This window comes from Camelus dromedarius, chromosome 24, assembly GCF_036321535.1.
Source record: "Camelus dromedarius isolate mCamDro1 chromosome 24, mCamDro1.pat, whole genome shotgun sequence".
Classification (NCBI taxonomy): Eukaryota; Metazoa; Chordata; class Mammalia; order Artiodactyla; family Camelidae; genus Camelus; species Camelus dromedarius.
Window position 1 is genome coordinate 23,241,523 of NC_087459.1, and position 576,716 is coordinate 23,818,238.

Consider the following 576,716-nt stretch of genomic DNA (forward strand, 5'->3'; position numbering starts at 1 on the left):
AAGGGCAGGACAAAGACATTAGCTGGGCAGAGAGGGACGTGCATTACAGACAAAAGGATCAGCATGTGCAAAGGCCCAGAGGCATGGCACGCCTGGCTAAAAGTTGGCTGTGAAGACTTTGTGTTAACCCAAAGGAGACACAATGGTGACCTAAACTTGGAAGCGGAAAGAGGAGAAAAGAGGGCAGGACCTGGAGAGATTGAGGAAAAAGAGTCAGTCAGACCCAGTGCTGGATTTGGCTTCACGGAAAAGAATGGTTCAAGGATAACATGGGTTCCTGGTTTGAGAAGGGGTGGGGGAGACATTGAATTTAATTTGCCACAATTAACTGGAGATATTCAAGCGACAGCATATAGAAGGAGCTGGGCTATAAAGCTTTTGTTGCAGAAAAGCACGTAGCAGGTTGGTCTGTCTGTCCCTCTATAAGCTAGAGAAAAAGGCATCCAACTAGGAAATTTTGTTTTCAAACTCCTTCCATCCATGTCTTCCTTCCTTCTCCACCTGGTGGCAAGAGAGAAAACTGCAGTCTGTCTGGGGCGGTTACCACAGTTCAAACTTTTGAGGTGTACCCATACCTAGTGTTCAAGTCAGTTGCTCACTTCCCTGCCAGTTCTTTGGCATCATGTAGACCCAGTATCGAGCTGCTCTTCAGGACCTGGGAAAATGGTAGAGTTTCATGTCAGTGGCAGGCTAGAAAGTGCGAACAAAATCAAAGCCATCTCTGAGCAGACAAACAGGCAGGTGCCATGGAGACGGAGCACGGCACCGCAGTTGTCCACAAGACAGGAAATCCTGCTGTCAACTTTGGCATTGTTTTCTGTGCTGCCACCGACTTCCCCCCAAATCTGGGCAGAAACTCTGTAAAGACTTCCTAGGGTCTGAATGGGCAGGGGTGGTGGCGGTGGGATCAGAGCATCGTCCTTACAGCTTTGCTCTGCGCAGCTCGAGTGGACCGCCGGCGCAGACTCCGGGAAGCCCTTTTCCAGTGTGTACGGCTAAGCCGCCGGTCCCTCAGGCTCTCAGCCACCACCCCGCTGTCCCGCCACACACACAGCCGATGTTGACCTTAGCGCTGTTACTGCACAGGTTCATTGCCAAACCTAGCTTTTCATAAATGATTTCCAGGAAATGTGAAGGTTGAAATCAAGTTGAACCCATGTGGTTTTGCCCTTCCACTTGAGCCTCCTCTGTGATTTCTGGAAGATCCTGCAACTCTGCCTTCGGCAACCGCTGCCGGTTGCTTGTTTTGACTCCAGGAAGCTCTGAGGTAATCCATCCTATTAAACCCAAGTAGAACGTTGGCAAGAAAAAGTCCCAACATGAGCCCACACAGAGGAGTGGTTCCTCTTGCCTGAGACGTATAAAGCCAAGTACCCATATCACTGGAGCAAGTGTTTCTTGCTTGGCTTTCAGAGTAAAATATGCTTTGAACTCCTTTCACAGAGGTAAAAATAAAAGAGCGAAAGTTCTCTGGTTGAGTCATTTTGGCAAGATCACGGTCCTCGCCCTCTTCTCTCGGCAGGTTTGGGGACTTCAGGATTTTTACGAGAGTGTCTGAGCCCTGAGCCATTTCCCTAGCATCCTGGCTCCAGCTGCCTGCTGAGGGCTCTGAGAATCCGTTTACTTTCACTTGTCAGGACAGAAACCTTCAGTAAGAGCTGGTGTACAAGGTTCGACCTCACAGCAAAACCTGCTGGTTGGAAGGTCTCCTGGCTTCATGTGCCTGGCTGCTCCTTAGTTTCCAAATATATTTTAGCTAAGCTATGAGATTTATATTCCTGGTCCTTTATACCTCTCCACACCCAGTTCAGATTAGTACCTAGTCCTTCCTGGCAAGCCTCCTGTCTGCCCTTCCACAGAGCCGAGAAACACAGCTAGTCACAAGGAGTCACCTTCTCGTTCCTTATCGTGGTGATAATTTTCCCCATGCTTTGCTTTACTTCATTGCTTATCACCCAGGAAGTTTTCTGAGCATTGTTCAAAGGTAATGCTTCATTTTCCATCTCCCATTTCCCATTAAAATCATCACGAAGAGGTAAAAGTGGAAAAATACAGTGGTAGCCAAAAATGAAAGTTTAGAGGGAGGTTTCTAATAACCACAGAATCAATGAGTCTGGATGAAGAAACGCAATGGATGGGATCAGCTCACGCTGACCTCCTGGGCCATAATATCTCTGACATAACAAAGGACCCCCTGTCACCATTCCTCCCTATGACTGTGGTTTTGGGGACCTGGAAACTCTCCCTCCTGGGGACATTTGCTGTTCCTTCCTTGAACTCGTCTGGAGAACACAGGCCAGGATCTCACAGCTGAATTTCTCATTGGAGGTGCTGAAAGCCAAAAATCAATACGATGACATATTCAAAGTACTGAAAGAAATAACTGTCCAGAATTTTATATCTCAAGAAACTGAAGACAGTGTAAGTGTAATTTTGTCTGGAACTCCTTTTTATCTGTCTGATTTAAAAGACGATGGCATAAAGCCGTAATTGCACGTCCGCGTTGATGGGCACACAGTGTAGGAAGGTACAATTTGTGAGAATTACAGCACAGGGAGGGCCGAGATACATAGGCGAGAGTTTGTGTAGTATTGAAATTAAGTGGGTGTGAATCTGAACTGGTCTGTTTTACATCAAGATGCTAATGGCAATCCCCAGGGAAGCTACTAAGAAAACCAGAACAATAATAACTGAAGATATCGGAAAACAATCCAGAAGAGCGTGGAGAAGTGTCTTTAAAATATCGAAAAGAAAGCGCTGTTGCCCACTTCATATTCTTTAGCCAGTGAGATCTCTTCCAGAGACAAAGACAACATAGAGAAAAGGTGACAGAATCGATCACCAGCAGACCTGCACGACAGGAAATGGTAAACTGGTCCTTAAAGCGGAACTTCAAGGATGCGAACAGAGGCCCCCGAACCCAACGCCACACTTCTTTCCACAGTCAGCTCTACAAGGAAAGGGAATTCACTGAGTTTACTGCTATATTCCCGCACCTCCAATAGTGCCTTGAGCATGGTTGGTGCTCAAATAATCGTGGAATCAATTCCAGCCATCTCAGCTCCTGTCTTTTGAGTCATAAAGATATTCTGCCTTCTCTGGACCCAGGATGTGTCGTAGAGAGTCATGGAAGTCCTAGAATGTCAACACAGAAAGGAACCCTCGAAAGCCTCACATTTTACAGTTAAAATCCCAAGGTCCAGAGAGAAGCACTGGGCCCAGGTCATGTACCAAGTTGTAACGGCAGAGCTGGGACAGGACCCAGGTCCCCTCACAAAGTCCCAAAGCTGCCTCTGCCCCCACAGTTACCAGCATTCTAACAACCGCAGAATCTCAGTTCTCAGAAAGGTCCAAGCCCAGGCAGTGAGGATGCTGGGGCGTTTACTCAGCATGTGGCTGTTAGATTGTTCCCTCCCCAGGACTCACCACTCAGAGCTCCTAACCCCCAGCAGAAGGATTCTGATTGCCAGCTCAGGCTGAGGACCTAGAGAGGAAGAAGAGGGTCATTGTCCTGGAGAAGGAAAGTTCTCAAAAACACAAACACAAAAACAAAACAAACAAACAAAACAACCACGGAAGCTGGGGAGAAAGGCAGAAACAGAAAAGCCATTCCAGATGGTGGGAGCTGCTAGCAAGCAGTCAACACAACACAGCTGCTATCAGATGGGGGGCGGGTAGTGAAGAGGGAGGGGACAGCCAGGCAGGAACAGGTCAGAGCAAGGGGTCGGAGGCAAGGGAGAGAGAGAGAAAGGAGCCCCTCTGCTTGTTGTGCCCAGGATCCACCCAAAGCCTCTGGAGGATCAACAGACTCGTAAGACTTCGAGGGGCGGCTGCCCCCAGGCACCACACTCCACGTCATGGCCAGGCCTATTACTCCGCCACTAGACATAAGTCGCGTGGGGACTTTTCAGTTTCCAGGAGTCTCCTATGAGAATGCAAATAGTTCTTAGCAGGAATTAGATGCCAGAGGTTCCCAGCCCTGGCTGCACGTTGGAAGCATCTGGGGAACCTGGAAAATATACCGACGCAGCGCTCCGTCACAGACCAACTACATCCGGGCGGGGCGGGGCGGGGCGGGGCGGGGCGGGGCGGGGCGGGGCGGGGCGGGGGCTGGGGGACGCCCCGGCAGTTTCTGTCTGAGCCAGGGAAGGGTGTCATCCTGGACTATTCTACTGTTTGAAATGTCGGCAGAAAAGGACTTTAGAGCCCAGCAGAGCCTTTTTGGCAGATGGGGCAACTGAGACCCAGAGAGGTGCTGGTACAGAGACTCTGTAGCAGAAACCAGGCTGGGAGGGTGCCTGGGGCTCGCTCTGCCCCCTCCTCCACAAAGGCTGTCTCCAGAAGTTCTGAGAAGGGAGGGGAGAGGCACTGGGTGGAGGGGGATTTGGGCTGGCACCAAGGCCAACTGCCAGACCAGAAATTTTGTACACAGGTCCTGGCATGAGGGTCTTGCCGAGGGCTGAATTTTTGGCACAAGGCTTCCTCCCCTTCCTCCTTGCTTTCTTCTTCCTTCCTTCCTTCCTCTTTTTTCCCTAGATGGATGGTCTTTATTCAAAGCTTGCCCTTATAAATTTTTTTTTTCAGTGACCTAGAAAATCAGATCCTAAAATTAGGACTTTATAGATGGGGTCTGAAGTGCAGAAAGACAAACGGGGTGACCAGCCAACGATTGCACGGTGGGCCCCTCTCAGCGCTGGTGGAGTTCCAGGTGGTCCAGCCCCAGGAAGGGCTCTCCGCCAGCATCCCCTTTTTGCCCCCTTAGCTGGGAGTTAAGGACTCTGGCCCCATGGGGCGGCTCCTTCTTGCGTGCTGTTGGGCAGCCAGAGGTTGGAAGGCAGAATGGGGATGGCAGAGGCCCTCCGTGCGTGTTGGCACAGACTTCTGCCCACAGCCTAGGTTTATCAGGGCCCTGGGGGAATGCAATTCTCTGAGCCATCCTGTGAGTCACGGTTCCCCAGTTCTCCCAGGTGTCAACCCTAAAGGTACTAACCCACGGGTGGGCAGAGAATCAGGCAGATGGTCTGATCATCCCAGCATGGAGCCCCTGGGGCTAACCGGAGCCTGCAGTAAGAAATGCCCGGAGGGCTGCGCGAAGGAGGCGCCAGAGCCGCAGCAGTCCCAGGACCACCGCCTGCCTGTTATGGCCACAGAAGGGGCCGTGCCGGGTTGACCAGGGTGTCCCAGAGAGCAAAGACTGACGCCAAGAGACCAAGGCAGGGCTGTAGGCGGTAAGGACCCCTCTTTAGGGTGCACAGCGCTCCTGGTAGCTCGCCTGGGATCCGGCTGAACCGGCCAACCGACTCCGAGCTGCCTCCCGCGGCGGCCTCCGGGCGCCCTCTAGCGGCAAGCAGTGCTCCCTGCCGACCTGAGAGGTGCCAACGGGGCTGGTGGCCCAGCTCAGCGTCTTCACCCCCACCCCTGAGTCCTGGCCTATCACTGTGCTGCCCTCGTCACCGCTCCTATTGGCTGCTGTTGTTGAGTTGCATGCCCTTGGACCCTGCGCTGTGAAACAGCTTGTCTTTAGTAAATAATACTTAACACCTTTCCTTTTCCAAAGAAATCAGAAATTTTAAAAAATGAACAAGGTGGGCTAAGGCAGCAGGTGTGACAATAGGGAACTACTCTAACGATTTGACATCCCAAAGCAAAGAAAGGCAGTGACCTTCGGCCAGCCCCTGCTGCCAGAAAACATCTCAGAGCACTACCCTTTGTCCTCATACCTGGGTGTGCCAAGGCCAGGGCCACACCGTCTGCCGTCCCACACAGAGCCTGGCACCAGGCTGGGTGCATGCTTGAGCCCTGGGTCGTGCTCTGTGGGGCTGCCAGTCAGCTGTGACCGCCCTGGACCTATTACCCCCACTATGTCTGCTTGGTGCCAACCTCTCCACCAGGATGAGCCCGGGACGCGCCTGCACCCAGACCCCAGCCTGGACCTGTCCCTCCCTGGCCGGGTCTCTCCTGGCCTCTGCCCTAGCTGCCTTTTTCCGTGATGTTGTTCATCTGTATCTTTTCATGGAAATAAACCCTAATTTTGAGGATAACAGTTTCTCTGGATCCTGAGAGCCATCTTGTGAATTATCAAGCCCAAGGGAGATCTGGGGGACCCCCGACACACGACTTTACAGGGTGAGGATGTTGACAATCATGCTTACTCCATACTGTCTGTGACTGATGCTTTACAAAGCACCTGAAGAGAGAAGAGTGGCCTTGTGGTCACCGAGTCCGTGTGGGGCAGGTTACGAGGAAAGAGCTGGACGCAGCCGACCTCCAGTAAGCTATCAGCGGAGGAATCCCCACCTGCTGGCAGGACTCCGTCTTTTACACTGATCGGCGATGAAGGCCACTAGTGTCCAGGACACGCCCTCTTATACCACCCAAGTGGTCAGACCGAGAAGAGGGTTCAGAGAGCAATTCTAAAGTCCTGGTATCAAGGCTGATTGCCAGAGGGGCCGAGTTGGAGCCTGGAGGAAACACCTGCTCCTGTCTGTTTCCTCACCCCTGCCCCGCCACACACACGCACATTCACGCCCTGCCAGCACCATGGTGACCTACAACGCTGTCTCCTATTGGCTCTCGCCAGCCGGTGGTAGGCTCGTTGGATAGGAATCACTGGAGAACTTGATAAAAGCAGAGCTTCTCACGCCTCTGTCCAGGGGCTTCTGACCAGCAGGGCTGGGGTGTGGGGCCCAGGACTGAATTTTTAGTAGCTCCCCAGGTGCAAAAACGTGATCTGCCAGTGGCCCTGTCACACCAAGCCCGAGGCACAAGGCTTCTCCAAACGGAGTCTTGAAATAACTCAGTTTTATGCCTGCACCAAATATTTTAAAATCTTTGTTTTTTTAAACCTCTGGATAGTTCGGTTTAGTCTCCATGAGCAAAAGCATTCAAGAGCAGGGTGGCTCGCCCCCTAGTGGAGCTTATTGGAAGGACTCGCGTCCGCGCCAAGAAGGCTGTGTTAGGCTGGCGGCTTGAGGTCTGCGATGACAAGACCAAGGTCGGGACAGGGACGACGTGAACCCACATACCGCAGTCATGTATGAAAGGCCACATACGTGTTCACAAAGTTGAGCAGTGGCCTGTAGGGAAAAATAAAAAGAAGGAAAAGGGGAGGAGAAAGGTATGAAAGGAGGGAGGGAGGGAAGGAGGAGCATGCGACTGACCAGATACTAACTTTCAGACCAGTAGAGGCTGTTACATATACTAAAAGAGAGAAAAAGAGAAAAGAAAAGAAAGAAGGAAGGAAAGAAAAAAGAGGAGAAAGAGGAGTTTGCTCTGTCTTATATAAAACTTGTAGGGAAATTTGTCTTAGCAGATCATGGTGTAGTTGGCATTTACTGAACAATTAAAGGTAATGATGCAGGAAAAGGATTATCTGCAAGACAAAGTCTTTAATGCCAAAGAATTTGGCTTGTTTTGATAAGAGATTCCTTGTAGAATTTTTATTAGCTGTGTTTTTAAAATTGTATTTAATGCTATTTTTACCCTTGCTCCCATTTTCAGTTTTCTGTCAAACACTGATCCTGTCATTTATGGTTGGCAGCACGTTGCCAGGTACAGAAACTGGCAAAAGAGTCTTCTCGTTCCAGGATGGAAGAGCTTCTGTTTCTCCGTGCCCCATCTCCAGGACTGATCGTGTTCCATTTATGAGGCTGCCATCTGGTCACTGACTGTGACAGGGTAGGGGGACACAAGTCCCTTTTTCTTATGGAGCTTCATTTTCTCCCCTCAAACCAACAGGACTGGCCAAGGTGTTCCCCAAGGTCCTTCTTGGTTTGACATTCTAGGTTCCAATGTCTTCTCTAAAGCTGGCCACCGGCTCTGGCTGCTGGACCAGAATGAGGAAATTAGTGCCTTGCCTTTCTCATCTGCAAAATCAGGGTGCTAACATTGCCTCGAATGCCATGAAGAGATGCTGGGGGACTCCAATGTGCAAGAAGCTAGTACGATTAATTTTTATGAATTGAAGCTGTAACATGCTTTACAAACGTGTGAGGCAAATTACACCTAGAAGACTAGGCTGATAGATGCCTTAAAACAGCAGTTCTTAACATTCTTTGACAATTTGATACTCTAAGAATTTAATGAAAACTTTGGACTCTTTCTCCCCCCCCCCCCCCCACATGGACACAGGTGCAAAATTTTGTTGAACAAAAGCTCACATTTTTTTAGATAATAAACCACTGTATTTTCATTCCTGAGAATCCCTAATTCTTGGTTGTGCTGGTCTCTCCTTCACCAATTAAATAAGAGGGGTCATTGCTTCAAAAAGAGGGCAGTGCAGCCTGGGACAGCCGCGTTCTCATTTGGTTCTATATTTCAAATTACACTTTTCTGGGTCAGTAGAAAGCTCACGGTTGTAGGCTTTGCTGGAGAGAAAAGGAGTTCTAGAATCCAGTCACTTCCCTTTACAGCAGGCTCAGAGCTGGGTGGTCTGAATACAGACTTTCATGTGGTTTCCAGTGCCGGGAGGTCCTGCCCCCCAGGAGGGATGGCAACCCCTGTCCTCTTTCAATTATGGAGCCCTGCTGGGGAGATTTGGAGACAGGGAAAATGGAAAGAAGTCAAAGAAGACAGGGCTTTGGAAATTAGTGGGAAAACAGACTACCCCCAGGATGCCCTGGACCAACATGGGGCCACACACTGTGGAAGCGGTGCCCAGCCCAGCGAGGGAGATGAGGCTTCTTCCCTGGCCTGAGCGGGGCCCACAGGAAGTCCAGAAGTTTCTGAAATCATCACCTACGGACCTGGCATCAGTGAAGGACCAGCGGCACAGAAGCAGCCTGGAGGCGGGAGAAGCTGGCCACACAGCACAGTTGGTACCTTTGTGCCCTCTGGTCATCAAAAGTCGATGCCAGTGTGACTCAGTGCCTCGCTGAGACCGTCCAGGAGGTCAACAGTGGCCCCGGGCCGGCACAAGAAAAGAAGGCCAGAGGCTTAGAGTCGTGAAGAAGCTTGTCTGAGGTTTAGTCGACTCGAGGGCAGCGGGAAGGTCTAGGTCAGCCTTTTCTAGCAAGGGTTTCAGCTCCCAGTCAGAGGATCCTCTCCGAGAATTGTGACACATCCTCTCTTGCCCACTAGATGGCACTGTCACAGGGTTTGCTCTGAAGCCTTTGGGAGGGAGGTTCTCACACCCAGGCTGGGACCCCAGAGGCAAAAAGGGTTTGCAAGCGTCTCCTCCAGTGGCTCCCTGAGGCTCACTCTCTGGTGTCCCTGGTGCCTCGAGCTCCAAATCTTAGAGCTTTTCTCGAGCTCATTCGCCTGTCCTGACTGCAGGTTTATGGGGATCAGGGTTTTCCTGCCCGTGCCCTCCTGTGAGATGTGGGCACAGTAACTGGCCTCTGGCCAGGCCCCCTGGTGGGCAGCATTAACCAGCCCTGGATTCCTCGTGACCTTGGTAGTCTGGTTGTAGCCACAAGAGTTGACCCTCTGGCCCAAATATTGGTCTGTCGTGTCTGAGTAATGTGATCACAGACGTGGGCTTTGTCAGCAGAGCTGGATGACCCGCCCCTCCCCCAAACTTTCTGCACTGTTAACCCTGGGGGAGGATGAATTCACTGAGGGGCTTGAAGCCAGCTGCTTTTATCATTTGTAAAATCCTGAACTCCTGGCGGGTCTTCCCTGGCTATCCCCACAGGGAGAACACAGCCGGAGGAGTATCTCTGAGGCCATGGAGGAGGAGGAGAGACTCTTTTTCCCAGACTTGGAGAAGGTTTAAGTACTGGGGACCCTCTTCTTGACCCATAGATACATAGATACATCCCCAGTATCCTCCGCTGATGAGCTCAGACATGGAAGCTTTAGGAAGACCCCACCATGGAGCACCTCAGTACATAAAATAATTACTAACAGAGATAAAGGGGGAAATTAATGGGAATACAATCACTGCCGGAGATTTTAACACCGCATTAACATCACTAGACAGATCTTCCAGACAGAAAATAAATAACACAACAGAGAAATTGAATGATTCAATAGAAAAATTAGATTTGGTGGATATTTTCAGAGCATTACACCTCCCCCCCCAATAGGATATACATTCTTTTCAAGTGCACATGGAACATTTTCTAGGATTGATCATGTACTTGGGTGCAAAAGAAGCCTCAATAATTTTAAGAAGATAGAAACTATCTCAAGCATCTTTACTGACCACAATGCCATGAAACTAGAAATCAACTACAGAGAAACAAAGGAGAAAAAAAAGGAAAGCATGGAGATTAAACAATATGCTATCAAAGAAACCAATGGGTCAATGAGGAAATCACAATTGAAACTAGATCCCACCAAAGAGCTCCCTGCCCCTCATGAAGCATCTAAAGAGGGTTTTAGGGTCTGGGGTCCAAGACAGGAGCTGGTTAGCTGTTATTGTCCTCAACATGCAAGGACTCTGGGCCAGGGATGCCCCCCACTCCCCAGACCACAGTTCCTTTCCCCAGAGGCAGGCCCTCCCGACGATGGTGGCGTCCTCTGTCTCAGCTTGCTTTCCCTCAGAAGCAGACGCTGAGACAGTGATTCAAGGGAAGCCAGCGGATTTGGGACATGCAGGAAACGTAGGAAATTGATAAAGGTGCAGGAGTGCAGCCGATAAAGCCAGCTGCCACTGTGAGTGACTGGAGTTTAATCCCATGGGGGAGATTCAGGGAAACGGAAAGGATGGCTCCCCCAAATTCTCAGAGTCTGCCCACCTGAGCAGTGAGGAGGCTGGACATTTGCACAGGACTCATGTCAGGCAGCATTCTGTCGCTGTCGGCAGAGACGCTGGTATGGGCATTTGGGAGTCAGCCGAGCACACTGATGGGGAAGACCTAAGGGATACGGAGGGCAGGGGCCGGGGCATGAAGCATCTCTCACCCTCATAACCTTCCTGCAGGAGGACCTGATGGGAAAGGCTATACCAGGTCCCAAGCGTCCAAGAGGAGGACCAAATGTTTCCTGTCTCTAGTTAAAGAGACAGACTATGGGACAAATCCTTGATCTGAGGCTGGACCAGAGAAACAGGCTGAAAATTGGTCATTAAAATAGTGACGTAAGCAAGCATCTTTGGCCCAGTGTGTGGCACAGTGGACTTTACAACTGAGGAGGCTGGGAGCAGAGAGTAACAGGAGAGAGTCAGTCACCAGAACAAATACAGACTGAGAGCCCCTTGCAGAGGCTGGGAGACCCCCTTCTGGCCTGCTCCCTCTGGGGACCTGGGGGTGGGAGCTGGCTCTGACGACCCAGGGAATCAGCGCTCTGCTGGGCTGTTGTCAGGTTATCTGGGCTGGTTACTCGGCTTGGGGTGGACAGACTGGAGGAGGTCAAGCCCATTGCGTGGGGTTGGCACATAAAACATTTTGACTGTCGTTCTCTTTCTAAAGTGTGCTGCTGTTGCTTTTATTGTTAGTGACCAGGGGTCCAACCACTGAATTGCTTCATGCCTTTAACTCACTGGGGAGTTTCAGCTCCAAGAAACCTGTCTGGCATTAGGTGGTGCCTTGATGAGGTGAGATGTGGACGAGAACTCTTTCTCTGCAGGTCCTTAAGGTCAGGCCCATGGACTCCTAAGGGTTCCATGTGTAGGACTGAGGAAGTCTGTGAACTTAGATGAGAAAATCATTATGCCCTTGGTTTCTTTCACCTTTGAATGACATTTAGCATCTCCTTCAATTATGAAAGGAGACAACAAACCACAATAGATGAAAAATGCCTACCTCTTTGTCCCCAATAGAAATCACAGATAATTTCATGTCAAATTAGTTGTTGCAGAAATCCTGTAATATCATCTATACTCGTATAACTTTGTAGGTATGTGAGTTACAGTGATATCACATCTTATTTAGTGTATTAATAAAAGGTATATGTATTTTCTATACCATAACTTTTGTGCGTTTCTATCTAACTGGGTTTCTTGGTAATCCTATGTGCATTATTTTACACATTTCTGAAACGTTATTCTAAGAAGGGGTTTGTAAGCCTCCACAGACTGCCAAATGCCAGGAGGCACAAGGTTAACTCAGGCTGGTACCACCTGTCAGGCCAGAGGCCAGAGCACACGGGGACGATCCCGGGACTGGTCTCCTCGGACCGGCTCCTCCTCCCAGTCCCCTGGGGAATCACTCAACTGTTGCAACCCCCTGCTTTTCTTTTAACTTATTTCAGAGAAAGGGCAGCAGGAATCCGCGTCCGGCGCCGGCAGGGGGCGCGGCTGCATCGCTCTGCGCCGCTTACGGGAGGCCCGGCATCCAAGGAGCCCAGACCGCATCTTGTCACCCGTTCAACCACCGACTCCCCGCTTACCACACTGCACGCCGCGCCACCGCTCTTGGCAACCATGGCAACCACTCCATACACCGGGGCCAGACGGAGCCATGAGCCACCCCGGCCGGCTTACAGTTCGCTGTCCTTTCAGACCCCACTATTCACTGTCCTTTCAACAGGTACTGGGGACGCGGGGTCCCCGCCACTGAGGAACGTAACTCAGATTTCCACCAGGGGGCGCTGGTATGCAGGGGTGAGGGAGCCCACCTGCGTTTCCCCTTCCCTAAAAAGACGTGCCGCGAAAGGTCCCAGGCGACCGGCCTGCCTGCTCTCTTCTCCCCGTTTTTTCCTTTTTCCCTCCTTGCCTGTCATCCCACTCTCTGCTTACCTCGCCCTTTCTCTCTCATCTCTTATTTCTTCCCCTCTTTGTCACATTTCTGTCTGGATGTCTCGTCGCTATTTCTAACACTACGTCTATTTCTCGTCGTCATTCCATGCTTGTTTCTCCTTTTTCTCTCTTTATATATGTCTCTTTCTTCCTCGCTCCTTCCTCCCCCTACACACACTCCCTCCCTCCTAAGGCTGCAAGCAGCTCTTTGGGGCTGGGGGCCAGCCCTGCAGCTCATGAAAGGAGGAACTCTGCAGAGGGATGGTGGTGGGTGGGCAGCCTCTCCTTTTCAGCCTCTTGGGTGAGTGATTGCTCCTCCCGGCAGCCTCGCTGCTGGATAGGATGCACCAGCAGCCTGGATGGAGGCGGGGCAGGCACTGGGAAGACAAACACCGGTGCTGGCCCCGCACAGATGGTTCTCTATCCACCACCAATGACCTGTGTCACCCTGTACAAGCTACACCGCCTCTCTGGGTCTCAGTGGCCTTGTTTAAACGAGCATCACCAAATAGAGTAAACAGTGGGTTTAAATAAGACTCTTGGAAGGTCTAAATATCTGTGGTGGGCAGCTTTTGAATGGTTCCCTATGACCGGTGATCACTGCCTCGTGACATCCAGACCCTTGTGCACCCCTCTCCCTCAGTGTGGGCCAGACCTCATGACTTGCTTCTAGCAAATTGGAATATGGCAAAAGTAGAGAGATTTCACTTCTGAGGTCAGGCTCCACAAGACCGCGACTTCCATCCTGCCGGCTCTGTGTCTCTGGTGCGCTCGCTTGCTTACTTGTTGGGATGAAGTAGCCACACCACAAACTTCCTATAAAGAGGGTCACGTGGCAAAGAACTGAGGCCTCTGGCCGACAGCCAACAAAGAACTGAAGCCGTCAGTCCAACAGAATCCTCCCAACTACTGTGGATCCTGGAAGGAGACCTTCCATCAGCTGAGCTTTGAAAGACTGTAGCCAAAGCCAGCATCTTCATCCCAGCCTGGGAGAGGACCCAGCTAAGCTGCCTTCAGAAGCTGACCTGCAGAAGCCGTGAGACCGTACGTGCATGGTCATATGTGACTGAGCTTTGGGGTCATTTATTATGCAGCAGCAGATAACGAACACAATATATAAAAGATCTTGTATTAGCTAGGGTAGGCTGAAGTCCAGGAACAAATAGACACAAACATGTAAGAGTGCAACAAAGCCATCCTGAGGGATATCAGGTCAAAGAGAGGCTCTCTTTCATGCGATTATTCAGGGCCTGAGATTCCTTCTGCCTGTGGTTCCACTGTCCCCCAGGACCCTGCTGTTGTCTGCATTCAGCCCACAAGGGGAAATGGAGCATGGTGGAGGCAATCCCACTTCCATAAAAGCTCAGCGCCTAAAGAGGCACTCGTTACAGCCGCTCCCAGTCTCCTGGGGGAAAACTCAGTCCTGCGGGCCCACCTCTGTTCAGAAGAGACTAGTAACTGTATCTGGTCATGGTGGCTATGATCTTGGAGAGAACAGATCTGGACGGTGTGGACCCAACCTAAACCCCCAGTCTATACTGACCAAACAAAGCCTGGCCCTGGGCTCCTCTGCTCCAGGTCATCTTTCCTGACACTAAAATTGCCAGGGTTGTATCTACTGAGAAGATCTTGCCTTTCTCATCTCGTCCTCTGTCCTCAAGCTGCCCAGCCAAGGCCTAGGAGTCTCCTCTCTCTTGTGGCCTGCTACTATTCATGGATTCTACAGAGTGTTTGGCCTGCTCCAGGGAGGGGACCTTGTATGCTGCAGTATTTGGTTTATTCCTAATTTGCCTACAAAGTTATGAGCTCTGGAAGATTTCTGTATCACACCACATCTTCACCATCAGGGTGGAACCATTGCCCCAGACATTTTAGATCATCCTCAATCAGGCTTCCTGAATCAGCAGAAATTTGTTTCTGATTCAGTGTTAAGATTAGGTTCAGTGGCATAGCTCAAGAAACCCAAATAAACAAACAAAAGATTTGTTTTTCACATGATTTTTCTCTCATGTAAAGAAACCTTAAAGTAGGCAACCCAAGGTTGGTGTGATAGCTTCATCAGGAGCCCAAGGTACCCTTGTTTTTTTGCTACACTGTTCTCAAAGTCACCTTATAATTATAATATGGTTGCTGCAGCTCCAGCCATCACGTCCATGTTCCAGGTATCAGGGAAACAAAGAGGCAAGGGCCAAAGGGTAGATCTCCAAGCTGAATGGGCCTCTTTGAAGAACATTCTGAGAAATTCCAGCCAGTGACTTCCACTTAGCACTCACTGGCCGTCCCTATCAGCAAGGGAGGCTGGGAGATGTGGTTTCCTAGCCGGGCACCTTGTTGCACACAGCAGTGCTGAGGTTCTCTTAGCAAGGAAGAAAGGGAGTTGGGTGGGCAGCTGGCAGTCTGATACATCCTCTTACTCCCTACAGGAGCTGAAAGATGGATTCTCACAGACCCAAACCCCAATTGGCTTTTCCATAATTGCCATTAATGGTATTGATTAAACTGTCTGTATCTTTGCACTTTTATGGCTCTGCTGAAGAGTGCCCCCAGGCCATGGTGTCTTTGTCACAGCTAACAGTGGCCGAGTGTAAGAGAGTGGCAGTGCTGTCTCCTGGGCAGAAGGACTGTCACTTCCCAGATCCTGGCACCCAGCGCCTGAGAAGATCAGATAAAGCAATGCTTATGGAGCACATTTTTTTTTTAAATAGTAGGAGTAGATTTATTTTATACCAGTTTTAGATTTGCAGAAAAATTAAGCAGGTAGTACAGAGAGTTGTCATAACACATAATTTCCCCTCTGATCATTCCTGACTTTAGTCCGTTTGTTATAACTAATGAAACTGTATAGATGCATCATTATTAACTGCAGTCCATAATTTATTCTGATTTCCTTAATTTTTTTTTTTTTTACCTGACTATTGTCCCAGGATCCCATCTAGGACACCATGTTACATTTAGTTTTCACGTCTCCTTAGCTCCTCTCACCTGTGACATATTCTCAGACAATCCTTGTTCTCGATGACCTGGACAATTTTAAAGAGGACTGGTCTGGAATTTGTGTAGCTGCTTCTCTAGTGGAATTCATTTGACTTTTTTCTAATAATTCAGCTGTGGCAGAGGGTTTTGGCGGGGAAAACCTCAGAGGACAAGTGCCATTGTCATCATACCATCACCGTGACTGATGGCTGTTCAGGTCGACCTTGCCCACCTGGCTAAGGTAGTGATTGTCAGTTTCCTCCGCTGTGAAGTTACTCTTTCCCCTCCTTTTCCAAACTCTATTCTTTGGAAGGACGTCATAAGCAAGGAGGGGGGAGTCATGCTCCCCCTCCTCACGGTCAAGGCTCTCCATAATTTATTTGGAATTCTGTGTATGAGCTCTGGCAGCCTCTTCCCATGGAGAAATTTTAAAACTACTGTTGGTTTCTTTTCCTCTCACTGTTAGACCTAAAATAAGCCTGTTGCATTTTTTTGGAAACAGTAACTTAGGAATGCATATTTTGACCTTGCCCATGATTAAATATTAAACAATATCTTTGTTTTAAATGATGTGTTTTATTTTCTCTTTGCGAGTCACCTAGTTAAATAAACTATGAACTGTCAAGGTGTCCTCGTCTTCAAAAGTGACATGTAACAAGTGTAACTTTCATCCCCCAGCTGTCAGGAGCATGTTCATGAAAAGAGGCTCTCCTCACACCCACTTCCGTCAGCCCAGCACACAGCTCACATCCTCACGGGCGCTGGAAGCTGGGACGGCGAGCCGTCAGAAAGCGTCCGAGTCATACAAGCACAGCAGGACTGGCGGGAACATTAAAGGCCACCTATTCTGCTTGAACCTCCCCAGGAACAGAACGCCCTCCCTCCTGAGACCTCCACCCCAGCTTTGGGAGGACAGCTCTATTAGAAAGCAGAGTCTTACTCTGAGCTCAAAGCCACAGCCTGGTTTCCATCCATTTGGGCCCATTCTGAATCTCTGGGTCATAAAAAACAAATCTAAGCCATCTCCCATGGATGGTGCCCCCTGCCCACCCCCATAGCCACCGAGTCGTCAAGGCAGTGACCGTCTCCTTCAAGTTCAACACGCTTGATTTCTTCCTTGACAAGGTGCGATGTTCAGGTTAATTCCCATCCCAGCTACTCTCCTGTGAGTGGACTTCAAGGTGGCAGGACTACCACTTCCTCCTGAATTTTCCACCCCAAGATCCCACTGGATGTTTTTGGAGCCTGCTGACCAATAACGAGGCAGCTAGTAACTAAAGCCCATATCATTTCATACTAGACGCTTGCTAAGCCATATCTCCCCTCAACATACAGCTGACTTTTTGGACCAAAATGAGGGGACATCAATTTATCCCATTAAATTTAATCGTGTCATGACCCCATTGTGTGTGATATTCAGGAAGTTATAGGTACCTGCATGCAAGGGCAAGGGCGGGAAGGATGCTCGTAAACCCGATGAACAGTAGTCTGGGGGTCTCTCTGGAAGCTGGGATTCCTGTGGTTATTTCCCTCCTGTTTTTACTTAGCTGTATTATCTAATTTTTCTCTAATGAACCATCAATTCATTTGTAACTTGAAAAAAAAGTTACTCCTGTTTGGGTCAGATGATTTTCCTAGCCTGCGGAAGACTCTTTGCACTGTTTTGGGCAGATCTGACCAGTCTGTTCTCACCTAAAAGGGCACCCTGACTGGCACTTCCAGCTCACCAGGGGGAAGGCAGCACCAGCTGCTGGAGTCACTGCCGTCCCCCTGGGACGAAGCTGCTCCCAGGGCCTGGGGACATGAGGAATGACGTCGGTGACTCTCTGCTCCTCTGTCATCCAAGAGTCCATGGCAGGGAACCGAGGCAAGTTCCTGCGACTGCTCAGTGGTCCTCCCAGCCTATCCGAGGCTTGCATATTAGAACAGAGCGTCAGAGGACAGCTGCGGGACAGGTTGTGTGGCCTCATGGTTATGAACCAGCGCTTTTGCGGGAGAGAGACTGGAGTCTGCACTGCAGTCCTGCCCCTTACCGACTCCGCGACATCAGGACACATTCTGATCTCTCTGAGCCCTAGTGTCCTCCCCTGGAAAGGCAAAACAGTGGCGCTGGCCCGGTGGTCGCTGGGAGAAATGAGAGAGAAGGGGCTTGTGAAAGCCTTTGCCCTCAGCCTGCACACAGCACGCACTCGAGGAATGCTGGCTGGTAGGGTTACAGTGATAGTTACACTTTTGTACCCTCCTCCCAGGCACAGGGCTGGCCCTGTGCTACCAGCAACCCCCGCCAGCACCAGCAGCTGGCACCAGCCTGACGAAGAAACCAGCCCACCAACAACCGACATCTAGGGAAAGCAGTAAAAGCAAAACAAACAAACAAACAAAAAAATAGCAAAACAAAAGCAAAATACAAACCCTCCCTTGTGTCTGAGAGAAACTCTCACCTGCACTCACCTTTGCCAACTTCCAGAGACCAGTGTGAAACTGCCTCGCCCTTCTGGATAATTCTTTGGGAGTCAGAAAGGTCTTTACACGGCAGATAACTTAAAAGCAAACCCCAAAATGTAAACCAAAGAACAACGACAATAACAAACTTCCCACCCTGACAACCCAAAGCCTGGACTGTTTCCTCCGAGGAGATGATGGCTTCCTTCCACCGAACGGTCACTGCGCGTGTCTATCTCACCGCAGTCAAGAGCTGGGCCCTGGCTAAGCTCTGGGAGACTGTCACGTGCGCTGGGAGAGCAGCGGCTCTCCATCGGGGGTCGGGGTCAGGGTCAAGGTCAGATCAGAGTCAGGCTGTGGACCGCCTGAGCACAAGGTCAATAGGAAGCAGGAGTTTCTGGCCCTCTCTCCCCCAGGTTCCTACAGAGAGTCAATTTCCTCTGCTCCCTGCCTGCTGCGAGCCTGGCACTGTGCTGGGGCTGACTAGAACCTCCCAGAAACTGTCCAGACACGCAGGTTTGCTCCAGAGACCAGAGCAGCAATCCCACCCTCTAAAACTACTGCTAACTACTGTGTATAAAATAGATGAACAACAAGGTCCTACTGTTTAGCAGAAGGAACTGTATTCAATACCTTGTAATAGCCTATAATTAAAAAGAATATGAAAAGGAATATATATACGTATGACTGAATCACTGTGCTGTACATCGGAAACTAACACTGTAAATCAACTACACTTCAGTTTAAAAAATAAATAAATAATAAAACAAGTAAAAAAAAAAAAAAAAAAAAAAATTCTAGAAACAGTCCCAAGACAGACTTGGAACCTCACACATTTGGGCAAAGTCATGGTAGGTTAGGGTAAGACTTCTAGGGGCAAAGTGATTCTGAATTCTGAAACAGCGGAAAGGACATGCATTCTCATTGTACACTGGAACCAGAATTTCCTCTGGTATCCACATTGGCATTGGGTGGGGGACACTCTTCAAAGAACATCTAAGAAGTAGGTATAAATAACACGGTAGTGGAATGCAGGCCGGGGGGAGGGGGCAGGTCTTGGAGGCACTCGGCAGCTATGCAGTTCAATAGCTTTTGCATTAAGTCTTCGTTTGCTCAATCTTGTTCGTAGGAGCAAATGTGCAGGCAAACATTAACTCAAGGATCCGGAATTCTGAATTAGAGAGGTCAGGATTTGGACTGATGCAGAGAAATTCGGAGACAGGAATGGGGGCAGCAGAGACTTGATTTGGTGATTTGGACCATGACGGGGAAGTTTCATGCTTCTTTGTGTGTTTTCAAGGGCAGTTAAGTCTCTGGGGAGAAATTTTTAAACAGAGCAGCCTGTACGTTCTTTGTCGTTGTTGTCGTTATCTGCGTGGCTGGATTCTAACCCTGCCTTATAACTAACCAGTGACGGTGCCCAGGACTCTGCAGAAGATCTCAGCATCTGAAGTTGCTGATGCCCAAACCTCGCCCAGTGCCTGCTGGATGTCACGCCTGGAAGTCCTGCTTTTCCTGCCTTTCAAAGCTAAATTCCACACTGGATGCGAGCCCAGCCAGGCTCCCGGGGCTGAGGGAGGGTTCACGTTAGCGACTGTCGAGTGACGTCTTTGGTGAGAAGATTAGTCCAGCTGAAATTGACAGAGTTCACCAAGAGTCCCTAAACCTCGCTCTGACCAGTTTGGATGTGCCAGGAAGTGCTTCCTTTAAGTGAAAAGGTGAAAATTCTCCACTTAATAAGGAAAGCAAAAAACAATCCTATGCTGAGGTTGCTAAGATCTACGTTAAGAACGAGTCTTCCATCTGTGAAATTGTGAAGAAGGAAAAAGAAACACGTGCTAGTTCTGCAGTCACACCTCAAACTGCAAAAGTCACAGCCACGGTGCGTGAGAAGCGCTCCATTAAGATGGAAAGGGCATCACGTTTGTACAATAAGAAATTCTGAGAGAGAGAGACCACATGCACATAACTCTGATTACAGCACACTGTTCTGTGTTATTGTTTCTTATCGCCTCATACGCTCCTACCACGCCTAGTTTATAGATCGAGCTTTACCATAGGTATGCACGCATGGGGAAAAACACATTCCATGGGCTTTGGTACTGTCCACTGCTTCAGGTATCCACTGGGGTTCTTGGAACACATCCCCGGGGATAAGGGGAGACCACTGTGCCCAATTCTGTGGCAAATGGAACGTGGCTTCCCAGCCAAGAAGGTTAACCATTTCACCAGGTGGGCAAAATGAATTCTGTCCATGATGAAGTTGCTGCCAAGGGAAGAGAGATGGTTCCTCTCAGTTACAACCAGCAGCATCAGAGCTCCAAGGAGGGGCACTGACTTAAGGTGGGAGGTAGATTTTAATGGACTGTTAATCCTGTTTTTGGACTCCAGAGGGCCGGACAGTGGGGAGAGGTCACTGTTGAACTGAACTAAAATGAACCTCTGGGGTCTGGGGCCCACCCCAGGTCCCCCGACTTAGGTCTCAGAAACTTGCTTAAGTGAGAAGCAGAGCGGCCGAGAGACTCCGGGATTTGTGCTTCCGGCCAGAAGAAGGGGCAGCAGACGTTCACCGGGAGCTCAGATCCAAACAGGATGCTGACATGCTGGCAACGAGCGGGAATCGGGACCCCACGTCTGGCCCCCTGGCCGTCCGTCCACAGACTGCCTGGACCACTGGGTTCCCTGTGCAGTCTCTGAGCCCCTCCCGATCCTACCCCTGGGCTGGCTGTCACTCAGCCTTCCTCAGAGCAGCCCTCAAAAGCAAAGTGGAAGGAGGCAAAATAGCATGTAAGTCAGGGCCAACCCTTTTTGTGGACAGCCTGGGGGCGTCGCCTGCTCTGCCCAGGCCTGGACCTCTGCCCTTTGTGAAATGGGGATGCTTTTCGAGAATAGTGGGGGAAAAAAAATCAGATGAAAAAAAAAATGGCTTCAGAAACTCAAGACAAGGGCTTGGAGTGACTGAAGATGGCGGCTTCTGGCCCAAATTGTGCTTTCTCAGCTCCTTCTGTTTCTTCTCCTCTAGCCACCAGAATCAGCGTAAAGAACACACCAGGGAAATAAAACATTCAAAGATGTCAGCGTTGACGGCTCGGGCATGTATCAGATACACCATCTGTGATTCTTTTTGGCTATACAAATTAAGGAGGTAAAAAATTAAAGAGAAAAAACAGCCACCAGACCGGGGCGTCGGGGGACTGCGTGGGTAGCGGGTGATGCACAGAGATTGTCAGAACTCAAGCCTGATGCCTGGGGCTTGCTGCCTGCAGTCATCGTGCAGAGACAGGTCTCTGGAACTTCCAAATTCTCCCAAAGCACTGAGACCCAAGGCGCCCCCAAGGCCCCACTTCCCCTTTTCTCTCCTCCCTCTCTGGCTACAGTTAACTCCTCTTCTCCGCCTTGGCCACTGGCCTGCCACCCCCATGCCTTCAGGTCCACTGGGATGCTGTGGGGCAAAGAAGATGCTGACCTGAATGCTGGCCTCCTGTTCCAGCCATTGGGAAGCAGCAGTGCCAATGTGAATGGACAGCCCAGGTCTCCCAGAAGCCGGGATTTGGAGCACAGGTACTGGTCCCTGGAGGCTAAGAGCGTCCCATGGCCCTACACCAGCAACCCTGTCCCTCCAGGTAAACAAGCGAACCCACCATCCCACCTGCTGCCTTGGGGCCCTGAGGAAGAGGAGTAATTCTCTCTCGAAAATTCCAGGATGCTTCCTGCTGTCTGTATTCTAGGGTGCAGCCTTGAGGGTACAAATGAGCCCAAAGTACAGTGAGCAAGTCAGAGGGTGGGGGCTCCAATTCCATCAGAGGGGACGTGAGCTTGGATGCTGGGGAAAACAGAGCAGGTCTTGTGGCTTCTCTGGTCTGGGGCTGTTTGGATGCAGGCTCCCACAGGGGCCCACCAGGGACCTCGCTGGGATTTGGGCTCAAAGCCTCAACCAATGGTAAAACAGAACAGTGTTTTCTGTGAGCATCTACTTTAAGCCCCACACAGGAGAATGGGTCAGTCGGGGCAGGACGCCTCTCCAAAGCATCGCCTTCGAACATCATCTCAACGCCTCCCTTGACCCCCAAGGGAGCCTGAGACCCTGGGCTCCTCTCACTTAAGAGTAACCCTGAGACCCTGCTATTGAAGTTGGTGAACTCCTCACTACCAAACAGTAGGAATTTCCATCATCATGTTCACGGACCCCAATTCCCAGAATCCCCCAAAATGGCAACTGATGCCCGTCTGGGGGTTGGTGACACCGACAAAGCCGGATTGCCTTGGCTTCGTGGGAGGGAACCGGTGTGAGGCTGTCCCTGCTGAGGGGACATCTGTCCATTTCCGGGGCAGAAAGCCTGCTGTCTTTTTGGATTTCATTTTTCCCGTGAACAGAAGGGGCAGGTGCTCCCACCACAGGCTCCCTGGTCTCCAGAGATGGAAGTGGCTGCCGGCAGCAGGAAGGGGCGGGTCAGGACACTCGTCGGGGTCACCTGTGCCCCTCCTCTTCCTCACGGCTTTGTGCACCTACCTGGCCCTCCTAGCCTGGGGCCCCCAAGGGGGTGAGCAAGCAGGTGCCACGTGTAAGGTTCTGTCCTGCTGTGTGGGGGAGGGGCCAGGGCAAGGGCAGGCTGGCTGTGTCTTGACCCTATGAAGTGAATGCTCTTTGTCTTTAAAAAGACCAGACTCCCAAACCAGAAGCCCCCCACCACATCCCAGGAACTGCCCCCCTGCCCGGCCTCTGGAAGAATCAAGAAGCAAACAAGGCTGAGCTGGGAGGTGTGTTTATTTCACAAGGAGGGGAGACGGGGCAGGAGTGATCACCAGTAAGATGCCACCGAATGAGACACTGTAAACCCCAAACTGGGCAGGTACAGGGTTTGGTTCCGGGCAGGGCTTGGCCGGCAGCATGAGGGAGAGAGACGGGGACTGGCAGAAGGGACAGGCTTCCAGCTGGGGCACAGCCAGGGGTAAGGCCCAGCCACATCCTCCTGGCCAACGACCATGGCCAACCCTCTCCCCCAAGCTTCTCAGCAGCCTCGTCCCGAGCCTGGCGAGCAATAAAGCCACAGCTCAAGGCCACTCCCCTACGTCTGCTCCATCATGCACTCTGACGCGCAACCCAGACACACGCCACGCACGCACGCACACACAGGCAGCCCCGCACTCGCACACCGCGCAGGCACCCACCCCCCTACGCACGCACACGCGTCCATATATTAACTCTGATTTATAAGCGCGCCCTAACCAGAGGGCAGTCGGAAAAAAATATCACTCTTCAGAGAGGACTCGACTGCCTTCTCCCCACTCAGCCAGCAGAGCACGGGGGACGTGGGACAAGCACCCTCCGGGGTCCTGGCCACCTGTGCCGTGCTGATGTCAGTCCTTAGGCGCCAGGTGGGGGCTGCTTGCTGCCCCCTCTGTGGCAGCTGTGAGTCTGGGCTCCCCGGTCCTGGGCAGGCAGAGCGGCACGGGCCCCTCACAGCTGAGACCATTCTGCATGCTCCCCCCTCCCACACAGGCGGAAGAGCTGGTCCAGGCACATGGGAGCCTGGTGCCCAGGTGACCGTGGAAGTGTCAGCTCCTTCCACGTCATCTGTGGGGGGTGGCTCCAGAAAAGCCCAAGGCCACCTGCTGGAAAGCTTTGGGGGCAGTGATCTTGGGCTGTGAACGGGTATCTGGGCAGAAGCAACCTCGGGGGAAACTGTCTCAGGGCCTCACTGTCTCCTCCTTGGAGGGGGAGCTCGGAGGTGGCAGACCCCCGCCCCCACCTTTGTCGAGGGCTGGGGTGGAATTCAGAAGCTGCTGCTGCTGCAAGAGATGAGAGAAAGGAGGGGCCCCTGCCAATCCCAGTCCCTATAGTGGGTGGGAAGATGACCAGGAGGAGATGTGATGTCACTCCTTGGTACCAGGTCCACATCCGGGCTGCAGAAAACATGGCGCCTAGGTTTCCAGAGAAGGGCTGGGGGGCTTTTGCCAGGTGCACGAGCCTCAGGCAGCTGGATGCCTGATGGGGACACGGAGCCTCCATCCGGGGCCCGGGGCTGTCCTGGAGAAGCCCTGCCGGCTCCGTGCTGGCTCTCTCCCAGCATGGCTGGTCCAGAGGACGGCAGACCCTGTCCCAGGGGCTGGGCAACGAGGGCCCCAGCTCCTCCCACTCCCACTACTTGATGGAGTTCTTAATCGTCCACCTCTGCCCCGTGCAGCTGCGGAGGATGAGGTCGATGCCAGCCAGGCCGCGGTTCTCCACCTCCAGGCAGCGCCCTGTGCCCTTGTTCATGATGGCGCCGTTCTGGGAGGAGAGGGGTGAGAGGGAGGAGAGAGACAGCCAGACAGACAGACAGCCAGACAGACAAAGGCAGAAACACAGACAGAGAGAGACAGAGATAAGGACAGAGAAACAGAGAGACAGAGACAGAGGGCGAGACAGAGAAAGACAGAGGATGAGAGAGGCAGGGAGAAAGAGAGAGAGACAGGCACAGAGAGACAGAGACAGGGAGAGGCGGAGAGACAGAGACAGGGAAAGGGGAGGGAGAGAGAGGCGTCACCACCGCAGTGCCAGCACACTGGGAACAGCCCACCGCAATTCTTCGCACAGAGGGAGGGGTCATCCCGCCTTCTCTGGAAACCCTGAGGTCAGAAAATAAGCTTCCCCAAGTCTGAGTGGCTGCACCAGGGGATGGGCACTGGTGGGGGATGCTGTCCGGGTGGGGAATGGCCAGGGGGTTCTCAACCTGACTTTCTCAATCCCACTGGCACTTAGAAGATTTCAGGAAAATCACTCTCCACTGCTCCCCTGCCCTCGAGATGTATCAGAGCCCAGCCCAGCCTAGCACTGTGGCTACAGGGACCCCGAAGGCGGTCTCACAGGGAAGTGCCCCAGCAAATCCCCCTGACAGTGACTGGGGTCCAGGTGCCTGGTCCCAGGCTGGGAGACCTTGGGTTGCACTTGGCCGGGTGCCCCTCCGTGGGGAGCCGGGCCCCTGTGGGGCCCGCAGCATCCTCACCTGCTCTGGGCGGCTGGCCCCGTCCGCGGAGCACTCACCTGGATGAAGTTCCAGCGCTTGTACAGGCTGCTCTTGACCTTGTCGCAGTCCAGTAGCTGGGGCAGCCGACTTTTGGAGTTGTCCACCAGGCAGCGGGTGTCAGGGAGGAGCGTGGTGGTCCCCAGGGCTCCCAGGTGCAGGAAGCCCTCCTTGGTGTAGCGGGCCAGCTGGGGAGAGACCAAGAACAGGGGGCGCGGCAGTAAGACCACGAGGGGAGACGTGGCTCAGACCTGCAGGGGTCACCCGTGCCCCTGTGCGGGCTGCAGTCCTGGCCACCTTCGCAGGCCCGTCACACACCCCAACACGCACCCAACTGACAGGGCGCCCTGCCCAGGAAGCCCTCCAGCTTCCTAAGCTTGGATACAGATTCCCTGGGGCCAGTCCCCAGTCCCCTTCTAAGCCTCTCCTTGGTCAATGTTTCGGGAGTCTGACCTTCCAGCGGGCGCGGCCACCTTGAACAAGTCACCAAACCTCTCTGAGCCTCCATTTCCTCCTCATTTGTAAACTGAGATTAATTAAATCTGCCCTCCTACACAGGGCCCAAAGAGGCAGTTCACTGAAGAAGAAACAAACGTATTAAAAAGTGTTCAGCCTCCTAGGTATTAAAATAAAGAACCAAAACAAGAAACTACGTTTGAAAAAAAAAAGAGATGATTTGTATTTTGTCAAGTTGAGCCTACGATGGGGCTGGAGGGAGCGTAAATTACTACAACCTTTCAAAAAGGAATTTCAAAATACAAACTTTGTGCTTTTAAAATGTTCTTCTTCTTTGACCCAATAAATCTACTTTAAAAAATCTATCCCAAGGAAATAATTAGAATAGTGGGCAAAAGTTTACATCGGGGGTGGGGGTGGGGGCACTGGATGAAGGCAGTCAAAAGGCAAAGACTTCCAGTTATTAGGGATGTAATGTACAACATGATAAATAGAATGAACACAGCTGTATGTTATACAGGAAACTTGTTAAGACAGTAAATCCTAAGAGTTCTTATCACAAGAGAAAAAAATGTCTTCTTCTGTTTCTTTAATTTTGTATCCATAGGAGATGATGGATGCTCACTAAACTCACAGGGACAGTCGTTTCATGATGCATGTAAGTCAGATCATCACGCTGAACACCTTAGACTTGTACAGTGCCGTGTGTCAATTATATCAATAAAACCGGAGGGAAAAAAGTTTATGTACAGGTTTTTTATTGCAATGTGATTTCTAATGATGAAAAGGCAGAAACATCCTAATTGTGCAACCCAGTCCTGGTACTTGTTCTCGGCTGTATGTCCTGCAATGAATGCTAGGAGATTGTGGTAGATCCCCCAAACGGCCACATCCTTCACCCTCCCTTCTGTACCTGGGGCAATATGTCTTTGCAGCAACTTCCATCGAAGTGGAGTCTGTTTCCTTGCCCTTGCGTATTGGTTGGCCTTGTGACTGGCTTTGGCCAACAGAACGTAGCAGAAAGGAGGATGCGTCTGTGCCTTGGAATACACCTTGCATATTTCTTACCTCTTGGAACCCTGCTGCCACTGTGGCAGTCAGCCCAGAATGGCCCGCTAGAGGGTGGTAGACATGTGGGCCAACCAACCAACCAGTCAAACACCAGACAAGTGGATGAGGTTATCATAGATCAGGTAGCCCTCAGCCCACCTGTTGGCCAACAGGAGATGCATGAATGAATCCAACCAAAATCATCTGAGCCTGGTCCAGATCACAGAACCATCCAACTGACCTGTAGACTTGTAAGCAATAATAAATGCATATTGTTTCATGCCACTAAATTTGGGGGTGGTTGTTATGCAGCAACAGCTATCTGATACAGGGATGGTGTTGCCTGCCAACCCTTCTCACAACTAGGTGTGAGTCCATGCTGGTTTGGTGGCTTGGCTTCTCCCTTCTGCCCATGTTGTTTAAAACCCTGTATTCCAACTTTTGAACAAATACATTCACCTGTCTTTCCCACTCCTTTAAGGGGTAGGGACTGGGTCTGATCTACTTCATTGCCTCCTAGGAGATAATCACAGACTGAGGGCTCCAAACGTGTTTGTGAAAGAGCACGTTATACATGTGCTGACTGCCATCATTTACGAAATGTAGCCACAGCTATTCCTTTAAACTCCACAAATGTATTTTGAAGGTGTCCAGCCCGGGGACAGACTTTTGGACTTCCTGTTCGTTCTCCCAATCCTATGAGGTGACTGGCGCAGAAGTGATGATCGTTAATATACAACGGATGCTTAACCAATCCCAAAATAGTATTACCAGTCAGTGTGTATGGGTGGTACCTCCTGCATCATTTTGAAGCATGGTACAAAGAATAAATAACATCATTTTTACAATAACCCTGTAAGAAAGGTACTGTTACTGTCCCCATTTTTAAAGAAGAGGAAACTGAGGCATGAAGACATCAGGTCACCTGGCCAGGTCCTGGCCTCTATCCCCAGGCCCCGAAGGTTGGCAGCCCTTGCCCAGCAGCTGAGTAGCAGAGCACCCTCCTTTCCGACGACCCTGGGCTCCTGAGAGCCTGGGCATTTCTGGCCAGGGATGGAGCAGAAAGGAGCTCTGCTCAGGGACACAGGTGCTTCTTTTCCGGGGCATAAGATCCTCCTTAGGGGCTCTCTCTCCTCTGCTCTGATCCCCAAAGCAAGCTTGCCTGGTACCCTTGGAAACAAGTGACAGGGAGTTTATTAAATGCCCTTGAGAGAAATGCTGTTAACATGTGCTTTAAATCCAAATTAGTTCCAAATCAGAGTAATTGTTAGAGGCAAAATGGTAAGAAAATCAGAAGCCCTTCCCCACCCCTCCCTCAACAACGTCTCTCTGAATATATTTAAATTCACCAAATGCAAAGTGATGAATGACAGCAAGCTGCCTTTATGTTCAGGGGAAAGATATACACAGCTGCTTATTGAAATTATGAATCAATCTATTATCCAGCAGGCAAATGAGTAGTGCTAAGAACATTAATTAACCGAGCATATCTGTGACCCAGATGTTTAAAGAGCGAAGCTAAATGCCACTGGGAGTTAGAAGCTCTCTCTTCTGAGGTCTTCTAGGGCATGAAAACAACAAGACCCAGACTTCCAGGACCTGCAGGGGCCACACATCAGCCCCCTGCCAGGCAGGGCAGGTGGGGAGGGCTCTGCAGGATTTCCCACCTAGGGGAGGGCAGTGTCTCACACCAGGAACACATAGAAGGAGGCCACGTGCATGGGCTCTGCTGGCCTGGCCAAGGGCCCTGGGTCAGGGGAAGGGTCCTGTGGTCTGAAAGGACAATGGGGCTAAAATTAGGCCAACAGATCTCACACCCACTCCTCCCCAACAAGACAGGAGAGTGGTGAGTGCTGGGACCGGATGTCCACCGGATGCCCCAGTCCTGGATAGGGGGCCATCGAGTCCACCTTCCACCGCTCACCATCCCCAGTGCTCCTTCTGTAAGCACCTCTGCTCCCCATCCTCTGCGCATCCAACCAGCTTTCCTACCTTCAGGGCTTTGCCCCAGCTCTTGCTCTGCCTGGAAATGCAAGTTACTGGCCTTCTTCTAGAACTTTCCAGCTTTAACTCTCCTAGACCTCAGTGCGATTCTCTCCATTTCACAAGGTCTTCTCGCATTCTTCCAGCCCCCAGCCACCTCCTCTCAAGTTGTTGGAACTACACGGATGCATATTCTCTGGTGTCTCCCTTCAAGGCACCGGTGAGCCTCATCTCCACCTGACCCTTCTGTGTATCCTTCCACCAGGTGATGGCTGTGTGCGCTGCTTCCACTTTGGGGCTAGTATGAACGATGCCACTATGAACATTCACGTTAAGTTTTCACAGGAACATCAATTCTCTTAGGTCTACAGTTCACCCTTGAACAGCACAGGTTTGAGATACACAGATCCACTTACATGTGGATTTTTTTCAATAAACAGGTACTACGTGGTCCTTGGTTGGCTGAATCTGCAGATCGGGAACTGCCGATCAGAAGGACCAGCTATCAAGCTATGCATGGATGTTCCACCGTGCAGAAGGTCGGAGACCCTAAGCGCTGCACTGTTTGAGGGTCAACTGTATATCTCTGTGTGCATACTCACAAAATTATGGCCAAGCCATACTGTGGGATTTGTCACCTCAGTACGACGCTCACTGTTGTCAAGGCAATCTTGCTAAAAGGAGGAGAAGCATGTGTTTACACACCGTGCGCTCCACTGACGAGCCAATGGGTGACGCCTCCTCCTCTGAGGTGGTAACTTCTTGACACTTGTTGACATTTATTTCTTTTGTGGCTCCCTGTTCTCTCCCCAGGGTCTAGGTTTGCAAACCTGAATCGGCTTTATCGCCTCTCTCCTCCCTAAAGTTTCAAGTCTCACAATGCCTGTCTCTACGTGTCTCTCTCATATATGCCCTCCTAGTACCCCGAGTCTCTTCTGAGCCCAGAATGGCTGCAGTAGCTTTGTAACTGGTCCTTTCCCCTTCAGCCCTCCCCAGTTTCCACCAAGGACCACATAGTACCTATTTACTGGGAAAAAAAATCCATATGTAAGTGGATCTGTGTACCTCCCCAGTCCTGCAGGCTCAAATGGTATCATTCCCCACCTCAGCACTCAATGGCTCCCACTGTCCACCGATTTAAGAATAAACTTTTTACCATGATCTTCTACTGTAGGTCCTCAACTTACCTTTTCAGTCTTAGTTAACTCTTGGCTTCTTGGCTTAGTCTGACAGATGACTTGAAGTTTCTCAAAAACAGTCAAGTGTATTCCCCGTATATAACCCCACCCCACCCCTACCCCATCTCCTCTAGCTCCGCAAGGCCACACCACCATGTAATCTCTTTCAACTTACATACTTATATATTCTGTTAATGTGTCTTTCCTTGTTACAGATTGTTACTGTTGCTGTTTTAGTACAGTAGCATTCCAGCCATCGTTACAGAGCATAAGGACCAAGGAAAGCATCTTACAAAAAGCAAACGCTCTATAAATGTCTTTTGAATTGAATGGGATTACTCTAGATTCGGCTGCTGGGCCCAAGAGGAGAAATAAATGTCATTTTCCACAACCCTAATGCATTAGGAAAAAAACCTCTGAGCTCAAATACAATTAATTCTCATTTAGGAGAAAAAGGAATTTTCTATTTGAAATGATCTAAGAGGCACATAAAACCATTAACCCACATTTAACAGCCTTGCAGGGAAACGAAAATATGCAGGTTATAGCCAAATAAAGAAAAACCAGCCAAATAATTGTGGAATGTCTCTGGAACACAGCAAAATCTATCAGATTGTCAATAAAAATGTGACTTTCAATTGCTTTCATATTCAGGGTCTTTCTCATCACTTTAAAATCAGGCCTAGTCAGGGTAGAAAGTCGTTACTAAATGAAAAACGCAGTTTACCCAGGAGACAGAGAGATGGGTTTCATTGATTCAAAACTGCTTGGGGGTGAATTTATTTGTTTGTTGCCTGGCTAAAGCCACAAGAGTGGTTTCTGGTGACTACATGCACCTGTGTATATTTTAAAAAGCAAATAGACTTTCTCCATCACTGTCCAGGGCATGCCAGAACCCAAAGTGAACATGGGAAAAAAAAAAAAGTTTCTAACTATCTCAAAGTGGTGGCAGCCTGGGGACTGGGATGGGGGAAAGGGGCTGGAGGACTATGTGCGGAGCAGGCATGGAAACTTTCTGTATGTTGACTCAGGGAGTTTCACAGGTGTGCACCCCTGCCAAAACTTAGCAAATGGTATCCTTTAAACAGAGGCAGCTTATTGGACTGATCTTATACGTCAATCAAGTTGATTGAAAAATCTCTCTGGAAGCTTAGAAGGCATGCTCTAGAATCAGATATGTTTCCTGCAGAGATGGCCAGCTCCTGGGCGGGGCGGGGTGGGGGGCGGCATGGTCCAAGGGCCTTCTTCCTCCATCTTCTCCCACCCACCATTGTGACTCCTCGTGCTGGAGTAAAACACCCTATTTCCAGACAATGCATTTGCTGCTTAGAATGAATGGGGAGACATATTTGCGCCACAAAACCTTGGGCTGATTTCTCTGCAGACAGGTCTAGGAGTGGATGGATCAGAGGCAGTGCCCCCTGGAGGTGGGGGAGTGGCAGAGTGTGGCCATGGAGCTTTGTGGAGAGAGCTTGGGGCCACTGGGAGAGGGGCCCTGAGTGTGGAGAGCACCGGGATGAGGGTCAAAAGAGCCAAGTGGGAGAGGGGTTGGTGGACAGTGCAGCCCTCTCCAGCTTCCCAAGGATCGGGAGCAAATCCCTAAGCATGCCTGCCACTCCCGCCCTGACTGCTAAATCGCTGAGAGGAGCAACAAAGACTATTTCTCAGTAAACAGATGCATTTCTTTCTTGCCTCTGTGTGTAAAACAGGAAGGTAGGATTACATCCTGGTGGAGCGTGGAAGTGCTGGTAAACGTTTTTCTCCCTTTTTAGCTGATCTTAGTTAAATCTGTCTCACCTTCTCATTCTGCCACTTGACACAGCAGCATTCCCGGCTTAGTGCTGAGTCATCAAAGGACACACTACACTGTACGGGTCCAACGTAACTCTGGAGCCTGCTTAAGAAATTCAAGCTCTGTCACTAAATGCTTTTATGACCCCAGGCCAGTTACTGCAGCCCTCTGGGACAGTTTCCTCCTCTTCAAAATGGGGATGACTTTAGGATTTTTCTCAGAGGGCACTGATGGAATTAAATGAGTGAGAGGAGGACGTGGCACATAGGCAGCCCTGTACCCTCAATGGTATGCTCATTTCCTCTGACCTCACGCACCGGTGGAGAACGGGGGCCTTGTTTCTGCTTCACTACAGAGTCCTCTGCCTCCCTCGAGGTTCCGTGTGGCCTCACGGGGCCAGCATTTCCTGGCGCTCAGCCACTCCAGGCGTCCTGCTCTCCCCGGATCCATTGGTCCAAGGGATGGTTGCCCCCATTGCTTCAGCAGTACTGCTGGGCAGCCGACCACCTCCAGGCAGCTACCCGGCCCATCAGGCTCTCCTGGGCTGGGTGCGTCTGGAGTGTGTTTCTTGGGATGGCCGCCTGACACAGGGAAGGCTGTCCCCTCGCCCGGGACGCCCCCACGGCTCTTCTCCTGTCTTTCCCCACCCCAGCACCACGCCACTGCCCTGCTTTGGTCCAGATCCTTCATGCCCTTGCCTGGAATGGGCCAGATTCAAGCACTGGGTCTTGAGTCGGACTCTTGGTACTCAGCGCCGCACCCCCAAAGCCACCCCGTGTTCCACGGATGTCCCCGGGTCCTTAGCTCACGCCCTCACGTCTCCTTCTCGGCCCCTCCTCACGCCCCGATGATGCTGGCCTGTCTTCTGCTCCTGGCACGTTCCATGACGAACCCAGGGAAACCGCGGACTGGAAGCCAGCCTTGACCGCCCAGGAATTCAGAGCCTTAACAGAGGAGTTAGACGGGCGCCTGGTTACGACGGGCAGGCGTGAGCGCGCATGCGCAGACGCTCTGCTATGGAAGCCGCCCCTGAGGTTGCGGGTTGCCCCGCCACTCAACACGCGCTCGACTCCAGGAGCCGATCCGGGGCTGTTCACTCCTTCACTGGCAGGAGTCATTTCATCCATGACGGTGCCCTACAAAAGTCAGGGCACTTCCCTCCCTTTTTCCTTCCACTGAAGATTCTGTATTTTCTCTTTTTCTTTTTAATAAGTGTCATATACTGTTTTTTAAAATTGAAGTATAGTCAGTTTACAATGCTGTGTCAGTTTCTGGTGTACAGCATAATAGCTCAGTCATATACATACATACATATATTCCTTTCCATATTCTTTTTCATTACAGGTTACTACAAGATACTGAATATAGTTCCCTAGGCTACACAGTATAAACTTGTTGCTTATCTATATTATATATAGTGGTCGGTATCTGCAGATCTCCAACCTCCAATTTATCCCTTCCCACCCCTTCCTCCCCATCCCCCGGCCCCAGAACTATGTGTTCTCTATGTCTGTGAGTCTGTTTCTGTTTTATATATAAATTCATTTGTCTTTTTCTTTTTTTTTAGATTCTACATATGAATGATATATGGCATTTTTCTTTCTCTTTCTGGCTTACTCATTTAGAATAACAAACTCCAGGTCCATCCATGTTGCTGCAAATGGTATTATTTTATTCTTTTTTATGGTTGAGTAATATTGCATTGTATAAATATACCACAACTTGAAGCGTCTATATATATTTTTTTCTCTCAATTCTAGAAGCCCAAACTCCCACTGGCACAGTGGTTCCTCCCACGCTATCAGTCTTCACCCTCCCAGCTGAGCCCATCAGTGTACCCTGCAGCCAACCTGGGCTCACCTCAGGGCCGCCACACAGGCTTGGCCAAAGCATCTGGTCCTCTCCCCACTACCCAGACACTGACATGCTGTTTGTGCACACTTCACCCATCGTTAAACATCTGTAGATTGCCCACCAAGACGCCTCTTCATCTGGAGAGAATATTGCCCTGGAATCCTCTGGAAGAATGCCTTTCCCTGGAATTTGGAGCCTTCAACATTGTGAGCTATGCTCAGTGAGCTAGAAACTGAAGGTCTTGGAGAGGTAACCCTGGCTGGCAGGTCAGTGGATTTCCATGTCTCTGTTGAGATGAATTCATAAATTCCTCTTGGGAAAAAAAAAAAAAAAAACCAAAACCAAAGTGCCTATGTTTCTGCTCCAATATCCCCTAATTTGACCCAGGTGAAATGAAGTTTTTGGTAGAGTTTTATTCGAATTCAGATGACAGAACATCTACTTTCTGAGCCCCCCTGGCCTCTGCAGCTCTGCCTTCAGCACCAAGCTGGGATGTTCAGCTGCCTGGGGAGAACGTCACTCCCGGGAGTCCCTGAGCCCACCTCCTCCAAACTCACACTGCCCCACGCAGAACTCATCATCCCGGGACCCCAGTCTCAGGAAAGTCACCACTCTACCCATCAAGCCAGGGACTTGAGTGTCACCTCCGCCTCCCTTATCCCTTCCCTCCACCTCTCAACCATCAACTCCAGCCAACTTGACCTCCTGAACAGTTTTTAAAAACTTTTTAGGTCAAAATAGCTTTAGTCTTACAAAAATTTCTATAAATAACACAGAGAGGTCCCTGTATGCCCGACACTCAGCTTATCCTAAAGTTAACATCTTCTATAATCATTAAACAATTAGCAAAGCCAGGGAACTGACATTGGTACCATCCCACTAACTAATCTACAGACCTCACGGGGATTTCCAGTTTTCCCATGATGCCCGTTTCCTCTTGGGATCCAATCCTGGATACATGTTGTATTTTGCTGTCATGACTCTGGGACTCCTTTGATATGGGACAGCTCCTCAGTCTCTCTCTCTCTCTTTTTTGTTTATTTTGTTGAAACTAGTTTTAATCTTACCCATTTCTCTTTTGGAGGCCTGGGGGGACCTCATATATATAAAATCTGGTTAATCATAACCCTTGATTCATAAACATTACCATCTTTGGTCTGGGCAAAACTATCTTTTCTCTTTATTAATTTTTTGGGGGAACAGTCTAGATGTCTGATAGGAGTCCCTTGGATGCAGGTCCTGTCACCTGTGACACTCAGCCACGGAAGCTGCAGAGGAAGCCATGAGGAGTCCACACAGTGGACTCCCAGCAGGGAGGCCAGCGATGGTGCCACCATGTCGTGAGCCACCTGAAGAAGGCCTTCATCACACCTTCCTAGAACCTATGTCAGGGTGCACGGCACCCTGTGTGGCCCTGTGTGGGTGAATTCCACTGAGGTGTCTCATATGTGGCACTTTGTACAACCCCTAGCTCCTGAGCCAGGCAGGAGGTACCACGAGGACAGTCTAGAACATTCTGCCACCCACATCTGGTCTTCTTTTGGCCTCATCTAGTAGAAACCCAGACTCCAGAGGCCCAAACTCCACTAGCCCCAAACCCTTCAGCATCCTCCCTTCATTCTGATCGGCCGTATTCTCAGACCGTCCCCATTTCAAACCAGCAACGTCTTTGAAAATAATCATTCAATAGACGCTGCTGCTCCAAAGAGAAAACTCTCTGAACTAAACGGTTAGGGGACGAGGCTATTCGAATATCTGGTACTTGCTTTGCTGCATCTCACGGTGCTAAGACCACAAATGGCTTTTTACTGGTGGTTTCACCTTCCCCCTTGTCGTCCTTCAGAAGCAGGGATGTTGCTTATGAACTCAGTGATGTGAAAACAACCTAAGCAATCACCATATTTCTTTAAAAAACAAAAAAGTCTGAAAGCAAGCCTCAGACATCATAATGATTGTTTGAGGGTGGTGGGATTATAGATGATTTAAATTTGCCTTTTTTAAATTCACCATAATGCTGTTGCATCTTCAGTAAAAGAGAAAAAGATTAGCAGCGACTTTCTTAGAAATTCAATAGCTCTGGGCAAGGTAGGAAGGTTTGGTTGATAATGTGCCCACCATCCTATTGTTCAGTCTGAGTTCCTTATTCCAAGCCTCACATTAACACAAAATCTTCCTGGATCACTTTTTGTGGCTAGAGAAAAAAAAAATCAACTAAACTTCCAATCAGAGGTAAAACTTCTAACTGAGAATCTCCACTAAAAAACAACTGAAGATTGTAAGTCTGATTTTCTGGAAAGAAAAGCTCATCAACCCATTCTGGCAAGAAGGAAGCAGTACAGGAATTCCTCCTTAACCCGGAGTCCTCCTTAAGCAAGATCAAATACATGCGCCTTTAGTTCTTTCCGCCGTTTAGGACATTAAATGTTCTCGTTCCCTGTACATGGACTGTGAGATCCACTTTTCAGGGATGGTTAGAAAGAGAGAAGCAGGGATTGGAAATAGAAAAGGGAAGCAAAGCAGATGGCAGAGAAGGAGGCTCAGGTCCCCCTCCAAGCCTCGGAAAAGTCTCAGGGAGCAGAAAGCAAGTAGCCCTGCACCCCTTTGAGGTCTGTGGAGAGGGTGGGTGTTGAGGGGTGCCCCGCAGGCTGGATGGGGGCGCGGCATGGGAGGCGGGAGCGAAAAGCTCCTGAAATAATAGCATCAGAAATGTCTTGAATATTTTGAGAGAAGATGAGTCAGAGAAACAACAACAACAAAAAATCTGCAACGAGGCAAAATGGATTTACGTGTTGCACTGGAATGAAGGGGAGGGTTTTAAAAAAATATATTGCATAAGAGATGGGAAATGGAAATACTGCGGCACAGAATCCGTGGTACCCACTTCAGATGTTAAGCAGCTCCAATGTTGTCTGTCCTGCTCTCCATCATCTCTCTTTTGTGTGTGTCCGTTTCCCAAACATAACCAGTACCTGCCTCCCTCCTCCAGCCCTGTTATCCCACAAGGTCTCAGGTTCCCCTGCTTCAGCCTCATGGTGGTTTCCAGGAATTGAGGGATCACAGGGCTTGCTTCTTATTAAATGCTGGAGAGGCTGGCTCCCAGAAAATGGGCCTGTTTTCTGGGGCAGAGACATCTTTCCTGGGGTGCTAACTCCAGTGTGCTCTCCATGGCTCTGTCCCCTGAGCCTCAACACTTAACACGACTTTATCTGGAAGCCAAGAGGCTGCTGGATGTCATTAACTTCTGCGTTTTCCAGTGCCTCCCACACGTTAATAGCCCGCTGGAGCCTTGTCACTCCGTGGGGCCCTAGTACCTTATTGGCAAAATGCATCATTGTGACAAGGTGTTTGGATGATGTATCGTTTAAATGATGAAGCCATCAAAGACTAAGTCCAAGATCAGATTAAATTTAATTATGGGATAAAAGAATTCTCATCTGTCATTCTGGTGATGAATTAACAGAGGGAAGGAATGTGATCAGAAAAAGATCAGAAAAGAGGGGAGAGGAAGACTAAAGGTATTACAGAAGGACAGACAGAGGGCAGGCATGTGATACCCTCCCTGGAGCCCACTGAACCAGAAAGGTCCCTGGAACAGAGCCTGACTCCTCTCAGTTCCTCTCCAGAGCGCGCATCTCATCTTAAGAACATCTCACTCCAGCCAGTAGCTCTTTCAGAGGGTGCTCTGTGAAGTCCCCAGGGCCACTGCACTCAGAACCCTTGCTGGTCGCGCCCCGTCCTCGGCGTGGCTGCCGGGCGGTGTGGTCCTCGGCTTGGGAGCAGCCGGTATCAGCATGGGTGGGGCCATGCAGGTGGCTCCCACGAACACTCCCAGTTAAGCTGGTCCTCAACTTGGATTTGTCTAAAAGCACCTGGGGGCAAAGGGAGGGACTGAAGAGAGGGACTGGCCCTGAAGGGGTCCAGGGGAATGTCGAGGGGTGGCAGAATCTTGATGGTGGTGGGGTTACTTGACCGTATGTGTGTGGCAAGACTTGCAAAACTACTTTAAAAAGAGTAAATTTACCTTAAAAGGGAAAAAAAATACCAATATCTAAAAACTGAAATAGTATTATAAATTTAAAAAATTTAGGCTGGAATACGAGGCATAACCTAGGCCTTTCCTGGGCAAAGGACATTTGATCACTACCTGTACATTTAACACATAACCTTGCCCATGATTCATGCTTAGTAAATTGTGCGGATTGGAAAGAGAAAGCATTTGGAGATGCCTGTTAACACTCAGCTCCCCAGGCCCCACCTTCAGGAGGTCTGGGCTTGGACTTGGGGATCAGTTGCTGATGGCTTGCAGTCACGTGGATCACACCTGAGATGCTGGGCGGGGAGCCCAGCCCTTCATCCTGGGTCTTGATACTCTGTCCCTATCAGCTACTCTGGACCCCGTGCCTTATCAACTGCCTTTATGTCCCCCAAACATGCCATGTGCCCCCGCCTCTGCAATGCACTTGCTTAGCATTGCCTCTGCGGGCACTTCAAGTCTTCCTTCCATGCTCTGCTGGGAGACTCAAGGATGTGAGCCGTACCCTGCCCCGAGGAGTGCACCAGATAGCACAGCCCAGCATCCAAGACCAGGGGTCACAGGATGGCTTGAAAAGCGGCATTACCTGAATCTCAGTTTTCTCAATAGTAAAAGGAGCTGTGGGCAGGGGGTGGTCACTGCCTACCTGACAGGCTGAACGTTACCAAAATCAGAAATGGGTTTATCATCAGCATTTTGTTCCCTGTCTCGACCCCAAGCCGTGGCTCTGGCCCAAGTGCTGTCCTACGAAGCTGCACCATTGGGACCTCAGGCTCCGCTGCAGTAACTTGAGAGCAGCCTCAGAGCCATCGGAGGGGAATTAAAGAATGATGCCCCGAGCCCAGCACTGGCCACCCTGTTCTCTCTCCTTGACCTTCGTCCTCAGGGAAATCGGAATGAGGGAGGTTGGCAGGATGCCCCATTGGGCTGGGACAGAGAGCAGGAAGGGGCTGTCAGGAGGACAATCTCACAGCTGATACCTCGAGGGGAGACCTTGGCTGCTCCAAGGAAGGGCCCCGTCTGGACCTGGGCCCAGGGCGGCAAAAGCCTGGAGGGGGTGGGGGATTCCTGGGCCTCCTTAGACAGGACCTCCTGCTCTAAATGGGTTCAAGCTGACACCAAAGGCTGCTGCTGCATCCTTGACATCTATTTTTAAACAAAACAGGCTCAGAAAAGAAACAGAGGTTTGTCTAATGCAAATTAGTAACGAGACGAGAGGAAGGCTGGTCGCTAGCTTGCGACTGAGCAGGCTCTCTGAGTGGCTGGGAACCCTTTCCATCTTGTTGACAAACACATGCTGCAAGACAGGAAATTACCCTCCTCAGTGCCTGTTTTATCTCTGCTTAATTGCTGTTTGGTAATAAATTACAACACAGAGTCCATTAATTAAGCCAACAAGGTCTGTGGAACACCAATTCCTTCTTCTGGGAGTTGCCTTGTTACAGGAGCTTTGATGCAGTCTGTTTGCCCACAGCACTTTACGAAGCGGTTTAAAAAGATGCCAAGGCATCTCCTAGCCTAGAGGGAGTGGGTTTGAGAAGGAGGGGGAGGGAAGCTTGATGGGCGAGGGAGGGACACCTGGCAGCTGGAGCGCGGTACCCAGGGTGCGCTCTAATTCAGAACACGTGGTGGGAAAGAAAACAACATTAAATTTGCTTTCAAAAAAATCAGCTGATGGAAATAACCATGACCCACACTTAGAGGCACTCATCCCAGAGGTAGGGGCAGCGAGGAACGGCCTAATCTGGTTCGCCATCTCATCATCAACCAAACGGCAGGGGCACTCATTATGAAAGGTTTTGTATGCGGTTGGAACGTGTGAAAGAGGAATTCTAGATTTTTCAACAAAGACCCCAGTACTGGGCTGTGGGAGGCCACCAAGCTCCCAGCAGGAGAGAACTTGGTGCCAGGCTCCTGTCTGGGCAGGGAGTAGGCAGGTGGCCACCTTCAGGGCAAAGACTGTCATTACACTTCGACCCTGTCATCTGGGAGGTGGCTCCCTGGGCGTTCGAGCTGGATCTGTTTAGCAGGTGACCTGGTGGGACCTTGAGGGAGGGGACGCAACAGGAGTTAAGGCTCTGGATAGAAGGATAAGGAAGGTCAAGTTCTCAGGGGGTCTGTCCCAGACTATTTGGAGCTCTGGACATCACAAGGGTGTTAGAGGGGGTTCTGAGCAGCCAGGGCCCACGGGGAGGGCAGGGGGCCTTGGCGGTAGGTGCCACAGATGCAGAGACAGAGGCAGCTGCCTCAGTGAGCTCCTTGAGTGGCTCAGAAAACCTTCCCCCGAAACACCCAAGTTAAGATGCACAGCTTGGAGCCCTGTGACGAAGCGCTCAGATCTCCAGGAGACATTAGAGCGTCTTTACTCCCTTTCCCATTCACGGAAGTTGGCTTCACAAGCCAGTTTTTGATTATGCAAAGATCCCCAGGTGATAGTGTCTATTATATGACAGTAAGAGCTCAGTTCAAGTGTGACCTATTCAGAAGACTGGACAAGGAAGCCCGCGAGTTCTGTGTTCTACAAGCGACTCCTGGCATTTCCCAAAATGATGGTCACGTACAGCCCAGTGACCCAGAGTGGACATCCCCAGGGCTCAGTCCAGGCTTCTGCTGCCCTCCTGGCCCAGTACCACCGTGTCCCATCTCCTCTCCCAGCCATCTCGCCTGAGACTAGTTGGGGTGGATCACTAGCTTGTCATCTGGCCTCTCCCAAGATGCAGCCTCTTAAAAGGCTGACCTGTCCATCCCCTGCAGGCCACAACTCCCCCCCCCTCCATTTCCCCTGCCACCAAGGCTTCCAGGTACTTCACTCCTCCAGACCCTGGGAGGGAAAACCTGCAGAGTCAGTAGGGGCTGAAGGCCAGGATGTCTCCACAGCGACCATCCCTCTTGCAACTCCTCTGGGACCAGCTGTGCCTTATTTAAATGTATCATTTCTCCCCACCCCTGCCCCTGAGGTGAACCTTCGATGGCTCCCCAGTGCCCTTAGAATCAAGTCCCCAAACCCCCAAGCCAGAATCATCACATTGCCTGGGGACTTGATAGAAACGCAAAATTTCAGCCACCCTCCACCCCTAACTCAGAAATTCTGGGGATGGGGCCCAGTAACCAGAGCTTTCACAAGCCTTCCAGGTGATTCTGCTGTATCCTGAAGTGTGAGAACCAGTGCCTTGGAGCAGGCCTTATCAGGCCATTGGAGATCTGCCTCCCCACCTCTCTTCTGCCTCATCTCTCAGCACTGCCTTCCCTCTTGCATCCTTGGCCCCCAGCCCTGGACCGCCTTCTGCCTCCTAGCGCCCGGCAGCCCCGGCTGTCTTGCTCTTTCCACATCTTCTGCACTGTAGGTTTCCTGGTCTTTCCCCCTGAAGGGTAAACCACTTGAGAGCAGGGACTGCATCTTACCAACACTTGTGACTAGCGCCTGCGGTAGGTGCCCAAGACCTATCAGTCGAGTGAGTGAGTAAATGACAGGATGAGGACACTCACTGGGTTCTTTTGCCTGTGTTGCCTTTGATGCTAAAGCTGTGTTTCTCCAGGGAAAAAAGCAAGTCTAGGCTTCCTGGTCATTCTTCTGTTCCCCATGGGCACTTTTAGCCAGTTGGTGGTGGTGGTAGGGATCAGGAAATAATCTTGAATTAAATGGAATGGATTTGAATTTAAAATGCTTGGGTTCTGGATATATGCCCAGGAGTCGGATTACTGGGTCATATGGTAAGACACCTGCACCCCAATGTTCATAGCAGCACTATTTACAATAGCTAAGACATGGAAACAGCCTAAATGTCCATTGACAGATGACTGGATAAAGAAGTTGTGGTATATTTATACAATGGAATACTATTCGGCCATAAAAACTGACAACATAATGCCATTTGCAGCAACATGGATGTCCCTGGAGGATGTCATTCTAAGTGAAGTAAGCCAGAAAGAGAAAGAAAAATACCATATGAGATCACTCATATGTGGAATCTAAAAAAAAAAAGAAAAAGACGACAAATGAACTTAAATATACAGACTCATAGACATAGAATACAAACTTGTTGCCATGGGGGTGGGAGGGACAAACTGGGAGTTTGAAATTTGTAGATACTGACAGGTATATATAGAATAGATAAACAAGTTTACACTGTATAGCACAGGGAAATACATATAAGATCTTGTAGTAGCTCATGGTGAAAAAGAATGTGACAATGAACATATGTATGTTCATGTATGACTGAAAAATTGTGCTCTACACTGGAATTTGACACAACATTGTAAACTGACTATAACTCAGTAAAATAAAATTAAAAAACAACAACAACAAATAAATAAAAAGAAATAAAAAAATAAAAAATAAATTAAATGCTTGGGCTTGTAACATTTATAGCGGCACTATCTACAACAGCCAAGACATGAAAGCAACCGAAATGTCAACAACAGATGACTGGATAAAGACGATGTGGTATATAGACACACAATGGAATACTACTCAGCCACAAAAAAGAATTAAATAATGTTATTTGCAGCAACAGGGATAGACATAGATTATCATACTAGGTGAAATAAGTCAGACAAAGACAAATATTAGATGATATCACTTATATGTGGAATGTAAAAAAATGATACAAATGAACTATTTACAAGAAACAGACTCACGGAAAGAAAACAAACTTAGGGTTACCAAATTAGGAGTTTGGGATTAGCAGATACAAACTACTATATATAAAACAGATAAACAAGGTCCTACTCTATAATGCAAGGAACTATATTCAATATTGGTAATAACTTATAGTGAAAAGAATATGAAAAAGAGCATATATGTTTGTATAACTGGATCACTATGCTGTACACCAGAAACTAACACAACATTGTAAATCAAATATGCTTCACCAAAAAAAAAAAAAAAAAGCTTGGGTTTGACTGGAGAGCCTGGGTTCCAGTCTACTTTGCTCACAGGCATGCACTCCTCTGTGCCTCAGTTTCCTCACGCTGCCTGCTTATCTCCCAGGGTGACCGCAAGGAGCGGAGGACTCAGGATTCACCTGCCTGGCCATGACTTGTTCACTTTCAGAGGACCCATCACACACCGAAGGGCACTGAGAACCTGGACTGTGAGCACTACCTGCTGTGATAGTAGAAGAAACACAGCTCTCCCCTTCCAGATACGGGCTTAACGGGAAAGCAAAAGTGCTACGAGCAGAGAAAACCCACGAACCATGAATGCATGTGCGAGCATGTGTGTATGACTGATGCACGTGAACATGTATGTGATTGTGTGTGTTCATGGAACACGAGAGAGACAAAGGGAGCTTACAGGGCATTTTGTCCACTGTCTTCCTTTTACAGATGAACAAATTGACACCCGGAGAGAGAAATCTGAGTCTGGCTTAGAACCAACCATCTCGTGTTCCTCTGAAATGGAATATAAATGTTTTCCCAGTTTGCAGCTTGCCTTTTATTACTTTTGGTTGACATAAAAATGTCTTCAATTTTTATGCATGTCAAGTCTAATGACATTTGTGGATCTGTTTTCTCCCAATTCTAGAGGATTTCTGCTAAGCTCTTGGTGCACGCACCCATATTTGCACACACGCTGTGAGCTGGCACAGAGCTGTCAAAGGGAATTCATTTACCAGGCTCTACTTTTACTTCGTTGCTTCATTGTTCTGCCCTTTTGGCTATATTTGGTACCTCCTGGGAGACCAGAGGACACACGTATTCTTTGAAGTGTGACTGCAAACACATTCCTCCTTCCCACCCAGTGCCTGGCACTTGTACCAGGGCTTACAGACTGTCACACGTACCGCCAAACTGATGATGCCCTTTCAAAATGGACACGCCAATCAGCTTCTCACGAGGGGATCTGCTAACTCGTCCTCTGAAGTTGTAAGAGGCACACTTGGTGATCATTCAACATCTGTACTCATGGCATGTATTTGCCTACTAGCAAATGACTCTGAGGGTTATGCACAGTTTCCTTTCAGTACGAAATGTGCCCCTTGATCCTCTTAATATTTGTGCTGATGTCACCACTTGTGACTCTTTTCCCCCAGCCCCTCCAGGGAAACAATCAGAAAGCTCCTCACCGCTCAGAACAGGTGACAACTACCAAAGCAGAGGACAGCAGAAGTCCCAGAAGTCCCACGTGTTCCCTGTGGGCCCGGTGAACTTACTCCCTTCCTGGCCAGAGACGGGGTCCTACCTGGGGTCCCCAGCCATGGCACGGGTACAGGATTGCTGTGTGGTTCTCCAGCGGCCCCTGGTCCAAGCAGACGTCTTTTGCCTTGTTGTTGCGAAGCTGCGGAAATAGGTGAAAAGTGATCCATCAGAGCTCATCTGGTGGAGCTGCTGGTCCCCAGCCACCTCTCCACCATGGCTGGGTTCTGGCTTCTTGACGCAAAAGGCCACAAGACCCCGCCGCCCCCCCCCCCCCCCCCCGCTCCAAGTAAGGACCAAGGCGTGAGTCTCTGAGGTGATCACGTTAGCAAGAAAGACTAAGTCCTCCACTGGATGATGTGGGCACCAGCCCTCTGCCTGTGACCCCCACCACCCCACGCACACAGCTCCCCCAGCCCCGACACAAAAGAGGCTCTCAGGGAACTTTTGGACGTAGAAACACTGATTACACATTGGTTATCCAAAGTGGATCTCAGCCCCAACACTGGTTTTCATAACCCTTGGAACCACAGGTCAGCTTCTCAGGTCATTACTGGCATAGAGGCATGAAAAACAACAATCAAAAAAGTAAAAGAAAAACAAAACAAAACAAAAAAAACTTGCCATCATGAAAAGCTCAAGCAACAGTTACTCTTATATTCAAAAAATATTTACTGAATGCCTATGCTGTGTCCAGCACCATTCGAGGTGTTTGGAATGCATCTGTGGAGCAACAGACCAAAGTTCCCAAGACAACATCCCTGAATCTAGGCATGTCTCTTTGGAAGCATGTTAAGAACTTACCTAAGTCGGATCTCCAGGTCCACTGTGATTCCATATTGGTGACCATCCCACCCACTACCCCGCAATCTTGACCAGTGGGAAAATGGCAACGTTGTCGGTCTACCCCATATATCTGGGTCCCCTCCAGACTATATTCTCCATGGAAACCAAACTAAACAGGGATAAACCAAGAAGAGAGGCAAGGGACAATCTGCTTTTGTACACCCAAGTTGTGTCTAGGTTCAGACAACTGAGCAGACTTATAATAACTTAAGAAAAAAAATTTTTTTTTAAATAGCACCATCTCATTGAGATGTTTTGGAAAACAGAGGTAACAATTATTCACAATCCTTTCACACAATCAGTTAATTTTTTTCCAGATTTTTGGGAAGTTTAGTTTTGTTCAGTTTTGACTGTAATGAGCAACTCTATGCATAAAGCTTTGTTCACATTCAGATTTTCTTAAGAACAGAATCCTAGAACTGGGATAATGGTATCAAAGGGTATGGGGACTTTATAACGTGCTTAAAAACTGCTGCCTAACTGCTTTCTGGAAGCTTTGGACTAGTTTATATTCCTATTCACAAAGTATGTAAATACTTGCCAGTCCTGAGTTTATACCATTTAAAAGTATTGTGTTGATCAAAGCATACAAACTTCCAGTTATATGATGAGTATGTTCTGGGGACCTATGTACAGTATGGTGATCGTAGCTAATGATATTGTATTATAAACTTGAAAGTTGCTAAGTATGTAGAAATCTTAAATGTCCTCACCACAAAAAAAGAAATCGCAATTAGGTGACATGTTAGCTAACACTATCGTGGTAATCATTTTGCAACAAGTAAGTGTATTAAATCAACAAAGTGTACACCTTAAACTTACATGATGTTATATGTCAATTTTATCTCAGTAGAGCCCAGGGCGGGGGGGCCGAGAAGAACACCAGCTTGCGGGGGTGGGGGTGGGGGTGGGGGTGGGCTGTGGTGGTGGTGGTGGTGGTGGTGGTGGTGCAAACCAAAACAATGGAGGAGCATTTTTTTAAACCCAAGGTACCAAAGTCGGCACAGAGGAGTATAGAGAGAAGCGATTGATCAGATCCATTGCACAACATTCCCAAAGATGGTCCAAAGCAAGCTGTCTTTAAAGAATTACAAAGCTAGTTCTTTTATGGATGCTTTAAGGAAAGGCTTATTGCCAGTGTTTTCAGTGTTGTAAAGAGTAATTATATGGAAAAACCCAGATAACTTCTGAATCAAAAAGTAATTCAGAAGAGTTAGATTTTTGAAAGTGATGAAATTTAAGAAATACCTTTACCAATGTATTTTGCCCATGTTTTTCTTTTCATGTATACATAAGAGCAATACAGTAAAAAAAAAAAAAAAGTCTTCTGAAGTCTAACAAAGCTTTTAAAATAAACATAAAATAAAAACTACAGGTGGTGAAAGTTAATAAAAATATTATTATTCTGAGAGCTGACAAAATGTATCTTGTTGTTACAAATTTATACTGAATAGTAAATTGAAGTGTTTCATGTTTAGCAATTATTTCCCTTTGTGAGAATTATCTGTTTATTTCCTCTGGGATTTCAAATGGTTTTATTATAGATTTGCAAGAGCTCTTTACATATTAAGGATATTAATGTTTTTATGGCATATGTGTTCCCTGTAATGATTTCAGAATGCTAGGCTTTTAAATTTTGTTTCTAATGTTTATGCAAGCAAATCTATCATTCAGGAATTTCATAAATATTTACTGAGGGCCTGATAAGTGCTAAGTTTAATGAACAAACAAAGATCAAACAAACAAACAAATAAACAAACAAACCACCAGTCCCTGCCCTAAGGTAGGGCATGGTCTGGAGCAAGAGACAGACACAGGAAGAGGTGGTACAATAACTGAATTATCCAGAGCAGCAAGGAGAATTCTCCCTGCCCCCCATCTGAAGGGTTCAGAGACTAAGGGGAGGTGACTCCTGAGCTAAATGTTAACAAGGATTAAGTGGAAGAGATGCTGGCAGTGTTCTATTTTTCACCCAGCGAGTGGCTCCAGGGATTTTTTCCCCTTTATATTATTACACTGCACATGTTTCCTTTATGCACATTCTCTGTGTTGTATTTCATATTAATAACACTTAAAGAAAAAAAAAGATAAGCAAAGTGAACTAGGGAACAGAGGACATACAGTATGAGCTGAGCACAGAATTTGGAGCAAGAGTTGGTGGCCAGCGTTTCTGCACACACTGAGATGCTTTTGCAGGTGGGAAGGGAGAATCTTAACCATGTAAGAGTCAGGACATAAAGCATTTGCATATCTTTCCTTAAACAGTAATTTAAGACATCCCAGCTAATAGAGAGGAATAAAAATGTACAAATCAAAGAAAACTGACTTATTAACCTAAGTGGGCCTGAGCCCCAACACTGTTGTCAGGTGAGGCAGAAACGCCGGGGGCACCTGCTCAGAGGTGTCCGTTACTGTGCTGGGATCTTGTGTGGGGAAAAGAGTGAGCCGCAGTGAGCTTTAAAACACCACCATCTGAATAATGGTAAATTCTGTCACCGAACCGAATGTGACTACAAAGTCATTCTCCAAGAAGGTGTAAAATGCAAATAATGTATAATAATGTCTGGGTCTCAAATCCCACATAATATTAACAAAGACTGAAAAGCTGGTGAAAAGGTCCTTGAAAGTGCTTACATTACCACTTGACCCTTCATTGCGGAGGCTCAGAGATTAATTTTTAAAAAATGAGAGGTGATCAAAACGGAATTAAGAATAGGACGTATATACAGTTTCACATGACTAGAAAGCTTTTTAAAAGGCCCCAAACAAGCTGACCGAAAAAAAAAAAAAAAAAAAGAGGAAAGAGCAAGGAGCATTAAAACCAGAAACATTCATCAGCCTTGGGAAAGACTCTCAAACAGAATTGTACATGAAAAGCAAAGGCTAGAAAGTACACATATAGTATTAGAGTCACCCTACCTTCTTCCTTTTCCCGCTGCTCTGGGGTCTGGGTGTGGTGAAAAAAACCAACAGGAGTGTTAAAAAATAGAGTTGTCTAAAGAATGCTAGATTTTGTTCCCAAACTGAATTTGATTTAGTTTGGCTTCTTTCATTTAAAGCTATAGTCCACCTGAAATATAGTTCAGTATATGGTGAGGTCAGCAAGCAGAGAAGAAGTAATAGAAGCCAATGATCTAAGATGTTAACACTGATCGTAGCTGGGAAATAGGATTTGAAGTAAGTTTCGTTTTCATCTTTATATTTTCTAGGTAAGTATGTATTGAAGTCATTAGTTGAAAAAGATAGGAAAATTTGTAAAAACAAAAGCCTTCCCCCTTCCAAAAATCAGATTATGATCTCTATCTTACCTCCAAGGCCAATCCACCCTTCACCTCCAGAGATATCATTTACACTCTGCCTCATGAGAATGGCAGGCCCCGGAGTTGTGCAGTGCACAGCCTGTGGAACTGTGCCCTGGCCTTCTTACAGTATTGTTCCATTTTTTTCTTTCTCTTTTCATAACTATTTTACTTCTAACTATAAAATTATCATGTAAACATTAGTGATAATTGGGAAAATAAAGCAAAATACCCACTAAAAACTGTCTGTCCCACTGTAGAAGTTTCCCCATGCTATTCTCTTACTTGCTTCCAATCTAAAATAGTAGCGAATCTAATTGTATAATTCTGACTTTTTCCTCTTAAGCATTATATTATCAATATTTTTCTCACACTACTGAAATTTTGTATACAACTTTTGAAATGGCTGAAAAATATTTCAAACCATTAATACAATATATTTAACTAAACTTCAAGTTAAATTCAAATTTTTGATCAAGAGAAAAAAAAAAATCCCTGAGATGAACAATTTTACTCTCAAGTCTTTGTCCTCATTTCAGATTATTTACTTGGGATAAGAGTGGAGAGGAAAGTGTGACTATCACTAAGCCTTTTAATACACGTGGTTCAAATTGCTTTTTAAAGCTTCAGTTGAATTTGTTTGAATTTGCACTCTCACCAGACGATATGTGGTTTTTCATATTACCAAGACATTGTTGGAAAAGTACTAACATATATTTCCAAAATAAATCTTTGTTCATTTGGTAGAAGGAAAAAAGCTAACTCAGTGTATTTTGTATTTTAATTTCTTAGATTATGAAAGAAATTTTAAAAATTCATCCACTTGTATTTTCTCTTGTACTTCGTCTATTTTTCTTCGAGGATGTTTTATTTTCTTATTTAAATGAAAAATTTTCCTTAAATCGATTTGTAGAGTTCATTACAGATGAATGGTATTATCCATTCATCTATAGTATTTATGGTTTGCATATTTCCAGCTTGGCATATTATTTCTCCATTCAGTTGATAGATGGATTATTTTAATATTTATGAACTCGTATCAAATATCCTTTTCCTTTTCTTCCATGGCTTTCATTCTTAGAAAGCCCTTCCCCTTTCAGAGTTCACATTTGTATCTATTTCTGTGTGCTTTGATTATGGTTTCTTTTCTTTCATTTAATGCTACAGGCCATCTGAAATATACTTTGGGATATACTATGCTGTAAAATTTAAAAATTTTTTTTTCCCAAAGAGCTAGGCAATTTATCCAATTGTCTTACGAATAATCCATTTCACTGCCCGCTGTCTTTCAATGTCTCCTTTATATTGGATCTTTGGACACAAAAAACCCCAAACAAAACAAAAAGAAACATGCTTTCATTTTGAAGAAGACAAGGTAGTCTCGACCTATTAATAGCTAGGAGGCTGTGCCAGGTATACTCCTAAGAACTCTACGAACGGCAGTTCATTTCATCTTCCCAACAACCCCAGGAAGTAGGTAATTTTACTCCCCCATTTTACAGATGAGGAACTGAAGCTGAAACTAGGATTTGAATCCAGCAGGTTTCATGTGTCCCTGATCGCTACAAACCATACCCTGCAAGAAACAAGCTCCCCATCCAGATTCCAGCTCAGAAGGGACAACTCTCCCCCACCCTAATGATCCAACCTGGGGCTGAGTTACTTCCTACAAAAGGCTTCACGCAGAAAATAGAAAACTTCACATTTGTACAAAAAGGAAATGCTCTAAGTCCAAGAGAGTTTTCGTAGCTTCAGCCTGATTGTCACAGGGAGTTCCAGGCAGCCCTGGGAAGAAATCCAAATGCCAGAGCTGGTGGGGCATCTCTGGTATGTTCTATGTTTTCAGGCAAAACTACAGCACACACAAAAGGTACCATCTTATATAGCCATTAATAATGTTGCAGACAAATGCTTAAATGACACAGAAAAATATTCTCCATCTATCATTAGCGTTTCAGATTATTAGGCATTGTGGACAGCCTGGTTTTAGTTTAAATTGATAGATAGGTGATTGTGTGTATAAAAAGTATATGAAAAAATTTTTTCATAAAAATAAATATAAACATATACATAGTAAAGCAGGCCATACATCAAAAACATACACGTTATCTATAGAATTTGAACGCCAAGATCTAATCCTGGCTTCATGAATTATAAGCTGTGAGACCTTAGATAATGTACTTAATGTTGCTAACTCTCAGTGTTCTTATCAGTAAACTGGAAATAACACTACTGCCTCCGAAAGTGAGGATGCAATGAACTCACACGTGAAAAGCACGCAGAACAGTGCAGGCACATCGAACGCGTTCGTTGCTATTATTGCTATTTTCAAAATTTTCTAAAATGCAAATTTATGGCATTTGTCCTAAGAGAAAAGCCGACCTGTGTTAATATTCATAAAGGTGATATTATCTCATCATAGAACATCTAGAAGAGCACCTGTACCCTCTTTCTTTGGCCCACGGCACTGGGCAGTGGACCGACAGCTCCAGTCCCTGCCTCTCTTTATGACCCAACTTCCTGCTCAACGTCCCACGGACAGGTCCCAGGGAACCTGAAAATCAAAATGTCCTAAACAGAACTCACAGTCCTCTCCATACCCCAGGCACAGCGATGGCCCGTGCCCCTGCTGTAACGTTTATTACCTGTATCACCGCCACCAGCTGGTGAGAGCCTTGCTGTCAAGGCCTCCACCTCCAAAAACTAATCACTGAATGAAAGAACGAATGAATGAATGAGTGAGTAAATGACTCTGTTCCCTGTTCTCCCCCAGCAAAGTGATCCAGAGCCCACTGCACAGCCGTCCAAGTCGAGCGCAGGCATGGTCTTAATTACCTCCCCATAGGCAACGGTGTTATTGTATCTTCTCATTTCCGGGTAGACGTGGTCCAGGTACCACTGGAAATTCTTACACTTTAAACTTTTCCTTAAGGCTTTTCTTTCGGAGACATCACCTATGTCAATTCCTGGATTCTGAAAGTAAGCAAAGGGCATTAGTGACTGGGAAGTTCTGGCCAGAGAGGAGGACGGGCTTTGGGGCAATCATCAGAGAAAAATCTGAAGCCCTGTCTGATCACCTTGCCCCAAACTAGACACTGCTGTCCCCTGAGGGCAGCATGCAGCGCCCACAGTCAGCCTTCCTTACCATCACGAGAGGGATCTCGGGACACACTGATGTTGACAACCTGCCTTCTCCTCTCCATCTCCCCGACATTTCCTCAGTGACTCTCAGACCCCATTATTAGAGGAATTATTTGATCAAGACAAGAAAATAAATGGCTATAACCACCTCCCGTCTTTCTTTCCTATACGTGTGTAATTTCCCCCTTTGCTGCCTCTTTGTGAAGTTCCTTCTATGCAGATGTGAAAATAATTTTCCATTGCAAAGCTTGTAATGATGTTCTAATGAATAATTCACTCTGCTTTTACAGAAATGAACCTGTAATGGGTTGCTGTGTGGTGACAGGGGGAAATAAAGCAGCTGAAATATGACTCCGCGGACTCAGCCACAAGATGGCTGTGACCCCGAGGAGGCAGGGGACTCCAATGCGGCGGGCAGCCAAGCAGCATCTCGAAGGAAGCGGAGAAGAGTGTAAATGATTTCATTACAATTTCTTCTTTGGCAGCCAAATGGCGATTTTCAAGGAAAGTCCCTTTAAATGTCAAACTTATTAAAATTCAAAGGCAAATGTGGGCAGCGATATTTAACTCTTTGTTTGAATATACTTAGCATGATTAACGAGGACTTTCATTTGTGAAAAGCGTGGTGGGGAACACTGGCATTAAGGACCAGAGGTTGTGTGTGATGATGGAGAATGCACTGGGAGAGAGTCGGAAGCCCTGGGTTCTTACGACCCTGAGTAAGTCACATCCCCTTTCTAGGTCACAACTCTCATCCGCAAATAAGAAAAAATATGAATTTCAACACTTATTCCACTGACTTCATAGGGCTGTGGGTAGAGCTGAGTGAAGATGCCAGTTCACATCCCTGCTCTGCTGCGTGCAGGATGTAAGACCTCAAGCAAGTCACTTTAACTTGCCAGCGCTTCGGTTTACCCATCTATAAAATGGGCATCATAGTTCATGTCAAGCTAGCATTTACTGAGCACTTAAGGTTTGTTATGCTGTTTTAAGCTTTATTTTTATCTTCCCAGGAGTCCTATGAGATCGAGGTTGACAATCTCTGTTTTACAGATGAGGAAACTGGGGCAGGTGGCTCCTACATCACGAGGTGGTTATGAGGGCTAAATGAGATATTGCAAATAAGAAACTTAGTGAGCGCTTGGGACAGTGTAAGGGGCTGTACAAAAGTGGTTGCCTAATTTTATATAATAATGTGGAAAATCACCTAGTTTAACAGCTTAAAGTGCTACATGGTCATAAGGGGTTTTTCAGGGCTTTAGAACATTATTTCAATAACTGTAACAACAATGATATAAAAGTCTTCCCTTTTGTCCTCTTAATCCACAAACCTGCACATATCAACAGCATTTCTGCTGTCCTGGGCTCCAGCCTCCTGGAAATTCTCAGTGGGAATATCCATGGCTCTGACACCTATAGGTGCTCTGGCTGAACGTATCAACCCAACTGTGGCTGAGGGTACAGGTCACCCCACTGTGCTGTGGAGGACAAACAACACTTGCCAATCTTTCCATACCCCGTGCTAGGCACTGCTCTAAGTACAGCACATGTACTTAGCTCTAATACCTTAGTACTTAGATTAAGTACTTCAGATTTAGTTCTCACAACTGACCTAGGAAGGAGAACCTGCTATGATCCCCGTTTTATAGCTGAGGAACCTAAAATACAGAGATGACAAGCAGATTTGTTTAAGACGTCATAACTGTAAGTGGCAGAGCTGGGATTCCAACCACGCCAGTGCACAGCCACCGTGCTGTAGTAACATGGGGATTTCCCTAGATTATATTCTGGGCAGAATATAGAGGAGACTTGAAGAGCTACGTAAACAAGGAGTTCAGCATATACTGGGTGCCTACGGCATGGGGCAGCTGGAGCCCCCCACGTGGGCACACTGAGAGCAGATGACAGGGTCTGGTGCCAAATTCTCTGAGCAAGGATCTTTTGGACACAGTGTACATTCAGGAGCAGGGTGTCACGATTAATATAAGGAGGCTGGAATTAACGCAGTAATACCCTTCTAATCTTTGTAAATGGATTTAGAGATTTCTGTCGTGCCAATCCCCGTGTAAAGCAGGGGTTCTAAAACCTGGAGGTCCATGAGCCGCCTCAAAGGGCATTCGTAATTTCGCAAAGGTGAGCAGTTTTCTGGGGAGGAGCCATCAGCTTAGTAAAGGGATCAGTGACCTGTCAAACATAGGGCCACTGTCTTAGGGGGACGGGGAAGGGCTGCTGGGCCCTACCTCCAGTGGCAGATTCCACGCTATGTACACATGTGACTTGTAATCATCCATCCAGACCTCGGCGACCCGGAGGGCATTCCTCTTGGTGTAGAAGCCGATGTTGCTGTTGTATGGCTTCTTCTTTCGCTCGATGTGGGCCACCCGTGAGCACGGCAGGACCTCCATGCTGCCCCCGCAGAGCCACACCTGCAGGTGCAAGGACTTCATCAGCCTGACAGAGAAATTCCCAGAGGCCACTGCCCCCTTTCCCAGGCTTGAAAACAATAGTTCAGGAGACAGTGTGAGTGAGAAATGTATGTCAACATACAAAGGCACTGAGATTTCAGGGTTCATTTGTTACTGCAGCATAGCCTAACCTAACCTGACTAAAACAGGTAGAAAAGAAGGTTTAGGGGAATTTTTATAGCTACAACAGCTCAGGATATTAAAATCCAAGTCTTCCAAAGAGAGGCCCATAGATCTGAGGTGCCCTTGGTGACACATGGGTTTTCTTAAGTTTGCAGTAGTGCACAATTGGCATCCGTGAAGGTTTTCTTTCTCATCTGGCTGAAAGTGAGCCCTACAGAGCTGTAATGGAAAACTCAAACTAAAAACCAGACTATTTTTATTCATATCAGCACGAAGTGCACAATAATCTAATTCTGCATGGTTCGCATGCTCTATTTTGGAGTCCTAAGATACCTGGCCTTCTGGAAACATCCACCCATTGCCATCATGTACAGGTGTCACTTGTTGCTGGAATATTTAAGTAGAGGGCTAAAATGTTAATTGCCTTTAAGGGATGCAAAAGCCCAAGGAAGTGACACTTGCCATCCTCTGCATGATTGTGGTAGGCTTCCAGGCGCAAAGGCCCTGCTCCCGGAGGAAAGCAGGACCACCCAACTTGTCTCAGTCCCAGGCAGGACAAACAAAGCATTTCTGACTGTCAAGAAGGACTAAATTGTGAAGATGAACTTCCTGGTATGGGTGAGGAGAGGAGGAAGAAGACACGGGGAGGTGTCAGGGACCCATGAGACTATCCTGTATACTCTATAAATGAGAGCATGCATCTAAATGACTCAGGTCACGACAGACAAAGTATGCTCCTCCCAACGGAGTCACTTCATGCCATTCTACTTTCAATTTCCCTAACTCCCTCCTTGAGGATGCTAGGACCCGCTTGAGTGTTTGCACACCTCCCCGGGCTTTTGTTGACTGAATTAGGTGGCAAATTCATGTGTGTGTGAGATCGTCTGTTTCTATTTCCCACCTCTGGCTACCCCACAGGGAAATGATACAAATGGAAAATTCTCCCCATAACCAAGAGTCTTCACCTTACTTGTTTCTTCAAGGAGGAGACTGTGAGCTAAGAGACTGGTAGACAGTGTGTGGTCCAGGCTAGTTTGATTTGTGAGCTGACAAGTAGCTGCCCCCGTGAGCTGGGGCAGCCCCAGCTGTGGGCAGTGAAAGGGAGCCAAGTCAGGGAAGCAAAATACGGCAAGAGGACTGTTGGGGGAATAGGGGCAAGAGACTCTACAGGGTAAAATAAGGTGGTTGAATTCCCAGGAGTGAGCAATGCACAAAGACACAGAGTTCCATGGGTATGTGGCCATGGGTAGGTTCAAGATCCTGGGAATGAACGGAAAAACATCTCATGCTCACAGATTGGAAGACTTAACATTGTTAAGTCAGTGATACTCCCCAAATTTATTTAACATTCAACACAATCCTTTTCAAAACCCCAGATGGCTTCTTTGCAGAAATTAACAAATGGATCCTAAAATTCATATGGAAACGTGAGGGACCCAAAATAACCTTGAAAAGAACAAATTTGGAGGACTTCCACTTCTGATTTCAAAATTTATCACAAAGCTACCACGGATCAAAGACCTAAATGTAAGAGTCAAAACTATAGAACCCTTAGAAGAAAACATAAGGACAAATTGTCATGACCTAGGTTTAGGCAAATGTTCACCAGCTGATGAATGGATAAACGAAATACGGTATATCCACACACTGGAATATTACTTAGCAATAAAAATAAAATACAGACACATGCTACAACATGGATGAATCCTCAAAACATTATGTAAGAGAAAAAGGCTCATCCCAAAGGACTGAATATTATTTGATTCCATTAATACGAAATGTCCAGTAAAAGAAAGTCCATAGAGACTAGAAAGTAAATTGATGGTTGTCTGGGGTTGAGGGAGGGGTTGGAAGAATAGAGTGACTGCTAGTGGGTATGGGGTTTCCTTTTAGGGTGATGAAAATCTTCTAACATTGATTGTGGTGAATATGGCACAACTCTTTGAATATGCTAAAACCCATTGAGTCATACACTTTAAATGACTAAATTATAATAGTATGTGAATATCTCAACCAAGCTGTGACAAAAGTAAATAGATAATAAATACACAGAGAGATGGGGAAAAGAAGATTCGAGGGATAGCTTCCAGTTCGGGGAGGCTCAGGAGGACTGGTGAAAGCAAAGCAGAGCTCAGTGAGGACCAGTGAGGACCCAGCAGGGATCTCAGATGCAGGTGTACAAGGGCCTCAGCAAAAGCCAGAAACCTGGTCACGAGAATGGAGATGCCAGGTGGGAACAGAACGGCAGTCAGGCTGACGGGGTGCCCAGTCCTCTGTAAGCAGTCCAGACCAAGGTCGGGATTGCTCCAAAGCCTGGGGTGCGACCAGGCTCCCAGAGGGCTCGGGTGGCCTTGGCTGCTAGGAGTCGGGTGAGAGGGCAGAGGAGCCAGGCTGGACCCTGTGTCAGATCCCGCACCTCTTAAACAAGGGTCGGAGGGTGATGATGGTGCACCAGGCTGGAGGCGGCAGCCCAGCACGCCCATCCTGTGCCGCAAGGACTCTGGCTTCCTGCCCTGGGCTCTGCCATATGGACATCAGTTGGTAGACTTGGTGGCACCAACTCAGAGCCACTCAGTTCTTCCCAGAAAGTGTGGCAAGGGGCAAGGGGCTCTCGGACTGCTAGGTGTCTTAAAGGTACACCCTTCTGCTGGGCCCAGCAAACCTACAGTCAGTGGCCAGGGTCGGTGCTGGCCTGGATGCCGGTAACACTGTCACAGACTCCCTTCTCCCAGGTCATATTCCTGTCATCCTCCTGTGCTTGCCTGGCTTTGGTCTATATCTCAGCCTGTCACTTCGGTGACTCAGACCGGATTTGGGGTCATACGTGTGAGTAACCAGCACATCTTGTGTGAGACAGAAAATGACATCACCAGGACACTCGAGCTGCAAACTGCTCTGGAAATATCAGGAAGGAGAGGCAATTCAAAGCATGAAAAAAAATATACATAAACCCCCAGTGGGTTTGGGAGGAACTGAGCACGGTCCCTTGGGCCCTGAGGGGACAGCCCCAGCCCTCGGGCAGGTCCTGGGAGCTCCTCTCTGCCCTGTCCTTCCCCATCCTCCACTTCCACAGACCCCACTCTGCCTGCTCCAGACCCTGGGACCAGCCGAAGAGTTACAGCCAAGCACCAAACACCAGCTACCTCATTCAGTCCTCACAGATGAGGACACTGAGGGTCTGAGAGGTTATGTTGTTAATAAGCCACAGTCAGCAAGTGGTGGGGGGGCCCAAAACCACATCCGTAGCCACATGCCGTGCCCACATGCCATGCCCACAGGCTAGCCCTTACCTGGTGGGCATGGTGGCTCTGACCCGTCTAGTCCAGGAAGAGCTGCCCTGCGGCCACGGGTCCCCCAGCCCTCCCTCAGGGTGCCTGCTGGCACCTCTGACTTGCACTGTTGCCGAGTTGAGCAAGGGGGAACAGCCTGTGTGTGCATGGCCCACGGCAGCTCCACAGGTATGAAGCATGTCTGGAGAGGGGACGTAGGAGTTAGGGAAAGGGGAACAAAACAAAGAAAAAAACGGAAGCAGTCCAGAAGCTACGACATGACAGGCAGAGAAAGCAAACCAGACGGACCAAGGGCCATTATCATCAGAATCAACGCCAGGAAGCTCTAAGTCTCTCCAACGTCTCCTCCCACAAACCCGGAACCACCCTGGTGCTTCTAGGAATGTTGGTCTCTGGGACCCTGACTGGTGATGTGTCTCCCCTTGCCGCGGTCACCGCCAACTGGCCGAGCCCACCCTGGACCCAGCTGGGGGGCGTTCTCCAGCAGGAGCTGAGAGGTGCCAAGGGGAAACCAACCATTTTATTCTCTAATGAGGAAGGGCCACGGGTTCCATTTTCCCCAGAACCTGGGCACACCCATTCTCCCCTCTGCATGAACCCCAGTTTTCTCATCTATAATTAAGGGGGAGGCTATCTCTGAGGGGCCTTTCAGCTCTGGCTTTCTATAGTTCTCTAGACCACAGTGCCCTGCTGCAGGCCCAGGGGGGTCCCTAGAGGACGACACCAGCCACCCAACCCGGTGTTGACTTCCTTGAGGAATAATCTTGAGGTCACCAGGGTTCCCCCAGCTAAAGAATTCAGGCTTGTTTGGCCCACTGGTTTACCTCTGTCAAATCTCTAGGGCGTCTTGGGATGGCCATGGGCACCGTGCATCACAGCATCCTCCAGGGATGCCCTGAAGCTGTGTTTTCACCTGATGAGCCAGTCCACAGCCCCTGGGCTACTTACTGAACCAATTTCTTGAAGGACATTTTCTCGTCTTGGCATAGGGCGTCAGATAGACACCATCAGATCTCAGATTAAACCACGGCTGAGTGTGCCAATCCTGCTTTTATTCTGTCCCAGATGTCCTTCTGGGCAGCAAACCTCCGGTTCTTAGATCACTTGCTTTTTCATTCCATTATCAGTTGTTATTATCAGCTGTATCCTTGGCTTTCTCCTGGAAGCCAGTTTTCATATTCCACAAAACAAATACTATCCCTTTCCAGGATGTCACGGTGAGCAGAAGGCAAGACGGCTGGGTTGGGCTGAGATGCTGGTCTTCCTTGCTGGCTGTGGGGCCCCCAGCACACCGGTCTCTCCTGCTGCGGGCCACGCGCGGGCCAGGATGACCCAAGACGGTGTGTCTTCAGCATCATTCACCCAGGGGACCAAACTGTGCATGTCAAACTGTCAAATATCAGTTTCTTTTGTCTGAGGGATGTGGACTTCCCCTGATTGGTGAACATTTCATTAAGAAAGAAATTAGTTAAGAGAAATTGATTTTGTCCTGAATCCTCACCCAACCCAGACCAAGGGCAGCATCTTAGTCTTAATGAATTAACATTAACCCTGCCCTGGATACCAAGTGAGACGTGGTGGACCTGCCTACCGCCCCTGGAGCAGGAAATGAGTAGGAGCATCTGGGCAAAGGCAAGCTGCCCGGGGCGTTATTGACTTGTTTGGAGATGCACTGCAGAGAACAGAAGGAAGTTAAAATCACTCCTAGATAATTTCCAGCAAGAGCCAGGTCTGAAAGAGACAAGAAGAGGCAACAGAATGTTTGGCGGCAAATAGCCAAGTAGAATACGGAGGAGACGCAAAATATGAGTGAGTCAACTCACAGGACCCTGGGCCGCGGGGTCGCATCCCATCTGGCTGAAGAGAGAGGTTTTCGTTTTTTGTTTTGTTTTATGTTTCTAAATATTGATCGGTTTCACTGAGATACAATCCGAATACTATAAAATTCACCTATTAAAAGTATAGAGGTCAACGGTTTTAGTAGATCCACAGAGTTGTGCAACCATCATCTCAATCAATTTTGGACCATCTTCATCACCCCAGCTGGAAACCCCATCCCACTCGCAGCCTGACCCCTGATCTCCTCCCTCCTCAACCCCTGGCTCTACACAATCGCTAGTGTACTTTCTGTCTCTATGGATTTACCTATTCTGGGCATTTCACATAAGTGGAATTATATAACATGTGGCCCTTTGTGGCCGAATTCTTTCACGTAGCATCATGTCTTTGAGTTTTAGCCGGGTTGTAACATATATGGGTACTATATTCCTCTTCCTGGTAGAAGACAATTCCAGTGTGTGCGCGTCCTCCATTGTGTTTATACGTTCAGCAGCTGATGGACTTTTGGGCCATTTCAGTTTTGGCCATTCTGAATAACGCTGCTATGAGCATTCAGGTACAGGTCTGTATATGGATATACGTTACCATTTCCTTTGGGTACATAACCCAGGAGAGGGATGGCTGGGTCCTATGGTAAGTCTACGTTTCACCTTTTGAGGCGCTGCTGGACTTTTCCAAAGTGGCTGCGCATTTTACACTCCCACTGTATGCATGTTATCATGAGGATTCTAAATTGTCCCATCTTCCCTAACCCATGTTACTGTCCATCTTTTTAACTACAGCCGTCCTAGTGGGTGTGCAGCAGCATCGTGCTGTGGTTTTGATTTGCATGTTCCTGATGGCTAATGATGTCGAGCATCTTTTCATGTGTATATTGGCCATGTGTCTTTCTTTGGAGAAGTGTCTATTCAGATCCTTTGCCCAATTTTTAATTGGGTTGTTTGTCTTCTCATCATTTGCTGAGGCTCAGTGGTGAAAAGGAAGTTGGTTTCCAGTGTCATTTCAGTCTCTCTTGCCTCAATCTTCATCATCTTCTTGGACTCCAGTGTTCAAGGCCTTTCAAATCATTTCTTATGGGCAGTCCCTTCCCCAGGCTCTGTGTAGAGCTGGTGTGGTGATGGCTGTGAGGTGCAGAGGAATGAACCAGAAGCTAAAATTCTCGTCCTATCTCCTCCAAAGTCCAGCTGTGCAATGTTAGGCAAGTCACTCTCCCCCTTGCTCCCCGGCCTCAATTCTTCTTCACCTTGAGTCGCACCATCCACCTGCCTACCCCAGAGAGGATGTCAGGACACCACAGAACCTTCCAAACCTTCAGAGGCAGCCCTGGCTCCACTGTTTATTGGTTAACCTTGGGCCACTTAGCCTTTCTGTGTCCCACTGTCCCCTTCTGTAATAACAGTCAGCCCTCTCAGAGCTGTTTAAATGAGATGTGTTACATAAACCACGTGCTCAGAGCCATTCTTGGCTCCGAGTAAGTAGTGGCTACATGTTATCTGGGTCATCATCATCATCATTACTCTAAGGCTAGATTTCCAACCCCAATTTCTCCCTCTTCTCCCAGCACCATCTGAGAAGAGGATGGGCTGGATTAAGTTTCTAGAAGTTTCCAGAAGGACTGAGAACTGAATATATTGGCAAGACTGGAGTGATGACAGACTGCACCAGCTTGTCCAGCCAAAGGGTCTCCCCTCAGGTGTCCATGCCTGTGTCTGAAGTGCACGTGTGGCCTGTGACCTTCGGAGTCCCGGCCAGCTCTCCCCTCAGATACCTCCTCTCAGCTCCCATGTCCCCCCTTTCCTTGCTCAGATCCCCAGGCTTGACCACAGTAGGAGAGCAAAGTACATACCCTCAAATATACCTCTTTGGCATAAGGATTATTTTGAGCTGATTATTTGAGAGATAGCAGACACAGGAGAAGCTCTAAAAACAGTAGAGTTCCCCTTTCATAGGGGAAATTGACATTTATAAACGGAAGCTCTATTTATAAGCATGTCTTCTCATCTGCACCAGGAAGGGACTCTCAGCCAAGGAGAAGACGTTGACCTCAGTCTGCACGACCAGCCTTACCCTTGTTTCTGAATACTTTTCCTGGTCCTCTTCCTATAACTGCCCCCTCCATATCTCTCTTCCTTTGTTTTCGCTGAAGATGGTATTTAAGCCCAAGTTCGAAGCCATCTTTTTGAGTTACTCATTCCTTCCCAGGTATATGTGAGATATACATGTTAATAAACATCTATTTGCTTTTCTCTTGTTTTCTTTTGTCTTGTCTTTTATTACAGGGGCCCCAGCTGAGAATCTAGAAGGGTAGAACAAAGATTTTTTTTTCTCCTCAACACCACCCTCACCCACAGGGTCCCTAACTGCTCTAAGGGCAACCACGAGTGCTGCAAGCTGTCCGTCCGTCTGGTCCCTCAGGCAGCCCTGCAGCCCCCAGGCCACCCAGAAACGATGATGCAATGCCCCACTCTGATCCCCTACAGAATGCTGCTACTCTTAAGGTATGTTTGGCTTTTCCCCATATGAGAATGAGGAAGACTGGGACTCCAATGGGAGCATTCCACAGGAGTTGGCAGGTCAGCTGGCCAGACTGGGGTGCAGGAAACAAAACTTCTCTATGAAGACCTCCAGTCTATTTTAGCAAGCTGGCTTCTCAACTCATGAGCTGAGTTGAGATGTCACTGACATCTCTCAGGAGAAAAGAAGACATCCTTTTTTTCCCCTAGATTTTGTCATGTAGATTTGGAATAAAGGAGAAAAAAGTTTACTCCTTAAAAAAAAGTAGCAAGAAGGGAGCGAAAGAGCCCAGAATTAAGTAAACACTCTGTTGGGTTCCTGTGGTTTGTGACCAGCACCTGCTGACACTCTGGATTACACGATGCCCCAGAGCTACACAGGACCATGCGGCCCCTACCAGCCACCCGCTGCGGGGCGGTGGGCTCACCCGACCTGCTCCTCCACGATCCTCACTGGCGTGTGCTTCTTTCAAGACCTGACTCGGTATCTGACCCCACAGAACCCAGGAGCCCAGTCCCAAGGGTCCTCTCCCATCCTCTCTAAGCCCTAACCCTCTGGAGCTGGTCTCTCAGGTATCTCCTCCCCACAGACAGGAACTCTGCCTGGTGTCAGATTGAAGTCACTCTGGAAGCCATTTAAGCCCATTTTCAATGTTAAGAGCAACACTGGAGGAATGTGCAATGCAGAAATTACGTAAATAACCTTCCATTTGGTAATTCAAGTGCAGGCACATTTTAGCCTTTTGTCTGCTGGTAAAATCTGTTCAAAACCACACAGATTTCTGGCTAAGAGAACATTTTTCGGGACTACCTGGTCACCCCTGCTCCTCCGTGCTCCTTTCTGCCATCCTGAAGACGGTGAGCTGGTTTTTCCCAGTTTAAATGCACATTCTGTCCCACTAAATTGGATGGACACATAACAGCTTTCCTCCTAAAGCCCTGTTACAAAAATTCAATTTCAATCCTCTCCTTTATTTATTACTGTTTCTCAGAAATAAGATTTACCAATATGGACCTCAAGACGTATCTCAATTTAAATACCACAGCGGTGAGAACCCCTAAATGTCTGGATTCCATTGCCAGTCGATGCAAGTCATTTCTCTTAATGCAAGATGAGGAATTAAAACGAGGCTTGGTAAAGGACATGTGATTCAGAGGAGGAAAGAAATGCCTATTGAAAGCAGCTTGATTTATCGAGCGTGGAAAGGGTGTTGGCAGGGCTTTTCTTTTCTTTTGATTTTTGTTGCTGTTGCTTATGCACTTATAAGAAAAATATTGGGGGGAAACCAAATAATGTTAGGTTTATGTTCACCAATTTAAAATTTACTGCAGCCTAATAGCATGTTATGGTCAGAGGGAGCTGGGCGTCTATGTCAGAAAAATAGCCCAAAGCAGCCTCGATCAGGCCCTTTGGGGTCAGCTTGGCCCTGCCTCCTCCAGTCCGTTGCCCCGCTGTCTTGCCCCGCACTCTGTTTCCTGATACCTAGGACTTGCCCACATTGGCTTTCTCTGCCTCCTGATTCTGACCTGCCGTCTCTGCCCTGTTTACAGACTCTTTCCTTTGGACTGTCCCTCCTTCTACAAGGGCAGCTCCAACCAAGTAGATATCAAGCATTTTATCCATCTTTGCAATTCCAGCACCCAGCCTGATGTCTTTAACTTCTAACAATTTACCTCCTTTAATCATTCAATTCAATGCCGCATACATGTTTCCTAAGACGGGAGCTCAGAGCTGAATGCTGTCAGGGATATAAAGCTAATTGAGACATGGATCTTAAAATTGGAATTCCAGGCAAGTGTTGAGGATGACTCTAGAACTTTGGTGTGGAAGCAGCCAGAAATGGGGGTGGGTGACAGCACTGCAGCCATGCCCCCATCTAGGCATCCACGTTCTCCGATCATTTAGTCTGCATTTTGCTTGACTAGAGAGGAGCTGTTGGGGCGCCATGGTGGATGAACCATGCTTAACCACAGGAGGAAAGTGAATCAGAGTCATGTCTGTGTCTTTAGTGTCAAAGGGCCAGAGCTTTGAGATCACGTACAGTGATCTGGAAAGAGACTGGAATGGCCACATGCTTCAAAGAGTATCCCCTCACTGTGGTTCAAAAGGCGCTTAACGGTTGACCATGTGATTCAGCAGTCCTGCTCCTGGGCATACATCCAGAGAAAACTCTAATTTGAAAGGATACATATTGTTCATAGCAACACTATTTACAATAGCTGAGACATGGAAGCAACCTAAATGTCAATTCACAGATGATTGGATAAAGAAGACGCTGTGTGTGTGTATACACACCGACACACGGAAACACACACACACACACACACACTGGAATACTACTGAGCCATAAAAAAGAATGGAATCTTGCCATTTGTAGCGACATGGATGGACCTAGAGATGATCATACCAAGTGAAGTAAGAAAGAGAAAGACAAACATCATAGGGTATCACTTATATGTGGAATCTAATAAAAAAGGATACAAATGAACTTACAAAACAGGAAGAGACTCATAGACATAGAAAACAAACTTACAGTTATCAAACGGGAAAGAGGGGAAGGGATAAATAGGGAGTTTGGAATTAGCAGATACAATTTGGAATTACCATATACAAAATAGATAAACAACAAGGTCCTAATGTATAGCTCAGGGAACTACATTCAGTATATTGTAATAAGCTATAATAAAAAAGAATATGAAAAAGAATATATGTATATATATAAAACTGAATCACTATGCTGTTCCCCAGAAACTAACACAACATTCGTCAATCAACTAAACTTCAATTAAAAAAAAAAAAAAGGCCCTCAAAGGTTGTGATTGCTCCCTCTAGTGCCCGAGCTCCCTAACTGAAACCAGCTTGGTCAGGGCTAATATCCCACCTCCCACGAATCTGCAGAAGGGAACAGAGCGTCCGGATGTGTCTGCAGTTCGGGACTAGGACTAAAGAGAGGCCAGGACCGATCAGCCCACCGTGGCTCCACCAGATGAAGCAGCCCATCTGCCCATTGGCCATGGTCTAAAAAGGACCTCCCATCCCGTTCACTAGAATGCCGCCAGTAGGGCTGCCTGAGACATGACTTGGGGAGAGCCTTGGCTGGCTTATCCACCCTTCTCTCTTCCCCATGCGAGGTCAGAGGGAAGCCCACTCTCCCTCCTCGCTGGGGGGATCACGACCCAACCGTTACTGATGGTCAACTGGCTGGCCTTAGGGGCGGGACGCTGCCACCATAGGAGAGCCCAGAAATTCGAGGCCATTGTGCCATTTAGTGCTTGTGGGAACGCTGGATGATTTAAAGCAAAGGAAAGACAAACGCAGATCCCAGATCACTTGGGCATGGACACAAAAGGAAACTCAGAACCATCAGATGACCCTGCTAAGTGAATGTGGGCCTGTGGCTGGGGCTGGGGGCTTGCTGACTTACAGCATCGGTAGATTTCACAAGATCTTCAACAACATTAGGACTTTGATCAGGAAAGGATCCTCATGACCATAGGGGACACTCATACACTGAGAAAAATAATGAATCTCACTCCCTTTTCTTGAATTCCAACTTCAGTTCTGGTGCTCAGAAGGACCAAAGAATGGTGTGCCGCTCTGCTTGGGCCCATGACCATCCACTGACAAACCGAACCCAAACATGGCATCGCCTGTGGGGAAGATGGGGCCAGTCTCGGCCACTGTCAGCACTGGTTCCTGCCGACTCCATTAAAGGTGGAGAAGCCACCTGGGGAAGGAAGGAGCCCAGGTCTCCAAAGGACCACAAGGAAGGCGACTTGCCAGCCATGAACATCCACAATGGTCTGTCCTAAAACCTCAGTTAAGCCATCGGGATGTGAAGCCATCGATTGCTCCAGTGACCAGAATAACCAGCCCCAGATACTCCCCATCTCCTGTTTCGACTTGGAAGCCGGTAGAATTTGTAAAGGTCTATAGGAACCCCAGGCTTTGAATGGATTAGATGACCTGAAGCAAGCGGCCTCCCAGAGGTCCCTTCCAATCCAGTCACTGTATTTCTGTTTCTCTCCCAGGAGACAAGCCATTCCCCAGCGTCCGCGGAGACTGGATATTGCCCCTGAATATTGATGGTGTCACTGACGTGCCCCATCCCGTTCTATCCTCTGCCCTGCGTGGGGCTGGTTTCTTGTTTTGGAAATTGCTAGAATGGTCGCCAGCAGCAGAGCCGATCAAGGGAAGCGGTCTTTTCAATTTTTAAACAGCTCTTTCTGGCCCTGCTTTGTCTGGCATATCTTCTAGGCCCAGGGTCTATTGAGCAATTCTAAAATGTCATCTCCTACCTGCTGACTTCTGTTGCTGGAAGCAGCTAGCAGCCTGGCTCCCACAGAGCCCGTGTGGCTGAACGCTGGGCTCACTGCTTATTCACAGAAAGCGCAGTCAAAAAAAAAAAAAAAAAAAGCCAACCTGAGTGAAACATATCTACACGCTCTCTGGCTCAGAGAAAACACAGGCGTGACCTTGTATTATCTTGAATGTACCTGGTTTTCCCTTTTGTAAAAATGCCAGGGTGTGTGGGGTTGGGTTTTGATGGTTCTTATAGTGCCATTGAATACCATTGATCTTGAAACCTTAAAGAACCAGCAGCTCGGGGTTGCTTCAAAGGCCACCTCAGGCCTTTGTCCTGGAGAATTGGAAACACAAGACATCCTGCGATTGAAGTTCATCGTGTCTGACATCCTTAACCGCTGCCATGTGATCCTGCATTTTCCTGCCACCTCTGGGTCCTAGGAGGAGGACTCAGAGTGAAGGAAGAAATCATGAGCGTCACGGGCTGAACTGCATCCCCCCAGCGAGTTCCTGGGTTGAAGTTCTAGCTCCCAGCACCTTGAAATGTGACTGTATTTGAAGATAGAGTCTCTCCTTTTTTTTAAAATTGAAGTATAGTCAATTTACAATGTTGTGTTAATTTCTGGTGTGCAGCATAGTGATTCAATTATATATATATGTGTGTGTGTGTGTATATATACATATATATATATACGTATATATATATATATATATACGTGTGTGTGTGTGTGTATATATATATATATATATATATATATAAATTCTTTTTCATATTCTTTTTCATTAAAGGCCATTACAAGGTATTGAATATAGTTCCCTGTGCTATATGGTAGGACCTTGCTGTTTTATCTATTTTATACATAGCTTTTTTATATCTGCAACTGCCTAACTCCCAACTTATCTCTCTTACCCTCCTTTCCCCGGTGACCATAAGTTTGTTTTCTATGTTTGTGAGTCTCTCTCTGTTTTGTAAATAAGTTCATTTGTGTCTTTTTATTTAAGAGTCCATATATAAGTGATATCGTATGGTATTTTTCTTTCTTTCTGGCTTACTTCACTTGGCGTGATGATCTCTAGGTCCATCCATGTTGCTGCAAGTGGCATTATTTTATTCTTTTGTATAGCTGAGTAGTATTCCACTGTATAAATATACCACAGCTTCTTTATTCAATTATCTGTCAATGGACATTAGGTTGTTTGCCTATCTTGGCTATTGTAAACAGTGCTGCTATGAACATTGGGGTGCATGTATCTTTTTGAATTAGAGTTTCCTCCAGATATATGCCTAGGAGTGGGATTGTTGGATCATAGAGTAAGTCTAGTTTCAGTTTTTAAATGAATCTCCATACTGTTTTCCATAGTGGCTGCACCAAACTCCATTCCCACCAACAGTGGAGGAGGGTTCCCTTTTCTGGAGATGGAGTCTTTAAAAAGGGAACTTAAGGTTAACTGAGGTCATTAGCATGGGCCCTAATCCAATAGGACAGGTGTCCTTATCAGAAGAGGAGATTAAGACACAGACACACACAAAGGGAAGGTCACATGAGGACAGAGAGGGAAGTCGGCTGTTCACAAGCCCAGGAGAGAGAGGTCAGAAGAAATCAACTCTGCTGACACCTTGATCTTGAACTTGCAGCCTCCAGATCTGTGAGAAAATAAATTTCTGTTGTTTAACACACACCCCCTCTCAGTCTTGGTGCTTTGCTATGGCATCCTAGCAAACCGGTACAGCATCCTTCCTACATTTCCCCTGGATTTAATCACAGGGCGCTGCCCCAGGGGAACCCAGATAGAACAGGGCCAACAGAAGCGAGACAGAAGGGCCAACTGCAGAGAATCCAGAAGAGCTTCTGAAAAGGAAGACCTTCCTTCAAAGACTTTAATCTTGAAGGAGTTAGTTGCCCATGAAACTGTAGCACCTTCTGTTACCAGCTTAAAAGCCCGCTTTGGGAAACCATTCAAAATCCCCCCTCAGAAACAGAGGAGATTTGGTTAAAGTGCTTCCATGTGGAGGAAAAGCAGTTTCTGGCCTGCAGACAGGAAGGGGCTTCTCTTGCAGACTGAGACATTATGTTCCATGTGGAGAGTCGGGGTAGCCAGGAGGGACCCTGCCCTCTGGGGATCGCAGAGCGGGCATCGGCAGTCAGCCCCGTACTCCTGGTGACGTGTCAGCCCGTGCGGGGCGGCTGGACACCGGGGGCAGAGCCTTTAACTCAGCCGCACTCTAGCCTCCGGGAGAAATGTCCTCCCAGGCGTTGGAAGCCAGGTCTGGCTGTCCTTCTATGACCATTGCTTCCTGTAACAGCCACGGAATAGCTCCTGGCTCACAAGCAACCACCGGCAACAATGGCACCGAGGATCTCGGTGTATCAGCCACTCTGCACAGTACTCTATGCTCAATTTTTTTTTTTTTTTGGTATTGGCTTTATTCATAATTGCCCAAAATTGGAAGCAACCAAGATGTACTTCAATAGACAAGCGGGTAAACCAGCTGTGTTACATCTATACAGTGGCGTATTTATTCAGCAACAGAAAGAAACAGTTATCAAGGCTCAAAGGGATACGGATATGGAGGAACCTTAAATGCATATCACTAACCGAAAGAAGCCGACCTGAGAAGGCTGTCTACTGTATGACTCCAACTACATGACGCTCTGGAAAAGGTGAAACTACAGAGACAGGGAATAGATCAGCGGTTGCCAGAGTTGGAGGAAGAGGGCAGTAGGGAAGAAGGGAGAGATAATGGGTAGAAATCAGAGGATATTTAAAGCAGAGAAACTGTTCTGTGTCACCCCATAATGGTGGATATACAACACCATGCATTTTTGTCAAAACCCACAGAAGTGTGTGAGACAAAGAGTGAACCCTAACGTAAACTATGAGCTTCATATACTTATTGTTTTATTTCATTCTCATGACAAGCCTGTGAGGCACGTGCTTCCCCAGGTTACAGATGAGGAAACTGAGGCCCGAGGCATTATGGAGCACGCCCCAGTCACCCACTTCTTAAGTGAAAGGCCCACAGGCAAACCGGAGTCTGTTTAACCCCCGCACTCCTTCCCACTGCACACACTTGCCGAAGTGTGAGACGACCTTGTTTCTCTGAGAGCCTCTCAGCAGCGCCACCCCCAAATCCTGAGGGCTGGGCTATGGGGATACAGATGATCTAAGTCAGAGGTTTCCAAATAACAGACCTCTGACGGGGGCTGGCTGCCTCCCCATCACCTGGGGAGCTGGTGGGAAACACACAGGTGCGGGTCCCCGTCCCTGCGGTGCTGACCCAGCCGGTCTTGGGAAGGGGCCTGGGCATCAGCATTTACGAGCGTAGGGACTCTACTTGCCTGGAAATAGAGAGGGATCCTGAAACGTCTGTGCTGGGGACACCTGCACAGTCTGCGGAAGCCTATGGACCCCTCCGCAGGATGAAAATGCATCAAGCAAAACAAAATGCACAGAATTACAATGGAAACCAATTACGTGGAAATGCAGTTATCGAGTTTTTAAAAATCATGATACACTGATACACGTGCTTCTCTGGGACATTAAACAACAAGACCAAGTGTGGGCTTAATTGCTATAAATGTAAAAGTAGATAGGAGGATGCTTGAGTATTTCAGGATACCTACAAGAACGAGGATGTGATGCACGCAGTCTGTGATTTCATCTGGAGACAAAAGCCCAGTAGGGCTAATGGTACAGAGGTCTAGGGCCTCCATTCATAATTGAAATGATGGCTCACGTCAGCGAGAGATGAGTGAACATAAAGCATGCACTTTACTTTCCTGACCAAGTTTACAGACCCCTCGATTCTATCAGACTCCTTGGAGACACGTGGACCGCAGGCTAAACATGCTTGTTTGTGGGTTATAGCCAGCTATCATCTAAAAAATTTAGAATATGGATTTCAAGAGATTTTTTTTTCGCCTTTCCACAAACAGGTTTTACCAGAGATATAATCAAGGTGAAGAGGTACATGATTTTCTTTGGCCATATGACATCCGCATGGAGACTTCGATCTGTTCTTCCAGGCAAAGAGGACTCTATTAAATGATTGATTTAAAAATTAATGATCGCTACTGGAATAGTAACCACAAGAAATCCCATTCAGGCAAATCTCACAAGGGAAAATGTTGCATGATTTATCTTTTTGTCAGCGTTCTGGCATTCTAAGATGATAGTTTTTTTTTTTTCCTTCCACCCTTGCTTTGTTTTGCACTTATCCTAAATTTCTAAATCACACAGTTCCCGGATTACGAGAAATGATTCTCCTCATTCAGAGCGAACGGTGCCAGAGAGACATTCGTGAAAAGGGCTGCGCTCTTCCCGTAATCAACCGCCCTCTCCTTCGCCTGGTTGGGGCACATCCCCCTCCGATGAAATTACCTGAAGATTTAACTGGGTAGAGCAGTAACAGAGAGCTCCACGTTGCAATCAGGGACAATGCTTTATGGGCACCAGAAAGTTCGCTGTGCTCAGCTTTGCAATAGACCCTGGGGTAATAGGAGTCTGTGCATGCTCACAAAGCACTTCACGGCTTAGGGCCTTTCTTGCTTGCCACCTGCACTTGTGTGCTGTGCTTTAGGTGGGTTTCCTTGTTTCCCCTGCTGCTCACAATTATTCATCTCTGCAGCAGAGGTAACCAGAAGTTCAGCTTCGCCGGCTGGAGCAAGCTGAGCTGTCCCCAGGGGTCTCCTTGTGCAACTACTCTGCATCAGAGCCTCTGCTGGTGGGACAGAGACACCAGCCTGAAAGAGGATGGTGGGCAACGGCCATGTCCGGGACACCGGGGGGAAGGTGGGGAGAAAGCAGAACCCTGGAGAGGAGAGTGTGGTTCACCTAGACAAAGCTTTGGACTCGAAAGGGTCTCATAAAATCGCCTGGTGCCATTCGAATCTCCTCAGAGCTTTTTATCTGTTGACTCCTTTTAAAGCAATGTTTTCCCCTACACATTATCATGAGTCTCAGTACCCAGAATCCAGACTTAGATGCCTCGCCGTACCCTGAGGGCAGGTACCAAAACCAGAATTGCAAAAGGTCCATTTCTTTATTTCCATCTGTTACTCTGGCCCAAGCCTACACTCCCAGACCCACCTCCTCCACCGTCCCTGTTACACTTGCCACATGCTCTCCTGTCCATCCTAAACTCAGCCTCTGCCCACGCTGTGTCCACAACAGGACCTCCCTCTCCTGTCCTCTCTGCCCAGCCAAATCCCACCCACTTTTCAATGCCAGGTGACCTCCCCCCACCGGAAGTCCTTTCATAACCCTCCAAGGGAGGAGCAGCCCTCTTTCCTCTTCCATTACAACAATCTGCATTTGTGCCATTATCTCACAGATGGAGCAGATGGTCTAAAATGCCGGCCGGGCACATTGTACGTGGTTCCAATTCGTGAGCTGCATGCAGGGCCAGTGCTGAGAAATGTCCCTGCCTCCCTGTGTCCCCTGACCCTCATCCTTCACAGCACTCCCCTGGTCTCACGGTTACACCTGGCCAGCTCACAATGCCCCACTCTGACCTCAGGCTCCTTTTCTTTTCTTCCGTTTCTCTCATTCACTTACTTCCACTAAACCTGTTCAGAAGGAGGGCTTCAGGCCGTGTGATGGCCTGTAAAAATACAATAATAGCAAGTAATGAGAGCTAACACTTAACTGTGTTTTAAACACTGTACATTTACTAATTCATTACCAACTCAGTCACATAATGACATTACGAGGTATGTGCCATTACATTCCCCATTTAGAAACAAAGACATTGAGGCTAAGAGAGTTTAAGCAAATTGCCCAAAGACACTTGGTGTCCTAACAGTGTTTTCTTAGGTTCTGTGTTTGTCTCTGTGGCATCCATTCATCGCGGGGCCAAACCAACAGCCACATTATTTATTTTCTCCCCTGCCATCCAGAGCCCATATTCCCATCTGCCTCTTTATGTGAGTCTCACCCACCGAGTTGAGATTCCCCTTCCCCTAGGTCACCTAGGACCAGGTACCAGACAACAAGAGGCAGCCCCTATGCCCCAGGTATGTGGAATTATTCAAATCAGCCAATCCTAAGCTCGTTAGCCTGCCCTGCCTTCCCCGCGGAAACCCCAATAAAACTCTGGCTAGGCTCTCCCCTGGCTGGTCCTGCCTCCTGACCTGTGCGGCATCCCTCTCATTTCTCGGGGAAGTGTGAGTAACAGTCAACTCTTCTTCAGTGGCACTGATCCCTCTGTGTCAATCACCTTTTACAAATGAAGACCCAGCACCAGTCGCCCAGCCAGGCAGCAGCTGTGCGGGGATGGGAGCCCCAGCTGTCCGCATACACTGCCCTCCCACTTGGGCCCCACCACGCGCTTCCCTACCACTGCCCAAGCTACTAAACACTATTGGAGAAAAATCTTATAACCACACAGGGTTGTCTCCATAAACGTAAATCCTCAAACCTCAAGGAGGCCCGCGAAGTCTCCCTGGAAAGATCCCTCGTTGGTCCTCCCTGCAGACACTTCCATTTCCCCCTGTTCTCCTCCAATCTCCCACCACCCCTCACTGTCAGCTGGCGCCCCTGCCCACGCTTACTGCATTTCAGCACAAGCCGCTGGGTGGGGAGCCGCGCAGCCCCGGACTCCCACCTTCCTCCTTCTACGGGGGAGATGCGTTCTCCCTGGCGCGACGGATGGCCCCGGCTGCTAAACCCAAGGGCACTGGGAACCCCTTATGGTATGTAGTTCTCAGCCCTGATAACCCACCCACTTCATTCATTCATCTGTTGAGTCTCTACTCTGTATCAGGCACCAAAACCCCCGAAGATCCCTGCCCTGAGGAGCTGATATTTGAGCAAGGGCAGAGAGGTATTAAATAGTACCCACAAGTACATTATGTAGTATGTTGGAAGGTGGGAAGTCTATGGAGAAAAGAAGTAAAGGTGTGGAGGACTCAGCAGGGCGGGGCGTGGGCAGGAGGGGAGAAAGGCGACAGCACGAAGGAGATTTCTGTGGGAAGAGCATCTCAGACGCGGAAGAGTTGGAGCAAAGGTCTGGGGGCAGGCGCCTGCCAGGTGAGCTTAGGGAACAGGGAGGACGTCAGGGGGGCCGAAGGAGTGAAGGTGGTAGGAAGAGCAGGAGGTGAAGTTAGTTCTTGGAGGGTCTGTCTAGGAGGCTGAAAGGACTTGAGCTTTTACTTCGAGTGAAACGGGGAGCCATTGAAGGTTCTGGAGCAGAAGCGTGCAGTGATCTAACTTGTGTGTGAAAAGCATCACCCTTGCTGTGTTGAGGTGGACTAGGGTGGGGCAGGGCACAGGCAGGGAGACCAGAGGAGGCTCCTGCAGGGATCCAGGTGGGAGGTGAAGGGGATGTAGCCAAGAAGGGAGCAGGAGGCAGCAAGAGGCGGTCGGATCTGTGGACCTCTCCCCTTCCTTGGCTGCTGCGGGGCCACTCTCCCTTGGTTCTTTCTGCCATGCTGGCTGCTCCTTTTCAGCCTCCCTGGGGCTCCTTTCACAAGCTCTCTCTGGTCAGTTGCCAGGTACACACTGGTAATGCTGAACATGAGACCTGTCCATCCAACAGGCTGCTCATCCCTCAGTCTGGACGGGCCACAGACCTCAGAAACTCAGTCCCAAGTTCAGTATAAAGTCCCTCATCCCATCTCAGGGAGTGGCGCCCAGGACCTCACCCAGTTGTCCAGAGAAGAAACCTGGGAACTTCCTTCTCCTTTAATATCAAAGCTAACTTTGTCACCGGGATCTGGTGCTCTTGCCTCCAAAACAGCTTCTGAAAGTATCTGCTTCTGTCCAGCCCCACTGCCACTTCCCCATCCAGCATCCTCCCGAGAGGGCCGCGCTGTCGTCCTGATGGGCCTCCCTATGCCTCTGTCGTGACCCACTTCAATGCACGCTCCACACCCCTGCCAGAGTGAGCTGTCTAAAGAGTCAGTCGCAACTTGGCCCTTCCCCCTCATCCTCCATCTTCAGTGGCTCCGTACACACTGCCCCCAGGAGGTCTGGAATCCACCCCCAGGGCCTGGAAGACCAGGTCTCTGCTGACCTGCTCCCCCGAGCTCTGGTGCTCCAGCCATAGTGAAAGGCTCTCAGTTCCCCCCAAAACAGTCCAGGGACCCTGCCGTCTGCAACTCCACCTGATGACATCTCATACATCCTCCATCTCTCCCTCTCATCCTCAGGTCTCATCTCAATGTTGCTTTCTCTAGAGGCTTCCCTAGTGCTCAGTCGGGGCTGCAAGTCCCACCGCTGCCTCCTTTCCTCCTCCAGCCAGAGCATCCCCATCCTGCCTGCTGTTGCCTTGTTTCTGTCCCCATCACGTTGCCAGGTTGTCAGGTCATCCAGGGCTGGCGCCCCACCTCCCTCATTCCTGGTCAGAATCCCAGCACAAAGTGATGCCTCTGACATTGCAGACATTTCCTGAATAACAAAATGTTAACTGGCGGAGTCCGGATTCTCAGGGAGTCTGGTCTCTGAATAGAAAAGTGGTTCCCAGGGTCGATCCCATGACCCATGAGCCCTGGCCAGCGGCGCTGGAACACCCTTTAGTACCGTGATCAACAGAAACGGAAAAATAACAATTGCATCTCCGACGTGCAAGGCCTTGGACTGGGCACTTTATAGGTTATTTCACTTAATTCTCAGAAGTAATCTATCAAGTTACTCTTATTCTTTCCATTTGGTAAATGAAAAACTGAAGCTATGAGAAGTTAAAAGAACTATTGCTGCTGTGTAGTGACTGAGAGGCAGAATGTGGGCTGCCACTTTGGATTTGTGTGTCATTGTGACCCTCTGTGACACAGTCCCCAAAATGCAGGGGAAATAATAATAATAATAATAAAAATAATAAATAAACATAACCTTCGTTTTTCTAATAATTATCTGTTGTCCTCCTAGCCCCCAGATTTCTCAAACCCCTTCCTGAATACATTTTACCTCTGGCTTGTACAGCTCCGAGTCCCATGGTACACAGACCGCAGTGTGAGGAAATATGCCCTCTGATGTGTCTTGCAGCTCCTCTGCCCTTAAAGGCGCGCATCTCATGCCAGGAGGGTGCACACGTGGTGCCTGGTCCCTGCAAGGCCTCCTCACAGGGCCTGAAGTCACCTGTCCCCACAGCCCTGGTGTCCTGACGGGGGTTCTGAGACCAGAGGTCTCCATCAGCGGCACCATCAGTGGCTTTCCTCAAGGCCAGCTCTGGTTTGACCTTTCTTACAGAAAGTGCCCCTAACTGGGCACCCAAAGAGCCAGGCTGGCCAGTGGGGGTCCAGACCCCAGGAGCACCCACCTCAGGGTGGAGAGCAGGCCTGCACCTCAGCCCTCTTCCCAGCCCCAGCCCCAAGGATAGCATCTGGGCTGCCACACAGGGCAGGAAATGGATCCTGTTAGAAACGTTTTTGAGGGGGAAAACAGAATTTAATGAAACAAGACTGCTTGTTCATAAACAAGGACTGAGCACAAGAGGGCAGAATCCCGGGTGACCAAGCCCAGGGCAGTCCTCCAGAAAAGCGTTAAGGGGGCGAGTGCTGCCCACAGGGGTCACAGACATCTGCAAACAGTCCCGTGGCCGGTCCAAGGTAATGAGGTGTCAGTGCTGAACGAGTAGCCAGTGGGTGCACCTGCCCAGGCCAGAGGCCTGAGAGGGGAGGCGCAGGAACCCAGGGGTCACTGTGCAGGTCTCAGGGGAGACCCACCTGGCCAAACAGCCACCCTCGCCAGTGCCTCCTCACCCAGCGCCCAGGGCATCACCCTCCCGGGGAGCTTGTCCTCCCTCCAGGCCCTGGGGGTGGGGTCCAGGGCCCGGTGAGAGTGCCAGGCCTCTTCAGACCCAGGTAGGGACGGGGAGGGGGTCTTCTAAGCTCCTCTGTGCCGCGGGTGCCCATCCTGAGCAGAGGCAAGACTCTCCCGCCTTTGTCTCTGCCTCCCCCAGGGCGCCACCCTCACCGATTCCTGAGGGAGCTGTACACTTGCTTCAAATGGAAGATGAAAGTGAGCTTTTTGTGCCTTCAGTCCTTACATGCAAACGCCAGTTACACCCTGGACTGGCCTCTCATCCGATTCCCTTCCTCTCTGGTACTTCCAGGCAAGAGCGTAATGAGAAACCAGAAACAGGACTTCAAGCACAAATTCGACCAAGCAAATGCTACAAGAAACCTCTCAGGGCCTTCAGAGGGCAATGAGGCATGTGATATGAAGATTAGTGCAGAGAACAGCTGATCCCCCTAGATAAATAAATAACGAGGTGGCACGGCGTTCCGACAGCCGCGTTCATTTCCTCGGCCACTTACCCCTATTACACTCCGTTCTGCGCAGAAGAGCTCTGCTCCTGACTCCGCTGCATCCCGGAGGCAGGGCTGTGCTGGCCCTCAGGACGCTCTTAGCTCAGCCTGCCCCTCTGTAAAGTGTCAGGGTAGACAGCTCAAGGTCCCTTCCTCTAATTTTAAGATGCAAGCAGCCCACATTGTCCCCAGACGCCCCACACTGGGAAACAGCCCCTATCCAGAGTAGGGCTGAGCCTGGGGTGAGGCAAGCGAGGCAGTGTCTGCACACCACATTGAAGGCGTGCCCTAAAAACCCAGGAATGGAGACAAAGAATATTTTGGTGCAATATTTAAAAAATCAAAAGTTATGCAAAAAATCCACGACAAGCAAAATGTCAAAATTTTAAATAAAGACTGGCTTGCACCCTACCCACGCATGGCTCACCTCACACGCCCCTGCGTCGTCCTGGCTCCAGAGAACAAGCCCATCTACGAGCCCGGGGCACCCTCCTCAGCCCCCCACTGCTCCTTCTCGCTCACCACACTGGTCGTATTTTCCACATCCAGGAAGGTGCCCGGTTCTCTCCTCGCCCCTGGTCCCTCATGCACACAGACCCACAGATACATTTTGTAGCTAAGGGTGCTCGTACTTCCAACTTGGCTGAGGCCATCACGCTCTTCGCCCAAAGTCTGGATGGAAGCCCCTCTAGAAAAACTGCCGCCCTCTTGGAGCACCCAACACTGTCTCCTTTCTCTGAGGGCTGGGGCTAGACCTTGTTCAATATTCAGAGCCCAGCAGCTGGTAAGAGAACCCCACACATATGGAGCGATAGGGCAATGCATGGGCGACTGTGATCCGGAGCGGCCCCCAGTGCCCACAGCACCCAGAAAGGGGGGTCCCTTGAGGCCTCACTTCCAGTGACAGGAAGCAGCCTGTCCCACGGTGGGAGACCTGGGCCGGACACAGGCCCTTCCTTATCTGGGGCCATAGTGGTCCTCCTTATAAGGGCATCTCTCTTTCTTTCTCTCCTAGGCTAAACATTTCCAGATCCTTGAAAGGATCCCCGCTTGACACGGCTCCTGAGACCCCACAGAGGGCGTTGGGGGTTACTTCAGGTCCTCCAAGTCTTAGACAGATTGCTGGCTAATTCTTCTCTTCCTCAAAGCTTGCCACTGGCTTCAAGCACCTCCAACTGCCCATCTGAGTTGAAGCCACAGGCTGATCTCACCTGGGTTATTTTCACCTTAACTCCTGAACAGGACCTTGTCTCTGCTCTTGTCCCAATAGAATCCCTGTATAGCAGTGAGGGATCTTTTTAGAACATCAATTAAACATGTCAATCTGCTGCTCAGAACCCTCCCGTGGCCCCACCTGACCCAGAGTACACACCAAAATCCAAATGATGGCTGATGGTCTGCCCTCTTCTGTCCAGTCATCTCCTCTCACTCTCGCCCTTGCTCGTGCCCCTCCAGCCACACTGACCTCCCACTGTTCTTCAACTGGGAGAAGCTCATTCTTGCCACAGGGCCTTTGCACTCGCTGTCCGTCCCTTCTGCAAGGAATAGTCTTCTCCCAGAAATCTACACCACTTGTTGCTCCCCTGTCTACACTATTCGGAACTGTCTTTCCCCTCAGCCTCTGTCCCCTTGCTCCGTATTATGTACTGTCTGCCCCATCAGGGCGGTGAGTACGTGTTTTGTTCACTGCTGCATGCCAGTGCCGGAACAGGGCCTGGCACACAGAAAGTGCTTAAGGAACACCTGTTGAATGAATAAATGAATTGAAGAACCTGCATCTGAGTTTACACTCTTATCATCAACACAGTATTCTTGGATGTGAAACCGACAGTGTAGCCTATGTCAGATTTGCTGTTTCTTTACATCCAGAACGACACCGCTCCCCAGTCCTCAGTCCCAAGCTCCATGATTTCTGGATTGCATCAGGAGATCCAAACATTTTGTCCTTGCCATTCTGAACTCTTGCTGAGCCGAGTCCCAGGCCTGCCTTCTCAGTGTTGCCCTGGCATTTTTGGAAGGGTGCTTCTTGTGAGTCTGGGAGGGCCAGTTGCCCAGCTGCCCCTCTGGCTACATTTCCACTTGCTAGTTCATTTTTATATTCTGTACAAACATTGATGAAATCGCCCACTAAGTATGTTTCAATCCTAAAAAGCCTGCACGGCGTTGCAGTCTAAGTGACCTCGCCACCCATAGCTCACCTGGTGGAAGTTCACAATAATAAGTCCATGGAAAGGATTGAAATGCAGTTGGTTTGACAGGAAGAAGTCGGGGAGGGGAGGACCAGACTGCACTGGATGGGCAGGGGTAGGGGGGTTAGTGCATTAGGAGGACGCCAAGCTCCTCATCTCCACAGATGTCTTGGGTTTTCCTCCATCATGGGACCTCTGCCAAGGGAAGGCTTTGGTTTTGCCCCCGGCTCTCTGGAGCCCAGGCTAAACTCTGGGAGGTGACTGTCCCATGAGTATCCAGCAGACCTGTTGGAACTGGAGCCAGCACACCCATAAAAATGGCTGCCTGAATGAATGAGCGCATGAGGAGGGTTCAGAGGGACCAGACCCACTGTCTACACTGACTCAGATTCTGGAGACTTCGGAATGGACCGTATGGGATTGCAAAACCAACACCCCGCCCCAGATTGTTCATACAATGTCTTGAGTTTGTTCAGTCCTCTGGGAGGGGGTCCATGGGTCCCATCAGAATCTCCAAGTGGCCACTGACCCCCAAATATTAAGGGGCACTTGGTTAGGACAGGATGTGAATGCAGCCTCCAAGGCTGTGGATCCAGTTCCTGGCTGAGGCTGTGTGCTCTGCCTTCTGCCCGGTCTTCCCTCCTCTCCGGGTCCCCATCCTCCGCCAGAGCCGTACCTTGTACCTTGCTCCTCGCCACCGCCATCCTCACAGGTGCCACGCTCTTCCCTCGGTGCTTCTGCCCAGACTGTGCCTTCTGCTGAAACGCTCTTCCCTCCTTCCCCCTCAGCCAACTCCTCTGGGGCTTCTAAGACCCCTCAGGGATGCCCCCCTCCTGGCATCCCCAGCACCCCTGCTTCTCTCTCTCACCCCAGCACCCCTAGACCAGGGCTTCTCAAAGTGTGGACACAGCCTGTCCATCAATCGTCTGCAAAGAAAAGACTCAGGTGGAAATTGTGAGTCAGCTTTAAAAGCATTTAACAGCAATTCTGAGCAATTTTATATTGGCTGAATCCAATAATAAAAAACTTGGGGCTTACGTTTGTTCCTTTTCCCCCCATTTTATTTTTCTAATAATTCATATTTATTGCATTTTATAAAAGTAACAGTTCATGATACATCAGAAATAAGAAGAGCTGGGCTTTTCCTATCCATCAGGGTTTCTCAGTCTTTTTCTCCACTACTACCTCCCCTGTGGAGCATTTTTAGCAACACCCCCTCAAACCCTCAGAGCTAAGTGCTCTGTTCCCACCATGAAATTTTAATACCACAGATATGCTGAATATCTGTTTATGTGCTTGTATGTATGTCTGCGCCTTATACGCAAAAACAGTAATGCTCATTTGCATCCCCCTCCGAGAACCAATTTTCACCCTGTTGGGAACCACATCACTCTTGATAAGAATGCACAGCACAGACAGGTTGAGAAGCACTGCTGGGTGCTGGGCGAGGCAGGCGCTTCCCCCAGGAGGGATCTGGAAATCTGCGCAGGTACTTCTGCCAGCTGGCAGTTGTGCCCGAGCGCTGAAATATACATATTCTTGTAAATTCCCTTTCTTCTATTTCCCTTGTGTATTAAAGGAAACTTAAGGTATCACACTGATTTCTAAACTATGGATGTTGGTAGGTGCCTGATCTATTATCTACCTGTTGGGTCCTGGGATTCTTTGACAGGTGAGGAGGAAGGGGAGGCCAGGGTCATGCTTCTGTGGGTCGCCCCCAGTGTTCTGCCCCACTGGTCATTTGCCCTGTGACCACTCACCGCTTATCATCCAGACATCTCAGGGCAGCCATGGGGAGAGTGTGGGTAACCAGTGCAGCAGCTGCTCCACAGAAAACCCCAGTCTGGGAAATGCTCTTTTATGATAGTGCACCCAGCATCATCGTAAAGAGCTGGGGGGCCCTGTCCACCGGGAGGTGAAGCCCGCTTACCACCGTTCAAGTGCGAGGCTTCCGACTCCATCGCTTTGACTTACACACACTCCTTTACTTTTTGCAGGAGACTTGTGACGACCCACAGAACTAGCATCCCAAGTTATATACTTCGGAAAAAAGTGAGCCTGAGGTTTTATTAATTCATGTTGCTTTGCCCCAAGGCCACAGGTCATTGGAAGTCAGTTGGTAAAAAGCTGAACCTCTTCCTCATCTGAGCTGATGCAGAAAGGCCAGAGGTTCCTGGGGTGCATTCAGACCCCATCATCCCCTCAGTCCTGCTCATTACTGCCCCCTGGTGGAAATCTGAGGACCAGCTTGGCTCCTGAAACTACCAGGCTCTTGGCTGTGGTCATTCCTCCCCAGGGCTCAGCACAAGGCTTGGCGGACACCAGAGACTCAAATTCATTTCTCAATTTCTCTTTAACCAAAGGTGGATTCATTCTACCTTGAAGATGCCTGTAGTTCCTTACTCTCTCTCCTTTCAGGAGACCAGCCACAGTGCAGGGGCGTCACGGCCACATTTAGTGCCCAGATCCCCTGAGCACTCTCTGGAGCTGCCCAGATGGTGTGTTTCTTCAGAAGAATCTTTAGCTTATGTCCTTAAATCGTGGCTTCCATCCTCTCCCAGGGGAGTTATTTAGAGGACAAATAAGTCAGTCCAAGTTCAAAAGCCTGAGTTCTGTTGAACGGTTGGATGCAGGCTTAGAGAACATAACGGGTGCTGCACTGGTCTGCTCAGGCTGCCGTAGCAAAGTCCTGCGGACTGGGGGCAGGGGCGGGTTGAGACAACAGAAATTCATTGTCTCACAGCACTGGAGGCTGGAATTCCAAGATCAAGGTGTTAGCAGGTCGGGTTTCTTCTGAGGCCTCTCTCCTTGGCTTGTAGAGGGCCAACTTCTCCCCATGTCCTCGCGTGGTCTGCCCTCTGAGTGTGTCTGGGCCCTAATCTCGTCTCCTTATACTGGTCCCACTGGATTCGGACACCCTAATGACGGCATTTTTTTTTAAATTTTTTATTGATTTATAATCATTTTACAATGTTGTGTCAAATTCCAGTGTTCAGCACAATTTTTCAGTCATTCATGGACATATACACACTCATTGTCACATTTTTTTCTCTGTGAGTTATCGTAACATTTTGTGTATATTTCCCTGTGCTATACAGTGTAGTCTATTCTACAATTTTGAAATCCCAGTCTATCCCTTCCCACCCTCCACCCCCCTGGTAACCACATGTCTGTATTCTCTGTCTGTGAGTCTATTTCTGTCCTGTATTTACGGTTTGTTTTTGTTTGTTTGTTTTGTTTTTGTTTTTTAGATTCCACATATGAGCGATCTCATATGGTATTTTTCTTTCTCTTTCTGGCTTACTTCACTTAGAATGACATTCTCCAGGAGCATCCATGTTGCTGCAAATGGCATTATGTTGTCGGTTTTTATGGCTGAGTAGTATTCCATTGTATAAATATACCACATCTTCTTTATCCAGTCACCTGCTGATGGACATTTAGGCTGTTTCCATGTTTTGGCTATTGTAAATAGTGCTGCTATGAACATTGGGGTGCAGGTGTCATCCTGAAGTATATTTCCTTCTGGATACAAGCCCAGGAGTGGGATTCCTGGGTCATGTGGTAAGTCTATTCCTAGCTAATGATGGCATTTTTAACTTAACCACTTCTATAAAGATACTATCTCCAAGTACAGTCAGCTTCTGTGGTTCTGAGGGGTCAGGGCTTCAACATGTGAATTTTGTGGGGAACACAGTTTAGCCCGTAACAGAAGGAAAAGCACTTGGCCTCTCAAGTTGAACTCTCAGAGAAACACAGACGGTCGGTCAGAGCTCTGGGGACTGCTGAACTCATTCATTCCACACACTGGAAAAATGAGGCCCAGAGAGAAGTAACTGCCCACAGTAACCCAGCTCACGGGCCCGGCGACCCTCCTGGGCGCCCGTCAGACTCCTGCCTCCCCGCCTGCCATGGGAGCTGCTTCTCCGCCTGGTAAGAGGGGCCTCCCGGGACGGAAGCTCCCTGACCTCTCCGTGCTCACTTCGCTAGTCTCTGATGGGCCCCACGCCCTGTGCGTGCTGACAGGCGTGGGAAATCCGCTCCTCACGGCTGACCTAGACAGTTTAAGCAAGGGTGACGCAGCGGCTGACACCACAGAGCCATAAAGAAAAGCCCTGGGTGGCCGTGCCCTCCCTCCGTGACAGGCCCTCTCCAGCCAGCGCCCCCTTGGCATCTCGGGGGACATTCCGAGCTCCTGTTCTGATGACGGTTTTAGGGACATATTGGTCACTATAGATTCATCTTTTGGGTCTTTAAGCAACTGAGTTTTCATCTTTCCTTCTGCCATCGCCTGGTGATGAGAGAAGGGAGGAGGGAGATGGTGGAAATGAGGTTGAAAGGCAAGGGGGAAGGCTGCACATTTCTGTGTGTGCAGATTTGCACACATCCAGGCTCACTGAATGCACGTTTTCCAAAAACTTCTGTGCCAGGAGGAGCTATAGCTGATAGTAGTGACCCGAGCTTACACCGACTAAGGGTTTCCCCTGTCCCAGCACTGCTGTAGCCATTTGCATGTATTTATTTACTTAATCCTCACCACCCTAGGAACTAGGTATTATTGTTATCCTCGTTCTGCTGATGGGGAATAGAAGGCACAGAGAGGTTAAGTAACTTGCCCAAGGCCACACAGCTAGTAAACTGCAGAGGAAGGGTTTGCATTCAGGGAGCCTGTTGCTAGTCTGTGCTATGCCATACAGACAGAAGACAGTGCGGTATCCATTCTTGGGGAGCTGAAGAGCTCAGGGTCTGAAAGGAAGGATGAGGTCCAGATCCAGGAAGATGGGACAGGGCGGATGAATTGTGCTGCAGGTCAAAAACTGCACTCATTCAGAGGCGAGAACTTGGCCTTGAAGAGGAATAAAATGCAGACAGGAAGAGATGGCAAAGGGGTGGGGGAAGGAAGGGCGTGTAATGAGCAGATGGGCCAATGAGGGAAGTCTGGGCGTGAAGACCCTGACTCATCGCCCTGTGAACCCCTCAAAGTCCAGGCCAGGGTTTATAAGAGGCATTCCAACATTACCAAAGAGCCCAAGGCCAACTCCCTACAGCTCCAGCATCTTAGGACTCGGCTGGGAGAATCCACATTTACAGAGGATGATCTGAAGTCTGCAGTCGCCCCAGTCCTTCTGCCTCCTGCTGGCTCAAACCAGACCCGAAGGGCAGTCTCTCAGCCTATGAACAGGAGTGATAAAGCCCAACCCAGACAGAGCTGGGTCAGCTCCTGAGAGATGCCACATCCAGAAAGTGTCAGATCCTGAAGCGACCTGGAGAGAAGCTACCAATTGTAGTGGGGCAGGCAGGAGTCAGGGCAAATGGACGCCTTCGAGAATAAAGCCAGCAGAAGCTAAGAGAGACAAAGATGTGAGTGAGAGCAGGCCCACCGAGGGCTGGCAGACAAAGGCTGCTCGTCCTAGGGGCGAAAGGACTTCTTCTGAAGACCCAGGGTTCCAGCCACTCTCAGTAAGTCTTAACAACCTCTGTGTCCAGTGTTTGAACTGATGTTCCCACCGCTTGGGAAAGTGTGCTCTCATCTTCTGGCCCAATATTTACAGTGAGACCATCACTTTGTGCTCAGAAAGCCCCAGAAAGAGAATGCCTAGAACAGTCTGATGGATACACTGGAGCGACCTCATAAAGTTCGCCTGCGTGACAGGCTTTCCACCTGCGCGACAGGCTTTCCATCTGCCTGAGCTCACCATGTTGCACACTCGGGGGACTCCCGTCAGGCAGATTCTGCGCTGAGTCCCCCGTGCTGGGTATGGTGTGCTCTGAAGTCATCACTCCAAAGTACCAGCTGTCAGAAATCCCTGCAGCAAGGGGGCTGGACAGACTATGGGGGCTTCCCAGGCATCTATGCAGGAAGGACACTTCTTTTGGTTGACAGATGGAAAAATTAAGCCACGGGGACCATGATCAAAGGAAAGACATTTTACGAAACCCAACCAAAGAAAGAAGACAAGAGCCCTTTCCTAGAGACACACTGTGTGGCCAGTCCTGAAGAGAGGCCAAGGGGACTCTCTAACACAAAATGAAGGTTATATTTTTACCTTACGATGCTATGATCTTATCATGGTTTCCAAAAACAGAAGGTAGGAAAATAAATATTTTTATTCATTGTCCATCTGTCCATCCATCGGTCTATCCAACCATTCATCCATCTGTTGATAAATCCATCCATCCATCCATCCATCCATCCATCCATCCATCCATCCATCCAACAAATGTTTCTGAAAGGCCAATGACATGCCAGGCACCATATGAAGTTGTTCAGAGGATACACTGATGAATAAAACAGACACAGGCTCTCTTCTTGGAGAGCTTGCAATCTAACAGATAAGGGAGCTGATGAAGCAATTACAAGTATTTCAAGCACATGGCGAAGAAAAAAGATGTTCAGGGTGCCATGAGAGCACAGATGTAAGGCAAGGGAGAAAAAAAGGAAGCCAGCCATTAAAAAGGAAGTGTGTCCCACCAAAGCTGTTCACACTGAATTAATATCTGGCTTGAACTCTCTTTACCTAAGGATCCAATTAAAATGTGTGATTGCTGTATTCCCTCATATCTGCATTTGAATGTATGACTTAAGCCTGTAATTAACTGAGTTTTAAAAAAACACAGCCCAGTAAAATCTCGGACCCAAATCCTGTCTCTCGAGCTAAATACTAAATCCCCGATTAGCAACAGACAAAGGCCATTGTCCCAAAGGCAGTAATTTGGTCTTCAGTGTGATCTGAATTTGCAAGCCTATGGGAACTGAGAATCAGAGTGAACCTGGTATTTATCCCAAGGGGGAGAAAATGCTTGCTGATGCCAGAAAAAAATGGCAACCAGCATAGCTGAAGAGGTCAGCAGAAACTTCATATTGAGAAGGCTTTATGCTTCAGACAATTATTCCTTTTCTGTCAGAAAGAGTTGGTGCCTTTTCCTACCAATTCTCTCGACCTTATTACTCTCTGGGTGAGAAGAATGAGCTCAAAACCCTTTCAGAAATGGCGAACAATGAGCAACGCATTGATAAACGAGGAAAGCAGGAAGGTTCACGTTTCTCTGCAAATAACACCAAAAGCAAAGTGAAGGGACTTATGTCACGTCCCGTCTCCAACTAATTTGAGGGATACAGAAGGGAGGGGACTTTACTTCCTTTGGAATGTCATTCATGAGATGAATGACAAAGTGCAGGATGAGGGCCTCGCCTCAGGCTCTGTGCGGGAGTCCCTGGGCAGAAATGGCTGGGGAGCTGGCGTTCCCTTGGTTGGCAGATGGAGGACCACGGAAGGGTATGTGGGGCTCACCTTTTATTTCCAGGAGCCTGGATGAGAAGGGGAGCAGAGAAAACCACAGCTAGGAGGGGAGGAGACCGGCCAGTTTATATGATGAAGAAAGGTACCTGGGGAAGAGGCAGGAATCTGGGATCTCGCTGACTTCAAGCTGACCTTGAGGGACCATTGTGAACTTCCCACCTCAGGCTCCAAGGGCAGGCTGACTCTGCCAACAGCCCCATTCTAGTCTGGTGGAGGCAGATGCTGGAGACCACCTGCCTGGCACGCGTGTGCAGACCTTAACAATTCACGTGGTGTCACCCTAGGTATTACCTCAAGGGCCCTCCCCCCCAACCACCTGTCAGGTCACCTAGACAGGTACTCACTCCACTTGACAGAGGCGTGGGCTTGCCCATCCCAGTACCACTTAGAACTGTGGAATCTGGGTTTCTGAGCCCACGCTCAGGACTCTCCCTGCTGCCTTATGCTGCACCTGCGTTTGTCATAGGTGGGACAGATGAGGGCTAAGCCTTCTCCACCTGGAATCATCAGTGGAAACCTTGTTGCCTCCTCCTGTCAAGCCTAGTGGAGCTCATGCCGCTTCTCATGGTCTCTTTCATTCAGCGTCCTTTGGAGAGAAAAGAATTTGATGCAGAGTAAGGGGATCAGAAAGCGAAAAGTACTCTGCTTCCAAAGGGGGAGCCAGGGAGCTTTAACCTGCTCCACAGGCTGGAAAAGAAACACTTGGGGCTGACCACCTCAGTGACTTGGTGGGGCTGGCCAGTGGATGCAGGGCTGGGAAAGTCGTAAAGCCTGGGACGAGGGGGCAGAACAGGCTAGCGGGTTGGAAGTCAGTCTGGATAAGGTCCCAATTGAACAATTACAGCTAAAATTAAATATGACAAACAGTCTGTTCAGCTACACGAAGCACTGGCAATGAGATTAGCCTCTGCGCGCTCTCTGCTAACACTCTCCATTCGTCGTCCCCGGCCCTCCCCCGCCGGGTACCTTCCCTCCCGGGGCGATGCTCTTCCGCATCAGAAGCTACCACACCAGTGCCGGAAGATTCTTGCCAGTCACACTGGTCTTGGATCAGGCTGTCTTCAAAGGAAACAGTCATCCACTTCTCCCTTAAGGAAAACTAGAAGTGTGAGGGTAGCGGTTACCCCAGGAGTGATCTCCAGAAGAAAAACTGGGGTTGGCTCAACTTACTATGTTCACACATAAAAACCTGGGAATTAAGGAACTGTTTTTTTTGGTTTTGAAATACTAACTTTGTGGGTGATGAGGTTCAAGGATTTAATCCTAAAATTTGGACCATGAAGACGAAAATAAAATTAGTTAGTTGCAACTCCCAACGAATGCCCAGAGAGGTTTCAAAGTCTTATTCGAGGTCTTATGCTAAGTGGGCTAGACCTGAAATAAACCACGGTTCTTGACTCTCAGCACCTCGAGTTTTTATACTTGATTTTTCTGAAATTCTGTGTCCTGGAACCAAATAAGATAAGAGGGGGTTACTAAAAATATCCAGACACAGCTCTTCAAGCAGTGGAGGAGACCAAACGCAGCGATCAGGAGTGCCTCGTCAAGCTCTGTGTCCTTACTGGTCCTCCCAGGAAGCAGCACCCGCCCATGGAAAGATGGATGGACGCTGACGCCTCCGACGCACCTGCAGAATGACACTGCTTCCCAGGGCTGGTTAATGCCCGCCCTTTGGCATTTTGCATTTGATTTCCTTAATGTGATGGCTATTTCTTTGCTGTCGAACAAAAGGTCAATTCCTATTTGTCCTCTAATAAACGGACTGTTTAATGCTGAGGGGAAAAAAAATCAACAACAGAAAACACTCACTGCCCTCTATGAATAACTCCAAAGTAAATCATCTACTTTTGGTTTCTCCTTTGAACTTTAAGATTTTTATCACATACACATGTACCCTCATTAGCCCTCCCTGGCAGCATCCAGCCCTTTACGGAGCAACTGCCTCTCAAAAAAGATCATGCTTTTTTGAACACGCTGTATTTTTGGCTGCAGCCTCGAACTGCTGGGAATGCAACTGCTTTTTAATTGGAACCAACAACCGGTGCTGGCCTGGATTCAGAGCTGAGCCTCCCCTCATCACCACTGCCTGCCGGAGCCTAGAGACGAAGGAGAGAGTGGCCAAACCTGCTTGCCTCGGGTTCTGACTCCCAGGGGAAGCTCTGTACCTGGGGACCCTGCCGGCTCAGGAAACAGAATCTCCATTCTCGGACCAGCAAGAGAGGCAGTTATTTGCCATTCACGGGAATCAGCAGACAGGAACGAAGTGGCTGACACAGAAGTCTTCGCTCTGCCCAGCTGATGTCTGACAAACCAGAAGCTCTGATGAAAGGAAACAAAAGAATCACCAAGGAAATCTCAAGTGCCTTCCAGCAATATGCCAGGCCAAGATGTCCTTTACTTCCCAAAGAGAAGCAGTGGTGGGAATGGGTTCTAGTGCCTTCTGCAACTGAGGGGATGATCAGCATTCTGCCAAGGAACCCGTCGCGTCACATGCTCATGCTATCAAGCAACTATTCAGAATTTACAGCTTATTAATACAACAGCGCATCTCATTGACACAGAATGCTGAAGAGCTTACGCTTAATCAGAATATCGGCACAATGGACTGCCCAACACAATCTCTTCTCCACACATCCCTTTGGTTCAGCTAATTTTAACCCAGCGCACGGAGGGCATGAGCTGACGGCCAGTGGCCCACGTTGAGATGCAGGCAGAGTGATTATGCGCCATGTAGAGCGGCTAATCCGCAGTGTCTAAAGGGCGATTCCACATGCACAGCACTTCCGATCGGGTGTGTGTGCAGTGTGGGATGGAAATCATTAGGGAAAAATCCAAACAATTCAGGGAAATCCCCACTTCTCCCACTCACACAAACCCAGGGTCTGACCTCAAATTCCTTTACTCCCTTAGTCTAACTTTGCAAACAGTAACGTCTTCTACGGGAAAGTTGAGGGAATGTGCCAGCTGAACTCACAGACATTGTTAATACCGGCCGAGCAAGCTTTCCAAGAAGAAAGAAACCTACTTGGGTCTGAATGAGACCAACTGCTTCAGTCACCGATGCTTCAGAGCTGTGTGAGATGGGGCCAGCTCACATCCAAACTGTGGATGGGTGGCGGGTGCGCGGACTGTCCAGACTCACCCGTACTCCTCACTGGAGATTATTCCTTCCAGCTAAGGCAACCCCTCCACTGTTCGCACACTCACACAATCTCTCTCTCTCTGCTTTAGGTCACATTTCTCCAGCCAGAAATTCCAGGCCATTGTTCCAAGGTTTTCCCTTTCACAAAGCCAGCAACCATACCAGGGCATCCTGGGTACCCTGGGTAATCCACCGCACGATCGTCCTCCTTCTCTGAATTCCTTTAGCACCTTCATGGCACCAGATAATATACACCTTCTCCCTTTCCCCAAGAGTTTAATGTATTAATGCCAACAAGCAAGTAAATGCTTTCTGAGTGTCTGTGACTGTTCTGGGCCCTGAGAAGGATTCTCTATCATCTAACAAACTCCTGTCTCGCATTTCTGTGCAGAAGGCTTTGTGCTGGGACATCGTGAGGAAGAGGAGGGGCAGAGAGTTTCATGAAAGCAGTAGACATGGGAAAGAAGCTTGACAGAGACAAGTCAACTTGTCTGGGATACAACAGTATCGCACCAGCTGTGAGCAAAGGGGGGTCGTGCTGGGCTGGAGTGAATGATTATTTGTACCTGGGGGTCACCTGGCACTTGAGCTGGATCTTGAAATCAGTGCATCGGCCTGGGGTCTTCTCTGGAAGGGACCTTGAGAGCCCACTCACCGAGGACAGATGTCAATCGGACAGCAGTAGGGATACAGGACATGTTTCTCATGGGGGGAACAGCAGGCCCCTATCTGTTTCAGAAGGAGGAGGCTGCTGAGAAATCCCAGGGGGTGGAAATTGCGGTCTAAATGAGGGAAGAGAGAGGGCACAGAGAGTCGGTGTTGCTAAGACACAATCTGAGAGTTCTCGGAGGGAAGCCCTGGGTGAATTGGATATGAAGCAAACTAAAGAGGTGGAGACACATGTTCACAGGCTGTGTGCCCAAAGGTCAAGGGAATTTTTGACTGAGACTGAACATTCCTGATCCCCACGTCCCCAGCACAGCACGGAATTGTCATGGCTGCGTTGAAAGCTGTCAGTTAACCTTTGAGCAACATCCCTTGGGTTTGACAAGCACGGTTGTCACCTGTATTACTTTGTAGTCACTTGTTAGGATTTTTTTCGTGTTCTCCTTTGCCCAAAGTGCTAAATTTAGAGGTATTTTTAAATGCCACACATTTCCTTCCCCAGGGGTCTTTTTATTTAATCCTATATTATCAATGCCTGGTTTTATTATATTGTGATCAGAGTATAAGATCTGTAAAACTGCTGCTTTTTAAGATCCATAAAAATCGTGCAGGCTAGGCTATAATCACTTTTCATGACTGATCCATGGACAGTTGAAAAGAAGTTGCATTCTTCTTCTGGGAGATATTCAAATTCTAAAAATACATGCCTTTGTTAATTACACGTGTTCTGCACTCTTTCATTCAGTCTATAATTGATGAATAAAGTCTGTTAAATACGATTAAGTTGTATTAATTATACCTTTCATAGCAACTGGATCATTGATCTATTTTTTTTTCTCAGTTTGCCATAGGTTAAGAACGGTGGACTAACACTTTCTACTTTCTTGTGGCAGCTCTGGTTCACCTTGTACTTTGTGCCTGGTTCCCTCTTCGTCTCAACAGTGGCTGGTCCTTGGCCCTCTTCTTCGAGCTCTCACACTCACAAAGGAACACGTGGGACCCCAATTCTCCCGTAATAGGACTACTGGTCCCTGACAAGCCCTCAAGGGGTCACTTACTCTGAATCCGTAATCTCCATAGGCAAGCCCAGGCGAAAAATAAATAAATAAACCAATGCCAGGGACAGAGAATAGGGCCAGCGCAGCACCCACGGTGTAATGAGCATCCTGGATGAGAACTGCTGAACAGGTGGAGCATCTCTCTTGGTTTTGATCAAGAAGAATAAAAGATGTCCAAGTGACTTACACAACTGGGTCAAAACATGAGACGGTGTTTGGTGTAGACCTGGGCAGGGGGTGGAGGGGACCAGGCAGAGCTCAGGTCCTCTTCTGTGCTTAGAACAGAAGAGCTAAAAAGTATCCAACTGCACTCAGGGACTCCCTTATTTTGTTACTGTTTGTACCTGTGCAGCTAATTTCCTTTAATTTTGGTTTTCATGAAGGTCACCATCACAGTGACGTTTACCGCTCATGGACTATCCAGGTGCTCATCTACACATCCTGTCCTCCCCAGAATTAGATGGAGCACTGGGATTCCAATAAGCGGTGAGTGAAAGGTGCACCGCACTTGGGCCAGAGCACTTATGGACAAACAGACACACGCGTCTCCAGTTTCCCTCTTCCCTGCTGCAGGGACCTGGAAGCCAGTCCAGACGGTGTAGCTACAAGACGACTGTATTCGTCATGCCCTCACATGCACATTTTGGGGAGTAAAAGAGGGACCTGTAATAATTATGCAGAGACAATAGGATTTTCCTGGAGAAAACGGAACTCTGGGTACCCGACGTTTTACAAGTTGGAAGCAGTTGGGTTTCTGAGTTGCCACTTGGAAGAGCACTGCCCTGGAGAGACACCCAACTCTCACTGGACTTTTCAGGAGTGAGACAGAACTTCTGCTTGTTAAGCAACTGAAAGTTCAGGGCATAGTTGTTACTGCAGCATAGTCGATCCTATCCTGGCTGATAACAGTTCTTTAGGAAATATCTCTGTGTCTCCCAGTGTGTTGACCGTTGACAGGAAGGAAGAAGGTTTGGGCCACATTTGGTCTGCTCTGTTGAGGAAGCACCAAAGAAAGAGTGAAAATCAAGAGAGAGGAGATTCTTTTCATTCTCTTTTCATCTGGGGATTTTTTTCCTTCTTTTTCTTTGGGAACTCCTGTCATTCATAGATTCTGTCTCTTTGTTTTATTGCCATGTCAGTCATCTTTTCTCGCACTCCTTTGGAAATATTTCTCAACTGTATCTCTTTGTCTTTGTCAGTGTTAATTTTGCTTTTTAGTGCAGCCAAATAAAAGAGGACATGCTTTCTAACAGTTTTAATTCCACTTTCTTGTTATGTGCCAGTCTGTTTATGATGGACAAAGTCCCCCTCTGTCTCGTGGAGAATTGATAATAAGTGTTTCCTAATTTTTCCATGGGTTTCAAGCAAGAAATAATTTAGAAGCACTGTTAAGCTCTTATGACTTTATTTTTTTGTGTTAAGAACATTTTCATAGGCTTTAGGTACTTCTTTCTGTTTGTTCACATGCTTTCCTGAGTCTAATTAATTGATGATAAAACTCCTTACTTCTCAGGCAGCACTGAGAGCATTTTTAATGGGGTTCTCACCATATCACCATCCTAGGCGATGACAGCTTGTATTTTAACAAGACATCCCGTTGAGGAGAAATGGGCCATTTATGTCTGATCACCAAAGAGTTTTCAGCTTTGTCTCCCCTCCACGGTCCCCCTTTTCAGACTCATCACACACTCGGTTAATATTGCCTGTGGCTTCTTGAATATATCAGCCTATCTCATCTGTGATCCAAGACTGTAAGCAAGGTAAATCAAAATGGGATCTGTGTGTGTGTGTGAGTGCGTCTATGTGAGCACATGGGTGGGCGTGAATAAGAGTTAACTACAATGGCTGAAGCTGATGGCAGTAAACTCAGCAAAACCAAGAATCTCCTAAGAAACATTCGCCAATCACATGACTATTTACAGCCTGGGAAAGCAGACAGTGATAGGAATGGGTATCAGGCCAACTGAGAGATGAGATAAGCAGGCCACAGGGATCCCACAAGTAAGTGCCTTTATATACTCTATGGAAACAGAGATGTTCCGTATCTGCTGTGAGATAAGATCAGATGCTACAAAAGATCAATAAAAACAGAACATCCCTAAGGTGGAAGGAGAGAGGAGAAAGGCCAATTTCACAAGAAAATAAGGCTGCCAAGAGCTATGAGTCTCCTTTACTGTCGTCATGTTACGTGCTGGCCATCTGAACGCACCGGCCACAAACAGTGACAGATTCGGAGTTGGGTGAGTAACATTTAAAAGAGCGTGCACCCTTGGCGGCAGTCCATAAATATTCAAATTGGTAAGACTCTTCCAATACGATTTACATTAACCTGCCTCCCTTGGTCGTGGGAAGTTTCCCTTAGGCTAAATGAATTTCTCTTTCCTCTGAGCACATCCTCCACTTCTCTGGGAACACCATTACCCCTTCGTGCCTTTTAAGGTAGTCAGATGTGACCCCCAGCCCTGGAATCCTCTCCTGTAATCCCACGTCATCCTGGCGCGTCCGTATGTCCGTGCTCATCACACTTCATTGTAAGTACTGATTTCTTCTTCTTCTTCTTTGGGAACAGGACCTGTGACATCCTCACAGTATATCCCCAAACCCAGGGCTCTGCTTAAAACCTACGAGGTACCTGACTGCTCAGTAAATATTGAATACAGAAACGCGTGAAAGGAGGAATGAGCAGATCGTTGGCACCAAAGCAAGTCTTCCTTAAGTTTAAATACTGAGTGTTGAAGGAAGGGTCAAGGCGAGGGTGGAGAATGGGGACGGCTTTCCAGGTACCCCTGACTCAGGCCTTCTCAGTGCAGCTGCAGTGATTAGTCCTGCAGGGAACGCCCCCAAGCATTCCCTGGTCTGTGGGAAAGGAGGTGGGTTTATTCACTCTGTATCCACAATATGACGTGGTCTCAGGCTTGAAGCATAACTTTGAGAACAAGGAATAGGACATGTCCCTGGCCCCTTACCCAGCTCTGGGCCATAGATGAAGAGGCAGGTTCTTTTCTGGGCAACGCAAGAGGAGAAGGCCCTGGATGGTGGGAGATGTGAAGCATGAGATCAGAGCCAGAGAGGGAGCAGGTATGTTTATCCTCCGGAAGAGGGGGCTCAGGGGGGCGGGGTGGGGAAGGGCACACCACTGGGGTCCTCTATCCGAAGGAATTTTATCAGAAGAGAAACTGAACTTGCGCTGCAGAGTGCCAATGGGGAGAACCGTGCCCTGCTAGGGAGACACTGCATTAAGGCTACTGTGAAATAAATTACAAGGTGACATTGCCCGGCAGTTCATCCTGCCTCGGAGTCAGACGTCTTGCCCCTCCATCTGCCAGCTCTGAGTCTCAGCTCCCCGTCCAGGCGATGGTGATGACAGTAGCTCACCGGGCAGCTCTATGCATTAAATGCAGCGTTGAGCGCTTGGCATAGCACCTGGCTTATGGTCAGCATCCCGGAACATGGGCCATCAGGAATACTATCTCCAGTGGTCCGAGGGGTCGGGTGGTAGGAGGGGTAGGAGGGGTGTCAGGTGATGAGCACCTTGTCACCAGAGGAGTTCAAGCCCAGGCTGGCTGACAACTGCCATATGAACTTTTAGGTCCCTACCCACAGACCCCTGCAGTGAATCTGAGCCTGAAAATGACCTGGTGGGGCATCTCCCTGCAACATAGCTGCCGGCGCTCTGGACCCATCAACAGCCACAGAGAGAGAGGAAGAGAGGCAGGAAGGAGCCACATCTAATCTGTGTGCAAGGACTGTCCTGGAAAGAGCAGCACGCAGAGGCAATTAGCATAATTCCATGCCTAGTTGGAAATGCTCCAATGACTCTACATTAAAGCAACTTGTTCAAAGTTGAAACATCAAAGATGCAGCTTTTGCCATCTTCCCGGGTCACCATGGGCGAGCAGAGGAGGGTCCATCCGTTTTGGGGTGCATGCTGGGGGCTGGGAGCTGCCTCCCCTGCAACGGGCCCTTCGGACAAGATAAAAATAGCTAAAATTTGGAGTTGGAAAAGGGAATAATATTTGCCCTTCCAAAATGGCATGAAATAGTGTTATTTCGCTTTGTAGATATATAGCTTGGGTGGAAAATACTGTTCTTTTTTTTTTTTTTTTAACCAGGGATGCTCACAAAATTCCTTCCCTAGAAGAAGATCTTGAGCTTACGAGAAGAAAGGACTCAGCTGAGACAGTCCTAGAGGGAAGTCAGGGGGCATCCCGATATACTGAGCGAGTGTGAAAGGACTCGCACGGGCTGGCCTTCCCTGGGAAAGAATCCGTTTGCAGCTGCCCAGCCAAGCCTGCTTCAACCCAGCTCTGCAGGCATCAGGGAGGAAGAGGCACCCAGGCAAAGTCAAGTGAAGGATCTCACTACCGACCCACGATCCCAAATTACCCGCCAAGGTGCAGACCCCTTGACTCTAATGAACTCTTTAAATCCCACTCCTCCACGCGCACGTTGGTTCTGACCCACCCAGGTCAGGGGCGCAGTTTCCGGACACTGACGGTTTATGGTTAATCTGCACGTGCCTCCGTTTCCCAGCTGAGGTGGGAAATAAATAAAAGCATTTATTGTGCATGGCGTTGCTTGTGTGCATTAAACTGCTTGGCACGGTGCCTGGCACGTGGTCAGCGACACTTGTTGGCTATTAGGACAATGAGTGGTGCCTGGCGCCCGAGCCTTCCCGCTGTGCCCTCTGGTTCCCCATTCCAATTTCCAAGTTCCTGTCCTCTAGCCTCCTGGAAAAACTGGGCCCCCCTTGGTCTAAATCAGTGTTTCTCAACCCTGCTTTTTATTATCACACCCCCCCCCCCCGCACAAAGAAGCCTTTTTAGACATTTTTTGCTAATTGCTTTCCTCTACTATATATCTACTGTTTATGTACACGCTGTGGCCCTTGGAAGGGCTACAAACAATTGTAATGGCTAAGATTCCACCCCCTTCAAGAACTAGTGTTACTACCCCTGTGGGGGCCACGATGCCCTGCTGAGAAGGCGTGGTTCTCCACCGAGGGTGGCTCTATCCCCTTCCCCTCTCCCAGGGACATCTGGCGACATCTGAAGATATTTTTGGTTGCTGAGGAGTGGGCACTACTGCCATCCAGGGGTAAAGGCCATCCTCTAACTTACAGGACCCCCCACCCCCAGCCAAACGAGGGGTTACCCAGCCCCAAGCGTCCACAGTGTCCAGTGAGAGAGTCTGCTCTAATGGCTGACCCCCGGAGCCCTCTAGGGGCCTCCCCTCCAGTGGAAGAAATATTCCAGGCTTAAAATCCAGCTGAGCTCTGGCTGGCTTTCAGAGCTGCTCCCAGGTGGAAGGGCCTTTCTGCAGGTGCAGTGAGCGGTGCAGTGACAGCACGAGACTCGAACTGAGGGCTCCCCAGGCCACTAGCTAAGACCATGCTTCCACAGCCAATGAGGCTCACAGCCCCTGGGGAGCCCCAAGTTCCGGTCACCCCCGCCAAGCCCTCGTCGCCCAGAGACTCCAAGAGTCTATCAGATAGTGGCCTTGACCTTTTAAATAAAAGAGAGCAAAGCCCTTACAAGCATTACAGTCAGGGCTTTCCCGGTGCAACTGGGCTAGTCGGTCCCCTTCAGCCCCGTTTCTCACCCAAATGTGTCACGTGGTTCCCACTCCAATGACTCCTCATCCACATTGGGATCAAGTCCCCAAAGCACATGGTGGCTTCCGGGGCCCCACGGGATCTGGGCCCTTCCTGCCTTTCTAACCTCTTCACTCTCAGCCTGCACCTTGACCATTCATTCCGCCAGGCCACCCAGGCCTGCAGCCCCACTAGCCCGCCTGTCTCTGGACCTTGAGACCAGACTCTGAGTCTTGTTCTCTGCTGTTTTCTTCCCTCTTCAGGTCACGCTTCAATATCATTCCTGAGAGAGGTCCTCCCTGACCGCAAACGTCCCCAGCCCATCCCCTGACCTCCTGTTCTTTCTCAGAGCATGTAGCCCCCTTCCTCCGTGTCATCTGCCCCAATGCACTGCAGTCTATTTGTGTGTCCTTAGTTACTTACCATCTGACCCCCCAACCAGACAGTGTCAGAGTCCTCTGACCCCCCTCAGAGCGCCAGTACACTGCAGACCTTGATACAGATTTGTTGAATGAACTCTAGACATTTGCATAGGATTCTTTGCCCCATTAACTCCTAAATATGCTAAAATCTTTCTGGAAAGTGGTTGAGGCATCTCATACCTATAGTTGTATCTTCAAGAACTTTCTATTTTAAATCTACTAAATTAAAAAAAAAGAATATAAAAGCTCCAAACGAACCCAAAAGTCACCCAGGAAACAACAAACTACCACCAAATGCAGGTGAGAGTAAGGGTAAGCCCCACTGCTGTGTCTCCACACGCACATCACCTGCGTGTCACCTGCATCCCTGTGGACCCCGAAAGCCCGTTATCAGCGGCTGAGGACACGCTTTGCTGCTCCTGTAAGTCCAAACTCAAGATGTTGGCAGGACCATTGTCCCTTGGAATCCTTCCTCGCCTCCTCCTAGCTCCTGGTGGTGGCCATCAGTTCTGTGTGCTCCCTGGCACTCCTCGGCTCGCGGCAACGCCCCTCCAGCCTCTGCCTCTGATGTCCCAAGGTGTTCTCACTGTGCGTCTTTGTCTTCCCCATCAGAGCACTCATCATCCTGGATTAGGGCCAGCCCTAAATGACCTCATTTAACTTGATTACACCTGTGGAGACCTTATTTCCAAATGAGGTCGCATTCACAGGCACCGGGAGTCAGGACTTCAACATACCTTTTTTTTTGAGGGGGTGGGGTGCTGGGACACAATTCATCTTGTAAGACATTGTGCCCTGTCTGAATTCCTGACTCATAGGAGAGATGATAATATGATTATTGTTACTTTAAGCCACACATTTTGGGGTGATTTTCTAAGTAGCTAAAACTGGAACATCAACCAACTCCCTCAAGCCCACCATCCAACTATTCCATCATCTGGTTCTCAAGAAATTGTGCCTCCTACCTTCCTGCCTGGGTACAGACCTCTTTCCATCTTGACAGCTTTGCTAAGGTTCGCCATAGCTGCCAGTCCTTTAAGTAGCCTGAGCATCTTCAGAACACAGCCCACCCCACAGAGAAAGCCCCAAACCTGCCCCCAAGCTCCCGGACTCAGGCATGCCACCCCAACTTTTCCCAGGTCCCCAAAGATGCCTCTGGGCTAATTTTTCCTTGATAATGTTCCAAAAAAGAACCCCAGATTTGCTGTAGCCATTCTAAGACCAAAGAACTGGCTGATTTTTCTGGGTGAGCCATAAAGGAGAAGTTGGTGTGAGCATCCTGGGGGCTGGGGACGGAGGGGGAAACATTAAAAAAGAAAATGACAGCCTTTCACTGACATCTGCACATTCTTTTGGCCTCTTTTGCATGAACAGAATGGACCATTGTAATTTCCTACATGATTGTTCTTGTAGGAGGAACGGAATTTGAATGTTTCCAAAAAGGTTAAAAAGGCTCTAAATGCAAGTTCTGAAAAATATGTGAGGTTTTAATTCTTTCCGTTTCTGTCACATAGAGGAAACACATAGCTGGGTTTCTAAGCTAGAGCACTTAAAAATTTATGGAGTTGTCAAGTGCACAATAAATTCCCCTTTTCAGATTTTCAAAAGAGGAGGGAATTAATTACAATTCATGCTCTGTGAAGCAGGCAGTGGCTACACGTGGCTGTCAACTGGAAGACGTGTCCATACATGGCCTTTTGCACGTGGACGGACAGTGGCTTCAAAGCTGAGGGTCACAGTCAGCAAATTCATCCACCCTATTTCCACTTAGACTTCTGTTCCCCAAACTAATTGATTTAAATAAGAGCTTCCACAAGAATAAAGCCATTAGTATAAACAAAGAGTTTTCTTCCTGAGCTAGGCTGGTATGTAATCCTTAGGAAATGACCTTCAAGGAGGAATGGTTCCAGTTAGGGCGAGCCCCCAGCACAAAACTTCCAGATTCAGAGCCTGATAAAGAGATGTCAGAGGTCCTTTCATGCTCGAATTCGGATTCCTCAGTGGGGCCTGCAGCCACATGAAGGGTTGCCCTGTTTGCGGGTCTTTGAGTGCAGCCAGCCCACCTATGCACGGGAGAATGCACGGGAGAGCCACCCAGGGCACCAGAACCACCTGTCCCAGGTTCTCTTCCAGGCTTTCTCTCCACAGTGCTTGCCTGGGCCCTCATTTCTCCTGGTCTTCCTGGCTCTCAAACTCTCTGGCTATGCACTCCAGCCCCGATTCCTCCTCATACCTCCTACTTCCTCGTTTTAGTGATTATTCAAGGTCTCTTCCCACTGCCCATTTCTCTGGTCCTGGAGGTATCCAGATTTCCAGGCCTAGCCAGCCTTGGTCCCTTAGGACCCCAAGCAGCTGACTAAAGGACATCTCCCTCCTTGGCATCTTAGCAAGGGAAGAGGGGATAAAACACGACATTTCTCAGGCAAGCTCTCCTTCAACGGACCAAAGATGGATAACCTGGGCTTGCCCAACGTGCTATCTGCTGGGCAGCAAAAATCCGAGGTGCCACCAGATGTTCAACTACTTTCCTGTTGAAGCCCTGAACATTTTCCCTAAAGGTTGAGCACATCACAGTGCCCATGGCGTATGTGCAGACATTTACCCAACTACTGGATTCAGGGCTGAATGGAGAGGCTCAGAACCCTTGTGGCTGTTCTTCGTGGCCTGGCATTTAACAAGCCTACATGGTACAGGGAACAAAACAATTGTGCCCTAAATAGAACAGGGACAGGTTGATCCCCACCCCCTTTTCTGTAGAAATAGCGGGAAAGGGCAATAAACACACCAGGCTAGGATGCCACCTTCCAGTCCCCTGCCCCAGAAACACAGAGCCATAAATCATCCACAACACTACAGTCCCAACTGGAGAGGATGGTGTAAATTCAGGTTCATATTTATAGAGAATCAAATTATTGCTTTATTCCCAGGGAGATGAATGAGAGTGACAGACTTTTCAGAGTTGTAAAAAATAGATGGATGCTTCCTATAAAATAACTCACAGACGCCTACAATAATTTACAATAGATCTGGCAGTCTGGGAGCGGGCAAGTGAAATTCCAGACAGCATCCCACGCTGTTTTCCAGTGGTAGAGTAAATGGTTTGGCTATTATGATAATACATTTCACCATAGTGAATATATCTCCCCTTAATAGAAATACATTAGATACCATTTATAAAAATATCAACATCGCGGTTCTGTTTCTTCAACTGTAACTTAGACATAAATATAACACAAGTTATGGATGAGGAAATCCAATTTCATGCTGTTTCAAACACATTTTTGTTTATTGCATAACTACAGTTCTCTCTATATGAGACAACGTATTACATGAACTAGATGGATGGGCATCGTATCCATCCATTTGTCTCCACAGAAATTATGGACGTTGTATCTATCAAGAAATTACGGACATTGTATCTATCACACATGGAATTACTTTATGGTACATATTGCATACAAGCAACAGTCTCTACTATGTCATGATGTCGTATCATGTTTTGGGAGGTGATTATTGAGATATATGTCACTGTGAAACCTATCAGACTGAAGACTGAAAAATCTGTGCATTTTATTGTATTAAGTAAGACCTTAATAAAAATACACACAGAATTGGCAAAAAAATGAATAATGACTGTGATGGATTTAGAAATACACTATATATATATATTTTAAATTTTGAGTACATAATACTGGGGGAAAAAAAGCTCACTGGTCATCTTTAGAGGTTGCTATGGCACCAACTCATTATTCTAAAACCGTATAAATAAAAGGAAAGAATCAAGCATTTATCCTGCCTTTTCTATTTGAACTGTATCTCAGAGTACCCAAACAGTTGATGAGGGTAAGTTCTTTCTTAGTAGAAGAATTAGAGCTTATAAAAAGGACAAATGTGAAATTTAAAAATCACCATTTCGTAAGCCCTAATGAAACAACGGATCTGGGCGATGATCATTGGTCTCCTGCAAAAACTATTAGGAGAAAGGTTGATGGGGAATTTTATAATAGACGAATCAGGTTAAAAAAACATGGACCCACAGCTGAATCTTGACATGACTAAAACCGAGACAACCAGATGACACGTATCTCCCGACATGATGTGAGAGGAAGTTCATAGCATCACTTAAAGTGTTCTTGTGGGAAAGAAGGAAGGGGTAGAGAAAACTAAGTGTCATCAACCGTCGAGATCTAATTACATCTTACAGAAAATAGAGATTAGAGGAACATGTTAAAGACCTTAAGAGGAATCAATCTGCCAAATCTAGATTGTGCAAAATTTTACAGGACAAATGATTTAGCGTCTTCAGTAAATGAGTGACGTGAGAATAATAAAGGTGAGGGTACACATTATAGATTAAAAGACACTGAAGGGGCATATGGTGAAATAAATCAGGAGTATGGGATGAACAGCTACACACCACTATATATAAAATAGATAAACAACAAGGATGCACTGTAGAGCCCAGGGAACTATATTCAGTATCTTGTAACAACCTGTACTGCAAAGGAATCTGAAAAACAAATAAAACTGAATCACTTTGTTGTACACCTGAAACTAACACAAGAGTATAAATCAACTCTACTCCAATTAAAAATGAAAAAATAAAAAGAGGCCTATCAACCAAATGCAATGTGTAGCCCTTGTTTGTAACCCTATTTAAACAAGTCAATTGTACATTTACATAGAGTTGTTGTTTTGTTGTTGAGAAAATCTCACAGAATTTTCAGAAATATTTTTGAGAAACATGAACTGGGTAATGGATTTTACAAGTGTAAATGTATCTTGAGCCTCTGCTTTTAAAAAAAGTCTTTGTATTTTAGCAATGCACTCTAAAGTTTTTATAGGTAGAATGATATGATGTCTGGGGATTTGCTTTGAAAGCTGAGAGGCAGGAGCTGAAAAACACACAGCAAGACGTTGATATTTGTTGAAGCTGAGTGATTCGTACATTTGGATTAATTAGACTGTTCTATTTTTGTCTGCATTTCAAATTTCCCATAATAAAATGCCGAATTAAAAGAAAAGAAATGAACATAAAATATAATGACTGAATTCTTCATTTTCCAAGTTGTTTTGAGGGGAAAAAATAGCAAGAGACCAAATCATCTTAACCCTTCATCTACTTGGGGTGGAATTCCCAGCCTGTACAAAATGATCATTAAAGAATTTTAGAAACTCTATGGAAGCCATTTTATTCTACGACTGACATCACATTGCTGGCCATCCTTTGGAAGTTCTCTTGAGGAAGATTTCTAGAAGAGCCAGATGTCACCGCAGATTTTAAATCTTTACAGGTAGGTGGCTCACGAGCTGTGGCCCCAGGGATGGCCTCACCATCTCCTTTTGGGAGGTGCCACAGAAGCAAACAGGCAAACACAGTGGGACTGGATGAGTAGACGGAAATTCATGCACTTGCACGAGGTTGGAGTATGGAGCAGAGATGTGAAAATTCTAAACATCTTAAAAAACTAGGATCTTTTCCCCAAAAGTATTTCAGAAGAAAGGATGAAGAGTCCTCAATTTAAAAAACCCACTATTTTCCTAATTCTTTAGGGGCAGTACATATGGCAACTACTTGCTGTAAGCCATGGGCTCAAATCATGAAAAGGAATCAACATGTCCTAGCTCCTTTAATTCAGCCCAAACCCTAAGCACCTCTGTCCAGTGGGACCCCAGAGTGGGAGTGAACACCCCATACTTGTCCTGGAACCTGGTCTCAATTCTCACTCTTGACTGGGACCCCATCCTACTCCTCTGTTTCCTTGACATTTCACTGCCAGGTCACAGAGGACGGCCACTCCTCAAGTCCAATGTTCCTAAAGTAGAGCTTCTCCAGTTCCCACCTACAGACCTTCTTCTCTGCCAGTGTTCTCTAAGTGAGTTCAGCCAGTTGCTCAGAAACCTAGGAGAGATCCTCCACTCTCCCTTCTCATTCATTTCTCGTGTTCAGTCATCCACCAGGTCCTGCTGATCACGCCTCCTGAATGGTGCCTGGATCCATCCTGTCCTTTCCACATCTGCTGTTTCTAAAGCCAACTTTTGGGTACTTACACTCACTCTTCTCTCAGCTGCCACAAACTCACTGTCTCTTGGTTTTTTTTTTCTCTTACTCTGGGTTACTTCTTCGCAGTCTCCTTTCCAGCTGATCCATCCATGTCTTAAATATTGCTTTTTTTCCTGGACTTCTGTCATATCCCCTCTTCTTCTTTCTCTACACAACCTGTTCCCTCTTGCAACTTCAAATATAATCTATGCATCAAAGATGCCCAAGTCTAGCTCAGGCCCTGTCCTCTCTCCTTAGCTCAGTCTCCACACAACCAACTGCCTGGACAGCGTCAGCGACTTTAGAGTCACCACATCTCAAACAAAAAGCATCATCTTCTGTCTTCTTTGCCCAGATCTCCTCCAGTGGTGCTCCTCATCTCAGAAAGCAGCACCAGCATCTCCCAGTTACTTGAATTAGTGACTTGAGAGTCAGCCATGACCTTGACCTTGACCTTGACCTGCTTCAACCCCTCTATACACTCAACCCTCAGATTCTGTCTCTTCTGCTTTCTGATTTTGTCCATGTCTCTCCCACTGGCCCAGCCAATAGTCCAATCTCTCTCACTACCCTTCCTCTGAGTCCATTCAGCATTATCATCCATTCCTCACATGGCAGTCATAATGATCCGTTTATTAAACAAAACCGCAAAAGATAACCTCACTCCCCTTTAATGCCTTCAAAGCATCTGGGTTATGGGACTATACAAGGCACACACACGCGCGCACACACACGCATGCACACACACACACACACGTGTCTTTTATATCACATCTTTTTTTCCCCTGAAACATTTACAGTGGTCTTTAAGAAAAAGTCAAATTCCTGTCTACAAGTCTTCCATAATCCAGACCCCACCCAGATTGCTGCCACTACATCTAATACGTCTTCCTCCTCCCTTATCTGTTCCAGCCGTCTGGACCACACCCCCTCCCCCGCCACACACACGCAGTTCTCAGAATATATTTCCCTCTCAGAATTTCAGACCTTTGCACATGCTTTTCTCTCTGCCTGAAATATCCTTTCTAAAAAAACCCAGTTTATTGAGGCATGATTGACACTAAAAATCTGTACATATTTAATGGGTACAACTTGATGAGTTTGGAGATAAATTTACCCCTGTGAAACCATCACCGCGGTCTATGCCATAAACATATATATCACCTCCAAATGTTTCCTCCTGCATTCTTTATTTATTACTATTTCACGATAAGAACACTTAAATAATATGATTACCTCAATAGTATACAGTGATGTATGCTGATTACATCTCAACATATAAATAAGTAAATATTTTTTGAAAAGAACACTCAACATAAGATCTACCTTCAGAGCAAAATTTTAAGTGTACACGCCTTGTTAACTACAGGCACTGTGCTGTACAATAGATCCCCGCAAGTTACTCACCTCCCGTAACTAAAACTGCCTGGAATACTCTTACTCCTATGCTCCACGCCCACACCTTTTTGGCCTATCTAAATTCAACTCCTTTTTAAAGACTTCACCATCATTTCCTTAGGGAGGCTCTTCCCTACTCCCTAGACGAGGTCACATACTCCCTTGCTATATTCTCCTATAATATATCCCTTCACCTGGTTTTTTCATGCTCATCACACTGGTATTTGTTGAATGACTGGTTTTTCTGCTGGACCATACATTTCATGGGGACGGAGACCATGTCTGTCTACCGTGCTATCCCCAGTGAAAGCATCTGCTGGAGTGGAGAAGGCTCTTAGCACGTCTCCAGTATGTCCAAACGCACTCAGTTGAACTGCTGGCCACCTGAGGTGCATTTATCCAGATTAAAGATGGGTCTGTGAAATCCCAAAGCCTGTTCTATCTCCAGACAAGACCAGGAACTTTTGCTCTGAATTTTATCACAGGCAAACTCTAACCCTGCACCATGAGGACTTTCACAGAGCCAGAGACGACTGATGCCAGCAGGGAAGGGGGAACCAAAGACTCAAGAAACCTAAGGATTAGGGAAACAAAATGGAATGGACAGTCTGGTCCCCACCAGGAGTGACCACTATCCAAATCACAACATTCGACAGACGTAGTGGACTTGAGCCCAAGAATTCCAAACGGAAGACAAAGGTCACAAGAGGCTTCTGGACTTCGGGGATCTTGATGTCAGGGGTCTCAGGGAGGGCAGGGGGGTCCACCCTGCTTAAGACGGATGCTGGGTGGTAAGTCCCAAAACCCACGGGCAGAGGAGTGGCTGGGGTGGGGCACAGAGCATTAGTCAACAGCGCTTGTCAGAGGCGTCTCATGTTTCTTGGGAGTGGACATTCCATGTTCATTTGGGGGCCTGGGGCTTTGACCACCCCAGACAGCCCGTAATTTCTAAGCTCTTTAAAGGAGGCAACCCTTCGAATCTACTGCTGAAGTTATCTCCATGGGCTCAGGGATGCTCAAGTGGACTGGGCTGGACAAGACGGCAGAGATGCCAACCTTGGGCCCCCCTGGGTCATAAGAATCGCATCCCAACCCCTCAGGAAAGTGGCGGGGCCCAGAGCCACCATGAACTACACCTCCAGCCATCGTGGACCTGGTTCAAACCCTGCTCTTTAGAAATATTATTCTTGTCTCGTGTAAACTAAAATCCACACATCCTTGGCACATCATTCACCATGACGTGAGTCTGAATCCTTTCCCTGGGACTGCTGCAGAGCCTCCTGGCAAAGCTGCCCCAAGAGGAAGGTCCTGGGGGCTGGGCCGGGCCAGGTGAGAAGGTTATCACACCTGTGCCCCACGCCCAACCCTCTTGTTGAGTTCCCTCCATCAAGGAATGTCGGTCTCAAAATATTTTCAACAGCAATGTACATACATAGGAATTCTGCTTTTTATTCAGTCCTTGAGATTCCTTATGAGCTAAGACCTTTTCTGATAACTTGAGGATCTGACAGCATCTTTCTATTGCCTCCTTTTCAGAATGGCTGGCAGGCAGGACTCAGCAGCCGTGCGTCACTCTTACACAAGAGTTCAGAATAAGACAGTGCCTTTTCTTCCCAAAGAAGACTGATTCACTGGAGAAATACAAAGCCATCTGATTTTATACCACTTAAAAATAATCAATCTGGTCTCTTCTCCTTGGAGAATTTCTTTTTTCCTCTTAGACAAGTTACTGTAATATGCCTCGTTAATAGTTTCCGATTCATATTACTCAGAACAAGATGAAACCTTTCAATTTCTAACCTCATTTATTTTCTCAGCCCTGGAAAGCTTTTTTTTTTCTTTCTCCAGTGTATTGATTGTTTTGGTCACAGACAAGCTTGCCTTTCATCCAAGCAACAGCCCTGAAGTCAACCTTGCTTATTTCTTTTTTCCTGAACCACAGAAAGACTTTCTTTTCTTCCTCTTCTGTGACACATCTTTACTTATTGAGGATGGAATTAAAAAGTAACGAAAAATGTCAGAAAATAGATAACAGATGGATCTATTTCTTGGTGAAAGAAATCACAAAGAAAAGTGTTACATTAAAATGTCCCTGCTTAATAAAGCATAGGGTTTTGTGTCATTTCCTAGAGGCTAATTTGTACAAATGTATGTGTGTACATGATATGAAAATTACATATGTATGTATATATGTGTTTATTTATTACGCAAAGCTCTGAGTTTTTCAAGTGGTGGGGATGGTTTTCTTAATAATGTGTTTACTATTCATTTAATCTGTACTCTGAGCAGTATATGTTGCACAAAAAGGAGGAGGAATACAATTTGTAAAACAAAGCATCTTACGCAGATCACTTCACGTAGGAGGGAGCCCCGTCACCAGAAAAACTACAATTGCCTAATTTAGACACCTGCACGTGTGTAGGTGCTGGTGCCTAGAGAGCCCAGTGTGGGTGGGGCTGGGAGTGAGGGCAAGGGCTCACTGGGTGCCCACAGTGGCTGTCAGGGGCACCCAGAGGAGGGCTCTGAAAGACGTGGACTCCCGTCTGGGCTCCTTTCTGAGAAAACGTATGTATTTGCCAGGAAGCCGGCTAAGGTCAGATGTAGACCAGGGGCTCTCAAACTGGTCTACACCCAGCTGCGCACAAGGCTGGCATCCTGCCAGGGTGTCCAGCCCAGTCCACTTGCACTGAAGGCACTGAAAACATGGAGGGTTGCCCACAAGCTCAGGCCCTCACAGTCCCTGGAATGGAATCACCTGGAAGGTTTGCTAAAACACAGGTTGCTGGACACCACCCCAGAGGGTCTGAGTCAGCAGACGTGGGTTGGAGCCCAAGACTCTGCCTTTGTAACGGGTGCCAGGTGAGGTGGGTGCTGTTGGCCAGGGACCACACCTCGAGAACCACAGACTGCTGTGTAGATGAGGGTTATGTGGACCCTGAACCCAAGCCTTGGCCTTTTGGCACCAAGGGCACTCAGCTCCCACTTTAAGAATCGGCAGAAGACAAAGGCTTCTGGGGAGATCGAGCTCACAGTCGCAGAACGGCGTGACTGATGGGAGGGGCATAAACACTCCCAAGTCTCCAGTGTGGATGCTGCGTGTGCCTGGGGTAAGAGGCAGGTGACGGCACACGAGGGTAGGACCCACAACCCCTCCGTCCGATGCGCTCATAAAGATGCTTGGAGATTAGCCGGGCACCGAGCTGCCCCGAGAACCTGGGAAGACAAGCCAGGGAGCAGGCTCTGGGCCGCGTCACTGCAGCCGGTCCACATGGAGGTGAGGAGTGGAACCCACCGGCCCCCAGCTGGTAGCGCCCAGAGGCTGTGCTGCCGAAACTGACAAGCGTCTCCCCTCCTGCAGGGATGGGGCCGCCACCAGGACCGTCACTGCCATCACCTGGGGTCTGACAGAGCCCGGCACCCAGACCTTCACCAGGTCCAGGTCGCTGCCAAGCAAACGCCTTCGCGAGTGTGGGGAGCCCATCTTAGCAAGCCTCAGCAGTGGGTTCTGCCGCTGCTGCCTGTTCTGCCCAGAACACAGCCTGCCATGGCAGTCAAACCTGGAGGTCCCTCTTGTCCCCACACCCCTCTACCAGTGCCCTGCCTCCAAAGGGACAGCGTTCCATCCATCCTCCTGTTCCCCCCTGTTGGTGATGTCTTACCCTCCACTGGCTTCTCTCTCACAGTATATAGAGACATTCAAATCTCCCTTAATGAAAGTATTAAATCATTCAGATTAACACTTTATAAAACTACTATAAATCCAATAATTTTATAAATATTATCTATAAATATAAATGTCACAATTTTACAAATTATTATAAAGCTATTAAGGCAGTCATAAAAATTTTAAAAAAACTTTTAAAGCTCAACCATCTCAATGCAGGGCTCCCTTCAGCTCCTTCCTTTCACAGATGAGCACCTGGACAAGTCATCACCTCCCAGGTGGCCGTCCACTCATGCCAGTCGGGCTTGTCCCCACTACTTGACTGCTTCTACTCATGTTAGGGTCCCAACAGGCATCCAATCAGTCATTAATTTAACAGGTACCTACTGAGCTGTGCGTCAAGCACGCTTCTATAATGCTCGGGAGGTAAAGGTGAGCCCGGTGAAGATCTGTGCCCCATAAAGCTTGCAGTCTAGCCAGGGTGAGGAGCAGAAATGCAATACACGTAATCAGTAAGTCAAGTCCAGGGCATGCTAGAATTGGATGGGAGCTAAACAGAAAAAGAGAGGGATGAGGAGTTGGAAGCAGGGCAGAAATTTATGTTACAGGCCAAGTTCAACGTGCTGGGTCCAGATCTCTTCCCTCAATTAAATTCGAAATGGATGAATGTCAAGTCTATCAGCTTTGATAACATATTCATGGCTTTTTTAATTGCAGGGCTTTCAAAGAAATCCTATGCAAATTCCATTTAGGAAAGAACCCAGCCTGGCACTGAAATCCCAGGAAGAGTCTGTAGCCTCCAAAAGGGAGTGATTTTAAGATCCAAGGAAGGTCCCCACCACCCCCTTTACTCCTACAGCCTGGACGTTCATTACATCACCAGCACACAAAGCCTTTCATTCCACACAGGGTGTAGGTGGGGGGCTGGTGGGGTGTCTTAAAGGTGCTGCCCAGTTAGGGATAAACAAGTGAAATCAGACGCAGAGAGCGGGCTTTGATGAGGTAACTGCCCGGTAGAACACGAAGGAGAATGCAGCAGAGGAAGGAGGAAGAAATGCAATAAACTTAAACCTTACAATTGTGTCCTGAATTGTTTCCAACAAGCTGGCTTTCCAGGGGCTCAGAGACGCAAAGGTTCAAGACAGGGGGGCCACAGGGACACAGAGACCCCCAGCTGGGCACCCCCAGCGCCCCTCTTTGTGGTGTGGAAGAAGATACACCAGGTAAGTGGTTACCAGGTCCTAAAGGAATCACCCCCTCTCTGGGGTTCATTTATTTTAACTCTAAAATGAAGACGTTGGAATGCATCAATATGTCTAACTTTAATATTTCTTTTTACAGTGGAGTTCACTTTCAAACAAAATCTGAAGCAAAACCCACTATATAAGATACCTAACAGTGGAGCTGATCTGGACTGGGGCTAGCAAGAGACCCTTTCTTCCTCATGCCCCTTCTCCCCTGGTCCTCTGTAGGAGCGCTTTGGAGCAAATGGAGAGTCCCACAGAACCTGGTCCTTCTCTCCTCTGGCATCTTATGATTCTATGATGTACGTGAACTGTCAAAACACGTAGGATGGGAGTTCTAATTTAAGGAGATGATTTAATTTTAAGAAAAAGTTAAGGAGAGAATGAAACTAGATGAGAGCGGAAATCAAATTCTCAAATGTCCATATTGGGCCACCCAGGCGTGGACAAACTGTCCAACCTTTCAAGGGGGGAAAGCTCAGGTTTTCCCCTGTCTCGGGAGGGGTGACAACCCTGCTGGAACATTTTCAGAAACAGGAGTCGGGCACATGATTCTGTCATTCACCAGCTAAAGAAGCTTTAAATACGCATAAAGGTTGACCAGGTGGTTCTGCTGAGAAACATGAATAGACCGAGAGGAAAGGGCGCCAAGTCACAAACCTTGATTCCAAGTTCGATATTTTCTCCTCCATACACATCCATCCCAGGGTCCAGAAGACCAATTTCACCAAAGAACTTCCTGTTGACCACAAACGAGCAGCCAATCATGGCTGGTGTCCTGCAGGAGAGAGAGAGAAGCTACAGTCATGTGATACACACCCAACGGAATATTACTCAGACGTGAGAAAGGGAAATTCTGCCCTTTGCAACAACAGGGGTGGCCCTTGAGGGCATTGTGCTAAGCGGGATAAGTCAGAGAAAGACAAATACTGTATGATCTCACTTATACATGGAATCGGAAAGAGACAAACTCATAGAAACAGAGAGTAGTCTGGTGGTCACCAGGGGCTGCGGGTGGAGAAACTGGGGAGAAGCTGGTCCAAGGGTCTAAACGTGCAGTTAGAAAATAAACAAGTTCTGAGGATTTAACGCATTGCGATCATCATTAAGAATACTGTATCGTATACTTCAAAGCTGCTAAGAGGGTAGATCGTAAACACTCTCACCAAAAAGAAATGATAATTATGTGAATTGTTAGAGTGTTAGCTGGTGCTATGGGTGGTAATCTTACTGCAATATACAAGTGTATCAAATCAACACGCTGTACAACTTAAACTTACGCAATGTTATATGTCAATTACATCTCACGTGAAGAAGATGGGGAGGGAGGGAGAGGGGAAAAAGGAGCAGCGGATGCTAAAAGCTTAAAGCATCAGTTCCAGAAGCCCTTCCTCCCACACCATCCTAACAGGTACTCGGTCCCACTCTGGCAAACCGAGTAACTTCCTTGAAGGCCTCAATTCCCACATCCTTCTCTCTGTATCGCTTTCATGTTTCAGCTTCAGACAAACTCGTGGACTTGAAACATTCAGGGATAACCCCGCTCCTTGGTATTTGCACAGGGATGGGTCTCAGACGCCCCGTGGTGTCTGCAAACACATGAACTGGTCCTCGGGGCACTTCGGGGACAGCTGTGTGACAGGATGAGCCTCCTAGGCAGTCTCAGAGCAGCTGGAAGGTGACGAGCAAGATGCATCCGCCCCCTGTCCTGGGTGGGGGTGGGGGGAGAAGAGCTTCACAAGCCGGAAGTGGGAAGGGAAACGGGGGAGGGGAAGGTCGACAGCAAGGGGTCAACCGCCACATTCTGGTGGGAGGAAGTGGATCAGGGCGCTGGTTCTTCCAGAAGAGAAGAGACTCAGAGGAGATGCCTGGTGCCCAAGGGGGTCAGTCATAAATTGCAGGGAGAAGGGCTGCGGGGCGGGAGAGGCGAAAAGCATACGCAGGGTGGGGGGTGCAGCTCCACTGGCGCACCCGTAGCAGCTATACCGGGACAGCTACCGCTCGCCACCATCAAGTGCTTCCTGCAGCCCCTGGCCCCTCTGAGAGAAGCAGCTGACTGCTAGCCTGGAAGAGCACCGAGCCCAACCCCGGTCTCAGTTAACCGAGCCAGGAATGAGCACTGATCCCGAACCGGGTCAGTCAGATTATGTTTTTTCTGAAACTTGGAATCGAGACACCGCCAGGAGCTAGAACTAGATTAGAGTCCCGTCTATCTGCAGGGCTCAGGCTGCCGTTTGGGGACAGCTCCGGTGGTCCCTGTGCACTTGGATGGCTGAGCAGAGGGAGGCAGGTCCCCCGTGGAGGTGTAGGAGCACGGGGTGGGAGGCTGCCTGGTGTCTTTGGGGGCCTGGCTCCGCCCTCTGCCCCTGAGTCATGTAAGAGTTCCTTCTGTTTTTTCGATCTGTCGTACTTGACCTAAATCATATTAGATTGGTCTCTGTTCTTTGCAAACAAATGGTGATGATGACACAAGCTGCCCTCCCCCCACCCCCATCCCACCTGACTTATGACCTGGAGGAGGGCGGATGTTTTATCACACAGCCAGAAGACACAAACTGCAGAGACGAGACTCGTTCTGGGAGACCTAAAAGCCAGGGTCATCTGCGAAGGAGAAAAGCCAGTCACATGTGTGCTTAGAGATGGGAGGTGCAGTCCTGGGAGGGTGGGAGTCTGCAGAGAAGCAGGGATGGGAGGGAGCGCTGGTGTCACTCCAGTCTTCTAGAGCAACTGCTGAACACATTGAGAAATTCTGAGACGTTAGAACAATCTCTCCAACTCCTAAGTTTAAATATTGAAAATTCTCAACATTAACACGCATGGGTAATTAAGATCCTGCTCCGGTAACTTCTAACCCCTTGAGGGCAAGCCCAAGGGGTGGCTCTGGGCACAGCCCCATGGGTGAAAAAAATGTTTCTCTGAAACTGGCTCCGAATCCTCCTGTATCAGCATCACCCAATGGCTCCTTAGAAAATGTAGATTCCTGGGTGTGGCCCAGAACTATGGAACCAGACTTACAGAGACGGGACTCAGGAATTTGTGTTTGTACCAGCAGAACTGTCCTGTGGAGCCATCTCCCTCGTGAACCATCAGGTCTCCAAGAGCAGAGAAGTTATCCCCCTAATTTCTCGTTGCAATCCCAGGATGGAGTGCCTTGCATACACAGAGCTAGGTGCTGCTGAATGAATGAGTGAGTGTAACAGATCTGTGTGACTGCCCCTGGTGGGGAAGGGCTTCATGATGTCCCAGGGACAAACTGGCTGACCTGAACCAGAGCCCAAGGACAGCAGGGGAGGGTGCTGTAGCTAGGGGAGGGAGGGAAGAGGGAAGGGAGAGAGGGAAGGAGAGAGCAGGGAAGGGAGGAAAGAACAGGGAAGGAGGGGGAGAGATGGAGGCGGGAGGGAAGGATTCAAAGCACATCACTTTCACTGTCAAGGACACAGGCTGCTTCTTCCTTCCAGATACTTCTCAGTTTGCCTTTTAAGAAACATCTTTCCCCATCATGCAGTCTGATATTTTAATATAACTGGCTTTATCTGGATGATATTTTCCAGCTATGGTGGCAAGGAGAGAAAGGTTCACAGTATGAGTCACCCTGGGTCCCTACCTGCTGCTCACCACTCTGTCCAGCATTAGAAGCCCGAGGACTCCCTATGACAGAACGGAGAGGTCCCCTCCTGCCTCCTCATTAAAACTGGGCCACAGCAGCTGCTCAGGCTGGCACGAGGCCCCACAAGAGGCCACCGCCAAGCAGGCCTCTGTCTGCATCCTGGCAGGATGTCAGAGCCCAGAGACGAAGGGCAGGAGGCTGGTCTTCATGCAGCAAAGATGTGGAGTGAGCGTCTGACCATTATTACTGTTGGTGGCATGTGGTAAGGTCCCCTGAAGGCCATGGTCAAAAACGTGCCACAGTGCCAAGGGGGTGTGTGGGCATCATTCCATGTCTCAGGGCTCTAGTGAAGCCAAGCCTGACAGGGACAGCGGAGCAGAGAGGCTGCAAGCAGCCTGGTAGACCAGCTCCCAGGAGATGGCCTCCCTGCCAAGTCAAGACCCCAGTCCTGCAAACAGCAGGGCCCCGAGGCTGCCCCACCCTGCAGGGCCAGGCTCAAGCAGGTCGATGTGGAGATGAAATAATTAAAAGGCACATCGTCATCCACAGCCGGGCCAGCCAGTACTGCTGATGAGTTTAGTGGGATGACTGCTCTGAGTTCTGGAACTACAGGACAGGATTGATGGTGGACAGCTGTCCTCTCTGCTCCGGAGAAGCAGGTCTTCAATAGAAAGCCACAGCCCGGCCCTTTCTGGGACCTGCCGCACTGGTGGCAGGGTTAGCCAGACCCATCCTTGCAACCAGAACCGAGAGCCCAGCAGGGACCCAGGTCCCCACCGAGGCGTCCTCGCCACCTGCCCAGTAGCATGAGCCACAGTGGATGGCACCTGGGGGCTGATGAGATTCTGGAACATAAGCCTCCAGCCTCATTCTTCAAACTCCACTGCCACTACCACCATGAGCACAAACACTTCAATTCGAAATCACTCAAAAATGATAATCATATTAAGGGATCTGCCAAAGTCTAATAGCTCCATTACAGAGGAGAAGAGGGGAAATTAAAAATAATCACTTTTATTGTTGCCGTTACACAGAATATACGCACCACACACCCCAGTTGCAGCTGAGAGAGAGAGGAGACGGGGAGAGAGACAGGCGAGGACAGGGTGGCAGTAGTTGACCTGTCCACGCTCTTAGCTGAGGTCAGACCCTCCACTCATCCTCTCCTGCTACTCGAGGACCTCAGTCCAGCGGTCCCCCCTCCCCTCAATACACCTGTGTTACATTTTCTCATTTTCTGTATTCTTGATGCTTTGGCACCTGGGGCCTTGTTGACTGAGAAGAGACCGCCCCTCCCAGGGCCGAGCCAACTCTTAGAGACAGCACATGACCCGCTGGGGAGCATGCCTTTTGTGTGCAAACTAATCAGCCCAGAGCCCACACTCCCAGCCACCAGCTCTAGATGGCCTTTATGCTCCAGGAGGCAAGAGCCCTCTGCTCTGATCATCCTGGGGCCAGGAGCCAGACAATTGGGGACAGCCCGGACCCCAGAGCCCACCCAAAGTACTGCACCTGGCCAGTCCTAAGTCTGATCAGCTGCTTACATTGCCTCACTCACTTCTTCTTGCAAAACTATAATGAAGTCTCCGGCCCATGCTTTCCCCTCACTCCCTCTGCCTCCTAACTGACCCTAACTGCGGTGACGGGGCCAGGGACCCCTGCCCCACAGATGGCCCGTCCCAGACTGAAGTCACCTCCTCACAGCCCTGAGAGCAGTGTCTGTGCCTCTCCCTGTGTGGCGTCGAAGAGAATGTGTGTGACATCCCACCTCCCCACTGCTCCTGGCACCTGTTCCACTCGGAACACCTTATCATCACTGCACGGAACGGGTCTGAGTAGCGGTCAAGTGCGCCTGCTCACCTGTGCACTCGTTCATCTGTCAACAGCATTACCAGGCGATGGAGGACGCCTTTGTTAGACTAAGTACCAAGCACTCGAGGAGCTAAAAACACACTAGGATGCCGTCCTAGTGGGCAAGCAAAGCAAACACCATTTTTTGTTGTTCCTTAGTAAAAATAGCTTCTGGTTGAAGCTATGGATTATGTATCTCTGTGTCTATCTCTATCCACGAGCGAGGCTGTTGGAGTGGGAAGAGCACGCACGTGTCACTGCGTGGCTGGCTGTCTCGGTCACCGCAGAGGGGACGGGGCTGCGGTGTCCGCCCCTTGCTTTGCCCTGCCCACCTCTTCCTTCCTGCTGCTCTCGGAGATCCCGGTTACCCCCGGTGACCGTGTCTCCAGATGCATGTCCGGCGGATGGTTCAGGAGCCAGGGTTCTGGAGCTTACCCTGCTCTCTTTGTGTGACTCCGGCTGGCCTGCCCTGCTGGGACTCACTGCCTTTCCCAGACCTCAGACGCGAACACCTGCCATTTTCACTGGTCCCCGCTCTGCCTCAGCCAATATCCAGGTCTGATAGCTGAGCACCTTCTAATGCCAAGGCCCCATTTGCAGGAAAAACACAGACAACGCAGCACCATCCCTGGAGCTTTCTTTGCGTGAATCTCTGCAAGTCTCGTTCTCAGGGCACAATGAACACTGGGTATTTTGTGGGTGTCATCACCTTCTTCGGCAATAAGTAGCTTGGTTAATCAAAACGCTCTTATTTCAGTGCCTTCTGTTACAGTATCACACACCGTGAGTTCTCTGACACCCTTTCCTAATAAACATAAATTCCTGATGTGGACCTCGCCCTCCCCCATCACACTCAGGCACAGACACTGGTCAGACCACAAGACAGGGCAGGGACAGGAGAGGAGGACCCGGTGGTCATTGTATCACCCAGGCCAAAGCTCCCTGAACTGAACAAACACACACATCTGATGCTGCAGGCAGACAATTCATAACTATTTCTAACCCGCAAAGCAACTCTACTTGGCAGTAATTATTAGCCTCATTTTCCAGCAGAGGAAACTGAGGCTAGAGGTTAAGTGAACTGGCCAAGGGTAGACACATGCGGTTAAGTGCGGAACTAGGAGCCACTTGGTGGTGTCCGATCCACACCGTCCTCGGCAGCAGCCGAGATCACTGAAAACCCGCAGCAGCGAAGAGCTCTCGCACTGGGTGAAATAAGTGGTCCCACTTTGAAGATTTCTGGGAACTTGCAGCTGCTGAACACTAAAAATACAATTTGGGGGAAGAAGTTGGCTGGCGTGCATGGAATTCTCAACTGGCGCAGCACAGTAATTTAATACTCAGAGTTCCATTTGCCTCTGCTACACGTATAAATACCGAAAGGATAAGTACCACCGCCTTTTTAAAAAAAATCAAATGCCATATCCAGCACACAAATATCTCACCAGAAAATAGGACCCAGAGGCCACTGCGTCGCCTGCTAAATGGAGGTGGTACTTTCCCTTTTTTTGGTGAAAAGATAATTCACACTGAAACAACAACTTCCTCCAGTTCAGGAAGTGAACTGTCTGGGTATTAAGAGCCTTTCCTTGTGGAGGATAAAGGTGATGCTCGTCTCTCTGCAGTGTGATTTTTCACAGATGCAGAAGATGCCAGGGGGGATTGAAGTTGCCGGTCCCAGGTGCCTTTCCTCGGCTCTCTGATTCGCCTGGGCTGGTTTTATTAAAACAAAGACCATATCAACACTCTGCAGTGCGATGTTTCCTATACGTAATCGTCTCAGCATAACACTGTGGCTCTTTGCTAATCATACTTTCTTTAGCTTTTGAGAAACTGATTTGCAAAGAATCCTTTGAAGGTGATTTTTGTAAAAGTGCCAAGTTTCTGAAGATGCGGTAACACATCAAGCTGTTATCAGCCATTTTTATACACACACACACACACACACACACACACACGCCATCTTGTGAGATGAAATATAGATTGAGTGAATGTCTGGGGAATTAAAAAAAGAAGAAAGGTCCAGAAAGAGTTTCAGCAAACTGCATTGCCTGTTTTGGCCCAGCCAAAGAGCTAAGGCCTTTTTTTTTTTTTTACAGACAAACAACTACAATCCATCTGAAGATGGGAACACTAGCTTTGAAACTCAATGAAACAACATGTTACCTCTCCCCCAGCAAAAATTCAGTTTTCCTTATTAGCAGATCTGGACCCCTCCAAAAAAACCTGAACTCATCATTATTGCATTTTGAATTTCATCAGGAAAATATTTGTGGGAATTGGTTTTTGCCCTTATTTGTTAAGTCCCTCCATGAGAGCTTTGATTTAGCTTCTCTTGGATCATAAAGCCCCCCAAAATATTTACTATTTGGCCCTTTACAGAAAAATACTGCTGAACTCTGTTCTAGAAGATGAACCCTGGAGGGGAGTGCAGACGCTATGTGGAGCAACTTGGTACCGACTTGATGACTGGCAGGAAGGTAACTTTGAAAAGGACAGATGAGGGACTCGGGGAGGGGGTAGAGAAAGACTTGGAAGATGAAGGAACCTCCTTATCACCTGTTAAAGGGGTAATAGTCCTGCTCCAGCTACGAGGGCTGATGTAAGAACAGATCTGATGAACTTTGGGCCGTACCCTTGAACACGGCAGCAGGCTAGTGACACACCTGTTGCTCTTTAAAGAAAGTGAAAGGGAGCAGAATATGCCACCCTAAAATATGGCTCTTTGGCATGAGATTATCCTTGTTATTTTTAAGAAACAGCAGACAGAGGAGAAGCTCTGCAAACCTAGATGTTAGCCTTTTGAAAGAGAAATTTACATTTATAACGGAAATCTGCATTTGTAAGGGTGTCTCCCTCTCTGCACCAGAAAGAGAAGGATGACCCTAAATTTCTAGAAACTCTCAACAATGGAGAAGACACCAGCCTAAATCTCAGTAACGAATCTCACCCTTGTTTACTGTGCTTTTCTTGGTCACCTCCCTCTCCACTCCCCAACATCTTTTGTTTTTAGCTGGAGCTCATATTTAAGGTGGTGGCTTGGGCCATTTCTAGGAGTTACTTGGTACCTCCCATGTATACAGGAGGCATACATGTTATTAAATGTCTATTTGTGTTTCTCCTATTAATCTGCCTTTAATTACAGGGGTGTCTCAGTCAAGAACCTAGAAGGGTGGAGGGAAAATTATTTTTCCTCCTGCACAGAAGGAAGAGTATGGAGATTTGTACATGGTGAATTTTTCCGAGACAGTTTCAGAACATCCAATATAAGTGCAAGCACAATGGGATAAAGTAAAAGTAAGCAAATGGGAACAAGAGGACAATGGGGAAATGAGCAGGATAAGATGATGCCAATGGCGAGCTCAGTGCACAAAATGTTCACTTAATAAACATGGGCCATGAACTCAGCTCTGCACTCTCTCATAGTCACTGCATATGGACTCACTGGCATGATCCGTAGTGTCTAAGAGATTTTTTTGAAAGAGAAGTACAGCCTCTTGGCCACGAAGACCCAAGAGAAATTCTTCTACTGAGTAACTTGATGAACAATTTCCTGGCAACACCACATCAGTAACTCAACAAGCTCTGCAAATTTTTTTCTTAAAACACTCCTCAGCAGTGGTTCACAGCATTTACCCAAGTGTAATAAGATGAGAACAATTATTTCCAAGGCCCAAAAGAGGTCAAAGTAAGAACACAGCTTTCTGATGGCCTTGCTTATTTAACAGCTAAATTAGTAGTAGAATAGTTATTTATAAAAGAGTCAAATAAAACAATAATATATTTTGAGCTCTGTGAGGGGGCTTGTCTATTCTGGATCTGCTGTTTCATCCAGAGGCAGCCGTAGCTTTGAGATGGGACTGGGATGCTTTAAGACGTGGATAAAAAGAAGCAAAAAGATGTTCATTTTCAATTGTGGCTGTAAAACTGACTGTTGAAGCTAAATTCTGAAAGTGTCAAAGCCAGGATTTCAAAAGCATGAGCCGTGCACCAGAGAAACTGTTTTCCAAACTTGGAACGTCCCTTGAAAAGATCAAGGACAGCAATCAGGCAAAGCCAGAGAATGGAGGTTGTGACAGGACCATGGGTCTTGATGCAGACTCACCTTAAGGTCACTGGGGAGCTTTGAAACATTATCTGTGCTCTGTCTCCCTTCCTGACACTTGGATCCAACCATTCTATATCCACATTTGAGTCAAAAGTGCAACAAGGGTTGAGAACCATGACACATGGGATGTTTCCAATCCCCAAAGGGGGCTGATTATTCCTGGTTGGGGGCGATGTCTGAAGAGAGAGTGATGGAGCAGAGGGGGCAGGCTGGAGGGAAGGTCTCTTCTAGTCCTACTGCTCAGATTGGAGGTCAGGGTCAGGAGAGAAATCCTGCAAACAGACTTGAGGCTAGGAGGGCAGCAGAGATGATGCTCTGCTTGCTGCTGAACACACTGGGGGAGGGAGGAAGTCTGGCAGGGTGCCCAGAGTTGGGCAGAAATGAGGGAGAGATATTTAGGCAGAGAGAAGACTAACAGTAGCCTTCCCAGTGCTCACATCCAGCTCCTGGCATGGCAGGAAATCCCAATGGATCTGCAGTCCCCAGGGAAGAGGTGGCAAAATAGTGAGCTGGATGGATCACCAGAGGAATCAGGAGACCAGAGGGTACAAAATCGGTGGATACTGTGTCTGAAGTGCAGGACCAGAACCAAGGACATCAGCAGTGAATACAGAGGGGGAAAGCTCTGAAGATGAGGGTGTGTGAGATAAGTCAGCTGTGGCCAGGAAGGTTCCAGAGGGCAGCCTGCAGCCCCATGCCTCTCCCTCCATTCATGGTCCAGTGCCAGCTCTCCTTGCTCCTAGATGCTATTCAAGAGAGGAGGCAAGAGGAGGAAACCCCTTGAGGAGGAAGAATGGCCCTTACAAAGAACAGCCTGTTTAATCCCGATTTCACTGAGCAATTGACTTCAAAGAGATGGAGATTTAAATTGGAAGAAATGTTACCTTGAAATAACAAGATTAGTTTTCTCTTCCATCATCAGTAGAAATGGGGACTAGAGACCAAGCTGAATTCAAATATGAAAATGTCAGTTAACTTTTTTTACATCTGACAGGACACTACAATTTAAAATGTGCTACAGAGTACTTAGAAGAAGTACTTAGAGTACTTAGATGAATAAATGGACTCTAAGACACCAAAAGAGAACTAAGAGGGAAAAAGAACAAAGAAGTCACACAAGCAAAACAGCTTTTCTGGAAAGCAATTTGGCAATATGTTACATGAGCCTCAGAAATGTACACATGTTGGACCTAGAAATTCCATTCCTAGGATTATATCCTAGAGAATAATCATGATTTCTACCTCTGAGAATATCAGATTATGTGATTTGGACAACTCTCTAAATGAAAACAATGGAAGAAACCAGACAGAACTTTCAATCTTAATAAAATCATTAACGATGAACAAATGGAAATTACTGAGTTGAGATCTGGCTGAGAATGGAACAAAGAGAGAAAAGACAAGCATGAGGTTTGCTTCTGATCAGAGGTATGTATCAGTCTAGAAAGAGGGCTGAGAGGCTGAGTCCCTTTTTGAGGCAGTATTTCTGGCCCAAAGAATAGGACCAGGGACACAGACATCAGGAATGAATAGAGAAGAGCAACCTCAAAAGAACAGGAAATTAAAAGGTGGACCCCTAGTGATGGACAACCTGATAAGTCACCCTCCATTTTTGTCTAGGACACTGAAAGGTTGTCCCCGAGAGTAACCACCTACTGAAAATCAACCTGCCCTCCCAAAGGCTGCCAGGCTGCTTCACATCTGGGTTGCCCAGAGAACCTCAAATCTTGAAATTCAATTAAGGAGACCAGGGTTGTTAACACTCCTGTGATCTTGACAGAAATAAACAAATATTGTCCATATGGGCAGATCACATAATCCTAGGTTTCAAATTAATTCAATAGTCAAATATAATCAGAAGCATCAGGAATCAAGATGTCAAAACTCAGACCTACAGAAATAACAGACAAGGGAAAGGCTGGCACAGAACCTACAGATATTGGTACTATTAGACACTAACTGCAAAATATCTATGTTTACTATGTTTACTGTGTCTGAGGAAACAAAAAACAAACTTGAAAATTTCAGCAGAGAACTAAAAACCATAAAAAGTGATATGGCAGTTTTGAAAAAAGAGAAAAATCTAGAATGGAAAACTTGAGTAAAATTAAGAACCCATTGGGTAGTTTAATAGCAGATCAGACACAGCTGAAGAGAGGATTATTACAGTGGATGATAGATCAGAAGAAAATTTCCAGAATGAAGCACAGAGATAAAAAAGATGGAAAATATATAAAAGAGGATAAATGACACAGGGAATTAAAATTATAAGGTCAGACACACAGGCTTGTGAAACCCCAGAAGAGAAGAAACAGAGTAAGACAATATCTGAAGAGGTATTGGCTGAGAATGTCCTAGAACTAAGGAAAGACATCAACCCAAAGAGTCAAGAAGCCCAGCAACTATTAAGCAGAAAAAAAAAAAAAAGAAAAAAAAAAAAAAAAAAAGAAATCCACACCTAGACACATCATAATTTAAACATTTAAAAAAAGAGAGACAAAATCTTATAAGCCATCAGAGGGGAAAAATAAGACATAATCAAGGATTCTAAAAAGTTTTTGTATAAGAATTTTAATCAGAACATTATTTATCAGGGAGCAAGACTAAAAACCTTCTGAATTTACATCAATAGGGATATACTTAGTTATATTTTGGCATAGTCCCAGGATAAAATGTATGCAGCTATTAAACATCATTTTAAAAAATACTGAATGATATATGAAATGTTTATGTTATAATGCTAATAAAAAAGAGTCAAAACACTATAATATCTGTGTATGAGCCCTTCAGTTAAATGCATATGGTGTAACGCTGCCAATCGTTATTTCCAGTGTTGTGGTTTGTGGGTTATTTTTATTTTCTTCTTTGAACTTTTGTTTTCATGTTTATACCATGAACCTGTTGGCTTTTATAATCAGAAAAAAAAAATGTTGCTTTTGCTTAGTCTCACTTAAAAAGACAACACTAAGAGTCATTGTTGTTCTCAATTCCAAATTTGGGCAGGACCCATTAGAGTTGGACTTCCTTGGTACGTGTCACATTCTAAGTGTTCTATTTGGAAGCATGTTGGGGTTAATGCACTGAAAGGCAGGGAGGAGATGACTCATGTTCAAACATGGTATCACTCGAATGAGGTTAGCATATAGCTATTCTTTTTTGGCTGCTTCTCCGGACAGCCAGCTAAGCTTTTCCTCTAAACCTTTTCCTTTGTTCTCCTAGGAGACCCATGTAACAGGATGGGATTCTTTTCCCCAAAAAATTTTTCCAGGGGGCTGGCACATACCGAGCTGGGATAACAAGAAAGGAATTTCTAACACAACTCAAGGGAGAAAAAGAAACACTCTTTTAGTGTAATAAGGCATATTAAATCTTATAACATATTATAATAAGATTTACATTCTGATCTTTTCTCACGGTCTTACAGATGCTTGACTTAGATGTGCATGAAAGAAAAGTTCCTTCTGTCACCTCCTCAACCCAAATGGATCTAAAAGCCTCAGGAATCACATTGACCAAGAAGTAGGTGCCCAGAAGGACTGACAGCCCTGGCCAAGCAGGCTTGGAGTGTGGGAGACTTATCAGAATAGCAGCAAGAGCACGTGGAACATGGACAGGATCGTCCCTGCCCTTCCAGAGACGTTGGCACAAGGAAGGGTTTCTACACAGAGGACACATGGTTCTGGGGGTCCACAGGCTGGCAAGGGGCTTCCCTGGATCCAGAACCTCCCAGAAGCTCAGAAGAAAGGGCTTTTGCACACAGCCTCCTCCACTTCCTGTTTAGGGGAGCCCAGTGCACTGTGTTACTCCGACCTCAGTTCTAATGACACCTGCATTGGAGGGTCCCAGAGACCGCTCCCAGGTTTGAACAGCCACTAGGAAGAGTCACAGGATGCAACATACCACCATACTCATGGCTATGATTTATGACATTGAAAAGATACAAAGAAAAATCAGGGGCAAGGAAAGGGGCATGGAACAAAGTCTGGGAGAAACCAGACACAAGCTTTCAAGATCCTCTCCCAGCGGAATCACACACCTACACACTTAATTCCCCCAGCAATGAGCTGTGACAGCATGTGTTAAACAGTGTCTACCAGGAAGGCTCATCAGAGACTCAGTACCCAGGGGTTTACTGGGAGGGTGATCACGGAGGTACCCTCTGCCTAGCATGTACCCAAATTCCAGTCTCCCAGAGAGAAAGCAGGCACTTAGCAGAAACCATACGATCTGTTCAGACAGTTTAGGTGCAGTGAGCTACTCTTATTGGGTATCCAAGATGCCGGCCAAGGGCCAACCTGCCATGTTAACTCGTTTTTGCACACAATCCAACACAGACAATCTAACACCCCAATGGGACCTTCTTTTCCTTTCTATTTGTGCCAGATTCTACACTTCCAAAGCTTGCCTGTTTTATTAGAGCCTCATGACAATCTTGTACAAGGGTGGGCAGGAATTAGTCCCCTTACAGAAGAGCAGGTCAAAGGCTTGGAAGATGTTTGCTTCTAAGTCACTGAGGAGATAACTGGAAAGGCTGGACCCTAAGGCCAGCAAGTCAACTCCCTCCTGACAAAGAACAGGAGGAGGGCGTGGACTACGGCACAGAATCAAACCTAGATAACCCTGTGCAAAAGGTGTAGGAAAAGGTGGTGTCCTTGCTGTCGTTTGGCGTTAGAGTGAGACAGGCACGTGCCTCTACTGCTCCAGAAAACAAAAAGATGAACAGAATCCCCAGTCCCCATGAACTTTTACCTCTTCCGTGCTGCTCTCCACTAAATCAATTCACAGAGTAGTAGCGCTAGACGTGTTCTTAAGAAATCGTTATGTACAACTCGTTTCTTTATTTGAGAAATAGGGAAAACAATTAGCTTCAGCCCCTGCTGCATATGGCCAATAACCTATTGTGTAGAAAAGACGAGAAAATGGGTAATGAAAGCCATTATGTGAGATGGCTTTTATTTCCCTTTCTTTATGATCGAAAATTGCCTCCATTATCAAGGAAAACAGTGATGGTCCCTCCTCTCTGAGCTTCTCTCCTGCCGCAGGCTGACACCAGGGACCAAGCTCTAACTTTGGGACAGAATTTAAGAAAATTACAAAGAAATTAAATGCTTAGCTCTTCTATTGTTTAAAGGCAAATTTAGCCAAATATGAACAAGTGGGCCTCCTCATGAAAGGGTTTTAAGAAGAGCATAATGGCCTGTGTGTGCCCTGTCTGGTGGTGTCACCACCGAGTCTTCCTGGCTCTGAGTTTTCTCACCTCTGCTCTGGGGAGACTCAGAACAGCTATCATCGAGGGATGGCTTTTTCTACGGCAGGTCCAAAGCCAAGAGCTTCACCACGTATTTGTGACCCCATCTGATTCTCACAGCAATGCTTTTAGATGAGTAACACTACCTGCTTTGGATGGTTAAGAACACTGATGTCCAGAGAACGTGGGTACCCCGCTCTAACACAGCAAGGAAAACGCCAGTCCTGATTTCCCTGATTCCCAGTATGATGATTACACAGGCTGTCTGCATTCAGAAAATCTGCTCTAAACAAAGTCCCAAGTTAACCTGTCTCCTCTCGAACTCTGGGCATGAAAAAAAAAAGTGTCGTGTGAAAATTCACAACAACCAGCCCCTAAGAAGGGTTTGAGATTTGAATTTACATGAGCTGCATAGTCAGGAAACAGCAGTCTAGAAATTTACATGAAACACAGCAGTCCCTGGCTGGTGACAACTAGGAAGGACTGGCAAAAACAAATGCCAAACCTCACTGGAGAGACCCACATTCAGCCCAGAGCCAGAGGTCACAGAGCTCCAAACCAGAAGCTCCAGTGAAGGTGAACTCATCACCTAAAATTACAAACATGTAAGGAAACAAACCACCATGAGTGAGAGTCAGCAAACACAATAGGATTAGGACCCTCAAGAACTTGAGATAATAGAACCATCAGGGGTCTCAGGGCAGACCACCCCAGAATATACCACGACGGCATATCGATTATTTTGAATTAAAGTTACTTAACACATGAGCAATGCAAAGGACACTCTGACCTTCCTTTCTGTCACCTCAAATGCAGGAAATAAATCTCTCAAGTGAAAGGTGCATCCCCTACATCTGAAGGTAGAAGGACACCCTTGTCTCCTGAGACAGGGGATGCAGGCTGAGAGGTCTGTATAAACAAACTTTGACTTCTTTAATTGACTACCCTAAGCCCAAACTCTGTTTAGATTCTTCACTAACTGGGCATCCAAAACCTAAGTTTCTCTGTCTTGTCAATTCCTCACAAAAGTATTGTTTCTTTGTCTAAAAAGTATAAAAGCTGCCTGCTCTGGCTACTTCTTAGGTCCCATTTCGCTCAGACCTCTATGCACAGAAATTAAAATTTGTTTCTTTTTCTCTTGTTAATCTACCTTTTGTCAATTTTATTATTAGTCCAGCCACAGCATTCAAGAGGGGCCAAGGGGGAAATACCAACCTCCCCCCCAACAACTATCAGATAAAGACCATAAAATAAAAATGCTTGAAATGATTAAAAATGTAAAAATTAGGGTAAAAAAAAAAAAGACCGAAAAATAAGATGCTATGAAGAATAAACAAGCAGAAGTGATAAATAACCAAACAAAGCTATAAATGAAAAACGTAAGTCTTTGAAATTCAAAACACAGCAGGCAAATAGTAAATCTGTAATAGTAAACTCAAGTAGTAAATTATGCACAGCTAAAGAGAGAAACAGAGTGAACAAAGAGACAGACTGATGAAATTACCCTTAGCGCCTATAAAGAGATGGAAAATATGCAAAAGAGATTAAGAGATACGGAAGTTGGATCCTGCCATGCAAACATTAGCCAGCAAGCCACTGGAGCCTGGGCAATTTCTCCCTGTTGCCAACAGCAGTGGAAATGACTACATGGTCTACATTTGAATAAAGCTTTATAATTTATAAACAAAGCTTTAGAGGATAATTCATATAATTTATTTGGCCTTTTAAAAAAAAATCCATGTGACAAAGATACAAGTATTAAAGGTGAAGAAATGGAAGCCCAGAAGGATCTGAGGGACCTGCACAAAATCACACAGCTCATCCGTGATGAAGCTCAAATCACAGAACCCAAGAGTCTTCCTTCTCTGCTCCATCCCCTCTTGACGAGTATTTCTTAATGAAAGCAAGCTGCTGTCTCTGTCTGTTTGGGTCGCTATAACAAAATACCACAAGCTGGCTAGCCTATACACACAACAGAAATTTACTTCTCACAGTTCTAGAGGCCGGGGGTCTGAGATCAGGCGCCCGGAATGGTAGGGTGAGGATCCTGTCCTGGTCCGCAAACTTCTCAGCGTCTTCACATACGTGGGAGGAACCAGAGCGCTCTCAGGCCTTTCCTTTAAGGACTTGAATCTCTCATTCATGAGGGCCCTGCTTTCATTATTTAATCACTTCCCAAAGGCCCCACCTCCTGATACCATCACACGGGGCATTAGGGTTACAACATGTGAATTTGGGGGCAGGAGGGACATACATTCAGATCAGAGCAGATGCCAACTGGGATGATAATGGAGGAAACTTTGCCAAGTTAACAGTCTCCACCGTGTGACGTTAACAAGAGCTTCAGGCTGGAGCCACAGAGCAACTTGTCCTTCCTCGGGTTTGACAGCGCCCTCTCTCTGCTCAGGCAGAACTAGCCTGCAGCTGCAGAGGATGAAAGACGGACTGGCTGGTGTGCAAAAAGGTGAATTGCTGGCTGCAGCCAGTTCTCAGAATGAACGCCTGCCACTCTGGACTTCATCATTTTGGGAGGGAGGGAAACAATACCTCTTTCGTTTCCTCTCTATTTTAGGGGACAATAAACTGGATGGGAACTATGTTGGGGTCAACTGCACAGGCAGGGCACAAGATGAGAAACATATTCTCAACCGTGGGTTGAAACCATAAGTCAACCACGGGTTACTGAAGCTCTCTGACCAAAGAACAACGGAAAATGAAATTCTTTGGGAGCGTGGGCTCTTTTTAAAAGGTCAAATATTTTCCCCCTAGAGACACAAAATGTTCTGGTGCTGTCATGTTCCTAAGAAGCCCTCACACACCCAACAGGCTTGAGTTCTATGCTCTGACATCCCAAATCTGTAAATTATTGGGATTCAACACACCTACCAGGTGGGATCTTAAATCTGATGAGGCTCTGGATTCATTAACCTTGGCAGAAGGAGCCTGGGCAAATCTGCTTGCAAAATAGCTGCTGTCTATTTTAATTCTCAAAAGGGCAAGGTAAGTAGAATGCAGATCTATGGGTCCTGCTCCAGTGCATTCTTGGCAGGTTCAATCACCTTCTCAAGATGACCACGATCTTTTATCAAAGACAAGCGGCTGCTCCCAGAGTCGCAGGACAATCAGCAGCGAAGGGAAGTGATGTCCTCCAGACACTAAGCAAGCTTTGTTCCTCCCCTCTCTTGGGCATTTCTTGCTTCCCACCTCATATGGCCATTATTCACCTACATGATCTACTTCTCCTGCTCTAAAAATGGGCCCCTGTTTTCGCCCCCTTGTGGGTCATCCGCGGCCCTTAACGATGCCTTTCCTTCAGTTAAGTGCTCTCTAAAGATTTGTTGGGTAGCGAATGAATAGATGGGTCCAATCAGGACACTCTTTCTTTGGTAACACTTCTGCTCCAAGAAGTCTTCTCTGAAAAGGGCCTCCGTGTGTATTCACAAGGGAGCGGCAGGGATTCGGGAAGCAGTGGCATGCAAGCCGCTAAGCAGTCATATTGATAAATAAGTTGTCCTTTTCGTTCTTGTTTCAGATTTGCAGCTTGAGCACGCTGGGTTCTCAGGAAGAATTCACGGGATGGTGCTTCAGCTGCTCTCTCCTTTTATCGTCTCGGATTGGAACAGAAGAGAACAGAAGGCACATTGTACACGTAGAAGGGGGGCTGTGAGTCAGAACAGGGGACGGAAGAATTCCTTCTCCACTCCACATGGTAGCAAGAGGACACTGCCCCTTTAGCTCAGCTCTGGATGGTGACTTAAAGAATCAATGGCCAGCAAATGCAGAGTATGGATTCAAAGCAGGAGAGGTGGGTCTAATGCAGCTACTGACAGTCACGAGCCTTGTGTTAAGAAAGAAAATGTTGGGGGGGAGGGGATAGCTCAGTGGTAGAGCATGTGCTTAGCATGCACAAGGTCCTGGGTTCAATCCTTAGTTCCTTCATCAAAATAAATAAAAAACAAATAAATAAATAAGTCTAATTAACTGCTCCCCCCTACAAAAGAAAGGAAGGAAGAAAGAAAGAAAATGACCCATGGGTGAATGCTGTCTCATGAGCAGTTCAAACCTCCAGTTCTGGCTTGTGAATTATAACAAAGACGTGCTCATCTGATTGAACAGGACACTTCTACTTCTAGGAAACTGGCCCGGAAATATCCCTGTGTAATGAAATATACATTTAAGGCTAATCACTATTGCACTTGTTGGAATAAAAAGAAAGAGAAAAAACGCAGTGTCCTTCAACAGGTCCCGATCAAAAGGTGCCAAGGACAGACAGACCTCCACCTGCTGTGCACTGCAGGAAACCCAGCACCCAGAACCACTGCCGGCACACAGTAGGTGCTCAGGAAGTATTTGTCTACAAGGTGAATGGAGGGCATTCAACTGCTCAAAGGACTGAGGCAGAACTAAAGTCCAGCTATGGGTACGTGTCCTTGATGGATAGTAATACAAAAAAACAAGTTACAGAATAACGTGAATGACGTACCAAGAGTTTGGTACCTTGGAGGTGCCATCAAAATAATTGTTGGAAAACGTTTGCTGAATTTACGAAGAAGGTGTCACATGTGTTAGGGGTGCAGGTACACACTACACGCACGGGCACACATATCGGTAAATGCATAAAGGAAAGGTCTGGAAGGTTATATATAAATAGCTCAAAGGAAGGGAGTGAGATAAGGGACCTGCAGCTTTTATATCATTCTCCAATTTTTTTACAACAAATGTTTTTCTATTTTTGTACTTTCAACATTAAAAAAAAAAACTCAGCCTCTGAGAAAAATCTCCCTGTGCCAAGGCCCCCGCCCAGTAACTTGCATGAAGGGCAGTCGGCACACGCCGCTGGCCGGGTGCCGCTCCTTTCACGCCGCCCAGTAGGATGTGAGGCGAGGGATGAAGGAAAAATAGTTCCGAGGGCTCAGGTCCTGAACTCATGGCGAGTGAAGAGACTGGAGAAACCCTCAATACAGCCAGGGTTAGCTCGACAATGGGGAAGCTACTCCTGCCACCACATTACCCAAAACACGGTGGCTGATAAGGGCAATTGATCATTTTATTTCATCACTTTAAGGGACTGGGAAGATCATTCATAGGCACTGAACTCGCTCTCACGTTTAAAGGCCTTTAAATCAATTTTATTAGGTTAATTGATGATCTGTTCCATGCACTTTTGCTCTGCAATCTGCCATGTCCTATCAGGTTGACTGCAAGGCTCAACGTGGAGCTCTCGGCCCCTTATCCCTGCTGAAAGCCGGAAGCAGAGGGGGTGCAGCTGCCCTCCACGGGCCGCCGGCTTACAGGCTAAAGAAATGAGAGGCCATTTCATCCTTCACGGAGGAGCACAGTGCTTGAAATAGCATTGATAAGCCCTGACTTCAGGCTTTCAAACGGACTCATAAAAGTGTGACTTGGGCAGAAGACACGTGTAGTTTTCTCTCTCCTATTAAATGTCGTTAACCACTTGAGGTGCTCTAAAGCACAGAATTAGCAACGTTTATTCATTTAATGGCCAAGCCCCGATTTCGTCCTAGGCGTTATATATGGTAGCTTCCCAGGGCAGCCGGAACAATCACAAACGGAGGCGCTTACGTTAGAAATTTATCCGCTCAGAATTCTGCAGGCCAGAAGGTCAAAATCAAAACACAGGCAGGCCGCACCCCTTCCAAAGGCCCTGGGGAAGAATCTGTCCTTGCCTCTTCTGGTCTCCAGTGGCCCCAGAAGTTCCTTGGCCAGTGACTGCGTAACTCCTATCCCGGCCCTTTCTTCTGTGTCTGTGCCTCCTCCTCTTCTGTCTCTTATAAGGACACTTGCCATGGACTTCGGGCCCACCTGGATAACGCAGGCTGGGCTCATGGAGAAGTCTCAACCCATCACATATGCAAAGACCTGCCTCCTGTTCTACACAAGGTCATAATCACAGGTTCTGGGGAGCAGGATGTGGACACATCTTTTAGAGGGGGCACCATTCAATCCACTACCCTATGGCAGGCACCGCAGATACAGATACATAAGCCACAGTTCTCCCCATGGAAGAGTTCATGGTCAAATAACTATGATACAGCGTGCTATGAGATATAAAGGGTAGATGGAAATGACAGTCCTGAAGCTGGGAGGCTGATGTAGGAGAAAGCTGTAAAGAGGAGGAAGCAGGCACTGGGGTTGAGCCTTGAAGAATGAATAGGCCATCGCCTGGCAGACAGAGATGCTGAGAGATGAGAACGGGCACCCCAGGCAGCGGAAGGAGCACGGGTTTGTGGAGGGAGGAATGGAGGTTTGAATGTGCATGGTGTGTTCGGAGCATGTAGAGTACCCCAAGGGGACAGGAGCAGTGGGTCCTTGTCTGTGTGTCTTGGAGGAGGAGCCTGGAGATGGGGATGACTACATGGGGTCACCAGGTGATGATATGGTTCTTCCGAGTCTGCGTCTTGCCACGCTCTTGCCATCACTCAGCCTTTCAACCGCAAACTCTTGCGTCAACCTGACCTGTATCTGTGTGCACCCTACTCTAATAAGGAACTCTTCAGGGCTGAAGGTCTGTCTTCCTTGCTTCCCCCTGAGCAATGAATGTATTGTACAAGGCCTGAGCTTCTGTGCCCAGCTGCTCCAGCTGTGCCTGGAGAAAGGGTGAGGCCCAGATGTGGGTGGGAGCCCCCCAAACGCAGAGTATGGGGTATAATCAGAAACCCCGGGGAACACGTCTGCTAATGACCGCCAGCTCGCTTAGCTGTCTCCGGGGAAAAGAGTTTAGTGGAAAGAGCAGTGAGTAAGGAACGCTGATAAACAGTCTCTCCTGCTATGAACAGTCACTGACGTCTGGTCTTTAATCTTTGATAGCTAAATACCCAAGCAGACCGATTGTTAAGACAGTCAGCTGGGTCATAAAATGAGTTGTTAGACTGAATTCATTGATTTTTATGACTAAACACGCTCCGATAATGGCCTGGCTGGGGTGTGACACAGACACTGCTTCAACGTGACTGCACAGAGTCAGAAATTCCAACGGTTGGAAATTAAACGCATTTATTTCTACAAATTAAATTGCCTTGGGGAACTCAGCCTCAGGTGCAGAAACACTTAATGTTTACCAACTAATATTCCAATTGCTAAGTAACCCCTGGCCGGGTCTTGACACTTGGCCCAGAAATGACATCTGTCTTCTTAATAAGCTGACAACATGCAGTCATGGCCACAGGGCCACAGATTTCATGCCCACCACTTTTCCTCCCACAGATGCTTGGTGCAGACTCTGGAGACAAAGACAGTGCGGTCATCAGCAGGCCACATGGCAGACGGAGCGTCACAGAGTGGGCTGCTCACTGTTGGTACAATCGTCTGTTGACAGAAGAACTCAGTGGTTCCCCCAACAGAATTGCTATATGCTTTCACTTCACAGGTGAAAACGCCGAGACACGAAAGGGAATGTACTACAGTTTACTCAACTGCCCTTGTCTCCCTGCAGGTCTAATCCCATGTCCTCATCTGCCAGGGAGCATGAACTGGATCACATTTCAGAACAAAGAGACAGCAGACTAAGATCAGCGTGAGCTGGAGTCAGAGGTCAGTTAGCACCTGGCCAGCACCGCTCAGGCCGCCTTCTCATCACGTGCAAAGACGGAGAAAATAAAAGTCCGGTCATTCTAAAGCTTGGATTCTCAAGCTATTGCCAGGGTCTGGCCGACTAGCTACCAACCACAGATCAAGGGGGCTGGATGGAGAAACACAACTCTGGCTTCTCTCTTGAAAACAAAGCATCCTTGCCCTCTTGAAGGATGATAAGAAAGCTATATGATGTTTCTCACCATCTTCCCATCGGCCCAAAGGCTCAAGGCTAGAGAAAGAGGGAAAAAAAAAAAAGCTGAGAAGCTTGGCTCCTACTGTTAGAGGACAAGACACTGGGTTGCACCATCCTCCCTCAGGAGGCTAAAACGCCCAGAAAATAACAGGCTGGAAATATGGCTGGAGGGAGCGCACTGTGTGCTGTATCACGGAAGTGCAGCGCTCCCAAGTGAGCAGGGATGGGAGAAGGTAGCACTGAGGTGACGAGATTCAACATGCAAAATGCATGCAGAGAAACCCCAAACCAACATGAGAAAGCAAATGTACAGAACCTGAGAGACACCCCCCACGCCGCCCAGGAACGGGGTAAAGATACGGTGCCACCCCAGCCCAGCAGAGGTTTAAACATGAAGCTTCCAGACCTACACCTGTGATCCGTGTGCTTCCTTCTGCCTCTGGCTGCTAAGGATGGAAAACGGGCTTCGACTGCCAACTCAAGCCTAAGAGCATCAACTATTTTGCTCAGCATGTCTCCTGAGGATGCAAGTCTGTGGGCAGACATTGCCATGCGAGGCAAAGGGACTATCTTCCTGAAGTCTCCAAGAAACAGTACAGCTCTGAAATTATTGGCTACAGGAACCAGAAACTGAAGAAAAAAAAGAAGTTTGTCATCATCCACTGCCTTAGTCTCATGATCTTCCCTAATCTATCGCCTAAGACTTTATACTTCCTATTTATTTTATGGATTCTGGCAGGGAAGATGGACATATTTGTTCCCTGACAGTTGAATAAATTCATGAGCTAGTCACTCATATTACCAACTCCCGTTGGTTCCTGCCTCAATTCTTTTGGGAAGACTTCTAACTCATATGATGAAGATAAGTTCCTTTGGGTAATTCAAAATTTTATTAAGAAATACATTTCTAAATGTTTGGCCTGAGTGTTGGGTAAAAGAGAAACTCAAGCATCAACTACTCTGGTCCCTCACATGGGGGTGTGGGTGGAGGTGGGGGCACACACTCTGCCCAGTCGATTTCCAAAGATGAAGAACTTGGTACAACCTGGGCCAAAGGAAGAGACACAGAGGCGCTAGTAAGGCCATGGGGCTTTACTGGGAGAAACACAGAACCTGTAAAGAGGTGTAGCAAGAGGCAACTTCTCTTCCATGTGTATTTTGTTCATTTCTTCCTCCCCACCTGGGAGCAGCAAGCTCTGGAGGGTTGTGGACAGGAGCAGACCCAGGGAAAAGGAAACGCAGGTTCCACAGGGTTGACCCCAGAGCTTCAAGCTTTGCACGAGAGAGTCCCCAAGGCTTATCAGAGAGGAGACCAATTAGCAAAATAGGGCTGAGATCTCCGTGAAAGGGGCTGGCAGCCCCCTTGTGCATTTATTCCTTTGCACAGACCCCAGCTGAGGTGACTGTGGAAATTCACAGTCAAGACTTGGTTCTTTAGATCCAAATCAGCCAAGGAGACATCATCTGACCCGTGTGATTGAGCTCGGAAGGTGACGACGTCATTCATACACTGAGACAAATGCAAGTTTAAGAGAAGTGCTAACCCAAAGGCTCTCTTCAGGTGATTTCTCCAGCCTCCCTCAGCGCCAGGCCCAGCCTTCTCAACCCTGCACTGTGACACTGGGGCAGGAAGTCCCCAAATGGCATTTTCCAGACCCCTTTGTCTGATTATATTCTGATTAGACTTCTGATTAGATTCTGATTAAATTAGGTTATACAGATTATATGCACCATAAAATTAGACGCCTGCCAATGGGAGGCACTGGCAGGAGGCTGGAAGTCAGGAGGAAATAGCCCAGAATTTGTGAGGCTTAGATGTGTTGATACGTGGAAGGTACTTAGACCAGCGTCTGGCATCTAGTAAACTTGACAAGCCCGAGAGTCACGTCCCAAACCACAGGCTGTTGTTACTACTCTCACTTCATCTGCTACTGTTATTGAATTATCCATAATTCAATTGTGTCTATCTCCACGCTGTCTAATACAGTGGCCACTAGCCACCTGTAGCAATTTAAATTTTAATATAAATCAGTGAAAATAAAGGATTCAGTTGCTCAGTTGCACTGGTGACATTTCTAGGGCTCATGTGGCTACGCTGTTGGACAGTGCAGATACGGTGCATTTCCATCATCACAGAAAGCTCGCTTTGGACACTCACCTAGATCACTGTGTGCCCTGGAATCAACTAGAGAGCTTGTTAAAAAGAAACTCCTTTGCTCCTTCAAAAGATGCTGATTTAGGGGGCTTGCACAATCAGTGTTGATGACCGTGCCCCCTCAAGTGAGCTATGCGGATCTTCCCTGACCATGCTTTAAGAGCAACTGAGATGGGGAATGGGGTCTTTATCTCCTAACATGCCTCCAAAAAGGCTTTAAGAGATGTGTGTGTGTTACTTAGACAAACGCAAATACTGTTCTCTCACAACCGACCAGAATAGTAGAAGTCAAAATTTTAGAGATGACTCCAACTTAAAACAAAACCTCTATCGACCCACACGATCAGGAGCATATGAGCTGGGCTGAAGGGACAGCAGCCCTTGTCTTGTGACCTTCTTGTCACCTTCTCAGCAGGAGCCTGTCGTTACGTGACAGTTGACCAGGTAGGTAGGAGGAAGGATGAGTGGCCAAACGTGGCCTGGGCCACAAACTCATTACTTACTTGTTCCTGTTCAGCTGCCTCATCACAGAGCCCATTGTTGAGCAAACGCATCTACTCTGATGATCGCAATCAATCTCTATTTTTAAACAAAAGGACGTGTGCATCTTCTTGGTATTTATACTTCAGAAGCTTTCCATAGAAAAAGCCCAGGAGTCAAACTTACACGGCACTTTGGTAACAATGAATTCTTGATTGCATAATTAGCTTTGCAAACACTAAAGTAAACACCACTAAAATGCACAGATTATTAATTACGGGGCTGTGCTGTAACACACGCCCTCCACCTTCCCGCTTACAGAGGAGACACGCGCCGCGTGCACAATCTGGTACTGAGTCAACAGACCACTCCATCCCTTTATGCAAAGAATCAAATAATAAGTGTCCTGGAGGCTCAGAGCTGGGAAGAGCTGTCTCGTGGAATGTGTCTGTACACAACTCACTAGCACCAAACAAGAGCCAGGGATGCCACCCCCCTCTCCCGGCCCCAACTGCTGGTGGGCCGTTTCATCCGCTGAAGCTTTATAACGCCATTTTATACGTAACCTTACATTTTATTTCACACTCAATCTTTTTTTTTTTTAATACATTTCACCTTACATCACATGGTTTAAGTCTTATATGTCTGTGCTTTTCCTCTTAGACTCTTCACAACTTTTCTGCAAATAGGTGATTATAAATTTATCCATCCATCCACCCTTCCAGCCAAACTGTTCTTCCGTGCTGTGGGTGAGAGCTACCATTCGGTCACTAATTTCACTCTGATTTCCAATTCCCGCCTGAACACACTAGGGTTACAAAGGGAGACAGACTGTATTAATTGGACACAGCAGTTCATCTTCCCCCGACTCTGACCATGCTTTCCTGGGTAGCTCCCCACCTCGCTGACCATTCACTTGGTCGTATGATTGGCTTGGGCCCATGACATGTGAATGGAGGTGGCGTGGTTATGTTCAGACCAGATCCTCACGTGCCCTTGTGTGGTCTGGCTCTGACCGCCCCTGCCTCCTCTGTAAGAACAGCCTGTTCTACACAGGTACCACTCTTTGGCTTGGGTCCCTGAATGAGAAGATGGCAGAACAGATTCCCAGGCAACCCACAGCCCAGAAAAGAGTTACAGGGTTGCCTCCAACCTTTAGATGACATGTGACATGAGCAACAGTGACCTTTCGTTAGTGAGGCCACCAAGATTTAGGGTCACTGGTTATGCCACATAATGGAGCATAAGCGCTCTTCCTAATCGGCTTGTTGCCGACACAAAAGGACGAGACCGGAACGCGGGCCACAGCTGACGGGGCATCCCCGGCTGGGATCAGCTCCCGGGACACCAGGCCTGATATAAGGTCAGAGATACACGTGTGTTACACTTGCTTGAAACCTTCCAGCCAAGGAAACAGAAGTCTGTGACACAGAAGGAATTCCCAGACAATGAGGTGATACTCAAAGCTGCAACAATGAAGTCCAAGGACGCTCAGTAATCCTGTACCCCAGATGGCAAGGAGAGGTGTGAGCCCCCTGCCCTGTTCTGAGTCATTTTCAGCTCTCTGCCTAGATTACAGCTCCCCTGCAGAGGACTCTCAGGTCTGGCACGCCAGCCTTGAGTCCTTGGCCCCCCAAATGGAAGAGAATTCTGGTAAAGAACTTGGTTCAACAGTTATATTTCAAAAGTAAAGAAAAGATAAATACAGAAGGGGGATGGTGACAGGATGTGTGCGTGTGTGCGCGTGCGTGTGCATGCGTGGGTGCACACACGTGTGAGTATTAAAGGAGAAAATAAGGTCTCTTCTGATGAAATGCTAAGTTCCTTGTCTTGCTTTTCACTGCTGACATTTTGAGATCTTGCCACATTTTCAGATTTGCTACAGATGGCAAATATTTATTAACAAACCAACTATAAAATGAGCAGAGCGAGAAAAGACAGTGAAAAGTTTACACAAGCCTTGAAGTCAAGAGTAAAGAGAGCCTTCAGTGTCAGCCTGTGGAGGACAGGATAATAATCAGAGCAGAACTGAGGGAAATGGATTTCCACGTAGCCATGGCTTTGAAATCCCCAGCTGAAGAGCTCCCTTCAATTACATACCGGGAAACCTAATGACATTCTCGAAGGACTGATCCCACATAATCAGGGGTAAAACAGTAGTTCTTCACACTTAAGTGGTGGCGTTGGCGACGACTTTGGTCTAATTCTTCTCTTCTCTGGATTTGTATTGCTTAATGTCCTGTAGAATGGCTTTTCCACGGGATTTTTATATATCATACTGAACTTCCTTTAGCCCTTCCTTCCCCTTTCATATTTTACTAAAGGGGATTTTCACAGATGCTGAAAACTTCATTCATTCAGAGTTTAGTGACTACTTCCATCAACAATCATAATTATTACAACAACAATGCGTGGAACGTCTTTTATGAACGATACACTGTGTTAGGTAGAGAGCCTTTTATAAGCAATACATTGTCCTCGATACAGGCTGGACGCAGAAATAAACAGGGCTAGATTCTACGTGAACATTCTAATGCAAGACTCTCACAGAACTCCGAGGTTGATGGAAGTGATAGGGATATAAAATTAAATAACTTGTTAAGCAAAGAAAATGATCGTTGCCATAGCAAGGTGCAGATGAAGGGGCCATGGAGAGACACTGAGTTTGGAGATGAAGGTGGACTTCATGGAGGAGGTGAACCTGAGAGGGCTGAGTCTGCTTCTGGCTGTTGGTAGTTGTGAGAAGAGCATTTGAAGCAGATGTAACCTTGTTATAAAGACACAGAAGCAGGGCAGCGTCTGGAAATGTTGACAGCGTGGTGTGACTCCAGTTTGCAACAGAACCCAAGACCTTGTGCGTGCTCAAGGCACACCACCACTGCGCTACACTTACCCCCTGCAGCAGAATATATTCTGCACTTCAAAATGAGAAGTTTTGCCTGGTCCCCTGGTTAGGTTCAACCAGTTTGTGAAGAACTGGCTGAAGATTCAGGAAAAGAAGTCAGCGTTAGAGAGACAGAGAGAGACAGAGAAAAGGAAATCAAAATGACCTAGGTCCTGTTTCTATTCCTGGCATCACATGGAAGCAGCTGTCAAATCAAACTCTTTTCTGGGAAAAAAGCCTAACATCCTACTAAAAGAAAAATCCAAATGAAGATGGAAAAGTGGGAACATTTTAGACTAAAAGAACTCGTGGCTGGCACTAAAAACATTTAAACAGGCAAGTCTGGCAATTATAATAGAAGCAAAGGCAACTGTCAGTCTTATTCTTCAAAGCAATGATAGCTAATGTAAAAGTTAATAAACTGATAATAACTTAGGCATAAAACCTCAGATTTTATTAATAGAGAGAAAGAATGAAGCAGAGAAGACAGGGGACAGGAAAAATTTAAATGAGTTAAACCACCTTGTCTTATTTAGGAAGAAGTCAACCCCTAGGGGATTTCTTTTTGACTTTGGTCATTTAAAAATATAGGCTTCACCAGAAAGGGAAAGAAAAATATCGTATGATATCGTTTATATGTGGAATCTTTAAAAAAGGACACAAATGAACTACATCTACAAAACAGAAACAGACTTGCAAACATAGAGAACAAACTTACAGTTACCAGTGAGCAAAGGGGGTGGGAGGGGATAAATCGGGAGTTCGAAAATTGCATCTCTTGGGGAGAGATGGACATGTTAGCTATCTTGATTGTGATGGTAGGTTTATCTATCAAAATTCGTCAGACTGTACATCTGAAATATGTGCAGTTTCCTGTACAGGAATTATACCACAATAAAGATGTTAAAAAAAGACACAGGCATCAAGTGCTTTTGCAAGTATAAATGAAAGTAATAGAACCAGAAGTAAAACTGTGTGTTTTCCAAATCACGGGAGAAGATAAAAACAAAGAAAGCACCCATCTGAGAAAAAGACAGGAAAAGAAAGCAAAGAGAATATGCACACAGAAGGCATACACCAGAACACAAAGGAAGGGCAATCATCACAGAGAGTTCAGGATCCTGTCCTAAAATGTAAATACTCTAACACTGAGATTAAAAACAAAATCCATCCATGTACCACTCCTAAGCAACGTGCTTAAAACAGAATGACCCAGAAAGGTTAAAAAGATGGGCAAAATTTATTGGGCAAAAAAATAAATAAATAAACAGAAAGAAGGCAAGGCTGGCATCATTCATCTCAGAATGATGGACGTCAGTAACCCCCTGTAAATCAGAGACCTGCACTGAGGAGGCTCTCTCACCATTTTTCACAAGATGAAGACAGAGGAGTTTAATCTCAGGAACACAGTGACTTCCCTTTCTTGAACATCCTTCTCCAAAGGCAAGTACCAAATGTTTTAGGAAATCCATCTGGTCTACCATGGCTGCCTGCTCAGCCAGATGGAGACGGAGGTCATGTGTGGACTTTGGGTCGAGTTCTGCCAGAGCTCCGTGTACTGGGGACAGCCTAGACCAGTGGTCCTCAGACATGGGTGGCATCAGAGTCACCTGGAGGATTTGCTGGGACCACCTCCAGAGTTTCTTAGTCACTAAGACTGGGGTAGGGGGAGCTGAGAACCTGCATTTCTAAGTTCCCAGGGGTGCTGATGGTACTGGTCCTGGCAGCAAACTTTGAGAACCACTGACTTAGATGATTTATTCCCCTACTGATCCAGATATCCCCAAGGAATCAGACAGATCCAAAAAAAAAAAAAAATACTGCCATGATTTACATCATAGAGTGTTTTGTCTATGTTTTCCTCTAGGAGTTTTAGAGTACCTGGACTTACACTTAGGTCTTTAATCCATTTTGAGTTTACTTTTGTATATGGCATAAGAGAATGTTCTCATTTCATTCTCCTACGTGGAGCTGTCCAGTTTTCCCAGCACCCCTTATTGAAGAGACTGTCTTTTCTCCATTGTATGCTCTTGTCTCCTTTATCATAGATTAACTGACCGTAAGTGCATGGGTTTATTTTTAGGCTCTCTAGACTGCTTCGTTGAGCTGTGTGTCTATTCCTACATCAGTACCATACTGTTTGATTACTATAGCTTTGTAGTATTGTCTGATTCCACCAACTCTGTTCTTCTCTCTCAAGATTATTTCGGCTATTTGGGGTCTTTTGTGTTTCCATACAAATTACAACCCCAGGTGAAACCAGATTCCGCCAGGTAGGAGGCCCAGGCTCTGTGACCGCCTCACTGGCCCGAGGAGAGGGCGAGTGTCAGAGAGGGGCAGTCAGTCCACACCAGCAGAGGCCCCCAGAGTCACCCGCATCACTGCAGAAAGGACGTGCGGAGTGTCTGCAGCTCAGAGCCGATGCTGCGCCAGGAACACACCAACCCCGTGGGCTTCTGGCATGCCCTGCTTTTTTCTCAGGGAGAAGACAAAGCCTGGTCCTGAGGCCCCAGGGTACTGTACACATTGCATTGTTCTGGAGCCAGCATGGAGGGAGACGATGGAGCGTGGGATCCAGGAGCACTGGACTGAATGTCAGGAACACAGGTTTTACTCTCAACTTCCTCACTAGCTCAATGACCTTGGGCAAATCATTTACCATAGCTGTACTTTGGGTTCTTTGTTTGCAAAATGAGACATTTGGATGAGAAACTTCCCCGGGGCCCTTATGGTCTAATGTTCCATGACTCCTTCTAGAATCAAAACTTTAGGGGAAAAAAATTTCCCAGATTGTGGGAGTATTCACTCAACAGTTAACACTTCTAATACGGACCATCTGTTACATTTCAGCTATGTCATAAACACAACAATGCCATCAGCTGGTAATCTGCATCCTTCCCTTGCAACATGATTGATGAGATTCAACCTGCCATCACGCACACTGGGAAGAAACCATTTCCCAGCTGGCCAGTGCAGTGACGCATGTTGGGCTCGGAGCCTGACATGAGAAGTCCAAGAGGAAGAGGGTGGAGGAGCCTAAGTAAGCAGCAGGCCCAGAGCTGAGTTCAGCCACTGTGGTCTGAATGAACTGCCGTCCTCATCCACTGGGGGCAGAAAAGCCGCCATGATGGCACCAGGGTTCCAAGGACTTCCATGGAGAGGGCGTGGGCAGCAGCAGTTAATACAAAGATGGGGTCCCAGGCAGACCCTGGAAATCTGTGGCCCAGACCCCCGGGGAAAGATGACCAGGGGCTGAAGGAGGTTCCCTGGGCAGGTGAGCAAGAATGGGGCAGGAGGCAGCCTTTGTTTTGGGCAGACCTGACTGCTCTGGCCACGTGGGGACAGGTGTGCTAAGCCTGGCCTTTGGCTCACTAGCACACAGACGCAGAAGTAAATGCATGTCAGCCCTAGAACTGCCTTCAGAAAGACAGCAGGCATCTGTCGGGCACCGACAGCCACAGCTCTGTTGTGCCACAAAAAGGTATGTGTAACTTTCTGGACTCTCGGCCCCTACTAAACACACACACACACACACACACACACACACACACACACACACACACATCCAGAATCATCAAGCTGTCCATGGCCCTCAGGAATCTCCCACCCCCAGCTTTTGCTCCCCCCCACCTACCTGGAGATCAGCCTTGCACTTCAGAAAATGCCCCAAGATGCCACTGACCCCTTAGCAGAGTTGACTGTAGGTTCCATGGGGAAAAACACAGGGGACTGACATCATTCACCACTCAGCACAACTTAATCCAAACCATCCACTGGCTGTTCCTGTTCATTCTTTCCCAGTCTCACTTCCTGACTCTCTTTTTCCTGGTTTCCTGGATCCCACACCCCATCTTCTCCCTCCATGCTGGCTCCAGACTCTTAACCCCACCCCTTGTCCAGTAATCTTTCCAGGGATCACACTGACCAAGAATAAAATAGTCAACCTACTGGCATCGGGATCGAGGGCAAGGCCGGGTGGCCCCCTCCCCGGACCTACCTTTCCCATCAGGCACTTCACATCACCATCCTGCTCCCTACCTCCTTGCCTCTGCTGGTCCCTCTGCCCGATGTCCCATCCTACTTCCTTCTAGCACCACTTTCTTAGGAAGAGGTCTGGAGAGCTCACATGGGATGGGAGGTTCCCCAACTCTAGGTCCTCATGGGACCCTGGGCATAAATCCGCCGTAGTCTAACCTCACTATATTGTAATTACCTGTCTCCCCCATGGACTGTGAACTCTTTGGAGGGCTGGGGCTGCATCTTACTGACGGCTCAGAGCCTCGTATGAAGCCCAGCACATCGTAAGTGCTTGATAAATGTTCACTGAATGAATGTGCACTGCTCCTTCCTGGTTAGGTAACAGCCCCAGTTCATTTCCGCCCCTCCCTCCTCTCCACCCCACCCCTTCTGCACCCACGCTTGCACGGCAGCTACACACCTCTCCTCAGAAAACTAACTGCCCAACCCCCTTTTGATGACACTTCTCCATTTGTCATAGCCCCTGAGCTGACTTAACTGCTTCCTCCCGGCTTTTTCTGCTCTGAAGGCACCCCTCCCTGATGCGAACACTTTAACTTGGAAAACAGAAATGTTTCCTGAACATTCTCCACCATGACTTTGAAGGACCCCTGTGACTTCTTGCAGGGGAGGAACGATGTCTTTCTCCTCTCAGTGTCTTCCAGGACATCTGGCAGAGCGTGCGGTTATGAAATGAATGAATGGGAGAATAAATGGGTGAACTGGCCAACACAGATTACACCATGGACCTAATCCAAGTGAGGGACCGGGAAAAAACAGGCACGTACTGGAACCCAGAGAATCTTCCAGTTTCCTTCCAGGCAGAAGGTTTTCATCTTGCCTGGCAGTGGACTTCTAGAAATACGTGTTGTTCAGAACATCCATCTTTTCTCCTTCCGCCCAAGGGGCAGTGTGACAGCCCATGCAAATCATGTTTGGAGGAAAGCTGCCATTTTGGGGAGATTTATAGCTCTTCTGAAGCTTCCTGGTGCCTCAGTGACCGAGAAGACTTCCTGGAAATAACAATTTCAAGCCATATTGATTCGAGTAGCACATGCTGGATGTGGTGCTTGGGTGACTAAATCTCACGGCTTATGTAGGACTTTGGGAAACGCCACAATCAAGCAGAGCACGTTGGGACGACTTGAAGTGATGGCAAGTCACCCAACCAGGGCTCCTCGGGGAGGACAATTTCAGGGTTAGAACTTGGATCCCAAAGGAAAGGCCAGTGAAAGTGACGATGTGAAGATCAAGTAATCACCTTCTTCAGAAACCGAGGGAAACAAACGGGCAGGAAATAAGAAAGAAGACACGTGGTTGGGAGTTACGAGCGAACATCCTTGCATATTATTTCTATTTTTATAAACTAGATCAGATCATTCACGCCCCTGCAGAAAACCCTCTAAAGGCTTCTCCTTGAGCTAAGAATAAATCGCTCCCTGCTTGCCCTGGCAGAGAAGGCCAGCCTGGTCCCCCTCAATGACTCCTCTGCTCCCCCAACTGGCTCCAGGCTCTGCCCATCCTTGAGTTCCCACAAGGGGCCAAGCGCTCTCTCTCCACTGGGGGCCCTTCATACACTGCGCCCCGGGGGATGAGAACGCCTGGTCCCAACGCTCTCCCTGTGGCTAGTCCTCCTGCCCATCCCTGCAGCAGTCCCCGTGTCACATTCACGTCACCCATTCAGTCTCCCACAGAACATGCATCCCAGGCCCAGGCTTTCTGTTTTCATTTGCTCGGGGCTGGCTGCCTGCAGGACTCTCCTCGCTGTCCTCTGTCAGCGCCGTGAAAAGAGCAGGGGTCTCTGAATCATTCACCACGGAGATCCCTAAACCAAGAACAGCCCCCTTTATCCACGGTTCCGCTGTCTGAGCTTTAAATTACCCGCGGTCAGTCACAATCACGTCTGAAAATATTATGTGGAAAGTTCCAGAAGTAAACAGTCTGTCAGTTTTAAATGGCACGCTGTCCCCTTCCATCCAGCCTGGGAGGTGACTCATCCCTTTCTCCGGCGTATCCTTCCCGTCCCGGCTGTCAGAGGCACTGTCGGGGAATCACAGTGCTTGAATTCCAGCGACCCTTATTTTACTTAATAACAGCCCCGAAGCACGGGAGGAGTGACGCTGGCAGTACGGATGTGCCCAAGAGAAGCCGCAAAGTGCTTCCTTTAAGGGAAAAGGTGACATTTCTCAGCTTAGTAACAAAAGGAAGGAAAAAAATCCTATGCTGAGGTTGCTAAGATCTGTGGTAACAGGGAATCTTCTACCCATGAAATTGTGAAGAAGGAAAAGAAATTCGTGCCAGTTCTGCTGTCACATTTCAAACTGCAAAAGTTATGGCCACAGTGCGTGAGAAGTGGTCAAGGTTGAAAAGGCACTGAATGTCTACAATAAGGTATTTTGAGAGAGAGAACCCACGTTCACACAACTTTTATTACATTGCATTATTATAATTGTCCTGTTTTATTATTGGTTATTGTTGTTAATCTCTTGCTGTAATTACTTTATAAATTAAGCTTTATCACAGGTATGCATGTATAGGAAAAAAAAGAGTCTGTGAGGTTTGGTACCGGCCACTGTCTCAAGCATCCACTGAAGTTCTTGGCATGTATGCCCCACGGAGAAGGGGAGACCATTGTAGTTGCAGCCAATAAATATTTTTTATCAAATGACTGACCTTCATTATCCTACATGACTCTTAAGTCTTACATAGAGTAATATCTAATCTAATAGGAAAGCCAACAATCACAAGCTGAAATGAGAATGTAACAAAATGGATGGGAAAAAGGACACTGTGAAGTTGCATCATTCCTGAAACAGCTGCACAGGAACGTCAGTAAGATGGGCAGACAAGCAGGGGAAGCAGTGGTCCCTTCCTGAGGTCTTTGACATCCCTACATAATAGTCAGTAGCTCCCGGGGTGAATTCAGGCTCGGGAACAGTGACACCAGGAGAACATAGATGTTGGCCAAGAGGACTCTCATCCCAGGTGGCCGAGGAAACCCCACTGGGGCACCGTGAACTCCGAGCTTGAAGAAACCAAGCGTGAGGCTGGGCGGCGGGTGTAGCTTCCAGCTAGAACAACGGCCATGCTGGAACTTTAGGGAATGTTCCTAGGAAGATCAGCCTCAAAAGACCCTATCGCCAGCCCTGATGAGGTCCTTCCTAAACCACGGAGCACAATGGTGAAGATGAAAGGCACAGAGAAACGGGGTCATGTAGCTTGTTGTACAAGGTTCGGCAGGAGGTGGATGGTGACATCTACCCAGGACTCCCTTCACCAACCTGGGGGTCTCCTGGCCTGGGAAGGGTCAGTGGGAGAAGAGATGTGCACTCCTGGGGGATGTCAACTCCAGCGGCTCACCGGCTAATAAGACATTTCTCTCTTTACATTCTTTGCAAACGAACCACAGTGTGCATGGTCAAGATCCAGGGGGAGGAGTCCCACTGTCCAACTGAAGCTGACCAAAGCAAGCAATTTAAATCTGGCGACTACAAACCAAGGTGTCTGGATTTCGATCTGTGGAGAAGGGGACAGAGGCAGAGCAAGGCTGAGCAAGGTAACAACAGGATGAGAGCGTGTTTCAGAAAGGTTAGCATCGGGGAGGGAGGGTGGACAGGTGTAAGACGGAAGGTGATGGGTCAGTTTGCCAAAAGACAGGGACAGGGTGAGCATCTGATGAGGGCGCAGGTGGAGGAGAGGGGACGGATGGTGGAGATTTACTACAGCAGAGCCAAAGGACCCAGTGCCTCACCTCTGATAGCAAGACCTCCAGTCCCCAGAAGGACGGAACAGTGTTTATCAGCTCAAAAAGCTCCTACCTTTCACCTGGCTAATGCCTCCCCATTGAGGTTAGATCAGGATGCCTTCCCCTGATCACTCCCTGCCGGGTTAGGGACCATTCATTCCCACATGACCCCTAATGCCTTTTAGGGGCAATAACACCAATCACATCATCACTTCTTATATTTGACTCATCAGTTTTTTCCCAACCAGACCTTAAGCTCTTTAGGGTAAGGGCACCCCATCTGTCTTAGAAATAACTGCACCCACAGGCCTAGAGTCCAGAAAGTTTTCAGTCCATGTCAATGTCTCTTACCAGAATTTTCCTACGTGGTTTTTTCTCTTTAGGAAAAATGATAACTAATACCAGAGGAAAAAGAAGGCTAGCCGGAGGGAGACTGCCCAGGAGGGGGTCACTGTCGAAGCTGGGTGACGAGTGCCCAGAGGTGCTGTACTGTTCTCTCTACTTTTGTAAATGCTTGAAATTTTCCACAATAAAAAGCTAAAAATAATAATAATAAAAAAACCAACTGAAATCGCCAGGGGAAGAATAAAAGATTCAGAACTCCATCCCTGAAAAGACGACTCAGACTTTAGTTACAACAGACCATCCTTGAAGAGCTAGGCAAACAGCCGACTCAATCCGGGAACACAGAGACGGCTGTTTGCGAAACTTAATTGCCATTCTAATGTGTTTTAATTGCCTAGAAATGTCATTTCATGTAGCGCTTCAGTTTCCATTTGCCATTTCGGCAAATTGCAGAGCTCAAAAAGAGGCCAGGTTGCAGCTAAGGAGTCTTGGTGCATTTGACAAGTGAAATAATTCCCTTGACAGGCGGCCGGGGCCTCGGGCCTGTTTGTCCCCACGTGTCCCCTCTGCCACTCCGCACCCTCACCACACCCACCTACACACACACACACACACACACACACACACACACACACACACACAGAGCCAATTCCGTATCTGGCTGTCGGAAGAGAGAGAGACGCCCAGGGCAGCACCCAGCACAGCGCACGACCAGGCTAACAGGGGCACAGCGGGTGGACCACTTCCCAGGTGGTGCAGCTGACAGCCTGGAAGGCATCCCCGGCCGCAAGCATCTCTCACCCCTGTCTACGAAGCGGCCTGGCACAGGGAAACGGAGCAGGCGGAAGAGCGAAGCTGCCCTCTGCACATCTGGGCAGTGACCCAAGCAGGCATCTTCTCCAAGGGTAGCCCCCTGAAAGGCTGGTGTCGAGCCTGCAGGCCTTTGGTGAGGCCCAGGCAGCCAGGCTGACCTAGGTGCTGTCCGCACAGGACTAGAAGAGAACTAGAAAAACCACCCCCGCCCCCACGCTACTTCTCACTGTCACGTCCCATTACAGTTGGGCAAGGAGGGGTGACCTCAGTGATGCCGGGAGACGGAGCCCATTAGTTGTATACTGACATAGAGCCAGTGTACGGAAACCAACTCTACTGCAGGTAAAATAAAAATTTAAATTAAAAAATACACCAATTATATCTCAATAAAAATACATTTAAAAAGAAAAAAGAATTCCTTTCCATCCAGGCAGGTGGGACATGCGTCCTAGGAGTACAGGGGTATGTGGCAGTGACTACCAGAAAAATCTAACAGAAGCAGGATGCTGGGATGTCTGACAAGAGAAGGGAACCCTGGCTACTCCAAGCAACAGCGTCAGATAAGTCTACTGAGGGTGGCAGGTGGGACTGCCACACATGGTGGTGCAGGTTGTGCACTGCCCAAATTCAGGGGGCACCATCATAGATTTGTATATTCATTATGATGGTTTTCCAGCAGATGGCAGTAAAGTGTCTTATGCCTTTTCCTAATTTGCACAAAGTGTTGTTTGGGCTGGCAAGGATGTCAGTGACATGTCATGGGACTGGAGTTCAATGGCTGGATGAAGGCCAGGTAGGGCTGGAGAAGGCTAACAGGAATCCAATGCTAAAGGGATGGATTCCTAGGCAAATGGACCAGGTCTCAAGAGGAGGTCAGATCTGGTGGCATCTCTGCTTAACGCTCTTCAAGGCTTCTATCACTTTTGGAATAAAATCCAAACACTTCAAGTTCACCAAGAGTCTGGATCATGCTCCCACCCTCTCACCCCACTTCATCAAGGCCCCCACCCATCACGAGTCCCCTCCAGGCCCTCAGGCTTCCTATCTGATCCTTGCAAACTCCAAGCCTATTCCTGCGTCCCTCCTCCTGTTTGCCTGTGGATGCTCCTTCCCAGAACTCTATTCAGCTTTCAGTCTCCTCCCTCAGGTCCCAGAGCAGAGACACATGCAATCCTTTCTAAAGCCATGTTCCCACCCACCTTGGAAGAGGCTGCAGTAAATGGGATGAACATGATAAGGAGAATCTTTTCACAACAGTGTTCCTAGATCTTGGAAGAAGTACCATTTAATGGAAGGAAGCCAGCAAGATGCTTGGATGGGAAGAGGACCACAGGCAGCATGGAGAATCAGCATGGTGAGCAGATGCTGTCAGACCTCAGCCCACAGCCCGGAGCATCCCTGCCCCACCTCCTGAGGTCTTCAGCTTCCAGGCCTCTCTGCCTGGGGGTGTCCTGTGTCCTCTGGGGGGACATGAGCTAGCCTGTGAGCCTGCACTCTGGGCAGGCAGGATGTGCCAGAGAATCAGCACTGAAGAGTGACCCAAGTGATGGAGGACAGAATTTTGGTGAACAAAACCCCCAGTGTTAAGCAAATCTATAGAGACAGAAAGTAGGCTAGTGGTGGTCTACAGTTGATGGTGATGATCAGTGCACAGCTCTGTGAATACACCAAAAGCCAGTGACTTGTACACTTTAAATGGGAGAACTGTATGGCATATGAATTACATCTCAATAAAGCTCTTTTGAAAAAAAGGACTCCAGGTCCTCTTTTCCTGGAAAAACGCGGACTGTGTTCCATGCAGGCTCTCCAGGGTCCCGCAGGGCTGCACCCCGCCACTCCCAGCAGTGGCTCCCTCCTTAAAGCCCCCTGCATTGCTTTGCTTCCCTTCCACCGTGCTTTCTGGAATCTCCCCCCGAATAAATCACTTCCTCAGATCCTAGCCTCAGGGTCTCTGGGGGGGCACCCTCCACTAAGACACAGGCTCTGGTTTGAATCCTAGCTCTGCCGCGAACTTACTAGCTTTGAGCAAGTTTAAGGCTCAGGGAAGACAAGAATTTCCTTAGCTACAAAACGGAGGTAATTACACCCACTTCATAAACATTCTTGTGAAGATTGAATAAGACAGCAAATATAAACACCCAGAATAGTGCCAAGCACGAGAACTAACAGAGGTAGGAGTCAGTGGAGCGGATGGGCGAGGGGCTGGAAGATAACCCAGGTGAGAGGCTGTCTGCACACACACGTACGCACTCAATACACACACGATGGCGTCCATGGTCTTTTCCAGGGAACTTCTGATGCTCTGGAGGCAGCGCCTGGGTCTGAAGCTTGTCATGGGGGAAGGACCATGGTCCTCCGGAGGGCAGTGAGGCAGGAAGACTCTGACATGTCCTGCTACAGGTTCCTAATCTGCAAAACCAGGACTGTATCCCCGAGCCAGGCAAGGCTGGGGACCAGCTCATCAGATGGTCCAGCACAGGCAGGGGCCAGGAACAGTCACCTAAACCAAGGACAGAAGCTCCACCGAAATACCAGGGCTCAGCTGACCTGCCAGAAAAGGGCTGTGTGTGCTCTCCTCTCTGGTTTTTCATGGCTGCTCCGACTTTGAAGAAGCCAAAAAAGCGGGCAAACACTCTCACTATTTCATGTCCCTGTCTTAAACAGCCAATGGGAAACCGCGCAGTGCCACAGATGCAAATCCAGGACCAGCAGTTTCTGCTTGATGAATTGCTGTAATGTTCCCAAGTCGCCAAAGCCCAGACCCAGAATTAGCTGGCTTACCATGATTGCAACAAGGACAGAAGATGCCTTTTTCAAATATGCTGACGAATGTCACACCCCTGTGGTCTTCATTTAGATTTCATTTCTTTTTCCTGTGCTTGGAAACAAGGTCCCCAGCTCTACCAATCACCCAAGGCAAAGAAGCAAAGCGGAGGAAAGGTGAAGTCTGGGACCCTTGCAAATCCAACACCTCAGTGCCTGACAGCTCAGCCCTATCTCATTAGGACAAGGAAACCTGGGCACGATTAGAATGAGGCGGCTTAATTTCTTTGGGGTGGACTAGTACGGCTTAAAATAGTTAATATTTTGTTTTATTTTCATTGACTTGTCTAATAATGCAGAAAATATCCTTCTCAGGCATTGAACAAAGGAGATTATCCTGTCACACAAGCTTAGCAAAGCCTGTGAGCTGAATGCTGATCCCAGGTGTGTGGGACCTGAAATCCCTCTGCTTAAAACAATTAGGCTGATCCTGGAGGGGACGCTTCCTTTCCCTCCCTCGCCCTCCACCCTTCTTCAAACACTTCCCAGCCGCATTGACCTGCATCGTGGCTCCTTTCCTCCTGTGGGGAGATGTGCAGTGTTCTGGATTACCCTTTTGTCTCACAGGTAATACACAGGTAATCAGAAGATGCAAATTACTACTGCATTAAGGGGACACGGCTGGACAGGCAAGCATCACACTGGCTCAGGGACCCAGCTGTGTCCACAGACACAAGCCGGTTTATTTTCTCTGTGTTTCAAGGCAGATCACAAAAAAATTCAGACTTGAGGGTCAGAAGGGACTGTGGGTGAGTGTTTACCTCCAGGCAGCAATTCTAGCAGAAGCATCTTAAAATTATTCCTCGCCTATGACAAGGTTTTCTCCCAAAACACCTAGGTTGCGTACATAAACACTAGGTGTTTTTCATCACTTTGACTGAATTTCATTTTCACTGTATAAAAACATAAGTTATCAAAATAAGTTCAGGATCAAAACTGTGTGTCCAGGAAGGGGAGGGGGTGGGGCTAAACTCAAATCTTCTGGTGCATCAAATGTGCCTTTTGAAGCCTTCCTTCTATAACCCAGCTGGTGTGTCCTCCTGTTTGGTTTCGATTCTTGGTTTTGCTTTACCCAAGAGGCAGAAAGAAAAAAACTGGAGCAACAGAGCCTGAGGCTTCCACATTTTAGATATATATCATGCTTATTAAGCTGCTAAGAGAAATGCTGGCAAAAGTAATCCCTTCTTTCTGTCTTCACATTTTTTGCTAAGTTCTCTGAGAATAGGCACCTATAGAGGGCCTTCAAGGGGCTTGTACTCAGGAGGAAAATATAATCAAATAATCACACAATTAACTGAGAACTACTGTGTTGGACACAGAAGGAGAGGCACATGCTAAGAGTGTATAATGGAAGAATCTGATCTCATCCGGAGAGTCTGGCAGGTTCTCCAGAGGAGTTGACTTATGAGAGATGAGAAGGAATTAACTGATGGAGGAGGGCAGAGAAGACATCCTAGCAGCAGGACTAACGTGTGCAAAGGTCCTGTGGCAGGGGGCCATGTGGCAGGAGGAAGAGGAGGAGGACTGGTGGAGGTGAGAACAAAGCGAGGGAAAAAATTGTTCCAGCCTGTGCTGGAGAGAGAGTGCCAACCAGAGCACCCAGGCTTGGGGATCCAACTAAAGGATTAGACCTCTAATCCTAAATGCCAAAGGAAGCCACTGCATTATCTAGTGTGTGAGCACTCAAGCCTGTGGGGCGTGAATCAATTTGTATTTTGACCAAAACCCTGGGATTGCGATAGAAAGAAGGGAATGTCAGGAGGGGATGGAGGGAAACCAGTCCAAAGGTTACCGCAGAGATGCAAGTAAAAGATGCAACAGCTGGGTCTACAGTGGCACCGTGGCCGAGAAAAGGAGAGGCCAGAGAGGGATTCAGGACACAGCACTAAGAGCTGAACGGGATACGGAAGGTGAGGGACAGGAGGTGTCGTGGATGACGGTCCTGGCCGAGTAACTAACGGCACAGGACAAGTCACTTTCCCTTTTGGCCAAAAGCACCTTGCGCTCTCTTGGGTTTCCTCCTCGCTCGTGGGTGAATCCTCCTCTACATGCGGGTGTCCCCAGCACTCTGTGTGCGGTTTCTTTCCTACTTTTCTCTCTGTGCAACTACCCATCTTCTCTAGGTGACCTTCTCAGCCTCACAGGTTTAAATAATGACGCTGAGCCCCCAAATGTCTCACACCAGCCCTGATTTCTGCAGACTCATCTATCTAGCCGCCTACTCAGCATGTCCCCGTGAACGTCCAATAGGTCTCTCAGATTTAACGTAGCCAAAATAAAACTCGTAAGTCACCTCCCCAACCAAGTTCCTGCTGCCTCAGGAAACAGCACCACCATCCTCCATCCTACGGCTCAGGCTGAGGCTCCAGAAATCCTCCTCAATTCTTCTCCTGTCCTCATCCCCCACACTTAATGCATCCACAAATTCTACTGACTGGAATTCAGGATGCAGGAAAAAGGAAGATCTAAGAAAGAAATGCCATTTCATTAAATGGTAATGAACTCGGACATGAGGCTTGGAGATGAAAAAATAACGCCACACTGTCTCCCTGCCTTCAGATCCTCCTAAGAATATACTTCTGCCGGAAGAGTTGCTATGGAGATGTGCAAAGTATTCCGAAGTCCTGCAGGTCATCCTTACAGGTAGAGTTGGCACTGTGCGGATTTCAAAGAAAATATCAACAGATGCTCTTAGCATCAAATGTCACCGTGTCCTCAAAGATAGCCTAACGCAGAGGTTTTTGCATTTTCACTGAACCACAGAATCTCAGGGTTAGGAGGGACCTTAAATGTCATCTGTTTCAACCCTACGCATCTCTTTGATGCAGTTATCTGGTTCCTGCCGGAACATCCATCTCCAGGGTTTTCTGAGGCAGCTGAATAGTTCATTCGTCGCTGCTTCACAACTGCATCTATGGGTCCTCTGCCCCCAGCCTCCGCCAGATCCCGGGTTCTGCTTCCAGTCATCTTGACTGTGGGCAAATGTACACCCCCCACCCTGTACACCCCATTCTCTCTTGCACTCCCAAGTCCCCTAACTCCGACATTTCAATTCCTGGCTCACAAATCGAAATGCCACTCACTGACACCACCTCCGTGGCTACACATTCACCTTCTCTGTATTTTCCTTCATCTTGATCATATAACTCCTTCCCGCTTGCATATTACAAAAGTAAATGTAGATTCGTTGTAAAAAATTTGGCAAACACAAGTAAGGATATTTTGAAATGGCAGTCACCCATCCCCCACCTGCAGGGATAACCTCTGTCCCCACTGTGGGCCGTCGCATCAGAGTTCTTTGCTGGCACAGATCCAAGGCGTGATCACACGTGCAGGCGTGCACACGCACGCTCTTGAAGTAGCATCGGGCTGTACGGTCTGCTTTGCAAACTGCCTTTTACACAGGCTAACAGGATACTGTGGGTGTTCTTTCCCGTGGCCCCAGCCATCTGTAGGACAGATCACTGCAAAGAGCACCCGGGTTCCCAAGGCAAGCTGTTCCTGCCGGAGTCCCACAGATGGTGTCCCTGTCACTCCTGGCCTTGCCACTCTTGCATCTGCAGCAGTGAAGGCAGGCGTGGGAAGCAGCCATGGATGCCACTGACCTTGGCCAGCTGTGTGCAGCATTTGGAGGCTGTGCTCCAGGAAAACGGCACACTTTCCAAAGGGCATGGAGGGTCCACACGTAACACAGGCCGAACTGCCCACCTCGCCCAGATGCATATGAGTCCTTATCCTCATACTTCAGAATGTGACTGTGCTTGGAGACAGGTCTATAAAGGCGTAATTAAGTTAAAGTGAGGCCATTAGGCTGGGCCCTGATCCAGTCTGACTGGTGTCCTTGTAAGAAGAGGAAATGTGGACACAGAGACACACAGAGGAAAGATCATGTGAAGACAGGGGGAGAAGACGGCTGTCTGCAGACAAAGGAGAGAGGCCGCAAAAGGAACCGATTCTGCAGACACCTTCACCGCAAACCTCTAGTCTCCACAGCCGGGGGAACATAACTCTCCATTGTCTGAGCCGCCCAGTCTGTGGTAGCTTGTGATGCAAACCTGAGCCAACTAGCCCGGGGGTGAAGTCAACTCTCCGGGGAGAGAAGCACAACATGACTTGTTTATCGAGTCCCTGCTCCCAGTTCGAAGACACGGGTCCAAATTCCCCTCCTGGGACAAATGTCGTCACCTTCAGTGATTGAGACTCAGATGCGTCCAGCTGAGAACCTGATCTTCCTTGCTCTTGCTGGACCCCAGGGCGGCTAGAAGGGCCTGGAACAGGAAGGAGGGCATTGTCTGAAATGCCTTCTTCCTCGATCCTCTGAGGTTGGGCCTCGGGAGCAGGAGGGACAGGGAGGAGGGGTGGGGCAGTGTTGGGGGGGTGGAGATGGTCTTATTTCACGGGGGATGTCGGTGCTGGGAGGGGGCTCTGTGGTGGCTGTGGCTGCCTTTGGTTCCAGCTATGGCTCGTGGCTTTACCAACGCGGTTACCACTAAACAGCTGTGTGGCATGCAGGTTTTCTGGGAGATGCTCTGCTCTAGTGCTAATGCTCCCTGCCCCCTCCAGAGGGAGGCCGCCTCGTCTCCCGCTGGCTTCATCAGGGCTCCTTCGTGCCACCTGCAGCCACCTGGACACTCCTGAGCGCCCGCCCACCTCTGGGCCGCCCCCTCCAGCCCAGGGAGCTGCTGTCATCACCTTGCGTGTGCTTCCAAGAATATGTGGGGACCGGGAAGGAGTTTTCTCTCTTCTTTGATTTCCAAGAACACCACACGTGGTCCCTTCAGCCCCGGTGGCACTTGCAGGTCACTGGGCCTGCCTTTTTTTTTTTTTTTAAACCATTCTGTAGACCAAAAATGGACATTCCTGGAACCCTCTCCTCGCTACCCTGCTGCCTCCTACACATTTGCAGAGAGGAGGGGAAGGGGGTCACAATCTGCAGCAGAAGCATTATTTCCAGTTCAAGCAGAGAATGCACCAGCCTCCGCACACGTGCGTCGCACATCCTCTGGTTACAGGGGCTGCGCCAAGACACAGCACTCCCTGCCCAGGCCCGGTCAGGATTCAGCGGTTAGGGCCCAAGTCCCCTGGCCCCCGAAGCCTCTCTCTTCTGCTCCACCAGGAAAGGGCCGCCATCGGCCACCTATTACCTGATGCCTTAGTGAAAACACCGTGGACTGGGATGCTGGCTCCTAGCAAGGCCCCGAAAGTAAGAGCCAAAGTACCAACGGTTTCACAGCTGCCAAGGTTGGAAGGTTCTAGCACAGGACGCACTGCAGGAGACTGGGTGTAAGCGAGGTGGCTGTGTGCTGGGGAAGAGGACCTACAACAGGCCCAGGTACCCCTGGAGCACAGACACGCACCCAGCTCCCACTTATAGAAGAAAGATCTCGGTGCAGCTTCCTCTAGGGCAGTGCTTCTCAAAGCCTGGCTCCCGGACCAGTGGTATCAGTATCATCCAGAAACTTGTTGGAAATCCTTAGGGCTTCCATAAACCTAATGAGTTGGAAAATCTGAGTGGGACTCAGTAATCTGTGCTTGAACTAGTCCTCTGCACAGCTGGTCTGGGCCGTCTTCTCCGATGGCATCAAGATGGTGCCGGGGACCTGCCACCAAGTCCGCTCCACCTAAGGCCACTTCCACCCAGCGGACCTGCCTGGGCTGGTAACAGAACCCCGCCTCTCCCCTGGCACAGATAGGAGATTAATTTACTAGGGTGTGTGGCTGCCTTAAATCTTTTCCAGAACAAGGCAGGGAACAAACATATAAATAATGCTGCCAGCTTTGTGGGCCATCATGGCCCTCACTACAAATCATAAGCTGTAAAACGCAACTGGTGGAGAGAAGCCGTCTTGACAGCCTCTGACATTCCCCGCCTAAGGAAAAATAAAACCGCCTGCACCGCCACCCTCACCCCAACTCCCATCACCTTCAGCACCGCCCCCACTCCAGCTGCTCAATATCACCAGTATCTCCTGAAGGCCCAGGAGAATGGGCATGAGACGGAGCCCAGGGCACCAGGAGGCCACAATTTTGAAGGGACCGGCTCCCCTTGCTGGTGAACAGCAACCTGGTCCCTCAAGATGCTGCTCCGCTCTGCCTGCATCCCCACAAGTCTGTGAACACGTATCGGGCTTTGCTGTCATCACTCCATCACCCTGTCATTCTCCCTGGTTGTCTTTCATTCCGTCAAGTTATTCTGTTGCCATCAAGCTGTCCAGCGAGGGCTTATTCTGGTTAGCACCCTCCATACATGACCTCAGTCTGTTCCTGTCAATTCTTACAGCAAACCCTCCATGATAGCGGAAATTACCTTTGTTCAGACGAAGAACCGGGCAGAGCATTTGAGTCACTTCTCACAGGGAGTATCTCGCTCTGAAGTCTATGGATGAGGCCAGTTTTTCGATTTTGTCTTGACCTCCTGATCTTATTTCAGGTTTCTATCCTTGCCGAGAGTTGCTGGGCATGAATAAGGCATTCAGGTACTGTTGTCAAGCTGACCTGTCTTCTGGTCTTGTTCTATGTCACGGTTCTCAGATCCCGGCCCCAGACTGGCAGCATCAGAGTCACCTGGGAATTTGCTTAAAAATGCCACTCCTTGGCGCCCCACCCCCACCCCCACCCCGGCCTGCTGAATGAGGAAGTCTGGGGGTGAGGCTGGGAAGAGTGTTTCAAGCTCTCCAGGAGGTCCTGATGCCACTCAGGTTTGAGAACCATGGCCCAGGTTGTGTTCTGATGAGTCACAGGGTCCAGTTCTGCTCCCTGTGTGGAACCTGCCTTTGTTCTAGAAGTTTCTTGACATCCTCCAGAGCACAGACGGAATGCCTCCCCTGCATTCCATCGGGTGGGATGCTGAGGCTTGCCTTCTGCTGCAGGACTTCGTGAGCTTGTCTGCCCAGGCGCCCCATGGTCTCCACCCTAGCAGGTCCCTCTCCTCTTCCCTCCCCCCACTGCCCGTGTGCTGACTGCCTAAGGCTTGATTCTTGCCTTAAGTCCATTGTTGCTTAGCCTCCAATGATTTCCTGGATGCTGGATGGGCTTTTGGTACCATCACCAAACTTCCAACCCACCTGCTCTAGTTTCCAGTTGCTCATCTCCTCTTGGTCTGCCCTCTTCTGTATCAGTGAAGCACAGCCAGAGATACATAAGAACAAACCCATGTTCCGTCTCCAGCAAACTGGGAAATGCTGAAGAAGGAGAGATTTCACATCCTGATGGGAGACACGAGTTGTATGTCCAGTGCCAAATGGAGATTTGGGTGCAGGTTGTGAGGGGACAAACTGGGTAGAGGAAGAGCTGAACTGTGATGACCAAAGACCTCAACTTATCCCCTGGGGAGTTCCAAAGCAGAGCTGCCCTACGGAGATGTCCCAGATCAGGCAAGCGGTTGGACCTCCATGACCCACACTGAACAGTCAGTGGGTGACGGCCCTACTTGGGGAAGGGCATAACCTTGGGTAAGGCAGCACCCTCTCATCATCATGACGCCGGAAGAGGGGCTCAGCTATGAGCAGTCAGCTGGCAACACTCCCACCAGCTGAAGGAACGGGTACCTTGGTCCTGCAGGGAGGGATGCAGGTGACAGATCACAGCATCCACACAGCACTGGCATGCAACGAGAGGCTTCTCCTGTTGTGAGAAGCAATGGGCAATGGTCCACAATGGAAGGTCTCAACAGTCTAGGAAATCATGAAGACTTGCCACCACAAGTACAATCAAGACCAGGAAGAAAATACATTAAATGTACCCCAAGTCCACCGGATCGACTGAATACTGGGAGCTGGAGCTTTATTTGTTCTAATATTATAAAATTTGAGTCAGGAAAACATGTTTCCAACCAAGGAAAGATGATGATGAGGTTATGAATTTCTTAAAAGGAGGTGCTGTGTCCTATTGCATCTGACTCCAGAGTCCACATAAATTTTAGGGAACAAAGAAAATACCCAGTCTCCTCAGTCCAGAAGATGGATTATGACTGAATCTAAAAAAAAAAAAGTCAGAGTATGAAGTGAACCCACAGGGGATGCCAAGCGAGCTACAATGACAGCAAACGACAAGACCACAAACCACGTATTAGCTCCAGAAACGCTAGCACATCAGCTGCCCGTTCCCCTCCTGTGGAACGGGAGGTACTGGTGGGACACAAAATTAGAACAGACATGGCGGATGGTCTCAAAGACTAACTCCACTAAGCCATGAGCACATCTAGGTGAAACGGTGGCAAGATTATCTCTCAGGGATGGCACCAAGAGTCAAACAATGAAGCAGCCACTATAAAGGACACTCTCAAGCACAAAGTCTGAGCCAGGATATGCAATCAGAAGCTAGGACTGATTCGACTGAAAGCAGAGGCCAGAGTAAGAGCTAAGATTAGTGAGCTGGAGGGACAGAAAGGTCTGAAGCAGAGCACCCAGTATACCAATCAGGGTTCAGCCTGAGAAGCAGAACCACCGGAAGAGATAGCTGGAGATGGAGATGCATGGATAGACAGATATCCGGCTTGTTACAGACATTCTACTCCACACAACTGTGGGAGCTGGATAAGTAGTCTCTGGAAGGCTGCTGTCTTCACCTCTGATCCTGGAGCTCGGATTCCACTGGGCAGATGGTCAGGAAGCTGAGATGCTGGTTATAAGGTGGACAGACAAGAACAAGCAAGCGGGAGCCTGGGAGGACGAAGGAAACTTGTCAAAGTGTCTCCTTGCCTCTGGCCTTGGTGGTCTGGGGAGTCCTGCCATAGTCAAGGCCCTGAATCATGGAGCTCAACATACACACCAGGCCCAGGAGTTGGAGCAGCTCAAGAAGCTCTCGGGAAAGCTGGAGCAGATGGAGAGCAGCCAAGAAGCAGAGGCGGCCGAGGAGTGAAAATGTGCATGAGCTACAAAATGGCTGCCACGCCACCTCCATCGCCCATATCTCCCCTAGGAATCTCTCTCATGGTCCACTCTACTGGAAAACACACAGGGAAGGGAATTCGAAGATGAGCAGCTCAGCCAGGCCAAGCTGACGCACTCCCCAGCGACCACACCCCACTTCATCTCAGCCGGGTCTGCTGGAAGGCCCCATCGGGCAGGCTCTCGTCAGGGACTCCGAGCTGCCTCCTGCCCAAGTGCGCTGGCTTGGTACAGAGCTGGGGGACCACACTCAAAGGAGAGAGGTGACTGCCAGCCCGCGATTGGAAGTCTGTTTGCTTTATGATCTTCACAGGCAGGCTGCAAAGGCTCCTCGCTCTTGAACTCTATGCTGACCAGGCTGCAGTGAAAGGGCTTGTTCAGGAAAATCTCCGTTGGGTTTTGCAAGCACAGACCTCAGCGGGGTAGGTGCCGGCCACTTCTGCGATGATGAGAGACAAAGGCCTTGACATCAGATACCGCTGGCTTCACTGATGGGCCACCTTGGGTGAGCGGGGACAGCTGTGCCAGCTGCAGGCACCATGCCACCCATGGTGCTGGCATTTGGGGCATCAAAGTAACATGAGAGACATCATATGGGAGCAGGAGAGGAAAGCAGAAGGCATCGTGCTGGTAGCCAAGAGAACTGACAGCACGATCCTGCCAGGACCGTGTGGGAATCCTCTGAGGGGTTCACAAGAGCCACAGACCTGGCACTACCCCTGGGACCGAGTTTAACCATCAGCCCAGGTGTTAGCATGGCCTAGAAAACATGAGTTCAAGTCATCAAAGGATCAAAGCACCCTGGTAGCAGAAGCACCCTCTCCAAGGGCAGGCCTGCTATGGTTGAGAAGGGGTTTACTTCAAAGGAGCAAGAACATGGCTCTGTCAGCGTCGCAGAAGACATGACATATCTCACAAAAGCACATCTGGTGTAATGTTTCCACGTTCTAGAAAAATGGCTGGAGTGGCCATAAAGCGGACCCTGCATCTTGAGAACAGCAGAGCGGTCCTTGACCCCGACACCGCGAGCAGGTCTTCAAGCCCTGGACGTTCAAATGCAATCGTGTTATTCATCTGAGCACGATGCCGTGTTTGCAAGCATAATCTTCGATTATATAACCTCTGGACATTTCTACAGACATTTAAGCAGCTTTCCATTTGCAAATGAATGAGTTCCAGCAAGAGGGAAAAAAAAACTTCTCCTGTAAGAGGGAATTAGGGAGACTTCTTTCTCAATGACCAGCTGAAAAGAAAAGGTCCGTGCTGTTTATCACTCACGAGTTCTCTTGCCTGCATCAATTAACAACCTGAGTGTCACTGGAAGCCACGCTGAGCTGTAATCAAGGCAGCTCTGTCAGCCTGTTACAGCCACCTTTCTGTGGCTTCCACCAAGAAGCTGTTAAGACAGAGCCCACCTGCAGCCAGCTGTGTTGAGAAACACAGTGAAAAACTGGGTGGGGAAAAAAAAATCAACTCTGTTTTTAACTTGACTTGGAATACTTTTTGAAATTCAAGTATAGAGATTGAGTCAGTGGTACATAAGGTCACCTTGGGCTGTGCAAAGCCCTGTTCTAAAGCCACTGGTCTTGAACTTAACTGTGAGAGATGATTTCTGGTCTACGGACAAGAGCCTATCATTATGCTGTTCTTCCAAAACCTGCCTAATCAGAGTGGGCAACACAGAGGAGCTGGGAGCCAGGAAGACTTGTCTGATGGTCACAGTGGGTACTTCACACACACACACACAAACGCAGAAATGCAAGGGGATTTGACCTCTAAGATAGCTCTGGTTTTTCCATTTCTCCTTTTGAGCAGGCGGGGTTCTGAGTTACAATCTATAGAACTGATCCTAGCAAGTTTAGCAGAACAGGGATTTAGTAAAGGGTGCATGAACCCAGCTGCCACTTTGTCCACATGGGAACAAGATACCGCAACAAAGAAAAGCACCACTTCTGCCTTTCTGAGGCTTCTCCTCTCTTCACCAAAATGGATTTGCCGTGACACTCCCTCTTATCACTGTAGGTGAGTCTGACTGAAGAAACTGGTTTGCAGACTGGCCGTAGCTGCAAGGGAGATGGGAAAGCAAGTTTCCACTTTGAGCTTAGAAAGGAGAGATTCTTGGTGAACACTCCCCCAGACATAAGGAGGGTGGTCCCAGGTGTGAGGCAGCTACCAAGCAGGGTGACAGATGACAGCAGGACCCCCAGTGGGTCCTTTTTTTTCCTGGCACTTACCACACTGTGTTTAGAAGAGGCAAAAACATCAGCTGTAGATTTATTTAAAACTCCAACTTCCAGGGTATGTACTGAAATTGAATGACTTCAGCTGCAAATCCTATAGCCTCTAAATGTTCAGAGCCAAGTGCAAGCAGGCACAGCAAACACCTCCGTGAATGGTGTCAATAGATTCTCGGGAAGTGAAGAACTCTGCTATTGTATCTGGTTTGATGTGTTCATTATGGTCAGAAACTACACCAGTTCAGGTCTGAAAGATTTTTAGACATGAATTTGAAATGCTACAGGTTTTTCTAACAGGGTCAGAGTGGATACTTGAGAGGGTTGACAATGGTACAAGGGAGGCCAGGACCCCAGTTCCCTACCTGGCACTGTCAGTGACCTGTGCTCCAACCATCAAAGTTCTGTGGTTCTAGTACAAAATGGAAGGATTAAAACACATCAGTTATTTTCAAACTTTGTTGAGCAGCAAGAGAAATAGCTGAAATACTGAGTCCCACATCAACACAAGAGTAGAGGAAAGGGGGGCGATGTGATGGGTGGCACCTGGAGCACCCCTGGGGATGGGTCCCACTATAGCCCATTGGGGTTTCTTTATTCCACCCTGTGGGATTTGAAGGACATCATCTGAAAACCAGTCCCTTTCCTGATTTTCTGTGGTTCCTTCTGGGGCTCTGATTCAATGGATCTCAGACTCTCACCCTAGACACAAGCTTCTCAGCTCAGTACTCTTGACATCTCAGGCTGCATGATTCTGTGTCATGGGTCCCTCCTTAGCAGCATCCCTGCCCTCTACCAACGAGATGCTAGCAGCACCCCTAGCTATGAGGATCCAAAATGTCACCATGTATTGATTGACAAAGGTCCCCCAAAGGACAAAGTCCTCCCCTACCCCCTTAAGAGCCACAGTCCTAGATTAATTCAAAATTCTATTAAATGCCACACTCCATTTCTTCAGCATTCTCATCAACCTATGTTTTTTCCTCATTCATTAAAAAAATATACAATCTCCTTTTAGGCCAGCGATAAGGCACTTACTTGTGCTATCCAGGGGATTTGTGAGCAAGCATTTATATCCTATTGGCACGCTCCATGAGTTTTGTTCATTGAAACCCACACATCTTTTCATTTAATTGTCCTTTTTGCTGTTTGTCTCTCTCCAGCAGCTAAGAGGCTTGGACAATACAAAGCCCATCACAGCTAACACCTTATACCTTTGTGTTCCTGCACCTAAGAGCTGAAACACTAACCTCCAACGAGAGCAACCATCTTTTCACTCAGAATACCATTCAGTATTTTCTTCCATCGAACAGAGATCCCATCAGTCAACCGAATCACTGGTTCCCAACCCGCACAGCCCACCAAGTGAAATTTCGGACCAACCAGGAACACAAAGGAAACTGAAGACGTTGGATAAATGTGATGGTGATGATGATGATGATGATAATTAATTATTATTATTAATAGTAATAGTATCACAGCTAAGACTTACATAGCAAACTATACTATGAATCAGACGCTTTATATATATTCTGAGCACTTCAGACTAAATAACATATCCCAATACTGTCAGGAAGACTTGTCTGACCGTGGGAGCAGGTAGGAGATTCATGGAGTCCCCTTCAGTGGCGTGCTGGGTGTGGTCCAGCCGAGCCTCTGGGCAGTGTGTGCCTTTGGCTGACTTTCTGTCGAGGAAGCTATTTTACAACTCTGTAGCCACCTCTTGCGGCTGCTGTGACAGATTTCCACACACTGGGTGGCCTAAAAACAAATGAAATTTGTTCTCTCTCAGTTCACTTTCCAGGCGAGACTCTGTTCTTGCTTCTTCCAGTATCTGGTGGCTGCCAGCAGCCCTTGGCTGGTGGTCGTTACCACTCCACTCTCTGCCTCTGCGGTCACATTGCTCCCTTGTGTGTATGTGTACACGTGTGTGTGTGTGTGTGTGCGCGCGTGTGTGTGTGCACGCACTCACGCACTCACGCCAAGTCTCTCTTCGTTTCCTTCTGGGATACCTGTGGTTCCATTTAGGGCCCACCAGGATGATCAGGGAAATCTTTTCTTCTCGAAACCTTTAAAGTAGTCATACCTGCAAAAGTCATTTTTGCCACGTAACAGCCACAGGGTCAAGGGATGAGGACGTGGATGTCTTTGGGGAAGGGGGCACTGGCCAGTCATCCCCTGCAGAGGTGGCTGCCACATTCTAGAAAACTGAGAACAGTACAGAGGCCACCTGTAATGAATTTTTTTTTCTAGCAGAGAATATAAATCTCTGTAAATCAAACTTTCATTTGAACTGGACTTGACATCTCATTGATTCTTCCATGAATTAGTAACTTGAATAAAATGTTATGTTTTCAATTTATGTTCACTTGTAAGACATGATTTCACCTGTTTGAAAATTGCACTTTTGTGATATTAACTCATAAATCTGCACAGTGAGCCCACGACATAGGTGGTGTTATTTCCCCCATTTTAAAGACTCTGAAATCCCAGAGAGGTTAGGAGACTTGTCCAAGGTCACACAGCTAGGAAAGATGGTCCGGCTCGAGCGCCCACTGTACTGTCCTGTCGTAACATTGATGACTGGACTAAGAGACCTGTAAGGTCCTATTAAGCTGGCTTTGCCAGGAATCCGTAATAGCTGGGAGTTCGCTTTGGGAGTTCAGTAAGTATCTTTCACGACAACCCACATGAAAAATGAAGTACAGATCAGGCTCCCTGAGGGTAGACACACTGATCCACCCGGTGGAGGAGTGTTGGGTTAGTTTTCTCCTAGCTCAGAAAGCAATCATAAAATTCAAATATTAGGATGGAGCTAACACGTATTTGCCAACTGAAAAATAAACACCTGTGATGGGAAAGCATTGTGGGTTATTTATAATCCCCAACTGCAAAGGATGCAGCTCTAGAGGGGTCCTTTGTTTGCTCAAAGAGATGACGGGCTTGAGAAGACCAGACTGGAAAAGCTGCACAGTAATGTGCTTAGCTGCCTGAACATAAGAGAAGCGCAGAAAGATACCGAGGCAGGAGGGGGAGGTAACTGGGAGCCAATGAGGAAACCGAAGGGTAGAATCAGGTGTTTAACAGCAATTATGTCAAGTTTTAATGTGGCATGTGACATGACCTTCTCTGCTACCTCTCGTGTTAATTGCCTGTGAAATCTATTTTACACAAAACACGCTGTGCGGAGCCAAATTTGGTTTTGGAGGATCTAGCGCGGAGCTCTGCTTGTAGAAGGATGCAGGGGTAAGGGGGGCCCAGTCACGTTGGGGTTACACGTTATTGTATTTTGAAACTACACGTCTGCTTTTCAAAATGTCTAATGGATTAACGGTGGTGTAGGGAATCTGAATGGCAGGATTTCAGGACAGGACTGCAACTCAAATTTCATGCATTTACATGAAAACAAGTTTTAAAAAAAGGAAACAGGGAGAACAAATGACCTTTTGGTATAAGAAAAAGATACCAACCCACGTATTATTCAATATGCAAAACACACACCCTCACTCTCTGAAATACAAGAATCAGACAGATGACTCCGTTTGTGATTCTCCGTCACTTGTTTTCAGAAGGTCAGGGTCCCCTGGGCATCTTTCAATTGAACAAGCTCTCCAGTCTGTTCGTTCTCTGGTCCCTTTTAAATCCCTGCCCAGGTTGTGCTGTTTACATCAGCTCCCTGCTTCTGCTTGGATCAGTCTTTCCATTTCTAAATACCAGCAGCTTAAAAAGAGTTTTTCCTCCTGGAATCTGGATCTGAACAACCAGAGAGAGACCTACAGATACTGCAGATGGCAACACTGGGAAGCGGACGTACCAGAGCCAAGGGACTTTCCATCCCAAGCGCTCCCTTCAACTTGACTTCCACTGGCTTCTGGGACGCCAGAACCTTCGTTTCTGTGGTTTCTCTATCCCTCCTCCCTCCAGCAACACTGACCTCCAAGGACTCCCGGAAACTGTGATTTTCTTTTTCCTCCCCTGCCCAGAACCTTCACTGACCATTCCATGAGGTAGGACAGCCTCCCTTCTCTCCCGCTCTTTTGCCTATTGAACGCCTACATATTTCATATCTCCGTGGTATCTCTACTCCCACTGTGGGGGCACCTTCCCCATCACCTTGTCACCTCACTGTGCTCTTTACAGGCGAGGCACTTATCTCAGTTTGCAGTCATGAGTTCATTCCTGCGACGATGTGCTAAATGCCTGTCTACCCCACCTGTCTCTTCTGAGCTCCTGAAGAGGCAGGAACTTCTATGCTGGCTTCTGACTATGACCCTGAAGCCAGCAGATAAGAGGAGCTCAATGCATTTTTACTGAACAAATGAGTGAGACATTACAGGATGGATGAATGAAAGGAGGAGAGCAGCGGCAGGTGGAGAACCCAAAGCTCACCCTGCAAGGACAGATACTACAAAAGCCTAGGTCAAGAGCACAGGCCAGTGCGAGTTCACAGGAGTCCATCGATTATATCAAGATTGCCCCCAGAACTCACCCGCACTCTCCCCAACATGTCATAAAATCCAGACCCGAGGTCTGGCCGGTGCAGAAGCTCTCAGCCAGGACCCCGGTGCAGCTCTGCCAGTCTGTGTAGACATTAGCCTGTGTGCCTTGGCGCTGAGACCCCTCGGTCCCCATCACAGCTGTCATCCATGTCTGTATTTCGACTTCAGGCTCCCCCACAGACTTAGCGCTTTCTTAGGCTTCTTGTGTTCCCCGTTGCCTAGGAAGGGAACCCTTTGTGCGAGCCTCAGGCCCCCGAAGCCCCAAACCTTCCTCCCATCACTACGCTGGTAGCTCACCGGGCTGAGTCCTGCCGTGAGGAGGGGGTCAGATAAATGGGATTCAAGTGCATAAGTTACATTAAAGGCCATTTCTTTATTCGAGCACACATCTCTTACGTAAAACGAGGTGTTTCTGTACTTTGGATAAAAAACAGGGGTCCTTGCTTTTGTGTTTCTCTACTGAGGTCCACTATCTTCCAGGCATGTCTGTGTCCCTCATGGCCCCCAATTACCCCAACTGTTGTAAAAGAGTAATGCTTTTGTTACAATTGGCATTTACTCAATCTCACGTGGGTCTTCTGTGAATAAGAGCCTATTTAGAGGACAGAGCTGGGCCTCCTGCTCTGTAACATAGCCCAGCTGACGTGTAAACGGCTCTAAGACATGCTGCCAGGCCCACCCCAGGCCCTTTCCAACCAGACAGCTGTCCCTGGGATGGAAAAGGACAGCGTTCCGACTTCTTTATAGATAGATCCTGGAGCCATCACTGCTGTCCGCCCAAGAACTATGTAGAGACGTAACTGAAAGAGGGGTTAGGCTTAAGGAAGAGAGAAAGCAGGTGCTCATGCTCTTACTGAGCCGCTGGGTGAGAGGAGGAAGCTGTTCGGGAACCTCATTCGCACCAACGCTGGGCGCTGGTAGCTTAGACGCAGTAGGAGGAGAGGGAGCTGGGAGGGAACACTCCATCCCATTCGTCTGTGTCTACCGTGCAGTCACCTGGGGAGATGAAAGCTAGCAAACCTCACGTATGAAGAAGGAGATTTGGCAGACTCTCAAGAGAGCGAGCTGAGAAGGTTAAATTAAGTTTTCTTAAAGCTTTTCTTCTTGACCTTGTGTTGTAAGCAAAGTGTGTTCAGGAGGCTGGAGATGAGAGCAGGGAAGGGAAACGATCAGGAGAGAAAGCCGTCTCCTCTGTCTCTCCCATCAGTCCCCCAGCCCAGGGCCCTAGGGGCCCTGCTGCCATCCGTGGACCTGACGGGAGTCAGAGGTGAGAAACATGGAAGGACTGCCAAGGAGCGTTCTAACCCCTGCCCTCGTCTTTGCACAGGAGGCAGGAAAGAAAGATCATTTTCCCAGCAAATCCTTGTGGTCTGAAGGTTATGCTAGGGGAGGAGGAATGGAGGGTCAATAAGATAGCTTCTTTCTGTTTCAGGGGTATCTCCCAAGACAGCCTCCACCCCACCAATGCTTAGAGATTAGGTCCATCTTGGGCCTGGAGGGCAAGGGCGGTAGGCAGGTCCCTTGACCAAGACTCTCTCCTTGAGCAGACTCTAGTCGTGCTCCTCCAAGCCTTCTTCTCCACCAGGCCTTGGCTGTGGCCTTCTGTGTCCATCCTTGCTGAGGCCAGTTTTGGCAAGGATGCTGGGAAGTCCATGTAGAAAGAATGACCCACCCTTCATGTCTCATCAAGTTCCTCATCCCCCACCCTCAATGTCCTTGGCCTGCCTTCAGCTAGAATCCTGTTAGCTGGGTTTAGAATCCTCCCACCCTTGAGGTTCCTCTCAGTAATCTTCCATCTGCTGACCCTGTCACCCTGCTCCCTGGCTATAAATCCCCACTGTCCTTACTGTATTTGGAGTCAAGCTCTATCTCTCTCCCCTATTATGACCCCTATTGCAGTAGTCTTAAATAAAGCCTTCCTTACCATTAAATAGAGGTTATAAAAATGTTGAGCACCCGTTGAGTGGAGGGGGTGAACGGCTGGGGTAGGGACCGATCTGCTCCCCTACAGGATTACCATGGGGGAGAACTCTGCCCTGGTCCCCATGCTTCCCCGACAGGGAAAGGCTGCATGGAAGCTGGGCAGCAGGGAGAATCCTCTGAGATCTACTGGGGATCTGCCACCCTGAGCAGCTCCTAGCCCCCCCATCACTGAGCACAAGGGTCTGCCATGCTTTCCCAGGACTTCTGTGTCCTTGACGATGGAGGTGGGAACAGGGGAGCTGAATACCGGCATTCCTGGACTAATTAGGTCTAGCTAATTAGGCCCGTTTTCAGTTGATTCCCAAACTAAAGACACGTGTCATTTCTTATCCCAGAGGGTCAGGCAGTAAGGTGATAGCAGTTGCATAGTAGAGAACTGTGTCCCACTGGGGCATCTGTGGGACAGAGAGCTCAGACAAAGGGCTCGCTGGGAATGACGCTCCAGGACAGGATGGCAAAAGGCAGAGAACCAGGCAGGGTGGGCAGGAGGCCTGGCCAGGCAGCCGAGCTCCAGGGAGGCAGCAGCGGCATCAGGTGGTCCTTCGGGAAGCGCTCACTCCCTCCTGCGGGTATGTTAATGGAGGTCCCGTTTCTGACTTTGTATGTTAATATACATGATGTACGTCCATGCCCCACTGAGCAAAAAGGACAATGAATTAATCCACACATGAAAGAAGTCCACAGCCCTCAGCAATCACTGTCCAAATACTTCTTCTAAAGCTTTTTGGATGAAGGACTGCTTTATTCTACTTCTAAGAAATCCTATTGTCACCTCCCTGTTTTGAATACTTACCACAGGAGTCATTAAATATTTGGTTTCTTAATGAGAAGAGAGAGCAGCAGGTCAACAATTTATTTCAACACCTCCTGCTTAAGAAAAATGAAAGGCCCATTCCTGCATTCTGTCTCCATTTTTCACTCAAGTTGTTTTTTTAAGTGTTTGTCTGATGTCCAGCAGACAGTATTTCCTAGGCTCCCCGTGAAGTCTGGATTTGGTCTTCCCTTAACAAGTCTATGGTGCCATCTATAAGACCTAGGGATACAAGACGGTGATATTCTAGCCAATATATTTCCATCACGAGCATGAGAAAGTGAAACCGAGCAGGACCTTGCAGGGCCCTCCTGGGTACAAAAGCTTTTCTGTGTCCTCAGTTTGTAGGAAGACGGTTTCAGCCTCCTAGACCTGCCCCGAGTTCCAAAGGGCAGATTCAAACAGACACTCATCAGGGAAGGGAGGGGATGCAGAAACAAGGGAGGAAGAGTCAAGAAACAATAGCGCCACCTTGAGGCAGGGTCCTGGTTCCTCCTCGAGGGATAAAAATAACAATATATGTTTGAGCTCTTCTGCAGGAACCAAGGCCCCCACCCAGGTGGAGGATGGTAACTTCAGGTTGAGCATGAGATTCCTGGAGCACCACCCAGTTCCTCACCACCAGCCACCCGTCAGGTAACAGACAAACAGCTGACAAGTCCTGGGGCCAAGGTTTGATCCAGGTCTACTTGGATTTAAAAGTCTGACGTGTCCTCTTAGGCAAACAGGACTATCTCGTAAAGAGCAGTCATGGCTGGCCCGGTGGTGTCTGCCCAGCGGGCCCTGAGGTTCCAGGTGGGACGCCCTTCCCCAACCCGGGCTGGGGCACAGGGACCGTAAGCATGAGAGACAGCTGTCTTCTCTGGGAGTGAGAACTCTCATTTGTCCCCTGGGGTCCCGTACGGTGCCCGATTCATAGTGATGTTCAAGAAATGTTTGCTGAATGAGCAAACGAGAAGGTGAACAAAGACTGATTAAAATGCAAAAAACCCCTGCAAAACCTGAAAAGTATTAACACTCATGGGACGTAGTAAGTTATTATATAATCTTTTTGAACTGCAGTATGAAGGGGTTGGTAAGATATTAGCAAGTCATCCACCCAACACGGCCCAGATAGAAGATGCTCTTTCAAGACAGTTGTGAGCCAATCAGTGTGTCTGCTGACGTGGACAAAAGGAGCCTGATGGAGGCACTCAGTGCCCAGCGAGGGCCTGAGGAAGGGGAGAAGGTGCTGCTGAAAGGCGTGAAATGGTCCAAAGGAGAAGAACGGGAGAGCACCCTCCCACGTCACCCACCCCCCAGCCCTCCCACATCCGCCCTTCCATGCTGTCCCACATGGAAAGCATAAATATTAAAGACTGTCCACAGTGAGTATTTTGGAATCAAGTCTGATGATTATCCAAGCTAGACAAAAAATATGCGCATATAATTATGAATAATGTTCAAAATGAAGTCTGGTTCGCAACTTCCCCCGACCCAGGCAGCCACTCTTGACTTGAATTCATGCAAGAAGTTGTATTTACTATGTTTCAGGCTGGGGACTATAGCCTAGAAAGATAACACTAAACAAGGTTAGCATGACTCTAATCCTCCCAGAGTTCACAGTCCAGGACTCACCGAACCACCAGTGAGAACAGAAAAAATGATGTCTGGGCAGGTAAGGATGCTAAGAGTGACAGAGAATCTAGGGCCAGGATGTAGGCACAATTAACCATGCTTTAAGGGCATATGGAGCAAAGCTGAGAAAAAGCTACCCAGGATTCAGCAGAGCAAAAACTCTGACTATACTTCATGAAACAGAACTTGTCAGAAAAAAAAAAGCAACGTGATTTATGCTCGCTCCAGAGCCCCTGGGCCTGTACCCGCTGGAGATTCCCATCCCCATGACAGACTGAGCCTGGAAGTGGACAGAGGGCCACCCCTGCTCAGCTGACCTTGCCCTGCTCCTCAGGGACAAACCAGAAGCAAATACCACCGAGTAAAAACTGTTTGTTTTTTTTTTTCCCAATGAACAACACAATGATAACACGACTTCTTTTCCAATAACCATTGGAAAAATTGATCATAAAACCTTAATAATTAAAGTCACCACAACGCAGTTCAAGCAAGAAATTAAGAATATAGGCTTATAAACAACAAGGTCCTACTTGCTGTACAGCACAGGGAACTATATTCAGTACCTTGTAACAGCCTACAATGAAAAAGAGTATGAAAAGGAATACATATCGTGTGTAACTGAATCACTATGCTGTATGCTAGAAACTAACACAACATTGTAAACCGACTACATGTCAATTAAAAAAAAAATAAAGGCTTAACATTTTAAAAAACTAATGATTGGGTTGTAAAATATATTTCTAAATAATTCTTAGATTAAAGAGGAATTAAGAACTGAAATTTTGCACTATTTACAAAATCAGGACAACTCTAACACTACATCTAAAAACTTATGAGCTGTAGGAAGATCTGACTCAAGAGGAAAACATATCACATTAAATGCTTTTGCTATTAAGCAGGGAACTGATTTTTTTCAACTCAAAAGTGTAGAAAGCAAGAAACCAAGGGCAAAAGGGGAAGAGACAAAACAAACTGTAGAATTCACATACAGGGGAGGAGAACTGATAAATAAGGAGTTGGTTCTTTGAAAAGACCAACTAAACAGATTTAAAATTAAATCTAATTTTAAAAGGAGAGGGAGGAAAAAAAAACATAGAAATGCCATTAGGACTGAGAAAAGGGCTTTGACCACAAACAAAAAGAAGCTTTTAAGTGTTTTAAGGACAAGTGAACGGCAGAAATGTCACTGCAGAAAGCTTTCGGAGACAGAGCAGAAAACTGATATAGATTATGCATTGAAAATCCTGGAAAAGCCATCAAGAATGACTATCCAACAAGGCACTGAACCCAGACTGTCCTGCAAGTGCCTTCTGTCAGTTTTTTGAGGACTAGAAAATGCCATGAAATCTGAAGTAGCCCCGAATATAAAAGAAAATGGAAAAGCTTGTAATTTTCTCCAGGCATGTATAATGTTCATGATAAAAGCAGTAAAACCATCACACACACCTTGGAAACATTACGCTAAGTGAAAGAAGCCAGTCACCAAAATAACACCTTCTTCCATTTACATGTAATGTCCAGAAGAGGTAAATCTACAGAGACAGAAAGATTAGTAGATTAAGGACTGTGGGGGTCGGGGAAACGAGTAACAGATTTCTTTTTAGGGGATGAGTTTATACTAAAGTCATGGTGATGGGAGTGATGGTTGTGCAACTTAGTCAATACACCAAAAAGCATTTAAATGTACACTTGCAGTGGATAAAATAAATGTGAATTATAGCTCGATAAGGCTGTTATTAAAAAAAAGACAACGCACACTCACAAAAGAGAAGACTACACACAAGTTTCACTAATCAATCGAGGGCTGAAATTTTAACTAAAATACTAGCAACTAGCACACTAGGACCAAGTAGAGTTTATTTCAGGAATACAAATATGGACCTATTTCAGATCATTGATTAGTATAATTCAAAATATTAATAAACCAAGAGAAAAAACATACACTTGCCTTAATAAATGCCAAAAAGCCATGTGAAAACATTCACTATGTATTCCCAAGAAAAACTCCTACTAAATTAGAAAGAAAATTTACCTCCCTGGATGCCTCTTTAAAACAAATATCTAATATTAGGCATAATGGTGAAACACTCTAAGGATTTCATTAAGTCAGGAAAGAAAGATCTGTTGTCACCATTTATATTCAATATTGCTCTGTGAATCTCAGTTGAGGCAATAAAAAAGTTAAATACAATGAAAAGAAAGAAAGAGGCAACATTATGTTTATTATTCATAATGTGATGCTCCTTGAAAAATAAAATGATGCACTTTGAAAAATAAAAACAAGAAAATCAGCAAAAATTATCTGAATTTGCAAAGACTTCAGAAATGTTGTCAGTTGTTATTTCTAATGAAGCAGGGCAGAGACACTGAAAAGTGTGCAACTCTCAAGTGTTCAGCTTGTCAATTTTCACAAGTGGAACACACTGATTTAACCCTTATCCAAGTCAAGAAACAGAAGATGACTGATCTCCCAGGATGCCTCTGCGTGCTCTCCCAGGCATGACCCTCTTGCTCAAAGGTAATCACTATCCTGAGTTCCAACACTGTAGACTAGTTGTGCCTGACTGTGAAGTTTATATAAAAAGAATGAAATTGTATATACACTCTTTGGGATCTTGACCCTCTGATTTAATGTGATATCTGAGAGATGTACATGCCTTTTGTTTTGAAAAAGAAAACAGTATTAATATCCTCAGATAATCAGAGAATATATTGCGTTCATAAAACAAGAACTGAGTGCTGTAACAAAACATCAGGTAGAGAACCAAGAAGAACTCTTGAAAATTGAAATTCAAAAGCAGAAAAAGAAACTTTAGAAAACAAAGTTAAGGCAATTTCCCACAAAGTACAGTCAAAACACACACACACACACACACACACACACACAAGAAAAATAAGAAGTTAAAGATAAGAAAATCAGAGACCCAGCCCAGGAGGTTCAACACCCAAATAAAAGGAGTTCCAAACCATGGAGAACACACACGCACACACACAAACACACACACACACACACACAAACACACACACACACACACACACACCAAGAAAGAATATTAACAATGAACATGAGTTTCCATTGTAAAGTTCTACCGAGGATTCAGCACCATGGATAAAAAGTAAATCTCTCCCAAAGCACATGGCCATGAAATTTCAGAACACCTGGGATAAAAAGGATTTCTAAAGAGATAAAGATAAGCTACTTTCAAAGAATTAGGAGTCAGTATGGCTCTGGACTTCCAAATAGCCACGTTGGAAGTGTGGAGACAATGGAACATATGAGGGAAAATCATTCCAAGTGGGAAGTGGAAATCCAGATATTTTTAGATATGCAAGGACTAAAAAATTTACTTGAGGATATGCATCACTAAAATGAGGGAGTAAGCCAAGAAAAGAAAGACACGGGATCCAGACACAGGGGATACAACACAGTAGAGAGGTCAAGGGAACCCCTGAATCTGTTCCATTGGGCAGCCAGTCTTGATGGAAAGGGCTGGAGCACTCTGGAAAGTTTTCTTCAAAAAGATGTCCTGGACAGAACACCTAATGTAGCTGAGAGGACTGAGAGAGAATTCAGAGACGACACAGAGGGTCTGGAGTTGAATTAGTGAAAAGCATATAGAGAGCAAAGTAAGCAAATAGACAAAAAGACAATGAATAAGTAAAGGAAAAACAAAAAGCTGTGCAGGAAAGGGGAAATAACCACAGTATACCACAAGGACCAGCTTTGAGTAGAGATAATAATGTAAATATTTTAAAAATGATCTAAACAAAATTACAATAAAATGGTAATGGAGGATGGGGGAAAGAATGAGAAGGTTGTGGCAATGTGGGTGTGGCAGTGGGTGAGTGAAGAGTTATTATGTCCTCTCTCATAGTAGGAAGTTAAGAAATCATGCCTAAATCTCAGAAAACAAGAAGTAAAATTGTAAGTATGCTGGCAGTAGAGTGGTAGACAAAAGGATCATTTATAAGAGTAGAAAGTGGTACCTCTAGAGAGTAAAGCCTTGTAGAATATATATTTGTGCTTTTAAACACATACATATATAATTTTTGTAAAACTACAAAATAATTTAAAACCTGTAAGAAACCAATGAAATATTAATAGTGGTTATCACTGGGTGGTGTGATTATGAGTGATTATCTAATACTCTTTTTCACTTTTAAATTTTTACAATGAATATTAAATTTACAATGCATACATAATACATTTTACAATGAATACCTAATAAAAAAGTATGTTGACAATGTGATTTTAAAATTCTCCAGTCTCCTCGTCGCTGCCTTCTTGTTCTCTGCTGGGCTGGAAGACAACATCTGGGTTCGAAGCAGGGCAGAAAATATTTCTTATTTCTTCCGCTCCTGAAAGCCCATAGACAAATTATAGAGCTCTAATTTCATGGCTGTCAGCCTCAGCTCCTCCTTACTCATATTTTTTAGGATTTGAAGTCTCTGCAATTTCAAGTTTCTTCAAGCCAATATCTCAGTTTTCCAGATGACGACAAGATTTAATTCCCCCTGCCCCCTCAACAGAGACACTGGGGATTGAACCCAGGACCTCATGCAACCCAAGCATGTGCTCTACCACTGAGCTATGCTTTCCAAGGGATTTTTTTTCTTCTGTGCATAGTTACCTTTTTTTAAAATTTCTAGAACAGATTTTGTGTTTTAACAGGTAATTGAAATAACACATCCAAACCCAACTTTTCTGTTTGAAAGTCTGCAAAATTCAGGAAGCACACAAAGAAATTGTAAAGCTACAACCTGATATGTTCTATGAGATATAATTTGACTCTTACGATACGTTCACTTTTTAAAAATTTATTTAATTTATTTTTTTAGCAACATATAGTCAATTTACAATGTTGTGTTAATTTCTGGTGTACAGCATAGTGATTTAGCTATATATATATATGTATATACACATATACATATATAGTCCTTTTCATGTTCTTTTTCATTATAGGCTATTATATTACAAGGTACTGAATATAGTTCCCTGTACTGTACAGTAGGACCTTGCTGTTTATCTATTTTATATATAGTAGTTAGCATCTTTAGCACCTGCAAATCCCAAACTCCCAATTTATCCCCCTACCAGCTGCGCATAGATACTTTTAAGAAGCTACTATAAAGTTTGGAAGAAGAGGGCATGGACGTCCCAGTCACATAAAAATGTACAATCAATGAGACCACCCTCCTTCAACACTGAGAGGCATGAGTATATCCACGTGGATACACAGAGACAAAGACTGGGGACACGGTGGTATACACAGAAGTAATAGTAACGTTTGGATTAAGAGCTATTGTCAGTTTGTTTTTCAGTATAGATGAAAGCAAACTTGCTACAAACCTTCACTGAGTGATGGCAAAATAAATGAATAGGCGAATGATGAATTGAACAAACATATAAATAAATAGACACCAAGCTACTGAATTAGGATACACTGAATTGGGATTGGAGATGAGGTCGACTTCTAACGTGAAAAGCTGTGACTTGCCAGGAGTCATTCTCAGAGCCCTTCCCACCACCTGAAACTTCAGAAATGGCTGTAACAAGAAAATGGCTCGCTCGCCAGCTGGTTCTGTCTATGAAACTGCCCACAGCTCCTAAGCACACCGCAGTCAGAAATTCAGTGTTAATAAGATACTCAAGGAACATTTCTCTCCTTTTCCCTTTAAGTTAAACTTCTTAGGAGCCTGGGGTCCATTTGAACTTCATGCTCAGAAGTCAGACTCCAAAATACTGACTTGGGTATCCTACCAAGTCTATAAAGGGCCTCCCGGGATGGTGAGTTTTACTGGGCCTCTTACACTGCCCTTTCGCAAAAGGCTTTGAAAGGGGCCACTGCTCCATTATGCACAGCTGATAGTTAATATTGTTCCTAATAGCAAAGCAAGCTAGGCACAGCCTCTCTACTGCTAGGAGGATGTGCTACCAGGGCAGTTTAACCACACAGGAGCCTGGACTTCTCGGAGAAAATGATGCTCATTGCCCCTGACTTCCTGTATGCTTGGTTGCAGAAGCTATTTTTAGAGCCTCGTTGGCAACAAAAAAAGCGAAGACTGACCTAAACCTCCAGAGAGATATTGCAAAAGTGTCAGCCCGAATTTTCCTACTTTGGAAAAGTTTGTGTAAAAACTCCTGCAGCCTTAAAAAGGATGCTGGGTTGACGAGATGAAGAACGCCTCAGTGTCCAGGGAGGTAACAGCAAACGGCCATTTGTGTACACTGCGCTGCCGACAGGTCATTATTTGGCAGAGAAGGGCACAACAGGCTCGGTTATCGGTGCTTATAACTAACTTTCTGAGCTCAGAAAGAAAATTCTATTTGCTTTCTCTCCAATCTAAAAGAAATGAAATAGTCATGTGTTCCTGAATTTCCATAAAAGAGAGGAGAAAATGAATAAGGGCTGGGCTCCAGATGGAGGCTTGAACACAACAAACGCTGTGCAGCTGGTAAGGTCTGATAAGAACTAACCCGTCTTGGAGGAAGGAAACTCTCCCAAGTGCTACTGGACCAGTGGGGAAATGGAAAAGGCTGTCTGGTTGGAGAACAAGTTACAATCTGCATCTTAGTCATCTCATCCAAAGGACCCCCTAAAAAATGACTGAGGGATAACTAATTATGCACCGAGGACCAAATCGAACAGGAGACAAAGAAAGAGTTCTAAACTGCGATATAGAGAAAACTATGGGGCAACAAAGAGGAAAGGGAGAAAAGGGTATTTTCTGCTCGGAACTCAACCCGAGGGTTATCTATAGTTACCTTTTTGGCTTTTAGAGTGGAGGAGAAAAAACGAATGGGAATAAAGAGCAAGAGAAAGAAGGAATATAAAAGAACCTGGAAGATGGCACATTCCGGAATCATCTAGAAAGAAAGGAGGGATTAAAGCTATCCAAACTAATGGCTGGAGCCCACCCCTCCCCACCCACCCGCAATCATACCCATCCAGCTCCAACCAAAGAGGAATCTGAACCTTATTGTTCTTCCCCGACCAGATCCATTTGCTAAAATTAATGATACTATTGCTCCCTTACTTATGTCCAGGAATAACTCAAGAACTGGACATTTAACTCAGAGGTAAAGTGTCTTCCATTTTTAAAAGTCCTTACATTTAAAGTGAATCTTTCCTGCCCTTTGGCAGCCTGCCACATTGAACCTCTCTGTGGGTGAGGAGAAAAGCCTTTCCAAGATTATTCAGATTCCCCTACTTGGCTGCTGTGAGCTGTCATGATACATTTTGGTTGACGGAGAACGATGCTTGTCATCGCCCAGAACGGTTACCCTGCAAGCATTGCTCTAGCTCCAGGGCACTGCCTGGGAATTTTGCTTCCAAAGGGAAGGTGTCTAGGAGCGATATCAGTGTATCATGCAAAAAAGAAAACTAATCTATCCAGGCTGACGTTGAAGGTACATAGGTGATGTCAAGAAAAAACATGAATTTCACCCAAAAGCAGTGTGTTCACCATTGTATAAGCACACTTTGTTTCATAATGAACAGCCTCCCTCAAAAGAGACTGACCTGGAAATGCAGGCCCCTTGTTTTTCTGTGCAAATCCCCTGGCACGAGAAGTGCCTTTCCTTCACGAGCACCCAGGTTCTGCTCCATAGGTAGGACACTAAGTCAGGGATAATACAATGATTAGGTTATCTGCCATAATCGTCCAGTTGTATGGATGGGCCAGATGAGAAGAAAAGGGTTATAGGATTCCCCCAGGGAGGAGCAAGGCTTACCACTAGAGACTTACCATTATCTCGTGTAGTCATCATAACCACCCTGTAAAATTATCCCTGCTTACAGATGAAAAATCTGAGGCCCAGGGAAATTAAGTAGCTTGTCCAAGATCTCATAGAATAGATCTGCAGCACATCTAGCTTTTTTTTTTTTTTTTTGATTTTGATTTTTTTATAGAAGTAAACTGAGTCACAAAGCCAGGGGTCAAAGCTAGCTAGAACCCAAGCCCACGGACCTGGGCATGTTCTTCCTACCCCATCATGCTGCTGGCACTTGGAGTCCCTTGAGAACCACCTGCTCCCCAGCTGTGGGGTCAGGTATTCTCTGAGCACCACGAGAAGGCGGCAGTCAGCGAGGGACGGCTGTGCAGCGAAGACACCTGGGCAGTGACGTCCTGTGTTTCCATGTGGGCTGTACCTGCTGCTTTCCCAGGAAGTGACGAAGTGGAGGTTGATGCCCCTTCAAGGTCCTGATCAACTGTGATCTCTACGAGGCATTATTTCCAGCTAATTGTCTGCCCACTTAGCCAATGTTGTAAAGAAATGGGTATGTCTTCCCTTAGAAACGGATACGATGGGCACCCCCCACCCCCACCCCATTCGTTGCTTTTCTAGCAGTCCCTGTCATCCACTGAGTTCTCATCTGGGGTCCCAAAAACGTATCAACGTGGATAAACTGGAAGAGGACTGAAGCACAAGGAGCGTATCCTCCATTCTGCTTAGAACGGAGGTTTGCATGCAAGAGAAATGGATCAATGCTCATCAAGCCAAGAGGGATAAAGTGCAGCATCGCAAAGCCACGCCCTGTTTCCGATCCCATTTTGTAACAACGCTTCTTCCCGAAGAGCATGAAACCCTGCAGCTGACCAGTACCGCCTGAACCAACACCTTCTATCAACCGGGCTCCTCCAGGATTTCCCCACGAAGAAAGCAAACAGAGTTTCGCAGAAGTCTTTTTATTTTTAACTGTAAGTTGCCCCGTGTTTTGCTTCTGTAGTAGAACTCTATTAACCGGAACGTTTAATTGTTTACAACACCTCACGCCATAAACTCAGAGTTTACAATTAGTGCTTTTCATCCCAGGGGCCAAAAGCTTTGTTATGGAAATTTGCCACTACTGGAACAATATACCTTTAAATGCTGGGTAGGTTTTATGGATAAGAAAATTAAAAGCTCATTTACACAGATGGCCAGTGACTTGCCTAATGACAGAGACCTTGTTGGTGGCAAAACTGAATAGGTCACTCCTGTTACTGGAAGACTGTGAGGGCAAGAAAAGAAGGTGGAGGTTGGCTAGCTTTTAATGCGACTGTTCTCTTCCTGAATGGTGACAGGCTTCACTTGGCCCCTGAGCTAGATTCCATTTCTGAGTCTCCTTTTCCTAGATCCCAAGGGAAGTACTAACCCCTGTGGTTGTCAACCTGTCCTTTATCCACAATACCCTGCAGTTGGCCAGCATCATAGCCACAGCCCATGTCGGCCAACCGTACTGGTCGGTCTGTCTCTGTGAGACGTTCAACTTCTTTCTAGGGTGCTCCTGGGTTTCTGAATTGCTGCTTGTGATTCCAACATGACAAATTCTGCTGCACTGGGATTTGACCTCAGTTTGATCTCCTGGTGTTCTCTGTGCTGTCCCTGTCACTCCCCCCAAAAGGGGGGCCCCACAAGACTCTGAGCCAAGAATTAATACCCAGCCATCTTCATTTTGTTGCAAGATTGGCTACCTGTCACCTGCTAATGGCCACCAGCTCCTCAGATAGAATCCACATTCCACACAGTTCATCTATTTAAAGCCTACAATTCAGTAGGTCTTAGTATGCTGACAGAGTTGCGTGATCATCACCAAAATCAATTTTAGAACATTTCCATCATGCCCCGCCCCAAACCCTGTACTCAGTAATAGTCACTCCTCTCCCACCACTGCTCCCCCAGCCCTAGGCAACCACTATTCTACTTTTTGTTTCTCTCAAATAGTTTCTTAAAATTCATTTTCATTCCAGCTCATTGGACTAGTGGATGGAGTCTGGGCTCCTCCTTTTGGCTTTTTTAGGTCCATAAAGTGGAACTCTTGTCTCCATCTACTCAGTCTTCCATCTTTCCTCTGCTTTTTCACCTGCACTTTTTAATGCACACTCCCTACCTTCGTCTCCTCACCAGACCCTAAACACCCTGTCCTCACTGTGCAGTGGGGAGTTAACTCAGTGGACTTGGGTTGCCCAAACCCCGCACATTTCTGAAGAAAGAAATGAGTCTTGCCAGGCTCCTGAATGATAACCAACAAACCCTTGGAATAGCCTGCCTGTTGAGCGTCTTTGAGGCTCTGGTCCACGCTGTATTAACTTCACCTCTGCCGGGGGAAGTGGGGAGGAGCTGGAGACTGAGTAGCCAAGGTCAGCCACATGGGTGCTCCATGCCGACAGGAGTGACCCCCAGTTAAAACTGGGAACACCACGGCTCAGGCAAACTTCCTTGGCTGGCAACACTTTATACATGTTGTTACAATCATTGTGGGAGCCTGAAGTACTGTCCATGCACCTCCTCGGGGAGAGGACAACCAGAAGCCCACGCTCGGTTTATCCTGGACTCAGTGGTCCTATGCAGCTTGTTCCTTTGCTAATTCTAATCTGTGTCCTTTAACTGTAATAAATGATGACCTTGAGCAAAGCAGCTTTTCTGAGCTTTATGACTCCTTCTAGTGGACCAGCAAGCCCGAGGGTGGTCTTAGGGACCCCAGACACACTCATTGTCACTATTATGCCTCTGTGTTGTCTCTCATACACTCTGCTGGTGCAAATCCCCTGCAGTTTGCAAGGCCCAGCGAGTCACAACTTTTCCAGGAGAGACAGTGCAGTGGGAAAGGGCACAGACTCTGAATCCCAGGTTCATCTCTTACTGGGCACGTGACGTTGTACAGTGTCTCAGTAGCCGTGCCTGTAAGATGGAGGCGATGATAATCCTTATCTTACAGGGCTAGGATGAGGTATACTGGATTTGTATTGTGTAAAGCAAAAGAAAAATGCTTGGCACATCGAAAATTCCAGTGTTAGTTACGGTTGTTTATAAGCTTTCCCATCCACTCCACTCATAAAGCAATTACACACTCTTGGGCCCCAAGCCTCCAAACAGTCCACGAACTCCTCCAAGAGGATCATGTGACTTACCAACACTGCCAGCCCCCCCGTGAAGCTCCCGCCACAAGGCTGAGCACACAGTTGGTCCCTAAAATACATTTGTTAATGTGTAGAGATGATATCTCTATCTCAAAGTCTAAGAAAATCTGACTCTTCACCTGATGATTTCCTCTGTGTAAGCCAGTCATCTTCCTCTGGGGAAGAAAAAAAAAATAACCTTCTCCCTTTATATATATTTGCGCACAGAATTTGAGATGCCAGCAGCCATACATATCCAGGACAGCCCTTTCAACAACCGGAGTCTAATGGGCTCTAATGGCTCCTGTACCTTATAATTTATTATCAAATTATATGTTGGATTAAGGATGGCTAATTGTTAATCATCAGCTTGAATTAGTTATTAATGAGTGATGTCGCTAATTACAGGGTCACCTAACACAGAGCAGGCGGGCACTGCTGACACTTCACAGAAGATGCCTGACTCAGCGTCAGCCAGTGCCCTGAAAGCACCGTGCTGTAAAACGTCCCATCTCTTGGATGACTTCATGGTTCCTTCCCTCCCGTGGTAAAAGTCACAGGATTTTACAGCTGGAAAGAACTGGAAAGATCAGCAGTTCTCAAGTTGTGAGCTACAGACCTCTGAAGGCTGCTGAGCTAAGGCGGGTTTCCAGGAATCCACGGTGCCTTCAGGCTAAATCTATTACATCCCTCTTTCTTATCTTTGCTACAATTTTTCACATACCTGGACATGATGCTATGAATAATACCATTTAAGTTTGTATCAAAGCACAACTGAATTCATTGTGGTTTTTTGTCAAGAAATCTTCATGGAAAATCTAGTGAATTTGTATTTCTGGGCCCCCAAAACAGCCATCAATTAGTTTCTGTGTCCTTGGTCATCTTGGCAATTCCTCCAGACCTTTATCACTTTTCCGTAGCCCCCAATCCAAGGCCTAACTCTCACTCTTAGCAGTGATGTTTGCCTCTTAATTTGGAAGGAAAATGGGGGTCATACAGCATAAGCTCTCTCCTCCTGCTCTTCAAGACCAAACTAGGGGTGGGCGTAGCTCAGCAGTAGAGCACATGCTTAGCTTGCAGGAGGTGCTGGGTTCAATTCCCAGTATCTCCTCTAAAAATAAATAATAAAACCGAATTACCAGCCCCCTGCCAAAAAATAATAATATAATACAAAAATAAATAAATAAAAAAGAATTACTGAACAGGGGCAGAGTATAGCTCTAGTGGTAGAGTGCATGCCTAGCATGCATGAGGTCCTGGGTTCAATCCCCAGTTCCTCCATAATAAACAAACAAACAAATAAACCTAATTTCTGACCCCCTTGCCCTAAAAATACCAAAGTACTATCCACATTCTTGACCCCACCCCCTACTCCTTCTGAAGGGTCGTTCTTTGCCAGTCAGCATCCTTCCTCCTTTAGAGGTCTTCACATCCTCCCTCTCTCCTTGTGCTGTGCCCTCAGCGCTATGTACTGTGTTAAAACAGGAACTTTCATGTCCATATTTGAGCTGAGGATGTTCAGATAACAGATGCTATATTCAAAGAGATCGTGCAGAAAGCTCAAAGCAGGTAACAACAACAATTAGCTGAGTAATGAAGGTGAGTAAGTGGAGTCTGGGAGAGGACTGTGTCAGGAGAGGTTCCCTGGAGTGAGCTGTACCCTGAATCCCCCTCCGGGCATCCTACCATCTAAATCTAACCCAAGCCTGGTGGTCAGTGCTCCTGGCAACGGAAGCATCCTCACTGGTGCCTGACTCATGATAAACAAGGGGAAAGTGGCTGATGGAGCAGATGGGGGCCCCGCATGTGGGGAGCTGCCTCTCCCCTCCCGTGGGGGAGGAAGGTGTCTAATCTTGGAAACCGGATATGAAAGCCAGAAGGGACATTGATCTGTGGCCACATTAAACGAGGTCACAATAAAAACTCACTATACAAAGGAATGAAGTATTAGAGGGGAAAATAAGCAGGGTGAGAGATATGGGAAGTGCCCTCATATGCATTTTCCCATAGGTTGAGAGTTTCATAAAATCATAACTCTGACCTTCTGTAGAATGGGTATTATAAACTGGAATTAACTGATAGCTTTTCCCTTGATATGATTCAACCAATGGAAACTACAGTTTGGGTACACAGGGTAGCTCAAATTTGGAAAGAAATCTAAAGGAATTCATCTTTTTGTTGAGAGAATTTTAAGAAATTACATAAATATATAGTTATTTTTACAAGATGAAAATGATGATCACTATTAAGTCTTCTTTCAGTTCTCAACTTTCCTCAGAGCACTCCCCCCAGACTACAGGTTCTCAAAGGTAGGGACGATGTCTGGCTTTACTGATGTATTTCAGAAGCTAGTAAATAGATATCAATCGTACTTCTTTGAATGAAGGAATAATTATTTTTAAAAAATACAATAAAAAGGAAAGAAGCACTGACCTGTGATGCAACGTGGATGACCCTCGTAAAATCCATGCTAAGTAAAAAAGAAGCCAGATGCAGAAAGCCACATATTGTATGATTCCACTTACATGAACTGTCCAGAAACAGGCAAATCCATGGAGATAGAAGGTAACCTGGGAGCAGTCAGGGGCTGCGGGGTTGGAGGAGCAGGGAACGCTTAACACACGAGGTAATTTCATCCTCTTCCTAACCGTTCATAGCCCTGACTGCTCTTCTTTTTCTTTCTTTTTTTTAATAATTTCTTTGGGGGTAATCAGGTTTATTTATTTTTTTTTTAATGGAAGTACTGGGGATTGAACCCAGGACCTCGTGCATGCTAAGCACACGCTCTACCACTGAGCTGTACCCTCCCCCCGACCTCTCTTCTGAGCCGCGGCTGTCACTTATCCATTCATCTGTTCACCAGATATTGTCAGCAAACCTACGAAGTGCTAAGTGCTCACTAGGCACCGGGGTTACAACTGAATGAGCCACTGGCTCGGCCTCAGAAAGCATATAGATCAGTGAGGGATTAAAAAAATGGTAAAGAAAGGCTCTCCCATTGGGAGACCCATGTAGAACACCCAGCACTGGTTCTCAATACAAGCCCTGGGGATCTTTGGGAGGCCGGCTTCCAGGCATTTGTGAACTTCCTGAAATTATCTGCAAAGTTCTGTCCACTTACACACGCTCAGGAGTGACAGAATCTACGGCTTTCTTCAGATTATCGAGGAGGTCCTTGACTCAGAGAAGCTGAAGCTCCACTGGTCTAATGATCTAGGTTGTTGATGTGACATTGGAGATGATGTCACTTTGGAGAAAAATCAGGGCTTAAGACCTAGATTTGAGAGCCTTCTCTGCACAGAGGTGACAGCTGGGTCTGAGCTTCTCAAAGTCTTTCACTGAAGAATCTCAGGGGGCGGAGGGCTGTGAAACCCAGCAGAGATAGGAGGGAGATCTCTTTTGGCTTAACTCAAGCTCCAGGAAGTCCAGCCGTGTTTCTGCTACGGCTTTGAGTGACCCTTTCCCCAAACCTCTCAGCCCCACAATAATGTCACAGACCGCAGGTGCCTGCAGCTCCCAGGGTGAGAACTGTGGACTAGGACTGTCCTTGGGAATGACCGAGGTCTTTAAGGGAGCAGGCGTAGAGCAAAGACCAAACTCTGGGGGCCCGAGCGGTCAAATCCAGTCTAGACTCATGTTGCTTGGCCCTCGTAGTTTTAAAGAAAAAGGATTTATTGTCAACATTTAGAAGTCAACAGATTTCACCAAATTATGTGAATTTGTGTCTTTCCTTAAAAGTCTGAGGACCTGACAATGCTGGCCCTGTGTCCCCCCAGCATCACCACATAGGGCTGGCAGCAGCTGCCTCCTGGGTGGGACGTGTGTTCTTCAGTCCCCACCCCCATCCCTTACACTCGGCTCTGCTCTCTTCAGTGACACCTGTCCCCTATCTACACCTGAAACTCTGATGCAGACAAAGAAGAGCAGAGGAAAAACAGAAAACCTTTGGAAACAGCTGTTTGCCAAGCAGGGGGAAAAAAAGATACATAGAAAGAAAGATAAAAAGAGGTCAAACAGGAAGGATATAAAATCCCCTTAATGCAAAATCTATATTGTATTGACTACTGGGAAGTATCTAAAGACTCATCCAATCTAACGCCATTTGGACTGTGAAAAACTCCTTGCCCCATCCTTTATCAGAATAAAATTATTACTATTAAAATACTGGGATCACAGAGAGGAGGGGAAAACCACCATATCCTGACATTTAAGAAATGGTACTGTAACTGCTTAATAATATCAGAAGGGCCATAAAAATCCTTTCGTACAATTAAGTATCTCCATCAACTATTAACAGATTAAGCATTTCGTAAGCTATGATACATGAAAAAAAGATCACTGGTATTTGATTCTATTGTGTACATCAGAGAGGCATGTCATATGAATGACTCACGATCACGACTCCATTTTCTTGAGTTTTTTTAAGATGCATATTAATCTTCTGTCGAGGTTACCGTAACTCATGAAATACATGCTCTGTTTTAGATTAGTGCCTCACATACGCAGGGAGAGCTATGTGTTCTGGGCATCCCAAAGCAGCGTATCTATTTCTTTTCCTCTGCCGCTAACACCATCGTCACACTTTCACTCCCTTATCTGTCACGGCTGGAGGTCAGCCTCCCCGTGCGTCAGGGAGGAAACCGTGTTTGGCCAAAAATATGAAACTGTCTATCCGTCGCTTGAACCCTAAGCTTTCAAGATCTAAAGGCCATCTGAAGCACTTTCTGTTAATTTTCTTAAATCGTAGTAAAATGCATAAAACATAAAATTTGCTGTCTCAACCATTTTTACGTGCACAGTGCAGTAGTGTTAAGTACATTCACGGGATTGTGCAACCAATTTCAGAACTCTTTTCATCTTGCAAAACTGAAACTCTGTACCCACTAAATAACAATTTCCCATTCCGCCCTCCTCCCCAGCCCCTGGCGACCACAGTTCTACTCCCTCTCTCTCTGATTCCAGCTATTTTAGGCACGCCATAGGAGTGGAATCATGTAGTATCTTGTCTTTGGTGACTGGTTTATTTCACTTAGCACAGTGTCCCCATGGCTCATCCATGTTGTAGCATGTGTCAGAATTTCTTTATCTTAAGGCTGAATAATATTCCACTGTGTGTGTGTGTGTGTGTGTGTGTGTGTGTGTGTGTGTGTGTGTGTGTATAAAACACATCATAGTTTGTTTATTTGTTCATCTTTTGATGGACATTTGGGTTACTTCTGTCTTTCGGCTATTGTGAATAATGCTGCTATGAACACAGGTGTACAAATACTTCTTTGAGACCCTGCTTGCAACTCTTTAGGGTACATACCCATAAGTGGAATTTCTGGACCATATGGCCACTCTATTTTTAATTTTTTGAGGAACCTCCACACTGTTTTCCACGGCAGCCGCATCATTTTATACTCCCACCAGCAGTGCTCAAGGAGTCCAACTTCTCCACATTCTTGTCAACACTTGTTACTTTCTGTTTCCTTTTTGTTAATATAATAATCATCCTAATGGGTGTGAGGTGGTATCTCAACCATCAGATTTTAAATATCCCTGAAGGTTATGCTGTGGGTCTCAGACAACCCTTCAGTGATGAGTCTACATTATTATTTGCAGAAATCCAAGGGTGTAGGCCTGCAGCCTTCCAAGCAGACATGGAACGTCTAGGCTGCCAAGGGAACTGAGCCACGAGACATTTCCAGCGGAGCAAGTTATTGGTCCAAAAGATCACCTTCTTTGTTGCATAAATTCGCCCATGGGTGGCTCTGCTCTAATGGAATATGTCAGCTTTCAATTTGAGCCAGAAAATAAAAGAATATGGAGAGGGGAGGGTCCTGCCCATTTCAAAATCCCACACTTGTTTATCAAAAATTTATACACTGAGGAAGAACTTCACGGATCCTTGCGGAAAGTCCTCACTGCCGTTCCACAATTGCCCCTTTATACCAACACACATTGCCCTAAAATGGGGCAAACTGAAGACAGAACCATGACGATTTTAAGTCAGTTTTGACCCTGACGTAGAAGTCACAGAAAGTACTGAACTGTAACTCGGGCATCACCCTGGTTGAAAATCAGAGCATTTGTGGTGGGCTGCACAACATGCTCCTCGCCTCCCCCACTCCTCCCCACAAGAAGTCCACATCCTAATCTCCGGAACCTGCGAATGTCACCTTACACGGGAGAAAGGACTTCACAGACAGATTCAGTGAAGGACCTTGACAAGAGGGAGATTACCGTGGATTAGTCACGTGGACCCCAGGCGTCACCCCAAAGGCCCTTATATGAGAGAGCGAGAACGTCCAGGGAAGAAGAAGGCCACGTGATGGAGAAAGGGAGGTGTGACGAGAAGAGCCTCTGGAAGCTGGGAAAGGGCAAGGAAATGGATCCTCCCCTCGAGCCTCCTGATGGACCCAGGCCTGCAGACACCTTGTGTTAAGCTCTGAAAGGCTCATTTCTAATGACTGCCCTTTAGAACGTAAGAGAATAAATGTGTGTGCTTTAAGCCACTAAGCTTGTGGTAATTGGTCCCAGCAGCCACAGGAAGCAATTACGACATCAAAACCCACCTACTTCATTCAACATCCTTTATATTTGAGCTTCCCAACTGGCCGATCATGAAGGGACTGACCCTCTTGCCTCCAGGGGAAGCTGGGGCACCTGGGGTGAAAATCATGACGGAGCTGCCCAAAGGCCCTGGGTTCCCCGTCACATGTCCCTTTTCCACTTGTCCCTGCACCCACCATTGTGATCGTCAGGCGTCCAAGTATGAAAAAGTTCCAGGAACTAGTACCTTTCAAACGTCATCCTTAAAAGCTCCTGCACACAGTTCATCAGACACGAGGAAGAATAAAAAAACATGCGCCTTCCCACCGCTGCCCACCTTTCAGGACTGCCGTTGGATAGGCTGCACTGGAAAATTTTTAGCGAAAAGAAGCGAAACTTTGATGGGAAGACACCCCAAGCTCCTAAAGCAGCTGCCTCCACACCGCAGCTCCATCCCCAGGTGGTCTCTCCCATGCCCCCTCCCTCCCGGGATGGGGCTCCCCTCTTCCCTGGGACCTGGGGACTCAGAGGCCACCGGGGCGGTGCTTGGCACAGACCTGATGGGGAGGGAAGGGTCCCCGGCGTCCCACCAGTCCTTCGGGGGGCTGATGTACATGCACCACAGCTCCCAGCTGTACCCGTGGGCCGAGTTCTCGTACCGCTGCACCTCGAACGTGTCCTGCTTGATGTTGTCAATGGAGGGGAGGATCACGCGCTTCCGGTTCTCCTGGATCCGGGACAGAACCGGCTCGGCCCTGAAACACAGAGACGTAGAGATTTCATCTCTCCCCTGAGGCTCACCCACTCTTCAACTGGCACACACCCCAAGACGGCAGACAACGAACAGAAGCCTGGAGTTACAGCCGGGGCTGTGGGCAGGCGGGGACTCAGATGGATGGAAACTGAAGGCCCCCAGGGGCAGCTCCAGGCGGATCAGGCAGCTTGAAGGGAGGACGGGGAGGTGCTGTGACGCGCAGCTCAGTCCCTGTCCCTGGGGGGGTCACCACATTGCTGCCCACGTGGGCGTGACAGGCATGAAGAACTCAGAACATGAGGGCTTCTGCCCTAGAATGGATGGCTGGTCTGTGATACCAACAGTGTGAGCCAAAGCAAGGCCCTCCTGACTCTAGGATTTGTACAGCGTTTTCGGTTTCCCCCCAGGCACTGGCCGATCCCTCTGTTTTTTTTCTGCTGGAACTGAATTACCTTCTAAATAGGTCACTTCTGCCCTTCATGGCCTGATTTCAATGAGCATTTCGCTAGCTTCTTTGTGCATGTGACTGTTTCCATTGTTTTAATTGATTATTTAATTGATTTCTTAAAAGGGATTTAATTGGCTGGGTTAGTGTCGGCGGGCAGGGATGAACTGAATGCAAAGGCAGGCAGAATCCTGCCTCCCAGCTAGCCCGCACCCCCCGGGGCTGCAGCAGGCGATAGGCAGGGACCTGGCTCGGGGTTCAACGCGAGGCCCTGCCAGCTTAGGAGAAAGCAGATGGTCAGACACCCTTGCCAGGGTGCGTCTCCGAGGAAGACGTGGGAAGGGACCATTTCCCACATTCGAGAAGGAAAAGATGGCTCTCAGAAGCCAGGGCATTAATCTCCCTGCTTAGAACAGAGCGCAGGCTTTGGAAAAGAGTCAAGTGAAAATCCCATTCCTCTGCATTATTTGGAAGAGTAATGAGGACGCTCGGCCTCCATCCCATCTCTTTTCATTTGCAGCTATTGAATTACCTGTTGGCACATTTCATCTTTCTATTTAACATGAGCAATAAAATAGACCCTGGGCCATTTACTGCCTCCAATACTTCTGCATACACCACAGAGGCGGACGCCAATCGGGACTGACGTCCCATGATGTCTAGGTGCACTTCAGAGCTCTGTCCTCCCCCAAAGCCCTCACTCTTGCTATTGTCCTCCAGGAATGCCCTTGTGCCCGGGAAAGAAGTCTAGGATGAACCTACACAGGTTTATCCATCAAGTGCCACCTCTCCCAGGAAGCCTGCCTTAATTTCTCCCAGTCGAAGACTCTCTCCAGCCTCTCAACTCTTAGACCATCTGCCCCCTATTCAAGTCACTCTGACCACATGCTGTCTTGGCTGATCTTTGAGCACAGGTTTATTTTTTCTTTATAAGCTCATGATAGCTGATGTTTATCAAGCACTGGGCATCATTCTGAACATTCTACGTGTGCTACACTGGACTAAGATAAATCTCAGAATAATTATATGAAGTAAATACTATGATCATCATTTTACAAATGAGGAAACTGAGGCCCAGGGAGATTAAGGCACTTGTCCCAGGCCACACAGTTTCTAACCTGGATAGTCTGGCTTTAGGTCCGGTCTCTAAGCTCCATGGCCTCCTTGAACAGCGCACCCTTCCCCTAGGCTGGTCTGGTGCCATGCACGTAGAAGCAGTCAGCTCAGCCCATCACTGAGCGGGGAAAGTTGCTGAGCATGGGGCAGAAGACTGTGGTTCAAATCATGCCTCTGACGCTCAGGAGCTGGGTCTTCCAGTCTGTCGCAGAGCGTACAGCTGTTCCCAGGGATTTGCTCCCCTTCTTGGGGACGTCCCGCCTATTACCACGAGGCCTGAGGTGCTTCTCTGCAGAGGGATGACCTCCCTCAACATCAGTTACTGTTTAGCTTGGATGTGTGACCTGCTTTGGATAATAGAAAGTGTGACGATGTCATTTCTGAGCAGAAGCTTCCATGGCCATTGCAAGGTTCAGCTGTGACTCTTCTCCCTGAGCCACAGAAATGGCACTTCCTAGGCAAGGGTGCTCCTTGAGTCTCAGGTCACAGAGGACATATGGAGCAGAGCCATGGACAGACAACCCACAGCAGACCTGCCACGTGGACAAGACGGAGATCATTACTGCAGTAAAACCTACTAGAAGTTGTGACACATGGTCTAGCTGCCATGAAGTCATATACCACTCTGGTCCAAGTGTGGAAAATGAGTCTGAAGGGCTAAGATAGGATCACAGAGATCAGTAAGAATTAGCCTATAGGGTTCTGGAGGGTGGATACCAAATCTTGCCATATTTTCAACCAGTTGAGTGACCACCTGTTCCAGTTTGCCCAAGACTGTTCTGATTTTACTACTGAAGCTCCTGCATTTTGGGAAATTGCTCCGTACCGGGCAAACCCAATCAGCTGGTCATCCAAATCACAGCCTAGACCAGTCTTTGGGGCACAGCTGTCATCCAGTAAGTACTGGTCAGTTGGTTTAAGGGAAAGATAAAAAGGTCTGAGCTGGGAAAGTGGAGGTCAAGACAGAGAAGAGGGAGACATGAGAAATAGAAGGAAAAACCAGCCAACACTGGACGTGGACTGGATGAGGAACATGATGGGGGCCAAGACTCAAGTGAAAGGGACTGGGTGGTGCCAGCAGTTTCAACAGGAAAGAAATGAGGAGGGACTGATGGGGAGGGAAGGGTGAGACAGGGCAAGGCTAACATTCCAATGGAACATTCAAGGGCATCTGTTGAGAAGGCTTCGAGCTCAAGTGTTCCCAGACTTGAGTGAGCCTCAGAGTCCCCGGGGGGGCTGGTTAAAGCAGACTGGCCATCCCCTGAGCGTCTGATGTCATAGATCTGGGTGGAACCCAACAATCTGCATTTCTAACAAGTTCCCAGATGACGCTGACGCTGCTGGCCTGGGGACCACATTTTGAGAATGTGAAGCTCAGGGCAGCACATGTGCAGCTGAGTGTGTATCAGGGTCTGATGGTGGCAGGAAAACCAGGAGAGAAAACTGGGGTCTGAGACGGCAACAGATACTCATGGGCACTTGAAAGGGCCGGTGTTAACAGTGACTTCATGCTCCAAACCTTTGTGTGGCCACGTGCATAACCATTCTTTACCCAGTCATTAAAAGGATTCTAAAGTTTGTTTCAAATGAAAAAGAATAGACATTTTAAGGTTTAATTAGTGATGGGATATTGGCTCTTCAAATATGGTACCATGAACGGCACTTACTGGTATAAGTGTAATGGCATCATTGAGTGTAAATGAACACTATTAATGAAATGAAAGACCCTGCTTTTTACTAATTAAGCAACCCTGGCATAGAGGTTTAACCTCTGACTTGATTTACCATTGGTTAGTTAGAAATAATCATATAACCGAAAAACTCGAATCCAATTTTAACATTCTCATTAGCTGTTCTGGGCATTTTCGATGCTTCGCTCTTCTTACATTCAAAATCTTCTACTCCCTGTATGCTTACCAGTTTCTCTCCTATTGTTCTGGAAAAACATCAGGGGCTACCACCGGCAGGGAGAAACCCTTCCCTTCCTCCAAACGATGTTAAAGATGATCCCATAAATTCTGGGAAGCTTTGCCTGAGTAGGTAGAATTACAAATGAATTGCTTGTTTCACAAGAACAGTCAACCATCCTCCCTAGAAATGGAAACAAGCAAAGCAGCAAAAGAGAACAATCGGAATCTGTCTGTCTTGTTCCCTTAGCAAGGACTGTCTTGAGTTCTGTCCAATGCATGCATCATTTTCACTGAGAATTTTAATGATGGTGATGATAGTCATGATGGTGAGGATGATGGTGATGATGGTGAGGATGACAATAACAAGGATGAAGATGACAGACTAAATAGGCAACAGACACATTTCACCCTGCTTCCCAGTTCTATCCCAAACCACGGTCCACCTTCTTCTCAACCACCCCTTCTCCATTCTTTCAGGGCCCCCAGAGGAAACAGGCAAAGTGCCCCACCTCCTGAACTCTAGCCTTCCAGACCCTGCCGCAGGTGTGCTCCTAGGATTCAGCTTGTGACCTACCAGCCAGCGGTGAACTCCACGTGGGCATCAAAGAAGCCGGTGACCTGGCCAGTGGCCACCTTCCAGCCCTCGATGCGAGCTCGGATCAGGCCCTCTCTCTTTTGATTTCTCACCACCTTCACGAGCCCGGGGTAACGTTTGTGGACATACTCCTCCAAGGGGGCCTTCAGTTCCTCTACAAATGACAAAACACAGGAAGGTCCATGTCAAAAGTGCATCCAACCCACTGGGAGGCCAGCAGATCTTCAGTTAGTTCCAGGATTGCAGGAAAGTTTGCATGTTAGGAATTTAGTAGAAAAGACTCCATTCCATGTGAGTCAGACATCTCGGATTTGAGATTTCTTTGCTTTCCGGCCCTCCCTCCCTTCCTTGGCAAGCATTCCTGTCCTCCCACTGTCCCCTGAATCCTGTTTATCAACTTTATATGGGTTTTCCCATCTGTCCATTTGCTGATTCTTACAGTATGTGTTCTGGGAGGTCCATATCCATAGTCACGCACTACATGCAACATTCACAGGGTTTGTGCTTTGGCCGTAGGACATAAAAGAAGTCCTTGCCCCGCAGCAGAAATGCTACCCTGACGGGAGAAGTGACGCCGCCAGGGACTGAACACTCCCTCCTGCCATCAGCAGGTGGCAAAAAGTGCTTTATTCACATGATCTAACTTAACCCTTACAGCAGCCCTAGGTGGTTGCTAGATTAATTCCATAATTAACTAGATGAATTCCACTCTGCAAATTAAGAAATAGTCTTAGCAAGGCGAACCTGTCTCAAGGTCATAACCTAGGAAAACGGAAGAGCTGAAACACAGGCCAAGTGTGTCTAACTCCATAGACATAAAGGGATACCTCTGGATACGTGAGAATCACTGACTCATCACAGGGAAACATTTAAAAATTTTTCTTTTTTTCCCCTATCTCTATGAGATGACTAAGTGTCAACTAAACTTACTATGGTAATCATTTCATCATGTATGTCAGTCAAATCATTATGCTGTACCCCCCAAACTTATACAACGCTGTATGTTAATTATATCTCAGTGAAAATAGGGGGAGAGGCGGGAAACACCAGGTGTAGAAGGATGGATGAGGAAGGGGTGACAGAGAGGGGATTCTGAGATGTGCACACTCTGAGGACCGGTCCACAGACAATACTTTAAGAGATACTGTCACCTCTGACTTTGCTCTAGAAAAACCCAAAAGGCTGCAGACGTTGCACAGACCCCTCACTTCCCAGTCATACATACATGGCAACTCTCAGCAAATAAAAGCCATACATTTGCAGTGTATGGAAAGGCCGACCTCTCTAGATCATGCATGTTGTCCCCGGGAAGGATGCTGCCATGTGACCCAGGAGGAAGTACAGAAGATGGAGGTTTAGATGGATGGAAAAATAGGCCTAGAAGCCAGGAGTATGGTTCTCAAACTGGAGGCTGCATCAGTATCAATTTGGAAGGGGAGTGTTGAAATGGATTGCTGCCCCGCCCCCCAGTTACATTTCCAGAAGGTCTAGGCTGGGGAACCACACTCTGAGAACCACTGAGCCCGAATGCTGGGCAATTGTTGGTGTTTTGGCCGGTTTTGCCATCAACATTGCCGTCATCCCAGAGCTGGTGAGGGAGCTGGTGGAGAAGCCAGGTGATGGGGACCCTCTGCTGCGTCAGTCACCCCAGTGATGGCACCGAGGTGGCCCAAAGAATTTTCAGCTTCTAGAGGCCACCTACATACTGAATGGTGGATGCGTTTTCCTGTCTGTTAATTACATTTCTTGGAGCAAGAATTCTAGCAAGAAGGTTGGGCAGGCCAGGCTGCTCAGTTGGTCACTCACTCCCCACGAGTGCTGCGCAGGCGGGCAGGGGAAGAAGGGATGTGCCATGGAGGGCAGAGGACCACGCACAGGCCCTGCACCCACTCCCTAGGGTGGGCCCAGGAGGGCAGGCATCTTGGGAATCCCCGTAAGTTCAGGGAGAACATTCTGAGCACTGGGCGCCACGGCCGGGACCACAGACACCGTTAGCCTTCGGGGGCTCCTGGTGAGCTGGGACCCCGCTGTGGCTGTGCCCCGTGACCGGGTGTCCACTCCTGGCCACGCCAGTCCCCTGTCTACGCCAGTCCCCTGTCTAAGTATCAAGGGCTTCCCCTGTTTGTTCAGCAGTTGTGACTGAGACCTCAGCGGAGAGAGACAGAGGCATTTGCAAGTTTGGCAGAAGAGCGTGGTTGACTAACATCGCCCTTCCGCGACTCCAGGCTAGCGGGACAGGGACGTTAAAGCGCCTCGAGAAGTCTAAAAGGATAAAAGGATAATGCCTAATCGTCTGGAACTGGCCTACGGCTGCTGAGATTTACATACAAAGCCCTTGATATGCATTGAAAATGCTATTTCTAATACTAATTGGTCTCTTCATGTTGTTACTATAGATTAATTGTGTTAACTCCCTGTGAACAACAGCGTTATCTTTCCAGCTAGTCAACATCATGTTAAAGACCAGGGCCCACTGTATAGGGGCAAACACCATCCTCGGTCTTCCAAGGTTCAGGGACACATCTGAACACAACTGAAGTGACCGCCTGGGGCTTCCAAGGGAACACTGAGGGAGATGCCGGCGTCCGCGCAGCAGAGCTCAAGAGCAAGCACCACTGAGAAGGCTTCACTCCCCAGTCCCTGGACGTGGCTCCGGACCTCAGAAGGGATTGCGTTGTGCCCCTGCCTGGATTTAAAATCAACTCATATACAAGCACTCCCTCAAGATGCTTACAATTTACTCAAGGAGATGAGATCTGTTAAAAAAAAATTTTCCAATATTCAGGAGCTAATGGCCAAAGAAAAATGACTGTAGAGGGAAAATGCTAGTGTGGGGCAGTGAGGTCACAAAGGGAGAAACGATTTTGGCCGGTGGTGTCCAAGGAGAAGGGAGTGTGTGAGTTAAGAGCAGGTTTGGACGTGCACGCTCACGGTTCCAGAATTCACAAACACACAGCAAAACACATAGGCGTGGAATTGGATCTGCTCAGGTGGCAGAGTCACTGGTGTCTGGGGGACTGGGAAGACGCTGTTCACTAGAAAAGAGGAAAAGAAGGAAGGCAGCAGAAGAAGCTGACGAGCTCAGCTGGGGACAGGCAGAGCTGCCAGCAGGCTTCCCGGGGTTGACTCAGAGTGAGAAGACAGGGCACAGAGTGTCAGGGACACAGTGGGGAGAGACAATGGCCTCAGAGGGAGTGAGAGTTCCTGGAGACAGAGCGAAGAAGACTTAGAACCCCACTTTGGGAAACATGTGCATTTGGGAGGCAGGAAGCAGAGCTGGAGGACGAGACTGGCCAGAAACAGCATCACAGGGGCAGAGTCATATCAAGGGTAGAGTTTCCGAAGAAGAACCCGTGCACTGATTTTATAAATATTTATAGAGTGCCTACATGGCTGAAAATGACATGACCCCTGTTCTCAAAGAGTTCTTCAACATCCAATGTCAGGAAAGTCAAATGCATTAGATAAAATGAGAGCTGAGAACAAGCCATTGGTCTAGACAAATTGTAGGTTCCTGATGGGACCAGTGAGAAAAAGGAATTCCCTTCTGGATGCTGCTGGGTCCTGCAGGGACAGGGTTCACTTCGGAGAAGTGGGTGAGTAGGACTGCTTAGGAGAGATGTCCAGAAAGGCTGGCCCTGGTAGAACAGAGCTGCGAGGGCACAGGGGCTGTTGAGATTTGGAAGTCGCTTTAAAGTGAAAAAGCCCACAAGTTCACCAAGCAAAAACAAAGCCCCCAGGCTCACCATGGAAGGAAATAAATCCTCAGCCTGACAGTAGTAAGAAGTGTCACACCCATCACCTAAGATCCTTTATCATCCTTAACAGCTGAAACTGTTCCTGGACATTATAATGACAGTAAGAAAAACATTCTACATAAGCTTTTTCTCACAGGCAGACTCAGAGAAGAAAATAAAAACTCACTTCAGCAAAAATAAATGTTTACCTTCCGGTGTTATCAAATCCAATAGTAAACTGGTCTAGAGCCATTTGGGCATCCTTGTGTTTCGTAAGGTTTTTGGTAAATAGCCTTTGGGGAATCAAGAGGGGAGAGGCAACCACTGCCTGTGAATAGAGGGACGGGAAGGGAGATACATCTAGTCCTTAACAAGAAAAGGACCACCTACCATCCAGGCTTAAGGAGTACACATCGGCAACAAGAAAGTCACAAACAGTGAGAGCTAAAGCAAAAAAACATTATTACAGATTTGCAGCCAGATTCTGCACTTTCAGTGATACTAGCAAATAAACCATCAGTCTGTCCCTTGTCTCTAAACCCTGCTCAGAAGGAAGGGTTGACCTAGAAGACTCATGTCCACCTGCTCTGCAAACCAGTGCATGAACCAGGGTGCCACACGGATGTGGCTTGGCACCACACTGTCCAGGGCCGGGCCACGTACCTCTCAACCCTCATAGTTATCAAGCCTTGATGATGAGACTTATTGAGTGTTGTCCCTCAAAGTCTGGAGACTCTGGACAATCAGTCTAAGGTTATGCGGGTGTTCCTCAAACTTTGCTCTGCATCAGAATCACCAGTGGGTCTAACGAGCTCCACGAGGCTGCTGCTGCCGTTCTGGGGAACGCACCTGGAGCAGCTCTGGCTTAGAGCTGCTCCCCTATGCAACCCCTTCTGTGATGGAGGAGCCCCTGCGTGGGGAATAGGTCTCATTCGAACTGAGCAGACATTCCAGAATCCTAGTTTTGGCTACCGCCCATCTCTGCCTTCCCCACCACCTGAACCAATCTGCTCTGCTTTGTCTAAAGCAGAATAAGCTCCTTGGAGATGCTCTCAATCTACATGGGAGGCTTTGTCTTGCCATTTCCGAAACTGAGAGCCTGACTGCTGGCCCCCGAGCCCCGCGTGGAACCACCTCACAATTAGGTCAGCGCCTCGGCAAGGACCCCAGAAGTTCCTGGCTTCTGGTCTCACTCCCACCATCTATTACTACGAGGAGCACCACAACTCCCGCAACACCACTCCTGCTGCCATCACCACCCCCATCACCGCCACAGCCACTTAGAACCGACACGTCCCCCCGCCAGCAGCTGCTGAAGTGTGGGCATGCTGCTAGCTGGGAACGCATGGGTTGTGACAGCTGGGATGAGAAAACAGCACATATGGCATGTTCCAATTAAAAAAGAAAAAAAAAAAAAAGAAGAAGAAGAAGAAGAAACCCAAAAACCAAAACTGCCTGCCTCGAAGCCAGCACTCCTCAGAGTGTGAGATTCCTCTCCACCCAGGAATCACCTGGGAGCTTGTGAAGATGCAGGTTCCCAGGTCCACCTGAAGTGTTTCTAATTTAATGGGCATTGGTGGGGTTGACCAGCACTCCAGATGATTCTCCCACAAACCCAAAACTTCTCAAAAGCCCTGATTTATTTTTCTCCCATTGTTTTTACCATGGTAAGATACATATAACACAAAATTAAACACGTTGACCATTTTAAAGTGTACAATTTGGTGTGGCGCAACCATCAACACTACCTAGTTCCAGAACTTTCCATCACCCCCACAAATAAACCCCCCACACACATTCAGCAGTCACTCTCCATTTCCTGCCCGCTCCCCAGCCCCTGGCGACCACTAATCCACTTTCCATCTCTGTGAATTTGCCTCTTCTGGATTATGTCATAAAAATGGAATCATACAAGATGTGGCCTTCTGTGTCTGTAACCCTGGTCAATTTTGAAGGGGGGTAGGGGAGGGGAGTGTGAATTTCAACCCTTCGGAGGGTCTGATTCCTTGTTGTGCTCCTGTGAGCTTCTCTGATGCCCATTTTGGTTATTTGGTTGACTGGAAGCTTATTCCCAAAGGACTTCCAGATTCAGCGAAGGGGGTTCTGGCCTCCCTGAGGTGAGGATCCAAGCCTGAATCTGTGTTCACACCCCTAGGGCCGCCCTGACACCAGTCTTTCTCCCCATCAGGGAACTTCCAGCTCACCGTGCTTGGGGCCCCAACGCTGGCACAGGGGAAAAACACAGTTAGCACAGAGATTCTGCACAGCCATGAGGCACGATGCCCTGCATTTCTACGGTGTCTTATTTATGAGATTTTGTTTTAAAATGTGCAAATCATTCATAATGCCATCAAAAGAACACAAAAATAGATTTAAAACACCTGGGTTTTCTGGTCCACCTGAGAATAGCTTTATGCCTGGAATAGCTAACCAAAAATAAACGAGTAAAAGTGGCCAAATATCAATAATCTATTTTTTAAATTAATTTTTTAATTAAAAGAAGGGAGAGAGGGAGAAAGCTCATGCAACATGTGGGGTTTCTCATCTGTCAAATGCAGACAGTAAGTTCCAGAAACAAAGCCGGGTTTTGAGGGACCTGAAGTTCACATATCTGAAGGATCTTCTTTAAGAAAAAGAAAAAAAAAAATTCTTTTGGAAATTTTACCAAAAAATACAGGTGTGTTAGGTGCCCCCCACTCCAAGGGTCTTGAAGGGATCACGCAAGTGAAAGGATCCAAGTCATCAGCTTCAAGGTGAGTATTCCCTGTGAGGCGGGCTTCACGGATGCGAAATTCCTTTGTGGCTGACAGTCACTACTTTTCAAACATTTCAACTACTACGTTTGTCTGTATCTATAATGAAATACCGATATCCCGAAACTGCTTGCCAAGCTGACTAAAAATGTCAGCTCACCATAAAATGCTTCCCAAAAAAAAGAGAACAACTCAGATGAGGACCCCTCTTGCAGTTAACTGGAGAATGATCTCTCTTGCAAACTTACAACGTTCCACGATTCTTGTTTTACATTTACCGAGTCCTAAGTGCCCCATTCTGTCGTAACCGCTTTCCCTCTAGTAGCTCTTCTGTCTCCATCAGGACTCTGTGAGGTAAGTGGCCCTGTTATCCCCATTTTACAGATAAGGACATTGAGACAGAGAGAGGGCAAGCGCCTAGCAGAAAGTCACACAGTTTGTAAGTGACATGCCTGCGCTCCTGGTCATTCTGCCTGATTCCCGTGGATGCGAGGCTGCGAGATCTGAAGTGGTTCGTCTGCTCGTGTGGAACCGAGCCTCGCACGTGGCAGGTGGAGGCCTGACCCAGGTCTGTGCTGGAACTGGCTCTCTCTGTAACTTCGAAGCGCCCACAATTTCGCTCTGGGCTTGGCGCAGGCATCTACCTTTCTTTCTAGCCAGCCGTCCGCTGACAGGGGTTGGTCCTCTCCGGGGAAGAAGCCCTCTTGTTGACTGAGAGACTCAAAGGGAGGGAGCAGCAGGGAGAACCAGCTGAACTTCAAACTCCTCCAGACAGTCCCACCAAACTCAGGAAGGACAGCAGTGACATTAAGAACCACGCCCCCTTCTCCATCACATGGGCCTGTCTCTGAAATCCGAGCCTTGAAGAACACCAGTGGGGAGAGAGCCAGCATGTAAAAATGCCAGATGAAATGACACAGAAGGCGGCTGTATTGCCTATTTTATCCTCTGGGCATCTCTCAGCTTTGTGGACTAAATAATGCATTTTCCGACGACAGGAGTGAAAGAGAGGCCGAGGCAGGCGAGGCGAGAGCAAGAAACTTCGGGAAGAACAGGAGAGATTAAAAAGGGATGTTTTTGCTGTGTATGAAAGCATTTTAAAGGCGATTCCATAGTGAGATCAAAGCAAGGAGGGAAAAAAGCAAAAGGCAAAAAGCAGCAAGAAAAGAGATGAGACGTATAAAGTACCAAAGTGTTAAACTAAGTGCATCACACAGAGCTGTGCATTCAGGGAGAGGTGCTTTGATAAAGAAACCCGTCTCTGCTTTCAATTCCTTTGTTAAGAAGTTCCTCTCCACTGCATTTAAATTTCACCTTAAAAAAAAAAATACAAGGAACCCAAACCAACAGGAAAACATCATAATGCCTATGGGTGGTGCCTCCAGATTGCTCCCCCAAATTAAGAGAGTGTTCCCCTATCCTGCCCCATCAAAAGGCAGTTGAAAAGTCTGGTACTTGCAGCTGATTCCAGTAATAACATGTGAATTTAAGCGATAAAATTTGTCTACAGCCTGGAGTGTGTTTTTCTTTCATTATGTTCCTTATTTACTGCGATATTGATTCGGAATGCTCTGAAGCTGGCAAACCTCTTCCCTGAAATAGCCAAAGTCACAGTCATTAAGGGGGGAGCAGGGGGGACAAAACAGCACACGGGAAACAGAAAGCCCTGGAGAGAACAGGGTCATGGCTCAGCGCTTGGTCACTTCTTGTAGTTTTCTTTCAATGCAGTTGGCAGCCGGGAATGGCAAAACCAGAGTAGGCATCTGGTCAGTTCCCTCTTCTCCATTATTTTGGGGACCTCTGCATTGAGAGCCCTGAATTCTCCAAGGTCAAAGGCAGTGTGGGTCCCGTGCACAGAGAAAACGCTTACGCACGCTCACCAAAACAGAGTGCACATGAAGGTGTGACGCGGCATGAAAATGCTCTGTAAATAGCAGCCTTTATTAGGGTCCGAAGGTCTGCAGAAACTAACATGTCTGTCTCTTCTAGCCCAGGGGAGACCTTCAAGATATTTAACAGCCAAAGATAGGCAGTGAACAGGAAGAACAGATGTGAGCCCGAATGTCACACCGGGACCTGCTGGCCGAACAGCAGCGCTGGGAATCCCAAACCATCACCGCACTGGACGTTCACGCAACGGGCACTCATTTGACCTGAAGACCCGAAAAAGCCCTCCTGATTAGGTAAACTCACAGGGTGCACAGGGCAGGGATATTCCGAGGTGGAAAAAGAATGAAAACAGAAAGGTCTCCAGGCAGGAGGGTGCCACAGGGCCACATGCAATTGGATTCGTCTACACTGAACCTGGGGGCACCTGCAGAGGCAGGGACACACCTGGTCAGGAGGGTTCATCTTGAGCTGCTGCACGACACCAGGGTGAATAGTTAAGAGAGATAATAATGGTCCCTACCTGAGGGGCCGTTAGCGGTGGTGAATAAGAGAATGCATGCAAAGCGCGTAGTGGCTCAGTGTCGAGCACAAAGAAGGCACTTGGGAGATGCTAAAATTACTACTCATTTTTTATTGTGTGTATCGCTGTATATAGTTGATGGGAGAGCGGATACGCCTTGGGAAATACTGAGATGACTTGGTAAGGAGACTTGAGGTGTGCAGGGGAGGGAGTCTTAAATTGGAAGGAAGGGGGAAAGCACAGAGGGAGGTGACATTTCACAGGGAGGGGACGGATGGCTGAGTTGGAGCCCCGGCCTTTTGGCTGTGCTGCTGTGGATTGAAGCATTTCCCTCTCTGAACCTGAACATCTTTTTAAAAATGAGTATCAATGACCAACTCAGTGGCAGAGGGCACGGTCAAGACTCAAGGAGGTGTTTGCTCAGTTAGCATGGAGTCGGGCCCAGGAGCGGAAACGGAGTGCCAGGCCCCCTCTGCATTTGTGCCGCCCTCTATGGGGTTCCTTGAGGGGTAATTAACTTGCAGGCCCCCTTGAGGCCAGATAGCTGATGTCCCCCCACATGTGTAAGGCAAGACGGAAATCAGTGGCCAGGCAGGACCTGTCCCTGGGGACATGGAAGGCAGCCATCCTGCCCTCCGGGTAACAGGTAAGTAAAGGCTTTGTTCCGAGCCGTGTGCTGGTGCCGGGCACAGGCCCTCCCAGACCCTGTGGCACAGCCTGAGGCCAGAGATCCTTTGCCCAGCAGGCTGACCAGAGCTCACAGCTGAGGTGATCTAAAGACGCTCCTGTCAATGCCAACACAAGCATCCGCCCCACTTTCCCAAGAAAATAACATGAAAGCTCTGGCACAGCTCTTTGGAGAACAAAGGTGAAAACTGCCCCGCCTGGCCTCCCTGACAACTTCCCACCCACCCCTGGGCTTCCTTGATCCACCGCTCCCTCTGCCTCACCTGTCAGCCCCGCCGATCCCCCACCAATCCCCCACCGATCCCCCGCCGGGGCTGGGCTGTTCAAGAGTCTTTACCCTTCCTTGTGCTCTGAGGCTGCACAGCACTGTCACAGGATGAGGTCACACTGTCCCTCCTCAATCTTGTAGTCCAGCAAGACCCCCTTCTCTGACCAGGACTCTCTCTCTGAAACTCCAGTCCACCTGTCAATTCTTACACATCGAATCCCACTGCAAGCTTCCCTCTCGACGCTCGAAGCTCCCTGGCCCCTAGATCTGGGTTCGTCCACTTCCCCTCATCGCTGTTCCCTCCCATCCAAATATCCAAATTCTGTCTTTCATGCTCCAACTCAAGTACCACATCCTTCTCAAAAGCCTTACTTATTTCCCCAGCTTGTGGGAACCCCAAGTGTGAACACCATTGATGTCGTCACAACATTCAGGGTCGATGGTTTGTCCACCCTGCTCCCTCCGTTTCTGGAGGTTTCTCCCAGGGTTACTGGGGATAGTTCTGCGCATGACCCTACCCCCCTGGCCACAGTTGACAGGCCCAAAGAAGGGCCTCTGACCCAAGCTAGAGCACCATTTCCCTTCCCTGGGTTCTCCTGGAGAGGTGGTCCTTCGCCCTACCAGGGCTGAAGCAACAATTACAATGTCAACTCTGGGCCATCTTTGCAGCCCTATTTCCCTCCAGATGGCCTGGGGAACTGGCGGTGGCCAGTCTTCACAAGAAGAAGCTCAGAGACAGCAGAGACTCGGGACAGAGAACCCTGGCAATGTCTGACTGCCTGGGTCTGACTTGCCCTTGGCCCAGCCTCACTCCTGTCCCTGAGGTGTGCCAGCACCTCCAGGATCTTGTATTGTTGGGTTCTCTCTAATGAGAACCGAAAACGTGATCCCAGGACCAAACTTTTAGCACACCTTTTGGATTACTCCTGGATCTGCAGGAATCCAACCCATTCTTGGTATCATAGTTAAGGTCACTAAGGCCAGAACAGAAACTTTTCCTCCACTGGAGGTTGGGCTGGAAGATTAAAAATTAATCAGATTTTTTTTTTTTTTGCAGGAGATGGAATAAATGACCAAAAAAGTTCGCTGGAACATGTGTTTACCATCGCTCGAGCAATTGCACTCTTGGGCATTTATCCCAGGGACGTGAAAATTTATTTTCACACAAACATCTCTACACCAATATTCACAGCAACATTACTTGTAAAAACCCAAACTAAAACGACCCAAATGTCCTTCAACAGGCGAGGGGCTAAACAAACTCAGTCAACCCATAGCGTGGAACACCGCGCAGAAGTGAAAAGGAGAGGACCGCTGGTGTGCACAGTTTGGGTGGAAATCAAGGGACTTCTGCTGAGTGCAAAAGCCAGTCACAAAGGTTACGTCATGTATGGTTCAATTTATAGAACATTCTCGAAATAACAAAATTACAGAGATGGAGAACAGATTAGTGGTTGTTAGGGGTTAGGGATGGGGCGATTGGAAGTGGTAATAAAGGGGGAACATGGTGGGCCTTTGAGGTGATGGGACAGATCTGTATCTCAGCTGTGGTGGTGGTTACACGAATCTGCACATGTGATAAAACTGTATAGAAACACCAACACACACACACACACACACACACACACACACACACACACACACATTAAACTAGTGAAATCAGAATAAGCTCTGTGGATGGTACCAAAGACAGTTTACAGGGTATGATGAATGCACTAGAGGTTTGTTCTCTTGGGAGGTAATTAGGTTTATAAGACCCCTTGTACATTTTTGAAACTTTCTGTGACTCTATAATTATTGCAAAACAACAAGGTGTTTTGTTGTTATTTTTTTATTTTTTATTTTCTTAGCCAGGTAGCACACGAAGCTTTAGCTGGGGTTCTCACACGACCTCTCGCGTAAAGAGTTACACACTCCTTCTCCTCCCCTCCCCATGGCCTGAAAAGACACCGGGAGAAATGTAAACACACAACCCAATGGTGATGACAGACCTACAGAGCAAATGCTGTCACACTGCATGATCTGGCTGGGGACAAAACCAAGGATTATTTCCAATTAGGAAGGCTCTTTATAGCAGGGGGTGAGGCAGCTGCTGTTCTAGTAAGGAAGCCTGGCCCAGCGTGCAGCTGTGTGATAACAAGGTGTCTCCTGGCTACTTTACTCAGAGCCTCCGTCACGCAGGAGAAATGTCATCTTCCCGAAACACAAGACCTCTCCTATCTCTGTAATTAGAAACCAAGAAGAAAAGCAGACAATGCCAGTATGTCTTCTCCAAAATCCCTTTTAAAAGCCCAGAAGGTCTCATCTTCCACTCAAAAAAGTTTCTAACTCGAGCCATCCTGCTTTCAACCACTGAGCACAGCAACCAAGAGAAGAGCTTGATCAGGTGTGTTTGCTCCAGAGGGAAATATTAGTGACAAGGTACACAGCCATCCAGAGCACCGAGAGACTCGAATCATTATTACTAGAGAGAGATGGTTTTTGACATGGAAACCAAAACAACAAGAGCGTTGAAGCCCAAGTATGTACAATAATGCCAAACGCAAAAACTCCCAGGACGATGCCACTGGAAGTAAGGCAAAAAAAACTTTGCACACGTGTAGTTTAAAGTAACATATTCAGCCATCCCTGTAACTTGGTAGAAGGCATTATGGTTCTTGCCCTCAAGGGTCTTATAGTTTAGAGACAGTCAAGTGCACAGATGCAACACAGCGTGCTAAGGGCTGTGCCAACCGACATGCAGATTCCTGGGGAGCAGAGGCTAAGGGCTCCCAACCTGGCCATACCTGGGAAATCCAGGAGGGCTTCCCAGTGGAGATGGCACAGAGGTAGAACGGTGAGGAATAAGCTGGAACTGGCACATCAGATAACACCACGAGAACACTTAACAGTAACGTCCTTTATTACACGGCCAGGACTTGTACTCTGTGATTGACAAGGATTATCTTGAAAGCTTACAATTTAAACCCCGCACAAATGCCACTATTATCCTCAACTTACTCAAACTCAGAAAAAGTAGATGCCTGGGCCGAGACCTCCACACACTAGTGCTTAAGAAAAAAAGGAAGGAAGTGTTTAAAAAGTAGTTTAAAATTATTGATAAGATATTAAAAAAGTATTAAAGATCATAATAGTGGAAACAAAGAAACTTCCAATATTATTTCAACTTGATGGCTAAAGCTACTTCTCAGTTTAAAATTCCAGGGGAATTTGGACTTGACACCAAAAGGTGAACTCAATCCCTCTCCCAAACCTACCACTCTTACCACACTCCTTATCTTAATGCATGGCACCAACTTGTCACTGGATCCAGGATGCTGGGAGTCCTCTTTGACCCCTCCCCATTCTTTATCCTCCTTCATAACCTGTCAGGCTTCATGTGATACAGCCTCAATGCTTCCATATTTAAAATATTTTAGCATATGAAAGCAGGAAATTTCAAATAAGTGGTTAGGATGAATTATTAAATACACTGAGATAACCACACTTTGAGACATGGGTCTCTAGATTAAAACTCTCCCACGTCTTATATAAAAATATTTAATCTGTTGAAATTTATTTGGAAAAGAAATATCTACCTATAAGAAAACATGCATGAATACCTGCACCTTCTTGGAATAATGAATATCTTTCATAGGACATCACCAAAAGAAAAGACTGATGGATTTGACTGCGTAAAAATGTAAATTTCATGCTTGTCTAAAAATACTGCAAACAAGTTAACGTGAAAGCACAAATTGAGAGAAATACCTATAAAGTGAATGTAAAAGGAGTTTAATTAATATATATAAAGTTCTAATAAATCAATACGATAGAGATAAATACTCCAATAGAAAAAATGTGGAGGCAGGTATAGCTCAAGTGTTAGAGTGCGAGCTTAGCATTCACAAGGTCCTGGGTTCAATCCCCAGTACCTCCTCTAAAAAAAATAAATAAACCTAATTACCTCCCCACCTTGCCCTGCCAAAATTTAAAAAAATTAAATAATACAATAATAAATAAATAAAATATTAAAAAAAGAAAAAAATGGGTGTCATTAATAGGCAAATGCCCAAAAAAGAGAAAAATAGTCAAATGTACAAAAAAGTGTTCAACATCACTAATATTCAAAAAATGCATATTTTAAAATTTTATGCCATCTTTTTCACTCATCAGAATAGCTAAGATGACAAAGATGAATAAGATTCAGTGTCAGTGAGGATAGAGAAAGAGACACTTGTGCATACTTTTCACAGGACAGTACCACATAGCTGGAGAACAAGTCATCAATTCATATTAAAAGTTTTTAAAAATGAATATGGAACTTGCAGGATGAGACGGTGAATTTAACTTATGAATTTGACATCATCCTCTACACAAAAGCCACTGAAAACTACAGTAAAGGGATTAAAAAATAAATAAATAAACCTATAATCTTCCAAGATCAGAGAAGACAGAGCAGAGTCACAGACTGACAGACGCATCAGACCCCTCTGCTGTCAATCCCAGTAAATCCGACCCAAGCACTCAGAGTGTGTGCGTGTGTGTGTGTGTGTGTGCATGTGTATAATACACAATGTGAGATTTTCCATTTTATTTTACAGTTCAGTGACATTAAGTCCAATCACATTGCTGTGCAGCCACATCTCCCCATCCATATCTATAACTTTTTCATCTTCCCAAACCAAAACTGTATGCGTTAAGTAGTAACTCCTCATTTTCCCTCTCCTAGCCCCTGGCTGCCTAATCACCTTTTAAAAGGTAATCACTAGCAGACAACAGGCTTGCTGGACATTTGAGGAAAGCCTCCAAGGTGGGAGATGGAAACGAAATAACAAAGAGAACAAAGCATCTCATGGAAACCAGTTTATGCAGGAACAAAACTGAAAAACAAAATAAGACATTATTAATACCCTCCAAGGGATCGGAAGACATATTGTTTCCATTAAATAAAAACAATATGCTATAAAAAGGAACTTTCAGAGAATAAAAATGAGGACTTGGAAACAAAATCATGATAGCAGAAATAAAAAACTGAATAGAAGGGAACAGAGATAAAACTGAAGAAAGCAAATATATCAGAACAAAAAGATAAGAGGGCAAAGGTAAGAAAATTAGGGATTTACTAGGAGGCTTAATAGTGGAGTATGATGGGAAATGCTAAAAGAGGGAATTGAGAAAAAGTGGGGAGGAATCGTCAATTAAATATTCCAAGAAATTTTCCAGAAACTGGCATTAGATTCCAGATTGAAGCCACTGAATGACCAGCCAATGGATGAAAATGGACCCACAGCAACACTCATCACTGTGAATTTCAAAACTCTGGGGACAAAATGAAGATTCTACAAGCTTCCAGAAAGGAAAGAAATATGGAAAAGATCTGGATTCAGAATGCCTTTGTTTCTTTTTAAAAAAAAAAATACTGCAAGACAGAAAATTACGGAGCAAACCCATCAAAATTCTGAAAGGTGATGTCTAACTCAATCAGGCCATCATTCACACAGAAGACTAGGAAAAAGCTTTCATCAGACATGGACGATCTCAAAAGATTCTCTCTTCCTTGTAGTCTTTCTTGAGATGCTTCCAGTTGTTGAGTTTCACCAAAATAAGTATGTAAACCAAGAAAGAGAAACACAGAATCCAGCATAGGTGAGGGGCAAAGGAGATCCCAGGAGGATGGTGAAGAGAGGTCCAAGGAGGCAACAGTGCACAGCCGCCATGGCCAATGGTCCACACGGGAGCCGTGTGACTTGAGGCAGACATGTTGAAGGTTACCATTACTATCTCTCCTGCAACCTCACCACACTTCAAGCTGAGGATAGATCATCTGAATGAGTTCGTCCCCATCCTTCCCTATAATTAGATGCTCTGACCAGAGGCTAAGTTTGTGCCCATTCGCCACGCCTGCTGCCTAAATCAGTGAGGACACTCATTTCATCCTAATGCTTCGACCTCCTCCTGAGGGTAGGCAGCACACTTGATGAGGTCAGAAGCAGGAAACCCAGGGCACCTAATTCCATCTGTCCAGATTTTTGCCTTATACCCAGTACCTGATTCACACAATATCCCAGCAAGGCGCCCTGACTGCAGTAAGCCTTGTGTTTCCTGAGATCACTGGTGATCTAGCTGTCTTCTCCAGAAGAGGCCTCCTTAACTCTTTGGAAAGCACGTAGGTTGATGTTTCTGTTTTTGACATGGTAGGAATAGCAAGCATTTATTAGGAAGTATATTTTTGTAAAAACAAAAACAAAAACAAAGGAGCCAGGAAAACCAAGCAAGAGAAAGAAATAAAAGGCATCCAACTTGTAAAGTAAGAAGTAAAATTATCAATATTTGAAGATGATATATTATATATAGAAAGCTCTAATGGACATCCCCCCCTCCAAAAAATTAGAGCTAATTAACAAGTTTAGCAAAGTTGAAAGATACAGGATCAATATACAGAAATCAGTTGCATTTCTATATACTAGCAATAAGCACTTCAAAGATGAAATTAAGAAAACAATTCCATTTACAATAGCATCAAAAAATAATATAATATTTAGGAATCAATTGAATCAAAGAAGTGCAAGATTTGTATACTGAAAACTATAAAATGTTGTTGTAAGAGATGAAAGAAGACCTAAATAAATAGAAAGACACTCTATGTTCATGGGCTGGACGTGTTATTATTGTTACGATGACAATATGCCTGAAATTGACCTATGGATTCTGTGCAATCCCTAACAAAATTCCAACTGCTTTTATTGCAGAAACAGACAAGGTGGCCCTAAAATGCCTATATTGATATATGGGACCCAGAAGAGACAAAGCAATCTTGAAAAAGAACAAGGTTGGAAGACTCATATTTCCTGATTTTAAGGCTACAACGAAACAGCCATCAAGACACTGTGGTACTGGCCTAAGGATAGACATGTAGATCAATAAAACAGGATTTAGAGTCCAGAAATAAACCCTCACATTTACAGTCAGTTGATTTTTGACAAGGGTGCCATGACCATTCAATGGGGAAAGAACAGTCTCTTCAACAAATGGTAGTTGGACAACTCAATAGCCTCATGGGAAAGAAAATGAGTTTGGACCCCTACCTCAAACCATATGCAAACATTAACTCACAATGAATAAAGACCTAAGTGGAACAACTAAAACTATAAACCTCTTAGAATAAAACATAGGGTAAACCTTTGTGACCTTGGATTAGGCAATAGTTTCTTAGATATGACACACACCCAAACAAAAATACACAAAGCTGATCTTCACAAAAATTAAAAACATTTGTGCATCAAAGGACACTATCAAGCAGGTAAAGACAACCTAGGGGATGGGAAAAATATTTGCAAATACATTTGCAAAAAACACTGACTATATTTGATAAGAGTGCATACCCAGAATATATACAGAACAATGAATTACAACTCAACAAAAAAGACAAATAACTCACTTTTAAATGGTCAAAAGATTTGAATAGATATTGCTTCAAATAAGCACTTGAAGAGATGCTCAAACTAATTAGTCTTTAAGGAAACGCAAATAAAACCACAAGATACTTACTGCCTTACACCCAGTGGGGTGGTCATAATTTTTTCTTAAAAGTAAAATAACAAATGTTGGTGAGGATGTGGAGAAAGTGGAACCCACATACATTCCTGATGGGCATGTAAAATGTCTCAGCCTCTGTGAAAAAGCCTGGTTGTGGGAAACAGTCTCACAGTTTCTCAAAAAAGATTAACTCCAGAATTATCATATGACCCAGCAATTTCACTCCTAGGTATATACCCAAGAAAACTGTAAACATGTCCATATAGAAACACACACATGAATGTTTATAGCAGTATTATTCCTCGTAGCCAGAAAGTCAAAACAAGCCAAATGTCCACCAACTGAGGAAGCATAAATTAAATGCGCTATATGCTTACAACAGGGTATTGCTCAATCATGAAAAGGAATGAAGTACTGATATATGCTGCAACATGGATGAACCTAGAGCGCATTACATTAAGTGAAAAAAGCCAGACATAAAAGGCCACATATTGTAGATTTCGTTTAGATCAAACGTCCAGAATAGGCCAATTCATAGAGGCAGAAAGTACCTTAAGTGGTTGCCCAAGGCACTGAGAGAGACTGATAACAGGTTCAGGATTTCTTGCAGGGATGATGGAAATATTCTGGAATCAGACAGTGGCGAGAGTTGTAAGACACTGTGAATATACTGAGAGCCACTGAACCGCATACGCCTTATAATGATGTATTTTATGTTATGCGAATTACATCTCAATTGAATATAAGGGAAAGTAAATAAAGGATGACTTATACATGGATCAGTGATGGGGTATGTCAAAAATTATGGCTGATATAATTCCATGCACCTGAATTCCCCCTCAAATAAAGATCAAGGCAAAAAGCACTGATGGCCTGAATGAAGTCTAGCGGCTCCGGATATGGGCAGGTAGGATCACAGTCAAGAGTAACCAACCAGGTGCTGGTGGGAAAGGGAGGAAGAAGTGCATGAAAAGACTTCTGGTCTCTGAGGATGAGATAACCGAGTAGCAGGTGAAGCCCTGCACTGAGACAGGGAATAAAGAACAAGAAGCAGGTTTCCGAGGCTGCGAGGAGAATGGTAAGTTAGTCACTGGACTGAGCTTACAGTTTGAGAGGGACCCTGGGCAGCCATCCAGGAGGCAGAGGACACACAAGTGTGGAGATCGGGGGAGAGGCTGAGCTGCTCGGGGCTGGGGGATGGCTCTGGAGATCACCAGAACGTGTACAGTGGAGGAGGTGGCCCAGGGTGTCCTGGTGGTGAGAACCATGAGTGATCCCAGCTGACGCAGGAAGCCAAGGGGGGGAAGACGAGAGGACCGTCAGATGTCAGTGTGCCAGGGCCTTGGGATGAGACAAATGCCCAGAAGGAAGCTGCCCACAATGTCAGACATGGCCAGAAAGGCGCGGGAAAGTGCCCACTGGACGTGGTGAGCAGTGATGTTGCCTGAGCGACTCCAGTTGAATAACGCACAAGAGTACAAGGCATTGCATCTTACTGGGGCTAACTTAAGCCAATGTCAATATTCAAGTGGAATGAAACAAATGACTTAAAACAACCAAAAACTAAAAGGGAAAGTCCCTGATGAGCCTGTGCACACAGATCCAGAGTCACTTGGCTTTATTCACTTTCCCTGAGCCAGTATTTTTTTTTTTAATTCCTGAAAAAGCCTCTATTTTCTTGAATGTACGTGACAACACGGGGGGTGGAGGTGGTTTTGTCCCCATGTGAGCCAGTCCTGACCTGCCTGAGAATGGACCAGTCTCCTCTCAGTAAAATGATGGTTGCAGAACTTTTTTTTTTTTTTAATAAAAAAGGAGATGTCATGCTCCACCATTCAGGAGGAAAAAAAAGAAGAACATTAACCTGTTTTTACTACAGGACCTTAATGTAAAATATGCATTAAAAAAAAAGGGTGAGAACATGGCAAATGAGCAGTTGCTTCTGGTTAGTCTCTTCAGCATTTGTTTCTTCCCAATTATATGTGCTTTTTGATACATTCAAATGTTCCTACAAAGAGCACGCATTACTTTTAAGATCAGGAAAAAAAAACTGGTAAGGCTGGAAAAAAAGCTTTAATCAAATTCAAACAGAAGGTAAGCAGGGATAACAGTATTAACGTTAGACAAAATATATTCCAGGCAGAGGGGGAAAAGTATGCTTTTAAACTAAAGGGAGCAGTGCATAATGGTAACCGCCACCGCTGATAGTGAAGCCGTGCAGATACAAATCTCTAGTTGCCAAATAAACTGACAACAAGATACAGAAATCAAACATTATTAGGAACACAGGAAGGAACAGTCATTGTAGGAGGAGATTTTAAAACACCATTATCAAAAAGACTTAAGAAAATAAACTCATAGTCTATCTAAATACACAAAATTGATGTCTGGCAGGAATTCAATTCCATGATTACAGTGTAAGGGGGTCTTTTCAAGTGTGTATAGAACATTTACAAAACTTGTTAATACTAGTCACAAAGAAAATCTTAATATAGAAAAAAAAGTTAAATTTCTCTTCCAGTTAAAGGCACTTCTAGCCTGGAGAAAAGACAGAGGCTAGAGCCAGGGAGAGAAAAGAGGGAAACAATGTTAATGTGGTCCACTCCGGGTTCCCTAAGTATTCTGGGGGACAGGGGAGGATGAATGGGAATTAACTTTATCATCAGACTGAAACAAATACCTCATCCTCATTTTTTTCTCACTCACTAAACATCTTCATTTAGATCCGAAGTGTGAACTACTGAAATGGTACTTAACCCAGTGGTTCTCAAAGTGTGGTCCCTGCAACAGCAAAAGCAGCAGCATCCCCCAGGAGCTTGTAAGAAATGCAAATTCTCAAACCCACCCCAGGCCTCCCGATGTAGAAATTCCTCAGGGTTCTAGGAGGCTCTGATGAAAAAGCATTGGGTGCTAGAGGTGTATAAATACCCCAGCTCCCTCATCCTCGAGCAGGTCAACTCAGAGGAGTGGGTTTTATTCTGGCTCCCAGAGTTCCCCCAGTGGGATTCAGTTCCCTTCACCCACAGTAACAATCTGCATAAACCCCCTTTGGGGGATGCCTCCCTTCTGAGTCTGACTTCCCCCCTCCCCTAGCTGTGTACTTCACCTCCCAAATAAACTAATGCACTCAAGTTAGTTTCAGGGGCTATTTGGTGGGGGAACCCGCACTAAGACATCTACTGGAGACCCCTGTTCTCACAGAGCCTGTGTTCTGGTTGAGACTGACTTGTTCCTCTGTTCCTTCCTCTCTGGCTGGGTCTGCTGAGATTTCCTCGGGGAAGGGAGCCCCACTGGTCATGAGTCCTCACTCCACTTCAGTCCAGCACCTACAGTACGCCCTCTTCTCTGGTGTGCTAGCTCTGCTCTGCACCCCCTCAGCCACCGTGCTGCCAGCTTCCACTAGTCCTTTCCCAGCCCCATCCACCTTCATCGCTTACTCCCTGTTGGGTGAGACTCCAGCTGTGACAGACACGTGTGTGATCTCACGTGCTCTATGAGGTAAACCTTGAGGCAGCACAGAGCAAGGGTCTTAGGATGTCAGCAAAGGAATTGCCAGGAAGTGACACATAGGGGACACCTAGGCAGCAAGTGGGACTTAACCAGCAGACGGAGGGGGCAGGAGGAGCCAGGATTCTCCGCAGAGGGCACGGAAGTACTCCTGAAGCCAGAGGTCTGCGGCGGGCACACAGGGAGGCTGCAGAGAAGGGCACTGTGAGCCGTGACTTTGCTGGATGACTGAGAGGCTCCAGGGAACTAAAAGACTCTCCATGTCCGTTTTAGAATAATACAGATAATGAAATGGCCCGAGGGAAAGGGAGAAACACAGGGATGTGAAACCCCAGCAAAGGACCCATCAGTCCTCCAACCTGCGGGCCCGGGAGACGGTGGTGCCCTGACGGGTGTATGGCCGGGTTCAGGTACCCTCAGACCCTTCACTGGGAACAGTCAGCTAGTTCAAAAGTGGCAGGGGAACTTCAACTTCTGGGCTGATGAAATGTGACAGACAGGTTTCCAACAGAACCCATGACACTGTCCAGCCTCTTCCTCAGCCTCTCCTGAAGGGGGAGCCCAGGGTCACCTCTACAGATCCCGCTGAGAGTGGGGGGTTCGGCCTTCCCCTAAACCTTCAGTTGCTCAGAAGATAAGCCTCCTTGGCCTTAAGGATGCACACTGGCTGGCTTTCTCTGATGTCACCAGCTTGTGCAGGGGTCTCTCCCTGCAGTGAATTTTGTAGGCTGTGTGCCAACACAAAGGTACAATTAGACAAAGCAACCCCCCTACCAACACCTCGACACTAGGCCTTCATCTCCGAGGACTTCAAAGGACTTTTGTTATTGCCATCTGAGATTTGCTTTTTTATAACTTTTTTAATTGAACCAACATTCTTAATAGAGCTGAACTCCAAAAGACCTGCAAATACGGTGCATTTGTACCGACAGTCATTTTGGGCTCAGTGGCCCAGCAGGGAATGAATTCAGACATGAATTCACAGGGGATTCTGTATGATGAACAGTTCCCATCACAGGACAGAATTTCCTTTTTTCTTCTGCCGCTCGGAAAAGGACGACAGAGATAGGGTTGGGGGTGGGGAGCGCGGAGTGTGGAGGAATTCAGCTCTTCAGTGTCATCTACTTTAGGGAATATGAGGAGGGGAAGATGGTCCAGACATAACCAGCAATTTGTTCTTAGGAGCCTTGGAGGACTCAAGGACCAATGGACTCGTGTTTGCCTGGATTTTTTCCTCCCACACAGCCCCCAACCCCCAGATACACCCCAGAGACAGGAGACAAAGACATTGGGGCTCAGGATGGAATGAAAATGGTACTTCCCCCACCACTGACATCGTGTGCTTGCTTCTTCCTCTCCAAAAGTGTGTGCAGGCTGGCAGCCCCCGTACCTTCATCACTGTTGTCGTCCACCAGGATGATTTCCTTCAGCAGGTGGGTCGGCGTGTGGTTGACCGCACTATGGACTGACCGCAGGATCACCGACAGGGCCTCGTTCACAAAGATAAATATAATGGACATCTGGGGCAGCTCCTTGGAGTACTTCATCTCCTTACACCTGGGGGAAAAGAGCAGGGGAGAGCGGGGTCAGAGGAAGGGGCGAGGCACGGGCACTGAGGCTGCACACAGCAAGGATGTCAGCTCGGTCCTCACACACATCCTCCCGAGGCCAGAATCACTGGTTTCCTCTTGGCTTCTTAGAACTGAGAATGAAACCTAAGAAGGAGACACTTACGAAATCCAGCCTCTTTTCTCCCAAAGTTACCGCCCCATCGGAATGGGAAGCCTCAGTTGTGGGCACATATCTACTGTACCCCAGGTCCCACTTGAGTGCACAACTGCCGACTCCCCACCCGGGCACCTGCATTTCCTTCCTTCACCTGCTTTGTTGCCATCCAAGCAATTGCCTCACCCCCGTCGGCTCGCATCCAGAGCTGTCTGGGAGATGATGTATAAATTCCCCAGCTCCCTCGCCCTTGAGCTGGATCCCTGCGAAATGGGTTGTACACTGCCTCCCAGAGTTCCCCCCACTGGGATTAAGTTTCATCACTCACAGTAGCAATCTGCAGAGCACCCTCCCTTGGGGATGCTTTCCCTTCTCATTCCTGCTTTCCCACTCCACTACTACTGGTGCTCTCCGCACCTCCCAAATGAACTAACGCACTCAAATCTTTGTTTCAGGGGCTGTTTCTGGGAGAACCCAAACTAAGGCATCTATTGAATCTACTAGGTACCCAGCACTGTGCAGGAGACCTCTGCTCTCCTGGAGACCACACGCTAGAAGAAGACACAAAACACATGCAAATAATCATAATAAGGGCGGGGTCCTCTGTCTGCCAGGACTGTGCTGCCTGACACACGTCACTCTTCTTGCAAGCATTCCTAGAATCTCCCTGGGGGCCAGAAGTGGGACCACCTGCCTAAGAGGTCCTGCCTCCTAATATTCAGCAACTCCCCCATCCCCGAACACAGGGGTAAAAGAGAAGAATGTTTTTCATCCAGGCTGGACTCGGAGGTGTAGAGCTTGGGGGGGCCCCTGGTGATATCAGGGGTGGCTGAATGCCCAGGGAACCTGCTCTGCAGGGCTCAGTCACGGGGACACCAGCACTCTGTCCGCGGAGCACCGGGGACTCTGGTTTTATTCTTAGTCTGAGCCACGTCGGAAATACCGAGTGGAAAGAGAGCAGAATGGAATACGGGGCGAGTGCATTTCAACACATCCTCCTGCTCCTTGTGTGCGACTGTACAGTATCCGGCACAATGTGTTCCAGACTGAAACAAAGGGAACGAGAGGGAAGGATGGAAGGAGAGGGAAGCAGTACCGAAGAGGGAGCAAGAAATACAGCTGTTCTTTATGCTGAACAGCTTGGGCTGTGTCGGGCCATATTAATCATGTAGGCAATTTTTCGGAGGAAAATAAAGTTTTGTTACAATATACATTTGTGTCTCCTGGAGGAGACCGTCCAGGGATCCATTGATCATGCAGCCTCATTTTTACCACGTCGCTATAAATTCACTTCTGGGGGCTGCCAAGGAGATGAGAATGGTTACTGACGGGCTCCCAGGCGGTTGGCGGGAACCATCGCATTGACTGCGTGGTGATCCGGGAGGAGAGCACGTCCCGGAAGGCCCCTCGGAGAACCCGGACAGGGGCCGGCAGCCATCCAGGGCTGGCTGGCTGAAAGCTGCTCCTCCTCAGCCCAATCCTCGCCATCCACGCGGGCACCCCCACCGGACACACCCGCCTACTCTGAGCATTCACTCCTGGGGCTGGTGTCTTTGGGCCTTAGTTTTTCAGATTTGGCCCTGGAAATGAAGAAGCAAGAAGGCCAGACTTCACTGTACCAGCCCTGTCCGCTCCAGCCACAGGCACTGGGGTCAGGCTTCAGTCAAGACTGAGCTGTGGGTCAGGCCTCCTGGCCGGCCCAGGTAATTCCCCCTAGTGAGGAGGGACTCATGGGAGCCTCCGGGGCACAGGGGCCCCGCACCTGCCCCTTTACAGTCAAGGCAGTCATTCAGTAAACCATGGGGGGATCTCAGAAGTGAGAAGCGTTCTGCCACACATTGAACTTGTGACCCTGGGCACACTGATCATATTTCTTCAGCTCGAAAACTGCCTGGCTAAGGTCCTCATAAGGGTCTGGTGAGACAACCTGTGAAGTCCCTGGGAAAATGCAATGTACCAATTAATAGAAAGACCAGCCTGCCTGCCTGGCCCCTCCATCCTCCCTCCTGGCTCCTCTGCTCCCTTCTGTAAATTTCCCATCACCACGGGCCAGGCTTCCAGGCTTTTCACTCAACCCAGGGCCTTCCTGCAGGACCCACCCAGGACTCTGCTCCCCGCAAGGGCCCTGGTCAGTCTCCAAGCTTGCCCAGCTTACAGTGATTCACCTCTCAGGTGCCTGACATCTGAGGGTTTCACAGCAGGCAGACAATATGAGTACAGTCATTATGAAAATCAGAACTGATTTAGTTGCTCTAGAGAGGTAGATGTTGCCTTAAAAAATCTCTAAGCCTGGCTTATGGCCTGATACACAGGAGAGGCAGACAACATGCTGGAGAGATGGAGAGAAGGCCAACTGAGGCTGTGAGCACCTGCTGTAAGGAGGAGGCATTAACTGACGCATAAGCTACTTCTGATCAGACACCCAATGCTGAACACAGCAGATGAGTGCGGGGAGGGAGGTTAAAGGTGGATGGTGCAAAGGAAAGAGAGAGGCCTCACAGGACTTAGAAACAGTGGTGACTGCGCAGAGGAAGAGAGTGGACATGGTTCCTGTCCCTAGGAGCTGATGCTGAAACATTCCTCTGTGGCCTGATAACCCTCAGACGGTGTTTCTAAACAACACATACCTGGGTACCCCACGCCCTGCAGGCAAGGGCTGACGTAAAAGAAGCATCCCCTCCCCCCACCAATTTCTGAGTTCCTGCAGAGCTGACAGGGTGGACGGGTGCTCAGTGCCAAGGTGGTGTGTGCAGTGCTCTGGGGGTGGCCCTGGCCACGGCCCAGGGGCAGGGAGATCTGGGGAAGGGAGCAGTCAGCTCAGCTCTGCGTCCAGCCCCGTCTCCATATAATGGGACATCCAGAACCAGATGTGTTTCCTGCCTTCCTGACAGCCTCCCAGACTGCAAGATCCAGGTAAGTGAGAGTAGCCTGGAAGGTCATGCGGATGAAAGAATAGGTTCCGGATTTGAAGGATTCCTGGGGAGAGAGGAGGGCACACCACGGAAACTGCCCAGTTCCTCAAAATCCACAGGGCTCTGTGCACTTCCTCTAGGAACGCAGACTGAGGAGTGGGTCCCAGAAATCACACATTTCCTTTCAGTAACTAGTCGGTAAGAAATAAACACTCTTTTGTCTGAAAGAGAAAGGTTGGTGGGAAAATATCTCAAGGTCGTCGGGATCAATTTCAGTCAACGCTCCAGGCGGGAAGAGAGGCTACAAAGAAATTCAAGACCAGGTTCCTCTCCTCCAAAAGCTAACAGGGGACCAGATTCTCTGTGAAGCGAGAATCACAAGCAGAGACAAATAACCAACCAAGTGAGGTCTCTTAGACACCTTACATTTGCCCATCTGTCCGTCCATCTGTCTGGGATGCCTCCTTGAACTCCGCGACTGCCCGAGGGTAACGACTATTCCCCTCCCTCGTTCCCCTCACGCCAGAGCCACTGGCACAGACTTCACTTAACACCAGAAGTGCACGTGCTCTTTGCTGGCGCCGAGTAAGAACAGGAGGGTTGGGGAGACTGGGCTGCCTCCGGGAATTCACTAGAGAGAATCCTGGTTGACATGAAAGAAGATCAAGGGTCGAGGCTTCCAGCGGGAAAGAAATCAAAGCCCAAAGAGCTGGCCACGCCCTCTCAGAAGCAGATCCCTGCCCATGACCGCCTTTGAAGGAGGCAATTTCTAAGACCCCAATGTGTACAGGTAAACGGTATCAAGACACACTATTAACCCAGTCTCCCAACCTGGAAACAGAAAGAGGACCCCCAAATGATGGGGACATCATTGTAAAAAACATTTAGATCCAACCCCCAGGAGACCCAGGAGGCTGCAGATGATGAAGCTAATAATAAACAACATGTCACAGTCTTGGTGCAGGCTATGTGCCAGAAACTTCTGGAAGCTTCCCTGTACTGTGCTATCTCATTAAATTCCACAGCCATATTATGAGGTAGGCAGTGTTATTATCCCCATTTCATAGATGTGAAGTCACTTGCCCTAAGTCACACAGCAGGTCTGAAAAGCAGCAGGAGTGCCTGCATGTGAACTTTACCATCTGACCTTCAGACTCTTGCAAATGCTCCTGCCTGCCCGGGACAGGGTGCGGTAGACAGCAGACAAGCCTCTACACAATTTCTAGCCCAGCCCCTTCCTAGCTGGGGTCCTTGGCTAAGTTGTTTGGTCTCTCTGAGCCTCAGCTTCCTTATCTCTGCCCAAAAAGCCCCACCGAGGAGACGGCCCGCCGTGGCCAGCTACACCGTGCCCGTAACCTGCTGGGGGCAGACAGGGTACACACGAAGAAAGCTCCCTTCAAGTGGGACATGTGAGCAGAAGTAGGGTTGATAAGGCTGGTGCCAATGTGGGCAAATCTCCTACTGTTCCGGCTGTGAAACTGGGCAGGGGGCCACTTGGGTGGTGGTCCCCCAGGGAGTTATCAGAGTCCTTTAACTGAAGACCCCAAGCAGAGAGAGGCCACATCTGCTCTTAGCCCTGTGAGGGTCCTGCAAAGATTCTGCTTTTATCAACCCACTTCGGTCCTCGTGCATCCAGGCCCATCTCTCTGTCCCCGCCACCCTACAAGGCAGGGTCAGAGAGCCCCGGACCTACAGAGACTGGGTGTGGAGGGTGCAGAGGTGTGTGCTCAGGGCAGCTGGGTAGGGCCTGTGCAGGGCAGGAGCCCCCGGGCTTGAGCTCAGGGTCTGGTTCTTGCCCCTGGTCCCACTCCTGCTCACTAGTCCCTCAGGCCCCACCTGTGGTGAGGGCTCCCATCCCAGAGCTTACTTGCTTTCTCTGTGTCCCTTGGCCCACATGGCCCATCACTGCGGCCAGCCTGCAGGGCCCTCTGAGCTGCTCAGCTCAGCTCCGGCTCCCAGATGCAGTGATGCCCCTTAGCCTGTCCCCACATCGGCCCAACCCCAGTGAAGGGTCCAGCACCAAGCGCTGTCCGAGCGCTAACCCTGCTGTCAGTAGCCAGAGGCTGGGTTTGCCGGCTAAAACACACTCAACATAGGACAAGGCAGTGTAAAGCAAGGCTGCAAATGCTGGTGCCAAAGGGCGACCCAGTCACCCCTCCACACCCACAGGGGAGGGGTTCCAGGACCCCTGCAGACAGAAGATCCGCAGATGCTCAAGTCCCTTATGTAAAATTCTTAGTAGAGCTGGTCTTCCATATCTGTGGATTCAGTCAACTGTGGATTCCAACTGCAGATCCAAATCTACGATTGGTTGAATCTGCAGATGTGGAACCAATGGATACAGAGGACCAACTCTACCTACACCAGTGGTGACAGATGAGCTGAGATGGACCAGGAGGGCAGACAAGCTGTGAGCCGGGTTTGAAGGATGAACCAAGGATGACACTTGCTTGGTCAAGAGCACAGGGAAGGACAGGAGTCAGAGCAACTTCTGAGCACACGGAGGCATGAGGGTCCCCTTCTCCCTCTCTTCCAGGGCCTTCCAGAAGAAATCTGTCTAAGCTTGCTTAGAGACGGGGCACCGAAGAGCCAGGTCTTGGAACCACAGACTCATACCAGGCTCTGCAAATTCCTGCCAGGCTGTTTCCTTCCTCATTTTCAAAGTGCTCCAGAAACATGCATAAGGATACAAAGACCCACTAGTAAAGAGTCGACAGCTGGCGGCAAAGCCCAGAACTTACCAAGCTCTCCAGGCTCCAGGAGGCAACGTGGAGTGAAATGAGAGGGAGGGAGGTGTGGGAGTCAAACAGAGTAGGTAGTTTAAGTCAGAAAACAACATCTTGCCGAGCCAAGAGTAGCCGAGCTCCAGTAAGAAACTGTTGAGAATTGTGACAGGCTTGGAAATAGACACATCTTCCCACCCGCTCCTCCCACTGCTGAGGGCAGCTGTGGGAGCAAGGACTCCTCCTGCGGGAGTCCAGCATCACATCCACATGACATCAAATCCACCTCAAAACAGATGGTCCAGGTTCTTGGGCATCTACCTTTTAACTACTGAATGTGCTTTACATATAAGAGCAAACCTGAAAAGTATCCCCGTTCTCCTCCCACGCACATCCAGACACACCAGCTCCCCGACCTCGCTGGCCACACTCTTCTTTGGCCTGGCCAGACCCTCACTGGTCAGCATCAGACACATACTCTGTACATACCCCAAAGCCCACACCCTCAAACTTAGAGTCAAGAGTGTGTTAGCGTAGCCCAGCTGCTTAGTAAGAGGATTCATTTTTCAAATAGTGGTATCCAGTTGCCAGATAGAAGGAACCAGAAAGGAAAGGCAGATGTGTGAAACAGACAGTTCTTGGCTGCTGCCTGAATTCCACGTGGCCATGAGCACAAAGGGCACTTGCTTAACCACAGACATGACTGGTATACCTTAACGCAAGGCATCCCAAGCCATGGGTTATGACCAGGAAGAGAAATGGGGCTCCTCCTTGGAAGCCCTATTGCAAAAATGCTACCACTCTTGAGCTTGGAAATGGCTGTGTACAGTGACCCAGTGCATACTGACTGGCACAAAGTATCAGAAAACCCCACACGCTGTCTAGGGCGACCACCGCCAACAACCTCACCTTTTCTTCAACCAGGAAATAAACTCCTCCTTCCTCTCCGTGGCTCACTGTGGACACAGGGCTGGATTATGAAATTAGGTCACCAAACAAGTCTAACTGCCCACGATGGTTAATTTTATGTGACAACTTGGCTAGGCCCTGGTATGCAGATATTTAGTCAAACATCCTAGATGTTTCTGTGAAGATATTTTTTAGGTGAGATTAACATTCAGATCAGTAGACTCAGAGTCAAGCAGATGATCCTTCAAAATGTGGGTGGGCCTCGTCCAATCAGTTGAAGGTTTTAAGAAGGAAAAAAAGACTGAAGCCTCCTGGGTAAGAGGGAATTCTGCCAGGAGACTGTCTTTGGACCCTAGCTACAACATCTCCTCCTCCCTGGGTTTCCAGGCTTTAGGTGAGCCCTGCAGAATTTGGACACATAGCCTCTACAATGTGTAAGCCAGCCCTTAAAGTAAATCTCTTTCTTGCTTTCCATCTATCTGTGTACCTATCTATTACCTACCTATATCTTATCTACCTCTATCTCTACTGCCTATCTATACCTTATCTATATCCCATCTATATCTTAGATACTGGATCTTATCTACATGGATAGAGATTAGATAGCTAGATGGCTGGCTGGCTGGCTGGCTGGCTGGATAGATAGATAGGTAGATAGATGGACAGAAAGATAGATAGTTAGATGTCCTATTAGTTCTATTCCTCTCGAGGACCCTCACTGATAACACTGCTCTGGAGTTTGGAAGAAAAAATTACACCAGATGGAAGTATCATGTCTCATCAGAACCCTGTCATTCCAATCTCTCCTTCTGGTCCCAGCCTCAGACACCACCTCAGCGCAGCCAGGGAGCCTCTGACCCACAATGAGAGATGACCAGAAGGACCACCCATTTTGGTAGTAGAATTACCCCAAAGCTCCCACGGCCTTTCCTGGACCTCACCACTGCACAGAGCTCCTGCACCTCAACCGTCTCCACGTCAACAGCTGCAACGTCCTTTCCCTCCACTCTCTCCACCGTGCATCCCCAACACCTACTCTTCGACCTCATGAGACCCCCGGGGCCTGGGTCCCTCTGGTTTCTCTCAGTACATCAGCCCTGCCCTGGCTTCACGTGCCTCCTGGCCCAGCTGAAATCTACGTACTTCCTCCAACCCTGCCTTGGTCCCGCCCTCGCTCCCTTGGCCCTCTCTTTCCCCAGCCCAGAGGAACCCCAGCTGGGCATCAACCATGCATCTGACTGTTCTCCCCTTCACGCACGCTACTGACACCATGGGAAAAACTCCCACCGCTGTGGGGGTGACAAGACAAATCCAAAGTCCCCAGTCCTCGCAGAGCCCTGGGAGCTGCCCTGCAGCCTCCTTTTCAAGGCAGGTCAGAGCCCTCGATTCCCCGCCCCTGTCGCCACCTCCAACCCTACTTCCTCCGTTCACCGCTTTCCTGGAGCCAACCTCCCCCCAGCAGGTACCTCCCACTCCACAGAGGAATTTCCGAGTGTGGCCTGTAGCCGCAGCAGCAGCCTTCCCTGGTAGCCTGTTGGAAATGCACATTCTTGGGCAAGCCCAGACCCACTGCTCAGAGTCCCCTACCAGGCCCTATAGGTGGGTTCTCCACACCACGTGGGGACATCAGAAGCACGTCCCTAGACCCCCTCGCCACCTGCAAACTTAGCAACCTCTGAGCTCAGCCTTCAAGGAAGCAGGCTCAGGAGGTCGGGGGTAACCCCTTCATCTGTGCGGCGTAGCCCCCAGCCTCCTCCAAGGGCCGTACTTTACCTGCCACAGTCTTGCCTCTATCTTTACTCACCCTCCAGTGACTTTTCCCATTCAAGAAAGGGACTCAAGTCTCCCTCATTTAAACGAAAAAAAAACCTCCCTTGCCCCAGCCTTAATCACCATCCTCTCTTCTCTTTGTCTGCCCTCCCGGGCTCTGTCCTTTCTCCCTTTCATCCCTCACTCTACCATCATTTGGCTTCTAGTTACCCTATTCTGCTGCAACTGCTCTTGTTAGTTTCCAGTGACATCTGCGAGGCCAGAACCAGTGGAAACTTCCCAGTGTCACCCTAGCTGACCATCCTTTCTGCACACCTCCACCCCTCACGCCCTCCTGAATGACACCAAAGCCACATAACCCATCCTTTGCCTCCAGCCTGTCCACCTGCAGCCCAACCCATTCTGTTCACCCCACCGCTGCTAGAATTCTTTCTAAAATGCAAATGTGATCACCCCACTCCTCTACTTACAGTAAATGAGGTGCAAACGTCTTTACTTGGCACCCAAGTTCCACCCTAGCTCATCTGACCTCCTCTCCTCCCTGCTGTTTCCCCCAGGGAACTGTAAACTATTTGCATTTCCCAGAACCAGGAATGCTGCCCCTCAGGTCACACCCCTTTCCCTCTGCCTAAAGTGTGCTTCCTTCTGTATAACGTGCCCTTCTCCCTGCGCCCAGCCCCAGGCAGCTCTCCCAGACCCCCAGCAGGATGTCCAGTCCCTCTCCTTCGTCACTTTCTCTCCCTCTGCACGTGGCCACCTTGGCACTCTTCACTCTGCCCACCCCCACTGCAGGGCAGTGATCTAATCTTCTTTCTCTTCTGTCCCCAGAGCCCAGCATAATAGTTGGCAGATGAATGGTTACTGAATGAACAAATAAAAACCCTCCAATCTTCCCAGTTTATTCCCTCCACTCTTCTTATGATCAAAGGCATCACTTATCTCTTCCCGCAATTATAACATCAGTGATGGCACCTCAACACTTACAAGATACCATCCTGAACACAACTGCCTGCTGTCTCCCTTGATTCACTCATCAGAGCTCAAATTCTGAAGGCTGCTTAGGTCAAGTGCATTAACCAGCCCCAAACTCCCTTTATTTCTTCTTTCCTCATCAAGCCTTGCCTAGAACCCTAGGAAAGAGTGTTATCATTTTTAGCAACAGCAAACCTTGCAAAACAAGATATGGGGCTGAATAAATGAGGCGTATGAAGCCCCTCTTTTGGACCTCTCATTATTAGGGAAAATGCACACTTTGCTGAGTGGTTTAATTTCCCCTGGATGAGCTCAGTTCATCCAGCAAGGTGCAGCACACCTCATTAGCTCAGTTCCCACACAGGACAGTCTCCGAAACGAACTGCCTACTCCAGCAGTCTGCCCGCGTCCTGCCTATCAGTTTTCCTGAATCAAGGTTCAGCCTGTTCCATGCACAATATGGGTTCTTATCCTGGGGTCCAGGGAGCCCCAGGAAAACTCCAGAAATTGGATGCAAGATGTTGTGGGTATAGGCAGATTTGTTTTTTCTGGATCCATCAGTTTCCCAAGAAGCACGGCGGGAGGGGAGGAACCCAGGCCAGACAGCCAGAGAGGACCATTGTCAGCTGCAGCCCCACGCCTCAGTCCAGACCATTGCCAGGCCCACACCTTGTTTTTCAGCACTGTGGGGTCAACACAGCTCTATGCCTTCCCTACCAGCCTGGTTCCTATAAACATTTATTTTGGAATATGCCCCAAACCACTTTTGATTTTTGGACTGATTACCTGCTGGCTTCATGGCTTCCTGGGAAGCCTCCTTCTCTGAGTTTGTGAAGAGTTGCTTCCCTAAAGACAGTTGTCTTTACCCAGAAAATCCATGAGACTCAGCACTACTTGAGCAAATGACAGTTCTGCCAATTTCAAGGTAGAGTAGGAGGTCCCCACATGGGCAAAAAAATTCCCACCTGTATCTATCTCCAGAAGGTTTTTTTTTTTTTAAGTGAAAAGGGTTGATTCACCTTCTGTAACCCTCAGTTCCAACCACAGTCCCCTGCTTTGTGCAATACTGCTTTCCCTAAAAGGAAGAGGGAACCACACAGGTATGCAGCTGGGGCGGGGGCATCCATCAGATTCTCAGCTCAGTAGAGGAGTCTGCCTAGGTATAATGTAGCTTATCTTGCTGTCTTCAATGGAAGAGAACAGAAAAAGAAAAGAAAAACCTTCACGTTCTATTAAGCAATGGCTCAGGAACAGAATTTCTAAAAACAATTAAGGGTAAATTAATGCAGACAGTTTCAGGCCACAGCTACGAAAGCCTCAGTGCACTTAAGGCACAGGAAATGCTGCCTGAGTTATTCACACATAGTATTTCTCCTATAAGCTTTCTAAGGTGAGTGAAATGAGAGGGGACAGCCCCAACTGCTGCAGGAGGGACAAAAATACATTGGGAAACGATGCAGATTGGAAATGATAAACAGCGATGCTCCAAAGCCCAGCAGATCCAAAATCTGGTCAGTAAAATTCTTCATTGAAACTCAAGGCCATAAAATGCTCTGCCCTCAACCACTCCCACCTCTCTCCACCCCCAGACCCTCACAGAGCACCAGTCTGGTTCTAAAGGCTGTTACCCTGTAACTTGAGCACAGCAGTGGGAAACATATTACCAAACCAGCTACTTTTCCTTTTAAGGTTCAGGACAAATTAATTGGCTAGTCAATTTCATCTTTTTTTCTGACACTGACCCTGAAAACACTTCTGTTTATTCCTGCATCTGGGTCACTGTTCTGTCCTTGGCATTATTGTTGTAAACCACCACCCCCCCCATTTTTTCAATTAACGTATAGTCGATTTACAATGTTGTGTTAGTTTTAGGTATATAGCAAAGTGATTCAGTTTTATTCATATATATAAACATATATCATATATATGTTCTTTTTCAGATTCTTTTCCATTTTAGGTTATCATAAGACACCGAATATAGTTCCTTGTGCTATAGGGTAGGTCCCTTCTTATTTATCTGTTTTATATACAATAGTGTGTATCTGTTAATCCCAAACTCCTAATTTATTATTGTTGTTACTTTTATTATTGCTACCTCCACCCATAAAGTCTTCCTTGAGGACAGGTCCTCCCCATTTGGGGTCAAATCCAACACACCAGCCCTTCTGGGCCCAGGTGAGTTCTAACCTGGCTGTGCCAATATTACCAGACAGAAGATGCCTTCTCCCTCCCTGAAATGCTAAAGCAGTTTAGCAGATCCCATTTGTACCACATAGCTGAATGTATCAATGCCGCGATCCTTCACTACCCAAGGCATGAAGGTCCTTTGCCATGAGACTTTGAAGCTGTTCCCACTAAAGCGGCGGAGCAAAGTCTGTTTCCCCACTCATGAGATCTGGGCTCAGCCATGTGATTTGCTTGCACTAACAGGACAAAGTGAAGAGCTTGTGCCAGCTCCAAGCATGAGCCTCGAGAGGGGGTCTCGTGCCCTTGGCCATCACCTGAGAAACCCTGGTCCCAGATGAGGGTGGAAGACGAGTGGCTGGAAGGTGACATGTGGCACAGGACACAGAGGCATGTGTGAGCCCAGCCAGCCTCTGCAGCTACTCACCATGCCAAGAACTTTCCAGTGTATACACTATCTCATCACCTTTCACCATGAGCCAGTAATGCGGGTATCCCCATCTCACTGATGGGAAAACTGAGGCTCAGAGTCACGAGTGCAAAGGCAAAATAGTGGTAGACAGAGCGAGGCTTTCAATCCAGATCCACCTGACTGCAGAGCCTCTAGCCTTAGCCTCTGAACAAAGACATGACTTGTCAAGGAGAGTCCGAGTGGAGGGATCTTGACAGTTCCTACTTCTTCCTTTGTATTTCACTGTAGTCTCCAGTGTCTACACACACACACGTATTACTTCATAACTTGAAAAATACAAGAAATGTTACTTTTTGAAAAGGTTGCTATGGAAATCATGGTAGCCCTTAACACATGAGTCCAACACTGACCTGAAGGAATAAACAGGTAAGAATAAATAACAAAACTATTGAGGGGGAAGGGGTAGTAAGAAAACCCAGAGACACTATGATGTTAAAATCCAGTACAAAGCTCACATAATTTAATCAAGAACAAGTTAACTGAAAGCGAAACGGAACAAAAAGACCAGAAACAAACCTGATCTTAGAGAATTTATGCCAAGAACATACCACACAAACTGAGGGGTAAGAGAAGAACCAACATAAAAATGTGTTGGGACTACCGTCTCTCTTTGGGTAAAACAGTGAGCATTTCCCTCCAAATTCAATGCAAAATAAATTTTAATAGATAAAACAGTTAAATTTGGAGCTCAAAATATAAGAAAGTGAAAATGAATATTCACACAAACTCTGGCTACTGAAGAATGAACAATTTGATAATAATCGCTAATGTCTGATTATCAAAAAAAAATTAAGACAACAGCAAATTGCAAAAGAAAAAGTGTACAGCCATTGCAAAAGAGGAGAAGGTAATGAAACCCCACACAACACAGGTAAATAAACAAAAACCATGAACACACATTTCAGAGAACAAAAGAAACAAACAAGAACGTGAGAAGAGGTGGACCCTCACCGATAAGAAGAGAAATTCAAATGAAAACCATAATGAAATGTCATTTTGCCTCTAGGTGGTGAAATGAAAAATCATTTTTCTTGCTTCTTTACACATTTTCTGTTATCGTTTATAGTGAGCAAATACAACACAGAAAAACACATCAGTTGAGATTAAAGCATGCAGACAGAAACACACTGAAGAATTAAAGGGAAGGAACACACGTGACGACACGCTCCCGGATTTCCGCCCGAGCGCGACGTCCACTGGCATACGTGATGGAGGCCCCCCGATGCCACAATCAGAAACAGAGTTCTGAGTCAACACCAAAACCACGACTTTTCTCTTTTCAAATGCAGATGTGACGGAGAGAGGACATGGCCTGACCACATGTTATTCATTCCAGAAAACAAACGTACCCACCACTGAAATGGACCTCCAACTGTCTTCTCTACTCAGAAGCTAGACCAGGTTGGCCTTGGATAATAAACATAAAGCCAATCACTCCACCTGTAGACCTCCCTCTGTGAGCCAACAGGGAGCTCTGAAAAGGCACGAGAAACTTAAATATAAAATGACCATAATTTGCTAAAAAACCCAGTTAGCTCCAGCCATATGCCAATTTCTTAAGGTTATGGGAACTGCCATTGACAATGACAATGACAATAACCTGGGATGGGAGCCCAAGCCTGGGTATTTTATAAAGAAACTGAACCATTCAACTGAGCTTGCCAGACAACTAGTCACACCTGTTGACAACCATTTATAAGCCAACTTAATGACTTCTATGACCAGTTCCTAACTCGAGGATGTACTTCTGCTCTGGAGTGAAATGGCATGAGAAGAAACCTCAATTCTCTTTAAATCCCAAATTCATTGGTTTCTCAATGTCCTGCTGAAGTCTCTGTGCCACTGGTACCTGCTCTCAGACATACGCTAATAACGTGTTGTAATTCTTTTCAACCTTCCTCCAGGTAATGCCTTCCTTTCTAAAGTCCTGCAGGTAAGATCTGGCGCTAACACAGAGGCCTCTCCCCACATCTCGGGCTGGTTAGAGAGGCACAGAATAGGCAGCGGACACAGGAGGCCGAGGGGCAGCAATTAATCTTCCCCTGCAGCCTTTGGCCCCAATACTCACCCTTCTCATCACCAGTCCATAGATTCCATGAAGTCGGGGACCACAACTCTTTGGCTGATCTATCTGCAGCACATCTGGGCTCATCCCAGATATTCAATAAATATTTATTAAATATATCAACAAATAAAATAGAGAAAAGAAATTCTAGTCACCTGTGGCATACAGTTGCACATACTTCTAGAATTCCAAGGATTAAATAATAAGCCTATAATCATAGGAAACCCGTGTTCCCTCACAGGGTACCTCCTTTGCCTGTTTGAAGATTCTGTATCTGATCACTGGAGAAGCAGCCCACCTCATTGAGGATGGTGACTTTATTTAATTCCAAACCTTTTTTGTCCTACTAGCAAGATTCAGGAGAGAGAAAACTAAAAAACTGAGCGGTACAAATACGCCTCTGCTTATGACAGACAGAAGGCAACACCTACCCCTCGATTTAACAACGATCTTGTATTCACTCAGAAACCTGTTTCTTTATTTTTAACACTCCGAAGGACAAGTGCATCTCTGTCACCTGGAAACATTAGCTTCACTGTGACATTTGCACACACTGAACATCAATTATGAACCAGCAAGGTGTTGAAGACAGAAAAAATTTTAAAAACTCACTAGTACCCTGGGAATGCTCACAGCTGCATAAGGGGAAAAGATAGGTAAATCATAATTATGATTACGGAATGATAAATGTCACAAGAGGGGTTTGTTCAGGATGTTCTGGGAGCTGAGCTCTGCCTGCAAGGAGATAGATGTGGGTCCGCCCAGGGAAGGCTTCCCAGAGGAGATAAAATTTGATCTGGGCCATGAAGCCTGAGTAGATAATTTCCAGGTGACGGCCTGTGAAGGGAGAGAGAGGAAGACGGGGGAGACTCTGTGAGCAAAATGAAATGAGTCGCACGTGCCAAACCAGGGGAGAGAAAATGCAGAGTGCACCGCCAAGAAACCGGAAGAGGTGTTCCGGGGGGTGGCTGGGGTGAGGAAAGAAAACAGCAGTCGACCAGGGACACTGAAGGCAGCTTGTAAAATTCCGACACGCTCCTCCGGCAGTGGGAAACCAGGACAGCAAGAATTACTGAGTGGGAAAGTGACATGATGACAAGCAGCACGTGTCTAAATCAAAAAACCGCATCCCTTCAAGTTGGACCAAGACGTGACCTCACAGGCAACGTTCCAAGCTTTCAAAAAGGACACGAGATAAGCGTTCCCCATCCAAGGAGCTCCTCCGTGTCAGGCTGCCTGGATCACAGCCCCAGCTTCTCACCCTGTCTGTTCACCTGCTCCTCACTTGACCCCAGGGGTTCTGCCCCAGTTGTCTAGGAGACATCCTCCAATGGTACTCATGACTAGCTTGGATGATCCAATTCCTCTCCTAGGTTCCAGAGCTCTGGCCCACCCACTAGTTTCAGAATGGACCTTCGAGGTGTCCTCTCCACCTTATCCTGAATAAGGACCATAAGAAAAAGTCTTTCCTTGATCACGTAAAGGTACAGTTCACTGCATTACTGGCAGAAAATGATGTTTTTTAAGTTCAAGTCATCAAAACTGTAAATAAGGCATTTTGTCTCATAGGCAAAGCCCCAAATGGGTTGGGGCTGACCCATGAAATCAAATTAAGGAGGAGCTGGTGGACTCATCAATGGCTAGTGAAACCAAAGAAGCAGGCAACTCACCAGATATGAATTCCCAATTTCTCTGCAGCCTCAGACACCAGGGGGCCTCACCCTGACCTGGCCCCACCTCTTTAAGGCAAACCCACCTAATCTGCGGGTGCCCATCCAGAAATTACTAGCAAACATGTCAAAGAGAAGGGCAGCCTTGCCTATATCAAAGGCCAATGGACCAGGCATTACAATGGTAACCAAGTAAGGAATATCCCCCAACCCCCTGTCCAGGGGATTGGAATTTTCCACCAATATTCTTTTTGGCTCCATACCCTTCATCAAATTATCATGATGCTAATATCCAGCTAGAACTGAATCTATCCTTTAGAAAGATATAGTGAAGGCAACAAGGAAAAGGAAGGGCCAGGGGAGCAGGAAGATCAATAAGAAGATACCTGGAGTAGTTTTACAAGAGACATGAAGGGATTCAGAGTCAAGGGAGTGGTTTTTATTGATAAAAGCTATGACTTAGGACAATTAAATGGTCATGAATGTATGCACCTAACAATATAGTTTGAAAACACACAAAGCAAAATATATTGAAAAGCCAAGAAGTACAAGACAAATTTACAATCACAGTGAGAGATAAACATGAGAAATCGAAAGAAATAAAAATATCTAATAAACATATGAAAAGATCAAAGAAATGCATACCAGGGCTGTAAGAAAGTATGCTTTTCATCCTGAATTCAGGTTGGGCAAACAAACTGAAGACGGATTTTTTTTTTTTCAATTGTTTTTTATTGAAGTATAGTCAGTTACAATGTGTCAATTTCTGGCGTACAGCAGAAAGTCCCAGAAGATGGATCTTATACAGTGATGTTAAGTGGGAGGAAACACACTTTCATATCCTGCTGGCTGAAGCTGAAACAGGCAAAGTCTATTGGAGATCAAGTTTGCAGCACCCTTCAAAATTAAAAATGAGCATGTCTAGTGTATCCATGCATAGGAAAATGTCAGATGCACACAGAACAGCTGATAGTGGTTACCTTTCTTTTTTTTAAAGTGAGGATTGGAGCAGGGGGCTTTAAGAGGGGTGTTCATTGTTCTCTCTCCATCTAAATTCATGAATAATATATTCAACTGTTATTTGTTTCCTTTCTTTTAAAAAAGACTTTAAAAACCTATTAGATATGACACTTAGAACATCACAGGGGACATCTGTACATTTCAATATACAGGCAGATATACATTTGATATACATTTCAATATGCAGCCTGTTTCTCTGTGTTTTGCAGATACTACATTTTTTTAATAAAGTGAAGGTTTGTGGCAACCCTATGTCCAGCAAGTCTATCAGCACCATTTTTCCAACAGCATTTGCTAACTTTGTGTCTCCATGTCACACTTTGCTCATTCTCACAATGTTCCAAGCCTTTTCATTATTATGATATTTCTTACGGTGATCTGTGAGCAGTGATCTTTGATGCTACTACTGCAAAAAGATGATGACTTGCTGAAGGCTCGGATGTAGGTTAGCATCTTTCTGCAATAAAGTCTTTTTAATTAAGGCATGGGCATTTTTTCAGACCTAAAGCTATTGCACTCTGAAGAGACTCAGGATTGTGTAAACATAAACTCTTCTATGCACTGGGAAACCAAACGCTGCATGACTCGCTTCACTGTGACATCGACTTCACTGCAGTGGTCTGGAACCCATGCCACAACGTCTCCGAGATCTGCCTGGAGCGTCTCCCCTGATGAGAACCGGGGGGAATGACAGATCCAGTGAATCAAGACTATTCCTCCCAGAAGCCTGGCAGTGGAGGGAAAGGAAGGAGCAGGGAAGTAGGTTTCAAAAGCGGAACCTTCATTCGGCATTCAGCCCCAGCCAATGAGTCCCTCTGGTTCTGTGCTCCCACATCCTTGAAGAGTCTTGTTCCTCGTTTTGCCAGCAGGCCTGATTGCAGGCAGGAAGCATGTAAAAGTCTAGCAGGCAAAGTAATGACTTTTTCAAAATGAGTGTCCTGGTACATCCAACGCTCTTCCTCCTAAGACATTTCATTCCCTGACTCTGTGTCTGTGTGGGTGTTTAAAACTTGCCCTAATGAGTAATTACAAATGAGTGATAATGAAAAAATACGTAGCAAACGATCTGCACATTGTCCCAAAGGAATACGGATAGGAACGTCACAGCTACCGGGCGAAGTGGTGTTCTGTTGGGAATTCCACCCCTACACAAACACTCACAGGAGAAGGGCTGGGGTAGGCCTGGGTGGGGTGGCAGTTAAGGCCACTGAGTCCTGTGAGGTCTAGGGCAGGAGCATGAGGCTTCATCAAGACAGAGGAGGAAAAGAAAAGAAAAAACAAAACAAAACTGTGTAGCAACACCAAGGTCCAAAATTCTAGGAACTGAGAAGGCAGATCACCAAATCCATTTGAGGAGTTAGAAATCAGTATACTGAGCCAAGAATTTGCATCCAGGTTTCACAACATGAAGCCCAGTATCTGGGCCAGCCAGTAGATGAGACGGGGGCAGGCAGCCCGGCTTAAGAGGTCAGGCCCGAGGGGGACCCCAGCCCCAGGTGGGCTGCCCCTCATGTGAAGCCTTTCTGAAGCAGGAGCCTGGCCCCAAGACTTGTCTTCCTGACCTGTCGACTGCTCCAGGGGTGGGAGCTGGTGGTGGCACTGGAGAATTCCAATACTTTTTCCTACACGTACTGTCTCTGTCCATGTGGGTGAGGCAGGGACAGCAAGAAATTACAGAAGATGCAGAATTTTGGCAAAAAAGATGGGCTTGCAAGGGGTTGAACATCAGAGGGCTTCTGGAGACATCAACATCCTGGGTAGCCATCTTAAGTGTCAGCAAGGGGAATCTGCACACACGTCCAGGGAAGGGTTGGAGGGCGTCTCCAGCCGGAAATTCTTTGGCTGATGTCCGAGAAATAAATAATGTTTAGCAGACACTTCATACTGTACACCTTGAACTTCAAAGGGGCTTTGCAGATCCATTGGCACAGCCCGTGGAGCCCCTCTGGTCCTGGACAGCATCAGGGGGACAGTGGGTCTCTTGGTGCACAGAGAAGTGCATAGCATACAAAATAGTTGCATCCACTGCAGGTCAAAGAAAGTACCAAATTGTTACCCATCAATCCGGGAAGTCAGGGCACTATGTCTCTGTACCAGTCTGTGCGTGATCATCCCACACCTTTGGGAACCCCTTCCCTCAGCTCCTTAACTTGGCTGCAATTTACTGTATGTACAGGTCTCTCTGCTGCCCCCCCTACACTGCCCATTGGTTTTAATAATGTTGAGTGTAGTGAAGCTCTTAGGCCTGGGTAAAACCAGGGCAGGCCAACCTCTCAGTCCAGGGTCTGGCCACCAGGAGCACTAGATGCGCAAGTCAAGCCGTTAGAGTGAGACTACCCACCCCCCCGCTAATAGGGACTTGGCTACAACATCGTCTCAGCACTGGCTTCAAAAGGCAATACGAATAAAGGTCAACGAGAGGCAGGTCAGCGTATGGGTCTAAGACAAGGACGCTCACACTTGACCGCGTCTGTGAACCACCAGAGAACCTTGTTAAAACATGTCTTCTGATTCCATCGGTTTGGAGTGAGGCTGGAGTTGCCACATTTCTAACAAGCTCCCAGCTGATGAGGCGGCCAAGGGTACATGGATCACACTTTGAGTTACAAAGGTTTAGAGCAGACTTGACTTAAACCCCAGGCCTGCCACTTAACGGCTGTGAGCATGCTACTTAATTGCTCTGGGTGGGGAGTGAGGGATGGGAAAGAGCTGGGGGGAGGAACAAAGGGAGGCCGGTATGAAGTCAGAGAGTGGAGCCAAGAGGATTCCAAGCCGGGTAGAGGAGGGTGGGGCAGGAAGGTCTGGATTGAAGGGAACAAGGGAGGCGGGGCTGACCCGAGGAAGCATCTAAACCGGCAGCTGGCATTGGCTACTGGTCTCTAAGAAGTGACCAGGACATAATGTGTGTTTGGAAAAGATGTCTCTGCTCTGAGGGCAAGGACTTTGCCTCACGATCACCACTATTTCCCAGCACCTGGTACAACCCAGGGCACCTCATCCTGACTCCAAAAATATTGGTTCTTCAGTAAATTAACAGGTTAGAAATGGAAGGAACTTGAAGAGCGACCTGTTGAAGGGCCCGTGTTCCCAGGCGGGGGAAAGTGGGTCCGGGGAGGCCCAGACTATCCCATGGCACACCAGCAGGGCACAGTCTTCGAGGCGGGACCTGAGTTGCCCTCTCAATTGCTACCAATTGGCCCTGCTTCCCTCCTAAGCCATTGAGAAGTTTGTTCCTGGGGAAGGGTTGGGTGGAGCATTTCCTCTGAAAATAGACATACACAGATTTGTTTTCTTGAGATGCTTTTGCCAAGAGAAATGCCACTAAATGAGCCTCTTGGCCATAAACGAAAGCAACAGTAAGTCTTCATCTGGATCCCAGAGCCACATGTGATGCACTCCCTCAGGCTGACGCACATGCTCCAAGGAGACGAAATGGGATCAATGAATTTCTTTGTTAATCTTGATATTTGCAGGAAGCAAACGAACCAAGCGCTCTGCAAATCACTGGCTTTAATCTTCAGAATTACTTATACTGCCATTTAGGAGAGTTCTGTTTTCTGGGGAGATGTGCACACAGCAGGCGGCAAACATCCTAATTGCTGTTAAGTACATTTGGTGTAGTATGTTGGGGAAATGTAGTCGTTGAATCAGTTAAGCATGAACACACGTGCTCGTGGGTGGAATGCAAGTTTGCACACAGTCACAGTCTCCAGAAGTGTTTCAGTCACGGACACAAAATCTTGGACAAGAAAGGTGGCTGCCTCTTCCAGACAGGAACAGCACCGGGGACCCACCCTACTTCAATCTCATAAACAAATGGTGCTGGACCTTCTGTGTTCCTTCCTGCCCATTCTCTCTCTGAGTTCATTTGCAGTCAACATGCAATGCTATTTTGCAATGTTATTTATAACATACATTGTGCTGCAGCCACCCGGATTTGTAACCTAAAGCAGTAGACACTCAATCTACCCAACGGAAGTAAAGCTCAATGGAAACTCAATGTCACAGCTATTTTATTCTGTCAAGTGTTACAACCACACACAAGTGTTACAACCCGCTTCTCCTACTAGATTAAAAACTCCCTGCACAGAGGTAGCACATCTTGTCCATTTTCACATTCCTCAAGCTCTAGCTCTGTGTCGATCACGCAGTAAATAGGCAAATGCGCTATGTCTTAAACTGAGTTCTTCCCAAGAGCTAGTGAGAAGGAACTGAGAAGAAAAGGAAAGGGGGAAGGGAACTCCAAGGCCGTCTTAGGTCATGGAAAATGGGGTAAGTGGGTTTCAAGTGCTGAAAGTTACCATGAGAAGCACACTGATAAATCCTGACTCCCAAATCACAGCTAAAATGCAAGACTCAATTTTTTTTTAATGATAATCCAGTCCTGGGTTGATTTCCATTTATATCGCTGAAACCATTTAAGGTCTTCCAGTCAAGTGTGAAATAATTCATTTAGCCCTTGGTGCATAAGAAAAAACTTTTTAAAAAATCTGACAAGTTGTAGCTAAGTAAATAATTTGCGCATAATGAGGAAAAAGGCACAGTGTGCTTACCTGACTATTCTGATTAATGGGAAGCCACTAACTAAACCATACCCAGTGCCAAGTTGCAAAAAACTGAAGTATTAGGTTGCAACCATATAAAATTGTCGCTGCTGGTCAAATACCAGCGATTTCAGATGGCTCGACCAAACGCGATGAAAACACATGCAGTGCTGAAGTAAGTCTACTACACAAGATTCGATACACCTGCTGCGTGCTAAGGGCTCTTCATGAACTCCTGTGTTTAAAAATGATTTCATCTGATCATACAGATACTAAAATTACCGATTTATTTAAGATGTGATCTCCACCATCATGACCCTAGAGTGAAAAGGAGAAATGTGATTTCCAGTTCAGATGAGTCACTGAGGCAGGACTCCAGAAGGAAGAACTAGTTTGTGATGGAAAAGTCATTTGCCAAGTTTCCAGAAACACGGCTGTGGAGCATTATTTATAATTCTAACTGCAGCAGACAGACAAGGCATGGGAAATTGGCCTGATCTCTTAATAATGACACTGAAAATGCTTTGTTTTTACTGGCTCTCAGATATTGGGTTGCCATTTGTTCCTCTCTCTTAATAAAAAGGTGTAAAATACATATATGGAGAGATTTTTTTAAAAACCTTTTTGAAGGCTATGTAATATACGTTAAGAATCAAATAATCGTGATAGAAGTCGTTGGAGGCAATAAGTTCTTGTTGGATGAATATATAAATGAACAACACAATGGGGCTCATAAATATGTATGAGTTATCTGAAGTCCCCCAGATTATTGTCTGCAGGGTCATGGCCAACAGTAGTCATTCCTATATCTGACTTCCTATTTTTTACTATCTGCATCAGTGACTCTGAAACTTTAAAGACTGTAAGAACCATCTGGGGTATCATGTGAAATACAAATTCCTGGACCCCAGTTCCAGAGATTTCTAATTTAGTCAACAGAGGGTAGAGCCTGGGAGTCTGTAGTTCTAGTTCAACAAGAGCCCCAAGAGATTTTGATGCAGTTATTCCACTGATGTAGATAAATATTCCCATCAATATAAACCTTGAATGTAGTATCTCCCAATTTAAAAATAGCAATAAAATGTGGGGCTCCCCAAATCCAAATCTCTCAGCACATTCTCCAAAATAATAATTAAATCATAGCTAAAAGAACAAATAAAATGATAGCAGTACTATAAGACAGAGAACCCCCTATAAACTTCAAATTATCTTTAAGTAGAAAAATAAGAAAGCAGGAGTGGTTATCCTGATATCACAAAAAGTAAAATTCAAGCCAAAAAGTATTAAATGCAACAAATTAAGTGTTAACAAAGAAGCTCATTTTTTAAAGCTAAAAGCCACAATTCACAGTGGAGATATAATAGGTTTTCATATTTACGCACCAAAAGATACAGCAGCCACCTTGTGAATCAATACAGTAGATGCAAGAAGACACAGCACAGAAGCCACAATACTAGTAGATATTAACACTCCACTCTTAGTACAAGCAAATCAAAGAGGCAATGAGTAAAAATATAGATTTAAATAGCATATTCCATACCATAGAATGTATGAATATGCATCAAAATTTACTCCCAGAAAACAGACATATATCCTTCTTCTCAATCCCAGGGAGAGACATTAAAAAAAAAAATCACAAAGAAAATATCAGTATGTTTCACAAAATAGAAATATTACAAATAACATTCTCTGATCAGAATGCAATAAAATTAAAAATTATTAGTATTAAAAAAATCCACCTGGAAATTTTTATAAAACTACTAAATAAGTCTTGAGATTAGGGTAAACACAAAATGTTTTTTAATTTCTAAAAAATAATGATAATGAAAACACCACATAAAAGAATCAGTGGGAAACTTTCAAGCAATAAGAAGAATATTCAAAGCCTTAAAAACGCTTAGCAATAAAAATGCTTGAATTTCATTACCAGCTCGGAAAGCTATGAAAAGAACAACAAAGTAAACCAAAAGGAAATATCAGGAAGGAAATCAAAACTATAAAAGCAAAAGTCAGGGCTAAATTGGGAGTTTGAGATTTGCAAATACTAACTACTATGTATAAAATAGATAAACAGCAAGTTTATACTGTATATAGCACAGGGAGCCATATTCAGTACCTTGTAGTAACTTATGGTTTAAAAGAATATGAAAAATAATATATGTATGTTCCTATATGACTGAAGTACTGTGCTATACACCAGAGACTGACATGACATTGTAAACTGATTATACTTCAATAAAAATATATTTTAAAAAAAGAAAGAAACTGGATAAAAGCAGAAGTCAATGAGTTAGACAATAGAAAAATACAAAATATAATCAAGAAGTCAAAATTCTACTTTTGAAAAGAACTATTAAAATAAGACAACCTTTGGCGAATTTAATTGAGAAAAAAGGAGAAAGCACAAATACATAAAATAAGAAGCAAAAAGAGAAATAACCATTGAAACAAGATTTTTTTTTAAAGAGAGACTTATTCGCAGGTATCTGTGCAAATAAATTTAAAAGCCAAGATAAAATGGAGAATTTCCTAGGGAAAGGCAGTTTACTAAGGTTGACCTCACTGGAGAAAGAAAAATTTAACGGACCTACTGCCCCAGGAGAAACAGAGAAAACCATCAAGAAATTACCGCATGAAAAACCATTAGGACCAGATGGTTTCACAAGTGAAATCTGCCCAACTTTCAAAGACCAGATAGTCCTAACGATCTATAAATTGTTACAGAGCTTTGGAAAGTAAAGAGAACTTTCTTACTCTATTGCTGATTTTTTGATATCTAAACCTCTTAAGGACAGTACAAAAAAAGAAAGAATCACAACTATTGATGCTAAATTTCTAAGTAAAATACTAGCGAATATAATATCAAGAAAATAATACACTATGACCTAGGGATGCAAATTTGGCTCAATATTTTAAAAATCCAATAATCTAATGCATAATATTAACAGATATGGGGAGAAAAAAACCTATGATTATCTGTATAGACACTGAACATACTGAAAAACCTTCAAAAATTCAACTCATCCTAATAAAAACTCAAAAAAAAAAAAAGGCATTGATGGATGCTTTTTTAACATGGTAAAAAACTGAACCATAATTATAAAGACAGCATCTTACTGAGGAAACACTAGAGGCACTTCTATTAAGGTCTACTAAGGTCAGGAACAAGGCATGGGTGCCAACTTGCTCTGTACTGGTGGGATCAGGAAATGTAGCTGACCACCAGGCGGACACCACCTTTAACCCAGTGATCAACACTAACACCCTCAGTAATGAGACAAATAGACCCCATCCATGTGCATCCTCCTAAGACATGCTGAGATAAACGCATCACTTTTGTAGTATTCCTGCGCGAGAGCATAAGCTGAATCTAATTCCAAGGGAACAGACAAATCCAAATTGAGAGACATTTTTCAAAATAACTGGACTGCAGCCTTCAGACTGTCACTGTCATGAAAGACAAAGAAACACTGAAGGACTGTTTCAGAACAACGACAACAACAACAAAATCATGACAAATGAATGTTATACAAGATCGAGGATCTTCTTTTTCCGTCAAGAACCTTACTGAGACAGTTGGCGAAATCTGAATAAGGTCTACAGATAGGTAATACTATCATATTGCACTGTGGTCATGTAAGGAAATGCCCTTGTTCTTAGGGTATACACACTGACGTAGAGGGGAAGGGGCATTACGCCTGCAACTTATTCTCAAATGGTTCAGGAAAAAAAAATGTGCATATAGAAAGATATAAATATTGTAAAATGTTCATATTTTCATATTTGTGGAATCAAGGAAAAGGGTATGCAGAATTTTTTTGGTACTATTCTTGCAACATTTTTTTAAGTCTGGAGTTATATAAAAATGGAAAATTTAAAAATAAATGATAATGCTAATAATAGCAACCTCCTTTGATTCCCAAAGCCGTCAGCTGCAACCCCGGGACTCTTCACGATGAAATTCATCAAGCCTAGTCAGTTTGCTCTCCCCATTTCCACCTTCCCATTCCTTCCTTAACCAACCCCAGTCAGGGTTAAATATCTCTGTCGAAACCATCAATGAACTTCCTGTTGCCAGATCCACTGACCACTTCTGACATCTCAGTACCAGTCACTGTTAGGAACCACTCCTTCCTCCTAGAAACACTCTCTTCTTTTGGCTTCCATGTCACTGTGTTCTGGACTTCTTCCTTCTTCATTAGCTGTTCCTTCTCCATATCTTTCACTGAATTCCTCTCCTCTTTCTATGCTCTAAATTTTGGAGTGACATAGCACTCAGTGCTAGACTGTGGCCTCATCTCCAGCTCTCCTTAGTGATCTCAGCTTTGATGTCCACTTCTATGGTGATGCCTCCAAAGGCGTATCTCCAACTCCCACTGCCTTCCTGAGCTCCAGATTCATAAACCAGTCACCTACTTGGTATCTCCAATCGCATGAGCAGAAGTCAAGTCACACTTCCCATGTCCAAAGTAGAATTCTCAAATCTCTCCCCAAATCTGTTTTCCAGTCTTCTTCAGCCCAATAAATGGCAAGACATTCACTCATATGTTTCCATCTGAAACCTGGTTGTCTCCTTGGATTACCTCCAATGAAAATCTCTGTCCTCTTTTCTCCATCTCATTGCACTCACCCTAGTTGGAATTGCTATTACTTCCTACCTGAACTATCCTCCAAACTGGACTCCTTGCTTCACTCTTGCTCCCGACAGCCCAACCTACAACAGCAAACAGAATGATTTCTAAAAATATAAACCAGAGCATGACATTCCCCTAGATCAAATCTCCGGTGGCTTCCATGACTACTGACATTAGTTTCCTAGGGCTGTCATAACGAAGTCTTACAAATTGGATGGCCTCAAACAGCAGGAATTTATTCTCTCACAGTTCTGGAGGCTAGAAAGTCTGAAATCATGGTGCTTGGCAGGTCCAAGCTCTGAAGGCTCTAGGGAAGAATCCATCCTTGCCTTTTCATAGCTTCCGGAGATTGCTGGCAATTCTGGGTGTTCCTTGGCTTGTCAATGCATTCCTCCAATCTCTGCCTCTGCCCTTCCACAGCCTCCTTCCCTCTGTGTCTGTCTGCGTCTCTGTGTCTCTCCTCCCCTCGCAAGGACACCAGTGATCTTGGACTTACGGCATGCCCTAGCCGAGCAAGGCCTCATTTTAACTAATTTCATTCACAAAGACCCTATTTCCACATAAGGTCACCTTCTAAGATTCCAGACAGAATTTCAACCTACATTTGGAATAAATCTCAAATTCTTTATCATTGCCCACAGTTCTGCATCCTCGAGTTCTGACTTACCTTTCCAGCCTCTTCACATCATTTGCCAGTATCTCTGATCAGTTCCTAAATAAAGCCAAGCTCGTTCCAAACTCAGGGCATTTTAAGGAATATTCTTTCTGTCGGGATAGTTTTCCTGCAGATGTTTGCCTTGCTGGCTCCATCCTCCCCTCCCCTCCTTCCTCAGTGGACCTTCTCTAAAGTACACCCTCACTTCCAGCTACTCCCAATATCAGCACCCTGTTTATTTACTTCAAATACATTTACTTATCACAATCTACAATGATCTTGTATTTGCTTTTCCCCAGTTTATTATGTCTCCCATTACAATCTCAGCATCCCATATAGTACCTGGTAAATGGGAGCTATTCAGTGAGTATTTACTGAGTGAATGAAATTCAGATGAGTACAGGACTGAGTCATGCCCACCTGTTGTAACTCCCACAGCACCTGCCCAAGGCTATCTACATAGCCCTTGAAAACGTTGGTTGAAATCAATTAACTAATCAATTCCATCCATTTTTCCCAAACCATAATGTATACTTACACAAGAATTCTCCTGATCAGGATTTGTAAGACAAAAACAATGGCTCCAATTCTGCCATCAGGGTTCCAAATATTTATTAAGAATTATGTATCTAGCACAGCACAGTCCCAGACTTAATCAAACTTCTGATGATCAGAAATTGCTCAAGCAGACTCACATGTAAAGTGGGACCATATTCACCACAATGCTGAGAATCCTGGCATGTTTAACTTCTTCAAGGTTATGTTATGAAATAGGACCGTGCTACTAAAAATTTCACTGTGTCCATAAAACATTGGAGAGTTCTGGAGAGCTCAGTTTTATCTTCAAGGGTCGAGGATACAGCAGGTGCTGCCCAGGAGGCATATCACGTTACTTCATCATCGCAATATGGACCGTTAAAGGAATTTTCAAGGGATAATAATTTGCTGTACATCTACTTCAAGCAATTTTGTATTTATTTATTCAATTGAATTATTTATGTTATTCATAATGAAATGAAACACAAACAGCATTGGTTCCATCATGTCTTCCTTTGCCTTCATTTGGCTTGCTATGTATGGCTATTTTTATGCAAATGAGGTTATGATGACATTAAACATTTTCAACTGATTTTCCAAGAACAAATACGTTCTCTCCATATGCCCCGGTCTTCTTTTTGCTGCATCCGTCCTCAAAGTTCTGTTGGCTGATCATCAGCATTTCTTCTAAATTCACTCTGAGGACGTTCCATCTGTAATACTGATGAGCCTGTCTCCCTTCGCCGTGCACGTGCAACACTCCCATTAATACCTGCATTTAGCCCGTTTCTCCCATTCCACCAGAAGCTTTATTTATCCCTCCAGCTCTTAGGGCGCTGTAAATCTCACCTTGTTACAAAGCATCTTGGCATCCCATGCGGCCACTTTGGGGGGTGTTTACTCACAGAGCAAAAACAACAAACTCCACACATAAAAAAGGTGTTGTGACTATAGACATTGGCTCTATTGATTATATTCAGGGCTTTCTTGTAGGTGGTGGTGGTGTGTGTGTGTGTGTGTGTGTGTGTGTGCGCGTGCATGCGCACTGCCTGAGTCTGTTTTATCTCAGGGTGCACTGCTAGAATGAGGGGCACAGGGGGACTGGGCAGGCGGGATAATTCCCTAGAAATATGAAGGTTGCAGGCTCCACGCCTAGAGTCCCCAGTAACAGGCATTATGGGAATTTCTGAGAATTGCACGAGGTGAAGTACTCTCCTACGGTTCTCAAGTGCTGACAATCCTTGCGTAAAGTAATCAAAGGGCTACAGAAGCAACAACCACCACTGCTGGAAATCAAATCCCAGCATGGCTTGGATTTAAGCTTATAAATCAAGAATTCCATTTTCTATAGTCGCTTCTGCATCTGGGGAAACTGAATCTGGAATTCAATGACCCTGCAGGTTGTAAACAGGCCACAGAGCAGACCCACTTGCGTATACGGGACATGGTTCACGTTGGCTTCTATCTACTGTTTCCAAATTCCCCATGCAAGAAATTGAAACTTGTCCAGAAAGCTCTCTAGAATAGAAACGGAGGGACATCTTTCCTGCAGCCTCACTGTAATGCATTTAGATGTGAATCTTTTCGGGTCCCAATAAAAGATTAAATTAACTTTGCTGATTCATAAACTTTGGGGCAGCTAGGCTGGCACTATGTCTAGGAGAAGCAGGAATCCTTTCTTGAAAATTAGCGAAGTCTTTGACCTCCATTATATCAAACAGCATCCCGGCTTCATTTTTATCTTTCTCCTCTACGTTTGAAACATCCCAGAGAGTTTCAACCATTTGATGGGGTATAATGAAATTCAAAAAGGAAAATCATTCTAAAGGAGGTTGATTTCTATTCATTTTCATTTACTAAATAAACAGATGCCTTTGAGAATATGGGATGGAAAGGAACACGTCAGAGAGAGGGAAGGGAGGTGAGGTCAAACAACCACAAAGCAAAGGAACTTCTCAAGCATGGGAACCCCTGCCCTGTCCTGACCCTCATTTTCTCTTCTGCCGCTTCCATGGGTAATAGACGGTGAAAGTCTCAGAAAACAGCAGGACCTCAGGATGCTCCAAATTTAAAAATAAGAATCACTCATGGAGTTTGTGAACAAAAAGGAGATTTACAGCCCTGTGCTGGTCGACCCGCTCTGTAGCTGGGCCAAGACCTGGCATTTTTAACCAGCAGCCTTGGTGATTCAAATGCAAGGAGCATGCTTCCTGAAAGATGAAGGCCCACTGGTTCTCAGTCTTTTGAGACACTGGGGTTACCTGGAGAGCTTGTTGAAAAGAAATTCATACTGATGCTTGAGCCCTACTCCAGGGGTTCTGATTTGATCACTACCAGCAGGCCATCCATGTGCGTATGCATGGGCCTGCAGGCATGGTACGTCTGCACTCCGGGGTGGAGTCTGGGCCTCCCTAAGTTAAAAGGTCCCCAGGGGACTTCAATGCAAGGTGAAGGCTGAGAACCTGTGTTAGGCTTTCCCAAGAACCGCCCGTGCAGGGAGACGAGGGACCTTGAAGCAAGTAAGGATGCAGGCCCTATACTGCATTTCACTTTTGCAACATCTGACACTTTTACCCCAAGAACATTTCAGACCCCCGTTTGAATCATCATATGTATTTCAAGATTCCCATATTTTCATCACCGGCAGGAAATGATGAAAACTGAGTCATTTACCTCTTGGCTACAATGGTATCAGGTGTGGAGACAGGAGGAGACTGAGGCAACAAAGCGTTGTCCAAGGGCTGCCCAGACCCCAGCGACACCCCGGAGGATAAAGCAGGACTTCCTGCGCCCTCTCCCAGCTGCCCCGCCCCCACCAACAGTTGGCTCCGCAGGCCCAGCCAAACTCCACATTCCAGCAGCTTCACAGAAAGTCTCCAACATCAAACACAGGCATTCTGCAGCCATGGCCTCAGCTGAACAATCCTCGCTCTTCTGAAACTCCCCTTACCATCTCAGAGGTTCCCAACAGGAGGAATTCATTCACACAAAGCAGTGAAGACTGCAGACCAGGAGCTCCAGAGAGCCCAGCAACCTATATCTTTTTTTTAAATAATGTATTTTATTTAAGTCAATACATCTAAAATATCATTTCAATTTGTAATAAATATAAATAAGTATTAATAAGAGATTTTATTCTTTTATTCCCCCTAAGGCATCTAAATCTTTTGCTATTAAAGCACATCTCAATCAGGATATTAAATTTTCAGCAAAATGGAAGTCAGAGATGTGGACCAGCCCACCTGGGTCCCTTCCTCCAGGGGGCAAGTTGGGTAACTAAGGTGTGTGTATGCAAATCCAAGAACATGTCATCTCCTCTGAGAAGCCCTCCCTGATGTCCTTTCATCCTCCGCAATCGAGGTGGCCTTTCCCTCAGGAAAGGGAGTCAGACTGGCTGGCCAGCAACCTACATTTTAAACAAGCTCCGAAGACTTCCCTTTGAGAAACACTCCAAAATGTGTGGGGGTTTTTTTGTTTTTTAATATTCAGACATTTTCATGGAAAGGATTATTTTAATATGGGGGGAAAAATCATTTCAATTTCTGAAAAAGTAAGGTCACGCATCATACTCCATTTTCGGTCTGACCACTAACGACAGTGGCAAAACAGAAGTGGCCCACCAGCTGTCACAAAGTCTCCTGTGCCTGCGGGACCCCCGTCTGACCTTCCTCAACATGGGAGCTGGCGTGAATCCCAAGGCTGAGCCTTCTCATCAGGCCCAGAAGTGCCTCAGGAAGCGAACGTTCCTTCCTGGGCACACGTCACAGCCTGGTGCCTGTCTCGGGCTGGGTCCCCTGGAATTTCGTGCTGATCTGGGGACAAGGGAATGCTCATTACCTTAGATTTGAATTCTCCATATTGGAGTCAGACATACAGGTGTACCCCACGTTTCATTCTGGGAGATACTTTCCCGAAGATTCTGTCATTCAATCCTGCACGGTGTTTTAAGGATATGGGGTATGTATGGTAAAGGAGCTTCTATAAAATAATCACAGTGAACATTTATCAATCAGATGTTGTTAATACACGAGAAGGTCTTAGAGTAATGCCTGGAATACTATTCTATGCAGTTTACATGTAATCAGCGAGGAGTTCACATGTTAGCCCTCACAACAATCCTGGGAAGTCGATATCCTTAGATCACCGTTTTCTTTATGAGGAGAGGAGGCGCAGAAAGGTTAGATAACTTGCCAAAGGCTGCACAGCTAGCGAGAGGCAAAGCTGGGATTAGAACTCAGACAGATGTCTAAATCTGTGCTCTTGACCTCCGTGAAAAACTCTCTTATTAAGGTTTTAAAGTGACCCAGACATGTGCTTTAGACCCAGGGAACCCACAAAAGCGGGATCAATATTGACCCACAAATACTTCAGGAATTATTACCCTCACATATTAAAAGGGAGGGCACCCCCACCCCATGCAGATTTCCCACCCCTCTCCCAGCCCACAGCTGGGTGAGGACCAGCACCAGCCAAAGAAGTTCTTCCTGGTTAAGCCTCTAGGTTAAATCCACTCTATGGCAAGACATTTCCCAAACCCAATAACACTCCAGTATTTACCTTCCTGAGTTTTACCAAAATCACAAAACAAAACAAACAAAATAATATCCCTTAAAGAGGGTTTCAACTATATCACACTGTATACTAGGAGGTCTTAATGGGCAAGGGTCAAATTCAGGCTACAGCCCCTTTGGGAGTTGGAAGGGGTAAAAGGGAGCAAGAGAAGAAAACCAAAGAGGTAAACACACACAAGTACACACAGGCATGCACACACAAACACACACGCACACACAAACACCTAGGCGTGCGTGCATGCACACACATGCACCTCCCCAAAGAAACTGTCCCATCGCTAACACTTGGAATTTTCTCTCCTTCTGGTAATACCAGCACGGCATAGAAAGTTCCATCCCACAGTTATGGACAGATAGGCGGGGCAGGGCCTGAGGAGGCAACTATGTGACGGGAAGTACACAGGCCTGGAAGATGCACACACAGCTGGGTTTGCAGCCGGGCTCCCACCCTGATGGGCCATGTGACCCCGGGTAGATCGCTCTGCCCCTGCAAACGTCCCTCCCCTCATTTACAACACAGAGATGGCCCTAGCTACTTCAGAAAGCGGTTAAATTTAAATGAGATCAATAAAACATGCGGCCCAGTGACAAAAACATTAAAGGCAGTCAATAAGAGGGAATAATTATCATGGTGAGTGATTCACAGACATTCCCAAGCAGGTACCTACTTATTATTTCAACCCACAAGGATTTACTGGATGGCGACCCTCTCTGCCCACGTCTGCGCAAGAGAAAGTTGGACACAGGACACCTGATCTTCCTGCAAGCCCTTTTACTCTATTTGAAGACCGACCTGTGAGACACAGGATATCTACTGTCGGAGGAACAATTCAGATTAAAAAAAAAAAAAAAGCCTCATCACAACTATAATGATCAAACATGTCCCTTTCCCAGGGGAGGGCAGACGTGAGTTGGGTCTTGACCAATGAGTGGATGTGTTCCACTAAATGATAACATCAAAACTCTCACCCACGCAACTCACCCATGCACACGACTCAACCTAAACACCCTCTGGATTTGGATGATTCTGAAGCTCTGTGGTCCAGCCAGACACCACTCCTAACCTCCAGACCTAAAGATGCAGCTGTCCACTGGACATGACATAAAGATGGTGCACAGATGTCTCACACCGTATGTGCCCGAAGCAGACATTGTTGGAACATAACAGCTTAGAATGCGTGGCAAAAAAAAAAAAAAAAAAAAAAGAGAGAGAGAGAGAGAGACTTTGTGAGTGAAGCAAAATGAATTCCAGAGAAACCTGACATCTGGATTTATAAGCAGGAGGCCAAAGGAGGAATTGAAGATAACAGCAGTAGAAACTGCCCATAAATTACCCACATGGTCTGGGAGGAGGAGGCAAGCCATAAAATGTGTGCAGGGATCCCAGCTGTGGCTTTAATAAGCTCAGACAGATTTCGGGGCTGCTAGGTGTTCCCTCCCCTACATTATGCGCTAGGTGGGCAAGCAGATCTTTAACATGCCATGATATGATACAGAATGATATACCTCGGCAAGGGAAATGAGGGAGGCTTTATAAAGCCTCACGGGGCTTCCAGTATCTCCAAACATCACTCCTCGCTCGCACGTACATAGTCTAACAAATAAAGCCAGGCAGATTCCTCCCAGGGTTCCCCAAGAAAACTGTAACTATGGGGAACCCTGGACAAGCGGAAAGGCTACCTTGCCCACAGAACATGAACCTCTCTGCATGATTCTCTCCCCAGGTAAATGCAATCACTTCCACTGTCTCCCAAGCTAGAAGCTTCTGATTGCCCCACTTCTCCGCTATCCGATTAAGTGACTCATCTTGCTGATTCTTAGAAAGTTTTTCTTGAATCTAGCCCTTCTGCCCCATTCCCGCTTAGCCCTCGCTTTGTTGCAGAGAAGTCACTTCTGTGAAAGGAATAGGATAATAACAAAGCACTGATGGTATGATCAGAAGTCTTTCTCTTCTATCAGGCAATGCCCAGTACATCATGGGTGTCCCACCAGTGGGTGGGCAGAGAATAGACTTATCTAGCCATCCTGCTACCAGCCTCCAATGCCTCTAACCTGATCTCCATCCATGTTCTTGCCACAACTAACCATTATTTTTTTGAAGAAATCGTAACAATAATACCACTTTGCCTCAAGTCCTTCATTGGCACCCACTGCCAACGATGAACGTCCCCACCCAACACAGCGATGGCAGGCAGGTGCTTCCTGATCTGCAACCTCTCTCCCCTCCAATCTCGTCTTCCACAATTCACTCCAGAAACTCTATGACCCAACCCAGTGTTTCTGGGCAGTTCCCCTGTCTCCAAATCCAAGAACTCTTTCAGTCCTCCGTGTGCTGTTCTCTCTCTCAAATGCCCTGCATTCTCGTTAGAGAGAGAATTCCCACTCACCACTAAGACCAAGGTCGCCCCTGCCCTGCCCTCTGACTCTCCCAGCACTGCGCATCCTCTTACATTTCTAAGGTCCTCTAGAAACAACTCGAAGGATTGCAAAGCGCCACCTGCCTCCCCTATGCTCTTTGATTTCCTAGGGGACCAAGACGTGCCTTCTTCCTCTCCACACCTTTGGCAGTGACTGGCAGAATGGGGACTTTGGCCAAAAATCATTTTCAATGATTTTTAAAAAACAAAGAAAGAAAGGAAAAGAAAATGAAAAAAATATATAGACCAAAGAAATAGCACAGAGCCTTGAAAACAAGTCCGCTTACACATAAAAAGCCCAAAATGTATTACATTGAACACCTCCAAATAAGAGAGAAGAGTTATTTACAAAATAATTTTGGAAAAGCTGCTTTGAAAAAAAAGTGGACAGATATTTTAAACAAAAGACACATACCTTGGACCATATTTCAAAATAAACTCTAGATGATGGAGAAGTGAAACAGGAAAGTCATGGAAAAGGAACACAAAACAGCAGAGTATTTTTAAGTAATTGTAGGGGTGATATCTTTCTCTGCTTTAAAGTGGTGAAGAAATGAAAATGGACAGCTGGAGGTCATACAAATTTAAAATATCTGCCCAGCGGAAGAAAAAAAATCACAGAATTAAAATAAGACAGAAAACATGTTTGAAAGCCATTTGCATGAAATATGGCAAACATATGGTTAATCCCACTACCACCTAAAAATTCATTCATATTTATAAAAGAAACAAATGTTTCAAGAGTAGTATAATAATAACACAATAAGAATTAAAGCAACTTGAGGTTGCATACAAAATTGAAATGAGATGAACTGCAATTTAAATGCTCTGAACTTGAGACAATGTTTTGGGAGCATCACAAGAAGGATGCTGCTCACAGTGGGGAGGGGGCATGTACTTTCCCCTGGGCTTGGACTGCACGGGGAGGAAGGAAACTGCTCTGGCCCCAGACAGCTGCCTCCCTCCACATCCCCTGGGCTCAAATATCTGACAAGCAACTTCTACGGGCAAAGTACTTGTCACTCTGTGATGGCAAGGATTAATTTGCAATTAACAAAGGTTAATTTGGTAACTTCGGCTGTGGAGCCCAGAATTTACAATGGTATCTCTGGGTACCATGTATGGCCTGTGGGCAAGCTCTCAGCTTCATCTGTAATTTCACCTTCAAGTTCATCCTCCCTAGAGCTGCCAGAATAATCTAAAAAGGCAGATGTGGTCACGTCATTCAGCCTGGTTCCCCAACTCTTTCTCCCATCATAGTTTTACCTTTCCTATCTTGCATTTAATTTTGCAATATAGATTTACATTTATTGCCTAGTCAAACATTTATTTTATTAACACAAAATATATACAGTCTCATCCCATTTCTGTAATCTGAATGGTCCTGAATAAGTCATTATGCTACTATTCCCTGATGGTTAAATTTTAGACATTTTCAATGGGTTTTCTGTTTCTGACCATGAAGATTTCATTTTCTTATACTACCTACACCTCACACACACATTTCATCTCCTCTTTCTTCCAATGCAGTCAGACCATAATTTGTGGTTTAATCACTATTCAGTATTTACATTCATATGACAATATTGTTCACAGCTGAACCACAGAGTGTGTGAAATTGCAATTCCTCTCCTGAGGAACTTTTGTTTTTTTCTTGTACTAACAATTGCTTTCCTTTTTCACAAGCCTTTTGTGTGTGTGTGTGTGTGTGTGTCTGGCCCTAATCCAGTGCCAAACAACCTGAAAGAATGGTAAATTTTGTTGTTGTTGCTTGCAAAGGCAACAAAAGCAAAAATGAGTAAGGGGGACTAAACTTGTTTCTGCACAGCAAAGGAAACCATCAACAAAATGAAAAGGAGAAAATATTTGCAAATCATAAATCTGATAAGAGGTTAATATTCAAAATATATAAATTCATACAACTCAACTGCAAAACAAACAAACAAAAAAACCAATCTGATTTTAAAAGTGAGCAGAGGGGATCTGTAGAGACATTTTCTTAAAGAAGATATACAGATGGCCAACAGGTCCATGAAAAGATGCTCAACATCACTAATTATCAGGGAAATGGAAATAAAAAGCACAATGAGGTATCACCTCACACCTGTCAGAATGGCTATTAACAAAAAGACTAGAAATAACAAGTGTTGGCAAGGATGTGGAGAAAAGAGAACCCAGTGCACTGCTGGTAGCAATGTAAATTGGTGCAGCCACTATGGAAAACAGTGTGAATGTTCCTCTAAAAATTAAAAATAGAACTATCATATGATCTAGCAATTCCATTTCTGGGTATTTACTTGAAAAAAAAAACCCACTAATTCAAAAACATATACGCAACCTCCCATGTTCACTGCAGCATTTTTACAATAGCTAAGATATGGAAACAAACTAAGTGTCCATGGATGGATGAATGGATAAAGAAATTTGCAACAACATGAATGGACTCCTCGAATGCATTATTCTAAGTGAAATAAGTCAAACACAGAAACAAATACCAAAAGATCTCATGTATATGTGGCCTGTTAAAAAACATGCAAACAAACCCAACCTCATTGATAGAACAGATCATAGTTGCTAGGTGTGAGGGGGTTGGAGTGGGCCAAATGGACGAAGAGAGTCAAAAGGTACAAACTCCAATTATAAAATAATTAAGTCACTGGGATGTAATGTACATTGTGATGACTGCTATTAGTAATAACACGTTGCATGTTTGAAAATTGCTGAGAGAGTAGACGTTAAAGTTCTCATTACAAGGAAAAAAAGTTCTGTAATTATGTATGGTGATGGATGCTAGCTAGACTTATTGTGGTGTATACAAACTTTGAATCATTATGTTATACACCTGAAATCAATATAATGTTATGTGTCAACTATTCCTCAGTTTAAAAACATCTCTTTAATGCAGTAAGAACACTAGATAATCAGGTAATTCTATCCTCTGGCCCCCTTTGGAGACATACCTCCTATATCCCTCCATCTTCCTGTTCCAGTGCGGAAGGGTTGATCTCTTGGCCCCCTACACAGCTGTCACCCTGCAGTGTTACCCTGAAACATCACTTCATCATCTTTCTGGGATCTGTTGTTGATACTCTCCTGTTTGAACCCCCTGCTTCCTCAATCCTAGTCTCATTCTCTTTCTTAACTTACTCCCTTGTTTTATTGGAGCATATCCTTGAGTAGCTTCCTGAAAACAAGGAACGCAAGGAGGGTAAGACTGTTGAGACCCTACGTAAATGTGATGTATTTACTCTGTGCTTACTCTTGGCACAAAGTTTTCTGTGGTTGACCATAGCATTCTAAGTTGAAAATAATTTTTTCAACTTGTCTCCTAGTTTTTAACATTGCTGCTGAGAAACCCAATACCAACTTATTTGATCCATATTTTCTCTCTGAAAGCTTTTAGGACTTTCTCTTCATTCCAAGCTGTTGTGAAATTTTACATTTACATTTTGTGATGTGGGTTTAAACATTTATTTTTTCTTTTCACCCATCACGTAGGCACTGGGTGGGATATTCTAATTTGAAAGCTTATGGCCTCTAGTTCTGGGAAATTTTCTTGTATCATTTGTTTGATAATTTCTTTCTCTCTCTTCTCTGTCCTATTTCTGATACTCCTCTTACTTGATGTTGGATCTGCTGGACTGATCAAATTCCTTTTTAATCTTTTCTCTCCTATTTTTCATTTTTTCCAATTTTTCAGAAGATTTCCTCAATGTTATCTTTCTTTTAGTGAATAAAATGCTATTTATCCAGCCTTTCATTGCATTATTTACTTCTATCTTATTTCTAACTTCCCAGGTTTCTTTTTTAGTCTCTGATTATTACTTTAACAAAGCATTTGATTCTCGTTTTGTGAATAAAACAAAACATTCCATGAACCCTCTACGATGTTAACCATAGTTTTAAAGTTTGTGATCTGTTTCTTCCAAATGCCTTGTCTGTTGGTGCAGTTGTTGCTAAGGCCTTTTATAACAGAGATGCTCCTGAAGTGTCTAGGGGTACTGGTTCTCCTTTCTCACTTTAGAGTAAGACAGCTCTGTGTAGACAGCTGGAGCCTTACTAATATTTAATGAGCAGAACCCAGTCGTTTCAGGGGTCAGGGGGCACTGTCAGATCTATTGGCCTTTTTCTTAGGCTGGATGGTTTCTTCAGAGTGGATTCTTCAAACTCTTGGCTACAGGAGTGTGAAAGCCTAGAGAGATAATGAGGCCGAGGGTGTTCCCATTTAGTACACAGCCGTGTCCTTTGTCATCTTATGAACTAAAGCCCAAGAGTTCATCTTCTCCAGAGACTAAACCTCCCATATTCCACCAGGTAGAGAAGGGCAGTCTCTAAATGTGCAAAGTTGGAGAAAGGCTCTGGGGACGCGGCTGCAATCCTTGTATTCAAATCTACCTCCCAGCCATCAGAGGTACCCAGAACTTCCAATTCCTGAGTCTCTGGGGTTCTGAGATGCGACGAGGCTACATTCTTCTGCTCTTCCCACCCCTTCTCATCATATAGGATGCTGGGTCTCAGCCTCACCCATTTGCTATGTCAATTACCATTTACCCATTCTCTTTCCACCTTCCAAAACTTTGTAGGTGTTTCTACCTGCTGTCGTAGCCTCACCTGTTTTTGTCCTTTATAGGCTGCCATCCTCTCTAGTCCTTTACTATCACCTCAGTAAAGTTTCCAGAGGGACTATAAATCTAAGTGGTACATTCGAGCCACCATGCTACACTACAGAGCTCCACTGGGCTATGCAATCTTCCCTGGGTGCGCCCTGTTTTTATTTGCATCCCCAACTCTGCTCTGGCTGTTTCCCTACCTAGTTGCCTTTCTCCCTCTCTCCTCTCTGCAATTTTCCAACCCTTAATGGGCCTTCAAGATTAAGCTTACACATCATCTCAAACCGGAAACTTTCCCAGAGCCTCCCTGTACATACTGTGTATGTCTCTGGCCTGACACATCCACACAGACCACAATGTGCTGGCCTGATCGGCCTGCACATCTGTCTCCCTCCCTGGACAGGAATTATGTAGGCAAAGACTGTCTTACCCAGTGTTCTGCCACTGTTGTGGGGAAAACCATCTGGCACATAATAGGTGCTCACTAATATTGTTCAACTGACCCATTTCCACTAAGCACCATGCGGGAAGCATCTTCATTCTCATAGGAGTGCAGAAAATACGGCTTTGTTTATTTGCCAAAGTCCGAATAAGAAAGTCTAATCAGAGAGCACCAGGAAATGAAAACAGCCAGATGTTTTTGAGAGAAAAAGTCCAGGAACACAAAATAGCTTCCAACAGGGGTGATGTATGTTTTCCTAGTGATTCAAAATGAATATATGCTTATTAGGCAGGGAGAGAGATTTAACAGGTTTCTCAGCTAATGCTGCAATTTTAAATCCATTTAAGATAATTTTCTTTATCTTGAATCTATTTTTCTCGGTAACCAGGATACTTAACTGATTTGTACAAAATCCATTTGCAAAAGAAATAATCTACTCGAAGCAAGGGCACACTCTAAATGGAAAAAGAGAGACATTACAAATCTCACAGAAAATGAAGAATCCGTTTGAGAAGCCAAGGAGGACTACTGCCTAGAAAATAAGATTTTTTCCCCCCAGCACTTTGACTTTACCACCAATCTCTCTTCTGTCTTTCACACGGAGAAAACAAATCATTCTTAAATCTGAGAGCACGGAACAAAGACCTCTCATAAACAAACCAAGATGCAAACAAACTGTTAAAAAGGTAAGACCCTCCAACAAAAGTGATATGTTGAAACAACTGTAGGCTGGACTTTCAACCTATCAGCCGGGAAAAGGATTTCTTAAATGCCAGTACTCAGTTCGGGGTGGGGGGTGCAGCGGTCTAGTTGTAAACTCCAATAGGAGTAGAAACTGCTAGGAACCTTCTGGAGGAAAATATCACTGTGTGCATCCAGAGCCTGCAAAAGTATTTTGGGGTCTACAGAAGTGTGGGTTAAGAAAGGAAATATCAAATCAATATACCTAAAGCTTTGAGTGGGTAGACATCAAAGTGTTATTTGTAAGAATGAAAAATTGGAAATAACCTAAATTTCCAACCACGGAAATAATTATCATAACTAATAATGTCAGAAAATGCTCATGAAATCATGTTAAATAAAAAAATAGAAGAAATATATCACATGCTCATAATCTCTGTAGAAAATAGACTTGAAGGCAAGATACTAAGAGTTTGCCAGTCACCGTCTCCAGGTAATGAGACCATGGTGACTTTTTAATTTACTTCAAAAAGTGTTGGTATTGAGGACCTTTCTATGTGTTTCTGTATTACTTTCATTAAAATTTAAAAATTGTATTTAGCTAACATTTCATAATCAACAGTACTGTTTGTTGATTACGGAGGAGACTAATGAGATGCATGCTCCCCCATTAGTTACAAGGAAGAAATGTCACAGCCACGGGTCTACACCCAACCATCTGTTGAAGTAAGCTCCTCTGAATGACCGAATCAGAACTTACTTGGTGGGACGATAATCCGGAATGGAACGATCCAGTGAGATTTTTTCACTGAGGTAGGAATTGTAGCCATACTTCTCATGAGGCCCCTTGGCTTTCTCCTCTTCAGCTGGGGAAAGGGTAGCAGGAAGGCCCCCTTTGCCCCGCCCACCGTAACCTTCAATGAGCCCAAGGGATTTGGATAAACCTAGAAAAAGGAGGGGGGAGAAAAAGAATTATTTGAAAATAACCATCTCAAGGTATGTCACTCAAGCTTAGATGCAGCTTCAGTGGAAATTTTAACATTACCCATCACATAAAAAATTACGTCCTCAGCTTACCAATATCGGGACACGCCCTGAACACATTCACATGGAGAGGAAGGTCAAAGCAACTGTGAGTTGCGAGGTTAAGGCTGGTTTCCAACGAAGAGCCGTTCCCCCTCCTTTTGGGAACTGGGGAGCACGGGGGTCTATAAAAGGGAGAGACTGCCAAAACCAGAGGACGTGTGGTCCAAGAAGGACCCACAAAAAGGAGAACAGACTGTCGCCCCTGCCTGCTCTCTTTTCTCTGTGGGCAATTACCACAAGGCTAGAGATGCCGGGTACCGCACAGAATAAGCAGAGCCAGCCACGAGGAACCGCCGACTGCAGGTGTTTTTGCTTCATCTGAACAGAGAATAATAAACAGATTGATTTTATCATCAGTTTAAAGTGTGTAACCGCCTGACACCGTTCTTTCCCTAATGGTTTTATTTAAATCTCATCTAAATGGCAAAAGGAAACATAAAATGTTTGAGAATAAACAACAGGGAAGAAAAACCCAAAAGGGTGATAGCTGTGCCAAGAAGAGTAGGAGGCCTCGGTGACAAGCCTCACTGAGCAATTGCGTGTTCCCAGGATGGTGGCAGCTTTATACCTATTGTTCCGTTACACGATCAACAGCTTGATGGGCAATTTTTAAATCCTACAGTTATGGGAGGTTTTACTTCTCGGCTTGAAAACTTTTGTTGTTAAGGGCGCTCATTCTCTTTCACTATTTCAAATGCTCAAGCTGCTCTTCCACCCTCAAGGGCACGCACACGCGCACGCGCACACGCACACGCACACACACACACACACCACTTTATCCACAGAAGTATCTTTGATGCCACCGGCAGGAAGAACATGGACCGGAGATGTAAACAGCATCCTCAGTTTTCATGGTGGGCAGCCCGCAGAACCTCGGAAGACCCTAACCTCCCAGGACAGCATCCTCAGGCAAGTCAAAGGCCAGCAAATCTGCTCCAGTCACAGGATGGTCCTCCACCCCGTTAATGGCAAGACTTGCATTCCCTTTCCTGCTTCTCTGAAAATAGACATCTATTTTCTGTGATACAAGATCAAAAAGCAAAGGCTGACCAAGCATCTCAGGGTTGGTCTCAAGTGAACATCATTTTTCTACCCAAGAATCTCTCCACTGTTCCCTGTGTTCTTCAGGAACCCTGACATCAACAGAGAGTTAGATGACTCCAACACTTCCTACCTGTTTTCTGGTCCTTAATCTCTCATTCCATGTCAATGTGCAATGGCCATTCCCATAAAATCACTTTCACTGTGCTCCAAAATCTACAAGAACGCTTCCCATGTCAAGAGCAAACATTTGTGCTGGGTTTTAAAATCACTTGTGATCGAACATCACTAGTGGGAGTGAAAAATGGTGTAGCTATTTTGGAAACTAGTTTAGTAGTTCTAGTAGGTATAGTTTTACCATCTGACCAGCAATTCCAGTGTTAGGTATATACCCACGAGAAAGGAAAAGATATGCCTAACTTGTACATAAATGTTCACAGAAGCACTATTCATATTAGAGAGATGTCTATCAACTGAAAAATGAATAAAACAAAATGTGGTATATCCATACAATGAAATATTATTTGGCAGTAAAAAAGAATGAAGGCCAGATCTTCCTCAACTTACAAAAGGGTTACATCCTGATAAACCCATCATAAGTTGAAAATATCATAAGGTGAAAATGCATTCAATACACTTAACCTCCAGAGCATCATAGCTGGGCCTCACCTACTTTAAACGTGCTCAGAACAATTACGTTAGCCTACAGCTGGGTGAACTCATCTAACACAAAGTGTGTTTTATAATAAAAAAAAAAAAACAAAGTGTTGAATATCTCATGTAATTTACTGAATGCAGTACTAAACACGAAAAACAGAATGGCTGCAAGTACGTTGTTGTTTCCCCTCACAGTCACTTGGCTGATGGGAGCGGTGGTTTGCTGCCACTGCCCAGGCTCGGGAGACACTATCATACTGCACACTGCTAGCCCAGGAAAAGATCAAGACTCAACATTTGACTTATGGTTTCTACTGAATGTGTATCATTTTTGCACTATCATAAAGTCAAAAAATCCCAAGTCAAACACCAATGTAAGTCAGTGATTGTCTGTAGTGATACACACTGCAGCACGGATGAACCTTGAAAACATTATGCCAAGTAAATAATGCTGGCCAGGAAAGACCACATATTGTATGATTCTATTTATCTGAAATGTACAGATGAGGCACAACTCTAGAGACAGAAAGTAGATTTGTATCTGCTTAGGGGTGGAGGGTATTCAGAGAGGAAATGGGGAATGACTGTTAATGTGTATTGAGTGTCTTTTTGGGTGATAGAAATGTTCTGGAATTAGACTGCAGTGATGTTTGCACAACTTGATGAATATACTAAAAGCCACTAAATTGTACACTTTAAGTGGATGAATGGTAGTGATGTGAAAATTATCTCAATAAAGCTATTTTTAAAAACACACTTGTGAAAGACAATTCTATTTCTAGCAAGATGGAAGCCTAAAACATGAAAAACCTTCCAGTAAAATACCTAGAAATTCTGAACAAAAAACATAAAAAATACGTTAAACATGTAGCTAAGCTTGCAGGAGAGAAAAGGTAACTCCCAGAGGTAAGTTACAATCAGAGCTGAGACTATATACACTGAGATGGGGTGAAGGATAAGTTGTTCATCAACTAAAGGTTGAAGTTTTAGAGCTCAAACATGCACAGAATCTGAGGCCTTTTGTATGCCTTAAATGTTGCATAATTTCTAGTTCTGAAGGCACTGGGCTGAACAGTGGCCCCCTGTCTACACCAAACCTGACAATAGGACCTTATTCAGAAGTAGGGTCTTTGGATGTGTAATCAATCAAATTTATATTATTGGTGGCCTCATAAGAAGAAAGAATTTGGACACAGAAGTACAGACACGTGGAGGAAAGAAGGCTATTTGACAGCAGAGACAGATACGGAAAGATGCAGCTACAAGCCAAGGAATGCCAAAGATTGCTAGCAACTCCCAGAAGCTAGGAAGAGCCAAGGGAGGACTCTTCCCTAGAGCCATCAGAGAAAGCATGACCTAGCTGGCAAGTTGATTTCAGACTTCTAGCCTCCAGAACTGTGAGAAAATAAATTTCTGTTTCAAGCCACCGAAATTATGGTAATTTGTTATAGTAGCTACACAAAACTAATACAACAAATACAAAAAAAGAATGGAAATGGATAAAGAAAATATGTATCATGTAGATACTAACCAAAAGAACGCTGAAATGGCTCTATTAACATTAGGTAAAACAGACTTTAGGGCAAACAGCCTTATGGGGATAAATAAGGTCATTACATAATGATAAAAGTAACGATCCACCAGGAAACTCTTAAGAATTATAAACTGCCATGCATCTAAAAACATAGCTTCAAATTACATAAAGCAAAAACTGACCACATTACCAGGAGAAAATAACAAACACACAATAATAGTGCGAAATAGTAACACATCTTTTAGTGCTGACAGATAAGGACAAAAAATTGGCAAAGATACAGAAGAACTGAACAACAAAATGAACAAGTTTGATCTAATGGACCTTACACCTGACTTTCTAATAATTGCATATTCTCTATAAGAACATATGGAACATTTAAACAGTTGTCAAGCCACAAACAAGTCTCAATCTATCTTACAGATCACCTTGGAGCATAAAGCAATAAAAAAACAGAAAACAATAGTAAAAATATTACAAAGGGTCCATTTGGCAATTTAAAAATACTTCTAAAACAAGTGTGGTTCAAATAATCATATTGCCATTAAAAGACACATGCAATTGATAAACTGTGAAACAGTACACCTCAAAACGTATAGGACGTTGCTACTGCAATATACTTGGAAGGAGTTCTATAAATGCATATGGGATGGAGGCGGAAAAAAGAATAATTAATAGGGTAAGCATTTAACCCAAGGAGCTAGAAAAGGAAGAGAGGAACCCAAAGAAAGCAATAATAAACAAAAGAACAAAAAGTAATAACACATACACACACCCAAAAGAAAGACATGAAGGAAGAAAGGAGTAAGAGGGATGGATGGAGAGAGAGAATGGAAGGAAAGAAGGAAGGAAAGGAGGAAGGAAGGAAGGGAGGAGGGAAGGAGGAAGTGAGGACGGAAGGAGGAAGGAAGGAGAAAAAAAGAAAGAAGGAGAGAGAGAGAGAAACTAAAAGAAAAAAGGTGGCAGGTGAATAATTTCAGCAAGACTGGAGAAGACAGAGAGAGAGAGAGAGAAGGCACATGGTCCTTTCAGGGAGGACTTATCTATTCATCACAGTAGACACAGTGCCTAGGTCCCCCAATATTTTTAGGGGCTCAGGAAGATTTTTAAATTTCTTTTAAAATCAGAACAATGCAGTTATCAAATATAATTTTTAACATTTTTTATGAAGGAAGCAACCTATGAAGACCAAAGTGCTTACAACCCACATAAGTCACGTGCAACCTTGGTTCCCTTGAGGTTAAATGTTTAACTATAAGTGACAAGATACCGAAATCATGGAGAAGGAAAGTAACATGATCTTGAGGCATAATTTGTAATTGTTTATCTAGAAGAGAGCCAGCACAAGGACAGACCGCAGTCACTAAACATGGGGTCAGCTACCATTTACCAAGCATCCATTGCGTGCTGGGCACGCTGCTAAGTGCTTTACATGTGTTCTATCATTGTTTCCTCCAATCTCCTGACACCCTCAGGAGGAAGGTCTGGGAGTGATCTCTATTTGACAAATGAGGACACCGAGTCTGAGACTTTACTAACTTTGCTGAGATTCTGTGGCTGGTAAAGGAAGCTAAGACCTGAGTTCTGGATGCAGTGAGAGATTCAAGGGAGGATAGAACCTGGGCTCTGTGACAGAAGGAGAGCAGCCCTGGGGCTCCTGCAGCAGCCCAGACAAGGGAGGGTAGGGGCCTCGTTTTAGGGCACAGGTGGTAGTGATCAAAAAGAGAGCAGAGATTTGGGAACGATTTCAGAGATACCATCACAAGGCAGGATGTGTTAGGGCAAGAGAGAGAGAAGTTGAGTCAGCCTCAGGTTTCCAGTAAGAGGACTGGGTGGTGACACCACTCACAGAGACAGAAGAAAGTTCAAGGAGATGCATTCTGGTCTCTCTGTGTGGGATATGGAGCACCCATAGGACATTCAGATGGAGTTGGATGTCCGGTGGGGAGCTGAAACACATGAGAACAAAGTTCAGAAGGTAGCGGGGGCTGGAAATATGAACCCGGAAGCCACCAGTATGGAAAGGGCTGTAGCCATGATAAGGGGAGGGAGGTTGGGGATAGGAGAGATGTCGAGGGGCAAGGAGAAAGGTAGACAATGCTCAGGAGGTGCTCCCCGACCACACTCTTCTTATGTTTCCACCGTATCTAGGGTAGGAATTGCATACTTTAGGACTTACCCCTTTGGGCACCACACACATGCTCCCTCACTGAAGCTTCATTTGAAACTCTGGACTTTAAGGAACCGATACTTCAAAGGACGGAGAAACACCCCAATATGAACCAAGTGCTTAAGCTTCCTGTGGTCCTTATCAATCCACTTGACCACTCTCCATCCATGGATGATCATTGTTTAGGGTTTACATTTTGAAAATGCTTTTGTATCCATTTTTCTCTTAGACAAGCAGGGTAGATAGCACCATGATCACTTGAGAGATGAAGAAATGGAGGCCTGGAAGGATTAAGTCTTTGACCATCCAAAAGTAATGAAGATGGAATAAGACACTCCTGCCAAGTCCCAACATATACACAAATGCTCTGTCCAGGAAATGTAGGAAGGAAGAATCCAGCATTCAAAATATGCTGAAGAACGGTAAATAAATGGTAATGGACTCATTGAAAGGACTACTATACAGCAATGAAAATGGATGACTTTACTAATAAATGGATACCTCTCATAGACTTAGGACAAGCATCAAAAATGCATAGAATTCAGGGGGTGAGGAAGGTAGAGCTCAGTGGTAGAGCATGTGTTTAGTATGCACAAGGTCCTGGGTTCGATCCCCAGTACCACCGCTGAAAAGAAATAAGCCCAATTCCCCACCCCCATAAATAAATAAATAAAAAGAAACTTCCACTTTAAAAAAATGCATAGAATTACATTTGTTTGAAGTGCCAAAAACTAATCAAAATATAGTTCAGAAATAAAAATCTATGTATTGAAACCATGAAACAGCAATAAAAAAGAGAGTTGAATTATAACTGGAGAAAGATACATAAAGGACCTCAAGATCCTGGGCAAAGCTGGGAGGTAAACACAACTAGTATTCATCATATAATTATTAGCTGACACGTATGGGATACATATGATGTGTGAACTATCACACAAGTTTAAAAGATGAGAGATTACTGCAGTGAGTTTTTCTCCTGGTTATGTATGCTCTTGCTATTCACCCAGGATTTCCCTCCCCAATATTTGTGGCCTTTTCTCACAAGCCACAAACTCAGCCTTCTGCGGTTTTCTTGCCAGCATGGAGCCCAAGGGTCAAGGAGGGAGGCTGCCAGAATGGGGCAGAACTGACCTTCAACTTAACTCAGCAGCTTCAGTGGAAAATATCTGATTCTTCCTCTTATTTCATCTGTGCACCTCTTTTTCTCCCCTTAGGAAGACAGCATTTCTTTTGTCCAGTCTGAACAGACCGCTTCCCATCCCAGGTCATTAAATGCCACCTCGGGAGCTAAGATGTGTCTCCGCCATGTTGGCCCAGCATGCTCCCCTGGGCAGCCTTTCCAACGCAGGCAGAGAAGCCAAGGAGGGACTTGATTATAAAACGCACAGGAATTAAGACTAGGAATGCAGGCTAATCCTACCAAGGGGACACAGGGAACGACTCTTCCCAGTGAGATTTTTTTCCCCTTCCTGTGGCATTACTTCTTCTCACTTAGCAAGACACCCACTTAGCAGCCTCAAAAAAAGATCATTCCTCACCGTGCGATGTGACAACTATGAATTATATATTTTGTGGTCCATGTGCTCCCATTTTCCCCCCAATTGAATCTGCCAGAAAGGTTCAACAAAGCAGCAAAAATTTTCACTGGCATTTTAATGTGCGTACTTAGCAGGCCCTGGAAACTCTTGGCAACTGTAAATAAGAGTTCAAGGTCACCAACAAGACCTAAGTTGGTCTTCACACAGCTGGGAAAATTTGCCACTGGGACAAGTTGGGATGGCTCCATGCACCCAAGGAACCTTCTTTTCTGAAGGTGCCCTTTGCTTTTTGGCCAGAAGCCGTTGTAGCCACTGCAGACTGATGTGAAGATGCAGGCATGGAAGTCACAATTTGGCAAAGGGAAGAAGGAGGGAAAGAGGGAAAGAGGGAAGAGAATGAGGTGGCTGCTTGGCACCAGGCTTGAGAGGACTTAGCATTGCCTTTCTTTGCCTACAGATACTGCCTCCTGAGTTACTGTAGTCCAAGACTGCGGAGCCAAGGGTGCTAGTAGGCAAGAGGTTGAAGAGAAGGAAGGAGGAAGAACCAGTTGAGGTCAGCTATCCCACAGCAACTTTACCGAATACTCTGCAAGGTTCTCTCCACCTTTTTCTCTGCTTCATGCCCTAGGAGACAGACCTACAGAGACAGCACCAAGGGTTCCCTTGCCTTCTGGCTTTGGGTTGGGCTCAACCAACAGGAGCTTCCTTCAGGAGACTGATGGATGGGAAGAGTGACAGGTTGGGGTATTTATTCCCCAGCTCCCTCTCAACCAGGCAATCACTTGGTAGAAGCTGCATTTTTCTTGGCAAATTTGCTATCAAGCAACCATCTCCAAGGGTGAGGCTAGGGTTATAGCTAACTCTGTGTTCTGTTTTTCTGTTTACTTATTTAATTTTTATCTAAGTATAGCTGATTTACAATGTTGTGTTAGTTTCTGGTGTACAGCATAGTGATTCAGTTATATATACATATATATATATTCTTTCTCATTATAGGTTATTATAAGATATTGAATATAGTTCCCTGCACTATACAGTAGGACCTTATTGTTTATCTATTTTATATAAGTAGTTTGTATCTGCTAATCCCAAACTCCTAATTTATTCCTCCCCCTGCTTCCCCATTGGTAACCATAAGTTTGTTTTCCATGTCTGTGAGTCTCTTTGTTTTGTAAATAAGTTCATTTGTGTTATATTTTCAATTCCACATATAAGTGACACCATGTGGTATGCTTCTTTCTCTGACTTACTTTACTTAGTATGATAATCTCTAGGTCTATCCATGTTGCTGAAAATGGCATTATTTCATTCCTTTTCATAACTGAGTAGTATTCCATTGTGTGTGTGTGTGTGTGTGTGTGTATACATACACCATATCTTTATCCAGTCCTCAGTTGATGGACATTTAGGTTGCTTCCACGTCTTGGCTATTGCAAACAGTGCTGCTGTGAACATTGGGGTGCATGTGTTTTTTCAAATTATAGTTTTCTCCAGATATATGCCCAGGAGTGGGATTGCTGGATCATATGGCAACTCTATTTTTAGTTTTTAAGGAACCTCCATACTGTTCTCCACGGTGGCTGCACCAAACACTGTGTTCTGTTAGCCACACCCTCCTCTTGCCCCTTCAGGCCTTGACATGGCAACTGCTTCCTCCTCTGTTGCTCGCTCTAGAATAACTCACCATCCCTGGTCATTCCTTGTTGACTTCCCTTAATTCTGCCCGAGCCTTTGTAAATGTGTTGCCAAAATCTCTTCAATCACTCCTTCTGAGTGTGCCATCTGTCTCCTGCTGGGATCCTGACAGATACAGCATCTTACCTCTCCCCGTGGGAAGACCTCTCGCATGGTACCATGTCTAGGCAAGGATGTTCACCCCAAGGCCTGACCCATAGAAAGGTCCTAAAAATGGCCGAGTATATAGATGACTGGAGATGAAATATGGAGACTGAACTTGGAACCATCTGCCACAGTGATGTCAAGAAAGAAATGTAAGTATCCACAAGAAAAACAGCTATCTGGAGAAGAGAAGGGGGATTGAGACCACATATTATAGTATATTTGTATTCATAAAGAAAAAGACAGCCCACACTGATGAATGTCATGGGGAAATCAAGCCTGAATAGGGCCATTTGGTTTGGCAGTGAAAAGGGCTCTGGTGGCTTTAGAGACAGCCATGCCGATGATGGGAGAGTTTCCAGGGCGGTTAAAAAAAAAAAAAGGAGGCAGGAGCTGAGGCTCCCCTCAGTCAGGATGCCCGGGCTGGGGCACGGAGAGGTTCCTGTGCTAATGGTGTTTTGTATTCTGGCCATAATTGACCAGATACATAATGTAAAAAAAAATTCTATTTATAAAAGCAACAAATATTGAAGTACACCTAGACATAACTTTAACCAACAGGAAGGAGATTACAGAATTTTACTAAATGGATAAAATAAAACATATATAAATTGGCAGAGGGAGACATTTTTAGCTAGAAGACAATGTTATGAAGATACCACTTCTTTTTAATGTATAGATTTAATGTAATTCTAAATGGATTTTTTTTCTGAAACATAATAAAATGTTCTGAAATTAACCGAGAAGAACACAGAGGTGCTAAAGCATACACCTCTTTAAAAAAGAATAAAAATGGGGGGAGGGGCTTGCCCTGTCTGATACTAAGTTAAGAAATAAAGCAATAATAATTAAAGTGGCATGGTGACAGGGAGGAGATTTTACATACATGCCAGGAGGTGAGGCTCTCAAATGTTTTTCCTAACAGTCATCCAATCTTCCAAACATTAAGTTGTTAAAAATAAGCTCCACTTTTGAAATTTAAAGAAATTCTTAGTGCAGCTGAATTTCTGCCGCAGAAATGATGAGGGAGCAGCTCCCTCTCTCTCACACGGAGCCCAGGGTCCCTGAGGTGCCCTTGCTTGCTAACTGCTCAGCAGGAGGAAACCACTCGGCCGCCTTGTGTCTTCCGTTTGGCCCAAGTTCCACGGGCTCCATCCACAGCGGCAGCAGAAATAAAGAGCCAGGGCTGTAAATCAGCTCCGGCTGCCTGCCCGCCTCCCTCCGCATAGCTAAGGACATCATTTTCTCCAGGGTTACAGTTTAAACTTATGAGTTTACAGATAACCAGCATTATTCTTTCAGAAACAGGGACGGGACTCATAACAGAGGCAGAAAGTCCAGAACAGATAAGAGACCAGAGCAAAATGCAATCTGGTGCCCTGTCAACTCACAAAGCTCCTCATCATCTCGGCAGGCACAGCCCCGTGTGGAGACACACACACGCGCACACACACACACACACACGCACACACAGCCAAGGAGCCCAGCACATCACGTGACCTTCTTCCACTGGGCAAGCCTATGTCAGGGCATCTCTACAGAGGCCCCCACTCCTGCTGGAAGTCCCAGAGTCCCAGGGACATCCCACACAACGCTAAAGCGTTTGGAAACTGATAAAACTCATAGACAACCAGGAAGTCACAGCCAGGAGCTTAACAGTGAGCACTAACTCCAGGCTTACTCCTGGCCAACATCCCCGTACGCCTGGGAGAGCGAGGGGGCCTTCCCGACCAAGCCAGCATGCTGACAGAGGGGGGCGGGGAGGACCCCCGAGAAATGCGCCAAGAGGAGCCAGGAAGACATGGAACCCACCAGCGAGGAAAACATACTGAAAAGCTCTCATGATTAAGATAGTGAGGGAATGGGACAAGAAATGACAGGCGGATCAATGCAACCGAAAAGCCAGTCTGGAAATACTGCCAACAGAGAGAGAGGAAGCACCATTTTTGGATACAAATGTTAGTTTTACTGACAAATGTTCTGTAAACCGACAAATGCTCATTAGATACAAGGCATTACGTAAACGCTTTAATCACTACATAGATAATATTAAAGTTAAACATACATGCTAACATATATAAATGTGTGCTAAATGTACGTATATATTTACTTTTATCTAGCTGCCTAAAAGTCATTACTCAAATGACTCTTGCTGCTAGTTCTCATCTCTTGACTCTGTTCCTCCCCTCCATCGCTTCTGTCACCACCCGGATTCAAACTCAAGTCATCTCTTCCTCGAGTTATTGCAGTCAACTCCTAACGCTGTGGCTTTCAAAGTGCGCTTTCCAATGTGCAAATCTGACCACTGCTTGCTTAAAATTCACTAGTGCGTCCCAGCTACTTACGGGAAAAAAAATCCCCAAATTGTCATGAGATATACAAAGCTACTCATGAGCTGACTCCCTACCCAGCCTCATCCTCCACCTTCCTCTCTATTGCACCCTTAGTTTTAGCTGCCCTGCCCTCTTCTGATGCTTCTAAACAGCCACTACCCCTCAGTGCCTCTGCTGTAGTCATCCTTGCTACTCAGCACAGCCCTGCACACCTTTCCTGAGCACTTCCTCAACCCAGGAAGTCAGACGCTGCTCCTCGGTAGAAATCTCGACCACGGCATTGCTCATATCATATCACAGGTGTCCTTGACTGTTCGCTCACAAGAGCCCTGGCTTCTCGCAAACCTGGAAACATCTCTGTGTCTTACACACAGTCTGGCACAAAGTAAGCACCTCATCCATGTTGTACACCTGAATGAATGGATGAATGAGCAAAGACTATGAATAAACGAATGACTAAGTGCGCTGTAAGCTGGGCTGGCCAGTTATATGACCGTGTTCTAGTGCTGATACAGAAATCTCCCGGAGACATGTCAGAAATGGGTCAACACTGCTTCATGAACTCATGTCAAATCATTATTGACTCCCCAGTTCATATATTAGCATGATGATCTTGACATTTGTTACCGTCTGCATTATTATGATGATTTTGACATTCTCTGTCCTATATCCTCAGCGCTCCCCAGACATGATGTCCAAAGGTTATGTTAATCTTAATATCTCAAAATGAATTCATCAGAGTTCAACTGGATCGGCTGCTTCCTGGTGGAAGAGAATGAAGTAAATCATTCTAAGACAAATGGTACACTTGGGGTTCAACTCACAATCCTGAGTTGGAAGGAAGGAGAGACCAACCCCCGCCCCCCGCACTGCCCTGCCCCATCAAGTGTGGGAATTCCAAAGAGATGGCCACCCAGTGGGGACTGTGTTCCTCCAGGAATAATGAACTCACCACCTTGTAGGGCAGGGCATTCCTGGTTTCCAGCTCAACTAGATAAAATTTCAAAGTGTTTAGCTTGGAGTTCTGGTTCAAGATGGAGACATCGGAAGGTCCTGGGGTCGCTTCCTCCCGTGGGCACACTGCGTCTACAGCCATATATGGAACAATTTCTTCTTTAAAAAACCTGAAGGCTGGCTGAATAACAACTACACTTTGGGCAAACAAGGAGAAAACTGCACTGAAGCAAGTAGGAGAGGCTGGCACACAATCTTACCATAAACCCCATCCCTGACACAGTGACCCACCATCAGGAGAAAACTCAAAACCCAGAGCTTCTCCCTGAGGAGCAAAGGCTTCGAACCCCACATCGGGCGTTCCAACCTTGAAGACATAAGCTTAAGAGAGAAGCTCTCCAAACATCTAACTTTGAAAACCAACAGGGCTCGCAAGACTGAAGCAATCTGAGAATTCGCTCTTAAAGGCTCATGAGCTTGGACGCGCCCATCCCAGGGCCCAGCTAAGAAGCAGCTGGTCGATAGTGTCTAGACTTGAAGTGAAGGAGGCCCCCTTGTTTACAGGAAAGCGTCGGTCTCAGGGGTGGGCGTGTGCATCAGCACACATCTAGGAGCTTCCTGGAACATTCTCCGGGGACTGGAACTGGCAGGTGCCATCTTTGGGCCCTCCCTCCACTCTCGAGCCCCAGTATCTACCAGAAGAGTGCTCCTACACGCGTCTGTGACCCAAGTTTTTTGTTGGCTAACATCCAGGGGATGTCACCTGATCGCCTGGCTCTGGAGTCCAGTAGGGCTTATGTTCATTGGTCCCTCAGGGCTGTAAACAATGAAGAAAGAGTTCTTAAACAGCTACCACCCACAGGCACAGGAAGAGGCAGCGGACCCAAAAAATCGGTCCTTCTGTGAAGGAGGCCAATTAGCTAATCGTGACCGTGGTCTGCGGCGAAGGCTCTAATTAAACACGCATCTAAGGGATAACTGTAATCCCGTCTAGAGCCATCAGAGGGCGTGCTCTCTTTGCACTCACCCTCTGCCGCGCTCCAGAGTGCTCCAGTGTTTCCTGGAGGGGAGCTTTACAAGCGCCGGGTGCCCTGGTTTTTATGTCTAGTGTCCCAGTTTTTGTGGCTGCCACCCAGGGGACACGACTTGTTTGCCTGGCTTTGATGGCTAGGGGTGGGGAGAGACTGCAGTACTGGGTCCCACAGACTGTGGAATCAGAAAGTTCTTGGCAGGCTACCACCCCCGGGCACGGCAGGCAGCAGACTGAGGCACACCCTCCCTACCCGTGTCTTTCCATACAGAAGACCCCTGTTGTGTCCTGGTGCTCCAACCTGACGGGCAGGCTTCAGGGCTGGCACACATTTAAGTGGCCCACAGAGCTGCTGTCCAGGAATGTAGGCCGTGGCCGCCATCTCAGTGCTCTCCCTCTGCCTCGCTACAGCTGGCTGGTATCACCCAGAAAAGGGCTTATTCACTCACGTGAAGCCCCCGTGTTTGCAACTGCTGCCCAGGGGTCACCTCCAGATCACCTGCCTCTGGTGGCTACCAGGGTTAATGTTGTGGTCCCACAAGACTGTGTATATTTGCCTACTTTAAAAAGCTGATGAAGGAATAACCCTCCCAGACTTCAGACAATACTACAGAGCTACAGTAATCAAAACAGCATGGTATTGGTACAAAAACAGGCACATGGATCAATGGAGCAGAATAGAGAGCTCAAAAATAAACTCACTGTTAATTAATCTTTCACAAAGGTGGCAAGAATGTACAATAGAGTAAAGACAGTTTCTTCAGCAAATGGTGTTGGGGAAACTGGACAGCTGCATGTAAATTAGTGAAGTTAGAAGACTCCCTCACACCACACACAAAAATACACTCAAAATGGCTTAAAGACTTAAACATAAGACAAGACACTATACACCTCTTAGAAAAAACATAAACAAAACATTCTCTGACATTAATCTGAGCAATGTTCTCCTAGGGCAGTCTACCCAGGCAATAGAAATAAGAGCAAAAATGAACAAATGGGACCTAAAAAGCTTACAAGCTTTTGCACAGCAAAGGAAACCATAAGTGAAACAAAAAGGCAACCTACAGGATGGCAGAAAATATTTGCAAAAGATGAGACTAACAAGGGCTTAATCTCCACAACTTAATAATAAAAAAAAAAAAAAAACCTAATCCAAAAATGGACAGAAGACCTAAACAAGCAATTCTCCAATGAAGACATATAAATGGCCAATAGGCACATATAAAATGTTCACTATTACTAATTACCAAAGAAACGCAAATCAAACTACACCTCACACCAGTCAGAATGGCCATCAATTCAAAAGTCCACAAACAATAAATGCTGGAGAGGCTGTGGAGAAAAGGGAACCCTCTTTTGGTGGGAATGTAGTTTGGTGTAGCTGTTATGGGAAACAGTATGTAGATTCCCCAAAAAACTAAAACTAGGCTTACCATACAATCCAGCAATCCCACTCCTGGGCATATATCCAGAGGGAACTTTAATTCAAAGAGATACATGCACCCCAATGTTCATAGCAGCACTATTTACAATAGCCAAGACATGGAAGCAACCTAAATGTTCATCAACCGATGACTGGATAAAGAAGTTGTGGTCTATTTATACAATGGAATACTACTCAGTCATAAAAAATAATAAAATAATGCCATTTGCAGCAACATGGATGGACCTGGAGACTGTCATTCTAAGTGAAGTAAGCCAAAAAAGGAAAGAAAAATGCCATATGGTATCAAACACATGTGGAACCTAAAAAAAAAGACAAGTTATATTCTCTAATATGTGGCATTTAAACGTACATACATACCAAGCTCACAGATACAGCAAACAGACTGGTGGTTGCCAAAGGCAGAGGGCAGGGATGGGAAAAGTAGATGAGCTGTTTTTGTTTCAATTTTTCTGGTTTAAATCAACCAAATTTTTAAAAAATGTGTAGCTTAGTATCTTCTACCCAGTGGTCTTACTTCTCCCTTCTACATCTCTCATGCAAATAATTACACTTCCATGTAATTTTCAAGTATTTCAAGACATTATCACAACCTGTCCTCATTTGTCCTTTTTTTCCAACCTAAACACAGCCATTCCGTCAACCATCTTCGTATGACCTTGTCTTCAAATTGTCCCTGATGTCTTAGTCTGCTTGGGCTACTGTAACAAAATTCTAACCACCAAGGGGCTTAAACAGCAGACATTTATTTCTCCCAGCTCTGGAGGCTGGGGAGCCCACGCTGGAGGTGCCAGCTTGGGTTGGGTTCTTGGTGAGGGCGTGCAGACAGCCGCCTTCTTGCTGGTCCTCCCTCCCATGGTGGAGAGAGAGCAAAATGTGCTGTCCTTTCCCCTTATGAGGGCATTAACTCCATCGTGGGGACTCAGCCCTCATGATCTCATCTAAGACTATTTAATTCCCCAAGTCCCCACCTCCCAATACCATCACATCGGGGGTTGGGGCTGCAACATACGAACTGGGGCGGGGGGACATGAACAGTCAGTCCAGAACAGATGGCCATCCACTGCTGGATTCTGTCCTGGGAGACAAAACGATGACTAATAAGTCTCTGGACATGCGCTCCCCACCCCCGGAGCCAGAACACTGGAAGTACATTTTCGCCCATTAACCAAACTGTTCATGCAGCCTCTGCAGTTCCAAGAGGTATGAATCACTGTTATGTGCTTTAAGTACTTCTGGAACAAACTGTCTATAAATTTTCAAACTGCAGTTTTATTCCGAATGACATGTCTTACACGTGTTATGAACTTTACATTTCCTGGAATCTTTCTACAAAGATTATTTAATCTGATCCTAAGACTAGCCCTGTCCACTGTCAGCAGACAAGAAATGGGAGGCCCAGTGAGGAGGAAGAACTGACCTTCAGATCTCGGCAGTCAGGGGTGGGTCTGGAACCTGGGTCTCCGTGGAGCGGGTGGCCAAGCACGCCTTAATGAAATCCACTCTCAGGTTTTATGCCACTGTGATGGAAAGGAATGCCACTCCCAGGGCCAGACAAAAATCAGCATAAACAGCCCCCTGTGTGCAGAGGTGATAAACATGTATCTCTGGCTGACACATGCTGCCTGAATGTGTAGGTGAAAAGAGTATTTCTAACAAAATAAAGAAAAGAGATTGCCGATTGTCAGGATTGCTTGGAGCAAATGGACGAGAGACGCTGACTGCACAGGTTAATTGTGTCAGTTGGCCTCACATCACTTACAAAACTACACAAAGGAAAATAAAGCTGACCCAGGGCTGGGCAGGAAATGCTGAATTGAAGAAAGCCCTCTGCCACGACCCAAGAAATCTGCTGGCTTCACATGCGCACAAGACACCGCAGGCCAGGCCACCTGTCGCACTCACTAAGCGCCTGCAGGTCCCAACAGCTTTCAGAGGAAATTCATCTCCTTCCTTCTCGTGCCCCGAGCCCTCTGAGGATTCCACTCCTTCAAGAGGAGGGAGGGAGGGCAGTGAGGGTTAGCAACCACCTTCACCAAATTCTGCCAAAAGCATATAATTTTTTTAATGTCCTATGTGTAGACCCACAGATTTTGAGGGACAACTGTGGTCATATCATAGAAGGTAAATTATGAATTCAGAAGAAGGATAAGGGAGAGTAAGACACACAAAAGTGAATTACCTTAGGAAAATGTTGCTACTTCTTTCGCCCACCCAAAATGATCAACATTACCTTCCTTCAACACACACACACACACACACACACACCACCATCACCACTACCACCACTGTCATCACCATCATCACCATCACTACCACCACCACCACCTTCCCTAATTACTTATAAGAACCTGAAAATAAAATACCTACTCTTAAAAAGCCATTCAGAAGCACCACAAGTTTAAAAAAACACAGATCCAGTTCCTTACAAACAGACCCCATGGACAAGATTCCATTTACTTATAAGCAAATTTCCTCTTTTCCCTTTTCAGCACTCCCCTGAGGCGGTGCCTTAGACTTCTGTTCAGCAAATCTCTGCCCTCCACGCCCCTGAGAGGAGTCCACACCCCTCTCCATTAATACTGGGCCTGACCATTTGGCTGGGCAGAGTGTACTCCCCCACCTTAACTTTGGGCTTGGCCATAAGACTCGTTTTGGGACTAGTGGCTGTGACATGAGCAGGGGCTTGAAATGTGCTTACACCTTGGCCTCTTCATCTTGGTATCACCATGACAATGTGCTTTGGGTGGCCCACTGGTCCAGGGAGAATGAGAGTCACATGGAACAGCCGGATCCCATGTGTAGCTTAGAACCAAGCCCAGCTCAGCTCAACCCAGATCAGCCGAACCTCAGCTTATCTGAAGACACATGAGAGAAAGAGTGCCTTGAAGAATAGCTCCCTTTCACATTTCTGGCCTGAGCAATGAAGAAGGTTGGACGTTGGTGCCACCGACTAAGATGGAGAAGCGGGGGAGGAAAAGATTTGGGGTATGAGGTGGTGTGACACAGAATCAAGAGCCTGGGTGGGATATATTCCACTGGAGATGCCTAGAAGACGTCCAAATGGAGACAGCAAGCATATGACATGGGATGAGGTCCAGTTTGGAGATATAAATTGGGATTCACCAGTGTCTAAAGGGAATTTAAAGACACGATCCTTGAGGAGTCACCTAGGCAACGGAGATACACAGAGAAAAAGGAAACCTGAATCCCGAGGACCAAAAAGAGAAGAGCCAAGGAAGAAAGGCTGAGAGGAATGCTATCAGAACACCTGGCAATAGTGGGGTCCGAGGACCGACCCTTGGATGGGGTGACGCCGAGGCATCAGTGAATTTTGCAGAACCAATGCCAGGGAAGCAAAGCCCAGAGTAGGTTCGAGAGAGAACAAGAGGTGAAGAAACAAAGGCAGCAGGTCCAGGCAACTCTTACAAGGAGTCGGCTGTAGAAGAGAGCAGAGAAATGTGCTGCTTCTACTCCAGGTTTCATTATGGAAACACAATGACCCTGACAGAAAAAAATAATAAAGCTCAGCCCGTGTGGGTTGTGGGTCTGTAGATCCCAGTGCTGGCTCCACCCCAGTCAGTGACGGCCTTAGACGGCTCCCCGCCACGATGCTCACACAGGTAAAGCAGGGACGTGACTGAAGAGTGTCCGAGACCCCCTGGAGCTCTCAGATTCCATGCCCCCCTCGCTCTGCGGCTCCAGTGTGGAAACACATGTGACAGAATGAGGACACGGCAAGAAAGCACATCCGTCAGTAAACGCAGAGCGTGGAATGGCTGGATCTGGAAATCAACAGACTTCCTTATAGGGGTTTTGTGGCTCCGTGTGGGAAATCGTCAAGTCTCTCAGCACTTGATTCAACCCCCGGAAATTAGAAGGAGGGAAGTAAGAGGCAAAATTCCTCTTTACTGAGGTGGACCCAGCCAGGCACGGCAATATGAACGCTAGCCTAGGATGTATGCACTGGGTGTGCAAGTGGTAAAACCCAGCTTCCTGGGGAATTCATACATTCGGCAGATACAAAGTAACCTCACTCCAATAAATATGAACCGACCAAATACACAAGAACCTAGACTCTCAGGATCATGCAGGGCTGCTCCAGGCCTTGACCCAACACAGTGTATTTCCTCCGCACTGATGCCAGGACAGAGTCCAGCCTCAGAGTAAATGCCTCTAGAGCTACAAACTCGCTTGTGAGCCCCCAGACAGCCTACTCCGTGGGGCTCGTTTGCAATGTTCTCTAAACAGAGTCACCAGAGCCTCATCAATGTATTTTCCACACCCTGGCCTTAATTCTGCCTGTGAACACACAGGAAAAAAACTGATTCCTTAGAGCCCCAGAGCCATCAATGCCACCGTGATCCCCAGAGCACAAGGCATCCTCTGACCGGGATGGATTTCTGCATCCTCACACTTCTCCAGTTCGCCTCTCACGCGCCTCACCGTTCCATGTGACTTTGGTTTCCTCCCTTGCTAGAGTTCTCAGATGAGAAAACCAAACAGGCCCAGCAGAGGTGCGTATTCCATGAAGAAAAACACACCCGTGTCCCCCAGTGGTTAGCAGCCCTGCCCAGCTGAACCTGGAGGCTGCGGGTTTCTGCAGGTGAAGCAGCGGAATGATCTGCACACTTCACTAAAGAGAGATGCAAGCAGATACAATCGACCCAAAGAAGATGCACACACTTCCATGCTCCAGGTATTCCCCAGCGCTTAGAAAATGACCTCCGTGGCCAGAGTTTGAGCAAATAATCTGTGAAAGAAAAATAGTCTGAATTACTGCTGTTGGCTTGAGAAGATGTGGAAACCCTGGAGGGATGAACGACCTACAGAACCTGTCTATTCGAAGAGGCCCCAGCATTGAACCTGTTTCCATTTCCAAAAAGCTGCAGTGAATGGACGTGGGAAGAAGTGTCTCCCTCGCCCTTCTTCTGGCCATCTGGTCCACTCTCCAGCAAGAGCTTGTTAACCCCAGGCCAGGGCCAGAACATTCAGGAGGTGTCAGGCAGACACCTGCCCAAGTGTGCAGGTATGTGGGTGGCATCACCAGCCTCTCCTCCCTCCAGAGGGTCAGCAGGAGGTGCCCATGTGACACAGTGCACATTTAAGATGGCCCGGAGGAGCTCCTTAACTTGGGATGTATTTGCTCATATCCCTCCATCTTGCAGAAATAACAATCACTGAGGCAAAAATCAAGAATTGCGAGAACAATAAATCACTGAGAAGTGACAAAACGAAATTATGGATAGTCCTATTCGGGTTCCTAATCTGAGGCAGGTGTGGGCGGGTGTGCACGGAGGCAGTAGATACTGTGCACAGGTGGTCTCGGAAATGTCCAGCCACTCCCAGCTAGCAGAGTGCCAGGGACCACAGGCAGGGACCTGGCCCAGCCCATCCTGTCCGCCCTCTGGGTTTGAGCCACGGTGTCCTCCTGGGTCCTAGGCAACCTGTGAGGCTCTTGGCTTCCCCTGGCTTCTGCTCTGGTTCCAGCTGCAGACACAGCAGAAAGGCTGGTTACTCTGCAGAGTTCCCTCCGCTGCACTGGACACGGTGTCTCCGCCCAGTGCTGGTTGGTTGCACTAGTTGATACAGGTTGGTTTCAAGTAACATATCAAATAAGCCCTGGGGCAGGATTTTAGGGGTCAGTCTTGGGGAGATCCCACACCTGGTCATGTAACAGTCACCTCAGTGATGTCTGTCTGTCTGTCCCTCTTGTCTTAACCTCTCAGAGCCTCCTTTCTCATCCTGCACAGAAGGAATAATGACTGTAAGCTCACATGACAGGCACACGCCAAGAGGGCAGCACAGTGCCTGGCAAACAGCAGGGGCTCAAACAGTAAAAGGCACTCTTGCCCATTGCTGGTAGGGAGGACAGTGGTGCGGCCATTTCTGAAAACAGTTTAACAGAGTTTAAACATGGAGTTACCATAGGACCTGGCAACCCCACTCCTAGATATATACTCTGGAGAAATAAAAACTATTTATCCCACAAAAACTTGCACGCAAATGTTCACAGCAGCATTATTCGTAACAGCCAAAAAGTGGAAACAGCTCACATATCCATCAATAATTGAATAGATAAGCAAAATGAGGTGCATCCATGAGATGGAATATTTTTTTCAGGCTGTAAAAAGGAATGAATGATCATTTCAAATGAATACACATATTGACTCATTATGTTGACACCCAAAACTAATATAATGTCATATGTCAATTAAACTACAATAAAAAAGAGGTTTTTTTAAAAAAAGAGGAGACAGGTAATATTATTACCACTTCAGAGTGAAAGGCTCTGAGGAACAATGACCTCACCAGCACTAGGAATTCAGTGTGTGTTTTTTTGCCTCCTACCATTTTGCCCAAATAATTGAGTTTTTTGGTGTGTTCCTTGCACATTTAATTCTTCAAGAGCATAGACACTTATATTTTGTATTTCCCCAAGTACTGGGACCATTCAAGGTGTTAAGTAAAAGAAGAAAGAAGAAAAGAAAGAAAGAAAGAAAGAATGAAAGAAAGAAAGAAAGAAAGAAAGAAAGAAAGAAAGAAAGAAAGAAAGAAAGGAAGGAAGGAAGGAAGGAAGGAAGAAAGGAAGAAAGGAAGAAAAGGAAGAAAGAAAAGGAAGGAAGAAAAGGAAGGAAGAGAGAGGGAGGGAGGGAGGGAGGAAGGAAGGAAGAAAGGGAGAAAGAAAGGGAGAAAGAAAAGGAACGGAGTACACACTACAACATGGATAAACCCTGAAAACATTATGCTAAGTTAAAGAAGCCAGACCAAAAATCAAATATATTGTGCGACTGCATATATATGAAATGTCCCGAATAGGCAAAAGCACAGAGAGGAAAAAAACCACATTAGTGGCTACCAGGGGCAGAGTGGAATGGAAGTGGTTGCTTATGGAGGAGCTTCTTTTGGGGTTGATGAAAATATCCCAGAATTAGATCCTGGTGATTTGTATACTTTCAAGGGGTGAATTTTATGGATGGGAATTATAGCTTGATAAATAATAGGAAAAATAAAATAAGAATAAAAAAAGAAGGTGCAGCAAAAAAAAAAATTTAGTAAAGACTCAACCCCTCCTTCCTCAATTTTCTTGTATTCGCTTCAAAATCACATGAACATCGAACTCAGGGCACCTCTTTGGGCCCTAATGCAGCTGCCTCGGGTTATCCCAGAAAAGGTCTTTGTCTCTTTCTCTGCTGGGTCCTATATATCCAGCTCTAAGTCTCTGTCCATCTATTTCCCTGTCTATCTATGCATCAGCTACCTAAAATTTCCTTCTGCCTCCTTTCCTCTGCACAATTCTCTGAGGACCATTTCTATCCTGCCTAATTCCATAACTATTACCAAATAAATTACAAGCAGTTTTGTGTCCTGGTTACACACACACACACTATTCTGTTCTTCAGGAATAATTATTCACTATCACCTTTCCATTCCACTACTTGCAGGGTAATAAACTACAGACAAAAAATATATTTTGGTTGTGTTTTCTTTTATAAAGGTAGAAAAACTCATGGTCCCTACAGGGATGAAGAAGAATAACACCTGCCTCACTCCAGCCCACAATGGCTAATAGGGGGCCAATTAAATTGCCTTTTTCAAAATCCATTAGAGGCATGATTGTTTTTTCAAGGAGACAACCTACTGATCTCATGAATTTTCCCGACATCTCACATGACAGAATGTCCCCTTTAATCCTTTCCCAGGGCCAACCACTGCAACTCAACCCTTCACATGTCATTTCCTTTCAAAGCCAGGTTTCTGAGGGGGCTCAGCAAAAGTTACTCTGGAAGGATTCCAAGGAGCCTCCAACCCAATATTGTTGGGTAATCACTGTTATGCAAACTGCCTTCAGAGAGAGAAACTCTGAGTCAATAGACATTTTCTCCCCAGACTAGCTTGCACTCTCCCCTCATTAGCTTTTACTAAGCAATGAGCGCTGGCTCATCTTTTTTTTTAAGGTCAAGAAGTCTCCTTTGCAGAGTATTCACCTGCTACATTGAAGATTTGTTTTCTGAGTCTCCTTTCAGTCTTTTTTTTTTAAATACAGTCAATTACAATGTGTCAGTCTCTGGTGTGCAGCACGATGTCCCGGTCATGTATATGCATACATATATTTGTTTTCATATTTTTTTCCATTAAAGGTCACTACAAGATGAACTCCTTTCACTCCCGATAGTTACTCTTTCCTAAAGAGAAGCAAGCTCTGCGGCAAGCTAATGGAGCCTTGTTGCACTGGACAGTTGGCCACGTGGCAGGGGAACCTTTGCTTTTCAACTTCTCTCATTGAATCTTTCAAATTTCAACTTACTGAAAAAGCGCCATGCCAAGCACGCAGATGGGCACCTGGAGGGAAGCATCCTGAGATGCATGCAGCCTGGCCTGCCTGGAATGCACAGTCTGGACAGCAAGCAGAGATACATGCACATTGCTTAAGTGATAAAAAAAAAAAAAAGACTCCTTGAGAATCATTTTTAGGACAATGCAAAGAACTGAGACATCCATACGGGCTTAAAACAACATATTTGTGTTCATAATATCCTAGGTCAGTAAGAAATGGTGATCCTAGTGGAAGTGGAAAAGTCGGGCTCTCCCCAACATGGACTCTGAGTTGGGACTTCACCAGTCTCTCTTTGGGGGAACCCTCATCTGCCAAACCCACCAAGCACAGCCAGTGTGCACCCCACTAGTAAGCATAGATGGGAAGGGCGCTGCTACCATGGTCCAGGAGACGTGTGACAAAGATACAGCAAACGTAACAGAAAAGAAGAGATTCACGCCTGCCTTCAACTGATACAGATTCATGCCCCAGACCTAGAGATTTAGCCACAAATAAAACAGACACACTTCCTGCCCCGTACCTGTTGGATGTCAAAGTCTCAATTTCTGGGACTACAAGAATGTACTCCTATTCAAAGACAAGGTCTCTAAAGAGGTGATTAAGTTCAAATGAGGCCATTAGGATGGGCCCTACTCCAATCTGACTGGTGTCCTATAGGAAGAGGAAGAGATGCCAGGGATGGACACACAGAGAATGATCTTGTGAAGAAGGTGGCCGTCTGCACACCAAGGAAAGAGACCCCTAGAAAAACCAACCATGCTGACGCCTGGATCTCAGACTCCCAGATCCTGTCTGTGAGACAATACACTTCTGTCCTTTACGCCGCCCAGTCTGTGGATGTTGCTACAGCAGCCCCAGGAAACTGATACGTCATCACAAACAATTTTGCTACATTTTCTAGGGTTTTTTTTTGTTTTGTTTTTTGCATTCTTTTTTATTGAAGTATAGTCAATTTACAATGTTGTGCCAATTTCCAGTGTACAGCATGATGTTTCAGTCATCCATACACATACATATATTCGTTTTCGTATTCTTTTTCATTATACATTGCTACAAGATATTGAATAGAGTTCCCTGTGCTCTACAGTAGAAACTTGTTCACCTATTTTATATGTAGGAGTTAGTATCTGCAAATCTTGAACTCCTAATTTATCCCTTCCCACCCTCTTCCTCCCAGGTAACCATAAGTTTGTTCTCTATGTCTGTGAGTCTGTTTTTTGTAAATAAGTTCATTTGTGTCTTTTCTTTTTTTTAGATTCCACATATAAGTGACATCATATGGCAATTTTCTTTCTCTTTCTGGCTTACTTCACTTAGAATGACCTCCAGGCCCATCCATGTTGCTGCAAATGGCATTATTTTATTCTTTTTTATGGCTAAGTAGTATCTAGGAATTTTTAGCACCAGTGACATTGCAGCAGTAGTTAACGTCAGGTTTCCATCCAGGTCCGGAATAGATGATGAAAGGAACTGGGGAAGCAGACAGAGGGACAGTCGGCGTGGGGAGGTGAGCTGTTCTTTTGACTACTGTTCTCTTCCATCGCAGCATTACCAGGGCCCCTCTCAGCTTTAGCCTCCCCAGCTTCTCCCACACAGCGACTGGTGAGCAACTGCACGGCGCATCCAACCACATCCTTAAAAATGAATGCTCTGCTCCCTCTGAGCCAGCCTCAAGGACTAGAATGAGCCAAGGGAAGAGGCTCCCAATGGCTTCCTCATCATAGCCCCACACCAGCAAGTGTGCTGCCCTGGTTAATCTCTCCACCACCCTGGGCATCACGTTCCTGATACTCTGCGGGTTCCAGGGGTACAGAGGGGCTCTCCATGTACTCTGGGAGAGAAAAAAGTTTCAAGGGGGCCTTCCAAGGAGCATACACTATATATATAAACACTAAATCAAACTGGAAAAGGGGAAGTCTGACACAGAAGTTCAGCAAAATTATATTCGCTCTCTCTCCCTTTCTTTGTCTCTCCTCCCTGAGAAAGGCATACAGATCTTGTGACATCAGACCCGCTGCCTCTTTTAAAAGCAGTTCTATAAAAGGCAGTGCAGGGGAATGAGAATGGGAACAGAGCCGTCTGGGCGTCAGGACGGCCCTCGGAAACATGGGTGAGATCACACACGGCCTCAGTCCCAGGACTGGGAGCCAGACTGGCCCCCTCCACGCTGCAATTCTATCCTTTCCCCCTCTGCATAGATCCTCAAAGGCTTGACACATGTGAGTCATCACAACAAGAATAGCACCTTCTTTATATACTTTGTTTCTCTCTCTACATCTTGTCACTGCATCTTCCCCCATGTGACAAACTCCCCAGGCCCAGAGCCTTCGAACTTCCCAGATGGAACGGATGCAGTGCAAACACACATCACCTGTTCAGGCTCCGTGAGCCCCTCCCACCTACTCACCTGCTGTGCATTTTCGTCCCAAAGATCTCAGTTCAGCCTCTTTCTGATAACCACAAACTGCAAAGTAAGGATCCCAATGAAGTGACCTTTACAACCTCTCAGAGTCAGAGACACACAAACCGAAAGGAAAAAAATGCTTCAAACGTCATTTTATTCCAAAAATATGGCTTTAAGGCTTTAGGAAATGCCTTAAGAAGTACCCCCACCTCTAGGAAGTCTTTCTTGATTGCATCAACTTTGTGCTCTCTTAAGGCCTGTCTCTGTCACGACACCTGTCGTGTTGTGTTACAATTTTCTGTTTAGATGCCTCTCTCCAACAGACCATGAGATTCCTCCCTTGTGGTAGGAACTGGGTCTTACCATCTCTGTACACTAACACCTGAAGACACAAGACACGTGCAACAGGCATTCCAAACTGTCACAGAACTATGGAAACCAGTATGGAGAGTCCTTTAAAAACTAAAAATAGAGTTACCATAGGATCCAGCAATCTCACTCCTGGGCATATATCTGGAAAAGACAAAAACTCTAATTCGAAAGATACATGCACCCCAATGTTCATAGCAACACTATTTACAACAACCAAGACATTAAAGCAACCTAAGTGTCCAACAACAGATGACTGGATAAAGAAGATGTGGTATATATATATACACAATGGAATATTACTAAGCCATAAAAAGAATGAAATAATGCCATTTGCAGCAACATGGATGGACCTAGAGATTATCACACTAAGTGAAATAAGTCAGAAAGAGACAAAACAAGTATCATATGATATCGCTTATATGTGGAATCTGAAAAAAAAGACACAAGTGAACTTAGAAAATAGAAAGATATCCACATAGAAAACAAATTTATGGTTATCAAAGGGGAAAGGGGAAAGGGGGAAGGGATAAATGAGGAGTCTGGGATTAGTAGACACAAATTATTGTATATAAAATTGATAAATAACAAGGTCCTACTGCATAACACAGGGAACTACATTCAGTAATTTGTAATAACCTATAATGAAAAAATATATATATGTATAACTGAATCACTATCCTGAAACTAATACAATATTATAAATCAACTAAACTTCAATATAAAAAAAAAAAGTGGCAGAAACCACAGTGAAATACCACCTCACACCTACCAGGATGGCTATGTCAAAAAAAAAAAAAAAAGACTATAACAAGTGTTGTTGAGGATATGGAGAAATTGGAACCTTGTACACTGCTCAAGGGAATGTAAAACGGTGCAGCTGCTATGGAAAACAGTATGGCAGTGCCTCAAAAAACTAAACACAGAATTACCAAAGGATGCAGCAATCCCATTTCTATATATATATATATATCTTCTATAGATATCTCTAGAGATATATATAGATATATGTATATATACACATGTGTGTATATACATATATATTAAAGAATAGAAAATAAGGTCTTAAAGAGATACTTGCACATAGTATCACATAGCAGCATTATTTACAATAGCCAAAAGGTAGAAGTAACCCAAGCATCCACGCATAGATGAATGGATACACAGAATGTGGTCTATACATACAATGGAATATTATGCAGCCTTAAAAAAGAAGAAACTTCTGACACAAGCTCCAAGATGGATGAACCTTGAGGCTAATACACGAAGCACAATAAGTCAGTCACAAAAAGATAATCCTGGATGATTCCATTTAAACGAGGTACCTAGAGATAGTCGCATGGTGGTTGCCAGGGGCTGGGGGGAGGGGAGAATGGGAGGGTTGTGGTTTAATGGATACAGGGTTTCAGTTTGGGAAGATGAAAAAGTTCTGGAGGTTGTCTGCATGACAATTTGAATGCACTTAACATTCACTTAAAATTGATCGAAATGGTAAATCTTATGTATATTTTACCACAATTAAAAAAAATTTTTTTAATTTAAATAAAATCATCATGCTCTCCTGTTTACAACATCCAGTAGCTTTCCAGGGAACCTGGAATTTAAATTAAAAAAAAAGAAATGGCAGGTCAGGAGAATACCCTTCTATAGTCAGTCAGCTGAGTGGATGGCTCCTGAAATCCAAATGTTAGCTGGAACATGGAAACTCTCCAGCTCCCTGGCCAAAGCCCATGACGCCAGATGTACAGCCTGGCATGTCCCTGACCACTGAGACCCCACGTGGAACTGTGAAGACCACATCTGAAAGGGACCCTGCCCCGGCCAATTTTAGGACATCCACCAAAAAACGGTGCTGTGAGGAGCTCAGGTGACAGGTTTCCTCTTTAAACATAAAGGTATGTCAGAGACACAGCTCTGCAAAAAAAGACAGGACCAGATTTTAAGAACAACTGCTACCAACGTCACTCCTGTGAATTTCCAGGACAGAATCTGCCATCCCTGGGGAAAGAAAAATGTATTCTTGCCGTAAGTCAGCCGGAAAGAGGAAAAAGAAACTGTGACACTTTTTTTCCTGGAGCCGGATTTGATCTACGACTTAAGGAGAGTCACCCCAGGAGAAAGAAGTCCAGCCGAGATTTGCTAATAGATGAAGTTTTATATTTGCATCTACTAATTGACTAGTCCTGGGAGCAGAAGTGTGAAAAAAATAAATAAATAAACCTCTCCTAAGAAAATTAGCAAAATTAAAATGTGCTCAAAGCCTTTTTCGTTCCAAATCGGATTATGTTTGATAGAAGAAAAATAATGAAGTTGGGGATTAAGGTATTTAATTTTAAATATCCATACACTTGTATCTGTATCTCCATCTACCTCGAGCCCAACCTTGTTCTTTTTGCTTCCCCACTGTATTCGTCTGCTTGGGCCGTGTAACAAAATACCATGACTTGGGGGCTTACATGACAGCAATTTCTTTTCTCACGGTTCTGGAGTTCTAGATGTTGAAAATCAAAGTGTCAGCAGGGCTGCTTCCTCCTGAGGCCTCTCTGCTCGGTTTGCAGACGGCCGTCTTCTCCCTGTGTCCTCACATGGCCCCCCCACTGTGGGTCTCCCTCCTAATCTCCTCTTCTTATAAGATTAGGGCCCATCCTAATGGCCTCATTTGTAACTTAATTACCTCTGTAAAGACCCTATCTCCAAATACAGTCGTATTTTGAGGTTCTGGGTGGGTGGGAGGGGGGCAGTTAGGACTTCAAACATGAATTTTAGAGGGGCACGATTCAGTCTATGACACCCACAGAAGAAAAACACTGGATTTCTAAGTAAAATAATGAAGTAGCAATGGATGTTCATTCAGCAGATCATTTCCCAGCAAAAGCACTGGGGGAAAGAAACACAAACCAAAGCTCTCCAAACTGCAGGTGTCCCCTTGGCACAGGTAGGCAAATGCAGGTAATTTGCATCTTGGGAGCCCCACAAACTGAGGGGCCTCCAGTTGATCAGATCTTTGATATAGCCTAAGAATGATGCCCTTGGAGCATTTCCTAACAAAACCATTCACGCAAAACACTATGTAATCAAAGCCTTCTCCATTTTCAGTGATTTACTTATTAAACTGAATGTAACCGAACGTAAACAGACACCTATTCAGGGTCATTAGGTAACTTCCCCAAGGCCACTCCAGCTGCAGAGAGAGAGATTCAAGCCTGATCCTTTGTTCTCATCCAGGTTCCACCTACACACAGATAAATCCCTAGTCCATCTCTCCATCCCATTTCACTTAATTTAGCTTTTTATCTGTAGACATGGGTACTGACTTCCAAACTGGACATCAGTATTTTTTACCCCTGACTTCTCCTCCCCGCTCTGTGCTTTCTCTTTTCCAAAAGATACTAAATTTCTGGGTCAACATAGCAGATTGAGCACATACATATAATTTTGTCCACTCCCCAACCCCACCCCGTCAACTCAACTTCAGAAAAGGGATTTATTATATAAAGGCATAAACCCTCATGGATGGGGTGCACAGAAGAGAGACGAGTCACAGGGTTTTGGAAGCTGAAGCACATGGATGAGTGGTAACAAATCTGGTATTTTAACGGACCCAAATACACACGTGCGCACTCGGAGACCCGTGCGGAAAAATAAGCACTGGCTCTTGTTTGCAGTCTTCAGATAACTTTAATGTGGTTGCTTTTAAAATACTTGCCTCACAGCTGTCCCTGAGGAGTTTAGCTATTATTATTTGGATCCTGGAGAGAAAAACGCACCAAGTTTTGTTGTCAAGACTGTGAGAAAGAGAAATGCCAGCGGCAGCTAATCTCAAATGTTTGGGGTCAAGTTTTGCAAGGAATGTGGCTCTTCATCAAATTGAAAGGTTTTTTTCTTGAGAAGGGAGTCTAATCTGAATCAAGAAGAAACAAAGAGAGAATTTCCCCAGTACCAGAGAGCACGTGAATTGCTTCCAAGTAACAGATCAATGTGCTAAGGGCTTGTAATTAACCACATCAATGAGAAAGGTGAGAGTTAAGACATCTCTCCAGCACAAGTCAGAAACAAACACCACGTTTGGACCTGACCATGCCTGCTTTCCCTCCAAGCCTCCCAGTGTATATTCAAACCACTGTCATGAACAGATCCCTGCAATTCAGACTTAGGGATCATTCACTCCAAATGGGCTGGCCAATCTCACTGTGGTGTAATTTGTGAAGGAAATGGAAAGAAAGCAATTTAGCAGTATAAATAAAACTGCCATGCCTGACCCACAGAAGCCATCATATTTTTTAATGATCTTAGTATACTAATTACTTGCATGAAAATTGTTGCTCCGGGTAACAAATGAGTGGAATGAGGCAAGTCCAAGTGAGTTTCAATCTAGACAAAATTTTTTTTTCTAACAGCAGAATCATGCTATGTTTCTGAAAGTAATAAATTTACTAAAACTAATAAAATCCAGTAAAATAATATTTCTACGTTTTCACCAACTCTAACCTGGCAATCTATCCAGTAACATGTGCTTCTATGTGGTTAAAGGATCCGGGCTTGGGAGCAAAAGATAAGAAAACTTGAGTGCCGAGAACAACTAGGAGAGGGTGGGTGTGCACACACAGCCTAGCACTTGTATGTTTGTATCTTTCAAGCCCGGAAATGACTGTACAATATTCCACCAGGACCAGTTAAAGTTAAGAGATGCTCATTCTGAAACACAAATTTTAGAATATGTTTAAGAAAATATCTCATTGAGACTATTGTTTTTTCAGAGTTACTGTCCATAGCAAGTTCTTTTGCCTTCCTCTCCTGAGTAAAAAGCAGAAGATACCAGTAAGCGGCTAATCCAAATGATAGTTAAGTTCCTTTTGCACCAAAGCATACTCCTTAATGTATCTAACTTTTACATTATTCATTTTTTTCCATTTTATTTTATTGTGATGAGAATACTTAACATGAGATCCACCCTCTATGTTTAAGTGTCCCACACTGCATTGTTAACTCCAGGGACAGCAGACCTCTAGGACACATTCATCTTGCTTAGCTGAAACTTCAGACCTGTTGAAAGGCAGGCAAAAGAACGATAAGGCTAACAGAGACAACAAAGTGGCAACAGCAAATCCTACCCTATCAACAATGACTTCAAATGTTAACAGATTAAACCTTATTCGTTTTACAAATAAGCAACAGGGTAAGTGAAATAAACAGCCAATGATTAATTACAGAAAAGGACCGATTCCAGGTTCCACGGCCCTCAGAGCAGCTAACGTCTGCTGAGCCACAGCCAGAGGGTGTGGGGACAGCCCCCAAGCTCAAGGCCAGCCTCAAGTCCACCCCAGGAACATGCTCTGGATGCCAGGATGTGATGTGTAGACGGGGTATCCACATTACGAGGAGACGCAGAGATGGAGAGTGTGGCTGGATCTCTGCAAATCCCTTTCCTCTCGATCCCCTTTTAGAAATACTGTGCGTGATTTTTAATTTTCCCTTGCAGTATGTTGGTAACGATGTGTGTATATGTGTGTGAATGTGTGTGTAGAAAACAAACGACTTGCCTCCCAAGCTAGAAAGAACAGCTGTTTCTCACATATTAAGATCAGAAAAGAAGCCGGTTCCATTTGTCATCCTGTCCAAGCCCATGAACGTCCAATAGTCAGTGGTTCGGAAAAGCTCCGCCACGCCAGCTCTGGCAGAGAGGGAGGGGCACCTCTCCACGGCCCCAGAGGAGACGGACAGATCTCTGTTTGCCAGCACGAGTTTCAGTGTCATCTTGATTTTTGCACTCAACAAGTCTTGTCGAAAGCAAAACTTCAAGGCCAGAGCCCGAATCCACCCCATTGCCGTAATGAGAGCACATTTCTTTCACCCTAGATTATTAAAAGGAGCCCCAGCTCCCAAAGGTGTTATCAAAGCAATTTAAATCATCTCCCTCAAAAGTCTGATTGAACATACCAGGCATTTTTCTCCATCACCGCCAGGCACAAAGGATGGGCAGGTTCTGTGATGCTGTGGTTACAAGAGTGAATCATTCTCTCCGGAGAGCTAATATCACAGGCCCGTGAAGGACGCGGGGCTTCCCCGAACCCATCGTGTTCTCTCCAACACATCATCCCTGCACTAAACCCCATTGATTCTCCAGCTGGAGTGGAAACAGCACTGACTGCATCACGGGGCAGTCCGCACACCCCTTGCGGGCAGAGTGTGTGCCCAGTGCCTGGCCTACAGCAGACACCTACTAAATCCACTCATCGAAAACCAAGGTGGTGATGTTACCGATGCACAGGGCTGGGCGGGGCCAGGGGCGGAGTCACAGTGCCACAAATCCTTTTGGCGTAAGCCTCAGTCTCCTTATTTATTCAGCAGTGGGGCAGGTAATCCCGGCTTCACGGGTCCACCGTGAGGAATTCACAAGGGGAGGCGCACCTAGCTCATGGGAGGTAACTTCACACACGGTAGTTCCCACACTCTCTGTACACAAGGACTCAAGACAGAGTAACAGCCCAGGCGGATCAAAACAACGCCCAGGAGAAAAGTTAACAACATGCCAAGAGGATTAGTCTAGGTGGGACCCAGCTCTTCATAGGTCCTTCACCGGCCACGTCCCTCCGGGGCACACGCTGCTTAGCTGTGAAATGAGGGGCGGGCCCACGGGCTCTAAGGTCCCAGGAGCAGAGTCTTCCTTTCTCTGCCTGTGTGGGCATGAAAGTTTCTGCTCTCTCGTGATCATAACTCTGCTGGTCAGTTTACAAGGGTGGTGACTCAGCACCCACAAGTCACTGGTGTGAAAACGCTCGGGCGCCCACCCCTGGAGGTGGGGCAGGTCCGTGATCCCACCATCTGCCCTGTTTCCCTGCCCAGCTCCCTCAGTCAGCTGCTATGGTTTAAAATCACATTCCGTATCTTGGGGTTACAATGGCAATCGTCTGCTACCTCTGAAACAGGCAACCCCACACCCAAAATAAATTTCTATCAATGTCCCATAGAAAGCACAGGCCTGCGCGCGCATGCACGCACACACACACACACTGCAATCACTAGAAATAGAAATGATGTACCAATGATGGAGACAGATTGAAAAATACAGTGACCTAAACACACCTTTACCCTTTGAAACAGAAAAACCCAGCCACCTGGATGGAAGACAGGAAAGTGTGGCTGTGGCTGTCCCTCCCGTGGCTTAGGGGAAACCCAGCGTCTGAACCAAAGAGACGAAGGAGCAGCTTCTACATGGGACCAGCCCTGCCAGGTGCCAAGACTTGTCCGTGCCTCCTGAGGCAGCCCTCAACTTCAACTTCAGTACCCCCTTTTTAACATCATACTCTTATTTTGGCTAACATATTTCTTTGTTCCTTCAATTTTTTTGTTCCTATTGTATTGATTTTTATAATTGAGGTGAAATTCACAGGCGTTATATTTATAGAATTAGACTTAATGTGGTGATCATTTTGCAATACAGATAGATTATATGTAACTATATATAGTCATATAATCATAATCTGAAGCTAATATGTTATGTGTCAATTATACTTCAATTTAAAAAATTAGGGTGTAGGATTAACCCTGCCAGTAAATGTTTAGACAGATATGAAATATTTAAACCAATGAAGAGGTGCACCCTCTTTCCAGATTGTATGACTGAATACCGCCAGGCAGCTAGTTTTCACAAACCCAGATGTAGATACAACAGAACGGGATGCTAATCACTCCCAGCAGAATTTGGGGGCAACCTGACAAAATAGTTCTTAAGAATATACTGACCAGGAAGGTAAGAAGAGTCAAAATTCTTTAAGTCAAAACGATGAGAATGGTTGCTCCAAGATACTAAAAAGTTTAATAAACAATAATCATTAAAATGATGTTACTCTAATAAAATGATCAGCAAACAGACCAAGAGAACAAAACCAGTCCAGGAGTAGGCCAAGGATACATAAGAATTTAATACATGACAGAAAAAGGTGTTACAAACTAAGGACTCCATTTTTTAGCAAATGGTGTTGGGGAAACTGGGAGTTGACTCTGGGTGGATAAACCAGGTTATTAAGGTGAATATGTTAATAGTCATGAGTATGTTTCTATTAATAACCATTTGGGGGCAGTTAAGCTTTGTGCCAGGCACTGCGACAAAGGATTTTCATGCACTATTTCATCTAATCCTGACAACAATCCCTATGGAGTAGGTATTACTTCTCAATCATCTATTCCAACCAACTCACTTAAAAATGAGCAAACCAAATCCCAGAGGAGGTAAGTGACTTGGCCAGGGCCACACAGCAGGCAGAGAGCCCACGTGGGCATTGTGTCCAGCACTGTGTTATCTAATCACCCTGTTTCCAATGAACAACGTTTAGAAACAGACGCAGCTCTCTGGAAGCCGCACACACGAGTTTGCAGAACAAGAGTAATCCATGGCAGAGAGATGTAGGTAATGCATGCAAACAGAACCTCGGGGAGGGTTTTCAGAGACAGAAGCTAAGGATCTAAATCAGAATGTGACCAGCCAACACTGGTGCTTCTGTCACGGTTGTGGAGGGAGCTTTTAATAGACCAGCCACCCAGGACCTTGGCTCACTGCCTCTCTGCAGACAGCCCCGCTCTCTTCCTTACCCCACCGGGTCAGGCTCAGCAGGGCTCAGAAAGCAGAGGGGCGTGCACAGGCTCCACGTCCCCTCCCCCTGACCACTCCAACAGCCTCTGTTAAGGGTCTCCCCACAGCACCTTCCCCAGTTCATGCTGACAGCATCAGCCACGAGAAAGAAGACTTTGCCATCCAGGGCAGGTTCAAAAAATGAGCACATTCCTGGACCTCCCACCTGGACAGAAACCTCTCCAAAGACACTCAGCATCAAGCGGAAGATGTACGCCCACTGGAGGAGCACACACATGCCTATAAGCACATCCTTGGCATCACGATTTAGCAAATCTTTAAAGATGGAATATTCAATAGCTAATGGGGATGGAGTGTCTTTGGGGAATGTTGAAAATGTTCTGGTATTAGATGGTGGTGAAGGTTATGCCACATTGTGACTGTATTAAAGTCCACTGAATTGTACACTTTAAAATGATCAATTTTATGTTCAGTGCATTTTAGCATAATAAAAACATAGAATTTTGAAAAAGGAAGAAAACTAAGAAAAGAAAAACTGGAATTTAAATATTGAATGACATATAAAGATATCTCTAGATTAACACGTAAAATTAAATAAGTAAATATATCTAAAGGCCAAAAGACCCAGAATATTCAAAACTCAGTAATTACCTTATTAAATATGCTCAAGAATGATTCTGATAATTAGGCATAAAATAAGATGGCAAAGAAAAAGATGGACACACAGGGAGGAGGTGGCCTAAACACACTCTTATCTGTTCCCACTTAATCTGTTTATCCAGGACTCCTGCCCTCTCATCACTGGACCTCCATTTCCCCACACAAAAAAATGGGCACGTTGAGCTATGTAGTTTACAATCCTTTGCAACTATAGGAACCAAATCATGCTTTAGGGTTACTTTAAATAAATCATTTAAAGAAAAAGCTGATGATATGCTAATCTCATCAAAAGAAACAGATCCAGAACCAAAATGTCCCCAGAGTCAAAGGACCCCCCTCTCCTGCACCCTCCAGCGGGACTTCTGCCAGCCATGCATGCTGCCCTCACCCAGTTCTGAAATCTGTGGGAACCTCTGAATTTCCAGGGGGATGCACGCATCAAAGCAGGGGACCAAGCAGCAGAGCCACTGTCAAGGAACTGTCAAAAGGCAGGGCCAGGGGTGGGGTAGAGCTCAGTGGCAGAGAGAGTGCTTAGCACGCACGAGGTACTGGGGTTCAATCCCCAGTACCTCCATTAAGATAAACAAATAAATCTAATTCTCATCCCCCTAAAAAAGAAACTCCAAAAAACAAAAAACAAAAGGTAGGGCCAGCGCACTGCCACTGGGCCTGTGAGCCTGTGGCAGGACCATCTGGGGAGATCTGGGTGCTTAAATGCGCGGTCCGCTTCTGAAATCAGAAGAGCAATAAACCACTTCCGCCATGATCCAGCCAGCTCAGGACTTACAGTCGGGGAAACACACCCTGATAGGACATCAGAACGATGCGAGGAAGTCAAAGGAGAGCAGCAGCCAGAGAGACAGAGAGAGTGAGAGCTCCATTAGTCCTATTTGGATGGGAGACAAGAGGCAGGAACACTGATTTTGACCAAGCAGAGAAGAGGAAAAGGGCCTTTCCGGTCACCTCTGGGAGATTATTTCTCCCTGACAAATGAGGAAACTGAGGCTCGGGTAGGCTGAAGACAAGAACTTGGGGCCAGCTTGTGCCGGGGCTAGCACCGTCACAGGCCTCTGGACGGGTGCCCAGTGGTCCCTGCTCAGACCTAGACACCTCCTGCTTCAAATGCTCCTCCTGAGAGGCAGATGGAAAAAGCCCTGGCAGGCTTGGAGCCCGCTGCCTTCCTTGCAAACAAGAATAAAACTGGCCCTGTCTAGCTCCCAGGGCTGGAGAGGAGATGAAACAAAATAAAGCACTGTGAACCCTTGCAAACTGCAAACCACTACAAAGACGTAAGGAAATGTAATTAGCATTTGGGCAAGTATTCTTAATGCCTATTTCAAGGGAAAAATTTTTTTTTAATATTTAAAGGTTTATTTGAGAAGAGAAAAAAATCAGGCTGTGCTATCCCAGTCCCCTTACCCAGGGGACTTAGCAAATATTCACATGCAGAAGTAATCAACGGCTTCAGAGCTGGATTTACCATGAAGCTTTTGAAGCTTAAGTTCAGGGCCCCTCACTTACATGGGCCCCTTCTGAGGCCTTGAAAGGGCCCCAGCAGTGTGTGCACATGGTCAGATGTTTTTGTAACACTTGCAAAAGCAAGCTACTATTGTTGCCATCAGCTAAGATGACTGCCTCTATTCACTCCAGCTTGTCCTCCGTCCCAGCTCTGCCACGTGGTGGGGGCAATGGTGGAGGGCTAGGTAACTAGAATTTGGCTTCGGGAAATTTAGGCTAAGAGTACATTTGGTTCAGCTTTAGTGGAATAACGTGTACAGTGGTTTCCAGCCTCCCAGATATCGTTAAGCCGCCCTGGAACAGCAACGTTTTTCCAAGAACACTCATGATGTCATCAGCTCAAAAGTATATTTAATACAAGTGACCGCAAAAAAAAAAAAAAACACGAAATGCCTTGTAACCTTAGAGCTCACACAGCGAGTGGGCGGAAGTCACCCCAAATTTGACAACAGTTCTAAAAATGTACCGACATGGCCAACATTGAATTGCGAAGCTAAAATTCATTTTCTAAAATATCAACTCTTCTTTTTTTTTAAAAAAAAGTACCAGTCAACCATCCTGAAAGAAAGATCAAATTGCCTTTCTACTCTCTCAACAGGAAAGGAGATTCCAAACTGCTGTCATATGAAGAGTCAATCAAATAATGTGTAGTCAAAAAAGGGGAAGAAAGAAAGATTATCAAGGTATGAAGGGTAGCTAATAAAAATATATTATTTTCCTGGAATCTGTCATGTTGGTTCTTTTAACTCAGCATTTTTTTTTTACAATTTTTTTCTCATTCTAGATAAATATTTACTTTTGCACCTAATTCTGCATTTCTAAATTTACATTTTCCTTCTTAAAGAGGGAGCCAACACTGTATAAGCTTCAAGCTCCAATAAACCCTGAATCCCAAGTCCCCTAATTGAGTGCTCTCATGTTTTTCATTTCCATCAGTTTTACTCACTTATGAAAAACAGCTCAGAATTTCCCTTCATAAAAACATATGCACTCATTTTAAAGTCTCTTCATCAAGGACCAAAAGAAAATGGATTTGAACAGCAGCGGGCAGAACAGTTAAACAGAAGAAAAAGAATCTTCTAACCATGAAAGCTCACAGAACCCTTTGTCTAGAATTGTTTAAGAAAATGCTTTGTCTGAAATGGATGGGGAAAAAAATCTTAGCTGAGTGCACATTGATGCTGACTCCCTGAGAGGGGAGCCTGGCTTTTTCAACTTGATGAAGAGCTTAATTTTTTTTTTAACAAATTGATTTATATGTACGAACATACATACAAGAATAATTTGAAGGTGGTTTATGATCCAATAACATTAATATAATTTATCCAAGACAAAAACTGGAACAATAGTTATAAGGGAAAGGATGAAAGAGAAATGTTTCCTGGGACCACGTGGCTGAGAAACATCACCGCTGCTCTTCCCAGTTTGGCTCTGGGAGGATTCCTCCAGCTAGTGCCACCGCCCGCCTGTGTGTCCTCGTCACGCTCAGGGCACCTCCTGCCATCAGTCCTTTTTGAACCCCCACCCTCACCCTGCCCGGTGCCCCTCCCTCCTGGCCAATCTGCCTCCTCTCTCCTCCCAGCAAACCCTTCCTAGGTGGCCTCTAAGACCCTACCCCACAGCAGGTAATTCCATACAGCTTCAGCCTCTTTGCAGCAAACCCCTCTCCCCACCTTATTTGCTTTCCCTGAAACCTGACCCTCCTAAAGATGCAGGCACCTCCTCCCCTGGAGATGGACCCATCACCCAAGCCCTGAGTCCATATGGGACTTTCTCCCCAACCCCCAACTATTGGCACAGCATTCCTCTCTCCTATGTTCTAGTGCAAGGTTTTCCTTTTGGTGTATAAACATGTTACAGGCTCCCCGGTCCAGCTGAGGTCCTTCATCCATCATCCATCCATCCATCCATCCATCATCCATCCATTTACCCATCCACTCAACAAACCCACAGAATGAACATCTGCCATGTGCCTGACACAGTGCTAGATGCTGGACCAATGATGGGAGTGAAGAAGAACACGACCCTTTCCTTTCCCTTCTCCCTAGCACTGCTTTTCCCACACTCTGAGGATGCCCTGATTCAATCACTGTCTCTCCCACCAGGCTCAAAGGTCCCCATGTGGCTCTGTTTCAAACCCCAACCCTTTGCTAAACTGAACTGAAAATAAAGCAGGCCATGCAGGTCCCGCTCTTGCTGTCGGGAGTTGCAAGCGTGCCAGGTGTCAAGGAGACGAGCAAGCTTTTGCCTGAGCTTAAGTTCACAAGAGAAAGCATCCCGCTGAATGAGTCTGGGGTCTCATCAGGTGGTCTTAACCACGTGGATGCTTCTTGGGTTTGTCCCCATGAAAGCAAGGTTCATCGAAGACACAGGAGCCCGAGGAAGGTGACGTTCTCACTTATCACCACAGGGAAGCTTGGAGCACCCTGAGAAAGAAACAGTTAACACACTGGGGTTAACACACAGGGTCCTGTGACCTGGACCTGAGTAGGGATGAAAAGAAATCAGGTTTGTTCCAGAACAGAATCAGCTCCAGCACGTGACTCACCTTCCTCCCAGGAGGCTAACCTGGAATCTATGGTTCACTTTTTTTTTTCATTCCAAATGAATTTTCAAAACATCAAGTAGAAAATCATAAATTATTCCCACACAGGGAGGTGGTTAGGTCAAAATGGGTTTTTTGGATATCAGAAAATATATATCATTTCCTACCAAATTCAACACCGCAGACACAATCCACAGCAGAAGGAAACAGTGGCGCCCTGACACCACAGTTGACTTCAGAGAAAGAGCTCAGTTCCATGATGTGATCACAAAGAGGAAGGTGAGAGATGGCAGAAGATCACAGACAGAAGAGACAATGCATTTCTATACCGATGCTCATTAGAGCTTGGCTGAGAAGCTGCCTCCCGGACCCTGTTCCTTCCTGGGCCATCACAGCACGTGGAAGCCAAATGCAATCAAAGCTGTAGCAGCGGGTCTGAAATTACTTTCTCTGGCCCATGCATCTGCATGTGGACCTTTGCGGAGTCGAGGAAATGGGCATTATCCTGCGTGCACTGGAGCTGGAGGTCAAGGGAGCCAATTCCTTTGAGCTAAACAACATTCTTTAGTCTCTCCTCCATCAGTGAGACAGCCACGTGCTGGAGATCGGGGTGGGGGGAGGGACTGCCTCTCTCCCAACAGCAAGAAGGCCACCAGGATGGCCTCCACCTGTGCCTTCACCGTGCACACTCTGGGGCGGAGGGCAGGACGGGGAAGCAGCCCGAGTTGGGGGTGGATTTCTCCTAAAGTGAACTCTTGAGGACGGCTATTCCATTGGCCTCAAAAATTAATTGGCCAATATTTAGATATGTCAAGGCTGCAACTCCCTACATGGACCATCTAATAACTGATTCTCTGCTTTTGGCCTGGCTGTTGCCACGCTTCTGCTATGGACTGAATACATGTGTTCCCCCAAAATTCATATGTGGAAGCCCTAAGGAGATAGTACTGAGAAGGGGGGGTCTTTGGGAGGTAATTAGGTCATGAGGGTGGAACCCCATGACGTGATTCGAGAGCTAGACATCTCTGCTCTCTGCCGCATGAGGATGCAGGGAGAAGGCGGGGGTCTGCACCCCAGGAAACAGGCCCTCCCCAGAACCTGACCGCACCAGTGCCCTGATCTCCGACTTCCCAGACTCCAGGCTCTGAGAAACAAATGTTTGTTGCCGGAGCTCCAGTCTACGGTTTCTTTGTTACAGCAGCCCAAGCCGACTGAGACAGCCTTCATCTGGGCCCCAAGTCTCAGCCCAGACAGTGCCCAGAGCAGGTGCCTAAAATTCCTGCTAGAACTTAACGTTGTGGAATAACATGGTATTTACTTCAACTGGGCATTTGTGAGTATGTCTCAGACCTGCAGCCCTGGGCCTTCCCAGCAGCGGGTCCTGTGGTTCCTGATTTGCCTTCTCTTTGTGATTCATGGGCTGAAGCCATCTACTCTCCTAGCGAAACCACCACCCCCTCAGCATCTGTGGTTCTGTCTGGGCTGCATCCTGACCTCCTTCTGAGGGAGCAGAACTCCTCTCCTGTGTGTGAACCCCACCCCCCCGAGGACCTCCTCTGCCAAGGCACAAGTAGGCATGGGATAAGGACCAAACCACTCCCAAACCCTAGGTTCCTGGCCCCCCTGATGGGTTTAGAGACAGGCACATGCCTCAAACAAGATCGTAGACTTTCCCTAAGATGTCTGATGGAACTTTCCAGGAAGATCTTCTTTCTCTAGCTTCCATCTCAGCTATCGAAAGAGAGCGCCTGTCTACAAGCTGGAAAGAGGGGCAGAGTTTTGAAAGCCCTGGATTTGGCCTTATCTGAAGCCAGACACTACCCTGGACTTCCCAGTTATGGGACCTAATAAATCCCTGTCTCCTCCTTTTCATGCTGAAATGAGGATAAGTTGGTTTTCTGTCATTTGGAACCAAGATGGCCTTGATAACTAGATATTCCTACATCGGTGTCCTCATCCTGATCTTTGTCCCTTTTGCTCCCATCTGCTGCCTTCCTGCCCTGGTGGAAATGGGAAGTGGAGGCAGGTTGACCCAGTGACGTGATCTGGCACGGCCACTGATAAGCCACGAGACCACGGGGAGGTCACTTAACATATCAGCTTCCAACGTGGTAAAATGGAGATAATCTCACCCACCTCACAGGGTAACCACGAAGACAAAAGAACACAGGGAAGTGGGGGCAGTGTTCCCTGTATCCTCAGGGGTTCCAGACCCCTTCCCCTCCCCCAGCCTCAAGGACCCCCTCCTCATTACTCCTCTCTCTCAGCCAAAGGCAAAAACTCCCAACGGGGTAGAAAATGCTATACTCTCTCCACCTGAACAAAACATGCTTAAAACAATATAACCCAGACCAATTAAAATCATGCCCCAAGATATGTTGACCAAATACAAATAGAAAGCAAGAACTCCAAGTTAATATCAAAGAGGACTGAGAAACAAAAATCACTAAGTGGGCCAGACAACTATTTAAGTTTGATAAAAGGTAAAATCCCCCATGAAGACATGACAGTCAAGAAGGTTTACACGACAAATATCCTAAGGAACGTTAGCAAAGACAAATGTCACCCCACTGGTGGAATTTTCTCCCTGCCCCCAGGCCACCTTCCTCCGTTCCTCCAGGCCTGGGCTCACCTCCACCGAAGTCCCTCCACACTCCTGCCTGTATAAGACAGCAGAGAGGACACCACTCTGAATTAACAGACACACTGTAGTGGTTGAATAGTGTCCTCCACAAATCCACGTCCACCTGGAGTCTTAGAATAGGAGCTTATTTGGAAATAGGATCTTTGCAGATGTACTTAAGTTAAAATGAGGTGATACTGGATGAGGATGATCCCTAAACCCAATGGCTGGTGGCCCCATGAGCAGAGGGCAGACAGAGAGAAGAAGCCTATGTGCAAATGGAGGCAGAGCTTGGAGTGATTTCCCCACAAGCCAAGGGACATGAAGGTTTGCTGCAAACCACCAGAAGCTCAAGAAGCAAGAAAGAGTTCTTCCCTAAAGCCTTCAGAGGGGGCACAGCCCTGAACACACCTCGGTCTCAGACTTCTAAACACTTGAAATCTGAGAGAATAAATGTTTGGTGGTGTAAGCCACCCTGTTTGTGGTCACTTGTCACAAAAGTCCTGGGAAACTAATACAAGCGGGCAGATGACCTGGGGCCAGTCACTTGACCTCTCTGAGCCTCTGTGAACAGAGATGCTATAACAGGGCCGGTTCACAGGGCTGTCCTGAGGATTAAGTAAAAGCAGGGTGTGGTGGTGAAGCTGACGTGGCACCTTGACTGGCCGCACGATGCCCAGATTAAGCAGTATTTCTGGGTGTGTCAGGGTGTTTCCAGGGGAGAGTAGCATTGGAGTCAGTGGACTCAGGAAAGTAGATCTGCCCTCTCCGGGGTGGGTGGGCACTGTCCAACTCATTGAGGGCCTGAGTAGAATAAAAGGCAGAGGAAGGAGGAATCTGTCCTTTCTCTTCCTGCCTCACTGTTGAGCTGGGACATCTCACCTCATCTTCTCCTGTCCTTGGACATCAGCTCCCCGGGTTCCCAGGCCTTCAGACTCAGACTGACTCACCCAACTTGTTTTCCCAGGTCTCAAGCCAATTCCTATAATACATCTATCTCCCTCTCTATACACACACACACACACACACACACACACACACACACACACACACAATAAGTAATCATCATAATAAACGTATTAAGTAATAATAATATAGTATAATCATTTTGTATATATAAAAGGTAATAATTTACATTACAGCTATAATATTTACAATAATTTATATTATAGCTATATTTATGTAATTCTTGTATGTTATATAACTATTATATAATATATAGTTATTACCTACCATATATAATTATATTTTTGTTAATTATCATACATTACTCTATCTGTTATAATATATAATATATAAAAGTACATAGCATATAATAAATATATAATAATAAATAACATATATAACGTATATAATTATTATTATCATTACGTACAGATGGAGCCCTCATCCCGCCCTCCCTCCCTCCCTGCCCTGGGCACACCTCCGAAGTGAGGATGAGCTGCCTAGCTTAACTTTCTCTTAAATATCATCAAAGAGACGTTAGGGGAAAATGCCCAATTATCTTAGGCTCCAAACACAAGCTCTGCTCACAAATTAATTTTTCAAACTGAAAAGAAACAATAGATTTCAAGTTTCCGTCCCTTTTGTGTAACTGAGATGCTTTCCTTCAGGGGGAAAAAGCCGAGAACAAAAGCAGCAGACGAATAAATGAAAATGAAGACCCCAGATGGGGAGTTGGATGAGAAACGCTGCAATCCTTGTTAGTCCTAAAGGAGAAAACTCTCTCTTCTCCTCAGGACAGCTGTCTTCTTCCTTCCTTCCTTCCCTCCCTCCCCCATTCCTCTTCTTTCCTTCCATCAGATTATTTGGGGCACCTTTTTTTTTTTTTTGGCTATTGAGTGGTAGGGGTTCCTTGAATATTTTGGATATTAAAACCTGGTCAGGTATATGCTTTGCAAATATCTTCTCCCATTCTGTAAGTTGCCTTTTCCTTCTGTGCTTGTTTCCTTTGCTGTGCAGAAGCTTTTTGGTCTGATGGAATCTCATTTGTCTCTTTTTGCTTTCGTTGTTTGTGCTTTTGGTGTCATATCCAAGAAATGATTTCCAAGACCAATGTCAAGAAGATTTTCCACTATGTTTTCTTCTAGGAATTTTACAGTTTCAGGTCTTAACATTTAAGTCTTTAATAAATGTTGAGTTGATTTTCATAGATGATGTAATGGTGCAATTTCATTCTTTTGCATGTGGATATGCAGCTTTCCCAGTACCATTCATTAAAAAACTGTCTTTCCCCCATTATGTATTCTTGGCACCCTTGTCAAAGATCAGTTGACTGTATGTGTTTATTTCTGGGCTCTCTATTCTGTTCCATTGGTCTACACGTCTATCTTTATGCCTGTACCACCCTGTTTTAATTACTGTAGCTTTGTAATATATTTCAAAGTCGGGAAGTGTGATGCCTCTACTTTGTTCAGCTGTCTACTTTCTAATGGCTTTTTTCAGTGCCTCCAGATCACCAAAGAAATGTCACACAAACTGTGCTGTGAACCCCATCTCTCTACATCTGTGACAAGCCCAGCAGCATCTACCACCCTCTGTGCTCTTACTGATTTCATTTTCCTCATAGCATTTACTACTCTCTGCACTTAACCTTTATCATGTGTTACAATGTTTACTTGTCTCTCTTGCCCAGCAGAACATCAGCACCCTGTAGGCAGAGACATTATTTGTTTTATTTGCTGCCATCTCCCCAGCATCTTAGAACAGTGGCCAGGTCACAGCTGGTGTCTCCGTAAATGTCTGGAATGGCTGGATGGGAGGATAAGTGAGTGTTCTGAGAGGTAGCAAGTATGCAAATCTGGGCATGTCCTCCATAAAGAAAGAAGAAGAAGAAGATGAGGAAGAGGAAGAAGGAGAAGAAGAAGAGGAAGAGGAGGAAGAGCAAATTAATCTCTGCAATTAACATGGAGGTCCTTGGAAACCTACAATTCTCTTTCTCACACACACACACACACACACACAGACACAATCTTGCTAGAGAAAATTTTTTAGAAATGCTACTATTTCATTAGACCATCAGGAACAATCAAACTTTTCACAGCTGATCAAAAGAAAGCTTTGCCATAGGCTCTTTATTCTGCTTCTTTTTTCTACTTCCCAGAAATATTTGTGGTCTCCAAAGTCCCTTAGGAGAGCTAAGCTCTTAAGAAATTTTGCTCCACAGAAACTGACCATAATATTCTGGGGTAAGTGGGATAGAAACCATAGAGCACAAATGATACTACCTCATTGTCCACCTTCGTTTGACTCTTTGCTGACTTTGCTGACAGAGAAAACGGGTTTAGCATGAATAATCTGAGGCCCCAGATGATCAAAAAGACTACAATGGAGCCAAACTTTCGACTAGAGCCGTAACCAGGGAGAAAAGAACCCAGCCTACATCTCATTATCTTCCGTCTCTCCTGTCTGAAGCAACTGAGGATGGCATTGAGCAGTAAAACAAACGATCCAAGAGGGAAAAGGAAGAATCCACAAACTACATAAACAGCTCCTTTCACGAGCAAGAGCTGACAGTGTTTGGAACTGGAGCAAGGTCCCCAGTCACATTTCAGAGGGTTAGTATCTGGGCAGCGAGGTGAGTGATTACAACAGGTCACATGCGCCTAAAGTGAATTTTATATTAAAAATCACAGCAGAATAGGCAGCTTCTACTGCAAGGGGTCTCCATGACAGTTCCACGGAATTATATGTAGCTAACGTGGTCAAAAATAACCAAGTGGATGAAAAACAGTCTTGTCGACCTTCACTGCTAACAACGGGAAGGCTTTACATTAGTCCTAGGGTTCGACACCAGTAGTAATAAAAACTGCTTGATAGCAATCAAAATAAGCTTGCCGTCCTTTCTTCTTCGGATTGTACTCTTCCATTTTCAAGGCTCTTTTTCACTCTCTGTAGAATGGGCAAGCAACCACGATTATCCCCATTTCACAGGTGGGGACAGGCAGGCACAGGCTTTCAATGATTTGTGGGGTGTTGCAGGCGTGATCAGACACAGAAAGGGAATTTGGTCCCAGGCTTCCCAGAGTGTGTTCTTCCCACTGTGCCACACAGGCCCTCATCCGCCCTGTTGCCATGCGCTCCTCACCCAGCATTACTCAGCAAAGCTTCTCACCAAAGCCTCACTTTGGTGGCACAAAGTGCACCCGCACCCAAGGAATCCTGCAGTCAAGTTCCTGAAGTGTAAGCTGAAGGCATACGGGAGAGAGAGGCTCATGAGGGCAATCACTGAAGCCAGAGTTTTAACAATGTATCCCTGCCTTCCCACCTATAAAGATCTGCATAACATCTATACACATAACAGAATGGCTAAAAGGATACTTGATAATAACAAGTGCTGGCACGGATGTGGAGCAACTAGAACTCTGATTCGTTGCTGCTGAGGATGCAAACCGACACTCACCATATGGCTCGGCATCCCCATTCCTTGGTGTCCACCCAAAAGAAATGAAAATGTGTGTTCACACAAAGACTGTCTATGAACGATCAACAGCAGCTTTATTCATGATCAACCCAAACTGGAAACAACCCAAATGCCCATCCATACATTGGAAAACTACCCAGCATTAAGAAGGAATGAAATCCTGATAGATGCAATTACATAGATGAATCTCAAAAGCCTTCCACTGAGTGAAAGAAGCCAGACCCGAAGGGCTACATGCTGTAATGATTCCACGTGTGTGAGATTCTAGCAAAGCAAATCACAGACGCAGGGAGCAGATCCCTGGCTGCCCGAGGACAGGGTTGAGGACTGACTAGAAAAGGGCACAAGGGAAGCTTTCAGGGTGATGGAACTGCTCTGTATCTCAGCTGAGGTGAGAGACAGATGGTCACATACATTGTCAAAACGCATGGAACTCTTCACCTACAGAGGTGAATTTCATTACATGCAAATTAACCTTCAATAAATCTGACTTAAAAGAAAAAACCTGAATGAGGGCCAGAGGTTTTTAAATTCACTCCCATAAGATCAGATTCTTTCAAAAACTGCTTCTGGCACTTTAGCAAAGCCTGCTTCCTAGACACGAGGTAACTGGCAGTGAGCTGAGGCTGGACATGGGGTGGGATGAACAGGACCTGGGTGCGTTCAGCTGCTGGCCAGCAATGCCCCTTGGGGAGCCCCGGGGCCTCTCAGCATCACCATCCTCACAGGCAGAGGAAGAAAGGTGCCAGGGCTGCGCCCAACAAATTCTAAGGGGTGGCCATTTCTCACATTACAGGACCTGGGACACGGATCTGGGATCAGGGTGTCTGGTGTGAGATTTTTTTAAAGAGGAAAAGTGCGGCACCCTTAGGCAGAAAATATCGAAAGGAAATGAACTAGCAGCAAATTGTTATTCTCAGCTTCTCTAACACATTCGAATGAGTGAGTCCTTAAAAGCTTCTGTCAGCTCGCTTTAGGAATGAAATTTGATATTATTAAGACTATCCAATGTGAAACAATTATATAAGTATAAATGGAAGATTCATTTAAAGGGTCATGATGAAATCCCTGGAAAATGCCTTCCTGGTTCCTTTTTTTTTTTTTTTCAGTCTGACTAAATAAGGTCAGATAAGATGAGGACAAAACTAAGTCATCAGGCAGAATTTAAATTAGTTGAATTTCTTTTCCTTTCTTTCTTTTTTTTTGTGCAGCTGAACTTCAGAAGATGGGAGGGAAAATGAACAGCTTAAACCGAGGCTAAGCCCTTCTGTATCAAATGGCAATTACTTTTCAACTATTTTTTTTAATCCATTGCTCATCAAGTATCCACCACCTCAAACAAATTTGCCAGAAGGGGCAGAAGAGCATAGGGGTTTGGAGTACAGCTTACAAACTGAGAATTGCTGAAGCTGAGTGAGTGTACATCAAGTCTATTATATTATTCTCTCTACTTCTATGTTTGTAAAATTCTATAATAAAAAATTGAGAGACAGAAATGACAGGGATGGCAGGGAGGGGGAGGTGACAGGGGAGGACAGAGAGAAAGAGAGGGAATGGTCCAGGGAGCCAGAAGGCCTGGGCACAGATCCCTCCTCCTCCATACTTGCTGTGTGCCCTTGGGTAAGTTTATTAACCTCTCTGTGCTGTGGTTTCCCACTTTGTAAAATAGGGCTAATAACACTACCAACTCACAAGGTTGTTGTGAGGATTAAATGAGTTTAAAGCACATTTATTACATATGTAGAGCAGCAGGGAGACATTTAAAAGTACCTACCACAAGCTGGACATTGTACAGAGAGATGTGATATCTACACATGCAGTCGCATGCACGCACACACACCTCTAAAGCCTCTAAATCAGTACAAAGCAGTTCAAAGAAGATATTAAGTCTCTGATTCTGACTTGATATCCTGCATTGTGCTCCCATCAGGCTTCATAACAAATTTACTGAATGCGCTGAACTCCACGGAGTAAGAAGGCAATGGCTCCACCTTTCTTCCCCCACTGTCCGCGCCACACCCTGCCATCTCCCCTCCTTGCCTGACGATAATCTTGGACACAGCCCTCAGCCTTCCACTCACTTTCAGTTACAAGAACAAAATACGTTAGGTAATTGCGACTCAGTTTTAGGATTTAGAAGGTACAGAGCAGCCCAATTGTGAAGACTTCTATTCACGTCCATTTCCCAGCTTCGTCCCTCCTGTCAGTTTAGGCCCCACAGGAGGGTTGAGTGTCTGCACAGGCAGATGGGCCCCTGGCTGGTCCCACCTCCTCCCACCTACCTTCTGGCTCCTCTGAGACGAAGGCAGGGGAGAGTGGATCAGACAGAGCAAGAGAAGCAAACGCCTGCCTTTTAAAGACTTGGCTGATTGTCATTATCTCCTAGCAGGCAGTCAGAGGTGGGCTCACCTGCAGGGCACATCTGAGGGGTCCGTCCAGGCCCTGCAGTGAGGCCCTCCTTACTACAGGGCTCCCCGATGGGGAGGGCGATGAGCTCTCCTAGGAATTTCATTAGACCTGACCTTGGCAGTCTCAGCGCCCCTGTCTGCTCCACGTCTGCTCCACGTCACATCCGCTCTCCAGCCTGCCCACTGCCCGTAGGCCTCCAGGGGTCCAGAAGAGACTCGCACCTGCTTGCCATGCAGGTAGGGACACAGTGCAGGGTGCTCCCCCTGCCACCTGCTGGCCTCTCGACTTCAGAATTCCCCCCATGTCCATGTAGGCACCCCACAATCCAGGGAACTCAGGTCAATTTCCTCCACATTCCGGAGGCTCCCAAGAACATTCTCATCAAACTCTGCTCCCGTCCAAAGCCAGACCTGTGAGAGCTACAGTCCAGCAAGCATCCAGTCAGGGAGAGAGATGCCAGCCTGCTCTTCAGGAAGGTAGCCTCAACTTCTGTGTGTGCTCTGCTTGGAGCTCCCCACTGGGCCTGGGGGAAACCACTCTTCTTGGGAGGGAAACAGAAACACCCTCTCTCTCCCACAACTCTCTCCCCCATGAACTCATGAACTCATCTGTCCTTATAGAGGAGAAGTCGTTGAGGTGCTGGAACAATCTTGCTATCTTTGGGTAGCTCCTCCCCTGAGGGCTTCACCTTCTCTATGAATAATGGAAAATCCTCCCCAGTTGCTCTCAGCTTTGGGGCAGAAACCAGAATTCCCGAGCAAAAGAAAACATCCCCTTCAATATCCTACTCCTTGTTTTTAAATAAAGGAAACTACTCTTCACCGTGGCTTTGAGGAATAAGAGGATAAAGGAGACTAAGAAAAGCCAGAACACACAGGAGACAGACAGCTTCGAAATCCATCAGCAAATGAACAGAACAGATATTTACTAAATCAGATGCAAGAAATATCATCTCCAGGGAGAGCACATTTCTGGAAATACGCAGGCAAGGAGCCTTGAAAATTGCCTTCTGATATTTCCAACTGAATTACCCCTCCTTGATAAATGATTTCCAAGTCATTTTCAGCTATTAGGTTTATTTACACCCATTTTAAAGACTACCTGACATCCTGGAAGATATATGATTTCCTGAAGGGGAGAAAGCTAAAAAATTCATAAGCAGGGAGATCAAGGTTAATAACTCAGCCCCCACCATCATTCCAGGAAGGCACGAGAAATGAGAAAGGGGTCTTAGCAACAGCCATCTCCTGGTTCCTAGCTTCAGGGCAGCCCCCATGCATCTAAATCTATGCATACAAATAGAGGAACTCAACAGACAGGACCAGAGCCCACTAGGCAGTTGATACCTTACAAGGTGCTCAAGAAACCTGCAACCTAACAAATGAGACAGGCAAGCAAGCATGATGCAGCAGGCAGCATGCTGTCTGCTAATGGGACGCGGGGCGCTTTGGGAACACGAGCACAGCACTATGCATGCCAGAGAACGATTCCTGAAATTCTAAAGACCAGAGAAGTGAGGCAGGCAAGGAGATGGAAGGATCGGTCCCCCTCCTCTTGGTTAACAAGACCACTAAGAATGACATGATTTTAAACCTGAGAGTCATCCACAGTGCTTCCTATGTCTTCATCCTCCACTACTGAATTCTCACAAATTTTCTTCCTCTCAATCACACCTCCAGTGTGACCACTTTGGTCCAGGCCCTCCTCAACACTTACACCTTGAGGACCAGCAGAGCTGGTCTTCCACACTGTATTTCTCTCTCCTTGTCCAGGTGACTTAAAACTCCTCAGTTGCCCTCGGTCGGTTGAATAATGGCCACAAAGGGTGTCCACAACCTAATCCCCAAAATCTGTGAATGTTACTGTCTATGGCAAAAGGGGTTTTGAAGGTATAAAGGATCTTGAGATGGAGAGATCCTCCTGGATTGTCTGGGTGAGCCCCCTGTAATCACAAGGGTCCTTATAAGAGGGACACGGGAGAATCAAAGTCAGAGAAGGCTATGTGACCCCAAAGTCAGGGACTGGAGTGATGGCAGCTATAGCCAAGGAAAGCCAGCCTCCGGAAGCTGGTAAAGGCAAGGAACAGATATGATTCTCCCTTGGTGCTTCCAAAAGGAACGCAGCCCTGCTGACACACTGACGTTAGTCCTGTTAAGACTCATTTCGAACTTCTGACATTGATCATTATAAGAGAATACATTTGAGTTGTTTTAAGCCACTAAGTTTGTACTGATTTGTTACAGGAGAAATGTGAAACTAATACGGTGTTGTAAAAAAAGGTGAGGTAACAAGAGTAACAACCATCTATGATTACAGAGAATAAGGGAACTACATGCACAAAACACTTGGCACAGAGGCCACACCTACACAGGAGAACGCCCAACCTGTCATCATCACCATCATCATCAACACTGTCATCATCAGCTTCATCATCATCAGTATTATCATTGTCATCATCAACATTGCCAACATCATCATCATTGTCATCAATATTGTTACCATTGTCATCAGCATCACCACTATTGTCATTATCATCATCACCATCATCACCATCACCATCATCACCACCATCACCACCATCGTCACCATCACCATCATCACCATCATCATCACCATCAAAGCTAAGAGCATCAGAGTGAGCTCCTTGCCACATGAAGGCACATGAAGCCAGCCTTCCAGGGGCTCCATACAGGGGTTCTAAGAAGTCAAACAACTTCCTCAAGGTACACAGGCTGCAGGTGGGGAAACTGTAAGCTGCTTGGCTCAATGTCTTTAAGGTCCAAAATGGAACAGGAGCCAAGGGGTCCTGCTAGAGGAACTATCTTAAGCTGTGACTCTCAAACTTGACTGCAAATTGGAACCCCCAAGGAGCTTTAAGACCCTCTGCTGCCAGACCCCGCTGAAGGCTTCTGATCTAACTGGTCTGTGTGCAGCCTGGGCACTGGGATTTTTCCACCATCCCCAAGGGATTCCAAAGTGCAGACAAGGCTGAGAGACCCACTCCAAAGCCAGCTGCCCACTCAGGAAGGGGTATTTTCTGTGACAGTCAATGGGATTTGTAGGACATTGTCTGTGTATATTGAAATCAAACACCTGAGTTTTAATCCTTCAGGAGTTAAACTGGCTTAAGAGATGAAAAAGAAAATAATCTAGCTGGCACCCCAAGGAGGAAGGGAATGATAAAGTACGGCACGAAAGGGGAAGAATCGAGCATTTCTAGGAAATTAGGTCCCATGAAAGCAAATGCCTTGGCTAAAAATACTTTCCCCAATTTCTCTTGGCAAATGGCTCCCACACACTGAAATAATGAAGACAAAGGAGGAGCATCAGTCAGCCACCCTCAGCTGCTGGTGTCTTCACAGAGCAAGGCCTCTCCTGAGAGCAGGGGAGAATGGCAAAGTTACAATAGTGTCAACCGCAATGCAGAATCCCCACAATGGAAGAAACACTGCAAATCATCTGGTAAGATCTCCCACCCAGAGGAGGAAGCAACTTGACAATAACCCCGTTGTCTCTGCCTCTTGTCCAGGAGCCTAAACTCTTTCTGGACAGCCCATTGCAAGCAAGCTCAGGCAGCCCGCATGGTTAGGGGGAGATCTGCCTCACGGCCACTTCCATCTACTGCCCCCAAGGCCAGGCCGCGGTAACCAAGGTGAATTCTTCTTCTCCAGGAAATTCCTGCAAATATCTAAAGACGGTGAGCCTCCCACCCCACAAGGCTCCCTGGTGTCTTCTCTGCTCCCTCATTTTTTCCCCACAGGACAAGACCAAGGACAGCAGGTCTCCATCCTCTGCATGCACTCCACTTTGTTAATGTCCTTTTTTGTCTGGGATGATGTCACTAAGCACACTGCCTGGATGAGATCAGACCCACAGGACAGGGGCCAGTACCTGCTCTCACCCGGCGGCCACGGTCTTCGTCCACTCAGGTGCCGTAGCAGAATACCGTACACTCGGTGTCTCAAACAGAAGACGTTTATTTCTCACAGTTCTGGAGGCTGAGAAGCGTAAGATTAAGGCACTGGAAGACTCTGTGTCTGATGAGGACTTGCCTTCTGGTTCATTCGGGCCGTCTTCTGGCTGTGTCCTCCCTCAGAGGGTCTCTTTTATAAAGGCACTAATCCCATTCATAGGGCTCCACTCTCATCACCTAATCACCTTCTAAAGGCCCCATCTCCAATTATCGCCACATTGGGGATTACCTTGCAACAGATGAATTTTGCGGGGACACACACATTCAGTCCATCGCAGCCATGTAGGGCTGTGGTAAACACGCAGACCCCGGGGGTATATTGTCTCAAACTCTGCCATCCTGCAAACCCTGTAATGGTGGGCAAGTGGCTTGACCTCTTGGAGGCGTTGACTAGACATTGTTAGGCCCTACTGTACAGGACTTAAAAAGAAATTTAAAGCCATCCCATGCCTCCAGGTAGCATGTAACCTATTTAAAGAGAAAAGGCATTCAGGCGTGAAACAGGAAAACGCAATCAGTCACTCACACCAGGGTGAAATTCTCACACTCCTCTCTCTGCTCTCACTCAGACCTGTGGCTTGGACCCCTGTCTTTGACATTTCTGGGCTTGGACTCTCCCAGGCATTCAGATTGAGTCCCTCCTCCTGAAGGTGGGGGCTCCCCACTCCAGCTCAAGCCCGTGAACTCCCTCTGGGTCTCCATCCCGGCCCCTCCCTCCCAGTGGGCACTGCGTGCCAGGCTCGGGGTCTACGGCAAGTGCAACATCACAAGAGGCACCAGGCAGGGCTCCAGCCTCCCGCTCCCTGTATGTAAACCCTGCGCATCGGTCTCCAGAAACACGCCAGGCCTCCCTGCACAACCTTTCAAGCCCTGCTTCTGTCTGTGTCCTTTCACTTCAGCTGTCCTCCCCACTCCTTCATCCTGCTTTCAACTTGGCAAACTCCTATGAATGCATCAAGACCCAGCATAAATATCATCCTCCTCGTGAAGACTCTCCTAAGCCTCCAAAGGAGGTGGTGATGCTTTCCCTTCTCCAGGCTCCAGCGGCACATTCCTGCGCCCTCTCTCTAGCCCTTGCCATGTTTATTGTAACCTTTCCATTCATGCATTTATCAGCGACTGAGAACTCCTTGGGGACTGATCCATCCTCATTCAACCGTGCATCCTCAGAGTACAGCACGGAGCTCAAGAACACAAAAGGAGCTGTATAAATATTTACTGCATAGAACCGACTTGTAAGCTAGCATTACCAAGGCTTCAGGAAAGAAACTGTACTTGAGTTAAATCTTATCAAGCTAACACAAAACCATAAAAGAATTCATGAAGCATGCAGAGTTCACTCTTGGCCATGATCAGCATGGCACTTTGGGAATTCTGAGCACCATGAGTGGCTTCCTATCTGGTGAAAAGCAAATGCTTCTTGTTGACACAGACGATGGGGAGTCAGCCTCCTGGTCCTTGGAGGCCTGGCCCTGTGTCCTGTATCCAGGTAGAAGCACCCAGGGGCAGCCACTTGTCCCCAGTGAGGGACCTTTGAGGTCTGAGCTCCTGTAAGCACAAAGGCAGCCCTGCGTCTGGAGGGGTCGCCTTCAAGTTCTCATAGTGAATCCCATGTCAGCTTCTGGGTGTCAGCAAGGGAAGTGACCACCTGGGTTTATGGATACAAAGGGCCCACACAGAGAGTCAATACAGTTGGGTCACAGGGTGGCACAGGTCTCCAGGAGTCTGGCAGCCTGGCCATGCCCAGGATGGCGTGGGAGAGAGTGATTCATGGAACCCAGACAGCACACAAAGCTGACCCGCTAGCAACGCAATTCCTTCTTTTGTAATTCCAAGACCCCTAAAACTCACGGTGCGACCCACACAGGACACGCTGAGGCTCTGATGTCCCCCACGTCCCCTCTGGCTGCTGTCCTGCTGCAGACCCACCTCCAGCTTCCCCATCACGGATTAGAAGTGACCAGGGACGTTTTCCAGATACACAGAAAGAAGCACCGACTCACTACAGTGATCTGTCTTCCCGAAGCCGACATGGAGTGCCACACCAAGTCCACAGATACTAGTGGAAAAGCATCGTGCAGAAACCCTACAAAAAACATACCAAATCTACAGCTTTTACGTGGTAAATTATATTGACAAGCCATTTCTATTTTCATTTCTGCTTTTTCCCTCCTTGATAAATGGGCAGTGGAAGGACTGGCTCTGCTGAGAAAAAAACCACTCGCTTTTGGAGAAAAAAAAATTCATTAGCTAATCCACCTACTCGGAAAATTTATTTCCAAGGCTGAACTTTGGGGAGGTTTTATAATGGATGCCCTGACTAATGGAGGCATGAATCTGTTCCAGATGGTTAATTACTTTTTATCATTCCTTTTAATAATAGTTAAGAATAATAAGACAACTGGTGTGAAAAATGAGAACGCAGACAGAATTAAATGGAAGCATCCTGCATCCATTTCCCAAAAAAGAACAAGTTGAAGTCGTGCAGACAACCGCCTTAAAATACCAGGTTTGAGAACTAGCACAGGTTACACATTGTGAGCTACATAAAAGAAATTAATGTCTATGCTAACCAAATGACGTCCCCGGAAGTGGTCAAGCAGAGGCTGCTCAACCATCCCGCAGGGATGCTGTAGAAGGCACACCAGCGAGGGCAAGGGTTAGGGAGCACATTTAGACACGCGTCCTTCCCCCGCCCAAACGCGTTCACTACTCCACCTTGGAAATCTACTGTCAGCCAGGACTGTTTCCTCTCCCACCTCACCTACTTCTCACGTGAACCTCCAGTCACATTGTGTTAATGGCAGACACTGAGACACACAGGAAGTCTCCCCGCCAGCCACCAAGCCTTTAGCCATGCTGTTCACTCCACTGGAAAGCCTTCCCCAAGCAAGACACCTAAAAAAGTCCCAGTCAACCTTCCGACTCCCACTGAAGAACTATTTTCCCTAAGAACTCTTTCTACCCCGAATCCACAAGCAGTTACGGTGGCCTGGAATTGCATGCAAGGAATCTGTATGTCTGTCCCACAGTCAACAGGAAACACCTTCAGGGCAGGCAGAGACGAACAGACTTTTCCCCTTGGAATCCCCAGCCTCAGCTCCACTCCCAGCACAGGACCAATAAATCTCCTGCTGAATGCGTGAGCGAAACGGAAATGAATCCATTGACAAAATGTTCTGACTTGAACATTCTGCGATTCTAGATCCATCTCACTCACTGACATTGCCTCTCACAGCTGATGCTGGCAGGCAATGAAATGCTCTCTTGGCAGAAGGCCAAGGATATATACATGCTCTCTTGGGGAAGCTCTGGGTTTCAAGCAGACCCAGAATCTTCTCCTCAGATGGGCAGCAGGACGTGCAATTCAGTGAAAGCGGCCCTGGTCCAGTCTCGTCGCCTGTTTCCAGGAAATGCTGGTTGACTTGGAGCAAGTGACAACTCCCCTGGGCTTGGGTTTCACCCTCTATATGCTCAACCCTGGGTCCAAGGAGAGTTGGAACAACCCGCGGGGCTATGGGAAGAGAACACAGGGTCACAGTTCCCTAACCAAAATCTTGGGCCCAGCTGGGCTTCAGAATCAGAACTTTTGAGGTTTTAGAAAGGTAATAGGCTACCTTTAAATATATGACCTAACACACTCTGCTGGGCCTGGGCCAGCCCCCGCAGGTGAACACGTGACTGTCCCTGCCCAACGCACAGTACACAGTCACCCTCAGTGAGAAAACGCACGCCATAAACAGCCTTGTATTCAGGCAGGGTCAGGTTTACCACCTTTTTAAAAATTATTGTTAAAAATTTTATTTTTTTGAGCAGTTTTAGTTTCAGGGCAAAATTGAGAGGAAGGTACAGAGATTTAGCATACATGCCCCACCCTCACACAAGCATCACCTTCCCCACTCAGCGTCCCCTGTATTTGCTTCAGTCGATGAACCCACATTGAACATCCTTATGACCCAAAGTCCCTGGTTTCCATCACGGTTCACTCTTGGCGCTGTGGATTCCGGAGGTTTGGATACCATCATTTTCAAGTTGCAGAACTGCAGATAAAAGGTGACAAGCCTGTATTACCACTTCTGTTATAGCCACGCTTATTGATCTGAAAACAAGAAAAGGATACTGGGTTGAACTGTACCTAACACATGCGCTGGCAGTGGCATCCCCCTGGGGGAGACATTACTCGTGGTAAGAAAATGGGGTGTCCCCATTGAGCTCAGCAATTTGACAGCCTGGAGGAGGGAACAGGGACATCCCTGCTCGGATTGGATCACAGCGAACATGCAGTGTACACGTGCCCATGCAGTGAGTGTACAGATTCTTAGAACACAGGTTAACGAAACCAGCCCCTATCGAATGGGTCAGAGACTTAAAGATTTTTTTTTGAAAGAACCTGTGCATTAAGGATGATGGCAGGAAGATAAACCCAAGCTAACAACCCAACAGGGCAAAGCTGACACGTTTCCTGCAAATAAGAGCTTGTTGTTAGCCATGATACAAGGCAAAAACAAATCTGATATGAATCTGGTAAGAAAAAAAAGGAGTCATCAAGAAGAGTACAGAAATCCACGAGTGCAGGTCCACCATCAACCAATGACGCTGACCTTAAGAAGATACTATGCCTTGAGCTATTTAGCTAAGCGCAGTAGAGAACTGTCTCACTTAAGGTGACTTTTCAAAATGAAACACAACAGAAATGGAAGCTGCATCTCCGCCATGTTTGCAGCGATATCTAATGTCATACTAGACACAATCCAAGTGCCTTCCAAATATTCCTCAAACTACGTGGTAAACATCTTGATTCTCTTTCAAGGTTTCTTACTCAAATGCAAACGGTAGGGAAGCCACCTGGGAGAGACGCTGGCACTCCCGATTACAGCAAAATCTGTCATGCGCTACACAGTTTGGCCACAAATTAAATGCACTTCTTGGTCAGCAAAATACCTTTGGAAAATGTATGGAAAACATTGGTGACAATTTGAAGGGAGAAACATCAGAAGGAGTCACACAGCGTGAAGGTTTGCTTGTGCTCTGGGGTGACAGTTTCACAACATGTCCCAGTTTGTGGCATTTGCTAGATTTTGTCTCCATACTGACACACGGAAGGTGCTGTATTTTGTCAGTCAATTAATGGAAGATTTACAGCCAATTCATTTTCAGAACTAAACGACTTCTTAAATGAGAATCTTGTTCCAGAGGGAAACCGTCTGAATGTAGCTCCTGATACAAAGGCTGCTCTGCCTGAATCAAAGCAAGGTTTGGGGGATGAAGTAACGGAGCTAGGGGTACAGGGAAACGCACTCACTCCTTCATCCCTGGAGTGATGGTAGCAACAGGATACCGACCGCAAAAACTCAAGATATTTAAAATGGAGTTGCATCTTCACCAAACTTTGTTAATAAGATGGGCAGTGACCTAAACTGTCTGAGATACCCAGAGGTTTGCTGGCTATTGAGTGTCAAAGAACTTTAGATGAGCTGCAAATTTTAAAATATATTACCTTTACTGAAAAAGAATATGAAAACGAATGTATGTATGTACATGCACGACTGGGACATTGTGCTGCACACCAGGAACTGACACATTGTAACTGACTGCACTTCAATTAAAAAAAAAAATATATATATATATTTAAAAAAAATATATATATATAAAATGCATTTTTTTGAGTTCAGAATTTAATGACTTGTTCTTTTTTTTAAGTGAAGTATAGTTGATTGACAATGTTGTGTTAGTTTCAGGTGATACAAAGTGATTCAGTTTTTTATACACTGAATTCAGTTTTTTATACACTGACTCACACATAAAATATTCTTTTCCAGAGTCTTTTCCACTGTAGGTTATTACAAAATAGTGAATATCGTCCCCTGTGCTATATCTTGTTTACCTATTTTATATACAGTAGTGTGTATCTGTTAATCCTAAATTCCTAATTTATCTCTCCCTCCCTTTCCCCTTTGGTAACCATAAGTTTTTATGTCTGTGAGTCTGTTTCTGTTTTGTAAATAAGTTCATTTACACTAGTTTTTAGACTCTACATATAAGTGATATCATATATTTGTCTTTCTCTGTCTGACTTACTTCATTCAGTGTGATAATCTCTAGGCCCATCCATGTTGCTGCAAATGGCAGTGTTTCATTCTTTTTTATGGCTGAGTAATATTCCTGTGTGTGTGTGTGTGCACGTGTATGTATACACACACACACACACATATATAGATAGATAGATAGATAGATATCTTTCAGTGACCTCTTCTTAGATGACAAGTGACTATTAAGAGCACATGGCATCCAACAGACATTTTCAGGAAAAATAAACGTACTTAATTTGTTCCCTCAAGGTAAAGATGTCATTTTAACAATAAATGAGAAAGCAATGCTTTCCAAAAAACCAAACAACAACAAAAAAACACTGGTACTATTGGAGAGGCATTTTGAAAATGGATGTTTGGAAACATTTCCATGATTAATTATTTGTGGCTAAAAGTGCTGTAATTTGATTTATAAACTCTCCTATCTGCACACTTCAAAAACCTGGACATGGCTTTGTCTAGTCTTTTATTAAACATCTTCCAAATGAAGAAATCTGGCCTGTTTTGAACCCATTTGTTAAAAATATTAAAGTGTGGCACCTTTCAGCTAGTTTACAAGAACAAGCAGCTGACATCATAAGAAATGGAAATTTACTTGCTGAATTTCAATAAAAAACCTTTGCATAATACATGGATGAAACTGAAAAACGAGGATCATAATTTAGTAAGCTCCACCGTCTATGAGCTTCTTCCACTTGGATCTACACATCTTCTGGAGGTAACTTTCCAGCTACTGAGACCAAGAATAAGTGAATTAAAACCATACATTTGAATTACCACATCACAAAGTACTAAATCAAGATTTTGGAAATAAAACGTATCCACTCACACTGCTCTCACTGAAAATATGACTAGTAATGATACTTGAATGAGAACAAAAAGGTCTCCTATGCTATTAAGTGAAACATTATGAAAACTCTTTTGTAAACATTGCTTATTTCACCTCATCGGCTCACGCTTTTACATTTGATCTATGAGTCCTGTGACCCATGCCTATAATGTATAAACAAACAAATTTACAGGTATTAGAGGGTGTGCTCAAAATTTTTCACCAAGAGGAGTATACAATAAAAAAAAATGAGAGATCACAATGTCCTATCTCACCAACTTAAGGAGAGAAAAAATAAATATGAAAATGCCTTTAAGGAAGGACAGAGTGCCCGAGAGAGGCAGAGCAGGATAAATCAGGAGAGAGATCTAAGGAGAGCAAGTTGTCACTGTTTCTGACCTAGCTGGTCAACATTACTTTGGCCTCATCCAGGCTGAAAGTATCCAGTGTTCATTACAACAAGGCTTTGTTAAGCAAAGGCAATAGCTTAAATGTCATTCCAGGAAGTATGTTTAAAATGTTTAACCCACGTAAGAAAGAAAATCCGTAAGAGATGCTGTTATTTAAAGATGGACCCGAAGAACTGATTAAAATAGGACACGGATCTGGAAATATTACCTGTCAGTTTGACTCACCATCTACATGAGCCTCAAGGTACCGATTCTACTTTTGTTATTTTTTTCTCATTACTTTATTATACAAACATTATAATGATGGTGGTGATTAGCAGCTACTGTTTACTGTAGTTTTACCAAATGCCAGGCCCAAAGGGAGCATACATTACCTCTACCCTCACAACACATTTAGAAAGTGCCGGGAAAGCCGAGGAGGAGGGGATTGAAGGGAGAGGGAGAGGAGGGGGCTGCCTTTGGAGTCAGACCCCGTGGCTTTGGAAGCCCAACTCTGACAAGTCCAGGCTCTCCTTTCTGTCTGTAAGTACCCACCCCAAGGACGATGGGGAAGACGAAGAAAGCTCATGTGCGGACAGGCCAGGAACAGAGCCTGAGGTGAGATGAGGTGGGAACACCATGATGTATTATTATACCCATTTTACAGATGACAAAACAGAAGTGATTCCGTGACAAAATTAGGGTTTGACTTTTAGCAGCAGCAATTACTGAAGATATCGAAGAAAGGAAAAACCGAGCTCCCCACATGAATTCATCAAACATTCTCATCTTCTGCATGTTCGCACCAGGCCCTATTCACAGGTATATACCTTTATTCTGTATATAAATCATAGTTCAGACAGCATCTTCCATTATGCTTCTTTTCTCACGTATATCATCAAAGGCTGTTATTTCAGATAGATATATGGTTCTACATGGCATTCATAATTATACTCTTAATGAATGCATAATACTCTGCAACTCAATATACCATAATTTAAATGACTATCCCACCCCTGTTGGTCTTTTAGGTGGCTTCCAAATTCTTAATATTAAAAGCAATGAGGCAATCAGCATTTTTATGCATGTGGCACTTTTTCCCCCTCTCAGATTGATTGCCTTAGGATAAATTCCCGGAAGGGAGATTACTAGTTCAGAAGGTATGACATATTTTTATGGCTCATGATACGTACTTCCAAATGGCTTTTCAAAAGTGTGACTCTAAATGTACAAGGCCACCAGAGAGCTGGGAGCCTACGGGTCCAGGCAAAAGTTCAACTCTATTGGGTAGAAAGTATTTCTTTGCAAAAAATTCTACTCTCGATAGACTTTGCACAGTTCACCCTGGCCTTCTCCTACTGGTGTCCTCTGTTTTTATTGAGTGTTTTTGGCCGTTTTTTTCCTCAATATTTTCCATCTGCAGAAAGCTAATTTGAAATACAAATTTACACTCAGATCTCCCTTTAATTATCTCTAGCCTTTGCCCATCAGAGAGCCAGAAAAATCCAAACACCCAACCAGTCTAGTCCCCAGCATCCACGGAACTGTTCACTCTGAGAGTCTCAGAACTTGAAGAAGCGCACAAGCCTGGGGTGGCTTCAGAGTCCCCACTCCTTCAGAGCAAAGTTGGCTTTATCCAGCTGCACCTGGCCTGGGCTTTTCTGCCTGTCCCCTCCTGTCCAAACAGCCCAAGGACAACTGATCTGTTCGGAGTGTCACAATTAACATGGACGACTTCAGATCTGTGGCCTCTTTTATATCTCGGGTGACGATAGGCGGGGTGGGTATAGCTCAGTGGTAAGAGCACGTGCTTAGCACGCACGAGGTCTCCTGGGCTCAAGCCCCAGCACCTCCATTGAAAAAAAAAAGTGCACAACAGTCTGCCTCACAAAATCAAGATGGTTTTGAAAATAGCCCATCTTTTCAGCACACACTCTTAACACGGCCGCCATAGACTCTCCCCGCTTACCATGCAGTGTGCATTCAGTTAGAAAAACCCACGGATCTCAAGCACATGATCTGTAGTCTGTGACAAAGGTTCCACACAGTAGGTGGGTAGAAGACAAGGGTGACTGGATGCCCAAGACTGGAATGTAATTACTGAATGACTTATTGTCTGTGAGTCAATAAACACCACAAATACCAAGGGGAATTTGGGAGTGTCTAGGGTGGGGCTATGTGACACAGATTAATTGCTTTTCCTTGGAAACATCCATTTCTTCCTGAGGGTCCTTTCCAACAGATGGGTGGGGTCTTTTGGTTGATTTCTAACCCAAGTTTTGGCAGTGTGAGGCATCCCCCCGGCTGTCTCCATTCTGACATCTTCATGCCCACAAAGCTTTCATGGAATCTCTCCTTTATTCCTCACTCCAAGCCTACAGGGTTGGAACTTTTATTTATCCCCATTTTACAGATGAGGACAAAGAGACTGAATAATTTGCTCAATATCACACAGCTAATAAAGGGTGGAGTTAAGGTTCAAACTTGGGTCTGTGCGACTCCAAACCTCAGCTCTTGATCACCAAGCTTGCCGTCTCTCTTGGAAGAATGAATGAGCTCTGGAATGGAACGCAGTGGTATCAGAGCCCTAAATGCTGGGAAGAGCCGACAGTGCCCTGGCACTCAGCCAAAGCCAGAATGACAGTAGAGAGCTTTCTTCATGATGATGGCAGACCCACGGTGAGGCTGAACGAGGGGGAGCAAAGGAGGGTGCATCGATCTAGAATAGTTCAGAGGATGCCCACCTAGCCAGGAGAAATCTGTACTGAACAGGGATGGGCTTGGAGTGGTGGGGGCTGGATCTCTGGGCAGGGCAAGGGGAAAGGGGCCAGAACATTCAAGGAAGAGTCTAGACTGAAGGCCAAAGGTAGATGGTCAGGAAAACACACAGCAGTGTCCGAATGAGATGGAGACAGCATCTTCTGGAGCCAGAAGCATATAGGATGTAACTTGTTCCTCGCCCACATCTGGAAGAAGCCTGGGCAGAGTCTTCCACTCTCTCCCCACCTAGTCTACCTTCAGGGGAAATTGCTCTAGTAAGGCAGCAGCTCCTACAGTATCTTTCCTACCAGCCCAGAGACCAAGGTTGGCCCCCTGCACTGTTCTTCCACTCTCGCTTCCACTCCCAAGCATCCTTGGCCTTCCAGGGTACCACCCAACCCAACCCCACTCTGGATCAAGTCTAAAATTCCACCTGCTCCAGACCTATATCATCGTAGACGGGCACTTTGGGAATGAATCACACCGTCGTGTGGAATGCCTCTACAAAAGATTTTTGGAAGCCCTAGGACCGCAGCTGGACACCGTGGTCAGCCCTTATGTGGGTCGTGCAGGCTCCCTCTCCTACGCCCATCACAACTACTGCAAATCATCATCATGTTACTCCAGCTACAAGTCCACCCCTGTATTCAGCACACAGTCTTGCCTCCTACCTCACTAATTCCACCAAGCTGATCTCCCTGGGCCTCTGGACAAAAAAGATTTGCTAGGGCTTCATTGCAAATCTCCTTTGGCACATCTTCTCTGCCTCCCTCCCTCTGGTTGCAAAGGATGAAATGTCTCTCCATCTGTTCATAATCAAGCAGTCCAGTTTCATTCTTGCATCCCTCCCTACCTCCCACAGACAGTGTCCTGTCAGCCATGCCCCGGGGCCCAGCATCTCTACCTCTTCCCTCAGTCTGAACCCTCTTTAGCTGCTAAATCTGCTCAAGTCCCTAACGAAAGGCACAGCAAACACTTCCTGTCACCCCACGCCCCCACCTCTCTTCCACCCACATCTCAATCCATCAGCTCCCTTTTTCCCATTTCTCCACCTCACACCTCAGCCCACTTCCATCTGGCCGCCACCCCTTTATTCAGAGGCCAAGGACACCTGTGACTTCTGCATGGTCAAACCCAAGAGACACTTCTGTCCTGACACTAATGAGCATTTTTCATTTTTACATGACTTTGGACACTGTTTATCACTACCTCCCTGAAAAATCTGCCCCCAAATGTATTGCTCTGAGCCTCAAAGGGTAAATGAAATAAGGATAAGATCAAAAGTGGAAGTTAGTACAATAAAAACTGTCCAAGAGTGTGTTGCATCATCAAGCTGAACTGGCCAAGGATGACGTGCAGAAATTGATGCCAGTGGAGAGTGGACAAGAGAGATGATCTAGAAGATTCTTTCCAACTCTAAGATTCTAATGGCATAAAGTGGTTGGAGGCCACTGACTGCAGAAGGAAGGCAGAGGTCACCTGCAGGGGCTGTCTTGACCCAGGGTGGTGACTTGTCCAACCCCATAATTCAATGAACACTGGGTGCCTTCTACAGGCATCCCAGGAGACAGAAAGGGCTATGAGCTAGGAGCTGCTTCTGCTGTGTATGATGGAGACTGGAAATGACACCCCTCCCACCATGTCTAGCTTTTTGCTTTCTTCCTTGTGGTCCATGTTGGCTCAAAACTACATCTGCACTGCAGCCAGCCTAAGGAGGAGGGGAGGAGGAATGCATTCTCCTTCCCCTCGAGGGCAAGAGTGGAAACAGCACCTCTGTTCATGTCCCAGTAGCCCATATCCCTGCCACCATGCTGCAAGGGAGGCTGGGAATGCAGTCCTCTTCTGAGTGGCCATGCATCCAGCCACAAAGTCTCTATCCAGGGAAGAGGGGGAGCTCTGAAGTGGGGTGAGGGGGTGACAAACAACCCTCAGCACAATGGGTGAGGGACACAAAGGAAGCATGACGTCTGTCCCCAGAGAGCTTACTTGCCCAAACAACTCTTCCATCAGAATCCTTCCCAGATCGGCCAAACCAAGGAGGAGAGAAAAAGCGAGACGGCACAGGGTCACCCAAGGGCACTAGTCGCTTTGGGAAGGTTTTAACTTTCAAAATGTGTTACATATGTCTACACTGGCAAAACAAGTCGCTTTCCAAGATCTTATGGACAAGCTCAGAGCCAGGGAAACAGAACTCCCGAGTCCCCCAAATGCCGTTAGACGGTATACTTGATATCTGAGATATGTCTGATCTAAAGGCAAGTGACAACTCCCCCCGGTCTGAGCCGAGCGGCTGGGGCAGCACATGCATCTCTGTCTATTTCCGGCACTTCCCCGGGCGGGCACTGCGCGGTAGCTCCTTGGTACAAATCCAGAAGAGTCAGTGTGCTTTTAATGTTCCATCCTCTAAGGAAAGTAGTGGGAAATGTCATTTCTCTGTAACTGTGAGGCATTCTTTTATTTCAATACGTCCCAGGTCCCTAAAAACATCCAATTTTAAGAAAACCGAGTTCTAACTCCCAGCAACTCCGATGTAATATAGAACAAGGATGACAGCTTATTTTTCATAAATTCCGCAAACCGCCACCTCCTCTGACTCCAAAGTCACTTATCACTTTGTTCTTGAAAAGTAATAACATAAAAATCGCTTTCCCAGCTACACTCTGTATCACCCAAATAGATGGCTTAAATTTCAAAATGTGAGCTAGTAAAGTTATTTTTAAACGTCTTTGCAGAGCTTCCTCACGTGGTCCAGCTCATCTGTATCCCTAGTCCGTGGCCTGGGGTGAAAAAAAAAATTCTGGGCATGGTTTGCTGGGCTGCTTCCAGGAGGCTGTCTTTGTTCCTGTTGAATTAAAAGCCCTAGGGTTAAGATTTCACTGGGCCTTCTTGTCAATGCTAATTTGCAGAGGCCCTTGTGCAGGGAAAGAGGACTTCTGTATTAGTTGTCTACCATTTCATAATTACTCCACGGTGTAGTGGCTTAAAACAGCATTTAACACCTCATAGTTCCCATAGGTCAGAAATCTGGGCACAGCTGAGCTCGGTGCCTCTGGCTCAAGTGTCTCATGGGGATGCAGCTGAACTGCCAGCCAGGGCTGCTGTCTCATCCAAAGGCTCGACTTGGGGATGAGTGGAGTTCTCTTCCGGGCTCAAGCACATGTGTTTGGCAGGTCTCCATCCCTTGCCATGAGGGCCGTAGGGCTGGCTCTTGACATGGCATCTGGGTTCTCCCAGAGGAGTGATCCAAGAGGGAGTGAGAGAAGGCATGGCCCAGATGGATGCCACAGTCCTTTTATAACCTAATTTCAGAAAGGTCATACAGCACGTCTGCTGTACTGTGTTCATCAGAAGGAGTCGAAAGCTCTACTCACACTCAGGCAGAGAGGATCATACAAGGGTGTAAACACAGGAGGCAGGGCCACCTTGGAGGCTGCCTACCACGACTTCCTAGTGATGACGGGCAGGGCATTAACTGCATATGTAGTGAGACATTGTCCCATTATTTTCCTGGGGGCAAGAGCAAGCACAGAATCCGAGAGATTCCTAGTGCTGGGGAATCCCCAGTCCCCTAGCCCTTGATACTTAACCCACAGGTTTAACAGACACGGAATGTAGCCAGGTGCCCATGTGAAAGGCTGCAGAAGTCGCCTCTCTCCCACTCCTCACATCCCCAGCCCCACCCCAGAATCAGAGGGACCCACCTGATGGAAACAGTAGAGAAGAATGTCATTGCTCTGGGCTCCGCCCCCGGGGGCTCGCTCTCTCTCCCTCTCTTTCCTCTCTCTGTCTCTCTCCCTGCCCCAGAGAGGGTGTGGCTGATCTGCCCTCCGTCATATGGAACAGCTCTGTGCCACAGGGGAGCTGTCCAGCTCTGGCCGTGTTTGGTGGGTAAGTTTAACTCTGGGGTGAAGCAGCAGAAAACCCACTGTGGCCACGAACTTAAGCCACATCCTTCAGGCCGCTTTCCATTTCTAATAAAGTGGATACTTCTTTTACTCCACTGTCCTGATTCCTGTGTTTCTCTCACAAGTGACTTTAAACTCAGAAGGGATAGACAGGGGTGCTGACAACTGCCCTCTCCCCACCATCCCCTCTCTGGGATCCACACTCCTATTTTACAAGCGAATAAACACTAGGACACAGGGGAAGACTATAGATAACCTAACCCCCGCCAGAGTCCCCAACTCCTACTTAGCCACCAACTATTTACTGAGCACCTACTATGTGCTAGGCTGTGTGCTGGGGCCCGAAAGTGACAGGTCTTCCCATTCTGCTCCAGGAAAAGGACTGGATCCCTCCAGGCCCCAGTTCTCTCATCTTGACAATGAGAAGCAAGTGAAATCAGGCCCACAAAGTTGGTGGAGAGGATAAACGGTCAGCAGGTGTCCGCTAGTCTGCCCACCAGGCAGTTCATGAGGGGAAAGCCTCTCTGGGTTACAAATGGGGACAATGAAACCATCTTTCAGGGCTGGACAAAGAAGGATTCAATTTGCCTACAACCTGATGAATGTGGGCCCTGCTGTTCCCCTCCCGTGACCGATGGTCCCACCTCCCACTCTCTGGCTCCCCCCAGAAGCACGTGCCAGTCTGCCTGTGTGTTGTCAGGGATGCAGCAGATTCCCTGGGAGTCCTGGTGAGCAGCGCATGAAATTTTGCCAGGGCAGGAACAAACCAAGACAAAGAAGGGAGGCAAGTCCCTCAAGAACACTCAGTGAGCATGTAGCAGAGACAAAAATAGAGCAGAGGACGGCTCATTGCCTTCCCCAGGTGAGCTTTCTTTTCTCCTCTCTTTCTAATGGCTTAGGGGATGATTTTTTTCCCCAGCACGACCGTCAGTGATTGCAGCAGGTGTAGTTTTTGTAAACATCCTGCAGAAGAGCTGCGAGCAAAGTCAAGGGCAGGTGCCCCCCGCCGAGGGCTGGCCCGGATTCCATGTTTCATCTCGTTGTCGCTCTGGTTCAGATCACCACTGGCACAGCCTCGAGGTTTCACCTGGAGATCCAGGGGCACCTGGTGGCGGAGGGGACACCAGCCCGGCCCTCCCAGCTGGGACGGGTGGGAGCTCTGGGGCAAAACAACACCATTGCCTGATCCTTGGATATGGGTCCCGGCAGCCTTACAGACTGGCGAGGGCGTGGCCGCCCAGGACTTGTGGATTGCAGAGCACGGGGGAAGCACCCCAAAAAGGAGACGGGGTGAGCCGTGAGGCCGTGAGAAGTGAGGATGTGTTGCCAACCCCCCAGGCGCTGGCCCTGAGAAGGCATGGTCTGCTTTCTGGTGTATAAAGTTCCAGCTTTCCTGGTTCAGCCCTTGGATTGTGGTTTCACACCACTCAAAATTAAAAGCCCCCAAGAGAAGTTAGCAGTGAAGCCCATCCGCCAAGTAGATCCCAGTGCAGATGAGTCTGCCAGCTCCTGTCCTGAGAGGGCAGGCTTTTCAAGGCTAAAACGGTGAAAGGACGAGGGTTGCTGATAACCATGTGGACAGAAGGGTCACCCCAGAGTGGGAGGAGGGGCTGGAAGGGGAAACACTCGCTTTCACAATCCTCCCCTGTGCTGGGCGCCTGCGAACACAGGCCACAGGCTGGTCTGAGTGGAAGTTTGCTTTCACTTAGTGTAACATCCACTTTCCATCCCTGGGAGCCTGGAAGGGAGGCTGGGTGGGAGACTGATGAAAACCCGGCATTTCAGTCAAAATGGAGGAGGCTCTCTGACGATTCTTCGTCTTTTTCTTCCAGGTTTTCAGACTCATCAGCACTAATTCTGTACAGCGGTAGTATGTCAGTGGCCCTCTTTCCCCCTCTCCCTTCCTGGACAAAGATTTCTCATTTCATACATCATTTATTCCAGCAGTAATTCCATCGAAGTCACTTCAGGTCCTTAGCAAACAAAAACAGCAAAATGAAATTCTGTTGTTAAGACTAGAGACGCTGGGTAAGGGGGGGTTTCTGTGCAGCAAAGTCTCAAACCCTGGATGGAGGGTCTCCGTCCCAAGATGAGCAGATCGAATTTTTTACTGTTAAGGGCCAAGTTAAACCCCCAGTGTCCTCTACCAGGCAGGAGACCAGAGGGTCACTAGGCAGGGGAGTTAAAGGCACAAACAGGCATTTAAGGCCAGAACCAACCTCCTGTTCCCAAACTCAGGAACTGGTTTCAACAGTGGGCGCAGAGCAATCTGGTCCAACACTGTGGTTTACCACTGCAGAAAGCTCCACAAGAACACGGTTAATGACTCCCAAGGACGAAACCAAGATCTGTTCCAGAACATCTGCCCAGTGCACAGGAGTTAGAGCTTACTTTCTCTCTCTTCCTTCCCCTCGCCCTACAAACATCTGGTTTGTCCTCCAAGATTAAGTGTAACATCAGGATACACCAGCTCAGAAATCGAATGCACAAATGTCACCCAAAAGAGACAAGATGGCTCCTAGATGGTCCACTGTGTTAAGTATCTAACGCCACAAGGGTATGCTCCAAAGAGCCAAGGCCGGCATGGGATTGCAGCGTGAGAGCCCCAAAGACAAGATCGCCCTCCAGGAGGCAGCACGGATGCAGCTGCTGATCTCGGAACTCCCAGCCTCTGAGTTGGTGGTTCTCAAATCCAAGTGTGCACCACAGTCACCCAGAGGACTTCCCAAAACACAGATCGCTGGTCCCCACCCCAGAGTTTCTGATCCAGGAGGTCCAGGTGGGGCCCACGAATTTACAGCTCTAACAAGTTCCCAGGTGATAGTGATCATGCTCATCTAGGGACACTTTGAGAACCACTGCCCTATGTGACCTATCTCTGGACATGCCCATGGGGGTTGTGGGATCGGGATCTGCAGAACCGGAAGTTCACAGCACCTGAAATACACCCAGGGGTGGGTCTGGATTCCATTCTCTCCTCTTTGGCAGGATTTACTGCTCATAATTCTCTCTTCCTGCAGGTGCCCAGACACTAAAGTTCTGCAAGCCATGCTGTGCCAGCACTGTGGGCTGCCTAACCTGGCTTCATTCCCAGACCCCAAATACTCACCATCCTAGCCTCCTCTGCAGCTAAGGGTAGTCAGGTGACAAAGTTCTGACCAAAGGACAAAGGAAAAATCTGTTGGGGGGAATGGGGAAGGACACCTGATAAAGTTGCATCAACTTCCCTCCCTCTTTTTGAATATACGCAGTGTGCCTGGAGCTATGGCAGCCTCCTTGCAGTCATGAGGGAATCCCTGATGTTCAGCTTCTGACCCTACACAGTAACAGCCCATTCCCAAATTCTTGACTGTGAGTAAAACAACCCCTCTATTTAACTCGCTGTTAGTTGGTTTTCTGCTTCTTGAGGCATTCTTAACTAATAAGCTACTACTACCCCACTTTAATTTCAACCAACTATCTCCTATTTCGATGTTCAGCATCTGTCTCATGGGGGTGGGGAGATGCACAGAGCAGAAACAGTGATAAAAATACAAGAAACACCCTCAGCTTTCTCTTCTCCAGCCCAACCTCACTCCATCCTCTTACCCTTTACTCACTGGACCTATTCCCCATGGATCTTTGTCCAGAAGCTTTAGTCACTGAAGTTCAGCACAGTGTTTGGTCTGGGCTGGGTCATGCCTCTGATCTGCTCTGCAGGTTACGGTTAAGGTTAAGGTTAGCTGGCCTCTGACTCAGTCTGTCTGAGCCCATCAGAGACGCAGGTTGCTGCTCTTGGATTCTCCCATTATTTTCCTTCTGCCTGCAGGGGGAACCTAAGCAGGAATCTGCCCTGCCCTGGACACAGCTCGTCACAGACAGCGAGCTGGATGCAGGGGGTGGGTGGACTCCGTGCCTTCTCACGGCCCCCACCTACGAGCAGGGCCGGGCTCCCAGCACACACTCGACGTCTGCTGAGCTGGGGAAACTTCCAAAGAGTCAGGCATCCTGTCCCTCTGTGCCTGGCCATCAGGACCACTGGGGACGGCGGGGAGACTTCTCTCCAGAGCAAGACAAGGAACGGCTCATGACAGTCCCTAAATCTACCGCACACACGTGGATTTCCCTGATGTGACCTTATATCAGCTACCAGAGGGCAAAGCTCAGAAACAGCTCAGCCTGTGGCCAGACCACGTGGCCAGCAGCTGCTCAGATGTGCTGTGGCCGCTGAAAGGGCCTAAAAATACCCCAGGAGATGAGGCTAGGATCCAGACGGGGCCTTTAGTGCTCCCAGTCCCCCAAGGCCACTGAGGTCAGGCTGGCCGGGCAGCCAGGGCAGAAGGGGCCCCCGAAGTGGATTCCAGGTCAGTGAACAGCCTTCTGGCTGCAACTCTCAACAAGCAGTGGCTTAAGCCAGACAGGCGTGGAGGCAGCAGTCCTGTCTGAGCTCTGCGTCAGAGGCTCTGACTCCCTTGGACACCCTCCCGGGACTGTGAAAAGGCTACATCACCTCTGAGAGTCGGGTCCTCACACAGCATCACCCAGAGCAGAAAACAAAGAGCAAAGGGATGTCCTCCTTGCGCCACCACTCTCTTTGTCAAGGATGGAAGCAAATCCTGGACGCCCAAGACTGACGGGCCCCTCACCTCGTGGACCAGAACTGAGCCACATCCCAGACCAGCCAGGGGCAGGGGAATGGACTGCAGTGGAGGAACTGGCCCCAGCAGGGGCCTTGCCAGGGAGATAGAAGGGCTGTTGCAGGCTGAAAGACGCCCCAAAGACAGCAGGTCCTAATCCCTGAAACCTGTGAATATTACCTTATTTGGAAAAGCGGTCTCTCCAGATGTGATCAAGTTAAGGTTCTTGAGATGGGGAGATCCTCCTGGATTATCCAAGTGGCCCCTAAAATCAATCACCAGTGTCCTTATATGAAGGAGGCAAAGCGAGTTTCAACAGACACACACAGAAGGGCAGAAGGCGAGGTGAAGACAGAGCAGACAAAGATGCGAAGATGCTGGCCTTGAAGAATGGGGCAAGGTGTCCACAAGCCAAGGAATGCCAGCAGCCGCCAGAAGACGGAAGAAACAAGAGAGCATCCAGAGGCAACAAAGCCCTGCTGACACCCTGACTTCAGTCCAGGGACTTTGAACACCCAGCCTCCAGAAGGAGGAGAGAATAAATGTCTGTTGTTTTAAGCCACTAAGTTTGTGGCCATTTGTTACAGCAGCTGCAGGAAGCTAATACGAGGGAAAATGGCTTTTGCACAGGAAACCAGCTGTGTTAGCCCCAGGCTCCTTCGCTGAGATTCTGACCTCTCCTTCCCCTACCCGAGCCCACAACAAACACACATGTCTACACATGTGTGTGTACACGTACTCACACGCACACACATCAAATAAGGCCTTCCTGATTTTCTGCCCTGTTACATTCTGTAGGTGGATCCCTGGAGCAAATAGCAAGCTGGGGCCCTCCAGGACCACTATTTCCTCCTCCACTGGGCTGAGGGCTCCAGAATGCCCTCTATTTATAACAATGAAAATGGAGCCTTGGAAATAAAGCATCCAAAAGCCATCAGCAGAGAAGCAAAGGAGCTGACCGTGGCACACAGCCTAAGCCAGGCATGCCAAGGCCAGCAGAATCTTGCCCTGTGTGTCATTCAATCCATGTAGCTGGAATGCAGCATCTTGGACTCACTCAGCCAAGCACAGGATGTTACCATTCAATGTGCTTCTCACCAAATCACTCATAAAAAATTCATGGCTGCAGCTGACCCTCATTAGAATGTGTTTCATTAAATTAAAACATCAATCCCAGAAATATATGTTTGCTTAACAGGCAGAAATGATTTGGGGACCTCATGCTGCACACCATCAAGTCAAATCAAATGGTGGGAGCAAACGTAACGAAGCCATCAAGCCAAGTGGGTAGGATGGATAACAGAGGTCTGCTGCCAAAGGAACAGAATCACGGCTTATGAAGAGCCCAAAGCAACCAAATCATAGGTCCATGCAAAGCAGCAAAACGGGACAAGGTGTGGAGTCAGAGACAGGACGCCCAAGAAAGGCAGACAGACTGACGTCAGGAGAACAAAGTTCTCCCCTGAGCTCTCCCAGGAACCTGCCTGCCGTTCGAGCTCCAGATTGTCCCTACAGAATGCTTAAGGACAGATTCTGAGGAGGCGCGCAAAGGCTGGAGAGGCCACAATGATCCGCCAGCTTCCTTCCATTCCAAAGTTGTGTGGTTCGCCAGAAGGCAGCCCGGGATGGGACAGCCAACCTAAGAAACTAAGGGACAGAGCCAGCATCCCAGCTCTTCTCCAAACCGGACCCGAAGGGCCTGCAGAGCCCTCCAGTGATGTCGTCTATGAGCTTACCAGGCTCTTTTCAGGTACATTCTCTTGCGTGTTACTATCCTGCTACGAAGCCAAGATGTCGTGGCCTTACCCAGAGGAACAGAGGGCCAGACAACAAAGACAGGAAATGAAAGCTCCCAGGTTCGAATCCAGGTCATCGCTTTCTCTCCTCACCTCTGCTCTGCAAAGCCCCAAAGGAGGGGCTGCCTCCCCACCCCCGGCTGCCTGAGCCGACTGCTCAGCAGAGCAAGGTGGGTGGTAGGAAAAACACCCAAATCTCAGACACTTCAGACCTAAACAGTTCACTGAATGGCCAGATAGTAAAGAAGCCCCTCACCACTGCGCTCGTTGCCCAGCAATTTAAGTTCCCGAAGAATAGCACTAGTGTCACATGGCTCATTTCTGTTTCAATTCGTTTTACTAATATATTACTCATAAGTGATACCGATTTGATTTAGAAAAATAAAAAGCAAAAGGACCCAAAAACCCTGTAATATAACCTTTACCTTTGTATATGCATATATATGTAACTTTTTACAAAATACAATACTATAGTTACTGTATATAACTTTATAGCCTACCAGTGTATCATGAACAGTATTTCATGTCAAAAATATACATGAAGATCATTGTTTAATAGCTGCACAGTGTGCACACGAATGTGCCATAATTTACCGGTCACTTACGCCATACCCAGTCCTCTCGGGTAATAACAATGCTGCAGTAACCTTCGGGCACGCTCCTTCCCTGTGTATACAGACCTGTCTGCTTCTTTCCTTGAGATAATTTCCTACAATGTAATTGCTTGGTCAAAAGGCCGGCTGCGTTATCCTTACCACAAGATATTTTGGGAAACTGCTCAGATAACACGGTACAGGACGGCTCCGTGTGTGAAAACTAACATGCAGCTCTATTTACTGACTGAACTTAGTGCGACCTATCTGAGCGAAGGCCCAGGGCAGTGAGTTTATAGCCACAAACATCTTGATGTCAAAGAAGCAGCTTCCAAAGCCATCACTGCCATCATGACGCAGCAGAAAGCACTTACCAATCTGGAAGCGGAAAAGAAGATGGGACCACTTCAAACGGGGCAGATCGAGATGATTATTACCTCTTCTGTGTGCCTTCCTTGTGCATTTAAGGTAGTAAAGCTCAGTTTCTGTAAGAATGAGATTATGCCAGCTAGGAATGGAGATGCCAGGAAAACCAGCAAACTGGCTTCGACAATAAAGGGAATATTTTGGTCGTGAGCTGGATGTCCAAATGGAGGTCAGGTGAGGCTTCCTACAGCAGCAACTCAGACAAAACCCCAACATGCTGGTGCTTCCATTCTCCTCTTCCTGGGTTGGATCCCCTCTCAGGCTCCACATGGAGACAGCTCCCTATAGCAGCTCCTGGCTCTCAACTCATGGTGGCAAAATGGCTGCAGGAGTTCCACAGAACACATTATCATCCAAGAAAATGGAGGATATTTCTTCTGGTTGCTTCTATGGAAGAAAGAGAAAGCTTCTTCTTCCCAGAAGTCCTAGAAAATGTCTTCTTGTGGTTTGGTGCCACTGACCACGAGGGAATACGCCAAATATTTTAAACCAACTACAGTCCTGTACTGGAATTAGATGTGTTGTTAGTCCCAAGCACACCAGGCTAAGGTTACTATTTCTGGAAAGATGGGGACTGGATGCACTCCTTCAAAAAGATGTCTACTCCAGAGATTATTTAGACAACAGTAAATATAATTAACAATAACATCATAAGAAACAAAGAAAATCTTTGTAATCAAAAATGTTTAGGGAAAACATTTTGCGGAACACATGCTTCCTCTCTGCCTTCTTCTGAAATCTTATCAAAATAAAAGCAAAAGAATTTTAAAATCTACGAACTAGACAAGATGAGCCTGGAGCACCTTGTGGTGTCAATAAGAAAGCGTGAAAAAAGAAAAAAAAAACCCAACCTCAGAGGCAAGTCAAAAGGACACAAGAAAAAAAGACAGCCTGAAAGAGTCTGCAGTGACCAACCCTGGAACAGTCTAAGCAAAAAAGAAATAAACATAGTATTGGATATAGCCCAAAGAATAAAATAAATACGCGTAAGTCCATACTGATATAAATACATGATTGAATAAACAAATGCGTGTGGGAGGAGGGATAACATTGCCTTACAGAAGATTTCCAATTAAGCAGCAAGGAATGAGAGAAACAGAAAATCGCTTCCGGAAGCCACAGGAATCATCACTGCAGGCAATGTCCACCAATGAATGCTAAACGTAGTGGGCAGAAGTTTAAGGAGAAATAGATTTGCATAGCCTCCAAGTATCCCCCAAATATGTATTAATTACAAAGAAGAAACCGTTGCCCTCCACTGGAACTTGACAGAGGAAAACATGGCAGACACCACGTTAGCCAGCAATCGTACGAACATCACCGATCACATTGGACATCACGTACCTCCTGAAACGAGGCACTGAAAGGGTTCATCTCCTCTGGTGTCCTTACCCCAAATCCAAAGAGATTACTTTTAGTTTAGCATTTAGTTCAGGATGGCACCAGCATTAATTTCTTAGCTTGGATAGTCATACCACTGTTACATAAGATGTCACCATTAGGAAACTCACTGTACTATTTTTGCAACTCTTCTGTAAGTCTAAAGTTGTTTCAAAATAGAAAGTTAAAAATGAAGCTTACCACGGGCAGCAGCATGAGACAGGGTTCTGGATCACATCTTCCACTGCGCGAGGATGCTGACGCCACCCCCACCCCCCGCCTCCCAGCACCACCACTGGACTACTCACTGGCGTGAACCAACAAATTCCCTTTTCATCCACAGTGCGGGACATCTATGGACTCACAAGGTCAAGAAGCAGAAGAGCAGAAGACAGACATGAACTGAAATTTAGAAGAGGACATGAGGGAGAAGGAGCCAGCACATGGAATGCCAGCTGACTGCTGAAGAAGATGCCCAGGATTCGTGCCCAGGACCCCAAAAAGAAGACTCTAGAAGGTAGGGGCAGAGAGTAGGGTTGAAATAAAAGCATGGCTGAAATTCTGTATCAGGTACAGTTATATCCTTAGCCCTCCATCTCCCACCTCCATGCCAGTCCCACCCAGACAGCTGACTGTGTCTCCCTTAAGAGGCTCCAGTGCCAGAGCCCCAGGCACAGAGGAGGGCCAGGGGTCAATGGAAGTGTAGCTCCTGCCCTGAACTCCACCACAAGCTTCCACAACCCAGCAGAAAAACTGAACGGCCCTGGAGGCAAGATCTCCAGATACTGATGTGTGAGCTTCACCTGATGTATCAGTCAGCTCAGGCTGCATAACAAAGTACAATGGAATGGGTGGCTCAAATGACAGAAATTTATTTTCTTGGAGTTCTGGAGGCTGGAAGTCTGTAATCAAGATATTGGCAGGGTTGGTTTCTTCTAAAGACTCTTTCCTCAGCTTGTAGATGGTCACCTTCTCCCCTGTGTCTTGATATGGACGTCCCTCTGTGTGTCTCTGTGTCCTAATCACCTCTTCTTATTCGGACACCAGTCAGATTGGATAAGGACACACCCTAGTGGGCTCCTTTAACCTTAATTCCCTCTTTAAAGGCCCTATCTCCAAATACAGTCACATTCTGATGTACTGGGGGTTACACTCCAACAGAAGAATCTGGAGGGAGACACAGTTCAGCCAGTAACATCCAGTGAAACAGCCGGCCTCCTCCTTGAGTGCCCGCCAGGGGGACCACTGGTTGTTCGAACCCCATTATGCACAAAAAAAGCTCCCAAATGCCTCAGCACCTTCCTCCTAAATATAAAAGAACAAAAGCATCACCAGGCCTTGAGGAAAATGAACAAAATGAGGGCAGATGCCAAAACCAACAAAGAGATAACATACACTTAAAATGTGGGGTATGCGGACCCGGTGCAGAGCACAGGGAAACGCCCCCACAGTCCTCATAGAGCCGAGTGAAAGGTACTACACTCACGAAACAGAAACAGAGTGTTCAGAAGAGGACACCTAGAGAATGAGGAAATGCTCTAGAAATTAAACATGACAGAATTTTAAAATGTTAAGAGTCGGGAGACCAAATCTCCCAGGAAATTGGACACAAAGACAAAAAGTCAAGAAATACGAGAGAAGTAAGAAACATCCCGGGTGCAATTAAGGAAGCTGAGACTGTAATGTAGAAGCAGTCCACAGAATAAAGAAAACAAAGGCAGTAAGTATTTCATTAAAGTATAGATACTTGAACCAAAGATCCCGAGGGAGCAAATTAAAAAAAAAAAAGAGAGAGAGTGGCTGGTGGAAACAGGGCAGCAAGCACAGGAGGAGGCAGAGGGGATCCCCAGGAGGAGGGGTGCACACCAGGCACCCCAGGGAGCCCAGAGGACCGTCTCCAAGGAAAGAACAGAAAATGGAACCACGTGGAAAAGAGCATCCAAACAGGTTTACAATTTTGTTGGAGCGCCTGGGATGGTAACCCCCAAAACACAAACAAAAACATCCAAGCAAGGAAAAGAAAAAAAAAGTGAGAAAATTATTAATGCCAGAACTTGTCCAAGATTACAATTGTAATCATAGGTCCCTGGGTGACTAGGGGACAATACATATAGAGTCCTAAGAAGGTAAATGCTAAACTCTGATTCAACCAACAGCTGTAATATCCAGGTACCAGGAGAGAGGGGGCAGAGAGACAGGTGACAGTGCCCCGGGGCCACCAGCTGTGCAGCAGGTGCTCTGCGGGCAAAGGGGAGCAAGGACATCACTCAGCCACTGTGGCAGCCCTTCTCCTCCCTCCAGACCCAGTCCTGAAGAAAATTTCAACCCACACAAAAGACCCAGAGAGACGGTCCAGCCTGTATTGGCTGCCCACTAAACAGCAGTTGATACGACTCACATTCTTACACAAGTGATCATTATCCCTGAAGGACAAGTAGCAGTCTATCATGCAGAATGTGTGTGTGTGGTGACACCATGCCTGCACCACGGCAGACACTTCGCTGAAGAATAGCTGCTGTTAATTTTATTACTAATAGTCCTTTAAACAGTCTCTAGCCCTAATATACTCAGAGCAAATATTTATGCCTCACTTTTTCAGTTACCTTTTCCAGCATAAGAAACCACCCCTAACCTACCATGTTAAAACCACCATCATTTTGTTCTTTCTCATGATGCTATCTATGGGTTGGCTGGGCTGAGCTGATCAGTTCTGCTGCTGGGTCTATGGCTACAGTCAGATGGGGGATGGAGCATCCTAGACAGTTTGACTCACAGTCTGGGGTCCTGGCCAGGAGGGACAAAAGGCTGGATGCTGGCACAGCTGGCCTTTCTCCCCATCTCTGTTTCCATTTAGTGGCAGGGTCTCTCCCTTAGGCAGAGGCCCCAGGTATGCAAGGGCACATAGGTCTTCTCAAGGCTCAGAATCAGCATGGCCCCACTTCTGTCACGCAATCCTGTCTAGAACGAGTCAGGGCCAGTGTGGATTCAGAGTGGGTGGGTGCCAGACACGGCGGCATACTGGGAGGCATGGTGCATCGGGGTCCCCTTTGGAGAGAAACACACTAGTCCTTGCAGGAGAAAGGGAGGCAGCAGAGATGACATATCTGATGTCATTCGCAGGGTGCCCTCCACGTTCTCAGCCCTCCACAAACAGCAGCCAAACAAAAGAGGGACGTGTTCCAGCTGGAAAATAATGCCAGTGCAGGCACAGGAGTGTGAAACATCGTGGAGGGATTAGTGAAGCCAAAATGCTGGCAGCTGAGGACAGAATCAAGAAAGAGCCAGACTCAGGGTCCTGTACTCCCCCTGTGACCCACCTTCCCCTCGGATTTCTCCGTAAGTCGGGAGTAATGAGGTCGTCTGTCAGGAGGGGTGATGATGGTGGTATTAAATCACAGTGACGTCGAAAAATTACAGTCAAGATGGTAAAACACTTAAAGTATGCAAAAGCACACAGAAAACATTTGAAAGGGACTGAAAAATGGAGTTGCAGAAAGAAATCAACAAGTTCAAAAACATCAAAAAATTTTAATGTTGTCAAAGCTAAAAGCCAAGCAAAACACTGGAAGCAAATATTTGCCATCAAAATAAACAGAACAAATGATTAACATCCAGGATGTAAACTTAGTGCCTGCAGACAACCAGGCGGGAAAATGGACAAGAGAGGAGAACAGGAAATTCAGTACTTGGCGCAGCTTTGTTGGGATGACTTGGTGGTGTGTGTTACAATTCAAAAGGTACAGGACTTTTTACTGAGCATTCCTATTTCAAGGTGTCTCTGCGGAGAAACACCCACAGGAAAACAATGGAGAAGCTTACCCTCCATCAACAGGAGCCTGGTTAAATAAACTGTCCTGAATCTACATCAGGCCATGTGGCATCTAAAAGAACGAAGTCACAGCTATTTTACCAACAGAGACAGATCTTCAAGACATGCTGGCAGACAAAGTGAGGTGGGAAGCCCCATAAAAAAACTGGCAGGGCCCCCAAGCAGGGCCACTACTCTTGTGCCGGCACCAACCGGTTCCCTGACCCAGAGGCTCTATCTCACTTTTTGCCTCTGAAAATAGCTTACTTCCCCCTAAAATTCTATTGGTTCCCTGAGCTCACTTCTGATTGGTTATTTCCTTCACTCCAGAATGATTATTACTCTCACTTCTGATTGGTCCATTTGTAGTACTTTATTTGCATGGAGCTCACTCCTGATTGGTTATTTCTCTCACTCCTGATTGGTCTATTTCTACAAAGGTAGTTCCTGGTTGGTCAAATTCTGTTATACTTTATTTGCATATGATGTTGCAAAGTGTAAAACTGGCAGCTTATAAAGGCCTGTGTAAACCTACAGACCGGGTCCAGAGCTTGGAGTGTTAACTCCTCTGGGCCCGCTGGCATAATAAACCTGAGTTCTCCAACACTCCGGATCCAGGTTGCTGTCGCAACTGAGCTGTAACACATTTTTCTGCAACAAAAGTGAATTTCAGAAAAACAGTGTACAGAGCCATTCATCATTTTTTAAACCATTAAAAAAAAAAAACCAGCATTTACTTTTATTTCTATGTGTGCCAATATTTGTGAATAACTGCATAGAAACAGTTTTGGAAAACCACGTGCTAAACTGTCAACAGTGCTAATTAGCACGGAATGGGGAGAAGTTTGCAGAAAGAGCTTTTGTTTTTCTGTTTCCCTATTACTGAATTTTTCAATAACAATGTACATATGACTGCAGTACTTTTATGAAAATTTTAAAAAAGGAAGGCATGAAGAAAAGACGGAAGAACTAAAAGGTGGAAAAACTAGAATGATGTAAGGTATTTCAAATATAACAATCACAGCCCAAGAGAGAAACAACCTAAATTGGTCTGACAAACAAGAAGGAAATTCTCCATCGGAGGTAAATCAAGCCCAACAACATGCTGATTACAGAAGGCTCACAGAAACTAAACACACCTAAGATGAAAATACAAAATTAGGTTAATCAAATGCAAGTGCAGCATTACACCCACAAATGAAAATGTAAGCCAAAAATATTAAGTAAGAACAAAAGCAAAAAATAAAAATACACATGAGGAAAGTATGTAACAATAAAGGACAAAATAAATGAATAAAATATTAAGGTTGCACCCCCATACGATATAGTAGTAATTTATACAAAATGTAAAAAGGTCACAAATTCCAGAAAAATACTTTCACAGAAACAGTGTGAAATCATAATCCCCAATACGATAATGTGGTAATCAAGTGAAAAATTAAAACAATTACTTTAAATAAGGCAATTGAGGAAGTAGAACTAACTATAAGTTTGCAACAGGAGAAACAGAACATATATTTTTCCTCAAATGCGCCCGCTGATGGGATGCAGTAAGAACATACAGTACCACACGTAAGCCCTTCTCCACCCAGAAAAAGATGGATCAGAATGTATTTGAGTCTCCAGATCAGTGGTGCTCAAAGTGTGATCCAGGATCTCTGAGAGTCCCCAGGACCACTTTCCCAGAGTCCACAAGATCTAAACTGTTTTCCTAACAATATGAAGATGCTGTTTGTCCTTTTTACTCTCATCCTTTCCCAAGGATATGGTGGCGTTTTCCAGAAGTTACAAGACACATGATGGCTTCGCCTGCAGCCAGTGCAGGGTGAGCTTGTATCTACTTGTGTTTAAAATTTTCTCCATTTTAATTTCTAATATACTAACTATCAATAGATATAACCCACATAAATAAAAGCATTTGGGGGGGGGGTCCTTGATAATATGTAAGATTGTAAAGGGGTTGTCAGGGCAAGAAGGTTGAGAAGCCCTGCCCTTGATCCAACTACCCATTTATCAGAAGCTCAGTGTCTGACACATTGTAACTGACTATACTTCAATTTTAAAAAAAAAATTTATAAAAAAGAACTAAGGCATTTAAGGGAGCCAATTAAATGACAACTTGAGGAAGCATCAGCCATGCCCAGGAATCTAACATCTGACAATTACAAGTGAAATGACATGATACCTGGAACTTACTTTAAAACACTGCAGGACAAATCAGGGGATCTGTGGGGTAGGAATAAAGCAAGAACGAAGCCGGGTGGTATATGGGGGAGCATGATACAATCCTTTCTACTTTTGTGTCAGAATTTTAAATTTTATTATCATAATACAACTAAGTTAGAAATACATATAATCACATCTTAATCATTTAGAATAATAGTTACATCAGGGGAAAATATAAAATACAGTAATAGACCATTTTGAAAAATAATGATAATGAAAACTCTCTCCAAAAATTATTAAAGATGGCAATACAGTCTCTTCCATTAAAAATACTAATAAAACAGAAAACAAATAAAACAGAAAAATATTTTTAAAACAATAAAAATAAAAATAAAAATAAAAACCCCAGGACTGATGAAAATGTATTATGTGGCATTAGTGCAAAGCCCTGGGAGTTGGCCAGTGGGATGGGCAAGGAACCCCACTTTGATAACCAAAATGCAACACCGACCAGACTCAAAAATAGCATTCAGGGAGAGAGTTGGCATCTTTTCTTGAAAAGCGGAAAGGTGGCATTACAAAACTCAATCACGATTAACCTGGGGTTTAGAAGACGACTATGATAAAATGAGAACACAATTAAGAACATTCCAGAAAGGCAGTCAAAGGCAGAATTGTTTCTGCAAAACAGCACATCAGTGAAGCAATATTCTGGAGAGAGGGGGAAAGCTAAGCCAATGCAGGGGAGAACTCAAGTATACAACAATGGAAGCCTAACCTTCAGACGGCATGGGCGCTGCTAAACCAAGAAACAGAAGGAAATAAGAGCCCTGGAATGAACCCGTTTTCTTTGACTGCTTAAAATCTTAGTTTGGAGATGAAAGGGGCTCATCCATTCAGAGTCCACAAGCAAGGAGGAAGACACCAAGCTCTCTCCTAGGAAATACCTTCAAAATGCATCGAAAAAGCAAAGAGCGGGTCACGGGCAAAGCAATACACAAATAAGCCTTTTCTCAGACTTCTTGCCTTCGACCTTAGCGATAGGCATAAACCCTCAGAAGCAAAAGCCGAGACTTCAGGTGTTCTTTCCCCTGCAAAGCTGTCGCTTCGGAGCACCTGAGACAGAAGGCCCTAAAAGTGTCCAACACCTGAGGGCATTATTTATTGCTCACACCCCTGACTGACAAATTTCACTTCTGAAATTACTTCAAAGCAGCACCTGAGTTTAAATGCCAGCTCGGAAAGATAAATAAAGGGCACTCACGGGAAAGGCTGCCGTGCCGTGAGGAATAAGAATCAATACCACCACAGATCAATGAGTACCGTGCGCAGCGTGGCACCCATGACAAAGAGACTGAGCAGGAAAGAAAAACGGTGCCTGAGCTTCGTCAAGTTTCCATGCACGGAGGAAAGGCTGGGGACGGGGTGGGGATGGGGGACCACAGACCACTCTTACTCCGCGGAGAGGATCCAAAATTGCTGACATTAGGCAAAGGGAAATCAGCCAGACACACGAAGAAAAAGCACTGCACGAGCTCATTTCTATGTGGAATCTAAAAGAGTCAAAAACACAGAAGAAGAGAGTAGAATGGTGGTTACCAGGGCAGGGGGGTGGGGGAAATGGGGAGATGCTGGTCAAAGGGCACAAACTTCCAGCTGTAAGATGAGTAAGTTCTGGGGATCTGATGTACAACATGGCAACTACAGGTAATAACACTGTACTAGATGCTGGAAATGTGCTGAGAGTAGATTTCAGAAGCTCTCCTCACCCACAGGTGAAAAATGGTAATTCTATCATATGATCCAGCAATCCGACTCCTGGGCAAGTATCTGGAGAGAACTCTAATTCCAAAAGACACATGTACTCCAATATTCATATCAGTACTATTTACAATAGCCAGGACATGGAAACAGCCTAAATGTCCATCAACACATGACTGATAAAGAAGATATGATACTGATATACAATGGAATACTACTCAGCCATAAAAAAGAATAAAATAACACCATTTGCAGCAACATGGATGGACCTGGAGATTATTATACTCAGGGAAGTAAGTTAGACAGAGAAAGACAAATACCATATCACTTATGCGTGGAAGCTAAAACAATGATACAAATTAACTTATTTACAAAACAGAAAAAGACTCACAGACATAGAAAACAAACTTATGGTTACCAAAGGGGAAAGCAGGGAAGGGAAATATTAGGAACTTGGTATTAACAGATACACACTACTGTATATAAAATAGATAAACAACAAGGTCCTATTGTATAGCACAGGGAACCATATTCAATAGCTTGTAATGACCTATAATGAAAAAGCATATGAAAAAGAATATATATAACTGAATCACTATGCAGTATACCAGAAACTAACACAACATTGTATATCAACTACACTTTAATTTTAAAAATGGCAGCTCTAGAAGGAGGTGATAGGTTAAATTAGCTTGACTGTAGTAATCATTTCACTATGTGTGTGTAAATCAAATCATCATGTTGTACACCTTACATATACATAATTTTATTTAAAAAAAATTTAAACCAAAGTTGCTAGTTTAAGTGGTTAAAAATTTAAACATATGTACATAGAAAGGAGTGTTTGCTAACCCACCGGATTCTGCAGTATCATAGGAGAAAGAGGTTGGTTCTCAGAAGAATAAAATTAATAGAGGAATTTAAAAAAAGAAAGTAATCAGGCCATTGAGGAATGGCCAGGATTCTGCAGTCATATTTGAAAAGAGATGTCCAAAGAACTACAAAAATGAAAATAAAAATTAGGATGACAGAAGATGATCCAAATGTAACCCCAAATATAAAAGAACTTAATTATTAACCCATGGGTGGAGAAAGGGAGTTCCTGACTGGATTAGAAGGCAAAAATCCGCTACACATGCAGAAAAAGTGACTATAAAAGGATGTATACAGACTTTTTTGAAAGCGAAAGTGGCTGGTTACTAAGGGTATGAGTGAAAGTTAACTTAACAAATTATATATGGTCATGATAAAATATGTTAAAGATCCCGAGAACTTAAAACCAAAGAATGTTGAACATTTCTCAAATCATAAATGTCAATAAAAATACAGAAATAATACGGTTACCAGGAAGGGAAGGAGGTGGGAAGGGATAAAGTGGGAGTTCGAGATTTGCAGATACTGACTGATATATATATACACTAGATAAACAACAAGTTCATGCTGTACAGCACAGGGAACTATATGCAGTAGCTCGTAGTAACCTATGGTGAAAAAGAATAGGAAAATGAATATATATTTATATATAGTCATGTATGACTGAAGCATTATGCTGTGCACCAGAAATCAACGCAGCATTGTAAAATGACTATACACGTCAATTAAAATTTTTTAAATTAATGAATTAATTTTACAAAAAAAGGATTGCCGACATAGAGAATACAACAGACTCTCCTGTTGCAGTGACAGACCATAAAATCAAGAGGTCAGAATTTAGTCATCCATTTGAAAGTTTAAAACACCAAGCCGATGAGAACTATAAAATTTAAACAAATCATTCATCGGGGAGAAAACAAGCAATTATAAAAAGGTAAAAAAAAAAAAAAAAAAAACTAGACACGTATAGACACATACCCACAAAACCCTTCCAAAAACTGAAAGATCTACAATGAACTTTAATAAATGTAAACACTATTTTCACTTTTTTTTACAGGTGAGGAAACGGAGGCACAGCAGGAACAAGTAACTTGGAGGCCGCTGAACTTCCGCGTGGTGGAACCAGATGACACCCAATCTCTCCTCTCTCCGTGAAGAGTGACAAAGAGCCCACAAGCTGAACTTACCTAAGGCTTTAAAAGTATGTCGCCTCTAGGGAATTCCCTTATTAGCTGAATTATGATGACGTCCTGTTACAATTACAAAGTAGTTTAATTACCCATTGTCTTCCCCCCAAGTCTGTAAATGCTTCAAAAATAGGAACATTACAGTTAAAAACTAGACGCAGGCAATCTCAGTACAGAATGTCATCCCACCACTCCACGCGTACTGTGTAACCTCGGGCAAGTGACTTAACCTCATTCAGTCAGTAAGCCTCAGTCTCTCCACCTGTGAATAAATAAATACACAATTTGGAGTTTTCCCAAGAATTATGTGAGCTGATACATGAAAAGCGTGAAGCACACTGACTAGAACTGACAATGTGTTAAGTAAATCACAGCTATTCAGACACCCCTAAATCATGACCTAAGGTAGGGGTCATAAGTCAGTTGACCCAAAATCCAGTCCACTGTCTGTTTTTGGACAGCTCATAAGCTAAGAATAGTTTTGTATTTTTAAGGACTGAAAAAAAAATCCAAAGAATAATATTTTGTGATACATGGAAATCAGATGATACTCAAATTTCACCATCTTGAAAGTAAAGTTTTACTGGCACACAGCCCCGCTCTCTGTTTTATGGGATGCCCACGGCCGCTGTCGCAGTGCTGTGGCAGACTTGTACAGCTGTGACAGAGACCGCATGGCCTGCAGAGCTGAAAATATTTACTCTCCGGCTCTTTTCAGAAAAAGTTTGCCAGCCCCTGACCTAATCAATTATTGATCAAAGGTAGCAAGTCCAGTAATTATAAATCAATGATTTGTTTCCTGTGGGTCTAATGTTATAAACGGAAGCCCATGTCATACCATAAAAATACTGAAATTGCTTACGTAAGAAAAGAGATACATTATATGACTTTTTAAGCATTTATTACATTAAAACAAACAGTGCAAACGCTACAACATACATGTTTCTTTGGGGGGATTTGTCTGCCTGGGTCAGCCTTTAGGTTACAGTGATTACTGAGCGGAGGCACCTTCTATCCCTGACCAGTCTTCCCTGGGAGCAGGCACCTGCTGTTGTTCTGGGGACCATCACATTGAAGTAAAAAATTATGACCGTGTGTCCATCTCATAACCTGAATGTACACCAATGGCTCTAAACGTGTGTCTATGACAAATGCCCAGTGGCCAGAAACCTTCTCCAATGAACCCGTGCTCCTCCATTTCAAAAAGATGACAATGGCTTAGCTCCAAAGGCCCATCACGCCTTGAAGATCAGATTCACTTTCAAGCATATGACCCATACTGCCCCAAAGACCGGTGAATGGTTCCCAGTTCACCCCTCACTACCCACTCCCTAAACCCCAGGCCCTGGTGACCGTGACTCACAGCAGCATGTTGACTTGCCCTGGGAAGCCCTTGCCCAGACTGTCCACCTGGCAGGACGTGAAGCCTGCTCTAGCCCCACCGCCCACCCAAACCAGCTCCCACCAACCCTACTACCCACGTTGACTGATCAACTCCTTTTTGTCCCTAGTATCTTCCACATCACTATGGAAGATGGAGGTCAGTGAAGTTATTCTGACTCTATGTAACAGAGGACAGGAAGGGGAGGGCGGGCGAGAGGAAACAAGAACGTGGTGGCATAATAAAACATGCTGTCAAAAATAAACATGCTGTCAAAGAGATGGGACCACAAAGGGACATGGTTGAACTTCTAAGCAAAAAAATGAAAAAGCCATCAAAACTGCACTAAAATCTAAACATAGGTTGCTTACTAAAGATACAAACCAACTGATCCAAGGCCAAATTCAGAGAAGGGCTCTCTTTTATGGGAGGAGAGAAAGGCATCAAAAGTTAGGCTGGTAGATTCCAGGGAAACTGAACTGACTGATTCGTCTTAAGAAGGAAAAGGGGGACCTCACACAGAGAGAGCAAAGCAGAGAGAGAAAGTGGGAGAACACAGAGATGGTCTGCGTCCTTCAGCCAGAGAAACGAGGGCCTCTGCCAAGCAGAGGTCTTCATCAAAGCTGCACTGGAGACCCACCACCTGGCTTGCCCTGACAACAGAACCTCTTCCTTCATCATCGTGAGAAAAATTCTGAAAATACAATAGTACTAGTTAGAATCAGGGCAACATGTGGTTCAGGAGGGAATCCCAGGGAGGAATCTGGGGAATGAGTTTGTACCTCAAAGAGTAATAACATAAAGGGGAAGAATCTGACTTAGTTACAAAAAGATTAACTTGGGCCTCCAGGCCCAGGAGAGCTCCTGGTGCCACTGCTTCTCTGGCTGCCAAGGCCGGCCAGGTGAGGGCAGACAGTAAGCAGGCCACCGGGTCTCTGCATCACCGCTGTGGTCGGGAAGGGGTCATGGGCTAGGGCAATCTAGGTCTGGTTAGGGGCCCTGCCACGTGCTGCCAGGCGGCATTCACTTCCCAACTGTGGTCCTCCTCGTTCTTCTTCAGTCTTCCACTTCCCCTCTGCTGAGTGGGCGGGGACACTTGTTGCCGCTTTGAGGCATCTCTCGATGGATACTCAAGAAAGCTCGTTGAAAGGATAAGATGGACAAGGGACACACTCATGCAAGAAGTACCATATAAATAAACAAATGGAGAAATGTTCAACCTCAAAGAAATACACACTGAAATTACGTGGTCACTTTGTACTCATGAAATGTACATATTGCTAACGAGGTGACTATGGCTGCATATATGTTTGTGTATATATATATGTGTATATACTTGAATATATACTTTATGAGAAAGCAAAGCTGTGGTAAAATTCCCCAAGCATTTGTTTACACTATACACTTTTTACAAATTCTCAAGCTGGGAAAGCAACTTGGCAATTTGTGTAAACACCCTTACATCTATATGTTTTCGCCTAGTGACCTCATTGCGGTGACATATTCTAAAAAATCCTCCTCAACAAGAAAAAGCCATATGGACCACAAAGTTTATTACTGCATTATCTATAACAGCAAAATATTAGAAACAGCTTAAATTATCTAGCAAAAGAACTGGTTAAGTAAATTGTTAAATGCTGGCTCAATGGAATAGAGTTTACTGGCTCATGTTAAACAATACTTATTAAAACATAATAATAGGGAGCAATAAATGCGATATAAAGTTAAACGAATAAATGTAAAATATGAAACTGAAGTTTAGCTAAAATTAAAACTTCATATACCTTTAAACAGAATTATGTGTGCACTTCAAGAAAATATTACAGGAGGACCGTGGGTAAGTTTTTCACTTTATTTCCTTTACTATTGTTTTAATGTTGTCTATGTGATGATTTTTTTTATTAGTGAGATATAACTGACATATAACATTGTATTCATTTTAGGTGTGCAGCATAATGATTATACTTATAAATATGTGTGTGTACATACAGATTACCACAGTCAGTTAAGTGTGATGTATTTTTTTAAATATAATTAGAACTTTTCTAATTATATTTCACTGGAACTAGAAAAAGGAGAGCTGCTCTTTCTATTTCTTTTTGCTCCAAAAAACTTTTCATTACTTATTTCTGCTGTTGTATATAAAATGCAGTTTTAAAAAAAGAAAAATATTAGTATGGGGGGAAAGGGTGAGTAAAAAGAGGTGCATAAAAGAGGATTTTCTCCAATAAATATTAGGATATGTTCAAAACAAACATACCATAAACAGTAATAATGGCTTAAAGCCAAGTCACAGATCACTGAGGCAGAAGAGGGACCCCAGAAGTAGGTCCAAATTTTTAAAGAGTTAAATAAATGGAAAAGTGTAACAAAAGGTAAGACCATACATTATAATAGAAACCAAACAATAAAATGTAGAAAAATAAGCTTTGATCCATACTCAATCTAAACTTAATGGGAAAAGTACTAAACATAACAAATCAAGCCACAGGAAAAACTAGAATAAAATAAAATAACATTCTTCTCCCCGGCAAAAGGTTTTTTAAGTTATTGTTACAGAAGAGATTTCAAAAGGAAAGATAAATATTCATTTACTCAATAAATATCTGAGTTCTCATCAGGCAATGTTGCTGTTACATCTAATTTTGTAAATATTATCAACTTTTATGAAAACAAAAAAACCTTAAATGAAAGGAAAACAATAGCGTTGGAAAACCCAGACATAAATATTATTAATATAGACGCATACACAGAAAACAGTGTACATATAAATACCTCATACAAAGCAAAAACGTGCCACCAGTCTCCAGTGCCAACGTGAACACGTGGGGGAAGAAAACTCCTTTAGCAAAACAAAAACTGAAAGTGAGTTTAATGGTGTTAGTAATTACAGGAACGCAAATCAAAACGGTGGGCAAGCTCTTTAAAATTTATTAAATTGGAAAAACAAAGAAAAATTACAAAGCCCAGTTTTGGCAGGGAGGGAAGCACATTGGCTCAAATCTGTGGGAAGAAAGTCTGACTCGTTGGATCAAGACTAATTAAAAATATACCAAGAACAACAGCCGAATCATATAAATGTATGTAAATAATTCAAAGGAAGAAAAAGGAGTTTGCTTGTGTTTTTTTTTCTTCTTCTTCTTTCTATATATAGATGCTAGGAATAGAAGCATTTGGTTATTTTTAAAAGATAGAAATGACCTACAATCCAGCCATAGAAAATGAAAAAGCAATAAAGGTATATTAAACCATGGACTATTACAGAGTCATTACAGCCATGTAGGAGCAAGAAAGAACATTTACCAAATAATGTGAAGCCAAAAAAATTGAATCTGCATAATGACTACAACCATGTAAAAAGCTCGACGTGTTTAAATAAAGATGGAATGAGGACAAGGAGAGATGAAAATAATTCAGACATTTTAATAAAAGTTTATAATGCATTTTTTAAAACACTTTTGCAGGCTAAAGGTACACACAGAGCAAACATACCACTTTAAATCCTTCAGAATAGGCTCTGAGAAACCACTAAAGCATTTCCTACCCACAGACATGCGCGATTAAGGCCAAAATGGTACCTGGTCCAAGGGTCCCAAGGAAGGTGTTCTGGAATTATTTACAGGGGTGCTCACTCGTGTCTATGAGCGCACAGTGTAGGCCGACAAAGCTGGGGTGTTCCATCACTGCAAAAGCACCTTGCACAAACAGCGTGCACAGAGCCACTGACCAGGCTTACTGACTCAGACTTGGGTCTTTCCAGACAACCTGATGACACAGCAGAGGGTTCTAAAAAGTAGCATCCTGATTCAGAGAAAACTTTTCTGTCATTATCACCAAGAGGCTACAAAAAAGCCTCTTTAAAAGGAACTGCTTTTCAACACAAAGTATTAAGTTAAAAACATTTGTGCCTTTACTTCAAGAAATCTGCAGTATTACTCCAATGGATTCAACTACTATCTTAACTCAGAAGAAAGAAATGCATGTTTTGCTTTAAGGAAGACAAGAAAGAGGAGTTTCTGTGACAGTGACGTAAACCTCTTGAGAGCAGGCACACGGTTTCATTTTTCTTTATAACTCTACAGCCTGCCAGCACATTTATGTCGGGTGGATGGCTGGATAGTTGGCTGGGTGGATGGCTGGCTGAGTGGATGGCTGGATGGGTGGATAGCTGATGGATAGGCAGATGGATAGGAAGAGAGATAAGTAGTAGGTAGGTGGATGGATGAATGGTTATATGGTTAAATGCCTGGACAGCTGGATGGCTGAAGGGATGGATAGGTGGGTAGGTAGATGAATGGACAAATGGATGGATGGATGGATGGATGGAAGGATGGATGCGTGGATGGGTGGATAGATGAATATAAAACCTAATCTACAAGGATCTGCTCAAACTATTTAAATACACCAGTGAGTTACAAAAGTCGCAATGATAGGAACAGTGGTGTTCTGAACACAAGACAAACAGGAAAGCAAACAAAAGACTTGAAAAGTCATCCCCTGACTAATACCAATGAAAGAAGATTTGTATGACATTTCCCAAGAGAAGGAGGCATGCCACGCCACACCACACAGGGTCACCTAGGGACATACCAGGTGTCAGAAAGAGAAGTGGGAAGAAAGACTAGGCCACAGCCTTTATTGAGGGGAGGTAAGGCGGAGTAGGTAAACAGTTTCAAATTGGCTTGTTTGAATAATTCAGCACACCTGGGGCATACTTGTCTGGTATCTGGTCCTAGGCGATTTAGGGCAGGAGGAATCTCGGCTTGGTAGATGAGAGTGAGATAGAGGTGAATCTATGGGCTCTGGATGGCAGGGGAGGTAATAAACAATGTGGCTGTTGGTTTGGCCCCACGATGAATGGATGCCACAGAGACAAACACAGAATCTAAGAAAACACTGTTAGAATACCAACCCCCCCTCTAGATCTGGTCCATCCTGCCAGCCAACCGTCCCCTCTCCCCACAGCTTCCTAAGATGGTGCCTGGCACAAAAGCAAGCATCAAGAAACACTGACTTATTGATATCACTATTTTGTAGCTACTCAAGAAATAAATGTTAAAATCACAGACTCCAGAGTTAGACAACGTAGGTTCAAATTCCAGCCCTGTCGTCTTAAGGTTTCAGGAAGCATTCATCTGTAAAATGGGGTTAATCACAGCACCCACCCCGCAGAGTGATGAGGCTATAATAAGGTAATGTATGTAAAATTCTGAGCAGGTGTCAGACACGGAAAATGTGCTCAATTTGTATTAATCACTCTTGCCTCTTCGATTACCATCTCAAGGCCACGTCAGAGCTGGACAATCACATTTCTGTACCCGCTCATGTCCCAGGGTCCTAAAGATGTGTGCAACAGTCAGAAGCTGTGGCCCGAGGCCATTACAGTGTCTCCAGACACAGGGTCAGACAGCTCTTACCCATCTCTTGATCCATTTAATTCCTTTTATTCCAATAGGACCATATGAATCTGAGACAGGGCTGGATGCTGACGGCTGCTGATGCCGAAGGATGATTAAGACCTCACTCTTTAATTCAAGGCAGCAACTAAAGTGGAGGAAACTGAAGTTGCTTTAGATAATGAGTAAAGTTTAGAGCTGGGAGGGAGAAAGAGCATGTCCAAAAATCCATTTTACAGATGAGAAAACAGAGGTACAAAGGGATTAAATGAACTTGCCAGGGACACACAGTTAATCAGAACTCTTCTTCAGTGCCCAGGCCGTCACCCCCTCCACCCCATGTCCCCACTGGTGAGCACCAATGCCAGAGTCAGGCTCTGTTTCATCTCCACCTGGATGAATCTCTGTGTAAAGTTCTCTTCCCAAAAACCTACCTGTCCCTTGACCCTCCACCATTTCCAATATTGTACCTTCCTAGGATTAGCATTATTTGACCTTGAAGATCAAAAAAAGAATTTTTTTTAAGATTCCATAGCTCCTTTTCCAAAAGGGAAAAAAATTAGTCACTGTGAAAAAATTCTCTGAATGTTATCTTGTAACAAACCAAGAAATCTGCAGTTTCAAATCCCTACTCCACCAGGACCACAGTCCAAGCTAAGTGGCCTTGAGCAAGTTACTACACCCGTGACTCTCAGATACTTCATAAAATGAGCGTCATATCTGATAACTTCACAGGGTTATTTTTATTAGCGAGTAAGAGAGCAGATACAATAATGCTTTATATCTCTAAAACACTGCACTGATACAAGAAGCCAATATGCTTTATGTCAATACACACCAAAAGAAAGCAAAACACGATTCCTTTTTTAACTGCACGTGGCCCAACTCATTATTTTACTATTCACTTGCTATTTCTGTCGTTAACGTCCCAGCTTTCATTCTTTCCTTTTATAAAAGAAGCAAAAAGGAAATCAATGAAATAAGAATACTGCTATTTTCCAACACAAATTACATTCCACATCCAAACACAACAGAATAACCAGCAGCGTATGAGTCTCTTTTCTCATTCTTCCTCCTCACCCTCAGGGAAAATCAACCATATGGTAGGAAGGAACTGACTGTGTGTTTCAATAAATGGGAGCCAGCCTGGTCTGAAAGCTCTGAAAGAGGAAAGACTATGGCATCTGTGAAACCGGCGACAATGTCACTGTTTCTTTCTTTCCCCTAGTTCTGCTCCACCAGCTCCGTCAAGGAAGTGGGATCTTTATACCAAAGGAAGCAAAGGCATATCAGTGTAAAATCTGATTCATGTGGACAATTAAAGTAGGCGATTAAAGACCAAAATATAAACTGTAAAACACTCTGGGGACACACATGCCACTCAGCCAGGTACCATGTCGGGGGAGAGGCATGTGACGAAGAGGTATGTCTTAAAATAAAGACAACGCCCAGGACTGAAGCCCATCAGTCAAGAAGGATTCAGAGCGGGATGAGATACCACTCCACACCCACTATAACAGCGAAAATGAGAAAGACTGACAACACCAAATGTTGACAAGCGTAAGGAGCAACTGGAACACTTGGATGTAACTGAACAAGATGTAACTTGGTACTACGATTTTGCAGAACTGTCTGACAGTTTCTTTCGGAGTTATGACACAGCAATTCCACCCCTAGGCTTTTATATAAGAGAAACTTACAATGTAGCCACACAAAAGTCTTACACAAAAATATCCATAGTAGCTTTATTTACAACAGCCCCAACTGGAAATGGCTTGGGTGTCCATCAACAGAAGAATGAAGAAATGAACTGTGATATATCCAGACATGGAATACCTCTCAAAAATAGAAAGGAACAAGACTTCTGATAAACCAAGTAACACAGATCAAGGGTCAGCAAATCATACCTGCAAACTAGCTACCTGTCTTTGTAAATAAAGTTTTATTGAAACAGGGCCGCAACCAGTCATCTGCATATTGTCAGAGATCTTGTAACCAGCAAGCCTGAAATATTGACTCTCTGCTTCATTAAGAAAAAGTCTGCAGACCCCTGACAAAAGTAAATGCAAAAACATTATGCTGAGTGAAGGAAATTAAAAAAACAGAAGCAAAATAGTATATACTTCATGATTTCATTTCTGTGAAATTCTAGAACAGAGAAAACTAATCTATTATGAAAAATATCAGAATAGTGCTTGTTTCTGGTGGATGTGGAGGACTGACTGGGGAGAGTTACAAGAGGATTTTTCTGGGGTGATAGAATTTTCCATTGGTGGGGTGTGGGTTACACAAATGAGTGAGGTTTGTCCAAATTGATCAAACTGTACACTTAAGATCTGTGCATTTCACTCTATATGTAAATTATGCCCCAATTTAGAAATACTAAAAAATATTTTTTTCCCCAAAAAAACAGAAGGGCGGGATCTTAGCTCTAAATTGAGCCCTCTTTCTTTTCCGACTCTTGTGCATTCTTAGCGTCACATTTCAAATTCAAGTTCAAGTTCATCTGGTGCAGCTGCTTTTCCTTAATAACCAGCTGCTGCTAATGACCAAGCCTCTGGCCTCTTGGGATTCCTCCAAAGAAGTGGTTTTTAACCTTATTTCATCTATGGTCTTTGTTCAAACAGTCCTACAGGACATGCCCAATATATAAAAAGTTCAAAGTAAAGATGTTCTGCTTGAGGCAGGGATGAGGCCAGGCCAACCCTTCTCCTGACCTCCCACTCAAAGACATCCTTTGAGAAGCCTCCTCAGAGCGTGGCCACAGCATCAATAACCCACATCCTTGTTTTCTGCCTGCACTAACCACTGGCCAGACTGACTGGTCAGCTCTCATGGCCAAGATCGCTCCCACCTCCCGCTCTGCAATGACCCATCCTCTCCAAGAACTGAGACTGCAGGCTATCTGGTCCCCAGTTCTTCTCGACCACTCTGGCACGCACACATCAGGCATGCCACCCCCTCGCCTCTGTTGGCAGAAACTAGTTGTGTGAAGGACCATAAGAAAGGCTGTCTTCCAAGGAACATCAAAGCCTTTTGTGCAGTCTTCCTCTCTTTCTTGTTTCAAAACCCGTGATGTGTCCAAAGCTTTGCTGCAGACGTTTCAACATGGGAAGTGACATGGCTCTCAACAGGCAGCACTGTCCCTGAGAACACTGCAGCCTACATGAGGACAGCATCTCCCAACTTGTAAGCACAAACTATACTCCCAAAAGAACAAAGCATCCTGCAATGGACAACAGACAGGAGGAAAAAAAGTAGTATTAAGAAATTATTTTTGCGGCTACTTTAAAAGCAAAACTACTGGGCAGAACCACGAACAACGATCTGAACAGACAAAGCAGACAACAGTGAGCATAACTCAGGAGAGACGTCTCCCTGTCCCTTGCAGGTTTCACCACGTCTGTATCCCAGATTTTCCTGTTGAATTAATCCTTTTTAGGTATTGACTAAGACTTGGGAGATGCTCTCCCTTTTTTGCAGTTAATGCCTTCTTACCCTGTGGCTGGGTCCATTTATCAGCGATTGAAGCTTTGCTTTTAAATAACAAAATCCAGAGAAAACAGGAAGGGGTCTGGGGAGCTGTCTGCCTGGTTGTTTACCTTTGGGGAGAAAATAAGAGATACATAGGTGCTATCCTGGGGGGAGGAGTTACAGGCTGCAACAAGCCCAGCCTGCCTTGCCTCTTGCCTCGGGGAAAATGCTTCTTTCCCATTATAGCATCGGTCTGGACTTACAGGACCAGCTAGCTGAGTTTTCTGTACAGGCTCAAGTTCCACTTCCATTTTGGTGCTGGTTAGGGGAATCACAGCTATGAGTTCTTTCCACAGGGAACTGAATCTGGAGTTTTGATGATCTTAGGCTAATCGCCCCTCCTTTCCATCATGCCCCTGAGATTAATCAGCAACCAGAAATTGACACAACATTGTAAACTGACTATACTTCAACTTTTTTTAATGGAAAAAAAAAAAGATTCACAAAACTAAAAACAACAAAAAATAGGTCAATGGCAAATGGGAAGTAAAATCTGATTGGTCCATGGGGCTTAGGATCAAGCTCTGGAAGCCTCTTCCACCTGCCCAAATCCAAAATGCAAGCTCTTAACACACTCTACTTAAAATATGAGGGCCATGGAGTGCGCGTAGAAGAGCAAAAATGGCGAGATAGTTGGGTCTGTCCCAGGAGACGGGGCCCAGCTCAGCTTTGGGCTGCTGCGTGGGTCGGAGGAAGCACAAGGCTACCCTCCTCAGCACAGGTTTTCACAAGCCACAACCCAGCCCGCCATGAACGTGGCCCCATCTGGGTCCTAGATTCTAACACAAATAGGTAAGTATTCCCTCCTTTTGGAGAGGAGGAAGGGGGTAAGGAAAATTGGAAAGGGATGAAATTATAGCTTCTGGTTTTACATAACAAAAGGAATTAGTCATCTAATATGTCTGAATATACAAATAAGGTCTTAAAGACGCACAAAAAAGCAGAATTCTCTTTGTTCCAAAACAGGTTACATATCCAGTTACATGGATTACCATTTTTGGAGAACCTACATAGAGTAACTGATACTTAACATAAAGGTTTTGACCACCATCATTGAATACATCTCTGCTGGCTCAGAGGGCACGTAGGAATCTTGACTTGTCTCGGAGGCTTTACTATGGAAGTAATCATCCTCACAGCCTACTCCACTCCCTCTGGTGGAGTCTCCGCTTCATATACCGTCTCTCTGCACCGCACAGTGACCCTGTGACTGCCTGCAGTTATTACCCCCATTTTGCAGATACAGAAACTGACTTGTGGAAAATCAGATAATGCCCGTCACAGGGGTAAGCCTCTCAGAGGGCGGAGCCCAAGATGGGGAGGGCTGACCTGAGGTGAAGCGTGTCAGGGGAGACAGCAACCAGCAGAGGCTGTGTCTGGTGATCAGCTTTCTGCCTAGGCCGCAGGGACGGAGCTGGGGAAGACGGTGCAAACTGGGATGGCCCCCAGGCTAAGAAAGGCGGTAAAAATCTAAAAGACTGGAGTTACCCCTACAGCATGACGCTGTGTATTAGTTTGCTACAGCCGCCTAACAAAGTACCACACTCAGTGGCTTAAACAACAGGCATTTATTTTCTCAAAACCTAGAGACGGGAAGTCTGAGATCAAGGTGCGGGCAGGCCTGGTTTCTTCCAAGGCCTCTCTCCTTGGCTTGTAGACGGCCACCTTCTCCCTATGTCCTCAGATGGTCCTCCCTCTGTGCCCGCATTTCCTCTTCTTATAAGGACTCCAGTCACATTGGATTAGGGCCCAACCCCAAAGACCTCATTTCCATGCAATTACCTCTTTAAAGACCTTACCTTCAAATATGAGGTACTAGGGGTTAGGACTTGAACAATTTGGGGCTGGGGGACAAAATTCAGCCCATAACACACTGTGTGGCAGTTCTTAGTGAAGGTGTGGTTGTTACTGCCACTTCTTTGCTCATTGGTTTTTAAAGACAAGCAGCAGACACTGGTCTTAGAGGGGGCAGGGGGAAAGGGGGGTCCCTGAGATGAGTACTTGAAGAAGCCAAACATCAGGGTCTAGGTGAGCAATACCCAGAATCAAGTCTCATGTGGAGAAACCACTAAAAGGAAAACTCCCTGGGAGGAATTCAGTAACCCTGTAAGGTGCTTGGTTCTCAAACATGTGGGCATGGGGGGGTCTTTGTAAAATACCAGGCACCTGAGCAGAGAGGTGGGCATTAAGGAAACTTCAGTGTCTGAATGTCACGCCAGGTCCAGCCCCGTGGTGATTCCTCCTGACTTCAAGAGCTACCCTGGGAAGAAGTGTATGAGGACAGCAAAGTCATTAGCCACCTTGGGCCAAAAGGGTGACATGGTTAGGTGTCCAGATAGAGAGTGGATGCATGGCCTTAGTTCCTGGAGAAATGACACTGTCATCTTCTCAGGCAGAGCTCCTGCCATAAACTGATACTAAATAGAAAAAAGCTGAAACCCCTCACTCTGCATATCTGGCTCTTAAAATCATAAAAGAATCACAGAATTCCACAAGGCTCACAGTGCCCCGACAGCCCTGCGGTTCACTGCCCTGAAATGTACACAATTCGTTCTAAGAAACAATTACTCTCTGCACCCAAAGGCCCACCTTGCAAAGCCTGAAAACGTTAAGTGGTTCATTAACAGAAACGTAATTTTCTTTGCAATCCAAACAGAAACCCAAGAAGACCCCCAGCAAATTGGAGAGCTGTCCGGGATGCCCTACCTGATGATACGTGAAGTCATAATTCCGCAAACGAGCTACTGGGCATAACGTAATTCCAGGAGAGCCTCTCAGCCTGTCTGCTGCTGGCATAGCCAGCCCTGCCCTCCCCAGGACCCGGGAGCTGCGGTAGCATTTGGAAAACCTCCTCGTTTGCTCACGAAGACTCGGAGGTAGAACATGCAGTGCTCTCAAAATGTTCCCCGAGAGGCACTAGAAACAAGGCTCTGAAGTTTAAGTAAAGTAATAAAGTAGATTTCTTACGAGTGTTAAATCATGATTAAGAATCCCAAAGACACCCTCTCTGACTGTCGACTCCAGTCGCCAAGACTGGGAAAAGAACAGTCCGAGACAGAAAGGGCAGACGGCAGAATCCATAAAGGTTCTCTTGACTTTGAGCAGTTGGTTCTCAAAGTGTGGCCCTGGGCCAGCTGTATCAGTGTGACCTGTTAGAAATGCAGATGGAGAGGGAGGGGAGGCGCCATTCCAGACCTACTGAGTCAGAACTCAGAGTCAGGACTCTGATGCACACGCAAGTTAGGGAAGCATTCATTTAGTGGCTGGTAAGACAGCGTCACCCCCTCACCCTTATCCCCATCACCATTCAATTTATTTCAAGTCACATTCACTGGGCACTTATGTGTCCAGTACAGTGAAAGGCACAAGAGGCTACACCTTGACCCTTCTTTCTTTCTTTTTCTCTTACATCCAGTCTCCTACTTCCTTGCAGTTCACCCTTTGCAAAGACCCTACTACCTGTCTCATTTCCATTCCCACAACCATGCTCATCGCATTACAGTGGGCTATCACACCTGCTCCAACTGGGATCTTGGCCTCTGCTCTTCCTTGACCCGTCCATCCTTGTGCACTCTGTGGCCCCCCCATCCCAGAAGTCCTCTGCTCAAACACTGCAGGGGTCCTCACTGCACCCCGCACCTGGTCCAAATGCCTCCACTTGGCTTTCCTGGTTTCCAAATTCTCCACCCCAAACCTACCTGTCCCTGCTCTGAGCAGTTGTCTCTCCTCATTTGAAATAAAATCAAGCTCCTGAAGGCAGGCCCATGATTGCTGTGTCTCCTCAGGTGCACAGTGGTGCGGGGAAGCATGGTGCGTAGCACGTAAGGGGGGAGCCACTTAAAACACAGCCCCCTCGGTTTTACATCTGCAGAAGGGTGATATTAAGGACCAATGGACGTTCACAAGGTATCTTAGTCAGCTTGGGGACAACTTACCACAGACTCGGTGGCTTCAACAGCAAACATTTATCTCTCACAACTCTGCAGGCTGGGAAATCCAAGACCAAGGTGCCGGCAGATCCTCTATCCCGTGAAGGCCCACTTCCTAGTTTGCTGATGGCCACCTTGTCGCCTCCTGACATGGCAGAGAGCAGAGAGAGAAAGCAGGCTCTCCTGCTTCTCAGGCACTAATCTTATTCCTAAGGGCTCCACCCCCATGACCTACTCACCTTCCAAAAGCCCCAACTTCTAATACTATCGCACTGGGAGTTAGGATTTCAACCTATGAATTTGGGGCAGGGAGACAAATATTCAGTCCATGACACAGGGGGACTGTGAAGATCAAAATGAGATACTGCACGTGAAAGCAATCTGTCAAATATAAAGCAAGAAAGAGCCTTATTTCTCAACCACTCATCTTCGTATGACTTCTTAATAAAACTCAAAAACTCACTGTTATCTTGATGATGATGGTTTGATGGGTGTAAGCATACATTAAAATTGATCAAGTTGTATATTTTAAATATGTACAGTTTATTAGATGTCAATTATACCTCAATAAACCTGTAAAAAAAAAGAAATCTCGTTGTTGACTCTGGCTTCCACTATGTCAGAATAGCTTATACAGACTAACCCTTCTGCAAGTAATAATGATTGACTCTAGACAAAATTTAACTTACAAAAAACATATTTAAAAATACTGGAGAGGAACCAAAGGCAGGCAGAAAATGGACAGGAGTCTTCCTCTGAAAGTCAACTGTAGAAGGCAAGATTTGAGTTTGCAGCAGCCTTCTGCCTGAAGTCACTCCCCATTTGCATGTATCTAACGGTGGCAGAAAGCCCCAGCCTTAACTGGCTTGAAGCATCAGAGGAAAACTTGGTGGCTAGAAGAACAACTAGAAAGTTAAAGGTAGAATCCTAGGAGGGAGGCAACTACAGATGGGGTGAGTACAAAAAATCTGTGTATGAAATCCACTCAGATCCCTGGCTCACTGCTACACCTGGATGTGAGACCTCAGGAGGTGGTGTGAAAATGCAGCAGCCGGAAACTGAAAGAAGTAAGTGGAGATGTTGGTTGCTGCCTAGCACAAGGGACTGAAATTGGACTTTCAAACTGGCCAAGTTAACTGTCCATTTAGAACAAAACTCCTGTTGAAAGGAACGTTACAGGATTCAGTCTCTATAACATATATGTCATAATGTCCAGGAAATGATTTTAAAAAATCACTAGACATACAAAGAGGAAAATATAACCCATCCAGAGAACAAAGATTTTTTAATCAACCCACAGATGATCCAGATGTTCAAATTCTAAACAAGGTCTTTAAAGCAGCTATTATACATATGTTCAAGAATTTTTAAAATAAAAATATATACACAATTAATAAACAGATGGGAGATTTCAGCCCTCCAATTAGATACTATGCAAACAGAACCAAATGAGAATTCTACAAACAGAATTAAAAGTAACTGCTAACAATAATTGGAATGATATTAACAGCAGATTGGAGATAACAGATGAAGCAGTAAACTTCAAGAGAGATCAACAGAAAGTATTCAATCTGAAGAAGAGAAAAAGAAATTGAAGAAAAATGGACAGAGTCTCAGAAACCTGTGTGACACTATCAATCAGTTCAACTTACATTTGGAGTACCAAAAGGAGAGGAAACATACCGGGGCACAAAAAATTTTTTTGAAGAAATAAGCCAAAAACTTCCAAATTTAGTGAAAGACTAGCGTAGATTCACAAAACTCAATAAAACATAAGTAGGACAAATATAAAGGAAACCGCATCTAAGCAAATTACTGAAATATAAGTTAAAATCTTGAAAACAGCCGAAGAAAAATGATCTGTTGCATGCATGGAACAATAATTCATATGACAAAACAACAATGAAATAGTACAAATGGTGGACTTCTCATCAGAAATCATGGAGGACAGAAGACAGTGGAAGTTCCTTTACTATGCTGAACTAAAAAACCCCTGCCAGAACTCAATCTGCAGCAGAACCATCCTTCAAAAATGAAATAAAGGTATTTTCAAATAAATAAAATTAGAGAATTTATCACAAGCAGACCTACAGTACAAGAAATGCTAAAGAAATTCTTCAGCCTGAAGGAAAATGATGGTAGACAGTAACTCAGATGTACAGGAAGACATGAATATCACCATAAATGAAAATGCATGCAGTACTGCCTGAATTGAAAACAGAAGATTACTAGAAAATACACATTTTATCTAAATCTTCAGGCAAGCAAACTTTACCCTCCTGGTTTATTTTTCTTAATTTTAATAGAAATAAATATACATTCCATATGAAACTTTAGCGTTGCTTTTAAAATCCTGGAACTCCTCCCAAAACGTTTCAAAAATTTTAACCAAAAATGTTTCAGCAAAATGTGCCCAATTTGACATTTCTATTCACATAACCTACAGTCTAGATTCAGCTGAATGACTCTACTCAGGTTTCTTGATAAAAGCAAATGTCTGCATATAAGCAGGATGCAATCATTTTAATAAGAATTTTCAGACATAAAGGTGAATAACTATACACAAACTATATGCATGCTCATTTAAGTAGATGGCTGATAAAAACCATTTAGAACGAAACACATCTCTGGCCTGTTCCCTGCTTTTTTCAAGCTGGTACTTTAACTGGAATGTTTCTTCCCTCATCTCCATAATCTCTGTATATTTGACACTATCTGACTTTCAAAATACAGCTCAAATGCCCTCTCCTCAAAGAAATTTCCCTCTCCTCTCCAGACGGAAGGGCCCCCTCCCTCTATGGAACTCTTCCAGCATTTCAGTGCTTTCTAACTTGAGTTACAGTCGTTTAGCTACCAGCTACAGGGAAACAGATTTTCAGTCAAGGTTTTCAGAATAAACAGTATCAGAACCACCCAGGAAGGATGACACTACATCAGAGTCCAGATGCAGGAAGCTGGGAGCGAGGGGTCGGGTGCCGTGTTTTCAGGGAAGTCGCTTTCTGGGACATGGGGTGATGGAGACAGTGATACCAGTCAGGGTCACTGGGTGCTGGCTCTGCCTTCCGCTCCAAGGGTGGGAGGAGGAGATGTAACCTTGTTGATGGTGAGTTTGACCTGGGAACAAAGGGAACGCAATGTATACAAATGTCCCATAACGTGTGAGGACAGTGGTTTGGCCTCTCCTCTCAGACAGAGATGTAATAAGTGCTCCAAAAGAGATGTAGCTTGGCAAACCCGGAGGCAAGGAAGAGCCCTGGGGGTAAATTTCACATCTGCTCCTGCTCAGAGTTCTGTATCCTTGGAACTCAGTGACAAGCATGTAGCCCCAGGCATCACCTCTCCTAGAGACAAAGCTCTTTAGGGCAATGTTGGTCTTTAGCCCCTACTTGAATTCTTCAGGTCCCAACATACTACAGGTGCTCAATAAAGGCCTACAGGATGAAATCAATAAGGGCTGGGTCCTGACTGGTCACTCTAATTCCACAGAATAAAGCAAATGCTGAGAGTCACAGCATCTCCAATAGGCAGGGAGGCCAGGAAACCCAACTCAGCTCAAAGTTATCAGAAAACTACTGGGAAACTTGGTTTACTGTTCCTAGAATGATGCTACAATTGTGCCTTTGCTGTTTATACAGCTATTCTGACGTAGGATTTACTAACAAGTCAATGGGACCCAAAACCTAACTCCTTCCTTCTCATCTCGCCTTTCCTGGGAGCCTCTGCCTCTGTCTGTACTGCCTTTCTGTGAATGATGACCCCTCACTCAAGAGGGCTGGGTGTCATTTCAGACTGTATGCCCTTCCTCCTTCCCCGCATCCAACTACTAATCTACTGTTTCGGTCCCAGTCAGACTGCATTTTCCAAAAGTGGCCAACAGCAATATTTCCAGACCCACATGCACTTCTAGAATCTTGCCACTTCCCCATCAAGAGGTGAATACTGTTTTCTCTCCTCTTAAACGTGTGACTGCCTTGATGACCAGACTGGGTCGAAAGTGATGGGACATAACTCCAGAGGTTACATCATCAAATTCAGTATCATTCCACCTAGAATTCTCATTCTCTCTCTCTCTCTAGATGTCTGTCAACCTCACACTTAAAACCCAGATACCATGTTATAAAGAATCCCAGGCCACGTGGTGAGGCCACGTGTCGCTGATCCAGATAAGATCTTGGCTGACAGCCAGCATCAACCAGCCAGATGTGAATGAGTGAGGCTTCAGATGATTCCAGACCCTGTCTCTGAGCTGTTACAGGTGACACTGGGTAGACCAAGTTGCATATTTGTAAGCAAAATAAATATTGTCATTATTTTAAGACACCACTTCTTGTGACAATCTGTTACAGAGCCATAATCACTGGAGCAGCCTTATAGATATCAGCTCTCCAACCCAGTTGTCAGATTTTAGTTTAGGCCACTATCACCTTTTACCTCAACAGCTTCAACAGAATCTCAATGAGTTTTCCCAACCTCTGTTTCCTTCCTTCTCTATTTCATCCTCCATGGGCCTCTCAAAAGGGCCCTCTTGAACACAAATTACATCCCTGCTTAAATTCCTATAGACAGATGACGGATGGATGGATGGATGGCCAGATGGGCAGTAAGATACAGAAAGGTAGATGGAGCAAATACAGAAAAATCAATTATAAAATCTAGAGGTTGAGTTTATGGGTATTATGTACTATACTTACTATTTTAATGCATGTTTGAAATTTTCCATTTAAAAAGGTTTTTAAAAATGAAAATAAATCATTTCCAACAGATGGGAATCCAAACTCCCAAGTATGGTACCCAAGCCTCTCCTTCATTTGGCTTCTACTGACGCCCTGTTCCATGCCCGGACCCTCCCCATAGGCCCTCAGAACTCCAAGCACACCTAACCACGTACAGATCCTTGACAGGGCCAAGATCTCACACCTCGGTGCCAATGCCCTGGAGTGGCCTCTGCACAGAGGGACTCCCCCAGGTTTCTTTCTTTGCCGTCCTATGATGGTGTCAACACTCAGCTCAGAAGTCCTCTCCCGTGGGAGGCCTCCCTGACCTTGGACACCCAACCAAGGATGCCCCCAGCATCTGGAGCATACCCTACAGCAGCACCCCAAATGGCTACGGTTTACTCCCCACCATCTCTCTCCTGTCTGAGTAAGGCCTCCTCAAGGGCAGGTCTGGGTGGTACCCATCGGTCCACTCAGTGCCTAGCACTGTGCTGAGACCCAGCAAGCACTAAAGAAAAAAATCTCGAGCAGACAGAAATCTGTCCAAGTGTATTCAGTTCTCCTCACCTCTCCTTCCCTCACCTGATCCCCATTTATTGTAGTTACACAGTCTGCAAATTTAACTAACATCTATTGAGTGCCTACTCTGCTCCAAGTACTGCTCTTGGTACTGAGGACACAGTGTGAATAAAATAGACAAAAGCTCCAGGGCTCTTGTGGCTTACTTTTAATAAGAAAGACAGTAACATTAGAAAGATAAAATATTTAGCCACATGATAAGGCTAAACACTCTCTCTTCACATGAAGCAATGACACACATCACCTTATCAAAATATACACAGCCCAGGAGTTAAAGCCCGTAGTCATACCAGGACCTCAGGAGGGCAGACCCACCATCCTGTTTCCCACCGACAGGGCTGGGGATTCCAGGATCCACAACCATAACCACTCCACTAAGCCCGGGAATTCCTGAGGGGGCCCCACCTGCACTCCCTGCCCCACCTGAGGCTCATAGAAACAACCAGATCATTGCATATCATCCTCCGGGTCCTCCTAGCATGGGCATGACAGGGTCCAGAAGCTACACAATGCAATGTGTTGTGAAAAAAAAAAAAAAAGTAAAGAAAAAGAAAAAGACTTCTACCTCTTAAAGCCGAGCAATTATCATCATGACAACAAGAAACACACAGTCCCTTTGCAGTGGCACAAAACCCAAATCCCCGTCTTCTCCTTTACCCTGCTGTCAGTTCCTTCATAATCCCTCCTCTCTTCACCTCTAGAACAGAACAACATCCTTACTTTAAACCAAACCCAAAGCACCAAGACATGTCAAAGCCACCTGAACCGCTTATCTCAGTAATCAGGTTACTCTGTTTATTTAAAAAAATCATGGGGTTTGAGTGTAATTTCATGGCTAAGGGATGTTTATTTAATCAGGAAACATTTATTAGGCTCTTATGTGCAAGGCATTGTGGAAACAGGGAGATGGTGACACAGTCTTGCTGTCAAGTAGCCTTCACTCCAGAGGGCTTAGTCCTGCACCAAAGAGCAGTCAAAGATGGCATCTATCCATTGCTTTGGGGCATACCCAAGGTTCTTAGAGAAGACTAGAGATAGAAAAGGATGATCTCATGGCTCTTAGAATCCATTCCTAAACCTGGCCAACTTCATCAACAGTTCTCATGAACGCACACACCTTTACCTCTCTTTTGTTACTCCTTTGTCCCCTTCCAAAATTCTTTCTAAGTCATGTTTTCTTTGGTCCTATGGGGTCTTCTGCTACCTAGTTCTCAATTCCTTTCCCTTCCATAAAACCCCTCTCACATTAGCACACCCAGGGAACCCCAACAGCTGAAAAAAGTCAAGCAAAAAGATCAGGTTGGGGCAGAGGGGCGTGTATTCTTTCCAGAAAGTAAACCTAAGCCAAATGGAAAATCAAAAATAGTCAAGAAAAACACTCTGGAAACTGTCATTCAAGTTGTTCTAGCCGTAAAACTCCCATCATCCCACATTCTTCACAACAGTGCCTATCTCTTTCAAATGTGGTCACAAAAATTAGTTTAAAAAAAGGCCCAGCAACAAGTCTAGGAATGTCTTACATCATACGCAGCCGCACTTCCACATCCAACCACACCATGTGTATTTCTAATATAGTTACAAGCAACTCCCAGTGGTCTCTGGCAACATCCCAGAGTCTTTTTCAAATAAAGCAAAAGTAAATAGCACAAAAACTTCAGAATCAAAAACTCCTTTGGCACTAAACAGAAAATCCCATTACAGTGGGATGCAAGCTTCTAAACTGTTCAAATAGATTAAAAACCCAACTGGCTTTCATTTTATATTTTTATATTTCACATCCTGCAATAGCCACAAGCACAAGTGACAGAGAATGGAGCAAAGTATGTTGCAATAATAAACAGTAAATTCACTTCTCCAAGTTAGTAACTCGCAAGTAATAGGGAATCAAAAACTTCTAATGAGAATATTTCTAAGATATAAATTTTCCTTCTAAGAGACTCATAGACACAGAAGACAAACTTACGGTTACCAAAAGGGAAACTGGAGGGGATAAATTAGGAGTTTGGGATTAGCAGATACAAACTCCTATATGTAAATTAGATAAACAACAAGGTCCTACTGTATAGCACAGGGAACTACATTCAATATCTTGTAATAAAAAACAATATGAAAAAGAATGTATATATATGTATAACTGAATCACTATGCTGTACACCAGAAACTAACACAACATTGTAAATTAACTAAACTTCAATGAAAAAATAAAACAAAATAAATTTTCTTTCTAAAATAATTATTCATAGAGATACTCCCTCCACTAAAATTCTTCTCTAGGGGTGTTCCTCCCTCAAACTCACCAGGCACCTTAAAAACAGAAAATTCCCATAGACGCTTCCTATGAATCACATATTTGAGCAATTCTGCCTCTATCCCACTTGGCAATAAAAATGAAAAAAAGGAAAACAAAGAACCAAACAGCACAGATTATTTAAAATAGCTTTAAGTATAATGGCATTTGTTCAATAAACTTCCATTAAAAAGCAAAGTTCAGGACCACATCATCGGAGACCTGTTACCGCCTGGAGACAAATTTATTGTACACTGTGAATTATTCTGGGGGCAATTTAACTCCCAATTAGCCATCCTTTTACCAATGTTAAAACAGCAAGCACTCCATCATTACTGCACATGTGCACGCACATGAACACGAATTCAAAATTCAAAATAAGCTAAATTTTACATAGAGCTTCAACCTTTAAACAAAACATACTCTTTTTTGATCTATTCTTTGAGGGGGGTAGGGGAAAAAACAACATCATATACATTCTTAGGGAAATGGAAAATTCCATTCACTTTCATTCATCCATTCATTACATAAACAAACATTTACTATCAGGGCAATATGTAAACAAAATTTAGCCAACATCCATTTGGAGACTATAGTCAAACAGGAAAGAGAAACAACTAAAAAACAAAATGACAGGAGTTAAGGTGTTAAAAATTCAAAAGAAAGGAAGTGGACACTGGATGAAAAGAACCTGCACCCACATCAAAAAGGTCAGACAGCCTGGCTGGGGCAACGCCTCATCTAAAAAGTATCCTGAACAATATAAGAAACCACTATGGAAAAACCAAGGAAGTGACTTCTACTTCCAACCAAGATGTTGTAACAGAGACCAACTTTCCTCTCCCACCTGAAACCAGCAAAACAGATAAATATATAAAGAGAACAGTTTTCAAGACACTGAGTATCAGGCAACAAAGCACAGTGATCCTGAGAGACAGGAAACAAATGAGGTGAGCCACTGCCTTGAGGGAGGCTCTAGACCACAGAGCGGGGAGAGGGAACGCAGGTGGTGGCAGGCAGCCTCCCTGAGTCGAGGGGATAAAGAACAGGATCCAGGATCACCGGCCAAGATGGGGAGTAGAGAGACTCACAGCTCACCCTCTCCCACAAAAACCAAGAATTACATCTACAAACCCACTGAATCACACAGAACACCTCCTGAACTCTGGCAGAGTGTCTCTCACTTCGAAATACAGGACAATTCTTACAAAATCTTGTTAGAGGGAAAAAAAAAAAAAGAAACAAAGAAAAAATTGGTGTGGGGCCAATCCTGCAGGGAGGGAGCAGCAAAGGAAGAAAGGATGTCCCCTCTCTACCTGGGAGGTCAGCAGAGACAGTGGGGAGATTTTGAGGCTTTTTAAATAAAAACAAAAAATAAACAAACAAAAAAATAAAATGGCCCTTCAAGACCAGTAGATAACTGATACTCCTAAATTCATAGAGCCAGAGAAATATAAGTAAAATGAAGCAGAGGAACTATTCCCAATTAAAAGAACAAGAGAAGTCCCCTGAAAGAACGATCAATGAAATAGGCCTCAATAGTCTACTAGACCATGACTTCAAAAAGGAGGTGATAAAAGCACTGAAGGAAATAAGAGAGACTATGAATAGAGACAGAGAATACCATGAAAAGGAAACAGAAACTATAAAGAGGAGCCAATTAAAAACAGAAAACTCAGTGGCTCTTATAGCCGAGCTAAAGACAGTCAAAAGCAGACCAGAAAATGTAGAGGAATGAGTAAGTGACTTACAAGACAGGATAACAGAAGTCACCCAGTCAGAACAGCAGACAGAAAAGCAAGTAAAAACCAAGTAAAGCAATATAAGGGACCTATAGGATAATACAAAGTGTTGCCAGCCTATGCATAATAGGTGTCCCAGAAGGAGAAGAAAGAGAAAAGGGGATTGAAGAAATCATGACGGAAAACTTTCCAAACCTAAAGAATGTATCAGATATCCAAGTACAGGAAGCACAGAGGGTCCCAAACAAGAGCCCAAACAGACCCACACCAAGACATTTTACAATGAAGATGGCCAAAGTTAAAGAAATTATTCTAAAGGCAGCAAGAGAAAAACAAAGAGTTAGTTATAAGGGAATCCCCATAAGGCTTTCAGCTGATTTCTCTACACAAACACTGCTGGCTAGAAAGGAGTGGCAAGATATATTCAAAGTCCTGAATGAGAAGAAGCTGCATTCTAGGATACTCTACCTGGCAAGACTATCCTTTAGAGTAGAAGGAGAGATAAAGAATTCCAAAGACAAGCAAAAACTAAAAGAATGCAGCAATACTAAATCTATACTAAAAGAAATACTGAAAAGTCTACTTGAAATAGAAAAGAAGCAGGAAGCTATAGAGATGAGAAAATAAATAACTGGAAATGTGATAACTATAATGAGTTGCAAGAGAATAAACATGAAGATATAAAAAAAATTTATGGATATCAAAATCATAAAAGGTGTGAGAGGGGAGCAAGAAAATATATTTTTCCTCTTTTTTTTCTTTTTCTTTTTTTTTTCTTTTTTCTTTTTTTCCCCTCCGTTCTTTTTAGGATGTGTTTGAGCCTACGTGTCTACCAGTCTAAAGCAAACAGATATAGTAAGGGGTTAACATACTTGTAAAACAGGGTAACCGCAAATCAAAAGCATACAATAGAGTCACAAAACTAAAAAGAAACCAAGCTAATACAAAAGAAAATTATCAAACCAGAAAAATACCATATAATATCACTCATATGTGAAAGCTAAAAAAAAGACAAACGAACTTATTTACAAAAAAAAGAAACAGACTCACAGACATAGAAAACAAACTTATGGTTATGGGGGGAGGGGTAGTGGGAAGGGATAAATTAGGAGTTCGTGATTTGCAGATACTAACTAATATATATAAAATAGATAAAAAATAAGTCATACTGTAAGCACAGGGAACTATATTCAATATCTTGTAGTAACTCATGGTGAAAAAGAATATGAAAATGAATATGTGTATGTTCATGTATGACTGAAGCATTATGCTATACACTAGAAATTGATACAACATTATAAACTGACTATACTTCAATAAAAATATATTTTAAAAAAAGAAGAGGGTCCAGGGAGACCAAGGCAGCTAGACCACCAGCAGAGCACTGGAAAGGAGAAAGCTACACAGAGAGAGAATTCCAGAGATCTGCAGCGGGGCCCCTTCAAACATCCACTGAGTACCGATCAGTGCATTGGTGTGAAGAAAGGATCCAAGGCTGGGAATAGAACCTCCAAAAAAAGGATTCGAGGTAACAGTGCCTGAGACTCGCAAAGGTCCAGGAAGAGCATCTGTTGCTACCAGCCAACAGATACACAGAGGCGGTAATCCTATACAAAATTTTAGCAAATCGAATTCAACCATATATTTGAAAGATGGCCAACTGGGGTTTATCCCCACTTGCTGAAACTGACTGGCTCCAAAATTCTCTGGAAAACGTAAAGGACCTGGAACAGCCAAAACAATTTTAAAGAAGTCCAAAGTTGGAGGTCTAATACTATCCATTTCAAGACATTATAAAACTAGAGTGATGAAGGCAGTCTGGGATTATGGTAAATGTAGACGAACACAGCAAATGGAACAGAACAAGGTCTCCAGATAGCCCCACACATACACAGACAACTGATTTTTGACAAATGTACCAAAGCAATTTGTGGAGAAAGGATAGTCTTCTCAACAAATGACGCTGGAACAACTGGATACCCATTTACAGAAATGAAAAACTACACTTAGATCCGTAACTTTGTTCATCTACAGAAATGAACTCAAAATGGATCACAGATTTAAATGTAAAACCTAAACTATGAAAAGTAAAAAATAATAAAAATCAAACATGAAAGAAAACCTTCGTGACAACTGGTTAGGCAAAAATTTTTTAGATATGATACCAAAAGCACGATCCACAAAAGAACAAACTGATAAACTGAATTTCATCAAAATTTAAAACTTCTCAGAAGACACTACTAAGAGAATGAAAACAAAAGCCACGAACTGGGAGGAAATATTTGTGAATTTCATATCTGGTAAGGTGATTACATCCAGCATATGTAATGAATTCTCGAAACTCAACAATAAAAAGGAAAAAAAAGAGACAATACATGCAAAGATTTGGACAGAGACTTCACCAAGGAGATAAACAGATGGCAAATATGCACACAGGAAGATGCTCAACATTGTTTGTCATTTGGGAAATGCAAATGAGAACCACAAAGAGGTACTACCACACACATTAAAATGGCTAAAATCTAAAAGTGTAGTCAAGGATCCGGAGGAACAGGAACTCTTCATCCAAGGTTGGAGGGACTATAAACATGGAAAACAGGCTGGCAGTTTCTTAAAAAGTAAATTTATGTCTACTTCATGATCGAGCTATTCTGCGTCTAGGTATTTACCTGAGAAAAATGAAAGCTTACACTCACACAAAGACTTGTACGTGACTGTGCATAGCAGTTTTATTTGGACCAGACAAAAATCTGGAAACAGCCCAGACTGTCCAACAACAAAAGAATGGATGAACAAGCTGTGGCTTACCCACATCATGGAACATATTCAGCAATAAAAAGGAATGAATTATTGATACACACTACGACATGGATGAGTTTCAACACAATTATGCTGAGTGAAAGAAGTCAGCCAAAAACGAATACACACCATATTATCCCCTGTACGTAAAACTCGAGAAAGATGCAGACTAATTCATGGTGCCAGAAGACAGCTCACTGGCTGCCTGGGGAAAGGCAGATGGGAGAGGCAGGTGGGCAGCATCACAAAAGTGCACAGGGCAACTTTGGGGATGAAGAATATGTTTATTCTCCTGATCGTGGCCATCATTTTTACAGGTGCATGGCGTACATCAAAACGTATCAAATTGTACCTTTAAATATGTGCAATTTATTGCATGTTAATTATAGCTCAGTAAAGCTGCTTTAAAACAAATTTATAACATGTCCAAGTAAGTATACAGAAACGGTAGATTTCTGAACAAATAGGATGGGCATCTCCACTTTATTCAGGAGGAAGTTCCAAGTTACCTGCCAGGGAAACAGAACTTGACTTTGGTTCTATCAGGCTGCTTGACATTGAGTTCCAAGATTCACGTGCAAAAGAAAAAAATCCACAAACAGGCACACTGAGATTTAAGGATGAAGTCAGGACAACTCTGCAAAGGACCGCTCTTCAGGAGGAAGACAATTCACCAAGACCTTCCTTGAATACTTACACCATGTGGTATAGGACCCCATTTCCTGAAGGCCCAGCCAGCCGGGGTTAGGAGAGCTTCAGATGGAGAAAAAGAGAGGTTTCCCTGAAGTCCTAGGTTCCTAGTTCACTGTTACATCTCAGAAATTAAACACTCGCTTGATTCCAACATTAAAAAGTCAAGGCAATCCCATTTGCAATACTAAGGAAAACAGTTCTAAGGGTTGAAACTAAAACATGTATTTCAAATAAAGTAATCAGCAGCGTCAGAACTCAAACCCAGTCTTCCCCCCTATACTCCTGTGCCGGCCCAGCCCTTTCCAAGTCCAGAAAAAGCCCGTCTTTGAGTTAGATTTCCCTGTTATTTTAAGCTTCAGTCCATCACTGTAAAGCGAATTATTTTTCAAGACTTTCTTATTTTAAAAATTCATCTTCTGGAAGTAGGTCACTCTTTTATGAGCCCGAACTTCTCTTTGAACTGATTACCTGTTTCTCCGTATCTCCCCTAATAGGAACGTGTCAGGCATTCAAAGTGTGAAATCCAATTCCAGTTAATTTTATTGATTCCTTTCACAGGCTCCTTATTTCTTATGCTAATTCATGTTTATTCGAAAAGGAGAAAACAAAACAGCCTTTTCGGAGAGAATGCCTTCAAAATCTGTAAAGAGCCACCACATTTTTATTCAATTATAAATGAGCTATACAATATTTAAATCACTCACCAGAAATAAAAGACTGGTTTTAATCCATTTCAGAACACAGCAAATGTCCTCAGATAACTTAACCTCTTCTTTGAAAGTGGGTGAATGACTGAGATGATGATAAAATAAATGCCCCTTCACATCCACACGCTCACACTCACCAGGCTGCCTGTCTGTTTACCCTGTCCCCTCACTGAGTTGATCAGTGGTGTCCCTGCCCTCTCACTGAGTTTCCTACTGAAGTCAGAAGACACATGGCAAGTACCACTTAAGTGCACTTCTCCAAGATTTCCCTTCTCTGCAAAACGTCCTCTTAATTTTGAAAGGGGACAGGTACGTGCATTTTTCCCCTGCATAATTTACCACCGTGCCCGGGAACAGACAGCCAGACACCGGAAGAATGGTCTTGCATGGCTGGATCAGAATGGGACCTACCTGGCTCCTCCCTGCATCTCAGAAATGTTCTGTTTCAGTTCCAAATCTACGGGTTCGAGAGTACCCAGCTTTCTCCGTAGTAATGGAATCATCCCGGAGAAATAGATTCTATGAGCAAAGGTGAGATTCTAAAACGTGTTGAGTGTCATAAGCAAATTGACCCTGGACTTGCTTCCAAAATCATGACTGCCTGGACCCAACCCAGAGAAGGCAATCACTGCATCCCCCTCTGACAGGCATCCACTTTTTAGGCCTGTCACTGAAAGGGATAATTTACTACCTGGCCTCTGTCTAACCGGCCTTGAGAATTGGCATTTTGGAAAGAACTCATTTCCTCCTAAATCATTAATAATTCAACACTTGAGTGGCAGGCATTCTCTCTTTATCGTAAATAAATATCAAGAAATTACCTTCATCATCTCCCACAGAAATCTGACCTAGAAGAAATACTTCCAAGACTGGCTTTTTCCAAAAGGAAGAACTATGACTCCATTTTCCAGAACCTCTGGCTAATGAATGAGGGGAGAATGGCTTAAAAGCTGTTCAATTTCATTTTCTAATTCTGTTTCCTTCTTCTTCCTGTATCCAATTAGTCACCAAGAACATTTTACTGACAGGATCTTTCTTATCTTTTTTTCTCGACAACCTCCTTAGCAAAAGCTTCTTCCCTCCCCTTCTCCTCTCCGTCTTTGATCAAGCCCAAATCCAGAATCCACACCCAACTGTTTATTCACCATCTCCACTTGGATGTTTAACAAGCATCTGGACATCAATACATCCATGGATGGATGTTTCATCTCCCCAAAAACCTGTTCCCCTGCAAGTCTTCCCCATCTTAGTGAAGGGCAACTCCATTCTTCTAACTGACTGGTTAAAAAAACCTCACAGTTATCCTTCACTGCTCTCTTTCTCTCCTATCTCATATTTATTTCAACCACAGATCATCGCAGTGCTGTCTTCAAAATAGATCTAGGACATGATGGTTTCTCACCACCTCCACTATTCCAAATGGGTCCAGCCACCATCTCCACCTTCCCTTGCCTGGATTATTGTAATAGGCTCCTAACTGCATCCACCGTTGCTTTCACCCTGGCCCCCTAAAACAGCATTTCCACACAGCAGGGTGACCTTTCAAAAGCATTTGAATTGGAGCATGTTACTACCTGGAGCTCCAAACCTTCCAAAGGCTCCCTTGCATTACCCAGAGCAAAAGCCTCAGAACATCAGCACAAGTATCATCTCCTCCAGTATCCCCCTCTGGAAGCTGGGTCTGGTGAAGTCCTCTCTCCTCTGTGCATCTACAGCATCCCCTGCACACCTTCACCAAGCACTGACGATGCCACGGCCAACTCGCCTGCATCCTCCCCTGGACTGCGAGTATCTTCAGGGCTCTTTCCCGCAAGGCACACAACACACAGTGGATGCTCAGTAAGTATCCTTGAAATGAATGAATGCAGGGCCAACTTCACAGTAACTTCACGCAGTCACACAGCGCCCCATGCTTAGAAGGGCCCTGGTACTTGGTTTAATGCTCTACTGTTGCCATCTTGAAACTTCATAACTGTTGAACAAGGTACCTACATTTTCATTTTTCACTACACCCTCTAAATTACATAGCTGGTCCTGAATGGATGGATGGATGAAGGGATGGATGGACAGACAGACTACTTGGACTTATGCACTGCAGTACTAAATGTCATAGCTTGCAGGGGAAAGATTCTGACCAAGAAATTTTATAGTTAGCCAAAGCACATATAAGTAAAGGCAGAGGAAAAATACAAAACAAGATCTCTGAAAAATCAATCATCTATGTAACTTTCCTTTGGGAATGTCAATGGTCTTTGAAAGACAAACAAAAGAAAGAATTCCAGGATATGGACGTTGTGACCAAAAAGAGTCATAGCAATAAAGCATCTTTTAAAAAGAAAAAAAAAAGGAAGAAAAGAAGAGAAATGATGAGGATTAATATGATCACATAATTAGTACAATATGGCAGTGATTCAGGTACAGATATAACACAGCAGAATAGACATCTCAGAAATAAATATATAAAGCAATTGAGATCATGATAAAGGAGGATGACAAACTGGTGGAAAAGGCAGCAGTACTCAACCAGCGGGGCTGAAATGAATAAGGAGAAAAGATAAGAGAGAACCTCAACTCTCAAGGAGAATCTCCAAGCATAATTCCCATGTACTTTTTAGTTACATGCTAAAAAAAAGTCAACTTAATTTTTTAACTAAAGCCAAAAAAATACATCTGTGAATATTTTTGAAACATTAAATGAGAGAACACTTTGTAAGATTAAATGCTCTATGAAAATATAAAACCTATACAACCCATCCAAAAAAATCATCGACATTAAAAGGCAAGCAATGAGTTTGGAAAGTCTATTTTGTAATAAACATTGAAGACAGATAATTTCTTCCCTTCCCTAAGAAAATGCATGCAAATCAACGGCTGAATTAATCAACAGATAAATTCTGTTTTAACAGATCAATCAGAACTGAAAATTTTTACAATAATGCAAATGCAAATAAATAATATTTGGAAAAATATTCAATCTCACTACCAATCAAGAAAATGCAAGCTGAAACAAGAAGATGTGATTGCTTATCAAATTAGCAAGGTTTTAGAAATTATAATATCTATTCATTGTGAAAGCAGATAAGGTAACACAGGGGAGAATAAACTGATAAAATCTTAATGGAAACCAGTTTGGCCAAATATATCCAAAGCCTTTAGAAATCCCATACCTTTTGGCCTAATTATTCCACATTGAGACTATTTCTATCTGATACTGGATATAAAATTCTATCTAGAAAGACATTCATCACACCACTATTTATAATATAAATTTGGAAACAATTGTGAGATAATAGAAAATACATATTTGGCCTCTGCCTCGAGCTCCTGACACAGAGCTCCTAAAACCCTTGTAATTTCCTAAGTGACAAGAGCACCAGGAGCATCTTTTGTTCGGATATTTGGTCTTTGACCTCAGTTCCTGACGCAGGGCTCCTGAAACCCTTGGAATTTCCTGGGTCACGGGTGTGTCTCTTGTTCTAACGAAGGGACTCTTGATTGGCTCCTGGATGAGGGCTGCTTACCAGATAGACCAAGCTACGATTAGAAGTTTGGAGTTTTCAGCTCGCCCCACATTCTCTTGAGAAGGGAGAAGGGCTAAAAGGCGAGTTAATGACTTATAACGCCTCCATGAGGAAGCCGCCATAAGATCCAAACAGTATGAGGTTCGGGGAGCTTCCGGGTTGGCGAACACGTGGAGGTGCTGGGAGACTGGTGCCTGCGGAGGCGTGGAAGCCCCGCACCCCTTTCCACATTCTTTGCCCTACTCCTCTCTTCCATCTGGATGTCCATCTGTATCCTCCATCATACCCTTCTATAATAAACTGGTAAAAGTAAGTAAAATGTTTCTCTCTGAGTTCTGTGAGCCACTCTAGCAAATTAACCAAACCTGAGAAGCGGGTCTTTGGAACCTCTGATCTATAGCTGGGGGGTCAGAAGCCCAGGTGACAATCTGGGCTGGTGACTGGCATCTGAATTGTGGGGGAGGCTGTCTTGTGGGACAAGGACCTTAACATGAGAAATCCCCTTCTAGCTCCAGGTAATGTCAGAACTGAGTTGAATTGTAGGACCCCCTAGCTGGTGGCACAGACAATTGTGGGTGTGGGGAAAAACCTCTATCCATCTGGTGACCAAAAGTGTCAAAAATAAAGTATTCTGTGTAATAAAAGAGACACACAGGAGAGAAACAGGAGGGAAGAACTGGGTGTTTCCCCACATAGGAAGAAAATAATCTGCATTTTTTTCTCATAATCTACATCTCTGCCTATAGGGAAGTGAGAAAGTGACTTGGGGTAAAATCATTGCATGAAAATAATACGTAACAACTAAAATTAATGTTTATAAGGCGTTTAATAGTATGAGGAACTATTTACTGAAAAATGTTAAGAGAAAGCAAAGGATGCAAACTTTTAAATATGAGTATGATCTTAAAGATGTACAAACGTTTACAGGGGGAAAAAAGCAGCAAAATGCTGTTATTTTAATATGGTAAAATTATAACAGTTTTATTTTCTCAATTCTGCTTTTCCGTGTTTCCCAGTTTAGGGGCAGGCACCCCAGGCACACTGTCGGCCAGGCTGGTAGGCAGCCCTCGCTCCAGCGCGCCTGCCTATTTCTTCTCTCCTGTTCAGTTGTATACCTGCCAACAGTTCGTTGTTTTTTTCTTCAAACCTCTTCATGCCAGCTGTGCTTGTTACTGTAATTACGTAATTCTATTAAATTACATAAATTGATGACATGATGAGTGAGAAAAGAAAGAGGGTGACTGTTTCAATGAAAACCTAATTGAATTGCTTTAGAAAGACTCAATCAAAAGCTGGAAAAAAAAGGAGGGGATACAACCAGATGTGGGCAAGACAACCATACAAGATTTGGAAAATTTCATAAAATATGGAAGGGTGACACCTTCTTCAAGTTGAGGGTATCATGTCCAACCAACCTCCCGTCTCTCTCAGGGACTCTGAAATGACAGGTCATTTTCTCCGGGAAGGACACATTTGCACTACAGGCTGAGAAGCACGTGGAGGGATGGATGAAGGGCACGTCCCCAGCTGAGGAAATGCGTGCATAGGGAGGGAGTGGCCTGATCCAAACTGTATTTGGGGAAGAGAACAGTGGTGCCAAAAAGTGCACAGACTCAAAAGTGCAGGGCCGGGAGGCAGAAGCAATTATGGTGTCCATCTCCAAGTCATCGGTAAGACATGGGGGCAGCACTGAGAAAAAGGATGGAGGAGATGGGCATTATCAGGGGTCAGGGATGGACAGCTGTTGGGTGAGAGAAGAAAGATGGATGGTACCAATTTGGAAAGCCCAAAGATCAAGACCATGATATCCGGATTTAGGAAACGCTAGAGAAGCAGACTTTGCAGAAAAAAGGAAAAACTGAACTCGGAGCAAACAGAATGAAATATATTCACCCTGATCCAGCTCACCAAACAAAAGACACCCCAGATGGCATGAGACGAAGGCTCGGTGCAGGCGGAACAGAAGGCACCACAAGCCCCAAAAGGGGCACCAACTGTCTGAACCACAAAAACACAAGCCATAGCAACGCCTATTATCAAGAGGGGAGATCTCGTTAAGTATTCTTATAACCGGAAGAAAAGATCAGTTTTGAAGGTACGTTGTTAAATCTTGAAATCAACAAGCAATTGCTGGTAATGAAGTTAATCAAGTGTTAGGAAGTAAATAACAATAATAATACTAGAAGCCAGGGACGTATCAGACATCCCAAGGGAACAAACTCATCAAATTCTCCCAACAGCCCTATAGAATGGATATGTATTTTTCACAGATGCAGACATTGATAGCTGCCCTCCACGAAGCAGCTCACAGGTATGAAGGCTTTAAAGCTTTTGCCACCAGGAAAGGACCAGAAAGTACTTCAAAGCATAGGAGTCAGCCATCTCTGTGGCTCTCAGCCGTTCTTCAGAATCACCCACTGAGCTTTTGAAAACTAAGGATTTCGAAGTCAAGTCTCATCCCACACCTGCAAAATGTGAACCTCCAGCTGGAGGGGTCTGGGAACTGGCACTTCTTCCCCCAAGTTTCCCAAGTCATGACGAAGCTCGGACAGGCATGGGAACCTCTGGCCTATGGCATCCCCTAGTCTGCAGTGAGGGCTGACGCCGCAGGTGCTGTGTGTGTCCAAGCTAACACTGAAATGAAACACCTTCTCACTCTGGGAAAAGTGAGATGTTGATTTGTTTCCTCTGGTATAACTCAGAATAGCCCCCTATTCCCCACTCCACTTAACTGGAATGAAAGAAGCTGGCAGTATTTACTTAAAGTTCTGCAGAATAAGGTGCTCTGTAGGTTTGCAGTGCATACCCTTTGTAGAAGCACCAAATTCTCCAGGTTCCACAGAAAGTAGAAAAATCATTTGTTTCCTATGGAAACAGGCTGTCAAATGTGTTTTCGTCTCTGCTAAAAGACCTGAAACAGTCCCATGTGGGAAAATCTGGCAAGGGTCCACCAGACAAGACATGATATTCTATGTTAAGTGATGCCCACGTGGGAGGGAGCCACCGCAGGCCCTGCCCCCTTTCCTTCTCCCACCTAAACGCAGGGGTCCAGGCCAAGGCAGAAACCTGGCTAAAAGATGCCTCAAATTCTTGGCCAGCCTAGCCCCCTCCGCAATAGTTAGGCTGTTATCCACAGTCTATCAGTGGTATAGAAACCTAAGACTTAGAAAAAGTACTCAGTACCTACTTTTATATCCATTTAAGCCTTGAGCACAGTGCTGGGTACTTTAAGGAAACGCATAAATGTTAGCTATTGTTACATTTATTACTGTTGGCACTGTTTTCATCATCACCATCACCAAGCCCTCTATTTCTTAGGGTGTGGAAGAAAAAAACACTTTACTAATAAAACACAAGGAGACTGGCCCATGCTCCAATTTTTCATTGCTTATAACAAACCACCCTAGAAGTCAGTGGCTTGAAACAATAAGTACATTTATTTTGCTCCTGAATCTGCAATTTGGGCAGGGCTTGGGGTGGGGACAACGCGTGTCCGCTCCACTTGGCATCAGCTGGGAGGCTGGCGGGCAGTGGTGGGTTGGGGCGGGGCGGGTGGGGCGGGGTGGGGTAGATGGAAGCTTGTTGATTTCTTGGACCTCCCTCCCTCTCTCTCAATCTCTCTCTCTCTCCATGTAGTCTCTCCAGTACGGTGGCTTCAGGGCAGCCTGATGTCTTTTCCAAGATGCCTATCCCCAGAGACAGCACGAGGTCAAAACTCTACTGTCCCTCACGATCCAGCCTCAGAAGTCATGCGACATCATTTCCATTCGAATACATTCACTAGAAGCAAGTCACGAAGGCTAGCCCGTAATTATCAACGGAGGGTAATACGACTCCATCTTTTGCTCCGAATAGCGTCAAAGAATTTACAGATGTTTTAAAACCACCACGCCTAGGAAAATCATGTCTCGTCCCTATAGACTTAACTTTTCCTAGCTGCCGAAAGATACAAATCTAGCCAATCCTCATCAGCCATTGTTTCCGTGAGAAGACACTCTTTGATCCGCTGACTACCTCTCTGATCCATAAAATTACAGAACTGGAACAGACTTTACATCTTACCCAGATTTCACCAGGAGAAAGCTGAGTCCTAGAGGGGTGAAATGTCTGTTCCAAGGACTATGGCTCTGTTACCACTGCTACGGTATTATTAAAATTGTTCATCAACATTCTCCTAAACACACTCACTCAAGGTATTTGACAAGTACCGTCTTGCAGGGTCTTTATCATACTTACAGGAGCAGCTGCTGTTTTCCAGATGGGCAAACAGGCTCAGCGATGTTACGTGAGTCACCCAGAATCCAAGCTTTCGCTCGGCTTTGTAAAGTACCCATAAGGGAGTCTGATATATCATCTAAGTGGAAAGCCCCTATTCAGTCCACTGTATGCTCCCCCACCCACCCCCGAGGTCAGCTGGTTAGGGAAGTAGCTGGCGGGGTCAGGGTTGCATCTCTGGCTCTTGTCTGGAACTCAACACTGTTCAGCTTTCTCTGCTGAAGACTGGGCTTTCAAGAGAACCATCCAAGAGAGAGAACCGTGAACTTACACTCTAATGAAGATGTGTACCATTACACTAGATCCCTTCTTGTGGAGAAAAGGAAGGATGGATCTGGAACCCCGAGAGCTTGGGGTTTTCAGAGCCCTGAAGAGGAAGTTGAAACACCCATGGAGCAGTGATGCTGGGGGGACCACAAGCACTTTGCTGTCTGCGGTCATGCCAAACTGAGATCTGCGCAAGGAGGATTAGGGTGAACAAATCAGGGCAGTCTTCTCTCTGAAGAGCTGCACATACAGGCTACCAAGGAGCAGTAAAAGGAAAGAGCTGAAGCCAAACCACCCGTTAGTAACTACCGTTAACTACCGTTTGGCTTTTGTTTTCTCCCCAAACTGCTCTGTGCAAGCAAACACAGCCCAAGGGTCCGCATACCTTCCTGAGTGTTTCACCTTCAGCTAATGAAGGAAAAAGAAAAGGCTCTTGAAATGATAGTTTGTGAGATTTGTGTATTTTAATATTAGTTTCAGACCCTTTCTTCACATCTCCTGGAATCAGTTCAATTGCAGGAAGATGGGTAGGCAGGAAAAAAAAAATCTGAAGTGGGTTTTAGAACAACTTGGCAAATTAGCAAAGTTTTTAACATCATTAAAGAGCTCTTAAATATTCTTCCCTGAACTCCATTTTTATCTTGTGAACGCATTTCAGTAATTGCTCTAAAGGAAATTGTGGAACATTGGCACAAACATAAATGTTTGCATGATTTAAAATGCAGTGGCAGCAAAGATCATGATTTTTTTAATTGCTAATTCTTAAACTAACCTTTTCAGTTTGTCTCATCTTGAAAAATGCCAGTTCCTAGCAGCCGAAGCGGTAATAAAGACAATGCATATATTATTTAGTTGTTTATAATTGCAAACAACTTAGCCATATTTCAATACTTATCCCCCAGCTCTACATTGGAGCATAAGTAGGGGATGATTATAATCATTCGATCATTCTGTAAACAGAATACTGGGACACTGAGAAACAAGACTGCTTTCTTAAAGCCAACAGCAGACAGAGAGGCAGGTCTGGAGCCAGGCAGCCTTTAATTCAATCATCCTACTCCACCCCATCTATTGTTCAGTTCAATCAGTATTTGCTGATCATATTAATCAGGATGGAGATGTAAAGGAGACAGAGTGTCCTGTGACTTAGGGAGCCCAATGTTCCAGACCCGCCTGGTTGAATTAGTCAGGATGATTAACACTAGCTGCTAAAACAGATAAGCTGAGATCTCAATGGCTTAACACGAATGTCCAATGCACAGAGATATCAAGAGAGAGCTGGGGAGGACGGGACGGAACTCTGCTCCACACAGTCATTCAGGGATTGAGGAGATTTCCACCTTTTATGCCATCAAGAGGTAGACTCCAAGGCCACCACGCACAGGTAAAGAGAGAAGGCACAGAGGGCCCCACGGGATATATTGTGGGCCAGGTCTCACAGTAGCAAACATCGCTTCCACCCATCTTCCAATGCCCAGAAGTCAGTCATGTGGCCCCTCACCTAACTGCAGGGAGCCTGAAGATCAGCTCTGTGCCCAAGAGGAAAAGACAGCTCCTTGGTAAACACGGCATTCCCTCTGCCAGTCCAGCTAGAGCCCGAGGTAGTTCTAGGCTGCCTCGTGTCAGTCTCCCTAATCCAGATCCTGATCTGGTATAAATGGTTCCATTAAAAAAAAAAATTGTCCCTGCCTTCTAGGAACTCCAAATTAAAGTTCTACATTGCACACTCCAACCCAGGTCTGTGGCCTAGATCAGGACAGTGAACAGGAATGAAAGGAAAGGATGCACTAGGCCCTTCTAGACACGAGGGAACCGCGTCAGCCATTTGCATCAGCTACGCGTCGACCCACAGCCTCAAAGCCCCCAACGCATACTTGGAAGGCCTGGGACCTCCGTGAGACGGTGTGGCTCTTATTCCAGGCTGAGTAACCATTAAAAAAATGGCCATCTCAAGATTACGCTGCATCTTGCCCAACGAAAGCCAATAAAATGATACCAATAAGATGGAGACTTGATTGTAGGGAGGGCATGGAGCAGAAGCCAGGGACAAAGCTTGCCTGAGGCCTGCTGAGATCTGCCCAAACGGAGAAGAAATTAACAATGTGCACTTGTCAGCACTCTTGTGCTAATTTCCTTGCAAATATAAGCAAAGCCTTTTAATTAACTTAATATCAATTTCACTTTTCTCACATTTTGTTCTAATTATGGGCTGGATTTAAAGCTCACACAGCATAATTTAGAGCTCTAGCATTAACAGCTTTACAACTTTACACACCAGTCACTGCTAAACTGAAGGGAAGTAAGGTTCCCTGCTGCCATCCTGTCACTGCATCCCCACGCCCACCCCTCTGCAACCCCTGAACCTGCCACCAGTGCTAATCAGGACTGCGTCCCACACCCAGAAGTCAGCAAGTACCAGCTTCACAGAGGAAGACACAGAAAGGCAGCTAGTGGGTATCTCTGGACAACTGATTTCCCCGTGTTTCAGCTTCCTCAACTGTAAAATGAGTATAATAATACATGCAGGACTGATGTAGAATTAAGCCAATACAAAACACTGGAGATGTAGTAGACGCCCCATAAAAATACTGTGTATGGTACACTACAGTATACATACGCATGTGTGTTTAGGAAGACTATATATTGTTTTGAGGAGTTCTTAATTTTTTCCCATGTCTTTTGGGGAGGGGTATTTAGGTTTGTTTATTTATTTATTTATCTGCTTATTTGTTTATTTTTTAATATTTTTTAACAGAAGTACTGGGAATTGAACCCAGGACCTCACGCATGGTAAGCAAGCCCTCTACCACTGAGCTATACCCTCCCCACCTAGAAAGTCTATACATTGTATTTCATTAAATCTAAGATGCCCTAAGCTGCAAGTTGCACCATTTTTATGTACCCAGAAAGGGGAAAATGCTGCCGATTAAACTATGACACACCACTGACCATAAAATGAACCTCAATTTCAGAGACGTAAAAATGTGCATCTTAGCAGTGACAAAATGTGATTAAACACGGTAGTTTCAATCTGTGAGATGTCTTCAAGTCAAATCCACGTTAACCCAAAACCCCAAGTACTTAGTATTCTACTTAATTGAATTTCTAGATAGCAGAGAGTCTTGCTTCATTTTAATATTCGCTGAAAAGGTATTTGGGGGTGTAGAGAGGATGACAGACACCATGGACTCACAATGCAAACACCATTTCTTCTCTCCTTCTCTTTCACCTCCACCCTACTTACTTTCTATGAAAAGCAACTATTCTCTTGAAGGAAGGTTGGTCACGTGGCCATTTTCTGGACCACATGTGGGAGCCTGCTGGAGAGACTTCGGGAAAAGATTTTCTTTCCTGATTAAACAACAGGAGTAGATATGGCCAGTGGTACAGTACATCCTACCTTGTACAAAGATGCAATGACAGCCATCTTATAACCATGAAGAAAAGACCAAGGAAATATAACAAATTATGACATTATAACACCACCATGATGACTTCATGGTGCCAAAGCAATGCTATTACCACTGCTTCTGGACGTGTTAAGTGAGAACAAGTTAGTTGCTGATGAATTAATTCCTAAATTACATGGAGAAGGATTTTAAAATGTACAATGGAATACTATTCAGCCATAAAAAAGAAAGAAATTTTGCCATTTGCAACAACATGTATGGACTTGGAAGGTATTATACTTGGTGAAATAAGCCAGAAAGAGAAAGACAGATACTGTATGATATCACTTGTATGTGGAATCTTAAAAAAAAAAATTAGTAAATATATTAAAAAAGGAACAGACTCACAGACACAGAAAACAAACTAGTGGTTACCAGTGGAGAGGGGGGTTGGGGAGGAGCAAGATAGGGGTAGGAGATTGAGGTACAAGCTATTGTGTATAAAATAAATAAGCTACAAGGATACACTGTACAATACAGGGAATATAACCAACGTTTTATAATAATTATAAAAAGAGTATAACCTTTAAAAAATTGTGACTCACTATGTTGTACACCTGTCACTTATATGATATATAAGTACAACTATACCTCAATAAAGAAAAAGAAAATTTTAAAACGAATAAAACTAATTCTCTTGTTACCATGTAAACAACCCATTATAATGCAAAGCAGAGGCAGATAATGGCTAAAAGCAGACCCAGGCGGGGAACCACTAGAGCCCAAAGAAGAGACAATTCTGACAAGTTGGTAGGGAAGGTTTCAGGGAAGAAAGAGCTTCTAAATTGGTCCTTGGAGAATGCACAAGATTTTAATAGGATGGGGGGAAGGGGTTTTACTCATTGCCTGAGAGCTGAAGGGCCCTAAAGTCATGGAGCTCTCACTTAGACATGCATAAACTCTGGTCCCTAGAAACACACAGAACTAGAACCCCAGTGTCCTGACCCTTAGCTCACTCCCTTTCCCCCAGAGAGGTACAGCAGCTAACAAGCCATGTGTAACCATAAGATACTCCTCAGGACACCCTAATCACATGATTAGCCATTGTGTCTGAGGCCGGGACGGAAGAGGCTCCTAGGGAACCTCGCTCCCTCGTCACTGGCAGTGCGCTGGTGTCTGGGTGTCTGGATGGGGCCGCCTGTAATTACGGTAGTGGTTTATTACTCATGCGTGGCAGGGCTGAGGCTCTGCAGTTAGCAATGACAGGGACATTATTAGAAGGGAAAACTTCTCTATCCGGGACTAAGCCAATTGTCATCTACATGTCAAACAGTATAAAGACCCGTGAGGGGTAATAAGGAAGGCAGAGGAAGGTCTTTCAACCAAATGAGTCTTGCATTTTTTTTTCATTGCAACTCGGCATTAGGAAATGCTTTCCCTGCTGAAGAGGTGCTCCTGTCCCCCCATCAAAGGCCACCCAGTGGAGAGGTGGCTCCCCTGAACTTCTGAGTTTAATCTTCGGGTCCCTTCAGCAGCTGCTGAGAAGTAGGTCCTACCCTGCAACCTGGCGCTGCAGCTGAGTCCAGAAAACGCAGGAGGACCCAGAGGCCTGCTGGTGGTCTCAGAAGGCAGACCCATGGGGACTGTTGAGGTGGGGAGGTTGGCCCAAGGTCACACAGCTACTAAATGACACAGCCAGAAACCAAAGCTGGTCTGTCTGCCGCCCAGGAGAACAACCTTTCTTCCAAGACTGTATTCTTAAAGACGCAGGGGTTCTGATCTCAGTGACGTGGGCCTTGCTGTGCCCACATTCCATCTCCTCGTTGTCACTCTTGGCTCTAATTACCGAGCCTTCCTCCTGTCCATGAAGGACACTCCCGATGTGGCAACAGCAAAATTCAGGGCATCAGAGGCCCTCCTCGAGAAGGACGCTGGCAGCCTCTGCGCGCTACCTCCAGGCTGGGCAGGCGGCAGCTGCCCCCGCCGGCAGGGTGCCTGTCGCACACACTGGCCAACACAGATGTGCCTCCATCTGAGGGCTGTCCAAGAGCTGGGCTCCCAGTCTCTCCAGGAGCCACCAGAGGCTATCAGTCCGCGAGAGGTACAGGAAGTGGGCCTCCCTCCAGCGCCCAGGCCCTGGTTCAGCTGACCTGCCCCACACCGGAGCCCCTGCTGGCCACCGAGCCCTGGTGACGGCCTGCACACAGCCCTGAAGGCTCACACCGCCCTGGGTTCCTTCTGATGCTCACTGCAAGGTTACATGCCCCCTGCTCTCTCTGCCTTACTTCCGTCCCATCGGAAATGCTGGTACCATCAGCTCCGTAGCCAATACGAGCACATCTACATCCCAGGAAACAGGAAACAGCTCCCAGCCATCTCCATGAAGAGATGCTTCCAAAACACAACCCCCCTCTTTCCGACTCCACCGTGGAGGCCTACAGAGCACATCTCTCCCTCTGTCCCTCGGCACCAACTCACTCTCCCTGCCTGGCGGGTTTGGCTGAAGCGGCAGGCTGGATGCGCTGCACCTGGGTTATCTGGGAACGTGTTGGTTTTCTACAGCTCTGACTCCAGCTTCGTCTGCCTGTGTGGCTCGGGGGCAGGACTAGGCTGGGTAATTGTGACTTCTCTCCATGCCCGCAAGATTTTTCAATTTCTTCAAGCAACCCTGCTTCTATTCAATATCCTTCTGAAATCTAAATTTGGAAACAAATCTCAATCGATTGCATTTCCTCTTGCGACAGCGCTGCCCTGGACTCACTGGAGGGAGCCGCCACGTGCACCCTTCCAATGCATCGCACCGGGCTCTGACGGGGGGCGGGATCACCAGCCACAGCTCAGGGCCTGCGTGAAACATGACGCCATCTTCCCCCGACCTATCAGGGGGACAGTGGACTGGGGAAAAGAATCTTGATGTTCGGGAATCTTGGCTCTGCCCTTCGCTGGCTGTGTCATCCTGGCTAGGTCACATAGTGTCTCTGTTTCTCACCTTTCTCAGCTCCAAAATGAGCTTCCTCAGAACAACTTCCTCAGAAGGTAACAGACAGCCAAAAGCCCTGTACAGAGTTACACAGGAATTCTAACAAGAAATTTGTCTGTCCCTATGTCCATTCTCCTAGTACAAAACCACCATGCCACTTTTTTTTTTCAGTATTTTAACACAGTATTATTTTCCTCTGTATAATTTTTTGGGGATTTTCCAGATTTTCTACAATAAAAATGAATTTCATTCTAGAGGAAGAAAAGTAATATAAAACCACATTCATGTTATAAAATCACACATTCAAAGAAAACATATGGTGGGGGAGGGTATGGCTCAGTGGTAGAGTGCATGCTTAGCATGATTGAGGGTTCAGTCCCCAGTACCCCCATTAAAAATAAACAAATAAGTAAACCTAATTACTTCCCCCATCCAAAAAAAAATTTTTTTTTAAACAAAAAAAAACAATGAAACACGCTGGTCCCTAATCTGGCCAACTGCTTCACTTCCTGGCTCCTCCAAAAGATCTGGTGCCCTTTAGTTAGGAGGGTGAAGGACCAGGGCAGCCTCAAGATGGCACCGGCAAGATAGTGGTGACAAGATGGTACAGGCAAGATGGCCTAACCCTGTGCTCTACACTGGAATTTGACACAACATTGTAAAATGACTATAACTCAATAAAAAAAAAAGTTAAAAAAAAAAAAAGATGGCCTAGCCCTAACATCACACTCAGTCTCCCCCGCTAAGTCCTTTCAGTTCCTTCTCCTCCCTCACCACATCCACCCAACCCAATCCAGCCTTCACAGTGTCGAAGTTTTTTCCTCTGTGGTTATGATTTACCTCCTAAAACTAGCTCCCATCCAAATAATCAACCAATAAATCTTTGGTGACCACTTTATGTGCAAGGTGCCGTGGCAGATGCTGAAGGATGGAGGTGGTACTAAAACACCCAAAATATGGTTCAAGCCCTTAAAAAGCCTGCAGTCCAGTTCTGGACTCAAAAGGTAAAGCCACGAGGGCACAAAAGTAGAAGCCATGGGCACAAACGGACATTGACATTGACAAGAAAGCTCAAGCAACCTGGACCAGGAAGAGCTCAGACCCTGTGGCCTGGCACAATCACCCACCCCCAGGCGGTGATCTTGAGCCAGGATTTAAAGGCTGGATGAATGTAGAAAAGGGGCGAGGAGAGCAAACCAAGTCAACCAGCACTTCTCAAAGACAGGCTGAAACACACAGGCTACAATCCACAGACAAACGCAGGGTTATTTCAGTGAGTAGATCAGGCAGAAGGCACGGGCCAGGGTGGGAACATGGGTCGGCTGTGGCAGGCCCTGTCTGTCGGCCTCCAAGCTTGACCACGGTTCCTTAGGAAGGAGAAAACCTCTGGAAGGTCTTGGGCCCTTCGGAAGCGGTGCTTTCCACTCAGAGAGCTGGAGCCACCAAAGCGGGGGTGAGAGACCAGAGGCAGGGCCCTGGGTTAAAGGGCAGTGCGGCCACAGTCAAGGGTCAGCAGGGGGCCTAAAGGAAAGAACAGAGCGCAGATGCAAGAGAGGGTCTGGAGGGGAGAAAACCAACTCATCTCTGTGTGCTTTTTCCTCCATACTAGCTTATCCACTTTCCCTTTAAAGTGTCCTTTTCAACCTGTATTAAGAAAAACAAAACAATAACAACAACTTGTAACTATTTTTCAAAAGGCAGGCACCTAGCATCTTAGCAGAAAAGCCAGTTCTGAGGAACTCCGGGTCACTCCTGGCCCCGGTAGCCCAGGGGGACCCTCTCAGGTCACCCAAGAAAACTTATTTCGAGAATGAGAGAGCACTGGAGATGGTCGGGCTGTGTCCCTCCTGCTTGAACTTCATCAGAGGAAAGGTCTAAGGAATCTGAGCCACCATGAAAATACCAGCTGCCACTTGGTACTCAAGGAGTTGGACCCAAGTGGCCCAGTGCCCAGCTCTCTCGAGCCCTCCATGAATTCCTGATGAATAAAGAACACCCGGGTCAAGGGTTCATTCTCCTCCTTCAGCAGCAAGGGACGGAGACAGACTGCAGAGGGGATGCACGAATCCAGGTCCCATCTCCCAGGCACTCTCCTCCCGCCGCCTCCCTCCCGCCACAGCAGGGGACCCCAGCAGGCCGACAGCATAACGGTGGCACACACATTACCCACAACAAGCACATCAGCGAAGGATGGGCGCTGGGGGTGGGGTGGAGAGGGAGAAGGTCCTCTCCAGTTGGGACTTTTCCCCGCCCTCTTCCCCCAGGCCACATGTCACTACAGATTACACTCTGCAGCGAGAAGATAACATCTATCTAGTTGCAGCTGGAATTCCTAGCTTGCCCAGGAAACGCTCTCCACCCAGCCCTCTTGCACCTCCTCCAGTCTTCCCACCCCACAGCCCCGGGCCCAACCAGTCCCAAGTGCCAGGTACCCCTACGCCCCCAGGGAAGCGCTTATGTGGCAGAAGAGTACATGGGGAAAGAAGCCAGACTTCCAGACCATCTTCTGAAGCAAACTCTTGGCTTTCCAGAAATCCCTACCCCAACTCTAACCAAATGGTGAGCGAGTTTTCCTCTTTGCTCTGCCTAGTTGCCTGGTGTAGGCAGTAGAGGGCAGTGGGCCATGGTCCAGGCCACAAGCTCATCAAAGATGCAAAGTGTCCGGCCCCCACCCCAGATCTACTGAATTAGAGTTTCAGGGCAGCGGCAGTGGCAGTAGAGGAGGGGATGCCTAGAAACCTGTGTCTTAACAGGCCCTCCATGTGACTCTGATTGAGACATGCTGGTGTAACAGCTAAGAACCTCAATTCTGGAACCAGACTGTCCAAGTTCAATTCCCAGCTCACCCCACCCTCTAGCTGGCAAGCTACGGAGGGGGAAGTAGCCACACCTATCTCCTAGGGTTGCTGTAAAGACTGCATGAGTCCCTGCGTGTTTGTGGCACTTAGAAACTACCATTTAGAATTTTATTATTCCTATTTGGGGCTTCAGCAGGGGGAATGTGGCCATATCATATTTAGTTTCTGAAATGACTTGTAGAGCCTGACGTGGAGGGAATCAAGCTACTCTGCTCTCCCTCTTTTGAGTCCTATTTACTTGTCTATGGTATGTACCTGTATAGAACAATAAGGCCCATCCCCAAAGCATCTAGTTCCTCTAGAAATGAGCCATGGGCTTTTGTTTCATTCTGTGTGTTTTTTTGACACTCAGGAGAAGAGCTCCCACTTGACCCCCAAAAAGTGACATCTGCAGCCAGGCCACACCCACAGCCGAGCACACTGTCTGCCAGGGGTCAGTGGGATTGCAGCTTCCTGCCACCGATGCAAGTTCAGGGCATCCCCTGGATACTTGTTGAATGACATCGAGAAGAAACCAAAAGGTCCTTTCAGAGGGTGCTTGGAAATCTGACCCCATTCCACCTGGAAGGACTCAGAAGGGATTGTTGGAAGGCAGGAAGGTGGCGTCCTTCTCCCTGCCTGCCACCCAGCTAGTCTCCTGCTCCAACTGCAGGGAAGACAGGAGTTGAGTCAGGTCTTACTAATGCAGAATCTTTTTGTCATCCAAATTTACACCCCTTATAATTAGGAGGAAACAGTAGATAGAGGCTGTCAAGAACGTAGGCTCTGAGGTCAACCAGATATGAGGGTCTGACTCCAGGCTCTACCACTAACTGGCAGTAGGACACTAGGCAACTTAGTTAACCTCTCATCTCTGATATGGAGATGGAATGAAACTCCAGGGACTGATGTGGATGTTCAGTGAGAGAATGCACTCGGAACATCTTTGCGCTGGGTGCAGCACACAGCAAGCATTCCACCAGTTATTATTACCATTCTCTAAGATTATCTGCAGCTCTGGAACTACCATAACTCATGAGAAGGTGAGTTAGAAGCTCAGGAAGGGAGGTGATAGCTTTGGATCTGTCTTGAATACCAGCTATATGGACCCTGGAGAGCTGCCAGTACTCGAGAAGGTAATACTCTGACCTTGGGGGAAGCAAGTGTCCAGTGACCCATCAGCCCCTGGACCAGCTGTGACCAGGGCATATTAAAAACCCCCCTCGTCTCCTGAAGCACTGAAGGGGCATCTGAGATGGGACAGATGCTGACAACCACCGTTCACTGGATGGCACACCTCTCTGCTACACTCTAAAAACCTGCTTCCCCAACCCACTGCGAACTTTTTAACAATCACCCTCAGGCAGCTCTTAGGGAGAAACCGAGTGTTTTTAATAGCAGCCTCATCAAGGCTGCGGCGGGAAGGGAGGAGTCCTCATTACTAGCTGTGCAGCCCGCCTCTTAGAGATAGGACATTCATCCAACCTACTACCGAAGCGCGTTAGCTCCAGAACTGAGGCCTCGACTTGTGCAGACATTTAAGTCAGCCACTGTCCACCCCTACTTCCGGGGGACCCCACCAAACGCTAAGCTCTAGGAGCTATTTCTTCCCTTAAGTCGCCTGCGTCTTTGGCCGTGTGTCTAGTTTCTGCACATGGCCGGAGTCGCCAGATAATGACTCCTGCACGCGGGGACCGGGAGCCAGCAAACTTAACAGCTGGAGCACAGAAAAGAAACAGGTAATTCTTTCCAGCAGCCCTGGCCTCCTGGCTGAGACTGAGCAGGGAGAGTAAAAAGGAGTGCGCGGGAGCCAGGGGGTGCCTGCCTCCCACACGGCGCGCAGGGCCCCGGGTGACCCCGGCCCCCTGGCCATCCCTGCCGAGTCCCGTGGGCACCTGCGTGCGTCCTTACCATTTAGTTGCCGGTAGACAATGTCCTCGAGCAGTGAAAGGCGCTTCAGGACCGCATCCTGGATGGGGCTGGCGCTGTGCGCGCTTAGGTTGGCCGCCTCCGCGCGCGGCCGAATCTCGTGGAAGGCGTCTCCGCTGCGCACCGCGATGGGCCGGCACTTGGCCAGGAAGAGCACGAAGCCGGCCACAGCGATCAAGTTCAACACCAGCAGCACTTTGACTCTTCTCAGTGAAGCCATCAAACACGCCCGGCCGGCCCTCGCCCCGGACCCGCGCCCCCTCGGGCTCCGGCGAGGCGCGGGGCAGCCGGGGGCCGTGTGCAAACCTCGCGCTCCGGACGGCTGGCGAGGATCCCAGCCGCTCACGGCCCCACTGCGCGAAGGCTCGGGCAGCGGAGACTGGTGAGAGGACCGGGCGGTCGGGTGAAAGCGAAATGGCTCACATGGAAGCCCTCAGTCTGCAGAAGTGTTCCCCGAGATGCCTACTCAGTCCCAGGCGCGCGGCCCCTACCAGGCGCCCCGGCTTCTCCGCGAAGGGCCGGGGGGCAGGGGTCCCTCCTCTGCCCCAGCAAGTGGTTCGTCGCTGGACCTCGGGCCGCCGGGAGTAGGGCTGCTGGCGCAGCAGACCTCCGGGGCCGAGGGGCCGGCAGGCGGGGCTGCCCCGGCGCCGCGGCGGGAGCGGCGCGCAGGTGCCGGGCTCAGGGTTCGCCGCCCGCCCGCAGGGGAGCGCGCCGCGCCTCGAGCTGCACAGCCACCACCTCAGTCCGCAGGCGGCCGTCGCGGCGCGCAGTCCGCGGTGTTCAGCCGAAGAAGGCTCGCTTCCCCGGGCGAGCGCCTTTGTTCCGCTCACCGACCCGCTCCATTACGCCGGGCTGAAGAATAGCCTGCGCCCGGCGACGGCGTCCTCGCGGCTCCGCAGTCACGCTCAAGTCTCAATTACTCTCAAAGTGGGAGCAGCACTAGGGGGCGGGCGAAGGGGCAGAGCGCGACGTCCTCTCCGCCCCTCGCTCGGGGAGACACCCCACCCCGCCGCCAAACTCACCAGCGCGCACCGCTCCGCGGGCTCCCGGACACGTTCCAAGTCCCGAGCCCACGCAGTGAGCCTTCGGGGCCTGGCGGTCACATCGGCCTCCCTCCGAGCTGGCGCGTCAGGAGGCTAGCTGGAAGGAGGAGTCGGACCTCAAAAGTCACAGCAGTTCTGTACCCCCCTCCACGAACGTCGCGGGGAGCGCGGCGGGGAGGGACGCGCGCCGGCGCACCCTGCGCTCGCCACAGCGGGCAGCGCGGCTCTTCCAGCGCCCCAAGGAGCCAAACGCCGAGTCTTCTAATTGGCGGACGCGGCGATACCGCCGCTGCGGCAGGGAGAGTCCACACAGTCCCGGGGCCCGAGGGCCCAGAGGGGTCGCGCAGGTGGCGGCGGAGGGCGGGGCGCGGCTGGAGGGGGCCGGCTGCGGCGCCAGCTCCTCCTCCGCCGCCCCTGGCTACCCGGCTCCCCGCGAGCCTGTCGGCCGCCGCCGCCCGCAGGCTGCCGGGCGCACAGCTCCCTGGCTCACCCGCTCGTGCGCGCGCACCCGGAAAGGGTGGGGGCGTCTGGAGAGTAAGGACCGCGCGGGATGGGGGCAGTCAAGTCATGTTGGCTGCTGCCGGCGTCGGAGGGACCCTTTGGTTCTCAGCACTCCCCAAACGGGCGGGTTTGTTCCATCCTGGTTGGCGATGAAGACATCCCTTTCTGTGTGCTCGCAGCTCCGCTATGCGTGGCCTGGAATGGCTAGAGGGAAAATCTGGCCTGGAGACTCGGATTCTGTTACTTTGGGAGCCAGGCCGTGCGGTCGTGGGCTGGGTGGGTTCCCTCCGTGTGAAAATTCTGACCGTCCAGGTTACAGCTTCTGTGTTCACCCCCACCTCTGCACGCATTTTAATCATGAGAAACGTATTTTGGCTATTGGATTTACAACGTCTCTTCCTCTTCCTAAAGGCAGGAGCTCCAAATGCTGGCATTCAAAGCCCGGTGTTGATCCATTTAATTGTTTGGGCCTGAAAAAGAAGTCAGGCTGCCAATTAAAAAAGAATGTCGGACAGTGAAGCCCAACAAATCTGGTGGTTTCCACCTCATCATTTTGAATTTATTAAAGGTTTTTTTTTCTTTTGCTACTGTTGGGTTTTGTTTTTGTTTTGTTGCTGATTTATTATTTGAAATGTTGATTTTCAACACAGAAAAGTGCATGAAAAAAGATAACTATCTTTTTATTTCATTCCCTTGGAACTCTGTGCCGGAGTTAAATAGGTTTTGCTTTGTATAATCTACAAGAAAGAGAATACAAAGCAGTTAAGTTTATAAGCCACATCAAAAGCCACAAGGGACAGTTTTTAAGCACACGTGTTGGGCACAAAGGGGCTTGAGCAGAAAGAAACGAGTTATTGAGCAGTTACGATGTGATAGACACTGGGCCAGGCACCATCTCCACGTTATCTCACTGAGTACTTGGTTGAGGTAAGTGTTATTATAAGCACACTCAGATGGAAACTAAAACGATCAAGGGAAGCTTCTGCAAAAATAATTTTTGAACATTCATTCAGCCACAAGACTGAAGCTGGGGAGGCTGAGGCATTCATTGGGTTAGAGTCCCCAGTAGTAAGTGAATCTAAACCCAGGTAGGTCTGACTCCCAGGCATATGCATATTTGGGAATAGGAGACAGGAAGCAAAGTGGAGGAAATGGCCTCAGAGTAATGGAGGAGTTTCCAGGCCAAGATTCAGCTTCAGTGGAATTTGTTTTCCCCCCTAAAGCCAGAGAGGTCCCTTGCCCTTATTAACTGATGACCTTATCATGCATCATACAGGCTTCTCCCCTCCCCTTTCACGTGCCTCCTGGACAGCTTCTACGTTCATAAATCACATCTGACCCCCTAGACTCAGTGAGTGCCCCACTGTCGTGGTCAGACTCTGAATCCTGTCATCACAGAGAAGTGCTGCTCTCCCACATTTCTGCCTTTCCTACGCTTGGTTCCAACCACACATACTCTCCGGCCACCGGCAACTCCTCTCTCCCTCCCACGTATCGAAGCCCTTCCATCCCCTCTTGAGTTCCTGCTCTACCTTTCCTCATTACTCTTGAATTCTGGTTAGTCATTTATTTCAAATGCATTCCCAGTAGTGGCCACGATTCACACACACACTCGTATACATGGTCTCCTGCTGCCCCCAGCTTGGCAATCCCATCTCTGAATCGATCTCACCTAAGCAAGAGTACACCTAGGGAAAACCACAGCTTCCCAGACCTCGGGGACATTGCCAATCAGTGATGTATAACTTGAGCTGGAGCCTTCCTTTTGCTCAAAAACACTGTTCCATGTGCCTAACCGGCTCCTCTCCCCAGATGCCTGGGGCAGACTTCAGAAGTCCATAAACACCCCTCAGTCAGATACAGAAATGTATGTGTGTATGTCTTATGGGCATTTTTCTGGGGGAAAAGTCTAATAGCTTCCACTAGATTCTCAATGTGGTCAGTGACACCTAAAATTTAAGAACCTGCCTGGCATATGTTAGATATGCAAAAACATAATCAGCTGACATTTATTGTACGCCAGCTGCTTATGAAATCAGTGGTGCCAAGGTACCCAAGGTTGATGGAGCTCTCTGGTTGCTTGCATATCTTGATAGAAGAAAGAAAACTCTGGACTAAGGCCAACATGCTTGTATGAATGAAGGTTGCACTGAGGTAAAGGCACTGAACTAAATAGCTTCTGCCTGCTGAGTAAATTCTCAGGCCCAAAAGGAGTGCACCTAGCCACTTACACTACATACACCAAGATTAAAGGATGCTTTACAAAGTCATCAATTGCCCTGTGCCCAGAGGTTCCCGGAGGGGTGGGTGACCTCCCTCAATCAATGACTGCCATCTGTCTACACACGATTTGCCCCAATCTAGCTAGTAAATCCAACAGAATGACACCTCCGTGGCTGCCTGGCCTGCTCACCAGGAGACCCTGGGTTCGATTCCACCTGTTACCAAGAAGCAAATTAGTTTTCAGCTTTAAAATAAGAAATTTCTCTTAGCTGCCTCCAAAAATCTTTCCCAGTCATAACATTCAGTTAAACTACAAACATTTTTCAGAGGTAGTTTAATGGTATGTTTGTTTGTTTAGCAGGCTGAAAGGAAGTAGACTGATGTATTTCTGTCCATAGGTCACCGAGGATTTTGATTCTAAATACATTTTTCCCTCATCAACCATGGTTCATATGATATGTAGCTCTGACTTGACAGTGTTACCTTTGCTTGATTGTTAAAAAACTCTCACATCTCACCCTAATCCATCACTGAAGTTAAAAATACTTGGAGGTTCACCAAGGAAAACCAGGGGTTCATCTTTCTACAGAGGATTTTGTCAGTCTCCTTACTCTTGCCAGAAGCAGAGACATGGAGCCTTCATGCTCATAAAGCCGTGCACATGGCAACAGACCCTGGAGTTGTTATTTGATTTTTTTAAATTGAGATGTAACTGGTATACACCATTATTTTAATTTCAGGTGTACAACATAATGATTCAATATTTGTATATATTGTGAGATGTACACCACAAGAAGTCTAGTTAACATTTATCACCACGCAGAGTCACCAGTGTTTTTTTCTCGTGAAGAGAACGTTTAAAATCTGTTGTCTTAGCAACTTTCAAATATACAAGCAGTATTATTAACTACAGTCACGATGCTGGACATCACACTGCCATGACTTATTTATTTTATAACTGGAAGTTTGTATCTTTTGACCTCCTTCACCCATTTCCCCGACTACACCTCACCTCTGGCCACCACCAATCTGTTCTCTGATTCTGCGATTTCCGGTTTCTGTTTTTGTTTTCAGATTCCACGTGTAAGAGATCATATAGTATTTGTCTTTCCCTGTCTGACTTATTTCACTGGAGTTTTGTTTTGTTTTTTTTTTAAAGAAAATACCAGACATGAATACATCCTTTTCTCCCCTTCAAGGATTCACATTTTAGTGGGGGAAAGGCTACAAGGTGGGGAATAAAGAAGCAGGGAGAGACCAAGCTGCTGAGTGAGCTGAGGCCCGCACCGTGTGCCAGGCACTGCACACACATCCATCTAGCCTCGCCACTTATTTGCTGTGTGATTCTGGGCAAGTTACCTAACTTCTCTGGGTATCATCCATTTCCCCAGCTGTAAAACGGGAATGATATCCCTGATACTACCTCATGGAGCTACAAGGATAAGGATGTGTCAACCACTCAGCACAGGGCTGGGCATAGAGTAAGCACTGTGGAAATAAACCAAGACCATCCACCTGAGGACAGGCAAAGGCTGTGTATTCAGAGTTTGCTATTGCAAGGGAGCCAGCCACCATCACTCGCGTTTAGCAGGTAGAGGAGAGGAAGAGCTTTATAGTGGAAAAGGGAAGGCTTCAGATCTGCCCCGACTGGAGGCCAATGGCCTGGGGAAGGTAGAGGCAGGATAATTAGAAGTAGGGCCTCCTCTGTGACTGGTTAAAGGAGCATATTTGGCTTTCTTTGGTTGGTCCTAAGCAGGAAGTGGGGGCAAAAATTCAGAAAGCTGGCAGTTACTGACCACCTCCTGACCGCTGTGAGCCGATGGCGGCAGCAGCTGTGGCCGGACTTCCCAGCCTGGTTGCTGGAGAGGCTGTGGGTCAGAGTTTTAGAGTCACACATGGTCTGGCCATTGCTTGTTTGTGTTTTAGCCTCTCATCTCTCAATAACTATGGGTTATTACCGCTGTTATTAACGTTTCCAGAACTAAGAAAGAGTCGCAGTTGGCAGAAAAATGCATCAAAAGCAGGTCCACCTGCCTGAGAGATGCAGGCCACCCCCCACATCCCAGGGCCGCCTCCTCTAACCACAATCTCATCGGCCAGCAGCAGTGGCTTCTAAAGTGGTGCACAAGACAGCCCACTAGGGTATAGAGAGAAAATATTAGAAGATCTATGTGAGACAGGCTGGAATTTGGGACCTGGGATCCTTCGCTGCAGTGCTTGTACCAGGACAAATGTCTCCTCCAGCAACAGAATACAAAGAACTGTAAGGGACCAAAAAACCTGGGTACATGAGCAGTTGGGGCAAATTATGAACAACAGGATACAAAAAGACCAAAAACCCAACGGCCACTTCTCAAGTCTGTGGAGCAAAACAGGGTCCTGAGCACAAACCCTGCACCAAGGGGGTGGCAGACCCATTGACCGGCCCCCACCCTCATCCCATTTAAAGGGCCAGGTCACCCCGCTCAGGGAGTGAGCAAGGGAACCTGTTACTTACCTTAACTCTCTCGTGTTTCTGCATGAGTCCCAAAAAGCCTTGCCTGGATTTCTCCTCTGGCTCCTTATCAATTTCTATTGATTAAGGAGCCCAAGAACCTGGGTTGGTAACGTAGGTACTGTTAACCAAAGTAAGAAAGTTACTATTTAATATATACAATGACAGTGACATGTATATATAATTTCTAAACAATTATACATGTAATAGGCATGCATGTTTCACATATTTTCCTAGTAGCATCTGCCATAGTTGGCCAAAGCAATAGTTGCCTCTCGGCCAGGTCCCATGGCAGCTCTGGGGTTTCATTCTAAGATGCTTCCTTTCTGCTAGAAGTTGGATTCCTTCTCAAACTCAAAGACCCTTTTAAGGCTCAGTTTAGCACCCCTGTCCTCCATGGTGCCCCATCAGAGAGCCTGAACACATGCAACTTTTTAATCTACAAATTACCCACGAATTTATCTACAAATCTACAAAGTATCTATTCCTTGACTGATTCATTGTGGAAAATTTATTGGGTGCTTGCTATGTGCCACAGTGTGCAGGGCATGGTGGACACATGTTCCCTGCCCTCCTGGAGCTTATTGTCCAGCAGAAGAGTCAAATAGCAAACAAAGCATAACACCAAAATTATTCAGTTGCACTGAGGATAAACAACAGGGTCTAAACCTGGGGGACTGGTGGGCTAGGCCTCTTCATTCATAGAGTGATGGAGTTGTAGGAGGCCAAATCCAAAGAGCTGCTGGAGGAACATCCTTCCCTCTCCCCGCCACTGGACCCCTTCTCATCCTCACCCCACACTCCGCCCAAGGACAGCTCCCTTGCTGGAGAATGCCGGGGCCTGGGAACGTTCTTCTCAAATGTAGATGACCCTTATGCACAAGCCTCTATTGTATTTATGTGTGCAACTTTTCTTAGCTTAATTAACATTTATAGCAACCAAAAGAGCTGTCACTTTTCTAATTAAAAAAAAAGAGAGATGTGCACAGGAGGAGCATGGAAGGTGACTTTTCACTGTCTGTCCATGGCCATTGTTACTATGAATACGTCTTCACAGGACCAGGGTTTGTTTTGGCTCTGAGGTGAGTGTGTGGAGGAGAGGCCAAGACACTGGGCTCTTCTGGGCCACACAGAGGCTGGGTGATGCTGACCCGGGTCAGCAGGACTCTGGCCTGAGTGGACTAGGCAGCTGGGAAAGAAAGGGGACAGCCAGGGCTAGAACCACCGATGAGTGGGACAGCATCGAAAGCCCTCCACCCTGCGGTGCCCCGGCCCCTCTCTCTGACCCCTCTCCACCTCCACCACAGCCCTGGTCCTGCCTGGCAAGTCCTGCTGCAGTTAACAAGAGCAAATGTGGGATCCTGGGGTCAGAGGAGAGCGAACTGGAGGCATTTGTTAAACCGTTGACCTGCATCCTCTTTCTCAAGGACTAGAACTCCGCTTCCTTTGTCCACAACCTGACCTCCACACCAGAGCCTTCTAAACGTGTATTCGCATGCCCTGCAATGCCTTTCTCATTACATAGCTGCTAGTGGATAAGGAACAAAGACCTCTCTCTCATGGGTAGTATCTTGGCATCAAGACTAGCTGTGCTGGGTGGTTTTGTGAAGCCCCCGGAGGCAGCCTTTGAAACTACAGTTTCCTGGGTTATTTTGCCGGATGCAACAATTTGTTTGGAGCAAATACTCAGGAAAACATAATTTTTGATAGTTCACATGAAACAGCCCAAAACATTCTCTAAGTATTTTGGAAAAGAACAAGGTCGCTGGAGTTCTTACGGTGCAGGTGGAATTTCTGGGATGAAGAGAAGTTCATGGGATTTTGTCTTGGCCATCTTTTTTTTTTTTTTTTAATTGAAGTACAGTTACAATGTGTCAGTTTCTGGTGTACAGCATAATGTCACAGTCATGCGTATATATATATACACACATATATTCATTTTCATATTCTTTTTCATTACAGGTTATCACAAGATATTGAATATAGTTCCCTGTGCTATATGGAAGAAATTCTTTAACTTACTCCATGGCCAAGGACATGAACGCCAATTGTTCCCAAGTTCTCCAGGCTCCTGTGTCACCCTTTCCTTTAACATCTTCCACTGCGGTCGCTGCAAGAAGTCCAGTGCCCTCTCCCAGCACTTCTGAGAGAAAGATTCTGTGGGATTGCTCACCTTCACCTGGCTGTCCTTGGCACCTCGTGCTCATCACCAATGATTTCCCAGTCAATATTTTCCCATGTCTCCATGTCCCTGCTTAACCATATTTTCTCAACCAAGGGCATAGGTCCCTGTATTCGATTTCTCATGCCATCGTGAAAAATTACCATAACCTCACAGGCTTGAAACAACACAAATTTGTCCCTACAGTTCTGTAGATCAGAAGCCTGACTTAGATCTTACTGGACTAAGATCAAGGTCTTGGCAGGGATGTAGTCTTTTCTGGAGGCTCTAGGTCAGAATCCATTTCTTCGCTTTTTCTGGCTTCCAGAGGCTGCCTGCGTTCCCTGGCTCATCGCCCCTTCCTCTGTCTTCAAAGCCAACAACATCAGACTGAGCTCTTACCATTTCTCTGGATCTCTGACCACAGCCAGAAAAGACGCTCTGTTTGTGAGGACTCATGTGATTACACTGGCCCCTCTTGGAAAATTCAGGATACTCTCCCATCTCAAGGTCTTGCATCTTAATCATAGGTGCAAGGTCTCTTTGCCACGTAAACTAATACCTTCATAGGTTCTGGGGATTAGCAAAACGACATTTTTGTGGGGCTGTAGGGGCTTTTTATCTCCCCATCACAGTCTTAATCATCATGCCCCAGGGCACCTCCAACTGAAAGCCACTATATGTAACAGATTTTCTGAAAGGGCAGAGTGTATCATGGGAATACAATGGAGAACAGAGAAAAGTAAAACTCGGTATGAACTGTCAGTGGGCCGAAAGCTGTTTGGCTCTACCCTGTCACAGGGAATCCCTTAACTACCATCTTGCTCCTTGGCCGTGGTCTTAAGAAGAATCCTGCCACCCACTCCAAGAGGAGTGTTTCCCAAACTTAGTCACGTGTGCTCAGAGTCAGCTAGCTGCCCATCAAAACCTGGGACACAGCTGCACTCCTTTTCCCGTCCCCCTGGCAGTTAGGTACGAACACGTGAGTGTGTTTTAGCCAGTGAAGTGTGAGCTGAAGTGATACAGCCACTTCTGGGGACGAGGGACTTTAAGTCAACTGTGGGCCGCTTTCATGCTCTTCTCTTTACCTGCTCTGTGCGCTAGAACCTGAAGGCGGCACCCCAGCCTTGACCGTGCTGGTGATGATGAGACCCAAAGGGGCAGGAAGAGCCGCAAGGCCAAGGGTCCCCGGGGCCCTGAAACACTATATGGAGCAAATCCACCTGCTGACTGGAAACACATTGTCTGTATTGTTGAGAAAAAAAATAAGCTTCTTGTACTTTCAGCCACTGAATTTTGGGGTTCTGTCCATTGTAACCACTTACCCATCCCTAATGGATATATTACCAATCTTTTAATTTTTAATTTTTTTCTATTGAAGTATAGTCAGTTTACAAGTTGTATTAATTTCTGACATACAGCGTAGGGATTCAGCTATACACATATACAGCTGTTCCTTTTCATATTCTTTTGCATTATAGTCTATTGCAAGGTATTGAATATAGTTCCCTGTGCTGTACAGTAGGACCTTGTTGTTTATCTGTTTTATATAGAGTGTTCAGCATCTGCAAATCCCCAGCTCCCAATCTCTTAATGTTTACATACCACCTGTATTATTATCTACACAACTTTTAATTAAACAAACTCACTTCTCTTATCAATTAGCAACATTTTAGACAATAATATTCACAAAGTAAAAAAGCAAATTTTATTAGGTGCTTACTGTGTGTCATGCTTTTAATATATGTGTTTTTAAAAAGTGATTAACTTTGCTTTTTACAAAATATGGCTCATCCACAGACTACCTCATTTTTCTCAGATTCCATCAAAGGTATGGGTACCACACTTTAGTAAACACTGCCCCAGAACAAATTGAAGAAAGCGTTGCAAAGGACTGTTTTTCATCTTTGCTAGACACAGGGGACCCAATTACAAGGGGAAGAGATAGACTGAGGGCAGCCTTCTTGGTGGAGGTGGGGCTGGGAGCCATTCACAGGATAGTGTTCATAGGGTGCTGGGGGAGACAAGAGGGAAGTGGCAGCAGGCACTGGGTGAGGGTGGTGGTCTGATGAGCAGAACCAACAGCAGGTGATGGAGGAAGCCCAGGCAGGCAGATGAAACATGGTACCCAAGGAACCATGATAGGTCTGGTAACAGGTAACTGAGACCCAGATACCCTGGAGGCAGGAAATATGCAAGAATCTGATCCATCCTACTTGGGTCTGTCATCAGGTCAGAGATCCCTGGCCACAGGTTAGGAGTGCAGGAGCCTGACTACTTCCCTGGGAGGGAAGACTAACCTGGAAAAAGAAGGGCACCTGAACTGGGAGCTACCAGGCAGAGGACTGAGGTAGTGGTCAGGCATAGGGACCAGACAGAGAACCAGGGGGCAGGGACAGATGCTGACCTGAGCACCTGGCCCATCAGATGCTGAGTCCCCGAGCGTTATTACACAGGGTATCACTAAGTCCTGGTCTCCCACTGCCAGCTCAAAGGTAGGCTGACTCCCAGAAAGGGAAAGCGGCTGAGCCTTTGGGTAGATATCAGGCACCTACAACTGGGAGGAGAGGGGCTTTGTCAGGGAAAGCAGTGGGCAGAGCGGGTCCTTCCCTCTCCCATATACAGTCAGCTCCAGAGAACTCTGTCATCAACCTGCCTTTTCAGAATGTCATCACAAAATTTGCAAGTGACATTTTCTTAATTGATGTTTGCCTAGAAGGACAAGTAGGTTGACAGTATCTCAGAGAATAAAGGAAAAAAGAAAAGCCAGAGCGAAGAATGGACATCAAGAATGTTGTAACCAAATCCAAGCATCTTGTAGATTTGGGAGAAATGCATCCATCTAATTGCATCATGGCAATCAATGAGTTCATCCACACACATGAATAAATAAGACGAATGAATAAATTATATGCCAAAGTGCTCTTTCCTTTATACCCAGAAGATGGTGTCTGCTTTAGTGGGACGATGAAAGTAAGATTTCTCCAACCTCTTCATCCCGGAATTGGAGATACTCTGAGCAACTTTGCTCATTTTTCTGCTATTTTCAGCCCTAAATGGGTTTAGAGAAATCCACGAATGATATTCTCACTGTAGATTGTTTAAGGGAATGTGGAAGTTCAGAGATTTCTCACCAAACTGGCTCTTGGCATCTCTGCCAGATGAGTATATGTGCGTGTGTGTGTGTGTGTGTGTGTGTGTGTGTGCATTTCCACAGCTTTGAGAACATTTACCTTGATGATCATTTGGCATCGTGATTATTTGTTCACTTTTCTGTCACCAAATGGACTGTGAGCAGTTCAGACTCAGAACCATATTCTGTCTCTTCAACCCTTGATTTGCAGTAGCCTCACAGTGCATCCTGGCTGAATAAGTGAGTGAATTAATGAACCGAAGGAATAAATGAGCAGCCTCTGGTCTGAATGGGTCATAAGGCTGACCCGCAGGGGCCCTTGTTAATGTTCTTCAACCTGAAATATGGAGCTGGAATTTGATTTGTGTTTGCTGTGATACATTCAGGCTTTTATTCCTATAAAAGGAAAATAAAGGAGATATTTGAATCTGAGAGGAGGTGAAAGTTTGTGTCCAACACACGGGAGAATTTCTTTATGGGTATCTATAAAGCCAACATCACAACATCTGCCCTGTGCCTTCCAGACCCACAAGAGCATCCCTAAGCTTAGAATATTCATGTCTCAGCACAGACCTATAAAAGCACACTAGCTGACATTTTCTGAGTTCAGAAACCCCTGATTTCCCATTATCATCCGCCACTTACGAGTAACTTGGTTTTACTCTTAGCTTGATAGATGTGATTTTATATAGAACCAACTGACCACTGTCTGTCCTTCAGTCTTTACCAGCCAGTCCACTGTTTTAGCTGTTGGCAAACTACTATGGAGGGGGTAATTTCCCTGGAAAAAAATTCTTCCAGAAGAAACATGAAAAATTTCTGATTTGGCACAGCTGTTTTGCCTTCCCACTGTGGCTTTCGGTTCCTGCTCCCCCCTGGTAATTCCTCAGCCCACTCAGAAGTCTTACCAATATTTTTGGTTGGGTTTATGGGTTTGGGTTCAGAGCCATGCTTTCCTATTCTTTTTTTTTAAATCAGTTCTATTGCTGTGTAAATTACATGTAATAAAAGGTACCTGTTTTAAGTGTATATGTCAATGAATTTTAACAAATTATACATTCATAATAACAGCTACCACTTTCAAGATAAAGAATATTTTAGTTGGCTACCTATTTACTCAATTTTATTTTTATATAAAATTCTACATATTTAAGGTGTTACGGCATAATGATTCAATGTACATACACAGAGTAAAATGATTACTGCAAGCTAATTAACACATTGAACATTTTTTTCCTCTGATGAGAGTAACTAAATCTACTCTTTTAGCAAATTTCCAGTGTTCAGTGCAGTATTACTAACTGTAGTCACCATGCTGTAATTAGATCTCTAAACTTATCCTTTGGAACTGTAACTTTGTACACTTTGACCAACATCCCCCATTTTCTCCCACCTCCCCGTGCCTGGTAACCATTGCTCTACTTCGTGTTTCTATATATTAGACCTTTTTTGATTCAACACATTAGTGAGATCATGCAGCTTTTAAAATTTTGGTATCTGGCTCGCTTGACTTAGCATAATGTCCTCCAGGTTCATCTAGATTGTTGGCACCATTTCCTTACCAGATAGAGAACATTTTTATCACCCTCGAAAAGTTCCCTCATGCCTCTCTGTGGTCAGTCTCTCCTAACTCTAGCCCTGAGAAAACACTGAATTGCTTTCAGTAGAAATGAAATTACATAATAGGTACTCTTTTGTGTCTGACTTCTTTCACTTGGAATAATTATTTGAGACTTGTTCACAATGCAGCATGTATGAAATATCTTATTCTATTTTCATGTTGAGTAATATTCCATTATAAGGAGATCTTCTAAACTGTCTATTCATTCATCCGTTCATAGAACTAAGGTTGTTTCCAGTTTTTGCTAGTTTAAATAAAACTATTATGAACATTTATATACAAGTCTTTGGGTGGACATATTTTGTATATATATATTTTATTGAAGTATAGTTAATTTACAATGTTGTGTCAAGTTTTGGTGTACAGCATAATGCTTCAGTCGTACATGAACATACATATATTCATTTTCATGTTCTTTTTCACCATAAGTTACTACAAGATATTGAATGTAGTTCCCTGTGCTATACAGTATGAACTTGTTTATATATATATATAATATATATATATATTAGTTTATATATATATTAGTATCTGCAAATCTGGAACTCCCAATTTATCCCTTTCCACCCTCTTCCCCTACTGGTAACCAAAATTTTGTTTTCTATGTCTGTGAGTCTGTTTCTGTTTTGTAAATAAGTTCATTTGTCATTTTTTTTTTAGATTCCACGTATAAGTGATATCATATGGTATTTGCCATTTGCAGCAATATGGAAGGATCTTGAGATTGTTATTCTAAGTGAAGTCAGTTGGAATGGGTGGATATATGTTTTGATTTCTCTTGGGTAAATGCCTAGGAGTAGAATTGCTGAAAGATACAGTAAGTGCACGTTTAACTTCAACAGAAACTGCCAAACTGGCTTTCAGTTTGGCTGCACCATTTTATAGTTCCATCAGCAATGCACGAAAGGCTCAATTCTCCTACATTCTCGTCAGTGCTTGGTATGGTCACTGTTTTTCATTTTAGCCATTCTAGTGGGCAGGAAATGACATCTCATTGTGATTTTTAATTTGCATTTCCCCCCATGACAAATGATGATAAACACCTTTTCATGTGCTTGTAGATCACTCATAGACCTTCTTTCATGAAATGTTTATTCAAATCTTTTTCCAATTTTTTAATGGATTATTTATTATTCTATTGAGTTGTAAGAGTTCTTTGTACATTCTAGACACAAGTTCCACACGGCCAGGTAATCGGCAGTAGGGAGTGACTTAGCCCAACCTAGTTATAAGAACTAGTTATCCTAGTGATCAAAACTGGATGGTCCACAATAGTTCTGTGGACTAGCCCGGGCTTCTGGATGTGGCTCTGTGCTTTGTTTCTGGGGGGTGAAGAGGTATATTTTTAGAAATCTTCTTGATTCTCTTAAATCTAACTTCTAAACATAACAACAACAACAACAACAACAACAAAAAATGGGGAGGGTGGGAATAAAGAAAAAGATAGTCCAGGGAGTTTAGCCACCTACAACTCCCATCCAAACACAGGCAAGGCTATCAGAGTCACTCAAGGAACAAATTAAACAGCCCTTGACCTGGACCAACATTCTGTCTTTTGAGTCCTACCTGGTCTAGGCTACGGATTGTCTGTCCTGTTGCCCACTGATGTGTAGGAAAGGAGGCCATGCCTCATTCTTTCATAATGACCCCTCCCGCTCTCATCTACCTCCCCTTCAGAAATTTAGATTCCCCAGGTTGTGGGTCAGCTGTCCAGTTGGCTTATGCTTAACAAGAGGGAGCCTTGGAGCAGGGGGGTTATGGCTCAGTGGTAGAGCACATGCTTAGCATGCATGAGATCCTGGGTTCAATCCCCAGTGCCTCCATTAAAAAAAGGGGGGAGCCTCAGTGCCAAATAAATTAGGGTTTCCAACACGGAGGAACCGGAGTAGGGATGACTTTTCTCTTTTATAGCATCTGGCCAAGGTTCACTGCACTTAGCGGAGCTACAGAGGAGAATGCGCTGTAGAAACATTAGCCTCCAAGAACAGGACTGACATGCTTGGAGTCCTCAGGTTTATTCAAGCTACATGAACCTCCTGGATTGAGTTTTGCTGGCCATTTTCAGCTTTTTGTTCCAGCACTGCCCTCAAGGTGCCAAACAGAGAAGACGGGGTAGGTGGGTCCGGAGGTCTTGATGTATCATGCAGGGAAGTGGGGAGACAGTGTTTAGTTAAGGTCACTATATCACATGTCAGTAGCTTTCTGGTTCCAAATCATTAAATGCAAAGAGCTCAGTTCGCCTGCAACAGGACACTTTGCCCATTCCTCCTGCAAACACTGCTATTCCTCTTGCAAAATATTTCTGTGCTGCAGAGCTTAGGAGCCAGGGAGAGGAAGTCACAGAGAAGACAGTCCATTGAAGAATACCTTTCTGTAGAATTCTACCCACTAGTCACCCGTCTTCCACAATCCTTGGCCTCATCTGTGCATAGTTGCCCATTCTAAAGCTCTGCAGATAACAATGGCTGACTTTTATTGTCTCATGACATGCCCCAGAAACCCTAAGTGAGGTCTTATCATTTTACAGACCAGGAAGCTGCAGCTCAGAGGTGTTATGAGCTTTGCCCAAGCTCACCCAGTAAGGGGAAGGATCTGGATCCGAACACAGGTGTCAAGTTCACAGATGCTGAAATTGATCCATTGCTTGCTTGCTTGCTTGATTAAAGAGAATCTGCCTCATTCTGGAAATTAACCAGGAAGCAAAAACACCCAAAGAACCTTCACAAGTTTGTGTCATAAAACTGGGTAGAAGGAACAACGAGGAAATCAACGCATCTAGGAACAAGCAGTTAACCTAATTCTAGTTCTCTAATTTGAGGAATTCCTCAAGTGTCTCTACTTCAGATTGAATAATTTTCCAATTTCCTCCTTAAGGTAATTTTTTAAACTACTGATTTTTATAGGCTTGAGCATGTGAAGAGCCGACTACTGTATGTCTTTTTAATTAGATTCTTTACATGATAATTAAAATCTCTCTTTGCATCATAGCTATTCTTAAACTCTGCAGTAATATTCCTCTGGCTGGAAGTTAGCTGACCATCTGGAAGCAATAAAATATCTTAACCTTAAAATGCAAACTATCAGTTAGAGATACCACAAATTAGACCCACTCGTCATTGCTTTAATGGGTAAGTGCCAGGGTTCCATCCTTCATTCTGTTTCATCAGGAAACTGCAGAATCTCACAGTTGGAACAGGGATTTTGAAAGTCAAATAGTCCTTCTCCCTTTGTCTTTGCAGAACAAATCTTGACTAGGCCTCTCCTCTAATGGCCATGAGGTACACTATACCCCAGAAGGAAATTCTAAGGCTGTTTTTTCCCCAAAGTTTATTTGTTGTTTGGGACTAGGGACCAAGACTTGCCTTGTGAGTAAAAGGAGAAAAATGAATGCTGGCTAGAAGCTTGGAGTGTCCAAGAATTCTTACAGTGGATTCCATTTATGTTATTAGGTAACCTTGAGGGCAGGCTGATGGGAGTAGTTAAGTAATGGCTGTTGATCATGTGTCCACAGAGGCGAAAGCATGATTGATGTAGTTATTGACTCAGAAATATTTTATTTTTTTTATTGAGTGAAAGATTCTTTAAATTCAGTAGTGCTTTACAATTTTCAAAAGTTTCACACACATGATTTAATATAACCCCATAATAACCTTCCCTTTTCTTCCCTGCCCCTATCTTGCCCCTCCCTTCTCCCCTCCCCCAACTGGTAACCACTAGTTTGTTCTCTGTATCTGTGTCTGCTTCTTTCTTGTTTTATTTGCTAGTTTGTATTTTTAAGACTCCACATATAAGGGAAGTCATACAGTATTTACCTTCATCTGGCTTATTTCACTTAGTATAATGCACTCCAAGTCCATCCATGTTGCTGCAAATGGCAAAATTTCATTCCTTTTTTGGCTGAGTAATATTCCATTGTATGTATGGACTTGGGTGACTTTCCTTTCCCAGGTTAGGGAATTTTTCAGCTATTATATTTTCAAATATGTTCTCAGCTCCTCTCTCCCTTCACTTTCTGGGACCCTTATGATGTAAATATATCAGGCAGGCTAGGATGGCCCCTGGGCTGGCATTGTCAGGGCCCTGCCTTGTGTGGAGGCTGCTGGCTGCTGGTTGGCGGGGCCTGGTCCAAGGCAGTTGACTGAAGAACCCCAGGGGGCCCTGGGGCTAGTGCTAGCTCACTAGTAGGTGGATTCAGGGTCTAGAAGACTCCAGGGCTGTTGCCTGTCCACTGTGAGTAAAGCCAGGTCCTGGGGATAGCGCCAGACTACTGGCAGGCAGAGCCTGGTCCTGGAGTCTGGCTGCAGGGCCCAGGGATCCCAGAGCTGATGTCAGATCACTGTAGGGGGAGGAAGGGTGGGTCCTGACACAGTTGGGTACTGGGAGTCCTAAAGCTTGTGTTGGCCTGCTGGTGGGCAGGGCAAGGGCCCACCTGGTCCCAGGGCAGGGTCTAGCCTACTGCGGGCAGTCTCAGTCCACAGGCAGTGGGATTGTGGTATTCGTGTGTCTAGTGTCTGCCCCCCGGTGTGCGAGGCTGGGCTACAGACTAGAACCGGTTTCTTGGAGGTCAGGGCTGGGTGGGCAGAGCTGGGTCTTGGCCCTCTGGCGAGAAGGGCCATGTCTAGGGGCAGCTGTGGGCTCAGGATGACTTCAGGCAGCATCTAATGCTAGGTGGGGCCGCGGCCCCGCCCAGTTCGTTGTTTGGCCTGAGGCTTCCCAGCGCTGGTGCCTGCAGGCTGTTGGGCGGGGCCGATCTCGGCCCTAACAAGGGGCCGTGGTGGGCCCGCCCACACCCCGGCGTCCCCCGGTCGGGTGAGCTCCCGCTATGGCTGCCTGGGTGCCGACGGCGGGCCGCGGCCGCCCCCTTCCTCCTGCCGCTCCGGGAGCCGCTCCAAAGCCAGCAGGTAGGTCTGGTTCAAGGCTCCTATCGAGTTGCTGCTTTTGCGCTGGGTGCCGGTGCGCGTGAGATTTCTGTGTGCGTCGTCTAAAGTGAGTCTCTATTTCCCTCAGTCCTGTGGGCTCCTCAAATTAAGCCCCGCTGGGCCTCAGAGCCAAAAGCTCCGGGGCTCATCTTCCTGGTGCCGGACCCCTGGGCCGGGGAGCCCGAGGGGGGATTCAGAACTCTGAGTCCTGTGGGGGAACCTCTGCTATGTAGTTCTTCTCCCGTTTTTGTGGGTGACCAACAGCGAAGGGGTGGGGGGGGGGTGTTATGTCGCCAGTCCGCCCCTCCTCCGCATCTCGTTGTGGTTCTTTGTAGAGGATCTTTTCTGGTAGGTTTTGGTCTTTTTCATCGATGGTTGTTCTGCAGATAGTTGTGGTTTTGGTGTGTTCATAAGAGGTGGTGACTAGTTAGAGAAAAACCAAAGAATCCTAGCAAGATCCTTCAAAGTCCAAGATTTACCAGGATACTACGCCCTGGGAGTTTCCCACGCTATAACCCGCACTTCAAGAAATGTAAAGAAACCGTTAAGTATGCGGAAAGATTCAATACCCAAAGTTCAACATCTACTATGAGTGTCTTCTCATAAAGCTACAAGTACACAAACGTCCGTATTCTCCCTACAATAAATCGTTGTCGGCAATATCCAAGCATGCGCAGTGTTTCTCCTGAAGCTGATGATGAGCGACATCTGTGTTCACGTTCTTAGAAAGCCGTTCGTTGAGTACCAGCCTCTGGGGAGGAGCGGAGTCAGCTAGGCTTTTTTAAACTTAAAAAAAAAAAATGGTGAAATAGAATACACCTACAGAAACAAATTTACACCTACAGTTTACAAATCAAAAATGGACAGCTCAAGGGCTCAACACCAAGCAGCCCCTTGTGTAACCAATACCCTTGTCAAGAAGTAGAACCTCAGCCCCCAGTAGCCCGCTTTGCACCCCTCCCATCGCTATCCCCTTCCCCCTCCCCCATTTTGATGCCAAAGATGAACAAAGCGAGTCGCTAGTTAAAGTGGTAAGGGCAGGTTCTGATCAGTAACCTACCACTGCCATCAGGAAGAGGGCCCAGCTTGAGCGTAACTTAGTTTTGGTTCTCCTTTGCTTTCAAATATATTGAGAGTAAGATCTATCTTGTGCTTATTTCAGGGTCTCCCCTCCAGTGATCATCCTTCCCCAAAACCAGAAGGCTGCAGGGACCCTTTCTCTGCCTTTCTAATCAAGCTCCAGTCTTTTTTGGGGGGGGGGGGGTATATATATAAAATATGTGTATACACATACTGTATATATATAGTGTGCATATATGTACAATAAATGTATATATATTTATTGAAGTATAGTCAGTTTACAATGTTGTGTCTATTTCTGGTGTACAGCACAATGCTTCAGTCGTACATACATATATTCATTTTCATATTCTTTTTCACCGTATGTTGCTATAAGATATTGAATATAGTTCCCTGCAGTATATAGTATAAACTTGTTGTGTATCTATTTTATATATATTTGTATCTGCAAATCTCAAACTCCCAATTTATCCCGTCCCACTCTGGTAACCATAAGTTTGTTTTCTATGTCTGTGAGTCTGTTTCTGTTTTGTAAATAGGTTTATTTGTCTTTTTTTCTTTTTTAGATTCCACATATGAGTGATATCATATGGTATTTTTATTTCTTTTTCTGGCTTACTTCACTTATAATAACAATCTCCAGGTCCATCCATGTTGCTACAAATGGCATTATTTTATTCTTTTTTATGGCTGAGTAGTATTCCATTGTATAAATATACCACAGCTTCTTTACCCAGTCATCTGTCGATGGACATTTAGGCTGTTTCCATGTCTTGGCTATTGTAAATAGTGCTGCTGGGAACATTTCAAGCTCTAGTCTTAATCACAATCCCAGTAAACTCTATGAGGAAAAGAGAAGCCATTGTAATTTTTAATGACCTTGTGGGTTGACATGAAGAAATGAAAGATGATTTTTCCCACTTGCCAGTTTTCTATCACATGACTTGTACTGAGTTATCTGCCTATGGGAAGCCAGAACCTCTGCTTGTGCCCCAAATTGGCAGACACCCTTAGGAAGGAAGCTTGCTGATCTCTGCTCAGCTAGGAAGTGCTCTCTTTTCCCTGGAATTTATTCCTTTAAATTTATTTGCACCCACAGCCATCTGGTATCTTTAACATGTGAAGTTTTACTTTACCCAGTTATTTTCTAGTCATTACAAAAGGAGCAATCATCTACCTTCTATATCCAAACCATAGGGAACTCAAAACAGTTTAAAGATACTGTGTTTTTGCTGTATTTTGTTTAAATTTAATTTGACTATCTGTTTTGGCTTTGTAGAGATAGTTTAAGAACTGTAAGCATAAGGAATTTCTATCTTGTTTAAAGTTAGTGTATGTCTCAGTAGCAAAAATATAATTTGAGTCAACACTTGAGGAATGGGAGAGGGTTTTTTTTTTTTTTAACGTCTCTTTCAAGGAGATTCTTTACTTAAAATTGAAAAATACCGTGCTACACCAAGCTGTCTCCCTGTTTACGACTCAGACCTGTCACAAAAATGATTTGTGTGCCGTTTTATGATAACACAGGCGCTGATGCCAAGGCAGGTGACTACATCTGACCGAGAGTTAAAAATCCAACCGCCAAGCTCAAAGACATTTCAGTGTATTGCTAGAAGATAATTCTTGACGAATTTCAGAAATGTGCAACTCAAAGGCGTCTATGGCAGTTGGTGGCAAGAAAGAAATTCTAGGAAGCTGACAGTTTTTCTGTCAGAGTCTGTGTGGGCCTTTAGGTGCAGATTCCTTTAGTTCTAAGAAATTCAAGTCACACCCGGAGCACTGTACTTCCCACCACCTCCCATCAGAGGTACACAAGGTGAGTAAGAGGATTTAGTCCATTGGGGCAAAAACACACTAATTCTTGTGAGTGTACCAAGAATCTTCAAATTCCCACTCTGTTTACACCCTCAAGCTGTTGCCTTTTTTCAAGTTGCCTTTTGACATTTATCTTAACAATTTTAACTTGAAGTGTTTAATTGTAGGCAGATGTGGAGGGAAGCACACAGAAGGCTTTGCCTAGCTAAGCCGTCTCAAGATGGCCTTGGAGCCTACACACACGAGGATGTAGGTGCCAGAGCTACATCCTCTCTGCTGCCCTCCCTTCAGATCTTTTCAGTTTTTTATCCAGTCCTCTCACTCTAGCCATTGCCCTCCCTCTAAATTCAGAGTACCACTTCCTGCAGCTCTTCCAGATTTTGCGGGATACATCAGAGTGGCTCACAGCTCTGCCCACCGGTGGCTTAGGATGTAGCTTTATAGGATTTCATACGTCACTTATGAAACATACATCTGCTTCCATCCATCTTCCCAAATTTCATTGCTGTCTTCTCGGCTCTCATTTCCCCATACATGTGTGTTTACATATTTGTTTTAAAATCTCTTTTTTACAGTCTCTGTGAGTTTTAGGAAGGCAGTGAAAGTAAGTGTACACATTCAATCCACATTTTAATGTAGGAGTCTTGAAGAGCTCTATAACACAAGGTTTTCCCAGACCTCATCGCAGTGGAAGTTTATTTGTGGTTCTAAAGTGGATCTTGTTGTTCAGCATCTCTTAAATGCTCTCCACGGGATAATGCTCTTCCGTGGGGGAATCAGAACGTCGACGCCCCCCCCCCCCCCACTTTCTGATCACTATAAAACTGAAGCCCTCTCAGATGGAAACACTCAACCTTTCAATGGAAGAATGTTTAGCTAAAAGCACTTAGGCAGGCGTAGGGTTGCCTTTCCAGGATCTGGCAGTTTTAGCCGAGGCTACAGTTTTGTAGTAAACAATGAGGTCTGGCACTGGTTGGGAGTGCTGCTCTTACCAGAAGACAGTTCCCATGCAGATCTAGGGATCGGATTCCATTCAAATGTAGAAAACCATTTTTATGAGGAACAGGTTGGTGGTGGTTGAGTTATGATTTAATAGTCATTCTCTCAAGCTTTTAATAATACGATTCAGAAATTTAAATGGCGAGACTTTCTTCCTATAATTAGACAAAATGCAATATCTATCTAATATACATATATATATATATATATATATATATATATATATATATATATATATACACACACACACACTATTTATGTTTGTATATAAATGCAGAAGGTGGCATCTACCCCTCCAGGACAGCACAACTTAATAAGGTAGCGTTGTTGTAGGGCGCAGACACCAGAGCTGTGCAAAGACAACTCAGACAGGAATTGTGATGACATCGTCTTCTCCCTCAGAGGAAGGTGGACAAGTGAAAAGAGTGTCCCCTTGGGGCCCAGCGACTCTCAGAAGCCAGCACAGACACTGACTAGTTGTGTGACCTTCGGTAAATTACTCAACCTACCTGAAACCAAATGTCTTCCTATCTAAACTGAGGATAATGATACTTACCTTCCAAAGTTTTCATCGGGGTGAGAATAGTATCTGGAAGGTATTTAAGTACTTGGCACAACACACTCAGGAGAGTAAATATATTAGTCCCCAACTTGCCAAGTCCTTTGTTGGGAAAGACAGACAAATGTCATGCCCAGGAAGGACAGGAGGCTCTCTGCTGCGGTCCCTGTGTGTGCGCCTGCTCAGGGTATGGGAGGCCAGAGGCAGCCGCCAGACGTGGCACCCATTCCAGGTCACTCACAAGCATGGGTGTCACCCCGCAGTCCCTGCTTGCCAGGAGCCAAGTCATGATGGAGACCATGCCACCCTGCCTGCCACAGGGCGTATTTTATCCAAAACAAGTGCGCACTAAGAATGTCCAAAGAGGAGCAAGGTCCGGGCCTCATTCATCTCATCACCCTCTTTGCTCCTCTTGGCAGCCCTGCTGCGCGGACTGAGCCATTCCCAGGAACTCTGAATGCTCCCCTGGGTTTTTGCCAGGTCTTCCCAGCCCTCCCTGCCTTTGTTCTCTCTAGTCTAGTTTTTTGTTTTTTGTTTTTTTTTTTTTTGTTTTTTTTACTATTAGGGCATCATTGTTACCCTGTTTGTGCTAGCTGGTCTGCTGGGAAAGGCCCCCTTGGCTCTCTGAGCAAAGCCATTCTTCCCTCCTTGACGGCCTGACCATTGGGTCACTCACTCACTCACTCTCATGCATTCCACACATCTCTGTTACCCACCTGCTCCGTGTCAGGTGCAGTGTGGATAGTACAGACACTTCGGTGAGTGAGAGATACGTGATTCCCACCTGGTAGAATCTGCCCCCTGGTGGGTTATTTTCAGCCTACCCTTGCTGTCCTGTGCTTCTCTGACTTTTTAAATTGTGTGTATTTCTCTGTGTGTGTTGCTACATTTCCTAACCATGACTTGAATTCAGATTTTGTGAATGAATGGATGGACAGATTCTTTTTTATTTCTAAGTCTTCAAAATTCAGTTTGTATTTTCCACTTGAAGCAGACCTCGAACCAGACAGTGTTCATAATATACAGTGAAAAAAAAACAGACCCACATACCCAAGCCACGTGAACATTACTGTGCTCTGTTCCTGTGAAAGCTCCCAGTGAATGTAAAGTGTGTCAGGTTTTCACTTTGATGCAAATTAATTAAGACTACATAAAAGTAAAAATTCACTTCTTCAGGTACTCTAGCCACATTTCAAGTGCTCAGTAGCCACATGTGGCCAGTAGCCACCATGTTGAACAAAGTGGCTCTGGAGTTAACCTCTGGCTAAAAGAAAACCCAGGTGTAGTCAACTGCCACCATGAAGAAATCATCGGACAAATTCAGAGTGCAGTGCGTTCTGTCAGACAGACGGGTCCTGGGGGCGCTTTGAAATGTCAACATCATGAAAAACTTAAGAGGCAGGTTAAGTGGGAGAGACTCAGGAGACATCACCAAATGCAGTGCTTGACGCTAGGTTTCATCCTGAATCAGGGGAAAAATTAATTGACGTAAAGGATATCTTTAGGACAATTGGAGAAATTTGGACTGTATATAAATGATGTTGTAGAATTATTTGCTTGAGTGTGATGATCATAGTATGTAGAAAAATGTCACTGTTGTTAGGTTGCGTGAGGAAGTATTTAGGGATGCAGGGCCAAGATGTCTGCAATTTATTTCAGATAAGGAAAATGTGTGTGTGTGTGTGTGTGTGTGTGTGTGTGTAAAGAGAGAAAGAGGCTGAGATAATGTGATACGATGTTAACGTTTGGAGAAACTAAGTAACGTGTATGTTCTCTTCCAACTTTTTTGTGGATCTGAACTTTTTCAAAATACGATTCAGGTCTCATGAAGACTACATTTTAGAGAAAAGAGTCAGAATGTTAGCCATTGTGCAAATGCATGGACAAAATAATTATAGATAATTATTTATTACTAGTTTTCAGAAGTCATTAAAAGTCATGATTGGCATAGAGAGTGGGGGTGGGGGTGGGGTCTGCTTTACGTTAAGTGGCCAAATCAGGCCTCGCAAACAGGTGACAGTTGGTTCAAGCCCTGAATGACAAGAAGGAAAGAGCCAGGAGAAGCTCTAGGCACAGAAACTTCTGGACAGAGGGAACCTTCCTGGGGGAGGAAAGGACCTTGCTGTTCAAGAAACTGAATGAAGCCACTGTGGCCAGAACACGGGAGAGAGGAGGGGAGAGGTTAAGGGGCTGGCCTGAGACGGTGGCCTGGAGGCTCCAGAAGGACCCGGCTGGAGACGGTAAGGAAGTTGGCCTTTAAGTGCCATGGGGAACCACTGGAGGGCTTTAGGCAGAGGAAGAGCAGGTTGATGGATGTCTTTTAGCATCATTCAGGCTGCTGCGTGGAGAATGATGAGAGAGGGCAGAAGAGAAAACAGGGAGACCATGGGAGCCTGTGCTCCCTGGAGCACAGGGAGATAGACGATGTTTTGCATCAGGAGGAGCAGTGGTGCAGGAGGGAAGTAATGGACCAGTGGTATGTTTTGGAAGGAGAGAGGAGGGACTTGCATATGGAGCAAGTATGGAAGACAAGGAAATGAGAGGAATCCAGGATGACTTGTAGGTTCTCCCTTAAGCCACGAGGAAGACAGAAGTTGCGTTGGGGAAGGAGCTGAGAACTCCCTTTTAGCCATACTATTTTGATGTATCTCTTAGACCTTCCTCTAAGAGGAGATGTGAAGCCAGCAGTCACTCTGTGAGCAGAGACGTATATTTGGGTGTCATCAGCATACAGGTTGTAGTCAGAGCCAAGAACCCAGAGGAGATCATAATTTATTAACCATCCTGTTCATGACCATGTAGGTTGTTTCTGATTTTTAAAATTATTATGAATAATGCTATGATAAACATCTTTTTATATAAACCCTTTTACATTTCAGATTATTTATTCAGGAAAGGTTGTTGGAAAACAATCTCCTGGTTTTCCCCCAAATGTATGAATATTTGTTTAAAATTATAATTTGAGATAATTTTAGACTTACAGAGAACTTGCAAAAATAGTACAGAGAGTTCCTGTAAGCCTTTCATCTAGCTTGCCCTGATGTTAATATCTTGTGTAACCATAGGACAATTATTGAAATTTAGAAACTGCGAGAAAACTATTAACTGAATTACAGACTCTCTGTTATGGTTTCACCAGTTTCTTCACTAATGTACTTTTTCTGGTCCAGGATCCATTCCAGGGTTACACATTGTATTTAGTTGTCATTTTTCCTGTTTCTTCCAACCTGTGACAGTTCCCCAGCCTTGCTCCATCTTTCATGAACTTGAGGCTTTTGAAGAGCACTGGTCATGTATTTGGTAGAATGTCCCCAAATGTGAGTCAGTCTGATGGTTTCTCATGATTAGAGTGAGGTTAATGCATTTCTGGCATGAAAACCACAGAAATGACAGTGTTCTCTTCTTGGTGCATTATATGAGGGGGTTCATAGGGTGACAAGTCTAATTTTTGGTGCTGTTAACCTTGATTATCGCTCGGTTAAGGTGATGTCTGGTGTCTGCTCTGTTTGTCCACTGTAGAGTTACTATCTTCCCTTTGTAATTAATAACTATTCAGGTGGGAGGAGATTTTTAGTTTCTTTCCTTGATTTTGGGGTTTTTTAAATTTAACTGTAGTTGACTTACAATATTGTGTTAGTTTCAGATGTGCAGCCTCAGATTCTTTTCCATTATCGGTTATTACCAGATATTGAACATAGTTCCCTGTGCTGCTATACAGTAGTCCTGTTGCTTATTTTATATATAGTTGTATATGTTAATCCCATACTTCTAATTTATCCCTCCCCCTCCCCTTTCTCCTTTGGTGACTGTGAGTTTGTTTTCTATGTTGCTTGAGTCTCTTTCTGTTTTGCAAATAAGTTTATTTGTATTATTTTTTTTAGATTCTATGTATAAGTAATATCATATAATATTTGTTTTTCTCTGCCTGACTTACTTCACCTGGTATGATAATCTCTAGGTCCATCCATGTTGCTGCAAGGGGTGATATTTCTTTTTTTATGGCTGAGTAATATTCCATTGTGTGTATATACATATATGTGTATGTATCCCTCTTCTTTGTCACATTCATTTAAGTCTGTGCAAATATCCTGTTTCTTCTCAAATTTGTATTTATTTACTTTGTAGTAAAAAACACACAACATAAAAGTTAATATCTTAAACATTTTTAAGTGTACAGTTCAGTAGTGTTAAGTATGCACACATTGTTGTGAAACAGATCTCCAGAACTTTTTTTCTTGCAAATTTGAAACTCTATACTCATTAAATAACAACCCCCCAACCCCCACCCCCAGCTCCTGGTATCCACATTCTACTCTCTGTTTCTATGAATTTGACTGTTTTAGATACTTCATATAAATGGAATCATACACTACTTTTGTGCCTGGCTTTCACTTAGCATAATGTCCTCAAGATTCACCCATGCTGTAGCATGTGAAAGGCTCTCTTTCCTTCTTAAGGATGAACAATGTTCCATTATATGTATATACTACATTTTGTTTATCCATTCACCTGTTGATGGACACTTGGATTGTTTCCACCTCTTGGCTACTGTGAATAATGCTGCTATGAACATGAATGTGAAAATAATCTCTTCAATACCCTGACTTCAATTTATTTGGGTCTATATACCCAGAAGTGGGATTACAGGATCATATGATAGTTCTATTTTTAATTTTTTGAGGAACATCCATAGTGTTTTCTATAGTAGTTTTATAATCCTACCAATAGTGCACCAGGGTTCCAGTTTCTCCACAATCTTGTCAACACTTGTTATTTTCCAGTTTTGTTGGTTTTTTGTTTTCATTTTTGTTTTTGTTTTTCAAGTAATAGCTATCCTAAAGGATGTGAGGCAACATCTCATTGTGGTTTCATGTTTATGTCCCTGATGATTAATAACATTGAGCATCTTTCCATATGCTTGTTGGTCATTTGTATATCATCTTTGGAGAAATGTCTGTTCAAGTCCTTTGCCCATTTTTGAACTAGGTTATTTGATTTTTCTGTTGTCGTTGTTGAGTTGTAGTTCTTTATATATTCTGGGTATTAACCTCTTATTAGATATATGACTTACAAATATTTTCTCCCATTCCATAGATTGTGTTTTAATTCTATTGAGTGTGTCCTTTGATGTACAAAAGTTTTTAAGTTCAATATAGTCCCATTTGTCTGGTTTTGATCTTGTTGCTTATGCTTTTGGTATCACATCCAAGAAATCATTGCCAAGTCCAGTGTCATGAAGCTTCTCTCCTATGTTCCTATAAAATTTTAGGTCTTACACTTAGATTTTTAATTAATTTTTAGTTAATTTTTGTACATGGCATAAGATAAGGGCCCAGCTTCATTCTTTTCATGTGGACATCCAGTTTTCCCAGCATCGTCTGCTGAAGAGACTGTTCTTTCCCCATTGAATGGCCTTGGCACCCTTGTCAAAGATTATTTGACCATGTACATGAGGATTTATTACCGGACCCTCTATTCTATTCCATTGGTCTTTATGTCTGTATTTGTGCCAGACTACACTGTTTTGATTAGTGTAGCTTTATAATGTTTTGAAGTCAGGAAATGTGAGTCCACCAACTTTATTCTTATTTTTCAAAATGATTTTGGCTATTCTGGGTTTCTTGAGGTTCCCTATGAATTTTAGGATAAATGTTCCTATTTCTTCAAAAAAAAAAAAATCAATGTCATTGTGATTTTTTTAGGGATTGCATTCAATATGTAGATTACTTTGGTTTTTATGGGCATCTTAAGTCTTCCAATCCATAAACGTGGGATGCAATTTTGTTTATTTGTATCTTCTTTAATTTCTTTTTAAATTTGATTTATTTATTTATTTGGGGGAGGTAATTAGGTTTATTATTTTTTTTAATGGTGGTACTGAGGATTGAACCCAGGACCTTGTACATGCTAAGCACGCACTCTACCACTGAGCTATACCCTCCCTGCTCTTTAATTTCTTTTAGCAGTATTCTATAGTTGTCAGTGTGTAAGTCTTCTATGTCCTTGGTTAGACTTACTGCAAAGTATTTTATTATTTCTTGATGCTGTTGTAAACTGAGTTGTTTTTTAAAGTTTCTTTCCAGATTGTTCATTGTTGATGTATAGAAATGCAGCTAATATCAATCTTTTGACTACAAATTTTAGCATCTGTTGGTGGAACTTGCTTACAACAATTATTACTGCTGTGTTTGCCTAATGATTTTTTTATTTCCTTGATTCCTTTTACATTTATGAATTGGAATTCTTCTGCAAAGAAGTTTTCCCCTTGCTCCTATTTTACTTATTTATTCAATTATTTGTATCACTATAGACTCATGGATTTTCTTTTTGTTTGTTCCTTTGTTTCTCACTCTGTGGGGTAAAATCCAATAAAGTGGTTATTTATTTTGCTGCTCCATTTGCTCTAGCTTTGTCTATTAGAAGCCTATTCAGTGTTCCTTTCCTTTTTTGAGCACTTCTTAATTTCTGGGAACATGAGATGCTCCAGGCTTATCTTGCATTTTTCCCGGTCCCAGCTCTGGAATCATCCACTTCTTCAACAAATCCTGGTTCCTTTCACTGAGAATGCTATTTAGAAATGAAGATCTGGTTGCTCAGCGTCCTCATTCCTACTAGGATGTCATTGCTTCTAGGCCCTCTCCGTGGATGTAGCTAGAAAATATATGTAGCTATACTAATCCACACATGCAAACACCTCTATGTATATTTCTGCATTTTTCTGTCTGAGAACTATGAGTTCATACTGATACCTCCGTTTGCAATCCCAAACCACAGGGTTAAGTCTATCTTCCCCTTCTCCTTATTTGCAGCTTCTTTCTCTGGCAGTGAGGAGCCCTGCAGATATTGCCTACAATGTATTTATTCCAGCCCAGTATTCACAGAAAGTCTCTTCCGAATTGTTAGCCCACACCCCTGAGAGAAACACTTACTAATTTGAGCACAGTACATGCACCATTCTTTGGGTCTTTAGTCTCGCACAATATAGTCAAAATCGTATTTTCCAAAGTTACAAAGGCTAGTTTTCTTCCTCACTATGTGCAGCTCGGTTAATCATTTGTAACATAATATATAGGTTCATTTGTTGCTATCTGTATTCTGTTTGGAGTCTCTCCATATCCTGGCTGATTTTTAATTATTCATTAATTTGGGCGTATGTACAATATTACCATGTTTCTAAAATTCAGAACTATCTAAAAGATACATATATACTCAGAGAAGGGTCATTTGCTCCCTGTCTGTAAGATTTCCTTCCTCTTTCCCCTTCTTTATATTTTTCCCCATGCCAATAGATAATCAATTTATTTACTTTTTGGTTTATCCTTCTTATTTTTTTTCCTTTTTTGCATAAATAAGCAAGGTGTGGATGTGTTTAAGGCTCCTTTTACACACTGGCACATAGCTTTCCAGAAAGGCTGCTTTAGTGCACCCTCCTGCGAGGAGAATGTAACAGTGTGTGTTTTCCTGGAATCTCAGTAGCAGTGGATGGTGTATCATTTCAGTCTTTGGTTATCTGATAGGCAGAATTAACTTCTTGTCCTAGTTGCATTTTTCTGATTTCTTTTGAGTTTATATATGTTTCAAATGTTTCTTGGCTGATTTTATTTCCCCCTTTGTGAGCTCTCTGTTCTTGGCCCCTTCATCTATTGGACACTTAAGGTTTTTCTTACAGATTTTCACTAGCCCTTTCCACAATGAGGATATTAACTTTTTATCCCAATCACTGTTTGTACATTCCTTTAGAGCTCCTACAAATCCTCCTTAATGTGTCCCTAAAATGCTTTCCCCAAGTTGCCGCTAAGATTATCCTTTTCATCCAAAGCAACCTAAATCTGACTTTCAAGGGGTGGGTGACAAATGATCCCTGAGTTCAAAGACCCCTTGATAACCAGGGCAAGGAACACTTCTGTCTTGTTTGCACATAAAAAAGTTGATGAAGCTTAGGAGTGTTGTTTGAGATGAACGAGGGATTTCAAGCTTTATCTCATGTATGCTGCTTACTTTCAACTACACTCATTCATCCTAAGGTTACTTTTGAGAAGAATGTTTGAGCCTGCACTTAGCTTAATGTAAACTGTTTAGTTGTATATGAACTAGTTCTAATGAGCCATGAGAAATTTTGTTTGATGTGAACAAGTGATTTTGAGCTTGGTTTCGTATAAACTGTTTAGTATCAACTAGATCTTGCTCTAATGCCTCATAAGGAATTGGTTTTAAAAAGAATGATAGATTCTGGACTTGTTTGACACAAACTGCTTAGTTTTGTCTATACTCACTCTAATTCACATTTCATTTAATTTAAAAGTGTCATTTTTTTGCCTGTTTCACACACTCTGTTTAGTTTCATTAAGGTTTGTTCTATGTCACGTTAGGAAGTTCCCTGAGATATAAATGCGTGACTTCGACATTGTTTTACTTAACCTGCTTAGATTCATCTTAATTCACTCTTACTTGTACTAAGATGGTACTTCTGAGACGAATATGCATTTCTGAGCTTATTTGCACATATAAAATTTATATAACATTTATGAAGCTTATGAAAAGAACATGAGACCTATCTATTTTGCAAGTTTTGATGAGCACGTTTAGACAATGACAATGACATCATGACTTCCCCCTGGCCGGCAGTGGCTGTAAGACACATCCCAGTTTCACAGATGCTAAAATGTGAAGAAAAAGTGTGTGACTTTGAATTTGATAAGCAGAACTAACAGTGTTTGGTGATGGAGAGTAAAAGGATCAAATGAATCCAAAATTTCTCCTAGATAGCTGGCTTGGACAGATGCATGCACTTTATTGCCATGTATTCTTTTCACCCCTCTAAGGAGCCATCAATAATATCTCTGAAAATAAAATTTTATAGAATTCCTGGCTACCTCCTAAGGGTAAATTCCTAGAATTTGGTAGTAAAAAAAAAAAAAATTATATTTCATCGCCGCTTCAATCTGCATTTTTGCAGTGATGTTGAACTTGGTTTCAGAAGTTCACAAGTCACTAGTATTTCCCTTCTTGCAAATTGCCTCTTAATGCTGTTACTCAGCTTTCCTCATGTGCTCGTCTCATTTTCATCACTTAATAAGAGCACTTAGTATATAACAAGAACCTCAGTCATCTGGCTGCCACATGTTGCGATTATTCTTTCCCAATTTATAGTTTTGTCTGTTAGTACAGAAGTTTCTGGATTTTTAATATTGTCACTATAAGACATCTAGAACATACAGCAAAAATTAAAAATAATAAAATAAACACCCATTACTTTGCTTTCTAAAATCTTAACATTATTCTATATTGAGGTCAGACTTGATTTACTTTTATTTTTATTTTTTAAATCTTTTCCATTTTAATTTATTTTATTTCTGTTTTGTTCTTGTTTTGGGGGGTGGGTAATCAGGTTTGTTTGTTTGTTTGTTTGTTTTGATGCAGGTACTGGGGATTGAACCCAGGACCTCGTGGATGCTAAGCATGCACTGTACCACTGAGCTCTACCCTCCCCACCAGACTTGTTTTAAATAAACAGAATTTTGTTGATAAACTTGAGGTTTCCATGACCCACTCCCCTCAATTCCAAACCCTTTCCTACTTCCCCATTTAGTTAACAACTACTATGAATTCAACAATTTTATTCCATATATTTGCTACAGATTTAGATGTCCACAGATTTGCAGTGATATGATTTTACATGTTTTAAATTTACATTACATATGCTATATATACATAATATATTTATAATATTATATAGTGTGTATGTATGTATATATATATAATATGTAATGTGTATTTGGACTATACCTCTCTGCACCTTGCTCTTTTCATTCAACATTTTCCCAAAATTTCTTAATGTTGATGCAAGTAGCTGTAGTTCATGCATTTTAGCTGCAGTGCCTTTTCCTATATTAACATGCCACGAATGGCTTATCCATTCTCCTGTGAATGGGTTGAGTACTCATGTGGTTTCCTTTCTTTTCCTATTTGTAATGAGTATTCATAATATAGCTCCTTTAGTCTATGGAAGAATTTCTTTCCTGAGTGTAGAATATAAAAATCTTCTTTATACTAAATACAATCAGGTTTACCTGCAAAGTTGTCATGTCAATTTGCACTCCCCCCCCAGCAATACAAATAGAATTTGTTTCTCCAGGGACAGAATTTAATTTTTGTCAGTCAGGTTGGTATGAATTGACACTCATTGACATTTTTATTTGTATTTCCGTGCTTACTCGTGAGATTGAGGTCCTTTCTTAGGTTTATTCATAGTTCAGCCTTCCTCTTCTATAAATTGCCTATTCTTATTATTTGTCCATTTCCTTCTATTGGATTGTCCTTTTTGTATTGCTAATAGATATTCCATGAGCGTTCTATAAATCTTTGTTTGTACGTGGTAAATATCGTCTTTCAGTGTGTCTTTTAACTTCCTTTTTCTATCTTGATTGTGAAGTTTTGTGTTTTAACGTAGTCTGACTTATCCACCATTTCCTTTGTTTCGTGCTTTCTTTTAAGGAGATTCTCCTTATCAAAAGATTATAAAGATATCCTTTTATGTTTTCTTCTAAAAGTTTTTAAGCTTTGCCTTTGAAATTTAGGCTTTTGGTTCACTTAAAATTTATTTGGTTTACAGTATGCAGTAAGAACGTAATATTTTTCATATTTCTCCAGCAGTAGTCCTTTCTCCATTAATTCATGATGCTGTCTCTTTCACATGTTGACTTTTCATAGATCCAAGGGTGTATTTCTGAGCTTTCTATGCAGTTTGGTCCTGTTCAATACTTGGTGTGCATTTCCAAGTTGAAGACAATTTTTTAAAATTTTAGAAAATGTCTATGAGTTATTTGTTCCAAAAGAAATGGATTTTCCATCACTCCTGCCGCTCTTTTGTTCTGGAACCCCTAGAGTTCCTACCAGCTATATATTGAAGTAGCTCAGTTTAACCTCCATGTCTCTTAACTGCTCCTTCATGTTTGCTGTCTGTCTGTGAATTTCTCAATTCTACTGTCCATTAATTAATTAATTAATATTCATTAATTCACCCTCCTTTTGTTTCCATTTTGTAAAATTATAATGGCCATGATTTTTCTTTTCTGAGGTTGTATTAATGGATTCTTTTTTAAAATCCCCATGCTCTTTTTCAGCTCTGCTTGTTTTATTTTGTAATTTCTTTTTAAAATGTAAAACGTCTTCATTTTTCTCTCTGAGTATTCTAAAAACACATTTTTAAAAGTCCTTGCCAGACTGTTGTATAAATTAAATTTCACATTAGTAAATTTGTGTTCTGTTCTGAATGTTGATTTCATTGGTTGTCTTCCATGAGATGTACTTTTCTTGTATTTTGATATTTGAGTTTACAGTCCAATTTCCTATAGGCTTTGCTTTTGCTTTGTTTTTATGTATTTATTCTTCTCTGTCTAGTGGTGTGCCATTGCCTCCCCCAGATCCTCCAGGATCCCAATCCAGAACTAGGATTGTATTGACATAGGGTCCATCACATTTCCAGTAACAGAAGCGATTAAAGCTTGGCCCACCTCCTAGTCTGCAGGTCAGCTCTGTGCTCACCTTCCTCCCTAGGCTTAGAGCTTGCGAGGACCTATAGCCCTAGGCAGCATTTTTTAAACAATAGTTTCATTGAGATATAATTCACATACCATAAAATTTACACTTTTAATATGAACAATTCAGCAGTTTTTGCTATAGTCAAAAAGCTGTGTAACCATTACCCCTAATTTCATAACATTTCTATTAACCCCAAAAGAAACCCTGCACCTATTAGCAGTCATTTCTCATCCCCTTCGTACCTCCAGTCCATGGCAGCCAGTAACCTCCTTTCTGTCTCTATTGAGTTGCTTATTCTGGACATGTCTTATAAATGGAATCATACAGTATGTGACCTGTGTCTAGCTTTTTTCACTTAGCATAGTTTTTTCCAGGTTCATCCATCACGTAGCATGTATCAGCACTTAATTCCCTTTTTATGGTTTAGTAATATTCCATTATATGGATATACCACATTTTATTGATCTACTCGCCAATTGATAGACAACTGGGGTGTTTCCACTTTTTGATTTATATACAATCTTAGCCATCTCAGTCTGCCACATATGCTTCAACATATGACTACAATTCAGTTTGTAGCATTCTGTCCCTTACCCCCAATTCATGTTTTTCTCATAAGCAAAATACATTAACTTCACTTTAAACAGGCCCCCAAATCTTAACTTACTCCAACATTAACTCTGAAGTCTAAAGTCCAAGACTTATCTAAATATCATCAGATATAGGTGGGATTCAAGGAAAATTCCTTTCCACGTATGAAACCAGACAAATTATGAGCCATATAATTGTGGGACAGGCATAGGATAGACATCCCCATTCTAAAAGAGTAAAATAGGAAAGAATGAAGGGGTGACAGGTCCCAAGTAAGCCCAAAACTTAAGAAGATGAATTCTATCTTTAGGCTTGAGTAAAATCCTCTTTGGCCTGATATTCCACCTTCTGGACCCACGAGGGTGGCAGTCCTGCCTTTGTGATGCGCTCAGGTGGCAATCATGCTTCCTTGGCTCTGCCAGGCAGGCGTCCCACCTCCAAGGTTCTTAGCAGCCCCATCCTCCACTCTAGTGGAGGCTGTCCAGCCAGTTGAAATTAAAGCAATGACCTCACTCTGAAACCAAGGAGGCAGCCCTGATATTTTCTGAACTGCCTTTATGGTCATTCTTCCTTTTTCATAAAGAATAGTGCATGTTCATAGCTGAATATCTCAATGGACTAGTTCTGTAGAATCCAAGAAGTATGACGGCCTTCTTTCATTCCATCCCACTCTCTGTCCCCTTAAGTGCAAACTGGCAGTGTCTTTGCTAGCTGAGTACCATCTCTATTTCTGGCTTCTGCTGAGGAAGCTGATTAAGTCCAGGAGTTACACCCAAGATCACTTTACCAAATGTCTGTTCTAACACACCATTAGTGTTCTCTCCTGAGAATTTCCCAGACCTTCAAGATCTGGTTCCTTTTTGCTTAACAGTTCCTTCTTGAATTTCTCTCTCTCCTTTTGTATTTTCTTGTAAGGAGTCAGGAGAAACCAAGCTGCTCCTTCCTCTTTGCTTAGAATGATCTCCCTGGCTAAACATCTGATTTCATCACTCACAAGTTCTACCTTCCACAAAACATCTGAACATTAGTTCAGCCAAGTCCTTTGCCACTTTAAAACAAGGATTGCCTTTCCTCCAGTTTTCAGTACATGTTCCTCATTTCCATCAGAGACCTCACCAGAATCACCACTAACGTGTGATACTGAGATTTATAATAAGAAATACATATTTGGGATTAGCAGAAACAAACTACAATACCTAAAACAGATAAACAAGGTCCTACTGTATAGCACAGGGAACTATATTCAATAGCTTATAATAACCTATAATGAAAAAGAATATATGTATGTATATATAACTGAATCACTATGCTGTACACTAAAAACTAGCACAACATTATAAATCAACTATACTTCAATTTAAAAAAAAGAAAAAAAAGAAATGCTTGTGTTTCAAGGCATACAGTTTGAGAAATACTGTTTTTTGAAATTTAGAAGACAGATTTTTAAATAAAATAATGTCTCCTTTATTAAAAAAAAATACATATTTGGTGACCATCCCTGTTCCTAGAAGAATTCCTAAAGTTCTTAGAATTTCCTGAGTTATGAGAGCTATAAAGGTGTATTTTTTATGTTAACCAGGTGAGTTTGGGAAAGCCCTTAGGTAACTTAAGGATGGGGGCTAGTCAACAGAGGAAGCAACCATGTGATTAGAGGATCAGAACTTTGGTCCCAGCCCTGGACATCCAGGGAGGGGAGACGGGCTGGAGATCAAGTTCAGTTGCCAGTGGCCCATTGTTTGATCAATCATGCTCATGTAATGAAGCTTCCATAAAACCCCAAAAGGATGGGGTTCAGAGAGCTTCCAGGTTGTTGAACCAGAATGCACCCGTGAGCTGCCATGCCTGGTCCCAGACTCCATGAGGACAGAAGCGCCTTTGTTCAGGACCTCACCCTATGTATTTCTTCATTTGGCTATTGATTCGTATCCTTTAATATCCTTTGTAATAAACTGGTAATCTAGTGCATAAGCTGGCTTCCTGAATTCTGTGGGTCACTCTAGCAAATTAATCAAACCAAGAAAGTTGTTGTGGGAACCTCTGACTTACAGCACATTAGTCCAGAGCACAGGAAACAACCTGGACTTGTGATTGGCATCTGAACTGCGGGCAGTCTTGTGGAGCTGAGCCCTGAACCTGTGGGATCTGATTCTACTTCCAGGTAGATAGTGTCAGAATTGAGTTAAATTGTAGGACACCCTGATGTGTCAGAGAATTGCTTGGTGTGGGTAACACACACACACACAATGAAATTAGTGTCAGAATTGTAACATCCACATTTCTAGCATGACCACAGAAATCTCTTAGCCTCTACCCATTACCCAGTTCCAAAATTACTTCCATGTGTTTAGTTATTTGCTCCAGTAGCACCCCATTTCTTGGTACTAAAATCTGTCCTAGTCAGCTCAGGCTCTCATAACAAAATACTATATAGACTAGGTGGCTGAAGAAGCAAATTTCTTTCTCATTGTTCTGCAGGCTGGAAGTCTGAGATCAGGGTGCCTGTGTGGTTGGGTTTTGGTGAGAACTGCCTTCCTGGCTTGCAGAGGGCCACCTTGCTGTGTCCTCACATGGTAGAGATGGAGAGAGAGCAAGCTCTCCAGTGTCTTTTCTTATGAGGGCACTAATACCTTCAGAGAGGCCTCACCCTCATGAATTTATTTAAAGCTAATTGTCTCCCAAAGGCTATATCTCCAAATACCATCCTACTGGGGATTAGGGCTTCCAACATATGAATTTTGGGGAAACACAATTCAGTCCATAGCACCTGCTCCAATCATTTCTATACAAGTTTTTACATGAGCATTTATACCTTGGGTATATACCTAGGAGTGGAATTACTTGGTCACATGCTAATTCTAGGTTTGGCTTTTTTTTTTTTTTTAATTGAAGTACAGCTGGTTACAATGTGTCAATTTCTGGTGTGCAGCACAATGTCCCAGTCATGCATATACATACATATATCCGTTTTCATATTCTTTTTCATTAAAAACATAGTTCTCTGTGCTATACAGAAGAAAGTTTCTTTAAATCTATTTTTATATATAGTAGTTAACATTTGTAAATCTCAAACTCCCAAATTTATCCCTTGCCACCCCCTTTCCCTGGTATGGGTTTAGCTCCTTGAGGAGCTGCCAAACTGTTTTTCATAGCAGCTGCGCCTTTTGATGTTCCCACAAGCTGTGTATGAGGATCCCACTTCCTCTGCCTCCTTATCAACACTTGTTATTATCCATCTTTTCTATTAGAGCCATCCTCGCGGGTATGAAGTGACCTCTTTGTGGTTTTGATTTGCATGTCCCTGATGACTCATAACCTTGGAGTGCCTTTTCATATGTTTATTGGCCACTTGAGTTTCTTCTTTGCAGAAAAGCCTGTTCAGATCCTTCGCCCGTGTGTAGTTGTGTCATGTGTCTTTTTATTGTTGAATTGTGAGAGTTCTTTGTATAACCTAGGTACAAGTCCTTTATTAGGTGCGTGATCTGAAAATGTTTTCCTTCAGCGACATTTTGTAGCACTTTGCTTTCAGCCTCCTTTCGCGGGGCTCCATGAGCCTCTCTCTTCAGCTCCTGTCTTCAAAGAGAGCAGTGAATTGAGCTTAGACATCCCACCCTCAGCCTGATCCTGGACCTGGGGCCCAGCAAGCCCACGGCCTCAGCTTGTGCTTCTGTGTATCCAGTCCACGAATATTCTTCTCCTGCCCTTGAGCCCCAGTCTATCTTTCAGTCCTCCCTTTTGTGTTTTATCCATCATGGCTGAGTTTCTAGCCAAGAGCATCATTCAACCGTGAACTCACAGAATCCGACTGCCCTGGAAGACCTCCATCAATATTGTTTATAGTGTTTTTCTTTGGGTGTACATTTTTCTAAATTGTGAAGTTAGATCTATTGATATTTTTATATGATTTGTTTCCTTGCTTTTATGCTTAGAAAAGTCTCTCCCATTCCTAAGAGAAAAGAAACATGATTTTACAATTTCTTTTTATGATTTTTCTTCTTTATATTTAACTCTTTAGTCCAGAATCTATTTATTGTACAGATAGGGATCCGAGCGTAAGGCCTTCCAAATTGTGTGCTATCTCCGCACTGATTATTTTATTTTATTTTTTCTAGTATATATATTTTTATTAAAGTATAGTCAGTTTACAATGTTGTGTCAATTTCTGGTGTACAGCATAATGCTTCAGTCATACATGAACATATGAATGTTCGTTTTCATATTCTTTTTCACCATAAGTTACCACAAGATATTGAACATAGTTCCCTGTGTTATACAGTATGAACTTGTTGTTAATCTATTTTATATATAGTAGTTAGTATCTGAAAATTTTGAACTCCCAATTTATCCCTTCCCACCTCCTTCTCCAGCAGTAACCATAAGTTTGTTTTCTATGTCTGTGAATCTGTTTCTGTTTTGTAATGTTTGTCTTTTTTTTTAGATTCCACATATAAGTGATATCATATGGTTATGCAATGATTTTAAATGCCATTTCAATTACTTATCAAATTTCAATATTCATTTGTGTCTGTTTCAGAGCCTTCTATTTTAACTCTATCTTATTATGTAATTTTTTCATCCCTGTACCAGCAGTTGGTAGCATATCTTCTAAGCCTAACATACAGCTTGCTGTATTATAGGTGACCAAAAAATGAATTTGTAATTGAAGATCAGAACAGTGGAAGGACACAGAGGGAAGCTGTTGTAAGATGGTGAGGCATTGTTGGATTGGCTTAACGTGACATTGGAGAAGAAAAAGTAGTACCTGGTTTAGTGCCTCGTACATAGTAAACACTCAATATTTAATAGTGAAAAGAATCTTGACATGATAAGTTCTCCATGAATGAACTTCCTGCAACTGCGTTTTGCTCCCCGACGATTGCTCCAGCCTACCACAAAATTCCTAGCCAGACTGACCCTTCACTTTCGAAGTGTGCTCTGCCCTGTCTGCCCTCCCTTGCTCCTCCCCAAAACTCGTGGCTCTGTCCCGAGTCAGGCAACCAGGTGCCAATTGTTGGGACAATTTGAGAAAATGGAAGTTATGATGATGACTTTGTGAGTCTAGAATCTCAGACTTTTCTCTTCCTGATGTCTGGCCTGTCAGTTCAGGCCCACTATAATCTGGCTCTCTCAGCATTGCGGGAGAAAAGGAACGTGGACTTCAGTTCAGAAGCCGTGGGATTCTGCCTCTACCTCCTGTATGAGCTCTGTGACGGTCGGCAAGTTATACAACTTCTCTGAGTCACCGTTTCTTCATCTGTACAAAAGAGATAGGGAGATCAACTCAGCAGGACATTATATGCATTAAATGAGATAACCCAGACAAAGAGTTCTCTAATGAGCAACATGCTGTGTGTATATGACGATAACCACCTCTCCATTACTTTACCTCACTTTTAACATGTAATTTCTGCTCCAAACAGCAGCTCCAAACAGGGTCTTCACTGCCCCTCGATACTGGTGATTTCTCCCCCTCCCTGTCTTTCTGTGGTTCTTTCTGCTCAGCCGGATTCCACCCGTCCTTGAAGGCCAGCCTCGACCCCTCTCTGCTCCCAAACACTTCTCTCCACCTCTGTCCCTGTGCATCTTCCACGTTGAGCTGCTTGTATTCTCATGTGTCCATTCACATGTTAATGCTCAGTTATTCCCTCCTTGTTTCATGAGGATTGAACATTGTCAAGTGAACCTTCAGCTCTGTGTAGGCGGGGCCCACACGTTCTCCTTGGATACACCCCATAATGCCTAGTGCCAAGCTCGGCCCAAAGCAGAAGCCCCATATTTATTACTAAATGAATAGTAAAAAAAGCATAATGCTCATAATTCCACTGGGCTGGTATTTTTTGTCCTTGTATGTTGGATTGTGTTAAATCACTGAAACCAGAGTGGTATGTCTTCAGTGTCTTCAACTACAGTGGACCTAGGAAAGGGACCAGGGGGCAGCGTCAGGGTCAGGGTGGGCAGGACACCCCAGTCAGTGGAGGTAGAAGTTGAACCATGAAATGTTGGATGTAGAAAGAGCAAACTTTACAGGTTGTTTATTCTAACCTTATTTTTCAAGAGAGGAAACCAAGGCCTGGAGTGGCTCTCTGCTTTTCCAAGGTCAACCCACAGACCAGAACCCAGGACCCCCCATGTAGTGTAGTGCTCTTCCCTCTGTGGTAGGTTCAGCTCTTTATGTGTTTTTCTAAGTAAAGAGTCAAAACAGAGCAGAGGTGATAACAGACCAGGGTCAGGAGGGACCTGAAGCGTAAGTTCCAAAGGTTGGGATTCCCAAGCACAGATGAAAGTCTCGTGTTCCATCAGCAGTACCTTCCTGCTGATAAGCTGACTGCTTGAAGGCTAGAGAGGTCTCCTGTTTGGGCTTGTATCAAAGCCCAAAACAAGGAAGCATGGGACTGTCTACCCATCCCCATGGCAGAGAAAGCCTTTGAGCAGCACGTGATGCAAAAACACATCCTGCCTCCCTGCCTTATTTGTTTTTCCATTAGTTTCTCACCCTTCCATTCCTGACTATGGAGCAGCTGTCTTTCTTCAGACAGAATGTGACAAAGAAGGCTGTGCTGATTCAAGAGGAATTCTGCCCCCCACCCCCCAAAGTATGTGGGCTGCAAAGTAATCATCCTGCAGGAAAGTGTGTGTGTTCAAGCAAATTACACCCTTCACTCCCCCCATTATACTGGGCCTGATCGACAGCATGCTGACTCACACTAATGATGCTGTCAGAGGCTTTACCTGGGATTTTCCAAGCAGCAGGCTTTGGGCCAGCAGAGCAAGGGCTGTCGGATCAATCCACGGGCCCATCTCCTCTCACAGACACCTGTAAAGAACAAAAAGTCAGTCTGCGCAGAAGAGTGAGTGGATGGAGCAGGCTCGGGCAGCAGCAGGCAGCTGTTGCAAATGTGCAAGGCTCTCAGCTACAGGGGGCATAGGAAAGAGACAGAGGGCAAGAATCAGGGTTGGGGTCAGCAGGACACTCTGGGCCATGGAGTTAGAGGTAGACTCACAGAATAAAGGTTGGCTTCGGAAAGAGTGTATGTTATAGGTCATTTAATCCCAACTTTATCATTTTACAAGAAAGGAGACTGGGATGGTTAATTGCATGTCAGCTTAGCTGGGTTAAGGGACGCCCAAATAGCTGGTAAAACGTTAATTCTGGGTGTGTCCGTGAAGATGTTCCTGGAAAAGATGGACACTTGAATCGGGAAGCTGAGTAAAACAGATCAGCCTCACCAGTGCAGACAGGCATCATCCAATCCCTCAAGGGCTTGGAGAGAACAAAACAGGCTGAGGAAGGGTGAATTTGCTCTCATTGCTTGAGCTGGTCATCATTCTCCTGCCATGAGAGCCTGGTGCTCTTGGTTCCCATGCCTTTGGACTTGGACTGAATTACATTGCTGGCCCTCCTGGGTCTTCAGCTTGCAGATGGCAGGTCATGGGGTTTCTCAGCCTCCATAGCCTTGTGAGCCAATTCCTATAATAAATCATATGTATATGATTTATTTTATATATATATATATACACACACATATATATACATATATATATATATGTTTATCTTATACATATAATATGTATCTCCCATTGATTGTGTTTCTCTGGAGAAGCCTGAATAATACAGAAACCAAAGCCTGGAGGGGCTAAATGCCTTTCCACTGTCAACCCGCAGAGCCGGGCCCCGGGCCCCTGATTCACCATGTGGTATTCTTTCCTCTGCAGAGTTCAGCTCCTTTTGTATTTCTCCAAGCCCAGATTATGTTTAAAGAATAATGGCCAAAGGATTTTGGAACTCATGTCTACTTTGGGTAGCTACTGCCAAAATTCTAGCTTGGAGAGGGTCTTCCCAGGGTCTGGGACACAGCCAGGGAGGAAAGACTTGGCAGGTGAGAATGGTATTTCAGGACCCCAAAAGGGTCTCTGGAAGAAGCTATGGAATCTGCACCCCAGAGGACTTCCGTCTGTATCTGCATGACACCAAAAAGGACAAACTGAAAATACCTACTCAGCCAGTTTGCCTGTTTTGGGTCACACATAGGGCCACGGAATCTGTGGGAAAAGCCAGCTATTTGGACATTATAGAGATTATAGTTTCCATGGAATGCCTTGCTGATGGGTTTAACTCCATAGCCAGGTGCGCTGCCACTAAACCTCACCACAAAAATTGTGTTGTTTTTTTCTGACCCGAGTCTCAGTATCTTCAGTTCTAAAGCCAGGCTTATGCGACCCAGTTGACAGATGTTATCTGTAACCCTTACAGTGACACAGCACAGTGCTTTGCAAAATACTCAGCTCAATAAATAAGGCTTTGTTATTTGTTTATTATTGTTTTTACTATTTGGGTAGGATATTGGATAGGATATTAACCTCTTATAGAATATGTGATTTGCAAATATTTTTTCTCATTCTGTAGGTTGCCTTTGCAATCTGTTCATTGTTTTCTTTGCTACACAGAAGCTTCTTTAGTTTCATACAATCTCAGTTGTCTATTTTTGCTTTTGTTGCGTATGCTTATGGTGTCATATCCAAAAAAATCATTGCTCTGACAATGTCAAGAAACTTTTTCTCTTTATTTTCTTCCAGTGGTTTTACTGCTTCAGATTTCATGTTTAAGGGTTAAATCCATTTTGAGTTAAATTTTTGTATGTGGATGAGGCAAGGATCCAATTTCATCCTTATGAATGTAGATATCCAGTTTACTCAACACCATTTAATGAAAAGACTCTCCTTTACCCATTGTGTGAACGTTCTTGGCACCCTTTTGAGGATCAGTTGACTGTAAATGTATGGATTTATTTCTGGGCTTTCTGTTTTGTTCCATTAGTCTATTATGTCTGTTTTCATTCCAGTACCATATTGTTTTGATTACTCTAGCTTTATAATATGTTTTGAAATTAGAAAGTATGATGCCTCCAGCTTTGTTCTTAATTCTCAAGATTTCTTTGGCTATTCGAGGTCTTTTGTGGTTCAGTATAAATTTTAGGATTGTTTTTCTGTTTCTGTAAAGAATGCCATTAGGGTTTTGATGGGATTGCATAGAATCTGTAGATCATGTTGGGTGGTATGGACATTTTAATAACATTAACTCTTCCAATCTATGAACATAGGACAGCTTTCCATTTATTTATGTCTTCTTTAATTTCCTTCATCAATGTTTTAGAATTTTCAGTGTACAAATCTTTCACCTCCCTGGTGAGGTTTATTCCTAAATATTTTATTATTTTTCTTGCTATTGTGAATGAAGATATTTTCTTAATTTCCTTTTCATGTAGTTTTTTGGGAGGATTTTTGTGTCTTGATTTTGTATCCTGCAACTTTATTGAGTTTATTAGTTATGACAGGTTTTTTTTTTGTTGTTTTTATTGAATCTTTTCTACATATACGATCATATTATTTGCAGAGATTATTTTATGTCTTCTTTATGGTTTGGGTGCCTTTTCTTTTTCTTGTTTAATTGCCCTGGTTAGGACTTCTAGTACTATGTTGAATAGAAGTAGTGAGAGTGGGCATCCTTGCCTTTTACTGGATCTTAGAGGAAACGATTTCAATTTTTTCCCCATTGATTATGTTTTTAGACGTGAGCTTTTCATATATGGTCTTCACTGTGTTAAGGTAAGTTCTTTCTGTACCTATTCTGTTGAGAAATTTTAATCATGACTTAATGTTGAACTTTTTCAAATGCTTTGCCTCCATCTATTGAGATGATCATGTGGTTTTCTCTTTCATTTTGTTAATGTGTATCACATTGATTGATTTGCATATGTTAACCATCCTTGCATCCCAGTAATAAATCCCTTTTGGTCATGGTTAAATGTGATATTTAACTTGGTTTGCTAGTTTTTTACTGAGAAGTTTTGCATCTACGTTCATCAAGGATATTGACCTGTTGATTATTTTATATTTTATATTTGATTTATTGCTGCTCTAATCTTTATTACTTCCTTTCTTCTCCAAACTTTGGACTTAGTTTGTTCTTCTTCTAGTTCCTTGAGGTATAAAGTTAGGTTGTTTGTTTGGGACCTTTCTTCCATTTTAATGTAGAAATTTATTGATATAAACTTCCCTCTTAGAACTGTTTTTGCTTCATTCCATAGATTTTGGTTTGTTGTGTTTTCATTTTCATTTGTCTCAAGATATTTTTTAATTCCCTTTTGATTTTCCCCTTTGACCAAAGAGCTTTTCAAGGGCAGCTTTCTACATACTTGTGAATTTTCCCATTTTCTTGCTGTTATTCATTTCTAACTTCACTCCACTGTGATCAGAAAAGCTACTTGGATTCAAGCTACTTGAATTTGTTAGGACTTGTTTTGCGGCCTAGCATGTGGTATATCCTGGAGAATGTTCCGCGTGTGTGTTAGGATGTGTATTCTTCTGCTGTTAGGTGGACAGTCTGTGTATGTCTGTCAAATCCATGTGATGTGTAGTGTGGTTCAGTTTTGCTGTTTCCTTGGTTTTCTGTCTTATCTATCCCTTAGAGAGTGGGATATTGATATTTCCTGTAATTGCTGCTTTACTATTTCTCCCTTCAGATCTGTTAATATTTGCTTTTGTACATTTAGGTGCTTTGATGCTGGGTGCATTCATATTTATAATTTTATATCTTTCTGTTGAATTGACCCTTTTACCATGATATAATGACCTTTGTCTCTTGTGACAGTTTTTGACTCAAAGTCTATTTTGTCTGATATAAATATAGCCACCCTTACTCCCTTTTGGTTACCATTTACATGAAATATCTTTTCCCATCCTTTTGCTTTCAGCCTATTTATTTCTTTAAGACAAAAGTGAGTCTCTTGTAGGCAGCATATAGTTAGATCTAGGGTTTTTTTTTTTAATTTAATTTTTTTCCATTCAGTCACTCTGTCTTTTGATTAGAGAACTTAATCCATTTATCTTTAAAACAATTAATGATAGGTAAGAACTTACTATTGCCATTTTGTTAATTGTTTTCTGACTATTTGGTGGTTCTTTTGCTCTTTTCTTCCTCTTGCTGTCTTCCTTTTTGCTTGACAAATTTTTTGTGGTATGCTTTGATCTCTTCTTTTTATCTACTAGAGATTTTTTTCCTTGTGGTTTCCATGAGGTGAACATAAAATCTCTAATAGCAACAACAATTTATATTAATCTGATAACAACTTTAATCATATACAAAAGTTTACACTTTTACTCCCCCCATTTTATATATTCCTTTTTTAATATTCTTTTTCTTCATAAGTTACTATAAGATATTGAGCATAATTCTCTGCACTTCCCAGTAGAAACTTGTTATTTATTATTTTACATATAGTAGTTAGTATCTGCAAATCTCAAACTCCCAATTTACCCCTTCCCACCCCTTTCCCCTTCTGGTAACCATAGTTTGTTTTCTATATCTGTGAGTCTGTTTCTGTTTTGTAAATAAGTTCCTTTCTGTCATATGTTTAGATTCCATGTATAGGTGATATTATAGGGTACTTTTCTTTCTCTTTCTGGCTTAGTATGTTTGTCCTTGACTTTTAATATTTCAATTATTATATGTCTTGGTGTGATCTTCTTTGCATTGATCCTTTTTGGGGACTTTGACCTTCATGAACATGAATGTCCATATTCCTCCCAAGATTTTAGCCATTATTTCTTTAAATCAGCTTTCTGCCCCTTGATCTTGCTCTTCTCCTTCCAGGGCTCTCATGATGCCTATATTGGTTTACTTTATGGTATCTCATAAATTTCTCAGGCTTTCTTTACTTTAAAATTATTTTTTTCTTTTTTCTCCTCTGACTGGATAACTTCAAGTGAGCTGTCTTTAAATTCACTGCTATTTTCTTCTAGTTTCTTCACAGATTTTTCTTTGCTGCTATTGAGCTCTCTATTGCATTTTTTCCTATTTCATTCATTCTATTTTTCAGTTCCAGAACCTGTTTTTTTTTTTTTTTAATAATTTTTATCCCTTTGAGGAACTTCTCGTTTTATTCATGTATTTTTTCCTTTGTTTTGTTGACTTGTCTGTGTTTTCTGGTAGTTCACTGAGCTTCCTTAAGGCAATTATCTTGAATTCTTTTCTAGGCAACTCTTAGATGTGTATTTCTTTGGGGTCAGTTAATAGAGCTTTATTAGTTTCCTTTGGCGGTGTCATATTTGCCTGATTTTTTTCGCGATCCACGTAACCTTACGTTGATATCTGTGCATTTGAAGGAACAAATATCTCTTTAGTTTTGGCAGACAAAGGCTTTCTCCTACCGAGACTGCCTCTGGGATCATAGTTGAATGGGGCTGGAGCTTGGTCCTGGAGCTGCTCCTGGGTCCATGGGTGGGTACATGGCTGGTAGGCCTGTTACCAGAGGTGTGGGTGAGTGTGGTTCCTGCTTGATCCCCAGGTGGCAGAAATCACAGTCAAGCCGGGCTGGAGCCAGGTCTCAGAACTGCTTCTGTATCTACAGACAACAGGCCTGTCACCAGGGATACAAATGAGTGCGATTCCTCTAGGTCCATGATCATGCTCCCACCAGGTCCCTGGGTCGGTCCCTGAGTAGGCAGAACTGATTCTGAGATTTCAGTACAGTGGTACTGGAACTGGTTTCAGGGATACTTCAGGGTCCACAGTCAGGACTGAGGTCAGTGGGCCTGATACCAGGGATACAAACTGGTGTCACTGGGTCCCAGGGCATAGTAGAGTTGGGTCTGGAGCTAGGTGACAGAGCTGATTCAGGATCTGCAATTGGGCCAAGGTCAGTGAGCCTCTGACCAGGGGCATGGATGGGTGCGGTTCCTCCCAGATGCCTTGCCAGCTGGAGCTGGTTGCAGGACCATGGCCAAGGGAGACTAGCCCTGAGTTCACAAAGGAATGAGGTTGCTTTCAGCCTGCAGCTGGTATCACGTTCAACAAGCCCTCCGCTGGGACATGGATATGCCTTCTCAAAGCAGCGTTTTTGGTCTTGGGCTTCAGTAGGGTTTTGCAATCTTCTACCTCGTTCCCAAAGCTCCCATAAAGGACTTTTGTCCATGAATGGCTGCCAGATTGTTATTTGGTGGTTGAATTTGAGCTGTGGATGTCCTATCCTGCCATTTTGCTGACATAACTCCCCTTTCTTAGCATAGTATTTCTGAGGGCGATCCAGAGAGTATCAGTACTTTGTTCCTTTTCATGGTGAATGGATTATTTTAAACAACTGCATATTAGTTCATCCCGTGGATGCAACATACTTTAATTAGTCACCTTCATTCATGGATATTTAAATATATTTTTGCTAACATATTTAATGATTCATTGAACAATTTTTGTGCACATATACAAACAATTCTGTAGGTTTTTAAGGCCAGTTTTTGTTAAACATGAGTGCTACTTATTTAATTAATAAGCAACTGATTTAATTAACTTTTTATTAGCCAGATTGACTCATTTTCAACTGGCCATTTCAGCCAAATTGATGAACTGGGAGCCCCATGTAGACACACAGAAAGTATCCTGGAAAGGGAAAAGTTAGCAGGAGAAAGGGAAAAGAATCCAGTAGAGATTCTAATATGCCTTTCTTCCTACCCACAGAGGAGAGCACTTATTTCTTCCCAAACATAATTACCTTCCTGGTGTTTAATGAACACAACTTTAATTCGTGCTATACGATTTGAATCTGCTAGAATTCAAGGCATGGGGGAAGTTTCCTTGCGCTTGCTGATCTGGCATATAAAAGCAAAGCTTTAAATGTCTGGAGATTATTGATTTGGTTGTTTACTTGGGGAAGTCCGGTGGGGTGTCTTTTGAAGCAATTAGCTGAAGTGTCTCAACATGTTAAACAAATCTAAAAAGAAGCCCCAGAGGAGGACCCTGGCTGGTGCAACCAGAGGCCTGGCAAAGCTCATGAAGTTCTAGGACCTGAACAGACTGATGGTTTTCAGTCTTTGGCAAATATAAGGGGTACCCGGGGAGACAATTAAAAATACAGAGATGCCTACTTCAATTCACTGATTCTGAATCTATGGCAAGATACTGAATCGAAGTATCTATATTTTTTTAAACAAGTTCAGCAGATAATTCTGATCTACACCAAGGACACCGAATGCACTTAAGGACATTAGACCCAACCACTGGAGAACTACAGATTGTTTAGCTCCTGCAGCAGAAGAGCCTTTCCTAAATGGCTCCTCGGCTCACACTGAGGAATGCTGCCTGCAAGAAAGTACTGCACAAACCCGCTTCTGCTTTACTGCAGACACGATGTTGAAGCTGTTGCTATGTCTTTTCTGTGATGCTCCATGTGGGAAAAAAAAAAACAAATTTTAGACCCACTGCTCCAGAAAATTTTGGTTTAGCCCGAAGAATTAATATAATTCAAAGGAAGGGGATCTAAATAGTGATATTTGTAATGAATCATGTTTCTGATTTATTTTGATGGACAGGAAGCTCTCCCCAATCTTAATAGTTACCTTTTTGCCTTGTTGAACTTACATAATATATTGAACTTGTATTGCTTTATATAACTCTTGGGTTTCTACCAGACATACCCCTTTATTATGTCTGTATTTTCCTGCACTATAATTCAAAATTTTGTCTCTTGTTTATTATATGGGTTATATTCTTGTAAGCTGCTTCAGAGCCTTTATAATGAAGCATGATGTGTGAGTGTGAGAGTGTGTACGTAAATTCATTTGTGTATTTGTTTATCTCCCTATTAAAATTTCTCACGTGCTGACTATTTTGTGCAACCAGCAGCATCATGATATCTTTATTCTTCAATCCCTTTAGCATTCTCACCTACCCCCAGAAAAGAGGTGCTTAAGGATGTTATTAAATGAAAGGATGGGGCCATCGATTAAAAGCTGCATGGAGAACGCTGTGATTAAAATGAATGATTTTTTTTTAATGGAGGTACTGGGGATTGAACCCAGGACCTCCCGCATGCCAAGCATGCACTCTACCAATGAGCTATCACCCGGCCCCAAAATGAATGATTTTGAGAGCTTCACAATGAAGCAAACTTGGGTAGAGTTGACCCTTGAACAAGGTGGGTTTGAACTGCACAAGTCATACATGAATTTTTTTCAATAAATACATTGAAAAAATATTTGGAAATTAGTGACAATTTGATAAAACTCATGACGAACTGTGTAGCCTAGAGATACCGCACAAAATAAGAAAAAGATATGTCGTGAATATATAAAATATATGTAGGTACACATATAACATTCAGAATATGTGTTTATCGACTGCTTATGTTATCAGTAAGGCTTCTGGTCAATAGTAGGCTACTATTAGTAGTTAATTTGGGGGGAAGTCAAAAATTATATGCAGATTTTTGACTGCGCAGAGGGTCGGCGCCCCTAACCCTTGCTTTGTTCAAGGGTCAACTGTTTTTCCTCCAAGGGTCCTTCCCCTTCCCCTTCTTTGCCTCCACCTCTGGGGTCTGATGAGCCTGGCTGGCTCAAGAGATCACAGCATCACTGCCTTCCTCAGGCAATTTGCTGAGTCCTGGTCTCTGGGGCACAGAGAGTCCTCGACCTTGGCCAGGTGCCTGACAGTTCTCATAGAAGCAGCAGGCCAGAACGTGTGGCTGGAACAGGATAAATCCCTCTCCACTCCTGGGAAAACAGCTCCTAGTTTACATGCTGGTGACTGTGGCTTAGCAGTGTCATCTTCAAAAGGCAAGGATAAGATGGCTTTAATAGAGGAAGAGATTTGTTCTACCACTCACGCCTTTAATCCGCTCTGGCGGCATCGCTCCCATCGTGGGCACGTCCGAAACGGGAGCTCGTATCTCCAGACTTTCGGCTGAGACCCCAGAGAAGTGATTACTAAGCCTGCAGCCGTGTAGACTGCTAATGGCCTCTGCACAAGCTGCCCAGATCACAGGATGTCCACAGAACCCGGCTGTCCACAGAAGTCTTGCAAAGGCTCCTCTGGCTAATCCCTAAATTGAGTCTCCGGAAACACATCACCCTCATACAGCAAAAGCTCAAAATAACGAGACAGCTATTATTTCTGTTTCCTGACCCAGCACCGTTGCTTGTGTTTAGAATTTGGCTATGTTCATCTTTACTTTCAGAAATGAATCAACAATTCAACACTGTTTGCTTCCTATTGGAGTCTCACCAGCCACAGCAGCCCTTTCTCTTACTTTGATGAGTAATTTTTTTCCCCTAGGGAAGCCAGTGGGAGCAGGTGGGCTAAGCTGTCTGCAGTCAGTACTTACGGCAGGAAGCTGTAGACAGAGCAGGAAGGGTACCACTCTTAAGAGACAGAGCGAACTCCTGTGGGTCACCTGTGGGTTTACATAGCATCTCTATGTTGACTTACCTCCATAAGGGAAACATTCTCTCGGCTGGCAGCCAGGCCCCCTGGGGCTAAAGGCCAAGCTTAGAGCACCAGCAGGCAATGAATCAGGGTCCCTTTCACATGCCAAAATTTGTCCCCTGCTGTGTTTCTTTAGTGCCCAGCTTGTGGCAGGTGATGGGTTGACTAGTAAGAGGGAAGACTGGCTGGGAAAGATGCTGGAGGGATGGGCACACGCCAGACTCCAGGGAGTCCCTCTGCCTTCAGGCCCGGACTCCTCCAAAATGCAGAAGTTATCATGTTTCGCCCCACATTCTTTCAGCTCAATTAGTTTGACCAGATATGTGTGTGTGTGTGTGTGTATGTATATATATATATATATATGTATATATATAAAGAGTTAGCATTTTAAAATAATTTTTTTAAAATTCAGTAGTGTGTTTGTTTTTGCCTGTAAATGATTTGACTTCATAGCACATAAAATAAATGAGAAATCTCAGCATCATTCTCATGGTAGAAGCTGCTATCCAGAAATATCTATTTTGGTCCCCGTAATTTTTTCCCTTTTCTCTCTCATTTGGGGAAGATGAAAGCGGCAGAGCCGTTTATCTCCCCCTAAATTAGCCATGTGACAACTCTCAGCTATTAATAACTACTCCCCGCTGCATTCATGTTTCTGTCTGAGAGGGTCAAGCGGGGAGCACCGAGGAGGGAGAGTGGCCAAAAAAGATGCGAGCAGCACAGCAGAGATGCGGCCCGAGTTGGCTCAGGCAGGCGGGGAGAGGAGCAGAGATGTGCCCTGCGTGCACCCCAGCCTCCACCAGCTTGTGGGCACAAGAGGGGCTGCCAGTGCCCTCCTCCCGAGGGCCATGGCACTGAGCCCCCCGTTTGACTGAGGGTAGGGTCCTCACAGCTGAGAGTAGCCCCAGTGCTCCTGGCGCTGTTGGCACTCCTGCCCTTGACGTCTGCCTGTCCCTGCTTCTGCTGACCAACCCTGCTGTCCAGGAGCCAGCTTCTCGGGGCCATGGCCACTTCTGCCAGTCAGGACCTAGAGGGCATGGTCACTCTGTGCCAAGTCTCGAACACGGAACTAGCTTTTGCTTAGTTTTCCCACCACAGAGCAAATATCCGTGCTTCTCAGGTGAGTGTTTGGAGTCTAACCAGAATCGTCAGTTGCTGCAAACCCTGGCACTTCTTCATGCCCTCCCGGAAGCGTTCCTGATGTCCCTGTAGCAGGATCTGTGTGTGAAGCCCCACTACATCCTTGTGAGTGACCAGAGCTGAGCTTAAATGTGTAGAGAGAGGGGAACACCCCCCGGTACAGATGGCCTTGGTCCACCTGCTGGCTGCCTCGCTACCTAAATCACTTCGTCTCTCATTGTCTCAGTTTCCCCATCTGAAAAATGTAAATTACAACATACAACATGCCCTCAAAAAGGCTGCTGTGGCCACTAAGTGAAGGGACTCTATGGTCCTGGCTGAGCCACAAGAATTAGTAATTATAACAAGGCTGACGGTGATGCATAAGTTCAAGTTTTCTGGAAAAATGGAAATCTTTCCAAAATGTCTGGATTTGAGGAAATCCTCGCATAAGGAGAAGCAAGAAAAGACTCAGCTCCGGGGAGAGCACCTCTCTAAGAAGAGCCGGGGCCTCCTCACGAAGCCTGAACAATCCAAGGTGCCCCGGGGGCTCCCATGTCCCTGTCTGGCAAGACATAGCCCCCGGAATTGTCTGAAATGCTCAGGATAAAGACATGAACAGGGACCTTCTGGGATGAAATAGAAAATACTTGAAACGTCAGACTGGGCTAATCAGAGAAACAGCAATTAAAACACCTGCTGTTTCTGTAATGGACGGTGATTTTAAAGGACGGCGTCTGCGTCCGCTGCTCATAAAACATTATGCAACGGCGAAGAGCTGCGTTCAATTTGCAGGGCCAGAGCTTCCGCTTAGGCAGTGGAGGGCTCTCCTTGGGAGTTAATAAAATCATAATGGCCAGGAGTTCCTTAATTTCCTTCAGGAGCTGAGGCACTTTCTCTCTGAGGATGTCTGCAAAGCCATCCAAATCCCTCCCCTCCTCCATTCCTAGGACAGTGATACTTGTCCTTCTTTCTGGCTGCCCAGCCTCGGCACCCTCTTAATACAGCCCACCTTGAACAGAGAAGCTAGACATGCAAGATACTCATTTCCCCCGCCTCCCTTGCAGCTTGGCCGGGACCCACCACCTGGCTCAGCTGACCATGCGTCCCTGCCTGGTCTCCAAGTCGGAAGTTAGAAACACGAAGAAGTGGGTGACACCTGGGCCATTTTGCAGCTGGTGTGGTAGCTGCATTTTGAATCCTGACTGCTGAGTCACAGGGGTCAGTTCTCATGCAGCCCCCAGAGGAGGGGTAAGAAAAGTCTCACACAGCAGCAACCATGTCTCCACCAATCCACTGTACAGGGCAACCTTGAACTCGTTCCTGCTTGCCTGCCCTCCAAGTGTGGTTATCAGGCCGTGCCAGGCTCTCTGAGTCCTCAGTGTGTATCCATGCTCCCCTTCTTGTTGGCTCATACTTTCTGCTCTTCAACTGGCCAACTCCTGCTCATTCTTTTTAGATTGGGCTCGAGCATCAACTCCTCCAGGAAGCTTTCCTTGACTTAGCTCTCCTTCCATCAGACAATTTAGACTTCTTGACTTCAGGGACTAAGTCTAATTTATTCCTTTATCAAAAATGCCCAGAACTATATATATTCAATAGATACGTCTGTGTTATTTCCCTCTGGCTGCCATAAGGAACTACCACAAACTTGGGAGTTTAAAACAAGACAGATTTCTCTTACCAGTTCTGGAGGCCAGAGGTTTGAAGTCAGCTTCACTGGGCCGAAATCAGATGTTGGAAGGGTTGTGCTCTCTCTTGAGAGCTCTAAGGAAGACTCAGGTCCTCACCTCTTCTTAGGCTGGTGGGGGCTGGCATTCCTTGGCTTGTGGCCACATCACTTCAGTCTTTACCTCTGTGGTCACATTGTCTCCTCTTCTATCTGTACTCTTTCTCTGCCTCCTTCTTATAAGAACACTTGTGATTGTGTTTAGGGACCACCAGATAATCCCAGATAATCTCTCCACCTCAAGATCTTTGACTTAATGACATCTGCAAAGGATGTAAGGTAACATCCACAGATTCTAGGTATTAGCACAGGGACAGCTTGGGGGCCGTCATTCAGTCTACCTATGTCACAGGTCACATACTGAGTAAATTTCTGTCAAGTAAATTACTAGCTCCCCTTCCTATGAGACTGTCCTTAAAGTTACTCCCCCAGGGCTGTGTTCTCTGTGACTTCTGTGTGGAAGTATTTAGGTCCTTCACAAACTACAGCTCCTTGAGCTGAATCCACCTTGAGCAACCTGCCGCGTGGGCAGGTCCACCTGGTGGTCAGAAGTCCTGGTGAAGTTCACTCAAGCTGTTACCGTGGCACTCTTCCCAGCCCTGCTGCTGAATATGTGACCTTGAACAAAACTGTTCGGTAAGTGGAATAGCTCTGTGCTGAGGTCAGGAGACCTGGTGTCCCATGCCTTCCTCTTGTGAGACCAGGGGTGAGAACTCCACCTCTCTGAGCCTTGGCTTTCTCTTTTACAAGAAGGACAGACTAAAACCCTTCCCAGCTCTGCCAGCTTCTCCCCAGATTCTCACGTCTTTCGATCTCTCGTCACAAAAGAGCACGTACTGTGTGATTCCGTTTGCCCGGCTCAATAACAGGCGACACTAGGTTGTGTTGTTTCAGTGGCGAAACCATAAAGAAACCTAGGGAATGGTCAGCACAGAAGCTAGGGTGATGGTTTATGTCTGGTGAGGGCTGGGGACAGGCAGGGGCTGGGGGACAGGCAGGGGCTGGGGGCAGGCAGGGGCTGGGGGGCACGGAGGGGCTGGTGGACAGGCAGGGGCTGGGGGACAGGCAGGGGCTGGGGGGCAGGCAGGGGCTGGGGGGCAGGCAGGGGCTGGGGGACAGGCAGGGGCTGGGGGACAGGCAGGGGCTGGGGGCAGGGAGAGGCTAGGGGGCAGGGAGGGGCTGGGGGACAGGCAGTTTGTATTTCTTGACCTATGGGGTGGTTACCTGGGCATTTTATTTGCTTCATAATTATTTGCCAACTTGCTTTGTTTCTTTACTTCTGTTTAGGTTTTTATTTTGGAAATTTTCAAACATTCCCCCAAATAGAGACAACAGTATGATAAGCCCCAGCTTCAGCAATGGTCCACATTTTGCTATTTTTGTTGCACATACGCATGTCTCCCAGTCTAGGGGAATGTGAGACATTTTAATGCCAGTTCCAGGTATGGAATCATTTGACCCACAGATGCCTCAGTATGCGCAGATATATTTTATGCATTTCTTATAGAGGTATAAATAATCTATGTAGTCTACAGACACACTTATTGGTGTAATATAGTAAATGCATTTCACCACAATAAGAATGCTGAAAGTAAAAGGGGGGTGACGGAGCTGGTGTGGAAGCCCACGTGGATAAGTCACGAGCAAGCTCCTGAGCAGGGGGAACGGAAGCCCCAACTCAGGACAGGCGGAAAAGCCTGTCTTTTCAGTTCTGTCTGCCCAGCAGCCAGCCCAGCGCGTTGCGCAGAGTAAGAGCTCAGTAGTTGTTAAATGAATAGGCGATGACTGTGGAAGAGGCGGTCCCGGAGAGCGCCGCGGCTGGGAGCAGGCTCAGAGAGCTGCTCGTGGCCTCGCGCACACCGCCTTGCTCCTGGAGAGGGAGGAGGTGCTGGGCTCCTTCACAGGCGGGCGGCAGGCCCACGCTTCAGGGGGAAGCAGGCCTTTGGCTCTCCGCAGGGGTGGCTGGGGCCACGGAGACAAACGTCTGCCACCCTCACATGGGACCCCGCCCATCACATGGGGCTGGAGAAACCTGGAATCAGGCGCACAGCCAGTACAAGCTGTGAATGTCCAAGTCCTGTAAAGGACGAGAAGGAATGGGGGTGCAGTGAAGTCTCAGATTCCAGGTGTTGCCAGGCCCCCTCTACAGGTCTTTGAGCTCCTGTGCATCCCACTAAGAGGCCAGTGGAAGAGGCCCACGTAGGATCTCACAAGCTTTCTTTGGTCAAAACCTGTCCATTCTTCAAGTCTATTCAAGTCCTTCTCTTCCGGAAGTTCCTGGCGCACCACGAGCCCTCCTCCTCTCGTGCGCTGACTCACCGCCTTTGCCCTGGCTGTTCCCTCTGCTGGAAATGCTTTTCCCGGGGAGCCTCATGCAGCCTGCTCATTCTTTAGGTTCCTGTTTGAACATCTCCTTATTGGAGAGATCATCCGTGAGCATCCTAAGTAAACAAAATAGCAGCCCCACCTCCACCCTGGCTCTCCTGTCTCCTACCCTCTGCTGTCTGTCTCCCCACCACGTGGAGTTTACAGAATACAAGCTCTACAGGGGCAGGGAGTTTGTCTGTTTCCTTCATCCTTGTGTTTCCAGGGCCCAGAGCAGTGCTTGGCACATAGTGGGGGTCACCCCCTATTTGTTGAATGGATAAATGAATGAATTCTCGTCTGGTCCGTGCATGGCACTTAACCCTCTGTTACCTGTCACATCTTGTCCTCCCAGCCGGACTCCCTGAGGGCATGGGTGCGGTCTGTGCCTGTTTTCATCACGTCTTATCCATCCCATCAGTGAGGGAGGGATTCCTGCCCTAGGACTAGAAAGATGGCCAGACACACAGCACCAGACTCTCGGCAGGTGAGGTCAACAGCTGTTTCTTAATCACATGTGCTCGTAGCCTGGGGGGAGAGGATGCTGCACACCACGTGGGACCACACAGGGCTTGCACTGGGGAGCAGAGCGAACGAGGAGGGGCTGGGGAAGGCAGGCTCTGTAGTATCAAGAGGGTGGGGTGACGCCGGGTTCCCGCAGCAGGATGTGCTTGGCTTGTTTGCGTAACTCCGTGCGCTGGAGGGAACTGAAGCCACTGCTCAGGATAAGCAGGAACTGTGCCCGCTCGCTTTGCTGAGGAGGGCCGTTTGGCTGGGGAACCTTCTCTGCAGGAGCCGGGTGCGGAGGGGAACTGCACTGAGGCCATCGGCGGCCCTCCTGCCTTCCCCAGGTGTCAGGGTAGCTCATAATACTGGGCCTCACACCGCAGTTTCACTCTCGTACATGTGCTTGAGCAGCGTTCCATGGCCGGTCTTGGGCGTCCTGGTATGTCTTCCCTCTAAGCCCAGCGTTGCCCCTCACTCCTGCTTTGTCCTGACATCTCAGCCCTGTCATCGTTCAGCCAACTGCAGGCCATCGAGTCCTCCTCCTGGTGACTGGCTCAGCCCATCCATGTCCCCGGGCCCCCTTCCCACCGGCTCGTGGCCCAGTCTCCTGGGCAGGGTGCCCGCTTCTTGTCTCTGATGGCTTGTTCTCTTTCCATGTCCATGGCTGGCCCCATATCCGTCTCTCCCCTCCTTACCTGCCTGTTGGCCATGTCATAGCTCCCAGTATCCTCCCCAGAACGACTGCCTTCCTCTCATAAGCAGCTCCAGAGGGCGTGTTTCCACGGAGACTGCAGAGGAAGTCTGATTGGAAAGCAGAGGAGCCCAGTGGCATCTCCTTGGGGGACACTGTGTCTGCCCATGTTGCTGACTTGATTGTTGCGACATCCTTGTGAGGCAACCCGGAGGGCCTGTGGTTCTGACCAATTAAGGCATTGCCATGTGGCAGCCATGAAAATGCACCTCCAGATGTCTTCCTGGGCCCTGGCTGCTGCACCCCGGGATGATCGCTGTCTTCACACGGAGGCTGTGCTTCCCAGCTGTCTGAGCATTCTGGGGACACTGAGGCAGGCCCGTTCCTGGGAGGCTTGGTGCTCTGGCTGGGCCTCCCCATCAGCCTTGCCAGGGCTGTGTCAAACTGCACCCAGCCCCAGACCTTCCTTCCTTCTCTCTGTCCTTCACGGGCTCAGGCCTGCATCACAGTCTCATGCCTTTCCCAGCCTGTGCCTGCCTCCTTCCCACCTTCCCTCGTGGGCTTTCCCCCCATATTCTGCATGTCTAATCCTGTCTTAGCGTCGGCTTCTTGGAGGACCCTGACTGATGAGGCTAGTATGGTGTGAAAGTCTTAAGGTCCCAAGGTCCCAATGGCACGTGGCAGCCCGGAGAGTCTGGGCAGGGATCGACTTCGCTCACTGGGCCCGGGGGAGGGACTTCTATCACAGTCATTAAAAGCAGGGCTTTAGACACATCACTTATAGGTGGAATCTGAAAAATAATACACACGAATTTATGTACAAAGTAGAAACAGTCTCACAGACATAGAAAATAAACTTATGGTTACCCAAGGGGAAAGGAAGAGGGGGAAGGATAAATTAGAAGTTTGGGGTTAACATACACCCTAGTATACATAGAATAGGTAAGCAACAAGGGTTTACTGTGTAACACAGGGAACTATATTCAGTATCTTACAATAACCTATAATGGAAAAGAATCTGGAAAAATATATATAAACGGAATCACTTTCCTGCATACCTGACTAACACAATATTGTAAATCAACTATATACTTCATTAAAAAAAAAAAAAAAAGAAAGCAGGGCTCTGGGGCCAAACATGGAATCAAAGTTCAGCTGCACCCCTTGAGCAGACAAGAGATCTGAGGTGAGTCTTGTAGCCACTTGGTGCCTCACTTTCCAAAGCTGCAAAATGGGGTTGTTGTAAGGATTAAATGTGTCCAGTGTTTGGGGACAGTGGAATGAGAGTCTGGAGCTCAGCAGGCGGGCAGTGAGTGACAGCTCTGGTTGCTAATACCACAAGTATGATTCCATTTCTACTGAGAGCTCGTCCGCAGACACTGAAGGCTGGCAGACAGTGCCCTCAGAATCTTGAGTCAGAGCATCAGGCCAGTAGGGCTTCTGTCACTTCCAACCCCCAGCAAATACGTGGAGGCTTCGAAGGACATGAGGACCAGCGATACTGCTCAGAGACTGCCCTGCGCTCAGCAGCCGTCCACAAGATCCACTTCAAGTCCTGCACCTTCTCTCAACCAGGTCTTGAAACCTCTCCCCGAACCTCCCTGGACTCCAGGTTTCCATCTGTGAAACGGGAAGGATGGGGTGAGTCACGTGATCTCCACCTTGCCTTCTGCTGATGTTCTCTGAACACCCAGCCCTCAGCTGCACCCTCCGCCTGCCCTTGAGTTTCCATGTCGATGCTGCGTGACGGCAGGGATTATAGAGCTCTTACTGTCCAAATACATGTAGGCTGTGATCATCTTAACACGGGGAGGATTTTCAAAGCAGGGTAAACCTAAGCATGTTTAGTTTATTGCTTTATAAGATTTTTTTTAAATCAAAATTTTCTAGAGACAAAGAGGCTGAAATCTAAAAACAACAAAACAAAACCCTTGTGACAGAGCAGGCTCTGTTGGGAGCTCCCCAGCCCCTGTGAGTGGAGGGAGGTGCCTGAGGGAGAGAAAGCTGACAGCCAGATGCGGATCAGATCGCTCTCCTGTCCTGGCTCTGGAAGCCCCCCAGGGAGGCCACATCCAGGCCCCCAGAGAGCAGGGGCACCCTCAGACACAGTAATGAGTCCCGCAGGACTAATTAACCTGGAGGCAATCGCTGAGCCTAGCTCAGCCTGCCCACCTTTTCCATACTGTCTCCCCGCCCCCGTCTCCTCTTACTTGGAACAGAACTCACCATCAGCCCAGTCTAGGCCCAGGACAATCCCTACCTCACCAGGGGCAAGAGGCAGCCCAACTTCTGCCCAGGGGTGGGACAGACAGATCTTTGTGGCTGTTCAAAAGCTGGAGAAGCTACACGTAATCCTTCTACGGGAGGCGTTATAACCCTGCAGCCCTGGGCCAGCTGCCCCCAATCCTTGAGAGTGAGTGTGTCTGACACCCCTGCCCCCCAGCTTCTCACCCCATCCAGCCACTCCCACCTCCTCTCACCCACTTGCTCGGCTTCACATCCCAGGTTGCAGGCTCCCCAGTGCACTGTCTCCCCAGAGCGCACGGCTGGTTGAGCGCCTGGCTTTGTCTGTTTTCTCTTACGCTATGCTTATCCCTCGGTAATATTTATCACACCCTATCCATGTGGTCCCCGTAATCTCCTCTCTCCACTGGCATGACGGGCTTTTCAAGGGTGAGTACTGTGAGTTGTGCACGTGTCCCCAGCAATGGCAGAAGGGACATTGCAAATGTCACTGAGAACCAGAAAGGAAGGGCCCTGGCCAACACCTGGTGATGGGGGCCAGGTGGGTGCAGGGAGGAACGGGCAGCAGAGCCAAGAACCCCCACGGTGAGTGGCCTGGAGGTTTCTCTCTGTTTGTTGTCACAGAGATGGGTTGGATGTGGCTGGGTGTGGAAGTGATGCTTTGTCCCCAAAGATACTATTAAAATGTAAAGAAGGGAAAGCAGCACCTAAGGAACAGGTCGCCTCAATATATAACATACTGTCAGCCCTGGCTGGTGACTCCTGTCCTGACTCTGACTTACCCCTGGAGGAGCAGTTTCCCCGGAGGGCCGCACCCAGCTGGAAGACTGGGTCCCGCAGATCAGCAGGTGGAGGCGTCCCTGGGGCTCTCACTCAGCTCCCCCAGGAGCAGCACCGTGTGATCTCAGGCAGGTGGGACTCTCTGGGCCTCAGTTTCCCACTTGTGGGTTCCACCCAACTTGAATGTTCTAGAGGCTGCAGTTCCAGCACATACACCTGCCTTGTGGTAGATTTTCGGCCGGAGCTGAGTTGTGGACTGTGCAGGCTGTGGGTGGCCCATGGGCAGTGGGGCTGGACTGGGCATCCGCCTCCACAGACAGCATCCCTGGGGCAGGCCTGCGGCTATCCCAGCAAGCTGCCAGCGAGCAACCCACACTTTCTTAGTGGTGACCAGTGACCTAGCTCAGAATTCCAGTAGCACACTCCATTACACACCAATGCCTCCTCTCCCTCACCTCCAGCCCATCTCTGTCTCCAAATGAAAATCTGGCAGAAGGCAGACTGGGGACCATCACTCGGTATTTACTTATGAATGATGGATTCTAAAAATGGGGACCTAAAAGCACTCAGATGATAATTCCTCAGCTATATTCCAGTCCAGTAGTTCTCAAAGTGTGGTCCAGGGACCTCTGGGGCCCCCTAGGACATTTCAAGGGGTCTGCGAGATCAGACCTACTTGATAATAGCATGAAGACATTTGCCTCCTCGTTGTCATTCTCTCACAGGCGTGCAGTAGAGTTTTCTGGAGGCCGCGTGACATGAGGTATCACAACAGATTAAATGCAGCTTTGAGAATCCAGCGATCTTCTGTGAAGTCAGATACAAAGAGAGGTGAAAAATGTAAAACAATGCCATTTTCTATTTTCAAAAAACCAGGGTTGCTTTTTTCCCCTCAAGCACATTATTTATGTTAATGTGTAATGGGTTTATATTTGTTTTTAATGAATTAATTAGTATTTTAAGAATTTCTCAGCTTTAGTGTTTAGTATGGTAAATATCACTGGATATCACACACACATGCACAAAAGCTTTTTGAGCTCCTCGATAGTTTCTCAGAGGGCAAAGACGCCCCAAAACCAAAAGGTATGAAAACAGCTGCTCTATTCAGAGGGAGCTTAAGGGCTTTGGAACACTGCCACTGCTGACCCACCTCCTGGACTCAACTTCCCAGCGGGGCAGATCCAAGAAACTCTGAGTCAGAGGAGAGGGACTCAGACCTGGGTTCAAATAGACCAGCCCTGTTACCGCCTAGCGGTGCAGTCTTGGGCAAGTCATTGAACTTCTCTGCCCTTCAGTTTCTCCCTCTGCAAAAGAGAGGTGTCTCATGAGGTATTTGCTGCCATACTTGGCACTTGCGATGTGCTTGGTGAACGTCGGTCTGTCCTTGCTCCTCTAGGACAAGGGCACTTGACCTGGCCATCAGCAGACGGAGGATGACTGCCGAAGGAGAGATGCTTTCCAACCCACTGACAGCTGGATCTAGCTGCCTCTGCAGTTCCCGGGTGCTGCGGGTGGTGCTCACCCAGGGGCTGCATTTTGAGAACCACTGATATGGGGCCTTTAAGAGTTCAGATCTTGCAGATAGTTAAAAAGTGTTTTACCTCCTTGCTGTTTAATGAAATGCAGGTCCTGGGAGGTTTTTGGAGGGGAAAGGGCTCCTGGGAGTGACAGCTTCCAGAAAGAGATGAGACGTGGCCTCTGGCCAGCCTCATTAAATCTCCTTTTGGATTTCCATGAACAAGTCCTTTGCTCATGGTCCCCGCCTTGGAAAGACCATCCTGCCAGGAGAGACAGGAAAGTGAGGGGCCCATCACTGGGATATGACTGTTACTCAGCTCCCCGCAGGGTCTTCTTCCTCCCTCATGACTTCCCCCATCTTCTCTCTGCCTCTTTTTCATCCTATTTCCTTCCCCTTCCAACCCGAGACTTGGTGGCTAAAAATTGGTGGCTTGGCACCCTCTGCAGCTGCCCCCAGAGTAGAATTCCCAGGGTCACTGGGGGCCGAGGAGAGTGGCTCTGTAGCTAGCAGCTGCCCCACGAGGGTGCAGCTGGGAGCCCTCCCTGAACCTGCTTCCTTCTTCTTCCTTAATGCTTAGAATTCTTCCCCCCATTTTTTGTTCTCATAGCTAACTTTCACTTATTTTAGCAGTCTTAAGCCATCTCCCAAAAGACTCTTCCCAATTCGAGATTTGCAGATACACACTATACTATATGTAAAATAGATAAACAAGTTTAGCACAGGAAACTACATTTGGTATCTTACAATAACTTATAATGAGAAAGAAGATGAAAACATATGTCTGTATATGTATGACTGAAACATTATGTTGGACACCAGAAATTGACACAACATTGTAAACTGACTATACTTCAATTAAAAAAAAAAAAAAGTGGTTTCAAAAAAGAAAGGACTCTTCAAAGCCAGCACCTCTCTTTGGGGAAGCTATTTTTTTTTCTGCACGTACATCTTTCCCAAGTTGGGAGAGAGACTTCCCCAGGCATCTATGCGAGTTGGAGGCAGAAACAAACAGCAGAGGTGGTTAACCATCCTCCTGCAGCAACAAACCCACATCTACCAAAGCCTTCCCTCCCCACCCGTGCTGAGGTGGGTCTGCCCAGGCACCTGCAGCTGGAGCGACCCTAGGGGTGGGTGGAAGGTGGGCTCCAGCAGGTAGAATGCAAGGTCATTCCCTGTGTAGGACCAGCCACTGCTTATTCAACCTTGTTACTGACACAAGCTTCAGTTTGCTCATGAGTAAGACTGGAAGAATGGTATCTACTTAAGGGTGTGGTTGTGAGAACTCAGTTACTCAGTATATCAAAAGCACCGTCTAAGGGAGTCCCTGCACCCAGTGTGAGTGACCTGCACTTGCTCCAGTGTGAGCACCTGTAATTCCTCCTGCCGCCCCTCGGCTCCAAAGGAACCGTGATAACAGGCAGTTATTCCAGGAGACATGGAATGACATGAAAATCACTTCTCTGGGGTCAGAAGACCAGGTTCTTGTCTCTCAGTCAAGCACAAAGGAGCTAGTTAGTATGCCTAACTAGCAAGTTAATGTGCATCTCAGCTCTCTTTAACTTGGGTGTGAGGACCACACCAGACAAAGAACTAGGCCCTCTTTGGGCAGGAGAAAGTCCCAGAAACCTGTGAAGTGCCACTTAGTGGCCAACCTCGGTTTTCTAAGCTGGCTGGGGACAGGGGCCAGGGCTGCTGGTCTGGGAGGGCCGGCCCTGTCCACACGTGCCCCTCCCTCGGTTTAGCAGCCGTACAGCTGCATCAAATTCCCTCCGTGGCCCAGCTGTGAGGCCTCACACCCCGGGCTGGGAGCCCAGAGAGGCCTTGCTGCAGAGACATTTGGACCTTCTCCCCAAAACACCCAGCTTTGATTTATTTCCCCTCCTGGCTGGTGTTCTGCTGACCCGACCCTATAAACGCATAATTACAGTGTTAGCATATGATGAACCATGGTGCACAAGTTGTCCGGCTGGAGAGGACAGGATAAATCGCAGCTTCAGCAGAGAGAAGGGAGGAGAGGCGAGGCAGCTAGTGGGGCAGGTCCCCGACTGTGGTGCTGAAGGAGGTCGTGGGTGTCTTCTCGGTGAAGAAACCGACACCCAGGCAGAGGGAGCGAGTTGGCTGGGAAATGCACTCTATTAAGCACAGATCAAGTGGCCAGTGTCTTCACCCCACCAACCACCACCACACACACATATATAATAGGCCTTGGCAGGAATGACAGCGTTGGGGAAAGGGGAGAAATGTTCTCCATGGGCAGAAATCCAGCTCTGGGGACACAGAGCAAAACACCCACTCTGAAGGCTTAGGACCTGCGTGGCTGAGCAGCCCCAAGAGCACAGCCAGAATCCAAGACCATGTTGAAACCATGCCTGGTTACACCTTAGCAACGGCAGACCCAGGCCCCAGCCCACAGCGAAGCATACGTGAGCCAGTGCTGTCTGGGGTCGGGGGTCGCAGCAGCAAGGGCCTAGTCGCTCTGGTCTTGGTGACCCCACGTCGCAGGCTCATCCGGACTCTGAGCCTTTGCTCCTGGAGTTCCTTCTGCTCGTATGCGTCCCTCCTGTTGTGCTGTGGGGCTCAGCTCTAGGGCTGCCCTTTGCAGACCTCGGTCGTGTTGGAAACTGCTGTGTTGGCCTTGTTTGCCTGGATGAGGTATTGGTTTACCCGTATTGTCTCTGCTCTGAACTCTGAACTTCCTCTGGCAGTGGCCTGAGCTGATCCGTCACTGTACCCCACGTGCCCAGGAAGGGCCTGACACCAACATGCTCAGGATGCTGTAGATGTGAACAGTCATGCAAGGGGAACCTCATGGTGATGGGAAGCTGTCTGAATGGGTGGGGTCAGTGGAGAACCCAGGTGCCTTGCTGAGGAGTTGAAGAATGCAGGGGGATCCCTGCTAGATTCCCCCTGCTCCCTGGGATCTGGGGATGAGAAGGGTCTGAACCTGGAGACCAGGAAGCTCCAGGTGTGAGGAGGAGGGGATGATGAGGCTGGCAGCCAGGCAGGGCCAAACAGCTTGCAGGGAGGACATAGGTGGAAACCCTGATGGCAGAAGGCAGAAGGCAGGGCATCTGAGCAGAGTTCAGAGCCTGGTGCTTACAAAAGCCAACTCTCCCCTGCTTCTGTCCTCTGGTTCCAGACACTTGAGTGTGCTTCTTCCTGGCCAGAGGGCTCTGCTGTACCCATCTCACTCCCAGTCTGCACCCTGGCCGTGCCCAAGTCTCCTTCCCATCCTTCCCACTCTTGGAGTCCTGAGTGGTCCTGGGAAGAGCCATGTGGATGCTCTGACTGTTCACCTACTTGGCTTCTTGCTGCTGCTCTTGCTGACTCCCTGCTGCGTTTCCCAGGGTCTCTGGTCCAAATGTTTCCACTTCCTGGAGGCCCCAAACACATCAGTCTAAACTGCACTCAACATATGACCTCATCGGCTTCAGGGAGATGGTAATCACACAAAGTAAACTCCTTTAAATTCCATCTCCTCTGCATCAGTTTTTCTGTCTCCTCACCCACATTCCCCTCCTTTTCTCTCATCTCCTGGCGTAAGCATCCCTCCATTCGGCCTCCATCCTTCCTCCTCCCATTACTCCCCTCTTGCTTTCCCAGTTGTTCCTAGGTCTGCAAGAGGATGGTTTCATCCATCCTTAAATTACGATTCCTCAACCCAGCTGGTCCTCAGGCTACTGCCCCATATTTCTCCTTCCTGTTACCACTGAACTTGGTAGAGGAGTTAGTCCGAACACCTCCACTCCCTCACCTTCCTGTCACTCCTCAACCCTCACAATCATGGTTTCAACCCAGAACGCTACTGAAAATATGCATATAGAAAAATGGTCACAATATATTGTGAATTGGAAAATGCAGATGATAAAACCGGATGTATACTATATTTCCCTTTTTTTGTAAAAAAAAAAAAAGTGCTCCATTTACCTTTTTCGTAGACCCTACAAATTTTGCTGCATCCCGCATATTTTGATAAGTTGTATTTACATTTTCATTTACTTCGAGATATTTTTTAGTTTCCCTTGAGACTTCCTTTTTGACCCATGGGCTATTTAGAAGCAAAATGTTTAGTTTCCAAGTTATTTGGGTTTTTCCCAGTATCTTTCTGTTACTGATTTCTAGTTTAATTTTCATAGGACACAAGAATACACAGCTGTATGATTTCTGTTCTTTTGAATTTGTTACAGTTTAATTCATGCCCAGAATGTGGTCTTCTTGATGAGTGGTCCACGTGCACTTGAGATGAATGTGTGTTCTGCTGTGGTTGATACAGTGTTCTATGAATGTCAGTTAGGTCAAGCTGATTGATAATATTCTTCATGTCATCTGTTCTTGGCCTCCTTGTTATAGCAGTTATTGAGACAGGAGTGTTAAGGTCTTCAGCTTTAAATTGTAGATTTGCTGCTTCTCCTTTCAGATCTCTTAATTTTTGCTTTATTTTGAGTCTCTTTTGTTAGGTTCATACAGGTTTAGGATGTTACATCTTCTTAGAGAACTGACCTCTTTATTATAATGTAATATCCCTCTGTCGCTAATAAGCTTCTTTATTCTAAATTCCACTTTATCCAAAATTATAACTACTCCTGCTTTCTTTTGGTTAATGTTTTCATGGTGTGTTTTCCTCTATCCCTTTTCTTTTAACCCATCCATGTCTTTATACTGAAAGTGTTTATGATAGACATAATATAGTTGAGACTTGATTTTTAAAATCCAATCTGATAATGTGTGTGTGTTTTAACTATGTGTCTAGACCATTTACACTTAAAGTGATTATTGGTGTTTTTGGATTAAAATCTGTCATTTTTGCTAGCTGTTTTCTTTTTGTTATTTTTGTTTGTTTCTTATTTCCTCTTCTTTTTTGCCTTCTCTGGTTTTAATTGAGCACTTTTATGATTCCATTTTATCTTCTCTATTAACTTATTACTTATACTTCTTTCTAACTTTTCTAACGGTTTCCTTAGGGCTTACAATTATATATTTTGCATGCACCCCAGTGTTCATAGCAGCACTATATACAATAGCCAAGACATGAAAACAACCTAAATGTCCATCGACAGATGACTAGATAAAGAAGCTGTGGTATATTTATACAGTGGCATACTACTCAGCCATGAAAAGTAAAATAAAATAATGCCATCTGCAGCAACATGGATGGGTCTGGAGATCATCATTCTAAGTGAAGCAAGCCAGAAAGAGAAATAAAAATACCATATATCACTCATATGTGAAATCTAAAAAAAAAAAAAAAAAAAAAAGAAAGAAAAATAAAAAAGAAGACATTAATGAACTTACTTACAAAACAGAAAAAGATTCACAGAAATAGTAGACAAACTTATGGTTACTGTGGGTAGAAGGGGTGGGAAGGGATAAACTGGGAGTTCGAGATTTGCAAGTATTAACTACTATATTTAAAGTAGATAAAAAACAGATTTCTTCTGTGAAGCACAGGGAACTATATTCAATATCTTATAGTAACCTATAATGAAAAAGAATACATAAACAATTAAAGGATGTATATGTATGACTGAAACATTATGCCAGAAATTGACACATTGAAACTGATTATACTTCAATTAAAAAATTACAATTAAAATTTAAAAAATAAAATAATCTGAATCCAACTTTTGTTATAACAATGTTTTATCATAGTATTATAGTGTCACTTCATGTGTAGTGAAAGGACCTTACAACAGATGACCCCAGCTCTTCCTCCCGTCCTTTGTGTCACTGTGGACATGCCTCACATTTACATATGGTATAAACACCACTACATCATTGCTGTTACTGCTTTTTAAAATCAGTCATTTTTTTAAAGAGTGACTACAAATAAGAAAAATATGATATTTTACCTTTATCTTATTTCCAATACTCTTCATTTCCTTGGGTAGGTTGACGTTGCTCAGCTTAATAACATCCCTTCTGCCTGAAGAACCTCTTTCAACGTGTTCTGTAAAGTGGCCTACTGGCAATGAATTCCCTCAGTTTTTGTTTGAGAAAGTCTCCATTTCTTCTTCACTTTTGAAGCGTATTTTCACTGGATATAGAATTCCAGGTCAATAGGCTTTTTCTTTCAACCCTTTAACGATGGTGCCCCCTTGTCTCCTTGCTTGCCTGGTTTCTGATGAGAAGATGGCCGTATTCTTATCCTTGCTCCTTTGTAGGTACAGTGTTTTTTCTTTCCCCCTCTGCAGCTGATTTCAAGATTTTCTCCTTCTCTTTGGTCTCATGCCTCTTGAGCTCTCCTGTCTGTATATTATTATTTCCTGCCTGTCATAAGTACCAGGGGCTTTCTGGCATGGTGGTGGGGTGTGGCGGGCAGGGAGCATCTCTAATTTTCTAATGAAGTCTCAGTCATTGGAGTACTCAGGGGGTCTGCATCTTCACATGTAGCCTTAGCAATGGTTTCCGTCCCTCCTCCCCTATGTTATCCCTCAACCCCTGTTCCTCTCCCTTGCAGCAGTGAACAGCCTCCAGTATCTTCAGTCTATGTCTTTGATGAGGACATCCCTGCAGATTAAGTTTGGGGTTTTTTGTTTGTTTTTTTTGTTTGTTTGTTTGTTTTGCCCTCTGGGTGCGACCTGGAGTCTGAGGCTGGGTAGAGTGGCCTCTGGCAACCCACATCCCCCCGTAGATTCAATTCCTTGTTCTGTGAAGAGGAAAGGCCTCTGTGGAGTGTCAGCAGTAGCTGCCATTCCCTTCTCACAGCCAGTGTCTCTAGATTTTTCCCATTCCTCCTGTGAGAGCCTGGTGGGCTTCCTGGAGGAAAAGCCTGAAAAAGGCTGAGAATCTCTGCCCCTGTGACCACAGCCCCCGGAGCCTCACACTCTCATGTGAGTCCCTGTCTGGCTTCCAGAAAATCGTTATAACTTCTAGTTCAATGCGGTTACCACTTCATACGGTGCCCAGTGGCCTCTGCCCCCAGATAGGCAAGCTCTCAGGTCCTGTGCTTCCCTGCAGACGCCCGCCTCTTCAGGGTGGCTGTTGGTCCTGTGGCTTCGGTTGTCTGTTAGGCTCACAGAAAGTCATTAATGTGATATTGGTCAGCTTTTATCTTGTTGTAACACTGGAGGATAATCTCTTTTTGGTTCTCTTCATATTCTAAGATATATGTTCTCAAATGTGAAAAAATATGTATATATATGTATCTGTGTGTATATATATACACACATATATTTTTACTTATATACTATACATACACACAAGGAAATGTGTTGCCTCATATTCTATAATATAAAGCTTGAAAAAACCCAAATATCCCTTAGTAAGAAAACATGAACAGATCATGATCCAGCCACAGAACAGAGCATTATGCACCGTGTCTTAATAGGAATGAGATGTCCAGCAGGTAAAAAGAACATGCTGAAGTGGAAAATTATACTCACTGACTTCTACCTGGTATATTTTAAACTTTATTTTACCATGTGATCCACTTTAGATCTGTTCCCAAATGCTTCTGGACCCATGAAGTCCTTCTGGACCCATGGCGGAAACATATGTCCCCATCTCCTTTGAAATTTGTTCATGGGCCAGATTTTGGCCCATTTACGTTAGTGAGAGAATTTCACTGTATTTCAGCTGTCACTCACCCCCTTGGCAGAGAGCCTCTGTGCAGGGCCCAACCTGCCCAACCATCTACAGCAACCCTGCTGAGATGGAGATGGTCTGTGGGTACATGGACCACAGAGATCACGCAGACATGGGTTTTAGGACCACCATTTCAAGATCCTGAATGCTGGAGAGGAAGCAGAGAGGATAGAAGAGACAGGTAGGCAAGAGACTCGAAAGAGATGAAGACGCAGAGGGGCAGAGAGATGGGGCGATGGATGAGGAAAGAGTGTGGAAGATACCCAGACGGGCTCCTCTTTCTGGTTCCCAGCTGAAGTCTCTTGAGCGACTTGGCTCTACTTCATCTCCATAAGCTTTGTGAGAAACCACAATATCTTAAAATAAATCGCTATTTATGTACGTTAGCTTGAGTGGGTTTCTGTTCCCGCAACCAAATTATATCCAAGATGCGTGTCGTTTAAGATCTCTTCTGCCACTCCCTGGGACAGTCTCCTCCAGACTGTCCTCTTCCGATGCTGGCGGACTCGGAGCCTCTCCACCCCACTCCTGCTGCAAAGTTCCGTGCCCTCCCCACCAGCCTGCCCTGGCCACCCTCCCAGAGTCCCCTTCCCCCAGAGTTGAACAGAATCTCTTTCTCAGCCCTGGATTTATTCCTCTCTTGAACCATTGGCCAAATTCTGTCTTGCATTAGAGTTGTTTTAGTTATTTTATTTCTGGGGCTAAATTTTAAGTTCCTTGATGGTCATCTGTGTGTCTTAGTCATCCCCAGAGGGCTTAAATGTTTCCTAGATGTTTAAATTATTCAGGGCTGTTCTTACTCGGTTCTGCTACCCCCCGAAATGAGGACAGAGGGGAAGAAGCTATCATGAACTTGCAGAACCAAGGCTCATTCTGTTCCCTCTTTCACTGAGCCCTCAAATAATAAAAATGGCAAATACTGATATTTACTCCCTGCCAGCCATCGTTCTAAGGGCTTTTATTTTATTAATGCAAGTAATTATAATAAATACTTACAGGGAAGGTACAGTCATTCTCAGTTTCTTGGTGAAGATACTTGCTCAAGGGCACATAATTGAAGGAAATAACCAGAATTTTGACCCAGATGACCCATCCTCAGGGTCCATGCCTTCGATCACTTGGCCATGGGAAGGGCCAGAGAGGAGAGGAGAGGTGGGACTATGCCCACTCTCTGGTCCACCAAGAGGACATCAGAAGCGAGGTGCCTGCTCTTGTCTGCAGTGGCCTGGGAAGGATGAAGGCAGAATTCCCACCCAGATATCAGGGATCTCTGAAGGCACTGAGAAGCTCACGATGGGTCCATGGGAAAACATCACAACCACATCCACATACCTCTGTGAATCTGTGTGTGTGTGTGTGTTTCTGTGCATTTAGCTGGGGATAAGGCCAGTAGCTTTCATAGACTCTCCAAGGCATCTGTGACTTCTTAAAAGATTAGGAACCACAGTTTAAAGGAAGGTGAATGAAGAAATAGGAAAAAAGGAGGAATGTCAGAAAGGATAAAGGGAAGAGGACAGACACAGAGAGAGGAGGCAGGAAAGGGAGAGAAAGAGCTATTCCACACACAGCAGTCTTTAGGGGAAGCCCTGGAGCCCTGTCCCTGTTTCTAAAACGCATCAAGCACAAAGTGCCCGCTGGCCTGTGTGTGCCGGGGCGTGCTTGTGAGATGATGAGTCCTGAGGGAACAAGTGGGACCGTGCCCCACACATGGCCCTGTCTGACCAGCTTCCCAGATCAAGGCAGAGTAGCAGATGGGGGTCTCACGAAGATGCTGAATAAGTCCTCAAGTGCCTTCAGCTGTAGGGATTGGGTGCCAGCACTGGTCAGGGGTCCACGTGCTCGGGGACAGATTGGTACCCAATATGGATAATACTCCACCACTCCATCCCCTCCTCACCCATTGTCCATTACTCTGCAGCTAACCAGTCAGCTTGGAACAATAATACCAGGTCTAACACACCAGTCCTCTTTAAGTTATCTCCTTGGGACATTACTTTGAACTCTTTCCACTGATGCCACCATCTTCCTACAACGGTTAGTAAAGAACAGTGGGTAACTACATTCAAAAATAGATTAAAAAAAATTTCTTCTGTATAGCACAGGGAACTATATTCAATATCTTACAATAATCTTTAATGAGAAAGAATATGAAAACGAATATATGTATGTATATGCATGACTGGGACGTTGTGCTGTACACCAGAAACTGACACATTATAGCTGACTATACTTCAATTAAAAAAAAAAAAAAAAAAAGCAGTGGTTGAGAGTATGGGCTCCCGGAGTTGAGAACCAAGCTCAACCACTTGCTCTAGGATTTTGAGCAAGTTACCCTCAATTTTCTCATCTACAAAATTGGGACTGAACTAATTCCAAGTGTATGAGGTTGTCCTGTATATTAAGTACACTCAAACACGTAAAGTCCGTGGGATGGTGCCTGGCACAGGGGGTGCACCTGAGAAATGTTAGCTGTTGTGAGGCAGCTCGGTGTCTTCCCCCAGAAGGGATCTCAAAGCCAAGCACTGAGCCACACTCCCTAACCGTCAGTGGGGTTAAGTGGGATTTCCCAGCCTGATCACCCACTGATTCACCAAACCTGGCCCAAGGCTTTGGGGGAAGACGAGTCTCAATTACAACAGTCATAAGGAGAGACCAGCAAATCTAGACAATTCTGAAAGAGGAGAGTGAAACATCTGAGCAATGACAGAATTATGTGATAAAGGGTTCAGTCTCCAAAGAAGACTGCTTTGTGCATTTTTTTTACAGTACTTTTTATCGCCATAAAATCAAAATCAAAATGTTGTGGAAAACTTGAAAAGTACTGAAAAGTTGAAAACTAACCTCTTTCATAATTCCTTCTTTAAAAATTCCATTGCTATTATCATTTTGTTGTCTTTCTGCCCACACTTTTTATATTAAAAAATAGTCACTATCTAGCCTAGTTTGGGGACTGAACACCATAATATTAGCATTTTATTAACATTCCTAAAAGCTTTTTGCTGTCTTCCTGACAATGATGGTGAGTCCAGTGGGCTTGGTCATTCTTCCTCTTCCTCAAGCTAACAAAATGCAGCAAGGAGAAGAGGAATAATTGAAATGGGAAAAACAGCCCCCAAACTCCCCAAGAACACAGGAAGGCTTCCGCAGCTTCCTGGCTCACACTTTGAAAAGTGGTAGCTGGTAGAAGATATCTGGCGAGCGGAATTCTGGTGTGGCTCCTAACCCGGGAGAGAAGGTGTATGGTGAATCGGCAAAGCCTGGAAGATCTTCGTAACATCCCCTAAATGGATGCCCCCAGGGGCTGAAGAGGCCGCCCTGGGAGAGTCATGGAAACACCGTGGGCCTGGAGAGTAGGAGTCTCTGACTGCTGCTGCAGAAAATCGCGGAGGCCAGTGTTTTAATAACTAGTGACCAGTTACCCATCATCCCAACACCTGCCCCCCGACCTCCTACACCTACTGTAAGCCGAAGTCCTCAAAATTAGGGACTGGAGAAATTCTGATAGAAGGTCTTCTTAGGGAAAAGGAAGACAGGGAGAAAGAAAGAGATGGTAACCCTCAAAGAAGTGAAACAGGAAAGTATAGGGAGTATCTGGGGTGGGGTGTGGGATTGGATACAAAGTCAAGACAAGCTTTCAGAGGGAGTGAAATTTGAACTAGTGTGAGGGCTTCAGTCAAGCAACAATCTCCATCACTGTTTGTCCAATATGAGTGAAAGCGTCCAGGGAGCTTTAAAGCAGACAAACAAACAAACAACCACCACCACCAGCTGTACTTTGGCTCCACCCTAGGGTTTGAGTTGAGGCCTGGGCACCAGTCTCTTTTGGAAAAAAAAAAAAAAAAAAAAAAAACTCCCCAGGTGATTCTAAAGTATGAAGAGTGTTGAGAACCACTGTTTGAGATGCATGCAAAACAATTTCTTATTTCAGATTATTAAACTTGGTTCCTAATAAAAGAATGACTGTTCCAACTGTATGAACATTTTAGAGGGATCATGATACACATTGTCAGAGTATTTCCAAGAAACGGATGCAGCAGCTTCAGTTTCAAGGGGACTGCTTTGTAACTCTGTTTTGAATGTACATGCTTCACTCCTGTTTCTCAAACCTTTCACCGACATTGGGCACAGAAGCTCCTCGCCTACCATGCACTACTTTTATTCTTTGGGGCTATGGTATTCTTTCTCTCCTGTTTCCTTTCTTCCTCATCCCTTTGTTCTTCCTCTTTCTATTCTCTTTAAGTTTTCTTAACAGAATCTCCCTGTATCTTTACTGGCCAGCAGGATCCAATGAAAGGACTTGCTGCAGATTCTTCGGGTAGAGCCCCCACCCTCACTCCCATCTACGTCACTCAGTTTTGGCTGGATTCATGGAAAATAAAGGAACTGAAGCCCCAGTCTCCTGTCAGGCTGTCGGCATAAACACCAAGTATTTAATCCTAGATTTAGTGGTAAGTTGAAGATGAAATGGGTATATTCCGAGAGGTGGTATACATGGAGTGCCTGCACGCTTGACGACGTGGCTCATTTCATGGTGGGGATTTGCAGGACATGCATTGTCACAGCCTCATTCTCTTTTCCTTTTTCCAACCCTGTATATGCCCCTTCCACTTAGATGACAAAGAGCTTGGCAGGGCAAGGATACTCAGGACTACAAAAACTGTCACTTACGACACTCAAAGAAGTCAACCACAGAGTCTCCGGAGAGTTTCATCTCTTCGTTTATTTGTTTTTATCCTCTCTCAAGATTCTACATTTGATTTCCTCTGAGCAGTTTAAATTTAGAAGCTCTTGGTTTATTGATTCCTTTTTTTAAAAATTTAAAGCCTGCCCCTCAGAGTTGCTATAAATATTATCCTGGAGGTGAGGGGAACCTGGCTGGGACCTCCATCATCCGGTTGACCCCTAGGGGTGAGGCTGAGTGGGTTTACCCAGGGGGGCAGCTCCCAGGTCTCCTCACTCTTTTAAAGGCATCCCATCCAGTGCTGCACCTCGGTGGAAGAGGGTGGCCTTCCCAGACAAGAAGGGCATTCTCCAGACATGGCAGTAAGAAGACTGCTTCCCCCAACTTCAGATCCATGTACGAGAGGATTGGGGTGACCGAGATGGCAAGAGTGAAAGAGGCAGCGTTAGGGGCTCTGAAATAGCACCTCCTCTCACTGCAGAAGGACATGCCAACGGGCTTAGAGAAGAGGAAAAAGAAGGTGCAGAATCTCAGCAGCAAAGCCTTTGTCGCCACCCACCACCCTCCTGAAGAGGATGGTTCCTTTTCATGTCTCTCTTGGCTGCACGGCAGTTTTAGCTGATTGTTGTCATACTATGGCTATGTGATGTTAAACATCTGTTTGCTAGGAAATACTTGGATAACTGAAAACAGGATTTGTTTAAGCTCCAGACCCTGGAACAGTGCTTTGGCAGGGATCTTTTCCCACCGCCCACTCTTACCCTGTAGCCTGGGTCTTTGGCCACAAGATCCTGCTGGGGCCCCGGCACGGGCTGCCTGGGGAGTGGGTTTCCCCAAGGTTGCCAAAAACCAGCCATTTGGCCTCAGAGGCTTAGAATGTCCGAAAGCAGAAATGCTCATTTTTGTCCAGATGAAATGCTCATTTTTATCCAGATGTTTTGGCTACCAAAACAAAATTGAAAATAGCATAAGAAATTTCTTACCTCCCTCAATCCTACATGCCTACACTGATTGTGAATTCTTTCTTACTAAGCCAGTCTTCATGGTTTTTAAGCTAGAACAACTCCACTTTAGGCCAGTTATATTATCAGGAGGTCAGCATCAGTTAGCTGCAGGCAATGCAGAGTCAGGAGTGTGTGTGTGTGTGTGTGTGTGTCTGTGTCTGTGTGTGTCTGTGTGTGTGTGTCTGTGTGTGTGTGTGTCTGTGTGTGTGTGTCTGTGTGTGTGTGTGTGTTTGTGTGTGTGTGTCTGTGTGTGTGTGTGTGTGTGTGTCTGTGTGTGTGTGTGTCTGTGTCTGTGTGTGTGTGTGTACACACACAAACTTTTGAGCATTTTCTATGAGTTGGGACACAATGTAAAGTGGTTTAAATGCAATAATTCAATTAGTCCTTATAGGAGCCTATATGGCGAGTAACACCATTCGCTCTGTTTTATAGATGAGAAAATGGAAACACACACAAAAAGGCTTAGCATCTTGCACCAAATCTGAGGAACCTGAAGGGTGGAGCACTGGTTCCTAAGATGAAGACCAGTAGGGGTAGACGCTTAGGCAGGAGAAGTCATGACTTCTGTTTTTGACATGTTAATGAGGCACTGAAGTGGAAATATCAAGAAAACCTCTGGATCCAGGTGCCCAGAGTCCAGGAACACAGTGGTGTCCAGGGATGCAAACTGAGAGACATCAGGGTATGGACGGCGTTTGAACTGTGGTACTGGAAGGGAGCAGCGAGAGCAGGAATGCAGAGAGGAACTCTGAAGGTGGAGTCTGTGTGTGCCCACATTAGGAGGTCAGAAAGAGGAGCCAGCAATAGAAATAAGGAATGGCCAGTGGGGTGGCTGGGAGAGACGGTCACCCAGAGCTTGGAGGGCTGAGCACCAATAAGAAAGCATTTGGAGGAAGAGGGAGTGGCCAGCTTGTCAGAGGCGGCCGACAGGTGAGTGTGGTGAGATGAGACACATGGCAACAGGAGGTCGTTGTTGACCTTGGTAGGTGCAGTTGCCCCAATGGTGGGCTCAGAGCCTGCCCGGAAAGGCTGGGAGACGTGGCTGTACCACCAGCATCCTCACTTCGCAGTTCTTCGACCTCTTCAGTTCCAGTGACTCCCACCGCTGCTCCATTTCAGCCCGCCATGAATGGGTCTCCCCTCCTCTTCGCTCTGAATACCTACACTGCTGAAATCCTAAACTCAAGTCCTGTAACGTCGTCTCCTACTCTTCATTTCACTGCACTTTCTTTTGCTCCATTTCTCCTTAACCCCTCCCTTTCTCCTTCTAATACTTACTTTCTTCAATTCTTTCCCTTTCCAGATTAAAATTACTTTCCCCTCCCATCCATTGCACACGCCACCCCCTCTACCCCCGAAGTCCACATTCTGGTTCTCAAGTGGCTGAGCCCTGCTAATAAACATTAGAAGCTGCCCCCACTCCAGACAAATACCGCTGCCAATTCATGATTCTTGCTCCCGAATAGTCCCCCACCCCTCCCGCCACTGTCTGGCCATCCTCCTGTTGGCCAGCAGTCAGATCTCATCTCGGCTCTCCACAATAATTGTCCTTACTTCGAAGCTCCAACAATCTCCTCCCTAACGCACCTCTCCCCCTTTCACCAGCAGAAATATTTTTGGCCAGTTGGAAAATGTTTTTAGAAAACAGATTCCAGAACTTCTGGCCCAACTCGGGGCTCTGGGGGTGTACAATCAATGTGAAGGAGAAATGATTAATTCTGGATACCAGGGACAGCCTGATTCATATTCCATCCCTGAGCCAGACGGACGAAGCCCTGCCGGTGGGAAATGGATGACAGAGGTGAAGGATGAACACTGGCAGGGATGCAGACGCTCTTCCAGACAGTCAGGGGCTGGCTGTGCACCTCAGCATCACAATGGGGGTCTCATTCTTACATGGCAACTCATGGTCCCCCCAGAGACACCTGGGACCAGGCCATTCCATCCCTCAGCCACGCATGGCTCTTAATATTTAGAGACAAACACACACATCCCTTGGGGATTTTAGGTCCACCGTCATTCCCTGTCCTTGGACACGTACAGAATACAATAGATTCTGGTAAGATACTTCCAATGGAAAATATTCCAAAAATTCCCTAAAGAATCAAAAGGAGTTATCATTTACTAAAGCCTTCGATGCGCCGGCTATCAGATAGGTGCTGTGATTGACATTAGAGTTACGCCAGGAACTGTGCTAGGCTCCAGGGAGATAGTGCTAAGACAGACACAGGTTTTGCCCTCATGGACGGTAGGAGAGACAAACTTTAAACAAGTAAGCTCATAAATAAAGATATAATTGTAAACCAAAGAAATTGCCACCAAAGGAAAAACAAGGTGCTGTTATGGGTTGAATTGTGCACCCTCCTAAAAGGTACTGTTGAAGTCCCAAGTCCCAGTACCTCAGAATGGAGCCTTGCTTGGAAATAAGGTCACTGTAAATGTAATTAGCTGGGTTAAGATGGGTCACACTGGAGCTGGGTGGGCTCCTAATCCAGTCTGACTGGTGTCCTTATCAGAAAAGGAGAGAGAGACACAGAGAGGAGGATGCCGCATGAAGACAGAGACACAGAGAGGAAAGATGGCTGCAGGAGGGTGAAAGGAAGAAAAGAACAGATTAAGTGACTCTCTGGGGAAGTGATCTTTCAGTTGACTCTTTTTTGGGGGCAGGGAGGTAATCAGATTTATTTATTTTAACAGAGGTACTGGGGATTGAACCCAGGACCTCGTGCATGCTGAGCACACACTCTTACCCCTGAGCTATACCCTGCCCCCTTAGTGGACTCTTAGTGGATGATTAGGAAATAGGCAGAGACCAGAGGCTGGAGAATGGAGGAATGAGTGCAAGGCCTTCAAGAAACAGCTTGGTGTGTTCAAAGAAGTAGCCAACATAGATGGACATGGCATTAACTGAGAGGAGAGGCCTTGGGGAAGAGTATGTTTAGGTGAGAAGGCTAAGAGTTTTGCTTGGGGGCTCTTTGGTTTGAGAAGTCCGATAGAAACATAGGAACTTGTCCAGTAGGAAGTTGAACACACAAGTTACGGCTTGTAAGAGAGGTCTGGAGGCACATGTGAATTGACATATAAATGGAAATGGATGTGATCCTATAGGGAGACAGTGGAAGGAAAGAGAAGAGCTTTCATGGTCAAGCCCTGAGGATTTCCAACACTGAGAGCAGTGGTGCCCTCCAAAGCATTTCTGACTTCATCTCCATCAGTAAAGATGTTTGACCTCTACTCAACATTTACGTGAAATTATGTACAAGTAAAATCAGGACCAGAAAAGAGTCTTTGAATTTGGCACATGGTAGACATCGGTGACTCTGACAGGAGCAGTCTCCATGGAGAAGTGAGTTAGGAAGCCACACCAGAGAGCTGAAAAATAAGTGGGCATGAAGTCATTTAATTGCCCCAACTACCCTGCAAGGGGGAAATCATTACCATCATTTACAAATGAGAAGGTCAAGGCTCAGAGCTGTAAAGCATGCATCTTGGTTTATAGACTGCAGGAGGAAGAGTGAAAATTTAATACCAAGCTGGCCCAGATTTACACTACTTGGATTCTTTCATGAAAGAAAGCTAATAGGTATAAAATATCATTAGGTAGAAACAGGGCCTGTGTTAAGGTGAGAACAATTGCTCATAAACAGTACAGTGTTGGTTACAGAACTTGCTGGGAAGTCCCGTTGAGGGATAGAGAAATCTTCTAATCCCAAGACTCCTAAGCAAAAAGGCAGTTTCACCCAACCCCTAAAAAGAGGTCTCAGTACTGCGGCGTGTGGCTGGGTTCCAACATTAGCCCATAAAGTAAAAACTATCTAGAGCAGAAGTAGCCCTTGGAAAGTCTGTTCCACTGGAGAGTAACAGACCACATCTTAGTCAGTCCAACCAGGCCCTTCTCCTGCAAGGACAGGTCTTTGTGTTTTGAATGGGCACCAAAGGAATTCATTGACCTGCACTGTGGGGGCCGTATTATATGTAAAGAACGCCTCTTTAAACACAGGATGAACATTCAGCCCAGAGCAGCCTGAGGACCCCAAGACAAATCAAAGAAGCAGGAGATTCATTCCTCCTTTCCCGCTGCACGCCAGGGCATTCAGCATTCACTCACCAGGTAGATTCGCCTGTGGTGTTTAAATGGCTCTCAGTCTTGTTGGACTGACTGGAGTCATAAGGATTGCACTTCACCTCCCACCGCAAACAACATGGATTACATGAATCACTGGTTTCCAGACTTTGGGGCCACAGGTAGCAGAGACTGTGAACCCCAAAGAAATAAATGAGGTGGCCCACTGCTTGTCCAGCTTTCTTTCCAGTGCTCAGCAGTAGGGAAGGGAACACAACAGGGCCCGTCTGAGTGGAGGAGGTAGAGCTGGAAGCTGGGGAGGCTGAGGCAACTAGACATTTGGGGCAGAGTTCTAGAAAGAGGGGAGCAACTCAAGAAAACTGCTTCCTGCATCGACACACGGGTCCCCTTGATTCTTTGCTGAGTCCTGGCTACGTGTGCATAGAGTAAACTCCACGAGGCCAAAAAAGGATGGTTTGAGTGTTTAAGCTGAACAATTCCCAGAGCTCACACAGAACAGGGAGACATCCGAGCGCCAGACAGCCAGAGTGGGGAGTGTTCGTGGATCACCAAGTGGAGACCCCAGAGATGCCTGCTTTAGTGGTAGGGCTCAACTGTCATTGCCGTGGAGTCTACCCTAGACCCACCCCGGCAAAGCTTGAAGGGATCAGAGTGACCCACAGGTAGCTTAGCTGCCTGCCAAAAGCTCAACACAGTATTTGAGGGAAGAAAACTAAAATTACTAGACATTCCAAGAAGCAGGAAAACATAGTCGTATGATTGCTCTGAAATGTGTGTGGTTGAATTTGTGTGAGCCAAATGTGGCCCAGCATTGCTTTCTGGTTATTATTATCACATTCTCATCTGTATAATGGGTATACTACTGCCTGCCTAACTCAATGCTGGCCCTTTGCTCTGCTCATCTTTAATACATGGCTTCTTCCTTTACACGTAGGCAGCTCTTCCACCCTCCTCCTCCTTCCTGGTTTCATGGGCTTTTGCTAAGGAAAAACCACCGACATTTAGATGTCCCAACTACTCACTTTACATTAATTACAGAGAAACATGGCTTTTGGAAATGGCCTTGGGCTTCATCACAAAAGAATAACATAGATGTGTATATAAGCCACCTGAGAGACAGGAACATCCCCCTTTAAAGAATGGTCTTGATGGTTTTATTTATTGTTTTTATTGTACTTTGTTTGGGATATTGTGGTTGCATTAAGCAGCAAAAACTCAGATACTGTGAGGTTTCATTCCACAGAATAAAATATAAGATACTTACCTTCCAAAGCCATGCAACAAATGAAAAATTAAGCATGATTCATGCAGCAAAAGACATAAGAAAAAGCAAACAAGAGTCATCTAAGTGTAGATCTCAAATATAAGATGACAGACCTTAGGTCCAGAGTTATAGTTGAATAGGAAAGGACTTTAGAGTACTAGAAAGATGCCCGGGCTATCAGCGTCAGACCCAGGGTTGACTCACACAGATATCATTGGATAATTCTGTGACTTGGGACAAGTTCTGAAATCCCCCCCAGTGTGACCTCTGCCACTTTCCAGCTGTGTATCCTTAGACAATGTGCTTAACTTCTTTGTCCTCAGTTTTTCCCTCTGTTAAATGAGGATGATAATCATACTGACCTTGTGGGGTTGTTTCCAGTATTAAATGAGTTAATAATACATTTAAAGTCCTCAGAACGATACCTGGAGCATGGTACTTGCTCACAGGTAGCCATCATATTGTTGTTATTTTATTTTATTTCATTATTACCACACTCTAATCTGTATAATGGGTATAATATCACCTGCCTCCAGTGCTTGATGGAAGGATCAAATAGAGCATTCGCACAAAGCTTCTTATGGATGGCCTTGCATGTCATAGGTGCTCCATCAATGCTATATATTACTCAGGAAAGAATAAAGGATAGTCGGATACCTTTGAACACATAAAATTATTAAAATTCAATATATCAAAATGGTAATAAAATTAAAGGACAAATGGGAAAATGTTGGCAACAAATATGATAGCCTTAATAAAGAGTTCATACAAATTAACAAAAAGGTATAGGGACCAAGGAAGTAAACAAATAATTCATAGGAAGATACACAAGTGGCTAATAAATATTTAAAGTATTGCTTAAGCTCATTAATAACCAAAGAAATGTGAATTAAATAACAATGAGCTGGTAAAACACTGTTTCTGGAAAGCCGTCCGGCAAAATGGATCCATAAGCTTGAAAAATGCCCACACTCCTAGATCTAGCCAATAGTGCCTCTTCTAAGGATAAATTCTTAGGAAATAACCAGAAAAGTGGACAAATATTTATTACCAAAATGTACTTCCAGTATGATTTATAACAGTTTTGTTCAGAAGATATTCCAAGTTCACTGTTTCCAGTTTTCACAGCCTTAATGGCGTTACTGTATTGCTTTACCAATAAGTGCACACAAGGAGAAGGGCCACTTTTCTGTAAAGACAGAATAACACCTAGAGAGATCTTCTAATTGCTTTTAACAAATAATTGGCTGCTTTTCTTGGGCACTTAACAAAATACCTTAACATTCCCCTGTAGTTGCAGATCTGGGGAAAGTTTCATTTGTCTTCTGAGATGCCAGGAAAGTGCCCGTGTCGGTTGTGTGTATCTGTGTGGCATTGTTGACAACAGTTAGCTTGGGAGGGGGGGGGGCTTTGTAAATAACAGAAGTTCATCTACAGTAGAGACAGTCACTCCGTCTACAGTCGGGAGCACAGAAGCTTGGGAATCTTCTAGTATCACAGCCCCAGCTGGCTAGGATGGAGTCCAGAGCCACCAGGAGTGGCTGGCTGTTTGTCCTTGGAAGAAAACCTCCTCGGCCACTTGCTCGTTAACACTCCCTTCCAGTGGCAAGCTTTCATTTTTTGAGAGACTAAAAAAATTTTTTTAAATAAAATAAAGTCAGAAAAATGAGAACCTTTGCTTTTTTTAGTAAGTGTTTTTTTTTTTGTTTTTTTTTAAGAGCAATGGTGTTTAGAATAGTCACAGTCTGGAGACATTCTGCCATCCTAAAAGTCCCTGAAGGCATCACTTTTAATGCTTGTATTTTTGGAACCTCTTGCCAAGAAGCAAAGCCATTTTTTGGAGAAATTTCTAGTTGAGAAAGCTAATGGCACTTTCTACCTCTGTTACACTTCCACTCGCTCAGAGAAGGGATGAAAGCCAGCACTGCATGTTCAATTGAGTCTGAGATGTTACCTTTTAGATGCAGAATCACAGAACAGGAAGAACCCAGAAAGTTCGTGTCTGGTCGCTTGGATGCCTCAGTGCAGGTGTAAACCCTCCTGGCTTCCCATGATCCAGACTTGGGGGTAGGAGTCAGGAGTTTGTTTCCACTCTTAATCAGTCCTGGGCACACAGACCACTCTGGTGGAGCAGACGTCCACCCCCACTGGGCAGAGAATCTGTGAGTGCTTCTCCAGAGTCTGTTTTCTGTAACTTTCAGGGAGAGAGGGGAAAGGAGAAAAAAACAAACAACAACCACCACCCTTAATTCTCCCACCAGGAGAGTTCTCCCACCTCGGCTCAGCCACAAGCAATTCCTTCTCCTCTGACCCTCCGTCCTCAGTATTCTGTCAGTGATCCTCATCGATTCAGTCCTGGGACTGCAGGGATGATGTCATGGACCCTCCAGGAACCCCGAGACAACGCGGCAGGCCGATGCAGCCTGTGAAGAGGGGGCTCGGGCTATGGGCAGGTGCAGGGCTGAGAGGGACTTATCGATGCAGCCACTGGGGCAGGCAGGACACCTTCCACAACCTGTCAGAGGCTGCTGCTCCTGCGGCTGCTTCCTGTCCATCAGGCCACAGACGGTCAAGGTGTGCAGCCTGGGGAGTCCCAGGTGCCGGCCTTCTGAGTGGTCAGGTGTGGTCCAGGTTCTCTATCTGGTTTCTCACTTGTGGCCAAGAGGCCCTCCTGGTCCCCATTAAAGTGATCTCAGCAGAATGCAGCACTAGCCTTCTTTCCCTATTCTAGTTAATGACAGATTAATAAGTACACAGTGGACCCATCTCACAGTTACCTGGGAAAACCCCTGAGGCTCTGGGGGTGGGAGAAGATGGGTTTAGCACCTCCTATGGTCCATCAGGCTGATTCTGTGGGCTGAGCCCCGGGCCGAGGGGTGGAGGCCTGTGTCGGGTCAGGGTGAAGGTCAGGGCCACGTGCTTCAGAGACAGGAGGCCACATAGACTTTGCTTGCTCTTGGTCACCACCTCTGTCTTCCACAGGGAGAGAAGCCTGGGAGCTGGGTCAGAGGCAAGCTTGGGGGAAATGTGTGTGAACAGGGAAAGGATGCAACTAAGGAAAATGGCTCCTCTGCCTGCCTCCTCGGTCCCACCCTGAACCCCAGCGTTCCCAGAATGCTCTTTCTTAGACGTTTTATATAGTGTGCCATGGCAGCTCCAGCCCTTATGTTCTCCTGCCTGCCTTTTTTTTTTTTTTTAATCTCATCGAGAATTCTATCCTTTATTCTTTCCAACCTCCAGCCCTCCTCTCGCTTCATTGGCTTTCCGACCCAGCCTGACTCGCAGGGAAAGTATTTGCATGTCTCTTGTCTCCCCCATCATCCCCGCGCACCCGCCTGGGCATCCCCAGGTCAGGGTCTATCTAATGGTCCATTTTCTTTTATCTTCCTCCAAAAGGGCCAACCAAGTGCTCCTGAGGAAAATCACTTATAAATATCCGGGTTGTAAGACCACAAATACATAGCTGGCTTCTAACCACACTTGCGGTCCCTTATCAGGCCTCAGCTGCCATTCTCACTGGATTTTACTCATCTTTACTGTCACCATCATTGTTCCCTTCCCACCTACCTGCCCTGCCCTCATCTGACTCTTCACAAGTGAGCTTCCCCCAGCCTCCCAGGGTCAACAGAAGTCACAACCCAGAAAGTCCTTCCACTTCGCTCCCTTCTCTCCTGCCCATCTCTGTGGAGACACTCATCCTTCTCTCCTGCCTAGGAGAACACTTTCTCCCCGAGATCTGGCCGGGTTCTCAGCCCTGCCGGCCTCTTCTGCACCTTGCTCTGCCTGGTCACCCATCTCAGCCCTAACTGCTTCGTCTCCCTGCTCTCCGTCTCCACCCCTCAGCTCACCACGTCTTCGTGTCTCCCCAGGGTCACTCTCTTCCTTCTTCAACTTTGATCACATGCTGAAACTTAGGACACCAATGAGTGGTCAGTGGACTGTTACCAACCTCTCACTCAGTGCTCTAGGAGGCATCAAATGCATTGAGCATTCCTAAGTCTCACCGTCTTTCCTGGTTTCCTCCTTACCTGTCTGACCGTGGTCCTCCCAGGCTCCCATCCAGTTCTACCATCCCTACCTCCCCTGCCTCCACCTCTGCTGCATGCATCCTCCTGTTCTGCACGCCTCCATGGGTGACCTTACCAACTGCTTCAGCTCCAACAATCCCTGTCTATTGATGATGCCCAGATCTAAGGCTCCGTCCACCCTCAGTCTCTATGTCTCCCTGGAAAGGACCACAGGCCCCCGAAAGCCACACTCTGTAACTAGACTCGTCTTCTTCCCTCTAATTTCAACCATCACCAGCCACCAAGCCTCCCAAGCTGGTAACCTCAGAGTCACTCTTCACCCCTCCAACTGAACGTCTCACTGCTTCTCAGACCAGCCAGGCCCTTTCATAACTCTAATCTAACTCTATCCTTCATGCCTTTACCTCTTTGTTTGCCTAGCAGACTTCTGCTTCTGCCTGTAAACTCAGGGCAAATGTCAGCGACCTCCTCTTGCACCTCTGCCCTCCTCCCTGGCAGTCAGTTGCATGTCCCTTTGTGCTCACACAAAATTTGTGCCCTTCCTGCCAAGGCACTTAACATGTGATGAGCCAATCTGCCCTGGACATGGCTGCCTTCCCCTCTGGGCTCAGCTCTCTGGAAGGCACAGTTTCTTTTCCATTTTTGTCTGAAGAGTATCTAGCCCAGAGTCGAGCCCTAGCACATATAGGAGATATCTGTTGACAGAATAGGGTTTCCTAACCACCATCTTGGATCTCACTGTTCGCACACCATGGCGTGTCACGTGGTGTGGGGCTGTAGAGTCCGGCTGCGGAGGCCAGACTTGGGTTTGAGTCTCAACTCCAACACTTTCTAGCTACATGACCTTGGGCAAGTTATATGAGCTGTCTAAGCTTTAGGGAAATGGAAATATAATCACCCTTACCTCATAAAGTTACTGCCAGAATTAAATGAAATGATGCAAAGTAAAATATATAGCAGAGTGCCTGGCTCAGAGTAAGAACTTTATAAATGTTAGCTGTTATTATTAATAATATGAAGGCTCTTCTGTAGGCACGTAGAGCAAAACTATAATCTTTTTAAAACCCTTGGCAATCAGAAGCTCGAAGGCAAGTTTGAATTAATAAGTTTCTGATGAATTTGGTTCTTAAAGGCAGATGAGATGAAAAATGTATGTGTCTTACGTTTGGGTATAACAGCAAGCTTCAATGTATATCTCATACATCCAGTGAAATGAGAAACAAGTCTTCATGTCTATTTAAAATGAGAGATCCAACTGGGAAAATATAAAGATATCCATTTTGAGTATTCATGCTTCAAAAAAGTTCTGAAAGAACTCCAGCAGTTTTCTTGACGGTTAAGACTTCCTCTGCCCTTTCCAGAAGACCTCATGGCAAAACAAAAAACCAAAAAAAAAACCATGTCATATCACTTCCTTCTCTAAACTTCTTGAAATGTTGACGGATATACATTTGTGCAGATGTGCCCAGGATGCATCATACTGAATTACTAACTTTCTCTCCTAAAGATCATTAGTACCTACCTCCCACTGGACCAAAAAAAAAAAAAAAAAATTTCATTAGGCTTCCAGGAAAAAAAATCAACAAGTTATCATTCTATATATGGAAACTGCATAAATAATAATTTGCAAGGTTTTGATAGATTTCACTCACAAAGACTTCGTGGTTTACTGAAAGTTGTTAATTCAGTTAACTGGAAAGATACTGTGGTTCTACCTAGATCATCAGAAGTCAACAGGACAAATGAGGGATACTTTAGGGCTGGGTTCAGACTAGGTTTTCAAGTCAGTTAACATGGGTCAGTTATGTTTGAGGTCTGAGAAGGAGCTGTATGAAAAAGAGTGTTAAAAATATAAGATGTGGTCCCCTGGCTTCAGGGGGAATCATGGGCTAAACTGTGCTCCCTCCAGTCAAATTCATACATTGAAGTTCTAACCCCTGGTACCTCAGAGTATGATTGTATTCTGAGATAGGGTCTTTAAGTAGGAATTAACATGATGTCATTAGGGTGGGCCTTGACCCAATAGGACTGGTGTCCTTACAAGAAGAGATTAGGACCCAGACACACAGAGAGAAGGCCGTGTGAGGACACAGGGAGAGAAGCCAAGGAGCGAGGCCTCAGAGGAAACCAACCCCGCCGGCGCCTTGATCTCGGACTTCTACTCTCCAGAACCACGAGGAAATAAGTGTGTGTTCTTTAAGCTGCCCCATCGGTGGTACTTTGTTGTGCAGCCCGAGGGAGGTAGCACAGGGGGGTTATCAGAAATCACATCTTTTATCACTGTCCCTCCCCACAGCCCCCTTGCCTTCCACAGTCTCAGTTATTGCATCGTCTGTGGCCACAGGTCCATGGATTCCTCCCCAGTCTCCTCTGGCCCCCTCACCTGTCCCCGCATGGGGGAAGTGGGTAGGATTTCTCCTCTGGTCTCTGTCATTTCCACAGTGAGGAGCTGTGTTTCCCCACAGCCTTATCAGGCCTCTGTTCTTGACCAGGGAGTCTCCAGGGCCAAGACCACTGCCGTGCCCATCATGTCCTCACCCTCTTGGCGTTGATAGGCTGACCCCTTGGGAACCCCCCGACTGTCCCAAGCATGTCCTCCAAGGGGCGGCCATCTGACTGTACAGCACAAGCCAGTGCCGCCCCCCACCTTCCTCCTGCGTCGCATCCCCCACTCTCTGTCCTGCAGCATTTCCTCCGTTCTGTCCTCCCTGAATAGCCCCTGTCCACAGGCTGAAGCATCTGTCACCTCCTCTCAGCCTCAAGCCCCAGCCTGCTCTTGACGCTCACTCGGCTCGTGCTTCTTTGGGCCAAAAACCAAATACCCTGCGCATCTTACTACAACCCCTTACACTCCTCTTACTCAATCTTTTAGCTAACTATCGTCTTCAAATATTGGTCTAGGAGAGGACAAATGTTCTGTGTTGCTCTGGAAGGTGGTGTTAGGACGTGTACATGGAGATTGTGGGATGCAGTTGTTTTCTGTGCAGAAGAGCAGAGTTGTTAACAATTACAGGGACCGGTGGGATGCTGTCCTGCTAAGGACTGATATTCCTGTTCTCAGACGTTGACAAGCAGAGAGAGTATGGCTGTTTCTCCTCTTCTCCCAACCCCTCCTGTGTTTCTTCCTCATCTTCCTGCATGTGCCTGATGCTGGGAGCAGTACCACAGTACCACTCACGCCTTTGCCCAAGTAAGTGTCTGCATCTCTCCTTCTATGCTGAACCTACTGGATGGTTTGATCTCCAAGTGCCTTCACCTCATCTCTGAATCTTCTTCCCAGCCTGATCCCCGGTGCCTTCCGTGTCCCCCACCCCTGGAGAAAGGCATCTTCCTCTTCACAGGCAACCCCAGCCCATCCTGTTCCTTCTCCGCACCACACATGGAGTGGTCTTTCCAAAACCCAAACCCACATCAGACCCTTCTTGGTTAGCTCACATCTCCTGGCTCCACACCCACCTTCTACACTCTGCTTTGTGAGGCTTGGGCTGGGCTTCTGCAAACCACGTGGCCAGCTGGTCCCCGTCAGGCTGGTCCCCGTCTTGGGCGGGTCCCCCTGCATGAAGGAGAGAGCCTTGCTCCTTCTTGTGTGTCATCTTCACCTGAGCAGTGGTGTTTTGTCTGTGATGCTGTGACAGATAGTAAGAAATATGATATTTGGTCTTAGTTCCTTTTTCTGGCCCAGAGCTCCTCAAACCCTTGGAATTTCCTGTGCTGGTGAGAGTTGAGAACATAAAGATGTCTTTAGTTAAGTTAATGAGGTGGCTTTTGGAGGCACTAGAGGGTTAGAACTTTCCATCCCATCCCCACCCCACCCCCCACCTCCGGGGTGAGGAGAAGGGCTGGAGGTTTAATACATCACTGGTGGCCAATGATTTAATCATCACGCTGTGTAATGAAGCCTCCATAAGAACCCAAAAGGACAGGGTTCAGAGAGCCAGGCTGCTGAAACTAGTGGAGGTCCTGGGAGAACAGCACCCCAGAAAAGGTCTGGAAGCTCGGCACTCCTGCCCCCTCCCTTACCCTGTGCATCTCTTCCATGTGGCTGTTCCTGAGTTACATCCTCTCCTAATAAACCAGTAATCCAGTAAGGGAAATGCTTTTCTCTCTGAGTTCTGTGAGCCACTCTAGCAAATTAAATGAACCCAGGGAGAGGGTTGTTGGAACCTCCAGTGTACAGCTGGTCAGTCAGATGAACTGGTAACAACCTGGATTTGTGACTGACTTCTGAAGTGGGGGCGGGTGAAGGTGTCTTGTGGGACTGAGCCCTTAATCTGTGGGACTGGATGCTATCTCCAGGTAGACAGTGTCAGAATTGAGTTGTAGGATACCCAGCTGGTGTTGGAGAATTGCTTGGTGATGGGGAAAGCCCCCAGTGACCCAAGCAGTGCAGTGTGCCCTGTGGGACTGTTAGCTGAAGACTCTGGCTTCTCTCGATACTCCCAGGACCAGCATGACATGTGCCTTCAGAGACCCCAGCACTAGCTGGGAAGCACCCCCTCTTCTGCACCTCTAGGGTCTCATGAATCCCCTTTTCCCTTTGTCCTCAAGCCCTACCGGTGGTAGCCATTTTCTGCAATTATCTTTGGGTTCCCCCCAGTCCGTTCTGCTCTTTGAGCTCTCCAGCACCTGTGCAACTAATTCCCTCTATTAGATCCCTGCCTTTGAAATACCTAGCGGGATTCTTTGCTCTTCCTGACTCACACAGCTCCAGAGAACCTTCAGGACAAAGCTCCAACCTCTTAGCATGGCGCTCTGGGCCCACAATGACCAGCCCATGCGTCTGCCTCACTTTGGATGCAGTCCAGGCTGCAGGCATCACTCTCCCTGGCTTGTTGCTTTGTGTGTGCTCTGTCTGGAGCGCTACTCTGTGTCCCACCTTGACTTGCTCTGTGCTCCACTTTGTTCTTGCAGCTCAATTTGAGTAGCTCCTTCTCTAGGAAGTTTTGCTGACCTCTTTTTTATTTCACAGTTGGATAAGATGCCTCTTTGCACTCCCAGCATCCTGTGTATCTTTTATTATAACACTCAAAGCACTACTTTGAAATTGTCAGCTAATGTTTCTGTATTTCCTACTGGAGAGCATGGGCTCTGTCTTCTCTCCCCACCCTCTTTGTCGCTCTGTGAGTTTCTTCCTTATAATTTGTGCTTGGGAAATATTTCCATAAGGGAGGAGGGACGGAAGAAGGGCAAGAAGGAGAGAGAGCGAATTCTGGTGTCCTGGATCGACTTTCTCTGCACCCAGTTCATATTTCTGGTCACAAATTTTGTTGTGGAATCGATTCTCTTTGGGAATAGGGGTACAGTTAGAATGTAAAGACTCTTTTGGTTCTAAATCTGGAGCTGAATAACTTCTCACGTCTCCGGTTGTTCATTTCCTGGCTGAGCTGGATGTGACTGGCCGGCTCCGTTGGCTGCAGCCCTCAGCTCCTGACCGAGGCTCGGCTCGGGGAAGTGGTGGGAATAAAAACGGCTTCTACAGAGCAGAAGACGACCCAAATGTGAGCCGGTGCCGGAAGCAGAGGCAGGGTGAGCCCGGAAAAGAGGTCGTCAGGTCTGGCAGCGCGGTATAGCAGCATCCCTGCTCAGAGCTGGCGCAGCTGTCCTGATGGAGGAGGAGAAACTGACATCCAAGCCCAGGAAGCCAACCTAGCCTGAAACAGAAGGAGAGGTTTGGGGCGGTGCAACCGAGGACACGTCGCTGCTCCTTTCCTTGGGTAACAGCTGTCTCGCTTCTCCAAGCTATGGCGAGGAGAGGGTTAACGTTTACAAGGCAGGAACTCCAGTCTTTCTCATTTGCACTTTGCCCTCCTGTCCGCTTGCCTTCTGGCCTCTCTTGGATTGAAAAAATCACTTGCATGATTTTTTGTCTGTTCAAAGTAACATGTGGAAGAAGGGCTTTCTCCTTCTGCGACGTCGCGTGGGTATGTGTGCACATGTTGTGAAACGCTTCTCAAATAACCTGTAGCCTGAGCAGGCACCTCGCAAGGGAAGGCAGAGGCCCAGGGATGTGCAGGGGCTTCCAGAAGCCACCCAGTGGGTTTGCTGCTCAGTGGCCAGCCCAGGACAGGATCCCAGAATGTCAGACGCCAGGTCTAGGGCCCTTGCTTTACAAGGTGATGCCTCTCTTTGATTCACAAAACCAGAATTTATTATTATTCCTGCAGCTCTGGGTGGCCAGTTCAATATCCCTTTATGTGGTAAATTATTTATATTGAAATGTGTTCCTGGGAGGCCCCAGGGAAGCCACATGAGCTGGGAGCATCATTTAATTTATTACTGCCTGGATTCCCAACGGCTGCTGGTTCCGCCATGGCAATTTTTTTAATGCCACATTTCCAGTTTGATCTTGACATTCTGCCTTGGCCGAGGGGGCAGCTTTTGTGGGGCACAGTGTGGGGCATTGCAAGGCTCAGCAGAGAGCGAGGTCACCTCATGGGGCCTGCCAGGCCCTCCCCTGGCCTCCTGTCCTCTTCCGTCTGACCTGCTCGATATGCTCAATGTGCTTGGTTTCAGAGTCAGACCCCCTAAAGCAGAGCAGGCACGACCCAGTCCCCGGCACCGTGCTGGGCACTCTGCAGGGATGACCTCATCTCAGCTTCACAGCCAGCCAGCAGGGTAAGTGCTCCCCTGGGCACAGGCGCGAGGAGGCTCAGCCGGGGACGTCATCACAGCCCCAGATCCACATTCACACTGGTCTGACTGGGAAGCCCCTGCACGCTCCAGCTGGCCTCCTTGAGAGGTGGTGGGGCCTTGTGGTTTAGCACTGGGGCTGTCCTTTGAACCAGTCACCTGACCCCTGGGCCTCAGTTTCCTCATCTGTAAACTGTGGATATTGTGAGAATGAAATGGATGAACAGAGTAGGGCACTTGGAGCAGTTCGCAGTAAGCATGTGATTCCAGTGCCTCTGCCAGGGGACCCTGAGGCCAGGTACAGATGTCCTAGTGAGGATGTCACCGAAAGCTGTTTTAGTCTCCATCATAAATGTGCCTGAGGCCTAAAAAGGAAGCCATGAGCCCTGTATATCCAGCGCCCAGAATCGGATTTCTAGTTGCTATTCTGTTAGGCATTAGCTATGTCATTTAGCCCCTTTGAGCCTCAGTTTCTGCATCTGTCAAGTGCAGACAATGATCCCGGTCCTGTTTGCTTTGCAAGATTGTGAGATGATGGTGCCACTGAAAGCTGAACAGCATCGTGTTCTTCTTATGTGATGATGAGGATGATGAAGAGGGACCATGGAACCCCCAGGGCTCGGGGTGAATCTCCTGTCGCCGTGGGCGCCCCGGTCCTAAGTGTGGTGTCTGCAACTGCTCAGAGTGCCCCATGTCCTCAGCCGCGGCAGCACAGGGCATCTGAGGAGGCGCAGACTCCTGCCAAGCCTTTCCGCTGGCCCAAATCAGCCGATCTCCACTTCCTCTATGCTGAGCTGATGACACCTAAGTATGGGAAGTGAAATTGGTTTGCCCTTGGCCAAGAAAGCTGTCATCTCCTCCCATCTTGATCCCTGGGATCTCCTGCTCATCCTGCAAAGCCCACCTCCAACATTGCTCCCTCTGAGAAGACTCTCTGAGCCTTCCTCAGGCCCTGCTTCTTCTCTGTGCACCTCCACACCGGGCCGGCACTCCAGGGATCGGTCCAGGAAAGGCCGCCCTGCCAGCAAGCAGTCGTGGGCCCAGAGAGCGGTCATCCCTCCCGACAGAGGTCAGCAGCGCTGGGCTTTCGTCTTCAGCCTCCCCGACACAAGGCCAACTCCCGAGACTTCAGGTGGGACATGGAAGTGGGGGTTTACAGGCATTTTTGTGGCAGCCATCAACCAAGTGTGTCTTTGTTGCCTTGGCACAAGTAGAATTTGTCCTCTCAAACTTCCCCCAACCAGGACCCAGTCTTGGCTGTAGATTGATGCTCAGTTTTCCTCAGATGAGAGCAAATGGTGTCCTCTCTCATTTCACCCATGGGGAACCAGGAGCACTGCGGGAGACCCACAGAGAAGTTTAAGGATAAGAAGCAGCCAGTGCCACTGCTGAGGAGAAAGGATGCACCTGGAAAGGAGACCCAAGGTAAAAGGGGTCACATCTTACCCAGCGGTACTTAATCCCATCTGCACGTGGGCATCACCTGCAGGAGCTTTAAAATGGCAACAACAATGACCAATCAAAACCAAACCTCAGGGGTTGGACCCAGACGTATTGTTTTTTGTTGCTGTTGTTTTGTTTGTTTGTTTGTTTTCACATGGCATGGATACTGTGTTTTTTTTGTTTTTTTTTTAAGTTCTCTGATGATTCCAATGCACAATGAGGTCAACACTCACTTCCAGGTACTGGGATCACTTTCTCACCTCCCCGAACTGGAGGCAGGAGCACAGGGATTGTCCTACAGCTGCAGAACGTAGGAGGCTCAGCGTGCATCCCAGGCGGTGTCTATAGCTGGTTGAAGAGTGGGTCAGGAGGGCTATTTCCACAAGAGTACATACTGCAAAACCAAGCATTTCAGTGAGAAGCTATTACCCCTGAAAACACCAGGAAATTGAAAGGGTGCCAGAGCAGAGGTGGGCGATTCAGTTCCCAGACCCAGTGGTTACTTTCCCCGATTGGTGATGTGGGGATAACTAATAGCATGCTGTCTGTCTCCACGTGTTTATGACTCTCCAATGAGGAGGCAGATAGTAAAACACACTGCAATGTATAAGGCTTCGTCCAGCAGTGAATTATTATGTTGGCTTAAGGTTGTCACTGCTCTGCTGGGTTTGTGGGCATAAAATACATTCACCATAAAAACAAACAGTTGTAAGAGAAATTCCTCTTGTTAGACTAATTTTCACCTAGAAACTGAGTCTGCAGGCACCATCGGACCCAGCCTGTGGACACACTTAAATCACTCCCTTCCAAACCCTTGCAGAGTAAACCACACCAAGGCGGCTATTTAATCGAGCCCCAAGCAGCCAGTTTAATGAGGGCGAGTTGTCTGCCTTAACCAAGCCCACACTGAACCCAAAAGGCAGACATTATGCATTGGGGGTGGGACAAGTTCTCTACCAATGTTTGCTTGATCCCTAAATTGCTGACCCCTCTACTGTATTTGCCTCTGTCAGGAGTCAAGTGTGGAGGAAAAGCAGGGGCAGGGCTGCCAGAGCAGGGCAGGCTGCCAGTCCCAAACCTGTTAGAACATCCGCAACCCGGAAATCAAAGGCTCAGAACCTGGACGGGGTCTGCAGCGAAGGGGCCACCACTTCTCAGAGGCTGAAACCGCCAGGCTGAAGCTGATCTTTGCTCAAGCTGAGGGGTCAGGGGACCCCGTCTTGGGCAACGTTCAGAGCCACCTTCTGTCCCCTCTTTCCTAATGTAAGGAAGCCGGGTGAGGGGTACCCGATCCCAATCTTATATTCTTAATTCAGCCTCATCCGGGTTGGTGACCAGCAACACAGACAGGAACACCTCAGTCCCGGTGTTAGTCTGCTTGGGGCAGCTTGAACAATGGAAATTTATGTTCTCGTGGTTCTGGAGGCTGGTGGTCTGAGACCAAGGTGTCGCCAGGCCTAGTTTCCTCTGGCACCCCCTCTCCTTGGCGGGTAGATGGCCGTCTTCTCCCTGTGTCCTCATACGGTCTTCCCTCTGTGAATGTCTCTGTCCTAATCTCTTCTTACGAAGACGCTGGCCATATTGGATTAGGGCCCAATTTAAGGGCTTCATTTTTAACTTATTCACCCTTCAAAAGCCCTATGTCTCCAAACACAGTCACATTCTGAGGTGCTGGGGGTTAGCATTCCAACAAGTTCACGGGAGGCTTTAAATCTAGCTCAGCCACTACCTGGCCATGTGACCTGGAGCAAGTTACTTAATCTCTTCATGCCTCTGTCTTGTCATCTGCTAAATGGGAATAATGACAGTGCCTGATTTACAGGCTTGTTGTGATGATTAAATGAGTTAAATCTTGGCACGTGGTAGGTACCAATTGATGTCAGCTTTTATCACCCCTCGGCGCCTGTGTTCTGCCCAGCAAAGAGGATGCTCCCTGTGCATCCCCACAGTGTGGTCCCCAGGGGGCAGAGTTGGCCCCAGGCCTGGATCTTCTTGCTCCCCGTCCCATTGTGGTAGCTTTATGCTACCAACCAAGGCCAACCCAGCCCCAAAGTGCCATCGGAGGAACTGAGAATGTTTCGCTTCAAGATTGTTTAGCTCTGGGATACCATGAAGCATGCTTTCTGTCTTGCCCCCATCGGGGCTCTTATAGGGCGGCTTTGGTTTATGTGTGTGTTTCTGGTCCAGGGGACAGAATCAGAATCAATATGTGGAAATTACAGGAGGCAGAGTTTTGCCTTGGATGAAGGGTGAATTTCCTACTAAAGATTATGGTGAGGGTTCCCTCCCTGTTACAGGAGGTGTTCATTGGGATCTTGGGGGTTGAGGGGGGCTCGGGCTCCGCATGGGAAGATGACCAAGATCTCCACGCAGGTTCCTTGCAGCACTGGGCCTCCAGCATCCTGTTCATCAGCTGTCTGGGAAGCTCTCTTGTTTCTATTCAAAGGTGACATGAAGGGCTCTCCCCGCTGCTCCGGGATCTGCCTTGGGTCAGGCAGCCTGTGGGCAGCAAGGGGAGCTGGAGACCCCAAGAGAGATGCTTTGGATGCCAAGAGGGTATTTTGAACTAATAATGTGAGTTTTTCCTCCAGGGTTCCTTGTTACCCTACCTTCCAGGCCTTTAGTTCCTTAAGCATTTTACCTTCATTGCCCCAGGGACAGCAGACACAACTGAATGCAGAGAATAAGGGAGGGAAATGTGGGGAATTTGCATTTCAAGAATCTAAAGCTGGACTAAGGCCGAAACTAAAGAACACAGGCAGGGAAAGACTGAGAAGCACCGCGCACACCCGGCCTGGATAAGCACCCCCTGCGCTGGGGGTGGGCAGGGTGAATGGAGTGGAAGCAAAGAGCAAAGGGGCCCCTCCAGCCCATTCCCTGGGCTGCACCCAAGGGGGTAATAAAACTTCTAGATAACCTTGGGCTTCCAAGGGGAGATGCAGCCTCTGACCCTTTCCATGGGCAAAACCTAAGGAAGTTGCCCAAACAGCCCACTTGGGGCTGCCCAGCCCAGCGTGGTGGGGCAGAAGCCGTGTCTACCAGGGGTGTGTAACTCGCCGGACTGGCCACCATGGGATTGCAGGTCCCGTGCTCTGGGTTGCAGCACAAAAGTGTCATGAACCCACATAATGAGAGGGGCCTGAAGCAGAGGTCCCAGGGGCCCCGAAAGTGGGGCACAACGCAGTGTCTCCCATGTACCCAGTGGTGGCCCAGGAGCAGCAGCGAGAGCTGGTGGACCCGGGGACTGATGACCAGAGACCAGCAGGACCCAAGGAGGTCCCAGCATATGCAGATGACAACACTGAGACCCACGTGCCCCCCGCCTGACCTCCCCACCCTGACCCGACACCACCATCCTCTGAGGACCCTGGCATTTGGAAACCCAGACTTGACAGAGGCGATGTCTTCTGCCACTGGGTGGCATGGGAACGTGATAAAGAAATTTCATTCAGTTATAAGAAAATAACATGTGATTTCTTACAAGAGGAATCCGTGGCTGGGATTCATACCTGCTCCATGGGTATGAAGCTGGGGGAAATGCATTCGGCCCCCCAGGGGAGCCCGCAGCTCTCTGGCTGGAACGTTGATTTGCTTTGCCGGCTGCCTCGTTTGTCAAGATGTCACAAGCTCCAGGCCCTGGAAGCAGCTGTGGTACCGGGAGGAAGGTGGGCGGGGGGCCGGGAGTCTCCTCCTCCCAGGCCAGCGTGGAGAGGTTTCCAACTCGGCCACCTGCTGCCAGGGGTCTGAACCTGACATTCCTCCCTTGTGAAAGGCCTCAGAGCCCCCCAGCTGTCACTCCTCCAGGCCCACGGCGGCAGCTCCGGGCTGCAGCCAAATGCATCACTGCACAGTGTGAAAGAGTTTGGGCTGAATCTGGGCACAACTTGATGAGGGCGCAGTTCCTCTTGGATGACCCCCTGCTCCTTGTTGGCAGCTCTTCCCTGTCTTGGGCTCTCCAGCTGCCCCTTGCTGCCCACTGGCTGTCCACCCACAGGCCAGCCTTCCCCATACACCTCACCCCTGTCCCCTGTGCCTCCCAAGTTGACGCCCACAGTCCTGACCTTTCTTATGTGTGTATACGGGCTTGTCTACACAAGCGCCTACTTGTTGCCTCCCCCCATCTGGAGCAGAAGTGAGCACTGCTTCTCCATCCTGACCTCCCCAGGCAAGTAAATGGCCCCTTCACCCAGTGACTCAGGCCAGAAACCCAGGGGTCAACCTTGATGCTGCTTCTCCCATCACCGGTCCGCTCCCCGCATCCAACCCAATCAGATCAACTCTTCCTCCAAAACGTATCACGATTCATCTGCTCCACAGCCACCTCCTGAATTCAAGCCATCATCTTCTCTCACCTGAACGATTGCAGGAAGTTCCTACCTGGTCTGACCCTCAACCTCCAATCCTTTCTCACAGGGCAGCTGGTGAAATTACCTAAAATGTACGTGCAGGCGGGGAGAGAAATAGCTCAGTGCAGAGAGTGCATGCTTAGCATGCACAAGGTCCTGGTTCAATCCCCAGTACATCCATTTATAATAAATAAATAAAATCAAATCTATTCAAAACCATCTTGCTGGAAACCCTGTAATGGTTTCCCGTGTTGTTAGAATAAAACCCACACTCCCCATGTGGCCTGCAGGCCTCCAGGATCTGGCCTCTGCCCTCCTCACAGACCACCCTCTGGCCATTCTGCTCTCCATTCCCTCTGCTCCAGACACCCTGACCCTCTGTCTCTTCCTCAGAAACACCAAGCCCACTCCCTCCTCTGGGCCTGGTAGCTGCTGGCTCCTCTGCTAGAAGGTTCTCTCCCAGATCTCTTGGCAGTTCTTTCCCATTGGTCAGGCTTAGGGCAAATGGCACCTTCTCAGAGAAAACATCCTTGACCATTCTGTCAAGAGCAAGCCCCCACTCTTTCCATCTCTCTCAGTGACCCCTAGAACGGGACGCACGCTAGGGTGCCAAAGATGCTACAACGAGGTGCAAGAAGTAAGTGAGAGAATTTCGGTTTCTGTTATTTTTTACTCCATTTTAATAACATTTTTGTGTGTATTTCATTTTTTATTTATTTTCCCCTTATTGGATGCACTGAGGATTGAACCCGGTGCCTTGCGCATGCCCAGCACACACTCTACAATTGAGCTGTTCTGCCCCCCCCCCATTTTGTGTATATTTTGTGATGCATTAGTCCAGTGGCACATGAATATTATTTATAAACCACTAGATATATGTCTGTGTGTGTGTGGCAAGTGTTCAAAATTTCTTGGTAGACACATACAGTCAAAAAAAGCTGGGAACTGCTCTTCTACTGTAACACCCTCTTTTATTGTCTTCTTGGCCCTTACCACTAAACGAATGTTTGTTTATTTTTTCTTTTGTTTGTTGGTTAGTTGGCTCGCTCTCTACCCTAGAATGGAAGCTCCTTCCAAGATCCATCTCTCTTGTTCATTCTGTGTTATCTGTGTGACCAGCACTTATTGAGCACGTAGCATGTGCTCAGTAAATGTTTGTTGACTGACTAAGTGAGTGAATAAACAAAGCCTTCCCCAGGACTTAGTGGAAGGACATCCAGCTAACAGGAGACCTTTCCACTCTCAGGACAGTGACAAATAATGTCCTAATGGGATGCCTGCAGGACAAGACCACTCATAGAGAAACTGGCAAGTTTCCAGATCAGGACCAGGAGAACACTGGGCATTTGAATCAAATAACATCATCATGATTGGCAGCCAGGGGTTGGCACCCAGCTCGGCCACAAACTTTCTGGGGCCTTATATGGGCTCCTGACCATCTCCATGTTCTCATTCATACCGAGAGGGGTTGGTTCACAGCAGTGGTTTGTTTTTTTTTTCCTACCTTGTTATTTAGAAATAATTTCAAAATGTGTAGGCAAGTTGCAGGAAAAGCACAAAGAACATGTATATATACTTTTTACTGAGGTTTACCTCTTGTGAACATTTCTCTCATTTGCTTTATCACTTACTCTCTTCTCCTGTGTATGCACACCTACACAGGCACACATTTGTTTCCTGAATCATTTGAGAATAGGTTCCATACATTATCCTAAATGCTTCTGGGCGTATTTCCTGAGAATAAAGATGTGCTGTTACAACTGCCGTGCACTTACCGACTCTAGAAAATTTCACATTTGAAAACAATACTTTTATCTAATCTCCCTTCCAGCGCTGGATTTTTGAAACATGTTCAGCCACAGTATTCCTTCTTCAGATGAAATCGTACTTGGAATCCCAGTGCGTATTACAGACAGAGCAAGAAGGCTCATGTGAAGGAGGAAGCAGCACAGGGGCCGTGTATTCATTCCCTGCTGCCTCTGTAGCAAATCACAGCCTCGGTGGCTTAAAACAACACAGATGTATTATTTCACAGTTCTGGAGGTCAGAAGTCCAAACTTAGTCTCTAAAAGGTTAACGTCATGGTGTCCCAGAGTTGATCCCTTTCAGAGGCCAGAGGGAGATCCATTTCCTTCTACTTCCAGGACCGCCTGCATTCCTTGTTCATGACCCCTTCAATGAATCACTCCAGCCTCTTGCTTCGGTCCTCACCCCTCCTACCTCCTCCTTTAACCTCTTTGCCTCCTCTTACAAGGACCCTTATGCTTACATTTAGGGCCCACCCAGATAATCTAGGAGAACCTCCCCATTTCAAGATCTCTAACTTAATTCCATCTGCAAGTCCCATTTGCCATGAAGGTAACATTTGCAGGTTCCAGGGATTAAGCCATGGATGGTTTTTGGAGGGCCATTATTCAGCCTAACAGAAGCCAGTCCTCAGAAGTTGTAGACTGCACAAAGGCACCAAAATTCCAGCCTGTCAAATCATTTGTGCCTTGGGGTTCGTTTGGTTCATTTGGAATCATTTGGTTCATGTGCCGAGTCCTGTACCATTTCCTTTGCAGAAAGACCCTATCTGATGCCAGGCATGTGCCCAGAGGGCTGCTTTTAATGATTTGCACAAAGATTCCATGTAAGTCAGCTGGTGGCCAAGCCCATCAACACCCCCTTTTTCTCCTAGATCCCCGGAGACTCCTTTTGAGCCACTCTTAAAGGTTCTAGGATTTGTTTAAAGCCCCAGGACCCCACCATTAAGATGGCTTTGATACCACATCAAATGGGTCACCAGAACACCCAGAGAACAACTCCCGGTCTGCAGAGGGAGTCCCTGAGAGGCAGCCCTGCCCTACTTCAATGGGGAGACCCAAGGACTCACAGTCTCTGAAGCTCCCGGTGGCTCATGGTCCTGTCCTCACTCTCAGCTTCCTGCTTTCCCCAAGCTACGCTCTCAGCATCCCTCCTTCATCTTCCCCATTACCAACCCAAGACTCCATCACTGCTTTGTTTAGCTACCCAGCCAGCCGAGGGTCTCCAGGGGTCCCTGAATGGCTCTAGAAGCTTCCTTCCCCCACATGACACCCCACCCTGGGGTCCCTGCCCCGTGGCCCAGATGCGCACACTCCAGTTGGGTAGTAGGACATTTGGTAGCCTCGGGCTTATTGCTGCACTGGGGTACCTGTGTGAGAGGAAGGCGTGGTGGAGGGTCTTGAAGGATGTCAGCTCCCTTTGCCAACCCAGGCCTGCTCTGCAGCTGCATCAGCAGACACTGTGCCTGGTCTGTCCTCTCTCCTGGGGATTAAAAAGAAAAGAAGGCATAAGGAGGGTTCTGGGGGCACTTGAGAAGTTTAAGGGGTCTTCTTGATATTCCTCTTCAACTTCAGCTCCAAGTCCAAGGGATAAGCAAGGCTTCTTTGGGAGCGTTGGCCCCCTTACGAGTTACTGAGCAGGTCATGGACCCAGCTTCAGGAAGAGGGGAGCAAGGCAAGCTCTCTCCATCGTCAAAGGCGCTCTCTGATCAGCTACCAACCGGATTACAGAGCAGTGCTGTCGGTTGTCTATCTTGATGATCACACCAGCCTTGCCAGGTGGGCAGGCAGGAATTGCCACCCTTCTCACCGGGGAAGACCACGTCCCGAGGACACAGCTTCTGAAGGGGCAGAGCTGCCTGTGCTCCAAGACCAGTAAATTCTTCGCTGCCCTCATCTGAAGACCTGCTGCCTGTGATTGTGTGCAAAACCAGTCATTTCCAAGTGCTGGGAACGGCTCCATGGTGACTGCAAATTGGAGATTCTGCACGCGTGGCGTTAATTATTTCTTCCCCAGTGGAGGTGGAAGGAGGTCACCAGTGGCTTAGCTTGAAAGAATCCCCCTGTGTAAAGGTGAGAAGAAGCAGAGAGGGGCACTATGCTTGGGTGAGAGCCAGCCCCAAGGACCCTCTGGGAGGGGAGCTAACAGGGAGATAGGTTCAGGATGTGTACACGGTAGTTCCTGGGATGCTCCTCCAGCCCTTGGGCCCTGGATGCCACACATCCAGGCTCCCAGGGAACAAGGGCACTGGAACAGGAATAGGAACCCCAGACAGGGTCTGGAGGAATGAGCCCTGGGGATGTAGCCCCATTTTTGACAAGGCCAGAGGGTGCAGGCTTGTAGAAGATTCCAACATCATCTGGCTGTAGCTGACGGCAGCATAAGAGACCCCAAGCTGTTTCTGAATTCATGACTCACGTAATCCAAGAGCATAACAAACACCCTTGTTTTAAGCCACTAAGTTTTGGGGTGGTTGGTTTCGCAACCACAGTAACTGGAACAGCCTGGAAGAATTACAGGGGATACTCTATGTCCTGCTAAGGAGCTCGTTTTATTCTTTACAAAACTGAGCACTGCTACTGTCTTCTGGGTGGAGAGTTGTGTGATTCAGCCTATATATCTTAGAAAGGCCATTCTGACAGTTTGAAAGATGGAATGGAAAGAAGGGAAGGGAGAATGGAGAAGGGCAGCCAGTGAGGGCAGGGAAGCTGCTTTAAGAATCTAGGGAGGAGAAGAAGGTTTACACTAAGCATGGGAAAGGAAAATAGCAAAGACATTGGGGGCCGGGAGGTCAATGGAGTGGTGGATGACTGCGAATGTGGAAAGAAAGGGACGATTGCTGCAAGAAGGATGGTGTTGATAGTGATCTTGAGGGTCTGGCTGGGTAGACCAGAAGGACAGTAATATCATTCATGGGATCAGGTAGGAGGGTTTGTTCTTTTAACAAATGGCACGGCTTCATGTAAAGCAAGGCTCACACCTTGGCCTCTTCCTAGGGCTGGTCAGGTTTCCTCTTGGCTCCTTAACCCGTGTCCCCCAGGGCACAGCCACCGTACCGAAGTCCTGTGCATCTCCAGGGCCACTTGCTTAGAAACTGCCGCTCTGGCACTCAGCCTCCCTGAGCCGCAGTAGGTGGCCCACTCTGCTACCCAATTTTTCTCTGTAATCTTTCTTTCCCAAATGCTTCCAACCCTTCTATGAGTCTTCTCAGCTCTACCTCCAGAATATAACTACCCCTCTTTCCTTCTCCACAAAAGCCTGTTCCCAGGACACCATCATATCTTATCTAGAAAACGGTCACATTCTCCTAACTGGTCTCCTGACTTTTTTTGTATTGTTTTGCTTAATAGAAATCTGGTCGTGTCACCCCTGTGCTTAAAATCTTCCCCTTGGCTTCCCAATGTGCTTAAAATAAAACCCAAACTCCATCCCAAGGCTTCTGAGGCTATACATCTGGCCTCATCACTCTGACTCTTCTTTGACCCTCTCCTAGCTGACCACTCTGGCTGGCCCTGCTCGCCCTCTTTCTGGTCTTCAAACATGCCAGGCTCCCACCTGTCCCAGAACATTTGCACATTCTCTCTTCTTCACCCCGAGCCACCTTCCCAAAGTTGGGATCTGGGAGAAGGCCCCAGTGAAAACTCTCCTCTTCCCTGTCTGAGTCAGAACAGAGAACTAAGATAAAGAAATAGCAACGGAAGATCAAAATGTAGCTTGTATGACTGATAGAGGCCAGGTTGCAGGATGCAGCTTAAGGTGAAAACAGAATAGCCTGCAAACCCCAGAAGCAGCACAGCCTCTCCGCACAGACGGGTCTCGCCAGGTAAGATGGGGAGCATGAGGAACAGAAGAGAAGCCCTGCACCCCGGGAGCAGCTTGCTCCCCAGATGTAAAAGGGGAGGAGAGTGAGCAGAGGGCGGGGAGGGAGGAGCTAGGGGTGCCTGGTTGACTCTTCCCAGCTCTACTGAGCAGATCAGCCCCTCCACCCAGCCTGGTGGTGCAGAAAGAGGCAGAGAACAGGATGTGACGCCACCTCAGGAGTGGAGAAAGTGCCTCCCCCGAGGAATCAAGGTCTCCAGATGCCTCCCTCATCCTCAATTCTCAGGTCTCAGAGAGGCCTTTGCTGGTCACTCCATATGAGATGCTCTCCACCCCCACCCCCACCCCCACCCCCAAGCACACGTTCAGTCTCTGCTTCCATCTTCACTAACTTTAGTTCTTTCTTTGTATCCTGTGGAAGATCGGTCATCACCCCTGGAACCCAAACCCTGCGAGGTCAGTGTCCCGTTGTCTCGTACACCACTGCAACCCCCGTGCCTCGGACGATATTAGCACATAACAGATGCTCAACAAGGATTTTTTAATGAAGAGACAAAAGCAGAAATCCCTAAGCCTAAATTCCTTTAGTTATGGCCTGGAGCGGGGGTCTTCTGATCTTAGTGCCGGAAGGATGTCCCCGGAGAGCTGGGGGAAGCGGCAGACCTGTGGGAGCATGTCTGGTGAATGCATGTCTGTACTCCGGTCTGCAAGCACTAAGCCCCTTCTTAGGAAGTGCAGATACTATTTTAAGAGACAATTTGCGTCTAGCTACCATGACGACAATGTCTCACCTACTTCCTTTGCTCGGAGACTCAGAGCACTAAAAATGCTGTGCGGTGTAATTGGTTTCTTCAGTGTGGGGTCTAAGCTTTCTGGGGTGTATTATGTTCCAAATGAAAAGGAACAGCAAGATAAACCATTGTCCCTGCAGAAAAAGCGGTTTCTCCCAGCACCTTGCCAACCCAGAGGGGATGTGAATGATTCAGAAGCCATCATCCTGGACCACTCTGAGAAATGCCTCTTCTTTAGCCCTGAGATAGGAAGTGGCAGAGGGGGTGAGGAGCCAAATGCCTACGGGGCAGCCAGCCTGTGAGGATCAGTGATGTGGTCTGAGACCGTCTGCCGGGACCCCTGTCCCCTCCCTAAGTGAGGCTCTGCAGGGGGCTCCCCCAGATCAGTCTGCAGAAGCAGGTCACTGCAGTCAACCCCGTTCCCCATGTGCATGTTGAACATCTGCTCCGTGGAGGAGTGGAGACACATCACAGGAAAACCCCCCACCCCCGCACCAGGGCACAGAATCTGAAAGGAGGAGGGAAAAGAAGGCAGCTCTGGGGTTTTTTGGAACAAGGGGCCAGTGTCTCCTTTTTCATAATAAGGACGGGACAGAGCAAGTCCATCCACAGCTTCCCATCAGCATCCAAAGTCCCCAAACACCAGTCACTCCAGCCTCTCAAATACTGGCTCTCGTTTTTAATCTGTGGAGAAGGGGAAAGGCTAAAGAATTCCCTTTCATTTCACTCCATTAATAAGTAAGCGGCAGAGCCTGAAATATTTATGGGCTTGAGCGCAGAGCCTGCTCTGGGCAGGACAAGGCAGATCGCCGGGATCTGTGAGTCTGCTGTCTCAGCCCTCTCAGAAGAGGCAGCTAAGTGGCTTTGGTGGCCAGAAGGGCCAGTGGTGACCAGGGAAGCCTCCAGGTGTGTGCCATCTGTCTCTGATGTCCCTGGCACAGAGGGCTTCCTCCAGCTCCCAGAACATGTGCCTCTTCTAGGAGGCATGACCAGGGTTTGCTGCTGACGGTGGCCCCTGCCCTTCATCTGCCCTTCTGCTTTGTGACACGGCAGTGGGGTCAAGGAGACTGCCGTGTGCTGAGCTACAAGTCCCCTGGTCCTGGGGGGACCCCAGCATTGTAGCTTCCAACAACCCAGGTATTGGGGTTATTTTGAGAGTCAGAGTTGTGGCCAGAGGAGTATATGTCCCAGCCCCGCTCAGCAGTGGTGACCCAGGTGACCGTGGGTAGGTCACGTGGCTTCTCTGAGCCGCCCTTTGCTCACACAGGAAACAAAGAGCTTAAATTAGATCATCCCTGAGGTTGTTTCCAATCCTGTGGCTAATAGGAGAAACTATCTTAAGCTTTACCTTAGAAAGAAAGAAGGAAGGAAGGAAAGAAATATGGTGGAGATGTAATGAAAAAGTAAAGGCAAGAGGTCTAATTCCAACCCAAAATGAAGAGTAGTGGGGGAGGGGTGGGGGAGAAGGAGGAGGAGGAGAATAGGTGTATATTGCACTCACTACATGCCAGGTACCATTTCTGAGTCCCAGATACCATTATTATGCCCATTTTAGAGATAAGGAAACTGAGGTGCAGAGAGCTTTAGTAATTTGCTACACTTTAGCCTCTACAGTTTCAACCTAGGCAGTCTGGCTCCCCAACTATGCTCAAAATCACAATGTCATACTGTCAAATCAATGACCTTTCATTCACTCAGTAATTCAGTCATTCATTAGACAAGAGCGGATAAGTCCCTGCCGTATGCCAGGCCCTGCCATGGGTGATGACGTAGAAATCTTGTCAAGTACACTGGTGAATTTGCACAAGAGCAAGAGTAGGGAGACATGTTTGTCCCAGCGGTCATCTATGGCAGGTGTCACCTTGTCCTTTAGGAGCTGGGCTTCATCCCATATATGGGCCCAGGATCTTCCCAGTGTATCAGAATTCTTCAGTGGAGGGCACAGACTTACATTTCTCCTAGCCGCTCCTCGCTCCAGCTCACTGCTTCTGCTGGACTCTTTATCTCCGTCTTGTCATCGCTCTTTCTCCTTTCTGCCCACATGGGTCAGGACACAACTGAAAAGAGAGAAGGCACGTGATCCCATCAATCGATGCAGAAAAGACATTTGACAAAATTTCTTACTCACTCATGACTTTTTAAAAATCTCTCAGAGAACTAGCAATAGAAATTCCTCAAGCTGTTAAAGGCTATCCATTAAAAAAAAAAAAAAAACCACTATAGTTAACATCACACGGAAGAGGAAATAACGAATGCTCTCCCCTCTAAAATCAGGAACAAGCCAAAGGTGCGCACTCTTAGCACTGCTACTCAGCATGGTACTGGAAATCACCGCCACTGAAGTAAGGCAAGAAAAAATGTTTAAAAGGCATACTTATTGGAAAGGAAGAAATAAAACTGTCCCTACTTATAAATGACATCATTGTCTACATAGACAATCCCAAGGAATCCACAAAAAGAACTCCTAGAACTCACAAGTGAGCTTAGCCAGCTCACGACATACAAACATCACTTGTATTTCCATGTGCCAGCAACGAACAGTTAGAAGCCAGTATCTGAAAATCAATACTCTCTACAGTAACTTCAAGAAATGAAACGCTTAGGTTTAAATCTGACAAAACACATAGAGCACCTGTTCCTGCAGACGATAAAACATGGACGAAAGGAACCAGTGAAGGCCTGGATGAATGGAAGACCTGCCTTGTTCACGGAGTGGAACGCTCAGCATAGTCAGGGTGTCAGTTGTCACCAAATTGATCTGTGTATTTAGCGTAATTCCAGTCAATCAAAATCACATCAATCTCTACATACATTTATATGGCAAAGTTAAGGAACTAGCGTAATCAAAACTATTTTCAAAAAGAAGGGTAATTATGGACAGATCTCACTATGCAATTTTAAGGTTTACTATTTCATACATCATGATAATAATCAAGACAGCACAGCGTTGGTGAAGCAACAGACAGTGATCAATAGCAGAATAGACACACACAAATATAACCAATTAATTTTGACAGAGATGCAAAGGCAATTTAATGGAGAAAGGGTAGCTTTTGCAATACACAATGTTGAACAATTCCACATCCATATGCAAAAAAAAAACTAAAACAAAAACAAAAACCCTTACCTGGGAAAGAGGTTGGGAGGGGATAAATTTGGGAGTTTGAGATTTACAGATGTTAGCCACTATAGATAAAAATAGATTTAAAAAAAAAAGTTTCTTTTGTACAGCACAGGGAACTATGTTCAATATCTTGTAATAACCTTAATGGAAAAATATGAAAAAAATATATATATATGTATATGCATGACTGGGACACTGTGTTGCACACCAGAGACTGATACATTATAATTGACTGTATGTACTTCAGTTTAAAAAAAAACCTTGACCAAAACCTCACCCTTTGTATAAAAATTAATTCAAAATGACTCACAGATCTAAATGTAAAATATAAAAGTGTAAAACTTTTAGAAGGAAACCCAAGGGAAATTTTTCATGATCTGGCGAAGGTGTTCTTAAACGTGATAACCAAAAGTATGAACCGTATAAGAAAAAAAGTGGTAAGTTGGATCTCATAAAAATTTAACATTTTCGCTCTGCAAAAGACATTGTTAAGAGAATTTACTGACAAGCTACAGACTGGAATAAAATATTTGCAACCTGCCCTGGGAGCCAAAGGTGGCCATGTAAACACAGTTCTAGCCAATATGGTGATAAGCCAGGGGAGTTCTGGAGAGGATTCCTCCCCTCTGATGGGAAGGTGTAAGTTCAGTGAGAATATTCTTTCTTTTAGCATCTTGGCTGCCGCCCCTTTCTTCCTGCCTTTGCTGAGTGATGCTCGGAGCTGCAGCCACCACCATGCAGTCATGAAAATCTCTATGAGAGCCACAGGGATTCAGACTCAACACCTGACATGTTGGACATAATGACCTAGCACCACAACTGCCTACTTCCGGGCTTTCATTGTGTGAGATCGTTTAGGCTGTCTCTGTTTTTTAACCACTCTTGGTCCAGTCCTCTGTTGTTTTGGGGTGAGGGTGTTGTAACTGATACAAAAACAGGGCTACTCCTTTCTTTGGCCCCTCCTCCCAAGGTGCACCAGGTGAGAATTCAAGGTGCCTGGGAAAACTAGCCTGTCCTCTGTCGGGTGCTCCGCGGGAGTGAGGAGGGGGGAGTACCGTCCGAGCCTAGTGTTTCTGCGCCGTGTGAGTGGAGCACGCGCTGCAGAGCTGGGTGCAGCCCTGTGCTGTCTGAAGGTTTGCAGCTTTGCAACTCCTGTCACAATAGAACTCAACCCTGGCTAGGCTGAGCAAAAACAGAGCTTTTTTGGAAGGATGTCAGGGCAGCTCATACCATTAAAGGATGTGCACAACAACAAATTCTTGGCAAACACAGGAAGCAGAGCTCTGGGAACCACAGCTTCAAGAATCCATAGACTTTCTCTCTAGGATGCTGCCATAAAATGACTCCTGCTACCTCTTTCCATCAATTTGTGTCTCAGTTCAAGTGTTTTTGTTGTTGTTATTTGAACCGAGGTATTTATTTTATTGACACTTCATTTGTCCCATTATTTTCGATTGCTTGGAGTTGGCTCTGAGTCCCATAATTCTCCCTGGGAATCCTCAGCAGAAAGTGGTGGCCCCGTGCTTTCTGGAGAATAGCCAGGGGAGTTTCAGAGAACTGGTGCACTCTCTGGAGGAATTCGATGTTCCAGGCGGGGTACTGTTCCAGGCAGGTGATCTTAAGCTCCACGGCGCGTGTCTTGAGCATAGCATGTCAATTGTTGTCTGAGTCCAGTTCAGATTTCAAACTCCCAAAGGAGAGAATCCAACTGGTGGAATGCGGTCAGGTACTCACTCCTTGGAAAATACAGTGTGGCCAGTAGCTGGGTGGTTTGTTGGCCAAGCATCACTCACTGCCTACCGCTGTAACCAGGGATGGACTGCAAGACACCCGGGAGTGGGGTCTGCCTTCGGGAGAGCGTGGAGGACGAGGTGCCGGCAAAGAAAAGCCAGCAGTCACAGTAGCATTGCCCTTCCTAAAACGGTGGTCACGGCTATGACTCTAGGACGACGTGACTGTATCCTCATTAGCTCATGTAAGAACCTGGACCCAAAGGGCTGGACCTTGTCCCCAGATCTCATCCCAGCTCCAAAGGGACCTGCAAGGGGAAAGCCATTGAGGGTTTTCAGCAGGGGGCTACATGTGCTAATCTAGACTTTGAAATCACCCTGGTTTCTGTGCAGCACAAGGGATGGATAGTTAAGAGGAGGTCTAGGGAGACCAGCTGGGAGATGGACACAGGGACCAGGGAAGGAAGGAGGATGCTAGTAAGAAAGGAGAGAAGGAGGGTTTCCACTTCTGATGGACGGCCAGGGTCCTGGAGAGAAAGGAAACCAGGTTCCGGTGTGAGGACCTTGCGGGGATGAATGCTGCTATCCAAGGAGAGGAGTAAGCAAGGAGCAGAGGGAGTGAGTTAGGCTAAGATCTCTGTTTCACACACACTAGATTCAGCTGCCGGTCCCAGAGGAGATGTCCAGAGCTCTGGGTCCAGCCCAAGATGTATATTTGGGAGTCAACAGTCTATAAATGGTATTCAGCCCAGGAAAAGGATGTAATCACCGGGGAGAGGGATGAGAACCAGGGGACAAGAGTGCCCGCCAGGGCTGAGCACCGAGGGCTCCCTTCATGCAGGGGGAGCTGTCAGGAAGGGGAAGGGAAACAAGAGAGTGTGGGGTCCTGGAAGCCGGGAGAAGAACACCTTCATTTATGCCAGGTCCACTGTGATCTCAGGGGTCCTTGGGGCTTTGACACTGCGCTTCTCCACACAAATGGTCCTGCGCAGCACTGGTGTCTCGCATCGGCCCCCTCTGGGGAATGCACCCCGCCAACTCGCGCCTCCATCTGGCCTCTTCCCATCCACACAGCATCTCGGCATCTCAGCAGGGAGGGAATAAAGCCACTGAAGAAACAGCCCCCCTCCTCGCCTCCCCATTCTACCCCTGTCCTGTCCCCTTCACTTCAAGGGTTCATTGTAATTTTTTAGCAACCTAGCAAAGAAAGACAATCTGAGGCTCAACTGTTGAGCTGGTTTTGCAATTACTTCCCCTCCTTGAGCTCCTCTGCTCAGCCCTGAGCTTCAGGGAAACTCAAGCATCGCTCCGACGGCACTGAGTGTGCCTGACGCACAGCCTCAGCTGGCTGTGCAGCCCTGAGGAGACGGGTCCAGATGGTCTCTGGCTCAAGAAATACTCTGATCTCAGCAGCCAAAGTGCTTGGGGCATTTAACAGGAAATTGGGGCCAAGAAATAGCATTTTGTCTTGTCTGGCCCTCAGAGCTATTCTGGTGGTTTAATTTTAAAATTTAAGATAAAAAGTGCTTTGGCGTTCAAGACACCGAGAAGAGGGAGGGTACTTGCTTTCTGTCGACGACATCCAGCAGCTGAACTTTACCTCGGGAGGATGGAGAGCTCGTGACCTTCGGATGGAGAAGTAACTCTCGTGAAAACCAGCTGTCGAGAGAGTCCTCAACCTTCCCACGGGGGCCGAGGGAAAAGGTCACACCAGGGCCAGTGCAGCTGATGACTCATGACCATGGAATCGGCAGAAGGAAGCCCTCACGGGCTGGTGGCTGGGCCACCCTTCAGAAGGCTTGGTCAGTCCTGCTGCACGAATCTCTCAGGAAAGGTGGGCCAGCCACGCCTTCTCTAGCCCGTCAGCCCAGCCGGGGAAATACAGATGCCTAGAAAGCATGGGTCGGGGGGTGGCTTTCAAAACCAGAGGGTACAAAGCTCCAGGTCCCACCTTCTCATGATCCAGCGGCCCAGAAAAGGTCAGTGATTGTCCCTGGGGCCCATGGAAAGTTAAAGGCTGATTCCAGAGTGGACGTTGGGGTCCGGAGGCCTGAGTCATCACCAGGTCGCCCTACTGGTAAGGCTGGGTGTCAGTAAATGCCGTCAGCCAGCAGCTCTCTGCCGTAGCCCCAGTTCTCGCTCCTCGCCTCAAATGTGGTCAACAAGTGCACTAAATGCCTTAACTCCTTAAGCTCCAGTGCAAGCAGACAAGAGAGTTTGAGGCCTTGCAAGAACAGATGCAGGCTGCCCGCGGTGGGAGGAGAGGGGGTGGGGGTGACATTGCCCCATCTATCATTTGGTGCCATCATAGAAAACGTGATATCCTGTTTCGTCTCTTTGAAGCTGGAGGCGTGATAAACAAAAATACATTTATTTTTTAAAAAAACTCTGTACATCAATTTGCTTTTGGAAAAAAAATAATCTTGGGAACAGCAGAATGCCTTTGTCAGAGAGGGAACACTTTCCCACCTTGCAGCTTTTCTACAGTGAGTAATAGACATTGTGCGTTCACTCATTCATTCATCAGACACCTCCGAGCCCTTGACTTCCTGTCAGGAGTGAGGGATGCAGAAGTGAAGGTGTCTTCTGCCATTGATGCTGAGGGAGGGGACCAGCCAGGGTGTGAATTGGAGAATGGAGGTTGGCTGTGACAATTCTGCTTGCAGGAAACACACTTAAAACATAAAGACACAGGATAAAATCCAAAAGGTTAAATAAACAGATATATCAGACAAATACTAAGCAAAGGAAAGCTAAAGTAGCAAAATACATTAATAGAGATACTTTAATACATTAAGCAAAGTACGTAATACATTTGACATCATGACAAATAGTTCAAGTCACCAAAAAGACATGGTAACTTTAAACTTACATGCTCCTAAAAGCCGATAAATGCTTAAGGGGAAAAGAAAAAGAAAAAGCTCTGTAAGGAGACATTGACAAATCCACCCAAAGGGAACATTTTAACACAATTCTGTCAGTCACTGATAAAACATCAGTAATATATAGAAAATTTGAACAGTTTTAACAAATTGACAAAATGAAGACATGATTTCATACCAACCAGACAGCAAAGAAGTTTAACTAGAGCAATACCAAGTGTTGGTGACGGTGGATGGGGAGGTGAATTACTTACTGCTGGGGGAGTGTACCTTGCTGCCACTGCTTTGGAAGAGAACCGGCCATTAGTCAGAAGCCTAAATGTGCACATACTCCAGGTGCCCCTGCAGTGCCCCTCTTAGACACGCACACCTTAAAGACACCCCATACACGTGCACCCTATACACGTGTGTAAGGGAGTTTGTAGCAGCACTGTTTGTAACAGCTAGGAATTCAAAACAACCCAGACGTGGAGGGGGGAGATATAGTTCAGTGGTAGAGTGTGTGCTCAGCATGCACGAGGTCCTGGGCTCAATCCCCTCCATTAACAGGAAAAAAATCTTAGAAAAGCCAAATGTCCATCAGGTATAAAATGGATAGTCATGCGCTGCGATGCTTTGCAACATGGAATTGAACAAACTGCCCTTTCCTTTTTAGTTCACACAGAGCCGTCTCAAAAACACAATGTCAAGTAAAAGGAGCAACTGTCAGAAATTAAATTCAAAAATAGCCGAAGCTTCAATGATACATTGTTTAATGGTAGGTAGCTAGATAGCTGAACTATTAGGAAAACAAAGGGAATGACTAACACAAATCTAGGATCATGGAAATGGGAAGGGATGAGAGACGTTATTGGAGGAGGCAACCTGGGGGCTTCTGAGGTGTTGTTAACGTTCTGTTTCTTAACCTGGGTGATGTGTGTTTACACCTAAGGGACACTTTTATACATGCACGTCGGGAGACGTCTGTAGGGAAGCCTGGCTGTCTTCATAATGCACAGGTGCTTGTTTTATTGAGATTCTGTAAACTGTATGCATTCCTTGCATACATACTCTTTTATACATGAGATCGTTTTAAAAAAAAAAGGCGGGAAATACACCACTTTGAGTGGTCTCAGTGTGAGCGGGAAGCATCTGGGTGATGGCATTTTCATCTTTATACATTTCTGCATTTTTTTGAATCTTCTGTGACAGGCATGTATCACTTTTATCATGAGAACAGGGAAAAAAAAAGAAAACTTTGAGACGTGATGAAAGAAATCAGGGATTTGGATTTGACCACATGAAAATATAAATCTTTTGCATGTCTAAAACGGTTTAAAATCAAAAGATAAATACAACAACGAAAATAATTCACTCTATATGGAACTCTTACCAATAAGTCAGAGAAAGGTACAAGGTTAAAAAAATATGAGCCAGGAATTCACATGAAAGGAAATATAATTGTCTGGAAACATATGGGAAAATATTAAACCTCAACTAGTAATCCTTCCAAAAATGTACAGTCAACCACAAGAGAGGCAAGGAGAAATAGTGGGCCTGATGCGGGCCTGCACAGCTGGGTAACCGGGACTCAAACTCTCGCTCTGCCAGTTTACCAGCTGTGTATCCTTTGACAGGCATTTCTAAGCTTCCTGAGTCTCTGCCCATGTATGAAATAAAGGAAATAATTAATACCTTGCAAGTTTGTTCTAAGGATTAGAAATAACACACTGAGTAATACACAAGGCTTGGCACCTACAGATGTCTGTCTAATAGGTTTCCTTTTTCAAACAGGCAGGGGAAGGAGAGAGAACGAAGCCAGCCTGCACCGACCGTCTGGTGGGAGATGGTTGTCCCACGAGTGTGACAAGTATCTTGACAGGGGAAGTGCAGGGAGTTGAGATACCGGATAAAAAGGTGACCCAGCCCTGCTTGGGTGATCACAGGCCTTCCAGGGAAAGAGATGTTTAAACTGAAGTCTAACGACAAATATAAGTAACAGAACAGACAGAGCAGATGGGAGATTCTAATCCCTGAAGATGGTGACATTATCACCCATCCCAGGCATTTCTTCTTTTTGTAATTTAATTTATTTTCTTATATTGAGGTGGAGTTGATGTACAGTGTTGTGTAAGTTTCAGGTGTACCACATAGTGATCTACAATTTTTAAGGGTGATACTCCACTTACAGTTATTATAAAATATTGGCTACATTCCCTGTGTTGTCCAGTACATCTTTGCAGCTTGTTTATTTTATACATAGTAGTTTGTACCTCTTAATCCCCTACCTCTCTCTTACCCTTCTTTCTGTCTCCCCGCTGGTCTAGTCATTTCTTGCAGCGCAGCTTTGACACTCCCCCCTTCTGGAGATGGGGGGCCCATGCCCGCTCCCCTTGAATCTGGTGGGCTTGTAACTATAGTTAAAGTGACGCTACGTGACTTCTGAGGCTGTCATGAAGCACAGTACGGCTTCTGCCTGGTGCTCTTGGGGTTAGCACTTTCAGAACCCAGCACCACACCGGAAGAAGCCCGAGCTGCCCGTGGAGAACTGAGGCCACAGCCACCAGCCCTGGCTGAGCGCCCACTGACTGCCAGCCATGTGGGTGCGCCATCTGGACGATTACTCCCCAGCGCCAGTGGGGCTGCCCCAGCAGACACCACCACAGAGCAGAGATGAGCTTTCCCCAAACTACAGGTTCTTAGCAAAGGAAAGGATTGCTATTGTTTTAAACCACTTGGCACTGGGATGGTTGCTATGCAGTGATAAATGGTCCGCTCCAGGCATCAAGAGAAGCATGTGCGAATGTCCAGAGTCCAGCGTCAACTATCGTAACTAACTATCATGACCCTGGCTGGAAAGCTGGTTGTTAGCAGGGGAGTAGTGAGACCATGGGCCCCAGAGGTGGGTAGCAGCCAGACCTTCCTCTGCCACACGCAGGAGTAGGAACTGTGGCCTCCAGGGGGCGCATCTGAAGAGTTTTCAGCATGGTCTTAATATAATTAGAAACATCCTTTTCAAAGATCGCTCGGGTGGTAGCCTTGTGAAAGGATGGACAAGAGATGAGACCAGTGGATGTGTGTAAACAGCTAGAATCCGACAACTGGTAGGCGAGAGAGGGTGATGTGTTTCGGCGGTGCCACCAGGGAGATGGTCTTGAGTTGAGGTGAATTGCTTTGCTGTCCATGCACCTCCCACCATCCTTCTAGATCTGGGGTCACCTTCCGCTTCCAGCTCGCCGAGCGGAGGGAGACGGTTTACCAGCTGGGAGAAGAGTTGGGCCAACCACCCACAGGTGATGTGCTGCATCTGAGTGCTGACTCTGACCCTGTGCCCCCTTGTGAACCCACCTTCCCCTTTGTCACGCCCGCATCTCTTCCTTCATTCTCTTTCTTCCTTCCATCCAGAGGAAAAGCCGTTCATGTAATTCTTCTAAACCTGAGTCCTGAGCCCAGATCTTAACTCATTTATTCTCTTCTGTTGAGGCAGTGGGGACTTCTTGCCTAGCTTCCCAAGGTGGTCACAGGATGACAGGGAATACCTTCAGCAAACAAGTCTCACTGCAAGATGCTGGTGGCTTGGCCTGGGGAAAGGGGAGAAGAAGAAAGAGGCCTCAGAGCAGCAGACAGGGTCCCCAGGAGGCCGCCTGCTATGAGGTGGCGTGGCCCATCCCTGGGAACCTCATGGAAGGCCGATGAACAGCCTTTTCCAGAATTTGTTTTCCCCTCTAAAGGTTCTCTCCTGTGACTCTCAGGCTGTCACTAGAAGTCAAGTCTCAGTCTGAGCTATCTGTTCGCTGTCAAATTCCTGTTACCCAATTCACGGCCACGAGCCGGCATTAGGAAGCCTGTCAGTGTCTGTTAGAAAATCTGGACTTGCGTGAAGAAAACACTCACCAACACCCCCTGCGGAAGGCTCCGTGTCAGGATCCCGGGAACACCGCAGGAACGCCGCTTCACGCCCACTTTAAAGGATGCGTTCGTGACGTGCCTTCCCCCTTCGTCTCTCCTCTTTTTATGGCACAGGCATCTCTTCCTCTTCCCCCTCCCTCTCCTTCCTGCTCAGGGACCCTGCTCAGCTATCTGGTTCAGTTCTTACGACCACCTTGCGAAATAGACATTTGGTCCCCATTTTATGTTATTTTTTTATGTGCTGTGCTAAGAACGTGAGCCCAGAACTGAGTGGCCCCACCGCTTCCTCTCATTCTCACTACGAAGATTTTGCTTTGTGAGCCTTTCCTGCGCCCCCTGCCTAACTACACTGCTCTTCCCAGCCGGCTCAGAGGTGGGCCTCCTTCCTCCTTCCTTCGATCCCCCCTCCCTTTGTCCCTTCCATCCTTCCTTCCTTCCACATTGCTTGTTTTCTGCTGCCTTGGTGCTGGGGAGGAGAGAGGGAAGGCCCTTTGGGCCACAAGTAGCTGACTCGTGTCTCAGAGGCACTGCCTGCTCTGGTCACGTTGATAGCTAAAGCTAGTGGTTGAGAAGGACCCCAGCAGCAGAGCCTCTCACCAACTATCCCCATTTTAAAGATGAGAAGACTGAGGTGTAGATACGTAAGGTCATAAAGCTGGCGAGTGGAAACTGGCAAGGTAACATCAGGTCTTCCTCTGAACTGCTAGGCCAGTGGGTCTCATACCTCCCGTGGGCATGAGTCGCCTTATCAAAGTCATCGTCTTATGAAAAGTCAGATTCTTGGATGCAGGCCCAAGAGATCCGGACTCAGTGGGTCTGGGGTGGGGCCCAGGGGTGCCTGTGTCTCATGTCTGTGGCTGTGAGGCCTCCCCTAGAGGGCTCGATGCTTCCTGCCTTCCACAGATTCCGGTCCCACTCCTGCCACAAGGCCTCCTGGACCAGTTCTCCTGCACCCTCCGGACTTTTTGGTCTGCACCACCTTTCCAAATCGTTGTCACCCCTCGTCACACACACCACCCATCTGTGATTCCTACAAGGGAACAGCACCTGTCTTACACACTTTCCTGGGCCCCAGCATTCAGGGCTAGCCTAGCCACATAGGAGTCTGAGAAGTATCTTTGGTTTGCATGGATTTCACAGCATTTCAAGGTGCCCAGATTATGGGACCCGGCATAAAACCGTGGCTTTTAGAACAGCAGGCATTGTCTGATTAATGAAATCATCCTAAACGTATTGAGTTTTCTTGATCATAAGTAATCACCATCAATTGATAATGAAGTGAAATGCACAATGACTTAATGGAGAATAATTGGATGGAGTGACAAACTTAGAATCATGATTAAAATTAATTGTATTACTGAGACAGAGTTGGAATCCCAAATGCAGGTAATTAAAACTTTCTCAGGTAAGGAAGGAGAAATTCTCCTGTTTAGCTGTCCAGGAAAAAAGGGATCTGTTTATAGTCAATTTTTAGACTAGATGAAGCAAAGTAATGATGGCATTACCTTTGGACGGAAGCTTCAGTGGCGGGCGAGCGCTGGGTGCATTTGAATGGGCAAATATTGAATCTTTCTCAAAAGAGAACCATTTAATCTGGCAGCTCTTGGGAAGCTTTACTCATTAATTGAGGATTTGGATTGAAGAAAAATGCAAATTGAGCGCTTGGGAAACATTTAAATGGTGGGTGGGTCACAAGCCCAGGGCCCAGGTAAGACTTTGCTCCCCCTGCGCTGCGTGGCCAGCTCACCAGCTCCTGAACCTGTAACTGGGCCTTGTGGCAGCGCTGCCAGAGCTTCCCGGTCCTTCCCAGTCCTCAAGGTGGGAAACCACCTGACATCTTGTTAAAATGCATATTCTGATGCCATACATCTGGGAAGGGGCCTGCGAGTCTGCGTCACTAACAAGCGCCCCATTTTTATCTGTAAGAGCATATTGTCTGCAAACAGGCAGTTTCACTTGCAGATGGAATCTGAAAAACCTGAACTCAGAAATAGAGTAGATGACGCTTGCCAGGGTCTGGATGGGGAGGGACCGGGAGGGTGAAACAGGGAGGTTCGGTCAAAGGGTACAAACTCCCAGCTATAGGATAAATAGGTCTGGGGGTCTGATGCACCCCATGGTGGTTGTAAGTAACAATTACATTGTTATTCTACTGTATTATGTCCTTGAAAGTTGTTAAGAGAGTAGATCTAAATGTTATCTCCCCCCCACACACACATTGCAATTTTGTAAGGGGGTGGAGGCGTTAACTAACTTTATAGTAGTAGCGATTTTGCAAAACATTCATGCATCAAGTCATCATGTTGTAGACCTGATACATCTATCAGGACATACTACACAAGCTGCGGTTGGTTGAATCCACAGATGTAGGACCACATACAAGGACAGCTGACCATAAATTTATACCCATGTTGTTCAAGGGTCAACAGGTCAACTGTGTATATCTATAGATATCTGTATCTATATAGATTCCTAGCAAAATTGAGAGGAGTGTACAGAGATTTCCCACATACCCACTGCCCTCACACATGCATAGCCACCCCCATCATCAACTTCCCTGCCCAGCGTAGTGTATTTATTACAATTGATGAATCTACATTAATACATCATCATCCAGAGTCCACATCGTGTATTATAGGTCACTCGGTATTGTACAATTTATGGTTTGGACCGATGTATAATGACACATCCAGCATTATGGTATCATGCAGAGTATGTTTATATTTCTCTGTGTTATTTTTTACAACTACATGTGAATCCATAATTATTCAAAACTTAAAAGTCTAATTAAAAATAAAAGATGATGGGCCCTGGGTTCAATCCCCGGTACCTCCATTAAAAAATAAAAATTAAAAAAAAAATAGGACAATGGAGAGCTCACACTGTCCAGCTTTAGAGAACCAGACCTGGAGGTTCTAAGGCCAGGAGGAGGTGTGAAGTCAGGGTAAGAACAACCGTTGAGAAGTCATAACTGCTGCCACTGCTGAGCCCAGAGTTCCTAACACCACTATGGCCAAACCCCGAACAATGCTGATAGAATCGTGACAGAACTGCCTCTGGTCAATGACGCATCATCCCCCTTGCAGAATGGACCTTGCACAGACCTGCTTCTTTCCAGCACTAGCTCCCAAGTCAAAGATGGTGCAAGTGCGCAGACTGGTGAAGACTGCTTGAGCTGAAAGGGAGGCTGAACATGAGATTATCTGAATTTTTGGCTTCCACGATAGTGGTCTTGCTACTGACCAAGACTCACAAGATGGGGAGCTCCCCAGACACAGAAAGGGGGTTCAGATGCTGGGTGGCCCTGAACAATGGCCAGTGTCCTCCATGCCCTCCCCTTCCCTCTCTTCCCACTCCCACCTTACCTACTCCCTTCACCAAGCTCAATTCTCCTTGTGCTTCGGGACACAGGTTACAGGCCATGTGCTCAACAAAGACTTCCCTGACCCATCCTCCCTCCAGGGCTGGGTTTGACTCATTTCCTGTGTGTTTCCATATGTTGGGTTTGCATCACGTCAGCCCTACTAGGCTGAGTCTTGAGGACAGAAACCCCATCTGCACAGGGAACCCAAAGCTCAATAAAGGTTAAAGGGGAAGGAAAGGAGGGAAGGAAAGGAGGGCAGAGCCCTTCTGCCAGTCAAGGTCACTGTTCCCAGGAACAGACTCCTGGGAGCAAAGCAGAGCAGGGGAAGGGTAAGACAGAGTGAATAGACAACCTTGAATCTCTGGGACCTGGCGAACATGGGTGGGGCTGATGGTGGAAAACCATCGTCCTTGGGGTGCTGGTGAGAGAGGAGGTTTCTCCCTGAGAGAAAAACCTGTAATCACAGTAAATATGCTAGAACTGTCAAAAGCCCATGATGTAGCCTCCACGTAAATTATGAAACATATCACGGTTCTGTTTGCTCTGTATCAGTGTAAAAAGAAAATCTCAATCTTTCAAAAGATGGAATATTAAAACTTGTCGCTAGAGTGTCTGACAGCTCTTTTCCTGTCACTCTCCATCATCCCCGCCCCGACCCCAAACAAAACAAACCCCCTCCCACTGTGCATGAAAGCTCGGCCCCGGCCAAGCTCAACTGCGGCAAGTTGGGCCCCGGGCCACGGAGGGGCCAGTCGGGGGGTGCTTCTCCAGAAGTTGCAGCAATGGGACAGTTTCAGAGCCGAGGCGTCCAGAAAATTCTTAAGTGGCCCTAGAAGTGAGGCAGGGGTGATGCAGGAAAAACGGATGTGGGGGCATGAGGAGGGCCATGTCCCAGGCTTCGGCTGAGCCCCTGGGACGTGCCCCGCCAAGTGAGGGTCCTTGGCTTCGCGCAGGAAAGAATTCAAGAGCGAGCCACAGCTGAGTAAAGGTGGATTTATTCAGAGAGATACATTGAAAGTCAAGAAGAGAAAGGCCACGCGGTGTGGGGGTTGGGTGCTCAGAATGAAGGTGGGTACACACTCCATAGACAGAGTGTGGGCCGTCTCCAAACAAATGAACGGAGAGGGAGAGAGAGGCAGTGGGCCACGAGGCACCGCGTTGCCAGTTTTTATGGGCTCGGTGGCTTCATATGCTAATAAGTGGAAGGACCAGTCTAAGTAGCCTGGGGAAGGGGCTGGGATTCCCAGGAAGTTGGCCATTTCCCACTCTTTGACCTTCTGTGGCCAGGCTTGGGACTGCCATGGTGCCTGTGGGCGTGTTATTCACCATGTTAATATATTACAACAAGTGTATAATGAAGCTCAAGACCTACTAGAAGTTAAATCTCCCATCATCTAGAGCCTCAAGGCCTACTGGGGGTTGAATCTTTCACCATTTTGATGTTAATTGCTGTAGCATTCCTTGAATGGCTGTGCCCTGCCCTCTTCCTGTCTCAGGGGGATGAGCTGGCCCCAGCGGGTAGGGGCAGAGCACCCCACAGAGGACTCCGAGGCCTCTGATCTGAGCACAAGTAGGACCCCTCAGGTGGGCGAGCCTCTCGGGTTCCAGCCTGCGGTCAGTGTGCTCGAGGCTGCTGCTCTCCTGTTTGTCTCTCCACCTTGTTCTGGTGCCAAGGCAGGAGCGGGCAGCCTGGGCCCGGTTTCCTAGCATCGTCCGTCCTCTGCTGGCTCTGCTGCCCGACAGGCCCTGAGGGCGGGCAGGGTTTAAGGAGCCCTGTTGAGAGGCAGCCAGGGCCCACCACGTGCTCATTTCCCTAGTGGTGGGGGAGCCTGGACTCCCAGCAGACTGGTTCTCACCCGGACTTGGAAACTCGCATTCCACTTAAATTCCCTTTGACTGTCGTTTGAATAACAATGCTTCCTACTAAGCCAGGCTAATGGGAAAGTAATCTTCCTCTTTCAGAGCCATTGCTCTGTGAAGTGCTTACCAAATAGGGTTTTTAAATAGCAAGAGAGCCAAACTCAATTTGGGAATTAATGTGTTTAAACCCAGCTGGAAACATTCCTCTTCATTCCCAAGGCAGAAACTGGAATTGGAAATCCTCAACCAGCCCCAGGCTGAGAAAGAAGCCAGAAATCTCCAGGGTGTGGCTCAGCAGAGTCAGGTCCAGCCAGACCACCCAATGGGCTTGCCCCCAAGGTCTTCCTTTCAAAGATCCTGAGCCCTAGGGCCCTTCTTTGCAGCCACATAAGGACTCCATCGTCAATAAAAAATATATAGAGAAAGAAAAAATAAAGACTCCACCAATCAATCACTCTGGACCAAAGGACCAAACCAAAGAGAAAGTCAACTTGTGACACCCAAGGCCTCAGAAGCACCAAGTATAGAAAAACCACTCTCTGCCTCCCCGTGGACCAGTGGCCACTATGACTGTCGGCACCATGTTTTTATCTCCAAGACTCGTCCAGGCCTTCAGGCTCAGATCTTTCAAGCAGAGACTCCAGTTGGCTGTTGGGAGCCAGGGGCTGCCTCCCCGAGGCTGGTAGCAGGGGCCACACCAGGCCAACACACGTATCTGCTAAGTCCCCCAGCAGGTGAAGGGCCCAGGCAAGGCCAGAGGAAGAGGATGCAGCTCAGACACTCCTCCTAGTGCTCAAACTTGGCTTCCCTGCAAGACCCCAGACTTCCCAGCCACTTAGGGGCTTTCTCAGCCAGAGCTCAGGCCAACTCAGCAGCTTCCCCCTTAGAGAAACAGGGGAGGTGCTGGCCACAGCGATTCCAATGACCCTGACCCGCAGTGCATGTCTCAGCTGCAGCAGTCTCCCAACCTGGCGCCTTCCTCTCAATCTTTGCAGCTTTTTTCTGTGCTTCTCAGAGTTTCAGTCCTCCCTCCATCCCCCTACTCCCGAGACTGGAGCCAGACCTCCACCTGCCCTGAGTAGCCCACCAATCTGAGTGAGCGCTGTCTCAGCTTCAGGGAAGAGCTGGGAGCTGGGAGCGTTGCAATGAGAGCAGGCAGCATTCGTGTCCTCAGGGAGAGTAGAAATTTATCGGGCAGAAAAATGATTGAATTCTTCTGTGTGTCTTTTAAAACTAGGCAAAATCACCTCCAAATTATGATAGCTTTCAGGAGCTAGAGGGAATAGGAAATTAAATATGTGCTTTTCTAAGCTCTGAGGTATTGATTGAGGACTAATGGAGGGAAATGGATAATTGGCTAATTGATCAGATAATTTATATTCTTAGTCACCAGGTGCAGGGTGCCCCCAACTGGATACAGCCTTTTCCCTGGTTTGATCTGCCAAGATGTGGGAGGCCGTGCTGTGCTGTGTCAGGGGTCCCCAGGACCACTCTCAGGTTTGATGGTTCTCTAGAAGGACTTACAGAACTCGGAAAAGCTGTTGTACTCTTGGTTCCAGTTTATTACAGTGACAGGATACAGATTAAAATCAGCAAAGCAATATGGGACATGGGGCAGAGTCCAGGAGAAACCAAGCATGAACTTCAAGGTCCTCTCCCAGTGGAATCACAGATGGCTCTTCATGGCCCCAGAAACAACATGTGACAATACATATGAAGTATTGCCAGCCAGCAAAGCTCCCTCGAGACTTGGTGTTGAGGGTTTTTATTGGGGGTCATGTAGGCATGAAGCACCCACACGACTAACCTTGGCTATTCAGCCTCCAACACCCTTCCCACCGAGAATGAAACTCATTCAGTATGGCCCAGGACCCAGGCAAACAAAAGCCAGCACTCACCATAAGTTGCACTGTTAGCATAAACCATCCCATGTGGCCCCAAGCCCCCAGCAGGCAAAGACACTCTTACCAGGTGGATGTTGCAATGGCTCAGAGGTTATCTCCCAGGAACTGGTCAAGAACCATGAAGACCTAGAACACGTAGGGTTTGGACAACCTAGGCCTCTTGGGTTAACCCTTTTCTGCACACGCACCATGACAGCTCCCTCTACGGGAAAACTCAGGGGAAAAGATTTCTGATTAATTAAACCCTCTTTTAATCTTTAATGGAAATCCTCTGTCAGTTCTGTCTCCCTATACACGTCAGTCGGCCACACTGAATCATTTTTGCAAGCCTTGAAAAACCTTCAGGGCTATAATTTAAAAAAAAGAAAAACAACTTTATTTTAGAACAGTTTAGATTTAACAGAAATAGCCAAGATTGTACAGAGAGTTCCCAAACACCCTCGTACCCAGTTTCCTCTGTTATCAACATCCTACTGTACGTAGTGTGGTACATTTGTTACAATTAAGGAAATAATTTTAATATATTATTATTAACAAAAGTTCATACTTTATTCACATTTCCTTAGTTTTTACCTAACATCCTGTTTCTGTCCCAAGATTGCATCCAGGACACCACGTTACATTTAAACATTGTGTCTTTTTTGGCCTCTTTTGGGCTGTGACAGTTCCCCAGACTTCCCTGATTTCTGATGACCTTGAGAGTTTTGCACGATACTGGCCAGTCTGCTCCTAAATGCTCCTCAGCTGAGATTTGTCTGATACCTTTCTCACGATTGAACAGGGTTCCGGGGCTTTTGAAAGACCCCAGAGAGAAAGGGTGGCTCTCATCACATCCTGTCAAGGGTGTATGCTGTCAACAAGAATTAACACTGTTGGTGTTAACCTTGATCACCTCGCGGAGGAAATGTCTGTCAAGTTTCTCTACAGTAAAGTCACTCTCCCACCTCCCACCCACTTCCCATGCTGTCCTCTTTGGGAAGAAGTCGCTCTGTTCAGCCGTCACCTAAGGAGTAGGTGCGATGCTCCACTTCCTTGACTGTGAGGCATCCACATAAATTATTTGGGATTTTTCCGCATTGGAGAGTTGACCCTTCACCCCTGTTTATTTTTTATTCAATCACTTATTTATATCCGTATGGACCCACAGATACTTATTTTGTACTGGGGTGAAAATCCAATATTACTTAACTTCCTTGCTCAAATTGTTTTAGCATTGGACTTCGGGAACCCTTTTCATTAGTCCCAGTGTCCCTCTGACATGCCCCATTATTGTAGGTTTTGTAGTTTTTTGTTTATGTTTAGCACTTCTTTACTTTCTAACAGAGTAAGATGCTCCAGGCTCCTCTTGGGTATTTCATGCTCCATAGAATCAGCCAATTCTCCGAGGGGTTATCATTTTTAACTTCGCATCTGGCATCTTGACTTTGCAGAATGTCACATTGGAAGATGCCTTAAGACCACATACTCCACCCCCTCGTTTTATGGATGGGGACACTGAAGCAGAAGCGGGGGGTTAGGTAGACTTCAGCCCCAGCCATGTGTCAAGGCGCAGTGAAGTCTAGAACGCACACCTCTGAGCGGGCAGCTCTTCCCACAGCTCCGTACACAGCCTTATCCCTCTGCGATTTTTATCTGCAGAAGTAACACAAGAAAGAGATTGCGCTGCACTCTAAGAGAGCTCCTGAAACTCGCTTTCAGGGACACATTTTTATTAGAGCTTGCTTTCATATTATTTTTCCTTTCTCTATAAAGTTGACAGCTGACATACAACTTCGGATGCGTAGAAACACCTAGCTAGTGCTGCAGCTCAGTGAGAGTCTTGCTGGCTGTGCTGCAGGCTTGAGCCTTCTTGTTACCTAATTTCGGCGCTGTGCCTTCCTCTACACAGGCATTTGGTTACATTTTCTTTTTATAAAGCCATTAAGTATTTGATGATAATCATTCCCATGGATACTGTACATTTCATTTTCTTAGGAAAACATACGTTCTTGCATTTTAATACTATAACTTACTGCACAATTGATTTTAAAGCTAAGGAGTTTTGGGTAAAAAGGGGACAGGATTCTAGAAGGAAGAAATCCCACGGTCAGGACAGCATGGGAGAACCAAAGGCACCAACTCCGAAGCCAGGACAGGAAGAATATTAAAGGGTTAATGGTGCAGCCTGCTGGACAAGGGAACCGTCTCACCTGGACCACACATCTCCTGCAGCCGGGAGTTGGCCGAGGATCCTCAGCAGAAACGAGACCCCAGGTAATGCAGCCAATACACCTGTGGGCAGCTCATTAAGAAGCCTCAACTCCAGAGGATGGATATGAAAAGTTTCCATTTTCCCACAAACCATGCTCTGAAGAGTCTCCTTATCTGCTAGATTCCCGTAAGGACAGTTGGATTCTGTAAGGTGTCTTGGGTTATTGAAAGAGCTTCACTTTGGTTTTAAGACTTAGTCTTGTTCCTTTTAAGACTGCAATTTCACATCCTATTCAAAAGCCTTGAAGATCGACTCTCCCCACCCCTCCTCGTCCCCAGCACGGGCTCCAGCTACTGTGTGTCTGCGCAGCCTCTCTCGCTCTTTGTCCTTCCCTCCCTTCCACCCCTCCTCACTGGCCTCCCGCCCTCTCTCTCTGCCTGTCACCCAGGAGCCACCTCACAGCTCCCAGCAGCCTGCATTGGGGTGGAGGTGACATGCTGGGGAGGGTGATTACCAACAAAGCCTTCTGTGACACCCCTTCTACCCAGCACAGAGTCTGCACCCTGCACACAGTGGGGATGCAGGTAGCTGCCCACCTGTACCTCTCAGCTCTCTGGGCTCAGCCCCTGCCTCACTCTCTCCAGCTGCTTTCTCTCCGCCCCAGCAGCAAACAGCTTTCAGGTAAGACACCACAGTAGCATCGGGTGTAGGACATTCAGGTCCCCCCAATCTTACCAGGGGTCCTGAGACGGATCCCCCATCCTCCACAGAAAAGGGGGGAGCAAGGATGTGCCCAACCCTGTGCAGCCTTCTTTGCTCTTGCCCAGGATAATAGAGCCACTCTGTTCTCAATAGAACAGGACTTCCCTGTCACGTCACCAGGGCAGGAAGAGCTCTCCATCATCCTCTCCCCATGCTGGCCTGGGGCCATCCCAATGGAGATTAAGGATGCTCGTGGACCAAAACCAGCACAGTGCTTCTTAAAGTGTGGCTCCAGGACCAGCAGCCCCAGCATCACCTGGGAACCTGATAGAAATGCTGATTTTCAGGCCCCAGCCCAGATCTACCGAATCAGAGACTCTGGAGCTGGGGTCCAGCGAGCTGCGTTTTAACAAGCCCTTCAGGTGATTCTGACGGCACTAAAGCATGAGAACCACTGCCTCAGGGTGCAACGTGTTTTCCTTGATTTTTTTCAGCCACGCCTCTGAGCTGATACGTTCAACTTTCTTAGGTCCCAGCCTCCAAGCAGTTGAAGTGACTCTTCCAAGCTCCTACAGCAACCTGGCAACAGTGGATAGAACCACGGACTGTAAGCTGGCAGAGTTAACGATCCCTTGTGATCTCGGGTGGAGCTATCACCACAGTGGAAAAGCGCACAGGCTCTGAGCATGCGCAAAGGAAAGCGTTCCCCTGCTCCACTCGCAACACTGCTGACACCAGATGTGTGCATTTCCCCACACCAAGCAGTTCTCCAGTTCTTGGTGAACACCAGCTGAGTGTGCTACAGTGTAACTCAGCTCTGGCACTAGCTGCCCAGAGTTAGCACAGACCCTCACAGCTTGAAGGCTCAGCCCCACAAGACCGCTCCCCACTCCAGCTGCCAATTACAAATCCCAGCCACCTGTGCTTTTGACCAGCTGGCTGTAAAACTGGGGATTCTCACGAGTCCCCCAACCCCAGCTTGATAATTTGTTAGAGTAGCTCATTGAACTCAGGAAAACAACTTTATTTACTATTACCAATTTATTACAAAGGACATTTTGAAGCATACAAATGAACAGCCAGATGAAGAGACATAGAGGGCAAGGTGTGGAAGGGTCCCAAGCACAGGAGCTTCTGTCCCCACGGGCTTAGGGGAGTATCACCCTCCTGGCACATGGATGAGTTCTTGTTGCCTGTCCAAAAGCTCCAGACCCCTTTGGCTAGGGTTTTTATGGAGGCTTCTTCAGATAGGCATGCTTGGTTAAATCTTTGACCATCGGCGATTAAGTCAATCTTCAGTCCTTCTCCCTTCCCCAGAGGTGGGGGAGTTGGAGGGGGCTGAAAGTTCCAACTCTCTAATCACATGATGGGTTTGCCTGACAAGCAAACCCCCTCTTCAGGGTCTTTCCAAGAGTCACCCCATTCAGACAAACTCAGGTGTGGTTGAAAGCGGCTTGTTATGAGTCGCAGAAGATGCTCTTTGCCCCTTTATCCGCTCCAGGCTTTCAAGAGCAGGGACAAAGACCAAACGTAACAAAAGATGCTCCTGGTGCTCTTATCACTCAGGAAATGACAAGAGTTTTAGGAGCTCTGGACCAGGAGCTGGGGATGAAGAACAAAATATGTATTTCTTATCGTTATCACAGTATCCAGTGCATTAGTGATGTGTATCAAGCTGAGAGTAATGCAAGCCCCCATCCGCCCCGCCCAGCTGGCTCTGAAGGGTACAATCAGGGCCACCGGGTCCATAAAGAAACGCAGGGGGCTCTTACAGAAGAAGAAAAATTATGATGGATGGGCTCAGATGTCCAATGTCTGCTATGTTATTTCCAAAAGACCCAAACAAACAAACAAACAAAACAAAAAATAAACATACAAAAAACCACCCTGGGTTTGATAAGGAAATTAATTGTGTGACCATACCACTGAATTCACTTTAAATTCACGTTATGGGGCAGGGAAGAAGCACCTGGAGTTTGGATGACCTGATCAGGGTCACCTGGCCAGAGATTTGCTTCTGAGGAATTGAAGATTCCTGGGATTCTGGAACCCTTTCCTCCACACCCTGAAGTCATTTTCTTAAGAGAAAACAAAACTGTTTCTAAACCATTTCCTCACCTGTGAACCACCCAAGTGAACACAGCGGATGCCCACGTGTGTGGATTTACAGGGAAGTTGCCGGCAGAGAAGCCACTTCGGATAAAACACATTTTGCACTGAGAAACCTGCATTGTCCAACGTCCGCCCAGGGCCTTCAGGGGTTCTGGCTGCCTGCCCCAGCTGCCCCAACAAAGCACCGCACACTGGTGGTTTAAACAACAGACGTTTATGGTCTCACAGCCTGGAGGCTGGAGGTCCAAGATCCAGGGGTCAGCAGGGTTGGTTTCTCCCAAGGCCCCCCCACCCCTGGCTTGCAGTCGGCGCCTCCTCCCTGTGTCCTCTCAGGGCCATTGCTCTGCGCATGCCCTGTCCCCAGGCCCCCATGCCTCCTCCTCTTCCTACAACACCAGTCCCACTGGAACAGGGTCCCACTTCCGTGACCTCATTTAATCTTTTTTTAAGAATTTCATTTATTTAAAAATTATTTTTAAATTGAAGTGTAGTCACTTTACAATGTTGTGTCAATTTCTGGTGTACAACGCAATGTTTCAGTCATCCATGTACATACATATATTCATTTCTATATTCTTTTTCATTATAAGTTACTATAAGATATTGAATACAGTTCCCTGTGCTATACAGAGAAACTTGTTGTTTATCTATTTTATATATAGTAGTTAGTATCTGCAAATCTCAAATTCCCAATTTATCCCTTTTTATCCCTTCTCCTGACTTTCCCCCAGTAAACATGTTTGTTTTCTATGTCTGTGAGTCTGTTTCTGTTTTGTAAAGAAGTTCATTTGTGTCTTTATTTTTTTCAGATTCCATATATAAGTGATATCATATGGTATTTTTCTTTCTCTTTCTGGCTTACTTCACTAGAATGACAATCTCCGGGTCCATCCATGTTGCTGCAAATGGTATTATTTTATTCATTTTTATACCTGAGTAGTATTCTATCTTATATATACACCACAAATTCTTTATCCAATCATCTATTGATGGACATTTAGGTTGTTTCCATGTCTTGGCTACTGTAAATAGTGCTGCTATGAACATTGAGGGTATAGCTCAGTGGTAGAGTGCATGCTTAGGATGCACAAGGTCCTTGGTTCAATCCCCAGTACCTCCATCAAAAAAATAATAAATAAAGCTAACTACCTCCCTCCCCTGCCAAGACCCAAGAACCCTGCCCCTCACTTAATCTTAATCATCTCTTTAAATATTCTGTCTCCAAATACAGGCACACTGGGGGTTAGGGCCTCAGTCTTTTAATTTTGGGGGGACATAATTCAGTCCATAACAGTGGCTGAAGCAATAAAGGCAGAACCCAACACCCCTCCAGCCAACCCCACCCCACCCCAGAGGTCCAGATTAATGTCCCTTTGTCCTGGTGCTCTCCATAACCAGTGGGTGCCTTCCTCCCCCACTCTTTAAGACCCCCGTCTTTTTCCTTCGTAGCACTGAGCATAATTATAACCAGGTATTTATTGATGCAAGTGTTCATTCATTGTCTGCCTCTCATATTCACTGACAGCCTGGGAGGGGGGTGTGTCTGCTTTGTTCCCTGCTGTGTTTCTAGCACCAGGCAAGGTGTCTAGCACACAGTAGGTACTCAGGAAACACTTTTGGAATTGATTGATTAATCAATGCTCACTTCTTTCCTAAAAGAAGCCAGAGTGTCCATCTCGGTAACATTTGGGTTAGATGTAACCAAAAGCACAAACAGGTTTTTTTTTTTTTTAAATCAACAAGCATAGTTTTCCAATAACTTCAGTGGGTCCAGCATGCAGCCAGCCGCATCTTCTGTCCCTGACAGACGCCTAAGTGATGGATGGTCTGAGACAGAGGACGGGGAGTCCAGGATCGATGATTCCACCGTTTGATTTTGAAGGCAGAACATCAAAGGGCAGACTCAGTTTAGGGTGGGGAGTGGGAGTGACAGAGTCACACAAAACCCAGTGGGGCAGGTGGCTGAGGGGGCAGATGTGAGTGTGATGCTGGGGCCAGTGCCCACGCCCCGCCCATGCAGTCCTGGCGAGTCCACCTGTACGCCCAGTTCCTAGGCACGATTGCATTTGTACGGCTGTGCACACTCCTGGACGGACAGACATCAGTTCATAAATCTTTGTTTTCAATCCAGCTTCCTGTTTTCCTGTGGCTCCTCCCTGAGCGTATCTCTTGAATCAAATTCAATCAGAGTAATTTCTTTCTTTAGCATTTCAGCCAGTCCTAACCTCAGCACACACACAATACAACGCTCACAATACTAAGCAGTGCTTGTCATTTTTCTAGCACAAGGAGTTCCTCTATATTTTTGCAACTCAGCGTACAAAGCGCATGCTCTGAGAAACAGCAGCACTGGCGTCGCCTGGGAGCTTGTCATCGGTTTTATTGTTATCATTTCCCTAAAACTTTACTCGCTAGACTTTAAGCCCCGAGGGTAGGCGCTACGTCTAATTTGTCTTGGTCCTTGAAGCCCCAGAGCCTGGCGGGGTGACCACATGTGACAGGTACTTGATGAATGAGTAAATGAGGAAAGTTCTCCCCAAACCAGGGACACAGACCCCAGGGGTTACTCTGGTTGTGATTGTCCCAATGGTTCATCATTTTCTAAACTGTTGATGAAAAATAAATCAGTCTACCTAAGAAAGAAATGGAAAATTTTATTCAAGTCAAACAGGATTATAACATAAGAATAGCCTCTCAGAAAGCCCCGAGAACTGTTTCACCCGTTAGAGGTCAAAGCACAGTTGTAAGTGTTTGAGACAGAGGGTTGTCCCTGAAATGATGTATTATTGATGGTTTTCACAGCCCAGATCTATGCGTACAAGGTGAGTAGTGGGTCGGGGTCGTCGTGGCCTCTTACAAAATTAAGAAGGAAGGTCGTCTCCTCAGGAGTTGTGACACTTTATGAGATTAAGATGGAAGCTTATCCCCTAAGGAGGACTGGTTAAGGCAGATGCATAATATACACTAACGGGGAAGGAGGCAAAGAAAAACTTTATGTTTAAATTTTTCTTGTGTTGCCTTAAGTTACGAATTTTATTTCATCAACACAGAAGAGGAAGATCATAAACAAAAGGAATTCTAGAGAGACTACCATTAAAAAAAAGTGGGGGGAGGGTATAGCTCAGTAGTAGAGTGCATGCGTAGCATGCACGAGGTCCTGGTTCGAGCCCCAGTACCTCCATTAAATATTAAGAAAAATAATAAATAAATAAACCTAATTACCCCCCCCCAAAACCCCAAAACAAAAATTTGAAGCAGGAAGCTTGGAGTGAAAGGTTTAGAAATGAACCTTCCTAAAATCTCATCCTCCAAAAAAGAGACGGGGACAGGGAGGGCCGGGCGGGTACACAGAGGGCGGCCACGTGTGGCGGATGTGAGTGGAGCCAGAACTCCCGGGAGGAAGGCGGGGCAGTGTCCCCCAACCAGGTCCGTTTTGCCCGATGCTCAGGGGCCAAAACGAGGCTAGTCTTGGAGCCAAGAGAGGGTTAATTCACAAGCAGCCAAAGGAGAAGGTGGAAAACAAATCTCAAACCTGCCTCCCCAAGGACAAGAGGCTCGGGGTACTTACGGGATAAAGAATAAAGAAGCAGGGTGGTCCGAGGAGGCGTGGGGAGCGTGGGGAAAGGTGATTGGGAAAAGCTGTGGTCATCACCATTCTGCGCAGGTGGAAGTCAGCTCCCGGCCTCTGCACCGCCAAGGTGGAGGCGCTTAGCACGACCTGAGGGCGGGATTTTCGGCCCTCTGACCTCGAAGGGTCACGGAGCAGACGCTTACGCATGCCCCGCTGGAGAGCCAGTGGGCCTCGCGGTCTTGGCCGGCTCGCCTCCCGCTAGACGCAGCTGAATCCGGGTAGAAACCGACTCAGGCAAACATCTCACTGTTCAGGCCCCGAGCTGCTCGGAGGGCGCGCAAGTCTTCTGCAGCAACAATCAAGGTGACCTTGATGAGCGAGGGCAAGTGGAGTGGATGCGACTAATGACTTCCCAGCATCCCCGAGGCCCGGGGTGGCCTGGGCCGTCTGTCGGGGCTGCGGAGACACGCCGGCGCGCCCGCACCCTCCCCTGACTCCGGTGGCCCCCGTCATTCTCAGAGTTACCAGAAAGAAAATCCAAAGAACGCTTGTGAAGTCAGTGGTGGTGTTGGCGTGGCCCTTCGCGTCCTGGGGTGGCTCAGACGAAGAGAAACAAGGACCTGCCGGCAGCGGCCTCGGAGACGTGGTTGTTCAGGTGCGGCAGGAGCCTCGGGGGAGGGGACGCCGCGGAGTCAGGGGTGCGCCCGCGGACCAGGACGCGGCTCCCTTTCCGTCCCCTCCCCGCACAAAGGCTCCACGCCGGGAGGGAGGCGGTCGTGGTCGGAGGGACGGACCGGGTTACTCCCCCAAATCTGGGATATTAAAAAAGACTTGGATCAAGAGCCCAGAACTCCGTTTATACCCCTGCTGGGTAAAAAAAAAAAAAAGAAGCATCCAAGAATCAGCCAACCCTCCAGGAGACGCCGCTGGGCACCTTCCTGTTTCACTTCTGCCTTCCCAGCCACCTAAGCACTGGCCTCAGCAGCTTCGGGGGACGTCCCAGCTTCCTGCTGCCTCTCCGCCAGGACTCATGGAGTTTCAGAGGTGAGGCCCCCAAAATGAAAAGAAACTTATTTCTTTTTTTTTTTAATTAGTCATAGTTAATTTACTGTATAAGTTACAGGTGTGCAACATAGTGATTCACAATTTTTAAGGATTATACTCCGTTTATAGTTATTATAAAAGGTTATATTCCCTGTCCGTACAATATATCCTCGTGGCTTGTTTATTTTGTACATAATTTTAACCTCTTAATCCCCTACCCCTATCTTTCCCCACCACTGGTAACCACTAGTTTGTTTTCTATATCTGTGAGTCTGTTTCTTTGTTGTTATATTCACTAGTTGTATGTTTTAGATTCCACATATAAATGATATCATATAGTATTTGTCTTTCTCTGACTTATTTCACTAAGCATAATACCCTCCAAGTTCATCCATGTTGTTGCACATGGCAAAATTTCATTCTTTTTATGGCTGAGTAATATTCCATTATACACACACACACACACACACCCAACTTCTTTCTCCATTCATCTGTTGATGGACACTCAGGTTATCTTGGCTACTATAATTAATGCTGTTAAGAACATTGGTGTGCAGGTGTCTTTTTGAATCAGTGTTTTTATTTTCTTTGGATATATACCCAAGGATTGCTGGATCATATGGTAGTTCTATTTTTTAATTTTTTGAGGAACCTCCGTACTGTTTTCCACATAAATTTACATTCCCACCAACAGTGTGCAAGGTTCCCTTTTCTCCACATCCTGGCCAACATTTGTTATTTGTGGTCTTTTTGATGATGGCCATTCTGACAGGTGTGAGGTGATAGCTCATTGTGGTTTTGATTTGCATTTCTCTGATGATTAGCAATGTTGAGAATCTTTTCATATGCCTGTTGGCCATCTGTATGTCCTTTTTGGAAAAATACCTTTTCAGGTCTTCTGCCCATTTCTTTCTTTCTTTCTTTCATTATTTTATATATAAATTAATATTTTTTTAACTGAAGTATAGTAATTTTACAATGTGTCAATTTCTGACGTATAGCACAATGCTTCAGTCATACATGAACATATATATGTTTGTTTTCATATTCTTTTTCACTATAAGTTACTATAAGAGATTAAATATAGTTCCCTGTGCTATATAATATAAACTTTTTGTTTATCTATTTTATATGTATTAGTATCTGCAAATCTTGAACTCCAATTTATCCCTCTCTACCCCCACCTCTGTAACCATGTTTGTTTTCTATGTCTGTGAGTCTGTTTCTGTTTTGTAAAGAAGTTCATTTGTCTTTTTTTTAGATTCCGTGTATAAGTGATATCATATGGTATTTTTCTTTCTCTTTCTGGCTTACTTCACTTAGAATGACAATCTCCAGGTCCATCCATGTTGCTGCAAATGGCTTTATTTTACTCTTTTTTATGGCTAAGTAGTATTCCATTGTATAAATATACCATAGCTTCTTTACCCAGTCATCTGTCGATGGACATCTAGGCTGTTTCCATGTCTTGGCTATTGTAAATAGTGCTGCTATGAACACTTGGGTGCAGGTGTCTTTTTGAATTAAGGTTCCCTCTGGATATATGCCCAGGTTCCCTCTGTTTTTAATTGGCTCTTCTTTATAGTTTCTATTTCCTTTTCATGGTATTATCTGTCTCCATTCATCGTCTCTCTTAATTTCCTTCAGTGCTTCTATTACCTCCTATTTGAAGTCATGACCTAGTAGACTGTCAGGGTCTATCTCATTACTTGTTCTTTCAGGGGACTGCTCTTCTTCTTTTAATTGGGAGAGGTTCCTCTTCTTCTTCATTTTACTTATATTTCTCTGGCTCTGTGGATTTAGGAGCATCAGTTATCTCCTGTGGTCTTGAAGGGCTGTTTTATTTTTTGTTTGTTTTTATTTAAAGTGGGAGTTTCCTGAGTAGACTGTGTGCATCTAATAGTTTTGTCGTGAGGGCTGTTCTTGGTATGGATGGCTGCCACGTCGCTCTTCCGTGCGTGTTGGCTGTTACCCCTTGGATGCGGGTGTGGTTGGTGCTGTGCTGATCAGAGTCTGCCCTGACTGTTGCTGTTGAGTGGGGCCTCCTTTTTTTTTCTGTGGTTGTCACAGCCTTGACAGGGGCCAGATCTGCTCCCCTGTTGCTGGAATAGAGGGTTCTAGACTCATTTCTGAGCTGTGACGTGTGGTTGGCAGGGTTGGGGTGCTTCAGCTGGGAAGAAGAGCAGGCAGGAGATGTCCTCTGGGCAGTGCCCTCTGTGATGCTGTCTGTCACCTGTTATGCGGGCTTACAAAGTATTCTCTGTTGACGCTGCCTTTGTCCCCACCGTAGCTGCGGGAGTGTCAGCCACCCACTCTGGTGTCCCCCACATCCTGGGCCCCAGGAACCACCAGGGCAGATCCACCAATGTCAGGCCCTAGGACCTCCTGTAGCGAGCGTGCAGTCACACACCTGAATCTGCGGTGCGCCACAGGGTCCGTGCGCAGCCCCCAGCCCCGCCTCGGCCGTACAGTGTGGTACCCGGCCTGCTGTCAGGGCCCAGGCTCGCCCCCGCTGTGCGCGAAGTCCGCTCACTGTGTGTTCACCCAGAGCTACGGGTCCACAGAGGGTCTGGGGAGAGCAAATCCGCCCCCCTCTGCCTGGGGCTGTAAACGACAGTCCTGCCTGTGACGTTGCAGGGCCACTGGGTGTGGATTCAGCTTTGAGCCCCGCCTGCGCACAGCCGTGATGGCTGTGACCGAGCCCTGCCTCTCTTCTCTCCAGAAACACCAGCAAAGGAGCCAAGCGGAGAAAGTGGCTATGGTGATGCTGCGTGTGCCCCTCCCCTCCACACACACCAGCACTGGTGCTTGTTTGTGGGGGTCCCAGGCTGTTCTGTTGCGCACACACCCCCAGCCAGAGCTCACACCGCCCTCCAGTCCCCTGAGGCTGCCTCTGCGCAGTGGGCCCTCTCCCTGGACTCCAGCAGCCAGTCCCAGCTTGTCCCTGCCGGCTCTCGTCTAGGGCTGGGGATCGCAGGGACTCTCCGTGTGGGTTTCTCTTAGTTCTGTCTGCCGAGTAGTTGGAAGCTCTGCAGCTGTGCCCTCTGACCTCCCGGTTGGAGAGGCGGCGTCCCAGCGTGAGGATGCCTTTCTTCCTGTGCCGCTCCCTCCCTGCAGGACCAGTCCTGCACTGATGTTTTTCTTTTACCGGGTTTTGTGAGAACCCTCCTGTATTTCGAAGCAAGAGACCCTGCCAGAGTTCAGTAGGTGTTCTGTGCGATTCAGTGGGTTTGTAGATGTAATTCTTGATATATTTGTGGGAGAGAGTGAGCCGTGAGCTCTACCATCTTAGCTCAACTCGCCCCGCATTTTTTCAATCGGGTTGTTTTTTTTTTAATGTTGAGTTGTATGAATTGTTTATATATTTGGGATATTAACCCCTTATATATTTAGGGTCATATCACTTGCAAATAGTTCTCAAGGAAGTGCTCTGATGCGTAAGAGCAGTGGGGGCAGCGATGGGCAGAGGAGGCGTCTCCTGTCACTCCCTCCACCCAGAGGAGGGGGCTGGGGGGCAGTGGGGACAGAATGGAGGGGCAGGGACAGCCCTCTGGGAGAACTGCACTTTGAAGGGACCTTTTCTGAGCCCCTCCTTCTGCCCTTTCTCGAGGTTCAGCCCCTGCCCTCCCCCCCAGGCCTGAGGTGGGTCCTCAGGCAGCCATGAGAAGTAAGACAGCCCTGATCAGCATCTCTGTTCTCTTTGTTTCTTTTTAATTGTGGTAAAATACGTATCATATACAGTTTGCCGTTGGGGACATTTAGGACATTCACCATGTTGTGCAGCCATCATCAGCATCCAGTTCCAGGACGTTTCCATCACTCCAGACGGAAGGCGCAGACCTATCACGTACCCAGTTCCCCCTCCCCCAGCCCCGGTGCCGCTAATCTGCTTTCTGTTGCTACATGTTTGCTTATTCCGGACATTTCATGCACACAGAACCATGCACCAGGCAGCCTGGCATGTCAGCTTCTTTCTCCAGCATCATGTTTGCCAGGTCCATCCATGTTGTAGCGAGTGTCAGTGCTCTCTCCTTTTTGTGGCCGAATAACAGTGCACTGTAAGGATGCCCTGTGTCTGGTCGATCCAGTCATCAGGGGATGGGCCTGTGGGCTGTTCCCACTCTTTGGCCGTGAACACTAGTGTCTGAGATCTCGTGTGAACGTGTCTTCACGTCCTCGGAGCAGGCGCCCAGCAGAGGGATTGCTGGGTCAGTGGCCATTCTGCGTTTGGCTTTTTGAGGAACTACAGGTTTTCTGCCCTGATGTTTTTAATGATTATTTCTTTAAAAAAAAAACAAAAAAAAACAAACAAACCTCACACAGTGTCCTGTTACTGGCAGCTTTGTGCCAGACGCCGCCAGCCCGGGCTGTTGTCATCCTATGTGAAACTCTAAGGCAGGAGTGACTGTCCTCACCTCACGGATGGAGGGGGACGGCCGCGGGGAAGTGGGGGAAACTGCTCAGAGTCTCACAGCCAGCGGTGGCAGACCCAGGATTTGCACCCAGAGTTTTCCAAAGAGAAAGTCCAGTCCTGGGCCGTCTGCATGCCCGTCCCACTCCTCCGTTTCCGCCTGGCCTCCTGGAGGGACTGAGGGAAAGCAGAGGTGGGAGGGGATGGCGCAGGTGACGTGATGGTTTCTCAGTGGTAACCTTGACCCATCGTGGAGAACAGAGGTGCCAGCCCTTTTCTCCGATGACAGTGCAAGAGAACTAGAAAGGAATAACATGCGCTTAGTGAAGTGAACCCCAAGCAGGTAGGAATTTAAAGCACTAGATTCTCACTGGAACGCCTCTGGGCTGGTCTGGGGGCCTCCGGTGGCCTGGGTGCGGGATGGACGAGGGCCTTCCGGAGATCTCCAGGGACCAACAGCCTTGAGGACTGGGCGGTGCATCTTCATAGACGCTTCTCCTGTCCTGTCAAAGCCGCAGACACGGAGCACAGGTGGGAACCACTCACCGGACTGGGCTCTGCCACCAGCTCCACAGCCGTCCTGCTCGGGCCCCGAGCCCGTGGGATTTCCTGGGCAGCTGTAGTTTGGTGCCTCATGAACGTGGCCAGTGGACCCAGGAACTCAGCTGTGGAAGAACCTTGCATCTGAATTTGGAAAACTGCAAGACTGTTTGCTGCAGAAGTGGATGCCAGGCGCTCCCGGGACACAGGTGGGCGGAGAGACCCGAGGTGGCCGGCGGGGACGCTGAGCTGGCTGTCTTCAGACTCGGAGTAGAAAGCGTATGGTTATAAAATAGCTAATGTGTGTTCCACACCTCCCCACGTGGGGCGCTGTGTCCAGCGCCTAGCCCGCGTTCTAGCTTCATGGAAACAGCAGCCCTGTCTGGGATGTGCCGTGATTGTCCCCATTTGGCAGACGAGGAAACTAAACAGAGGCATAAAGAGCTTGTTAATGGTGGAGCCGAGGCCCAGGGCCGAGCATTCCAGAGGAGCCCCGGCATCGAACTCTTGCCAGGAAGGTTGAGGCTCCCAGGACCCGCGCCATCACCTTTGTGCGTGGAGGATTCCAGCTGGAAGGACCCTGGCTGGCATCTCAGGGAGTGTCAAGGATGATAGGTTAGCATGACCCCCGGCTGCTCTGGGGCCCAAAGCCACGCCAGGAGCTGGGTCACTGGGGGATGGGCTTTCTGGTGCTGTCCAGCCCACGGCTTCTCAGGTTACGGATGACAAAAGGAGGAAGCCCGATGTGGCCACCGTAGGCACACGTGGGGGTGACCTGGACAGCTCACCCTCCTCCTGCCTCCTGGCAACAGTCCTGAAACACCCTGATGGGGACAACGGAGCCACGCAGGCCTCTGCCCCAGCCTGGCCCTCCATGCCCAGGCCACAGCCTAGGTCTTTGTCTCCTGTCACTCATGTGTTTATTTGACCCCCTACCCCGGCTCTAAATGGGCTTTGTGCCTCGTGTGTCCCTTCAATGCCCAGGCCCCTTGTCACAGAGGACTGTCTCCTTACTGAAGTCCCCACATTGGGGGTGTCCTGCAGGGCCCTGGGCCTTCTCAGCAACCCCGGCCCTGGCTTAGCCACCGTGTCTCTCCCCCCATGGGCTACAGAGTGACCAATGGGTAGAGCCGACCAAAGGCCATTCTGGTGGATACATACCTCCATCCTGAAGGCCCCGGGGGTCAGGCTGCAGCCAGTTCTCACCCCTGCCGGGAGCCTGGCTGTCCCAGCCTCCCAAGCTGCAAATGGAGATACAACATGACTTCCACGGTCCTAGGGTAACACATGGGGTCTTCTGACTCCTGCCCACTGGTCCCCACATTTACAGAGGCTTGTTGTGAGGCCAGATAGCCTGCGCTCCAGATCCAAACCCTGTGACTCGAATTCCATCTCTGGCCACTGACTAGCTGACCTCGGATAAGTTATTTAACAACCTTGCGCCTCAGCTTATCCATCTGTACATTAGGGATTATGCATCACTATCAAAAGGTGGATGTGAGGATTAAAAGGGTTGATACAGACAAACGGTGCTGGGGCACCTGGGTATCCACAAGCAAAAGAGTGAAACCAGGCCCCTGCCTCAAGCCATACCCCAAAATTAACTCCAAATGGATGACAGAGAGAAAACTATAAAACCCCGAGAAGAGTGCAGGAGGACTTTTCCTTAACTGGAGCTAGGCAAAGCTTTCCCAGATCTGACACCGGAAGCACAGTGAGAAAAGAAAAGTCGATAAATTGGACTTTGTGAAAATTAAAAACATTTGTGCTTCAAAGAGATCATCAAGAAAATGTGAAGACAACCCACAGAACGGGAGAAAATAATTGCAAATCAGATCTCTGGTGAGAGGCTTGCATCCCGTATAAATAAAGGACTCCTACAGCTTGACAATAAAAAGACAATCAACCCAATTTTAAAATGGGCAAAAGATCTGAACAGACATTCGTCCAAGGAAGATATCCGAATGACCAGTAAGCACATGAAAAGATGTTCAAATCTTCAGCCATTAGAGAAATGCAAACCCAAACCCCAATGAGATACCACTTCACAACCAGCGGGATGATCCTAATAAAAAAAGATGGACAATCACAAGTGTTGGCAAAGATGCAGAGAAACTGATCCCTCATTCATTGCTAGAAGAAGTGTTAAACGGAGCAGTGATTCTGGAAAACAGTCTAGCAGTTCCTCAGTTAACCACAGAGTTACAATCTGACCCAGAAGTCTCCCTCCCAGGTGTCTGTCTGAGAAAATTGAAAACAGATGTTCACACTTGTATACAAATGTTCATAGCACCACTATTCATGTAATAGCAGCAAAGGGGAAACAGCTGGGAAGTCCATCAGCTGATGAGCGGATGCACGGAGTGTGCTGGTGTCCATAGGACGGAAGGACGCTCCGCCATGACCGAGAACCGAGCACTGCTGCGAGCTGCATCGCGGCTGGGCCTCAAAAGCATTGCGCTAAGTGAAAGCAGCCAGTCCCAAGGGACCACGTTTCGAGCACTCCCACCTGTATGAAATGTCCGAAAGAGGCAAAGCCACACAGGCAGGAAGCAGAGTGGTAGCTAGAGGTGTGGGGGAGGGAGGGAAAGAGAGTGACTCCTTGTCGCTATCGGGTTCCTTTGAGGAGTGATTAACGTCTCCCAGAGCTGGACAGTAGGGGTGCTTTGCACAACTCTGTGAATGTACTGAAGGCCGTTGGATTGTACGTTTTCAGCAGGGTATGTGGATTATGTCACAATAAGGTTGTTACATTAAAAGAAACGTTAATGCATATAAGTGCACGCAGAGCACAGAACACGCAGACATCCGTTAGTCCGTGTTCCCTGTTCCAGTCCGTGTAGGCGTAGCCCTGCCCGAGATCCCAGGCCCCGTCCAGTCTCAGCTGAGACCAGGAGGGGCATTCTCAGCTGACCCCCGCGGGAGGTGCGCACTGTGAGCTGCTTTGGGGTTCTGGCCCCTTGGGGTTTTGTGATGCTACGGTCCGGGACACCCCGGCTGCATCTCTTTCCCAGCACAGCCAAGAGGTGAACCACTCAGATTCACACTCCGCCCCCTGCAGCCATCAAGTGTAAGCAAGCCCGCAAGCCCACGGGCAGGGCTGCAAGACCCACCGGCCCCCCAACCCCGAACCAAAGGCCCCCGCCGCTCTCACCGGCGTTGGGAGTCAGGAGCTTCCCCTTTCCTAAATTTCATGGCGAAATCCACCGACTCCCGTTTGTTCCCAGCGTTCTGGGTAAGACGTGTGTGCCGGAGGTTTTGCAAGTTTAGGAAAGGAGAAGGGAGATGCAGCAGAAAGGGGAAACGAGAGAGCTTCAGTGCTGGCTGGGTTCAAATCCCGGCTCCGCCACTGACCAGGGTAACCTCGGGGCCTCTGACTCCTCACCAGTAGGAACACCTAACATCACACGATTGTTGTGAGAATAAAACAAACCATGCCAAAATGTTAGAAGAATGGAAAGTGTGAAATAACACACGTAGCGCACCCAGTCCGGTCTCTGGCGTCCAGCTGGTTCTAGACAGTGGTAATCACAAGAAGCCCCTTTTTATGATTCAAATCTGAGAAGGTGGTAAATAACTTGAAACCAAATGGATGCTTCATGTCGTCAAATCCAAGGCCATCTCCCTGTTGCTCCTGCCCTCCTGCTGCTCTGCGCACCTGGTGACCCCCTCTCTGGCTTTCCATCCACCTTCTCTTCCCCCTGCTCCCTGGGTATGAGCCCCCACCACCACCACGACCCCCACCCAGAGACTTGCTCTGAGCTCTCGTCTCTTCTTCCAAACTGTGGTATTCCTCTCCAGGGTGAGCTCGTCCCTCCCAGGGCTCTAAAGATACCTTGGGCCGGAGACTCTCCAAACTCCATCATTTCCCAAACCTGCCAGTCAGCGCATGGAAATCTCTCGCCACCCTCTCAGTCAGCATACTCAAAACCAGAAGGGCCACCTTTTCTGCTCCCCATTCTGAGTTTCTTATTTCCATCCATGGCACATCATCCTCTGGTCACTCATTCATCTTCAGGTCCCTCCTCTGAGTACTCAGATCTGCCCCTGCAGCGTGTGAGCATCTCTGTCTTCTTTGTGTCTCTCGTACGCTTTTCCCAGAGCCGCCTCTTCTGGTTACCTCTTCCTGCTTACAACCAATTCCAGATTCAGGGGCATGAAACAAGAACCATTTTGTTAGTCTCCAGACTCTGTGGGTCAGGAATTGGGGCAGCACACAGTGGGAACCGGCTCATCTCTGCTCCCTGATTCCAAGGCTTCAGTGGGAAGGCACAGAGGCTGGGGGAGACCGGGTGGTGGAGGACTCGAGTCCCCTGAGGGCTCGTTCACCCACCGGACTAGCATTTGATACTGGACCCTCAGGCGGAACAACTCTCTGGGGCTCCTCCCTGTGTTGGCTTGGGCTGCCTCACAGCATGGCGGCCGGGTGCTGGGCGCAAGCATCCGAAGCGAGCCAGGCAGAACTGGACCACCTCTAATGAGCTCAACTCAGACGTCACATAGGGCCACCTAGCCACGGTCCTGAGTACCCAGATTCAGGGGAGGGAACATAGACTCCACCTCTTGATGGGAGGAATGTCAGAGTCACACTTAAGAAGAGAATGTGGGATAGAAACATCATGGCAGCCACTTTGGGGAGACACAGTCTGCCACGCCACCTAGTTAGAATTCCTGCTGGCAGCCCCTGACAGCTGAGTGAGGCCAGGCTTAGCTGGTCAGTTGTCCTTCCAGACATTGATTGTTGACCTTCTCTCAAAGAGAGGCTGTTAGCTTAGCCCTCCACTGCCAGGACAAAACCCAAGATCCCGGCTAATCTGGCCCCAGCCTATGTGACACATTCATCTCCAAGGACTCCTTGTGTTAGATTCATATCGAATGACCTGCTGTCCTCGCTCTAAACACTCCCTTGCCATCCCCCTGGGCTGATTCCTGAACTGGGGTTGTTCCCTTTTGAAATCAAAAGCTTTGGAAGACGAGTAGGGAAAAGAACATTTCCATGGAGTGACAGTTACCGCTCAGGAAGGACACACGGCTGGCCGCGAGGCCAGCTGGTCACCGTGCTTGTCACCTTCACCCCCAAAATGAGTCCTGTTCACTGCCCCCCCAGTGCTGCCCACTCTGTGGTCCCCATCTCTGTACGGTTTTATTTTTTTGAGTAAATTTTTTTAATGTATTAATAGTAACTAACACTAAGCACTTAGCACTTGCCGGTGTAAATGTATATGGTTGAAGTATATTAAATGGGTATAATAATCATACAATATTTAATGTGAGGAAGTTGGGACATAGGGGGGTTACATAGACCAGACACACAGTATGCGGTGGAACTGGGTTTAAACTCAGTCTTGGCTCCTCTGTACAATCTTCACACCTCCTTCCTCCCCGGGGGTCAGTCCTCCTGGAGGTCACGGGACCCTGAGTCCAGCCATAAACCCCCTACGGCCTGCAGGCTCAGTGACCCCTGGACTGGAGGCTGTGACTGGCTGAGTCGGAGGCTGGGCCTTGTCGCCGGAGGCCAAGCAGAATGTGCCCGTGTGCAAACACCGTGGTGGAGACGGCGCCCATTAAACAGGAGTTAATGATGCTTTGATTGTTGAAGTCGCTGCTGAATCTATAAACAGGAAGGATGGAATGAGCTGTCCACTCACTCAGCCTCCCCGGGGGAAGGGTCAGCTGTCAGGGCTCGGGCCCTGCAGACAGTACTTCCCCTGAGGGGCCTTTTCCCTCTTTGGAGCTTGGGTGTGGGAAGTTGAGCTAATCTTAGCATTCAGCTCCCAGAACTCAAATGCTCTGATGCACATGTGGGTCCCGCCTCACCTACCCCACCCCCCTCCAGCCTCCACACCAGAATCACCCGTTCTGATGGGTTTAGTATATCCTTGGGTATACGTACCTGTGTGTGTGTGGTTATCTTCGGTTTATGTAAATGGTACGGTGCTGTGTATTCCATTCGGTTCCTTGTCATGTATCACTGCTGCTTTTGGTCGAGTCCTTCTATGCTGAATATTTAACCCCCAGTGGGGGGAGCTGGTCCACCCTGCTCCCTGCTGCCACTAACGACAATATTATGGGTCATTTAAGTCTCATGTCAGAGTTACAATGGTATCACTGGTCAAGGAGTCTCCACCTTCTTAGTTCCATCAAGCCCCACCAAGTTGTGCCCCTGAAGGGCTGCATCAGGACACACTCCCACCAGCAGTGGGTCCACGGTGGTCCCGTGCCCATCATCCTCACTGACACTTTCCCTTGTCCGCATTTCTGAATTTGCCAAATCTGACTTGGAGAAGTGGTATCTCGGATCCATGTCATAACTTGAGCATCTCTGAATACTGATGACGTTGAGCATCAGTTTGCATTCACATTAGCCACTTGGACTTCTAACTCAGTGGATTTTTATCCTTTGCCCACTTCTCAGATGGACTCCTCGTTGGGCAGTGGTAGTTTGGTTACTTCACAGGAATTTCTTATCTAGAAGAGCTGTTCTCCCCATGTCGCTGTTGGATGTCACGAACATCTTTTTCCAATCTGTCACCCATCTGTTAACTCTGTCTTTGGGTCCTTTGTTAAACAGAAATTCTTAATTTTGATTAATGACATGGAATTTTGTATTAGTTAGGGTAGACTTAGCTGTGTAACAAAAAGAGTCAAACATGTAATCAATGACTGAACGCAACAGCAGTTTCTTTCTCTCTCACATAAGAGCCCGGGATAGTTCCAAGTCAGCAATGGGAAATAAAAGTTGGGGGTTTCTGCCTCAAAAAGTCATTTGGAGTCTCAGGCCAATGGTAGTCCTGCCACCCTTATTCTAGAGGTTCCATTTCCAGTTGTCACAAGGGGATGGCTGGCCCTCCTATGTTTCTATCCTGCGGTGGCTACTGGGAGGTGAGAAATAGGCCCAAGCAACATTGGAAAGAAAAAGGACGGAGACAAAAACTCCACCCCAAACTAGTCTGTGAGGCTGCCTTTCCCTCACTGATGGTCCCAACTACCCTTTGACTCCTAAAGCGTTTTTTGTTTTTATATAAGATTCTGGGATCTATAAACATCCTTCCTCTGACCGCCCAAGGGCTGGAGGAAGGCAGCTGTCTACATTAATACACCATCTTCTTAGGAATCAAAAGATGCGTCTTGAGCTTACATGTCACCAGCAAAGGGAAACAGTGTTCTGTCTGCGTGTCTGCCCCTCTAAGAGTCCGTGCCTGGATTAGCCTAAATTTCTTTCCCTTTTCCAGCCTCACCACCAACTCATCTTAAGGGTCCGAATCTTGAAATCACTGCATCTCGTAAAAGAAATGAGACCTGGGCAGGGTTTTACTATAACAAACCCTCTGTGTGATACATTGGAGCCGGTGATGTAACCCCACAGGTTTATTTACTGTACCCAGGCCTCGGCTGCTTCTGGAAAGCTACACAGAGAAACTTAGGTGTATTGATCATTCCCATCGTCTGCCCGCCTTTGAAAAATGCTCAGATGGGCTAGTGCATGTCTCCCCCTGGTGGCGGGAGACCAGCTCCTCTCTCTGGCTGCTTGTCAGTTCCCTCCAGGATGCTTTTAGAGGATCTCTTCTTTGCCCCGGTGACCTCTTGAGTTCTCCCAGCCACAGTGTGCTCTCTGTAATAGCACAGACAGACCCTGCGGTCACCGCACTTGCATCCCTCACGCCCAGCAGCCTGGCTTCTGCTCACCGCGCTGAAATTACTTGGGAAAGTAGCCAGCGGACCCGCAGCCTGAAGTCCATGCGCCTTTCCGCCCTCCCTAGGAAAGCTCTCTGCTGCCGCATTGGACCCTGGCTCTCAGTCACGCTTGAATTGCCCCCTCGTTGGCTTGCAGGATCCACGGTGCCCTGGTTTTCCTCTGTCTCGTGTGTGATCCTCTTTCTCTGCTCATCCTAAGCGTTTGAGCTCCCGACACATTGCCCTTCCTCTGCTTTCCTCACCTGCTGGGGTATCTCACCCACTGTGTCGTCTCAACTACCATCTACCTGGACGCTCAGGTCTCAGAACAGACCCTCCTGGTCTGACCCTCTCCCCTACACTCTGGCCCACGTATCTAACTGCCACCTGGACTTCTCCTCCCAGATTCTCCACAGACCAACGCCTCAGACACGACGCATCCAAAACGGAAGTCATCACGTCACCTCCCCCACCCGCTGCACTGCACGTCCCCCACCTCAGTGGCCAGCTCCACCATCCTCCCGCCCAGTCACCCTGGACTCCCCTGTTCTCCTCACTCTGTTGTAGGCTGAACTGTGTTCACCAATCACATTTGAAATCCTAAGCCCTGGTACCTGTGAACGTGTCATTAAGTGGAAATAGGTTCTTTGCAGATATAATTAAGGTGCAAATTAAGATGAGATCAACCTAGACTAGGTTGGGGCCCTTATGCCAATATGACTGGTGTCCTGATGAGAGAAGAAAAAAGGCACAGAGGAAGGCCATGTGACAGTGGAGGCGGAGACTAGGGTGATACACACACGAGCCAGGAGTGGCCCAGACGGCACACCCAGAAGCTGGGCGGAGGAGGAGGGGCTCTACCAGGAGTCTCAGAGGGTGCCTGGCCCTGCTGGCACCTTGATTTTGGACTTGAAGCCTCCAGGGCTGTGAAAGAATACGTTTCTATTGTCTAAAGTCACCCATTCTGTAGTGCTTTGTCACGGCAATCCCGGACACTAAGCCACCATCCATTCCACAGCATCCCTGACTTGGCCTCCCATGTCTGCCATGACATCAGCCTTCTCACTGGCTGCCCGGCCTCCAGGCACATCCATGGCCCGAAAGATGCATCCAAAATGCAAAAGTTCTGAGGTCTGCCGACTGCCCAACCCCGCCCAGCTCCTCTGTGCTCCCCGATGACCCAGAGCAGCCCAGTATTTGCTGACGAAATGGATTCAGCCTGCAGAGCCCTCCACCCTCCTCTGCCCACGTGGCTGATGTCACCAGCATGTAGGCCCACACTGGGGTCCTCAGCTCTTGGAGAGCACACCCCACTCCCCAGTACCCACCTTGTGTCCTGACCTCGTAGGGACCCCTCGCCCGTGAGCTCCAATTGCCCGTTGCCTGCCGAAAACCCAGGCATTGAGTAGGTCCTCTGTAAAGCTTTGTGAACTTGACCTTGACTTTTGAAATACACAGGGCCCAAGCCTCAGTCTTCAATGATACTACCAGTGATACTACCAATCAGCTTGGGGCCACCTCAACGCTGCCCTCCACCAACACCCAGCATCCTTGTGACTGCCATACGGCTCCCTCCTGTCTGGGAAGCAAGACCCCCACAGCACCGTCGTGGGGCTGCTCAGACCCAGATGTGCCCCCAGCTCTGCAGGGCAGGGTTAGACTTTGCAAAGCGGCACTCAGACTCCTGGAGGTCTCCTCGCCCAACATACTTAACACAATCAAAGGCACCACATCCAACACCAAAGATTTTTACTGTTAATTTTCTCCTCAATGCCAGCATGTGTACTTGGGAACTTTTGCAAAGCATGAAAAATCAAACCTAAAGATTGTCATCCAACAATAATGAGATGTTTACCAGTAGAACACTAAGCAATTAATGAAGTGGTACTTTTATTAATATTACTTTTATTAGCTGTTTCACTGGATTTCAGTTTTGTGGGTTTTCTTATTTTCGCAGGGTTTTCAGCAGCTCCAAGCCTTGGGCCCCGTGTTCATCGAGCTGGAAGAGCCCAGCGGGAGGTTCGTGCGCTCCGGGAGAGGCCTGGTAGGTGAGAAGGCTGCAGCCTTGTGCGCCGGGCTCCGGGCAGGCCGGGGGCAGGCTGGGACAGGCTGAGGCTTTGTGTTGGGCGGTGGGCCTGATGGTGGTGTCAGGACAGCAGCTTAATGGCTGAGACACCAAAGGTGCCCTTCCCTGACACCAGGTCAGCCAGGACCCGAGCTCACATGGGGTCATCCTGGGCTTCTGCGAGACCTGCTCCAGGAGGAGGGAGGCCAGAGCGGAGGACCCTGCCCTCCCCTTCAGGGAGGGCTTGTGTGAAAGGAGAGGTCCAGGGTCATCCAGGACTGTGCTCCAGGGTCAGGTCCCTGGAGCACCAGAGTGAGATTCAGCCCAACCTAGAGAAAGAGGCTCCCAGTGGCCGGGGGCGGGAACGGGGCCGGGGGCAGTGAACACAGTCTTGGCTTAAGGCACACCTGGTCAGTGTCCTGGGGGGTTCTTTATAAGCAAGTTTCTGAACCTCTGCTGTGCCTCCTCTGTAAAAGGGGAATACTTCAGGGTTGCTAGAAGGCTGGGGACAACAACTTAAACTGCTGTGTTTGGAAGTTTCTCAAAAACTTAGAATTACAAATGGCTCAGCAGTGCCTCACTTAGGTACATACCCCAAAGCCTGGAAAACAGGGACCCAAACAAATATTTGTACCCAGATGTTTGTACATAGCAGGACTATTAACAATAACCAAAAGGTGCAAAACCCCCAGATGTCTATCAAAGGACGGCTGGATTAACAAAATCAGCATATCCACACCATGGAGGGTCATCGGGCCATTAGCACACGCTACAACAAACCTCGGTAACGTGAAGTGAATAAGCCAGACACAAAAGGACAAATGTTCTATGATTCCATTTACATGGAAGATCCAGACTAGACAAACCCACAGAGACCAAAAGCAGACGAGTGCCTACTGGAGCCCGGCGGGGAGACAGACGGGTGCCTACTGGAGCCCGGTGGGGAGAGGGGGTGCTGTGGGGACTCTTTTTGGGATGATGGAAACATTTTGGGATAAGTCAGTGCTGATGGCGGCACATCTTTGTGAATCTTCTAAAACCACTGAGCTGCACACTTCAAAAGGATGAACTTTATAGTGTGTAAATTCCATCTCAACAACAACAAAAAATGGGATAATATTGCTCTATTACTTACAATCAAATAATTATAAAAAACATTAAAGTTGAATCAAATAGTGAAAAAAACAGACACCAGTACACTGAGTCCTGTATTTCAAGGACACATCAATTCTTCACATGGTCAACTTGAAGTGTCTCTCTCCCCACCTGGGCTTGAAGGAAGAGGGGGCACACTTCTGTCTCACCGTGGGGGCCAGAAGGAGGTCTCACAACACCCTCAATGACTTTCTCAAAAGACATCATGTCCCTATTTCTAGCTGCTTGATCAGCTCCAGCCATCTCTCCAAGGGGACCCCAGCACAGGTGGTAATTTACCTGATAAAGGGTTCTAAGTAATAGTCATAAAGATGCTTGCCAAACTCAGGAGAAGAATGAAAGAACACAGTGGGAACTTCAACAAAAATACAAGAAAGAACTAAAGAATTGTCCAGAATCAGGTTAGTTTCAGGGACCAGCAGGACAACATTAAGCATACTGATATTTGCAATATTGGGTCCCAGGAGGAGGGGAGAGAGAAAGGGGCAGAAAAGTTATTAAAGAAATAATGCCTGAAAACTCCCTAACCTGGGGAAGGAAACAGATATCCAGGCCCAGGAAGCACAGAGAGTCTCAACACGATGAATCCAAAGAGACCCACACCAAGACACATCCTAATTAAAAGGGAAAAAGAATTTTAAAGTCAGCAAGAGAGAAACAGCTAGTCACATACAGGGGAACCCCCATAAGGCAATTAGCCGATTTTCAGCAGAACCTTTGCAGGCCAGAAGGGCATGTCACAATAATATTTAAAATGCTGAAAGGAAAAAAATTTACAGCCAAGAATATTCTACCTGGCAAAATTATCATTAAGGACTGAAAGCGATAAAAAGTTTCCCAGACAAGCAAAAACTAAAGGAATTCACCACTAAACTGGACTTGAAAGAAATATTTAAGGGTCTTCTTTAAACAGAAAAGACCATAACTAGAAACAAGAAAATATATGAAAGAAAAATAATCTCACTAGTTAAAGGCCAACATACAGCAAAGGCAGTGGATCAGTCACTTGAAAACATAAAGATTTTTAAATCTACAAATAATAAATGCTGGAGAAGGTATGGAGAAAAGGGAGCCCTCCTAACTGTTGGTGGGAATGTAAACTGGTACAGCCACTATGGAAAAAAGTATGGAGATTCCTTAAAAAAACTAAAAAAAAAAAAAAAAAAAAAAAAAGTTATGTGATCTAGCAATCCCACTCCTGGGCATATATCTGGAAAAGATGAAAACTCTAATGCAAAATGTTCATAGCAGCACTATTTACAATAATAGCCATATTATGGAAGCAACCTAAGTGTGTCAGATGAATGGGTAAAGAAGATTGGTATATATGCTGGTATAGATACAATGGAATATTACTCAGCCGTAAAAAAGAATGAAATGTCACCATTTGCAACAGCCTGAATGGACTTACAGAGTATCATTCTAAGTGAAATAAAGTCAGATAGAGAAAGACAAATACCATACGATTTCACTTACATTTGGAACCTAAAAAGCAGACGAACAAACATAACAAAACAGAAAGAGACTCATAGGAACAGAACAACCTGGTGGTTGCCAGAGGGAAAGGGAGACGGGGAGGGTGAAATAGATGAACGGGAGTATGAAATACAAACTTCTAGTTATAAAATGAATGTGACAGGGATGTAATAATGCACAGATAAGGAATACAGCCAATGCTGTAATAACTGTGGTGACAGACAGTATTGATCGTTTCATAACGCACGTGATTGTCAGATCACTATGTTGGACGACCGAAACTAACATAGCACCGTCAGTCAGTTATACTTCAGTAAAGGGAAGAAAGACTATCTCCAAATACAGTCGCATTCCGACATACTGGGGGTTAGAATTTCAGCATATGCATTTGAGGGGACACAATTCACCCCATAAAAGGGGGCAGCACCTCACTTTGGAATGTGGTGGTACTTGCCAACTGGTATCTTATGGCATCAGCCAGAACTGAGACAGAAAGTCCCATTTTGGCGACGATTATAATACACTGAACAAAGAATTGATATTTAAGCATATTTGGTTGTAATGTTTACGTAGGTGTTGGATTTTTGAGCAATATAATATGGTCTGGTTTTTCTGTAGGTGGTAACATCCATCCAGGGTCCCCTGGGCTGTGAAGCAAATACTTGTCCTGTTTGGGTGTGTGTCTAAGCATCTACCTGCTGCGTGAACAGCCTCAGTCAGAGTTGCTCGTAGTGTGGGTCACGTTTGATGTTCTGTGGGGAAATAATGAAGGCAAATTCACATAAGGAACGCTGCAACTTTATTTCCTTCTCAGAGATTCATCAGAGAGGATACAAATGCACAAAACCACACAATCTGTTATGTGCCTTTCTTTCTACAATTTGTTGCTAAGCTGTCCTTTGCAGAAGCATCAGAGTTAACATTTTGCTTCTGGGGTGGTCCCCTGAGAGTCCAGCCTCATCTCCATCCCCCTCTCAGGTCAGCACAGGTCACCAAGCTCCCCTGGATGGGGGGCCAGGTGCTGGGAGGGCAGGGGGGAGGATGGGAGCTGGGGCACCGCTGACTCCGTCACTGGCAATACAGGTCCCGGCCCAGATGCATCGGTTTTTAATGATGTGACCAGCTTTTAATGTGCTCCCTCTCCGAGCCTCCATTTTCTTATCTAGAAAATATAGGGATTTGGACCTCGTGACCTACTAACCATAATATTCTAGAATCATAGAAGTAACCCCTATAGAATAAAATAATCCCCATAGAATAAAAGCACTGGCCCCAACCAGTGCAACCTTTGGTTCCAAGGCAGCTCCTATGTGGACGTTTCTGAAAGGGGACCTGGATTCTTCTCTGGCCAAGCTGAAATGCTGTTCTCATTTTGAGGTCTAGCTTGAGTCCCCTGGGTGAGTTTCTTAAAGTCTATCTTTCACATCACCTGTGCAACATAATTTCTGCCCACACTTCCCCTCCCCCGGCTCAGAGCTCAGGGAGCAGGACACAGACACGGGGGAGAAATGATGAAGACTTCGTGGCTCTGGCCTTTGTGAAGCAGAGGTGCGAGGAGGGCAGAATTTGGGAGCAGCTGCCTCGGGAACGGCCAGGGAATTGGCCACAGCTGGAAAAGTCCACGGCCAGGAGGCCTCAGTGCCCGGGGAGGTCAGACAGGGTCCACTGGACAGGACTGCATGGCACCATCTAGAATCTTGAGGTTGGAGCCGGGGTCAGGTGCAGATCCTAAGGCCAGGGGCTGAACCTCTACCACCACGCTGGGACGGGAGGCTGGTGCCCACCACCGCCAACTGGAGCAGACCAGGGTGCCAAGCGTGCGTTTCTAGACAAGGTCACTCCCATTCTGCAGGTGAGGACCGGGCCTTCTCGTGTTGAGAGACCCTGGAAGCTCCCCCTGCCTCCTGCTAGGAGCATCTCCGCCATCTGAACGCAAACCAACGCAGCAACTTGGTTTTCATGTGGATGTTCATAGGAAATTAACGTGTGGTGCTTTCAGGCAGGCTTCCGACTGACCCTTCTTTAAGAAAAATGCGTATGCCAACCACTCAGACTTAGAGAAAGCTGATAAATTAGGGCAGCAGCTCTTCCTGTCAGGAAGGACAGAGGGAAAGGATGGAGGGGGGGCAGGTAAAAGGGGGGGAGCGAAGGGTCGCCTCGTAGTGCTTGAATGAGAGGGGAATTTCCTACCCAATCAGCCTGATTTGTTACAAGCTAGTCCCAGATGCATCGTCCCTTTCAGAGCTGTGCCAGTTCCTGAGGGGCATGGGGCACGTCTGGAAAGAGAGGCAATGGTTTTTCCCACCAGTTTCTGGCGAGGTGGGGTCCCATCCGGACAGACTGTGGCCTGGAGGCTCACCCAAAGGCCCTGCTGAAATATGTGTTCTCGTGGCACCCTCTGGTGTCCATCTGTGCAATGACAGGAAGCCTGGGCGGTTCCTCTGGAACTGAGGCTGGCCTCTGGGCACAGTGACCGTCACCTCCACCCCCGGGGTGCCTAGGCCACACTCACCCTTACCTCCGCAAGCCTGCTGCCTTTCTCAGAGAGTTCTCGGCTCCCAACTGCCATGAGATGAGGATTTAGGGCTGAGGTTCCCTTTCTGAGTTCTGGTTAGGGAGTTTTGCCCACGGCACATCCCTAGTTACCCACTAGATCAGGGGCTATTTTTACCAGGTTATCATCTTTCAAATGATAATCCCAGAATGAAGAACTCAGTAAAGAGCAAATGGTACTGACAATTTACACGCAGGAGCCTCATCCTTAGAGTTTTCGTGTTTCCATCGTGCCCATGCGGAAGCCATGGCTCACAGAACGAGTTACAAGTGAGCTATAATTTGAGCCCAAACCTGGCTCTGTCCCACGTTCCTGAACCACATCGTGTTCACTCCTATTAAATGTTTGTGAAACTGCCGGTGTGGGTTTGTGACATCAGTATTAAGAAGGGTCGTCCCCAAAGAACTGAAAACAGGTATTCAAAGAAATGCTTGTAGCCAAGCATTCACAGCAGCACCCTTCACAGTAGCCAAAAGGTAGAAGCAGCCGCCTAAATGCCCACCGACTGCCGAGCGGCACATCCACACAGGGCAGTGTTAGCCAAAAAAAGAAATGAAGCGCTGACGCACGCTACAACGTAGATAAACCTGGAAAACGTGCGAAGCGGAAGAAGCCAGACACAAAAGATCACCTGCTGTTTGATTCTGTGCAGAGGAAGTGGCCAGGAAAGGCAGATCTGTGGCAGGTTCGCGGTGCCCAGGGCTGCAGGTAGTTGGGGAACTGGAGTGGCTGCTTAGTGGGGACGAGGCTTCCTTTTCGGGTGGCAAAAGGTTCTGCAATTACATAGACGTGATGGCTGCACAGCGTTGTGAGTGGACTGAATGCCACTGGATCTCACACTTTAAAATGGTTAATGTATGTTATGTCGGTTTCATCCTAATATGAAAGAAAAATTCTTGTTTAAAAAGAGAATGAAAGAAGGAGGGTTTCACTTATCTCTTCAGAACTTTCTTTTTTTTTAAATTTTATTTATTTATTCACCCATTCATTTTTTGGTGGGGGGAGGTAATTAGGTTTCCTTATTTATTCACTGTTAGAGGAGGCGCTGGGGATTGAACCCGGGACCTCATGCTTGCTAAGCATGTGCTCCACCACTTGAGCTACACCCTCCCCCCCTTCAGAACTTTCAAGAGTTTCACAATCTGTTGCCTCATTTTGTCTAATTTGCTGTTTTTATTGTTACGTATCTGATAGATTGGTGGCATTTCCTGACCTTGGTGTCGTGGCCTTCTGTAGGAGACGTCCTGTGTGTTCCAGCTGCGTGCTCCCCTCGTTACCAGCGCTGTATATGCTCTAGGGGTGCCCCACGGGGCGGCGTGCGTCCTTCTGTTGCAGCGGGCTGACTGCTGTGGATGGTCTGGTGGGCTTGGGTGGCCCCGTCTTCGGTTGGATGCCCGGCCCTGTCTTGTGCAGAGGCTGCCAGCCACTCACTGGCAGGGCTGGGTCCCGAGGCAGCTGGCCGCAGGACTCCTGGGGCTCCCGGGGCTCGTGCTGGCTCATGGTGGGTGGAGTCAGGGTCCAGGAGACCCCAGGGCTGCCTCCCACCCACTGGTGGCTAGTGCCGGTCTGTTGGTGAACAGAGCTGTGTCCTGGGGTCTAGTTTTGGGCACAGGGTTCCCAGAGCTGATGTCAGACCCCTGGTTGGTGGAACCAGGGCCCTGCTGGTCCAGGACAGGACCTGGCCTGCTGGATGGTGTGGGTCTGTGGTTGTCCTGTAGCTGGTGTTGGCCTGCTGGCAGGTGAGGCTGGTCTGAGGCTAAAGCAGGCTCCCTGGAGGGCAGGGCTGGGGGCCAGAGGGTTCTGGGGCCGCTGTCTGCACACTGGTGGCGGGGGGCTAGGTTGCAGGGTCTCCGGCTGGAATGCCCTGGGGCCCAGTTCCAGTGCCTGCTCATCGGTTTGTGGGGCCGGGTCCCGGGCTCTCTGGTGGACAGGGCTGTGTCCAGGGGCGGCTGTGGGCTCAGGGGGTCTTACGGCAGCCTGTCGGCTGTTGTGGGGGCTGGGTCCACTCCCAGGTAGCTGCGTGGCCTAGGCTCCCAGTGCTGGCTCCTGCAGGCTGTGGGCCCGGCTGGGGCTGGGTGCCGAGGCTGAGGCGCTGGACCAGGGCCACGTGGTAAAAGGAGCCCCCAGAGAGGCTGCTGCCAGAGTCGTGTCCACGTGTCCAGGAGACTCTCCCAGATCAGCAGGTAGGTCTGACTCAGGCTCCTTTCAAATTTCAGCTTCTGGCCTGGGCCCCAGAGTGTATGAGACTTTGTGTGTGCCCCTTAAAAGTGCAGTCTGTTTCCCCAGCCCGCAAGGTCTCCTGAAGGTTACCCTCGCTGGCCTTCAAAGCCACACGCTCTGCAGGTTTACCTTCCCAGGACTCCCCGGGCTGCGGGGCCTGATGTGGGGCTCGGACCCCTCGCTCCCTGGGGAGGCAGGCCCTCTGCACCTATAATTATTCTCCGGTCTGTGGGTCTCCCCCCCGGGGCTGCGGGACTTGACATCACGACTCTGCCCCTCCTACACCTCTCGTCGGCCCCTTCTTTATATCTTTAGTTGTAGAAGAACTTTTCTGGAAGGTTCTGCTCTTTTTCACTGATGATTGTTCTGGAAGTGGTTGTGATTTCGGTGGGTTCGTGAGAAGAGGTGAGCCCAGGGTCTTCTGCCCCGTCATCTTGGCCGATCTCCTGACCCACAGGTTATTTAAAAGTGTAATCTTCATTTCCAGATCATTGGGATTTTTCTGATTATTTAAAAAATATGACTAACTTAGATGCATTGCTGTCACAGAACATATTCTGTAGGTTTTCAGTCCTTTGAAATATGTGGGTATTTGCTTGGTGGCCCAAACTAGAACCAGTTTAGATTTCCTTCAGCAGGTGAGTGGTTGGACAGACAGTGGTACTTACCGGTCAGGTGGCTGAGTCCATTTAGGCTGCCAGAATGAAATGCCACAGGCGGGCGACTTAAACAGCAGAAACGTGTTTTCTCAGAGTTCTGGAGGCCAGAAGTTCCAAGATCAGGTTCCTGCAGGGGTTGGTTTCTGGTGGGCGCTCTCCTCTTGACTCACTGAGTCCTCCTTCACATGGAAAAGGGAGAGATTTTCTTCATGTCTCTCCTCGTTTATAAAGACTATGCCAACTGGCTCTACCAGATCAGAACTCTACCCGTGTGACCTCATTTGAGCTTAATCACCTCTGTAAGACTCTGTCTCCAATATGGTCACATGGGCAGTTAGGGCTTCAGGATCTGAATTGGAGGGGAACACGGCTCTGTGGAATACTACTCAGTAATGAAAAAGGAAAGAACTATGAACTGTTGTTACACATGACAACTTGGATAAATCTCCAGGGAATGGTACTGAGTGAAAAAAGCCAATCCCCAAAGAGCTTCGTCCTGTATAATTTCATTTATAGAACATTTTTGAGATGACAAAATGTTGGAAATGGAGGGCAGAGTAGTGGTTGCCAGGGATGAGGACTGGAGAGTGGGCCGCACAAAGGACCCTTGTGGCGTTGGAGCTGTCCATCGTCTCGACTTCGGTGGTGGATACACGAATCTCTACCCGTGACAGCATCGTAAAGAGCTTAAAACACACCCCTAAATGAGTGTAACTGACACAGGGAAATGTGAATAAGACTGGTGGATGGTATCCTGCGTGAGGTGTTGTACTACGGTCTTGCATGATGTTACCACGGCGGGAAACTGGGCAGAGAATATGTGGGATCTCTCTCAATTCTTTCTTACAAGGACATCTAAACTACAACGATCTCACTAAACATTTCAATTTAAAGAACGTGCGATGTTTAATTTGCAAATTGTGGGGGGATCATGCTTGAAAGAATTCTGCTTTCATACTTTACCAGTTTTTAAAAATTAAGCAAATACTCTCTGAATATTTCCCCACCCCCCACCCCCTGTGTTTTTTTTCTTTCATGAGGTCTGTTTCTGCAATGTTGACTGAACTCATTCTCAGTCATCTAGAGCAAGGATTAGCCAGCTGTGGCCCAGGGGTGGGGTGGCCAGCGCTGTATTTAAGCAAGGCTGGGGTTTGTCCAGTGTGGTCTGTGGTTCCACAAAGCAACAGAGGGCAGGAATAGTGGGATGTATGTAGAGGTGACTATAATCGTTCACTAATGGGGTGAGGAGGGAGGTGAGAAAGAAGGAAATGGGGGGACAGTGTGTAGAGGCTGCATCCAAGGATTGTGGGAGGAGGTTCTGGAGGGAATGAACAGCAAGCCTGGGGTTAGGATGTGCTGCATTTGAAATGAGATCCGGGAGGAGCTGAGTTGTTGATGGTGCCAGAGCCTGGGCGTGACCATGGGGGTGAGAATCAGATGGCAGTGTTGTTGGAAAGAGTGGCAGTGAGCAGGGGGACACCGAGGCCTGAGTGGGGAGTGGTGGGCAGGCAACTGCACCCGGGAGCTGGGGGATTTGGGGAGCGGGAAGGGAGAAGGATCGGAGAGCTGTGAGGGGGTAATGAGAAGGACGCTCCGGGTTTTAGAGCTCAGCAGGGGGGCGGTGTTCGGGGGTGTGTGTCCTCAGGGGGCGTGTCCTTGGGGGGAACAGATGGTGAAGGGAGGCGTGGAGAACACAGATGGAACAGGGAGTTTGTGTTAACAACTGGCCAGGGGGCCAGAGAGGGTTTCTAGAACACGAGGAGGATGTGAGTGGAGTGGAGCTAATGGGATGCTGAGGGCCGGCAGGCTGAGATAGCAATGCAAGCAGGTAGAACTAGCGCCGAGGGCCGAGGCAGAGGGCGGTCCTGCCGCTGAGAGCGGGTGGGCTGGGAGACTCGGGGGAGCAGAGCTTGGGGCTGCTTCCTGACTGATCCCTGCAGGTGTAGGCCAGGGGCTGGGATTGGGGACAAACACGTGGGCGCCTCTTGGCGACAGAAGCCTGCAGAAGGGGCCCTGCAGGCGCACCCAGGTGTCAGGAAGGCCGTATGGGAGCCTCCTTTGCCCTCCGGAGGGTGAATGGAGGCTGCAGGGTTTAGATGCTGCTCTGTCTCGAGTTTCAGGATGTGTACGTGGGGCTGAAGCTGGAGGTTAAATGCTCAACAGAAAGTGAGAGGAATTTGGACTTGGCTCATGGAGACCCTGGGAATTTCGTTTATTAGTAGAATCTCCCTGAGACTTGATTTACAGAAACGTTAGCAGTTCCCAGTTGCTCACAGGATGAGGTCCAAAGGCCTTTTTGATCCTGGCTTTTGGGGCCTCTTCCTGTGACTCCTCCTTCCCCGAGGTCTCTCAAGCATTAGCTGCACTTTGCTGTTACCTTGGCATTCCTTCCTTGAATAGCAAATAAAATCCTACCCAGCCATGTAAACATAACCTGTTTGACTGATTAGGGAGATTAGAAATCAGCTGGTGAAGTCCAGTCTCCTGCCTTCTTCCCGTGTTCGAGGTGAGGAAGCTGAGGCAGGTCTAGAGACAGTGACTTGCAGCTCAGACCCATCCCATCGCAGGGCCCTGTTTGCTCACGGGCCCACCCGCGGGGTCCCGAAGGAACTCGGAGGCGCCACCACCTGGCCCTTAGCAGGACTGCAGGGGAGGCGAAAAGGAGAGAGGCGTCTCCCACTGGCTCAGGACTCTTGGGCGAGAGGCCGCATTTTACCGGCCTCCCAGAGCTGAAGGGAGTTTGGGGAAACCCAGGAGCAGAGAAAAACCAGGCTGAATACAAACCTGGCTGGAGCGGAGGCCTTCATCTTATTGACTCAACAATGGCCTTAAAAACGCCTTCCCGAGCCGCAGAGGCTCTCACGCCACCCTCTTCACGTTTCGTAGCTGCTGTCCCTGTCTGTGATTGTCTCGGCTAACTTGTCACTTGACTATCTTCCCCTTGGACGGAAGCCCAGCGGGGGTGGGAGGGGCTCCTGCTGCAGCCCCAGCACCGGGCACCAGCCTGGCCAACGGGACACCCTCCACGTCTGTCAAAGAGGTGAGTGTGCATGTATTCCACACCCACCAATGGGTCCAGGAACTTTTGCTGCTGTGAGGGGTGTGTGAACCACGGCAGGCGGCATCCTTCGTTGCATGATTACAGGCCCACTGGCGTGAAGCGCCGTCTGGATGGGTGAAAATTCCAAATAACAGAGGAATGCTGGCTTTTTGCTTTCAAGGACTCTCGGTTTATTGGAACTTTAGTCCTACTTTAATAATTAGGTATGAGAATACTTTGTTTTCAAGAACCCTTGTGTTAAATATTTGCACATGTCTGCAGTCGCAAACTGCCATCGACATCTGCCCAACATGGACAGAAACTGTGGCGGGTGGGGTGTGGGGCTCTGGGAGTGACGTGCTGCAGGCAGCTCAGGGCATGTGGTCCCGTGGGAAATGCAGTGTCAGCGGGGTCATGACATCTGGTCTGCGTACATAAAACTTCCGTAGTCCAAGATCATTCTGGAGCAAATATGGTATCTTGTGGGCTGCTTTGGACCACACAAGCCACTAATTAAAAAAACAAAAATCTTAGATATATAGACCTGGATTAATCATAATCTTTGATTCATAACATATTCTCATCACTGAGCCATGCACGGTACTCTTGTTTCATTCATTCATTCATTCCAGGCCCCCAGTTTGAAGCCTCTGGAAAATACATGGTGCTAATTACAAGTCAGTGTTAATGGGTAAACTGTGTCCTTGCAGTTGCTGTTTAAGGGCCTAACTCAGCCAGCCTTTCCTGGGTGGGAACATGGTTCCACTGCAGGCCCTCGGGGGAGACAGCCCAGGTGTGTATCCAGGTTATGCACTTGAACCCGGGCAAAATATCCCACCTCTCTGGGCCTCGTTTTTCTCACTGTCCAGTTGGGGTTATTCCTTGTAAGGCTGTTGAAAACATTAAGGGAGCTAGTCTGTGTCAGAAGCACTTAGAGGAGTACATGCAAAAAGCACTCATTTAACACCGGCTGCTGTCAGTACTGCTAAGGGGGGGGCGGACCTCTCCGGCCATTTCTTACTGTTAGGGGTGCAGGAGTTTGTGATGACACACTAGCGCCAGTCAGGACAGGCCTGGAAACAAAATGTCTTTCTGGCTTCAACAAGGTTACAACCTCTATGACTCAGTAGGATCCTAGGTCAGGCTAAAAAGTCCAAGACAAGGGGCAGTCAGGGGAGACTTCCTGGAGGTGAAGACCTTTGAGGTGAGTCTTAGTTTGCCAGATGGAAGAGAGACAGCAGAGGGAACAGAGACACAGAGGTGTGAGTGCCCAGCGAGCACGGGGCAGGCTCATGGAGGTGAGGCTCCCAGGTCCCCGGGCACTAGAGGTGCAGGACTTTGAGGGACAGGTGAGAATCTGGGCTCCACTCTGATGTCCTCTTTAAGGAATGGTTTTGGAACCTGGGAGACATGTAAGCAGAAGTGGCAGCAGCGTGGAGGGTGGGAGTAGGGGCGTCCAGGTGAGACGATGGGGTGGCAGTCACGGGGCAAGAGCAGAAAGCAGCCTCACTCCTCGGCCCAGGTGACTCTCACCCTGCTTCAGAATCTTCCTTCTGTGACACTACTTTCAAGCTAGGGACTGTGACTCACGATTCCAAAGGCCTGAGATGAAGTAGTGGGTGTGACTAGTATTTAAAAAAATGAGTAGAAAGAGAAGAGAATTTTTAAAAAATCAGGGTTCATCGCACGTATCAGGGCCTTGCTGCATCACACTGTTTCAGGTGTGTGCACACCTGCGTTGCAGGCCAGAGTCAAAAAAACTTGTGAGCAGGACTCTCTGCAGCCTCCTGTTTCCGGAACCAGCCCAGGAGTGGCCGCACCCACCTGGCACAGGCCTTGTCTGGGGCACATGTTATTCAGACCCTGCCCTGAGGGGCCCCGTGGAACCCCGGAACAGGAAGGGCTGAGTGGAGGGTTGGGGAGGGGAGGCCAGAGAGCTTGAAGAGGCCTTAAGTATCAGCCAACAAGTTCAAGTTACAGCTGAGGAAACTGAGGACCTGCCTGGGACATGGGCCTTGAAGGCTTTGGGCCGGTGCTCTTTCTGGCCTTGTTGAGTCACCAGATACAGGCTCAGAGGTCTCTCTAGCTCGCCGACATCGGAGGGCCAGTAAACGCTTTGGGTGAGACGGTGTGGGGCCTCGGCTGTGCCAGCTCCCCACGTGCTCCCTCCAGACCCTGCCCTAGGTCCTGCCACCCCCGCAGCAAGTGAGAAACGCCAAGGCCTGGGAGTTAGAAACCCTTCAGCAAAGAATCCTCAGGACATGTAATTGGAACTGAGTTGGTAAAAAGAAAGTCAGCTTCCCTTTTGTGTGGGCTGTTCTCTGCTTATACTTCCATTGGCCCTGGGACTGCGCACGCCGGAACTATCCCGCGGACATGTGTCGGGCTTATGACTTGCCTGTCTTTAGGTCTTGTTATATCCAGATGGCCTCATTTCACACATTAAGAAACAGTTCCGGAGAAGTCCTGTGATTTGCTCAAGGTCACTGAGAAGGGAAGGCACTGGGAGGGGGGTTGGTGGTCGTGGCTGCTGGCCCTCTGCCTGTGGTCCCCGCCCCATCCCAGGCTGTTGGCGGTTCCGATGTGAGATGCTCTACGCTAGCTTTGTCCCTGAGATAGTGCCCAAGGAAGACCTGAGTCTCATAGTATGGAATCGTCTTTGAGGATATTACTTTCTAGCTGATAAATGACCCTGTTCTCTGGAAAGGAAACTTCCCATGTCTAAGAAATTGCTCAGAAATTTGTAGGGAAAAAAAGACGGCAAAGTTTAAAAAAATAACACATGGAAAAGCCCATGCCACTCTTGTGATCTTCCTTCCTTCAACTGATTTAATGGCACCGAGGCCAAGTCTGCTCTTCAGTATGGACCCAAACAAACACCCACAAGAGGGTCTTTGGCACCCGCAGCGGCACGGCTAATCGCAGCTACACTGACCATCACATTTCCCCGCATGCACCTCGACTGAGGCAGAAGAAGGCTCGACAGCACATGCGGTTGTGAATATCCATCCCAAATGGTAATTATTGCATCATTATGTGCGCCCTTTCACTTGTCATGTACCATTAGAAGGTAACAAGATCATTGTCAGTCAGACTGTGGAGATAATTAGAGCGTCTATAGGATAGCAGGAAATCAAATTGGTGCTGGTGCCCATTGATGCCGGGGAGCAGAACGTAATTAGAGGGGAAATATGCAAAGGTTGAGAGGAAGGAAGCCCCGGGGACTCAGTGCCGTGACTGATTTGAGAGCGACTTCCCCGGCTGACACTGCAGATGGCGACATGGAGAGAGGGGCGGTCTGCCCGAAGCCACAAGTCGAGGCGCCACGGATGGTGTTTGGAAGGCCCCCGGAATTGCCTGATTTGGGAAGAACATGGTGTTCATCGTGTTTGCCAACCTAGTTTTCCTTCAACTTACTCTCTCCAGCCTGGGGGCCAGGTATCAGCCTAAAAGCAGGGCCAAGTGAAGTGGGCCTTCATTCCAACCCAGCGTCAGCTTCCCCAGCCCGGTGCCCCTCCCCCATCCCAGCTGCAGGTGTCTGTGGCCCAGAGCCCCCCATTTCTGTTTGCTTCCACATCCAGTTCTCCCACAGCAGCCCCCCGCATCCTGCTAAGCTGGGCTGCTTTTGTTCCCCAACAGTTAAGATACAAACACCAATCCAAACAATCTCATCCAAATGGCAACGTCATCATGTTGACACCAGAAAATGGAACAATTTTTTACATCTTGAAAAAAACAAAACAGGTTTTAGAGGACAAGGGAGAAGTCTGTAAGCTGACGAGGGTTATGCCGTGGAATTCAGCGCGACACAGGCAAAGAAGAGACGGGAACAAATTACCTGACAGGGCTGTTGACCGCATCCACCAGCTGTGTCAGAGGCCCGCAGTCAGATCCGTCACTGCCGCGAACAAAGCATGTGCCGAGGGCGGGGGAGGCCCGAGACACAGGGCGCTGCCTAACTCGGCCCGCACATGTATCGTCTGCGAAATCCAAGAGTACTTTCCCGGGACTTACAGGATTTTAGTTGAGAACATACCAAAAAAAAAAAAAAAAATCCACACCTGCTTGTGCAGATCGCAAATGTTTACAGAGACTAACTGGCACGCTGGGGAGGGGGCCAGCCTCTTGTCCTCACTCGGGCTGGGCTTGAGGCGTTCCTCTTCCAGAGCCCGGTCTGCAGGTGTGGCTTCTTCCCTAGGGTAACGATGGTCGTCTCACACAAACAAGCGGCTGGAAGCTTAGTTCACATTTTTTAATAACATGGCACAGTTTACATAACACAAGAAGGCTCCGCCGATGAGAACATGCTGAAGACTCAAGTCGCTTCACGTTTCTTTTCACATAGGATCTAGAAAGGACTTTATTACATACAGGAGAAACAGCAAAAAGGTCTGTATAGAACACTCTCTTTACAATACTGAAAGCTACCACTACAGTTCCAGTGTACATATTCCTTGGATTTTTTTTTCCTTTTTAGTTGTTGTCTTAAAAAAAAAAAAAACGAAAACACTGCACAACATCTGGAATTCACAAAATCTGAAGCTCACAACTAAACCTTCAGTTGACTACTAAAATAGATCTCTCTGCTTATTAGAAACAATGGTCTGTAGTTAACTTTTTTTTTTTTTGCAAAAACAGGATAACAATGTCAGATAGCACTTTAATATACTAGAAGACCAAATGGAACTAATTTTATTTCATACATATATTTTACAGTCCAGTAGACAAGATATATTGTATTTCTCTGCTAGTAAAGTCATATTCTCTCCAAATATGTAGACAAGAGGCTTCATGTATTATAAAAGTATCATGAAGAGACATTAAGATTGATGCAAACTCAAAAACACACCACACACACAAGACCGTGTCTCTGCCACCTTTCACCCTTGGTAACTCTCCCTGGCCCCCCAAGGTTGACCTGTTTCGGCTACTCCCAGACTCGATTACCGACTGGAATACGATGAGTCACACTAGGAAATGTGCACCTTGACTTCGTCAGCTATTGAATACAGTGAAAACATATCCATCATCTGAGAAAACACGACGCTTTCTTTCAGGATCTGTTTGGGTGTAATTAAATCTCATTACAAAACAAGGAGGTGTGTACAGACAGGAAACAGGACACACTGAAAAAAACGCATGGTTCCCACATGAGATGTGTGTGCAGTCACGTGACTGAGGGTGACGAGATGCTGGCCACCTGTTTGTGTCCCCTGATCCTGGCATCTGACCACTCCCATCCTCCCTGGCACTGGTTGTTCACGTCCTCGGTTACCTTTCCGGGGCTGCACTCTCCCCCCCTCACCGCCAAAGGCCCACAAGCAGCAACTTCAGAAGCGAAGTTTCAGCCTGGGGTCTGATTTGCAAAATCGGGTGTTTCTCCGTTTGAAAAACAAGCAAGGAAAACAGAGTCATATCACGTAAGCGCTTGTTCAGGGAAAATATGACCTTAAGTATGTTGTAAATGGACTTGAAAAGGCTCCTTTGAGTTAGGCGGGCTTTTGTGAAAAGCCCTAACATTCATTGCATAGTTGAAGGGTTTAGCTGTCTAGAACAATACATGGGAACACAGCAGACTGTGCTCACTGGTATTAAGTCTGCAAATAGCACATTTTAAGAAGTATTAATGTATTATGTTACTTAATCTTTATCTATTTACATCTGTACAAAGTAAAGCTTTCATCTTACCCTTTTGCATATATGAACCATTAGCTCATGAAGCAATCTTTTTTTTTTCTTTTCTTCTTTTTTTTTTTTTACATAACTATGTACATGACCTTTCCTTCTCGTCTGAAAGAGCTCTGCATGGTGGATTGTGTGGACTGTTTGATTTTTCACCCCGATCATCACCACACTGGTGAGTGTTACCCTCTTTACTGTTTTGGTTCAAATCAAAAAGTTTTATACAAGAAACCAAAAGAGTGGGGAAGACATGGGAACATAGGACTTGGCTAAAAGATCTGAAAAATTTCAACAGAGCATATACAAAAACATTTCAAAATCTGCACTGAGTCTATACATTTTTACAAGGGGAAGGGCTGGGGCGCCCCCCCCCCCCCCAGTCTGCGCTCGGGGCGCTGGCGGCCCTCGGCGCTCGCTCTTTCCGGAGTCCGGCGCTGTGCGGCCGCGGGCCCTCTTCTCCCTCTGTGTCCTGTTCTCTCCTTACCGAGCTTCGATATCCTTCAGAGTGTGGGAGGGAGGACGCTCCCTGATCTCCGCGGACAGAGGGGTAGTCCTTCTGGGGGAAACGGGGCGGCCCCCCAGCGTGGAGATGAGCGGGGGAGGCGCGCTGAGTGCCGCCGTTGGGGGGGTCTTGTTGAGGAGTCCGTTCTGGGGGCCCGCGGTGGGGCTGATCCGGGGGTAGTGCATGCTGGGGAGCCCAGGCGTGAGGAGGCCGGGGTGGGGCAGGTGTCCGTCCAGGGAGGCGGGGTGCACGGGGTGGAGCCGCGGGTGCTCGTAGTCCTCTCTGAGCATGTGCAGGCGCTCCCGCTCGTCCAGGTGGCCCCCACGCTCGTGCTCCCTCCGCGGGTCCATGGACAGGGGGTGGTGGTGGTGGTGGTGGTGGTGGTTGTAGTCGTGGGGCTCCCGGTCCCTGAAGGAGCGCTCAGCTTCGTACAGCCGGGGTGTCGAGAGCCGGTGCAGAGGGTCGTTCCTCAGCAGGAAGTCCCTGCCCAGCGGGTCTCTCCGGTGAATGTCAAGTTCTCGGTAGGGGTCCCTCAAGGGGTCGCGAATGGGGTCCCAGTGGAAAGACGGGTACGGGAAGCGCTCTCCGCCCGGGATGGGGCTGATGCCCATGAAAGGTGTCATCATGCGAGTCCTGTCCAGGCTGCTGATGCTGTTCATGGGGTGGATCCCCGTCACCCCCACGGTCATGGGCATGGAGGCCAAGGGCCCCGGGTGCACGCTGGCCGAGGAGCTGGGCGGCGGTGGCTCTGAGGACCGGTGGGTCTGCGGGGCCTCAGGGGGCAGGTCATGGTCTTCCTTGCGCTCCTCCTTCACCTTGACCTCCGTGCTCTTCTTGGGGTTCTCGTAGGCCGGCTCGCCCTTGCGTGGCTCTGCCTCGCGGCTGGCCGCGCTGCTGGGCCTGGCCCCGTCCACGGCGGGCGCCCGCGTGTAGGGCGACGGCCCCCGGGCCAGCTGCTTGGCCTCCTCGCCCGCGGCGCGCCCCTCGTGGCCGTGGCCGTGGCCGTCCTTCTCAGGCAGGGCGCCCTCCTTCGCCTTGTGTTCGTCGGCGCCTGGGTCCTTGCGAGATTCCGAGTGGTCTCGCTCCCTCTCTTTGGATTTGTCTTTGTCGCGTGCCTCAGTGTTCAAATGACCCCTGATCTGTTCGGTTGAGCTGCGGTTGTGGCCCAGGGTGCTCACCGGGAGGACGGGTGCTGGTGAAGGGTGGCTGGAGTGTCTCTTCTCGACGCCTTCCCTGGGGAGGAGACAGGGACACAAGGAGGCACGTGAAACCGGCTGCCGGCCAGGCGGGGGCTGCCGATGAGATGGCGTGTGAAGAGGCCAGGCTCGGGCCGGGTCACCAAGGCAGCCAGACGTGCCCTCCTGGGGTCCGACCAGCCACCCCGACCTGACTCACCCCAATGTCGGAGGAAGCTCTGGGGGTGGGGGAGAAGTGCGGGGGATGAGGGTGAGCGGGGGGGGGGTCTAGGGGGGAAGAACACTGCATGTAAGAGGCACACGCCTGAATCAAGACCAGGGAGGAAGAGCTCGCTGAAATGACCAACGTGGTCAGGAAGGTGGCGACGGGGCCACACGCTTGTCTGCCTAGCTTCTCAGGTTCTCTGCATGCCAAACATAAATGCAACCTTCCTTCCACCCTTGCAGTGCAGAGCCAGCGAGAGGAAGAGTTTGACGTGTCTTACTCTCCTGACATCAGGACAGAGGGCAGGTTTCAGAGTAAAGGTGGCAGATACAGGGCAACCTCCAAGATGCAGCGCTGAGGGGTTGAAGGGAAACCGCAAATTCAGGACTTCAGGGTTGCAGAAAGCACTTTTGTGTGAGGAAAGCCAAGAAAGCCAAAATCTGATGAGAAGACAGTGGAGAGCCAGCAGGAAGAGCAGGGCCACAGACACAAAACTTCAGGGGAACAGTTCCCCAGGTGGAAATGGGAAAGAATTTGAGAGGCCCCATCCTGGGTGAGGGCTGAAGTGTACGGGGCATTAAACGCGAGGCAGCAGAGGACAATAAGGTAAACGTGGAGAGGCGAGACGCAGGCTGCCGGTTGGGCTCAGGAGGAGAGGGGGCCCAGGGAGAGCATTAAGATGGTTTCCCCTGTAAGTTTTGCTTCTAGCCAACGTGCCAAGGCTAAGAAGAAGAACGTTTTTAAAGGGAAGAATAGAGAAGGTATTTTATCATTGACTTTCATCCAAAAGGACATTTTGATGCCATCAAGAAAAATGGGGAAAGGTTTGCACCATAGCCTGCCTTCTCTTCACTGACAGGCTGTCCAGAGAGCTCCTGGTCTCAGGGGTGCCCACTCCAGGTGCACCTCACTCTGGCGGTTTTACAGCTCAGAGCTGAATGTCATAATCGGTCCTCCCGTTGGTTAAGAGATTTTTTTTTTTACTATATTGTCCTGAAGGAAAAAACTCCTTCCCTTTTCTGAGAAATCAGCTAGCATGATGATCTATGCTGGATCAACGCTGCACTTAGAGCCTGCAAAGTCCAATTCTTTTAAATCACTAGGACACACGTACACACATATATACACACACACACAGTACAAACGGTAAAGGGAAACTAAAGATTTGGATCGTATTTGAGACTTAAGTACCAAAAGGAAAGTGTCACCAGGTATTTTCTGTCAAGCACATCTTGTGTGTTCCTTGCTAGTTCATTCAAAATGAAAACAGCCTGAAGAAGGGGGGAATAAAGAGGGTGCACTTCATCAAGAATGCAGTGACATCCTTCAGAAGAAATAACTCTAAGACATTTTTCTCTTGAAGGCTACTTCTTTTTTAGGCAGGGGTCACCACGTATAGAAATAAAAATGGTTAGTAAAGTTTATTACCCACTGGCTCAACAAAACCCAGACCCAAACTGCTTAGTGACGTTTCTCTAAAGCGGGGTGAGCAAAATGTTACCCGTCATCTGGGAACCCAGGATTTGAGTTTGAACAAAATTGAGAAAAATATGATGAGACAATGCAAACATGACTTTCTAACAGAAAACAAAAAGAAAAGAGAGAGGAAGAGGGCGAGAAAACCTATGGATGAGTCAATGGACTGCACGAACTGGAAAGCAAACATGGTGTTGATTTCATGCTGTGTGTGTCTGGTCCGGACTCCTCCTCACTGTCTTTGAGCGGAAGAGCTGTGTTTGGAGACACTAAAGCTCGCAGGAAGGAGGCTCTGAGTGTGGCGCTGCTTCTGGGTCAGGACTCGCTCGCTAAGTACTGGGGACAGACTTCCGATGGTGGCCTGCAGTCAGGATGGCCGAGGCGGGGTGCGCTTGGGACGCGGGGGGCCTGGGGCGCGGCCCTGGCTGCGTGGGGGGCGGGGCCGGGGCTCCGGGGGGAGCGCGGGGCCGGGCCGGGGAGGGCGGGCGGCCGGTGCGCGGCGTGCGGCGGGCTCCCCCACTGGGACTCGAGAGCGGGTTCTTTGCGTACCTTTCTTTGTCATCTTTACTAACAGGTGCGTCTCGTTTATCTACATCTCTATCTCTGTCATGAGCTGCAGCGGACGCGCTACGCTCCAGCTCCCCTGGCTTCAGCCAGGGCGGAGGGGTCGGGAACGACGGAGGCGTTCGGTGCAGCCGGTTCCAGGGCTCGTGAGGATTGCTAAAGTTCTGCACACTGGGGCCATCCTTGTGGCCGAACATTGAGTTGGGTGCTGAAATGGTGAAGTGGAGAACAAAAAGGTTTAAGAGAAATTATATATAATCTGCTGTAATGAAGGTACTTACCAAAAAACTTTTAACAGCATTCAGAGTTAAAATGAATACATATTATTGGGAGCTGGAAAAGGAAAGGAGATTAACAAATTCATTAGAGGAACTCGTCCTACACTGGAGAGGTAAGCTCACAGCTTTTTTTTTTGTTTGTTTTAAACCAAAGGCAAAGGGGCGGGAGGGGGGAGAGTAAAAAGGAAAAGAACCAAACAGGTACCAGGAGTGCCCAATCACGCATATCTGGTGCATGCAGAAGGCCCCAGCATGCACGGGGGTGTATCTGGATGGCGTGACTTAGATTAATAGCGCTCAGTTCAGAGGAGAATTTGTGGTTGTCCTCTGCCCACCACGGCCCTGCTAACACGACTGCTCCTCTGTCCACGACCTCAGCAACCAGAGCCAGTGTCAGCAGAGACCAGACAGGGGCTAAATGGATCTAAGTGGACGGTGGGGCCCCCACACGAGACGGAACCGCGATGGTTGCTGAGAGCTGCATTATACGTCTCCCGTATCCGGAGAGGGTGACATGTGGACAGCACAAGGGAAGACAAGCTGACGTTCATTGACTAAGGGATGCTCAGGACAGGGGCAGGAGGTGCGAGCCTCTTCCTGTGGAGAGACTTTAGTAGTGGAACCACACGGTCCTCCCAGGTCATGCAGCGCAAAGTGCCACCAACTCCTGACTCTCCTGAGTCTGGAGTAGTTTTCCCGCTATTCTTCAGTGCGTTTTCTCACTCCCACTAAAGCAAGATGAAATTTTAATAAGCTGTCTTCCCTGCTAACGGGAGCTGTGGCTGAAGTCTGGGATGCAGTATGCAGCAAACTATGAACTTCAGCAAACTTTCTGGAGGTCAATTGACTGCATTACCTTTCCTGACCCTCCGTAACATTCACTAACAGGGGGCTACCCTGAAAACGTGGGTTCAGACCTAACTCCACTGGTTAGGCCAGATTTGCGATGATATAACTTTAATTTGTTTCCAAAGAGCACAGTTTCCTTTCATCCAGAAAGGTCTTGAGCCACAGACAGATCAGAGGAGATAAAGAGTTAAACGCCGATTTTAAAAAGTTAGAGGTACTCACTAACTGAAGGATTTCCAAGTCCCCCGAAGGCATTGCCACCGACTGCTGCCAGGCCACTGAACGTAGTTGGCCGATTAAAAGGCTCTGCAAACAAGATTGGGAGGAAGGACATGGTTGCAAGATCTCCTGAGTGAGAAGGTAAGAGCATCCTGGGAGCCCTGCCCCGTCTATACTCAGACCCGACCTGTCCCACTTCTCCTACAGATTACGCAAAGGGTTTTCCCTGCACTTGGGTTTGGGCACTGGGTTAGCGAAGTATCTGTGAGAGCTATTTGCCGGAACTGTGCATTTTGCCCCATTTCTCTCTTCTCGAGCCACACTCTGCTAGATGCCTTCCCGCCTATCTCCCCTCTGCTAGGATGTGCCCTATAGGCTCGAGTGGAACAGAAGTAAGATGGCATCTTAAGTAAATCAATAAAATTCTGAAGGCAAACGAATATTTACTCTGTCGCTGGGGCATACCGTGGCCTGCATCTGCTTGTACGCTTGTGGAACATATCAAATAAATTAAAGCCACAAAAAAGCACCTTTACTAGGAAGAGACGTCTTAATAGGGCTGTGAAATGTGAAGTGACGAAAAAAATCACAGATGTGCCATCTCTTCATAATAACATCTTGCCTTTCTTTATACCTCCAGGGGTGCTCTTATATGGGGCAAGAGTTCACCATCTTCTCCAGTGGGCAGGAACAGCCTACCGTAAATGTGGATTCTCTGAGGTGCCAAGGCATGGCTTTCACTCAGGAACCACCAGTAACTCCACGCAGAACCATGACTGCGCACAGATCTACTCTAAGAACGTGGGAGAAGAGGTGATGAGATCCTGGAGACGGATGGCATGGATTCAAACTTCTCCAAGAACAGCGCCATCTCCTCAAGCAGTAAGTGAGGTGTCTAGGACAACTTGCCAGGAAATGTGGCAGGAACATAGTGGAAAAAGGTTTTCTGAGACACACACACCCTTGCCCGTCACTGATGGGTGACTCACCTAGGTGAGCAGCAGGGTTAAGGAAGTTGCTGTGATGAGGAGGTGGCCCAAAAGGGGTCCCAGTTGGGTGTGCAGCACCTGTTAGGTCAAATATAATGGAATTAGATTTTATAGAAAGCCAGCCCTGGGTTCAATCCTGCAACTAGCTCTGGTCACCCAAGGACCCTGTGAGAGAATATGTTACAGCAAAAACATGATTTAAGTCCACCCAGCCACACTCCAGGGAAAGAGAAATGTGCTTGCTGGGCAGCAGAAATTAATCAGCCTCTCCTGGCTGGGCTGGCTGGCCCTTGTTAAAGACACTGACACACAGAACCTAAAAGGGGAACTTCTGGCTCTGGAATATTTCTTCAGAGACATCCCAGGGGGCAAGACTTTCAATCTAAGAAACACTTCATAATCTGGGCATGGGAGTGGCTGTCCCAAAGCTGCGTACCTGGGCTGCACTGCTTGGCCATTTACAGAATCTCTTTTCCTGAAAATGTGTTAGCTGTCATGCCCCTGCACTGAAGGATACTGATAAAGCCTGACCCTGTGAACCTCCCTGTGAGTTACATCAGGGTGTGGGACATGAAGTCCTCCAACGTCTCTCGACCTTCAGGGCCAGGAATAGCTAGTTTCTGCGTGTCTTTGGACACAGATAACCTCATAACCGACTCTTGTTATACCTTACTTTGCCCGCCAGGGAATGCAGGTCTGACTCAGTGCTCTTCTCCTATGGTTTTCCATTTCTCCTCTAATTTATGTTTTGCTTTGAGCAATACGTATTTCCTTAGGATGTCGCAAGTCCTTTTCTTAAAGGAAGAGAGACACAGAGGGTGCACATGTGGCTTAGGGAAGGATGCTATTTCTAAATTTCTAAAAGCCTACGGCATCCAACTGGCTTATTAATATGCAGCCAATGCCTGAGGAGGCAAGTTCTCTGGGAGGCAGGCTTGGCTCCAGACAAGACATAAGCCAAGGTCATCTGAAGAAGCAGCCCTAGTTTACTTACTAGTGCTCAACAGCAAGGTGGAAGTGGCTGAGTTTAACAAGGATGTGTCAATTATACCTATCAGTTTAAAGTTCCACTAAATAACCATTTGAGGCAAAATCCAATATTGCTTATACTGGAAAAGATTACCTTCCAGAATGGAAGTATAAACAGGACCTGAGTGGACTTAGTAATGACTATTCCAACAATCCCTTGCACTTTGACTACACACACGCGCGCGATAGTTTTATACGCATATACTTGTTTATAGGAACTATAAACAAGTATAAATTCCTTCAGGAACACAGATTAAGTGGAGGAGGCTTCTCCTCACAGCACCCTGTGAACCCAGTTTGTGTTCTGGATTTCTGTCCCCTAGCTTGGAAGGGCCTCGCGGGCCTGGGGTGGACACAGGAGAGCCGCGGCAGCGCAGCATCGGGAGGCAGCCCCTGAGGAGTTACCTGCTCAGCCCTGGATGGTGATTTATCCTCCACCCAGAAAGTGCACAAACGAGACCCCGCGTCCTCAGAGCGAAGACAGCCCCGGACAGTCTTAGGCCTGAACAGAGTTGCTAGCTAAATAAAACTCCGGCTGCATACAGTCGGTGCGGCACAAGCTGATTAATGCGTCAGTGAAGATCGGCCCTCGCTCAGCCCAGGGCCCCAGAGGTGCCTCGTAGCTTCAAGAATTATTGAGGCAAAAGAAGCCAGTTCATCTGCTTGGCTCAGATGGAAGCCAAGGGGAAAGCTCTTTCTCTCCAAAAATTGTTCTTAACGTAGCCCTGATTCAGAGCCTAGGTGCCATGGTAACAAAGCCTTCAAATATGTCCCGGGATGGAACAGAGGAAAACCTGAGACCTTAGCAGGGTGATTCACATGCTGTGGCAACAATGCCCATTAAAATGATGATTTCTTGTAATGTGGGTATTTCTTTCTTCCTGAACAGAAGAGCCTTAGGTCCACCAAACATGAGTCTTGGATAAAAGCCTGGGAAGGCAGCTGGCAGGATGGATGCAAAACTTGTTCTCTAAGGACAAGAAACAGGGAGCCCCCTGAATATTTATGCCCAGAAGGATACATTCCAGTTCACACAGTGGGAATGAAGTGATGGAGCTCGGCGGTGGCATTTACGAGAATCACCCAGGGAAGCCCTGCGCCAGGCCCGTGCGCTGAAGAGAGCTTTAGAAAGACCGAAGGTAAGGGGCCTTTGACACCCGTAGGGTTGCTCTTGTCAGCCTCATACTCCCGACAGCCCCGGCCCTGTCTGCACTGGAGCAGGACTGGGCAGTGATCTGATGCAGCGATGCTCAGAGGCCCGCTTCGGCACGCACAAGAGGCACTTGGGAGCGGGTATTCTTGGAGGTTAATGAATAGATCCCGTGGGGGTTTTACATGTTGTCCCCTACATTTCCTGTATCATTACAAGCAACTGACTGATTCAGCCTCCTCGTCACAGAGCACACCACCGGCAACTGTCTTAATTGTGTTTCTTTACCCTCAAGCACAGCATGACTGAGCGATGCGGTGCGAAACCGCTGAGTGCTGCTGAGGGCAGCCGTGGCCTTACACGATTCCGGGCATTGTTTCCTTCCGATTCGCCCTTGCAAGCTTTCTGATCTTTCTCAATAGCGTTTGACATGCTGTGAGTTATAGTGGTTTAATATAGTAGCAAATAAGGAGCCAGGGCGATATGTGTCCCGAAAGGAGAGACGGCCTTTTTTTCCTTCGTTAACAAAAGAGGCCACATCAATGGAGAAGGTCCGTCTCCCAAGTGTGCCGAGATGCTGCCTTGCAAACTGATGTGAAGTGTAGCTTTTAGGGGCGTGATGGAGCGGCAGCCCAGAGCACAGACAGCTTCTTCAGCTACCCGAGAACTACATTTCTGCGCTCTCCCCTGCCCCCCTGAACTCACCAGCGGCAGAGAACAAAGTTGAAGGCCGTGCCAGGTCGTGGGGGTGGTGGATGGCTCCAAAGAGGCTGGGGCCTGGAGGCCGGCTCAGGAACTCAGGCTTCAGTCCAAAGTCCAGCTTGTGTGGGTCTGACTGCATCTGTTTCTACAGCAGCAAGAGGGGAAGGAGAGGGTGGGAACCCCAAGAGAAACAGCAGGGAAGAAAGATTAGACTGACAGTGTCAACCTTGCGAATGGTGCACTTGGGGTCCAAGCCCCAGTCAGGTTCAAGTCTACATACGCTGTGGGAAAACAGCCACCCACAGAGCATTTAACCCTCAACTGCCCTAAAAGCAGGCCCACCTGAGAGAGGTGGGCAGTGCCTGCTACTCACAGCAGACACGACAAGGGGCAAAACTCGGGCTCAGCCTTTGAGGTTATATGGCTCAGGAACAGGACCATATCCCTATTTACTGAAACCACCACTGTTGCGAAGTAGTTTATGATTCTTTGCAAAGGTTTATTTTAGCAAGTTTTTAAATGGTAGTATTTTAAAGCTCATTTTATTAGGAATTCTGCATGAATAATCTGCTGTGTAAATTAATTGTTTAATGACTCTTCACCGTGGTCTAATAGATCACAGTACATTAGTAGCTGAAGTTATGAAGAAACATTTGCATGCCTACAAGCTAATTTTCCAATGATTGTTGTTACATATTTTTAAAGAAACAAACAGAAACAAAGTGGGGATATTAATTTAACTAATAGGGGCTTTCACTGTGCCTGCTACCCCAATTCCCTGAGGAAGAGGGCAGCTCAGACCAGTAAACCATCGAGAACCTCTCTTCCTTTGCAGGCCTTGCCGTCACTTGCCGTCTCTCTAGCTCCTCTCGTTCATCCATCCACCTCGTCTGTCAGCTCACCTTCCTCCTGATTCCTTACCCTGGCCTCCTTCACAGAGCACGGTTTCCCAGTTGCCCCTCCTTGATTCTCAGCAGCCTTTTCTGCATGGGTGTCACCTCTCCCCACCTCCCCCCTGCTGGGGTCTGAGGTTCCAAGGGTTCCCACGTATCACCTCCTCTCTCACTCTCCAGTCTCCCACTCCTCCACAGCCCTTCACTGGTTTCTCACCCTCACCCTTCCCATCCCTCAGACTCATGGATGCTCTCGGTCTGTCTGGCCCCACTCTGCCTCAAACTCCCACAGGTTCTACTATAAACCCATCACTGCCCTGTGGTACAACATGACAGCAGCGAGGAGACATCCGATCTAGCTCGTGCGAGAATCGAGAGACCAGAGGGGTTTGCCACCCCCTCCTGGCTGAAGGCTGCAATCCCACTCATCCATCCAATCCAGTTAAAATGAAACCACAAGCTGGTGGCAGCACCCACTGGACACAGGTGGCCCGTTCACCATTTTTCCTCCACACGCTGGTCCTGACGACTTGAACTGAGCAACCAGGCACCAGGACAGATGGGTGCCCCCTGAGCCTGCGGCGTAAGACCCCTGTAGACAGCGGGCTCTCCCAAGAAATACTTGGTGGGTGACTAACAGAATGAGTAAATGAACATTAGGGAGAAAGGAGCCCATGCAATTTCTGCTCCAGCCTCTAAGGAATTCGCTCAAGCAAGTCACACTATCAGGTAACAGCCAACCCCCAACACAGAGCTTCTAGTCCACTATGAACCTATAAGCATCTTCTGAGTGCCTCCTTTAATTTGGTTGCCAAATTATTTAGTGCTAATGCTGCACGATCCACAGCAGCACAGGTCCATTAACCACAACTTAGGTCCATGGAGCAAAATGGAGCTTGAGGATGACAGAGAGCCTGCTGGAGAGGGAAGACCACAGCTAGCTCACGTGTGAGAGGTCTCCCTGACGGAGCTGGGCTAATGGGAGTTATAGTTGCTGGGGATGCTTGCATGGAAAGGAAGTGGCTGAAGTGGCACCCACGACATCCTTCTTCACTTTTAACCAAAGGAGTTACAGAGAGGACGTGTTTCCCCTACCGTTCCGCTCACCACATCACCCAGAACAAAAGTGAATTAAACTGAGCATCAGAATCTCGTTAGCTCTTCACAGCACACGCGTTTTCTAACAAAGCGAAACCATACGGTTTCTAATTAAACCTCACGTAACAATAAAGTAAAAGTGAGCAAAACTCACTGATGGGCTACGAGAAAGAGCAGGTATTTGGCACCAAGGCAAGAGACCTTCATGACCTCATTTTTGAAGGTGTCTTTTTAAGAGTTGTTTAACCATTAAAAAAAAAATCAGGATGACCAACTCCCTGTTCTTGCTTGTTGACTTTTTACTATTCTCATGATGCCCCCCCCAAATGCTGTTAGGGCTGAAGCTTGTTCATGAAAAAAATGGATTAACTGAAGCTTATTGGAATGCCTTGATTGGTTGTTTTCTCCCACTGTTCCAGGTATTGTTAACACAGACTGCCAAACACCCAGACTGTGAAATCGGGGCTTGTTGGTCACTTTGGTCCCTAAGTCAACCAGTGATGCTGCATCTGGGTCATCGGCAGAAGTTCTGGATCTCGTCCCTATTTCATCATAAAGGCCTGGTAAAGCGTGGACTGTATTTATCTCTGTGATGACAATATGGACAAAAGAGAAGAATCACCCTTGGACAGGTAACTGGCAAGTGCTGGCTGTGGTCTGACCTCTGGCCCCGGCCATCAGGACGGGTGAGGGTGTGGGTAGGTCACTGCAGACCAAGTACTGCTTCAGGAAGAGTAATTTTTAGTAAATTTTGGGGCATAAGGTGTCGTTTTTTTCCAAAGGCATAACTGAAAATGCACCAATTCTTACAGAAAACTTTCCTGTACAGCTCTTCCCAGAGGCTAAGTATTTTCCATAGTCATACTTGGCCACTATAATTAGACTCCCCAAACCTTTATTTTAGAATTGAATCTATATTTAAGCTCTTTGGATCAATAAGATGACAAATTCATTAAAAAAAAAAAAAAAAAAAGGAAATAAAAACCAACAGGATGTTACCAGTTTGCTTCTGTTTTTGCCATCTTGCTGGTGGCTTCCCTAAATGAACAGTAAGATTTCCGAATAGCTTTTCCAAGAGAGACTTGATCCAGCCCGTCTGCGGGTCTTTAGGGTCTGTGTAAATGCTTCCTTAATCCTCACACACCCGCAGAGCCCCCCCCCCACCCCTGGCCAAGAGCAGAAAGCAAGACTGACCTTGACCTTCTGTTGGTGGTGGTAGATCTGCCAGGCGATGTGGACATGCATCGCGCACCACTTCCCCGGCTTCTGGAACAAGAAGGGCAGCGAGGTCAGGAGGAGGACTTCAGAGACAACCACCATCAACGTCCCCAAAGCTTTTGGGAGATTCTGGCTGCAGAGGCTTTTTTTTTCTTTTTCATGAAACAAGAGTGCTCTGTACCCTCCAAGTGCCTCCTCTCAGCTGCAATCTGCTGCCCAGGCCAGGGTGGGGAGCCCCAGCGGGCCCCACTCTCCTCGGAAAACCAGACTGGATGAGGCCCTCCTGGTTACCAAGGACGATATGGCATCGCCCGAGCCCCACTCTGTGTCTCTGCCCTCTCTTCTGGCGCCAGCTGGCAGGCCTGCGAGAGCATGAGGCCCTGCTGAACAAACGTGGCCAGGCTATAACGCAGATCGGCTGTTCAGAAGAGCTCATTAGTGTCTGTGAACCAGTCGAAGAACAAGAAAGGGGAAAGACCCTGCATCATCTCCCCCCAGCACTGGTTTTACAAAGAAATCCACCACATTTTTACTGAGGCCCAGTTCCCACAAGTGCTTCGCTCAGAGTCAACTTGCCCAAGCACGTCGGTGGGCACCGTTCAGTTCCGAGTGAAAAGAGAGAACCAGAAGCGAACACCTTCCTCCCTTCTCTCTGGGCTCTGCAGAGAGCAAGTGTCCGCCCGTCTCGCAAATTAGCTCCCGTCCTGCTTGCTAAGCTGGGGAGTAACTGGGAGCTCTGCCTCACCACCTGGAGGGCAGGGGCCACCTCTTCCCACTACATTTGTATTCCGGCTACATAATCTGTAATCCACCCGTAAGCTCCGAACATGTGCTCGGGAACTGCAGGGTCAATGAGGAGAACCACTGGACCAGTTTCTCCACCGGCAAAGGACGGACACTTCCCCTTTCTATACTGAGGAGCTGTTTCTGAAATATATTCTTAAGCCCAAGTTTGGGGTCAGTCTTCTTGTAATGAAATTATGGGTCGTTTGAATCCACCTAAGTGATGACACAATCCTTTTTTTCCCTTTGGAGACAAATGAATTATCTGATTATATGCACAGAAAGTTAAAGAGAGCAGGGTGTCTATTATCCCTGCATCTCCCATGCAACACCCATCCCCCTCAACCCCACACCAAGTCAAGGCAGCGTTTCTTCACGGCTCATCTGCTGGCCCCTCTCCAGGCCTCTCAGGAGGTTAACAACCCAGTGCTTCTTTAGCCTTTTTCTGCACCAGAGAGAAAGGTCGAATGGCCGTGACAAGTCAACGTCACTTGGTGCAGAAAGAGGCAGCCACCAGCCAAGCTACACAGACCCGGAGATGTGCATTCTAGGTGCAAGAGACAGTAGAACTCAGTGAAACCCTGACTTCAGCCTGCAGCTTAAGCCTTTCCCTTAAGTTCCCACTCGTCAAACCTTTTACCAGAACAAGAGACTCTGACGCAGTTGGATTTTCTGTTCGCCTTACCTCGATGGCCTGGCTTCCCCAACACTCCAAGAAAAACAGTTTAGGCCCTTTTCCGTCACACTCTCTGACAAACCCAATCGCCGTCTTTCCAACATTTTATTCCAGCATTTCTATGGCTTGTTTCCTTGTAATGGATTTGTATTTTTAACCCTCAGGGAGTCAAACGGGGGTTGCAAAACAGTTCTAGAAGACGCTTTCTTACCCTTAACATAGGTCTGAAAGGATCTGTCAACTGTGAAGAGAAAATGACAACTTGGTTACATGCCTGTCACTCAAACAATTGCTCTAATTAACAAATTTGTAGTGCTTCATTAGGAGGGGAAATTAAAATGTTAGAATTTTACTTTTAAATGAAGCCCTTTTAGAGAATAATTAACCCATTTTCACACCATCAAAAGTGCCAAGCGTCCCCTCCCCCACTCCACAAGCGCTGGCACACCCACGCCGACAAGCCCCCGGACAAGTTTCATCAACACCCATTTGCCCTCTGGCAACGTGATTTGCTCACGTTACACATCTGAGGAGCTGTACTGTCTGGAGCGGCCCTTCTGGACCTCACCGAGTGGGTCTAACAAGACGGCCTCAGACCACAGACTTGAAAGGCTGGATACGAATGAGTATCTGGGGAGAAGTATCCTTTCCAGTTGTACAACAGAAATAGGCTATCTTTTGGGATTTACAGATACCAACTACTATATATAAAATATATAAGCAACACAGTCCTACTGTATAGCACAGGGAACTACATTCAGTATTTTGTAATAGCCTATAATGAAAAAGAATAGGAAAAGGAGACAATGAATCATCTGGTTATATCTGAATTATCTGTATATGTATGTATAACTGAATCACTATGCTGTACACCAGAAACTAACATGACATTGTTAATCGACTATACTTCTATTCTTTAAAAGGCTACCTTTAACAATTACCCTTAATCTGATGCCTGTACTTTATTTAGGGGTATTAGACATTTTAAAGGCGTTCACTAAACATCATACAAATCCTTACACAGTCGAATCATTTTAAATTTCTACCCAAGTCTGGTCATTAGTTTCTGACTGTCCTCACCCAGGGAAAAAGACAACTCTGTAAAAGGTAATCATTTTCTTTTCTCACATTTACTACAAAGATAATAATCAATAAGATTATATCTATTGTGTAACTTCACATTCTTTTTGAAGGTTGGTCTATGTTATGAATAAGTAACATAACACAAGTATAATGGATTTTTATTTAGCTCGAGAGCCCAAAAGGAGCCTGACCACAATAAAAGTGGGGGAGCCGGAAGAGCTATGCGGCACAGTGACTTCCAGGAAGAAAAGGGTTTAGTGCTTTTCCATTCAAGACATTTTACAGCTATTTCTTTTGTGTGAGAGAAACTTTAGGAGACACAGACAGAGAAGAGTGGTCGAGTGGAAACTACCACTCAAGCTCATAGTGTCCGACTCTGGGGCTCAGACCATAAGCCATCCCTCTCCCCTGTCATTCCCCTGGTGTCATGTGGCTGCAGGAGAGATTCTGTTTTCTAAGAGAAACTGGCATTTTCTTCCACAAAGTAGAAGGAACAGCTGAGGCAGCAGCTTGCCCCGCTGAGCTGAGGAAGGTGTGAGCGCCAGGCTGGCTGTCCTGCAGAAACACACCTGGTGTCCCCGGAGACCGAGCCCCACCGTGTACTCACCCTCGGGTCCTTCTGGAGCAGAGTGTGTGGGACTGTCCCAGGTCGGGCAGCAACATCGATAGGGTTGGACGTCTACAAAGTAATTAGACCACAGCTTAGGAAGCATATATAACAGGAGATATGAAAGGGAGATCTTTCATTCTCCGATTACAGAGCCTACGCAGCGCTTGTTTGTTTCATTCTGGAATACAAGATCACACGTTTGTCACGAGGACCTCGCTCCCTATTTTCCCAAGGGACCTTGACCAGAGCCTGCCCTCTCCAGCAATGGCATCCATCTGCCAGGAGGCGACCGAGCCACGTTACAGTGCCATCAAAAGCACGGGATGGGAAAAGAGAGGCAAGATGTACATGCAAATGCTGCCCCGAAATCCATCTTCTTGAGTCCCTGACAGCCCTGTCATTGTTTTTTTTCGCTTCATCACCAAATATTCCAAGCAAGGCTTAAGTGAGCATCATCATAATGTGCTATCTCAGGTGCTTCTCATCAGAACAACTGAAAGTGTTTTACAGACATTAAGCTAACTCTCTAGATTGTAACTGGCAGGCGACAGCAAGGAATTACACTAATTACTCATTAGCGGTGGTAGGAATGGGACAAGAGTACCTAATTTGGGGACCACACAGATCTCCTGTTCAATGATGTCTAAATGGTGCCTGCTTTTTTGTTCCCGTTCCCAATGCTGTTCTTAAATACCATTAATAACAACCTTATCTGTAGGCTTTTGTCCTTTGAATTAACAACAACAAGAAGCCTACAGCAGGCCCACACAGTCACTACTTTCCAGTGGGTAAAGGATTTAGGATATTTTTCACCAGGTATTTTATTTAAGAACCCCTTCCACCAGGAAGTTAACTCGTGTGGAAAAAGAGCCCGAGTTTAGGCACCAAGCTTGCCTGCAAGGAGAAGGGGGAAAAAGAATGGAAGAAAGAAAAGCTATCAGCTGCTGTACAACTAACAATTAAGCTGGAGTTGTTAACAGCCTGATTTGCATACATATGAAGAACCCCACTAATGAACTGCAATCTACATACTCAATCAGTAAGATGGCCTGGAAAGGCCTATTTCAACACCAGGAGAGACACTCGCTTGCCCAGATGTAGTTTTCGGTGTGATTGGATAATTGTGAGTGAGGGAAATAGTCTAATTTATTAAATGACCTACCAGACTGGTTGGGGACGCACTAGAGATTTGTTTCGACCTAGAGGGGACAGATCGGGGTCTAAGAGGGAAGTGAAGAGTTGATCAGTGGGGAAGGAGTTTAAAAATCATCATCACTGTACCCCAAGATGGGAGGGGTCAAGCACAACCATCGTACAAGCTGTGTGTGTACTGAACCTGGCATAGAAGCTGCAATTCCACGCAGGTCCATGTGGTTTCTAAGGTCCAGCCATCCCACCTCTAATGCTTTTCAGTTTCTTTTCCCTTGTCTAGTTTTAGGGCAGCATGCCTTCGTGAGTGTGGTGTGTGCTCATCCTGGGAGACCCTGGCCCCAAATTCGTGTTTTATCTTTGAAATGAGGTGGAAAAAAAAGAAAACCAAAATCACACACAGCAAAATTTCCTGCTTTACGATCTGAGAATGGTTACTAACATGAGAAATACCTTTTTTTTTCTTTTGGTATGAAGATAAAGCAGGGGCTGTGATAGATTGAAAATCACAAAAAAGGCAGCATGTTCTGAGAATGGCCTCCTCGACGCTGGCCCTGAGAGCTCCCGCCCAAGTGGAGGAGAGTCTCCTGCTGGCTAGGCAGAGGAGAATTCAGCTCTTATAAAGGGGAAAGGTTACTTTATTTCACACTGGGATGCCAGTCTTGACCTTAGCAAGCGTGACCACGGCAGCAGGGCGGGAGGCCAGGGAGGAGGCAGACTATTTGCCAGCAGATGGGGCTGGGGAACAAAATGGGGGAGAATGAGCACAATTCAAAGGATATAATTTTAGTCTGGAAACGTCTCCCTCCCTTCTGGTAGAATCAGTTAAGGCTCAGCTTTTACACACCTCGTGCACGATGCTGATCACATACACCTCAAGGACAACCTGGTGCACAGATATGTGCATTTCATAGAATTCCCGACGAGAGGTTTCCGTCCACCATGTTGGTGGGAAAAAAAATGTATTCTGCCTGATGTACAGAGCACAGGAAATCTTAGGCCACGTGGGCAGTACAGACTGAAAATTAAATTCTGGCTGAGGTCTGAAACTAGATGGACAGTCTAATCCCGATGGTCGCCCTGCATGGGAAGAATGAGTCACTGGCAGGCGACAGGACGCGGAGGCTACCCGCTCGCCCAGCCCGAGGCTCCAGTCACAAGTGCGCCTGTGTGTTTTCGTTATAAGGTCTCTTACCTTCGGCTGAAATGCTCCTTGCAGTGAACCGAAAGGGCCAGTGGGCGGAATCATAGGGGGAATGCCCGATACGGCAGGAGGATAAGAATGGAAGAGCTGTGGCCAGAGACGGAGAGGGGAGAAAAGACTTTAGTAGGAGGCAAATGATACATTCACATCCCCTTCCCCACAGAAAGACATCGACAATCAGCAAGCCAAGTGATCTCAGTGTGGTTCCGTTAGTCAGGAAGCCATGGCGAAATGACCACACAGATGTGCCATGAATACTTAACTTAAAAAGTTAAAAGTGGTTCAGAATCAATCAGCCAACAAATGACGTCCCAGATGAGGACATCATTAGAAAGGGAGCTTTTCTAATTATTAATTGTTAAATCGGATAAAGTCTTAAATGGTTGGAGATTTTACTGCATATCAAAATCAGGAGGGGTGCTGAGCCAAAGAAGATGCCCAGAAAATTACAAGTTAATTAGAAAAAGGAAAAAAAAAAAAAAAAGGGAAGAAAAAGAAGCAAGTCTTTATGGGTTCCAGGACTTTATACCATTAAAACTCAATTAGTACTTCTAGATTTTTAATAGTATTGCGGAAATGAGAAAATATTCACAGTCCTTGCTTCATTAGGTTGTTCTGGTAAGTGGCAGTTCCCGAGGACAATTTAATGGTCTAAAATGATGACAGATATTTGTGGAAGGGGAAGTAAAATAACTCCGTGTGTTCCTTCCGTGGAGCCGCCCACTTTTCTGTAAGATGGACAAGCTCACTGGAGGCTCCTCGAGCCAAACCCTTGATGTGTCAGTTTGACCAGTCAGTGGAGGGAGAAGAATGATTCTGAATTAAAAATATGAACGGTCTTGAATTAACAGTCTACAGAGGACACAATGGAGAAAAGAAACACACAGCAGTACTGGACAATGCAGACGCGTCTTTTCCTCCTTCTAAAAATGTACTGTCTCTGAGATGCTATTGCTCTGGTTCCGTTTACTTTGAAAGAAAAAGAACCACCATACAGATGTTTTAGCAACATCCCACCTGTGTGGTTACGTAGCCGAAAATAATAATAATAATTCAAGCTCTTCCTAATAATGCACTTATGTGAGCTATTTCCAGGTAGTGGCTGAGATCCACATTTCACAATCCTGTCTGTTTTCAGAGCACGTACTTTTCCTGTTGGTCTTTATTTCATTTTGCTCCCTTCAACGATGCAGCAAAGTTTTTCAGACTAATTGATATTGAAGTAAATCCACTTAAAACAGTGATTGCAAACCAAGTGCCCTCATTTAAAACTACTTTTAAGTCTAAAATTGTGTTTCAGCTACTTGAGTGCATTGTATCTTAATCCCCCTTATAACATCTAATCCCCAAAGCAGGGAGACTTGAGTATTTCATACATTACCCACTATAACTAATAACATGAAATAACTCTCCCCCAGTACACCGTGTGAAGCAGAGGCATGTAATACAGCACGCTGAAACACACTCAAATTTCTATTACTCTGCCTCCAGGTGGGTATTGTTTCATTAATGTTTTCAACAAAAAATTGTATATCCTCACCATTTTCCTTTTGCTTTAGCCCATCACTGACCCTCTCAGGACACAGCTGACTATTCCACCCATTGATTCAGAATCTGAAGTACCTAACTAATAAAACATGAGCCTTCCAAAGATTCAGGTCTCCAAGTTTATATCTAGGACTTATAGATACATAGTCCGTCTTAGATCTAGGACTCTCTGGGGAGTATGCATATGAGAAGACACTGCACTGGGTCCTGGGAAGTAAACTGAGCTACCCTGTAGGGCAGCTAAACTTTCTCTAAGAATGATTTTGTTAGCTGGTCTCTAATTTAAATTAGCAAGTATAGACAAAGGGCAGAAACCTGGTGATTATTAAGGATGGTGCCATCCATGGGACAGACCCCAAGGGAAAACCCATAGCTCTACTGGGTTTTGCATATCCATTCAAAAAATGCTCCTGTACCCCAGTCCTAAGCAGAACAGTGCTGGACACCTCGGCGCCCAGGGACTCAGATACACTTTTCTCAGGCCATTGCTGAATGCCTCTCAAATAAGTAATTTTTAATGGATTCCCAATATTTTCTAGTCTTGACTTCTCAGCTTAGGACTAACACAGTGTCTAATTATCTGGTTCAAAGTGTGGATGAAGTCACAGGCTTGGCTGATCTATTAAGTAGCACTTGTATTCGAATGTTAAGTTAACAACTGTCCAAAAACCAAACCAAGAATAGTTCAATATGGTGAAGCAACATGGCTACAAGCAGTTATTAAACTTCCTTCTCTCTGGTTTAATTTTTTAAAATACAAATAGACCACCAAGCAGAGAAACTTGCAAATTTTCAGGTAAAAATGATGCAGTATTCACTCCATAATCAAAATATCATGGTAAGATAGTCAAGGTGTTTGAAGAAGCCCTTGTCTTGTAAGCAACTGAATATGTAACTTAGATTGGTACCAAATTAGGTTCCAGTACCTACTTTTAAAATTGCATGAAACAAGTAATACTTTTTAATAAAAAAAAATGAGTTTAAAGAGAAAAAAAAATCATGCCTTTCAATTTTAAGATCTGTTTTTAATGTAAATGCTATTTTTATTTGCGTTGTAACAAGTTCAGGAGACCATTACCAGCCATGTGGACGAGGGATCTACAGTCAGCCTGGAAGTGAAAATCATGCCCTTTGAAGAGGCATGAATGAAAAACATAAGGTACTTTGTTTGGAGGAAATAATTCAAGTTGAATTCTAGGAATTCTGTGTGAATGACATTTTGGCCGACGCCTGAAATCTGGGATTTCAGTCTCCTGAAGCTTTACTGATTTGACTGTGGATGCCGCCCCAGGCAGGACGGATGCTGGCTGCCACACAGTACACCCGTCTCGGGTGTGCCTATGATCTTTTGATTCAGAAGATGATACTGCATCTTTACCAAAAGCGAACGTCACAAAAGCAAGCATCCAAAGTGACGAGCAGCAATGGGAACTCTTGCAAAGATGATTAGGGAAGGCTGCGAGTCATTTACTGATCTGTGGCAAGAGCACACGAATGGAAAAGCGGTTACATTGAATGGGTAGCATGGTAACGAGACTCACACTGTGCCGGTAGAATGGGTCAACTTTTGTAGGGTATTTGTCAAACTGTAAAGGGATCAAAGCAAAAGCTAGTTACTTAAAGAATCTACATTTCTGTTCGCTGCTTCGGCGGAGGTGGCCCTATGCCAGCCTCTCGGCCGTGATGCTGTCGTCAGACTCCACGACCTCACCGTGTATGAAACCAGTCTGCGCTCCTGAGTCACTGTGACAAGAAAGCAACACAAATAGAAACTCCGAGCGAAAACCCATTCAGTGCATTTAGGTTGTGACCACACTGGAGCGTCTTTCTATTTGGTCTATATTTAGAGACTGGCACAAACCCAACAATTAAACTGGAGAAAAGAGGCAATTGTTTGGATAAATCAGAGATAAGTGAGCACTGGGTCTGATTTACCCAGAGAATTCCCTCCATTTTCACCTTCACTTTGGCAGAACTGAGCATTCAGCTCTTTTCTGGAATGTATCACCCCCAACACAAATCTGAGCCAGGTCCTTGCACCCTTCTTTTCAGCAGAAAAGAGCATATCATTGTTTTTTCTAAATATTGTCATCATCCTGGTGCCAGAGCTCCCCTCAGTTAGATTAAATATATTTGAGAAACAGCTTACTCAGGCTAGTATAAACTCTCCCCAAATAACAGGCCCTTAGAAATATAATTGTTGAGAAGTATAGGTCATCCACAAAAAAAGGGACGGGATTTATCACAGGAAAAAAAATGTGGGCCCAAGGCCTCATCTCTAATATTCTTCTAAATAAAACTTATAAAATAAACTTCCAAAAAATATATATTTAAAAAAATTAAGTTGAACAAAATGGGGGAGGCAGAGGGAGAAGAGGATGGGAAGTTTGGTGAATCATGGAATTGAAATCTACCCCCACAATACCCAGATTAATTGCCTCATAATCAAGTATTTCCTGAAATGTTAAAAATTACCTAAGTAAAACACTCTCATAGTCACTGTGACGGACAGGAATCTATCTCAGAATAATCAGCATCCTAACATGGTACCATTTCCTATCGTTCCTAAGTTAAAAAAAAATTCCCAACTGGTCCTCCCGGGCATGTACTAGCTAGCCCCTGGTCGAGACCAAGACCACGTCACTGCCAGCGGTCCCTCTTACCGCAAGCCTGAGTTTGGACCCCGCACGGCACATGGTTCCCTGACCACCTGCTGACGGAGCACAACAGCAGACTGGGGAGGGGAGCTGTCTTATGAAACACGAGAAACATAACACCCCTAACAAAGCGGGTTTAGGAAACCATGGGAAAGAGCTGGGGTACCCATGCAGTCCAAGTCTGCCGACAGCTCTCTCCCCTCCTCGGCCCTCCTCCAGACGCCTGGTGTTCTGTGAGCATTCACTTGCTAGTGCAAAGCACTGACAGAGACATTTTAATACCTGGTAGCCACCCCCAGGATGCTCAAGAGCACAAAAATCACCCTTAGGAAGTTAACTACCGACACTGGATGTGACCTTTTGGAGGGCCTCTAGAAGGAAATCCACCTGCAGCGCCAGAAGTAACGGCCTAGAAGAGTTCCTACTTCAGGCCCGGGGTCAGGGCTGCCGGGAGCCGGGGGCACCCGCTTCTCTCCAGCAAAGTCGGGCAAGGCCGAGGGCCCCCCAGACGGCTCTCACTCCCCGTCCAGCCTCCTGTGCCCGGACAGCCGGCTCCCACCCACCGTCTGCGTACGAGGAGTCGGGCTCTACTTATCCTCACATTTCTGCCTGGGGTACGCACCATGGGCGGTGCTGGCGTCGGCATGATGGCGGTGGGCGGGAGGGCGTGGGGGAAGGGCGTGAAGGTGTGCTGGTGCGTGTGCTGGTGCGTGTGCTGGTGCTGGTGCTGGTGCTGGTGGAACTCGGTCCGCAGGTAGGGCGGGGGGCCCAGGGAGGCCCCGCGGTCAGCACTCTGAGAGGCCAAGAAACGCGTGTTCAGCTCCTGGCGCAAGATGTCTTGCTCTGAAAGAGAAGAAAGGGGAGAGGGTGACGCCTTTTCCTGGGATGGGAGTTTCCTTCCGAAGGGGACATCTGAGTCGCTGACAACGGAGGGCTGCCGGCCGAGGGCACAGGAGCCGGGGCTCTCAGGTACAGCCTGCCCCGTAGACGGAAAGGAACAACCAACCGGGCAGAGGGCACCAAGGTCCAGGCCCAATCTAACGGTCTCTGTCCAGACTCTCGGCTTCCAGGGACAGGTGGTCCAGCAGTGCGCTGTGTGGACAGACTCCAGGCTGAATGGCCAGAGGTCAAATTTCAGCTCTTCTACTGGCAGCCGAGTGGCCCTGGGCCTGGCAGAGCACCTGTCTGTGTCTTGGTTTCCCCACTATCATTTGGGGATGAAAAGATTGCCGGTGCTGTGGGTTAGTTTTGAGGGTTAAAGAAATGAACCTATGTAAATACTTAAGGACAGTGACAAGCTTACTGTCGCCACTTTTATTATTTTTAGTAATGAAAGCGAGCTGTTAACATGGCAGAGCCCTCGGGCCCTCTTCCAGGGTAAACCTTGATTTTACAGCTCTCTGTGTTAGTGGTAAAACTCGGCCATGAAGGACCTGAAGCTGAGACCCTTGGCCTGATTCAAACAGGTGAGGAGAAAAGGGCCCAATACCTAACACTGGGTCTGTCCTGAAAAATCTAGGATACATCGCCACAAAAGTGCATCTTCTCCACCCAAGACAGAAGGCCTTACTCAACTAAAGCAAACCTCTTAAACCAGGGCATGATTTAAGGTTCTGGCATGAAACAGACACGTGATGTGGAGAGCTTCTGTCCCTCTAACGTGAGCCCAGATGACGGTACAGACGATCTGCGTTTTCCTGCACAGCAGGAAGGTGGGGAAAGCCTCCTGACATGAACGACAGGTGCTCTCGGGCAGTGTCTGAGTCCCAGATTGTGTGCGGTGGGGACGGGTGTGGGGATCTATTTGTGCTGAATCTCAGCCCACTAAGGACTCGGGGACGATTCCAAGAATATACACAATAAAGCAGAACATCACTAGATAAAACCTAGGCACCAGGGGCCTTGGGCAAGGGAGAGGGAAGAGGGGAGAGGCAAGGCCAGCGCCTCCGTCCTACCTGAGTAAGTGCTCCCGGCCGGGTGTCCGGGCACCTGCAGACTCCCTGATGTCAGAGGTGGTGGAGGAGGCAAAGCAGTGGGAGGGGCAAACATATTGGGGTGATGTGAGTGTGCGGGGGGCTGGAGGGTGGGTGGGAAGCTGTGCAGGGGGCTGTGGTTGGGCAGTGACAGGGGGAACGGGGAGGCCGAGGGGTGGTGGGAGATGTGAGGGGGCGCGGGTTGAGTCTTCGCTGGAGTGCTGCTTCTGCTACTGCTGTTGGAATACCAAAGTAAAAAATAAAAGAAAGGAAAAAGAGAGGTAAGCAATTAATTTTCTTTAAAAAAATCCTATCTCCTAAAGCCATTCCACACTTTTTCTCTTGCTCCTTCCTCTTCACAGATCCTCCCTCGAGCACACAGAAGCCTCTGCTGAAATCACAGCTCCTCTAAACTCCCGCCATGACTGCAGACACAGCGGAACAGGAACTGCTGCCCCAGGGCTGCTGCCCACCGGTGTCCAGACAGCCAAGTCTGTGAAAACTCCGCTCTGCTCTCCCCGCTGCCCCTAGAACATCCTGGCCCCCCTATCCTGCACTTGCCATGTTTCCTGTAAAGCTGTAACACTGGCAGAAAAGAGTAAGAATGATGACCTGGGTTTACCCCGTCTGCTACCTCTTCAGGGAAAAAGCACAGGGAAGTGGGCGCCAGGGAGCTGGTGCCCGTCTCCTCTCTGGTCCGGAGACCACAGAGCCGGCCTGGGGCAGAAGATGGGCCTGGCCCCCAAGAAGGCAGTTCCTTCCCCTGTCGCAGACAGCAGAAAGCAAGGCCCTGGACGGCCAGTCACCAGGCTATCACAGGAAAACCACACCAAATCCAACAAGTGCGAGGGCTTAGAATGACAAGCCCCGGGACAAGCAGGGGCGTGCGTCACGGGCCCCGGGCCCCGGCTTCCTCTCTCCCTTTCTTTGCAGGTCTCCTTGTGCTGCTTCTTAAACTGCCCTCCTCAATCTGGCAGAGACAACCCAGAGGCGGGCCTGGGGCTCCATGCAGGAACTCCTCTCTTCTCTAAACCCAGCGTGTTTCTTTTCTCCCTCCGTCACCCACCGGGAGGAAGTAAATCACAACAGACACCTCAAACCAGGGTACTCCTCGGTCCCAATCTTCCCACCTCTGGAGTTGCAGGGATGTGACTGGGAGGCAAACTGCTTCCCTTCTAAGACTCTGAACATTTGATGACCTCCCCCTCTGGTTTCCGTTCCCTGCCTCTCACCAGGGAAGGTGGGGCTCCCGGGAACAGCGCCTTCAGCTCTCCCTCTGGAGCCTCCTTCCCCTTCCTGCCTTCACTCTCTCAGGAGCCTCTGTATGTAGTTTAGTTCTTTACAATGTCCTCTCTACCCAACCCACTCAACCCAACACAACCCACCCCAACCCACCCCACCCCACCCCATCCCATCCCACCATTCTCCCAAGAGACACTCTCACCTGTCTCCCAGACCCCTTCCCCGTCTTCTGTCCCTGCCTCACCGAGAACACAGTGACAACGTTTCCAGTGGGGAAACCCAGTCCCTCTGGGATCTCATCCCCCCGCCAATTGCCTGTCGCAGAGAAGATGGCTCTAAGAGCCAGGACAGGGAGCAGGCGGCTCACCTGAGGCTGTTGAGGCTCAGGCTGCTGCTGTTGTAGGCGGACAGAGGCTGCGGGAGGCTCTGGGCGGCGGGGTGGGCCTGCCCTGGCGGGAGGGCCTGGTGCAGCAGCGGCCCGGGGGACTGCGGCCGGGGTGGCCTCTGCGCGGGCGGCGGCGGCGGCGCGGGCTGGAGCGGGGCCTCCGGGGGCGCCTGCGGTGGCTGGGGGCTCGGGCGCGGGGGCCGAGGCTGGGGCTCGGCGCGGGGTGGCACCGCGGCGGGGTCCGGAGAAGGAGCGCGGGGCGGGGGCTCCGCCTGGGGCTGGGGCAGCGGCGGGGGGACCTGAGGGCAGGGGTCTTTAAGCACCACGGGCTCAAAGATGGGCTCTTTGCCACAGTCCTGGCTCTTCTCCTGGCTCCTCTCTAGACCCGATATCTTGGGGACAATGGGCCCCGCATCATGGCTGTCGTGTTCCGGGAGCGGGCCGACCCCGAGCTCCGGATCTGTGTGGGGAGAGCAGAGACAAAACCACAGGCGAGGACACGTGAGTGGAAAGCAAACTCCGGGCCCGAGTCACCTGTTCCCAATGACGTGGCGTGGCCCAGTCCCAGGTCCCGGCCTCCCGTCCTGCCTTGACCGCTGAGACGGGGCCAGTGGGAGCCGGGGAGCAGCCGTGCCCTGGGGGGGCGACCAGCCAGAGGAGGCTGCATTCCAGAAAGCAGCTCAGGCCACCAGAGTCTGAAAATGACTATTTCCCTTAATCTCAACAAAGCCTTTTCTGCAGCAAAATTCAGAAGCAACAGGCAACAAGTTGATTTTCTCATTTTAAAACAAATAGAGTTCTGCAAAAGAGAAGCGTTTTCCTTTCATTTAGCCACACTGACGTTTCTTCCTGGCGTTGCCTGCTCTCCTCTTTCCATCTGGACTGATGAGGTGTGTCTGACATCTGGAGAAACAATTTTCTCTCTAGCAAGGGCTAAACTTCCGGTCAAACGTCAGGCCTCCTACTGCTCACCGATGATCCTGGCACTGGAGATTAGAGGGGCAAACGCGAATGTAGATCAGGTTCACTGTCAACTACACATGCTCAGTGTTTTAAAGGATTCCCCCTGGACCACTGGAGGAGTCCTTAGCCAAGTGAGGACAAGGAGTGTGACTCTGGACCTTGAGACCAAGCCTGGATGTGAAATTTAAGTGAAATCCTACAGAAACTAAAGAAATGTAGACAGTAGATGCTCCTATATGAATTTAAAAGATGTGCTTCCCCCCACAGGGCAAAGGATCCATGCCACGTTTAGTAGGGGGGTTACCTGATTATCCCATAAGTCAAACTATAAAATCCTCCAACCAGAAACTGACACACTGTAGCTGACTGTACTTCAAAAAAAAAAAAAAAAAAAAGAAAGAAAAGAAAAAATCCTCGAACAGAATCATGAAAGACAAACACAGCCTTAGATCTAAAGACGTGGCCCTATTTAGGAGGAAGTACTTTGTACACATCTGGGGGGGGAATTACCTTTCCCACATTTTTGTGCTAAAAAAAAAATCCATCCTTTTCTCTTATTACTACACAGGTTAGAAACAGGAAGAAAAGAGACCACCACATTCTCTGAAATGAGGGTATGTTTCACGTATTCCTAAATGAACTACTTTGGGCATGAATTTTCTCTTCTAATCTCACTGTTATCAAGCGTGAAAAATACATGGTATTCTCACTGGTCCTATTAATTTCTCTTCATGTTCTCTTGGGTGTACACACTTGTGTTTTTTCTCCTCCCTGGAATCTGCATCAAAGCAATCCATTTTTTTCAACGTTCTTTTGGTAAAACAGATCAAACACGTAACATGCACAAAAGCAGAAACAAACAGTGGGTTGACAAACAAAGCACATTTGGGGCTGATGTGGACTTGGATCAAGTCCCACAGACCAGCCTGGAACAATTACACCAACAGGATGCCAAGAAAGCCCCTCTTCACCTGGTTCAGGTAGGAAAGGATAAAGCACCCAAAGGC

General features: G+C 46.5%; 2 protein-coding genes, 1 long non-coding RNA gene and 1 other non-coding gene across 6 annotated transcripts in view; 1 reads left to right on the top strand and 3 right to left on the bottom strand.

The window, feature by feature from the left end:
- Positions 1 to 22,784: 22,784 nt before the first annotated feature.
- GALNT17 (polypeptide N-acetylgalactosaminyltransferase 17) lies at positions 22,785 to 387,577 on the bottom strand. 2 transcript variants are annotated; one of them, XM_064478595.1, is made up of 11 exons: positions 385,841 to 387,577; positions 253,603 to 253,786; positions 212,720 to 212,886; positions 190,429 to 190,603; positions 186,187 to 186,384; positions 108,978 to 109,095; positions 53,052 to 53,237; positions 50,506 to 50,643; positions 43,572 to 43,667; positions 25,062 to 25,229; positions 22,785 to 24,308 (listed from the first exon to the last, which is right to left on the bottom strand). In XM_064478595.1, the coding sequence occupies exons 1-11, from the start codon at positions 386,076 to 386,078 to the stop codon at positions 24,180 to 24,182; spliced, it is 1,797 nt and encodes a 598-aa protein (XP_064334665.1). In that variant the 5' UTR covers positions 386,079 to 387,577; the 3' UTR covers positions 22,785 to 24,179. The 2 variants fall into 2 exon arrangements, with proteins under 2 accessions (XP_064334665.1, XP_064334666.1); XM_064478596.1 differs by lacking the exons at positions 190,429 to 190,603; positions 212,720 to 212,886; positions 253,603 to 253,786; positions 385,841 to 387,577 and adding an exon at positions 189,862 to 189,939.
- Positions 172,739 to 172,811, bottom strand: TRNAP-GGG (transfer RNA proline (anticodon GGG)). Its single transcript has one exon. It is a non-coding gene; the product is annotated as a tRNA-Pro (tRNA).
- Positions 387,578 to 549,076: 161,499 nt separating the features above from the next.
- Positions 549,077 to 576,716, bottom strand: part of AUTS2 (activator of transcription and developmental regulator AUTS2) — a 922,207-nt gene continuing 894,567 nt past the window's right edge. The window contains exons 7-19 of one of the 2 annotated variants that reach the window (XM_064478598.1): positions 574,729 to 575,206; positions 573,102 to 573,355; positions 571,769 to 571,989; positions 570,031 to 570,075; positions 566,933 to 567,028; positions 564,586 to 564,657; positions 563,107 to 563,136; positions 561,413 to 561,481; positions 558,231 to 558,372; positions 555,347 to 555,424; positions 554,361 to 554,444; positions 552,997 to 553,219; positions 549,077 to 550,803 (exon numbers count right to left, since the gene is read on the bottom strand). In XM_064478598.1, the coding sequence (XP_064334668.1) occupies positions 549,549 to 550,803; positions 552,997 to 553,219; positions 554,361 to 554,444; positions 555,347 to 555,424; positions 558,231 to 558,372; positions 561,413 to 561,481; positions 563,107 to 563,136; positions 564,586 to 564,657; positions 566,933 to 567,028; positions 570,031 to 570,075; positions 571,769 to 571,989; positions 573,102 to 573,355; positions 574,729 to 575,206 (3,047 nt within the window). In that variant the 3' untranslated portion in view covers positions 549,077 to 549,548. Of the gene's footprint in view, positions 550,804 to 552,996; positions 553,220 to 554,360; positions 554,445 to 555,346; positions 555,425 to 558,230; positions 558,373 to 561,412; positions 561,485 to 563,106; positions 563,137 to 564,585; positions 564,658 to 566,932; positions 567,029 to 570,030; positions 570,076 to 571,768; positions 571,990 to 573,101; positions 573,356 to 574,728; positions 575,207 to 576,716 lie in introns of both variants that reach the window. The other variant, XM_064478597.1, reaches the window with a different exon arrangement.
- Positions 554,440 to 557,524, top strand: LOC116147187 (uncharacterized). Its single transcript, XR_010377697.1, has 3 exons — positions 554,440 to 554,498; positions 554,998 to 555,239; positions 557,265 to 557,524. It is a non-coding gene; the product is annotated as an uncharacterized LOC116147187 (long non-coding RNA).

Coding starts and splice junctions, on each gene's coding strand:
- GALNT17 (XM_064478595.1), bottom strand. CDS start 386,078: ATGGCTTCACTGAGAAGAGTCAAAGTGCTGCTGGTGTTGAACTTGATC. Junction 253,787..385,840: donor TGTCTACCGGCAACTAAATG/GTAAGGACGCAC, acceptor TCCTTTTTCTAG/GTTTATCCAAATCCCTTGGG. Junction 186,385..190,428: donor GTGGAGTTCACCGCTGGCTG/GTAGGTCACAAG, acceptor TCTGTGTTTCAG/GGCCGAGCCGGTTCTGTCCC.